At 39.5% G+C, this 576,716-nt stretch overlaps 1 protein-coding gene, 3 long non-coding RNA genes and 1 pseudogene across 4 annotated transcripts, besides 45 other annotated features; 3 read left to right on the top strand and 2 right to left on the bottom strand.

The window, feature by feature from the left end:
• Positions 21,210-21,814: an enhancer, noted in NCBI's record as "NANOG hESC enhancer chr5:151891040-151891644 (GRCh37/hg19 assembly coordinates)". NCBI's record gives its function as "activates a minimal SCP1, AML or CMV promoter by ChIP-STARR-seq in primed H9 embryonic stem cells {active_cell/tissue: H9 hESC(primed)}" and the evidence as "EXISTENCE:reporter gene assay evidence [ECO:0000049][PMID:30033119]".
• On the top strand, positions 37,276-37,575 carry RPL36AP20 (ribosomal protein L36a pseudogene 20; annotated as a pseudogene).
• Positions 52,454-52,503: an enhancer, noted in NCBI's record as "active region_23469". NCBI's record gives its function as "activates an Ori minimal core promoter by ATAC-STARR-seq in GM12878 lymphoblastoid cells {active_cell/tissue: GM12878}" and the evidence as "EXISTENCE:reporter gene assay evidence [ECO:0000049][PMID:35858748]".
• Positions 54,693-54,862: an enhancer, noted in NCBI's record as "experimental_82818 CRE fragment used in MPRA reporter constructs". NCBI's record gives its function as "activates a minimal promoter by MPRAs in K562 erythroleukemia cells, with activity observed for both the introgressed and non-introgressed 5:151858077 variant alleles {active_cell/tissue: K562}" and the evidence as "EXISTENCE:reporter gene assay evidence [ECO:0000049][PMID:34662402]".
• Positions 56,697-56,866: an enhancer, noted in NCBI's record as "experimental_82809 CRE fragment used in MPRA reporter constructs". NCBI's record gives its function as "activates a minimal promoter by MPRAs in K562 erythroleukemia cells, with activity observed for both the introgressed and non-introgressed 5:151856073 variant alleles {active_cell/tissue: K562}" and the evidence as "EXISTENCE:reporter gene assay evidence [ECO:0000049][PMID:34662402]".
• Positions 59,930-60,099: an enhancer, noted in NCBI's record as "experimental_82779 CRE fragment used in MPRA reporter constructs". NCBI's record gives its function as "activates a minimal promoter by MPRAs in K562 erythroleukemia cells, with activity observed for both the introgressed and non-introgressed 5:151852840 variant alleles {active_cell/tissue: K562}" and the evidence as "EXISTENCE:reporter gene assay evidence [ECO:0000049][PMID:34662402]".
• Positions 65,074-65,243: an enhancer, noted in NCBI's record as "experimental_82750 CRE fragment used in MPRA reporter constructs". NCBI's record gives its function as "activates a minimal promoter by MPRAs in K562 erythroleukemia cells, with activity observed for the non-introgressed 5:151847696 variant allele {active_cell/tissue: K562}" and the evidence as "EXISTENCE:reporter gene assay evidence [ECO:0000049][PMID:34662402]".
• Positions 66,294-66,463: an enhancer, noted in NCBI's record as "experimental_82746 CRE fragment used in MPRA reporter constructs". NCBI's record gives its function as "activates a minimal promoter by MPRAs in K562 erythroleukemia cells, with activity observed for the introgressed 5:151846476 variant allele {active_cell/tissue: K562}" and the evidence as "EXISTENCE:reporter gene assay evidence [ECO:0000049][PMID:34662402]".
• Positions 66,721-66,890: an enhancer, noted in NCBI's record as "experimental_82741 CRE fragment used in MPRA reporter constructs". NCBI's record gives its function as "activates a minimal promoter by MPRAs in K562 erythroleukemia cells, with activity observed for both the introgressed and non-introgressed 5:151846049 variant alleles {active_cell/tissue: K562}" and the evidence as "EXISTENCE:reporter gene assay evidence [ECO:0000049][PMID:34662402]".
• Positions 67,428-67,597: an enhancer, noted in NCBI's record as "experimental_82735 CRE fragment used in MPRA reporter constructs". NCBI's record gives its function as "activates a minimal promoter by MPRAs in K562 erythroleukemia cells, with activity observed for both the introgressed and non-introgressed 5:151845342 variant alleles {active_cell/tissue: K562}" and the evidence as "EXISTENCE:reporter gene assay evidence [ECO:0000049][PMID:34662402]".
• Positions 69,666-69,835: an enhancer, noted in NCBI's record as "experimental_82727 CRE fragment used in MPRA reporter constructs". NCBI's record gives its function as "activates a minimal promoter by MPRAs in K562 erythroleukemia cells, with activity observed for the introgressed 5:151843104 variant allele {active_cell/tissue: K562}" and the evidence as "EXISTENCE:reporter gene assay evidence [ECO:0000049][PMID:34662402]".
• Positions 70,872-71,041: an enhancer, noted in NCBI's record as "experimental_82721/82722 CRE fragment used in MPRA reporter constructs". NCBI's record gives its function as "activates a minimal promoter by MPRAs in K562 erythroleukemia cells, with activity observed for the introgressed 5:151841898 or rs4958306 variant allele {active_cell/tissue: K562}" and the evidence as "EXISTENCE:reporter gene assay evidence [ECO:0000049][PMID:34662402]".
• Positions 70,872-71,056: a biological region, named in NCBI's record as "Neanderthal introgressed variant-containing enhancers experimental_82718 and experimental_82721/82722".
• Positions 70,887-71,056: an enhancer, noted in NCBI's record as "experimental_82718 CRE fragment used in MPRA reporter constructs". NCBI's record gives its function as "activates a minimal promoter by MPRAs in K562 erythroleukemia cells, with activity observed for both the introgressed and non-introgressed 5:151841883 variant alleles {active_cell/tissue: K562}" and the evidence as "EXISTENCE:reporter gene assay evidence [ECO:0000049][PMID:34662402]".
• Position 70,956: a transcriptional cis regulatory region, noted in NCBI's record as "Neanderthal adaptively introgressed variant 5:151841898 (GRCh37/hg19 assembly coordinates) or rs4958306 in the experimental_82721/82722 CRE". NCBI's record gives its function as "modulates activity of the experimental_82721/82722 enhancer by MPRAs in K562 erythroleukemia cells {active_cell/tissue: K562}" and the evidence as "EXISTENCE:reporter gene assay evidence [ECO:0000049][PMID:34662402]".
• Positions 76,306-76,475: an enhancer, noted in NCBI's record as "experimental_82697 CRE fragment used in MPRA reporter constructs". NCBI's record gives its function as "activates a minimal promoter by MPRAs in K562 erythroleukemia cells, with activity observed for the introgressed 5:151836464 variant allele {active_cell/tissue: K562}" and the evidence as "EXISTENCE:reporter gene assay evidence [ECO:0000049][PMID:34662402]".
• Positions 76,306-76,608: a biological region, named in NCBI's record as "Neanderthal introgressed variant-containing enhancers experimental_82696 and experimental_82697".
• Positions 76,439-76,608: an enhancer, noted in NCBI's record as "experimental_82696 CRE fragment used in MPRA reporter constructs". NCBI's record gives its function as "activates a minimal promoter by MPRAs in K562 erythroleukemia cells, with activity observed for both the introgressed and non-introgressed 5:151836331 variant alleles {active_cell/tissue: K562}" and the evidence as "EXISTENCE:reporter gene assay evidence [ECO:0000049][PMID:34662402]".
• Positions 77,948-78,117: an enhancer, noted in NCBI's record as "experimental_82684 CRE fragment used in MPRA reporter constructs". NCBI's record gives its function as "activates a minimal promoter by MPRAs in K562 erythroleukemia cells, with activity observed for the non-introgressed 5:151834822 variant allele {active_cell/tissue: K562}" and the evidence as "EXISTENCE:reporter gene assay evidence [ECO:0000049][PMID:34662402]".
• Positions 83,170-83,339: an enhancer, noted in NCBI's record as "experimental_82672 CRE fragment used in MPRA reporter constructs". NCBI's record gives its function as "activates a minimal promoter by MPRAs in K562 erythroleukemia cells, with activity observed for both the introgressed and non-introgressed 5:151829600 variant alleles {active_cell/tissue: K562}" and the evidence as "EXISTENCE:reporter gene assay evidence [ECO:0000049][PMID:34662402]".
• Positions 84,339-84,508: an enhancer, noted in NCBI's record as "experimental_82670/82671 CRE fragment used in MPRA reporter constructs". NCBI's record gives its function as "activates a minimal promoter by MPRAs in K562 erythroleukemia cells, with activity observed for both the introgressed and non-introgressed 5:151828431 or rs72793415 variant alleles {active_cell/tissue: K562}" and the evidence as "EXISTENCE:reporter gene assay evidence [ECO:0000049][PMID:34662402]".
• Position 84,423: a transcriptional cis regulatory region, noted in NCBI's record as "Neanderthal adaptively introgressed variant 5:151828431 (GRCh37/hg19 assembly coordinates) or rs72793415 in the experimental_82670/82671 CRE". NCBI's record gives its function as "modulates activity of the experimental_82670/82671 enhancer by MPRAs in K562 erythroleukemia cells {active_cell/tissue: K562}" and the evidence as "EXISTENCE:reporter gene assay evidence [ECO:0000049][PMID:34662402]".
• Positions 85,058-85,227: an enhancer, noted in NCBI's record as "experimental_82666 CRE fragment used in MPRA reporter constructs". NCBI's record gives its function as "activates a minimal promoter by MPRAs in K562 erythroleukemia cells, with activity observed for the introgressed 5:151827712 variant allele {active_cell/tissue: K562}" and the evidence as "EXISTENCE:reporter gene assay evidence [ECO:0000049][PMID:34662402]".
• Positions 86,869-87,038: an enhancer, noted in NCBI's record as "experimental_82661 CRE fragment used in MPRA reporter constructs". NCBI's record gives its function as "activates a minimal promoter by MPRAs in K562 erythroleukemia cells, with activity observed for both the introgressed and non-introgressed 5:151825901 variant alleles {active_cell/tissue: K562}" and the evidence as "EXISTENCE:reporter gene assay evidence [ECO:0000049][PMID:34662402]".
• Positions 105,657-105,826: an enhancer, noted in NCBI's record as "experimental_82653 CRE fragment used in MPRA reporter constructs". NCBI's record gives its function as "activates a minimal promoter by MPRAs in K562 erythroleukemia cells, with activity observed for the non-introgressed 5:151807113 variant allele {active_cell/tissue: K562}" and the evidence as "EXISTENCE:reporter gene assay evidence [ECO:0000049][PMID:34662402]".
• Positions 106,606-106,775: an enhancer, noted in NCBI's record as "experimental_82651 CRE fragment used in MPRA reporter constructs". NCBI's record gives its function as "activates a minimal promoter by MPRAs in K562 erythroleukemia cells, with activity observed for both the introgressed and non-introgressed 5:151806164 variant alleles {active_cell/tissue: K562}" and the evidence as "EXISTENCE:reporter gene assay evidence [ECO:0000049][PMID:34662402]".
• Positions 121,144-121,313: an enhancer, noted in NCBI's record as "experimental_82645 CRE fragment used in MPRA reporter constructs". NCBI's record gives its function as "activates a minimal promoter by MPRAs in K562 erythroleukemia cells, with activity observed for the introgressed 5:151791626 variant allele {active_cell/tissue: K562}" and the evidence as "EXISTENCE:reporter gene assay evidence [ECO:0000049][PMID:34662402]".
• Positions 121,970-122,139: an enhancer, noted in NCBI's record as "experimental_82644 CRE fragment used in MPRA reporter constructs". NCBI's record gives its function as "activates a minimal promoter by MPRAs in K562 erythroleukemia cells, with activity observed for the introgressed 5:151790800 variant allele {active_cell/tissue: K562}" and the evidence as "EXISTENCE:reporter gene assay evidence [ECO:0000049][PMID:34662402]".
• NMUR2 (neuromedin U receptor 2) lies at positions 128,014-141,747 on the top strand. The gene is made up of 4 exons (NM_020167.5): positions 128,014-128,905; positions 135,149-135,233; positions 137,709-137,834; positions 140,792-141,747. The coding sequence occupies exons 1-4, from the start codon at positions 128,180-128,182 to the stop codon at positions 141,100-141,102; spliced, it is 1,248 nt and encodes a 415-aa protein (NP_064552.3). The 5' UTR covers positions 128,014-128,179; the 3' UTR covers positions 141,103-141,747.
• Positions 146,370-146,539: an enhancer, noted in NCBI's record as "experimental_82611 CRE fragment used in MPRA reporter constructs". NCBI's record gives its function as "activates a minimal promoter by MPRAs in K562 erythroleukemia cells, with activity observed for both the introgressed and non-introgressed 5:151766400 or rs4392608 variant alleles {active_cell/tissue: K562}" and the evidence as "EXISTENCE:reporter gene assay evidence [ECO:0000049][PMID:34662402]".
• Position 146,454: a transcriptional cis regulatory region, noted in NCBI's record as "Neanderthal adaptively introgressed variant 5:151766400 (GRCh37/hg19 assembly coordinates) or rs4392608 in the experimental_82611 CRE". NCBI's record gives its function as "modulates activity of the experimental_82611 enhancer by MPRAs in K562 erythroleukemia cells {active_cell/tissue: K562}" and the evidence as "EXISTENCE:reporter gene assay evidence [ECO:0000049][PMID:34662402]".
• Positions 153,075-153,244: an enhancer, noted in NCBI's record as "experimental_82596 CRE fragment used in MPRA reporter constructs". NCBI's record gives its function as "activates a minimal promoter by MPRAs in K562 erythroleukemia cells, with activity observed for the non-introgressed 5:151759695 variant allele {active_cell/tissue: K562}" and the evidence as "EXISTENCE:reporter gene assay evidence [ECO:0000049][PMID:34662402]".
• Positions 154,852-195,626, bottom strand: LOC105378237 (uncharacterized). The gene is made up of 3 exons (XR_944433.2): positions 195,430-195,626; positions 158,080-158,190; positions 154,852-155,144 (listed from the first exon to the last, which is right to left on the bottom strand). It is a non-coding gene; the product is annotated as an uncharacterized LOC105378237 (long non-coding RNA).
• Positions 156,134-156,303: an enhancer, noted in NCBI's record as "experimental_82589 CRE fragment used in MPRA reporter constructs". NCBI's record gives its function as "activates a minimal promoter by MPRAs in K562 erythroleukemia cells, with activity observed for the introgressed 5:151756636 or rs55689355 variant allele {active_cell/tissue: K562}" and the evidence as "EXISTENCE:reporter gene assay evidence [ECO:0000049][PMID:34662402]".
• Position 156,218: a transcriptional cis regulatory region, noted in NCBI's record as "Neanderthal adaptively introgressed variant 5:151756636 (GRCh37/hg19 assembly coordinates) or rs55689355 in the experimental_82589 CRE". NCBI's record gives its function as "modulates activity of the experimental_82589 enhancer by MPRAs in K562 erythroleukemia cells {active_cell/tissue: K562}" and the evidence as "EXISTENCE:reporter gene assay evidence [ECO:0000049][PMID:34662402]".
• Positions 162,954-163,123: an enhancer, noted in NCBI's record as "experimental_82586 CRE fragment used in MPRA reporter constructs". NCBI's record gives its function as "activates a minimal promoter by MPRAs in K562 erythroleukemia cells, with activity observed for both the introgressed and non-introgressed 5:151749816 variant alleles {active_cell/tissue: K562}" and the evidence as "EXISTENCE:reporter gene assay evidence [ECO:0000049][PMID:34662402]".
• Positions 168,855-169,024: an enhancer, noted in NCBI's record as "experimental_82580 CRE fragment used in MPRA reporter constructs". NCBI's record gives its function as "activates a minimal promoter by MPRAs in K562 erythroleukemia cells, with activity observed for both the introgressed and non-introgressed 5:151743915 variant alleles {active_cell/tissue: K562}" and the evidence as "EXISTENCE:reporter gene assay evidence [ECO:0000049][PMID:34662402]".
• Positions 175,211-175,380: an enhancer, noted in NCBI's record as "experimental_82576 CRE fragment used in MPRA reporter constructs". NCBI's record gives its function as "activates a minimal promoter by MPRAs in K562 erythroleukemia cells, with activity observed for both the introgressed and non-introgressed 5:151737559 variant alleles {active_cell/tissue: K562}" and the evidence as "EXISTENCE:reporter gene assay evidence [ECO:0000049][PMID:34662402]".
• Positions 182,515-182,684: an enhancer, noted in NCBI's record as "experimental_82574 CRE fragment used in MPRA reporter constructs". NCBI's record gives its function as "activates a minimal promoter by MPRAs in K562 erythroleukemia cells, with activity observed for both the introgressed and non-introgressed 5:151730255 or rs114133296 variant alleles {active_cell/tissue: K562}" and the evidence as "EXISTENCE:reporter gene assay evidence [ECO:0000049][PMID:34662402]".
• Position 182,599: a transcriptional cis regulatory region, noted in NCBI's record as "Neanderthal adaptively introgressed variant 5:151730255 (GRCh37/hg19 assembly coordinates) or rs114133296 in the experimental_82574 CRE". NCBI's record gives its function as "modulates activity of the experimental_82574 enhancer by MPRAs in K562 erythroleukemia cells {active_cell/tissue: K562}" and the evidence as "EXISTENCE:reporter gene assay evidence [ECO:0000049][PMID:34662402]".
• Positions 183,357-183,456: a silencer, noted in NCBI's record as "silent region_16530". NCBI's record gives its function as "represses an Ori minimal core promoter by ATAC-STARR-seq in GM12878 lymphoblastoid cells {active_cell/tissue: GM12878}" and the evidence as "EXISTENCE:reporter gene assay evidence [ECO:0000049][PMID:35858748]".
• Positions 187,461-188,063: an enhancer, noted in NCBI's record as "NANOG-H3K27ac-H3K4me1 hESC enhancer chr5:151724791-151725393 (GRCh37/hg19 assembly coordinates)". NCBI's record gives its function as "activates a minimal SCP1, AML or CMV promoter by ChIP-STARR-seq in primed H9 embryonic stem cells {active_cell/tissue: H9 hESC(primed)}" and the evidence as "EXISTENCE:reporter gene assay evidence [ECO:0000049][PMID:30033119]".
• An 8,009-nt stretch (positions 195,627-203,635) lies between the features above and the next one.
• LOC105378236 (uncharacterized) lies at positions 203,636-238,571 on the top strand. The gene is made up of 4 exons (XR_944432.3): positions 203,636-203,719; positions 226,386-226,456; positions 233,392-233,576; positions 238,508-238,571. It is a non-coding gene; the product is annotated as an uncharacterized LOC105378236 (long non-coding RNA).
• Positions 238,572-262,843: 24,272 nt separating this feature from the next.
• LINC01933 (long intergenic non-protein coding RNA 1933) lies at positions 262,844-574,395 on the bottom strand. The gene is made up of 3 exons (NR_109876.1): positions 574,339-574,395; positions 265,938-266,028; positions 262,844-263,098 (listed from the first exon to the last, which is right to left on the bottom strand). It is a non-coding gene; the product is annotated as a long intergenic non-protein coding RNA 1933 (long non-coding RNA).
• Positions 286,578-286,778: a silencer, noted in NCBI's record as "peak5547 fragment used in MPRA reporter construct". NCBI's record gives its function as "represses an SCP1 promoter by STARR-seq MPRAs in K562 erythroleukemia cells {active_cell/tissue: K562}" and the evidence as "EXISTENCE:reporter gene assay evidence [ECO:0000049][PMID:32103011]".
• Positions 408,395-408,954: an enhancer, noted in NCBI's record as "H3K4me1 hESC enhancer chr5:151503900-151504459 (GRCh37/hg19 assembly coordinates)". NCBI's record gives its function as "activates a minimal SCP1, AML or CMV promoter by ChIP-STARR-seq in naive H9 embryonic stem cells {active_cell/tissue: H9 hESC(naive)}" and the evidence as "EXISTENCE:reporter gene assay evidence [ECO:0000049][PMID:30033119]".
• Positions 455,512-456,100: an enhancer, noted in NCBI's record as "NANOG-H3K27ac-H3K4me1 hESC enhancer chr5:151456754-151457342 (GRCh37/hg19 assembly coordinates)". NCBI's record gives its function as "activates a minimal SCP1, AML or CMV promoter by ChIP-STARR-seq in naive H9 embryonic stem cells {active_cell/tissue: H9 hESC(naive)}" and the evidence as "EXISTENCE:reporter gene assay evidence [ECO:0000049][PMID:30033119]".
• Positions 462,322-462,562: a silencer, noted in NCBI's record as "fragment chr5:151450292-151450532 (GRCh37/hg19 assembly coordinates)". NCBI's record gives its function as "represses an EF-1alpha promoter that drives an FKBP-Casp9 reporter gene in an ReSE screen in HepG2 liver carcinoma cells {active_cell/tissue: HepG2}" and the evidence as "EXISTENCE:reporter gene assay evidence [ECO:0000049][PMID:32094911]".
• Positions 480,269-480,915: an enhancer, noted in NCBI's record as "NANOG-H3K27ac hESC enhancer chr5:151431939-151432585 (GRCh37/hg19 assembly coordinates)". NCBI's record gives its function as "activates a minimal SCP1, AML or CMV promoter by ChIP-STARR-seq in naive H9 embryonic stem cells {active_cell/tissue: H9 hESC(naive)}" and the evidence as "EXISTENCE:reporter gene assay evidence [ECO:0000049][PMID:30033119]".
• Positions 480,916-481,563: an enhancer, noted in NCBI's record as "NANOG-H3K27ac hESC enhancer chr5:151431291-151431938 (GRCh37/hg19 assembly coordinates)". NCBI's record gives its function as "activates a minimal SCP1, AML or CMV promoter by ChIP-STARR-seq in naive H9 embryonic stem cells {active_cell/tissue: H9 hESC(naive)}" and the evidence as "EXISTENCE:reporter gene assay evidence [ECO:0000049][PMID:30033119]".
• Positions 574,396-576,716: the final 2,321 nt, after the last annotated feature.

Raw genomic sequence — 576,716 nt, 5'->3', positions numbered from 1 at the left:
CACTCATTTACGTTGCTGTACATTTAACTCTGCCTTCCTTCCCACCCCTTTCTAACCATCAAGTGGCGTCTTCCAGGTTCAACGCTCTACAGACCCAAATCTAAGACATCCATCAAGACTTCTTGCAATTTTCTCCCTTTCGATGTTGTCAGCTGTTTCTTCCGCTCACTCTGATGTCTTCTGTCTTGGTCTATTTCACTTGCAAGCAAAAGGGATGGGTAACATGTAATTTTTTGCACATGACTCCTCCTGCACATCCCACTAAACTGTAATTACCAAGAGACCAGGGTCTGTAGGATTCTTTCGCATTTTGTTCTCATGGTTGGTGGTCTGTCTCAAAACAGCCCTAGAAATTCCCTTATAAGCTAAAACATTAGGATGTATAGCATTTATTCGATCCCATTTTCTCCTCAAAGCAAATCTGACAACAGATACAATAGTCTTATTTGGCATAAGCTAGCCTACAGTGACATCTGGTGGCTATATTCTTAAAAGGTTTACAAACATTCACTAAAAGGGTAAGGTTTGTTCCTTAAGGAAAAGTTGCATTATCTATCAAAGCATGTGTCAGAACTGAGCTACCCACCAAGAGGGCAGGAAGAATCTGGTGAGATCTACACTCAGTCCTGAAGTACGGAGCACCTCCCCTCAGAAGGAGAAAGCACAGAAACTGAGGACAACTACACAGAAGTTGAAGTTCTGTGTTCCAGTCCTGACTGTTAGTGCCTGGAGAGTAGACAGGCCTCTGTTTCTCTCTGGGCCTTGGTTATCTATTTTGTTTTAATGATGGAAATAAACTCAGCCTCTAAGTTCTTTCCTCCCTAATAAAACAGAATATAATCTACAAATAAATACATACAATTTCTCTCAAATATCTAGTGCCAAGTAAAGTTAGTTATGATTTCTCATTTAAACATCACCTGTCTTATACAAGTACATCATAGAATTAGCCAAAATTAAGAGGCTAAAATCTCTCTCATACCAGTAGTAACAATAGTACCATTCACAAGAGTAATAATAACCGCTAACAATGCTATGTAATATGTATTCTTGTATGTATAACCTCATACTGTTAGACACAACTGAGGAGCCTTAAGCAGCAGACAGTCCCAGATGGCATCTTATGACTCAGGATGCCTCTGCGGAAGAGGTTGGGTCTACACAAAAGCCTCATAGGGCCGGCCTTCATAGCTGGAGAGCATCAACATGGGATTACAACCCCGTCTGTCCTATAAGACTTTAATGCCTCTTCTCTTATCTCACAGCCCTACCTGTAGTCATACAGGAGGCAGAGCAGTCCTGTTAAGCACAAGTGAGCAAATGTCCAAGCTGTCCAACCATCCCTCGCCTTCTCCATTGGTAACCAAGCCTGGATTAGGCTCAACAGAAAAGGGGTAAAGGCAAAAACTGGAAGAACTCTTGAAGCTGATATTAGACTGGATGCCTGGAAAAGGATGCCTGGATGCCTGGAGAAGTTTATTACTACTACAAGTGACATCAGAAGCTATGGAATATACTCAAGGTACTGTCAGGGCTATAGAAAGGCGGTTTGACACAGTACAGAGTAACAGCAATAGTAAAAGAATAAAGTTGCTTTCTGTTGGAGGTTTACTTAATCTGCCTCATTCAATAACCATATTTACTATTATGGACTGAATAGAATTGCCCATTTTGAATGACGGGTAAGCAGAAGAAATAACCTAATACAGAACCTCTGAAAGAATGAAAGAGATATGGAATACGAGAGATAGCAAAGAAAATAATACATTCCAACTGCTTTTCCCTGTTAAGGAAATATGAATGCTCTAAAACATGAAATAAATCCACAACACACAATAAAAAGAAAAGTAACAGTACAGGAATACTGGTATTGCATATACTGTCTAAAAGGATGAGGAGTTAAAGCAGAAATGGCATTTATGAAAAATAGTAAGTCAGTGATGTTGCAGGCAGGCTTGAAAAAATCACATATAATGTTGAAGTCAAAAAAGACCAAAATAAAAATGATTAGTGAAAAATATAACTATGTAGACGGGAGCAGATACTAGAGGACCATTACAGGAACAATTGCTTCCCCTGAAAAAGAAGAAAAACTAATTGCAATAGAAAAAAATATTCAAATAGGTATTGGAAGAAAATAATTTAGAAGTGAAGGCAAGAGTTTATCTGAAGGTCCAACAGGTTTCTCATTTTCCAGGGAAATTTAAGAATGTCTGAAATCACAATTCTGCTTAAGTTGTTAGACTTTAACAATAAAAGTGTGTTACATTTGAGTCCCACTAGAATTGCAAAAAAAAAAAAAAAAAAAAAAAAGAAGAAGAAGAAAGAAAGAAAGAAAAGAAAAGAAAGAGAAAAAAAAGTATCTTAAAAGCATAAGGTACAGAAGTGGTTACTGAAACAGGAAGAAAAGAGATATCAGGCCCTGACTTCTGGGACAGTTTAGATGCAAATAGCTGAGTTATGCCTACTTAGTTTTAACAGGGAACTGCATATTTGTAAAACATTGCACTCAATAAATGGAGAAAACACATTTACCCTGCACTTCTCCCCTAAACTCCAAATTCATTCCAGAGGCTACTCTTTATCACCCAATTATCTAATAGACAACCCAAAAACAAAATTTCCAAAACCAAACTCCCAGTCTTCCCCTGACAATTAGGTCCCAGTTTCTCCACATTTAAGTTAACAAAAATGCATTTTCTCTTCACTCAAACAAAAAAACCCAGCAGAGTCATTTTTAACATTTCGTTCTACCACTCCGCACATCTGAACTATGTAGAAATCCCATTGGCTCCACTTTGAAAATAAAGCCTAATTTGAACATTTCTTACCACCTCCCCTGCCATCACCCTTTTCCACATCACTACTATTTGTAACCAGGATTATTAAACCAGCTTCCTAGTTGTGTCTGCTTTCATCCTTACCCCTAGTTGTTTATTCTTAGGGAGATCCTGTGTTTCATCCTCTAACTTGGGACATTTTTGAAAGTGAAAGGGGCTAGGACAATAGGCATAAACTAGGATCGTCCTGCACAAGGCAGGGCGTATGATCCTTCTACTTAATCTTAATACAGAAGCCAGGAGTGTTTTGTTTTCTGTTTTGTTTTTGAAATGGAGTCTCACTCTGTCATCCAGGCTGTAGTGCAGTGGTGTAATCTTGGCTCACTGCAGCCTCCACCTCCCGAGTTCAAGTGATTCTCCTGCCTCAGCCTCCTCAGTAGCTGAGATTACAGGCATGCACCATCACATCTGGCTGATTTTTGTATTTTTAATAGATAATGGGTTTCACCATGTTGGCCAGGGTGGTCTCAAACTCCTTACCTCAAGTGATCCTCCCCCCTCACATCTCAAAGTGCTGGGATTACAGGCATGAGCCACAGTGCCCATTCAGCCAGGAGATCTTTTTAAAACAAGAGTCCTGCCACTCCTGCTCAAAGGCTTCTCATCTCCTTGGCTTAAAAGCCAATGTCCTTCCAATGACCTACAAAGTTCTCCATGTTCTGGCTGCCTGACATCTCTGACCACACCTCTCTCTTTCCCCTCTCCCTTTACTCCAGCCACAAGTCCTACTTTTTCTGAAAACTGCCAGGCACCTCCTGCCTCCAAGCCTTTGCCTTGAGGCTCCTCCTGGAAATGCTTTCCCCTCCCCCATTGCCTCTGTGTGACTTACTCTTTCATTCCTAGCAGGCTTTGCTCAAATGTCACCTCATTAGCAAGTCTTCCCTGACAACCCTGTTTAAAATTGCAATCTCCTCCCCCAGCTCCCATGTCTTTTATTTATAGCACTTATAACTTGCCCATACTTCTATATTGCTTACTTATTACATTTTGCTGTTTGTCTCCTCTCATCACTGCCCCACTTGAATGTGAGTTCCACGAAGGCACATTTTTTTCCTGCTTCTTTTCTCTGACCTAGTCCTTATGATACAACAGTAAATGGAAATAAATGAAGACCAACCCAATGACAACAAGCAAGTCCTATTTGTTCAGAGCTTGCTGTAGTAAGGGAGCCAGCCACCACCCCTAGTGTTTTAACAGAGACTCAAAGGCAGGCAGGGCAGTGGAGAAGCTTTAGAGTGGATACACTGGAACACTTCAGGTGTGCCCTGACTGTAAGCTAGTGGTCTGGGGAGGCTGTAGGTCATTTACTAAATGTGGGGCATCCTATGTGATCAGTTAGGGGTATTTATTTGGCTTTGTCTGATCCAAAGTTGGTATTGATATGGGAGGGGGGCAGAGAAGTGCTCGACAGAGAAGGGCAGTGTCCCTGGTAAGGGCTCCACCCTCAGTCCTGTGCCCACAGACCTAAGTGAGAACAGGCACTCCTGTTTTCACACTCAAATGATGTATTTTCCAAGACCACTCTGGCCTGCCTTGGCCCCCATTTTGTGCCCATAAAAACTCCCAGACCATAGCCAGCACAGACACAAGCTGCTGGACGTCAGGAGGAGCAGAAGAGCACACTGACAGACACCAGTAGATACCGGCAGTCCATTGACGGCGGGACAACATGGAATTCGATCTGAGGCAGTTGGAAGAGAGTCCCGCAGCTGGGTGACCCGACTCCAGGGAAAGACCACCTTCCCACTCCATCCCCCTTCTGGCTCCTTATCCACCAATCTGAGAGCTACCTCCATCACTCAATAAAACTTTGCACCCATCCTCCAAGCTCACATGTGATCCCATTGTTTCGGTACACCAGGGCAGGAACCCAGGACACAGAAAGCCCTCTGTCCTTGTGATAAGGCAGAGGGTCTAATTGAGCTGATTAACACAAGCCGCCTGCAGACAGCAAAGCTGAAAGAGCACACTGTAACACAGGCCCACTGGGGCTTCAGGAGCTGTAAACACTCAACCTTAGATGCTGCCATGGGGTCGGAGCCCAAAAATTCTCCCCACGACCTGCCTGTATGTTCCCCACAGGGGTTTGAGCAGCGGGGAACTGAAGAAGCAAGCCACACCCCTGTCACATGCCCTGCGAGAGGGATAAGGGAACTTCTTCCATTTCCATATGTTATTTATATCATAAAAGTGTTGATTAAAGAAAATCTCCTTATAATGTTTAAGGTTATAATCTATAAAGACACGGTTATCATTCAATCTTTTAGTACTGAAAGATATAATATTGATATCTATAAAGTACCATCTACAGACAGTGGAGGTAAAATCTACAAAAAAAAAAAAGTAGGAAACTGTTCATCTCTTATAAAACTTGACCTTTCAGGTGAGTAAAAAATTATTAAGGAGACTTCAAAAATATAGTAAATATATTGTAAAGAGATAATATAAACTTTTCAAGTACTTTTTTAAGCCGCCTAATATAGCACTAAGAAAAATTTTTAAACAAAATTATAAAGGAAGAAACTGACTTTATTTTTTAGTCATAATGAAACTCGAATAAAAAGCAAAAGTGAAACAGGAAATATGGGATCAGCAATACTAGCAACTCCTGAAATGTAACTGAACAAAACAGAGAGATGCAAACCTCTCTCATAATAGCTCTTATATTACAAAGGATAGCAAAATTTCAAGTATAGACTTTGCTTCTAGCAATATAGTGAACTAGATTCCTTAATGAGACCTAGATAAGTTATGACAAATGTGTTATTTTTTTTAGTTCATTGCTAAGCACTCAAGAAAATAAGGCCATATAAACAGTAACAGTGAAAGCAACCCAGTGAGAACAAGCAAAGCACTAACACCACAGCATCAATCAAATGTATAAATCAGGACTGCTTTCAAGGCAATGCTGAAACAGGAAGGGAAATCGGAAATGAGCAACTCCAGGCCTTTGAGAAGTACTGGAGCTGAACTTAGACTCCTACATTAAGCCAGGGGTTCACAGGGGGACTATACCCTGCAAGAGTCTGCTTACCAGCAAAGGGAGGCCACTGGGAATTCTGGCTGCAATTGTTTCCATATGCAGTTTCCCTTGAGAACTGTAGCTCTTGGCCTGCTCTCACCTGGGTCTGGAGTTAGAATGAATACCATCTTTCTGGTCAGAAAGAAATCCCAAGCCAAGGAAATAAAGTAGCCCCTATGTGGTAGCATCTCCTGAGGTCCAGCAGAAGCAAACACAAGTACACCACAGAACAATGCATCCCAAATTTTGGTCGTTTAGTGTTCTTCAATAAGTTCAGCTTTAAATGACTTCATGAAAGGTAAAACAATAACAGAAATAAATACATGAGGAAGCAAGAAACCATAAATGAGATTAAGCAAATTTAGACTCCAGAGGACTTCAAATCTTGAAATTATCAAATAGAGAGTAAAGATATAATAATATTTCAAAACCAAGAAATTAAACAAAAAAAGCAAGAAAACACATTTAGGAGGGGATTCTCTGAGTAGCTTGAAAAGGGGATGCCAAGGGGAATGTGCTCAGGCATCTTGCCACAATGGTATTGTTGTGTGTCTTAGGTTGGGGGATAGGATTGCAAGTGTGTGGTTATTCTGTGCCATAACACACATTCAATATTACAAATAACAATTCTCCCAAATACTACATGAAATATAACTTAAGTGTTAAAAAACATTTAAGAATCTTTGTGTACATGTTTATTCTTGTTTTCTCCTAAAGCCTCACCAAAATGATACTTAAGATATTTTTAGAGTTATTTAAAGGTATTTTTAATCAACCCAGAAGGACAAAGAGATAAACAGTTGAGGTGACAAGAGACACATAGCTGAGGATGTGGGGAGGATGCTTCCAGGAGTTCTCCAGCATCTTGTCCTCACTGTTGGGTCTCTCCAATTGCAGCTCCCTGATGTAGGGGTACTTCTCCTCCAGCTGGCTGCTCCCCAAAGTATACTCCACAGCACTCCACAGCCTCTTAATGTAAGGCTTCCTTTTTCCTGCCAGGCTGTCCTCTGAACAGCACCCCTTTTGACTCATCATCAGAGAGGACTTCAGTTATGTCCTGGACCACTTTCCCTTTCTCAGGTATGACTCAGGACCCAATGCACATTTCCTCCAATAGTTATATCTCTTTTATTATCCCATAAATTCTAGCAAGTGTTCATTGCTTCCTTTCATGATGGCAGAGGATTAGACAGAAGTTCCCTAGAAAGCAGTCGCAGCTAAAAGCAGCAGTACTACAATGCAAACAAAGATTAAACACCATGTGCATCAGGTAGGATAAGTCACCAAAAAAAGGCACACCAAGGCACATTGTAGTATTACTGCAAAACATTAAAATCAAAGAAGAGGACTTAAAATCTACCAGAGGGAAGAGATCAGTTTCTGGCAAAGAGCAACAATTATACTCGCAATAAGCTTCTCAATAGCAAAAATGAAAGACAGAGAATAAATGTCAATCTAGAAATATGCATCCAATAAAACCAGTTAAATATTTTCGGAAAAATAATTCTTAAGAGCTTGCCAACTGTAGAACCTTAATAAAGAAATTTTCAAAGGATATATTTCATGATTATAAAAACTTGAACAATGACCTAGAAAGTAGTTCTGAAATTTTAACAAGGGAACAAACAAATTGGTAAATGTGAAAATAGGTATGAACCTTGTATAAAATAATAATGTCAGTTTGTGGGCTCCAAAAACATATAAATGCTATGTAAAAATTACATGTAAATTAAAAGTAGAGTCATCAGAGAGAACACATTCTCAGTTCCCTGTGATTTTAGTAGAGAAGGTTAATATGTTGATTAACTGTAATTTTTAATAATGTTTAACTTCTACAATGAAGTAGAAACTAGGTAGTCATCATATAAGTTACTTTACTTCTGTCTCCAATTTCTTCTATCAGCAATTTCCTACTCAATGTATGTTGTTCTTTTTCTATCCCTGAATGAAAATTCTTGTAGTCTGAGACTTTTCTTACCACTTTTAGATAATCAGGAGTCACACACTTTTTAAGACACAAAACTCAGTCTCAAACCTGTAAAAAGCAGTTTCTAATCCAGTGCATTTATAAAACATTCATCTTTATTGCAAAGCGAGTTTTCTTTCTTTTCATCCAAATAAGATCCACTTGTAGATACATTGCCTTTTGGCTGTGAATGACAGTAACAGGTTCATTTTCTGAAAGAGAAACACATTACTGGTGTTTTTTCTTCCAGGTTGTCAATGGTGACTGTTGAATATTGGGTCCTAGTGACCTCTGTTCCTTCTTGGTTCTCAAACTGAAAAAATCTTCTTTGGGGAACCTGATAGGTGTGCAAGGAAAGACCTAAAAGCACTGACATTTGGGGGATCCCCCAAGAACACAGTCCTTCCAGATCAACCTCAGTAAAGTCCGTTGTTGACTAGCTCCAACCTGAGGCTCACCACTTCTGCCCGATCTCACAGGCCTGTCTTTAATAAGAAAAAAACCACCAATGATCCTAAAACATTTGAGAAAATCCTCTTACAAAGATCCAAACCCCAAATATAAAATGCAACTGACAGAAGAAAGCCAAAACTATGCACTGTGATGAAGCTTAAACAAAATCTCACTGATAATCTCAAATATATTCAGAACAAAAACAGATTTTTCATCCATAAATCAAGTGGAGAATATAAAAAAGGGTTAAGTTGCTGAAAGCCAAACAGAGCTCTTGCATATTAGAAATAGCAGCAGAAATTTAAGTCACAAAAGGGCTAGAAAACAAAGTTTAGAAAAACTAGAAAGTAGAACAAAAATACAGAAATAGAAAAGATAGGTTTAAAAAATAACAGGCCAGGCATGGTGATCTGTAATCCAAGCACACTGGGAAGCTGAGGTGGGTGGATCACTTGAGATCAGGAATTCGAGACCAGCCTGGCTAACATGGTGAAACCAAAAAATACAAAAATGAGCTGGGCATGGTGGCATGCAGCTGTAATCCCAGCTACTCGGGAAGCTGAGGTGGGAGAATTGCTTGAACCTGGGAGGCAGAGGTTGCAGTGACTGAGATCACACCACTGCACTCCAGCCTAGGGGACAGAGTGAAACCTAGGGGACAGAGTGAAACAAAACAAAACAAAAAGTGCCCAAAATCAGTTCAAGTATACCAACATCCAAATAGAAATTCCAGAACTAAATAAATTTAGGAAAAAGTAAACCAGTAAAATTATTTTTTTACATGTCCTAGACTGAAAGGGCATGTAGTTACCCATCAAAGGGCCCACAAAATTCCCGGAACAGTAGATGAATCAGACACATTCCAAGACACCCACATATGATGACATTTTAGGACACTGCTGACAGAAACTAGTAGAGTCTACAAGGTTTCAGAGATGGGGTTGTGGAAATCACTGTTAGGTTTTTAAGCATAATATATCAAAACTGAGTTTTTTTATTCACTCCCCCTTCAATCCACAAATCAGTTTCTTTCCATCTTGCATATCTTTGTAAATGGCCCTATCATCCATATAGTTGTTCAGACACTGATCCTTGATCCCTCACTTTTACATTCTACTTCTCAGGAAGTCCTATTGACTCAACCTTTAAATTCTTACCTTCATCTCTTTCTCTCCATCTCCAGTATCTGCCTGCTTCTCTATTCCTAGCCCCATCTCTTCTTACCCAGGTTATTAACTGGTCTCCTGGTTCTCCCTCCTGCTCCTCTCCAACCGGGGAAATTTTTTTTGGATGTATATAAGATCAATGTCACTCCTCGGATAACAACTCTTCAATAACTTCCCATTTACTCTTAAGATAAAGCCTAACCTTGCCGTGGTGAGTTCAAAAGATTGTGTAGTTTATCAAGGGAAAAGATGACCGTGAGGTAGCAGTAGGACACAATGAGGTCTGACAGGTTTCTTTGGGCTGGGTGATACTTCTTCACAGTCTGAGACCTTCCAGAGGCTACCCCCACTCAGTCCAGAAGAAGAGGGCAAGGAAACTCCCAGGGCAAGGGTGATCAGAAGAGAGATCAGGATCTAGGTGACGTTATTCAGCAGCATCACAAGGAGGTCAGAGAGCACCAAGAGCAGCAGAGGCTTAGGCTTGGGGTCTCTTATAGCTCTGAGGTTTATCTTATCTATGGCTAGCAGAGGTCTGGTACGGAAGCAGCCATGTTCTAAATGGGAGTTAGGCTATGTGATCTCTAGGCCCTTTTAAACTCTTCTATAAATCTTCTAGATATTTAAGTATTTTTTTTCAGTCAATTGATTGGTTCATTCACGTGTTTGTTCACACATCCATTAAGCATTTGTTTAGTAACAAGCACTGTACTGGAACTGGGAAACCAAGTGAGAACAATGCAGGCACGATCTTTGCCATCATGGTTCTTATGGCCCAGTGGGCAACAAAAGTAACTGCATCACAGTGTGGCAGGTGCTATGATTACTGCAGTACAGAATGCCATGGTGAGAGGCAGAAGGGCCACCTTGATTACCACAAGGAGTAAAGTAAGCAATGCTTTTCAGTGATAGTGACGTCTAGACTAAAACCTAGCACCAGATGGACTGGGTAGGGGTGGGATTAAAGTAGGGAGTTTGTGGAGTGCTGTCTTTCAGAGCAAACTCTGCAGAAGCCTGTATAGATAGAATATATGATATGAAATGGCTGAAAGGTAAGATTCACTTTAGGAAGTGGTAAAGTCTGGGGCTGGAAGGTGAGCCATGACTTGAATGGGATATACTGCTTAGGCATGTTAAAGACAAGAGAATTCTGGGAACCCATCCCAAGTGCACTGAGAAGCCACTGGAGGGGTATTACTGAAGATTTCTATGCTATGACTTCCCATTGAGAAGGATTAGTCAGCTCACAGCTTAAAAAAATGGTTGGAGGGAGGCCATATTTGAGGCAGGAAGACCTGTTAGAAAGCTATTGCAGTAGTTCAAGAACAATGATGATGTCCTGACTTAGGATAAAGGTGGTGAGAATGAGCGCTCTGAATGGATTCAGGAGAACCTGGGTATCGATCAATACAGCATCAGATGGATTCAAGAGTACTTTATGAATTATATCAATAGGACTTGATTGATACAAGAGGTGAGAGGGGAGTGAGCCAAGGATGAAGCATTCCCATGGCTGCCTGTTTGCTGAGCTGACTTTCCTGTGGCATTTCAATCCAGAGCTGGTTTTCACCACCGCACCCTGATATGGTACTACTGTTGTCCATACAGGACAATCTGAACACTTACTTTACAAGCTGGGAAACTTACATCAGGAAAGAGGTGTGATCTGTCAGGAGTGCATTAAATTACTCCTATAGTTTAACATCAATTCTAAAGTAATGGGATTCTATACCTTCAGATATTTTAGTGTTATTCAACTATCAGAACAAAATACTTCAAATCCTAGTTAAATATAATCAATGTATTTTGGAACTAAGAGATACCTGAGAGGTGATGTGGTTTAAAATTCTCACCGAGTACACAAGGACACTGATGCCTAGAAACAGGGTGGGATTTTCCCAAGTTACGTAAATAACAAAATGAGGTCCATAATTCAGGTTCCTAAATCTGTTCGTCCCAATTCTTTTACTCTATCTAGCAGAATTCAAGACATAGTAGACTCTGAAATCTGAATTTTGGATGTGAATCGACACTCCTCCATTTACTAGCTTTGTGATCTCATGAAAGTTTTGAAATATTTGACGACTCAGTTTCCTCAAATTAAAATTTAAAAAATTAGGGCCAGGCATGGTAGCTCACACTTGTAATCCCAGCACTCAGGGAGGCCAAGATGGGTGGATCACTTGAGGTCAGGAGTTTGAGGCCAGCCTGGCCAACATGGTGAAACCCCACCTCTTCTAAAAATACAAAAATTAGCCAGGTGTGGTGGTACATGCCTGTAATCCCAGCTACTCAGTGGGGCTGAGGCAGGAGAATCACTCAAACCTGGAGGCAGAAGTTGCAGTGAGCTGAGATCATTCCAAGGCACTCCAGCCTGGGCGACAGAGCGAGACTCTGTCTCAAAAAAACAAATAAATAAAACAAAAGAAAATTAGAAAAATTGTAATATCTACCTCATAGGATAATTATGGGGTTTAAATGAGATATGTAGAAGTGCTTGGGATAGTGACTACACATCAAACATAGCAGTAATCATTAGCTGTTATCAATGTTTTTAATATTATCTTTTAATATTTTTAAAATTACTGTTCATAGTCTACTTTCACTTACCCCCACCTTCTTAAGTCCTAGTGAATTAGAATATAGATATTATAGGTGAACTCTATATTCAGACATTTTTTTATTGTCCTGAATTTATTATTTTCATGATACCCTTGTTTCCTATCCCTATCCTTATGTTTCAAGACTAACGCCAGTTTAGTTTTTGTAATACCTTCTCTGAGCACTCTGCTTTCTGAGTTCTTTCTCTCCTGCTGTCTGCAATTTACAGTTTAACACTGAATCATATTGTGTACATTGCCACAGCTGGTCTTGCCCCACAACTAGATTAGAAGAGCAAAAGACAATGACCAAGTTTATCTTTTAAATTCTCCCCTTCCCCTTCCATCTACACAACCCCTCCCCAACACACACGCGGGCACGGGCACACACACACACACACATACACACACCCCTGGAAAAACTCTGCATTTGTACGAGGATACCAAATTGCTTTGGTGAATAAATTCAGATTCAAGATATTCACTTGTAGCCTAGTCTTTGTTAATTACTTTTTTCTACCATTCTTCTCCAAGTTTTGGCCTCCACTGTAGCATGTAAATTGAGCAGAAAGAGTAGAATATCCCTCTTCCTCAGCACAGAATAACGTTTCAAATTTATTTACTTTTTTTAATGAATTATTTTTTGTTGTTGCTGGTGTTTCTTAAGAACACATTTTCTTCCACTAGACGGCATTAATATCACTACACTGATCTTAGAAAAAATTTGTGAAAAAATGTGTTAAGGCAACAAAACGAAGACCTTGATATAGACATGACAGTAACATACAACCTATCTGCTGTGATGTAGTATATATGAAATAGAGGAGTTGATTTTGAGGCCTTGTCTATAGAATTTAATACAATCAAAAATGGTCTACGTGTCTTACAAAACTAAATATACTCTTACCACATATATATTCCAGCAATCTTGCTCCTTAGTATTTGTCTAAATGATCTGAAAAAAAAAAAATCGATGTCCACACAAAAACCTGCACACAAATGTTTATAGCAGCTTTATTCATAATTGCCAAAATTTGGAAGCAACCAAGACGCCCGTCAGTAGGTGAATGGATAAATTAACTGTGGCACATCCATGCAATGGAATATTATTTAGCACTAAAACGGAATGCACTATCAATCCATGAAAAGACATGGAGGAAACTTAAGTGCATATTACTAAGTGAAAGAAGCCAATATGAGAAGCCTACATGCTGTATGATTCCAACACATGACATTCTGGAATAGATACGACTAAGCAGGTATTTGAAACCTCAGTGGTTTCCAGGAGTTACAGGAAAGAAGGGATAAATAGGTAGAGACAGAGGATTCTTAGGGCAGTGGAACTACTCTGTATAATACTGTAATGGTAGATATATGTTATCATATAATTGTTCAACCCCATAGAACATATAACACTAGGCGCTAGCCCTAATGTAAATTGTGGATTTTGAGTGATAATGATTGTCATTGTAGATTTATCAATTTTAACAAACATGCCACTGTGGCTGAGAATGCTGGTGGTGGAGGCAGCTGTGGGAAGGAGGGGGTGTATGGGAACTCTGTTTTCTACTCAATTTTGCTGTGAATATGAAACTACTCCAAAAATAAAGTCTATCTAAAAAAATGTTCAATTACACTGATTCTTTGTATCCACCCGCCCTTCAAATCATCCACACAAAACTCAAACCCAATAGACATACCCTTTCTTGGCCTGTCACTTATTTCACCCAATAGGAAATCCCATAGACTCTGCCTTCAATATATACTTGGGATCTGAGCACTTCTCACCAAATCCACTGCTATCACCTTGCCTCTCCATCCTCATCTATCAACTGGATTGTCACTACAGTCCCCCAACTGGTCTCCTTGCTTCCACTCTTCCTTCTCAGTGCATTCACAAAACAGAAGTCAGAGTGAATCCTACTAGAGCAGAAATTGGATCTTCTCACCCTCCATAGTGGCCTCCCTTTACTAGCTTCAAATTGTAATTAAAATCAAATCTTTATTATATGGTCTATAAACCCCAAATAACCTGGTCACCACCTACCTCTTAAACCCATCTTATAGTCTCCCCCCCAGGGTACTGGCCTAAGCTGCCCTCTCCAGTGACTCTTCATCTTATCACTCTGTTCATTATCTTTACATGTTTATAGTCATCTGATATTGTATTTTGCATGTGTATCCTCTGAGACCCCACATGAGAATGGCAAATCCATGAGTGTGTTGGACAGACTTTATGGGTGCTGCCATAATCCCCACCTTCTGGTCTTCTCACCCTGTGTTATCCCTTCCCCTTGAATGTGGGTTAGACTGACTGATTGATTTGAGATGGAATCTCACTGTGTCACCCAGGCTGGAGTGCAATGGCGTAATTTCGGCTCACTGCAACCTCTGCCTCCCGGGTTCAAGCAATTCTCTCACTTCTTCCTCCCTAGTAGCTGGGACCGCAGGCATGCGCCACCATGCCTGTCTAATTTTTGTATTTTCAGTAGAGACAGGGTTTTGCCATGTTGGCCAGGCTGGTCTCGAACTCCTGACCTCAAGTGATCCACTCGCTTTGGCCTCCCAAATTGCTGGGATAATAGGCATGAGCCATCACACCCGGCCTGTGGGTTGGATTTATGACTTGCTGGTGATGACATCTCATCACCAGTACAATACAGTAAAGGTGATAAGATGTCACTTTCTTGATTACGTAAGGTTGTAATGTACTTCTTGTTAAAGCTCTCCTCCCTTCTGGCCTTCAAGAAGCAAGCTACCATGTTATAAGATACCCTATGGAGAATGCCACATGGTAAGGAACTTCAAGGTGGCCTCTGGCCAACAACCAGCAAGAAACTGAAGTTCGTGGTCCAGCAGCCTGCAAAGAATTGAATGCAGCTAACAACCATGTGAGCGTGGAAGCAGATTCTTCCCAAGATGAGCTTTCAGGTGAGACTGACTCTGAATAGTTAGAAGTATAATGAGTATAGAGAAGTAGTTTAGGGCTCCAAGGGCATGTGTGTAATGGGGAAATGATTATAATCCTTAGGGACCTAGGACTTTTCTGATATTTTTTGAGGAAATAGTTAAACTAAATTGAAGGATGATGATTTAACCAGAAAGAAGGATCATTTGGCATTAAGTACACAAATTTGGCTGGATAATTCTCTACATCTTATTTTACATCAACACCAGGGTCTTAAAAATATTTGCATAGAGTTTCATCTAGTATTCAGATCTCAGTTTCTAAATATCATGCTCCATTCCTTTTACTGCTAATTCCAGGTTAGGTTAGAAATGATACAGGAAGGGTCTGGGGCACCTTGTGCCAGAAAGCAAGAAGTACCTCAAATACCCGGAAGAGCAGAGCAACCAGCCCATCGGGGCTCACATTGACCACATTTCAGACAACACGGGATTGGGTAAAAAGATAAGGATGGCAATAAAACACTTCGAATAAAAATTTCAAAATCTTGGGTCCATAGTAATACCAAAAAAGTAAAACAACAACAAACAAAGCTCTTTTAAAAGACAGCCAGATAATCAATGCAGGAAAAAAGAGGAAAATTACCATTCTTCAACCTCCCTGGTAATAACTGATTCAGTAAAAGTTTGTTCATCAATAGGTGTGTAAAACTTTGGGGCCAAAATATATTTGCATACAGAATGTTTACAGTTTCAAAATATCACCCCACAAATTACTAAGTGTAACTGAGTATATATACCTTTATGATTAAGGAGTCTCCAGCTTAACCAAGCGATCAAGTTTATATCACCAATAGTTGAAATATACCTCCTCATTAGACACAGTAAGAAGTATACATATTGCCTCTGCAGTATTATAACTAAAAATATTTAACTTGAATCTAGTTATAAGCAAAAATCATAAATCCAGAATGTGGGCCATTCTACAAGACAATTTGCCCACTCTTCAGAAAGTCAACATCATAAAAAATAAAACATTTGGTTTTAGGAGTACTATTCTAGATTACAAAACTCAGAGATTGAACAACCAAATGCAATACATTAACCGTGGTTGAATCTTGGATTTAAAAATATTTAATGTGAAAATATTCAGGAGAATTAAAGAAATTTGAATGTAAATGTTATTAGACAACATTATGAAATTATTAATTTTCTTAGTTGTGTTTATGGGATTATGGATGTATGAAAAACTGTCATTTTTAGGAGATACATGCAGAAGAATTTAGGAATGGAGATTACGAGGTATACAACTTTCAAATGAGGTATATAACATTTATCAATGTTAAGATTTACCGATGTTAACAACTGGTAAATCTAGAAGTGTATTTGGGTACACAGTGAATGATTTTTCAACTTTTCTGCAGATTTGAAATTAAACAGTAAAAAGGACAGCTGAATTAAAAAAAATATTTCTTCCAACAGAGAGAAGGGAGGAAAAAGGAAAGAAAGGAAGCAAGAGAGAAGAGAGAGACTATGCCTATAGAGTGCTTTATTACGCTTCATCTCTACTTTTTATTTATATAAATTTATGGGGTACACATACAATTTTGTACCCAATAAAGTTTGCATAGTCAGGACTTTTAGACTATCCATGACCCAAATGACATTCATTGTACACATTAAGTAATTTCTCATCATCCACCTCTAACACATCCTGTCCCACTTCTGAGTTTCCACTGTCCACCATTTCACTCTCTACATCCATGTGTACACACTTTTTAGCTCCCACTCATGAGTGAGAACATGCAATATTTGACTTTCTGTATGCTTCATCTGTCTTAAATCTTCCAAGAACCTTGAGCTGAATAGCACATTTTTACTGTCTCTATTCCAGAAATGTAAAGACAAGCAGACCCCAAATAATGCAGCCTGGAAGGAGAAGAGCCGTAACTCAAAATAAATGGTACACTACTCCAGTATCCTTAAATATCTAACCTGGCAGTTACAGGTAGTAAAACTTTTTTCATCTCCCCTCCAATTTCCTCTCCCCTCTAATTTATTTTATTTATGGGAAATAGGAACAAAGGTCAAAACTTAATAGCTGAATAGAAATGAGATAAAAACCCATGAAATCATAAAACTTCCATAACCTAATCATCATGCATATGTATTTAACACATCTCTAAACAGCAGGTAGAGAGATTTTTTTGAACCTACAGTAAGATACTGATAAGTCAAATACCCTGAGGTAAGTAGTGCTTCCATGGTGTGTGATAATAGCTTCCTGGACGTTTCCCTGAATACCTGGAAAAATTTACCACTGACATTCATCTCCTTTTGTAACTATGAATCTAGAGAGGCTAGTTCGAGAAAATTTATACAATTTGGAATGGATTCCTTTTCATTTTTTTTTTTTTGTGAGTGTTATGAAAGACAACACTTAGGCCAGGTGCAGTGGCTCATGCCTGTAATCCCAGTACTTTGGGAGGCCAAGGCAGTTGGATCACCTGAGGTCAGGAGTTCAAGACCAGCCTGGCCAACGTGGTGAAACCTCATCTCTACTAAAAATACAAAAATCAGCCAAGTGTGGTGGCAGGCACCTGTAATCCCAGCTACTTGGGAGGCTGAGGCAGGAGAATCGCTTGAACCTGGGAGGCGGAGGTTGCAGTGAGCTGAGATCAGCTGTTGCACTCCAGCCTGGGTGACAGAGCCAGTCTCAACAAACAAAAAACTGGAAAGAAAGAAAGAAAGAAAGAAAGAAAGAAAGAAAGAAAGAAAGAAAGAAAGAAAGAAAGAAAGAAAGAAAGAAAGAAAGAAAGAAAGAAAGAAAGAAAGAAAGAAAGAAAGAAAGAAAGAAAGAAAGAAAGAAAGAAAGAAAGAAAGAAAGAAAGAAAGAAAGAAAGAGAGAAAGAGAGAGAAAGAGAGAGAGAGAGAGAGAAAGAAAGAGAGAGAGAGAGAGAATGCTCTGCTACAAGGATAGAAAGGTCTGAGCATTGAACATGGACTTGGGAGGCCTGGGTATAAGTCATCATACCTGTGTGACCCTAACGCATTGCTGCCCTTTTCTGGGCTGTAAGAGAGGAGGTTGAAGATGTTAATCTCTGGTTCTCTTTAGTGCCAACATCCTGTGCATCTGAAACCCCAAGATATCCCTTGGTCTTCTCTTTGATACTTGCCGACTCAGAATTCATCTGGAATATTGGTCTGACCTCTGTTGTATATTTAAATAAATCACCCATTAATATCACTTATTTTAGATAGTTTTCACAAAACCAAACCTGACTTTTTTTTTTTTTTTTTAGCTGAAGGTGATTCAGAGTCCACTAGATGGCAATCTTGCCCATTTTTTTTCTAGGACCTATAAGGTTTGAAACCCTCTCTCCAACATTTCCAGAATATGTACTACATGCTCAATAGAAGGTCTCAGCCCCTCCTTTTATGGACTTCACAATGCAATAACCTTTCTGAGAACTCAGTGTCATCCAATTTTTAAAATCAATAATCAGTACTTATACACATTTTTTTATAGTCAAGATACAGCACTATCACAATTACAATTAAACATTCAAATAAAAATTGCCATTGAGGAAGAAGAAAAGCAGTAGGGAAACACAAGTGCTTCTAACACTTCTTACTCCTGTCTACTACTTTGATTTCCATTCTCAATGACTTGCTGGTGAACTCTGAAGAGAACTACAAGCTTTTCCCCCTTAAAGTCCTCGTATAGCTAGAAGACAGAGACTAACAGCATCTAAGGGGTAGGTGAAACGGCCTCACTTAACTTGGGAAGAGAAGTTAGGTTAAAAGCCTCTAGCGCCTAAAAGAAAGGGAGCATATTTTAGTCTGCCACTGACAGTGAGACCTTGAACAAGTTTAAGCTCTTTGAACCACAGCATTCTTCTCAGTAAAATGGGGATAAGATAACTTACAGGGGTTGTGTGAGGAGTAAATAAGTAAAGCTCTGAGAACAGTGTTTGAAAGTAAGTGTTCAATCAACAGTTACTACTGCTGCTGGTACAGCTACTATTACTAACGTTTCTTAACATAATATTTCAGGCTTGCTGTTGATTATATTGTTGCCATTAATGATGATTGGCCTAATAACTATTTAAGTAGTGCTACAATAATTCTTTTATATCAACTATTTAATTCAAGCCTAACAACTCTACAAGATAAATATTATATACACCTAAGAATAAATGAGGCTTGAATAAGTTTAGTAACTTGACCTAGTCACGTAGCTTTAGATAGCAGGGTGGGAATTCTAATATACGCTCACTGACCATAGAGACAGGACTTTAAAGAATACAACCAAACTACAGGCTGTAACCCTATGATGGGAAGAGGACAAAGTGTGACCTCTATTTTACAGTCTCAGAGTTTCAGCTGCTTGACAAGGTAACAGTATTAAGAGCATGCTTAGTACCAGAAATCTAGTCCCTTCACTTTTAGCCCCACAGCTATTATCTTATACCAGCACTATGCACAGTGCACATCAAACTGTTTGACTAAGAAACACTTTTGCCAAAAAGTATCCTGAAGGCTCAGTGTCCTATGAAACACACTTGCTAAACAATTCTGTATGCTGACACTTTTCTTAAAACAGTATTTGGTCATTGGCTGGATGTGGTGGCTCATGCCTGCAATCCCAGCACTTTGGGAGGCCGAGGCAGGCAGATCACTTGAGGTCAGGAATTCAAGACCAGCCTGGCCAACATGGTGAAACCCTGTCTGTACTAAAAATACAAAAATTAGCTGGGCGTGATGGTGGGCACCTGTAATCCCAGCTACTATGGAGGCTGAGGCAGGAGAATCGCTTGAACCTGGGGGCGGAAGTTGCAGTGAGCCCAGATCAGGCTACTGTACTCCAGCCTAGGCAACAGAGCAAGACTCCATCTCAAAAAAAAAAAAAAAAAAAAAAAAAAAAAAATCTAAAAACAAACAAAAACCCACAATGCCTGGTCAAGTAACTGGTACTTCGACCAAACACAGAGTTCTGGCATGGTTATAGCTGTCACTGAATGGCCCTGGATGACATTTAACATGAATAGAAATAGGATGGTGATTTCATTATACCCAGCCTCTTTGAACGCAGCTTAGGAAGTAAGACAGAAAGCAATATCAAGAACATTGATGAAAAATAAATCTCAGGAGGCCAAAGCCAGTGAAAATGGTATACTGGGATGAGAGTGGACAATCGGTATTTACTATACTAAAATTTGTTTCAAAGGTACAGGATCACTGAATCACAAATACTAAGATCAGGAAATGTGTTCAATTTATTCTTTTCTCAGAGAGATGTGTTCTTCTCAAAGTAGGCCAGAGTCAACATTTCCTTAACAAGGCAAAAAACAAGATTTGCCAAATTAGGTGAATATCAAACAGCTTTCATAGTACAACTTTTACAACCAGAAAGTGCAGTTAGATCTAACACAAATTCTCTTGTTTAGAATTTTAAGTATTTTATGAAGATAGAAAACATGTTACAGTTCCTTTGCTGTGCACTTACCTTTATCTATGTACTCTTCCCATTCACTCCTCTTATCTTTTCCACTCCTTTCTACCCTTTGTGTGATCTTAATATAAATTGTGGTGGCACACCCTCTAGGCTTCGTTCTATGTCATATTCAGGAATGAGCGATCAGAAGCAATTACAAGTGACTGCAATCCTTACTGGGGTTCCTCAAAAAAGTTATACAAGGAGCTTCAATTCAGTCCACAAAAATATTCCTTAAAATCTTCTTTCTGTCTTTACACTTACCATATGTTTTTTTTTTAATCTCACACATTCTCCAAAGCCTCTTTTCTGCCCCATTACTTGCAACCTCCCTAAAACTCCTGCTAAAATTGAACTCCCTCATGTCTCTTTATTTTCTGTCTCCTGTCCTTGCATTCCCAATATATTCATTTCTTCTATGCCTGGTGGATTTTCTCCTCTCCAGTGTAACCCTTTTCCTCTCCATGCTTCTCATGCCATACCCACTTTCTTTCCCAAACTGATAACTGGGATCCGAAGAGAAGCCCAGACACTGAGCTACCAAATTTGACATTGAACTTAGAAAATTCTTTTGTAAGAATATAGATTGTTTAGTATCTTTTCTTCTTTTTCTTTTTTTTTTTTTTTAAACAGAGTCTCGCTGTATCACCCAGGCTGGAGTACAGTGGCACAGTCACAGCTCCCTGCAATCTTTGCCTCCCGGGTTCAAGGGATTTTCATGCCTCAGCCTCCAGAGTAACTAGGATTATCGGCGTGCACCACCACGCCTGGCTAATTTTTATATTTGTAGTAGTGATGGGGTTTTGCCACGTTGGCCAGGCAGGTCTCGAACTCCTGGCCTCAAGCAATCAGCCTGCCTCAGGCTCCCAAAGTGCTGGGATTACAGGAGTGAGCTGTCATGCCCAGCAGTATCTTTTCTTCTATTGTTACCATATTAGGTAACAAAAAAAGGGATCGGACCCCAGTGGGCTTGGTTTAGTACCCCTTATGTCTCTTCAAACTGAAATCATTAACATCAATCTGAAAAATGCTTACTCTTTCCATCTCCAAATTGAGTTTGCTTCTTCATTTATTGTTCCTCTTACGTTTCTCATTCTTATCCTCTGTCCTACTGTCATTCATCCATGGCCTTTTAACCCCTCTACAAGCCTCCTGCTGTTCTTCCTTTGTTCTGCCTATTCCTCAGGCTTGCTGGTGGTTTCCAAAGGTATAGCTTGGAAATGTTCAAGGCCCTGAGAAATAAACTGATGGCCTCTTTTAAAGATGAAAAATGAAGGGAGAAAGAAAGGATGGATTTTATGGTAAGTAAAGCTAATATGACATTCACATAGAGAAACATGGCTCGCATGTTTATTGTTTTCGAGTACGGCAAAATCTTTGAACAACAAAGGAATGTTTTTCAATACTCAATGTTTTTGGCTAAGAAATGTATCCCTTGAGATTTGAAGCAAATGGGATTACAAGGCACAGTCTGAGTATCAATATATCTTCCATCCCACCCTGTGCAGTTGCCTAGTAACATCTAAGTGTATCAGCTCTATTCTAAATCAAATCGATCTCTGACCCAACTTCACAGTTTTATAATTCTTCTCTAGGGAGAGTCAGACCTTAGGTCAGCAGCCATTCTGATCTAGTTATTAATTGTCTTCAAAAGATGATAGAAAATGCTCACAGAGTATAAGAGAGCAAGTCATGATTGACTCGGGAGATAAAGGGTGGACTGAAGCAGTACTGCCAAACGATCATTTAAACAGAGTTGGCAACTTTATCCAAAGCAAGTACCCTTTCAGGATTTACACAAAAACAGCTTTACATTAACCAACTTGATTAAAGAAAGTAAATGAACAATTATTCTGACCTCATATTTTATTAATGGGAAAACTGAGTGTCTTAGTTTGTTTTCTGTTGCTGTAACAAAGTATTACAGACTGGGTAATTTATAAAGCAAAGAAATGTACTTATCTCATGGAGGCTGGAGAATCCAAGTCCAGATGGTGCTGGCATCTTTTGGGGGCCTTCTTGCTTGTCATAACATGGCAGAAGACCTTACATGGTGTGAGGGCAAGAGCATGAGAGCCAAAGAGAACTTGCTTTTATAACAAAGCCACTCACAAAATAATAAACCCACTCCTGTGATAGCAATATTAACCCATTCGTGAGAGCAGAGGGATTAAGTTTCCAACACATGAACTTTTGGGAGACACATTTAAACCATAGCACAGAGGTTCTGACAGGAAAAATTATGTGTCCAATATCACAGAAAATAAAGGTAGTGATGGCAGAGCATGATGGTGTCTTATTGTGGTTCTCTATCATATCAGTTTGTTCAAAGCCATGTCCCTCAGGCTACTACCAGTGAGTGTTTTGTTCAAAGTATTTTTTACTGCTGGACTGCTCAGAATTTTCAATATGCTAATGTGTACTGTGTATCTCTGAAGGGACATCTATTGGGTCTGTTTTCCACACTTATTTGGCCAGAGAACAACATTTTGGACCAGCAATTCATGAAATCTGCTTTTGAACTAGATACATAACATTTCCCATTTTGATGGACTTGACCAAATCTAGCAGCCATTTTGACCTTTTGTCATACCAGCAAGAGTTTGTATGGTTTCAACTGCTCTATGTTATCTGGTTGCTGAACCAGTGGTAAGTATGATACCTATATGACGTGGTTTCTACATCTCTACTGTAACTTCCTTCCTCCAAGTCACCATCTTCTCTTTCACTTTTTTCCTATATTCTAACTGGTTTTCTTAATTCTGCTTTTATCCTCTAAGACATGTTCTCTGCTCATTAATCATCATGGGGAGGCTGAAGCAGGAAGATTGCTTGAGGCCAGCAGTTTAAAACAAGCCTGGCCAATATAAGAAGACCTTGTCTCTACAAAAAATTGAAAAGTTAGCCAGGCATGGTGGCACACATCTATAGTCCTAGCTACTTGGGAGGCTAAGGCAGGGAGGATCATTTGAGCCCAGGAGTTTTAGGTTGCCTTGAGGGTTGATCATGCCACTGCATTCCAGCCTGGTGACAGAGGGGAACTTGCAGTTGGCATTGGTCAACAGAAAGAGCCCAGTTCTTCTCCACAACAATGCCTGATCCCACATCACACAACCAATGCTTCAAAAGTGAATGAGTTGGGCTACAAAGTTTTGTCTCATCTCCTATATTTACCTGACTTCTCACCAACAAACTATCACTTCTTCAAGCATCTCAGCAACTTTTTGCAGGGAAAATGCTTCCACAACCAGCAGCATACAGAAAATTCTGAGAGTTCCTTGAATCCCAAAGCATGGATTTTTATGCTACAGGAATAAATAAATGTTTCTCATTGGCAAAAATATATCGATTGTAATGGTTCCTATTTTTGTTAATAAAGACGTGTTTGAACCTGGTTATAATGATTTTAAATTCACGGTCTGCAACAGCAATTACTTTTGCACGAACCTAAGGTGTATAAAACAGTTATGTAAGAAAGGCTAAGTGGGGTTTTGGTAAAGTTCAAAATACTTTTCTTCTGAAGAATAACAGTTGTTGGTTATTTTAGTAATATCTCATTTCAAAAGTGACCAAAAATATTAGCTTATAAACAAAAGACTAAGAAAGGCTTAGTTGACAGAGCACCTCACTGCAATTGAGGAGATCAAGTTCTACATCAGCAAATGCCACTCACTTTAGGTGATCTTTAGCAAGTGACTTCTTTGCTCTGAGCCTCATTTTTTTTTTTAAATATAAGACTGGACTAAAATGATATTAGAGTTTATTACAGCATTTGCACCCTGATTGCTGAAGTCAGAGGTTTATGACATGAACAGGCTTGATTACAAAATCCAATCTTCCCAAGCTTTCAGTGATCCATTCTACTTTTTTGAGTTCTTGGAAAGAAACTCCTATTTTATCACACTCACAACACAAACTAAGAAATTCTAAGGTTAAATGGTGAGGTGATAATCATATAACAGATAATTTTCAATTCCAGTAATTCCTGAGCACCTGGAACTGGGCACTGTTCTGTCCTGATAGAGCTTTCATTAGTCTAGTTGATGAGATAGACAGTAAATAAGATACATAAGTAAAATATATACTAGAATAAATAATGTTAGGTACTGAAGGTGTAAAATAGAGCACAAAAACGGGAGGCTAAGGCAGGAGAATGGCGTGAACCCAGGAGGCGGAGCTTGCAGTGAGCCAAGATCATGCCACTGCACTCCAGCCTGGGCGACAGAGCGACACTGTCTCAAAAAGAATAAAAAATAGAACACAAAAAGGGAATAAAAAGTATTCTTAGGTTAAATCTTAGAATTAAAATTTTAGATAAGATGGACAAGGAAGACTTCAGTGAGATGGTGATGGCAGAATAAAAGAACTGAAGAAGTGACCCATGCAGATATCTGGTAAAGAACATTCCAGACAGAGGAAACCACAGTACAAACGCCTTGAGATAGGAACTCACCTAGTATGTTCAATAAACAGACAGCTTGCCATTGTTCTGACTACAGCAGAATGAGCATGAGAAACAGTAACAGGATATGAGCTTGTTGAAGTAATTGGGGGCCTGTGATCATGATAATGACATTGACTTTTATTCTGAGTGAGGTGCAGAGCTATTGGAAGATTTCAAATAGAGACTGTATTTTCATAAAATCAGTTTGTCTGCCCTAATAACAATTATGTGTGTGTATGTCTGTGTGTGGGTCTCTGTGTGTTTGTGTGTGTATGTATGTATGTGTGTATGTATGTGTGTATGTCTTTAGGGGGATGCCAGGGATGAAGGGAGTCCAGTTAGAAGGTTATTGTGATCATTCCAGAAAAAGGTAATGGAGACACTGATCAAAGTGTTTGCAGGAGAAAAGGTGAAAATATGGCCCAGTTCTGGGTATATTTCCAAGAAAGAGATGTGAGGATCTGCTGAGAAATCTGATGTGGGGTTAGAAAGAGTTAAAGAGTTAAAGGCTTTTCTTTAGTGAGCATTCACACATTTCCAGTTGGCCAGTGTGAGGATGTTCATGCTTGACCAGTGTTATGATCAAATATTCCCCTCCATTCTAAGCAACTGCATTGCTTAATCAGAGTTGTGAGATCCTGAAGCTGGACAGAACCATAAAAAAATGACCTGGGCTCATTAGTGGATTATCAATGGAGGTGACAACTTTCCAGGAAATTTCAGATCCTATTCTATGCTTCTAATATGCGTGAACTTCAGCTTCCTTACCTTTGGGTCAGAGCATCTTCGCAAGTCATTCTTGCCTGCCTTATATTTATAGTCATTAATTCAACAAACTGAAGCATTACAGATCTAGCTCCTTGAGGGCAAAGCTAATACTTTTCTATTTCAGAAAATAGATATACATCTCCTCTCTGCACAAGAGTATGAAGTAACCAATAACTGAGTTTTGTTTTCTGTCCAGAAACCATGAATAAAAAATTATTATATCCAACCGTTTCTGACTCAATACTATTAACACAACTATGCTTCCTAGAAAAAAATATATGGATATTACAAAAAAGCAAACATACACAACCCAGAATAACAACTCCCAAATCTGATGGGTCATGTGAATCACCATGGGATTCTGCTGAGGATATAAATCTCTGTACCCCTTAACCTAGTAAATCAAAATCTCTGGCAGCAGAACTTAAGCACACATATTTCTGATACATTTCTCTGCTGAGTCTGATGCTCCTTCAGGTTTAGGAGCCAGTAGCTGAGCATCTCTGTGTTTGTGGACCACCGCTAATAGCACTGGTCTAGTGAAAGCAATGGCCTGTATTATTCTCACAATCACCCACTTGCTGGTGTTTTGCTCAAGAAGGTACCCTAATACTGGTCAGTCATAGAGCCCCTGGCTGTTCCATTTACTCCATCTGGTCTGGAATCATATTCAAGTGGAAGTACATTAGCTCTCTGAATGTGCTCAGCGGTAAGCTATAGCTGGCTCAACAGAGTTTGAGAAGATCCTCCTAACTTCTTGCTAAAAGTTAATGGACATGTATGATCCTATTGAAGTGATGGAAATGCTCGAAAAAAGGTTTATGATGATATAAATTTAGCACCTGGTAAATTCACTAAAAAAGAAATTATTGAATTGTGTGAATGGTGTATATGGTGTGTGAATTAAAATAGGCAAATTATATGATATGTAAAATATGGCTCAGTAACATTTAAAAAATGACCCTCATCTCCTGCAGCTAGAGGGTAGACAGCTAAAAATTAGGCACAGGGATTAATTTTAGAAGAGGCAGAACTTCAGAGAAGACCGAATTCTTATTTTAGACACGTCTTTTATGCCAAAGTGAGGCCCCTGATAAGAAAAGATGTCTCCTACTTGGGATGAGGTTATTTGCATATGTGTTCTTAGATACGTTGAACAACAAGAATGCCAAGATAATCCTGAATCCTTTGGGATTACACAAGTGGCCCATTTTCCCTTACTTGATGGCTGTGAAGAAACCCTAAGTGCAGTAGGTCCCTTAAAATGCAATGCTGGCTTTTCTCAGGATCTATCCTAACCTCCTTTCTAGGCACCAGATCAATAACTCATGTAACATCTCATCATGACCCAACTGGAAAAGTTACGGATATGCTAAAAGAGAAGATGGAGTCTCAGCCAGTGGAACCATAAATGTGGTTTACACGTTCTGGAACCTAGAGAATCTTTGTGTTAGATAAAGGTGGAGAGGAATGGATTATAAAGTTAGGTAAGAGGATTTGTTGGTATGGGACAGTATTCTCAGGCAAGATTTAACACACTGAAAAGACTCTGGGAGAAGGTTCTAATATTTTGCCAAGGTGATATTTGAAAACTTGGAAAAAGACATAGCCAACCTTAAAAATAGAGATAGCAGAATTGCCTTGGCAAACTGTGGAGAATAGAATCAACAGGCACAGAGAAGTGGGTATACTAGAATGTTTCTACTACATATTAGAAAACCTACTGGCTGATTAAGTTCCTCAGAAGGGCTCAGAGGACGTTTCATTTTACTAAAGAATTAAGAAATGCAGTACTCACAGCACTGCTCCAATGAAAGCAACGGCCAGTATTATTCTCACAATCACTCACTTGCTTGTGTTTGGAGGGGAGGGGACCAGCATCATTCATAGTTCATCAGTGGTGGCATCTGAGGCTTACACTGACAATAGGAAACGCTATTGCAAAACTGGGTTTTCTAATAGCAATGGGAGATAGATTACATACTGACGCCAGGTGGCAGCACTTCAACATCAAAAACAGTAGACGTAATTACCATAATCAGCGGCAAGGTTAGAATGGCAGCTACAGGGGTGAGCCATACTCTGGCCTGCAGGATTCTATGGCGTTGGCTTGTAAAACGTGATGTTCCTAGGGGCAATGTAATTGGTCACCTCAATGGATAATTATGATCCCTGTCCAGTTTCCAGGCCTGAGCATTCTCACACCCAGAACCCATTGACTGAAGAAGTAGGCAAGTCTCCTATGAGGAAAAGACACTGCAACATCACGAGAAGTATATATAGCAGTGATTTCAACCAGCTCTTCCCCAGAAATACCTATCACCATTTTCTTGGGTGACAAAACACTGGGGTAAAGGGACTATTCAATTCATTTGAGGGCTGCTGGATACAGGGTCTGGGTTAATTAATACTGATATTAATTACTGATATCCAAAGAAGTGAAGCAGTATTATGTCCTACCTATGAGACTCAGGGATTAAGTAAATAATAAATGGATTTCTAGCTCAGGTTTCTTAAGTCTCTCCCATGACCACCAGTTGGTCTGTAGATCCAAGACCCTGGATCTACAGACCAACTGGTGGTCATGTCCCTAGATCCCAAGTGTTTTATTAGAAAGGACACAATTAGCAGTTGGCAGAACCTTCACATTTCTTTCTTAACCTGTAGGATAAGAACTATCATAATAGGAAAGATTAGGCTATAGCCACAAAAACTACTCCCATGTCTAGCTAAGATGATAAATCAAAAACAGCATTGCACACAGGTGGCATGACAGATTAACATCATTCTCAAAGACATAAAGGTATAATCTTGGCACTATTGGGGGCCAAGATGGGAGGATTGCTTGATCCCAGGAGTTTGAGACCAGCCTGGGCAACATAGAGACCTCATCGCTACAAAAATTTAAAAATTTAACCAGGCTTGGTGGCGCATGCCTGTAGTCCCAGTTACTCAGGAGGCTGAGGTAGGAGAATTGCTAGAACCTGGGAGATCGAGGCTGCAGTGAGCTGTGATTATGCCACTGCACTCCAGCCTCGGTGACAGAGTAAGACCCTGTCTCCCCCTAACCCAAAAAAGACATAAAGGATGTAGGAATGATAGTCTCCCTCATAATCTTACATAATTAATCAGTCTCATCCCTGCCAAAAAAAAAAAAAAAATGGACCCTGGCAAAACAATAGTGGGTTAAACAATAAATTTCCCAAGCAGAAGTCTCCACTGGGTCTTCTGTGCTGAATGTGATACCTTTACTGAAACAGGTGAGCACAGCCTTGGGTCTGTGGTGTGTGGTTAATAAATTATTTCCCCTGCTCATTAGAAGAGCTTCTCCTAATACTGGAGCATCTCTTGATACTCCTGTGCCTAACTCTTACTCTAAATGGGAAAGTTGATCAAGCACAGCCTGATAAAGGCATGATAACCAGCTCTTCAGACATATTAGAGATGAGGATCAGCCTAAGGCAAGCCACCTATACCTGAGAAGTGCTAGCGGAGAGGGAAAGGAGTCTAGGATCGGGGGCAGAGAAAGGAGTTGAGTATGTTTCAGCTCAGGACTAACTACTGCAGCAGGTGCTGTAGTTCATCCCACTAATCCTTCTCTTAAAAATTTCCCAGGACTCGGCTGGGTGTGGTGACTCACGCCTGTAATCCCAGCACTTTGGGAGGCCGAGGCGGGAAGATCACTTGAGGCCAGGAGTTTGAGACCAGCCTGGCCAACATGGTGAAACCTCGTCTCTACTAAAAATATAAAAATTAGCCAGGCATGGTGGTGGGCGCCTGTAATCCCAGCTACCTGGGAGGCTGAGGCAGAAGAATCACTTGAACCCGGGAGGCAGAGGTTGCAGTCAGCCGAGATCATACCACTGCACTCCAGCCTGGGTGACAGAGTGAGACTCCATCTCAAAAAAATAAAAAATAAAAAATAAAAAAATCCCCAGGACTCTTGAACCCAGAATCCTGGAGAGGCCATAACTGGATAAAATGAATGTCATATGAGAAGCAAGTGGTTCTGAGCAATGTGTAGGGAGGACTACAGAAGGCACCACAACACCCTATCCAGCCCGGCCTGGGTGTGCCCTGGGCTGGCATACCCAGACCCCAGCCTCTGTGAGGCGCTGGCTGATTGCTCACTCTGTGCCTCTCCTCTGGAGAACTGTCCCAGCTGACAAGAGTGGCCTCCCCCAGAAAGTTTTGCATGCAACACCTTCTGGAGGTAGCCCACAGCCAATGGCTGACTCATATGTAGTACGAAGGGCTCACCCCTTTGCCTCAAAGTGTGAGGACTCTGCAGGACAACTCCCTGGGCAGTTTATGCTCTGGAATTCCCCACATCCTCACAGATCAGGTCAAGATTAGGCTTCATGTGGGGCCACATTCTTCTCCCCTACTTCCCCTTGGTGCTTCACTCTCTTTTGTAAGTTTACACCTGAATCCTGGTCTGAGGCTCTGTTTCTATGAGACTTGCCCTAAGACACATGGTTTAAATAAGACATAGGTCTTTGGGGCCCCCAAAGAAGAATTCAGGGACTAGGCAGTTTCAGTGTGATATTAGAGCAGCCCCCAAGTCAGAGACCCAGGCTCCTCTTTCTTCCCTTCAACCTTACTTCATGGCTGCTGCCATCACACCCACATTCCACCTAACAGAAAGTCAGGGTGAGATAGCAGCCGAAGTGTGCACCTCATCATGCTTAGTCTTGCTTAGAAGCTTTCATGGACACCCTATTTGATGGCTTTGTTCACATCTAGTGGCCGCAGCCCCCATCAGTAAGAGAAACTGGGAAAGGTAAGCTTTCAGCTAGCCACATAGATGCTACCCATTAACAGCCTATTAGAAAGGAAGATGGGAGAGCAGAGATGCTGGCAGTCTCTGCTACGGGCCCTACAGTCTCTGCTACTATGGCAATGGGGCCTGACACAAGGATTGAAACCTCCTAAGACAGTAGTCTTTTATAGATCACCTCACCAGAGTCACAACTGATCAGGAAGTATGGTGAGAAGAGTATATTTACCTAGTAGAAGTAAAGAAACAATAATATGTGGAACCAGACATGGCTCCCGGGCAGTCTGGGACCTATTCATGGGTTCGTGTATCTAATTCTAGACCATAGAGGTAGGGATAGGTAAGTGCCTTTTGATCCCAAATTCTTCCTATGAAAGCCACTTTTTCTCACCCTCAAGGCATATGCTTTGTTCTCTAAGTAGAACTTGCTGCATAAAGCCTTAACAAAAATGCCCAGGGCTCAGCAGAGCTTACATTTTATTTATTGTACAACTTTTAAATGCTACAGATTCATCCTCAGTACAACTAATTATCATATCAATGAAATCACGGTAGAATTACCAGAACCACTTTCTCTGTCCAAAGAAGACTCAATAAGGAAAATAATTATATCAAATTTCTGCTTAACATAAAAAAGTTAACCCCAAACTGTTTTTTCCCCCAAAGATTCATTAAACCTTGAGGACCAAAAAATAGCTGAAGAGCTTTAATGTATAGTAACATTTTTCTGAATAATCTTATCACCATTTCTTGAATTTGAGAATCTTCTATCCTATAATTCTACCTCTCCAAGTCCTAATAATGTGCCCATTCCAAACAGATCACTTCAGGAATAATCACACCAGCCATAACTACATAATACAGCCATTCAGTACAGGGAGTAAAATCACTGTTATAAATGAATCACAGGCCGGGCGTGGTGGCTCACGCCTGTAATCCCAGCACTTTGGGAGGCCAAGGTGGGTGGATCACGAGGTCAGGAGATTAAGACCATCCTGGCTAACACAGTGAAACTCCGTCTCTACTAAAAATACATAAAATTAGCCGGGCGTGGTGGTGGGCGCCTGTAGTCCCAGCTATTTGGGAGGCTGAGGCAGGAGAATGGCGGGAACCCAGGAGGTGGAGGTTGCAGTGAGCCGAGATCGCGCCACAGCACTCCAGCCTGGGTGACAGAGCGAGACTCCATCTCAAAAAAATAAAATAAAATAAATAAAATAAAAAAATAAAAAGGAATCACAATATCTTTGTGAAATAGAAAAAAAAGTGTATGCAATTAATATTGTTTTTAGAATTGAAGGCAAAATTGTAAGTCATGTGCTAGAGGTCAGATAAAACAAAGAACTGAAACTTCCTGGTTTCTGTTTCCAGGCCCTGGTCAATATTTTCTTGACTTTTGCTTTTTATTTACACCTTACTCTATGTGGCAGAATCCGCAACTATCCTCTAGTATCCATGTTTCCTTTTGTCTTTTCAGTATAGAATCTCCTGAGGTTTTTTTTTTTTTATTCATTTTTGGTTTTTAAATAGAGACAGGGTCTTGCTCTGTCACCCACACTGGAATGCAGTGGTACAATCATAGCTCACTACAGCCTGAAACTCCTGGGAGCAAGTGGTCCTCCCAAAGTGCTGGAATCATAGGAATGAGCCATCATGGCTGGCCCACTCTCTTGAGTTTTCTCCAGGAACATGGATGGCTGCCCAGGTAAAGGTGGCATTTTCCATCCCAGGCACCTGAACAAATTTGGAAGGAAGTGATATGCAAAACTTCCAGTTACATTCTCTTTTTTTTTTTTTTTTTTTTTTGAGACGGAGTCTTGCTATTCTTAAAGATGTAAAGATGGAGCTGCTTTCCACTGATGCTCTGACGGCTGGCTGACAAATGAAGATCATAGCAACCCTGGAAGTCTCGTGCTAAGGATTAAAGATCACAGAGCAATGCTACTAGCCTCAGACCACTCACCTCTGAACTTGTGTGTGCAACAGAAGATATTTTATATTATCTAAGCTACCATACTGAATAATTTCTTTTTCCTCTTAATACATTTCACCCAATCTCAGACATCAGTCAAAAAAGAAGCCTTACTCTAAGGCTCATTTAAAGTGAAAGGAGTTCAGAGGGACCCAAAGGCAAGATAACTAGAAATTATGTTCCAGGGTGGGGCTGGGTGGGGAAGGGAACCATCTGAAAGAAATGAGAATATGTATATAACTTGAGGAAGGAAAAAAAAAAAAAAGGACACCAGAGGAATTCTCTTAATATTCTTTAAGGATCATTGTGTGTGAAAAGAATTACACTTATGCTCATATAGAACAAGGAAATAAAGTGAGATTAATTTTCAGAAGCCCAATAGAAACAAATTTCAGTCCCTTTAAAGGAAGAGCTTTCTCATAATCGCAACAACCCACAGATATTCAGGAATGTCCCGGGTAGTAATGAGTTTCCTGTCCCTGGAAGGTAATAATGAGTTCCCTAACACTGGAAGTATGCAAGCAAAATTTTATGTGAGAGAGGGTGGAGCAAAGGTCATGACTCAGACAGAACAAGTCCTAATTCTTTCTGTGTCCAGTTATCAATTGTTGTTTAATAACATGTATCAGCCAAGTCTTCATTTGTAAAATGGGGTTAATTTTAATATTTATGTGATAGAGTTATAAATAACAAAAGATAAGATGCATATGAAAAACTTCCAAAGGAGATGCTAGATGATGCTATTTGGTGGGGATATTTAAGTGGGGTTTAATCATTAGCTAGGGAAAGAGGAAAGAATGGCACGATAAACGGTCCTAAGAGTCTGTGATTCTGAAATATAAATTTCCCTTTCAGTGATTTATAACCATGATGCATAATGAAAACATCTAGCTAACAAAGTAAGCAAATTGTTCCTCCCATTGTGGGAGAGATTTATTTTTTCAAGAATAATTAAATTGAGTGGCCCTTTAGTCACTCTCCACCTACCATTCCACACCCATAGGAATACTCAGAACATTTCAGCCTCCTTGTTGGATGAGAGAATTATAACTTCTGGATACTCCCAGAAGTTCTTCCATGCCTGTTTTCCTATTTATACTTGTATTGAGACAGCCAAGTATAAAGGGGTGCCCGGAGAAACTCCGATCAGCCTGCACACTGGGAGAACGCAGTGGAGCCATGGAAATTCGCGCCCTTTGCAGGCGATAGGAGCCTGGCCTCTCCTGTTCCAGGGTGGTAACCTGGAATTCAAACTGTGAGGCAGGAAGCCTACTAGCAGGACTTGCTTTGCTGAGAGTCCCTGTTTTCTTTTATACCTTTTCATCCAATAAACGCTGCCCTTCTCACCCTTCCAAGTGTCTGCAAGCCTAATCTTTCATGGCTGTGTGACAAGAACCCAGCCTTTAGCTGAACTAAGGAGAAAGTCCTACAACAATATTTGGTCCAAACTTTGGAGTATGCAAGGGGTTCTGAAAGACAAAAGGTGTCTGATACAGAGGAAATACTAAGACCTGGGAGTTGAGAGGCAAGTTTGAGTCTAATGGCTGACACTGACTCCCGGATCTTGAACAAGTTTCTACCTCTTTAGAATTGTTATCCAAGCCTGAAATACAATAGGGTTGGGAAAGATCATGTAGGGACGCTTCCAGGTTCAGATCCTATTGTTTAAATTCAAAGGAGTAGGATAACCCACTCTTGAAAGCCTGGATCACACCTTCGAGTTCAAAAGCTACTGAAGCCCCAGGGTATAAGATCTAGGACAATATCCTTGTGAACCTAGAATGTACAACATTGCCATCTGACAGAAATAAGTTTTGTGAACAGATAGAAATAATCTCTCTTCTCATTAGAGCAACAGAGCCAAAAATACGGATATCCAGGCTTTTAAATTTCCTAAGAATTATATCCTGGTGTGTAGGCAGGGGTTGTTCATATAGAACCAAGAAATGCCAGTTCAGAGATGACCTCTCTTAGGTACTATGAATGATGGCTAAGACTATGGTGTGGCATCTGGAGTGAGTCAAACCTGTGTTTAAATCCAAGTCCTGCTACACGCATTTTAGGTAACCCTAAAGAAGTAATATTTCAGGCCTCAACTTTCTTCCCTGAAGAATGGCCATCTTATTTTTGTTTGTCTTTAAGTGAATTAAATAAGGTCATGAATGTAAAACTCTTAGTACTTTGCCTGGCAATTTGCCCACTGGATTCTTATCTATTTGAGGGTAGGAACTACGATAGTATTCCAAGAATGTCGCCCTTACATGATACATAGTAAGTGCTCAAGAAACTTTGAAATATCTGACACCACATGCCCCAAAGGTCTACTGAGTTGCCCTGAACAATGAAAATTTCTCTCTTCTTTAATTACCTGATACCTGTTTGGTCCAGTAGATCAAGAAGAGAGACAGTATTACTGTTCTTAGATCCATTTTTCCTCTACATCTGCCTTTATGTCATTTACCATATGTACTATATATGCATGGCACTTGGGCCCCACTATATGGTGCAAATTGATATCACTATGCTTTGTCATATTCAAAGCTTCCTGCCTTATGATCCTGTAATTTTTAGATTTTGATTTTTGAGTGTTATGTATATTCTTCATTTGTTTAGACACTGATGGAATTTAGCACAAGTAGTGTCAATCAGATACGGTAGTAAAACTTATAAGTAACTTGAAGTCTCATTAGAATTATAACATAGGCTCTCACTGCACTACCATCCCAAATTGAGTGCTAAGGAAGCTCTAAGTTTATAGATACATTTTCTACCCAGTCAATCATCATTTATGAGAATTGTGCTATTTCACAGAGCTGGAATTTTACATAAGCCAATTGAGACACACTTCTATCAAGACAATTATGACTATAATACCAAAAGACCACTTTTTCAATAATCAACATCATCATTATAATTAGTCAACAAAAAGGGACACTTGCAAACTAGTGAGCTTTTATAGCCAGGATGTTATTAAATATGAATCCCAAAAGGACAAGTGCATAGAAGAATGAACAATGTGTTCCATTAAAAACAGTAATTTGTTGACAAATTCTGCACATAATGATGTATAATTATGAAAACCAATTTGGCTTTGCTATTAGAAAAATCTTTTTTGCAAGTTTAGGATTCTTTTTCACATCTTTGCAAATATTGAAAAACAGTTTTCTTTTTCCAAATGGAAGTGTTTATATATAAATTACTTTTAATTTGTATAAAATTATACTTGCACTTTATATTAAGATCATGTCACTGGGTGAAAATATAGAAATCCTTTCTTATTATCTAGACCTGTCCTGCTCAGTATGGTAGCCATTAGTCACATATGGCTACTGGTTACTTCACAAGTGGCTACCAAAACTGAGGAATTAAGTTTTTATATTTTAACTGAGTCAATTTTAAGTTTTAAAACTGAAGCAATATAAAATATTTTTCAATTAAACATAACTACATTATTGTACATTTCTCTTTAACTATTAAAAATTTAGTGTCTGAATTGAGCTTTGCCAAAAGTGAAATGTATACACAAAATTTCAAAGATTAAATATTAAGAACAATGGAAAATATCTTCATGTTACGATGATTACTTGTTGAAACAGTAACATTTGGGTATGTTCAATTAAATAGAACGTATTTTTTTCTATGTATTTTCACTGTTTTTTAATGTGGCTACTAGTAAATTTCAAGTTACGTATGTGGTTCATATTGTATCTGGACTTAACAGCATTGATCTTTCCACTTAGAAAAATCTACTTTTCCATGATCTACTTCCTGTAATGGCAGTGAAGCTTTTATCAAATTTATTCATTCACAGACAAGATTTATAAACACTAGACAAAACAGAAAATACAACAAAAACAACTGTTTTTTTGAAGGCCTGAAGAAACATTGAAAGCAAGATGAAATTGAAAGTTGGCCTTTGAAGGAAGGGCACTGCCCTGGATAAGATTCAGGTGTAGTAAGCTTTGCACCTGTGGACATTACCCAATCTGCAGGAAAATGAATGGAAAGAATTCAGGAAGAAAGTCAAAGGCATAGGAATGGAAGTAAGGCCATAGAGTTTAGAGCTGCCAAAATAGCTAGAAAGTGAAGGGGAAAATTTAGAAAAGGAGGAAGCCCCTAAATCTACATCTGAATACCTGTCAAATCCTTGGCTAAACTGTAAATACAAATTCAGGGGACTCCAAGTTTCAGACTGTAAAACATTATCTGTGAGGCTGGAGGAACTGAGCAGAGATCTCAGATTTCATCCACTTCAAGAGAGACAATTGGTGTTTAGGTGGACTGCCTATCAGAAAAAAAACAAACATCCTTTAGAAGAAAACTGAATCACAGTCTCTACCATGTTTCCTTTAGAACATGTAGTATAGAATAAACTAGTAAACTCACAAAAGAACATGTAATCCACAGTCAAGAGAAAAAGCAGTCAATAGGTACTGAACTTGAAATGTTCAAGATGTTGGAATTTGCAAACAAGGACTCAAAAGGTATATTAAATCGATGTTTCAAAAAGTAAAGACAAATATGTCATAATGAATAAAGAAGGCAGGGAAACTAGGCAGAAAAATGAAAGCTAAACAAAAGAAAAAAATGAAAATTCCACAGCCAAAGAGTAAAATATCATGAAAATTTATTTGAAAAGGCGTTACAAGAGTACTGGAGACAAGGGGAAAAAAAGATCAGTGAATGTAGAGAGAGATTATCTTCTGTAGATTAGTATCTGAAGGTAGATTGGATCTTAGTAGAAATTATCCAATCTGGAGAACAGAGAGAATAAAGACTGAAAATAAATCAGAAGCTCAGAGGCTTATGGGATAATAATAAGTGTTCTAAAATGTATGCAACAGCTCCCAGGCTGTAGTACTTGAGAAAACATGAGAACATTCCTAAAAGAAATGTGACAAGCATCAACACCGTGAAGACACACAATACAAGGAGATCAAGGAATTTGGTATGCCTAGCTTCATTCTGACAGGAAGCAGAGCAGGCTATGGTGGGCAGACCAAGCAGATTTTCTGGAAAAGTCTCTGTAAAACTACAAAGAAGATTGTGATGAGGCTTAAATGTGTTGAGCCCAAATGCAGATCTAAGAGAATGCTGACTATTAAGAAATGCAAGAATTTTAAATTAGGGAGAGATGAGAGAAAAAGCCAAATGATCCAGTTCTAAACTTCATCTTTTGTTTTATTATGAAGACAATACAATATTGAGTTCACTTCAGAGAGTGTATGTGCATGTGTGTGGAATGGAAGTCTCAGAGTAAGGAAGAGATAAAAAAAGGTGGGAAAAAATTGAAAAAGAAAAAAAGCAGCCAAATAGTCCCCAAACTTGGGGGAAGAAAAACAAACAAGCAGACCCAATGAGCTGAGAAAATCCCAGTCAGAATAATCACAAAGAAAATCATACCTAGGGATATCATAGTCTAACTTCTGAAAACCAAAGATAAACTGACTATTGTTAAAGCAGCCAGTGAAAAAAGATAAAGGACATACTACCAGCAATATGAATGATGGCTAATTTCTTATCAAAAACAAAGGAGGCTAGAAGACAAAAGAAACCTGTGTCCAATGAAAATAAGCTTCAAGATAAGGGTAAAATGAAGATATTTTCAGAGAAGTAGAAACTGCATGAATTTATTGCCAGCAGATTTCAAGAACTACTATAGAACATTATTCAAATTCAAGAACTACTATAGAACATTATTCAAATTAAGGAAAATGATAACAGATTGAAACTCAGGACTCCAGAAACTAGTATAGAATACCAAAAGTGATATGCATGGGTAAATAATAAGAGTCTCTGTTTTTCCTTATTTAAAAGACACAACTACTTTAAAAATTGTAATAGTTTAACACTATAAGTAGAGCTGTAAATAATAGGTATAATATAAATATCAATAGCTTCAAGGACGGATAGTTAAATGGAACTATGATGTTGCACATTTCTAGTATTTTACATTAATTGGTAAAGTACTAACCCTAAGTAGACCTAATAGGTTAAAATGCATATTATAATCTCTAGGGTAACCACCAAAAATATAAAGATGTATAGTTAAAAAGCCAATAAAATTGTCCACTAAAAAATATTTGATCAACTTAAAGAAAGAAAGAAAAAAGACACAGGGAGACCTTAAACAAATTCATGAATGCTCAAGTATCTCATAAAATGGTATAGTATTTGCATATAATCTACAGACATCCTCCCGTACATAATCACACATGGCTTAACAACAGGGATATGTTCTGAGAAATGCATACTTAGGTGATTTCATCATTGTGTGAACATCATAGTGTGTACTTACACAAACCTAGATAGTTTCACCTCCTGCACACTTAGTCTACATGGTATAGCCTATTTCTCCTAGGCTATAAACTGTACAGCATGTTACTGTATGAAATACTGTGGGCAAATGTACCACAATAAGTATTTGTGTATCTTAACATATCTAAACAAAGATATAGTACAAATATGGTATTATAATCTTAAGAGAACACCATTGTATATATATGGTCAGCTGTTGACTGAAATGTCATTTTGCAGTAAATGGCTATACTTTAAATTACCTCTAGATTACTAATAAGTCTGTAGCAAATACAATGTAAATGCTAGGTAAATAGTTTATTTGCATTTTTATTTGTATTTTGTTGTATTGTTATTTTTTGTGTTTTTCCTTAATCTTTTTAATCTTGAGTGGTTGAATCCACAGTTGTAAAACCCATGGATAAGGGGGGCTGACTATATATGCTGTCTAAAAATGACACCATTTGAATTAAAGACAAAGATAACGAATATGGTTTGGATCTGTGTCCCTGCCCAAATCTCATGTTGAAATGTAATCCCCAGTGCTGGAGGTGGGGCCTCATGGGAGGTGACTGGACCATGGGGGCAGTTTTTCATGAATAGTTTAGCACCATTCCCCTAGTCCTATTCTTGTGATATTGAGTGAGTGATTGTGAGATCTGGCTGTTTAAAAGTATATAACACCTCACCCCTCTCTCTTCCTCCTGCCCCAGCCATGTGAAGTGCTGGCTCCCTCTTCACCTTCTGTCATGATTGTAAGTTTCCTGAGGCCTCCCAGAAGCTGAATAGATGCTGCAATGCTTCCTGTACAGCCTGCAGAACCATGAGCAAATTAAATCTTTTTTATATATAAATTACCCAGTCTCAGGTATTTCTTTATAGCAATGCAAGGACAAACTAATAACCTAAAAATAAAAGGATAAAAAATGAAAACCCTAATACATCATGAAAACACTAAACATCAAAAAGCTGGAATGAAGATATTAATATCAGATAAAATAGAATTTAAGGCAAAGAGTACTACAGGAGAAAATAAAGGATATTTCATAATGATAAAACTTTTAGTTTTTCAAGAATACAACAATTAAAAATTTATGTGCCTATTAGGAGAGATTCCAAAAACAGCAAGCAAAATTGAAAGACCTAAAGGGAGAAACAGACGGATCCACAATATTCATTATCAATTTTAACATTCCTTTTTGTGTTATTTTCTAGCAACCAGACCAAAAAAAAAAAAAAACAACCACAAAGCAAGACTCAGAACACAGAAAATTTGAGCATTATAAACCTTCTTGACCTAGATAATATTTATAGAGCACTACACCTGGCAACTGTAGAATACATGTTCAAATCCAAGTACAATATTTAAAAAAAAGATCATATATGGGGCCATAAATTTTAATTATGAAATAGTTTCCAAAGATTGCTATGTTAGAGAATGTATTCTCTGACCACAATGAAATTAAATTAAAAATTAATAAAAGATATGTGTAAAAGCTCTATATACTTGAAAATCAAAAAGTATACATAGGAAAATGTATACGTAGATCAAAGTTGTTACAGGGAAATTAAGAAGTATGTCAAATAGAATGATAGTGAAATTTGTTAAATGTGTTTCCATCTAAGAAGCTAGAAATGTACGAGCAAATGAAACCTAATGGAAGTAGAAGAAGGGAAATGCTAAAGTGCAGAAATACAAGAAATAGAGAACGAGTACAATAATAATAAAGCCCAAAGCAAGTTCTTTGAAAAGATTAATAAAAGTGATCAATCCCTCACAACAATGATCATTAAAAAAAAGAAAGCACAATTACCAACTTTAGGAATGAAAGAGAGCATAACTAATTCAGATAAATAATCATACTAAACAGGGATAAGGAATCATTTCATGTAAGTTTTGAATACATTGCTTTCACTCTATACCCTCAAGTATTAAAACAGTCAACAAATGTTAAACTCTAGGTAATAGGTGTGTTTTTCACAGTTTTATGGGTTAGCAATACTAAAATTATTTCGTATATATTCTAGGAATGAGGAAATAATACATTTTAGATAATGAGATTTCTCAATGTCAGAAAAGACATTTACAAATATAGAAAGAGAAAGGTTAGAATTAACTCTGTGGAATTGGACTGGAAGTGGAAGCATCCACATCAACTTATGGCTCTAGATATGGATACGTGTATGCAGGTGTGTGTATATTGATACACATACCTACGTTTCTTATCTCAGTCTACTTAGGGGGCTTACAAGAAATGACACTCAGTAGCAAAGAGAACACTTCACGTCCACATCATGATTTTTAAATACCAACCTCAACTAAAGTACTCAAGTTTTCCCAGAGGAAAGGCTAACTCCAGGGTTGGGTCAAAGCACAACGTCCACCTGGAACATGCCAGACGTAAGGAAGTGCTCAAAAATGATTAGGACACGTCAATGTATACAGAACCTAGTTGAAAGAGACCAAATTCAGAACACTTGGACAAAAACAATTAGTAACTATACAAATAGATTTCATCCGATAAAATAATCCATAAGACCATGCTCACATAAATAAATAAATGAGGAAACTAATGGGGAGATATAAAAACTCATAATACAATGCAATTAAAATGTAGGGAGAGTGATGAGATTAAAAGTCATTGTTAAACACCATAGTAATAACTGTTTCAGGCTAGAATCATTGATCAGTGTTAAAACTAATAGATAAAAGTTTGATGAGAAACAGGATATTTTAATAGTTTTAAAAAATACTTGTTAATCACACAAAAGACTATTAACTTTATGGTGAAGAAAACTTATAGACACTGATAAAACCAAGTGATCAAAGTTAGCGCCACCATGAATGGGTCCAATGGGCATCATATGCCTATTGATTTATTGAAAAGAACGCATCATTTCTGTAATATTCTTCACAAAATTGTGTAACTCAAATCTGGTGAGAAATAATATATAAAGAGAAAAATATTTTTTAAAAGATATAAATCGAGGGGCATCCTACAAAATGAACATTTTTCAAAATGTCAAGGTCACGAAAGACAATAAAGACTAGGGAACTACCTTTATACGTGACTTCATGACAGGACTATGTTCTGAAGAATGGATGATTTCGTCATTGGGCAGACATCACAGAGTCTACTTACACCAACCTAGACAATAGGGCCTACTACACACCTACTAGGCTGGATGGTATAACCTATTTCCCCAGGGCTACAAACCTGTACAGCGTGTTACTGTACTGAATACTGTAGGCAATTGTAACACAGTGGTAAGCATTTATGTTTCTAAATGTAGAAAAGTACATTGAAACTGTGGTATTATAATCTTATGGGACCAACGTTGTATGTGCCATCTATTATTGACCAAAACTTCTTTATATGGCACATGACTGTATTCTAGATTAAAGGAAATTAGAGAGATTTGATAACTAAATGCGTGAGCTTGAATTGGAACTTGAATCAGGGATTTTTTAATTTATTTTACTATGAAGGATATTTAGTGAAACAATTGGTAAAATTTGAGTAAGGTCTGTATTTTGGATGATAGTATTGTAACAATGTTAATTTCCCAATTTTGAAAATTACACTGTGGTTATGAAAGAGAACATCCTTGTTTTTAGGAAATACATACAATTGTATTTAGAGATAGAGAGCTATTATATCTGTAATTTAGGACAGAGTATCAGGTTCAGAAATCTATTATTATATCCTATTATATTTTATAAATATCTGTGTATAAAAAAGCAGAGAAAGAAAGAACAAAGTAATTGGCTTAAAATGTTAACATTTGGGGAATCTGAGTGAATGTATACAGGTATTTTTACAAATTTCACATGTCTGAAATTATTTAAAGACAAAAACTTAGAATAAGATAATACGGGAAGAAAAATGCCAATAAATTCAACAAAAATGCAAAGGATAAAGTCTTTGAAAATTATAACTGATTAAACACAAACAGAAGAAACAGAATCTGAAGAGCCCTTTGTCTAGTAGAGAAATCCAATTCATTATGAAAAGGCTTCTTCAGAAGAAAATTCTAGGCCCAGATAGTATAACTGGTGAATACTATGAAACGTTTAAAGAAGAAAGAATACCAATCTTACACAAATTTGTAAAACAGAGAAGAGAATTCTTTCCAATGCATTTTATGAAGCCAGTATACCTTGATACAAAAAGCTAACAAAAGAGTTAAGAGGATTCCAAACAACCATTCCTTATAAACATAGATGAAAATCTTTCACAAAACATTAGCAAATAGAAACCTTGTTTTTAGGAAATAGACACAAGTATTTAATGATAAGTAAGCATAATGTCTGCAAATTACTCTCAAATGTTTCAAAAGTGTATATACACATCTGTATCTCTATATAAAGAAAGTGAATGATGAAGTAAATGGGCCAAAATGAAAACTGATGAATCTGAACAAAGGATATAATGAAGTTCCTTGTTCTTTTCTTGCAACTTTTACGTAACTTGATGTTTTATTGATGTAAAAAGTTCTCAAAATATCTACTTACTGTCACAGCTTAACAATGTAAGCATACATATAGCTTACCCATACGTAAAGATTGCTCTGAGAATGTAGACTGCTACATAAACACAACTTACTTAAACTCTTAGCTTTTCTTCAATTGCTCTAAAATTCTAACATCGTTTCACAAGGTATACTTATATCCTTTGCAGGCTGTGTTTCATATGCCTTTTGTCTCCTTAGGATCAAATCTTGATTGAGAAAGAGCAGCTAAATGCAGTTATATATTGGCCAGCATATCCAATCGCTCACTTTTTACTGTTCCATTCTCCCTTCTAAATATTTCTAGTATTTGCCCCTCCTGCCAGTCTTTATGGTCACTGCCAAGGCTGCAGTCTTGAGGCAATCCTACTGACTTATTTAATCAACTCCTAATTGTAGCTCATCCAGCACAACTGTCAAACCGTTCTTCACACAGCCAGAGAAATTATCTTTTATTCTACTAAACTGCAGTCTTTCTTGGATTAAAACCTAACAATAAATCAACATTACCTGCAGGAGAGAATCCCTGACCCTTAGATTACTGAACAAGAGTTCTGAGAGTTCAATCCCTGTTGCTGCTTAAATCTACCTACCTTCATAGGCAGAGTTCTAAGGTTACCCACGTAACTCATCCCCTTCTTCAACCTTCTCCCCTTGAATGGGGGCAGAGTCTGTAACTTTCTAGCCACTCAAGATGGCAAAAGTGATATCACTCCTGTTATTATGTAGTATTACATGGCAAAGGTGAAGGTATTTTGCAGATATAATTAAGGTCTCAAAACAGTTGATCGTGAGTTAAATAAAAGGTATGCTACCCTGAGTGGGCTTAAATTAATCAGGCAGGAGCCTTTTAGAAATGGTCAATAACTTCATGTATAGGGATTTTTTTGTTCCCCTGAAGCAGTGATGCAAACTGCCTATAGAAAGGTCCATGTAATGAGGAACTGTGGGGGCCTCTAGGACCTGAGAGCAGACATTGGCTGACAGCAAGAAAATGGGGAACCTCAGTTTTTCTAACATAAGGAACTGAATTCTGCCAGCAGCCATGTAAGCATGAAAGATGACCCCAAGTTTCACGGAGGATGCAGCCTGACTGACGCTTGAATTCAGCCTCATGAGAACCCAGATAAGCCATGCCCAGACTTCTGACCTACAAAAACTCAGATCATAAATGAATGTTGTTTTAAGCCACTAAGTTTCTGATAATTTGTTGCACATTAGAAAACTCAAACACTCACCAAACATCACCTGTCTTTTTCTTTAATATGGTGTAACTCTTACATGTCTCAAATTCTTTGCATATGCTTAAAATGATTTTTATTCTGCAGCTCCTAATTGAGGGGTAGTTATTTGTCTTTGCTACTCATTTTTTTAAAACTCTACACATAATAATTATTGGTTTAAACGTTTGTGTTTCCAACTAATTTCCTTGATGGTAGGGACAAGGGTCTCATCTTGAGATTTCCATATTAATTGGCTTACAGGAGATTTTCAATACGTCTTAGCTGAAATTGGTCTAATTGGGGAGAAGAAAAAAAACCTTAGTTTTTGTTTTGTTTTGTTTTTGAGATCGAGTCTTGCTCTGTCACCAGGCTGGAGTACAGTGGCAGAATCTCAGCTCACTGCAACCTCCACCTCCCAGGTTCAAGTGATTCTCCTGCTTCAACCTCCCAAGTAGCTGGGACTACAGGTACATGCCACCATGCCCAGCTATTTTTTTTTTTTTTTTTTTTTTTGCATTTTTAGTAGAGATGGGGCTTCACCATGTTGGCCAGCATGGTCTCAATCTCTTGACCTTATGATCCGCCCACCTGGGCCTCCCAAAGTGCTGGGATTACAGGAGTGAGCCACCACGCCTGGCCTACTCTATATCTTTAAGTATGTTTCTTTTTGTCATTTTTTCCTACAAAAGAAATAAACAGATTATAGACTTTAAAAATTTTTATACCATAGAAAAGCAGCACACTAAAGAACATGTGCAAATTCACACAGGAATTTCTAAATCCAATAGAATAAATAATAACCCCAATTCCTGGCCTATAATTATAAATGCTGCTACAATCTCTGTAACAGTCAATTTTTCTCAAAACAGAACAATGAAGGCTGCCAGCAAATTCACTAATTGCAGGATGAGAAAAAAAGAGTCTATGCTGACATTTCACAAAAGCCTTATTAGTATGCCATGATACTAGCAAAGCAACAAAATAAATGAGCTACACTTCTAAGGAGGATCAAGAATTCCAGCACACTTAAAGAGAAGAGATCCTCAAAAAAATGGGCATAGATTTGAGAAGTAGTATCTAAACAACATAATATATATGCCAGCGAATTAATCCTCAGCTATTTTGCTTTCTGTTATATGGGGTAATACTGCCCCTCATATTCTAACCCCTAAGGTAGACCTATTTCCAGGAAGAAATACTGGCAGTTAGGACTTAATTAGATGCCACTGTTATGATCCTCCTATGTAAACAACAATTGTTTGGAAAAAATGTAATTTGGGGTAAATAAAAGAAAGACATTTGTAGTGAAAATTAAACTTTTTTTTTAAAGAGCATCCCTTTCACTGTTGATGGGATAATAAACTATAATGCTATTTGTGGGGATGCAATTTGGCAATATTAAATTGCATTAAAAATCCTTTTTACTCAGCAGTTTCACTTCTAGAAACGTATTCTACAGAGCTACTAACAAATCACAAAATGATTTTCATCCATAAATAGCAACAGTGTGCCGGCCTTTGCACTGTCCAAGTATAATCGGCTATGCATGAAGGGCTTGATCCAGCAGCTCTACTCCAAACATGCTCCCCAAAACTCTGGCCGCACAAAATAGCACAGATAGATCTGTACAATTTCCAATGGTATCATCATCATTTTGAATCATCGCAGAAACAAGTAGGCCTGCACTTTTAATGAATATCTTAGTTATCTTAACTCTTTTCTTCTCTCATTTTCTGTGGGAGTGTAACTGGCTAATATTATGGTACAAAGGGTTAGTGTCAGGGCCTTTTCTGTAGTTCACTCTACTGAGGAATATTACAGGCCACAGTTGTTTAGAATATATAGCAAGTATCATGAGAACTTACAAAACTTTGGGGAGATCATAGAAAGAACATACACATATTCTCCTGTGAAAGCGGTTTAGTGACAAATCAACACAACAGTATGTTGCCTAACTCACCTGTATGTTATGTTAAAGGCAACATGCACTTTCATATAGTGAACCCACATTTTTCTCTTTAAATTATTTCTACTGGATCACCCTGTTTTCTCCCAGTTGAAGATGCTTGCTTCTTCTTTATGCAAAAGGAAAACATATTTACTGCATCCCTAGAACAGGATTATAGCTAAAATGCAGATTCTAGAGAGAAAATAAATAGCTGTATGATTTTAGGCACATTACTTAACCTGAGTTTCAGTTTCATTATTGATAAAATGGGGATGATTGTGTTGTTTACCTCATAAGCTAATTCGAGGATTAAATGAAGTCATGCACCCGTAATAAGTTCCCAATAAGAACCAGCTCTATCTTTTTAGTATTAATACATTAATAGCTTCACTTGGAGAAGTATTCTTTCTTAACTATCTTTTATTTTTATTCTATAACTTCAACTTTTATTTTAGGTTCAGAGGGTACACGTGCAGGCTTTTTACTTACATGGGCATATTGCATGATGCTGAGATTCGGAATACAATTGATCCTGTCACCCAGGTAGTGAGCATAATACCCAATAAGTAGTTTTTCAGCCTTTGCCCCACTCCTTCCCTTCTGGATTCCCTATTATCTATCATTCCTATCTTTGTGCTTTTGTGTACCCAATGCTTAGTTCCCACTCAGAACTGAGAACATGCAATACTTGGTTTTCTATTCCTGTGTTAATTTGCTTAGGATAATGGCCTCCAGCTGCATCCATGTTGCTGCAAAGGATATGATTTCATTCTTTTTTATGGCTGCATAGTATTCCATGGTGTATATGTACTATATTTTCTCAGTCCACATTGATGGCCATCTAGGTTGATTCCATGATGACTAGTTTTATTACACTGAAATGAATGCACCAGTGGCATAGCCTTTACTTCCTTCTATGCATACTGCACACATGCCACTGCCATGTTCATTTCAGAGGCCTAAAGATAGGTTTCATGCATGCAGATGCAGGGTAACCTGCTCTTGTCTTCAGCTGCCTGCCAGTCACTAACCAGGCACAAACCAGACAGCTACATAGACTCTTCTACAATTATCCCAATGCCTAATAGCCTACACCTCTCGCTACCTGGGGAGTCTTTTTTTCTTTGCACAAACTGCTAACAAAAACTTAAAGCAGACTTATATTCAAAGTTTTATCAGCTTTACAATACTTTTAAGTATAATCCAAATATTCAAAAATATTTTACGTGGGAAATAATATTTCATGCATGATTTTGAGTTTGATGGTTCAATGTAGATATATTATTTTCATATTCATAGACTAGGTTATATTTTGTTAAGTACTTAATATCCCATCCAAATCAATGTTTTTCAAGTTTTTACTACCATTGAAGTAATCCTCTCCTCATTTTTTAAAATTTGAATTAAATCTCCATTTATTCAGAAATTTTGGCTTGCAGTCATGAACCAATAGCCATTTTAGAAATCAGCACAGTGGACTCACATGTGGCTTGCCTTTATAATTGGGAGAATGAACCTAAAGGATGGGCTGGGGTGGTAGTGAGGAGTTGGGATTTTGGAGTTAAAGATGCAAACTCTGCTTCAATTTCTTGACAAGGTTCTCAACTGCTATGAGCCTCAAACAATGTGGAAAATACTTGTGTAAACTTCATCAGGGTGTTTAAGACTAAATGAGTCTTAAACAGGTATTTTGTTGAGCATCAGTGCCTGGTTTACAGTACAAATTCAATTTGCTGTCATCTTTAACAACCACATCAGGTCATAGAAATAGCCAGAAATAAGATTCAGAAGATACTTGTTCTCACTTAGGTATGTCATGTACTACCTGTTTTTTAGGTTGAGTCATTTTCCTTCCCTGGACTTTAATTTCCTCATCTGTATATATGAATGGATAGACTAATTTTCCCAAGCTATTCAGTTCTGAAAGTTCATTACTTCAATTAATTATTAATTCCAGGTCACAGATGTGATAAACACCAGTGACAATACTTTCATTCTTTTAAGATATTTATTGTAATAGACACTGTTCAAGACTAAGAAAGCCACATAAAAATAATGTCATGAACTTGCTTGGAAATTAGTAGTAGTAACTGCATATAATGAGGAAATGATGACACAGTGTGATCAATGCTATCACAAGGGAACTAACTTCAAGGTGGTAGTGGTGGAAGAGAGGTAGGAATTCAGAGATGGTCTCCTTACAGAAGTAATATCTCAACTGAGAACTGAGGCATATATAGGAGTTACTCTCAAAACTCAAAAAAATCACTATGAAAACAACCTTTTCCCCTTACTCTTAACAAAGACTTGAGTCATTTGAATTATTGATTTTTCATTCATCAACCATCTCTTGTGAATTTGAGTGTGTCAAACTCTAGTCACAACTTGTTGTGTATTTGTTGTATTTAATTTGCTGTGGGCAATAAAATCAACCGGTGTTCTGAAAATCGAGTTTTTTTTTTTAAAGTGCTAAGGATAATGCATTTTTTGATTATTCAACATCCTTTGTTTTACTTTTTTTAAATTGTAAGTTCTGGGGTACATGTGCAGAATGTAGTTTTGTTACCTAGGTATACACGTGCCGTGGTGGTTTGCTGCCCCCATCAGCCATCATCTACATTAGGTATTTCTCCTAATGCTATCCCTCCCCTAGCCCCCCCACCCAACAACAGGCCCTGGTGTGTGATGTTCCCCTCCCTATATCCATGTGTTCTCATTGTTCAACTCCCACTTATGAGTGAGAACATGTGGTGTTTGGTTTTCTGTTCCTGTGTTAGTTTGCTGAGGATGATGGTTTCCAGCTTCATCCATGTCCCTGCAAAGGACATGAACTCATGCTTTTTATGGCTGCATAGTATTCCATGGTGTATATGAGCCACATTTTCTTTATCCAGTCTATTATTGATGGGCATTTGGGTTAGTTCCAAGTCTTTGCTATTGTGAATAGTGCCACAATAAACATACATGCGTATGTGTCCTTATAGCAGAATGATTTATAATCCTTTGGGTATATTTCCAGTAATGGGATTGCTGGGTCAAATGGTATTTCTGGTTACAGATCCTCAAAGAATCGCCACAGTGTCTTCCACAATGGTTGAACTAATTTGCACTCCCACCAACAGTGTAAAAACATTTCTATTTCTCTACATCCTCTCCAGCATCTGTTGTTTCCTGACTTTTTAATGTTCACCATTCTAACTGGTGTGAGATGGTATCTCATTGTGGTTTTGATTTGCATTTCTCTAATAACCAGTGATGATGAGCTTTTTTTTAATGTTTATTGGCTGCATAAATGTCTTCTTTTGAGACGTGTCTGTTCATATCCTTCGCCTACTTTTTGATGGGATTTTTTTTCTGGTAAATTTAAGTTCTTTGTAGATTCTAGATATTAGCCCTTTGTCAGATGGATAAATTGCAAAAATTTTCTCCCATTCTGTAGGTTGCCTGCTCACTCTGATGATAGTTTCTTTTGCTGTGCAGAAGCTCTTTAGTTTAATTAGATCCCATTTGTCAATTTTGGCTTTTATTGCCATTGCTTTTGGTGTTTCAGTCATGAAGTCTTTGCCCATGCCTATGTCCTGAATGATACTGCCTAAGTTTTCTTCTAGGATTTTTATGGTTTTAGATCTTACATTTAAATCTTTAATCCATCTTGAGTTAGTTTTTGTATACGGTGTAAGGAAGGGGCCCCGTTTCAGTTTTCTGCATTTGGCTAGCCAGTTTTCCCCACATCATTTATTAAATAGGGACTCCTTTCCCCATTGCTTATGTGTGTCAGGTTTGTCAAAGATCAGATGGTTGTAGATGTGTGGCATTATTTCTGAGGCCTCTGTTCTGTTCCATTGGTAAGTTGACTTTGTTACTGAACGTCAGATACTGGGATATATTTTTTAAATGACCTCTTGATAAGTGAGGGTTTGTATTTTTGTTTTTTAGAATAGGTGGAGAGACAAAAAAAAGTCAAACATTGTTATTGAAAGGGAGTTTTTAAGTAATTTAAATTTTAATTTAAAATGTCCATTAATGGAAATTTCAGAGCCATAATTTTCTTGGAAAAAATATTTCTTGCATGCAATCCCTAGCATAATACGCTATAATAATGCCTGATGGAAGTATAAGTTTAACGTCTAAGTACATACAAAAAAAGGGAAAAGAAGTAAGAATTCTATTGCTGAAGGTAGAATTTTGCTCTTAAAGAGGGGAAATGGCTGTGTGGTAAGTTTTAGTAATAATTTTCACCAAAAACATGGCAAAAATAATACATATAGAGCAAAAGGAAATGGGTAGGAACAAAAAGCCTTACCTGACTGCAAAGTTCACATCATACATTTGGGTTGGGGAAACTCATCATTTTGAGACATTTGATTATTGGTTTTTAATTTAATTAATGATCTATTTTCACGTACCTTTCACTAGATGAATTACGGGTTACAGTTTCTATATTAATTGTCCAGTATCTCTTTACTCCCTGAAAATAAGAATGTGATTTACTTAAATATTATACTCTGATTTTTTTAAAAAGACGGTAAAGTTTATAAAGAAATGAGCAGTTTAATTGCATATTTTACGTCTACAATATTTAGAAAATACTCAGCATAAAAACTCACAATAAAAAATAAGACCAGAGAAGTAATTTGAAATTATATATAGTTCCAGCTTCATAAGTTTTAAAAGGAATGGATTTTAAGATTATTTTTTAATTAGGATCAAGAGTCTTCCAGGGCTGCTTATGAGGATGGACTTGGGACAGTTCTAGGTAAACAGTATATGCTCAAATAAACATTTTTTTCTTTTCTGTGGCATTACAGCAGCCTTGGCATCGAAGCCTTGTAATTTACCAGAAGTATATTAATTTGTCTAACCCTGCTCTTTAAAGCGTGTGTGTGGGGCAGGGGAAGGGGAGTGAGCGTGCACGCATGTAACATTATTTGGGACAAATTTGCCTCAGATTAATACCAACAAGTTTGTAGAGGATAATTTATTGATGTATGGATTTATGATACTCTCACTGCTATAGCAAATGAAGGGAAAAAGTAAATCTGCTTCTCCCTCCTTTTCCACTCTCCTTCTCTAGAAGGGCTTTAAATCCCAGAGACTCTGGCTTTTTTCAAGTCAGAGTAAGGAGAATTTTTGTGTTCTTAATACTAGACATCTAACAGTGTATATATATAATGCAAAGCTGAGGTGCCCTAGTGGGTGGAAGAACATGAGAGCTTAGAGATTGAATAGTTAGGATATTTCAGTTGCAAAAACAAACAAATAAACAAAAACAAACCACCACCACCAAAAAAAAAACCCTAAAAATAAAATAAGTAAATAAACTGGAACATTAAAGAGACTGCAAGTTGCAGCATATGAAATGCTAGATAACTCAGAATATTTTCACTACAAGCATATAGAAATGCTACATAAAATATAACCTCGTATCACATGCATACCTAAGACAATAGACAAAAGCATATCATAGGGCCTAACATGAAGAGCAAACAAAATCCTGTGTGATGAGGCTGTGGCTGTCCTAATGGCAGGGGCCCTGTCAATCCTAGTAATTAAGAGGCTTGAGTTTTACTGCCCAAAGACAGAAGAGTGGTCCCTGGACCTAAGTGAAGCAAAAAGTTGGAACTGAGATGAGTGTATAAAGCTAAGATGCTTACGGTGCTTTCTCATCAGGAGGTGAAATAGAAAAAGAAAACAAAATATCACAAGAAAGCAATTAAAAATTCGTTTCTTAACCTTGGGTATGGATTTGGGCAAAGACACATTCTCCATGAAAAATTCTAACCATAAACTTATGCATCATATGGATTTGAGATTGAAACTTATACAAATAGTTTCTAATCCATCAACTCAAGTTATCAGATGTCAACATGGTCGGAAGCTGCTGAGGTTCCTGGAGTACTCGTCAGAAGCCAATGAAAAAAACACCCTAGACTCTGACTCTGACTCTGACTCTGACTCTGACTCTGACTCTGACTCTCACTCTGACTCTCACTGACTCTAACTCTGACTCTGACTCTGACTCTGACTCTGACTCTCCCTCTCCCTCTCCCCACAGTCTTCCTCTCCCTCTCCCTCTCCCCACGGTCTCCCTCTCCCTCTCTTTCCACGGTCTCCCTCTGATGCCGAGCGGAAGTTGGACTGTACTGCCGCCATCTTTGCTCACTGCAACCTCCCTGCCTGATTCTCCCGCCTCAGCCTGCCGAGTGCCTGCGATTGCAGGCGCACGCCGCCACGCCTGATTGGTTTTAGTATTTTTTTGGTGGAGACGGGGTTTCGCTGTGTTGGCCGGGCTGGTCTCCAGCTCCTAACCACAAGTGATCTGCCAGCCTTGGCCTCCCGAGGTGCCGGGATTGCAGATGGAGTCTCATTCACTCAGTGCTCAATGTTGCCCAGGCTGGAGTGCAGTGGCGTGATCTCCGCTCGCTACAACCTCCACCTCCCAGCCGCCTGCCTTGGCCTCCCAAAGTGCCGAGATTGCAGCCTCTGCCTGGCCGCCACCCCGTCTGGGAAGTGAGGAGCGTCTCCGCCTGGCCGCCCATCATCTGGGATGTGAGGAGCCCCTCTGCCCGGCTGCCCAGTCTGGGAAGTGAGGAGCACCTCTTCCCAGCCGCCATCCCGTCTAGGAAGTGAGGAGCGTCTCTGCCCGGCCGCCCATCGTCTGAGATGTGGGGAGCGCCTCTGCCCCGCCACCCAGTCTGGGATGTGAGGAGCGCCTCTGCCCGGCCGTGACCCCGTCTGGGAGGTGAGGAGCGTCTATGCCCGGCCGCCCCGTCTGAGAAGTGAGGAGCCCCTCCACCCGGCAGCCGCCCCGTCTGAGAAGTGAGGAGCCCCTCCGCCCGGCAGCCGTCCCATCTGAGAAGTGAGGATCCCCTCCGCCCGGCAGCCGCCCTGTCTGGGAAGTGAGGAGCATCTCCGCCCGGCAGCCGCCCCGTCCGGGAGGTGGGGGGCAGCCCCCGGCCGGCCAGCCGCCCCGGCAGGGAGGGAGGTGGGGGGCAGCCCCCGCCCGGCCAGCCACCCCGTCCGGGAGGTGGGGGGCAGCCCCCGCCCGGCCAGCCGCCCCGTCTGGGAGGTGGGGGGCGCCTCTGCCCGGCCGCCCCTTCTGGGAAGTGAGGAGCCCCTCTGCCCGGCCGCCACCCCGTCTGGGAGGTGTACCCAACAGCTCATTGAGAACGGGCCATGATGACGATGGCGGTTTTGTCGAATAGAAAAGGGGGAAATGTGGGGAAAAGATAGAGAAATCAGAGTGTTGCTGTGTCTGTGTAGAAAGAAGTAGACATAGGAGACTCCATTTTGTTCTGTACTAAGAATTCTTCTGCCTTGGGATGCTGTTGATCTATGACCTTACCCCCAACCCAGTGCTCTCTGAAACATGTGCTGTGTCCACTCAGGGTTAAATGGATTAAGGGCGGTGCAAGATGTGCTTTGTTAAACAGATGCTTGAAGGCAGCATGCTCGTTAAGAGTCATCACCACTCCCTAATCTCAAGTACCCAGGGACACAAACACTGCGGAAGGCCCCAGGGTCCTCTGCCTAGGAAAACCAGAGACCTTTGTTCACTTGTTTATCTGCTGACCTTCCCTCCACTATTGTCCTATGACCCTGCCAAATCCCCCTCTGCGAGAAACACCCAAGAATGATCAATAAAAAAAAAAAAAAAAAGAAAAGAAAAAACACCCTAGAGAAAGAACATAGCACTAGTCCCAGCATGGTGACTTATGCCTGTAATCCCACACTTTGGGAGGCTGAGGCAGGAGGGTAACTTGAGCCCAGAAGTTCAAGACCAGCCTGGGCAACATAGCAAAACCCCATCTCTATAATTTTTTTTTTAAAAAATTAGCTGGGCATAATGATGAATGTCTCTAATCCCACCTAACTGGGAGGCTGAGCCCAGGAGTTGAAGGCTGCAGTGAGCCATGATCACACCCCTGTACTCTAGCCTGGGTAACAGAGTGAAATCTCGTCTCAACAAAATGAAACACAAACCACATAGCACCTTTGGCTACAGAGGATTCTATCAGATACAATACCACCGAAATAAGCAGGCAATAAAAAATTATAAAACACAAAAGGATATCCTCTAGGATGAGAATTAATAGACACAATAGGATGGCTAAAACCAAGAATTTCAGATAAAACAAAATCTAAAAAAACAATATAAAAGTAAGCCTAGGACAATTTAAAAATAAAGAGAACTGTTTAAAACTAGAGAGAAAGACTTTGAAAAAAATATTTAAAGTTACTAAAGGTATGCCTAGAAACAAATCACTGAAATTTACAATTCAATCATTTTGTAACCACCAGGTCATCAGAAGTTAGAAAAAATGGCAATAACAAGTGTTGTTAAGGATATGGAGCAATGAGAACTCACTTCACACACTCCTGGCTAGGGGTGCGATTTGGAAAAACACGCATCACCTAGTAAGCTGAAGGTGCCCATAACCTCGTATCCCTGCACAATTCTGCTTTTGTGCATTTAGATAAATACCCTAGAGACTCTTGCCCTTGTGTAGTAAGAGCTGCACAAGAATTTTTATAAAAGTGTAATCATTCAGAACTGGCTTCAGCACTAAAGAAGAAAGGTATAATCAACAAGAAATGTTAAAGATTGTAGTATATTCACACAATGCAATACTGTATAGCAAGGGGAAAAAATAAAGATACCAATTTGGATGCATCTCAGGAATAGATACTTGTTTTATGTCTGACAAATGTTTTTTCCCTCTGATAACCTTTCCTCTGAAGTATGGTTCTATTTTTATAAAAATCAAAAAATTATAAGACTAGCCAGTATACTGCTTATATATCCATAACTACATAGCAATATTTTAAAAGAAAAGAATGTTAAACTCATGAAGAGATAAAACTTGACATGGTTCCAAAATGAAAAAAAAATTGTATTTCAATAGAAAAACAAGTTTATTAGATAACTATATGGAATGTACTCCACTAAGTCTCATTTTCAATTTTTCCTCTCTCTGTTCCAATTGCTTCCTGCAGCTGATTTTTTTGGGTAGTTTCTACTTTCTCCCTCTGATATTTTGTGTTATACACAAAAGGCAGCATGCTATATCACTACAGCATTTATTTTTCTGCTGTATCAGTCAGGGTTCTCCGGAGAAACAGAGCCAATATGAAAGAAGATAAAGAGATTGACTTTGAGCTTTTGGGATTTTAATGAATTGGCTCAACTTGATTGTGGAGCTGGCAAGCTCAAAGTTTTTAGGGCAGGCAAGCAAGTTGGAAATTCAGGCAGCATTTCTATGCTTCAGTCTTGAGGGAGAATGCCTTCTTCTCCAGGAAACCTCAGATTTTGCTCGAGACCATCAACTGATTGGATGAGGCCCACTCACACTATACAGGGTAATCTGCTGTACTTAAGGCCAACTGATTGTACTACATTTGATCTTAGCCAAAATGCTGAGAAGCAATCCAGCTGACTGTAAATGTTACACTTACAAAGTATCTTCACAGCAATATCTACATTAGTGTTTCACCAAACAGCTGGGCACATAACCTAGCCACGTTGACACATCAAATTAACCATAATATTTACCTCGCTACCTACCATTCTATATGATGTTTTTCCATTTCCCAATATAGCATAAAGATGATGTCATGTTTACACACAGATATCTTCCTCCTTCACTTTTGCTGACTTTATTGTATAAATATGTTTTTTATTCAATCAAGTCTTTGTTAATGGATGTTTCAACTCTTGTTTTAAAAATAGTGCAAAAAGATCTTGCACATATGTTTCATAACTGTTTCAGCATATTTTAGAAGTAGATTCATAGGTTTGGTATTATTGATAAAATTAATATGTACTTTTCTTTGACACTGAGTTCCCCCTCCATGGCAGTTGGACATTTTAGCTCTGTGTTCAGCAATATAAGAGGTCTATTTTTTGGCATAACTTCTCACCAAAAAGCAATTATATTGTTAAACCTTTAAACTTTTTTCCCAATCTGATAAAAATAAGGAAACCTAGAGGAACAATAAAAGCTATCTGCATAGGAAACTTTTTCACCTCTCAGTAGGCCCAGCCCAAAGCCACCTTCTACTAAAGGAGGTCCAGGAGACTCAATCAGATCTAGGCTCCTCCATTGCAGGAGGGGCAGGAAACACGCTCTCACACAAGACTAACACAAGGCAGAGTTTTGCAGCCCTGGCAGGGGGAACAGGAACACCGAGAAAGCCCCACTGTGAGGTTTAATGCACAGGATCTGCCTAAGACAGAGGCTGGATTAGGAGAATTAAGAATACCTTCTGCCCACCAGGAGGCTTGAATCAAGTAACAAGCAACATCAGTTCCCCCCATTCAATGGGTGGGATTTTTCAAGGGATTGGTCAGGTTCCCTGGAACAACGTGAACCTCCAGATAGAAATCAGGAGCTGACGGCAATGGTATAAATGTTTAATGGGGGACAACCACAAATGCGCAGTGTAGGCTGGATTCTTGAGGGAGCTTCCTCCAATGGAAAAAGAAAGCAGGTTTGAGATTTTCTTGTGAGGGTTACATTTCCATAAGAGAAGAAGGCTGCATCTGCATGGTGACTTGTATTTTCTGATATGACAGTTCCTCCACTAGATGCTAGTGAAGGTTAGGGTGGAGCAGGGAGGCAGAATAGGTGGAGGCAGCCAGCTAGCAATTAGGCAGGTAAGGCCCACCCGGTTGATCTGGTGGAGGAGCAAAGACTTCTGAAAAGTGACACTCTTTGACTACTTCTCACAGCCTTGCTCTTAGAGTACTTCAACTGTCCCAGTGCTCTAACATCTGACTGCCACTGCATGTTCAAGTTGTACGTCAATAGTTATGTGTCTTAAACTGAGAAGTAATACCACTAGATGAACTCTAGGAAAGAATCTACTCTTCTGTTAGCATTTTAGTGTCTCTTCCATCATGGCATAGAGCTGTTATAAAGGGTCACCAGGCCTACAGTCAGTACACAGTGACAAACTCACCCTTCCCCAAATAGACTATCAATCTTGGACAGTGAGCCCCATAATAAATTGGACTTTGTGGATGCTTTTTACATGCCCCAGAGACACAGAGTTACCCTGATTTTTGAGACAGTAGGAAGGAGGAAGGTGTCCCAAAACTTGGCAGCTGGAAAGTGGGTTCTCAGAGTTTAATTCAATTTATTATAAAGAAATGAATGTGTTTTTCTTATACTTAGATATATGGAACAAAATTCATACTCATTTTATATAAATGAGTTTCAACTGTGTATTGCAGAATGTATCTAATAAACTATAAATCCTCAAATTTCCTCAAATCATCTCTTCCAGAGAACATTTGAACAATTAAATACATATTGGATTTTGACAGAAAGGTTGTAAGCAGAAATAAGGAAAACGTGTCTTTCATATATCATGACAATTACATTTCTGACCTGCCCAAGAAATTGTTCCACTTAGAGACCTAGAGGGACTAAATGATCTTTAAAGGTCCCTGGAATAGAAATACTGACACCTTTGAAAATGTATTTCAGTGCTATTGAATATGGCAAATTTTTTGTACAGAATGCTGAGGGTAGACTGAATTGATATAATCCTTTTTAGTAGACATTATTCCACCAATGCTTTCTATTTAAGAGTTCCACTGGAGACAGTGATAGTTACACCAGTTTAAAATGGGTTAGCAAGAGAGAAATTCAATTACACAACTGCCATGAGAAATAAATCTAAATGTTAATATTTCCCTATCCCAGACTCCTCTGGGTCTGGATTTGAAAGAGCTGTAGCAAACCAGAATGTTATCAAAGAGAATTGCTAGACCAATAGCACCCTGAGGAGACATAGTAAGATCACTTTCATGATAAGATGGAATCCAATTAGAACCTGGCCACACAGGAAATGCCTTTAAAGTAAATCAACACATGACCTTTCCTAATGCCTATATTCAAATCCAATACAAGGTGAGAAAGGTTTCAGTCTCGAGGCTGATAGAAACAAGCATTCCTCAACTATGTATCTCTTAATGGGCAAATGTGTCCAACCACAGGCATTGATGGAAAACCAACAGTTTGCTTAACCCTGGAACAGTCATTAGAAGGTTCTCATAATCAACTACACCGGGTATTTATAGAACACTTTACCATTTACAAACCAGTTTCACACACACACACAAACCCACATAAAGCACTATATTTCCCTACTTCTGGAGACAGAGATTAGATTGTGGGTTGGGAGAGTAAGAGCAGATAATGAATATCCTTGAAACAAGTAAATGTACCACTATAGTTGTACATTTTCTGCAATGAGCGAAATGCATACTGTATTTCAGGAAATGTGTTGATTGCTTTACATGTTAAGTTTTATTTATTCAAAAATATATGTAAAGCAGATGCTTGGTACAGTGCTGGGGGGCACTGAAGATACAATAATTAGCTTTAAAAAAAGAAAAACAACAAGACTGATCCCTGGTCTCATGAAACCCATACTTTGGTTGAGGAAGACGGATTAATCAAATTAATCCTACTAACAAATGCACAAAATCGTGAATGAGTGCTCTTAAAAGAGTCTGGCTGTACTTAAGCATGTAAGAAAGGAAATTGACCTAGTAACAGATGTCAGGAAAGCTACCCTGAACAAGTGACAGTTGAGTTGGGCTGCAAGAATATGCACATCCATATTCTGACAACAACAAGATAAGAGAGGTATTAAGTTACTCCCCATTTCAATGTTAGGAAAACTGAGGCTTAGAGGTTAAGGAATCTTTCTAAGTTCTCAGAGCTGGTAAGAAGCTACACTCAAATACAAGAGCCTCCAACTCCAAAGCTTTCACCTGCAACCACTTTATGATGCAAAAATGTCCATGCACTGTGTCAGTGTTTCTCAAAGGGTGGTCCCAGGATGGGCAACATCAGCTTCACCTGGGAACTTGTTAGAAATTTGCATTTCTAACAGTTAAGCTGAAATCAAAACTCTGGGGTTGGCGCCTGGCAATCTATGTTTAACAATTCTTTCAGAGGGTTCTGGTGCACAGAATCCTGTTTGAGAATCATTATATTATGGTATTTCAAGGGAAAAAGGGTTTTCAGGGCTATAATCATCAAGCAGTTCTCATAAAAGATTTGCTTCATGTTCCACCTGACTTCGATTGATGATCAGTTAATAAGAAACAAGACTTGCAAAAGCAATGGTTTACTTAAGATTGCTATATATGTTTGCTATAAGAAATTATGTATTTGTTTACTTGAGACATAAAATGGTACAGAAAATTGAAGTCACTCATTTTGGCTGCAGATTAACGCAACAGCCCTGTGATACTGAACCTACTACTCTTTAAACTCACCAGACTCATGTGGATGAAACCATCCTGAGTGGATTCTCTTAGGCAGAAGGCATGCAACTGATTCACCCCTACAGCTGTGGAAATGTCTTTAAGTTGCCTACGGTAGACTCATAACACAATGCTAAGGCCCATTTCTCACAAACTCACTTTCTTCCCTTCTCCTCAAACTTTGCAGGTAGCAGCAAGATTTAATTCTCTCAAATTTTGCTCATCATGGGCATTGTGGTTGTCTCCTCACTGCACATTCTCCTTCCTTCAGCACATTTGAAGCTCTCCCCTGCCATCTATGAGCTCTGGAAGAAGCCTACCTCTTTGTATAACTTAGACATGAGCTAATCAGCAACTCAGGGGTAAACTAATGAGCATGTTCTCATCCCTGATCAACCAAAACCAGACCAATCAGAAGTAAGGCATGATTTGCTGGAACTTTGAAGAAAACAACTTCCTTGTTCTTACAGTCAGAGCTTAAGGAGCTGCCTTCTCTCCCTGTGTATGCATTAGGAAGCATGCGTCTCCAGGAATTGTTGGCAGTCCTGTTTCAACTATAAAAAAAAAGCTGGTACTGCATAGGGCTAAGGGGGAAAATGAAGGGATGTAGATGGATCCTTGATGGTATTATTGAAATGCTGAATCAAACTAGTTCTGAAATTCACTTAATCTCTAGACTTGCCAGTTACATGAGCCAATCAATCTCCTTTATTAATTCGAACTAAGTTTTTTTCTTATTTGTAGCCCTAACACATCTGAAATGACATTGATCACTCCATTAAGGAGGGCAATTTGACAATGTTGAGAAGCCCTGAAAGTGTATGTACCTTCTGAGCCAGCAGTTTCTCTAAGAATTTATCCTAAGGAAATAGTTGAACAGCTATAAAGATATTTATATGCACAAGCTGATTCATGATATTCTTTAGCACAATACTCTCAATGATCTAAATTTCTAGTGTGGCTAATTAAGTAAATTGGAATATAAAGATACTACTGAATACTATCCAGCCTTGGAAACTGATAAACAAGGCAGCTGCACATTTGTCAGTGAAAGCTGAATCAAATTAGTTGATTTGACTCTACCTCTAAAGGAGGAGTGTGGTAGGCTTTTTCCAGAGCTCATAGATGGCAGGGGAGTGGGGAAAAAAAAACAGGTAATAATGGGCTTTATTAATCCATTTTTATTAAAAAAAAGTACAATAATGATGCTAATGCCTTTTTGAGCTTTAAGTATCAAGAGCTTTGCAAACATTATTGCAGAACTTCTCAGTCCTCCTGGCTGCATCATAGTGACCTAGATAAATCACTAAAAACAACAACAGAAATAAACCTGCCAAGCCAAGGCAGCACAATTACATCAGGCTCTCTGGGGAGGTGGGATGCAAATATTGGAATTTTTCAAAGATCTTGGATGATTCTAATGTGCAGTGAGGATTGAAAATCATGGTATTTTCTCTTTTATCCTCAGAACAATACTGTGTTATTTGTATCATCACCTTCCTTGTATGGATGAACAAGTCTCAACAAGGTTAAATAACTTGCCTCCTATAACATAACAGAGCCTTGACTCTACCCAGGGCTGTCTGACCTTAAAAACCATGATCTTGACAATGACATCAAATTGTCTTTTAGTAAACTAGAGTGATTATGCAAGGAAACTGGGTGCAAAGCAAAAGGAAAAGACCAGAAGATTTCCAAAAACATAGTCGAGTCTCCAAGTGGTAGAATTACAAATACTTTGTAATTTATTTGTTTACAAATATACATGCTGTTTTAGCTGATCAATATGCCTTTGTGTTGTAAATATTTGCACACGTGTGTATGTTGTATATACACATTATGTCATGATTACTGCTCTGTTGCATCTCACTTCTTCAAAACCTCAGCTATGCCTTTGCAGCACATCCACTGTGCTGCCATCCAGAACACCACCCCAACTTCTCTGGAGATAATCATGCTATTGCATAATGGGCTTATTCAAGAAGTTCAGGTAGCTCACCCGCTCCCACCCCACTTGGCTCCAGACTCCTCCCTACTTTAACAGAGCAATTCCATCTTCCATGCTATTTCTGAATATCAAACTGCCCATATTCCCAGTTTATCTTAAAACTCTAGCTCTGAGTTCAAAGGTAACATTTCAACATATTAGAAATAAGCATCAAAAATCACAGCCACCCAAGGATACTGAAGCTTACAAATGAACTGAAATTAACAAAAAATCATATGTGAATCACAAGCTAGCTTAAAAACTTAAAATACACCTATTTGAAATGTTAATATAGTCAAACAATTTATTCTGACATCATTTAAAAACAAAAGTTTTACTGAACTTTCGAAAAGTTGATTTAGCAAAATTGTGTTTTAGGTGAATATAGTTTCAGACAATCCCTCCACTGCAATTTCATCCTGGTCTGCTGAGTAAATATAGAATGTGCTTTCTTAAGGAGATGAACACTCAGTTGAAACAGAGATGCACTATTTTCTGATAATGTAGTTCTCAGAGTGCTTGTTTTGACTGTCAACACTACCACAACCACATATATTGTCCTTAAAATTTTTCTCATCTGTATTACTCAAGAAGCCCATTTTTTATAAATACAGACCTGTGAATTTGGCTCACAGGGTAGAAAAATTCACAGAGCAAAGCTTACTACTAGAAAAAGAACTCCAGGACTCAGGTCCCAGACCCTCAATCCAGGACAGTAGATGAATTAATTTTCTACAGCTGCTGCAACAAATTGCCATCGACTTAGTGGCTTTCACACACACACACACACACACACACACACGTATTATAGTTCTGAAGGTCAGAAGTCTGATAGGGGTCTCACTAAGCTGTGTCTCTTTCTGGAAGCTCTAGGAAAGAATCTTATTTCTTGCTTTTTGCAGCTTCTAGGAACTTCTGGCATTGCTTGGCTTCTGGCCCCTTCCTCCATCTTTAACCAAAGCCAGAGACATGGAGCTAAGTCCCTCCCATGCTGCAGTCTCTCTGGTTCTCTCTTCCATAGTCACATCTCCCTCTGACCCCAGGTAGGAAAGGTTTTCTGTAACACTTGGAAGAACTCATGTGATTAGATTGAGCTCACTCAGAAAATCCAGGGTCATCTTCCCATCTCAGGTCCTTAATTTAATTGTAGCTGCAAAATTTCTTTTGTCATGTAAGGCAACATATTCACAACTTCTGAGAATCAGGATGTGGGCATCTTTGTGGGGAGGCACTAGTCTGCCTGTCACAGTAAGTGTCAGTATGATTTTCTGTCCTAGCACAGCTGAGAGATAGGACATTCTCGTTAACAGCAACTTGCCAAGAAAATGACTCCCAGGCATAGAAATGCTCACCCAACGAAGTCCATAAGAATGGGGGTAGAAGTGAGAAAGAAAAACCATTTTACAAAGCGATTTCTTTAATCACTGATGCAGTCTATTTTAGAAATAGTATAAACCCTTAACACTGTAACTATACCAGCATTTTTTCTTGCATATTCTCATATAATACTTCTATAAATTATACGCAAGGGACACGTTTTACTGGTACAGATACACAAGAAAGCAAGATTAGGAGTATTTCTATAGAAAAAATATATGAATTTTCATGTAGGAGCTCAGCAAATGAGAATTTACAGGTTGTACTTTCATATACTATTTATTTCCGATCTTGTAGGAAATCTGAACTTTACTGGCAAGAAAATGCATGTCCTTAAATGGGTAAAAAATAACTGGTAACTCAAATTCCTGAGCGCAAAAAAGTCGAGCCTCTAAGTCAAATAGTCCTTTCCATTAGTAAGTTGCTCAAGGCAATGCCACAGCCCTAAATCAAGAGATCTGGCAATGCCTAACCACAGGTGAAAACCTTTTATCTCTGACATCTTCTCTTTGCATAGCCCTTCGACACAAAGACCCTTGGCCGGCACTGACCACCCTGACAGAGAAGTGGCATTTACCTTCAATGCCCTGAGCTGTCCTTCCTTTTCCCTCCCTGCAAATATCCAATCCTTCCACCCTCTCTCCACACTTCTTTAAAAGATAAAGAACTGCACTCTTTGTCTTTACTGAATAAACATTGTATTGTAAGCCAGGCCCTCAACTAGCTGGTTTGTTCCTCATAGACCCTGTAGCCGAAATGTGGATGGCTCTCATTAGAAGTCGAGGAATGTGTAGCCTCTGTACACACTACCTCTTCGTGTACACACTACCTCTTCATGCACAGATAAACGAGAAACAGCTAAAAAGTTACCTAGTTAGACCTTTTCATAAGTTTTGATTAAAATATACAAATATTATTTTAAGGCATTTAGATCAAATTTTCATGTGCATGTTTTAGCCAAGTTTTAAGGAATAAAAAAGAAAGGTTGATATCAGTCTCTTCATTTAGTCTATTTAATCTTTATATTTATTCCTATGGCTACATAGAACCACTCTAGTTTTAACTCCAGGGTGCTTTCAATACAGTGTACTCTCCCTAGCATTAGTTTTATTCCTGGGCACAATTTCTAAGGGGCAAATTGATTGCTGTTTCTGGTACATCATAGAAAAAAGGTCACAGCAAGCTACCATCTTCATTGGCAAGCATTAAGTTAAATTGTTAATTTGCCCCATCCAGAACACTTGTACAGAGTTTAGTTGGAAATGAAAGCTTCTGATTTTGGATCTTGATCTTTGTCAATAATCTTTCAGTCTTTTTTGCTATTTCCTCTGTTCCTAAGCCAAACAAACAAACAAACAAACAAAAAACCCCAAACCAAAGACAAATAAAAAAACTACAAAGCCATTGGGCTAGGGAGTGCCTGACTTACAAGTTAAATGTTTCTTGGATTAATTTAGTAGTTATTAAAGTGGAGTAGCTCTTCATTTCCCTTTGACTGTATCACTTAATGAGAATTTGTTCAGTAAAATAAATCTTTCCAGGGTTCAGGGAGCAGACATGTCCACAGTTATCCTCCCCAAAAACCTGCATCTAGGTTCTTCAGGGACTTTATCTTTTTGCTCTTATTAGCACAACACGCAAAAATAATGTTTTTATCTAATAATATAGGTGTGTAGCTTAAAAGGCAAACTGTATGACAACAGCACCAACACCAGTTGCCTTCTGCTTGACTATGCCACATAATGAATTCCCACTCAAGATAGCAATGGCCTAGGTGACTTAATTCTCCAAACAAATGAATTCCTTGATCACTCATCAAAAGGTAGAGGGAAAAGGTATTTTAATGTGCTCCATCAAGTCAGGGTGAGGGAACTCAGGAAACTTCTGAGCAAAGTTTTCTTGCTAATAAAGATATAATTCCCACAGAAGAAATCTTTTTGGTGACACAGTCTGGACCATATTTATTAACCCTGTTTCTAACATTACCCCTGCTGTCTGCCTGTCCCCCTCACCCACTTTTTATTTTTTGAGATGAGGTCTCACTCTATCACCCAGGCTGGAGTGCAGTGGTGCAATCATGACACTCTGCAGCCTTGACCTCCCATGCTCAGGTGATTCACCCACCTCAGCTCCCTGAGTAGCTGGGACTATAGACACATGCCACCTTGCCTGGCTTATTTTATTTTGTTGGTAAAGACCGGGTTTTGCCACATTGCCCAGGCTGGTCTTGAACTCCTGGACTCAAGTGATTCGACCATCTCAGCCTCCCAAAGTGCTGGGATTGTAGGCACCATGGCTTATCATGGGCCATCACCCACTTTTTAAAACTGTTTCTGTGGAACATCTGACTATGCATACATCTCTTCGGATGGTGGTTTGCAGGTAATAAAGTTTCAAGTTTATGGAAGCAAATGTATCTTTGTACTTATTCATTTACAATCAACCTCTCACACCAACTCAAAAAAGGAAGGCCCTTTCTTATCTCTCCTGCAAGAAGGAGTTAAAGAAGTATCTTCTGCTTTCCCCCTTTACTTCACGAGAATAGAGACAGAAGAGTCAGCCCTGGCTATCACTTATTTCCATAAGTCACTTCTGCCCATTTGCTAGTCATAACGCAGTTCTTCTTGGAATACAGATACAGTGTTGTCTCTCCAACTTCTATATTGTCTCATGCAGATTTGCAAGAATATTTTCAATTGAGGATTCATAATGCATTCAGGTCACAGTCATCACAATCTTTCCCCCTGCAACAGCTTGCTTTATAGTTTTCCAATCTTCTCTGCAAGTGTATGAGTTGTTACCTCTTGAGTATTCATCTTTAAGATATTTCCTTCTCTTGTCATGTCCTTCCTTCACGGACACTCTAAGTCTTGCCTATTTCTTTTTAATCCCCCTCGGCCTCCTTGTCATTGAGAAAATACTGGCTAGAATGCCAGGCCCCTCTTTCTCTTCCTCTCCCCCAGGTCTGTCTCAAATGTTTCATAAAATTTTGGTCCACAACCACCTCAGATTATGCTACAGAGATGGCCAGGCCTTCTGCCAACCCATAGCCCATTTGCTTCAACAATTTTTTGGTTCAAAAGTGAAAATTTTCTATAGAGTCAGCAAGAACTTAGTTTCCTTCATACAGCCAAGATGGATGAGTTGAACCTGAACTCAGGGTGCATTTTCACTCAAATCTCTGTTGGCATCAAGCTCCTTGGCAATTTTTTCCATTATCACAGTCAAAATAAATGAGCATCTTTTAAATTCTAGGTCTTGCAATTTGTAGGGGAATTAGGTAAGAATCGTCTCCATTCAGGAGATATCAGAACAGTCACAGTTGGACCCAACATAAGACGACTTCTTGTTTTCTTATCACTTAGTTTCTACTCATAACTGAAAGGCAGCCATTTGAACTTACAGCATCCATGATACCCCCAGCTAATACCTTCCTCTTTCCCAGTCCTCTATGAATTGTAGGTTTAGTCTGATTTCAAGCTTCAGTGAAATGCCCAATCTTCCTGCCAGTGGAATCTGGGAGCAACGTACCATGGTCTGCCTGAAAGACCTACAGCTACAGCTTGATCTTCAAAACTCGGCTAACAAACTTTCAGGCAGCTACCTCAAGGAAAGGAGGGCTCCATCAAAGACAACATTAAGCCCTTGGATCATCCTTGCTTGCCACTGTCTTCCCAGCTTCCCAAAACTGACACCAGATGTCACTAGTCAAAACTTTAACATGTGTCAGCACAAGGCAAGATAATTTCAACTCCTCCAAGATTCCTGGCTATTTAGCAGGAATGGAAGACTTGGCTGACACTGCTAAGACCAACAGCTTCCAGAAACCAATAGAAATAAGTCCAATAATGCTATACTGTAGATACCTTTGCTTCCTTGGGTCCAGGTTCACCGGTGCTGCCTGTGCCCCTAGAGTGGAGTTGACATGTTTCCATTTTAGGGAGGTCAGACTCAGACAATCCCTGAGTACTTCACTCTCTCAGCAAAGTCCAAGAGAGGCCACTGGTTGCAGTAATCTCTGTGCTTATTAATAGCAGATGACCTTGTACTCTAGACCTGTTTGTGTGTCTGAAAGACACAGGCAATTAGAAAAATTTCTATAATTCTGTTCACTTAACACTTCCCACTGCAGATTGAGTCTGCACCTAGAGACCTTCAACACAATTCCTCATGCCTGCCAAAGGTGGTTGGGCTGTCTTGGTCAGACCTCAGCGTCAGAGAGCCCAGAACAAGATGGACCATTTCTTACCCACACACTAGGAGAGGACGCACCAGTCTCAGGCCAGGAGTTCTTGGTAGAGACCTCAGAATGCATCTTCCCCATCTCGACTGTAAGGGGAGAAGGTGGGCTGTGAGTTTCCAGGTCACTTACAGCAGGTGTGGCGAGGGCTGGGGATTGCTTCAGGGAAACACCATGCACCCTAATGGAATGATGGGATATGGCAGCGTGGGTTTTCAAAGACCAGGTGTATATAAGAATTACCTGAGAGTAGTTGAAATGCAAATTTCCAAGCTTCCCTTACGCGGATTCTGTTCCGTGATAAATGCTCTGGGTGTTCCTAGTGCATGTGAGCTGAATTGCCAAATATTAAAGAAAAAGACCTAGCATGACAACTAACCCTGGAGGGCAACCCCTTCTGATTCATGGGAGGCTTCTGTTCCTAGGACAAGAGTAGCCTTGTCTCCTGGCTGTGTCAACGCTTTAACAATAATAAAGTTGACTTTTAGAGAGTACTTTTTCTTTGCCATGTGCTGTTTAGGGTGCTTAATATGCATCATTTAATTCACCTTCACCAGTGGATGCTAATATCATCCCTGCTTTATAAAAGAGGTCTAGAGTGACTGCTACTTGCCTGAGGTCACACAGTTATAAGTAATTAAAACCAGATGGCCTCTGACTCAAATCCCTGATTTCTGATCAGAATAATGACTCCCATATCCTAGTAATGTTCCCTCCCTGCAGCTAAAAATATTGAAGTGTGTCCTGACAACCACCTGGCTTGCAAGCACTGTTCCTAAACTCATACAGATCTGTGGTCTGGGTGATACCCAGACCCCTCCAGTGAAGCTGCATAAGGTCACAGCCCAAGAGTGATCCCAGAGACAGCCATAGAAAATGATGGTGGGGAACATTTACTCAGGCCTCATTTCTTGTTGGATGAGATTCTAAGAGCTCTACATGAGTTAACTCATTTCATCTTTACTATAACCCTATTATAATAACCACTTCATAGATGGAGAAACATGAAGGCCTAAAGAAATGTAAAAACAGACAAAGGCAGTACTATATATAATATGGAACTTTGGCCCACAAGCTGCAGCAACCTGCCCAGAAAACCAACTTTGCTTATCTACATTGACCAGCCCAGAGAACCAGCCTGCTGTAAGTCAGGCTTGTAGGAAGTCTGACTGCTATCTTTAGTAAAAATCTAGGAAAGCTAAACAATATCTTCTGTAACAATCAGCCCCCAAATAGCCAGGACTTGACGAATGACCTAGAGTTGAATTGAGTCCATGAATTTTGGTCCCTATTTCCAACTTAGGACCAGCCAGAGAAAGTGAAATAAGCTTCCTCACCAATCTCAGAGGCTGCCTGATTTCTAGGTAGCCACCCTCCAGCTTCTCCAGTAGTCTCCAAACAAGCCTTTTCTTTTTTCTACTATAAAGCTTTATCACTCCTCTGCCTTTGAGTCTGCCAAACACAAATGGTGGTTGACTCCCTTGCTATAGCAAGCTTTGAATAAAAAGCCTTTGCTTGTTCTCGTTGGGTTGATCTTTGTTGATTTCCACAGGTGCCTAAGATTACATAGCATTCAAGTGGCAGATCTGGGATTCAAAGTTAGGCACCTGGGCCTCAGAGTCCACCATCTTACCGCTAGTTTGAGAATGTAAAGCCTGCTTGTGAGCTTTCAGATTAACTCTTAGATGAGTAGCTGTTACCTCTAAGCCTTTGAAGATGGCTGATTCCCCAGATAAATCTACCGCCTTCATTACAATCGTCTAGCCCAGGGTTTCTCAGTATCAGCACTGCTGACATTTTTGGCCTGATACCCCTTTGTTGTGGGGGTTGTCCTGTGGATTGCAGGATGTTTAGCAGCATCCCTGGCTTCCAACTACTTAGGTGCCAGGACCGCCTTTCCAGTTACAACAAAAAATATCTCCAGATACTGTCCTGAATGGTGGGGGTTGGGGGAAAAATCTTTCCCACTGGACCACTGATCTAGAACAGTGTTTCTAAAACCTTTAATGTGAAACTAATTACTTGGGGAACTTGTTAAAAATTCAGATTAATTCAGTGGGCCTGGGGTGGGGCCTGAGATGCTGCATTTTTAACAGTTCCCAGGCGATGTCCGATGTTGCTGGTCTGAGCACTACACGATAGAAGCAAAAATCTAGAATATTTTCCTTAAAAATGTAGATTGTTCAGACCCACCCTAGAAGATACTAATTCAGAATACCTGGGTTGGGGCTCAGGTATCTGTAGTTTAACAAGCCTCTCAGGTGTTTCTGGTGCACAATAAAGTGTAATAACCCTCATCTTGTTTTAGTAACCTCAGGTCCAGTACAAAAGGTTTCAGATATTCTGAGATCAAGCTTAGATTTTCCTGGGGACACCACCCTAAACGGGGTCCACAGCTGTGAGAAAAGACATTGTACCAGCAGTGAGAAGTGTGCTGGGCTTCCTGCCCCAAGGGAAGGCTCTTTCTCTTGAGATGCCTGAAGAAAAATCCTGAGGCTGATACCGGCTGTCCTTGGATAAAGGAGGACTTCACAAACATTCAAGAAGCAGACAGGGGAGGGTAGTTCAGGAGATCCATGGAGCAAGGGGCAGTCAGGAAGTCTCCTAGTATAAATAAATTCCCGATATTTCTTCTTTTATTGAGTCAATCAGCTTAAGACTTAAAAAGAGACAGAGAAGCAAAAAGAGACAAACACCACCACCCCTCATCCGAGAAAAGTATTTGCCTAGCTTGGTATTGGTTATTACTTATTCTGAATCTTTCTTTCAATGGGTATAGATTTTCTGTCAGAAGAATTAATAAAATTATTTATTGCATTAAGATTGTTGAGTTAAAGTTTCATTTATTCACATGCAATGTAAAAATCTTAAAGAGATTTGGGGAACAGACAGAGATGAATCAGAGAGAGAAAGCCTAACTTGCTCTACAGTTACCTTGAGTCTCTAATAGGGACATACCTTAAATCCTCGCTACATACAGAGGAAGTCAGAGGGGAATTATTATACCATTTATAAGCTAAGCCCTTTGTTAGGTACTTTATGTACATTATTTAATTTGGCCTCGAAACAATCCTGTGAAGTAGATGTTATTGCTTTCATTTTTCAAACCAGGAACCAAAGTTCAAAGAGCTTAAACAATTCTTTGAAGTTGCATGGTAAGAAGATGGAAATCTGAGTGTCCTCTTTGGTTTCTTTCTCTACTTTACTACCTTCATTAAGTTAGCAATCTGCCATTTCTATCTCTACTGAAGGCTCAAATTATCATAAATGGGAGGTATTTTGAGTCTCTTAACTCTCTAGTTTTCCAGTGTTACTGTCAACCAATTTACTCTCCACAGGGCCACAGAGTGGGGTTTTGAAAGTGCAAACAGAATCATGATACTCAACTCCCACTGTCTTCCCACAACCCCCATTTCACCCTCAAAATGTCTCTCATTGCCCTTGATATGAAATCTAAACTGCTTATGCATCTCACAAGGCTAAGGTTTTACACCTGATTACCTTTCCAGTTTCACTTCTCACAACTCCTCTCTCTCTTTTGCCCACTCCCACTGCCCTTGCATGCTTTGTTCAAATCAGACTGCATTTCTTTTATTTCTTTTAGCGATTCCATACATGCTGTCTCTCATATCATTCTCTCTCCCTGAAATGCTTTCCCTTCTTTGCCCCCACTAGAGAGAGATGCGACTTCTTTGGGGAAGCCTGTGGTGCTTCTGCTTTGTGTTCTCATAGCACGTTGTACTTCCCTATCATGACACTCAATGCATTTTGTTATGGTGGCCAGGAAAATTCACCTCTCCGGTCTCTGAAGGAGGGGGCACAATTCAATGGCCTGAGCACTGAAGCCATATCTTCACCAGCTGCTCCCAGCCTATGACTGAGCCCAGGGGAATGCTAAGGCCAGTCCATTCCTGGTAGATGTGAGATTCTTCAGATTGCTGGCTAGGCTGGAAGACTCTCTTTATCTTTGTCAAAACTTTATGAGACTTGCACAGGAGATTTTTCCTACATATGTTCCTTACTTCTTTCCCTCCTCCACAGGGGCCAGACATGCATTGTGGTCTAATGGCTCTCCCAGCCCCCTCCGGCTCCCTCTCCATTTCCCTTTGCAAGCATGTTCTCTGAAAAATCTCTTGATGCCTGTTTCTCAGAGGAACAGAGCTAAGCTACTCATTTAATTTTCTGTTTCTGCTCAGTAGAGTATGAACTGTGTGAAAGAAGGAGCCAAGTCTGTCTTGTTCACATTTATAACTTCTGTACCTAGCACATAGTAGCTACTCATAAGTATTTGTCAGGTCAGTGTTGTTAAAGTTTGGATCTAATACTACCTTTGCTCTGACTCCAAAGCCCATTTTCTATTCACTTCCTCATGCTTCTTTCTCGCTGCTCCTGTCCTATATACATACACACACACACACGCACACGCACACACACACACACACAGCAATACTAAGCATGACAGGATATTCAGATATAGAGAATGATGACCCTTACTCCCCCCAAAAAGCTAATTGTACTGGAAGACTGGATGTGATCTGCAAAGAGCCTTTGTAGGGTGGGGATGAGGGAGGATGGAGAAAAGAAAAATATGTAGATATTTGATAATCATGTGCCCTGCCACCAAGACTTTGTTCTTTTACTGCTATATCCCCACTCCCTATATTAGTATCTGCCACATAGTAGGCACTTCATAACTTTTTGCAAAATGGATGAAGGAGTGAATTGAACCATCCAGTTCTATGGATTTTTCCATTCTCTCCATGTATTTGGATGCCGTTTAGACAAAAGTTCTAACACAAAACAGCTATCATAAATGAGCCTAAACTTGACATTTATTTTCCGTTTTGAAGATGACATTCCTCCACATTTTGTTCTGGGAAAAACAGCACTTGACAAAATGTTTTTTCAAGTCCCTGTAGGGTTTGCACTGACTGGGAGACTTTGCTCCTGAGATTCTAGGAGATATGCTTAAGAAGTTTCTAAGTTAAGAAAGTTAACTATTACCAATTTGTCCTTAAGAAACTAAAAACTTTTGCCAGACAAAAGCTTCCCTAATGAAAGTAATCCAACTAAAGCAGCATCAGAACACACTATGCCCAAGGCCTGTGCTGTGAACAGTGAACGATGGAAAGAGGAATGAGTTGTGGCTCCTGTCATTGTAACTCTGATGTAGCTGGAGGTGAGGACTTGTGACAGATACCTGGTGCTCACTTAGTGATTCTCACAGATGCTCAAAGTTCCAGCCATCTTTGAAGATGCAATTGAGTTGCCATCAACTCTATAAAGTTTTCCCAGATCCCCAACCTTAAAATTCATCTTTTTTTTCCTTCTGTTTCTCTCTGCATTTTGTTCCACTTTTCACAGTCTATCTTGATTTAGAGTTAACTGGTCACACATATGTCTGTTTATTCCCCCTGTTCATTTAAATTGACTTGATAGTATATTCCATGTGCCAGGTATGGGAGTAACACTAGAATTCAACAGCATTTTATGGCTGAAAAGATTATTTAAATCCCCAATTTCATTTTCTTTTCAGTCCTGAACAAAACTCTCTGAGGCAGGAAGGACTGATACATCAAAAGCCACTTTACAGAGGAGGACGTTGAAAGTCAAAAAGGTTGGAGGTGAACAGCCCCAGGTTTGAATTCCAGCTCTGCCATTTACTAGTCATGTGATTGTGAATATTCATTTATTGCTCTGTGCCTCAATTTGCCACAATATGGGGGATGACCTTAGGTCTTACTTTATAGTTATGAATGTAATTAGGAAAAGGTCTTAGCACAGGGTGCCTGATATTTAATAAATAATGTATCATAATAAACAATTTAATAAATAACTTATTAATAAACAGCAGCAGTAAATGCACAAATAAAGGTATGTTGCATGTCTAATTATAAGGCATATGTTGAAACCAGATCTTAACTCTAAGTCCAGGACTCTCTTGAGTATATACTGCATTGTCTATATCATATCATAAGCTTCTTCATGGCAAAAAGTACTTTTAAGTTATTTTTATATCTGCAGAAAGTTTGGGGCAGTATTTTTCAATTAATAATGGCTCAAAATTGTTAATTAAATAGAAATAATTATTTCACTAAATTTCCAGTCATCATCATTCACTTCTGTAACATGCCAGAGTACCTTGCATATAATGCTATTGTAGTATGCATCAGCTATGATTGTGTTGGATTTTGAGTGATAAAAAACGTGACAATAGTACCTTAAATCATAGAAGATTATTTATCTCATGCAAACAAAGCTGGGATACGTTACTCAGGGCTTTCACAACAACAGAACAATGACATGAAAGAACTAGGCTCCTTCTATCTTTCTATTCCTCCTTTTGTCTTCATTGTCTCAAAATAATTGTTGAGCATTGAGCCAGGATCTCCATCAGCCAGTTTATATTTCAGGTAGGAAGAAACGTAAAGGAAGATGTGTAAACAAGTAAAGGGGAAGAACTACATTACTGGCCATACTTAGCTGCAAAAGAGGAATGGATTTTATATACATAAAGACATCCAGTCTCTTTGTTAAAAAGATGACAAAAAAGAGAGATTGAGATAGGAAGGGATCAGATAAGTTTAGAGTGAGGCAGCATACAGTGTCTGCCTCAGGAAGATCTGATAAATTTTATATTAATTTGCATAAAATATTAATTTACTGCCTTATTATATAATCAAGATAATTTTAAATATAATTTAAAACCCTCACTTGCCAGGGTGGCAAAAAATTAAAAATTAGTCACATTTTAGAGTTCCTCCCTAAAATCATGTATTTATTAAAGTGCTGGGTGAGAATGGGGGTATTCTTACATGGTACCAGAAACAAAGAAAAAAAAAATCCTAAGTCTTCCATCTACTAGTAAATTGCTCATTGAATCTTTCAACAACGGGGATAAATCTTAAAGGCATTTTGCTAAGTAAAAGAAGTCAAACCCCAAAGCATATTTTATGTTTTCATCCATATGACAGTCTGGAAAACGCAAGACTACAGGAATGAAAAACAGATCAGTGGTTTCTAGGGAATGGTGGATAAAGGAGTGGTTTAGTACAAAGAGGTGATGGACTAGGGAGGGACTGGAAAGGTAGAGAGTGAGCCAATGCATAGCACCTGCCTTGGGAAGATCTGATAAATTTATTTTATATTAAGTTGTATGAAATGTTAAATAACTATATCTTTCAGGGGAACTTTGAGGATGATAGAAATGATCTACATGGTACTGGAGTGGTGGACAATATGATTCCATGCATTTGTCAAAATCCATAGAACTTTACATTACAAAGAAAGAACATTAATGCATATAAACTATAAAATAAAAATAATCAACCAGAATGTTGGGAGATCCCAAGATAAAGTGCAAGCTGAGAACAAAGAATGTCACTGTATTACAAATGTATGATGTAACTGTACTACAGGGGATAGGGGAAAGGTAGCTGGCCTAAGAAACTTTGGAAAATGGTGTTTAGACTGGAAACTGTAAGATTAAAAAATAGGAACTGTAGATAAACACTATACCCTAGTTGGTAAAGTTGTTTAACATGAAGGTGAAGATGAACAATTCTGAAACTGTTTTACATATATACTGGAGTTGAACAAATAAGTAAATAGAAGGTGGTGGTAGGTGCCAGGTTTCTCATCACCAGAGAGGAAAGTTGTAGATAAGTAAGAATAGAAGGCTACAATAACACGGTGGTACTTGATTAGAGACATCAATATGAACCCATATTTAGCTTAACATGCATATAGAGATGGATAGATATAGAAACAATTATAGTTAAATATGAAATCATAGGTTAGTATACATACATCTTACCTCTCTCTGTCTGCTGAGAGGGCTTTAAGATAATGACACCCCATTAGCAACGATCACTCCCAGTGCCCAAGCCTTGGTTTCAAAATACCAACCTCCATATTTGATAGCACAACAGGGTGACTATAGTCAATAATAACTTAATCGTACATCTAAAAATAACTAAAAGAGTGTAATTGGATCATTTGTAACACAAAGGATAAATGCTTGAGGGAATGGATATCCAATGGAGAATGGATATCATTCTCCATGATATGCCTATTTCACCTTGCATGCCTATATCAAAACGTCTGATGTATCCTATAAATATATATACTGACTATGTACCCATGAAAATTAAAAATTAAAAAATTAAAAAGAAATACTGCCATCCAAGAGGGAAATCCAAGCTTCTTGGAGAAGTGGCTAATTTTAGGGCTTATAGCAGGCAAAATCTATAAGTTAATTCTGGAGCATTTGGCATTACCAGGATGTTGGGAAATTTTGAAAAAATAAATCAATGGAGGCACGACAATGGGACACAAGAGCTAAACTAATGAAGCTCCCAATGACCAAAGTTGGAAAAAAGTTATGCAACAAAATAAATAACAGTGTACTAGATCATAACACAAAATATACACTTCATATAAATGAGATCAAAATGATATAAATAAGTGGTTGAATAAATAAATAGAAGAGACAAATCTTCCTTACAAAAGAATTCCAACTATACATAGAAACTACCCTCTCCAGAAGGCAAAGCTTAATTTCTCCCCAACCTTTTAAGTGTGGTTGGACTTAGTGAATTGCTTCCAAAGTATAGAGTATGAGAAGGGAAAAATAGCACCTTTATAGTAGAGAAACCTGGCCAACATTATCTAAACAAATTACTCAAGGTTATTAACAGTGATATTATGTACACTGGATATGATGTAATCGAAAGGGCACTTGACCCCTATGGTATTCTTTTCAAAAACCTATAACCTCAGTCTAGTCATGAGAGAAAGCTGAGACAAACCCAATCTGAGGAACATTCTATAAAATACCTGACCATTACTTCTCAAAACTGTCAAGGTCGTGAAAGATAAGGGAAGACTAAGAAACTTGTCACAGATCACAGAGGAGACTAAGAAGACATGATGACTAAATGTGGTATTCTGGATTGGTTCCCAGAACAGCAAAAGGACATCCATGGAAAAATTAGTGATATCTAAATAAAGGCTAGAGTTAATGGTAATGTGTCAGTATTGGTTTCTTAGTTTTGACAAACGTATGCAATAATAGAAAGTGATGACATTAGTGGAAACTGAAACAGGTGATACAAACTTAAGTGAGGGGATATGGGGAATCCCTGTACCAGTTTTATAACTTTTCAGCAAATCTAAAATTATTCCAAAACAAAGAGCTTGTTATTTTTAAAGTTATATTCTTATTTTTTTCAACTCAATATTTACATTTAAATTTAATATAACGTTTAAATTTCACTTCAAACTCTCAAATGCCAGGATGGAAACTGTCACATTTTGCACCGCCTCCCTGAAATCACCTATTTATTGAGGGGATGGCAGGGAATGGGGGACTTACATAATACCAGAAAAATAGAGGGGATATCAGGAGGCTTCCATCTATTACAACTGCCATGACGCCGCAGATTGTCCAAGTTCATCTGATCTATTTGAAGATGGGCACTCACTCCATTGTCCCAGTATCAAATGTGAGTGCAGCTTGAGGTGATCATTAGAAGTCCCACACCCTTGCCCAGACCCTCAGCTGAGATCGCATCACCTGTCTAGGTACTGTGAGGGAAGACACAGTGGCACAGTTTAGACACACATGGCTTCATTGCCTGTCATCTCATTCTTGGGGAAGCTAAATCTCTTTGCTTTGGAATAGGCCAGCTTCACTCTTTGGCAACTTTGCATTCAGAAAAGGACCTGACTGTCTCCCAGCTGCTCACTGATACTCTCTTTCATTTGTAGTCTTCTGTAGCTGGGAGATCATCATGAAGGAATGTTTCTGTACATTGACTTGACACTCGTTTTTTAAGCCATGATACTGCTTTACACATCTTTATATGCATGTCTGTCTCCCCATACTGTGATTTTCCTGAGGTTAAGAATTGTGTCATGGCCGGACACAGTGGCTCATGTCTGTAATCCCAGCACTCTGGGAGGCCAAGGCAGGAGGATCGCTTGAGTCCAGGAGTTTGGGACCAGCCTGGACAACCTAGGAAGACCCTATCTGTACAAAAAAATTAAAAATTAGCCCGGTATGTGGCACACACCTGTGGTCCCAGCTACTCTGGAAGCTGAGGTGGGAAGATTGCTTGGGCCTGGAAGGTGGAAGCTGCAGTGAGCCATAGTTGTGCCACTGCACTCCAACCTGGGAAACAGAGTGAGACCTTGTCTCAAGAAAAAAAAAAAAAGTGTCATATTTCTCCTCATGAACCCAGAACCTAGCACAGTGCCAAGTACATGGTAAGGTGTTAGTGAACATTTGTCAAACATATAAATGTGACTTGAACAGCCCCAGACCTCATTTTCTCTGATTTGCCTTTATCAACAGAGCTACATAATAGAAACACCTGGCAAGTTCTGGGGCTCGCTCATCACCATTGAATTGAAAGCCAGATGAGTTTCTATAGGTGGTAGCAAAATACTAGGATCCCCTTCTGTCTTCCTGACCAATGCTGCTTCCATAATGCCAGTGATGCTGACTAGATTAGGGTCCCCAAGGCATATGGATTTTTCTCTAGAAAAAATATCATCCTCATTCTCAACACTGTGCCCAGTGCTATGCAAATATTCTTCCCAAGATGTATTTGTTGGTTACTGCGTATGATTTAGTCCACTATCTCATGCCAAGAGTTCTCTCTGGAAACCAGGCAGAGCCAATATAGAGTTGCCTGCCGAAAGCTATATTGCATCTGACAAAAACAACCAGCTATGGCTGAGGTTTTTCGCTGGGGGTGAGAGTGGAGTATAAGCAAAAAAAAAAAAAAAAAATTGCTAGAACCTGTTAATCTCTGTGCAGCCAGCATCTAAGATTTTCAAATTGATAACTAAGTTTAATGTAATTTGGTATATTTGCTCAGTGTGCCATTTTACCCTTGGGTTAACTTGGGAAAATGAGGAAAGAGCTAATTGCTGTATTATCACTTCAACATAAGGGGTCAGTGCCCCAGAGCAGCTGCTGTTCTTATTAGATGGTGTCACCAGGGGGAATACTATTGCCTGTTTCCTTAGGTTCAATTTCTTTTGTTCAGTAGCTGTGTTTACAAGACACACTTGTCTGGTTTGCCCCGACACAAGGTGGCATAGCTGTAACTACACTTTCCTTCTCCCAAATCCTCAATATCAAGTTTGCACTAAAAAGACCACTCCGCTTTAGAAGGTAATGCATCTCTGGAAATACCTAATAAGATGGAGAAAAATAATACCCGAACAGATCCTGAGATCCATTCCTACCTCTTATTATTGGTTCCTGGGCAAGTTACATAATTTCTCCTAAACCCTAGTTTCCTCAACTGTAAAATGAGGATAACAATAGAAGCTACCCCTGAGGGTTGTTGTGAGGAATAAATGAAGTTATATAAATGAAATGCCCAGCCCTGTGTCTAGTACATGGTAAACACTCAATTGCTACCTATTATGATGATTATTAATTTTAATTTTAAGTATATTTAATACATCATACAAAATGGTTGAAAGTAAAGACAAAAGGTAATTACAAAATATAAAGAAGAGGTGCCTTAGCATTTTCTAAGTAAAGCAAAAAAATGAGAAGTAGCAAGGAGGAGAGGTGGCCTCTTTTTTTCTCCTTTCATTTATATTACAGTAGGTTACACTTTCCCTGTCTTTTCTTTGTATGTGAGGATGAGTGTAGTGACAAAGACAAGGAAAATTGAGAAGATCTGGTTTAATAAAATTACAATTATTTGGATAGTATATAAGGGTTTTCAATTATTTTCTCAAATAATTTATTGAGATCCAGAATAATGTATGAGAGGAATGTGACATTTAGGGTAAGAAGATAAACCTTCAAGTCTCAGCTCTTCCCTTTACCAGCTGTGAAAACTGAGGCAAGAGCCTCTTCTTAAAGTATCTTTCCAACGTATAACAGGGGCATGATTCACTTCATTTACTCTACCCTCAAGTGTCCTGAAAATCAAATTGAAAAAAATGATTTCAGAAATGCCTTAAAAACTAAAGTGCCACACAAAAAAACCTGCACATAAATATTTATAGCAGCTTCATTCATGCTATTCAAAAACTGGAAGCAATCAAAATGTCCATTGCTAAGTGAATGGATAAAATACTGGTATATTCCATACAAGGAAATGTGATTCAGTGATTTTAAAATCGCCTATCAAGCCACACAAAGACATAGGTAAATCCTAAATGCATATCACTGAGTGAAAGAAGCCATACTGAAAGGCTACATACTGTATGATTCCCTTTAAATGACATTCTGATGAAGGTAGAACTATGGAGACAATTTTAAAAGTCTAGATGCAAGGGGCACAGGGTTGGAGAAGCTGAATAGAGGAAGTACAAGTAAATTTTTAGAAAAGTGCGACTCTTCTGTGTGATATTGTAATTGCAAGTGCATGACACTATGCAACTGCCAAAACCTGTTGAGCTTTACAACACAAAAAGAGTATTTTAATGAGTGCACACTGAAAAGTCATTCAGGAAATTGGGGGAATCCCAGGATGGAATACAGAATGTGACAAAACAATCTAACTGTATTACAAATATATGAAACATCTTCACTGAAGAGGATGGTGGGGAAATAATCTAAGTAACTTTGGAAACAATTGTAATCTGTAAAACTAAAAACAAAGAAACTGTACATAAGCCTTGTACTCTAGCGATAAAGTTGTCCCCATAGTGTATGGGCTAACAATATTGACACTGCTATACATGCATACTAGAATTAGACAATTAGGTAAGTAAATGGTAGATGGTGAGATCAAGATTTCTCACTGTTGGAGTGGGAAGCTGCAGATAAGCAAAAGCAGGGATCACGAGAAAGGACGAGATGCTAGAATCATCCACATGATAATGGATTCAAATTGAAGACATCAGTATGAAGAATTTTAGCCTAAAATAGATACAGATGGATAGATACAGAAATATTTATAGGTATGATTATATGTATTAGTCCATTTTCACATTGCTATAAAGAACTTATCTAGGATTGGATAATTTATAAAGGAAAAAGGTTTACTTGACTTACAGTTCTGCATGGCTGGGGAGGCCTTAGGAAACTTACAATCATTGTAGAAGGTGAAGGAGAAGCAAGAAACATCTTACACAGTGGCAGGAACGAGAGAAGGGGAGAGGGGAATGGGGGGCAGAAGGCGGAGCTGCCAAACACTTTTAAACCATCAGATCTTGTGAGAACTCGCTATCACAAGAACAGCATGGGAAACCGGCCTTATGATCCAATCACCTCTCACCAGGTCCCTCCTTTGACACATGGGGATTACAATTTGAGATGAGATTTGGGTGTGGACACAGAGCCAAACCCTATCAATATATATCCATATTAATATATACTCACATACATTTCCTTGGTCTGTCAGATAAAAGGGCTGAGAAGCAGGGAGACTCCAGTATCAAGAAACATACCTTGTACTCAGATCTTGGTTTCCAATGCCCTTCTCCAATTAAAAAAAAATACAGATCTTAGTTTCCAACACCATTCTCTAATAAAAAGAACCACGGCCCACAGAAGAAACAATGGATTCTAGGATTGAGGTAGGAGATATGTAAGATGAGCATGGAGCATCTTGTAGTACCAGAAATAAGGGAGGGGAAGGAAGAGAGGGAAGGAAGAAAGGAAGGTCACAGTGATTGAAGTATGCCAAAGGACACAACAGCCAATCAATAATCAAAGCTGAAACTACTTGAGCAACAAAATAAAGTAGTATTGGAATATAGCCCAAAGTACAAAATAAATATCCACAAGTCTATAGTGATATAAAAAGATGATTGAATAAATAAATAAGTGGGGGAGAAGGGACAAACCTCCCATACAGAAAAATTCCAAATAATTGATGTAGATACTCTGCCCTCAAAGACACAGAGCACAACTCCCCACTTCTACAGTGTAGGCTTCACATCATGACTTTCTTCCCGAGACTACAGTGTAGAACTATAGGGGGTGAGGGGTTTTATAGTGGAGAAACTGGAAAACCTCTACCTCTGCCAGGTGATCAAGGGCAACATCGATAGTCATAAATCATGTTGATAGTGCGTAGCCCAAATGTGATGTGATAAAAATGGCACTTTACATCTGTGATCTTCCTCCAAAAGTCCCATAACCCTAGTCTAATCATGAAAAAACATCAATCAGACAAATTCCAATAGAGGAGCATACTATAATATGCTTGATCAGTACTCCTCAAAACTCTCAAGATTATTAAAAACCCAGAAAGTCTGAGCATTGTTCACAGCCAAGAGATGCCTATGGAGACATGACAACTATATACAACGTGGCACCCTGGGTGGGATTCTGGGGCAGAAAAGGAACATTAGGGAAAGACTGAGAACATATGATTAAAGTAGGAACTGTAGTTAATAATAGTGTGTCGATATATGTTCATTAATTATAACAAATCTACCATACTAATGTAAGATGTTAACAACAGGGGAAACTATGCAGGAGTATATGGGAACTCTGTACTACCTTCTCAATTTCCCTGTCAATCAAAAACTGCCCTTAAAATGTAAGTTTGTCTTCCACAATGGTTGAATTACCCAGCAATCCCATTACTGGGTATATACCTTAAGGACTATAAATAATTCTACTACAGAGACACATGCACACATATGTTTATTGCAGCACTTCTTATAATACCAAAGACTTGGAACCAACCCAAATGCACATCAATGATAGACTGGATAAAGAAAATATGGCACATATACACCATGGAATACTATGCAGCCATAAAAAAGAATGAGTTTATGTCCTTTGCAGGGACATGGATGAAGCTGGAAACCATCATCCTCAGCAAACTAACACAGGAACAGAAAACCAAACACTGCATATTCACACTCATAAGTGGGAGTTGAACGATGAGAACACACAGACACAGGGAGGGGAACATCACACAGTGGGCCTGTTGGGGGTGGGGGAATGGAGAGGGAATGTAGGACAAATACCTAATGCATGCAGGGCTTAAACCCTAGATTACGGGTCGATAGGTGCAGCAAATCACCGTGGCACATCTATACCTATGTAACGAACCTACACGTTCAGCACATGTATCCCAGAACTTAAAGTAAAATTAAAAAAAAAAAAGCTTGTCTAAAAACAAACAAATCTAAAACAAAGAATCAAACAAGAAACAAGAAGCAAAACAAGAGCATCTGAAACAAAAAAAGAAAATCTGAATATTACACGGTTATAATTTCTTATTACTTTATGAGATTCTTGTAATCACCCTGAGTGGAAGGCAGAGGAGTTATTAGTATCCCTGTTTAACTGAGGAGGAACCTCAGGATGAAAGAGAGTGATTTTTCCCAAGGTACTATAGCTATGAAGTACTGGATCCAGACTGCAAGCTTAGGCCATCTTATTTCTTCCCTTATTCCACAACCTTTCCTTTCAACCAAACATGAACATTCATGAGTAGGAGCTCTGTACATGCAGGTCACCACCACTGTATCCCCATCACCTAGTTCAGAGGTTGGCCCATGATAGCGGTTTAATAAATAATTTACTATGGACTGAGTTGTCACTCCCATTAAACAAGAAAAAAAATAGCTCAAGAGAGCTTACCCTCCAGATATGCCCCACACATCATACTATTGGTGTTCCGCATGGGCATCTGCCTTATTGCAATAACGAGAAGTCTACACATGTGAGCATGTTCTCAACAATATGGGAGCAATGTCAGTCAGCATTAAGTGACTGATATTCAACTGCATTTGTTGAACATAATGCAAGAATTTCTTGTGTAAAGAAAACAGCTATAGACAATCCAGAAGTCCTGTGCTGGACAAATGTGATGAGGATCGAAAAGTACTGCACGCAGCCAGAATATATAAGAGAAGAACAAAGATCTAAAATTTCATCATAGACAAACATGAAGAGAGATGGGGTATTGTTGAATAAAACCCAGACCCAATAAGAAATTATATAGATGGAGTTAAAGACTTTCTAATAATAGACACACTGACCAATTTGAAATTATTTCCCCAAACTTGATGTCAAGAAGAATATCAACAATAAAAATCCTTTGGGTAAAGTCACTGTGGTTGGCTTTTCTCAACTCTCCTAGTCATCTGGATCAAAACTTACCTTTTTCTTTCCCTGTCCCAGAGAGACAAAGGAAGGAGAGGTTGTGGTGGCTAAGACACAGGCAGATGCAGGATCTGCCTGAGAAAGACTCACTTCCAGAAATCATTGTTTTCTTCATCAAAAAATACTGTATGTTTGCAGAGTGCATAGCTGTAGAAAGTATCTTCTCTCTCAGAGCATGTTATTTGACTGCTTAAAATGCTCCACTGGCTTCCTGTCATACTTAATCCAACTTCGTCACCATAGCCTGTATGATCTTACATGATTGGCCCCGACTTCTCTCTCTGAATTTCCTTCCCAAAAATCACCTGCTCACTCAACACATTCCAGCTCATTGGCCTTCTCCTGTATCTTGAACATGCCAAGCATATTCTTGCCTTTGCTAGGTCTTTGCACTTGATGCTCTGTCTTCCTGAAATGTTATTTCTACAGATCTCAGATCAATTATCTCCTCCTCCAAGAAACATTGTCTGACACAAATTGAAATGACCAATTCTGAGTTAGTTAAAGTCCTCAAGAAGCAGATGCCAAGAGATTTATTGGAAGAAATGCCTGTGAGTGTGCTGGAGAAAATATCACACTGTGATGTAAGTCTGATCCCTATGAAAGAGAGAGGAAAGGAAAGAAAGTTGGGTAGGAAGCATCCTGGGCCATAGAAGTAGTTCTGATACGTTTTAGAAAGGCCTTGAGCCAGAGTCATGAGTGGAGGAGTCCTGCATCTCACAGCAAGGAGCTTGCCTTAGTATCCCTGTCATGTTCAGCCACTGGCTGGGAGCATTCTGCGGAAGGGTGATCTCAGCATGAGCATGGTGGTGGCTTCAGACTGCAGAAGCTGGGACTATCAATCAATGATGTTCTTCATGGTAGAAGATCTAAGAGTCACATTTTCATGGCAACCTCACCTTCCACTACAGCCCTGTGTACATCCATCACATCCCTTTGCTTGTTTTGTTACAGTACCTTTCAATATTTGATAGCATTTTATTAATTTATTGATTGTCTTTTCTATCCATTCTTTATTACCACTGAAAAGAGTGCAAATCTTATCTGTCTTGTTCACCACTGTTTCCCAGCACCCAAAATACTTCCTGATATATAGTAGGAGCTCAGAAAAGTGTTAAATGAATCTCCAGGTCTTTGGCAAGGGGAAAGGGAAGTGAGGGCTATCCCATGTTTCTTTTTTATGGTACATTCTAATAGATGGGCCTCTTCTAAAAAAAAAAAACAATCAACCTCATGTAGATTAAAAAGGAAGTATGCTGAACTATAGGTTTTCTCTTCCCCTGATTCACGTCTAACTAGGTTACTCAATAAACCATACTTTTTCTTGTTCTTTTCTGAATTTTTCCAGTATAAGATATTCTACTTAATCCCCAATCAAATGAGAAAACTATAGTAGCAGAATATGGTTTTACAGTGTTTTATATTCATAGTTTATAAACCACACCCACATACATTATCTCACTGAATTATCTGGAAAAATCCTACATGGTGCTTGTTATCATCTTCATATTCTAGATGAGGAAATTGAATGTAAGCACAAAGAAACCCAGAAAGAAGGAAAATGGACATATTAGGATATCTATGCTAATTCTCTCAGTAGAAGGGAAGAGACAATACATTTGGTCCATGTGAAATTTTTGATTATTCTCCCAGAGGGCTGACCTAAGTCAATGCAGTGATTCTTTGTAAGATCAGAAAATGAGTTTGAGACAAAATCTGTTATCCGACTCATTTCTGCTTGAAGTATTATCTTGCTTTCCTGACTCTGTTTTCTCACACAAAGCTGATTATATAACCCTAATTTTCTGGCCATCCACACTTCTGTGCCGAGAGTATCCTTTTTCAGTCTCTAAATGATATGCTAGCTAACAGCAGATTCTAGATATCAGCATTTCCTGATGAGGTTCAGAAAAGTTTCATTCATTTCTGTTTGTGAAGTTATTTTTTTTTCTTTTTCAGACTGTAGGCTTTAGTAGTCAGTGGGGAAAAGGGCATTTAGACAGCAATATAATCCTTCTCTTTGTTCACTTTCCTCTAAATTTTCTTTATAGACACATTTCACTTAAAATCGATATTTTTTATTTTTATTTTATTTTATTTATTTATTTATTTATTTATTTATTTATTTATTTGAGACGGAGTCTCATGCTGTCACCCAGGCTGGAGTGCAGTGGCGCAATCTCGGCTCACTACAACCACCGCCTCCCAGTTCAAGCGACTCTCCAGCCTCAGCTTCCCAAGTAGCTGGGATTACAGGCAACTGCCACCATGCCCAGCTAATTTTTTTGTATTTTTAGTAGAGATGGGGTTTCACCCTGTTGGCCAGGCTGGTTTCGAACTCCTGAACTCGTGATTTACCCGACTCGGCCTCCCAAAGAAAATAAAGTCAACATTAACCATCTATTTTAAGACTGCTTATGATGCTCATTTCAAGTCTCTATATATTTACCTTAATGTTATATATAGCACATATACCACTTATTTCTGATAGTATAGCTAGTGATTTATAGACTGATCAATCCAATTCTTGTTTATTATGACCTACTGTGTTGCATATTCCTGTGCAAGTTACCACAGTACCTATAAAGGAAAGGTAAGCTGGGATCTTCTTTAAGAGCTTCGTGAAAAGGCTGGGACGTGAACTGGACCATGAAAGAGAGAGATCAGGAAAAGAGTTTCCATATAAGAAAGAGGGGCAAACAGTTCTAGAATAAAAACAGAATTTTCTTGACTTTTTAATATTTGACATTCTGACTGGCATGAGATGGTATCTCATTGTGGTTTTGATTTGCATTTCTCTAATGATCAGTGATTTTGAACTTTTTTTCATATGTTTGTTGGCCACATAAATGTCTTCTTTTGAGAAGTGTCTGTTCATGTCTTTTCCCCACTTTTTAATGGGGTTGTTGTTTTTATAAATTTGTTTTAAGTTCCTTGTAGATTATGCATATAGACCTTTGTCAGATGGATAGATTGCAAAAATTTTCTCCCATTCAGTAGGTTGTCTGTTCACTCTGGTGATTGTTTCTTTTGCTGTGCAGAAAGAAGCTCTTTAGTTTAATTAGATTCCATTTGTCCATTTTTGCTTACAGTGTGGCAATTCCTCAAAGACCTAGAAACAGAAATATCATTTGACCCAGCAATCCCATTAGTGGGTATATACCCAAAGGAATAAAAATCATTCTATTTTAAAGATACATGCACACCTATGTTCATTGCAGCCCTATTCACAATAGCAAAGATGTGGAATCAATCCAAATGCCCATCAACGATAGACTGGAAATGTGGTATATATACACCATGGAATACTGTGCAGCCATAAAAAGGAATGAGATCGTGTCCTTTGCAGGGACATGGATGGATTTGAAAGCCATTATCCTCAGCAAACTAGTGCAGGAACAGAAAACCAAATTCCACATATTCTTACTTGTAAGTGGGAGCTGAACAATGAGAATACATGGACATACACTGGGGCCTGTCAGGGGGTGAGGTGTAAGGAGGGAAAGAATTAGGAAAAATAGCTAATGCATGTTGGGCTTAATACCTAGGTGATGGGTTGATAGCACGGCAAACCACCAGGGCACACATTTACCTATGTAAGAAACCTGCACATCCTGCACATGTATCCTGGAACTTAAAAAGAAATTATTTAATTTAATTTAATTTAAAAAGTTTCAAACCACATGTAATTCTATCAGGGTGTACATCTTTCTCACAGACAGCAATTTTACAATGGGCTCATCTTTTTCACTATTTTGCCCTGAGGACCCTCTAAATGCTCCAAAGACACAAATACCTGATAGAATATGGCAACCTCTGGTTCTAACTCCACCTGTGTGCATGCATCCTCCCAAAAAGGTGGACTTGTCAGGTTCAGGTCAGCCTACACATGGGGCACACACTGCTCCTCCCTGTTCCCAACTGCATGACAGGCATGGCTAATGGATCCCAGACTTCTCTTCCAATTAGCCCAGATACCCAAATAACAAGCTTTTGAATACGTGCTCTTCTTGATTTGGGTTATTACAGATTTCCTAAATATTTAATGCTGAAATCAGGTTATGGAATATCCAACACATTAAAAAGATCTTAATTGTTGATTCATGCATGCAATTAGTTTTAGGTATCTCATATGTGCTCTACAAAACACCTGTTCAGAAACACCGATTTAGTTCAACCTCCTCCCTTTTTTACTGATGAGAAAGCTGAGGGACAAAAGGTCATGATTTGATTAGAATAAAATATGTAGAAAAGCAGAACCAGCATGAAAATGCAGGTCCCCTTATAACTACTCTTCTTTTACAGTATACCTGCGGATCTCCTGAAAGTGTCTTACAAAGCAGCATGGGGGTCTGTTAAGACCCTGGTGTGGAACACACTGAAGAAAGAGTTAATAATGTAGCCTGTAGGTAGAGCAGTTGGAAAATTGGAATCTCAATCTAGATAATGCTTTACAACAAATATGTTTGAATTTGTTTATAAGCATAGTATAGTCTATCTTTCCAGACTACTCCTCAGAAACTGCAGTATCATTCTGCATCCTATTTTTTCAGGTATGCAGTCTAAATTGAAAACAAATTCCAAAGGAACTCTAAGGGGAAGACTGCAGTAATTTCAGCCTAGATGAGTTGAAAAAAATCACCTCTGAGATAGACCATAAATCCCAGCTATTTTATAGCTTTCCCTGTTCTAGTGCTTGTTCAAAGAAAAATCTAATTTCTTTAGTGAAAAAAAAATTTTTTTAAGTATAGAATGAAAAAATAGACCTCAAAGTCAGAGCTCCTATCAGAACAACCCTACTCATGGGCAGTTAAACCCCACATAGATTTCCCTCGGGCTTTTAAATAGTCTGTCTGCCTGAGAGTACACCAGATTTTCATGTAGCACAAAACTCAAGCAAATTATGAAGCCATTTCTTCTTTAAGGATGAGATAGTGCTGGACAAGGGGGTGATGCCCCAGCCCATGTGCTTTGCTCATGTCATCATGTGAGGTGTTTCCCAGCTCAGCCAAGCCAGCAGAGTCTTTCTGGGGGCAAGGAAATGATTTGACCCAGCTTTTCCTCCCCAACTTTGAGGTACAAATAAATACAAGGAAGGTCATCCAACTAGACAGTAATTGAGAGACTATAGAAATCTAATCAAAAGATAATAAAGGTATACATTTCGTATTCACTCTCTGTGTGTAAACAAACTGAACATTTTAAACATTAGAGTGCAGGTCTTGCATTTATATGAAACACCGAGCTTAACTTCATTTTGCTTTTCTTCTAGCTGCAGAGATTTTTTGTTCAGTGACGTGTCTGAATCTCCCTGCCTGATTCCCCATCCAGATATTACACGCACTCCACAACATTATAGCATTTTCTTAAAAGGCTGGTGAGTCAAGCCTTAGCAGACTACAGAGTTTTCATTCAGGTGGCTGTTTGCCTTTGTCCGTGTGTCCTTAGGCTGTTTAGATGCCCCCCAGGACCCCTGCAGAGGTGGTTCTCTAGAGAGATTTTTTTAGCAAGGAAAGGCAAAGACCAGGGCAGTTTGAGTGGAAAAAATACATTTTCTGAAAATTGCATTTATATAATATCTTATAATATATGAAGCATGTTTCCAAATTATTTAGTGGTTCTTAAACTTAAATGCACATCAGAATCACTTGGTAAAATACCAACTCTGAGATCCCACTGCCAGAGATTCTGAGTCTAAAGGTCCAGAGGAGGACCCAGGAATCTGCAGTTCTGTTGCATACCTGCAGGAGAGTCTGATGAAGATGGTCTACAAACCAAGCTTTGAAAAACACTGATTTACAACAAATCAGCCTGAAAATGGCTATGTCAGCTAATCATCACTTTTCAGATAATTTTAGAGATTTCAGAAATGAAGAAACTAATACTCAGAGGGATTTAAATATTTGCCCAATATTTTACATGTCATAGGAGAGCTAGGTCACAAAACCAAACGTTCGATGCCAAATTCAAAGCACATTACAAAGTCTGAGTTAAGTGTGCATGAATTAAAACATGACCATGAAAAAACATTGCTCTGTTACAGAAACTCTGTATATGCACAGGCCTGACAGAAGGAAAAAGACAAACCATTTATGGAAAAGAAGGATAAAAAGGAGATTTTTCCTTATCACCAAGATGCCAGGTGTTCCCTCCCCAGACTTTCCCTAAGGGGTCACACAATCTCTGCTCCCTGACCCCTTGATTATGACCTGGCTAGTCCAGAAATACTAGATATCTTCACTGCTATCAGAATATAAACCATTTCTAGATAAAAGGCAATGATATGTATTTCATTTTTAACCTCATACCTTCCCTTTCTATAGTTTTCTTCTGAAACCACTCACTCCTCTCCTGTTTCACTGTAAGATTCCAATTGTAAACAAGAGGGAAAAAGTATTAAGTAGTCCCTCAAGTCATCTGTAAATTGGTGTCCGGCTCAAAATGTTGCTATTAAATCTAATCTCTATCACTAATTTAATACATGATTTTTGGCAAGTTGTTTGACCACCCTAAGCTCTGCAAAATAAAGTGGTCAGAATGGATTCCCTCTAAGGACCCTATCAATGCTGAAATTCTAATATTCAGATGTTGAAGTGGGCAATAAATATGTAGAAGGTTCTATTTTGGGCATGGCAGATAATCATGAGACAGGGACCCTAAGCAAGGCGCTTACCAGTTAACCAGGTAAGATCCAAAAGGTACTAACTTAACCAGACTACAGGAAGACGTTTTAAGGTGGCAAAGGAATTACTGAGAAAAAAGAAAATATGAAACTGCAACTGTCCAACAGGTTAATTTTGCCCACTGCCCAGTTAGAGCCAATTTATCAAGCCAGAGGAACTGCAATAGAGAAAGAGTTTCATACACACAGAGCTGGCTAAATGGAAAACTTGAGTTTTATTATTACTCAAATCAGCCTCACTAAAAATTCAAAGGCTAGTGTTTTTAAAAGATAGCCTGGCAAACAAGGGGCTAGGAAATGGGGAAGGCTGATTGATTGGGTCAGGATGAAATCACAGGGAGTCAAAGCTGTCCTCTTGTGCTGAGTCAGTTCCTGAGTGGAGGCCACAAGACCAGATGAGTCCATTTACTGGTCTTGATGGTACCAGTGAATCCATCAGAATGCAGGGTCTGAAAAATACCTCAAACACCAATCTTAGGTTTTACAATCATAATGTTATCTATAAGAGCAATTGGGGAGGTTGGGAATCTTGTGACCTCTTGACTGCATGACTCCTGAGCCATAATTTTAGATCTTGTGGCTAGTTTGTTAGTTTTTCAAAGGCAGTCTGGTCCCCAAGCAAGGACGGTGTTTGTTTCAAAGAGGAATTGTTATCATCTTTGTTTCAAAGTTAAGCTATAAACTAAATTACTCCCGAATTTAGCTTGGTCTATGCCCAGGAATGAACAAGGGTAGTTTGGAGGTTAAAGGCAAGATAGAGTCAGTTACGTCAGATCTCATTCATTGTCATAATTTTTCACTGTTAAAATTTTTGAAGATGATGCTAATATCTGAAATTCATCAGCTGAATTTCTATTTCTTCTATAAATGTTTTTCCCTGCACAACAAAAACAGTGGAAGAAGTGCTTATCTGTAATTTCGTATGCATCTTGGTGGACTTGTCATTGGTATTCTAGGGATGCCTGCTATTAAGTTTCATCTATTGTGTGCTATACATGTAAAAACTGTCTCTTCGAACTATTGAAAATTTAAGGTTCAGTATAATATCAATTTTAAATTTTTAATGATGTTCATGAAATTTTAGATAGCAGCAAGTCCTTCATTTCATCAATAAACAGTGTTACAGAAAACTTCAAGTTTATAAAAATACAGTGAAATTTATACAAAGCTCTAAATCTGCATTTGCATTTCCTCTGCCCTTTTAACTAAACTAAAACTTGTGAATTTTAAATTATTAAGGGGGTTGCTGTGTGAAGTCGGTAGATATTAGATCAGGTTGGTGAAAAGAGTTCAGTTCTGTAATATCTGAATTTGTCTTTTAAAATGAGTACATATACAGGCAATAAACATATATGCTCAGATAAATATACTTGTTTAGAAAAACTTCAAGACATTCAAAAACTAGGAAGAAGTACGTTCAATAGTAGTTGTATAAATTTGGTGGTTATGTTTTTTTATTTTTTCTTTTGTGTAGAGATAATAACTATAGCTTTATTATGGCATAATTCATTTTGAGCTCCACTATGACATTTCAAAGACTGCCCAGTTTGGAAGTCTGTCATGATTTTTACTATTTCACTCCAATTCAATAATTGTTGATAGTATTACTTGCCTAGTCTATCCACATTCATATTATCCAAATATATAGGTGGGACTTTTGAAACAATTGCTTTGGTTCCCTTGGTTTAACTGAGGTTCATGAATATTCAAACCTTTGCTGGGGGAAAGAAATGAAAGTTAATGAGCATGCTTGCTATTAGAGAGGGATTTTTAATTTAACTTGTAGTTATAGTTTACTTACTGTTTTTAGAATTACTTTTACATTTTCCCGACTAGATGGCCTAGAGTCCAACATTACCTTTTGAGATGACATTATTGTCTCCATCATAATTCAGTGATAGCTTTAAAAAAAGATTAGTTTTGCTTAAGAAGTTACGTTAGAACTCATCAACCCTATATGAATTAACTCATCAGCCCTATATGAAACATAAGTTGTGTTATAACTGATCAGCCCTATATGAAACATAAATAGTTTCTACCTGCTTTTAAAAGAGAGAAGCTGGCCGGGCGCAGTGGCTCACGCCTGTAATCCCAGCACTTTGGGAGGCCGAGGCGGGGGGATCACGAGGTCAGGAGATCGAGACCGTCCTGGCTAACACGGTGAAACCCCGTCTCTACTAAAAATACAAAAAAAAAAAAAATTAGCCGGGCGTGGTGGTGGGCGCCTGTCATCCCAGCCAGTCGGGAGGCTGAGGCCAGGGAATGGCGTAAACCTGGGAGGCGGAGCTTGCAGTGAGCCGAGATCGCGCCATGTACTCCAGCCTGGGTGACAAAGCGAGACTCCATCTCAAAAAAAAAAAAAAGAGAGAGGCTTTAATTTGGTTCTAATAAATAAGGTATGGTAGTGATTATAGGAATCCAGGATGTTGAAGAAATGGCATAGTGTCTATATTTTGGAAACAGAAAGGAAAATTCGCTTAAGATAGTATGAAGTAATTAAATTCCTATGTCAGTTGGCAAATCTTTTAAAACTTTGTATTCACCAAGCCCACAAATAGATTGTGGCTGCCAGGATTCCAATTTTAATTGGAGAGCTAAGTAAGTAAAGTTTTATAAGTATTAGGTTTCTTAATGATCATATTTTGCAGTTTTAGTAAAAGGGAAATGTTGTTATACATTTATTAAATATACTTCCCCCATGAGGTGAAAAGGTTAATTTTGCTGAATGTTGTAAGTTGAAGCTACTTCATGGATGTCATACCCATTAAGTGCGTTTGGATGAGATAGAAGAAATTGTTTTTTAAAAAGTTTAAGTACCAAAGGTAGTCTAGTCTAGAACAATAATAAATTAATGTGTGTTGGCTTTTCTAATTTGTACTGTAACATCCTTATACTTTCTATTTTATCTGTTTCTGAAGTAAAAAACTTAGATATTTTCCACACCTTTTTTTTTTTCTGAAGCAGAGTTCAGGTTAGTTAATATTTTACTGCATCTGATAATGTATTATATGTTTCAAGCCTAGTGACTTTTCATTTTGATATTCTTGTGATTTCATATGCTGTATTCTTCAAGCAATAACATTATGATGTGTTTTATAAAAACAAAATTTTGCAAAATCAGTTTCAAACTGAGAGACAGGGCATTTCTATCATCTCTTGCTTGCTATTATAACAAAAGCTTTTGGTGTGATGGACACCAAGAGGACACTGAACTGTGATGTAACTGACATTGATGAACAATTCTGCTTTCAGAGCCAAGAGACGTGTGTGGAAGACTCAGGAACAAAACTCTATTATCTTGCAGATATTTTTCACGTCAGAATCTCATTTCCCTTTATTAGATTCCATGCCTGATTCCTTCTTTTACGTATTTATTCCTTTTAGTTTGTTAATCTGACCACTTAGAGCAGGTACAAGCCTGGGTTTAGGGCTCATTTGAGCAAGAGAATGAATAAGTAGTGCATCATGCTCACAACGCTTCTCTTATCTGGTAAGATCCCCTAAGAAAAGTGGGGCAAACTAATTTGAGCTGTCACAAACCTGTATTAACTACATAAAGACACCTTTTACTGAACACCTTCTTGAGTGCACTACTTGCATTATCCAGAGGCATCTACAGCCACGTTGCTGGGAGCGTGGAATGCAGACCCAGACACTGTGGTCTCTCTCCTGGATCTGTACTTACCAGCTGGGAGACTTTGAGCTTGTTTATTAACTTTTATGTGCTTCCTTTCCCTCATTTGTGAAATAGGGATAATACTAGTATCTATCTCATAGATATGATTGAATGGGTTAATATATAGGAAGTCCTTAGAACGGTTCTTGGCTCATAATAAGTGTCACATAATGTTAGATGATGATGGTGGTGGTAGTGGTGGTGATGGTATTAGTACTACTACTTCTCATTTCAACCTCTTTAAAAAACAACTATGAAGCAGGAATTGATATTTCTCAGAAAACTAAAAATTGGAGAGTTTAGTTTGGTCCAAGCTTGCGCAGCTAGTAAATAGGTTGGATATTATAGAACTCAAGCCACTCTGACCCCAAATCTTTGGCCTACACTGTGGCCAAAGATTTTATTATCCCAAATGCTAAGACTTGTGGAACCAGAACTGCAAAGGGAATGAGAAAAGATGAATGAATGCTGAAAAGATAAATCAATGAATGGCTCCCAATTCACTGTGATGCTATAATTGATGTAGTCCATCTGTGCAACTGTCAGTCCAACCACCCAGCCCCAGTTTTTTAACTCTTAGAAATGAAGATGGGTGCAGTTCATAAACTAAATCATGGCAATAAACACATGTCTAAACTACCATTCTGAATCAATTTACACTTAGAAAAATACCATAGATTGAAATCATACGTCAATGTTTTCTTATTGTCAATTGCTATAAGAAAAAAAAAAAACTTGGGGAAAAAAAAGAATGAAAAACTCCACTAGACTATAAGTTCCACGAGCTGAGGGACTAAATCTATCTTGTTCACAAGTACCATGGCTGATACCCAGGAGATGCTCCATAGAAGTTTGTAAATAAAATGCATAAGCACAGTGACTAGTATACATGTGTGAACTAGACAGCAAGTCCCTGCCCCTCATAGAATGTATACCTTGTGAGAAACAATAATTATCTCTGTATAATTGCTGGTGAACAAAGGGCTGCAAAAGAGAATTCAGGGTGCTGTGGATGCATAAAACAAGGGTGTTGTCTGGGTCATGGGCAGGTTTCTGAAGGAAAGTGATGCTGAGTTAAAATCTGATAAATAAGTCAGATTTTAAGTAAAGATGGCAGCCAGACAGAAAGGCAGAGTATGTGATTTGTCATCTCTGCCTCCAAAAATATATAAAACTATAGTATAGAAAAACAACCACGCTTGTTTTTTGCCAATCAACAGGAAAGAACAAAAGGAAAAGTCAAGCTTAAGATTAAAAAAAGGAGCTTTAAGACGCAGAGCTGACCACTGTCAAAGAGATCACCTAAAAGATGTAGTGATTTCACGTTCAGGGAGGCGTGACAGCAGAGACAAAATGAGAAAAAAAGTTCATGTTGTTAAAAAGAGGATGCCGTCACCAGACAAGCATTAAAGGCTACACTCTCCAAATTCTTTTCCAGCCCTGAGCCTCTATAATGCTAATTGGAACAGGTCTGCCATGTTTCTCAGCAGCAACCCCAGCATGAGGTACAAAGTCAAACAAGGAAAAGAGAATTTATCTCCAGAACTAGTCCTCCTCAGCAAAAGGAAGTTGGTTTTCAGGTGCTTTACTCTCTCTTTTTAATTGGCTCCACAAACCACATGCTTTGTACTGTTCTGGTTCCTCCTCTTATGGGGGAAATAATAACAGAAACATATATATATATATATATGTATATGTATATACGTTCATGACTCTATGATATTTCCAGGCATATTTATTAGTAACAAAATGTCAGAATCATTTAGAGAATAATTCTAGAATCAGAAACCTGGATCAAATCACAGTCCCACCAGTTACAATTTGTGTAATCTTGGCCATCTCTCTGAGACTCACTTTTCCATGTGTAAATTGGGAATAATTATTATTATACATATGGTATGTGTACATACTTTATATGTTATTTGTGAGGAATAAGTGAGATGATGGCATAAAGTTATTCATATCTTTCCTAGCATAGTATATTCCTCAGTCCTAGCCATTATTTTATAGTTAATAATAGAACCTTACTGAAAGGATAATGCTTTGCTTGAAGAAATGTCCTTATAATGGTGATATTTCAGGCACTATGGCACTGAAATAGGAAAAGTGGGAATATTCTGGGAGTCAGAAAATCAATGGCTATTGAGTTGTAAAGCAAAACTCAGTATTGCAATGATTTCTAGTCCAAAATTTGTTATTAACCCATTGATAGTCTGATATTAAGGCACAGAGAGGTTAAATAATTTGCCCAAAGATGCTTAGTTAGAAAGTGATGGGCCAGGTGCGGTGGCTCACGCCTATAATCCCAGCACTTTCAGAGGCCAAGGTGGGCGGATCATAAGTTCAGGAGATCGAGACCATCCTGGCTAACATGGTGAAACCCCGTCTCTACTAAAAATACAAAAAAATTAGCCGGCTGTGGTGGTGGGTGCCTGTGGTCCCAGCTACTCGGGAGGCAGAGGCAAGAGAATGGCATGAACCCAGGGGGGTGGAGCTTGCAGTGAGCCGAGATCACACCACTGCACTCCAGCCTGGGCAACAGAGCGAGACTCCATCTCAAAAAAAAAAAAAAAAGAAAAAGAAAGTGTGATAGGACTCTAATTTGAACATAGGCAATTCTGACACCAGAGCCCATGCACCTGTGCTATTTCTATTAGTTCCAGCCATGCCAGCTATAAAACAAACCCACTGGCTTCAAAAAGAGCCATATAGTATATCGGCCATGCATAGAGTCAGATTGCCTGGAGTCAAATTCTAATTCTTCCATTTACTAGTTGTCTGAGCACCCTTCTGCAGTTTATTCAGCCTCAAGTATTGATACCCTCATATGTAAAATAAGAGAGAAAATTGTACTTATCTGTTTCACTTTCATGAGAATAAAATGACATTCTGAGGTGAATGCCTTGCTTATGATAGGTGATAACATCTAAAACCTAGTAAACTTTCAGAGCTGTAAGACCATAAAACCATCTCCAGTTCCTAGGTTTTTGTTGAGATAAAGCTAGGGGCTCAAGAAGTAAAGAGCCTTGCTAAGTCATCTAGATCCTTAGAAGCTGCTGTTCTAACTCCCTGTCCAGTGCTTCTCAGTGGTAGGAAATGACTCTAAGTCATTTTGGGATCTCTCCAGTGCCTGATTCTCCAGGGGCTCCTGGAAACACAGGAGAGAGAATGAAGGAGGGGATGAATGTAGGGAGTAAATGAGGGAGAATTGAAAACAGGGAGAAAGGCTGGTATACCGCTTAGAGAATTCAATGGTCTACTTTGTACAACTCCAATGGTATTGAAGTTCCAGATCTTATTCTAACCTCAGGATTAATAATTATCTCTGATAGCACTCACCTCTGGGCTGTAGTCAGCGTCCTTTCTATTCTTATCTATTGTCTGCTACTAACCAACCTCCCAGCAGAAGCTTGGAAATAGGGAGATTCTGATGCAGGAGGCACTTGCTGGGATCTGGCAAACAGTGAAGTCTGTCATTGCAATTGATCTGCTGCAAAAAGCCCTCCACTCTTTTCCTGTCACTGACCATGCATGCCCTTTCAACACTGAACGGGCTCTGCACATAGATGCTGATGTGCCACTGGGCATTCTGAGATAACACTGCCAATCAGTCCACAGGCCAAAAAAAAACCTGCATGATGACAAAGGGTCCTTTCTGGCTCCGTGTTCATTAAGAGAAAAACCAATTTTCCATTATTCTTAAATGTCTTAAGTATTGAATGTTCTATATGATGGTTTTAAAAGTGACACCATGGCACTATGCGTAATATCTCTGAATATGGGCCCCTTTCATATTCTATTTTCTTTAAAGAGCCAACCAAGTTAATATGCTTTCAGAGAATGGGTAATATTGTTTTAGTTATTTTTTTCTCTATTCAAATTTCTACTGCATCTTGAGTTTTAAGATGAGAATGAGCTAATTTTAAAAAAGAATAAAGAAGATGAATTTCAAAAGTTGTACTTTCTGTGTGTTTTCCTCTGTCTGTTACCACAAGTCTCATGCTCTTCTTAGCCATGGAAGTCATTTACCCACTACCCGCTTAGGTCTCACAATATTAACTTCTACCCAGTACAGAACTATAAAATGGATCCCCTCAGTGGGGGACAACACTGATTTCAGAATTAAATTACCATTTTAGCATTCAGTTTGACGTTGCTTGAGTCTAGCTTTCCTATCTGCATAATCATGACCCAAATAAGCATGGCTCATTACCTTGAAAAGCAAGCTCTTTATAGGCTTGCTTTACCTACCCTGTGTTGATTGAATTTTGACTACCTCGATTTCTGTTCTGCCTTTTGTTCTGGGGTTCAAAAGTACATGTATTTTGGTCTCACCTGACTGGTTCTCTGAATTTCTGTCTCTTTTTGTCTATGATAATGTAATCCACACCTATCTAGTCACCCTCCAAGGTTCTAGGTCAGTGTTGCTTTCCAATTAGCATTATTGACCACATTTGGCTGGAGTGTTTTTTATATAGGTATCAAGCTACCTTGGGAAGCCAAAATAATGAAAACAGTTCATATATTTTGAGCATCTCCATATGCCAAGAAATGTTCAAAGCACTTCTTGAATTATCCCAATGACCCTCACAATCACTATATGAGACAGGTACAATTATTATGCTGAGGAAGCGATACTAAGAGAAGTTAAGTAGATGAACAAGTGATAGAGGTGAATTTAAGTCCAGGCAGTCTGACTTCAGAACGCATGCATTTAATCTTTCTGTTACTTTGTCTTTCAAAAAGTGGCAATGGACTAAGAATAAGCCCATTAAATCATTCAAGAATAATGGGAGAAGGTCTCAAATGATGGGAGACTATTTCAAATAATTACACTGAAAGTTATATTAAATTTTAAGTGCAAGAGGCCCAGCAACCCCCACTGGAAGATTATCTCATAACATCAAGGTGTTCAAAGGCTAAGTAGTCAAAAATGATAAATTGGTACAGCCTTTATGGAAAACAGTATGAGATTTCTCAAATAACTAAAAGTAGACCTACTATTCAATTCAGTAATTCCACTACTGGGTATACATCCAAAGGGAAAGGAATCAAAATATGGTTTTTAAAAAACCTATACTGATATGTTTATCACAGCACTACACACAAAGGTGAAGTCGTGGAATCAATGTCAGGCAATGGAAGACTGGATTAAAAGAAAAAAATACACACACACACACACCATGGAATACTACTCAGCACTAAAAAATAAAATAAAATAATGTTTTTTTGCTGCAACATGGATAGAACTGGAGGCCATTATCCTCAGTGAAATAATTCACAAACAGAAAGTCAAATATGTTCTCACTTATAAGTGGGAGCTAAATAATGAGTACATGGAAGTACAAAGTGGAATAATGGTCATTGGAGACCTCAAAAGGTGGGAGGGTTGGGGGTGAGGGTTGAAAAACTACCTATTGGATACAATGTTCACTGTTCAGGTGATGGGTACACTAAAAGCCCAGACTTCAGCACTACGCAATGTATGCATATAAGACACCTCACTTGTATCCCCTAAATATATAAAAATAATAATAAACACAATAATAATAAATGTACATAACTGTACAACCGTGGACTTGTTTATGTCTCTGACCAGATTGTGAAGCTTAAGAGAGAAGAAACTGGGACTGTCTTGATCACTGATGGATGCCTAACTCCTATTCTAAGGTCTGTTTCATAACAGGGACCCAGTGAATATATGTTTAATGGACAAGGGAAAGAAATGTTTTGGGGTAGTCCCTACAAGTGATATGGTTATAGACTCAGTGGAATAAAAGATTCAGTAATAAACAAGGCTAATAAGATGGGGTCAAAATATGGAGAGTCTCTTTTTTCTTAATAACTTCATTCAGGTATAATTGACATACAACAAGCTCTACATGTTTAAAATGTACGATTTGATAAGTTTTGACATGTGTATACACCTGTAAAACCATCACTATGATCAACACATAATGGCCATATCTATTCCCCTAAAAGCTTCCCCTTATTTTTTTGGTAATCTCCCTTTCCTGCCTTTTTCTACGCCTTTCCCATCCCATCTCCAGGCAACAACTGATCTACTTTCTGTCACTATAGTTTGCATTTTCTAAAATTACGTATAAAATGAGTCATACAATAAGTACTGTTTTTGTCTGGCTTCTTTCCTTCAGGACAATTATTTTGAGATGCGTCCACATTGGTGCATATATCAATAATTAATTTCCTTTTATTGCTGAGTAGTATTTACTATATGGATGTACCACATTTTGTTTATCCTTTCAACTGTTGCTGGACATTTGGGTTGTTTCCAGTTTTGAGCTATATAAACAAAGACACAAAGATTTGTATGTAAAGCATCGTATGGACAGCCACCTTATTTCTCTTGGGTAAGTGGCCAGGGGAAGCATGGTTGGGTCATGTGGTAGTGGTATGTTTAGCTTATGAAGAAACTAACAATCGCTTTTCAAAAGTGGTTTTACAATTTTGTATTCCTATAAACAATGTATGAGACCTCTGTTTGCTCTCCATCCTCCTAACACTTTGTGTATTCCTTGGTATTGCTATTGATAATCACTGTCAGAACTTTAGCCATTCTGGTAAGTGTGAAGTGGTGCCTCACTGTGGTTTTGATTTGCATTTCCTAATGAATATTGATGTTGAAAACCTCCTTATATGCTCATTCTCCATCTGTATACCTTACTTCATGAAGTGTCTGTTCTAACCTTTTGCCTATTTTTAAGTGTTTTTTGTTTGTTTGTTTGTTTGTTTTTTACTCTTGAATTTGGAGACTTTATAAATTCAGGACACAAATTTTTTATCTAGGTTCTTGCACAGTCATTAATAGTGACTAGCGCTTACTTCAGGCACATTGTCTCAATTCTTACAACAATCATGTGAGGAAGATCCTATAATTATGACAGTCTTACCAATGAGAAACCTGAGGTTTACAGAGATTAAGTAACTTGGTTAAGATTTTACAGCTAATAAGGGGTACAGCCAGAATTTGAACCCCAAAATCCATACTTTCTTTCTGAATTCCAAAGAGCTGGGAAAATCAATTCTCACTAAAGCAAGCTCTCCAAGAAAAAAAGGAAAAATAAAAGAAATATTTTTTACTGTTAGAGAACAAGCTGTCTTTGAAGAAGTTTTAACATGAGTCCCCATAACACATTTTGGAACAGAGAGTTCTACGGCAGAACAAAATAGACGGGTTAGGTTAATCATAGCTTGTCTGTACCTAGCATCCTTCTTTTGTCTGAGTGTACCTGCATGAACCAACTATGAAATGTGAAGGGTATAATCTAAAGAGGAAACAAATGCCAGAAATTATAGTGAGGTCATTTTCAAATTTGTTGTGAGGGAACAAGAACTGACACCTTAATGCTTCCTGGTAAAAGTGACATTAGGAAGAACTCATTCTACAGACTTTTGGAATTACTTTCACTTTTCACTCAGTGTGCCTTGGTATAGGTGTTCATATATTTTATTCACCTTGTTATACCAAATCTTTAATTTGACAACTATTTCATGCCCATTTTTCTGCTGACACTTTATAAAGACACAGAATAAATAACAGTAAATTTATGAAACACAATTTTCAGGAGTTATATTTTAAAATATTTAACTACCAATGTGGCATGGCCACTGATCAATAATGTCAAGCACCAGCCAATATGCCATGCTTGTATATATCAGAAAAATACCAGTCTGACAATAATTATTATCTTGTTATTATATTGTTTTTCCATTTACAACACATTTTTATATTAAGCATCTCATTTGAATCTCATAGCACTGACAGCTAGGCATGATTATCCCCACTTCACACATAAAAATGACCAGAAAGGTAAATTATTTTTGCCACTGCTTTCCATAGCTAGTTAATAATACAAATGGGAACTGAAATTAAGTCTTATGACTCATGATCCAATAATGTTCCACTATTCCCCACAGTCTCTGGCTCTAAGGAACAAACAGTCCTATTGAAATAATGTGTGCACACCTGTGAAACAAAGACAATACACTTGTTGAAACAAATATATGGTCAACCCATGAGCTTTAGATTCAGACAAGGTTTAAAAATTTAAAGATAAGAAAGTTTAAAAATTGATCTTCCAAAAATGTTGACAATTACTAAATATTCCCAGACTGAAGGAGGCTCCAGAGCTCCACTTGTTCTTAATCAAACGCATCACTGGCATCCTCTACCCAAGTTCCAACCTTAATGCTGCTTACACTAGTCCAAGCCTACAAAGCCTTTCTCCTTAAAGTACGATCCTCAAATAAGTATTATCAGCCTTACCTTGAAGCTTGTTAGAAATGTAGACTCTTAGCTCCCCACCCCACAACAAGATTGTGAATCTGAATTTGCACAAGATCCCAAGGGGATTTTCAAATACATTAACATTTGAGTAGTATTCTGGATCACCTATCGTGCCCATATAAGTTTGCATCTCCAATGTGATCTCACAGCCATTATTAAACATGCCCCTCCCAGCTCTTCTACTGGATGCTCTGGAACTTATACTCTGTACTGGGACAGCTCCTCCACCAGTTGTGTGTTCATTGTAAAGCTTGGTTTCTTCCTGTAAAAACTGCTTCCCTTGCTGGCCTTTCAAGTGACAGCTGTTATTCCTTTTACAACCCAGATTGCACACAGAGCCTGGAGGTAAGGCTAGGTGCTCTTCATGCTCATTACAATCATTAATAGTCAATTATTGCCTCCTTCCTCCTTCAAATATCCTACCTTTTTGGAAACATATGCCATCAAGCTCTACCACTATTCTCCTGCCTTGTGGCAGTCATCTGCCACCCTCATTGCTTTCCTCAGCCACTGAAGACCTAAGTCTCAAATTCACCATCTTATTCTTCACCCCTTCTTCACCACTACTCACCTCTTCACCCTCATCACCTCCGCCACTCTATATTCTATCAGCAACTTGACCACTTCCACACCAATGCTGTGGTCTCCATCCAAATCCTTGACTATCTCCCCTTCAGGCTTCTACTTCATTCCACCTCATTCACACACTACCATGGCCACCACTTGACCTTGCCATTACTAGTAACTGCATTGCCCCTTAAATCTTTTTTCAAACATCTGCTCTTATTTTTGCAGCTCTGTTAACTTTAGAATCTGCCTTGCTCTCCCCTGCAAATTCATCAGGACCTCCATCCCACTGGCCTCACCACTTTTTACTATCCATTCATAACCTGTTTTGTGTCCTCAGTTCCTTCCTTACTCTTCTTAGATTTCATGGGTAACCTGTATAATCACTCCTTTTATATACTCCCAAATTGCTTGCTCCTCTTTTCTCCTCTAGCCTAGTTTGGCAAAACCCCAACTTTAGTTCAACTTAACTGTCCATCTATTTTGCAACTACACTCAAGCAGCTGAATGAGGCTGGAGAAAAACTCACACAGGTCTAACCTGTCTCTCTTCAAATTTTTGACTGTCAAACTTGAGTGGGCCTTTAGCACTATCCAGCAATTTTACTACATTTCTGTAACAAATTCACTCTTCCATCCTGCAGTCACCAACACTCTCTCCCTCTCCTCATTCTCAGCTCTTGACTCACTTCTTATTTCATCAAGAAAATCAAAGTAACCAAAAGATAACCATTACATCTTTTCAATACCAAATCTCTCAAGCTGTCTGCTTCTTTACTCATAATCTTGGATTTTTCACCTAGGGAAAGCCAAACCTTCCATTTATTACAGGGTCTCACTGCCTCTCACCAACGCAAGACTTTACTCCTATAATCAACATTTCTTTCTCCTCACCATCAATTTCCACCTAAATATGAAATCATTACCAACAGCATGCAAATATGTTATAATTTTACATGTATATGCATATATGTAAAATATTTAAAATATTTCCATTGACCTCATGTCTCTCTCCAGCTATTTTATTTCTCTACTCACTTTCAGAGAAAAAAAAGTACATGTAATATTAGTATCTTTTCACTTCTTCATATTCTATTCACTTTTTAACCCACTTTGGGCAGGTTTTTCTCCCCACCACTACATGAAAGCCACTGTTATCTGGATCACCAACAAATCCCGTCTTGCTAAGCCCACTGTTAGTTCTCCATTCCAATCTGTACTCCCCGTATCTTCTCCTTCTGGTTTCTCTTCTGCCCCAGGAATTTTGCTGGATTCTTTTCTGACCTCACTAACAACTAACCTAAATTCTCAACTAACCTGAATAAAACATGAATTGCTACCAGGTTAGCATGCTCCTTATTGTAAAAAAAAAAAATGCAAATTGAATGATAGGCTCTTATTAAAAACAATTTTAAAAATAATTTAAAAAACAGTGAGACTACAAGGAATATATCATGTAATAATATTTCAGGTATTATTGCAGGAAATTTTGTTATTTATTAGCTGTGGGGACATAAAGTAAGTCATGTCATTTCTCAGAGTCTCCATTACTCCATCAATAAATGAGAAGGTTCATGTTAAGAAACATTCTAAGACCATTTAGTTTAGAGTCTGAGACAGAAACTCTAAGAATTCTTTGCGAATGAGATGTATTATTAGTCAGTAGCTGAAGCCAGAACCAGAATTGTGTGAACATTAAAGAACTGGCCATATCATTGGTTTGAGGGAGATACCACAATTCAATGATCTGTCAAATATGAGAGAAAATAGCAGCCACCAATCTGGCATTATATCAGGGCCCTGGAAAGCATGGTCCAATCACAGAACTTGGTTGAAATATGCTTCCTCCCTGCTTCTCAGAGCATGAAATTTATTTAATAGGAAACAAGGGCTTTCATTTTATACTTAGACATAAGGCATATAACTCAGAGTCAGATAAGTAGGGGGAGGGAAATAGAGGGCACAGGAAAAAAGCTAGGATGTACGAGAGAGACATCTCAGGGGAGGTGAAGACTGCAAGGGCCAGGATTTCCTAAAAATGTCACCCACTTCATAGTTTTGCTACACAATCACTTTCTGGTTTCTGTGATGTAACTGAGAAAATAATAACTACTTTTATATAATACTTTGTAATCAGCACTCAACAGTTTTTAGATAATTCAGAAAAATTAAAATGTCTATTATTTATCCTCTTATAATGCCAAATATTCATTAGTCTATTTGCTTTATCATTTCAGAGCAGAAAGGGACCTTAAAGATGACAGACCAAACATCAACTTCACAGATGATGACACAGAAGGTGAATCTACTGAAAAGAGGTAATACAAACTAGAGCATCTTGATCTGGATTGGAATCCTCCAGTTTTTACTCAACCACTGAGAGAAATACAAACAGTAAATAATGCATGTTGATTGGTTACTATGTGCCAGGAATATGCTAAGTATTTACATGATTATTTCATTTCACCCTATCAACTTGAAAGCTTTTTACTCTTATTACACATCTCTCACAGATGAAGAAACACATATTTAAATTGTTAAGTCATTATCCCAAGTCATGTCAGATTCAAATCCAGGCTTCTAATTCCACAGCCTCGTCTCTTACCACAAGACCATACTTCCTCTGTCTTGCCACTGGGTGCAGGGTAATGAATATTAAACACTGAGTATATGTGAAACATTTTTGCTATCTTCAAAACTGGCTATAAATGCAGACCTTCCTGCCAAGGCTGAAATGTGTGTAATCTGACATGAAGTAGGAAATTTGGAGGAGCCATGCTGGGAAAATTCTGGCAGAGCTACAAAACATAGCATATGGAGAACAACATGAGGACATAACACAGCTCACTTCTGTTTTCATCAGCACTTGTGGCTCCCCAGCTACTCCAGAAAGCACCCAGCACAGCAAGGCCATTGAATATATTGTTCATTGGCAACACATTTCGAAGCTTCGTTTCTCTGTAGGGATTGTAAATTTTATAGCATGAATATAAACTAGTGGGAGTTCTTTTTTAATGAATGTACCCACACTTTAATCCAGATGACCCGTACTATTTTAGAAGTGGCTATTTTATGATGCTGCCTAGGTTAATTGACAGAAGATAAACAAGCAATATACGTTAGATAATATTCTAGGTGGAAAACATATTTATAGCTTATCAGTTCCAATCTCTTCACTACAAAAATGGGAGAAATTGAGGTCCAAAAATAGGCATCTAACTTTATCCAGGATCACATTTTAAGCTAAAGGCATATCTAAGTCTGGAACTCAGATTTCCGGACTTCAACCTACTGCTCTTATCACTATAAATGTTAGTTTAGTAAGTTGTACATGCCAAGTTGAACATATACCTGAAGCAGACAGAGGGAACATGTAAAAGGAAAGACAACGGAGAAGAAGCATGTCTGATGGAGACCAGAAAGTGACAACCACAGAAGGGAAGAGCCCTCTCTGTTTGAAGGGAAAAGAGTAAGTAAAATAGTTACAGTTATTGAACATTTTTACCTATGATGAGCTAAAGTGCTAAGAATGAGTGACTTATTTACTCATTTAGCAAATTTTACTGAGTGCTTACTAGGTGCCAGTAATTGTGCTGAGTGCTGAAGATACAACCATAAATAAAATAGATCTAGTCCCTATTTTCATAACATTTTACATCCCAAAATGATAGACAGACCAAATAAAATAAGTCAGGTAAATATAAGAGAAAAAAAATTCATCAAAAAAGTCACAAGTTCAGAGTGCTGTTAAGGTGCCAAACCAAAGACTGAAACAGAAAATACTACAGTATATTGCTTTAGGTAGAATTCAGGGGAAAGTCTTTAAGCAAGAGACACTTAAGCTAAGAACTGAAATATGAAAAATAGGCAGTTTCGCAAAGCCACAGGGCAAAGAACATTATAGGCTGAAGGAGCTGCATGTGTAATGACCATGAGGCAGGAAAAAAAAAAAAGCAAGTCAGAGCAATGGAATAACTCCTCTGTTGCTGACATGCTTTGGTTGAGGGGGATGATGGCAAAAAATTAGGTCGAAGAAATGGGCAGGTGGTCCCACACCACTCTCAAATGAAGGATTTTAAGTTGGGGATCAACATCATTCTTTTGTATTTTTTGAAGATCACTTTTTCAAGTTCAGATGGGCTAGACCAAAACCTAGCTAGGACCAAAATGTAGGTATCCCAATTACGTGCATGGTGATCCTGAAAAAGTCTGTTTTCTCTTACATGTTTACCTGATAGTGGGAATGTCAAGTGAGTTGACAAATATAAAATCCTTTTGAAGAAACACTCAAAGCTGAACTGAGGGTAGGGAGGACGCATCCTATATTTTCCCCAGACTGTCCCAACACAAATGGATGCTCATTGAAGACTGGAAAAGATGTCAGCTTCTTACCCAGTTCTCTGGCACTATTCCATATCTTCTGTACAACAATCCTGACAAGACATGCAATTCTGACCTATACAATGGAAAGCAGAGGTTGAGAGAGCTTAAAATGATTTCTCTATCAACAGGGAGTCAGCATTTGTTTCTAAGACTCTTGATCTATCCCAAACCTTAACTATAATTCTTATTAAGTCTCTTCCCAAGCAGGAAGCTCTTAAGATCTTCAGGCTTGACAGTTGCTTAAAATAAGTAGCATAAAGACCCAAACTAATCTTTCTGTTAATAAAAAGATAAACATTTCTGCCAAGATTTACCACTGTTCCTAGGGGACCCATATGGCTTAGTTTAATTCTAACTAATGCAGTACCCCAAAATGCTCTGATATCCTTAGGATGTGAAGTTACAAAAGACTCACTGTAAATAGCACTTGAACTCTAGAAGGAAAAGACAGAAATATATCAAATGATGCCCTATGCTAATGGATTTGAAAGACTAAGAAACAAAGGTAAGAGAGTAACAGGTCCTGCTGTCAGCTTGACTGGGATACCTGCTGATAAGCCAGCTCTGAGCACTGATACTGTTCATCTTCTCAAGGCTTCAGGTCCATAAACAATACCTTCTAGAGTGAGCCATGCTTCATTAGGAGGCTTGGGTCAGTGGCTTTAAGTAACTAAGTCAAGGCTAACATTTGAGGTGGGGAAAGGGGGTCTCCAGATATATTCCCACATCCATTAATTTCCTTCCCATTGGGGAAGAAAAGATGGGTTCTCTGAAAGCCTTTGACTAAAGAAGCAGAAACTAGTAGAAGGGCTTGTCAGACAAAGAGATAGAAGGAAAAACAGATTTTCATTTCAACTAAACCAACCTGCCTCTTGTTTGCTGGGTCCCTTAAAGGCACTCTTCTATCTCTAGGCCTTGTTTCCTCATCTCTAAGAGAAAAATTCAGCTTAGATTATGTCAAAGGGTCTTCTGTTCTAATATAGACAGTCTCCAATTAGTGATGACTCAACATAAAATATTTTGACTTTACGAGTGCAAAAATAATATAAATTTGGTAGAAACCATAACCTCATTGTAAGTTGAGAAACATCTGTAGTTTGTGATTTTATATACAAACACTCAAATTAACTACTCTATATAGGTCATGAATCTGAGCTTTTCTAAAGGTAATAAAGGGTTTACAAGAAGCCATCTACACATTTCTCGGTTCTATCTGTTACTAGTGGTGCCCATTTGTGATACTTGGAGTACAGCCTACAACTGTGCAATAGAAAATAACAAACAAGATTGTCAGCCCTTCAAGGAACTGAGCTATGTATTTGCTAACCTGGAAATCTTCATCAATATGTTCATGAAAAACAGGCTAATTATAGTAAAATGAAACAACCATGTGAGAACCTGAATCCATTCCATTTGCTGCTAAGGGTTCATCTCCATTAACTCCAACAACCCTTCATTGAAGCATATACGTTAGGAATATAGGAAAAAGGTTTATGACTCCTGTTGCTAACTCCTTACTGCTCTAGTGCCCCTAACTAAGGATAAGTACACATTGGTCTCTGCTCGGGCCTATATTCCAGCATCACCATAGCAACATTTTCCCATCCATAAAGCATGAGATGGTAATGAAGACAACTGCTGTATAATGAACTGGGCATAAACAAAGGCAGAGCTTCCAAAGGGTAAAGGGGAAGGAATAAATGCTTGCATCTTGGCCTTATCAGAAGGATTTCCCTAGGAGAGAGAAACATATTATATGTACTTATCAATGCAATATTAATATATTGACATATATTCTTAGGTCAAGACTTCAAGTTGAATGTTAAAGACATGTTCATTGCTAATTTGTGACATTCTCATCAGGTTTGGCACCTGTGGTCTACTATAAATTGCATCTTGATCATCCACATATGCATTTTCCATGATTTTAAGTGTGCCAGTATATGGGAACTCATTTGGTGTTGTGTGGATCTCTGACTGGGGAGTTTTATTTTTCTTTAGGATCTAAGTTTATCACTTCTCCACTTGCAGAAGATAAATAGGAAGGAATGAAAGAGCTAAAACTCTTTTGCAGGTAGAGAGATCATATCAACTGGGGAGACCCAATGATATTACTTCATCTCTTTATTCCCACCATGCAGCACAGGCCTTGTACTTCATAGGCACTGGTCAATGTGTATTGGATGGATGAATGGATGGATGAATGGATGGATAGATGGATGGATGGATGGATGGATGGATGGATGGATGGACAAATGAGTAGACAATAAGCATAAGGTTCCTCTTGCTGCCACTCCTATTGTGCCCTTACGTCCCAGTTCCAGTAAGTACGTAGTATCTGGTTACTCTGTGCCTGACTCCTCTGGCTGGGCAATTTGTCTGGTGCTGCTGGATTCTAGGACTGGGATGTAGCCATTGTATTAACATAACTAGAGTCTTGCCACTGTAGCTCTCTGCTGATGGATTTCCTTATTGCTGCCTTCCTGCCTGAACAACACAAGTCACTGCTCCAGGATTTCTATAACTCTATACAACTTACTACTCTTTCCCTGAACCCTAACAGCAAATACTTGATGGCACTTCAGCTTGCTGCTATCATCTTCCCACAGTATATTCTACCTGCTGGACTAGAATTTTTCAAAGCACGTTCACCATTTCTGTTTCTATCCAGTAGTCATAATCCCATCCAGTCACTTCAGAAGCTGCACATCTAAAACTACTACCCAGACTTGTGGCAGAAGGGAAGAGCTTCCATGTCTCCTGATGTTCTCTATCTGGGATCCATTCTCTATGAAGAAGCTTGGAATGTTTATTTTGGATAGTCTCTCCCTGAATAGCCAGTGCTATATAAGACAATTCAGAAAGTACTACTTGCTAAATTGAAATTTATTCAACACCCTGACTTTTCTATTTCATGGCCATCTTCTCTCTAATGACAATCTCTACTTCATCTGGGTCACCCTGTGTTATACCATACCCTAGACCTTTCCTTTAGTCATAACTACTTTACTTCCAAAATCACCTATTTATACATCTCATTGAGATCATAATCTTCTATTCTTCTAGTTTGCTTCTTCAATTATTCTCATTGTAACTACCTGTTTGTTAATCCTTCATTTCTCCCCTTTCTTCTATTTCCTTCTCTTAATCTCCATGATTATTTAAAACACCCTTAATGGCAACTCCATTGTTTCTCTATTTCTATTCTTTGATTTTTTTTCATTATGCCTTTCAAGCAAATCTGTATCTCTATTTGTAAAACTTTATCTACTGTCTCTATGACTATAATCAAGCAGCCATATATGACTGACTGAAATCACATTATTAGGAAAAGTACTTGAATAATAAATTCATGCTTTTAAGGAACACCAGTTATCTTGTGGCGCCAAAGCACCTACATCACTCACCACTCTCCTCACTAACATGTAGCTCCTCAAGAGTAGAGAGACCATGTTATTTACCATATATTCCCAAGGGCCAGAACAGTGGCCGCTCACCAAATGTGTGTTGCCTGAGTGTTTGACCAGCCTAAAGTTTGTCCCCATTAAACTTGAAATTTTTCCCTATTAACTCAGTTTCCCCTTTGCTGATATGAGTAATTGAGTATTTCCCATTTGCTGATATGACTAAGTCCTCAAAGTTCTTCCGGGCCACCTACCTTTCTTTTATTCTAGTCCCATTAAGGGGGACACCAGCCCAAAGAGGGCCTTTATTGTCACCAATAAACTTAAAACTTTTCCCCATTAACTCAGTTTCCCATTTGCTGATATGACTAAGTGACAGTTTCCCATTTGCTGATATTATCAATTCCTCAAAAATTTCCCTGGCCCCTTACCTTTCTTTCATCCTAAGCCCCTCTCCCTCTCACCTCCTTGATAACTCTCAGCAGAAGCTCTTGCCTTGTACTTCACAACGAAACCTAGGTCACCTTCTTGTCTGTTCTCTTTCCCCAGGCAACTCACCCACACTGACAGTTTTATCTCCTACAAAGAAAGTCTCAAGCATTACAATCTCTGGTTTAGGCCTCCTTTATGAATTCCAGGCCTTTTTATCTAACCTCCCCTGGATTATCACACTGGCTATCACAAAAGTATATCCAAGCCAGCCAGTTCAAAATTACACATGGTTTTTTGCTCTAAGCTCGGACTCTTTTAGTGTTCTTTATCAATGAGAATGAGCCCACCATCCATTCAATTATACCAGTCAAAACCTAAAAATCATAATTGACACTCTCTTCTATACCCTCCATAATCCACCACATTTTTCTGTTGTACTTTCCTAAATTTCTCCTACATCTGCCCACTTCTTTTTCCTCTAATCCATAACCCTAGTTTAAGCCCCCCTTATTTCTCATACATTCCTACAATTGGCTCCAGATATATCTCATATCTACTCCTAACCCCTCCAATGTGTTCATACTACAGCTGGACGTATTGTTTCAAAATGTAAAACTGGTCATATCACTCCCATGTTATGACCTAATAGCTTTACATTGCTTTTAGGCTAAACACCAGAAAACTTAAAATGACCCATAACATCCTGCATGGTTACAGCCCACTCTCCAGGCACTTTCCATACATAACTCCCATTTTCTCTCTATACTCCAGCCAAATTACCCTCCATTTGGTTTCTCAAATGAATCATGCTTCTGCTAGAACTGCAACCTCTTCATATGGATACCTTTGTCTAAAATTTTCTCCCTGGGCTCTCTTCACCTGATTAGCTCCTATATATCCTCTAATATCACCACATTCATGACTTACTCAATCTTCTCTGTCCTGCCAGAGAAGGCCAAATCTCCACAATACATATTCCCTGAGACTTCGTGCATTTCTCTTTCATCATAGTTATTCCAATTATAATCATGCAAGCATAAATTATAATTACATTCTAATTTTAATTGTCCATCAATTTAAGAGTTTATTTGAATAAATGAGTATCCTGTCAGTAGATTCTCAACTCCATGGGGGCAGAACTGTACCAAGCACAGTTTCTGACAAATACCTTAAATATTAATAAATGAAAAAGTACTCAACAAATGGTGATGGTGACAGTACTAATAGTGATTTTAATACTAGACTAATAACATGCTTTCTTTATAGACAGGCCAATCTAGGGAAAGAGAATACTCTCAACCCAAACCCAGCTATCTTCTCATATGTAGTGAATCACAACTATGTTCCCATTTTTCTGCATCCTAAACACCCTCAGAACTTAGCATGGCAGGTCAAAGAGAAACACAGCAATAAGGATATAAAGATGTAAACGTCACAGCTCAGGTAGTGGATCTCTGTAGTTATTGCCTGTCTGGCTTCTTCCTCCCTTTTTCCAGTAGAAACCTGGTCCTTGTCTGCCAATCACAATATTAGGCAAGAAATCTAAGCTAAGACAACTCTGTTCTTTCCCCGGGGAATTTAACCCTTAAGCAGAAATCCAAAGGGAGATAATATAGAGTTGAGCCCCAGACAACAGTGTAGTGTCCCAAAGATGCTAATGCTCCCAAGTATCTGCTGCTCGGCTCCCAGAGCTACCCTCGTTTCTTTCCCACCCAAGACTAGGCTATTTATCTCATCCTTTAATTCTGTGAATCACCCAGTATTCTCCAATTAAATAAGTTGTAGAGCTTTTTTTTTATTTGCTTCTGCAGCATTATTAAAGCTTTCCATTAAAGAAAATTAACTGATATATAATCCATAAACTAAAATTCATATAGAACAGATCTTATCTCATGCCAAAAATATACCTTCTTTCCAAGTTTTCATACAACATTTACAAAAATTGATCATATCAGAGCAAAGAGAAATATCTCAATAATTTTAAAAAGCAGAAATTATACAATCAACATTTTCAAATAAATGATTTCAAAAACTCCTAAAACTTAATCATATAAAAAAAGACAGACACATAAATTGCCTTCAACGAAAATGTCATTAAAGAAAAAAGTCAACGTATGTATGCCTTCTATTTTTAAATATTTTAAACCACTTGTGGGATGACTACCATGTACCAGTGTATCAGCCATTGATCAAATCTTTTCATTAGTAGATTAGCCTCCTTGAACTCTTAGTGCAAGAAAACAGCATTTATTTAACGCTTACTATATACTAAGCCCTGTACTAAACTATTTATATTCATTTTGCCATTTAATCCACACAACAATCCTAATGAGTTATAAATTATTAACACCATTTTACTGATGAGAAAATTGATGCACAGATACAGAATGTAACTTGTCCAAGGTCACATAGTTTCAAGCAGCAAACTTAAATCTTGGTCTGCCTGACTATAGAGTTCAAGTTTTCCTCACTACATTGTTAATTAATTTAGTGTTATCACTAAAAAACAAAAACTATGACAAAAACAGCAAACCGCAAGAATAGAAAAAAAAACTATGGGAAACCTAATGATCACAAATTAGATCTTAATGTCACACAGGAAGCTAGCCTGCTCTCCTCCTTTCTGTTTTTCCTCCTCTTCCCTTCATGTGTAAACCTATCCACTCATTGAAGCTTGACTCGGTATTCTTCGCACTTTTTATGTTGCAGCACTGTGCTAGTCATGGGAGTAGAGCAGTGAACAAGTTAGATAGTGCCCTGTCTTTACAAACCATATCATGCTGATTGGAAATACTGACAATTTGAACAAGAAACTATAAAAATCTCCGGAAGCCTCAAGCATTTTTTTTCAAAGTATTATTGAAATTCACAACAACCCTGTGAGTAGGTGAAATAAAAATAATTGATGATTTTTAAATCCATATGACATTGAAGCAAACCCTCATTATATCACATATAGACCCCTTTGGTGGTGGAACTGGGATTTATATACAGGCTGTCTGACTGCTGAGATTAGAACTTTCATCCACTGTTCTTCCTCATTTTCTCCTATAGCCTCAATCATAACCCTAGATTCTTTATTGAAATAACCAATGACAAACCTCAGCTCAAAAGTCTGAGGGAGAACTAATGAAGAGCATATACCTGTTGGCATTCTTAGTTTATGTTCCTTCTGACTTCTTAGTTTATATTCCCTCTGACTTCAGCTCCTGTTCACGTTACTCTTGCAGCCTGCTTTGCTACCACTGAAAAGACTCCTTCTGCAATATTATATTCTCCCCTCTCCTTGCTTTTGTTGTTTGGCCCTAAGGACAGGCACCAGATCAATTTAAAAAGCAGGTTGTTTAATTTCGGCTGTGTGTGTGTGTGTGTGTGTGTGTGTTTGTGTGTGTGACAGATTGAGAAAGAGAGAGGGAGGGAGGAGAGAGAGAAAGGAGAGAAAGACAAGAGACAAACACAGAGATAGAGACAGAAATAGTGAGCTAGAGAGAGAATGAACCAGCCTAGGCAGAAATTAAGGTAGGAAAAAGTCATCAATTTTTATTTTAACCTGGGACAGGTCACTGTCCTTCTCTAACCTTCAGTTCCTCTTGTATAAAATAAAATTGCAAATTAGATGATCCCTGAGTTTCTTCCAGCTCTGAGAGTCAACAGCTCAAAATTGATCCTGTATTAAACAACATCTATTTCTTCCAGTATCACCTCATGTACCTCTGAGAACTTGATGCAAGCATGACTGGAGTAGTTTGAAAAACCCTAACAGCCTCGCCAGCTAAACGGGATCTGCTCCCCTGACATCGTGCCCCAAGTTCTCTGCTTTGGACATCATTCCTAGACTCACAGGAGCATACCAGTTCAGAAAGAACTATTGAGGTCATCTAATCCAGCAGTCCTCACACTTTCATGTGCAAACAAATCTCCTGAGAGTCTTGTAGAAATGTGCACTCTGATTCAGGAGGTTGAGCTGGGCATGAGATTCTGCAAGTCTAACAGGCTCCCATATGATGCTGATGCTGTTGGTCTGCAGAGGACACTTGAGTAGTGAGACATGCATTCATCTTTGTCTGGTTTGTAATCCTTTCCAGCATCCCTGAACGGTCTCTAGTCTCTCTTAAATATTTTCCCTTCAAGAGTTCAAACACTTCTCCTGTCTCAGCCTCCCAAGTAGCTGGTACTACAGGCATGCACCACCATGCCTGACTAATTTGTGTATTTTTAGTAGAGATGGGGTGTCACTATGTTGGCCAGGCTGTTCTCAAACTCCTGACCTCAAATGATCTGCTCACCTAGGCCTCCCAAGGTCCTGGGCTTACAGGCGTGAGCCACCATGCCCAGCCTGGAATGGTATCTTTTATTCTCTGTTCTTTATGGTGTTGCCAAAAGTCTAGTTTTCTATTTATTTATTATTTACTCAGGACAATTTGTGTGAAAAGACATTTCAAATAAAAAAATAAAAATTGACCATGAAACATTAAATAATGATCAACTTTAAACCAAATTAAGATGACAACGTTATGCCTCAAAAAGGAAAAATTGATAGGGCCCAACATTATCAAGGATTTAAGGGCTTGTGCACTCTCGGTCCTTTTGGTAAAACTGTAAATTCAAATAGTCCTTTTAGGAGAACTAAAATGTGAAAGATGAATGTAACTTTTCTAATATCTCTAAGACATGCTTTAAAAGAAGTGTTAAAAAGAAGTACAGTTGTTCCTCTATATCCAGAGATTCCACATCATTTAATTCAATCAACTATAGATTTAAAATATTCTGAAAAAAAGACAATGAAAAATAACACAAATTAAAAAACAAAACATTATGACAACCATTTACATACCATTTACATTTTATTAGGTATTATAAGTAATCTAGAGATTATTTAAAGTATATGAGATAATATGCATATATTATATGCAAATATTATGCCATTTTATATAAAAGACTTGAGCATACACAAATTTTGGTATCCACTAGGGTCCTGGAACCAATCCCCTGCAGATAACGAGGACAACTGTGTATTAGGATTAGTTTTCTTAATCCCATCTTTTTGACTCAAGAATTCTACTTCTATGAATAGGGTTATTGAAAACATTTTCATCCCAATCAATTTTTTCTCCTTTATTTCAAAACTGGTAATGCAACTATTACTACTGTAATGCAAGCACTTACCATGTGCCAGGTACATATATTAATTTGTAATGACCTTGAAGTAGATATTGTTATTGCCCCATTTTTTAAACTTTTAATTTAGGTTTGGGAGTACATGTGCAGGTTTGTTATTTAGGTAAAATAGTGTCATAGGGGTTTGTTGTACAGACTATTTTGTCACCCAGGCACTAAGCCTATTTATTTTTTCTATCCTCTCCCTCCTCCCACCCTCCACCTTGAGAAGGCACCAGTGTCTGTTGTTCCCTTCTTCATGTCCATGAGTTCCCATCATTTAGCACTATTTGTTTTTTTGTGTGTGTGAACTTTTGAAAACACTTTATTTTATTTTATTTTTTATTATTATACTTTAAGTTCTAGGGTACGTGTGCACAACATCAGGTTTGTTACATATGTATACATGTGCCATGTTGGTGTGCTGCACCCATTAACTCGTCATTTACATTAGGTATATCTCCTAATGCTATCCCGACCCCTCCCCCAACCCCACGACAGGCCCCAGTGTGTGATGTTCCCCTTCCTGTGTCCAAGTGTTCTCATTGTTCAATTCCCACCTATGAGTGAGAACATGCGGTGTTTGTTTTTTTTGCCCCATTTGTAAGTGAAAGCATGTGGTATTTGGTTTTCTGTTCCTGTGTTATTTCGCTAAGGATAATAGCCTCTAGCTCCATCCATGTCCCTGCAAAGGACATGATTTCATACTTTTTTATGTCTGCATAATATTCCATGGTATATTTGTACCACATTTTCTTTATCCAATCTGTCATTGATGGGCATTTAGGTTGATTCCATGTCTTTGCTATTGTGAATAGTGCTGCAATGAACATTTACATGCATGTGTCTTTATAATTAAACGATTTATATTTCTCTGGGCATATACCCACTAATGAGATTGCTGGGTCAAATGGTAGTTTCTGTCTTTAGCTCTTTCAGGAATTGCCACACTGTTTTACACAATGGTTGAAATAATTTACTCCCACCAACAGTGTATATGTGTTCCCTCTTCTCTGCAACCTCGCCAGCATCTGTTATTTTTTGACTTGTTAATAGCCATTCTAACTGGTATGAGATAGCATCTCACTGTGGCTTTGATTTGCATTTCTCTAATGATTAGTGATTTGAGCTTTTTGTCATATGATTGTTGGCTACGTCTCTGTCTTCTTTTGAAAAATGTCTTTTCATTTCCTTTGCCCACTTTTTAATGAAGTTGTTTTTTTCTTGAAAATTTAAGTTCCTCATATATGCTGGATATTAGACTTTTGTCAGATTCATAGTATACAAATATTTTCTCCCATTCTGCAGGTTGTCTGTTCACGCTTTTGACAGTTTGTTTTGCTGCACACAAGCTCTTTAGTTTAATTAGATTCCATTTGCTGATTGTTGCTTTTATTGCAATTGCTTTCAGTGTCTTTGTCATGAAATCTTTCCCCGTTCCTATGTTCAGAATAGTATTGCCTAGATTGTCGTCCAGGGTTTTTATAGTTTTGAGTTTTACATTTAAGGCTTTAATCCATCTTGGGTTGATTTTTTTACATGATGTAAAAAAGTTTCAATCTTCTGCATATGGCTAAGCCAGTTATCCCAGCATCATTTATTAAATAGGGAGTCTTTTCCCAATGTGTTTTTGTCAGCTTTGTCAAAGATCAGATGGTTGTAGATGTGCAGCCTTATTTCTGGGCTGTCTGTTCTGTTTCATTGATTTATATGACTGTTTTTGTACTCATACTATGCTGTTTTGGTTACTGTAGCTTTGTAGTATAGTTTAAAATCAGGTAACATGATGGCTCCATTTTGCTCCTTTTGCTTAGGATTGCCTTGGCTATTTGGGCTCTTTTTTTATTCCATATGAATTTTAAAATAGTTTTTTATAGTTCTGTGAAGAATATCATTGGTAGTTTTACAGGAATAGTACTGAATCTGTAAATTGCTTTGAGCAATATGGCCATTTTAATGATATTGATTCTTCCTATCCATGAGCATAGAATTTTTGTCCATTTGTTTGTGTCATCTCTAATTTCTTTGAGCAGTGCTCTGTAATTCTCATTGTAGAGATCTTTCGGCTCCCTAGGTAGCTGAATTCCTAGGTATTTTATTCTTTCTGTGGCAATTGTGAATGCGATTGCATTCCTGATTTGGCTCTTGGCTTGGCTGTTGTTGGTGTTTAGAAATGCTAGTAATTTTTTTACATTGATTTTTTATCCTGAAACTTATCTCAATTTGTTTGTCAGCTGAAGGTTGCTCCAATTTTTAAAGGGGTAGAAATAGTGACTCAGAGAGGTTAAGCATCTGCTTAAGGTCACACAGCCAGTAAGTGTGAGGCCTAGATATTTGGCAGTCCTGCTGCCTTTATTTTCTTTCTATCTCTTCCCACCATCTCTACTGTCACTATCTAAGCCCAAGTGACTGTTATCCCTTATTTAGACTAGTGAAATAGCCTATATCTCCTCATCTTTCCCACCTCCATTCATTTTCTCCCTGCAGCCAAGAGGGATCTTTTTGAAAATCATGTCTTTCCAGTTTAAAATGTTTCATTGGCTTCTTTAATAGCAAAGAGAAACAAAAGTAAAGGCCTTAGTATGGCCTACAAGTCTCTGCATGGTCCTGATCTCACAGTATGCTCCCCAGGCTCAGTTGTTACCTGTGGAGGGTGTCCAGGTTCTTGGCATCCTGAACAAAGAATTGGACAAAATGCACAAACAAAGCAAGGAAAGAATGAAGCAACAAAAGCAGAGATTTATTGAAAACAAAAGTACACTCCACAAGGTGGGAGCCCGACTGAGCATAGTTGTTTAAGAACCCAGTTACAGAATTTTCTGGGGCTTAAATACCCTCTAGAGGTTTCCCACTAGTTACTTGGTGTACACCCTATGTAAATTAAGTAGTGGCCTACAATCATTCTGACTGGTTGTGGAAAGTGACCACTCAGAGGCTGAAGTGAAGTCACAAAGTTATACTCCTCTAAATAAAGACTTGGCCCAAGACCAGCCTGATTGGCTGTGGGAGAAGACCAATCAGAGGTAGTTTCAGTTTTTCATCTGCCATGCAGAAAAAGGGGAGTTGCAATGGGCATAACCTGTGGTCCTTTTGATACTTAGGCGTGGAAAGTTGGGGTTTTCCTTTTGATTTAGTTCTAGGAAGTCAGCATGAATCAGCCTTAGGTTCCCTGCCTCCAGACCCTATTCTCCTGCCTCACAGTGGCCTCCACACCTCCTCCTCATGGGTACCAACCTCTCTTCCCTCCCTGGACGTTTGCACATACTCTTTGCTTTGCCTAGAATGCTCCTCTTCCAACTCTTACCTCCAATGCTTCATGTTGTGAGTTTCTACTCTCTGATCTCTGCTCTAGATCACATCTCATAGCATTCCTAATAAAGTACCTCTCTTGCGTGACCCTGCTATAATTTTACATTATTATATGATTAGTTGATTAGTCTAAGTCATAACCATACCCTGACTATTTTTGTTCAAAATACCTTTCACCATGCCTGGCACACTGGTGTTATCTACAGGTAACCTTATTATATAAATAATACTAATATGAAAAATTGCCACTTACTTTATCCTGCAAGCTAATTTACACCAGAACAATCTGTGTACATTTACAATCTGTTCTGGTGTAAACACTTCAGTGCAAAATACTTCGACAAGTTCTATTAACTTGAGTGCATAAAATTTTATTTTGTAATTTAAATGGAAAAGTCCCTTACATTGTGAATCCCAGAACTGAGTACATGTCAGCTATGGACTGACCCTTGGGTGAATATATTGTATCTATAGGAATACTCTGTTTAAATGTAGGTACCCCTTAAATGCATGGCTCAGTAATTTATGTGAAAATAGCATAGCTTTTGTGACATGGTGATTCTGAGCCGTAACTCACTGCAAAGGCTCTGCATTCAGACAGCAAGTGGTCAGGTCCTGTACAAGTACCTGTGGCACTGATGAAAATTAACTGTGTGAGTTCGTGAAGCATGTAACCTTTCTAAATCTTGGCTTTTCTCATCTGTAAAATGTGGGTAATAAAAATACTTCCTCTTTGGGTTGTTGCAAGGATTAAATTAGAGAATACAAACAAAGCACTTAGCTCAGTGCCAGTCGATCATGGAAGCTGGCATTGTTGATGATGATTTTTCCTCACAGAGAAGAGATGCTTAAAGAAATAATAAGATTTCAAGCACGACTGGGGCAGGAAATTTTAGACAATGGAGGATTTTTCTCCTTTTAAATAATACCACTAGCGAGGTGCTGTCTTTACTGAGTCACGTTCTGATCTACAGAGCAATCTGTGTATTCTAGATGCGACTCAGGTATCCACTTTCATAAAGAAATAATTACCAAAGCTTCCATCTGCTAGTGTTTTAAGAACCCTTAGTCATTCTCTGTTTTAAATCAGTAAAAGCCATTGAGATTAGAGCTGAAACTGACTCTATTTCCATCAAAGAGTTCAGAAAGAAATCAACAGCCACCCATGATTCTCATTGTGGATATGTGACATCTCTTGCCACAAAGTTCACCCTGACTTTCTGGGAAACTGTGAAGGCACAGATGTATCTATAAAAATTAATCTAAATCAAGGACCTATCTCCTTTGTCTCCTATAAATCTGCTAGAGTACAGACCCACTAGGCCTCATTTAAAAAACACTAGATTGATCATCAGGGTGGAAGAATTACTGTGATTAGCCAAATGCCACTGATATTTTTGGAACATAGACGGGACCTTAGCTTTCATAAAAAATACTCTCAATTTAGTGATGAGGAAAAACATTTTAAAAAATGAACGAAGGACACAAATAGACATTTCTCCAAAGAAGATGTACAAATGGCCAATAGATATATGAAAAGATCCTCAATGCCACTAGTGTCTGTCTGCTCAAACTAGTGCAAATAGTCTTGTTCTGGTGCTTAACAGAACTGAAGATAACTCCCCTTGTTCTAGGCACTCTATTTTCATTGTTGTTATCCAAGGTCACATGAGCATTTCCTAACTCCCTGGGATGCCAATGCTGAAGAGAGCTGGAATGTTATGCCTCTGAATCAAAGTTCTGTTCCTACTAACAGAACTTTCTAGAAAATTTCTTCACATTGTTAGTGTCTATAAAATAAAAACTTTCTTATAAGATGATGATGATTTGCCTAATTATTCCTTTGACAAATGTGGTTGCCTTATATCCAATCTAGTTGCTACAAGGCCTTTTCGTTTATATTCCCTTTACTGAGTAAATCCTCATTACCCAGAACAGTGCTAGATGCTAAAGCACAAGGAGAAGTCCCTTGGAAAGATAGGATTGAGAAGCCAACACCCCCATGGTCACATCTTCCCAGGAGTTTTTTTTACTCCCCTTCAGGTGGTGGAATTTTCCATATTATCCCAGATGAAGACAGTGTAACACAAAAGTTTCCCTTCCCAGCCACAATCGACACAGGTGAAAAAAAGCCTTTGTTGTTTAAAGTCACTGAGAGTTTGGGGTTGTTACCTCAGCAAAATCTAGTCCAAGTTACTGACTCAAAACTGGATCTGAAAGTGGAGCATTGCTATAGAACTCTAAAGTATATGGCATTTGTCTAGGGGCCAGATAATGGGCAAATAAAAAAGTATTATTAGAAGCTGGAAGTGTCCATGTGGGAAACTAATAACTTGCCCTTTTAGTTTATAGGTCTCTGGAATGAGAGGATCCTCATATGGATGTGACAGAGAGAATACTGTTCTATTTTCTGCTATAAAGAACATCTTGGATGTTCTCCAGAGATCCTGGATTTTTAACTTGCAGCTGTGACTGGGCTAGGAATGTTGGGGTATCTGCAATAGAGAAGGGAGAAGAGTCTTTTGCCTGCAAGAAAGAATGTTTGTGTCCAGAGGAGCACAACATATAGTCATTAATTCTATTTACCAAGTAGTTTTGGCTTTCTCCTCCTAAGCACATAGTGAGATGGTTCTTTGTGCCCTCCTTAGAATTAGGATTTCCCATGTAACTTGATTTAGCCCTCAGATGTGAATGGAAGTGATCTCTGTCATTCCTAGGCAGAACATTTAAGTAGGGTCCCCTTGGGAATCCTCCTTTGGGAATTGTAAAAACACCAGTTGGAGCCTGAATTCCAATGTGAGATCAGTGTAGGACCGAGACTACTGGACAACCCTTGATGACATGTAGAATGAGCAAGAAATAAACCTTTATTTTAGTCTACAAAAATTTGGAAATTTTTGTTACTGAAACATAACCTAACCCAAATGACTGATATACTACGTGAGTTTCAACTATTCCCGTAATCTGCATGTGCTTCTAATGGCAGGGATAAACAAACAGCCTACCTTGTAGGCAGTATTGTAAAGATTGTATGTGCTGATACATGTAAAAGCTTACAACAGAGCCTGGAAAGAATAAATGTTCAACAGATGTTATCTAGTGTTATTGTTTTTTATTTTATAGATTTTAGAAAATGCTACTGGTACTCCCAAATCATAATCCCTTGGCCCACGTGGTTTTAGCTACAGCTGGGAAGGATGGCCCTTTGCAAGCTCAGACTTACCCAGGCTGATAGGGTTGCATCATAAGTCTATGCCACATTTCTATTTTTCTACTCCATAGCCTTCCCTGACACATGGAAGCCTATGCAACCCATGAGCAAGAATAGCCCAGAGATATAGGGGAGTTATTGCCCCAGGAGCAAACCTCAAACAATAGGGGACAGAAATTGGTGGGTAAATACTGATTTCTTATTTTTCAGGGGAACGATTGAGAGGTTCTCTCTTCACTTATCAGGAAATCTCAGTGGAATTGACTCTAAATTATTGTTCTTTTAGGTTTTCTAAATATTAGTTCCCCCTCTGTCCATGGGTGTCACCCAAATATTTTTTCAAATATTTGAAAGTGATCCTCATGCCCCACTTTTTTCCTCTGAGTCTTCTTCAGGCAAACATCTCCACTTGCATCAAATCTTACCTACAAGATATTGAGCCCCTTGCTATTCTCACCATCTTCACATAGTTGGTAAGTACAGGTGCAAACCTTGGTGACCTGGGGAACAGATGTCTATATACTTTCCTAGAAGCTATTCTGACTTGCTATACTGCACTAAAAGTTAATTAAAAGCTGGAAGTACTCCTCATTTTAGCAGCTCCAAGCACATCTCCCAGTTTTTAAATCTTGTAATAGTCTTTCTGACCCCAATAAAAAGAAAGACATCCCCATCATGAAATTATCATTATTATTCAATTGCATATCCCATTATTAAATACTTATTTAAATATTATGTTATTTAAAATAATTTACACTGAATATTTTACCAGGAACGATTTAATTCTCCTAGAAATCCTGTAAAGCAATACTGCTATTTTACTCATTTTGCTGATGGAGTAACTGAGGCTTACAGAGTTTAATTATGTTCCTTATGGTCACATAGCTAGTAGGAGGCAGAACCAAGATTTGAATCCCAAAGCTACGCTGCAGTCCGTGCCTTTATTACTTCTATAGCATCTCCCTGCATTGAGCCTGCTACTACATTCTGTACTAGACATCATCCTTTTTGATTAGACCTACCCTGTCACAATGTGGAAATGCCTTTGAATTTTAGATTTGTTGCCTCATATATTAAGAAATATTGGCTGGGCACGGTGGCTCACACCTGTAATCTCAGCACTTTGGGAGGCCAAGGTGGGTGGATCATTTGAGGACATGAGTTCAAGACCAGCTTGGCCAACATGGCGAAACTCCATCTCTACTAAAAATATACAAATTAGCCAGGCATGCCTGTAGTGTGCATGCCTGTAGTCCCAGCCTGTAGTCCCAGCTACTTGGGAGCTACTGTGGTACATGCCTGTAGTCCCAGCTACTTGGGAGTTACTGTGGTGCATGCCTGTAGTCCCAGCTACTTGGGAGGCTGAAGCAGGAGAATCACTCGAACCCAGGAGGCAGAGATTGCAGTGAGTCGAGATTGCACCACTGCACTGTAGCCTGGGCAACAAAGTGAGAATCTGTCTCAAAAAAAACTACAGAACTACAAAACACTGCTGAAAGAAATCATCAATGACACAAACAAATGAAAACACATCCCATGCTCATGGAGAACAGAATCAATACTGTGAAAATGACCATACTGCCTAAAGCAATCTATAAATTCAATGCAATCCTCATCAAAATACCACCATCATTCTTCACAGAATTAGAAAAAACAATTCTAAAGTTCATAAGGAACGAAAAAAGAGCCACATAGCCAAAGAGAGGCTAAGCAAAAAGAATAAATCTGGAGGCATCACACTACTTGAGTTCAAACTACACTATAAGGCCATAGTCACCAAAACAGCATGGCACTGGTATAAAAATAGGCACAAAGACCAAAAGAACAGAATCGAAAATCCAGACATAAACCTAAATACTTATGGCCAACTGATCTTCAACAAAGCAAACAAAAACATAAAGTGGGGGAAAGGACTCCCTTTTCAACAAATGGTGCTGGGACAATTGGCTAGCCACATGTAGGAGAATAAAACTGGATCCTCATCTCTCACCTTATACAAAAATCAACTAAGATGGATTAAGGGCTTAAACCTAAGACCTGAAACTATAAAAATTCTAGACGATAACATTGGAAAAACCCTTCTAGACATTGGCTTAGGCAAGAAATTCATGACCAAAAACCCAAAAGCAATTGCAATAAAAACAAAGATAAATAGCTGGGAGCTAATTAAACTAAAGAGCTTTTTCATGGCAAAAGGAACAGTCAGCAGAGTAAACAGACAACCCACAGAGTGGGAGAAAATCTTCACAATCTATACATCTGACAAAGAACTAATACCCAGAATCTACAACAAACTCAAACAAATCAGTAAGAAAAAAAAATCCCATCAAAAAGTGGGCTAAGAACAGGAATAGACAATTCTCAAAAGAAGATATACAAATGACCAACAAACATATGGAAAAATGCTCAACATCACTAATAATCAGGGAAAGGCAAATCAAAATCACAGTGCGATACCACCTTACTCCTGCAAGAATGGCCATAATCAAAGCATCAAAAATCAGTAGATGTTGGTGTGGATGCGGTGATCAGGCAACACTTCTACACTGCTGGTGGGAATGTAAACTAGTACTGCCACTATGGAAAATAGTGTGGAGATTCCTTAAAGAACTAAAAGTAGATCTACCATTTGATCCAGCAATCCCACTACTGGGTGTCTGAGGAAAAGAAGTCATTATTCGAAAAAAATACTTGCACATGCCTGTTTATAGCAGCACAATTCGCAACAGTAAAATTGTGGAACCAACCTAAATGCCCATCAATCAGTGAGTGGATAAAGAAACTCTGATATATATTGATATATATGGATATATCATATATGGATATCCTATATATCCATATATATGGATATATCATATATAAATACTATATAATATATATTATATATAATATTATATATAATATATCTTATATATATTATATATAATATATATAATATACAATATAATATAATATATAATATAATATAATATAAATATAATATATAAATATATATCCATATATGGATATATAATATATAAATATATTTCCATACATATATATGAATACTACACAGCCATAAAAAGGAATGAATTAACAGCATTTGCAATGACCTGGGTGAGATTAAAGACTATTATTCTAAGTGGAGTAACTCAGGAATGGACAACCAAACATCATATGTTCTCACTGATATGTGGGAGCTAAGGTGTGAAGATGCAAACGCATAAGAATGATACAATGGACTTTGGGGACTTTAGGGGAAGAGAGGGAGGCAGGTGAGGGATAAAAGACAACAAATATGGTGCAGTGTATACTGCTTGGGTGATGGGTGCACCAGGTTCTCACAAATCTCTACTAAAGAACTTACTTGTGTAACCAAATACCACCTGTACCCCAGTAACTTATGGAAAAATATTTTTGTTAAAGAAAGAAATATTTTCCATCTTCCTCAGCGCTAAGTTTATAGTCTGCCACTGTGCACCCTTATAACGATCCTTACATCTAAATGAGATATTCTCATTAAACTTTTCCTATTTCATTAGAAAAATACGTTAAAGTTTGTAAATAGTGATTTTAACATCAAAACTTGCCTTTAACTAGAGGGCCCTAATTCTGGCTCTGCAATACCTATTACATGTCTGTAATTATTATTAATGTTATTGATCAATTTTTCCTACTTTTCCATCTTCTGTGCACATGCTAAGACAGCACTTCCTGACCCTGCTGTAGTCGAATGGGTACATATGATTAACCTTGGTCAATGAGCTGTGAGAAAAACTGGCAATGAGTTACTTACTTTTGGGCTAGAGCCTATAATTACCTACTTAAGACCATCCAGAGCTCTCTTTTCCTCTATCACAATGATAATCAAAATTCCAGAGAGTGACCACTGCATCAGCCTAGGTTTATGAGTGAGCATAGCATGAGACAGACCCTCAATACATTTGAAGTACAAGAGAAATAAATCTGTATTGTTTAAAACCACCAAGATATGTCAATCATTTGTTACAGCAGCGTAAACTATCTTAACTTGAGAGATGACTTATTCTTGGACAAGTCACTTTCCCTCTCTAATTTTTAACGTCATAATCTGATTTAACAAATAAAGGGAAAAAATTAACATTTAGTGAGCATCTCTTAAGTATAAGTTGCTTCGTTATATATAATTTAATTTAGTCTTCTCAATGACCATAAAAGGTATTATCTCCTGCAAAAATATTCCTAAATCCAAAGAAATCTCTCAACTCCACTGCTCATAGAATCCAAGCCACTACTATGTCTTACTAGCCTCTTACCTACCTTCTGTTAAAATTTCTCCCTCGTTAATTCTCCAGTGCAAAATCTTTTAAAGACTTCTCCCTGCCATTTGAATCAGAGCTAAACTCTCTTCCATGGCCTATAAGAGTTTACATGAACCTGTACCTGCCAGCCACTTCAATCTAAGCATTCATACTTTGCTGACCACTTATTAAATTCCAGTTATTCTGGTCTTCCTGATATTTTTAAAACCTATCCAGCTTGTTTCTGCCTCAGGACCTTTGCACTTGCTATTACTTTTGCTGAGTAATACACTTCCCTTAGCTCTTTCATGACTGACTTCATCATTCAGACCTCAGCTAAAGTGACATCTCCTGAGATAAGTTTTCTTTCACCATCCTTGATAAATAATTATTTATCAATTACTATCTGAAATTATATTATTAATTTATTCATTTGCTTGTGTGTTTTCAGAATTCCCTACTGCAAGAAAAGCTCCACTAGGGCAGAGACCTTGTCTTGCTTGTACACTAGTGTTTCTACAAAGCTTAGAACATTCCCTGGCAAATAGTGAATCCTCAAGAAGTTATTGTGGAACGCAATCGAATTAATGATGCAGATAAGGAAATAAGCCTCTAAGAGTTTGGGTAACTGTGCCAACTTTCCTAAATTTCTATGAGTGTTCCTAATTCTGAAGTCCATTTGCCTTTTGCTTACAGCAAAGCTCTGCTGAGACTGAAGAGTCAGTTAGCAGTCAGGGCTAGGCACTGTGCATGCGCCCTTTCAGGCTTCGGATTCTATCGTTGATGCAGTTAAAACCAAAAAGTCACATTAATCATGTTATCACATTAATCCCCAGAGAACCCTGAATTTCCAGTGGAACAAGATAACTTGAGAAATCTATTGATCTCCTATTTTCATCATGCTGTACGGCTGACAAGGGTTAGTGGAGATTGGTATTCTTTTGCCCATGGCCCTGCAACTTTAATTTCTATGTCTACCCAGATTCCCACAACTTTGCAACCTGCATTGCTCAAAGTGCCCATCCATGAAGTTCGAGTGGCTTCTTTTGTGTCAGCTCTGCCTTCCCAGCTCCTTCCCATTCAGGGAGAGGTCTCTGCCTCCTCCCCTGCTTCCTGACTCGAAGCCAGCACCCCTCTCCTCCAGTGCAGCCTAACACACTCTCATTGGCCCTCAGCCTGTCAAGGGGAGGGGCTTGTGTCTCCGGGGCTCTTCAAAAGGGATCGGCGGTCCAGGCAGCCTAACCTGGAGGGTGAAACACTCACTCTCTCCCAGCCTTCCTTACGAAGCCTGTGACTTTCGTGACTGCTTTCTCTTTTTTGTTTTCCTTTTTTCTTTTTTTTTTTTTTTTCCTGGCTCAGCTTGAAACAGAGCCTCGTACCAGGGGAGGCTCAGGCCTTGGATTTTAATGTCAGGGATGGAAAAACTTCAGAATGCTTCCTGGATCTACCAGCAGAAACTAGAAGATCCATTCCAGAAACACCTGAACAGCACCGAGGAGTATCTGGCCTTCCTCTGCGGACCTCGGCGCAGCCACTTCTTCCTCCCCGTGTCTGTGGTGTATGTGCCAATTTTTGTGGTGGGGGTCATTGGCAATGTCCTGGTGTGCCTGGTGATTCTGCAGCACCAGGCTATGAAGACGCCCACCAACTACTACCTCTTCAGCCTGGCGGTCTCTGACCTCCTGGTCCTGCTCCTTGGAATGCCCCTGGAGGTCTATGAGATGTGGCGCAACTACCCTTTCTTGTTCGGGCCCGTGGGCTGCTACTTCAAGACGGCCCTCTTTGAGACCGTGTGCTTCGCCTCCATCCTCAGCATCACCACCGTCAGCGTGGAGCGCTACGTGGCCATCCTACACCCGTTCCGCGCCAAACTGCAGAGCACCCGGCGCCGGGCCCTCAGGATCCTCGGCATCGTCTGGGGCTTCTCCGTGCTCTTCTCCCTGCCCAACACCAGCATCCATGGCATCAAGTTCCACTACTTCCCCAATGGGTCCCTGGTCCCAGGTTCGGCCACCTGTACGGTCATCAAGCCCATGTGGATCTACAATTTCATCATCCAGGTCACCTCCTTCCTATTCTACCTCCTCCCCATGACTGTCATCAGTGTCCTCTACTACCTCATGGCACTCAGAGTGAGTATCTAGGCTGGGGTGGCCTGAGGCAGCATCCCTTCTTTTTTCACAGGCTCAAAGTTCAGAGAAAAACTTAGAATTGGGGAAATTCAGAAATGGAAGGGAACAGAGGGAAAATAGAATGAGCTCAGATGGGAAATTGAGACTTAAAAGGACTTGCCTCAAATGAGATGAATGGTAACCACAACTATTTATCATTTCCTTTAGCTCGTCTTCTATTTTTCTTCCCTCTATTCTTGGGGTTCTCGTATCTAAATGTTCCTAAGAATCATGCAGAAAACTTACTTTGGGAGCAATATGCATACCTCACCCCCAGGAAAATGGGATTCAGAAGGTCTGAGGTGGAGCCTCATTTTAAATAAGCACATCAGGTGATCTGGGGTGAGGTGGCCACACTTTGAGAGACTTCTCCACATCCTGTTGTCACTTTCCAGCCCCTGGCCACTGCCTGCATTGAGATTTTCCTGTACACCAACTTGGTCTGAGTATAACACAAACTATCCCTGCCTATTTTGTAGTCCAAGATAGGTATTCAGTTTTAAAATCAGACATTTACTGTGGTTGCTCCGACCCTTTCATTAAAATGAGGTTGAAACAAAACAAAATAAAACTATATATATTATATGTATAGTTACATATATAATATATAGTCATATATATAATATATAGTTATATATAATATATAATCATATATATTAATGACATGACTGAGATAACTTGAGCTTCTTTTGAGCAGGTGCAGATTGAGAGATAAGGAAGTAAACAGCACATGAGATAGAGTGAAAAAATGTGAATAAGAGCTTATCTGAAATTAAGAAAAAGATATCACTTATTTTGCAACATATATAATTAGAGGTTCTTTTCCTATGTTTATGGTGGTAAACTGATTTCTTTTTCAGAAGGGGGGTGTCTAAATTAGCTGAGAGAAACTATTTTTAATAAGGGTAGGAATTAGTCTATATAATTCCTCTCTGGTATATTCTGCACCCAAATTCATGAAGAGAAAAGTTCTTCACAATGACAATTTTACACCCACTTAAGGGAGGTATTATAGCTTGTGTAGTAAACAGTTACGAGACCATTTAGACTCCCAGATCTACAGCTGACATATAATATGCCTTTAGGCAAGCCACATCATTCTCCTGGAATTAGTTTTCCCGTGTATAAAATGAAAAGGTCACATCAGATCCTATCTATGTCCCCTGTAGCTCTAACAGTCTATTATTCCTTTAAAAAAAGAAAAAAAAACACCTGTGAGCTGAAGTAATGTGAGTTTTAAATGACAGGACAAACAGATATCACATTCACATCATTTGCTTTGAGATGGCTCTGACATCACACTTTATGTGACAACTAATATACTCCTATTTCAGTCCATCTCTGAGAAGCCGATTGTCAGAAGCGAGTGCCCAATGGTAGTCCTTTTGAATACCTATTGTCCCTAAGGTGAATAGCGAGGTCTAAGTAGGAAGAACAAATTCTAAGTGTCACGGACATCTGGGCACAAGAGTAAATCTAATTAGGCAGAGAGCTGTGCCAGTCCCCTCCTGGAGGGCTAGCACCTGTATTCCCAGAGACATGTCCCACCCCGCACTAGCTCACAGCCATGTCTTAAGAACGTCCTGCACATCTCACTGCGGGGAAAAGACTTCTATACAACTCCAAAGAAAGTCTTATGAGAAATACCCACCCACTTAATATTACCTCATCCAATGCCAAACAGTCACCTATTTTGGGTCAATTTGGGAAAAATATTTAACTTTGAGTAGGAAATGCACAGTTCCTCTTCCAATCTGTTACAATCAGTTTCATTGTGTTTTATTATCAAAAGTCCATGGCTACCTTGTATCAGGAGGTAAGTGACAGCTCAGACAAAAGTTTAAAAACCACCCTGGTTTGCTTTGTGTATGTAATGCAACTTTTGACAGCCTGTTTTCAGGAAGGATGAGCTGTTATCCAGGGTACCAGAGGACACCAGGAAAGAAACTAACGCTTACAAAGTCACTTCTAGAAGAATTTAAAAATCTCTATACTGAAACTCAGGAAAAGTAGGCCCTATTCTGTGTCACTGATCGCAGGGCCTTTATGTACACTATACCTGTAGCCTGAAATGTTCCTACTGTCTGCCACCACTCCCCCTTTTGCCTTTCTAACCCTCATTTATTCTCTGTGTCATACTTCAACACGCTTCCTCAGGGAAGCTCTCCCAGATTCCCTGAGCATCCCTGTTTCCTGTTGTAGGTACTCATGGCTCTCCGTGATTTTCCTTCATTACAATTTATATTTCCATACTTATGGATTCCTTAATTAATTGTTTTCTCCCCAACTAGACTGTAAGCTCAGTGAATGAATGAGGCCAAATTACTTCCTTCATTGCTGGGCTTTAGCTTCTCTACCTTTAAAACAAAGACTTGGAAATATCATCTCAAGGAGACCCAAGCAATCCTAATGATTAAGTGAGTGACTCTGTTGGATAGTTTGAAGGTATGATTGACTCTGGGACCCACTGCTTTCAGAAGGCAGCAAGCCCAAGACTGATGAAATCACAGGACCAGAGAAGAAGGAGGAAACCCATATCTGTGCTCACAGCTCGGCATTCAGTCACGCTGCATCATTCCAGGACACAGCCACCACTGAGCTGTTCTCCAGGCTTTGAACATTATAGAGATAGAAAATAGACAATTCTAGGGCAAGTCCCTCCACATGTGGGAGGAAGTTCTGGTGACAGTCTGATTTAGTTCTTACATCTCCTGCATGCTGCATTCATGATTGAGGTGATGAGGATGGATGTATGAATTGCAGCAGAATTCAACCATGCCAACACAGGGTTGCACTAATTTTTTTAAGTAAATAGATTGTGTTAAGATTATAGAGATATTTACACAAAACCTATATTATAATCTGGTATTCTGAAACTAAGTCCCACAAACTATATAAATGAACATCTGGTAGAGTGATTTCAGGCAGTATAAACAACTGATCAGCATAATGTATCAACCTGAATAATAACCTCGCGAACCTCCCTTTCACTTTGCTCTTCTGTAGCTAAAGAAGGTAATCACAATTTTTAGTAATCACACTATATAGTAATGGTAATCACAACTTTTAGTAATCACAATATTTAGTAATAGTAATCACAAATTTGCACTCCTCCTTTTGTAACCTGAGTTGTAAAATAAAAGTTTTGGGGTGGGGAAGAATAATGAATGGTTGAATATCTACTTTACTAAACATCTGTAGGGAAGTGAAATTATTCAACGATAAAGCAGCATTGAATATTGGCTAGACTAACTGTTTTGATTCTATTCTATTCTGTCAACCACTCCAAATTCTGTTGGAACAATGTACACCATATGTAAGTAATCAATTTTTCACTCTTCCTCTAGTTAGCTAGTTAGGTCATTATAAACTAAGGAAGCTGCAAAATAAGCAACAATTCATCAGCACATGATTTTCTTTTTAGTGTAAACTATGCTGCTACAGGAAGCCTGTTCATAAAAGAATTGCGTGAACTATTTGTTTGATGTTTGATTTTTTTAAAAATTGTTCCTTGGGGTGGAGAAATTACCATTGAGAACTGTTAAACACAAGGCAGGAAGTGACTAATATATCTCAATATTTTTTATTGTTCTTAATTATGAACTGAAATAAAATAATAGAATAACTGCATAATGTAAAAACCACAATCTTTAAGTGGCATGAAGTAATTAGAACCTTTAATAGATTTAATCTAAGATGAGTTAGTAAAGTTTGAAGTTTGATACATTGCTCTAACCTTGAATGTGTTTTTCTTCTCAGCATATCTGCCTCCTTTGTATCAGTACAGGCACTCTTTGTGAGCGAGTGGTAACATGAGAAAAGAATTTCTAGAAGGGACTCAGTACTTCACAAAAGTAACCTCACATATATAAACAAACAACTCTAGTTTTTAAAAATCATTTTTTCTGATGTCTCTTTAGTATACTCTGGATAATAATCAGAATCACTGTAATAACAGTAATATACAACTTGCTGAGTATCATGTGCCAGGCACTGAGATAAGCACTCTACCTGCATGATTTTGTTTTACTATTGCATTAATAATACTTTTCACCTTCAGATTTTTCCTTTCTAGTCCTAATCTCACAGAGTCTTTAATCCTTTACTTTATGAAGACACAGATACATGTAGAACACTCCGATATATTCAAGAGACAAATGGCCAGGTTTATACATTATCCAAGAGGATTCTTGAGGTCCTATGTGGTCCTGAGTGCTACCTAACTGCAAGCAGCATATATGTTTGTTAGGAAGACTGGATATGGATTTGCTGAAGTTTCGAGGCAGCTTTTAAAGACCCACTCTTCCAAGTCTATTTAATTTTAAATACCTTTTCTGGAATATTCCTTCAAAATGCTATCCAGCCCAGGACGATTATTGCTTCTTATAGCAGTTTGTTTCATTATTGCACATAATCACAACAATTTCTTCCTTATCTTGAATTAGAATCTATCTACCTGTAACTAAATAGATTGATTCTAATCTACTGCCATGACTGTATAAAATAAGTTAAATTTTCGTTCCACCTGATGGCTTCAATCAATTAGCCTGGACTTTTTACACTGCCAATGAGAGACTCCAACCCTGGGTAAATACCAAAGGGAGCATAGACATGAAAAGTTCAGAAGCCGAGCTAGCTCTTGGTGAAGATTAATTAAATAAAACACACGATCTTATTATAAACCTAACTTTATTTCTGTTTCTTTGCTCTTTTTTTCTATGGTGTTGGTTTCAACCTCAAACTGCACACAGTCATCCTTTGGTGGCTCCAAGCATTTTTTCTTTGTGGTGGAAAAAAAATAACGTTTGTAATTCCAGACCTCATATGCAGAGAAGGACTCTCTCTGGCAGTCCCAATAAAAAATAAATGAAAACTTGCATCTTCAGAAGCACAAGCAAATATCTGAAATCTCATTGGTCTGCATTATTCAATCATTGTGACTGGAGGATAGGACAAGTTGATTGGCTAAATTGTTTAGGGACTATACCTGGAGCTGAAGTTTAGTGACACCTCTATACAAATTAAAGACTAAGAATGGGGAAGGAGTACATTCCCTAAGGGAAAATTAGGGTGCTATTATTAAGAGAAGAGAGAAGTAAATGCTAGAGAACTAATGGGCAAATATATATTCACTATGTACTATACTAATTTCTGGATATTTGATGGTATTTTATCATGAGTCCTTAAAGCTTCCTTTATTTGGCCAAACATCCCCACAAATTAAAAAATGTGTAAAATAAAGAGAAAAACTTCCACAACTGGATGAATGATGTAGATCTTCAGTGCTGTGGGAGTTCAAAGGAAGGAGAAGACAGTGGGCTAAAGTGGTCATCAAAGTCTTTCAGGAACAGGCAGGACTTAAACTGAGCAAGGAAGATTGTGCATACAAGTAGTGTTGATAGCTGAAAGTTTCAAATGTTACATCAAGGATCTCCATATCGTCCAACAAGGATGAATATACTTTAAACATCTTAACTCAGAAACACATAAGACTTTTCAGTAATTAATATTACTGTAATATTAAAACAACATTTCCCAATTTGTGTTTGTCAAGATGGTACAAGGTAATCCACTGAAAAGGGTTGGGGGAAAATATTGTTTACTCAAATAAACACTATCTCCCTTTTGGCTAAGATATGAGTAGGTGATGTGAGTGTGGAAGGTAGAGGGGAGCTAAGTGGAAAGTTGATACACTATCCCCCTTGAAAATTCATAATGCCCATCAGCATATTTAAGTCTCTGAGAAGATCCACAATAAATACTGATGAGGCAAGAAGAATTCCTGTTTTGGTTTTCTACTAATTATCCACCACAGAGCAGAAGGATTTCACTTTAACAGATTTCTAATAATTATGAATGAGTGAATGAATGAATTGAGAAGCCTTTCTAACTTTTCTTGAACTTCAGAATTTTACATTTTTCATGGAACACCTATTAACATGCTACACAGCCAAGTTTCCACATAACTGTATACGAAAAGTGGTTGCACTATTACTTGGCCACAATCACTTATCCAGTTGAGTAGATGACCTGAATCCAATTCCACCTTCAACATACTGTTAAACATTTGACGTAGTCTTACATTTCTCTAGGTCTCAGTTCTTCTGTCTTCAAAATGAGCGTTTGAGTTATGTTTCTCAGATTTTAACAGGAGGAAAAATGTTTCTCTTTCTTACTATCTCTCCCAACTTACTTCCCTTTCAGCTAAAGAAAGACAAATCTCTTGAGGCAGATGAAGGGAATGCAAATATTCAAAGACCCTGCAGAAAATCAGTCAACAAGATGCTGTGTAAGTGCCCCATTTTGTTTTTTGTTTTGTTTTGTTCATAAGAGCAAAGGAGGTACATTTGGTACCAACTAAATGCTGCTGGGGTAGGTTCCAATTTATCCTGAAACAGAGTATTTATGAGAGTAGATTAAGATCAAGGAGCAAAGGGGAGAGATATATAATGAAGACACCTCCTTAATGGTCTATGTCAACGCTAGGTGACCTGTCTTCCTTTGCTTCTTCAAGCTTCTAGGACCTGTGTGTTTTGTTTCATTTTTGGTTTTGAACCCTCAAAACAACACTCTCAGTTTCATCCACTGACATACACTCTGTGTGGTGCTTGGTAAATTACATTCACTTTCTCAGCCTTTGAGCTTCACTTTCCCCCTCTGTGAAATAAGCAGGTTTTTAACCTATTTGTATTATGGATTTCTTTTAAAATATGATGAAAGCTGTAGACTCTCCATTCCAAAAAAAAAAAAAAATGAACAAATATGCATACACAAAAGATTTTACAATCCATCTCAGGAGGTCACGAACCAACCCCTGATACTCATAGACTCCATGGGATCTTTTAGTTCCAGGTTAAGAACATCTGGCAAGCATCTCCAAGTAGCCATTTCACATATGACATTGTATAACTTTGTTTCAAACAGTATACTTTTGAATAAATAAGATCTTTTTAAAAATTCACTTACTGAGCCACAGTCTCCCAAAAGAATGTTATAAAAATATATGATACAGCACTACTATATGAGAGGAGTTACTGATGAGGGAAAGGAGATTTATAATACATTTTGCAAATCAAAATCTAAAGTTTAGAAGAAATGAATCCTCCAGGCTAATATGCATATGAAACATTCACTGTAACTATACAGCATTTCTGAACAAAAAATAAACTGTGAAGTCCCTGAAGTGGGTCTTCTCGATTCTAAGAGTTATCTTCTTGGAAATATTTTAGCTCCTCTTGGCACTTGACTTTCTCTATCAAGAAACATAGTTTCTTCATTATCCCTCCCCTTTTCTCCTTGGTCATAATCTACTCTCACAAAAAAAAAAAAAAAAAAACATGAAGCTCACTCATATTAAAGTCACAATAGCAGAATACACTGTAAAGTATTTGCGTTGGGATGGGGTTCAACTTTAACAGGAATTAAAGTTGTTTGTTGTTGCTGTTGTTGTTGTTGTTTTTGAGATGGAGTCTTGCCCTGTTGCCCTGGCTGGAGTGCAGTGGCATCTCGGCTCACTGTAACCTCTGCCTCCCAGGTTCAAGCAATTCTCCTGCCTCAGCCTCCTGAGTAGCTGGGATTACAGGCGTGTGCAACCACACCTGGCTGATTTTTGTATTTTTAGTAAAGACGGGCTTTTGTCCAGGCTGTTCTTGAACTCCTGACCTCAGGAGATCCACCCCTTGGCCACCCAAAGTGCTGGGATTATAGGCCTGAGCCACCACGCCCGTCAGGAATTAAAGTTTTAATTAAAGGGAATTGTAGGCAGTAGTGAACAGATTAGGGACTTTTCTTGGGTTGGCAAATTCAGTAGAAACCTATAGTTATCTTTGAAACCATACCACACAGGCAAACAACTTACTCTGAATGTGTTTAATGCCAACAGGAAATGCATGTATAATACTGCTTACTATGAAAACTTCATATCTGTACACAAGTACAGAAAACTGTAAAATGAATACCCATGTACCCATCACCCAGCTTCAAAAAGTATTACCTCATAGCTAATCTTGTTTCATGTATACCCTTATCTCTCCCCTAGCCCCAAAAGATTATCTTTAGGCGAATCCCAAGAGTCATGTCATAGCAAAGTAAAGTATTTACAACTTCAAAAGGAAAAAAAAAAAGTGTGTGTGTGTGTGTGTGTGTGTGTGTTTAATTTGTGGAGCTTAAATGCCCCAAAGAAAAACTACAGAAATACCAGTCTCTGTTTTGGGAGGTGAAAATAAGAGATGGGAAGGAATTCTGTGCTGTAGCAATTTATAATATGACAGACACACCCCTTCCAATCAAAAGATTCTTGTAAAGTACTATTAGGCTTGTGGTTGTTTGATCTCTTCTTTCTCCTTGCCTACCCATTGCAGAATTTTAAATTATTGAATTCAGAGAAACTTCTAATTATTCCTATAACAACAAGATGAATTTATATACACATTTAACAGTTTATTATTTATCTTTCACAATAAGATGTTTTCAGGACTTTGAAATAAATTAAATACTATTTTAAATGTTCTAAAAAGTTTTACATTATATAAGAAATCTTGTATAATCTTATGGAAAACTGATCCTAGATCTTATACAATTCATTCTTGTGTTTTAAGTGTTTTGTACTGAGACTCTTTGGGATCTAGTTTGCCTCTATAACTGTTATAGCTTAACAAAGTTGAAGGGAAAAACTGCCAGAAGAAATGATTGACTCAGAGTGAGCATTGTATACCTATCCTTGCACAGACTGTCTTCTGGTCTCCCATTTATCATCCATTTTCAGTTGTCTTGGTCTTAGTGTTTGCTATCTGTTGGGCCCCGTTCCACATTGACCGACTCTTCTTCAGCTTTGTGGAGGAGTGGAGTGAATCCCTGGCTGCTGTGTTCAACCTCGTCCATGTGGTGTCAGGTAAAACCTTAGCTGGATTTGGTGCATGACTAGTATTCAGGTAACAGCACCTTCTTCTTCATCTTGCTTAGATGCCTAAGTACTCCAATTTATCACGGGGATCTGCCATGCTATAATGAAGACATTTGATTTTTCTTTTATTCAGAGATTGATTATGTTTGATACTGTTCCAAATACATATATACCAGATCACTATTTTCAAGGCTACTTTATGGAAAACCTCAAGTCTAACTGTGATGATTACAGAAGGAAAATGGTCAAGGAGTGATTCCTTTGGTTATCCTCCAAATGGCCATGCAATTAAATTGGTTCTTATTTAGTAAACACCCATGTCCCTGAAATCTCATATTGCCTTTGGGAAGTATTATATCCTCATGAAGGAAAACTAAATGGTATTCATAGGTAATCAAGTTCTCCTTTTAGGCTACTGTAACTCTGCTTGTTGAGGATACCATAGTATATTGTGGAAACCATGGTGGAAAGGTCAGTAAGTCAGATGACCTGGATTTGCAACCCAATTTCACCATTGCTATTCTGAGTGATCTGGAGAACGTGGCTGCCTTCACACCAAAGTTTCCTCAACTGTAAAATGGCAAAAAAAAAAAAAAAAAAAAGCCTCCTGTACACAAACCATGGACTGATGGTAAGGAGCAAATGCAATAATAGACATTAAAGAGCTCTTTAAGCTGTAATTGCTGTATATCTTTCTATAATCATCACAAGGTCATTAGGTGGATATTATGATTAACATTGTATAGTCAAAAATAAAACCCTTCCACAAGAAGAAATGATTTGCCCTAAGGCACTTAGCTAACAAATAACCCACCCAAGTCATCTAACTTCAAGTTCAGTGTTCTTTCTACTAAAATGAAGCAAAGAATGACCACCTAGTTTCTTCTTTCTCAGTCAGTGACAGCTAACTCAGTGTTAGCCTTAGGCTCAGACCTCTTCTGTCCCCCCACCTCTCCTGGTCACCGGCTGATTCTATGGGCTCATTAGATTATAGAAGACATCACCGGAAAGGAAAGATAAGATCACCTTTTACAAGTTAAGCTCCAGATGTGTACAAAGCAGAAACAATGACATCTATACTGAATATTGTGTATACTATGTATTTTCTGTCACCCTCTTTTTTGTACTCAGCAGGCCTAATGTATAGCTTATTCCTGGACATTAGCACTTTCCTGTTCAACCATTTGCAACCAAAGCTCAAAAATATGTATACCTCTTAGTTTATCCTTTTGGTTAATCTGCGGAAAACAGAAATGTTTAAATAAATGAGAAAGCACTACAAGGTCAAATGAGACTTGACTAATTGACTACAATTCTCTGGATGCGTCAAGGCAATTATCTTAAGATTTTCAAGTTATAGCCTCAATAATGACATGATCCTGTTCAGATACCATCTCCCCCCTTTTATATTAGCCACTAGATTAAATCTAAATCTCTTAAACCCTACAGAAAATACCCCCAACTTGCCTTTTAATCCTCCAACTTTTATTATTTTTATTCATAGACCATATACTTATCAAATTGGTAATTAGAGAGTTCTGCACATTATTCCTGCACAATATGGCCATTCCTGCCCCTGAATACTTATGCGTGCTATATACCCTGTACCTGCAACACCCTCTCCTGTCTTCCTCAACTATCTCTTACCCATTTTGAGGCCTGGCTAGAGTTCAATCACCCCCCACTAAATCTTTTATGATTATCACAGTCCTTGTGTTTCTGTTATTATGTGAATTGCTATAGCATGATTTGTTATCTCATATTTGTTCTTAACAGATACTGCTTGGTATTGTTGTATTGTTAATTATTTAACTTAGCCATAAATCTTGTCTCTGCAGTACCATTCCAAGATCTTGGAGAACAAAGTCTAATTCACTACCTCCCAATGTGCTTTGAAGTTCATGGCACATAATAAGAGTTAAATCAATATTTATTTTTTGAATGAACTAATAGTATTAATGCATAGAAATATTCTCCTTTAACATTCTTCCATGTTTATTCTGTAAACAAGGCATATAGCATTCTGAATGTTCTGAACCACATAAATAAGGACAACAAGGAACCTTTTGGCAATATTACCCATCACTTGTTTTACATTCTTAGCCATTCTCAACCTCTCTGTGGATGGTATCTTAACTTTACCCTCACAATAATCCAGGGAGGTGGGTTAGGCTGGAAATCACATTCCCATTTTACAGAGAAAGAAACTGAAGTGCCAGGGTTTGTCTAAGGCCACAGGATATTAGAGGGCCAAGATCAGAAACTAGGTCCTCTGATTCCCAAACTTGGGCTGATTTTGGGCTTTAGAGAAATAAAATTTAAAAAGGCAATAAAGGAAGAGTGTATTCCAAACAGGAAAATGACAATGTGAAGGTTAATTGGTAGAGGAAATAAATGGTAAAATACAATTCTTCAAAAGGTGGAGGAACCATCAAGGGAAAAGGGTAGGTAGGAACAGCACGCTAGGGAATATTTCTTTGAAGCCGTATCTTAGCATTATAAGGAGTCTCAGCAGGAACTAAGCCTTGGCTGATTTACCTTCTTCCACTACTTGCAATCCCAAATTATAGATTTAAGTAAAATTCCAATGAGATAGAAACGTTTCTCTTCCCTCTGATATTTAAGCATCTTTCAGTCATGTTATAGAAACATGTTCTTTAATTAAACAAGTAGTGATCAAAGAAAGTTGCTGAACATCTCAGAGAGATCCCATGTCAGCCTAACTTACTCCAAGACTCTTTAATCTTTGTGTTTGATGGCTAAGTGCACAGGTGGAAGATCTATTCAGAGCATTTTGTATTCTCAATTAGATGCTTGTATGTATTATCACTTATAAAAGAGGCAATCACAGGGATTCTAGGCCTTTGTAAATATTTATGCTTCTTCCTTCATGCCGGTCACTTAAGTTCTTCTCAGCACATCTTTTTAAATCCCCTGCATTCCAGGTGTCTTCTTCTACCTGAGCTCAGCTGTCAACCCCATTATCTATAACCTACTGTCTCGCCGCTTCCAGGCAGCATTCCAGAATGTGATCTCTTCTTTCCACAAACAGTGGCACTCCCAGCATGACCCACAGTTGCCACCTGCCCAGCGGAACATCTTCCTGACAGAATGCCACTTTGTGGAGCTGACCGAAGATATAGGTCCCCAATTCCCATGTCAGTCATCCATGCACAACTCTCACCTCCCAGCAGCCCTCTCTAGTGAACAGATGTCAAGAACAAACTATCAAAGCTTCCACTTTAACAAAACCTGAATTCTTTCAGAGCTGACTCTCCTCTATGCCTCAAAACTTCAGAGAGGAACATCCCATAATGTATGCCTTCTCATATGATATTAGAGAGGTAGAATGGCTCTTACAACTCATGTACCCATTGCTAGTTTTTTTTTTTTTAATAAACGTGAAAACTGAGAGTTAGATCTGGTTTCAAAACCCAAGACTGCCTGATTTTTAGTTATCTTTCCACTATCCTAACTGCCTCATGCCCCTTCACTAGTTCATGCCAAGAACGTGACTGGAAAGGCATGGCACCTATACCTTGATTAATTTCCATTAATGGAAATGGTTCGTCCTGAGTCATCTACGTTCCGAGTCAGGCTGTCACTCCTACTACCAATGGCCACTGTGAGCCACAGAAGGAAGACATGTACGTGCTGTTCTACTTTATATGATGTGAGAAGCCAACATCAGTGTCCCTTGGCAGCAGTCTACAGGCATAACTTGTTTTATTGTGCTGAATTTTATTGTGCTTCTCAAATATTGCACTTTTAAAAAAATTGAAAGTTTGTGGCAATGCTGTTGAGCAAATCTGCTGGCATCTTTCTTCCCAAAGGCATGTGCTCACTTCATGTCTCTGTATCAATTGTCATAATTTTCGCAATAAACTTGATTATTATTATATGTGCTTATGGTGATCTGTGGTCAGTGATCTTTGATATTACTATTGTAATTATTTTGGGAAACCTATGAACTGCTTCCATAGAAGATGGAGAGCTTAATAAATATTGTGTTGTTCTGACTGTTCCACCCACCAGCCATTCCCCATCTTGGTCCCTCTCCATGGGCCTACCTATTCCCTGAGACAAAACAATATTAAAATTAGGCCAATTAAGAACCCTGCAATGGCCTCTAAGTGTAAGTGAAAGGAAGAGCGGCAAGTCTCTCACTTTAAATCAAAAGCTAGAAAGGATTAAGCTTAGTGAGGATGTAAAAAAACTGAGATAGGCTTAGAGCTATCTATGCCTCTTGTAGCTTTTAGCCAAGTTTGGAATACAAAAGAAAAGCTCTTAAAGAAAGTTAAAAATGCTACTCTAGTGAACACATAAATTATTGTAAGAAAACAAAACACCCTCATTGCTGATACAAAGAAAGTTTGAGTGGTCTGGATAGAAGATCAAACCAGCCACAACATTCCCTTAAGCCAAAGCCTAATTCAGAGAAAGGCCCTAACTCTCTTCAATTCTATGGAGACAGAGAGAGCTGAGAAAGATGCAGAAGAAAAGTTGGAAGCTAGCAGAGGTTGGTTCATGAGGTTTAAAGAAAAAAGCCATTCTCTATAATATAAAAGTGCAAACTGAAACATTAAGTGCTGATGTAGAAGCTGCAGCAAGTTATCCAGAAGTTACAGCTAAGATAATTGATGAAGTTGGCTACAGAAAAACAAAAAAGATTTTTAATGCAGATGAAACAGTTTTATCTTGGAAGAAGATGCCATCTAACTAAGGCTTTTATACCTAAAGAAGAGAAGTCAATGTCTGACTTCAAAGCTTCAAAGAACAGGCTGACTCTCTTGTTTGGGGATAATGCAGCTGGTGACCTGAAGTTGAAGCCAATGCTCATTCACCATTCTGAAAATCCTAGGGCCCTTAAGAATTATGCTAAATCTACTCTGTGCTTTATAAATGGGGAAACAAAACCTGGGTAACAGCACATCTGTTTACAGCATGGTTTACTGAATATTTTAAGCCCACTGTTGAGACCTACTGCTCAACAAAAAGATTCCTTTCTAAATATTACTGCTTATGAATAATGCACCTATTCACCCAAGAGCTGTGATAGAATTGTACAAGGATATTAATGTTTTCATGCCTGTGAACACAACAGTCATTCTGAAGCCCATAGATCAAGGAATAATTTCAACTCTGAGAAATACATTTCCATGAGATGGTAGCTGCCATTGATAGTGATTCCTCTGATGGATCTGGACAATGTAAAATGCACCTTCTGAAAGGAATTCCCCATTCTAGATGCAATTAAGAACATTAGTGATTCATGGGAGGAAGTCAAAATACCAACATTAACAGGAGTTTGAAGGAAGTTGCTTCCAACATTCATGAGTAATTTTGAGGGGTTCAAGACTTCAGTAGAGGAAGTAACCACAAATATGGTAGAATAAGCTAGATAACTGGATTGGAAGTTCAGCCCAAAGATGTTACTGAATTGCTGCAACTTCATCATAAAACTTGAACAAATTAGAGATTGCTTCTTATGGATGAGCAAAGAAAATGATTTCTTGAGATGGAATCTACCACTAGTGAAGATGCTGTGAACGTTGTTGAAATGACAACAAAGGATTTAGAATATTCTATAAACAGCTGACAAAAGAGCTGCAGGGTTTGAGAGGATTGATTTCAATTTTGAAAGAAGTTCTCTTGTGGGTGAAATGCTATCAAACAGCATTGCATGCTACAGAGAAATCTTTCATGAAAGTAGAAGTCATTGGATGCAGCAAACTTTATTGTTGTCTTATTTTAAGAAATTTCCACAGCCACCCCACCCTTCAGCAACCACCACCCTCATCAGTCAGCAGCTGTCAACATTGAGACAAGATCCTTCATTAGCAAAAAGATTGACTCACTGACAGTTTACATTATCATTTTTGTTTTTTAGCCACAAAATATTTTTAAGTTATATACATTTTTAAAACTTCATGCTATTATGGACTACAATATAGTGTAAACATAACCTTTATATGCACTAAGAAACTAAACAAAAAGTGTGACTCGCTTTATTGCAATGGTCTGGAACTGAACCCACAGTATCTCTGAGGCACGCCTGTATTTACCTACTGCCTCATATACTGCCATTATAATGTGATTCCTTACAGTCCTACAGCATTTTACTTTAAGAGTTCCCCCTTATAATATGAGAATGCTCCTTAGAATGATTATCTCTACCACCCCAATCGCCAAGTCATTATCAGCCATTTCTCATTAGGAATTGGATCCAAACTAAGAAGTTCAACTTAGAGAAGAATGAGAAGAGGGAGGGGCTGCGGTGGAAGGTCAAAAGAAGCATAAACTATACCAAACAGGAGCTTAGTTATTTTCATAAATTAGTCTAGACTTGGATTTCTAATGTCTAATTTCATATAGTATAGATGGAAGTATGGTCTACTATCTTGGAATAAAGACAAGTCAAATGGCAACAATTGGTCTCAAACCCATAACTTTTACTTACTCAGTCTTTTATTACTTACATAATACTCTTCACACATGTAATATGGACAAAACTACTTCCTAGAATAATTTTCCATTATACCATCACAAGTAATGTATACTCTATTCAAATGGAATTACTTGCTGTTCTTATGCAAATGCATCCCACAGTTTTTCCCAGCTGCAGATCTTCATGCGTAGAAGGCCCACTTCATCTCCAATCTCCATCTGTTTCTATCCTACTCATCCTTCAATGTTCATCTCAGTGTGGTGCTTCCTCCATGAAGCCTTGCTTGATTTATTCAAATAGATATTGTATCTGACTTCTCTGTCAGTTTATGTCTCTTAAGCTTTTTCTTCACTCTGCTTTTTATTTCAGTGATTTATGTTCTTGCTTTGCCAGAATGTAAATTTGTCAAAGACATGATGTATCTGGTATTCATTTTTTCTGTTGTTGGAACAATGGCAATATATCTATCACAATGGTAGATGTTCAATAAATATGTGATAAAGTGAGTTGGCTTCATATTTCAATGTATTGAGTTAAGCAACAATTTCAAATGGAACCATATTAAGAGACAAAAGACTAAGATTAGGTTTCTGACAGGGATACCTGACCTTCAGTTGGCCAACCAATCACTTGTGATTATAATGATATGCCTGCTGTCCCTATGGTACAAGAAGGCCCTTCCCAATCTCAGGAGTTACTGATGCTGAAACACAAAAGTTCCAGCATTTAGCCTCTGAATTGTTCATAAGTTGAATGAATGATTCCAATGATAAATGGGGGTATTGGTCTCTGACATCATCATTTGTTAATTTAATAGTCATATTCAGATACTCAACATTAAAACAAACAAAGAAACTCTGCTAATTGCAACCCAGTTTTAATAAATCAGAATTCTCTCATGATGGTTTACATTAGTGGGCAGAATTCTGTGGTCATTCGAGGATTGAGTTGAAAAGGCTCTGCAAAACAAAACCTCAAAAATGGAGGAGAAATTAATTTTCTACTTGCCTTTTAAAGTAGAGATATTCTTGAATGATAATCTATTAACCCTTAAACATCAAATTAACATCACCTCCCGATTACCAGGACTAAAAATGCTGCTGTTGTCAGTGAATAGATAGAAAGAGAAACACACTAAAACTAAAGCTAGCAATTTGACTGCTTGACTAAAACTTTGGTCCTTTTTTGTTTTCTCCTCATTTATCTTTTTCTTTTAAAAACTTGTATCAGCTAATTATTTACACATAAATTCTTCCTTTAAACACATCTTCACTTGGTGACATTAGGAGATGTGCATCATGCCAGGTTATAAACTTCCTGCCCTTGAAAGTTGATGTCTAGAAGAAGAGATTATTATTTCTGAAAACCATGACAACAATAATTGCTTAAATCTGATTGTGAAGTGTGCCACAAAATATAAATACAAGTACTTTGGCACCATATGAAAAAGGGATTTGACCTAGTCAGGAGGAAATAAGATTCAAAAAGAAAAAAAAAGAATAAAATAATGTTGGCTGAGTTTTTGTTTATACATACATCTACACATGTACATATATACATATAGGAAGTATGTATTTCAAAATGAAAATTAAAATATCACAAGTTCTAGAGTTAGCTTATGTAATGGTTCATATAAAATTCATAGAACAAAGGGAGAAAACAAAATTAAATTGTTTAATGCTTCTAATGAGGTTAATTAAATTGACCTCATGATCTTTTTATGAATTCCTTGTGATCTCTGAGTTTTAGAATAATGATAGAAGAGTCCACACAGTAAACATGATTAATAAAATATAGTCATGTGCTGCATAACAATGTTTCAGTCATTAGTAGACCACAGACTAATATGTGAAGGTGGTCCCATAAGATTATAATATCACATTTTTACTGTAACTTTTCTATGTTGAGATATGTTGAGATACAAAAATACTTACTATCGTGTTACAGTTATTTACAGTATTCAGTACAAGAACATGCTGTAAAGATTTGTAGCCTAGGAGCAATAGGCTATACCATATAGCCTAGGTGTGTAGTAGGCTATACCAGCTAGTTTTGTGTATGATGTTTGCACAATAACAAAATTGCCTAATGATGCGTTTCTCAGAAAATATCCTCATCACTAAGTGACACATGACTGTATTGGTAACTTAACTCTTTTGCAATGAGATAGTGACTTTTTAGCACTCCAGTAATCTATAAGCTTAGTGAACTGAAGCAATGACATTCAGAATGTTGCCTGTCACATTAGTTTCTCTAGCTCAAAGAAATAGCAGGCGTTTTAAAGCTGACACCCATGAACAAATGTAAGGAGATCCAAGAATCTCCTGAAATTATATTCAAAATTCTTAGTACTTTTCCCCCCTTGGAGAGAAAATGTATATAGCCTTGCTTAGCTCCTCAAAGTAGTCTGTGACTCAAATTATTATAACCTCTATTGTAAAGTGCACTTAAGTCTTACATAAAGATACTCTCCTAATGGATGAATTTTAATTGAATGAACATATTTGTGGGACAGCTAAAGAAGTAACATTATTCCAACATAAGAATTCAGTATGTAAAAGTATCAGTGGTTCAGTAGTGTGCTGGTACTGGCTTGGACTGGCTTATAAAAGCTTATTGTTAAATATTTAGGACTTTTGCAGGCCTGTTGTCAAATGATTGATAGCTTGAAATCAGTCACGGTGAAAATATTTGTATTGCAGAAATTGGCAAACACCACAAATCAGGGCTTTTTTCCTCTCCCAGCTAGCTGGCTTATCAGCACACCACTAGCTATTAATATGCTGGTATTCTGCCATCTTGTTGTAATATATGTGATTTGTTTTTAGAATAAATGCCAATAACACTGTTATAATTATAGGCCACTTAAAGTTGTGGTTAACTCATTGAAAAAAATAGTCAATGGACCAGATATTTGACCCAGAGGTACCAGATAAAATAGGCTGAAGCATGCTAATTATGACATGAAAGCCTCATCAGCATTTTGTAATTAACCTACAGTGGAAGTATTACTGTGGAATGCTGTCCATTAATATTAGTGCAGAAAATAGCAACAGATCTACTTATCTTTTGTATACATCTGTTTTTAAATATCCCACAGGATTCACTGTAAAAAGATGCAAATATTCCACATTCTCCTCTACTTAGCTGAAGACTCTTTTTCTTTAGTATGTGGAAATGCACAATAAATACATTATACGGTTTTCAGATTACTGACTGAAAGGAAATTTACAGTCATTCTTTCACTATCTCTTCTTAGCTGTGGCCCTGATTCAATACAGACATGCAGCCTATTTTAAACCCCTATGTACATTATGAATTTTATAGACATTTAGAAAATGAAGGAGCCTTCAGGATTATCTAGTTCAACAGTTTTTTATGTATCAGTAATGTTAATTGAGACTTTTCTAGCTACTCTACTAAGAGCTTTACATTTATGATCTATTTTAACCTTACCAAGAGATGGACACTATTATAATTCCCATCCCATAGAACAAAAATACATTGAAACAGAGGACTTAAGTGATTTGCCCACAGTTACACAGCTAATAAATGTTGGAGATGAGATTTAATTCTGCCAGTTAGTTCTAAGTCTAGACCGCCAGCTCTTAGCTACAAATCTATACCAACTTTCTAAAGCACAAAAAGGAAATATGGCTTGTCTGAGATGAAACAATGAGTCAGTAGGTTCATATCAGGACTGATTTATCCTGACTTGGGCCCATGGTTCCTTCCATACCTCACTACCTTTAATGAACGAGGAGTACCTATAGCCTGTATAATTTAGAAAATAAATTATAATATAAAAAAGCATACTTCTTCAATGTGTAATAATGATCTTTGGGTCTCATTTAAGAGAATTTCATTAATAGGTTTATCTATCTAATTTGATTAGCTTTTTAAAAAAAGCTTGTATTCCTTATACACAAACCAAATTCTTGACAGCAGAAGGACATAGCTTTAAAATATGCTAGGTAACTGTTGGGTGGCTCACACTGGGATTCTTAAAAGTCTAAAATCATGCTTTGACTGAAATTGAAAGAAGGTCTTAGAATTCAGTCTCAAACTTCACCCTATAATTTTTACCTATTGGAGTGTCATTTCCTAATGGTGTAAAAGAAAAAAAAATTGCACTGGAAACTTGTTAGTAATGGCAAGCAAGCTTTATTCAACACAATTACAATGGGGGAGAGACTAGTGCCACAGGTGAGAGAAATTGAACTCAACTCCAAATATGACTGAAACAAGTGGGGATTTATAGCCTATAGTCAGAGTGAGGGAGACAATAAAAATTGCCAAGAGGAACTTTATTAGGTATTAGGAGGCTGAGAGAGTTGATTAGATAAAAAACACATGAAAAGAAGCCTGGCTGAATATCAAGGTCTATAAAATAGCTTAGTAGGATTCTAGCTAAAACTGGCCTCAGCAGGCCAAAGATGGGAGCCACAGAGAGGCCTAGTAAAAACAAGGCTCAAAGGAGCCTGACTACAGTTTGATCAAGGAGCGATTCCTTATCAATTGTGAGCCTATGAGCTGAGGATGGCAACAGGAGAAACCCAGGGTAGATGGAAAAACTCTTCAAGTGTTATAAAGTGCCAGGTTCTGCAATATGATTCTTAGAAAAGTTGTGACTCACCTAAAATTCTTCTCTCCACCTTCTTCTCAACTTGTCTCTTCGAGAAGTTTTCCATGACCATATTTTCTCTTATCATAACTCTCCTTAGGGTTCTCCAGGGAATGAGAACCAGTAGGATGGATGAATGAATGGATAGATAGATGGATGATGGTGATAGATAAATAGATAAAAAAGAAAGGAATAAAAGAAAGGAAAGAGAAGAAGGAAGGAAGGAAGGAGAGAGAGAGAGAGAGAGAGGAAGAAAGAAAGAAAGAAAGAAAGAAAGAAAGAAAGAAAGAAAGAAAGAAAGAAAGAAAGAAAGAAAGAGAGAAAGAGAGAGAAAGAGAAAGGAAGGAGGGAAGGAAGGAAGGAAGGAAGGGAGGGAGGGAGGGAGGGAGGGAGGGGAAGGGAAGAAGGAAGGGAAGAAGGAAGAGAAGAAGGAAGGGAAGAAGGAAGGGAAGATTGGCTCAGATGATTATAGAAACTGAGAAGTCCCAACATCTGTAGTTGGATATCTGGAGACCCAGGAGAGATGAGGGTGTAATTCCCGTTTGAGTCTAAGGACTAAAGACCCAGGGAAGGCAATGGTATAAGCTTCAGTTCAAGGACAGAAGAACAAAGTTCCATCCCAAGCAGTCAAGCAGGAGAACTTCTCTCTTACTTAACATTTTTGTTCTATTCAGATCTTCAATTGGTTAGATGAGGCCCACTCACATTAGGAAGGGCAATCTCTTTTACTCAATCTAACATTCAGATGAATTTAAATGTTAATCTCATCCAGAAACACCCTCACAGGCACACCCACACTAACGTTTGACCAAAATGTCTGGGTGTCTTGTGGCCCAGTCAAGTTGACACATAAAATTAACCATCACAGAACAAAAACATATCTCAAAATAATAAAAGCTATTTATGTCAAACCCACAGCCAATATCATACTGAATGGGCAAAAGCTGGAAGCATTCCCTTTGAAAACCGGCCCAAGAAAAGGATACCCTCTCTCACCACTCCTATTCAACATGGTATTGGAAGTCCTGGCCAGGGCAATCAGGCAAGAAAAAAAAAAGGGGGGGGATATTGAAACAGGAAGAGAGGAAGTCAAATTGTCTCTGTTTGCAGATGACATAATCCTATATCTAGGAAACCCCATCATCTCAGCTCAAAAGGTCCTTAAGCTGATAAGCAATTTAAGCAAAGTCTCAGGACACAAAATCGATATGCAAAAATAACAAACATTCCTATACATCAACAATAGACAAGCAGAGAGCCACATCATGAATAAACTCCCATTCACAATTGCTACAAAGAGAATAAAATACCTAGGAATACAGTTAACAAGGGATGTGAAGGACTTATTCAAGGAGAACTACAAAGCACTGCTCAAGGAAATAAGAGAGGACACAAACAAATAGAAAAACATTCCATCCTTGTGGATAGGAAGAATCAATATCATGAAAATGGCTATAATGCCCAAAGTAATTTATAGCTTCAATGCCATTCCCATTAAACCACTATTGACATTCTTCACAGAGTGAACAGGCAACCTACAGAATGGGGAAATTTTTTTTCAATCTACCCATCTGACAAAGGTCTAATATCCAGAATTTACAAGAAACTTAAACAAATTTACAAGAAAAAAAAATCCATCTAAAAGTGGGTAAAGGACATGAACAGACACTTCTCAAAAAAAGACATTTATGCAGCCAACAGACATGCAAATAAAAGCGCAACATCACTGATCATTGCAAATCAAAACCACAATGAGATACTATCTCATGCCAGTTAGAATGGTAATTATTAGAAAGTCAAAAAACAAGTGCTGGCAAGGCTGTGGAGAAACGGGAACACTTTTACAATGTCGGTGGGAATGTAAATTAGTTCAACCATTGTGGAAGACAATGTGGCCATTCCTCAAGGATCTAGAACCAGAAATACCACTTGGCCCAGCAATCCCATTACTGGGTATATACCTAAAGGAATATAAATCATTCTATTATAAAGATACATGCACACATATGTTTATTGCAGCACTATTCACAGTATCAAAGACATGAAATCAACCCAAATGCCCATCAACAATAGACTGGATAAAGAAAATGTGGTACATATATACCATGGAATACTATGCAGCCATTAAAAAAAGGAGAACATGCTCCTTGAAGAGACGCAGATGAAGCTGGAAGCCATCATCCTCAGCAAACTCACACAGAAACAGAAAACCAAACACTGCATATTCTCTCATAAGTGGGAGCTGAACAGTGAGAACACATGGACACAGGGAGGGGAACAACACACACTGGGGCCTGTCAGGGGGATGGGGCAGGGAGAGTTATCAGGACAAATAGCTAATGCATGTGAGGCTTAATACCTAGGTAATGGGTTGATAGGTGCAGCAGATCCCCATGGCACACATTTGCCTATGTAACAAACCTGCATGTCCTGCACATATATCCCGGAACTTCAAGTAAAATAAAATTTTTAAACAAGTATCCATCACAGTAACTCACACATACTTTCACACAATTGCTTCTGTGGCTCCTAGAGATTTTTCTCTAGTCATTTCATTTTCTGTGAGTCTGCATGATTCATGCTTAGTATGAATAGTGTGTCTTCCCCACCCCCAATTCCTGACACAGTCACTAGAAACACCCTCTCACCTCCAGGCCATGATTTTCTACCTCAAAAGATCACTTATCTTTTAAATTAAAAAATACATTTAAGGCCGGGCGCGGTGGCTCACGCCTGTAATCCCAGCACTTTGGGAGGCCGAGGCGGGCGGATCACGAGGTCAGGAGATCGAGACCATCCCGGCTAAAACGGTGAAACCCCGTCTCTACTAAAAATACAAAAAATTAGCCGGGCGTAGTGGCGGGCGCCTGTAGTCCCAGCTACTTGGGAGGCTGAGGCAGGAGAATGGCGTGAACCCGGGAGGCGGAGCTTGCAGTGAGCCGAGATCCCGCCACTGCACTCCAGCCTGGGCGACAGAGCGAGACTCCGTCTCAAAAAAAAAAAAAAAAAAAAAAATACATTTAAGTTATTAACACCTGTGTATTGATTTATAGATTTTTTTCTTGATGGAAAAAAATCAAGATATTATAGAAAAGGAAATTATATTTGCATGTTAGATTCAGTCTCCAGTGTCTGAAGACATTTTTGATTGTCTTTTGATGTCTGGTAGGTAGAGGCCAGGGTTTCAGTGCAACATCCTGCAACGTCCAGGATGGCCCCCAAAATCATCTGACCCAAAATTTCAATAGTGCTGAGGTTGAGAAACTCTGGTCTAGAGGAAAGACAGTTAGATGTTCTTAGAAGGGAATTTGATTTTTTGTTGAAAAAGAATTTCCAAACTAGAAAGGATCTTAAAGAGTGTACTCAAACTGCCTTTCTTCAATGACAGAGGAATCAAGATTCATTACTTGCATAATGTGCCTGAGGTGTTGCAGCTGCTCAACTCGGAGAAAGAACTGACACCTATGTCTGCTGACTACCAGTGCAAGACACATTCTTGTTTCCCTGCCCGTAAAATAGAAATCCGATTAACCAAGAATATTACCTTAATAACTTTTCAAATGAGAAATAATTTAAAACTCTTTAGTTGTAAAATTTATATCTATGTTAGGCAGCTTACAACATGGACCCCTGCAATGATCCCCACTTTTTGGTATTCACATTCTTGTGTAATTTCTCTCCTTGAGTGTGGGCTGGACTTACTGACTTTTTACTAACGAATAGAATATAGCAGAAAGGACAGGACGTTCTTTTTATTTTGTTTTATTTTTAGACCGGGTCTCACTGTGTTGCCAGGCTGCAGTGCAGTGGCGCCATCTCAGCTCACTGCAACTTCCACCTCTCGGGTTCACATGATTCTCCTGCCTCAGCCTCCTGAGTAGCTGGGATTATAGGTGCCACCACCACACCCGGCTAATTTTTGTATTTTTAGTAGAGACGAGGTTTCATCATGTTGGCCAGACTGGTCTCGAACTCTTGACCTCGTGATCTGCCCACCTCGGCCTCCCAAAGTGCTGGGGTTACAGGCGTGAGCCACTGCTGCTGCCCAGCCAGGATGTCACTTTCAAGAATAGGTTACAAAAAGACTGACCTCTCTCCTGGGCATACCTCCCTCTCTCTCTCTCCCTCTCTTGGACAGTTCTCTCTGAAGAAACCAGCTGCCAGTGAGCTTGGAAGCAGACCCTTCCCTGGTTAAGCCATAAGGTGTCTGCAGCCCCAGTGGACACCTTCACCATAGTCTCGTGAAAGACCCAGAGCCAGGGACACCCAGCTAAGCTACACTTGGATTTCTTACCCACAGAAAGTGTGAAATAATAATTTTTTAAAAAGTGTTGTCTTAAGCCACTGGGTATTGGTGTAATTTAAGTTACTGTTGTTACAGTAAAAATTTAATAATCTTGAAATTATTTAGGAGGAGGAGAAGAACTCAAGTATTGGCATATCTTTACAACACAGAAACTTTCAAGCCACCTTGGGACTGTTTTATTTTGAATTAAATTAAATTAAATGTAATGGGACCATTGTAGAATTAACTTTAATGTCATTCAGCCTGGACCTACTCTGGGCATATTTGCTGCTGATAAAACCACTTTAATTTGTATGTCTTTAATTCTCTGGGCATTGCAGAAAAAGAAAAAATAGAAAAATAAAATAAAACCTGATTGCCCATAATTTCTACTGTGTTTACGTATGCACCGGAAGAAACTGTAATTTACAAACTGAAAGAAATAGTACAACATCTCGTTGGTACTATTTTTACTTGCATCTAATGGATGTGCAAAGGAAATGCTGAAGACTCCCTAGAGATATTGAAAAAATACTTTACTACCCCCAAGTGGACATGTAAGTTATATTTACTGAAATAAAATGTAAAATTGGCATTGTCATCCAAAAAACAGGTATGAAATGATTATATAACAGACTCAGAATCTCAGAGCTGGTAAGAATTTTAAAATTTAGAACTTTAAAATATAGAACCTTAGAACTGGTGAGATATTTGAATTCCCTCTACAATCTATCTTATGCTTGTACATTTTTTCATTATGTAAGTTTGCTGGCTACCAAGGCAGCTCATTCCCTTTTCAGACAGCTTAATTTGAGTTGTTCTCATAAGTCTTTATTTCTCTTGAAAACTGCCTGCAAACCATGCAAGATCTTTCATGTCATCTATACCATTCTTAATGTTATCAGTGACTTACAAAAAGGGAGATACTATAAATTTCCAGACAGCATATTTAAATAACACAGAAAACTGAATTTTAATCTTTCTTGAGTGTAACCCTAAAAAGTCCTCCAACTATTGTTTCCTTATGTAAATGATTCAATCAATTCTGACACACAAAGGGCCCCTACAATCTTTCAGACTCTCCAGGTTTTCTAGATCTGGTTTATGAGTCATGTCTCAGAGAGTTCAGTTTGCCAAAATTTCAAACTAAAAGTCTAGGCCAACTCCTTATCTGTGTCAGAGGTTTCCAAAGATGATAGGTAGCATGATTTAACTCAAGCGTAGTTATCAGCCTGGAGTTTTACTCCAGCCTTTTCTACTGAGTAGGGCAGAACTACGCAACAGCTTAAGGACTCCTTTTGCTTCTCCAGCTAACGTTGAGACCATTGTTTCTCAAATTATGACCAGTGGACTACCTGTTTGTGAACCAAGTGGGAGTTTAAAAAAAAAAATGCAGGCTCCTGAGTCTGCTGAAATGCAATCTTTCAGCTGGAGTACTGTGATGGGAATTAGTATTAATCAAAAATCTCCAGTAAATTCTTATGCCCACTAAAAATCGAGTGGGTTGTTTCCAGAAGATTGGTCTCACTATGAGTTCTGTGAAAAACAAAGGATATTGAATTCAGATAAGTTAGGGAACGTCAGCAAACTGTAGGGAAAGAATGTACTACAGCATCCTGTTACTGTGCCTGTTACTTTTGCTCATGCCTTTTAATTGTCTGTCAGCAGTAAAGAAGGAAGAATTACATATCATATTATTCAGAGTTTTGGGATAGTGACTGGACTGTAATGATGATTCGATGCAATCACTGTGTCTTAAAAGCATAAACAAGGCTGCAGTGCTCTCCCACACATCCATTTACACAGCTGTTTCTGTGCAGATGTGGCTGATTGTTGTCTCTTCTTTCTCTCTCCTCCAGATACATAAGTTAGACCAAGGCCGGTGAAGACCTCTGCCATATTGCTCTCCATCCATTTACTCAGCTTCCTTTATCCATGAGCCTGGCATGAGATAGTAATATTTAAAGACTTAAACCAGGGGAAGATAGGAAGCCCCTTGTATGCCTTAAATTACATATTATGTGTTTTAACATTATCATTTACAGGGGAGCCCTATATTGGGGCATTGGCTACTTGAAGAACTATTAATAAAATGGTTTTTCCTTATAGATTTTACTTATCCAGAATTCTATGAAAAGAAGAGGTGTCTTCCAGGCCAGGATCTAGGCATTTTTAGAATTCAGAACTAAATTCCCCTCCTAATTGCCCTAAGATCTTATCTTTAAGCCTACAAAGAACACTTTACCTTCCTTTTAGAGACTCATAATTCATAGTGGCACATGTAAGCCTCCATGAGTCCTACACATTGAATAAATTTGCTTACCCTCACTTAATTTGAAATTTTCCAATCCTGTGTGCTCATGGTACCCCACTGAGGTAATGTCACTGAGGGCACATTTTGGGAAATGTTAGTGTAAATGAGGAAGTTAGCAAACATTTTCTATAGAGAGCTAGATAGCAAATATCTTAGGCTTTTACAGCCATATACTTTCTGTCACAACTACTCAGTGCTGACATTGTAGCACAAAAGCAGGCATTGACAATATGAAAATAAATAAGCATGGCTGTGTTCCAATAAAGCTTTATTTACAAAAACAGATGGCAGATTTACAAAACTTTATTTACAAAAACAGATTGGCCTGTGGGTTGTAGTTTGCTGACCCCTGGTATACACTAAAAACAGTCAAGTGATTTTTTGTTTGCTTTTTGTTTTTCTGTCGTTTTTTCTTCTAGGTCCACAACCTGATTCCATTTTTAAAGCCTTATTTCTTTGATGAGGAAAAATATTGGAGGTAAAAAACAGAATTGATTCATCTTTTTAATATAAAACAATTAGACTTTGTTATAGCTTTCATTTTCATTATTTTGATTACCCCCACCTTTTCCATCTGCAACAAGGCATTCTTGCCAGGACAACTGGCTTTCGGGAAATTAAAATTCAGAAGCACTAGGCAGAAACCCAAAATGGGAGAAAACAATGTCAGGGCCAAGAAAGGATAGGCAAGACAGAGAGAGAGAGATCCTAAAACGGACGAGAGAGCCTTTGCCCCAGTGTGTTTCTACTGTTTTTCCCCCGTGCCTCCCTCTAGAGCCTTTACTTTAAGCAAAGTGGCCTGGCTGGTCTCCCCAGAGTCCATTTTGTCCCCATCCATACAGAAGGTCTTTCTTTTCCCTGAGCATAGGGAGAAGTTAATGGAATGGAGAGAGGAGAATAATAAGTCAATTTCTTCCTATCTTTTGTGTGTTGTTTTAAAAATAATATGTTAATACTTTAAGTAATTATTCATTTCACGTTATAATCCTTATAATCCCCTCTCATGTATATGCTTCTTTTTTACTAGCAAAATTGCATCAATCTATATTCTCTGTCTCCACATCCTCATATTCCACCTTTTCTTGGAATCACTTCACTCAGGCTTTTCTTTCCATTGCTCCAGGAAAGCCACTCTCATCAAGCTCACCAATGACCTCCAGGTATCAATTATTTATCCTCTTCTTGTTCAACTTCTCAGCAGCATTGATTTTTTAAAATTCTCCTCTCTATTGAAACACTTTCTTTCTTGACTCCCTGAATACCACTCTCACCTTCTGACCACTTCTCAAACATTTCTGCACTACACTCTAATCCAAGCTACCTTCTTCTCCCACCTGGTCTATCAAATAGCTTCTTAACCGGTTTTTATTTTTTTATTCCACTCTTGCTGCCCCCACTTCTGACTGTTCTCCACGGAGGAGACCCTCCTGGTTGATTTGATGCTTTAAACCACCTTAATCTGTTCAAAATCTACTAATGGCATGCCAACATATTTAAAACAAAACCCAGACCCACTGCATGGCCTACAATGTAAAATGTGGTCCCAACAACCCTCTGCCTTCTCCCCCATCCCACTGCATATGAGTTACACTAGGCTACTTCTGGCTTATTTATCACGGCCTTTGCACTTGCTGTTGAGCTTACCTGTAACATATTTCTCCCAGGTGCATGGATGGCTTGCATCTTCATTTCATGCAGAGCTCTATTCAAGTATCACATCTCAGAAAAACTTTCTCTGACCAACATTTTTAAATTAACCACTCCTTCTTCACTGTCTGTCCCATTTATCCTACTTTAATTTTATTCAAAGTGCTTATCACTTCTAGTTATATATTTATCTGTTTGTTGTTCTGTGTGCCTCTGTAGAAAATAAGTGCCCCCAGGGCTCTTCACTACTGTATCCCCAGCATTTAGAATATTTCCTAGAACACAGTTGGTTGGTAGATATTTGTTGAATAGGCTTGGTACTGGGACATAAAACATTCGTAAGGTATAATACTTTGTATTAAGGCTATATAAATCTAATCCAAGATGTGGAATAGGAAATGGTGGAGAGTCATGCATACAACTACAAAGATGCAAGACAGAGTATCTGGTATCCAAAAAGGAATAAGTAAAATTTTATGAGAGCATGGTTCACTTCAAAATTACCCCTATGACTAGGGGAAGGGTTTATGGAGAGGATGACATTAAGCTTAGAACATTAGATAATGCATAGTATTTTGTCTGAGAAAGGAAGAAGGAACAGCATGAAAAATGCTAGAAAGGTAAGAAAGCATCTTCATTCATTTATTTAATGAATATTTATTGATTTTCTATTATGAGCTTGCTAGGCATTGTTTTAAATGTTGGAGATTCAGGAATTGAATACGAGAAGAATACAAATTACAACCTCAAAAAGTTTACATTCTAAGGAGAATAGTCAATAAAAAATAAGCAAAGAAATATACAAATAATTTTAGATTATGACATAAGCAGGATTATAATAACATATTGGAGGATGGGATAAAGAGCTCAAAAGAAATGGGGAGAAAATTAAGGCACTGCTTGGAAATGACTTACCACAGAAGTTCTCTAAGGGAAATTCTAGAACCAAAGGATGAAAAGGAGCCAGCTCTGTGCAGAGGTGAAGGAACATCATACCAAGATGAGAGAACAGCAAGGTCGCAGGCCCTGGAGTGGGGAAGTGAACAGTCATTCACATGTTCACTGACTATTTCTGGTTTCCTACCTCACAGGCACAATGTAGGATTGCTCTTCCTTGTTCTTGAATTAGATGGGGACACATGACTAGTTCTAGCCTCTAAATTATAAGTAGAAGTAATGAGTATCAACTGCTGATACAAGATCTGCCAGAGGATGTTTTCCCTGTAGCATAACAACTAACAATTGTTGAGATCAATGGCAGCTTCATCATCCTAGATCCCTGAGTGACTGCAATAAACAGAGCCCCTCTGTGATCCATAGTAAACAGACAATAACATTTGGGTACTCTGTGTGTGTGTGTGAACACATGTTTTCTTTCTCTTGGGTAGTTATCTAGGAATGAAATTGCTGGGTCATATGGTAACTCTATGTTTAAGAAACTGCTGAGACGTTTTCCAAGTAGCTATATCATTTAACTCCCACCAGCAATGTATAAAGTTTCCAATTTCTCCACATCCTCACCAATACTTGTTATGTCTTTATTTTTATTTGTTATTATAGCCATTCTAGTGGGTGTGAAGTGGTACATCATTGTGGTTTTGACTTGCATTTCCATAATTAACACACAATTTTGTTTATATCGGGCAAAAATAGGTGCAAGGAGACCACTGAAGAGGCCCTTTCAAAAGATCAGATGACAGATGACAGACAAGGTGGTAACAGTGAAGAGGGTATGAACTTCCACACAGCACAAAGGATTTGCCTAAACATTGTGCTAAGAGACGTGACCAAACTTTAGCCTGGCTGCCACCTGCACTATACCATGTCCCTTAAGGTGACACACAATGCCACCAAACCATGAAATATACATTGTTCCAACCCACAATCCCAAACCATTTTCAGTAATTCTTCACGTACTGCCCTCTGTAATTTTCTATTGCTCCACAGCTCCCTTAATCTTTTTTTTTATTTCCTCCTTTTTACTTCCCCAGAGCTCCTTTGTGTTTTCTCTGTTTTCCCTTTAAAACCCTCTGTCACATTTGTCTTAGCTGGAGTTGAGCTCAGTGTATACTGTGTCTCTCTCCCCTGTTGAAGTAGTCTGAATAAAATCTGTCTTGCCAACTTTAATAAATGTCTGGTATTGGTCCCTTTTGACAAGGGAAAGAAGATATATTTCAGAAACAGAATGAAATGTCATGCTGAAGAATTATATGCAGGGAATGAAAGTAAGTAACAAATCAAGGTTGACTTCTGGGTTCTTGGGTTGAGTAGCTGAGTGGGTTGAGGGTGTCAATTACTAAGATGAGAAAGTGTTGAAGAGGAACCTGAAAGAAGAAAAAAGAGAAATTTTAAAACATTGTTTTGAAAACGTGAATTTGACATACCTATAATATATCCAATTAGAGATAGTAAAGAGTCAGCTGGATATATAAATCTGGAACACAGGAAAGAATATAGTATTGTAGTTATAAATTTCAGGGCCATCTTTGTCCATTTGGCATTTAAAGTCATGGAGTGAATGAGGTCACTGTATGTGAATGTGTAGACAGAGAAGATCATCCAGAACCAACAGGTAGAGAAGTCTAAGAACTAAAGGTAGGATTGAGAAGAAAGAAACAGTAAACAAAAAGACAAAAAAGGATGATTAAAGAGGCAAGAGGAATATTAAGAGAGAGTGGTATTCTAGAAAACAAAAGAACAGCTTCAAGAAGAGGTCAATAGTAAATGGTGAAAAAAAGAGTTCAAAGAAATGTCCACCTGTTTTGGCAACAGGATTATCATGCACAGAAAAGGTTTTGGAGAAGTAATGATGGTAAAAGCAAGATTGGAGTAGATTAAAGAAACAGTGGAAGACAGGGAACCTGATGCAATGAATACAGAACACTCCTTTAAGATTATTTACTATGAAGAAGAAGAGAGAAATATGATGATGAAGAAGTAGAATGTGGATCATGGGAGGGCAATGTAAAATGTGAGAACCCACAGTGTATTCATATGCAATTGGAATAATTTGGTTAAAAGGAAGAAACTGTGCTGTCAGAGGTAGGGGAAACCACAGAAGTGAATCATTGAGGAAGTTACAGTCTCTGGCACCGAGAGCACAGGAGACTGACCCTTGGTAGAAGCAATGAAAAGATGGAAAACATAAATATAGATCCAAACAAAGGTATGTTCTGGATTTGATAATGTGTATATGAGAAAGTCCCCCCTGCTTCTATTTGTTCAGGCAAGGTTATCAGATATGGGGACAGGGATGGTAAGACACCTGAGGGAGTAAAGTATGAAAGAATTGTCCTGACAAGGAGAAACCATGCTTACCAGGATGAAAATTCTAGGCAGTGTGAGGTCCATTTGAAGTCTGACATCTTGAAATTAAGCTGCAATGGGTCACCCTACCATATGTGTGTTTTTCATTTGGGTACAAATGCTCATCTGTTTAAATTCAGGTTCAGACACGGTAAATAATTAAATTCAATCTGAATTGGGTTTAGCCATACCAACATATCAGAGGGCTAGAAAGGCAATGTCATTGAGGATGTTTACAAGGGAATGATTACCATGATGAACAAGAGCGTCTAAACTGGGTAAAAAGGCAAATGTAGGTAAAAGAATAGTCGGGTAAAATGATGAGGTCAATGCATTGGAGACCCAGTTGGGGTGAAAATATTGTTGTAGAGAGAGGACTAGATGAATCAAGACAAAGAGCACAGAAGCTGGCAATCAGGGAGTAAGATATTTGAAATAAAGATTTCAGAGGTGACACAGTTACTGATGATACAGGTTGAGCACTCCTTTATCGAAATGTTTGGGGCCAGAAGTGTTTTAGATTTCAAATTTTTTTCAGATTTTGGAATATGTGCACTGTACTGATTGAGTATCCCAAATCTGAAAATCTGAAATCCGAAATGCTACAATAAGCATTTCCTTTGAACATCATGTTAGCACTCAAAAAGTTTTAAATTTTGGAGCGTTTCAGATTTATTTTGTGAATTTCGGATGCTCAACCTGTAATAAGGTCTAGGCAATAGTGGGGAGGAAGGCAAGAACACTGGCAGAGATCAATGTGATCCCAGTGGCTCATCTTCTAAGAAGTTAAAGTTATCAGACATTCTGATGGGCACACAGCTTCTGCAAAATTTTTACATTGTATTTAAATTAAGAAGTACATGTTCTTAGCCTACAAAGCCTCAACATTAAAGGCCAAACCCTTGGGTTGCAGATATTTTTAAAAATCTGAAATAAGTTGTCACAACAATATTGAAGTCTGTGAGAATGGTGCTGTGTGAAATTGTCACTGCATAGCTTGTGTAGCTGCATACAGCAGCCCTGTAACCAATGGTTAACCTCATCAACAGTCTAGTCCAGTTATTCTCATCTGGGGATGATCTTCTCTCTCAGGGAAGACCCCAGGGGGATATTTGGCAATGTCTGAAAACATTTTTATTCGTCATAACTTGTGGAGACTGTTATCTAGTGGGAGAACTGATATCTAGTGGACAGAGCAAAGACACTGCTAAACATCCTACAATGGACGTGACAGCCCCGCTGTCTCCTGCAATAATATCTGGCCCAAAATGTCAAAGTTAAACTCTAGTCCTAGAATCTGAGCATTCCCTTTCCTTTCCTCTTACCAGGAAGACATATACATTCTTCAGAAGCAAAATACCACAGTGATTTCTGTATCACTATGGAGCATAGAGTTTGTGCAGACTCCTATCTCTGACCCATTCCCTAATCTCTCCTTTTCCTCCATCCACCTATGTTTCTGATGGCAACTTGTTTTCATCCCTAGCTGAACATAGAGAAAGCAGCTGTAATCACTAAGTCATTCAATTAATTACAGGATGCATAAAATTAAGGTAATTAAGAAGGAAGAATTAGGTCAATCCTTCTCAATTGGCTATACTCAACTTATCTTGTAAGCTGTTAGTCTAATTGTGAAGCCTCCTTGGGCTCTGAAAAATGCCCCAGTGGTATTTCTTGCCTTCTCTGACATTAGCAATTTGCCAAAGGGCTTGCAATGAGAGTTCTATGTTAAGTATCTAATACCTGCAAGGCCAGTTCTGAACACAGTCCTGGCCCTCCTAATCCACAGGTTTTGTACCAACCATGCGTTGAAAATATTCAAATTTTTTTAAAAACTTAAAAATAATAATAAAGCAATAAAAATAATACAAATAAAACATTACAGTGTAACAACTATTTACATAACATTTACATTGTATTAGAAGTATTGTAGAGATTATTTAAAGTATACGGGAGGATGTGCATAGGTTATATCCAAATTACCACAAATGTGATGGCTTAAAACAACAAAAATGTATTATCTTATAGTCCTAGAATAAGAGGACTTGAGAAGTTCAAGATCAAGGTATTGGCTGGGCCCTGCTCCCTCCAAGGCGTCTAGGGGAGAATCCTTTCTTACTTACATCTTCCAGCTCCTGTTGCTCTAGGCATTTGACTTTCTCCAACAGAACTCTACCCTCTGCCTCCATCTTCACATGCCCTTCTCTTCTTCCTGTATCTGCTCCTCTTTTTCTTTTATGAGGACACTTGCCATTGGATTTAGGGACTACCCAGATGATCCAATATGATCTCATCTTGATATCATTAACTTAATAGCATCTGCCAAGACCCCAAGTAAGGTCATATTCAATATTGCTGAGTGTTAACATTTGGATATTCCTTTTATCTTTTTTTTTTTTTTCTTTTTTGAGAGAGAGTCTTACTCTGCTTCCCAGGCTGGAATTCAATGGCACAATCTCAGCTCACTGCAAACTCCACCTCCGGGGTCCAAACGATTCTCATGCCTCAGCCTCCTGAGTAGCAGGGACTGCAGGCATGCACCACCATGCACAGCTAATTTTTATATTTTTAGTAGAGACAGGGTTTCACTACGTTGGCCAGGCTAGTCTCGAATTCCTGGCCTCAAGTGATCCACTCATCTCAGCCTCCCAAAGTGCTAGGATTATAGGTATGAGCCACCGCGCTCAGACAAATTTCGATATTTCTTTTTAGGAGGCACTATTCAACCCACCACAGAACGCATGATCACAAAATGATTAGAAACTGATAATCTGGATATTTTACCAGTCCACCAATAGAACCATCCATTGGTGATGTTTTCAACTTGCCTACCACTTCAATAAAAAGACATAAACCAAGCAGAGGGTGAGGTACTAGAAAGGCACACACCTTGCCATTTCTGTAACCACTTAGCCTGGGGACCTCAAGGATGACTTCAATGGCCTTTCAGAAGTGCTTGAATAAGTTGGTGGAGGTTCAGAAGAAAAGAAGCATTTAATTGAGAGGCCAATTATATTAACCATCTTAAAGCCTTTTAGAATCACTCATTAGTACAGCTCTATTTAGGTGAACAGAGTAACAAAACAGTGCCATTACCCTTAGGAAAGTGAGAAGAGTCAGGGGAATGCATTTTAAAGGCAATGAAAGCTCAGTGAGATTGATGGGCTTCACAACTACTTCAATTTGTTCACTTCACTACTTTATAGTTTTCAATGAGTGTCCCCCAACTCCATTATGTTTATTGGATGAGTGCCAATGGACACTGGAGGTAAGGGATAATAAGAATTATGTTACTATTATCCTTAATATTAAATTGTATAATGCTGCATCATCAAAATATGAAGAAAATTATATTTAATATATAATCACTTTTAATCACTATTTTTCAAAGCCTAAGTTAGATGAAAAGCTATTCATCTACCATGAATCACTGGAATCTTTCAAGCCAGATAATATCTACATTATGCTTCTCTGAGCTTGTAACTAACTATAAGATTATCTGAGATATATGTGAAGATATGTGCCAAAGACAGATGTGACTGAAATATATTCATAGCCACAAAATAAAGTAATAAGTGTTTAGTTCAGTCCTTGATCCTCATCAAATTATTAACCTAGCAAGATACCATTTTCTCAGTGAGCTTCATTGTTTCATTTTGTCAAATTAAGGGCATCATCTCTGGAGTCATGCAATATATGCCCAGAAAAAAATAGAATTTCAAATTCATATAAGTTTGGAAAGTGCTACAAACTATTTATCTTTCTTAGATATTCATAATTCACATTTGAACACTAATGGTTCTGAGAAGCCCTGAAATAAAAGCATATTTATGTAAGCCATTTTGCAGATATCAGTAAACTCTAAAGTTTACATGAAAAGCTAACCGACCTTAAATAACTGAAATAAAATGGAAGAACAAAGTTTGAAGACTTCCATTACCCAATTTTAAGACTTACTATAAAGCTTTAGTAATCAAGATAGTGTGGTATTGGTGAAAGAAAAGAAACATAAATCAATACAACAAAATGAAGATCCCAGAAATAGACCCACACAAATATTGTGAACTAATTTTTTTTTTTTTTAAATAGAGTCTCACTCTGTCACTCAGACTGGAGTGCAGTGGCACGATCTTGGTTCACTGCAACCTCTGCCTTCTGGGTTCCAGCAATTCTCCTGCATCAGCCTCCCAAATAGCTGGATTACAGGCGTGCACCACCACACCCAGCTAATTTTTGTATTTGTAGTAGAGACGGGGTTGCACCATGTTGACCAGGCTGATCTCAAACTCCTGACCTCAAATTATCTGCCTGCCTCGGCCTCCCAAAGTGCTGGGATTACAGGCATGAGCCACCACATCCGGCCCTTGTGAACTAATTTTTGACAAAGGCACAAAGTTAATTCAATGGAGAAATGATAGTATTTTCAATAAATGGTGCTAGAACAATTGGACATCCATATGCAAAAAAATAACCTATCCACAGATCTCATATCTTACACAAGAATTAACTCAAAATGTATCATATAAATGTAAAAGCAAAACTATAAAACTTCCAGAATAAATAATAGGAGAAAATATATGAAAATTTGAATTTGGTAATGAGTTTTTAAATACAACACAAAAAGCACAATCCATGAAAGATAAACATTGGCAAGTTGGTCTTTACTTAAACTAAAAACTTCTGCTCCATGAAATCACTGTTAAGAGCAAAAAGACAAGGAATAGACTAGGAGAATATATTTGCAAAAGTATATCTGATAAGATACTTGTATCTAAAACATACAAAGAACTTTTAAAACTCACGAATAAGAAAAAGAAACTAATTTAAAAATGCACAAATGATGTGAATAGATACTTCACCAAATGATATGTTAACATTATATGTCGTTAAGGAAAAAAATTAAAACAATGAGATACTACCACATACCTATTAGAATAGCTGAAATCTTTTGAAAAGGAAAAAATAAAAAATCTTGATAATAAATTGCTAGCAAGGATGACATGCAACAGATACTCTCATTTATTGCTGGTGGGAATGCACTTTGGAAGACAGTTTGGCAGTTTCTCACGAGGCTAAATATAGTCGTACCACAGTGTCAAGCAATCACACTTCTAGATATCCAACTGATTTGACAGTTTATTTCCACACAAAAGCCTGCACACAAATGTTTAGAGCAGCTTTATTAATAAGCTTCAAAAACTGGAAGCAATCAAGACATTTATTAGCTGCATTGATAAACCAACTGGTATACCCAAACAATGGAATACTATTCAATGATAAAAATGAATAAACTATCAAACCACTTAAAGATATAGATGAGTCTTAAATGCATATTGCTAAATGAAAGCTACCAGTCTGAAAAAGACCGTTTGCTGTATGATTTCATTTATATAATGTGCATAAGAGTTAACATAGTAGGCCTGAGACTATTAACCATAGGAAAACCTGCTTGCAAGGTTGCTCTTCTGCTAGCATCTGGGAACCTGGATGTAAGAAGAGTTTCCACCATTCCAAGGACTGATAAGAGTGGCTCACTTTGCCTTAACTACTCATGCAAACAATATGGTGTATGTTGAACACCTGCTTCCCTTCTAGATGTCTGGAATTGGGGTATACATTAGGCATGCAAATTTTTTAAAAAATTAGGAAATAGGGGAATCCCAGGATGGAATGCAGAATATGGCAAAAGACTTTAGTACAAATGCATAAAGCAACCTTATTCAAAGGGGTAGGATAAAACTAACGTTAGAAATTAGTGGAATCTATAAGATCAAAGACAAAAGAAACTATACATAAACAGTATACTCTGGTTGATAAAGTTTTTTTCCCAGGGAGTAGAAGTCAAGTCTGAAACCTCTAAGCATATATACTGGAATTCAACAATTAACTAATTGGATGACAGATGATGGAAACCAGGTTTTCATTGCTGAAGCTGGAAACTGCAGAAAAGCAAGGGGAAGGCTAGAATGTTGTAAATGAAGGATTAGAGTTGGAGACATCAATGTGAAATTATGTTTTGCTTAATATAAATACAGATGTTACATACAGAAATATTTATAGATAGGTATACATACATCAATTAATATAAACATATACTTTTTTTTAAATCTGTCAGCTGAGAGTTCCTAGAGGCAGTGGCACACAAGTTTCAAAAAGCATATATAGCCCCCAGGTCTCGGTTTCTAATACTATTCATATATTAAAAAACAGACTCCTTGGAAAATATCTGATTTTAGTACTAGAGCAGAAAATACACAAAATTAGCCTGAAACATCTTATGTCATAAAGTAAGCACATGCTAAAATGAACAAAACAAAAACAAGAACAAAACAAAAACAAAAACAAAACAAAGAAAAAACCACAATGATGAAAGTATGTCAAAAGAACATAGGAAGAAATTTAAGCTCCTAGTAGCCAAAAATGGAATAATTTGAACAACAAAATAAAATTATATTGAATTATAACCCAATATATAAAGTAAATATCTATGAGTCTATATTGATATAAATAAATGATGAAATTAATAAATGGAAGAGAATAGGCAAATCTCTCATGCTGAAAAATTCCAAATGCTTTATGTAGATACTCTGCCCCAAGGAGATAGAGAATAACTTTCTACACATTATATATCAACTGCACATAGTGACTTTCTTCCAAAAATTACAGTACTGCAAAAAAAACAAGAGTAACTCTAAAGTGGGGAAAATTAACAAACACTACCAAAGCCAGTTAACCAAGATTAACACCAACAATGGTTAAGTCATCCTGATAGTATATAGCCTTAATATGATGTAATGAGAATAGCACTTTATCTACACAGTCTTACTCCCAAAAAAGTCATAATCCCAGTCTAATTGTGAGAAAAATATTAGACAAATTTCACTAGAGAGTCATTCTACAAAATACATGACCAGTACTGTTAAAAACTTTCAAGATTACCTGAAACAAGGAAAGCCTGATAAACTACAGTAGCCAAGAAGAGCCTCAAGAAACACGCCATCTTAACGTAATGTGCTATAGTGAATGGGGTCCTGGAACAAAAAAAAGATATCAGAGCCCCCGCAAAAAAAAAAACCTAAGAAAATATGCATAAAGTATAAACTGTAATGAATAATGATGTATCAATATCAGTTCATTAATTGTTAAAAATGTACCACACTAATGTCAGATGTTAATAACAGAGAAAACTGGTTGTTATGCATGGAAACTCTGTACTATTTCTCCAATGTTTCTGTAAATGTAAAACTATTCTAAAATAAAGTGTTTCTTTAAAAACATATTTATATCTGTTTATCCAGAGTTTTTCAAAGCTATTTGACCAAAAATCCTCCTTTTTTTTAATTCTGTATATTACCTACTAACACCCAGTAGAATTCTCATTTTGTAGACAACTCTTTGGAAAACGTCGAGTAAGATGGCTGCTAAGAGTTCTTCCAACTTTAAATCTTTGTCTCAGAAGCTTGGACTAAAAAATACCTGGATGTATGGTACATCGTTTCCAAATGGCTACATGCAAGTTACTACTTCCCAGGAGTAAGAGAATAAAGGTCACCCCCACCCACCTCATTGGTGTTGGTTGATTCTGGTTCAGTGTCCTTGAAGTTTTCCCTAAAATGCTCAGTCTGCTATCCAAATTTCAGCTCCCAATCTTCTAGGATATACAGTGCAAGCACTGTATATCTTCTGTTGTTAGCAGGTCTCTTGTTTGAGAGAGCTATTTTTGTCCAGGTGTGTACCCAAGCAGCACATGCCTGACCTTTCCATTTGGATCTAGCTTCATGTTGCTTTATTATACTCAAGTATCATGTGGGTTCAAGCCATGGCTTCCCTTACAAAGTAGAGAGTTTGGAAGCATCATTTTACCCAAGAGCCTCTGAAAAGGAAATCATGCTACTTACCCAAGACCTTTTCATGAGAATATTGCCACAGTCAAATGAGAGGAAAGATGGCAATAATTACTGTGAACTGCAAGCACTTACCTACCTTTGAAAGGATGATTCCCCTACACACACTGCTGTCTTTCAAGTATTTGCTAACACTTTCAACCTCCTCATAAGAGACACAGCCAAATCTCCTTTATGAAAACTCATCCTTATTTCAAATACCACTTATTCCAGTGACCCTTCCCTGATTCCCATGTCAAACCCCCCATAGTGCTCAGTACTATTTTATATTGCAAATTATCCCTTCCCTTGCTTTTAATTTTTTCATATCTCTCCTGCTATGCTTGTCTCATTTAATATAGATCTGAATGGTATTTTTTATTATTTCTAACTTTTAAGTTCAGGGGTACATGTACAGAATGTACAGATTTGTTACATAGCTAAACATGTGCCATGGTGATTAGCTACACAGATTAACCCATCACCAAAGTGTTAAGCCCAGCATCCATTAGCTATTCTTCCTGATACTCTCCCTCCTCCCAACCCCTACCCTCTGACAGGTCCCAGTGTGTGTTGTTCCCCTCCCTGGGTTCATGTGTTCTCATCATTCAGCTCCCACTTATAAGTGATAACATGCAGTATTTGATTTTCTGTCCCTGCATTAGTTTGCTGAAGATAATGGCTGCCAGCTCCATCCATGTCCCCGTAAAGGACACGATCTTGTTCCTTTCGAGATGGAGTTTTGCTCTCGTTGGCCAGGCTGGAGTGCAATGGTGCGATCTTGGCTCACTGCAACCTCCACCTCCTGGGTTCAAGTGATTCTCCTGCCTCAGCCTCCCAAGTAGCTGGGATTACAGGCATACGCCACCAGAACCGGCTAATTTTTTGTATTTTTAGTAGAGACAGGGGTTCACCATGTTGGCCAGGCTGGTCTTGAACTCCTGACCTCAAGTGATCCACCTGCCTCAGTCTACCAAAGTGCTGGGATTACAGAAGTGAGCCACCTGCCTGGCTGATCTCATTCCTTTTTATGGCTGCATAGTATTCCATGGTGTATATACCATATTTTCTTTATTCAGTCTATTTTATGGATGCCAGTGATGTAGGCAGTAGTAAGGGTGATGGGGAAAGGATGATGAAGTACCAAGGAGGTCAACATGAACTGTTGACTTCTCTTTCCTCATTTGCTGCAAATATCCCAGCAACAGTTAATCTTGTTCATTTAACCTCCTTGGTACTTCATAGTCCTCTCCCCATCACCCTTACTACTGCCTACAACATTGTCATCTATCACTTAGATAACTGCAACAACAATCTTAACAGAACCCCCAAGCCCAGTCTGAGTAAGTCATTCCACCTGACTCCTTGTTGTACTATCAGAACAATCTTTCTAAAAATTCAAATATAATCATGTCACTGTTAATATCTCTTGTTAGCTTCCAATTGTCCTCAGGATAATATTCAAATTCCTTAGCATAGCATGGCCCTGCCATTTTTGACTCTCCAGCATCATTTCTCAGCACTCTGATCTACTCAGAACACTAAGTTTCTTCATGGCTTTTCCTAAGTCATTCTACTCATGTATCTTCCCCACGCCCTTTCATCTGAATAACCTCTAACCATTCTGTAAGATTCCCAGGTGCCATCCCCTCCAGAAAACTATTTTGGCCTCCCTCAAAGCCAAGCTACATGCTTGTCCTGTAAGTTTTATAGCACTCTGGAGATACCTGCAAACCTATAAAAACTAAATATATATTCCACACACTCACTATTATTTATATCTGTATCTTCTTTGGACTGTGAGCTCCTTGTTTGATAAATACACAAATGAATGAAGTATGTACCATACTCCAGGACATTCCATCACTTGTTTGGTTTTTGCTGGGGAAGACTACTCTAAAACAAGTGTTTTCCTTCTGAACTACCTCATCCTATAGCCTAGTTCCTGAGGAACTGGTCTACTTTATAATCTAGACTTCCCTGCTAGTTGGTGACCTATCACAGATTAATTTGGGTCACTAATCTGTTATTCAAGGACTTTGTCTATGCTTAAATCCAATTGAGGAGAGGCTGGGGGGATAATTAAGCTCAGTAAAACAATGTATCAATTTGGATGTAGTCACTAATTGTGTGTTTTTAAATCACACGATTGTCTCAACCAAATAGAAAACCATCCAATTCCACGAAGTCAAATACTTAGACAGCTGGCCCAGTGCCTCTGTGTTTTTCTCAAGAAACTAAATGTCAGTCTTCTGTGCATGGTTGAGCTGGAGAAAACTGTCTAGTGACAGAGCAGGGGTGGAGAGACCTATGAGGAAGGTCCCTCCAGTTCCCGATTCAGGAAATCACTTTTGCCTTAGGGAATTTTGATTCCAGATTGGCTTGTCATTTCTTTTGCTACAGCAAATTAAATTATTGTAACAGACCTAGAGTAGGGGTCAGCAAACTTTTTTTCTTAAATGGCTAGATAATAAATAGTTTCAGCTTTGTGGGCCAGGAGACAAAATTTAGGCTATTATGTACTTAGTAATATAACCATTTAAAATGTAGTTATTTTAAAACATAAAAAATCTCTGTGGTAGCTCTCCATTAGTTTGAAGACTATGTAGCTGGATTTGGTTTCCGGGCTGTAGTTTGCCAACCCATGCTCTAGAATTGCCTGCCCTCTCCATAACAACCCTTCAGGTATTTGAAGTTAGCACACATGATAGCATACCTCCAAACTTTGTCCCACATACAGCCCCTAGGCATGGTCTTGGTCTCTTTATTTCTATCCCCTTTCAAGGTCTCCTATTGAATAGCACTTACAATGTGTTATCTATTTAAAATCACAGCACTCATTGCTTGAGCCCAGAAGTTCAAAGTTGCAGTGAGTTATGATCATGCTATTGCCTTCTAGCCTGGGTGACAGAGAAAGACCCCATCTCTTAAAAAAAAAAAAAAAATCACAGCATTCAGAGTAAATACAATATTCTCATTCTTGTTTGTGTGGCATGAATTTTGGCAAGTGATATTTCTTCAGAATCTGCATTTCTACAGAATGTTCCTTTGTTCTCCACTCCTATCTCTGCTTCATATAAGGAAGACCCAACTCATTATTTAGATTTCAAGTTAAACCTCTTCAAAGCATTATCATATCCCAAACCCTGCCCTCCCTCCCCATCCTTCAATCTCTATTTCAGTGCCATTTTTTGTTTGTTGTTTTTTTCATAGGACATAGCCCAATTTATAATTATCTTATTGATTTGTCCGTTTACTTGAAGGATATTTTACTTGTTGTCACACCAAGCAGAATAAACTTTGAGAAAGCTAGGATAATTTCTAGTTCCAGTTATGATGAAATAGGAAGTATCAGACTTAACCTCTGCTGTAAATGGAAAAAATATATATAAAATAATGTTCTCAGGCACTGGATTAATGTCAGGCTATGATCTTTGACAGAAGGGAAGCACATGAGGTAAAACCCTCTGTGTTAGAGTTCTTAAGAGAAACAGAATCAACTTGATGGATGGATGGATGGATGGATGGATGGATGGATGGATGGATGAGTAGGTAGGTGGACGGATGGATGGATGGATGGATGAGTAGGTAGGTGGATGGATGGATGGATGGATGGATGGATAAATAGGCAGATAGAGAGATGATGCTTATTATGGGAATTGGCTTATATGGTTATGGAGGCCAAGAAGTCCAATGATCTGCCATCTGCAAGCTGGAAAACAAGGAAATCTGGTGCTGTAATTCACTCTGAGTTCAAAGGCCTGAGAAACAAGGGAGCCAATGATGTGAATACTGGTCTCAAGGCCCAAGAACCAAGAACACCAATGTCTGATGGATGTCCCAGCTCAAACAGAGTGAATTTGACCTTTTCCCATCTTTTTGTTCTATTTGGTCATTTAATAACTGGATTATGCCTGTCCACAATAGTGAGGGCAATCTTCCTTACTCAGTCCGCTGATTTAAATGCTAATCTCCTCCAGAAATACCCTCACAGACATATCCAGAAATAGTATCCTATGGGTATCCCTAAGCACAGCCAATTTGACACACGAAATTCTTTCTTCTTGAGGGCATTTTCTAAATTCCGATGCAGAGAAATAGAGTCAAGCAGACAACAGCAGTTTTACTGGATTGAGGAAATGGAGATCAGAGTTCACAGCTGCTAAGATGATTGAAATTTCAGGTGCAGAGAAAGGAGGAAGCAGCAGAGAAAGAGTCCTAACCAGCTGTGTAAAATTACTCCTTGGGTCCTTGGAGTGGCTATTCAGCATCATGATGAGGAAAGTCCTTCATAGAATAAAATTCCTTTAAGTTTAAAAAGTGTTTACATACATCTCCCCTCATAACAATCTCTGTAGAGGATGTGGAATAAGAATTTGCATCATTCATCATCTTCATTCACAATGAAGATTAAAAAATTATCTGAACTAGGAAAGGAAAATGCTGCAGTCAGTAGAAGAGCTAGAACAGGAACTCAAGAAAATTATGGTATTTACTAACCACCTACTCTATGTAGATATCGTGCTAAGCCCTTTCCATAAACTTCCCTACTTCATTTAATCAGCAAATCTGTTCTAACAAATTAGCCTAGTATTTGCCTCATTTTATAGTCTGTCTCTTTACAAAATCCATGTGCTGAAACACCATGCCCCACTCCCTTCCCCAGAGCCTTTGCCTCTGTCCAATGCTTTTTCATGGTAACGCTACTTCTGTATCTCAGCTTCCTCAGAACTGAGACTATCTGTAACTGGGCTCATTAACACCATTTCTTTAGTTTATTTGTTTGGATGTGAGAAGTGAATCTGTTTCCTAGCAACCTTGTCCCCTGCTCCCTCAATTTTCCCTACTCATTATCTTCCCCACGATCAACTACAAATTAGCCAAATTATGGGCAGATTTTAGATTTCCCAGAAATGGAAAGGGCACTTGTAAACATTTGTTCTCTTGGCAGGAAGTGGGTCTGAGGACCCATGCTTATTGAGGACAAAGCAGGAGACGGAATTGGCCATTAATCTCAATGTGTCTACAGATTTGGAAGCCAAGTCTCCCAGGATAGCCATTTAAGTGTCTTTTGGCCATTTCATGGAAGAACCAATGGTAACCCCAAGAAGAGCCATAATTTTAGTTAAAACAGGATCCCCTTAACATCTGTCTGCAAAGTTAATCGTTAATTTGGTAGTTTTACTCTCAGATCTGTTGTGAAATCCACTAATGAGTCCTGCACCTCACCCTTTAATATTCTAAGAGTCAGACAATTTTTCAAACTGACCTTTAAACACTCTCTGTAGAAACATGAAAAAATGCCCCCTACACCAATATAAAACACAACTTGGAACTCATGCAGCCCCTATCTAATGTGTCTCCTCAAGCCAAGGGCTTTCCACTCATTCATAATCTGTATTAAAGGCAATTTTCACAAACATGGTCCTTTCTGGGGTTATTTCCTAAAATGTTCTAGGAAATGAACTGTGTCCAGGAACCAAAGCGAACCCTGAGTGGAATATAAACTATCATTTTTCTCTTGTATATTTGTTGTTTATTCAATACATATTTTAAATACCTACCATGTGCCAGACAACATTCTAGACACTGGAGACGCTGCAGAAAACAAGTCAAAGGCCTTTGTGCTAGGCCTTAGGAATGGGTTTCTTCTTCCAGGCCCATCTTAGGATTTTATGTCCCTGCCAAGGTGATATCAGGGCTTCATTTGGCCAACAAAATATAGACGGTACTGATGTGTGTCACTGTGAGGTACTAACTTTACCCACGGCATTTTTTTTGCCATGTTCTCCTTTCCCTCTGCCTCAGCAACTAGCCTGGGTCCCGGAGTTAGGGAAATGCATAGTAAGGTTCCCAGAAGACCCAGCATGGACATATATCATCAACTACTGCAGGATTTGGCCAGCAGCCCGCAATGCAGTGGGGCTCTCTCTTTGTTTCCAGGCAGATCGGCAGGTCGAGAAATAATAGACACAAACAAGATAGTGAAAGCTGGGTCCAGGGGGGTCACTGCCTTCTGGTCCTGCGGTGCCAACAATGCACTGTATATACCAGCATTTATTATTAAGTTTAGTGAGGGCAGGAGTAGGTTAGTGAGGGATTTAGGGTCATTTGATTATGAGGTGAGATGGTCACATGGGGATGAAGTAATTTTTTAACATAACATCTGTATGCAGAAGTACAGTATACAGGGATAAGAATTTACAATATTGTGTGTGCATCAGTAATTTCTAACAGAGCCTTAAAACAGAAACACAGTCTTTCCATAACCTATGATTAGCAAGGTATTTATCAGCAGTAACAGTTGCAGCAAAAGCTGGTTACAAACAATCCATAGAAACAGGACGTGAAGCTAGACAACTGGTTAGACCAGAAATTCTCAGAAGGGAGTATGCCTTAACCCTAAAGAGGCCCAGAAGAGCCATGGCAAGATGAGGGCATTTATAGCCCTATCTTATCCATATGGACAGGCGCCCCCCATGCGTCCATTTATAGGCTTTCCACAAGCGTCGCATTCCATTCCCAGAGCTATGAACATCTGCTTTTCTGGGATAGGAATCTTGGTGATGTGAAACTTCCCTGACTGCACGTCCATTCATAGGCTCTCTGCAGGAGGAAGCACATCATGCGCTGTTGGCTCATTCTGGCGGTCCAACCTGGCATTGTCTTTACACAATCCTGCATGCAATTTTGTATTTAAAATAATCAGGAGCATTTCATCTTTTATTCCGTAGCAATAGTTTCAGGGGGTCTCCCTACAATCAACAAAGCTTCAAAGTTGCTTTACAGCATTTTAAAAAAAAAATTAAGCCTAACCTTTTCTGTCTCAGCTGTTATGGACACACAGATTCAAAATTCAATCTCTCAAGATTTCCACCACAGTCCAGCCTATCCAGACCATCTGCCATAAATGCCAATAGTCACACCAAGAAAACCTTACTTCTCTGACATAAGAGAGTTCTGCGGTGACCTTAACTATAATGGCAATGGCAGGATATAAAGAGCCTCAGACTGGAAGAGAGAAGGTGAAGGCCCTTGTTTCTGTAGGTTGGCTCAGAATCTGGTGTGTGCAGATGGCAGATGGCCGAATAAGTCACAAGTTTCCAAACCTGACCCTGTGTCATATTCACTACGTGATCTTGTTAAAAGAATTCCCTCAGCAGATTACTAGATCTCAGCGGGTGCCCTGAAATTAAGTACCTCAGGGTGATTTTTATGCATCCCGTGGATTTTGGAGTCATGGTTCTAAGTTATAAGCCTTCTCAGAACCCATATCATGTTGGTCCTCCATGTGACAGAATCTCCACCTTGGTTCCTGATTTGCACCCCTATTCCCTTTCTGATATTGGGATTCTGTACTGAACCCGAGCTTACTGGGCTGGAGCTTTGACCATACATACATCAATCCCTTTGTTCTGAGAAATGAATCCTGTCTCCTGAGCTCTCAGACACGTGACACCTTGTGATTCAGAGGAATACCACTCTTTGAGGAGGCCCTGCTGGAACTCATTGTGGTACATAATTTTGCGATACAGGTAACCCTGCAATCTCTTCTCAGAGAAGAAGCCTCCACTCACCAGCCCCTGTTGAAGGGGTGAGTCAAGGTAGGTGTGTTTTATTATAGCATGGGATCCACTGGAAGTTATAGCCCACTTAACACACACAAAAAATCCAATACAAGGAAAGCCAACCTACTAACTGCCTAACAAGCTAATGTTCTACCTTGAAAGTTTGAACAAAGAAAAGAAAAATCCCTGATCAGAGACTAGCGAATATTTATACTGAAAGTTACATGGAATCGGGGATAAAACAGTCATTCTCAGCCATGTTCTTACTGAGAAGTTATCTCAGAAAGTTAAATGCCAGAGAAAGCCTATTAACATTTTTTAATACAGCCAGAGAGAGAGACAAAAACAGACAGAAGAGGAAATTCTATCCTTAGAACATTTTAAGCAAAATATACAATTTTTGACGCAGGGTGTATACTGTTTCATTTTTGTGAAGTGCCCCTGTAAACTTTCAAAACGCTCCTTTCCTTGAACTAGCATGAATGGGGTTGGTTTCTCACAAATAAAAAATTTGCCTGCGTTGAATTCCCTCAAATGATGAACATGGGTCTTATTCTAGCCTGGAGTTACCACTTGGACAAATTGAACTTTTACCCAGGATCAGGCCAGCCTTTCCCTCCAGCCTGGGCCACTAAAGCCCCAAATTCCTCTCAGCTGAGTCAATCCTAATTAAGTTAATATTTCAACAAGATTGCTTATTTTTACTTTCCCCTACTTCCAAATTGAAATAGCTTTATTGTTCTCTTGGTACTTTTCAAAGTATTGAAACAATCAACCAAACCTAGTCGACTAAGTATTAACTAGTTGGATAGATAGCATATTAAAATATATCACATCACCTTAATAGAGAATTCCCTCCCATGCTTTCTTAGAAATCCAGATGTGCCCTGATTTAAGGAAATTTATAATTTTTAAAAACTCAACTTATAATAAACTGTGAGGGTAAATTTGCTTTTCCAAAGCAGCTCTTCAAATTCAGAGCACTCTATGCCTACCTGTAGGCATTTATTTCAAAGATAAAAACTGAGTGGAGATGGGAGAGAATACAGTAATGTCCACTGAAGGATATCTTAGAGAAGCATAAAAATTAATAGGAAAACAGGATTTGATTTGCATAGCATATTTCCAAGACATATCACTTACTACTAATGATCAACCCAGAGAGCCATTACTCTTGAGATTCTGGAATGAGCTTAGCTGACTCTAACCTCATCCAAATCCACTCAAGACAATCCCTAGGAAATGATTTCACTTATTTCCAATAATCAAATTTCTATGAACTGTTTACACAATCTCTTCACAACACAAATATCTCAATGCTGAGAGTCTTTACTGCCTCCACACCTTAATGTACCAATTTATTTATTCCTAAAATGCAACCGGTATGACCTAGGACACTCATTAAGAAAGGGAAACTGGGTTCTCAACAGACTCACCAAATTTTGCTCAGTAACACTCTTCCAGAGTAAAGAGAAATGTGCAAAGCATGAATTTATTGGAGGGAAGATGTAAGGTGTTAACAGTATATTTATCTACTCATTATATAGGTATTAATGAATGTCTTATATAATCTATCGTTAGTGATTATATTTTTCTTAAATTTATATCTGAGAAGTTGGTAAGTAATCAATTTTAAAGCATTTATTATAGCATAATGGTTAAGGATGTGGCCCCCAGAATCAGTATCTTAGGTTTGAATCCTAACTATAAACCTTCTAAGGTTTAGTTTCATCGTCTGTAAAACAGGAATGAAAACAAGGATAACCTTGCAAGATGATTGTGTAAGTTAAATTATATAATCCATGTGCAATGGTTTATTTTGTCAAGTTGACAAGGCCACAAAGTACCCAAACATTTGCTCAAACATTATTCTGAGTGTATCTGTGAGGATGTTTTTGGATGAGATTAACATTTGAATCAGGAGATCCAGTAAAGCAGATTGCTCTCCCTAATGTGAGTGGACCTCATTCAATCAGTTGAAGGCCTGAACAGAACAAAATGGCTGACTTTCCTTTGTGTAAGAGGACACTTCTCCTGTTTGACTGCAGGAGCTAGAACATTAGTCTTTTCCAATCTTCAGTCCATAGCACTGAAACTTTGGCTCCTCTTGGGTCTCAGGCCTGCCAGCTTTTTTATTAGAACTTACACAACTGGCTCTCCTAGTTCCCAGACCTTCAGACTCAGGCTGGAACTACACATTGACTCTCCTGGGTCTCCAACTTGCCAATTGCCGTCCTTGGGATTTCTTAGCCTCCATAATCATTTAAGCCAATCCTTATAGTAAATCTCTATTTCTCTGTCTCTCCACCTATTCACACACACACACACACACACACACACACACTCACTCACTCTCTCTCTCTCTATCGGTTCTGTTTCCCTGGAGAACTCTAATATGTCATGTAAAACATTTAGCACAATGCTAGACCCATAACAATCACTCAGTGAAAGTTTAGCCATTTTTATAATCAAGGGACTGCCTTGGTCATTGGTGGAAGCAACCACCAAAATGACTCAAATGAAACATTTACTTTCAGAGAACTCGTGGAGCTTATTCCCTTTAGCACCTATCCTTCCCCTTTAAAGCACACACAACACATCACCACTGTCGGTTTGTAAGTTCTATGGAGGTCCCAAAATAAATGTAAATCATGTTCCCCTCTAGGATGCTATCAAACTGAGGAATTCTGGAGGAACTGCAGGAGTCATGTACTGGTATAAAAATCCCAAGAGCCTCTGGGGAGAACCTAACCTCACCAGACAGACACACTTGGCCCAGGAACAAAGCCTCAGTCCTGGACAAGAGGTTACTTATAATCGGTTGACTGAAAATATAAAAAGCCAGTCCTAAAGAGATATCATCTTGTTTCCCATTAAATAGAAGTACTTAATTCCGTTTGCACTTTCTCAGCCCAGACTTTCTTCTTTTAATCTTCCAGAACACAGGACAGAATTAATTTGCATGGTCAATTCATCCTATACAAGGTTTAAATTTATCTTTTTGAAACCAATCTGCCACTGATTATCTCAGGAGTTAGGAGGCCAGAACATGGATCCAGTCTCCATGTAGATCAAAGCTACTACAGGCTGAAAAGTATTTAATGCTAACACTTGATCTGAGAGGAAAGAGGACACGACACGAAAGATGGTGGACAACGTTCTCTCTCCTGCAAGAACAGCACATCCCATCCTTGGAATGTTGCAGAGGCCCTGCCTAATGGTGTTTCTAGCCCTTCCCTGAAGCTTTCTAATCCCCACAGCTATAGCCACTCAGTACCCCATGCAGGTTCAGACACACTCTAGAAGTCAAAGACCTAAGTTATTACCACAGGTTCAAAATAAAGACACTGGAAATTTCAGAAATAACTCAAAAAAGCTTGAAAAGAAAATAACCTGTAATCAGAGCAGCAGCAAAGATAAATCTTTCCAGTATTATACTCACAAGCACACACACACAGAGTAGCATTATGTAAAAATGTTGTGTAACTTGCATTTTTTTTCACTAACTGCATAATTTGATCATTTTTTCATGTTATTAAACAATCTTCATTATTTTTATGGCTTTGAAACACTATTGAATATAAGTATTATAATATAGCTAACTAATCCCTTTTTGTTGGACAGGGGATTATTTCCACTGTTTTCACTATTCTAAATAATGTCACAATTAATGTTATTGAGTCATAATCTTTATGATCCTCTAGGGATTTCCTTAGGTTAAATACTTAGAACTGCTGGATCAAAAATGTGCACACTTTAGAGAATTTTTTATCAGATTTACAAATATTCTAAGAGCAGAGTATATTCCTCCAACAGTGTGAGGAACTGATTCAGAAAATATGAATCAGTCCTGAGGCATTAGACAGGTAACACAGCGTCCATCCTTCCATCCATGAAAAGATATTTATTGAGTTCATACTCTATATTATGTGCTAGGAACACAGCAGGGAAATAGACAGATATAAACCCTACCCTCCCTGTACTCACAACCTAGTAGGGAAATCAGACAAGCAATTTGGATACTGATTAGTTTAGCCTTGTGACTGCTTTTATTCTGACAATATGTTCCATTTTAAGACAAGACTCCTGCCTTATTGCTGGGACTAAGCGTCTTATGTTGGAAACTGGGTACCCTGTTTCTCCCTCACCAGGGGCCATGTCTTATTCTCATAAATTCTCTTGGAAATACTATAGAATCCTGGAACAGTGGCTGGCCCTGCTGAGAGCATTTCCCTTTGTCTACACGAGTTACCCACCAGTCGTGCCAGACTCCAGCTGCACACTACCCCTTTTTTGGAAAAGCAATGAAAATCATGGCCACTTTTGGCTTCACTCTACTCTCTCTGTGCCAGGATCTATACCAACCACTTACTATAAATTACTTTATTTAATTTAAACAACAATGTTATGAGAGCAATACTGTTGTTATACCCTCACTTCACTGGGTTTACCTGGGTCTCTATCTCTGTCCTGATACTTGTCCTGCTAGGCTGAACACACCCTGGTCATCCACTGTTAGGCCCATCTCTGAAGGTCTGTCACACCCAAGGGACAGCTGGGGCCTGGCACTCTCCAGAATCTGCTCTGACAAGGTATCAGGTTGCCTGGGGGCACACCCAGCTCCACTGCAATGATTCCCAAAGCTGAACCAAAGACCACCAGCTGCAGAACCAAGTGAGGTCCTTCCTTAAATGACAAAATGTGTGTATAAAATGAAATACTATTCAGCGATAAAAAGAAATGGGGTACTGAGATATAGGCAAACCTCAAAATATGCTAAGAGAAATAAGCCAGAGGAACTGGACAAATATTGTATGATTCCACTTAGATGAAATATCTGGAATAGGTAGATTCACAAAGACAGAAAGCAGATAAGTGATTGCCAAAGGCAAGGAGGAGAGAGGAATAGGAGTGATTGCTTAATTGATATAGGGTCTCACTTGGGGGTAATAAAACTGTTTTGGGAAACAGACAGCGGTGATGGCTGCACGTGACTGTGAATGTACTAAATGTCACTGAATTGTTTATTTTAAGATAGTTCATTTTAATTTTATGTCATGTTTATCTCAATTTTTAAAAGGGGAGGAGGCAAGAATCTACTGAGTCAAAGTAGTTAGGCCCAGGAATGTCCTTTTGTACAAGCTCCCAGGTGATCTGGTACACACTAAAATTTGAAAAACATGCCTTAAATAAAACCTCCCAGTACAGCTACATAGAAATTGTCATCCAAAGGAATGCAAAAATTAAAAGCTTTTTTTTTTCAAAGCTTGAAGACAAGTCCTAAAGCAAAAGCATGGTTATAACTAGCACAAAGAGCCTAATGGTGAGGTGGCACCACTCAGCTGCCTGGTGCCATTATTTCCAGTTAGCAAGGCCTTCCAAGGGTTTGCCAAGACCACCTGCATGTGCATGTAACACAGTCACTGCAATGGGGGAAATGACGACAGAAAACAGGAGCAAGAGATACATGGTGATATGTGAAGAAGGACAAACCCTAGGCAAGAGGAGGAGGGATATTGACTAATCAATATGACCAAGCAAAGTAATGGTGCAGCTCCTACATAGCTCTGAATTAAAGTAAATGGGAATCAATGGGCTAAAAACCAAGGATTCAATAAAGCCATTAAGTCATGGCAATTCCTTTTGAGGCAAATTCATTCCTTCATGGCTCTGTCCCCTGTTCCTACCAAAAGTCAATACTCTCCTGGCAAGGGATTTGGGGGATGTGGCTCCCAATAAAGACTTTGTCACTATTTCACTCCACCTGTTTATCCCTAGGAGAGGGATTTCTTTGCTTCTGGCTTTTTTCCATCAGTATGTTGGTTTTGCTTCAACCCGTAAGTTAACTGATTTGTGTTTCAAGGGAAACAAAACCTAATCTCATCTGCTGACACCTGACAAGGGGCCAGGTCTCTCAGTGGTTAGTGCTGCTGTTGAAACCTTCCCAGGGAGCTATATCGAGTCACAGTGTGTCCCTCACACATGAACACATTAGCAAGGCACTCTGTGACAGGTGCTATGTTAAGAATATCCTATGTATTGTCCTATTTAACTCTTACCACAACCCCACAAGATTCATTTTATGGATTGGGAAACTGAGTCTTGAATGGTTTAGTAACTCCTAATGTCTCCTGACTCCAAAGCCTGCCTAATGACCACTAGACTCAGCAGTGTCCACATGCCTCCCTAACTAAAACCCTCCAAGTCTCCAGGAAATGAGTGAGTTGCCAATGACCCTTCCAAAGCAGCCACCCACACCCCACAGCAGTTAGAGAGGATTTCTGAGCACATTGGGCACACACAAAATAGTCTCCCAGGTATAAAGTCTTATGTTGAGAGGGGCACTGGCCAACAGACGTCCACAGTTGCTGAGCTCCTTTTTTTTTTTTTTCTGAGATGGAGTCTCGCTCTGTCACCCAGGCTGGAGTGCAGTGGCATGATCTTGGCTCACTGCAACCTCCACCTCCCGGGTTCAAGCAATTCTCCTACCTCAGCCTCCCAAGTAGCTGGGATTACAGGTGCATGTAACAACCACATCTGACTAATTTTTGTGTTTTTAGTAGAGACAGGGTTTCGACATGTTCGCCAGGCTGGTCTCAAACTCCTGCCCACCTCAGCCTCCCAGATGATCTGCCCACCTCAACCTCCCAAAGTGCTGGGATTACAGGCGTGAGCCACCGCACCCAGCCAACAGTCCCTGAGCTCTTATCAGCCAGAACGCTCACCAGCATACAGCCGGGTTAGGAGACAGGAAGAGAATGATTCTGGTGAGTGTGTGCTAAAGACTAACAACTTCGATTTGCTTGAAGGAGAACACACATGCTATGTATTAAGGTAAATGAAAGCTATTGCTTTGGATTCAAAGAACCTGGGCCCTAATTTCCAGCTCTTCCACTTCAGCTATGTGACCTCGGGCAGTTTTGACCTTGCTGAGACTGAATTCTCATTTGCAAATTGGAGGTGTTTATCTTGCACAGTGGTGGCTATGAAGAGTGAATGAGATATTTCACATAAGAGCATTTATCATGTGCCTGGCACAGAGTGAATCTTAAATCGTAGCTGCCATTATTTCCCAAAACCAGATGACTGCTTTGCCAATAAACAACCTACATGCTGCTTTAGACATGCCTGACAAATGTTAGAGCCTGTGTTTACATAGACCGGTGCGCACACAAACCCGGGTGTTCTTTCCTGCTAACCAGTGTGTAGCCTAGTTTACATAGCAGCCTCTCTGAACCTCATAGAGATAACAATATTGGCTACTGCATAAGTGTGTGGTCTGGAATGTTAAAAAGGGAGAGGCCTTCGTGAAAGCCTGCCAATTTTATAGCTTTGATCACCCATTATAATGCTTTCTTTGCCCAGAGTTTTAGACTTCATCATTTTTTCTGTCCCAATACTGCAAAATATGTTGATCAGGAATTAATGCAGTGCAATAGAACTCTGCAGGGCATGCAGCTAGCACCAAAGAAGCCAAGACTTACAGCTCGTGGCACTTGGAGCCACTGGCCACTAGGGGCCGTTGGTAAGCCACAGAAAGCTGGAAGGATGCCTACCTGTCAGGTTTTTAAAAATCACATTTCTTATACAAAAAGCTTTCTGGACTCTCAAAAATCCAGCTCAGGGTCCTTTTGCAGGGAGGGATGGCTTTATTTTCTATAAAGGCTTTAGTCCCATTTCTTTCTGGGACTGAAGAAAAGGGAAGATGAGTCTTAACGAGCTCTGACCTAGTCAGTGAGGCACATGGTTGGTTGGCTGGGGTGGGGTTGGTGGGACTTGTGTGGCAGTATTTGCACAATCCTGAGAGATCCTCCACCTGCAAGAATTCCCCCAATACCCAGTGACTGAAATCTCTTTATGTCTTATTAACACTATGAACTTCTAAAGCCCGGTGATAAATACAGATATTCAGGATGGGACCATGTGTCAGACCACGATTAGATGCGCGATACAGGAAAAGGAGTCAGTGCACACCAAAGAAAAGCATGCAAAGATAGAGCTCCTAAAAGTGGGTTTGAATTCTAGCTTAGCCACTTATTAGCTGTGAAAACTTGGGCAAGTTACTTAATCCCTCTAAGCTTCCATTTCCTTTGAAACCCCTATATCATAGGTTTGTTGCATGGGTTTAAATGAGAATGTATACAAAATTGTACACACATAGAAAGTCTAAGCAATTTTTATTAGTTGTTATTCTTCTTTTGTTGAGTGAAAGTAAGACTGGAATTCAAGGCTAGAGAGCAGACATGCTGTCAGGCAGTTGGGGTTGAGGAAGCAAAATGAGGGTACAAGGAAAGTTTAAAACGGGGATCCCCAAACCCCAGGCCACGGACGGACTGGTACCAGTCCATGACCTGTTAGGAAGTGGGCTGCACAGCAGGAGGTGAGCGGCAGGTGAGCGAGCATTACCGCCTGAGCTCCACCTCTTGTCAGATTAGTGGCAGCATTAGATTCTCATAGAAGTGCAAACCCTATTGTGAACTGAACATGCAAGGGATCTAGGTTGTGAGCTCTTTATGAGAATCTAATGCCTGATGATCTGAGGTGGAACAGTTTCATCCCCAAACCATCCTGACCCTGCCCCTCTATGCCCACCATCCATGGGAAAATTACACAAAACTGGTTCCTGGTGCCAAAAAGGTTGGGGGCCACTGGTTTAAAAGACAGAAGAAAGCCAAAGTAGATGTCTACAGCTCATTGAAGCCCAGATGAAGAAAGTAAAGAAGCCCCTAGATAGGTGTTCACATATTCAGAATTCTTTTATGGTTTGATTGTAAGATGTATACTGGTGCGTGCGTGTGTGTGTGTGTGTGTGTGTGTGTGTGTGAAGTTAGGGGTGTTAAAACTGTAGCTCAACTTTATATCCTAGATGCCAGAGAACTTGTAAAGTCCTCTAGAGCTAGGACACCAGAGGAAAAAAGGAACTAGAAAAATACCAGTTGGTAGACAGAGATCAGGGGAAATGAAGAAGGCTAAAAGACTACACAACTCTGGGTCTCATACCATGAGAAGCAAAGGAAATTAGGGCACACCTGCAGGAGGGCAAGTGGCTTGGGAGGGTACACAAACAGCCCCTGAAGAGAAGGTGAAGAAACATGGATGTTCTACTGGAAAAAGATAAACACAAAGGAAATTTGATCCCTATCTTTGGAGCACTGAAAGACAGTATGGGGAAATAGGAGAGACTGGCTGCCTTATACGTGGCCCCCAAAAGGTAGAGTTAGAATCAATGGGTGTCCAAGAGTTCAGAAATCCCCTAAGGTTATATCTCACCGCGCGCGCGCACGTGTGTGTGTGTGTGTGTGTGTGTGTGTGTGTGTTTAGGTACACACTAAACAAATGTACATCTTTTTGGAAAAAAGGATATTTAAAGCTTTCTTTATCAGATTTTCGTGACCTCAAAAACTTAAGAACTCTTGATATAAATAATAACAGCTAATATTTATCAAGCAATTACTAAGCACCAAGGACTGGGCCAAGTCTTTACATAAGTTATTAAATCCTCACAAGAATCCTCAAGAGGCGGAATAGCTGACTATGAACGCAGGCCTTGGAGCCAGTCTGCTTTAGTTTATATATCAATTCTGTCATTAACTAGCTACATAACCTCTGGCAACTCACTTTCTCACTTCCCTCATTACAAAATGGGGATAATAATAACCACCTCAAAAGGTGTGAGAATTAATTAGTATTAGGGTGGTGCAAAAGTAATTGAGGTTTTTGGTACGGTAATAGCAAAAAATTTTGGTATTGGAATGTCAAAAACTGCAATTACTTTTGTACCAACCTACTATATGTAAAGATTTTGGACAACATCTGACAAATAGTATGCTTCCTAACTACTATCACTTTCTAACTATTAACACTCATTGGTGTGCTGGTCAATGTTTTAAAACAAGCTCTCGAAGAGAAGAAAGAAAAGAGAAACTCTAAGTTGTAATATTCGACAATTTCTGTAGTATAAATATTCCCACCTAGATCCATTTCAAGCTAGCAAAGTGAAATCAACCAGCTCACAAAATTCTTAAACAATTAACAACTGGCTTTCATGAGATAGTACAGGATAGCTCCAGCACACCACTACATTAAAGTTTTTTCTTACTCTCTCTCTTTCTTACTAAGTGCTGGCTGGAAATGGTTCCCTGGTTCCTTGAAGGAGCAGAGTTTATGTAGAACTGAGAGAAGCAATGCTCATTTTCTGTTAGAAGATGCAGGTTAGAGAAAGGAAGTATAAGAGAGTCTGGCAAGAGAACAAAAACCTGTTTGGGTCAAGCAATATTTCTGAAAATGATGGGCATGATCTTTCTTGGGGTAAGAGGGAATTAAACAGCTACCATATACTAAGGGCTTATTACTTGCAAACCTTCATTATTTCATTTAATTCTGACAACAGCCCTTTAAGGTAGATGGTTGTACTTGCCCCAGATTCACAGAGGAGAAAAGGGGGCTCAAAGACATTAGGAAACTCTTCCAGGTGGGACAAGAGCTGAGAGTCAAGCTTAGCTAAGGGCCCAAGCCTGCGTGACCCTAGAGCCTGAAATCATTCCACTTTTCTATATTGCTGCTTAAGCAACAGGGAAATATCCCGGGAAGGCAACTTGGGTTCACCCCCAGTGGAAAGGGGCATCCCCAAAACCCTGGGTAAATTCTATAGGTGGTGCATCAATTTTTACAATCTCTCCAGCAGTCCTGTTCCAGAAAGCCCTTTCATAGATGGGTCCTCCAAGCTTCTCCATGATCAGAAGGCTCCTTAGCCACCCAAATCTCCAAGACCTTTCTACTGCTGCCACCATGGGATTACTCTCCCGGTGCTTCTCTGGGACTACCAGTATCTCATGCCCTTATCCTTCCAGAATCCCTCTCGACAATCAGTTTAGGTACCCAACTTGAGGTCATTTGGGATAGCTGCAATCGTGGAGCCATATAGTCAGGTAGTATAGGAAGACATGCAAAAATGCTGAGCCTTCAACCATCCCTGAAGGCACTCTCTTTCCTCTAGAGAGGCCATACAGGGTGTAATTTGTATGACAGATCCTGCAGTTACATTGCTCAGCTCCAATCATGGCTCTGTATTTGCTAATAATGTGACTTTGGGCAATTTACATAACTTCTATGTGCCCCAGTCTGTTCAAATATGAAATGGATAACAATAGGGTCCTCTTCAAAGCACTATTGTGAGGAATCAATAAAATAACATGTAAAGGGGTATTAAAAGGGGCTTAAATTGATGGTATAAACAAGTTTTACACTCAATAAATGTTAAGCATTATAGCTTGCCCATAGATCCATCTGCCAAATCCATTTTTTAAAAAGGTATTGTCGGGGGGAGGAGCCAAGATGGCCGAATAGGAACAGCTCCAGTCTACAGCTCCCAGCGTGAGCGACGCAGAAGACGGGTGATTTCTGCATTTCCATCTGAGGTACCGGGTTCATCTCACTAGGGAGTGCCAGACAGTGGGCGCAGGCCAGTGTGTGCGCGCACCGTGCGCGAGCCGAAGCAGGGCGAGGCATTGCCTCACCTGGGAAGCGCAAGGGGTCAGGGAGTTCCCTTTCCGAGTCAAAGAAAGGGGTGACGGACGCACCTGGAAAATCGGGTCACTCCCACCCGAATATTGCGCTTTTCAGACCGGCTTAAAAAACGGCGCACCACGAGACTATATCCCACACCTGGCTGAGAGGGTCCTACGCCCACGGAATCTCACTGATTGCTAGCACAGCAGTCTGAGATCAAACTGCCAGGCGGCAACGAGGCTGGGGGAGGGGCGCCCGCCATTGCCCAGGCTTGCTTAGGTAAACAAAGCAGCCAGGAAGCTCGAACTGGGTGGAGCCCACCACAGCTCAAGGAGGCCTGCCTGCCTCTGTAGGCTCCACCTCTGGGGGCAGGGCACAGACAAACAAAAAGACAGCAGTAACCTCTGCAGACTTAAGTGTCCCTGTCTGACAGCTTTGAAGAGAGCAGTGGTTCTCCCAGCACGCAGCTGGAGATCTGAGAACGGGCAGACTGCCTCCTCAAGTGGGTCCCTGACCCCTGACCCCCGAGCAGCCTAACTGGGAGGCACCCCCCAGCAGGGGCACACTGACACCTCACACGGCAGGGTATTCCAACAGACCTGCAGCTGAGGGTCCTGTCTGTTAGAAGGAAAACTAACAACCAGAAAGGACATCTACACCGAAAACCCATCTGTACATCACCATCATCAAAGACCAAAAGTAGATAAAACCACAAAGATGGGGAAAAAACAGAACAGAAAAACTGGAAACTCTAAAACGCAGAGCACCTCTCCTCCTCCAAAGGAACGCAGTTCCTCACCAGCAACGGAACAAAGCTGGATGGAGAATGATTTTGACGAGCTGAGAGAAGAAGGCTTCAGACGATCAAATTACTCTGAGCTACGGGAGGACATTCAAACCAAAGGCAAAGAAGTTGAAAACTTTGAAAAAAATTTAGAAGAATGTATAACTAGAATAACCAATACAGAGAAGTGCTTAAAGGAGCTGATGGAGCTGAAAACCAAGGCTCGAGAACTACGTGAAGAATGCAGAAGCCTCAGGAGCCGATGCGATCAACTGGAAGAAAGGGTATCAGCAATGGAAGATGAAATGAATGAAATGAAGCGAGAAGGGAAGTTTAGAGAAAAAAGAATAAAAAGAAATGAGCAAAGCCTCCAAGAAATATGGGACTATGTGAAAAGACCAAATCTACATCTGATTGGTGTACCTGAAAGTGATGTGGAGAATGGAACCAAGTTGGAAAACACTCTGCAGGATATTATCCAGGAGAACTTCCCCAATCTAGCAAGGCAGGCCAACGTTCAGATTCAGGAAATACAGAGAACGCCACAAAGTTTCTCCTCGAGAAGAGCAACTCCAAGACACATAATTGTCAGATTCACCAAAGTTGAAATGAAGGAAAAAATATTAAGGGCAGCCAGAGAGAAAGGTCGGGTTACCCTCAAAGGAAAGCCCATCAGACTAACAGCGGATCTCTCGGCAGAAACCCTACAAGCCAGAAGAGAGTGGGGGCCAATATTCAACATTCTTAAAGAAAAGAATTTTCAACCCAGAATTTCATATCCAGCCAAACTAAGCTTCATAAGTGAAGGAGAAATAAAATACTTTATAGACAAGCAAATGCTGAGAGATTTTGTCACCACCAGGCCTGCCCTAAAAGAGCTCCTGAAGGAAGTGCTAAACATGGAAAGGAAAAACCGGTACCAGCCACTGCAAAATCATGCCAAAATGTAAAGACCATCGAGACTAGGAAGAAACTGCATCAACTAACGAGCAAAATCACCAGCTAACATCATAATGACAGGATCAAATTCACACATAACAGTATTAACTTTAAATATAAATGGACTAAATTCTGCAATTAAAAGACACAGACTGGCAAGTTGGATAAAGAGTCAAGACCCATCAGTGTGCTGTATTCAGGAAACCCATCTCACGTGCAGAGACACACATAGGCTCAAAATAAAAGGATGGAGGAAGATCTACCAAGCCAATGGAAAACAAAAAAAGGCAGGGGTTGCAATCCTAGTCTCTGATAAAACAGACTTTAAACCAACAAAGATCAAAAGAGACAAAGAAGGCCATTACATAATGGTAAAGGGATCAATTCAACAAGAGGAGCTAACTATCCTAAATATTTATGCACCCAATACAGGAGCACCCAGATTCATAAAGCAAGTCCTGAGTGACCTACAAAGAGACTTAGACTCCCACACATTAATAATGGGAGACTTTAACACCCCACTGTCAACATTAGACAGATCAACGAGACAGAAAGTCAACAAGGATACCCAGGAATTGAACTCAGCTCTGCACCAAGCGGACCTAATAGACATCTACAGAACTCTCCACCCCAAATCAACAGAATATACATTTTTTTCAGCACCACACCACACCTATTCCAAAATTGACCACATAGTTGGAAGTAAAGCTCTCCTCAGCAAATGTAAAAGAACACAAATTATAACAAACTATCTCTCAGACCACAGTGCAATCAAACTAGAACTCAGGATTAAGAATCTCACTCAAAGCCGCTCAACTACATGGAAACTGAACAACCTGCTCCTGAATGACTACTGGGTACATAACGAAATGAAGGCAGAAATAAAGATGTTCTTTGAAACCAACGAGAACAAAGACACCACATACCAGAATCTCTGTGACGCATTCAAAGCAGTGTGTAGAGGGAAATTTATAGCACTAAATGCCTACAAGAGAAAGCAGGAAAGATCCAAAATTGACACCCTAACATCACAATTAAAAGAACTAGAAAAGCAAGAGCAAACATATTCAAAAGCTAGCAAAGGCAAGAAATAACTAAAATCAGAGGAGAACTGAAGGAAATAGAGACACAAAAAACCCTTCAAAAAATCAATGAATCCAGGAGCTGGTTTTTTTGAAAGGATCAACAAAATTGATAGACCGCTAGCAAGACTAATAAAGAAAAAAAGAGAGAAGAATCAAATAGACACAATAAAAAATGATAAAGGGGATATCACCACTGATCCCACAGAAATACAAACTACCATCAGAGAATACTACAAACACCTCTACGCAAATAAACTAGAAAATCTAGAAGAAATGGATACATTCCTCGACACATACACTCTCCCAAGACTAAACCAGGAAGAAGTTGAATCTCTGAATAGACCAATAACAGGCTCTGAAATTGTGGCAATAATCAATAGTTTACCAACCAAAAAGAGTCCAGGACCAGATGGGTTCACAGCTGAATTCTACCAGAGGTACAAGGAGGAACTGGTACCATTCCTTCTGAAACTATTCCAATCAATAGAAAAAGAGGGAATCCTCCCTAACTCATTTTATGAGGCCAGCATCATTCTGATACCAAAGCCGGGCAGAGACACAACCAAAAAAGAGAATTTTAGACCAATATCCTTGATGAACATTGACGCAAAAATCCTCAATAAAATACTGGCAAACCAAATCCAGCAGCACATCAAAAAGCTTATCCACCATGATCAAGTGGGCTTCATCCCTGGGATGCAAGGCTGGTTCAATATACGCAAATCAATAAATGTAATCCAGCATATAAACAGAGCCAAAGACAAAAACCACATGATTATCTCAATAGATGCAGAAAAAGCCTTTGACAAAATTCAACAACGCTTCATGCTAAAAACTCTCATTAAATTAGGTATTGATGGGACGTATTTCAAAATAATAAGAGCTATCTATGACAAACCCACAGCCAATATCATACTGAATGGGCAAAAACTGGAAGCATTCCCTTTGAAAACTGGCACAAGACAGGGATGCCCTCTCTCACCGCTCCTATTCAACATAGTGTTGGAAGTTCTGGCCAGGGCAATCAGGCAGGAGAAGGAAATAAAGGGTATTCAATTAGGAAAAGAGGAAGTCAAATTGTCCCTGTTTGCAGACAACATGATTGTTTATCTAGAAAACCCCATCGTCTCAGCCCAAAATCTCCTTAAGCTGATAAGCAACTTCAGCAAAGTCTCAGGATACAAAATCAATGTACAAAAATCACAAGCATTCTTATACACCAACAACAGACAAACAGAGAGCCAAATCATGAGTGAACTCCCATTCACAATTGCTTCAAAGAGAATAAAATACCTAGGAATCCAACTTACAAGGGATGTGAAGGACCTCTTCAAGGAGAACTACAAACCACTGCTCAAGGAAATAAAAGAGGACACAAACAAATGGAAGAACATTCCATGCTCATGGGTAGGAAGAATCAATATCGTGAAAATGGCCATACTGCCCAAGGTAATTTACAGATTCAATGCCATCCCCATCAAGCTACCAATGACTTTCTTCACAGAATTGGAAAAAACTACTTTAAAGTTCATATGGAACCAAAAAAGAGCCCGCATCGCCAAGTCAATCCTAAGCCAAAAGAACAAAGCTGGAGGCATCACACTACCTGACTTCAAACTATACTACAAGGCTACAGTAACCAAAACAGCATGGTACTGGTACCAAAACAGAGATATAGATCAATGGAACAGAACAGAGCCCTCAGAAATAATGCCGCATATCTACAACTATCTGATCTTTGACAAACCTGAGAAAAACAAGCAATGGGGAAAGGATTCCCTATTTAATAAATGGTGCTGGGAAAACTGGCTAGCCATATGTAGAAAGCTGAAACTGGATCCCTTCCTTACACCTTATACAAAAATCAATTCAAGATGGATTAAAGATTTAAACGTTAGACCTAAAACCATAAAAACCCTAGAAGAAAACCTAGGCATTACCATTCAGGACATAGGCGTGGGCAAGGACTTCATGTCCAAAACACCAAAAGCAATGGCAACAAAAGCCAAAATTGACAAATGGGATCTAATTAAACTAAAGAGCTTCTGCACAGCAAAAGAAACTACCATCAGAGTGAACAGGCAACCTACAACATGGGAGAAAATTTTCGCAACCTACTCATCTGACAAAGGGCTAATATCCAGAATCTACAATGAACTCAAACAAATTTACAAGAAAAAAACAAACAACCCCATCAAAAAGTGGGTGAAGGACATGAACAGACACTTCTCAAAAGAAGACATTTATGCAGCCAAAAAACACATGAAAAAATGCTCATCATCACTGGCCATCAGAGAAATGCAAATCAAAACCACTATTAGATATCATCTCACACCAGTTAGAATGGCAATCATTAAAAAGTCAGGAAACAACAGGTGCTGGAGAGGATGTGGAGAAATAGGAACACTTTTACACTGTTGGTGGGACTGTAAACTAGTTCAACCATTGTGGAAGTCAGTGTGGCGATTCCTCAGGGATCTAGAACTAGAAATACCATTTGACCCAGCCATCCCATTACTGGGTATATACCCAAATGACTATAAATCATGCTGCTATAAAGACACATGCACACGTATGTTTATTGCGGCATTATTCACAATAGCAAAGACTTGGAACCAACCCAAATGTCCAACAATGATAGACTGGATTAAGAAAATGTGGCACATATACACCATGGAATACTATGCAGCCATAAAAAATGATGAGTTCATGTCCTTTGTAGGGACATGGATGAAATTGGAAACCATCCTTCTCAGTAAACCATCGCAAGAACAAAAAACCAAACACCGCCTATTCTCACTCATAGGTGGGAATTGAACAATGAGATCACATGGACACAGGAAGGGGAATATCACACTCTGGGGACTGTGGTGGGGTCGGGGGAGGGGGGAGGGATAGCATTGGGAGATATACCTAATGCTAGATGACACGTTAGTGGGTGCAGCGCACCAGCATGGCACATGTATACATATGTAACTAACCTGCACAATGTGCACATGTACCCTAAAACTTAAAGTATAATAATAATAAAAAAAAAGAAAAAAAAAAGATTAAAAATAAAAAATAAAAAAATTAAAAAAAAAAAAAAAGGTATTGTCATCCCCATTCTGGAACTCTGGTCCTAGGACATTTTGACTTACTTTTATTTACCCACAACCAGTTGTTAGTCTTTTGGAAAGTTAATGATCACTTTGAAAAACGAAATGTATGTGCCTTCTGTTTAGCACAATATACATATGAAATATATGTATATATACATATAAAATATTCAGTGAAATATACCTATAAAAACTTTTCAGGGGAGTGTCTTGGCCTTCTAAAGCCCATACTTGGCCATGCTCACAAAACTAAAATCCCCTGCCTTCCATTTAATAATGTCCATCCTTGATTTAACTCTCAGCGTGTTACTTCTTCCTGCTCCTTTCCTATTTTTACCTGTTTTCTTCAATTCTTGCTACATGCAAGGGTTTTCAGCCGTTCCCTTCTTGCCTGCCTCCATCCCCCCATTAAGCAACATAGCTCCATAACTACTAAAAATAAAAATATTTGGGTCAATAATTTCAAGTATACATTGCCAGAGCTAAAAAAAAATAGTTGCAATATTATACAGGGAAGATCCTAAATTATCTTCCCCTCTAATAATTACAATTCCTCAGACTCCAATTTACATGCTATCTTGTCACGTCTACTTCTACCATATCTGAAGCCAACTCTTAGTTCATAATAATGCCTCCAAGTACAGGGCAAACTTGTTACTGTAGCTTATAGCATCTTTTCTTCCATGAGAATATATCCACAATATCTCTTCCAAAGGTAGCACTTCATTGGGGTCTATGCTGAAATTCAGCAGGTACCCAGAGATAAAACATTGTTTCTATAAGTGATCAACATGTTTAATCAATGGAAAGACCCTGGACTTTTTCCTGTCATGTAGAACTATATATACTACATGTGAGACCTTAGGCAAGTCCCTCTGAGCCTTGCCTTAGTTATCTGTAAAATGGGAATATGAATAGGAGTAAGGGTGATGGTAAGCACTGGATAAGAAAGCCTGTATTTACCACCCAGGAGTCATTTATCAGTTGAACACCTATTAATTAAGAACTTGCTATGAGTTGGCTGTCACACTGACACTAAGAATGCAACTATGAGATAGATGTATTGCATGCCCTAAAGTTGCTTGCCGTGTTTTCAGGAAAGCAGATCTTGGCAACTGTATGTTGGAAGAATACACAGGATGTTCTAGGAACCCAGAGAAGGAACACTCAGAAAAATACTTAGCACACAATAAGCACAATAGCAAATGTCAGTTCTCTTCCTCCCTTAGCTGACAGGTAGACAGACCTTCCAGTAACAAAACGAATAATCTTTTTACAGATAGTGGGTGCCCTAGAGGGTAAGTTGTTGGTAATGCCTGTCTTCTCAGACACTAACAGGTGTCATCTCCCATCATCCATCCAAAAAAAAGCAAGCGGGGGAAATCCCCAAAGCTTCCTTAGGCAGAGGAAAAAGAGCCATTTAGAACAAATGAGTTGAGCCCAACTGTTCACTCCATTCATTAGAAGACGTCATTGTCCTTATCTTGTGGCCAGGAGAGCAATAAGAAAGAAAACAGCCAGGAAAATTAATTAGGGCCCAGATAATTTTAGTAAAATGTTATTAGAGGTCAGTGTAAATTGTGGGGAGGGGAAGATGTACTGCCTCTGGGACACCTAGTCCTGTTTTAACTGGATGGCTCAGGTCTAACCAGTCCAAAAAAACACCCACTGACTCCCAAGCATTGCTTGTAGGGCTTATTTGCTTATAGTTGAATCATATTTCTTAGCCTTCTTCCTCCAACTTGCACCTTGCCCAACATCTGCTCCCATCCCACTTTTCTTAATGACCCCCTGTCTTCCATTCCAGGAGCCCCTACCTGAAGCACATTTGTGGCACTTTCTCTGTTAGACAAGTGCCCAGACAAGAACCAGGCTTTTGGTCCCAGATTCTGCCACTAATCTACCATAACACTTTGGGCAAATCTATCCTCCTCACTTGGTCTCAGTTTTCTTATGTGTAAAATGGGAAAGCTGGAATCGACTTTTCATTATCTCTATTATCTTTCTACTATATTTGATTCTAAAAAAAAGGTACATGCATGTCCTATGATTTCAATAGAACAGTTTTAATAGCTGATGAGTAAGCACCCTTACCTGACATTAGATAACAGGATGGTATTGCTTTATGTTTGCTCCCATTGAAAATTCAAATCCAAGTGTTTTCATCCATTTTGTGCTGCTATAACAGAATATCTAAGATTGGGATATTTATAAAGAACAGAGATATATTTCTGGCAGTTCTTGAGGATGAAAAGTCCAAGGTCAAGAGGCCACACATCTGGTGAGGGCCTTCTTGCTGCATCATTTCATGGTTGAAGGCAGAAGGGCAAGAGAGGAAGAGATCAAACTCACAGCCTCAGTCTCTTTTATAATCAGTGTTAATCCATTAAAGAGGGTGGAGTTCCATGACCTAACCACCTCCCATTAGACCCTACCTCTCAACACTGTTGTATTGGGGATTAAGTTTCCAACACAGGAACTTTAGAAAATATATTCAAACCATAACACAAAGTAAAGGAGTTGACTTCTCTGCCAGATATCTGATGTGAGCTAGCTTTCTCTTTCGAGCTTCCCGCTCATCCTTCCACAGCCCTGTCAACATCCCAGCTTTCCTTCACCTGTATTGCTGGATTAGTTCCTTACATTGGTGTAGTATCTTATTCTTATAAAGGAAAGCAAGGCTGAGAAAACTTAATGGAATTGTTAAAGTCATGTATCAATTAAGTGATAGTCTAAACTCAGACTCAAATCTAACCATCGCTTTTTTCACTGTATTACAATGCTCCTCTTAGACAGCATTAGAAATTTCAAAACTGATAGTTCGACATTTCAAAACTAACATTCTAACAGTCTAGGATGGCAAGAGGGTGATACTAATTTAAAAATCACTAATGATTCCAGTCTAAAAAATAATTCAGTAATGAATAAAAGTATAGGAAAGACAAAGACCAGGTATGTAAGGAAGGAAAACAAGCAATTTTTCTTTGGCTTCACCAAAGAAGGTGAAACCAACTCTAATGGAGCTAAATCAGCTCCTTGGCAATAGGAAAAAATATTGCAAATGCAGTTTTGAGATTAAATTTTTTAAAAAGAGCAATGTAAGGATTTTTTCCTTCTCTTTTAGTTTTTTTATTTGCTCTTTTATTAATATTCTATATTTCATAGTTACAGAAAAAACCTCCTATTGCATAGTGAAAATAAATTGGTAACATCAGCATTTTCTCTTCACAGCTGGGTCCCAGGTTGGTAATGTTTTTCTCCCATAAAACCATAATCCTATAAAATTTAAGGTTATTAAGTTGCAGGTGAATAATTCATGAAGCAATTATAAAACATTTATGATGGAATATTGTGAGCTTCCAAATAAAAGAAAACATTTGGGGTCGCCAAATTGACAAACTTTGGGAGCTGCGTTTAGATCTCCCCTGAGGGACTGAGATGGGCCTTCTCTGCGCTTTGCAGCCTTGGACATTCAGAGACAGACTAAAGTCTCTCCAAGAGATTTCTGAAAGACACCTCAACAACTCAGTCAGCCGTTGTCACAATCAACTGAAGAGATGTAAGTACTGCCTGCTGATAATAATAATGGTGAGAAGAACAAAGCTTTGGAGAGTATATTCTGTGTTAGGCACTGTGAAAATCACTTTACATGCATTAGGGCACTAATCCTCACAATGACTCTCTAAAATCAACATTACTCTTATCAGCCCCATTATTTTGCCCATGAAACAGGATCAACAAGCTTAATAACTTGCCAAAGATCACATATGCAGCCAGTGGCTGAGCTGAGATTCAAACTCAAGCAGTCTAACCCTTGAGCTGCTACTCTTAATCACAATGATGTACAGCCAGGCAAGACAGGGGCTGGAGAATGAGGAATTATGACATCACTAATGTGTCATTTACACACAGTTTGTCCTATTCGTCGAGGCATTTTTACATGTATTATTCGATCTTCACAGGCTTCTACAGCATTATTGTTGGGTATTGTCGGACAGATGTTATTGTCTCCATTTTGCAGATGAGTAAACTGAAGTCCAGAAAAGTTAAGTGACCCAGTTAAGGTCACATAGCAAGTCAGTAGAGGAACCATAACTATAGCTTGAGGGCTTAATTCTATTGATGTATCCTGCATAAAATAACAGAGCTAGAGAAGAGTTTCCTTGCCAAACCTCCCATTCAATACAGCATCTCTGAAGACAGATCTCCCAATTTCTATTTGAGCACCCCCAGTTATAACAACCTCCTTGATTAGTGCAAAAATGCCTTCCACTGTTGTGAAATTCTGAAAGGCTTTTTATCCTGTCAGTATTTGTCTCCTTACAACAGACTATTGTTTCATCTAGAAGGACATAAATCTTCTCGCTTCTCCTTTCTGCAGTCACATACCACTTCCTCATAGCAGGGTTTTCTCCCATCACTTTCAGCTTAACATCTTTACCCTGCAAACTTCAATTATTCTTTATATTCCATGTGTTTTTAACCTATCTCCCTTCTTGTCTCTCTGGATGTGCCCCAACATGTTAATGCTTCCTTCCAAACAAAATTGAAACTTATCTCCAGTGACATGTTTGGAGCTGAGTACTCTCTCCCTCCTACGTGGAACTGTGACCATCCTTCCCTCTATTGATAGAAGTGAATCTAGCTGCAATCCCATTAACTATTGTCCCAATGCACTAATGTGAAGCAGGTGCCCTATGTCAAAGATTTTTCATTTGAATTGCTATCAAACTAAGTTACCTTTATCACATCTCTCCTCTGTACACACTCACTTCATCTCCTGCAGCATATGGTAACTTCAAAACATCTTTCAGCACAGGCAGAAATAGAATTCCCAACACTATCCATTTATCTGCATTTTCTCTGCAACACTGAGCAGTAAGCATGGCCTGAGCCTCTGATGATGTTCAAAGTAGTCCAAGGAGACAGAAGACAAAATGCCCACTGAGGAACAGGATGAATAATTCTCTCTGATGGAAGATAACTTTGTTCTATTAGATTCTCAACATGATGTGGCTTTGTTTCAGGGGCCAGTATCTGATCATTGCCTCCATGCTATATTGATGGTCCATCTACTCTTCCGGACTGAGAGGGATCTTAAGGACATCTTATCCAATCCCCTCAGTCTAATAGCAAGCTGAGGCCCAGAGAAAAGAAGGAACTTGCCCAATCAGTGCTAAAGGTGGGACTCAATCTCAGATCTCAGGGCTCCAAAGCTCTCTCCACTACATTTGAGTGTTAGAGATCATCTAGTCCAACGCTGCATTTATAGTTGGGCAAACTGGGGCACAAAGAGAAAAGGTTTTTCAGCTCAGGAGTGCTCACAGCAAGGACAACTCAGGTTTTGTTACCAATGTTTTTCATTGAAGAAAAAATAAAATATTATTTCCTGCATTTCTGTGCTGGATGAGGGCATCCAGTCCATATTACTGACAATAATGCCCGCATGGTTTAACTTCTTCCTTCAGTACTACAGGCATCTTGCAAGAAGAGCCAGATCTCATCTTGACCATTATATCACCTCTACATGTTTCCCAATAAAAATAGACACGCTTGATTCTCTAGGTCATGCTGGCCTCATTATATGAGACTACCAGGGAGTAGAAGTTCAAGTCAAAGTAGAAATGACAGGGAACTCCAAATGCATTCTCAGTCAGCAACTTCTGTCTGACCATCGATGACACTGGCCTAAGAATTCACTCCAGTCAGTCTCACACAGAAAGCCCAAAGATGAGTACTCTTTAAACAATTTCATCAATGAAAGCCCCCACAAGCACACTCAATTGTCAATATTCTGCAAATACTCAATTGCCAATATTCTTCAAGCAAAATTTTATTATCCATTCTCTGCAGGCAACACACTGTTACCAGCCCCCTATCATGAATGCCCATTTTTCTACCTGTTTTGTGCCTCTTGTGAGGATAATCTGTATCTCCAGGCAGAATTGCATCACTGTGCTTAGGAGTTAGCCATAGGATGCTGTTGAATGAAGCAAAGAAGGATGAGCAGGTGTCAGTAGGGAAAACTATATACAGGAGTGGCTTAGGGTGATAATCTTCCCAGGAACTCGTCTCAAACTACATTCTTCTTATCTGGATTGTGCATGGCTAGTATTTTTTAAACAGCAAATATTTTCTAAAAGATGCCTTCTTTCACATTTTTAAAGTTGAGGAAATATCTTCAATTATTCACATGGAAATAGTATTAATTTAATTTGACATGAGTTGAATAGGAATGGTGGGATTCCAAGAGATGGAAGCTCACCTCAACCTCCCTCACTGCCACCATCAGGTGCAGACCCCTAAAGCAATAAAAACAACTAACTAAATAAATAAATAAATAACCTAAGCCAGGTGGCCAGCCAGCCCAAGAATTTCCTGTGAAGGTTTGCAGTTCAGAACTCTTAGGCCAGCCTCCTGTACCACATGGAGGCATCGCAATGCCCCACACACAGCCAATAGGAGGTGATGCACAGATTCTAAGCAGGTGAGCATGTCTCAGAGAGCTTTGTCAGTTAAGCTCGGGTTAAACAAACCTGCCTACAGCCTGCAGCATGAAGGTTTTATTACCCAGGCAGCACCTCTAAAGAAGGATTAAGAGAACTCTATCATGGGGATGGCAGAATCTTAATTGAAATCCACGTTGCTGTATTTGCATCCCTAGAGAGAATCTGGGGCTTCGAGTTTCCCAAATAGTGAGTTGCTATCACTCTGAGAATTCAGCTCATCTAAACAGTTCTGCATGCAGGGATACTGCAAGCATATCTTTTTCCCCACCTGCTCCTCCTCCCATACCTAACTAGGGGTCAGGAGAGTGTGATCTCACATTAGCATAGAAGTTACAGCACATCCTCTCATTTGCTTCTGATTTTCAATTACACTGGTATAATGTACTTAAAATCTGTCTTTTATTTGGAAAGATAAACACAGCAGTTTTGTAATTTTATTGCTATGTCAATTTGCAAAGAAAATTCTGTTTAAACTCAGTGACTGGCCTACTGCCACCATCAGCCAATGGCAAGCTGCTGTCTACAGGGACAAAGAAGGTGCCAGCTGAGTCTCTTGGGTGGATGACGCAGCTGGCAGGAAATCTCTCTTTGTCTCTTCACCTGTCCCATGAGATACTCTGGGGGTTTTCTCAGTATCTAAAGCCCAGACTTAGAAAGATTGATTTTTTTTTTCTTATTTTTTCCAGCTGGTTTGCAGAGAGCCAATATTAATTAGATATCCGTGATGCATCTGGCACTAAGTATTTTTTACACACTAACTCATTTGATCCTCATAACCATCCCTTGAAAAGGCCATTATTATCCCCAATTTGATGATTGAAAAAATGGAAACAGAAAAATTAGGTGACATGAACAAACTCTTACATTGTGTGGTCTAGACACAACCCCACAGCTGTCTGTTCATAGCTGACATGTCTAATCATATTGCACACCGACTTTTACTCCATTCTCCTGGCCCACTCTAACCTACTTGGCACATAGTAGAAATTCAATAAATGTTTGTTAAAAATATAGATGATTTATTGGCCTCAAACTTGCTCCCAATGTTGGGCATATCCTGACACTTACCAGAGCACTGATTAAGCCCTAATTCAGATCACATACTTTAGACTAACCTTCCAAGTCAGGTTATGATATACTGGCCAGACGATTCCAGTCAGAGATGGACTCTTCCCCATCCTTATGCACAGCTTATTGGGTGACCCTGCCTAGCTAAAAACTTTCTTTCAGCTCCTAAAACTCACCACGTTCATTCCTCTCAAGGGCCTTGCAAATGCTTTGCCATCTGACTAAGCCATGTCCCTGCCCCCTCCACACAAGCAGCTTCTGTTTCTCTTTCCCATATCACCTCAGTCATCATTTCCTTGGGGATGCCATCTTGACCGTCTGGCCTGAGTCAGGTTTCTCTAGTAAATACTCTTACAGAGGCACACTCTTTCACAATGCTCATCTCTATCTATGATTGTTCAGAAACTTGTATGCTGCTTTGATTCAAGCCTGCCTCCCCTGCCAGCCCACAGTCCCAGGAGGGCAGGAAGTGGGTCTCTTTCAAGACAACAATGGATTCCCAGCATTCAGCACAGTGCTTGGCTTATATCAGCAAACATCTGTCAATGACTATCTAGACCATGTCCTCTTCACAGCCACTGGCTTTTCACCCTAACCATAAACTGGAAACTCATGGTCCAAAAGTTCTGAAATAAGCACAGTGGTACAATGAACGATAGGTAAGAAATTATGAAAGCCTCAGTCAACGCTGAGGATTTACTGATATCAAATGATCTTTCCAAATGAAAGAAAACCCATCAAGTTCAAAAATTCCAGAACTTTAGTTCATGCACAGATAAAACAAAAGGGATGCATTCATTGGTTGGCCGTATCTCTCCCATCTTTTACATTTCTTTCCAGTGTCAAAAGGACTTGGGTGGGTAAAGATATAATTATTCCTTGTGTAAAGGAAAATCCATTATATCAAGTTCTAAGGAATAGTTCAAGTTATTTTGTTCACAAAATTTTGTTGTGAAAGATATATGTTAGGTATCATTAAGCCATTCACTAGGGCTGGAAATAGATACGCTATACAGAAATTTTCACTGCAAGCAAATCTCTTGAAATAAGATTTAATGTGTGAATCATCTTGGGAGAAGATAAGCCAGTGGGAATGATTATGTAATGTTTACACTTGCATTGCTCAATTAATTATTTATTTCATTAAATATTTACTGGATGCCTGCTCTGTGCCTAGCACTAGGCTATGGCATTGAAAGGCAGTCCCTTTCTCAGCAAAGCACTCCAAATTCATTATATGCACTCTGTATAAGGAAAGGAAAAGAGAGTCGAAAGAAGTTTTATTGTTTACTTAAAAGTCACATGCACCAAACTAATGCCAGAGCTAGAAGCCTGGTTGCTCAGCAAGCCTTATCCAATTAACAGAGGCCTCAGGGAACTTGGGGTGGCATGAGGGTGAGTCTATGGCTGGGGATGGGCTTTAGGCTAAAGCCTGAGTCAGGGATCTCTGGCTGGAGTCAGAGGTCCACCTGGAGAGAACAGGACCTGGCTTATAAGGAAATCAAATTATCAGGTATTACAGGATAAAATAGAACACCAGAGAGAGAATAGGAGTTGCCACTGGTTCAGCAAAGAGAAACAATCTCTATGGTAGAAGGAGTACCAATTAGCAGCAAGAAATCTGAATTTTCATCCCATCTGGGTCACTGACCCTCTCAGAGATGGTACCCCTGTGGGCCACACTGTCCCCCATAGTAAAAGCAAGGGTTGGACTACAGAAGCGATTTTCAGCTTTGGCTGTATGTTGGAATCAACTGGAGAGCTTTAAAACACTGATGGCTTGGTCCCAACCCTAAAGATTCTGATGACATTTGTGGAGGGTAGGACCTCCAGCACTGCGAATTAAAAATCTCTCCAAGTAATTCTAATGTGCAGCCAAGGCTGAAAACCACTGGACAAGAAATTCTCTAGGGCTCCTTTCAGCCCCAATAATTCATCATTTCACAATGTAAGACAGTATTTCCCAAACTTTAATATGCATAAGAATCACTTGGGATCCCTGTTTTTAAAAATTCGTTTCCGAGATCCATCTCTAGAGATTTCATTGCAGTATATTTAAAATGGAGCCCAGGAGTCTGCATTTTAAAAACACCCCAGATCCTAGGAGGTCACTGTGAGACTCACTAATCTAAGGATTATTAGACATACAGGACTCCATTTCTCATCATCATCGTAATCACCAAACAGGCTTTCAGACCCAAAGCTCACAGCTAGGAGGGCTGTTATAAGGCAGACACATCCAATCACCAGAGTCAGGCTTAGCACTTGGCCTATCACAAGGCTGACAGATGGCAGAGGGAGGGTTCCTTGGTTTTCAGGAGAAAAAAAAACATGATGCTGCAGTATGCCACTGCAGAGGCAGAGACAGGCCGAAGATTGATAGTCCACAATGCTACTGAAATTCACCATCAACCAAGCATCTTGTGACATCAGCAGCGATGCCACTAGCCATTATCAAATCACCCAGGGTGCTCAAGATTGATTTCCAGCTGTAGCAATGACGCTCACCCTCTCTAGGTGCATAGGCAGGAAACAAGCTCCAAACCTGACTGTAATTTAGCATTCATTTGCATTTTTAAATTAGTTAGGCTGTGGACCGTTGCAAAGAAATGACAGAGAATTTTTATAATAATTAGCCTTGTGGGATGGGTTGGGGAGAGGGGGCAGGAATGGCTCTGCCTCACCATTTCACTGGAAGGAAAAACAAAATTCAGCATCTCAAGTCACCAGATCTGATTATGATTTCCCGGTCCTCACTGACCTTGTGGACCATGGCCGTGTCTCCAAAATCTCAGCTGAACACTCAGGTCTGTATACGTCCTTCTTTCCTGAGGCTAATTCCACTCTCCCCCTTTTCTCCCCTATACAGCCCGTTTAACATTTCCTTATGTTGGCTAGACGTCACTACATTCCCTTTTGTTCACTTTGTTTATGACTGAATTCAGCTCCACTCTGTACAAATACTCACTCAGTATGTGTCAACACCGTGATGCATCTGCTAAAAATAACACTGATAGAGCTCTTCACAGTTTGCAAATGACATTTTCATCTCCATTATCTCAAATGAGTCTGTCATCATTTGCTGGGGTTAACTAGGGTAGGAGTTATCCCATATTTTATAGATAAGAAAACTATAAAGAGGCTTGGGGAAATCTAGTGACTTGCCTAAGGTCATACAACTTGCAAATGGCTTTGCTAAGATCAGAATAAAATCTCTGACCTCTAAAATCTATACCAAGTTGCTTCAATCTCAGGATGCAATATAAAGGGTATAAGGATCACAATAGAGAAGGGCAATGTTCTACTTCATAGTTTAAATCATTTCAACAAACCATACAACATCACCAGCCCCACTTCCACTCTGAGCACCATGCTTGGAGAGGTATTTTGAGAAGGAAATTGGTAACTGGAAAGGCAAAAGAGATTTTTAAGCCTTGTCATTCAAGGAATAACAGAAACTAGGAATATTTAATCTGGAGGACATTTAGAAGATTGATAAAAGCTAACTTCACAAAAATAAAGGGCTTTCTTGGAAAAGGAACTGCATGCTTTTTCTGTGCAGCCACAAAGGAATTATAAAAAGGCAAATTTCAACTTGATGTGGATCAGTACTGTACAATGAGTAGGGGCTCTAGAGTCAAACGCCTAGGTTCAAAACTATCACTTCCAACTGAGTGATTTGGGGCAAGTTTATAATTTCTAATTCCAAAGATACTTGTCTATACAAAAGAAATAATTATGGCTACCTTATAGGATTATTGGTATCATCAAATGAACTAATGCAAACAAAGTCAATAAATGTTTAATAGATAATACATGTTCACTATATACTAATTAAGGTCATATCTATGGCATATACACCAAGGAAAGAGGTTTATACTCACTTACCCCAGAAAACCTAATAAGTAGATTTTGATCCTCCGTATATAGTTGAAGGATAGTTTCAAAACAGAGTAAAGAAAGAAGGAGCAACAAACTATTCTTCCCAGCCATAAGAGACCCTTGTAAACAGTTACCAGCCCATCAATGGTTTCTTTCACTCAAATGGTTTCTGGAAACCATATCAATAAGTCATGATGGGTTGAGGGACACATACCTCAAGCAGGAGAGAAACTGGATATACACTATCACTACTTTTATATAACATTGTATTTGTCCTAGCTAGTGTAATAAAGCAAGGAAATAAATAAAAAACATAAGGATAGAAAGATAAAGAAGCAAAACTGTCATTTAAATGGACAACATGACTGTATACTTATAAAATACAAAAGAATTGACAGATAAACTATTTGAATTAATAAGTAAACTAAACATGGTCATTAGAAATAAAGCCAATCTATAAAAATTAGTTGTATTTCCATATATTAGTAACACTATAAATTAGAAAAATTAAGTTTCAAGGAGTGTAGCATTAATAACAGCATTAAAAAACACTAAATTCCTAGGAATAAATGTGACAATAGATACAGAAAACTACAAACATCACTCACAAAAATGGAAGATAAGCTAAATAAATGAAGGTATATGTTCACATATTAGACATATTGGCATATAATAAATATGTCAATTCTTCCCAGGCCAATCTGCAAATTCTGTGTAATCCTTTTTGAAAGCACATCAGATTTTTTAAGACAAACTGACAACCTAATCCTAAAATGTATATGGGAATTTAAAGTGCCAAGGCCAGTGAAAGTAAAGAACAACAACATAGGCTACTATATTTAGAATCTATAATAAAGCTATGACAAATTTTATATATATATATAAAATATAGACATATGTATTTCTATACACACACTATATATTATGTATATATGTGCATACACATATGCACATACACATATGTACTACATATATACATATATATATACTATAATTTTTTTATCTTTTGTTTTTCCCAATGATATTTTATAGTTTTTCATGAAGTGGGTTACATGTCTTTTTTTACGTTTATTCCTCTGAATGTGGAAGTTTTGATGCTATTGTAAATGACATACTCTTTTAATACAGAGAGCAATTTCCTTGCCCAGTATTTATGCAAGAAAATAGCAAACTGATAAATAACAATGGTGACACATCAGTCCAGTATCATCCTGATACCAAAATCTGGTAAGGACACAGTAAAAAAAAAGAGACTACAAGCTGATATCCCTGATGAACATAGACACAAAAATCCTCAACATAATACAAGCAAACTAAATCTAGCACCACATCAAAAAGATAACAATTCATCATGATCAAGTAGGCTTAATTCCTGGGATGCAAGGATGGTTCAACATAAGCAAATCAATAAATGCAATTTATCCCATAAACAAAATTAAAACAAAAACCATACGATTGTTTCCATGGACACAGAAAAAGCATTTAATAAAATTCAACATCCCTTTATGATAAAAACTCTCAACAAACTAGGCACGGAAGGAACATACCTCAAAATAATAAGAGCCATATATGACAAACCAACAGCCAACATGACACTGAATGGAAAAAAAGTTAGAAACATTTCCCATAAAGACTAAAAGAAGACAAAGATGTCCACTCTTGCTACTTCTATTCAACATAGGAAATACTAGCCAGAGAAATCAAGCAAGAAAAAGAAATAAAAGGGATCTAAATAGGAAAAGAGAAAGTCAAATGATCTTTGTTCACTGATGACATGATTCTATACCTAGAAAACCCTAAAGATTCCTCCTAGGACTGATAAGTGACTTCAGTAAAGTTTCAAGATACAAAATCCATGTATAAAAATCAGTCGCATTTCTATACACCAATAACATTCAAGCTGAGATCCAAATCAAGAACACAATCTCATTTATCATGGCCACAAAAAAATAAAATACCTAAGAATACATTTAACCAAGGAGGTGAATGATAACTACAATGAGAACTACAACACACTAATGAAAGAAATAATAGATGACACCAACAAATGAAGAAGAATTCCATCCTCATGGATTTTAAGAACTGATATCTAAAATGACCACACTTCCCAAAGTATCTACAGATTGAATGTAATTCCTAGCAAATTACTAACATCAGTTTTTACAGAACTAGAAAAAAAATTCTAAAATTTACATGGAATCAAAGAGCCCAAATAGCCACAGCAATACTAAGCAAAAAAAAAAAAAAAATACACAGGCATCAGATTACCCAACTTCAAACTATGCTACAAGACTACAGTAACTGAAAAACCATGGTACTCATACAGAAATAGACGCATAGATCAAGGGAACAGAATAGAGAACCCAGAAATAAAACCACACATCTACTGATCTCTGACAAAGTAGACAAAAATAATCAATGGAGAAAGGACATGCTATTCAATAAACTTTGCTGGGAAAACTGGCTAGCCATATGAAGAAGAATGAGTGAAACTGGACCCTTATCTATCACCATATATAAATATTTACTCAAGATAGATTAAAGACTTAAATGTAATATCTCAAACTATTAAAATTCTATAAGAAAACCTAGGAAAATCTCTTCTGGACATTGATTCTGGCCAAGAATTTATGACTAAGACCTCAAAACAAATGTGACAAAACAAAAATCAACAAACGGGATTTAATTAAACTATAGAGCTTCTGCACAGCAAAAGAAACAATCAACAGAATGAACAGAAAACCTACAGAATGGGGAGAAAATATTTACAAACTATGCATCTGATGGAGGACTAATATCCAGAAACTATACGGCACATAAATCAACAAGAAAAAAAACAAACAGCCCCATTAAAATGTGGGAAAAAGACATGAAACAGACACTTCCCAAAAGAAGACATACAAGTGGCCAAGAAACATATTAAAAATGCTTATGATCACTAATCATCAGAGAAATGCAAATTAAAACCACAGTGAGATATCATCTCATACCAGCCAAAGTGGCTATTATGAAACAGTAAAAAAATAACATATTGGCAAGGATGCAGAGAAAAGGGAATGCTTATATACTCTTGGTGAGAATGTAAATTAGTTTAACCCCTATGGAAAATGGTACAGAGATTTCTGAAAGAGCTACAAATAAATCTATTATTTAACCCAGGAATCCCACTACTGGGTATCTACCTAAAGAAAAATAAATTGTTTTATCAAAAATATACCTGCCCTTGCATGTTTATCACAGCACTATTGACAATAGCAAAATTATGGAATCAATCTAGGGCTCATCAGTGGTGGACTGGATAAAGAAAATATGGTAGATACACACCATGGAATATGACATAGCCATAAAAAAGAAGGAAACCATGTCTCTTGCAGCAACATGAATGCAGCTGGAGGCCATTACCCTAAATGAATTGACATAGAAAGAGAAAATCAAATACCACATACTCTCACTAATAAGTGGGAGCTAAGCAATGAGTACACATGGACATAAATATGGAAATAATAGACACTGGGGACTCCAGAAGTGGGGGATGGAGGAAGAACAAGGGCTCAAAAACTACCTATTGGGTAATTGGGTACTATTGTTACAGTAGGTAGCTAGGCAGACAGGAGCAGGGCAGGAGATGGCCTCCACCGAGGAATGTCAGGTGACCATCAGGTGATGGTCAGGCAGTTATTCAACTGTCTCTCTAAAATGATCATCAGTTGTAGCCAGCCCCAGGGAAAGACAGTCTTCCAATAGATAGAAAATACCTGAAGCTAGTGATCAGCAGCTTCCCAATAAGGTTTCAAGAGTTGGGTGAGTGGGCTCAAGCATGCACACTAAGAGGCAAAATGGTAGAGTTTAACTGGTATATGACCTACCTCTGGGAATGCCTGACTGGTAAGGGAAAATCACCTCAAGTGAGCATGTGCACAACTTCAGTAAATACACTGTACATGCGGCCCCTCCCAAGTTCTGGCAGGCCACTGCTGATATGGACAGCCCACCCCAAGGGAAGTCTCAAGAGAGAAGAAACACAAACTCCAGAACCATGCCAATGTATAAAACCCCAAGTCAAGGTCTGGATGGGGCACTTGAATCTCTCAAGCCACCCACTTGGCCCTCTTCCAGGTGCACTTTGCTTCCTTTTGTTCCTGCTCTAAAACTGTTTAATAAACTCTCATTCCTGTTCTCGAACTTGCCTTGGCCTCTCCCTCTGCCTTAAACCTACTTCTACCCCTCAGCTGAATTCTTTCTCTGAGGAGGCAAGGATCAAGATCTATGCAGACCCATGCAGATTCACCCCTGGTAACATTATGTTCATTATTTAGGTGAAGGGTTCAATAGACACCCAAACTCCAATATTATATAAGATAACCACATAACATATCTGCACATATACCTCTTAAATCTAAAAAAAAATTAAAATTTAAGAAGGTATACGAATTAAATATCCATATGGGAAAAAACTTGACCTCCTACTTATAGTATATGTATATATTTATATACAAAATAATTTCCAGATTTAAAATCTAAAGGTAGGAAAAAAAGTTCATAGGAAAATTTGAGAATATCTTCATAATTTTGAAAATGACAAAAATTTCTTAAACAGGATCAAAAGTGCTAATCATAAAGAAAAAAATAAATTGGCCGGGCGCGGTGGCTCACGCCTGTAATCCCAGCACTTTGGGAGGCCGAGGCGGGCGGATCACGAGGTCAGGAGATCGAGACCATCCTGGCTAACACGGTGAAACCCCGTCTCTACTAAAAATACAAAAAATTAGCCGGGCGTAGTGGCGGGCGCCTGTAGTCCCAGCTACTCGGGAGGCTGAGGCAGGAGAATGGCGTGAACCCGGGAGGCGGAGCTTGCAGTGAGCAGAGATCCCGCCACTGCACTCCAGCCTGGGCGACAGAGCGAGACTCCGTCTCAAAAAAAAAAAAAAAAAAAAAAAAAAAGAAAAAAATAAATTGGATTGTTTAGAAACTTTTGTTTACCAAACTCTTCAGTGAAAAGGCAACCCATAGAATAAGAGACAATATGTATAATATGCCTATCTGAGAAAAGACTCAGAGCCAAAATATATTAAAGTTTTATACAAATAAATAAGAAACGACAATCGGAAAGGGAAGAAGGCAAAGACTTAAAAAAGCACATTACAAGAAGATATCCAAATGGCCAATATTTATGAAAAGGTGCTCTACCTCTTAGAGTTTAAGGAAATGCAGACTTAAACCACAACACGATTCTGTAATATATCTACCAGAATTGCTAAAAGAGAAAAAAGCACCACCAACCAGAACCCAAATGTTGGCCAGGATTTTGAATAGCAACTGGAATTCTCAAGCATTCCTGATAGGAGTATATATTAGTATAAATATATTGAAAAGCATTTTGGTAGTATTTACCCTATGACTCAACAATGACATACTTAGGTAATAACCCAATAGAAATGCATACATATGCTAATCAAGACACGTAAAAAGGTGTTTATGGCAGCATTGTTTATAATAGCCCCAAATTAGAAACTATCCAAATGCCTATCAACTATAGAATTAATAAACTGTGATATAATGAAACACAAAATGGAATACAGCACTGGGAATGAATACACAACAACTACATGTGATGATGTGGATGAATTTCACAAACCTATTGTTGAACAAAAGAAGCCAAACAAAAGAAATACTTACTTTGGTATTTATATTAAACTCAAAAAGAGCTACAGCTAATCTACAGTGTTAGAAATCAGGATAGAAATGAGCATGAGGAGGGCTTCTAGGGTACGGGTAATAAATATTGTTTCTTAATTTGGGTGTTATTAGGATACATACATTGTGAAAATTCATCAAGCTATACACTTAAAATATGTGTATTTTTCTATATGTGTGTTAGAATTCAATAAAAAAAGTACAAAAACTACCAAAAAGGTATGAAGTTGGGATTCTCTTTTGGTTGGGACATGAGGCACTTGAAGGGGAGCAGGAGCAGACAAGACAAGAAGGATTTATTGGGCCCAGACTGACAAGTACCTCAAATGCCAGGAACAGATGTTTGGACATATTTCTCTAAACCAGGATTTGGCAAATTTTTTAATATTAAGGACTAGATAGTAAATATTTTAGGCTTTGCAGGTCATGTATTCCCTGTTGCAACTACTCCACTCTGACTTTGTAGCATGAGAGCACCATTGCTAATATGTACATGAATGAGTGTGGCTGTATTCCTATAAAGTTTTATTTACAAAAACAGGAGGGCCAGACTGCCTGCCACTGCTCCAGTGAGAGCCATGGAGTATTTTTGAGCATTTAGTGAGGTAATCAAAGTTGTGCTTCAGGAAAACCATTCTGACAGCAAATTCAGAATAGAGTAAAAGGAGAGACCACCACATTCCACCAGAAAGACAAAACTGGGGCAGAAGATGATGAAGAAGCATTGATTGGGGAGGAGACAACGGGGAGTGTCAGTAACTTCTGGGTGCCTCTGCAGCTCCTGTCTCCCCATCGAGGATGGAAGGCATTAAATCTGCCCCACCCACTTACCCTGCCACACACAAACACACAGAGAAAGTCATGATTATTTGGTGGGTCAGAGTCCAGAAAACTGATTGAGCTGCTCTTTCTGGAGGTGGTGCTCTCAAAGAGACACACAGACTTGATACCACTTCCTGGAGGATCTCTCTCCAGCCATGTCCACATCTCTGGATGTCTTCTTTTTTTCTGGCAGAGTAGTCAGGCCTGAGCTTTATCCAGCCTGGAAGAGCTTGAAGAGACAGTGGGAGCAGGATGCTGTCTTTCCATTGATGTCTGCTTCTTTCTTTATCAGCAGGTGGAAGTTTTCATAGTGTTGAATGGGCAGGCACCTAAGTTTGGAGGGAAAGTAGGTCATTTGGACTTCTTTCACTTTCCTCCGGGCTGCCTCTGGCCTCAACAAGAGGACACAAACACCTGGCCCAGTTCATTCTTACTTTGGAGTTTAAGTTCAAAACCAGCTAATAGTGTAATTTTTACTTTTTTTTTATATTTTAAGTTCTAGAGTACATGTGCACAAAATGCAGATTTGTTACACATGTATACATGTGCCATGTTGGTGTGCTGCACCCGTTAACTCATTATTTACATTAGGCATATCTCCTAATGCTATCCCTCTCCCCTTCCTCCACCCCACAACAGGCCCTGGTGTGTGATGTTCCCCACCCTGTGTCCAAGTGTTCTCACTGTTCAATTCCCACCTATGAGTGAGAACATGTGGTGTTTGGTTTTCTGTCCTTGAGATAGTTTGCTCAGAATGATGGTTTCCAGTTTCATCCATGTCCCTACAAAGGACATGAACTCATCCTTTTTTATGGCTGAATAGTATTCCATGGTGTATATGTGCCACATTTTCTTAATCCAGTCTATCATTGATGGATATTTGGGTTGGTTCCAAGTCTTTGCTATTGTGAATAGTGCCACAATAAACATACATGTGCATGTGTCTTTATAGCAGCATGATTTATAATCCTTTGGGTATATACCCAATAATGGGATGGCTGGGTCAAATGGTATTTATTTTTACTTTTTTTTTAGGAAGCTTATCAAAAGAGAAATAACTGGGTGAAAGCAGGGTTTGTATACTCCTGGGTCCTCTGGCCTTACATCATCACATAAACCCTAACCCCTTTTCACTGCTGTCCAGTATCCCCTAGCTGCTATTACTCCACTTGCCAGGCAAGTCAGCCCTACAGGTGAGTAATAGGAAGAATAACCTGACCTAAACTACTGGACATTGGAGAAAATGGTTTAAGTATATACATTCCTCGATTTCATCTTGCCTCTCTTCTGGTATTCTTCCTGTCCTCCTACCTTTCCAGGCACAAATACACACATGCCATTGAATGAGTTACCATGAGAGCAGGAGAAAGGAGAGAGAACAAACCACTCCCAGCATGTGAAATTTTCATACCTTCTGAAAATGAAGAAGGAAAGACATGTGGCCTCCCACCCTGAGCCATTTTCCTACAGGCAGTTTCTTTCTAGCCCTCCACCCTCCAGGCAGATATATTCACCTTGTTAATAATTCCACCTGCATCAAAAAACATTACCTTCATGACCGGAAAGTAGCAGCATCATTACTGAAACCACAGCCTGCAGTCAGATGGATTTTCCCAAAGGCCCCCAAACCTTTCCATTTTATTACCATGTCACTCCTCATTTTAACAAATATTAATCATAAAGATACATTTTTCTTGGGCTATGTATTTAAGTGGCCTTTTCCAAGCACTTGGTAAAGGTTGGTTCAGGTGAGAAAGAAAAAGGAATGATTAAATTTGCAAAGTCGGATCTCTATCCTAATTTATTTATGCAAAAAGAAGGAATTTTCTGGCTTGTTGCAGATTTCAAAAACATGTTATGGACACATTCCTTTTGTGGTTAGGATGTGGTAAAGCATACTGGATAAGGGACTGGAGTTTAAATCACCCTAGTTTCAAGCGTGGCTCCACTACTTACTAGCTGTATGACCTTGGACAAATGAACTCAGTTTTCTGACCCTCAGTTTCCCCATCTCTAAAGTGGGAATACTTCCTCCCAAAATGGCTGTGGAGCACAAATAACGCTGAAGCCAGTGCCTGCCTCACAGTAAGTGCTCAATAGCTTTTAGCCAGTGTTTTTGTTCTTTTGCCTTGGTTAAACATGTCACACTAAAAGCCCCATCTCACTTTATTAAAACAAGGCCCACTCAAGCTATTCTCCTTCCTCTTTCCTGCTGCTTACAAAAAAAGGCCCAGTGATTGCTCTTATGCTTTTTTTTGTCTATTGTTTTTGTTTTGTTTCAAGATTCTCTGAAATCTGTAAAGGGAAAAGCAAATTGTTTTCTCTATTTCTTTTAGTGTTGAGTGAATTTCTCTCCCACTTTTTGCTATTTCAAAAGTAGAAGCCTTCTACTTTTGAAAGTAGAAAGGCTTTCTGGATAGAGAAGATAAAGTATTGATTAGGCTCAGAATATCCCTGGTAAAGAAGAAATTCAAAGTACGTGACTCTCTTGTGCAAAGGCCATGCTTCAGTGGAGCTTCGGAACTGTTGCTTGTATACTGGTCTGTGCTGTATAAATTCAATGTCACTCTCTCACACTAGCCCCCATCCCCTCTTCCGACCAGCAGCCTGAAACAGACCAGAAACCTGGTCTAGGGCACAGGTGTGGATTATATGCAGGAGAAAGAAATCTTGTTAGCTTTCAGGAGGATACAAGCTATTACTGTGGTCTTGTGGGTGCTGAGCTCAAAGCATTAAGTCCGCAAACATAAGGATGACAAGAGGTAAAACAGTACAAGGCTCAGTGTCAGGGGACCTAAATTTGAAACCCAGGTCTGCCACCAAATGACTGTGGGACAAAGACCAAGTCACACTCAATCTCTGCCCTCAGGTGTTTTAGTTATTAATGAAGACTTTAGATTGGATATCCTCTGGGGCCCCTCTTGGCTCCAAGATACCATGTCTACACTAGTAGATTCAATACTTGTATAAAAGCAAAAGTATATAGCCTTTGCTTTTCAGGAATTAATTAGTAAATGTAGTCATATTATGTTAAAAGGGAAGACCCTCATCCATGTTGGGAAACTTCCATCATATACTAGTCAGGTTCTTTGCCGGCAACAGACACTACTCCTAATTCTCTCATGAAAAAGAAGAGCTCAATGGGATGACACAGGGTAGTGTTTGGAACTGGAGGATGAGTGAGTTTTATGAATGTCATGGTCTTGTGAAGTCAGGAAAGGAGAGTCTGGAGTTCTCCATGGAAGGAATTCATGAACTGTCGTTTCTCAAACAGCCTTATGATAACCCTGTTCTAGCTTCTTGCTTTTCAACCTGACTACAGCAAGAGTGTTCCCATCATGCATCAAGCTTTAGAGGAGAGCATGGAAGGAGAACATGGCTGGTCTGGCTTGGGCCACCTGTCCTCTCCTGTGGTAAAGGAGTGAAGGGTCCTATGACTGGCAACCCCTCCAGAGACACATAGAGAGAAGGGCGGATCTCTAGAGGTTGACAAAAGGGAGTCCCTATGTAGCCTGATGACAGCTGAGGAAATTTACCTTCCACCAAGAAGGCATGGCCACTGAGAGTTTTGTCCTCTAGTTACCAGGAAAGGAAAAGTATCTGTCATGTTAAGCTTGAAACAGGTCATTACTGTTATGCTATGAGCAGGTTTTCTTGGATAGTTTTTCTAAGGAGAGCATCTACCCCAGGCCATGCCCTCTGTTTGGCCCTTGACTTTCAAACTTCTGAGAAACAGGCTTTACTAGCTTCTTTATTAGCAGAAACCAAGGCTCAGTGAGGCTGAGCTGTCCAACTCTACACAACAAGCATGAAGTAAGTGGGATGGGAACCCACATTTGGCTCCAAAGTCTGACCCTATTCACTGTATTCTGTGCTGATAGGGTAGGGGAGCCGAAATATTTTCCAGCCTCTGATAAAGAAAGACCTGGAATCCTGAGGGCTGGGATGCAAATTTTTGCCTGGGTCTTTCTCAGGCAGCAATACGCCTTCCAAAGAGGAGAACCTGTAGGCAGAGAAGGAATTTCAGAGAGGAGTGAGGAGATTTAAGCCCTCATCCTTTATGAAACACTGTTCATCCCTCTTTGGTTGCTTTCACCAATGCTCTGGAAGTTCATAGCCTTTGATAAATAAAAAGAAGATAACTATGATTTTTAAACTTTAAATTGTAGAGAGAGAGAAAATGCAATAATCTTTCACTCTTCTCCAGTGCTACTCTTTAAGGTTAATTTATGTTCCATAAAGGAACTAGATTGAATAAGAAAAAATAAATGTAAAACCGATCTCAAAAAGCTGTAAGTTATATATTCCTTCTCCTGAAAGGTAATTTCTATTTCTGCTTGATTCCTATGAGGTGAAGATGAATAACCCCAAGGTTTCCTTTTCTCAAAAAATGGTATTGAGCCTTCCACATGCAGCTTTTGATTGAATCTGTGATTTGTCTCTTGTTAACTTGAGCCCCAGAAAACACCACTGCAGTGACAGGCCTCTTGTGCTTTTCCAACTAGTAGACTAAAGAATCCAAATTTCCTCTTTCAGATAAAAAAAAAAAAAAACTTAAGACCACAGAGCACAAGTGATTTTTTTCAAAGTCACCATCAGGAATATAGGGCCTTATAATATTAAAACAAACACACACACACACAAACACACACACCCATGTATCTGCGTGTGTACATGTGTATTCCTCGGTTTAGAGTCTGACCCACTGGTACAGTGGCTGTGAGAACTTGTGAAGCCACATCCAGGCCCAGGAGGAACAACTTCTATGATTGATTGCTAATTTCTGCTATGGTCACAGACATGGGAGTGATAGAATATGTTTCTAAGGCTGGGTACACCTGTAACCCCAGCACTTTGAGGGGCTGAGGCAGGCAGATTAAGTTGAGGCCAGGAGCTCGAGACCAGCCTGGCCAACATGGCGAAACCCCATCTCTACTAAAAATACAAAAAAAATTAGCTGGGTGTGGTGGTGCACACCTGTAGTCTCAGCTACTTGGGAGGCTGAGGAATGAGAATCACTTGAGCCTGGGAGGTGGAGGTTGCAGTGAGCCAAGATTGCACCACTGCACTCCCACCTGGGCAACACAGCAAGCCTCTGCCTCAAAAAAAAAAAAGAGTATGTTTGTAGTATTTGTTAACTAATATAGCAAGATTCTGATTCAAAATATATAATATGAAAGTCTAAAATCTATTAAAGGGAGATGGGAGAGGAAATGGCAGAAAAGTAGATCTGTGGCACACTGTCACCAGACAAGACCTGTAACTGTCCCTTTTCCTACAGTAATAGCTTTCTTGCCTTATGATATGGTTTAACTGTGACCCCACCCAAAAATCTCATCTTGAATTTTAATCCCCATGTGTTGGAGAAGGGACCTCCTGGGAGGTGATTAGATCATGGGCGTGGTTCCCCCATGCTGTTCCCATGATGGTGAGTGAGTTCTCATGAGATCTGATGGTTTTATAAGGGGGTTTTCCCCACTTTGCTCTACATTTCTCTCTCCTGCCACCATGTGAAGAAGGATGTATTTGCTTCCCCTTCTGCCATGATTTTAAGTTTCCTGAGGCCTCCCCAGCCATGTGGAACTGTGAGTTAATTAAACCTCTTTCCTTTATAAATTACCTAGTCTCGGTTATTCATAGCAGCTGGAGAATGGACTAATACACCCTACCACTCCAATATTCCTGTCCTTTAAGTCCTTAGGGCTTTAAGGAACTTCTAAAATCCTGAGAGGAGAGTGATTGCTTAAGTTCTTTCTGTTAGCTGGACATTTATCCGTGCACACCTTAATTATCAGCTAGCACCTTAATTAGCCGCTAACACAGTGGTTCTCAAACTCTGCTGCATGCTACAATCACCTGGGGAACTTTTAGCTCTCTCAATACTCAGGCTACATCCTAATTAAATCAGAATGGCTGGGGAATGGAGTCAGGCATGGCCACTTTTTAAAGATCCTCAGGCGATTTCAACGTACAGCTAAGTTTGGGAACCATTGATTTAAGATCTAAACAAGCAGTAGAGATGCTGCCCAGAAATCCAGAAGTAACAAATGGGTGGCAGCACTAGAACCAAAGTTCTGGTTTGTACTCTGGTACCCAATTCTGGAGGAGTCAATGAAACGCCCTCATCTGAATACCTCTAAAGATTCCTAAGCACATATGTAAGAAAGCTGCACTTGTGTAGTAAAAAGTCAGTGGCTTAAAAGACATGGGAGAGACTTCAATTATAAACAGATGTACACAGATTTAGATAGACTCATGAATGACAAGTGAGCTTGTTATTAGAATCATGAAATGTCAAAGCTAGGACAAGTGCAAGATAGCATCAAATCCAACCCATTCATTGTATAAATGAGGAAACTAGAACCCAGAGAGAGAAAAGCACTTATGACCACTCACTAAATTAATGGTGGCTCCAGAACTTTATACAAGGTCTTCACATCCATGTCCCACTATTGATTTCACTGTTCCACATTGTCACTCTGCTTTTTCTTTAGGACCTAACATGTCCAAAACGGAACCAGTTATTCCCATACCCCAAACCCAGCCTTCTTCAACTACCAAGGGCCTTGCCCAAACTTGTGGTGGTCATCATTGATTTATCCATGCCCGTTCCTCCCTACAGTCAACCCATCAGCAAGTCCTTTAGTGTCTACCTCAAAATATACCATCCACCTGTCCACATCTTACCATATATATTGTCATCATTCCTATTCAAAGCCACTCAACTCTTGCTTGAATCATTGTTATAGCCTCTTAACTGGGCTCCTGGCTTTCCTCTCTGTTCCCATGCTCCACACAGGAGCTCCATTCGTATCCTTAAAACACAAATCAGATTATGGAGCTCCCTTTGCTTAGAAAATATTTCAAAGGATTCCTGTTGCACTTAAAAGTCAAACTACTTCCTGGGCCTATAGGTGCTGAATGGTTTGGGCTATGTCTCTCTCACACCTCAGCTAAGAACACTCCCCACCTACTAAGCTTCAGTAACAACTATTTTCCTTCCATTCTTAAAACCTTCTGAATTCTCTCCAGCACCAGCTCTTCTGCCCATGATGTTTCCTGCCTGAAATGCTGCCCTTTCCCTACCCCGACTCCTTTTGCTTTGGCTGGCTCTTTCCCAGTCTTCAGAACTCAGGTTAAACAGCTCTTCTCTTTCACTGAGGGCCCTAAGTTAGGTCTCTATTAAGCCTCATTTTGGCTCCACCTTAGCTCCTTTCTAACATTTAATAACACCTGTAATTATTTCATGTATGTATTTGTTTTTAATTATTCTCTTCTACTAGAATATGAGCTCCACAAAGGCAGGGGAAAAAATCGTTTATTTGTTGTTATATTTATTCCTTGCATCTAAGAGAATATCTGTTCATTGGAGAAAGGAAGGAGGAAAAAGAAGGGAAGGGGAGGGGGAGAGGGAGGAGGAGGAGAGGGGGAGAGGGAGGGAAGGGGAGGAGAAGGGGAGGGGGAAGGGGAGGGGAAGGGGAGGAGAAAGGGAGGGGAGGGAAGAGGAAAGGGAGAGAAGGAAAGGGGGAGGGAAGCAGAGGGGAGGAGAGGGAAATGACATTATCATGACTTAAGTTGTCTTCTTGGAATCTTCCAGACAGTGCTGGATAAATGGCCAAACTAGAACTAGAACCCAGGTCTCCTGATAGCAGCACTAATGTTCTTTACTCATATTATGCCACTGCTTAAATGAATTAAGGACAGTTTGGACACTCAGAATCTCTTGGTGCCCCCAAGGAGGTAGACACCTGGCATGACAAAATTCTAACTTTATTTATTTATTTAGAGATACAATTTCACTCTGTCACCCAGGGTGGAGTGCAGTGGCATGATCTTGGCTCACTGCAACCTCTGCCTCCTGGGTTCAAGCGATTCTCATGCCTCAGCCTCCTGAGTAGCTGGGATTACAGGTGTGTGCCACCACACCCAGCTAATTTTTTCTTTTTTTTGTATTAGTAGAGACAGGGTTTTGCCATGTTAGACGGGCTGGCCTCGAACTCCTGACCTCAACTGATCTGCCCACCTCAGCCTCCCAAAGTTCCAGGATTACAGGCGTGAGCCACTGCACCCAGCCACAACTCTTAACTTTTTAAATGAAAGTGGCTATGAAGCGTTTTAGCAGCTCTGACTAGAGCTTTGGCTACAGCATGCAATAAACGCAGAAGTACTTGCTCTTTCAGTTCTGGCTCTGCCATTTCTTGTGTGATCTCCCTGAGCCTCAAGTTCCCCATCTGTCAAATGGGGATAATAAGCCCATACTGGCTATCATTAGAATAACAGTGAAGGATAAATGAGATCTTGAGTAAAAAGATTTGGAGACCTCACAGTATTGTCTGCATCCATCAGAACAATTGCTAGTGTTGCTAATACTATCAGCTTTACGATTTACCAAACATTCTGTTCTCTTCTCCTAGCCCCAGCATTTCTTCTTTGTGTATTAATAATGATTATGATGGGAATAAAGAGGAGGAGGAAGAAGGAGGAGGAAAAGGGGAGGGGCCTTTGGTCAGGGAGGAGAAGGGGGAAGGATGGTCACCACTTACTGGTTACCTTCTACATACCAGACTCTTTATAGGTAATAATTCTAATCTTCACCAACTCCCTATGAGGTATTACAATTCCCATTTTATAGGTGAGAAAAACCAAAGCTCAGAGGTAGGTTAAGTAAACTTCCTCACACACACAGTAAGTAAATAGCAAGCTGGGATTCAGATGCAAGTCCACATAACTCCAAAGCCCCTGTTTTTTTGACTATGCCATGCTATCTTCCTGGATTAATGGGAAAAGTATCTGGGCAGGAGTAAAAGGTAAAATCAAGCCACGTCAATACTCAGGCTGCAGCTACACTTATGACTGGCTACTGATTGTTGAATTTACCACCGAAGTGGCTATAAAAAATCATTTTAGACAAAGAACAGTGGGAGAAGTGATCATGTTTGCAAATGGTCCACCGATCTGGCCATGTTTATACAAACTTTTTTTTTCACTGTGGTAAAATACACACAACAGAAAATTTACCACTTTAACCATTTTAAAGTGTACAATTACATGACATTAGTACATTTACAATGTTGTGCAATCATCACCACTACCTAGTTCTAAAATTTTCAACACCTCAAAAAGAGACCCCATAGTATCCACTAATCAGTTATTTCTCAGCATCCCCACCCCACCCCCAGGCAACCACTAATCTTCTGTCTCTATGAATTTATGCAAGCTCTCTTAGTTCCTTCTTGTTTAATGTACTAGGATAAGACCCCTGAAGGATTGCTGTTTCAGAAAGCAGCAGCTCCCTTGCTGCTCAAGGTTCTGCTATAACATGTTCACCTGGCTCCCCAGGGGACCACCTGCTAAATATCTAACTTAAGGGCATGAGAGCTGGTGAAGAGTCAGTTCCTTCCCTCAAGCTAGCCATTATGACAGCAATTGAAGATACCTAAGAACATCAACGCCCATTAGAAGCTGTCCAGATCTCTGTGGACAAGCCAGAATTTCAGGAACAAAGGTGGGCAGGACCGCGGGGGAACAGTGGGACAAGCAAAGACTTTGCAGTTAGAGCTGAAGTTATGTCTTGAAACGTCCATAAGTTAGTTATGTGACTTTAACCAAGTCACTCTAGCTTCCTGAGCCTCTGTTTGCAAAACTATATAAACTGATACGGTAAAACTTAACTGGTGAGGGCTTGGGGGGAAGTTAAAGGGAGATTAAACGAGGCACTTAACATGTGTTTACTTTTACTTTAATTCTTGGATATCTGTCAATTCAGCAAGCAGTTATATCTACTGCACGTGATCTGAAAATCAAAACAAATGATAAAGACCTGTCTTTATCATGTGGAAAAACAGGCATTACATTGCTTCTACTGAAATGAAAAACAAATTTAGTAAGTTTTAGGTCAAATCTTCGTTTCATTCCTCTCTGTGGTCACAGGTCCAGGGTCTGAAACCAGGTTCCCCTGACCAGCACTTAACTCCTTAAAGGCTTCCATTTACCTTTCTTTATATTGGAGAAAATTATATTAAACATTAGCATTGCTATTATTACCACTTTCAATCTACACTATTTTATGTGGTGGAGAAAATAAATTATTAAAAAGAAACCATGATGTAGTCACTGTTCTGGGTTTAGTTCAAGTTATTTTTTACGTGCTAGGCACCGTTCTGGGTACCGAGGTGAAAAGATCAATAAAACAAGAATAATGTAAGCAGACAGTCTTGATTCCAAATCCCCTCTACACTAACCAAGTGACTTTGAACAAGAGTTATTTCATCAAGCTCGATTTGCTCCTCTATATAATAGAGATAATAATAGTACTAACTTCACAGGTTATTTTGAGGATGACGTGAGATCATCTATATAAAGTATTTGGCACAGTGCACCAAGTAAGTACTCAATTAATGTGGGCTATTAAAATTATAGCATAATTGTTAATAAGAAGCAAAGACAATAATATACAAAGATGAGCTCTGTTGGACAAAAATCTCTGGGAACCTGAGTTCAGGATCATATTCTGGAGGAGGTGATATCTTCTAGGATGAATATAAATTAGAGAGATGGAGAGGGAAGGTCATTCCAAGAGCAGTGAACAGCATAAGCAGATCAAGGAGGGCACAGAGCAGTGACCTGAGTGACAGGAGCGATAAGCAGTGTGGAGTGTGGGAGTGAGAGGTAGGGAAAGTGGAACCAGATGAGGGTGGGCTCTGGACTCCAGGGCCCACACTAAGATTTGGCTGATATCCTGAGGGCAATGAGGGACCACTAAAAGGTTTTAAGGAGGGGAGCAACATGCTCTGCTCTGCATTTTAGAAAGATCCCTCTGGCAGTTGCACGCAGGGTGAATTTAAGAACAAGAATTCAGGAAGCAGGGAGAACAATTAGGAAGCTGTGGGAATAGTTCAGATGAGAGGTGATGGCAAACTGAACTAAGGCAATGGTAGCAGAGACAAAGAGGGAAAATACTATAATGAAAATATTTAAAGGTGATTCTAAAAGATGTGGAGACTGATTGGATTAGACGTTGAGGAAGAGGTTGCCTGGAGGTTTCTGACCAGGTGTCTAAATGTACCGTGGGGCCCTTCACTTTAAAAGGAAACATTAGAGGTGGAGAAGGTTTCAGGAGAGAACAAAGATTTCCCTTTGTCATATAAGAGGTTTCACATGTTGGGGGTGACTGACGCTGAGCTATGTCATTCAGATTCCCCATCAGGAATGACGTCCTCCACTATTCGTTCATTTAGAGCAGGGGTCCCCAACCCCCAGGCCACAGACCAGTACCAGTCCATGGCCTGTTAGGAACTGGTGCACAGGGGAGGTGAGTGACGGGCAAGCAAGTGTTACTGCCTGAGCTCATGCAAGGGATCTAGTGCTCCTTATGAGAATCTAACTAACGCCTTATGATCTGAGGTGGAACAGTTTTATCCTGAAACCATCTCCCCCCACTTCTCCCCTCCTCCCCGCAGAACAGTGGAAAAAACTGTCTTCCACAAAACCCATCCTGGGTGCCAAAAACGTTGGGGGCTGCTGGAGAGAATTGTCTCAGCTGAAGAAGTGTGTCTCACTGCCATCCAGTGACTCGGAGGATAAAGGATCCCTCATTCAGGCCAACTCAGAGCAGCTCTGAGGGGTCAGTTCAGCTGCACAGTTCCTGGGGCGTCTGCATCTCCCTTTGCCCCACCTACTTTTGTTTCTTTCCTTTCCCAGATGTGGATCCTGAGAGCTTTCATGCCTAAATAAGCCTGACTGCTAATCTCCCCCACAGAGTCTGCTGCCTGAGCAACACAACCTGTGACACAGCCAGCAGCTGTGGGAAGAGTGTAAGATAAGGAGAACTGTTTCTAACAGGTAGGAGACTGAGGATCAGTTGGGAAATTGGGCTCAAGGGCAGCTAGGTAAAGATGGCTTGGAATGAGCATCCTCATACACTCTATGTGGCAACCTCCTTCCTCTTTGCTGTACCTTTAAGCAGGAGTCTCAAGCATGGCTGCACTTGAAAACCAGCCAAGGAGATTTTAAGTACTGTAAACTAAAAATAAAATCCTAAGCCCCCTACCTGACTGAACAGACACCCTCTTGGCCGAGGGGACCCCAGAAAAGAAAACTTAAAATTGGAGTTTCTAGCCATGATGGGACAGGAGGTCAAATACATCTCATTATATCCCTTCCGTTTTGTAGATTAACATTAATGTTAAAATAGAGATCGTAAGACTGACTGAATGAACTCTTTATGGTAATAAAGTATGGAATTATAAACAAGGCCTAAAGCCATACCAGACAAGGATTTCATCATTCACCTCTACAGTTAAAAATAATTAACTATGTCAAATGGTATTTCTAGTTCTAGATCCCTGAGGAATCGCCACACTTACTTCCACAATGGTTGAACTAGTTTACAGTCCCACCAACAGTGTAAAAGTGTTCCTATTTCTCCACATCCTCTCCAGCACCTGTTGTTTCCTGACTTTTTAATGATTGCCATTCTAACTGGTGTGAGATGGTATCTCATTGTGGTTTTGATTTGCGTTTCTCTGATGGCCAGTGATGATGAGCATTTTTTCATGTGTCTTTTGGCTGCATAAATGTCTTCTTTTGAGAAGTGTCTGTTCATGTCCTTTGCCCACTTTTTGATGCGGTTGTTTGTTTTTTTCTTGTAAATTTGTTTGAGTTCATTGTAGATTCTGGATATTAGCCCTTTGTCAGATGAGTAGTTTGCAAAAATTTTCTCCCATTTTGTAGGTTGCCTGTTCACTCTGATGGTAGTTTCTTTTGCTGTGCAGAAGCTCTTTAGTCTAATTAGATCCCATTAGTCAATTTTGGCTTTTGTTGCCATTGCTTTTTGTGTTTTAGACATGAAGTCCTTGCCCATGCCTATGTGCTGAATGGTAATGCCTAGGTTTTCTTCTAGGGTTTTTATGGTTTTAGATCTAACGTTTAAGTCTTTAATCCATCTTGAATTAATTTTTGTATAAGGTGTAAGGAAGGGATCCAGTTTCAGCTTTCTACATATGGCTAGCCAGTTTTCCCAGCACCATTTATTAAACAGGGAATCCTTTCCCCATTGCTTGTTTTTGTCAGGTTTGTCAAAGATCAGATAGTTGTAGATATGTGGTTTTATTTCTGAGGGCTCTGTTCTGTTCCATTGATCTATATCTCTGTTTTGGTACCAGTACCATGCTGTTTTGGTTACTGTAGCCTTGTAGTATAGTTTGAAGTCAGGTAGCGTGATGCCTCCAGCTTTGTTCTTTTGGCTTAGGATTGACTTGGTGATGTGGGCTCTTTTTTGGTTCCATATGAACTTTAAAGTAGTTTTTTCCAATTTGACCCAGCCATCCCATTACTGGGTATATACCCAAAGGACTATAAATCATGCTGCTATAAAGACACATGCACACGTATGTTTATTGTGGCACTATTCACAATAGCAAAGACTTGGAACCAACCCAAATGTCCAACAATGATAGATTGGATTAAGAAAATGTGGCACATATACACCATGGAATACTATGCAGCCATAAAAAATGATGAGTTCATGTCCTTTGTAGGGACATGGATGAAATTGGAAATCATCATTCTCAGTAAACTATCGCAAGGACAAAAAACCAAAAACCACATGTTCTCACTCATAGATGGGAATTGAACAATGAGAACACATGGACACAGGAAGGGGAACATCACACTCTGGGGACTGTTGTGGGGTGGGGGGAGGGGGGAGGGATAGCATTAGGAGATATATCTAATGCTAAATGACGAGTTAATGGGTGCAGCACACCAGTATGGCACATGTATACATATATAACTAACCTGCACATTGTGCACATGTACCCTAAAACTTAAAGTAAAATAATAATTAAAAAAAAGAATAAACTATGTTCTAACTGCCACAAGGCTTTTTTTCTTACTCTAGCAACCAAACAAGCAATGGCCTCCCAATAAGCAATATTAAAACAATTGTCGCTCACTGCCAGATGCTGACTACCTGCCCCTCCTGTTCCACAAGCCATAGCCATATCTTTGATTGTAAATGAGACTGATTTCAGTAACTTCCTCCTGATAAGAAGGCCACTCACTGACATGGACTGGTTCTGGCCATTTTATAGAGGCTGTGTCCCTAAGTGCCCTCAGGTCCCTCCTTCACCTTTTGACATATAGGGCCTCATTGTAATACATTTAAATGTTATGTCTCTACTGCAAGGTGACAACATGGGTCATATGTAACATGTATATTTGGTTATTACACATGCATGGCCCTGCTCATGAATATTCATAGCTCTTCCTATAACCTGTTGAATATGTATACATGGTCAACTCACTCAGCATGAATCCCTGTTGTTCTACCCACCCCTCCCTCAAAGTGCCTGCCTTTTGGGCTTCTGCAGGAGGCTATACTTCCCAACCTGTCAGAATGGCCACCTTGCAAGCTGTAACCCTATATAAGAAAGTCTACTCTCCTTTCTAAATTTATAAATTTTGTGATTTTTGAGTTAACAATACTAATATCTGAAACCCAGCACCAGAGATTCTGATTCAGTGGCTCTGGGATGGGGCCCTGGTAATGTATTAGAATCCCCTTGGTTGCAAGGGACAATTCAAATCAATCTTAGTAACTAGAAAAGTGTGTTGGGAGAATAATTTATAAGGACAAGGACAATAGGGTGGCTCATTGGGGGTAAGAATAAAATGCAGTTAAGGCTAAGAAATGTTGGAACCAAATACTTAAGTGCCATCAGAAGTCACATTCTCTTCCTTTTTTCTTCTGTTCCCTGTGTGCCTGCTCTAGTTCTCTCTTGCTCCTTCCTTAAAGCATCATAGCATTTATGGTTAAAGACGAAAATGACCACTGCTATAATTTGAATGTGTCTCCCAAAAAGCAGGTGTTGGAGACTTAATCCCCAGAGCAACAGTGTTGGAAGGTAGGGCCTAATGAGAGGTGATTAGATCACAAGGGTGCTTCCCTCATGAATAGATTAATGCCATTAATGTGGGAGTCGTTTTGTTATTACAGCAATGGGTTCCTTATAAAAGAAGGAGTTCACCTGCTCTCACTCTCTCTCCCCTCCTCTCTTTGCCCTTCTGCCACAGGATGGCACGGCGAGAAGGCTCTCTCACCAGATGCCAGCCCCTCAGCCTTGGACTTCCTAACCACCAGAACTGTGAGTCAATAAACTTTTAAATTACCCATTCTCAGATATTCTGTTATAGCAGCACACAATGAATGAAGACAACCACCAACAGCTTTAAAGCTTTATGTATCTTATCAATATAGACACCCCAAGATAATCTAGCTTCTATTTTCTAAGACTACAATGACAATCCCCAGGAGATACCCTGATTAGCTCTGCTTTGGTCAGGTGCCTGTCTGCCCCTGAATCAATCAATCGTCTTAGGGATGAGGTCACAGTAGAATATAGTTAACTAATCCTTCTGCAGTGGTTTTGACTGGAGCAAGGAGTAATGCCTTGCAAAGGGATGCTGAGCAGAAAATTACAAAGCTGTCCACTGCATCACCTCACACCATCCCTTCATGCCTACTTCCATATTGCTAATTCTTATGGAATTAATTTGACATTGTCCTTACTGGTGGCTTCACATTTGTTTTTGACGTTGAAAAGGCTAACGATGAGATAAAGCCAACTGGGATCAAGAATGTAAAATCAGAGAAGTCTATGATATTACAGAGAGAGAGGAAAAGGCTCCTAGATAGCCCCTCACTCAACCTCTGTCATTCTTCCTTTCATTTTGAAAAGCCTTTTGAGGAGCAAAGAGGCTCAGGATTTTTCAAGGGTCACATAATGAGTTTGTATCTGAGTTCAAACTAGTACCCATTTTTTCAGACTCTCAGTGTAGTTATTTTCTTTATAAAGAAATAAAAAGCTTGAAGCAATTACCAAGTATAAATAATTCAAAAATTAAGGTAAAAACACCTCTGAGATAAAGTAAATCAATGGAAAAATGGAATTCAATTTGTACAAGTTTGATTTTTATGCCATTTTTCTCGATGTGTACTTATTCCATAAATCAAGGCCAACCCACAACACTCACACCATGTCTAATGCTCATATAAATCCAAGGTGTCTACCATGACAAGTCATCATAAGACAAATATATTGTTTTTATCCTTAAATGAAAGCAATAGGAGGTTTAGTATTTGTCAAACAGATCCCTAATTAACAGGCCAATTGCTTGGGGCTTTAAGAAGGATTATCAGAGGAGGATTATGGAGGCAGCATAGGCAGGGAGAAAGCTCATTGACTAGTGCTATGGTTTGAATGTGTTCTCCAATTGTGTTTATGCTTAATCCCCAACTCCACAGTGCTGGGAGGTGGGGCCCAGTGGGAGGCTCCACCTTTATAAATGATGTAATGTGATTATAAAAGGGCTTGAGGCTGCGAGTTTAGTCTCTCTCGAACATGCACGCTCTCTTGCCCTTACACCTTTTTCCATGAGATGACACAGAAAGAAGACCCTCATCCAATATAACTCCTTGATCTTAAACTTCCAAGCTCTGGAACTGCCAGCCAAATAAATTTCTGTCTATTATAAATTACCCAGTTCAGGTATTCTTTCATTGCAGCACAAAATAAACTAAGATAACTAGAAAGTGGGAGACGTGAATTCTAGTCCAACTGTATCCCTGATTCTGATCCACTAAGCAAGTCATTTTCTTCCTCTGGACCCCAATTACCTTATCTATAAAATGGGGAGTTTGAACTAGAAATGCACTTCTCTAACTTTAGCTATGCAATCTCATCACTGCTCCAATAACTGCATGCCAGCTGTGTCATCATTTTTTAATACTCTTTCCTTACATCAACTCACTTTTTAAACTTAAATTTTACCAAGAAACATTTATATCACTATTATAATGGAAAAGCAGCATCACTTAGATTAATTGAAGATCACTATATAAGCACATATGCAATTATGTGAGATTATGAATATGTTAATTTACTTGACTATAGTAATCACCTCGTTATGTATATCAAGATGTGTTGTAGACCTTATATACAATAAAAATAAATAAATGGTCACCTGGGTTCAACAACAACAAAATCTTCATTACCACCAGTAGTGTGTATGTTCCATGTTGGGGAACCCTGAGCTAAACAATGTCTAGCGGTTTCCAGCCCCAACTGATGATGGCTCTTAGGAACAGGCAGAGGTCCAGTGAGGCAGAAGTCAAGGGATGTCACACTGTAAGAGAATCATCTGAAGCCTTCAATTCCACGTTGCTGGGCCTAGTTCTCTGCTGTGTTCACTCTTCCACTACTGCAACCCACAGTCCTGGCCTAGGTTTGCCTCCTTGTCTTTTCATGGGCACCTCAATTCAAACCCAGCTGTCAGATCGACTCTGAGAAGAACTAACCTGATAGCAGCTTCTTGTTTTGTCCAGTTCAGGAAATTCTGGGTTTTAATAGAGGACAGTGCCTTCACATATCCACATATACACTAAGTTTTTAATGTCAGCATTGAAACTTCAGACAGCTCTAACAAAGGGCATGGAAAAAACCCTTTGCAAGGGACTTCTCAAGTTTTAGCTATGTCTCTCTCATTTTATCATCTACCACATCCATCTGTTACTATTCTTTCACTCTGTCCTTCTTCCCTATTAACTTATTATTTATTTCTCTGTTCCTTTTTCTTTCTCTCTTCTATTTCATTTTCTCTCTCCCAACAACATTCGACATTGACATGGCAAGTATTTACTCGGTGCCTTCTCCATGCAGGCACTGTGCTGGTCTACCACACTGCCAGTCCCTCACCTTTCTTCATCACCCATTCATCTATCTATGAAGTCTCACCCAGCCTACCTAACATTCATCCACCCAGTATTGACTCAGCACTCACTTTTCCACCTCTGCTTACTTCTTTTCCATCCTTTTCTTCTGGCTCTTGTCAATTGCTGATGGATCAGGCACAAAATCCCTCAGAGCAGCTGAGGCAGGGAAGAAGAATGGGGGGCCAGCAATACTCATGGCAAATGTTCCAGATTGGGCTGGAGTTTGGATGAGTATCTGGACTACAAAGAGATCATCATCAGTACAGTTCCAGTGGAGGAGTTGCCAGCCTGGGAATGGGGGTGGGAGGTGGTACCTCTCAGATGGGCAATAGAACCATCAGCTCCTTGCCCCAGGCAGTGGCAGGTAGACATGCAGATTCCAGCCCAATTTCTGGTGCAGACCACAGGCCTGATCACACATCTCAGCTCTAGATGTCTCCAGACTTTGCAGAAGCTAAAGAATGTGTTCCATGTAGACTCTAGTGGTGGAATCATGGGCGAGGAAAGTTGAAAGAGCTTGGAGAACTGAGCCACTCTGCACCATCCCTTTATAGATGAAATAAACTAGGGTAGGATGAAGAAAGTGTATTGTTTACCCCAGTCACAGAGAAGTTAGTGGCTGAAAGGGATCAGAACCCAGGTTACTGAACAACTAGCCTCTATGCTTCTATTCCTCAAGCTTTTCTACCTATCCTTCCTCTTCCCTAAAAGCTCCTTTGAATGAATTAAATGGTAGATGTTTGTACTTTCTGCAAAGACAGAGTCTGATTAAATATATAAGGTGGTAGATATCACAAGTACACTTATTTGATCTCTACAAATTATATGAATGTATCAAATGGTCACATGTACCCAGAAACTATGCTCATCTATTATACATCAATTAAAAAACCTGTTTTAAAAAACAAAAATGAATATGATCATGCTGCTCCATTTTCCCCATTGTCTGAACTAGATGCCCGGTCAAGTCAGTGCAATAGTAACGAAAACAAACAAACAAACAATGATTTATTGTTTACCATAAGTACTCTGGTAGGTACTTTACATGTATTATCTCATTTAAACCTCACAGCAATCCTCTGGTGTGGGTATTATTATCCTCAATTTACAGATGAAAAAATGAGGCTTGCAGAGATTACATAAGGCCATACATTTAGCAATTGCTAGGACCAAACTGAGCAGCAGCTCATATTCTTTACAACATGTCATGGGGAATGGTGGTGGGGAGCTGCTAACTCAAATGCAGACAGTTAGGCTGATGTGTTATGATTGTACATCTCTAAGCAGCTTCTAGATAGATGCCTGGCAGACCACAGTTTCTTAGTGCAAATGCTTTTCTAATGGGCCTGCAATAGGGGTCCTGCAGTATATGGCAGCAACCCCTTTGTTTGTAGGTACTAAAGATGAGAAAGAAGAATGAAAGAGTTGCTACTTCTGGAAGCTTCCAGCTTCATGATAGCTGGGATCCACTTCATCCTGTATATTTCTCCCCACTCCTTAACACATTACATGACACATAGTAGGTACTTAGTAAGTATGCATTGAATGAACAAATGATCCCTTAGAAAAGAATCAGTTCCTAAAGGTACCCTTCTATCAGGCTAATCAACCCAGAAATTCTAGTTACCAGAAGCTTCAGCATATTATTACTACATTCACAAAAGGTGCCCAATAATCATTTATATTTGCACAGCATTTAACAAGATGCTTCACATTCATTATCCTTCTTCTCCTCACTGTATTGATGGGTTCTTAAGATCAGGTGCCACGTCCATTTTTTCTCTGTGTCCCTGCTTCCCCCATGGCACTAGACTGGTGACTGACATTCATTCAGAACCCCTACATGCCAGGTACTGTGCCCGGTGCTGGGGTTATAGTGGTGAGCTAATGTGCACAATAGACACACATAAAATAACCAACCAAATAAATTGTGCCTAGCACTAGGAAGGAAAAGAATAATTCTGAGACAGACACACACAATGAGAGAAAGAAAATAACTACAGATCGAATTTAGATTGAGATGGGGTCAGAAAAGGTCTTTTGAGTCTCTGAAATCTTATTTATCTAGGTTTTATATTTGGTACCATCTTCTTACTTTCCTGTATTGTCTACAGCCCTGGGAACTGAGAAGGTATACCTGAAAGGTGTTGAGAGATTGAATGGACCTTCCTGATTGGCTACCTGGCTGGCTGGCTTAGTCCCTCTTCTTCTCTTCCTTCCTTTCTTCATTTCTTTTATTCACTTTTTATTCAATCACCAAACATCTATTCAGCATCTACTTTTCACACAGTACAGTGGCACTAGGAATATGCCAATGAGCAAAATTGACATAGTCTCTGCCTTTGTGAAGCTTATGGTCTTGTAGAAAGAGGCACAATGAAATAACTTTAAAGTGTCTTGTGATGACAGAGAAATGTGCTACGGAGGCTTATTTCATAGTTCTATGGGTGTTTAACATGGAGGCTTGATCTGGTGTAGGGCTGGAAAGGCCTCCCCAGGAGGTGACAGGCACAGCTCTGGGGGGATACTGAACATACACTAGACCAAGGTCAGGTGGTGGAGATCACTGCAGTCACTTGTAATCAAGTCCTGAAATCATGGCTGGGAAATCAGTGACCTTCACGTACGAGGGCAGTGCTGATTTTGTTATAGTAATATATTTTTTATAGATGAGAAAAAAGAACTGTGGCTTCAGGAAGTTTAGTGAGTCACTCAAGCCCCTGGAGACTGGACAGAACTGACATTTGAGCCTAGGTGTGCAGACTGAAAGTGTCTCCAGCATTTTCCACACCCTCTCAGGCCATGGTCATCTGACTATAGTTAAAGCACCTGATGCCTGGCTGGTTAACACCACCAAACAAACTTCAAGCACATAAAACACATACTAAAATCATCATTTCTCATGGTTAGAAATGAAACAGCATGGCCGGGTGCGGTGGCTCACACCTGTAATCCCAGCACTTTGGGAGGCCAAGGCAGGTGGATCACTTGAGGTCAGGAGCTTGAGACCAGTCTGGCCAACATGGTGAAACCCCGCCTCCACTAAAAATACAAAAATTAGCCGGGTGTGGTGACAGACACCTGTAATCCCAGCTACTCGGGAGGCTAAGGCAGGAGAATCGCTTGAACCTGGGGCGGAGGTTGCAGTAAGCCGAGATCCTGCCACTGTGCTCCAGCCTGGGTGACAGAGCAAGACTCTGTCTCAAAGAACAAAAAAAAAAAAAAAAGAAAAAAGAAATGAAACAGCACCATCATGCCCTGGTACCTTTTCTCCTTATGAAGACAACTAAATAGTAGTAGCCTTCTAAACCCCTACTGGTCTAGTTCCTGCCTATTTGGTTTCCAAGTCTGTGCATCTAATCACTATACTAAGTGTCATGTCCAAGGTCAAACGCTGTGGCACCTTTGAGAGTCTCAGATCCTTAAAAGAATACTTCTTTTACTCATTTTTTGTGCCTATCATGTATTTGGGCAAAAATAGGGCCTCATGTTTAGTGTTCCTGGCTCTGTTTCCATAGAGTGAAAATAACTATTCTGAGCAAGAGGAAACCCAGATTAAACAAAAGTATCTTATCAAGTTCCTTCTCTCCCTTGCAGATTTTTTAAAAGCATCATTATCTTCCCCTGAATGTAAAAATATGTCATTTGGGATAAATTATATTTTCATAATAATGCCTCCAAAATTCCCCCAAACATCCGTTTAATTCCCATGAGGACATGTGCTCAGACCAGGGACTGTAGTGAGAGTGAAGGCTTTGGAGTCAGGCACACCCCTCTCCGGCTCTGTGACCCCAGCCAGGCCCTCAGGCATTCTGAGCTTCAGGCTTCTCTGTGAAGCTTAAATGATGAGAGAGAATGGGATGGAATTAAAGGAGAGAATCTGTACAAAGCACATAGCTGAGGCCAGTTGGGAGCACAGTCCTCACTAAACTTTGGTTATAATAATTATCTTCTTTCACAAATGAAGATGTGTGTGACTCAGGGAGCAAAGAGGACTTGCCTGGCATTGCACAGCTAAAGTGTCATCTGGACAAGCCCACTTCCCCCTATATGAAGTGCAGGGTACTTCCAATCAACCATGTATTCTTTAGGTAAGAACACAAATCTAACATGTCAATGGGAAATAGCATTCATCCCACTGCCTATCTTTGACCTGAATTTCTGGGATCTCAAATCATTACTCCTTCTTCTCCACCCCCCACCCTGCCCCTTCCTGCTACACCAGGGGTTTTATGGCCCACTGCAGCATGCAGAGGTATTAGTAGGGAGAATATGCTTGTCACGTTTTGACTCTCTCTTCCCTTCTAGGGCAACCCGTTTCCATGAAAACAGGACAGTGAGTAGTAGGAAGAAGAGTATCAGTGGTGATCTTTACCATCATTTATCGGGAGCAAACTTGAATTAGTTTCTTTGGGAGGAAAACTTCCTCTGAAGACTACAAGGAAGCGGAAGATAGTACAGTCACTCAGGCAGTCCAAGGCAGGCATGAGATGGTAAGAATCCTTTACATTTAACTTCTCAGAAGTTTATACTTATATTACCTAATTTGATCCTCTCAGCAGTCCTGTAAGGCAGCAGGATGGGGAGTCTTATTCTTAGCTATGTAAACTGAGTCAGAGGGGAGCTATGTAGGTTATATTGCATCAAAGCCATTTATGCATTTATCCATTCATTCATACAGCAGATATTTATTGAGTAACTAGTATGTGCTGAGCCTGCTTTAGGCATGGGAAATATACTAAACACTGCCCCTGGCCTCAAAGAACATATATTAGTGGGGAAGACTAGTAGAGGCACATAAATAGGCAATTATAATTAGTATGGTTAGTACAATAAAATAAATATGCCAGGAAATTAAAGGAAGGGGAAGAGGAACAGAAAAAAAAATGCTTAGCCTGAGGGGAACTCATAATGAGAAAAGGCCTTCTGGAGGAGGTGACACCTGAGATTTGAAGGCTAACGAGGAGTAATTGAGATGGAAGAATTGGAAAGACAGGATAAGAAAAGGCATGGCCTAGAGAAATAGGTTAAGAATAAAAAAAAAAACAACAAGAATGAAAAGTCAAGAAGATTATAGAATTTGTTCTTGAAGTATCCTGAATGCCTTGAGAAGGACCTTGATTTGAACCCATGGTTAGTGATAGGGTTGTGGGGGTACTGAAGGGTTTTAGGTAAGGAGATAATAGCCTAGTTTCACTAGATTCAAACTTAGGGCTTTGATGTTCTGGTACAACACCGATAGCCCAGCCTCATCTCTTCACAGCTGGGGCCATTCAATCAGCCCTCACCACTAGGCCAAGCCTTACTCAGGTTCCTGAAACCTGCCTGCCCCTAGGCAGGGCCACCTGAGAACCCAGGATTAGCCAATGCAGGTAATAAAGGCTCTAAGGCTACTTATTCTTCCTTTGATCTCATGTCTTTGTTCTGCTTCTTGGGTTGTTGCTGTCTCAAGACCCAAACCTCAGGCCCAGCTCTCACCCTTTAGCAGAGCCCTCCTACATGTCCAGTCTTCTCCATCCACGGGAGTAGAAGTGCCCACTCCTACCACCCGCCAGGGAATGTCCCCTAGTGCTGTGAATTTCTGCTTTGACACCACCCTTTCCTTTAGCTCAGGTGCCTAGGGCCCGGATCAAGAATGCTTGCATCTCACCAGCCTGGACTCTGTACTTTTCATACATTCCCACATACTTGACTTTCTAGTTTATACGCAAGTCCCCTGCCCCTGAAACATATCTCAAATGTCCTCACCTCATACCCCTTTCATTTATCCTACACTGCCCGACACCCCAGGTTCCCTGAGATTTGAAAGCACTTTCCTTTTCTATTTCTACCACAACTGTAAAACTAGAAGGCTTCAAGGAGACCAAGAGAGAGAACAAAAGAGCCAGAGTTACTGTCTGCCCCCAAATCATTTGAGGAGAAATTCAGACAGTAGCTTGGAAAGATGAAAAGGATCCACTGGCTTTTGGTGAGACAGAACAAAAGAAATCAATTTCCAAGGATAGTTACAGTCTCTTCTGAGAGCCCCCACATTCTTGATATCTGCTCACCCTTGATATCTGACTGAGTTCCTCATCCTCTTCCATCCCCCAGAGAATGCCTCATCACCCTGGCCTGCCTTCATCAAGAATCTTGTTAGGTTGGTTTAGCCAGAATCCCATTTACCTCTGATGTGTCATCTTAGTAATTTTCCATCCACCAACCTCTACATTACTCTTTGTCTATACAATCCCACTTGCCCATGTTGTATTCAGAGTTGAGCCCAATCCCACTCCCCAGCTGCAGTACCCCTATCATGGTGGTCCTAAATAAAGTATTCCTTACCATACTTGCTTAATAAGCATAACTGCATAATTTTTTCTTGAACAGTCATAAAGATGCCATGATTCCTCAGGGAGATGAACAGATTGAGCTTCTATCTAACATTCAACTTGCCTAGGGCTTCTCCTGAGAGCAATGCGAGAAGAGGGAAAGTGCTGGGGACAGGGGTATCACAATGGCAGATAATAGCAGCTGTCTCTTGGCAGTAGAGTTAAGCACAAGTTGAGGCTGCAAAATACTTTGAACTTCAAAGAAAAGAGAACAAGTGTGAGGCAGAGTAGAAAAAAAAACATGCTTGAAAATAAATCAGAGAAATCATGTTCTAGCGCCTACACTGCCACTACGTTACATGAGCTGGGTGTGCAACTATCCTCTCAAGAGTCTCAGTTTCCCAATCTGGGGAGTGAGGAGCATGGGCACCACAGGATGCCAATCGGGCTTTGATATTTTCCACAGATCTGCACTTCACTTTCTAGATCTGTTGTCCTTGCTCCCCGAGAGAGAACGCAGCAGGCCAGCCAGTAATGTGCTGTGAGGCCTGGTGCACGGTGATTTACTGTGAGGATGTGTGGATACCCAATGGTACCTTTGAAACAAGCTCGCAATCCACAATCTTGAGTGTCATCATTATTGGTCTCATGGGAGAAGTCTGTTTCTTCCCTGCCCTTCGAATCTCAGCACAAGGTGAAAGGCTCCAGGTACTCTCCCTGGGCTCTGCAAGATCTACATCTCAGAATACAGGGACACATCTATTTCAAGGCGGCCTTCAGGCAAAGGAGAAATGGCCAGCCCTAGATACAGGGTCAGTGGGATACTGTTCACAAATCTGTTTTGAAATCCTACTATGTGAACCTACTGTGTGCTCTTCGCCTCTCTGAATCTATTCTCCATCTAGTCTCCCTTTGCCTGGAATGCCTTCTACCCTTTCTTTAGCCCCTAAAATGTCTTTTGTCATTCAGGTTCCCCTACAGATAGCATCTTCCCTGTGAAGTCTTCCTTGATATAACCAACAAACTAACTACCCCTCCCTGTTCTCTGCTCCAGGACATGCCAATACCTACACTTCATAGCCATTTTCACCTGCCCTCTTTTATAATTAATGACCTGTGCATCTCTCCCTCATCTAATGATTGCAAGCTCATTGAGCTGAAGGAAGATAGTGTCTCTGTCATTGATTTCAACTAACATCTTGCATCCTCACTGCCCTCCATGTATGTTTTATCAAGCAGAGGAAGACGAAGTAAGAAAATCTGAATGGCATGTTTGCTAATCCAGTGGCTGCTGCCAGCTAGTTTTTTTTTTTTTAGAAGATTTTTGCTACAGTACACTACAAACTCTCTTTCTCACATCCTATGGCTTCAAATACCAATTCTAGGCTAATTCTCTCAAATTTGAATTTTTACCCCTGACTGGTACACTGAGCTACAGAATCCTCTATCCCCTTAGGTGTCTAATACCTAATTCAAATGCAATATATCCAGAAAGTAAGAGGAGTGACAGGCTCAGAGAGAAGTATCCTGGCAAAGCAGTGGGGGCTTCTCAGCCCAGATCATAGCTGGTGACAAAGGCCAGGTTGGAAATAAAAACTGCTGGGGCCTCTTGCCTCCTTCCCTGGTCAGCCAGATCCCAAGTTTGGGCATAGGAACTTCCTTCTTAGACAAGGAAAACATAAGAACTTAATTGATCCATAATCTTTATGTGAAACAGGAAAAACAAATTCCTTACATAATTGGTATATAAATCATTTCAGATATGAGTAATGATGCTGGGGCAGGCCATTTATTTTGAGTATTAGAGACTTTTAAACCCCAGTTTAATTGTATTTAGAATCGTCTCTGAAATTACATGCACTACTCTGGAAAGAAATCAGTTCCTGGGCACCAGAGGTATTCAATCTAAGACAGGCTGGCCACACGGCAGGGATGTTAAACATAGGATTAAGTCATGAGACCAAGGTTAGACTGGATGTGCTCAAAGGACCATTCAGTGGTTTGATTTCAGCTTACCAATAACAATAATAAATGATGATAAAGATGCTAATGATGCTGATGACGAAGATTCTGCAGTTGTTCCTCTGCTGTAGCTGAAGATAACTGCAACGATGGCTAACATTTATTGAGCTCTATCCATGCTCAATTATAGGCATTTTTAAATACTTTACATCCATTATCTCAATCCTCAAAACAAGCCTAAAAAAATGAGTATTATTACCTTTATTTAGCAAATGAGGAAATGGAGGTATAGAGAACTTCAAAAACTTATCCAATTTCACATAGCTAGTTAGGAAGCAGCAGGACATATATTTCAGTACAGCTCCATATGACATACTCTTAACCATAACCCCATGTGATCAGTTTTATGGAGACAACTGCAGAATATATGTTCTTCTTTGGGTCCTGGGATGGAGTTAAGAAAAATATAATGCTAGCACACATCATGAACACAGGATATGATGACTACTCATGCATAAATGCATATAGGAATGACATTTATTTGGGGGTGAATTAGAACATCCAACCATAATTCAGAAGATGTGAATTTTGGTGTGAGATCAGTCACTGCCTTGTTGTGTGACCCAACTGTATTGTTATCCCTTCTCTGTACAACTTCAATATAAAATGAAATGGGAAACCAGATGATCTCTAAAGTCAGTTCTGTAAGTGTTTAGGTATTTGTGGAATCTCAATCTCATCTATTCATCTATCTGTCTACCTGTCCATCTATATCTAGAAGTAAATGGCAGGTAAAGTATCACCCTATGTGGATTTAAGCAAAATGTAAATTCAAAAGCCCCCAAGTGCTCCTTCAAACCAATAGGGATTTCAAGTTGTGGGTCAAATAAGGAAATGCAAGGCATCTCCAAATATTATAAATAGGCCAGAAACTGAAGAAAGCATCTATTTTTCCTCTGAGAGTCCCCAGGAGTAAAAGAGAAAGTTTGGCTCCTAAAATTTCTTGTCCATTATTGAATGCAACATCTACCCTGTTTCCTAGTCAGAACTAGAGGTCTTGTACCTATACACTAAGAGTAAAAGGTGTTCAGGGTATTGCTACAATCTTCTGCAGATAAATATTAATAATCACATTTCATTCTCTTCCTCAGGCCTTGTAAGAGAACACTGCCTCCTTGAAGACTGCCATAAGCCATGAGGAATGTCTTCTAAATCAGAATCATGTCCACACAACAAAGTTTTATTAATAGAAAAAAAAATCTTTCAAAAAACAAATCAATAGCTGGTTTGCCGATTAACTGCCTAGAATCCCTGATTTCCCACATGAGTTCATATTATGAATCCACCAGAGAATCCTTTCAATACAACTTTGGTCATTGGGAGGCACGGAAACAGCATTGCCCAGGTCCTGCCACCTTCTGGCCATGTGACCCTGGGTGAGTCCCTCCACCTGTCCTAACTTACTGTGCCTCTTCAGGGGAATTTCACTGGTCATGGAAATGGACCAGTTTACAGCGAATCCACTTAAGACAAATCCTAAAATTGCACACTAAACAGAAGATGTTCAACTGGGACTCCAACTTAAAAATAAAACCAAAATCTTTTAAAATAAGTTATTTCTGTATTATTTTAGGGTATTTTAAGTCTATGCTAATTCTACAAAGCAACAAGCAATAATTGAAGTATGGTCAGTATTTTTGGCATACATTTTCCTAAAAAAAAAAAAAGCAAGATTTTTCTTTTTTTTCATATTTGACTTTCACAGATGGTCAATAACAGGGTCATCTTTTAAAAAATATTTAAGAGTAATAAAAATTTCTCTAAAGTCCTCTCATAATCCTTCGGGTAAACATTTACCTTGAAAGAGCTTATTGTGTTTAATCCTCAGTGCTTCTCTCTTCTTCAATTGTTAACTGAATATTCAGACAGATCCTTATTTGCTTATAATTCAAGTATGTTTTTAACACAGCTTTCAACAACTTCATGAAATCATCATCTTTACTATAATTGGTAATTTTACTTCAAAACTACAGAATTTGATTTATTTGATTTATTTTTGTTTGTATCATTTGATTTATTTGTAAAATTTATTTTTGTTTGTATCATTTGATGTTTATAATATCTATTAATTATCATAGACCAACAAAAATATTGATATGATAGATGGGAAAACAAGAGGGTAAGAATTCTTGAGTGGGGATAATTTTAAAGTGGCCAATTCACTAATGAATATTTTCTTGTAAAGACAATTTTTGCTCCTCTCTGCAACCTCAAAATTACACGGCCTTGGATAACCTCCCATCCTCACCCGATCTCTCCCCCTTTAGGTCTTTCCACAAATTTCACCTCAACAAAGCCTTTTGTGAAATTCTTATATAAAACTGCAATTCAATTCTAACCCCATGTACACTCACTCCATTTATCCTTTTTCTGCTGATTTCTTTCCAGCACTTACCAATACCAAACATACAGGCATACCCCACATATATTGTGGGCTTGGTTCCAAACCACCATAATGAAGCAAATAGCAAAATAAAGTCAGTCACGTGATTTGTTTCCAGGGGATACAGAAGTTATGTTTACATTAAACCATAGTCTATTAAGTGTGCAATAGAATTATGCTTAAAAATCAATGTACATATCTTAATTTAAAGATACCTTATGGCTAAACATACTAACAATTATCTAAGCCTTCAGTGAGTTCTAATCTTTTTGCTGGTGAGGGCCTTGCTTCAACGTTGACAGCTGCTGACTGATCAGGGTGGTGGTTATTGAAAGGTAGGGTGACACAGCAATTTTTAAAAATAAGACAACAATAAAGTTTCCCTCATTGACAGACTCTTCCTTTCATGAAAGATTTCTCTACAGCACCTGACACTGTTTGATAGCATTTTATCCACAGTAGAACTTCTTTTAAAATTGGAGTCACTCTTCTCAAACTCTGCCACTGTTTTATCAACTAAGTTAATGTAATATCCTAAATCATTTGTTGTCATTTAAACAATGTTCATAGCATGTTCACCAGGCATAGATTTCATCTCAACAAACCACTGTCTTTGCTCATCCATAAAAAGCAACTCCTCATCCATTGAAGTTTTATCATGAGATAGCAGCAATTCAGTCACATCTTCAGGCTCCACTTACAATTTTAGTTCTCTTGCTATTTCCACCTCATCTTCAGTGACTTCCTCCACAGAAGCCTTGAACCCCTCAAGGTCATCCATGAGGGCTGGAATCAACTTCTTCCAAACTGCTGTTAATGTGGATATTTTGACCTTTTTTCATGAATCATGAATCTTCTTAATGGAGTCTAGAATAGTGAATCCTTTCCAGAAGGGTTTCAATTTACTTTTCCCAGATCCCTCAGAGGAATCACTACCCATGGCAGCTATATCCTTATGAATCCAATTCTTATATAATAAAACATGAAAGTCAAAACTACACTTTGACCTACGGGTTGCAGAATGTATGTTGTCTTAGCAGCCATGAAAATAACATTAATCTCCTTGTACATCTCCAGTGGAGCTCTTGAATAACCAGGTGTATTGTCAATGAGCAGTAATATTTTGAAAGGCATCTTTTTTTTCTGAGCGGTAGATCTCAACAGTGGACTTAAACTACTCAGTAAACCATGCTATAAACATATGCTGTCATCCGTGCTTTGCTATTACATTTCTAGAGCACAGGCAGAGCAGATTCAGCATAATTCTTAAAGGTCCTAGGATTTTCAGAATGGTGAATGAGCATTGGCTTCAACTTCAAGTCACCAGCTGCATTAGCCCCTAACAAGAGAGTCAGTCTGTCCTTTGAAACTTTGAAGCCAGGCATTGACTTCTCCTCTCTAACTATGAAAATCCTAGATGGCATCTTCTTCCAATAGAAGGCTGTTTTGTCTCTATTGAAAATCTATTATTTTATGTAGCCACCTTCATGATGTTACCTCGATCTTCTGGACAAGTTGCTGCAGCTTCTGCATCAGCACTTGCTGCTTCCCTTTGCACTTTTATGTTATGAAGATTGCTTCTTCACACCTCATAAACCAACCTCTGCCAGCTTCCAACTTTTCTTCTATAGCTTCCTCATCTCTTTCACACTTCAAGAATTGAAAAGAGTTAGGGCCTTGCTCTGAATTTGACTTTGGCTTAAGGGAATGCTGTGACTGGCTTGATCTTCTACCCAGACCACTCACACTTTCTTCATGTTTTCAATAAGGTTGTTTCACTCTCTTATCATTTGCATGCTCACTAGAATAACATTTTTAACTGCCTTCAAGAGCTTTTCCTTTGCATTCACAACTTGGCTGTTTGGCAAAAGTGGCCTAGCTTTCAGCCTGTCTTGGCTTTGGACATGTCTTCCTCACTAAACTTAATCATATCTAGCTTTTGATAAAAAGTGAGAGATGTGCAAATTTTCCTTTTACTTGAACACTTAGAGGCCACTGTAGGGCTATAAATCAGCCTAATTTCAATATTGTTGTGTCTCAGAGAATAGGGGGGCCTGAGGAGAGGGACAGAGATGAGGGAACGGCATGCTGATGGAGCAGTCTGAGCACGCATGACATTTAGTGATTAAGTTCATTGTCATTCATGGGCACAGTTCATGGTGCTCCCAATTATAATAGTAACATCAAAGATCCAATGTCACAGATTACTATAACAGATGTAATGATAATGAAAAACTTAGAAATATTGCAAGAATTACCAAAATATAACAGAGATTCAAGTGAGCACATGCTGTTAGAAAAATGGTGCCACTAGACTTGTTCCATGCAGGGTTGCCCAAACCTTCAACTTCTTAAAACACACACACACACACACACACACACACACACATATACACACTATGCAGCCATAAAAGAGAATGAGTTCATGCCTTTGCAGGGACATGGATGAAGCTAGAAACCATCATCCTCAGCAAACTAACATAGGAACAGGAAACCAAACACTGCATGTTCTCACTCATAAGTGGGAGTTGAACAATGAGAACACAGGGACACAGGGAGGGGAACATCACACACTGGGGCCTGTTGGGGTGGTGGGGGTGGGGGGCAAGAGGAGGGAGAGCATTAGGACAAATTCCTAATGCATACAGGGCTTAAAACATAGATGATGGGTTGATAGGTCCAGCAAACCACCATGGCAAATGTATACCTATGTAACAAACCTTCATATTCTGCACATGTATCCCAGAACTTAAAGTAAAATTAAAAAAAAACATACAAATGCAATATCTACAAAGAGCAATAACATAAAGCACAATAAGGTAAAGTATGTCTGTACTTTGTATGTCATTTTATTCTCCTTCTTCCTCTGCCCCACTAGGATGAAAATTCCATGAGAGTTTTGTTTGTTTCATCCTCTACTTATCACCATTACCTACAACTATGGTTGGCTAGGACTGTGTGTGTGTGTGTAGGGACTTAAAAATATGTGTTGAATGAGTGAATATTCAAATGAGAACACCCTCCAAATATCCCAAGGGTTAGAGAATGTTGCTGATAAGACTAGGGTTATCGGTTTTATGCTTCAGACTAGGAGAGACAAATAGATTTCATCATGGCTTTTTTAGTGGCTGCCTGGAGCCCTGCGTGAAAGGAGTGATATGATCATAAAAATGAGTGACATGATCGATTAGCAATGTCTGCCCTTGGGCATCAGAAACGCCCACTGGGATAATGGCATTATGCCAACTATTCGTCACTCCTGCCCCTAAATTGTTACATAATTACCCCCTAACTTTTCACTGGTGTCTACCTTTATACACACACACACACACACACACACACACACCACTAAACAAAAGTCTAGCATGGTTCACTCTGTTTTAACAGATAGTGGACATTTTTGAGATATCAGCTAAAATATTTCTACTTTACTCCATTTTAGCTGCCAGCTAATTGCTAAATGCCAACATGTTGCAAGTAGTTGTCAAATAATCCAGCATCCTTGGGAATCAGAATTCTAGGTTGAAAGAATCTTTAGAAATAATCTGCTCCAAACTAATCATCTTACAAATGGAGAAACCAAGACTTAAAAGATTAAGCATTTGTTCTCAAATCACACAGCTAAAATCATACAAATAAGGACTTCATATCCTTAGCATTTCCAAACAAAAGACAAACCAGAGACTTAAGGTAATTAAAGTTTAGAAAAAAGGAAAAAGGGAAGAAATGAAATATCTGAGCAGACACTACACAGGACATGCACACATTCTGTGTTACCTATCTGGGTAAAGTCAACAACCCTGACTTCCCATTCCAAAAGGCCTCAGTGTCTCAGGTCATCCTCTGAGTCCAGTCCTCCCTGTGTTTGTTACCTTTTGTCAGAATAAGAACATGTTGCTAATGTTAATTGATCACAAGTCCTCAGATAGATAATTTACGAGATGGCTTCACTTAAAACTGAATTATATTTCCCTGGCCTGGGGGTGGCCTTTCTCTCAGACAACCAGTTTTATTCCCTCTGGCTCTCTCAGAAAGATGTTTCTTGCCACCAACACAGTCAGATGGCATCTGAGAGAGCATTTTCAACTGACAAGTCCCTATTCTCCCAAAAATGTTTCCTGGAAAATTCCAACAAAGCTTTCCTATACAAATGCTACTACTTAATCAAAATTGTAAAAGCCAGCCAGCAGTTTCCTTGAGCCTTCCTTATGCTGGCTAGGCTATGCTGTATTGCACCAACACTGTCTTCTGTACACCCATGGAACTTGGTAATTTGGAGGGCAGCAGAGGGCAAGGGAAACTCAGCAATGAGATCATTCCTACATTTGCCTCACTCCCCGCTTCCCTTCAAGCCTTACCTATGGAGGGTCTCCAGCTCAGCCAGGCTAGGAGAGAGATATCTCTATTAGAAAACTCATCCTGGAGGCTGCCAAGCTCTGTGTAAACAGGAAAGATTGCTCGGCAATTGAAGAGGTCACCCAAGAGTCTGAGATAAATAAACAAATCCTGAGGTTTCAGTGACCCACAAAGTCCTAAAAAAAATACAGTTTACATAGGAGAGGGAAAAAAAGATATTTTCCATTCAAAACAGCTGATGGGTGTTTTTTTTTCCTCCTTTCAAATGGACAAAATAATACCTTAAGGAGGAGCAGAAAATGGGGCTATTTTTTCATTCCCTAAGGAGAAATTCTTGGGAGAACTAAGAGCCAAGGAGAAGGATTAGCTGGAATCGAAGCTCTACTGCAGTGAGATCCGTGCCAAGCAAGGAGGAAGCACGGCCAAGTCTATTTTCAGCTGCACTTATGCTCCTCAGTGATGATGCCCGGCTGACATGCCCGGCTGTGTGCTTCGTGAGGGCAAGAACTGTGCCTTGGTCAGCACTGTAGCCCCAGCCACTCCAGATGGCCTGGCCCATCATGAGTGCTCAGTAACTGCTTGGTGAACAAGGTCATCAATCTTATCCCTATTTCCTACCCTTGCCTCAACCCTACTAGGTTTCTGCCCCTGGGCTGTGATGCTCATGCTGGACCCTACCACAAGTAACACTGCTCTGTGGTCTTCAGTTTCCCCATATATTCATCGAACTTTTATTAAGGGTTCTATGCCAAAACAGTGATAGGAGCTGCTTCTAATAGTTCATCATTTAATCTTCACAATATAATTGTGAGCTAGGTACTAGTATTTTTATCGCCTATTTTACAGATGACGAAACAGATTCAGAGATGTTAAGGAACTTGCCCAAGATCACAACACACCTTAAACTCAAAGCCAGGCCTAACTCTAAAGCCTATGCATTTAATCCCTAACCCTTTAGCCTCATTGGTGATTCGTACAGTAAAAATTGTCACTAAGATAGTGCCTCTCAAACCATTGTTCACACAAATAGTCTTGTTAAAATGCAGATTCTGATTCAGAAGGTCTGCGAACTGCACTTTGGGTATCCACCTTGTTTAAGGAAACTTTTATTTCTGATGTCATCCATTTCTACTATACAATAATTATATTTTGGCCTAAAAATGTGTTATTTCATTGTGCATTGATGGCTAGTGATATATTTAACTAGGGCTTCCTGGTATAACGTGAAGTCTCAGGGTCTCTGCATGGGAACCTGGAGGGAACATTGAAGGTTGGGTGGAAGCAATGTGAGATGGCCTTATTTGCATTTTAGAAGTTCTCTCTGGCTGAAGTCTGGTGGGTGGTTTGGGGAAGGATGAGACTGAAAGTGGAAGACCAACAACAAGGCTATTGCAGTTGTCCAGGCAAGAGACAACGGTAGCTTGGAGAAGCTCACCCTGCCTGGCCTTGGTCCACTTTTGTGCTGCTCTAACAGAATACCACACTCTCAGTAATTTAAAATGAGCAGAAATTGATTGGCACAGAGTTCGGGAAGCTGAAAAAGTCCAAGATCAAGGAACCACATCTGGCAACGGCCTTCTTGCTGTGTCATGCTCTGACAGAAGGGCAAAGAGAGGGTGAGAGAGAGCAAGAAGAGGCTGAACTTCCAGCCTCAAGCCCTTTTATAATGGGAATTAATCAATTCTTAAGGGCAGAGCCCTTGTGACCTAAACACCTCCCATTAGGCCCCACCTCCCAACACTGTTACTTTGAAGATTAAGTTTTCTATACATGCATTTTAGGGGACACATTCAAACCATAGCTGTCTCCTTGGTTCTAATTTTAATTCTGCCACTAATGTGCAATAATTAGAATCAAAGGATCTTGAGGGAATTAAGGCAAACACTTAATCTAATCATGTAATTTTATAGAGAGAAGCTGTAAGACAGAAATTCCCAAATTCATGTAATTTATCTATTGTAGCACTTTTCAAAGTATTTTCTACAGGATGCTAACAGGTATTAGGTACAAAAATTAAAATTAGGAAGAATTTCAGTAGTCAAATATGTTGAAGAGATACTTGATTAAACAGAGTTAAGCAGGTTTATTTACTACAGGACTTATCAGAGCATTTAATAAGCTCAGAGCCTTTAATGTTCTTTGTAAGTTTCCCAGAGTGAGATAAAGTAAACCTATTTTACAAATGCCCAGGGATTTTTTTTAGGATTTATGTTTCATGAAAAATGCTTTGGGAAGCTGGTGTCTGGTGTTCTTTCTTTGGAACACACTGTGTCTTGTTACTTGAGTGGATTAAATACATCTCCCTGATGCAGGCATACTCTACCTTCCACTTGTCCCAGAACTCTCTGTACATCCCTCACATATGCCTACATAACTCTTTTTCCTTTAATTTTTCTTCTATAACTTCTTGTAGTTCAGGAAGTATGAATTAACTTGATTGGTAGGTACTGTGTGATCCCCTAGTGGAGAAAATTATGTTCAAATCAAGCAAGGCAGTGTCATAAGATTGAGTGCAAACCCTGGCTTTGCTAATATATTTTTTATATAACCACAAAAAATATAACCCAACTGGGGCTTTATTTTTTTTCTTATTTTTCAAATGATGCAACACAACCAAACTATCTCTCCCTCTAGCTCTATTCCTATAGAGTCAATGCTGTGGTTAAGGCTTTCTGACCTCTCTCAGCAAGATCAGAAACTACTTGACAGACCAGACCAGTAACTTAATTGAACTCAAACATTCCTGTTGTATGTCCATGCCCTCCCCTTGGGGCCTCCATTTACTGTCCCTGAAAGGGATGCCACTGCCGTATCTAGTCACCTTTCCTCCATCAAATTATACCATTCAGTGTCTCCTTATATCCAGAGACACCAAGTTAGAAGGGGCCTTCCTGAGGGTTCATCACTGTCTTTTTACAGATGAGGTGACTGACTGGTCCACAACCCTACAAAATGTGAGTGGCCCAGCAATGGTCTCCTGATTCCTTGTCCTGTGCTCTCTCCTGGGCACCGTGACCTTTTGAATATGCTAAACAACTCTCTCCCAGCTGCCTTGATCATCACAAAGCTGCCACCCTTCAGAGACCAACATAAATTCCTATCAGGTCCACACTCTGTCATGATTTGTCTCAGAGCTGACTGCCCAGGCTGCCACAGCCAATCCACACCACTTTGGTCATGAGGAACAGCCTCAGGGAAAATCGTTGCCTCATTCAGCCTTGTCCCAGCTGCAAGCAAAACCTGCCAGACCTTATTCTACTCCTCTCTTCCTGCCCCCTTCCTTCTCCTGGCCCATTGTCTTTCAGGCAGGTTTCCCAGGGGGGCACGATGTCTCTTGTGGTTGGACTCTGTGTGCATATGAAATATTATCTGCATAATTTATCACTCACAATGCATTCTTCTTCCCTCGACTAAAGGAATATGGTTCTATATCTGTATTGGGGGAGACAGAGATTTTTACTTATTAAATGTGCTTATGCATAAGTATATGCTATTTGCCAGTCACTTGACAAGCCATATGCTTTAACATTTCCATGTCATTCCTCAAGCTAGTCCCTTGGCTTAGAAGGACCTTCTCTCCCTTTACTTCCCATTGACATCCCATCTACCTGTGGAGGACTTCTATCTGCCTGCTCCCTCTTTGGGTAATGAAATTAGTAACTCTAAGTTTTCTTTGACAATCTACCCTTCTCATGCAACTCAGTCCATGTGGTTTGTGTGGAAATAGTTACAGAATAGGTAAATAATCCACACTTGGCCAGTCAGAGCCTATATTCACCTACCCATAGTGATTTGTTCAAAGATATGCAGGTGACCCCAGCAGGCCTACTACCATCAGCCCAGGACTGTTGCTAGCAATTCTGGGAAAGGGATCTATTTCCACTGAGATGCTAGTTTGGCAGAAGGTAAGCCTACATTTGTGCCAACCTGAGAATATGAGTAAAGCCAATAGGAAGGCACATAGAGTCCCAAGACATAGGAATATTACTGATGACATTGTTTGAGCTTCAGAATTCAGCCATCCTTTAAAAGTAGCCCAATCTACTGTGTTTTCAGATCTGTGAGCCATCACCATAAATAATGATGGTGATGGTGATGGTGATGATGATAATGATGCTGATGCCAACTGTGATGATTGCAAAGTCAGCTTAAGCTAGTAGAATGTGTGCTGTAGTGTGCCACGCTGACCCTTCTTTAGGACTGAAGCACTAACACCTTTAGTGGCCAGGAATGCTATCTGCTGATGGTCTAGCAATGTGGTTAACCAAATGAAACTGTCTCACCCAGGGTTATGTTCCCTCTCAAGAAGCAGCTCACATCTGATTAACTAATCAATTCAGGAAGATAAAAGCCAACCCCTTGTCTCAATTCCATACAATTCTGAAGGAACATCTCAACTCTAGAATTCACCACGGAATAGCCTGAGGCCTCTGTTGCAACTAAACTGCAGGCTAACACCCACTTCTGTCTAATCCTGCTTCCTTACTGCCTCACAGGTGGTGTTCCCAAAAATAGTCCCCCATATACTCTTTACATGCAAATCTTCATCTCAGAGTCTGTTTCTTGAGGAACTTAAGTGAAGAATTCCTTAAAGGAATTCTAATATGCCATCCTACAAGACCCAACCCAAATACCACCTCTTTCATAAAACCTTCAGTAACATTAAATGCTCCCTCCTAAGCTCCCATAGCTTGTTTACTTGTGCCTTAATTTAGATTTACCCCTTCCTCCTGATATTATGGTTAATGGGCTGTGTGTCTTTCTCTCATCATGAAATTGTAAGCTCTCAGACTTTTTTAGGTCTGCTTAAGCCTGACCATTTTGCACATAAGTTGCACTCATCATAAACTGAGGGTCACTTTGAAGAGTGTCCTCATCAAATCCCTCACTGTGATCACTGTGGGGCAGTGTTGAGAATTGTAATAGTTATCTATTTCTACATATCAAGTTATCCCCAAACTTAGCAGCTTAAAACAATGGTAACATGTGTTATCTCCCCAGTTTCTGAGGGTGGGGAATCCAGAAGTAGCTCTGCTGGGTGGCTCTGGCTCAGAGTCTCTCATAGTCAAGATACCAAAGAAAGTTGCAGTCATTTGCAGACCTAACTGGGGCTGAGGGATCTATTTGAAGATGATTCTCTCACATGGTTGTTGACTAGAGCCCTCAATCTCTCAACACAAGGTCCTCTCCATAGAGCTGCTTGAGCATCCTTACAACATGGCAAATGGCTTCCTTCAGAGTGAGTGATACCAGAGAGATAATAATAAGAATGCCACAATCCCTTTTATGTCCTAACATCAGATGTCCAACAATTAAGCAGAGGAGAATTAGCACACCTACATTTCCATTTTTAAAGAGAGGTGTCTCAAAAAAAAAAAGTGGATATATTTGAAAACCACCACAAGAATTTTGCTCTTTGCATTGCATAGCTTCCTCTCTGAGCCATAGGAAAATCCTCTCTAATCCCACTACAAAGAATCTTAACACTTTCCATAAGCAGCTTGATTGTTTTTACCTCCTGTGCACTGTAAATTGGGTAATAAATCCTGTGTTACTCTTTGCTTCTCAGAAATTTAAAGCTAGATTTGTAGCCTACCTCCATTAGGGGCAAAATATTTCATGGCATGTATTTTATATACTATCTTTATTTCTAAGTTTTGCTTTTCTCTTCTTTGATTTTCCTATTGTGCCATTTTTTATTTTAAAATTTATTTTACTTTGGTATATGCTGTGCATGTTAATAAGCTGCCTTAAATTCTTTTTAGGACAAGGCAAGGAATAAATAAATAAGTACAAGCATACAAATGTATACATACATACCTAAAATAGGTCTCTGGATTTACTAGTGTACATCCCTAGAGTCAGAGCACCAAATCATTTAAACAAATCCAGGTCATTTTATCTGACAGATCCTGTGGTAAGAATAACAACAGCACCCACAATAACTACTAACGTTCATTTTGCATTAACTATGTGCCAGGCACTGTGCTAAAAAATTTTTTTCTTTCCTTCATTTGACTTTCATGATGTCCCTTAAATGTAGATACGATCATGATCCCCATTACAGCTAAGGCTTAGAGGAGTGAAGAAACCATCTCAAGGTCACATTTCTAGAAAGTAGCAGAGCCAAGATTCAAACCTAAGATAATGAGGACCTAGAGCCAAAGGTACATACTGTTTCTGTTTCTTTAGGGCAAACAGAAAATACATTTTAACATGTTATCTATGAGAAGAATTAAAACCCATGGGGGTGAACTAAAAATCTTCAAGTAGTTATTCAACATTCCTAGGTGCTCAACATTGTGGCAAGAAATTTGGAGTATATAAAAGAGAGAAAAACACACCACTGAAGATTTTATTCTCCAGCAAGAATATGTAACTGACAAATGTATGTGAGAATAGAATGTACACAAGTCAAGCTAAATAGGGTACACAATAAATACTAAAACTGTCTAAAACTTTGTAGCCTAAGAAGGACGCAGAAGGCTTCTAAGAGGTGGTAAGATTTAGGCTGACCCTTGAAGAATGAATAAAGAAAACACTGGAGTAACATCATGGGAGGAAACAAAGTTGAAATTCTCTAGGCATGAAGTAAATAATTCCATATGTTTGGCCCCTCAAGTACTACCTCTTAGATCAACTAGTAAATATGCCTAGTAACTTCTGGAGAGGAAATGCATATACATATATATTTTTTAATGTGGAAAAAAGTAAAAAAGCAGCAAGAAATGTACAGGCATTACAATAGCAAGCATACAGTTGTTGGAACAGAAAATCAGAGGTGTGCAACAGTGACCCTCTCAAAAAAGAGAAAAGTCAAGGATATATAGGACACAAAGAATTTGTCAGCCAGCATTCTGTCATTTCTGTATTTATAAGATGAATCAACAAGCATGTCTAAGCATTTTTAAACAATAAAAAGTGCTGTTTGTGGAGCCATAAGCCATATATCATGGTTCCATTGTGAACAGCGATGACTGGACTCTTGAAGTCTGTTTGCCCAACTGTAAAATGGAATAGTACAAAACTTGTCTTTGTGAAAATCAAATCGGATAATTTACATAAAAATGCTTTCTAAACCATAAAACAAAATAATGATCCTCATAACAAATCATTATCAAATACAAAGTTAACATAGTTATTGGTGATAATCTGGGAAAAACATCTTTTTAATGTTTGAATGCCCACAACAAACTCAGCAACTTCTGCTTAAATTTTTCCAGTGTCAGGGAGCCCCCATCCATACAAGACCATGTGTCTCATTTAGGAATGACTTAAATCAAACTAACGGCTCCCTCTTGGCATTTTTGCTAATTCCAGTTTCATCTTCTTGGATGCCCAGAAAACAAAAAATATTCATGTTTACATATAGTAGCACTTCAAATGTTTACAACCAACAATTACCACCTGTATAAGTTTGTTCTCATACTGCCATGAAGAAATACCCAAGACTGGGTAATGTATAAAGAAAAAGAGATTTAATGGACTCACAGTTCCACACAGCTTGGGAAGCCTCACAATCATGGCAGAAAGTGAGGAGGAGCAAAGGCATGTCTTACATGGCAGCAGGCAAGAGAGTGTGTGCAGGGGAACTCCCCTTTATAAAACCATCCAATCTCATGAGACTTATTCACTATCACAAGAATAGCATGGGAAAAACCCACCCCCATGATTCAATGACCTCCCACCAGGTCCCTCCCATGACGTGGGATTTATGGGAGCTACAATTCAAGATGAGATTTGGGTGGAGACAAAACCAAACCATATCAGCACCATTGCCTGTCAACCAAAGTTTCAAACTATTCTCCAAAACAGTTCTACTTCCTTCACCTGGTCCATCTTTGTTAACTGCCTCTATGAATCTAATTTAAAAGATACTTGCTGGATACTTCAACATTCAGTAAATATACTTGAATAAATGCGTACACACCTCCATCAAGTATACCCTGTAGATACTAATCCAAATAGGTATTGAATAAGGGAAGGTAACAAATGTTAATTGACTGTATACTGTGTCCCCCTACAGTATGCTAGATGAGAAAAGCATTATTTGTTACTTGTATCTTATCTGTCTCCCCAACCTGAGTACAAGCTCCATGAAACAAGAATATTTGTCTTGTTTATTTTTGTATTTCCAACTCCAAACATAGTGCTTGATAAACAGGAGGTGTTTGTTAAATTGAATTAATTCAAATTAATTTAATTAATTAATGAGATACTGCCCTACAAATAGATTGGAAAAAAACATAGGTAGCAATTAGAAGGCGGGGGGCAGGGATAATGTGTGTTAACTGAAGGCCTTCAGGGAAAAGGAGATTTCTCTAAGCCCCCTTCCTCACTCACTGCCCCCTTCTCCCTACACCTCAAGCTAATGGAATTTTAATCAGATTGGTCCCAAGATTCTGGGATCCTAGTTGGGCTGTGTTTTCAGGTAAGAAGGGTCTATCACACTAAAATGTCACCTGTTAGGTGTGGCTTGCTCTTTTATAGTGGGCCAGGGTAACTGGAGTCTAGAGTAATATTGGCCATATGTCATTTTCCACCATTAAAACCTCAAAAATGCCAATAAGTGTTGTGGGTTGAACCGTAATCATTAGAATTGTTTAGGGGAAGAAGACAAATTGGATTGAAATTGGCCAGTTTCAGAGAAGCTGAAAGACTTGACCCAAGCTTTGGAGGACCCATGGATGTGAGTTGAATGAGAAGGCATAAACAAAGGGGTGGGGATCCCTTTTGACTAGAGCTGGGCTCAAGATGTGAAAAAATGTAGAATGATTTGCTGATATGTTTAGACTTTATTTTATTGGAAATGGTAAGCTATTGAGGGATGCTCAGCAGGAGAGTGGCATGACAGCATACTTTTTGGAAAGAATAATCTAACTGGCCTTCATGATACTTTTCAAACAGAGGAAATTCTTTCAGGGATTTGGGTCAGGAGCAAAATACTCTAACTTAAGGTCTGCCATTAATGTGCATGTTTACATTGGATAAAGTACTTCTCTTTGATGGGTCTGACATTCCCTGCATATAAAAAGAGAGGTTCTCAGGGTAGTTAGTGTGTTTCATTACAAGTGCCAGCTCCACATACTCAGCCATGAACCTCTGCAGCACTATGTTTGGAAGAATTCTGAGGCCCTATCTGGGCTCAAAAGAATAGTGCTGCCATCTCCTAGTAATGTCTGCTAGGGGTGCATGAAGCTGGGGCAGAGGCAGACATATTTCCCATAGGCAGCTGATCAGAGAGGCAGATTTTAATAGCTTTGCAACCACTTTTTCCCTGTTAACATCATTTGCCATCACTCTCCTTTCACTAGCCTCAGCGTTTTTCTATACCTTATAATTTCTGGGGTCTAGGATTGAAATTTTCATAGTTTTCCATGACGTAGTAGAGTAGAAATGACCCATAAAGTGTCTCCCAGCCTGACATTCTGTGTTTCTACCAGAAACCAATTAAAAGCAAGTCTCAGTGAACTCCTGCTCACTTCTGCAACTTGCCTGCTATTGGACAAATGGTCAGTCATGGAAAAATCTGTCTCAAGAACAAGGTGAGGAAACCATTTAAGTCCATGCAAATGTCCTCTTAATAGGTAATGAGGCAAATCATAGTAGCTGGATCTGCTGTGTAAGGCTAAAATGTCCCTAAATAGAATATGGCTCCAAGTTCTCCATGGGGCACATGCATCAGCAATTATGTAAGTAAGTCATCAAGAGGAAGCAACTTCCACTCAGCATCCTTTACCCCTAGCAAATCACAGCTGTGCAAAGAGGAAAAGTAGGGTAATGAGATGGGGTCATGGCCTGGGAAGCAAAAGAGGCAGAATAAAAGGAAGTAAGCAGGACACAGGCCTTATCTCTTACCACTTACTCTCAAATATTTATCTAGCCTTACTGAACTACATGTGTGTTGCCATGATGTTTCTCTTGTCCAGGCCTTTGCACATGTTGTTCCCTTCCCCGGAAATGTTCCATGTTTCTTTAACATGGCTAACTCATGCTCACCCATAAGGTATTAGCTAGGATATCACTTCCTCCAAGAAACCTTCTGAAACCTGGATAAGGACCTATTATTAACCTAAGATGTTCCCTATTATATCATTGATAACATTACATTCTAATTATCTTATTTATCTGTCCCTCACTAATAAAACAATAGTCAATGTCTACTGAGTGTGTAGTGTGCGTCAGGCACTGTACTAAATATCTAACATGGATAATTTTACTTAATAGTACAATGATTCTACTAGGCAATATTCTCATTTTACATATGGAGAAATAAGCTCTGAGAGATTAAGTATCTTGACCAAAGGCACACAGGTTATGCATCTAGTGAGCAACAGAGCCATTTTTAGAACCCATATCCATTCACATGCTCTTAACTATCATGCTACACTATATCCCCTTCTGTGTGACAGGCTCCATGGAGCAAGGACTGGAACCTAGTCACATGGTACACCAGCACTGGTGTGCGCAGCAAGTAAGTGATAATCGACATGTATAAGTTGATTGAATGAAGGTATGAATAAATGGAGGCATGAAGGAATTTAGTTACTGCACATTAGAAACAAAGTCTCTACAAGGTCAATTCGTTTTTGAAGAAACAGGGCTAAATGGAGGAAATTACTCTCATGAAGTTGTGTGTTTCTCACGGTAGCCAGAAAAAAAAAAAAAAAAAAAAAAAACCAATTCACCCTAATATGCAAAGGAAGGCAGAAGTCAGAACCAGAGCAGTACTGTCTAGGGTCAGACCCAAGGAAGAGGCCATGAATGGAAGAGGAGGAAAGGGTTCAGGAGCTGGAGAGCTAGGAATAGATAAGGGTGCCAGGTGCTAGAAAGGTCAAAAAGAGATGAGTCAAGAGAGATAATAAGCTAAGGGTTTGGCTGGAAGTCTGTTGTCACTAGTGCTGGCCACACCACATATGGAATGGGTTGGTTGCCTTAGAGTCAGGAATGGATACATAGAGATCTATGTTTATCAAGATCCATATGGCTTGGATCAGAAACCGATCTCCAAACCTACACCCTCCCGACTACCAACTGCTACTTTTCTAAGCAATGTCTGATGCTCACATTTCTCTTCCTTTATTTACATAAACACAGATTCTGCAGACTAGCCATTTTTTTTCACAGTTGTTCTCATGGTAGGAGTTTCAAATGCTCCAGTCCAAGACAGAAATAAGCTAAGAATGGAGGCAGGAATAACCTTTTGTAAGATCTAGGATGGGTGTTGGGGAGCTCATTTATAGGTTGTCTTATTTAGTACACTGGGACTATTAAGTAAGCTCATTCCTACAAAATTCATGTATGACCCATAGCTGCTAAAACTTGTTTCAATTCTACAAATGACTATTTGGTGCCTTTGGGTATGAGGCACTAACCTGGAAAATACAGAGATGAGTAACAGAAGGCTAAGTTCTACAAGTCCAGCAAAAGATTCAAAGGAAAGCCAGAATGGAGTTTAAAATCAGATGACCTGAGTTCAAGGCAAGGCCCTGATCCAGGTCTTCTAGGCTACGATAGTGACCAAATCCTCACTAACCCTGTGATATTGGACAGGTTAAATAACCTTACTGTGTCCTAGATTTCTCATGTGTGAAATGTGAAATAATTACCCTTACCTAATAGGGTTGTCATAGGGGTGAAATGAAATCACACATGAGAAAACATTCCACAAAACTGTAATCACCAGGCATATTTAACTGTCGTTACTGGAAATTCCTCTGCCTCTGTATGGTACCACCTCATTTAATAAGCAAGTTGAGCCAGATGCCTGGGATAGAGATTTAAATCCCATGAACATGAACTGTGGCAAGTAAAAGAAACCTCAATAAAGTCCAACGAATCTAAACCAATGTGTATTGAGGACTTAGGGCACACCAAACACCGAAGTGTAATTAAGCCTCATAACAGTTGTTTCAGATAGGTACAGTTCCTTATTTTAAAGATCAGAGAGATAAAGTATTTCAAATAAATAGAGCTGGTATTTATGCACAGGTCAACCAGTCTCCTCTATACCAAGTTGCCTTTTTTTGAGGGGTGGGGAGGCACAAATATTTTATTTTGTCTGTAAATGCAGCCTGCCTCACACCCTGAATCAGCAACCCCCAGACAGTTCTTCGCAATGGAACTCTATATTCCCTAATCCAATGATATAACTTTTCTCCTCACTTTACAATTCTGTTATTCTGCAAGAAACCCACAAGGGACAAGCATATCAGCAATGAAAGGAAAGGCATATATAAGCCAGTTTCTTTATCAGCCTCTCCCATGCCCGTGGTTTCAGGCTGTGAAGGCAGAATGGGAGCTGTAAGTAATGCTAATAGCATCATCCAAGGAGCACCAGATAACAGCCCCCACAGTCCCAAGAAGGAATTGCTTTTGTGCCATATGGGTTTTTGTTACCACCCTGGCTGGGAGATGAGATTCAGCGAATCAGATGAGATGGGCTTAGAAACCCCACTAATTCATGTCTGGCCCACAGCTCCCAAATGGGGGTCCAGGAGCAAAAAAAAAAAAAAAAAAATGAATTCACCCGTATATTTCTTGAGCAGAGGCTTTGAATATCCTTGCACAGAAAGAAAGATAAACCACACCCTGAAGAATCTGGCATTATTCACCTTGTAGGAGAGAAAGGTCAGGAGAATAACCCTGTCATCGCTGATGGGCTTCCTTGGGGCACAGAGGGCTGGATCCTTTTGAGGTCTGAACAGGTGCAATAGAACTCTGGGGGAGAAGCTATAAGGAGGCAGAGTATATCCCAACATGAGGGGAAAACTAACATACCATAACGGAGTGGATCCACCCAGGAGAAAGTGGGTACTCTGCCACCAGAGTATTCAAGAAGTTAAGAAACCTCAAAAGGAATGTCACAGAGCATATCTATGCATCTGGTGGTGGTGAGATGATCAAATGATACTCAATTCTTTTCCAAAACTGGGATTCTGATTGGAAGTAGTATAGTACAGTGGTTAAGGTTGTAGACCCTGGAATTAGAATTTCTGCTTCTCAACTTATCTGTATAACCCTACATAAGTTACCTCGCCTCTCTGGGCTTCAGTTTCTTCTATGAAATGGGGATCATAATAGTAGTCCTCTTACAGAGTTGTGAGAATCGGATGAGTTAGTGCCTGTGCTGTATTTAGAGGAATATTTGCCATACAGTAAGTACTCAGTAGACATGTACTAAGCACCTACCAAGTGCCAGACCCCCTTCTGGTCGACAAGGATGGACAATCATATACAATAAAAATAGGTGTCTACTCTCATGAATAAATAAATACCTATAATTTCAGATGTCATTACAGCTATGAAGAAAATAATGGAATGTAATATAACAATGTCTTTGAGGAAGGGGCAAGGAAACTAAATAGGGAAGGCAAGAAGAGTTTCTCTGGGCTGAGTTAGCCAAATTAAGAGAAGCAGCCAACATTGCTGAGTTGGGGGCATCCAGGCAGAGGAGATAGCAAACACAGAGGCCCCAAGGCAGATAAAAGCTTAGGATGTTAAGAACAGGAAAAAAAAAAAAAAAAAAAAGAAAAAGGCCTGCCTGTGTGGCTTGGAGCTGAATGAAGGAAGATGGAAAAAAAGATGGGAAATAATATCAAAGAGGTAGGCAAGGCCCTTATCCCATGTATGATTTACAAACATTTTCTCCCAATCTGTGGGCTGTCTCTTCATGCTGTTGATTGTTTCCTTTGCTGTGCAGAAGCTTTTTAGTTTGAGGCAATCCCATTTGTCTATTTTTGTTCTTGTTGCCTGTGCTTTTGGGGTCATATATAAGAAATCTCTGCTCAAACCAGTGTCGTGGAGCTTTTCCCTTATGTTTTCTTTCAGTAGTTTTACAGTTTCAGATCTTAAGTTTAAGTCTTTCACCCGTTTTAAGCTGATTCTTATATACATGGTGAGATGAGGATCAATTTTCATTCTGCATGTGGATATTTAGTTTTACCAACTAAAGGGAATGAAGAGAATGTTATTTCCCTGTTGTGTGTTCTTGGCACCTTTGTTGAAAATTAATTGGCCACAGTTGTGTAGGTTAATTTTGGATAAGGAGTTAATATCCAAAATATACAATTAACTCAAACTACTCAATAACATGAAAACAAATAACTCTATTTTAAGGGCAAAGAAGCTGAATAAACATTTCTCAAAAGGAGACATAAGAATGGCCAACAGATATATTAAAAAATGTTCGACATCTCTAATCATCAGAGAAATGCATATTAAAACTAAAATGAGATATTACCTCGTGCCTGTTAAATTAGCCATGATCAAAAAGATGAAAGATAAGTGTTGATGAGGATGTGGAGAAAAGGGAACCCTTGTACACTGTTGGTAGTATTGCAAATTAGTACAGCCATTTTGGAAAACAGTATGAAGGCTCTTCAAAAATTTAAAAATAGAATTACCATATGATCCAGCAATCCCACTTTTGGGAATATATCCAAAGAAAATGCCATCAGTATGTTGAAGAGTTATCTGCACTCCTATGTTCACTGCAGCATTATTCACAATAGCCAAGATAGGGAATCAACCTAAGTGCCTATCAATAGATGAATGGATTTTTTAAATGCAGTATATGCACACAATGCCATACTATTACTCCTTAAAAAGCAGGAAATCCTTTCATTTAAGATAATATGAATGAACTTAGAGGACATCATGCCAAGTGAAATGAGCTAAGCACAGAGAGACAAATACCACATGATCTCATCTCGTTTGTATGTTGGATCTAAAAAAAGTTGAACTCAGAATTAGAGAGTAGACAGCAGACTAACACAGGAACAAAAAACCAAACACTGCATGTTATTACTCATAAGTGGGAGACGAACAATGAGAACACATGGACAAAAAAAAAAAAAAGTAGAGAGTAGAATGGTGGTTACCAGAGGCTGGAGGTGGGGCAGGGGGTTGTGGACAGGGAAAGGAGAGATGTTGGTTGAAGTTTCAGTTAGGAGGAAAAGGTTCTGGTGGTCTATTACATAGCATGGTAATTACAGTTAATAATTCAAAAGACTGGATTTTAAATCTCACCACAAAGAAACTGTAAGTATTTGAGATGATGGATCCACCTAATTTGATCATTTCACAATGTGTTCATGTATTGAAACATCACATCACATTGTACCCCATAAATATGTATAATTAACATTTGTTAGTTAAAAATAAAATTTTAAAAAGGCAAGTGAGAACAATCATGTAGCACCCTGTAGGCCACAGTGAAGAATTTGAGTTTTATTCTAAGGTGGCTGGAAGCCACTGAAAGTTTTACGCAGGGTAGGACACTATACAACTTATATCTTACAGAGATCATGCACTTGACTTATAAAAACACTCCATGCAGGATCCTTCCTATTCTTTCCTGGTTTGTAGAAATCTCTGAGGCCCTAAAAGAGCTCAGAGTATCAAGACAAAGGTACCCTGTTGGGGCTCCTAGATAATCATATGAGTGGCCCCATGCTAACCAGGAACACTAATGTTGAGTTGTTATGGAGTAAAAATTCACTTTATTTTATTAAGCCAATGAGAAAAGAAAGGAGGAAAAGAGAGAGAGACGGAATAAGAGGAGGAGAGAGGGAGAGGGAAGGATTATTCTGGCTGTTACATAAAGAATTCAAATGTGGGGTCAGGGAATGAACAAAACAGGAAGTATAAAGACCTTCTCTTTATTTCCCTTGTAATACTTTACATAGAACAGGTTCGTTCTCTGTCTCTCTGTCTCTTCTTTCTTCCTTTCTTCCCTTCCTTTTCTATCCCTTTCCTTCCCTCCCTCCCTCCTTCCTTCCTTTTCTTTCATGGATTCAGTCAAAAACCAGCTAAACTATGGCACGAACAAGTAGACAACCACCTTCCTTATAGACGCTGGCTGTTAGGGAAAGCAACAGAAAATAAAAGTGGCAGCCCAAGTTGACCTAAGACAACATCCACCAGGTACCCTACTTCCCCTTTCAGAGCTAGGTTTGATCTTTTTTTCATCAGATGATGATGATGATATCAAACCTCAGACTGCCTTTTCGAGTCCTTGGCAGATACGCAACATTGGCTTTCACACCATTGACTACAAAAATAACAAGGCACAGGTAATTGAGTTGCAGTCTGTAACCAGGTAATTGCTAACCCAGGACCTCCTTTGCCAGATCCTCCTACTGCCCAAGCACTATATGTACATTACATGTGTATCTATATTCATATTTACTCACCAAGAAGCATTCATTAAGCACCTACTTTGTACTAGGCACAGTTCTGAGTGCTAGTTATACAATAGTGAGGCAAATAGACAAAATCTCTGCTCTTTTCTCACTACATTAGTCAAAAACCACGGACAAGACAGATGAGACCCCTAGTCTCATAGACAAATACACATCATTTCAGATGCAGATAAAAGGTATGAAGAAAATAATAGACTGTAATAAAATAGAGTGTCTGAAGAAAGAGCAGCAGAATGCAAAGTGGGGCAGGCATGGAAGCTGGCATTCTTTTACGGAGGAAAGAGGTGATAAACAAACAAGCAAAATGTGTCCAATGGATAAAGCAGGGAGGATTGGAGCAATGATGAAAAGAATATTAAGAAGTGGGTTAATATAAAGTCATGTTTTCAAGCCTTGTGATTTTTTAGTTATGGGGGTCAGGGAAAAGAAAGGAGTCAAGGATGTCTCCTCTACTTCTGGTTTGTGCACTGGATGGTGGTGTCATTTAGGGACACTGAAGGAAAACCAAATTTGTGGGGAGAAGATCCTGAGTTTTGTTCTGAACGTTCCTCTGTGATGTTCAAATGGCGACATCAAGTAGATAGACAATCAGCATCAATGACATTCAGATGATAATTGACATTTTGAGCATGGATGAGAGTTCATAAAAATCTGATCTACACTGCAGGTTGGTATGACAGCCCCATGAATTTGTTCATGAACAGACTCTTCTACTTTCCTCTCTACCATCCTAAGATTGTGGCCCTTGTCACATGGTTCAAGATGGCTACTAGAGCTCCAGCTGTTAAGTCTGGTCAGGCAGGAAGCACACTAGTGTTTCCTCTCTGCCATTAGCTTGCTTTTAGGCCTTAGCAAACTCATTTCCCCCCTTGGACCAGTTTGTCCATTCAATTTGTCAAGTTCCTTGTTGTTTTATCACATCCTGACTCTGTGTCAGAATGGGAGTTGACTGGCTTCCAACCAAAGCCAGTCAACTATTTAACTATTTCATTTCTTATTGGTGCTTTGGATGGGAGTTTTCCAGGGAACTCAGGGTAATTGCTTTTGTCTCTGTTTCCCAAGGGGCTGACTTTGATTCAACACTCTTCTCATCTGCAGGTTAAATTTGGGTCTTTTATCTGCATTAAACTTACCGGGAACTATCCTTTATGTGGTGTCAAACACATCACATGGCTGGCTATTACTGGCTGAATTTAGACTCGCCCTTTCAGCTAAAGATCCTGGGTTGTGCTCTGATGGTCGGGGCTGAGCAAGTTGACTTTCATCTCCCTTGGGATCCTCTCTCTGAGAGCTGTGGGTAATCTGAACCAGCCACTGGGTGTCAGCATTGCTTTGTCCATTTAAAGGAAAAGTAGATATTTGTGTGGTTTGGGAGTTGTTCATGCAGTAAGTTTGGGCTCTAAAGTGAGCACAACCACTTTACAATTCACATTTTACACAATTCACATTTTTTTGGCACTTAGCATCAACCAAAGGAGTTCGCTTCTCTATCATTACATCCGGACTCTTCCTGCTCGTTTTGGCTCTTCCATGTCCCTCACCTGGATTACTGCAACAATCCCCATTTCCAGTTTTGTGTTGCTGAAGTCTATCTTTTTCATCCAGTTACAATCAGGACTGTAACAGGCTCATTTGCTAATAATAAGCCACCTGTCACTGGAGGTTTGCAAACAGAAGGAGGAAAACTACCTGGCAGGAATTTTTGTAGAGAAAAATTTATGTAAATAAATGTATTATAAATATAAATATAAACACACATATATGTTATATATATGTATATAGTCACAGGTTATAAATATTTGGTCCACAATGGCCAGCATATATAACAATGGTCCCATAAGATTATAATAACCTATGTTACTATATCTTTTCTATTTTTAGATATGTTTAGATACACAAATACCATTGTGTTACAATTCCCCACAGCATTCAATATAGTAACAAGTTGTACAGGATTGTAGCCTAGGAGTCATAGGCTATACCATATAGCCTAGGTGTGTAGCAGGCTATACCACCTAGGTTTGTGTAAATATGCTCTATGACAGCAGTCCCCAACCTTTTTGGCACCAGGGACCAGTTTTGTGGAAGACAATTTTCCCCAAGCAGGGAAGGGGGATGGTTTCCAGATGAAACTGTTCCACCTTGGATCATCAGGATTAGATTCTCATAAAGAGCACACAACCTAGATTCTTTGCATATGCAGTTTGCAATAGGGTTCATGCTCTTATGAGTATCTAATGCCTCTGCCGATCTGACAGGAGGCAGAGCTCAGGTGATAATGCTGGCTCACCCACCACTCCTGCTGTGTGGCTCAATTCCCAATAGGCCACAGACCTGTACCAGTCTGTGGCCTGGGGTTTGGGGACCCCTGTTCTAATCTATCTTTTTAGCAAAGAGAAAACATGTCTCAGGCTCAGAGCCTTGGCAGGTATATTAGCTATCTATTGCCACATTAATATCTGTAGGAAACAAAAACAACTCAGTGCCTTTCAACAATAAACTTTTATTTAGCTCAGGAATCTGCAGGTCTGTCTTTAAGACCAGTGGTTCTTTGTTCTTGGTCTGGACTTGCCTCAAAGTCATGCGGTTACATTCACAGCTGGTTCTTGGCTGGGATGACTGGACTCTGCTTCATGTATTTCTCACATCTTTTCAGTACATTATCCCAGGCATGTTCTCATTGCAGAGGAGCTATCCCAGTCACACAAGAGTTTTTCACGCTTCTGTATGTGTCAAATCTGCTAAAACAACATTGGGGAGAGCAAGTATTATGGCTGAATTCAGAATCAAGAGATGGAGACAGGAACTTGCCTAGTAGTGAGGGAGACCCAAAGTCATGTGGCAAAGAATATGACACAAGGTGGGATGAAAGATTCATTAATGGTCTCAGTGCATCTACTAGAGCAGGCAAGGTTGTCTAGCCAGAATTTAGTAGAATGTCTTTTGTTGTATTTTTTAAACTTTCTTTTGTGCCAAGTGATGAAGGTTTTCAATGACGGTAGTAATACAAAGTTTCTTTTAAAAAAAAATTTGAGACAAATGTAGGTGAATGTAAAAAAATCTTTTTCAAAAAGTAGGCCATGTTATACAGAGGTATGGCAAAAGTTATCAGAGGAAGGGAGTGACAAGTTAAGAAAACTGAAACAGGATGACTGTAATTGAGACTGCAAGCAGGGGATGCATGCAAGAAATGTTGCAGACTAAGCAAAATCAGGTTACTCCATGTGAACACACTCCATGTGTTCTGCTGAGTTAGGCTAAACAAACATTTGTTGAGTGTCAACTACCTGCTTGACACAGTAGCAGAAGCCCGAGTAATAAAGATGAAAAGCTCAAAATCCCTCCTAAGGCAGTAACTATAACTTTGACATACTAGGGTAAACTGTACATATAGTTGATGTGTTTCTGGGTATCTACAGAAATAGCACTAAGCTTAGGCTGGGAAGTGGGCTTTGGGAAAGGACTTCCCAGAGAAGGCTCTGGAAGGATGAATAGAGGGTGCCCTGGTGAAAAGGGTAAGAGAGGCAAGAAGGGGGGTCTCCAGGCTTGAGCCTTTAAAGGCATGCAGAATATAAAATTCTCCTTGGAAATTTCATTCTTACTGAAGCCCCATGTTTGAGACAGGACATGAGACTAACTGTTGGGAGCAGCCAGGCGTAGACATCTCTAAGCTAGAATTCTGAGTTAGGCAGCTTAGAATTTATCCGGTTATGAACAACAGGGAGTCATGGAAGGTTCTTAAGCAGAGAAAAGACACAGTTAGTTTCGTGTTTTAGAAACTTGCCCACCTATCCCTGCATCCAAAGAGATATCACATCTAATCTAGCCACATTTAGCTATATATAAAAATACACAAGCAGCCATGTGTCACTTAATGATGGGTATACATTCTGAGAAATGTATCATTAGGCAATTTTATTGTTGTATAGACATCATAGAGCAGGGGTCCTCAAGCCCCAGGCTATGGACTGGTACCAGTCTATGGCCTGTTAGGAACTGGGCAACACAGCAGGAAGTCAGTAGCAGGTGAAAAAGCATTATCAGCTGAGCTCTGCCTCCTGTTAGATCAGTGGCAGCATTAGATTCTCATAGAACCATGAACCCTATTGTGAACTGTATATGTGAGGGATCTACGTTGCATGCTTCTTATGAGAATCTAATGCCTGATGATCTGAGGTGGAATAGTTCCATCCCAAAATCATCCCCCAACCATCTGTGGAAAAATCGTCTTCCACAAAACTGGTTCCTGGTGCCAAAAAGGTTGGGGATGGCTGGATTAGAAAGTATTAGAGAAGTGTTACAATGTACACACAGGTCAAGACATCACAGAATAACCCACCCTCCATGCCCAATGTACCCCATAAATATACACAATTATTATTTGTCAATTAAAAATAAACAAAATTTAAAAAGAGAAAGTGTTAGAGAAGTGTTAAAATACTAGCACCCAATTCAGAATGTCTCCCTGAAATAATTAGACAGAATGAAATGAAACTGCAAAGGGAATAATTGTCTCACTTCATAACTCAAATGTGATTTATAATAGTTTACATATAAAATTACCTCTCCCACACTTTGTGATAGACTGCCCTAGTTCTCACCATTTCTAACTTTTTTGTGAACAAAGGATGCTTCCAAAATTGTCTTAGGCTCATTGCCTAAAAACTAAAGCCCAAATTTGATTCAAATTCTAGGTGTTCCATGATTGGTCCCAGCTTTGCTCCCCGCCCCACGCTTACACCCACTGTGTCCCTTTCTTTGCATAACCAGTGCAACAACCCAACTTCTTCAATGTTTATTGAGCACCAATGGCAGCTGCTTAGGCAGAGCCAGACCCTAGCTAGGAGGTGGGGGAAAAGGTGATGATTAAGATGCAGCCTTCACTTTTATCAAGCTCTCAGCTTCTAAGTAAAACATGGAAGCAGCCACATAACTCTACTGTAGTGTGTAAAAAGTAATTCCAGAAAACTATAGAAATCCATAGGATTGGTATCTAACACAAACAGTCAGAAGTAGGTGAAGCTTGATTTAGAGATGGATCTGAAGGGGAATTCATGCCATTATATAAAACGAAACCTCTCCAGAGTCTTCTGCCACAATCTGGAATAAGTATATACTTTTCTGGACCCCTATCGTACTTCATAGCACATCTTTTATTATTTATACTTCATTCATCCATTCTCTTAGACTATTGACTCTTTGAGAACATTGATCATTTATCTTTGCACCCACCACAGCAGTAGCAGGTCATGAAGCAAATACCAGATACTGGCACATGTTTGGTTGATGGATGGGTGAATAGATGGATAAATGGATGGGTGAAAGAGAAGCTTTTGGCACATTTAAGTGTCTTCATTTAGGTAGCTACCTAATCCTGCGATTCCCAAATCTGGCAGCCCATGAAGTGTATTTAGGGAGCTTTAAAATATATATTCCCTGGGACCTGCTTCCTTAGAATATTCTGATTTGACAGACATAGGGTGGGTCTCAGTAGCCTATATTTTAGCACACTTACCAGAAGATCCTGATGCATCTGGTCCAAGGACTGCATGCTTAGGGATCATAAGGCTAACTCACCTGAGTGTCACATTGGCTCCATACTCTCACGTGTCCTATTTTTGAGATGCTTGGCCTCCTTTTCACCGATGGTTCAGCCTACTCAGATAATCTGCAAGAGGAAAGTACACTTATGACTTGGAAAATTCCATAAGGAGTTGTAACAGCAGTAATAACAATAATGTACTGCCTGCCATGTATTATATATCTAGCAAGTGTCTGGCATTCTGCTGAGTGCTTTTATAGATAGCCGCTTATTTAACCCTATCAGCAACCTTAATAAGGCAGGTGGTCTTTGGTATCCCCAGTGTACAAATGAAGAAACAGAGGCACAGGGAGGCTAAGTAACCTCTCTGTGGTAAGGTTGGAACTCAAATGCAATTCTATCTGACCTCAGAGTCCCATGGCCACAGTGTGTGAAACTGATATGCATAAGAACCACATAGGTATCCAGACTAAGAAGAGAACTGGTGGTCATGGGTCAAACTAAAGTTGGAAAAACCTCAGCTGGTTACAAAAAAGATCTTGGTGGAAGAGAATTTAAGGAAATGAAAAGAGCACTACACAAGGAAGTTAAGCAATCTGGACTCAAATCCTAGTGCTGTCAACAACAAGAATAGTAAACACTCATATATTGTTTACTATGTGCCAGCCCCTATTCCAAGTGCCTTACACATGGAAACTTACTTAATCTTCACCACAATCCTGTGAGGAAAGCACTGTTATTACCACCATTTTACAGTGAGGTAACTGAGGCACAAGGAGATTAAGCTAGCAAGTAGAGAACTGGGACTCAGACCCAGACCACCCAGCTCCAGAGCCCACCAAACGCTTAGCCACCAAGCTGCATAGTAATTAACCATGTAAACTGCGGATGTTTCCATCCCTTCCCCTCATCTAGGCCTCACATAAAAAATGGAGGAATTGGCTTAAATAATCCTCACTGTTTCTTCCAATTTTGCTATTTTGGAGTCTAATTTTATTTAAAGATCATTTAAAAAGAGTACAGATTCCCCTTTTCTGTAAGAATATTTTTAAAAGCAGATGATTTCTTGAGGAAGAATTAGATAAAGTCTTGCTTGAAGCCAGAGAGTGCAGTAGGCAACTTCTCAAGGTCAAGAAGTGATGATAGCACAACCATAGGAACTTTCTAGGAACCAAACGGAGTGAGCTCCTTGCTTCCAAGGACACGTTACAGCCAAAGACCTTAAAAAGCTCATTGTCCATCACCAAACATTTAACAGGTCCAATTTTCCTGATTTCTTTGAGAGACACAACCTATAACAAATCAACTCAAGCAAACAAGAATTTCAAAGGAGTCAATGCAGTTGGTTTAAATCTGGGCTCTGTTGTATAAGCTATGTGACACTGGGTAAGTTACTTAACCTACCTGAGCCTTGATTTCCTCAATATTAATGTCAGACAATAACAGTACCTTTCTCACAAGGTTGTCAAAAGATTTAAACAAGATAATACGAGTAATTGTGGATACAAACAATATTAATAATAACAATAACAGCAATAATAAAATACTTGCATACTTAGTACGTAGTGTTAGGTATTGTTCTAAGCAGTTTACAATCTCCTATCCAATCAAAACAAATCTATAGCAACCTTGAAAAATGATCTCACACCCTCTTCTTGGACCCACAATAATGGGTAACTCACTAACTTCCATGTTCTGTATCAGGAATATGATCTTTACGAGGGTGGAAATCATCCTTTCTCATTACTTATGTATCTTCAGTACCCAAATATCTTTTCCCAAATAATTTCTCAAAAATCGTATGAGTGAGCTATACGAAGGATTAACCATACTGTAGGTTTGTTATTGTTATTAATAGAAATAGTCAACATCAATTGAGCATATATAACATTAGTAACAATTGTAATTAATGACATGAGCACATGTAATGTACTACTCTATAGAGATAATCTCACATAACCCAGTGAGATATGACTATTTTATTATCACTAGTTTTCAAAATTCCTATATAGTAGAACAGGGATGTCAACTAAGCAGTCTGACCCTGACATTTGTGTCCTCACAATGCCATATTGTCTCTATGGGATGTGACATGTCAAGGACCCTAGCAGTTAGCATCCTTCACTTTGTAGTAATCTGCTTTTCATCAAAATCTTTTCACTGCATTCAGAGTGAAGTGCACACAGCCAGAATATTACAGACCTTAATGTCTTGGTGCCCATCATATATTTTCACTGAGCTTCCCAGACTCCAACTTAAATAACGAATTATGCCCTGCAGTTCAGGTTCTGCACGAAGTTGCAGATGATGGGTTGCTGGTTAGCATGTCAGCTGAAGGACAATATATTTTAATGCAAATGCAATGAGCTGGAATGACAGTATTTTCTCCAAGAGCCTTAACTAGGTTAGCATGACCTCCGAAGGGGCCAGAATTATAACAGCAAAATTAGAATAGAAAGGCTTATAGAGATTTCTATGCTAATAAGCCATGTTTTACTGGAATGATTATGTTCAGCACAATGGCCATTTGCCAACTTCAGGCTGGGCATCGTTTGGTCAGGTGACCAACAGAAAATTATGAGTCAGAAAGTGCTGGAGAGGCCACATTCAGGAGATGACATACTAAAAGTGGTGACAGAGGTAGGATAAAAGTGATAGGACCCCAAAGAAAGAGGGTTTCCTACAGGAATCGTTAACACATAGTTTTTCTGCTTTGCAGTTTGTGTCATGCTACAGTAAAACTCCTGTTTGAGAGTTGATAAGAGCCATATCCCCCTGGGACCTGAAAACAGGGATGAAAGAGGAGAGAAAAACAAGAAAATAGTTCTTTCCAGATTGAGGAATTTCCTCACACATCTAATCATTGCTCTGGGCTTGGAGACTCTGTGTTCTGCTGAAATGAGGGGGAGAAGCCATTTTCTTTGACTCGGCCCAACACAAAGCTCATCATCCCTTACTTACACTTGTTTTGCTTTGGAATTTAGAGAATTGACAGAAGCCAAGCTGATTAGACACAGAACTTTGTACAGACAAAAACTAAAAAACAATTAAGTCTGACTTTCTCTAGTCTACCCACACATGTGTCTGTAAGAGTCAACAACAATCAAAGAAGGAAAGAAATTACTAAAGATGTACCACAGTGCCCCTTGGTATTTAAAATGCCATCTGAACAGATTGTTAATGGTTTTCAAAAGATGCCTTGGCACCTCCCCAGAAATACTGAATCATAATCACAAGGGGAAACAGAGGAGAAATGATCTATATTTTCAAACTAGCTGTCCAGATAATTCTGATGCAGGACTAGATTTAAGAATCTCTGCTTGGGACCATAATTCCTCACACAATCACACATAGGGAAAGCAATGATGCTATTCTGGGTTCATCTTACCCAATATTCAGGCTCTCAGTGCAGAACAAAGAGCCATGATCCAAGGAGCATAGCTGTTATCTTTCCTGACATTGACCTCAAACAACATTGAAACAATTAATAATCACCTAGCACCTAATATGTGCCAGGGACTTTTACATATATTATTTTGTTTCAGTCAAAGGTTAATGCCACTTAAATATTTAAAAATTCAATATATAGAGATATTACTCTTAGAATTGTTTAAGAACAACAACATTACAGGTAATTGGATCACACCATTTTGTTCACACTTCAACTTGGATGAGGATGTAAAATGAATTTATTTTTCCTGTAACTGAACTTTCATTTGTCTATAACCTTCATCTGACAGTTGGTAGAAAAATAAACTAAAGGACCAATCTAGTTTAAATCCAGTCTGTTCTTATTATCTGCATGGTCATTTTAGGCGATGTCAGTCTCGTTTGAATAAAAATGGCTTAATCTCTCATATAACCTCTCTCCGCTTCTCCATGAAGATAAATTCTGGGTACAAAGGTGATGAGAGGGATATATGGCTTACAAGCATTTGTGGTGGTATATAGGGTAGTGGGATGGCCTCCTGCCCACTCTGGTCCAGGGAGCACCTCCCTTGGCCACCTGGTTGCTGCTTGCCCCTCTGGCCTTCATGGTAAAATGGAAGCTGGCCTGACATACATTGTCATTTGTTCTCCTGCCTCAACTAGTATACAGAACTGGGGTTACCTGAGCTTCATCTTGCCTACTGCTAGCACCACAGACTTCTCTAAGGTTTGGCTGGAATTCCACTCACCCTACCTGGTGGGTCTGACCTGCAGTCTTTACTGCAGTGCCAGTTTGTCCCAGCCACTGAAACCCACTCTGGCAAGATCCCCAAGCACACTCTCAGGTTGCTTCCAAGTCCAGCCTCCACCACACTGGACTAGGAGTTTCATCCTGTGCCTTAGGCTGGGGAAGAAGCAATCAGCGTTGTCTCAATTTGTCTAATGAGCCTCCTGTGCCAAAGCCGAGATGAGAAAAATAGGACCATGTGTCTTTGTTCTGTTCTCCTGCTCTCTTCTCTTTTCTTCTGATTCCCACTATCTTTGAAGCCGGAAAAGGATAGGCTCTTCCACTTGGCCTTCCTGTGGAGACCTCTGGCTCAGATAAAGCATGCCGTTGATATGCTAAACAGGCAGCTAAAAGAATTGAGGCAACCCTCTCTCCAGACTACAGCCTGGTTATTTGTGGATGTTCCCTTTGGTCTGTATCCATTCTCTGGCATTCCTAATCTCCCTCTTCCTTCCTTTAAGCAATAGACTCCTCTAATCATCTAGGGCAAAGCCCAGGTAATTAGGAAGACAAAAGATAAAAATATAAATGATTTTTTAAAACTGTTATCCCATTAAATATGTGTGGGTGACCTTTATTATTTTCAAAAGCAGTTTTACTTTGTCAGGAAGGCAAAATGGATCTTCTTATCTGCATTTTACAGAAGACACTGAGGCACAAATTGTCATACGATTAGTAAATGGTCTATAATATTGCCCCTTTGTTTATCCCTTGAGCCATCTTCTTTTTATGATACATATTTCTTTTCTAGATTTAGTGATTTGTTTAGCCAATGCTGCTTCCTCAAGTAATGAGTCCCTTTAGATAGGACCAAGTACTACATGGATAGTCCCATTATTTTTCCTACTGACTCACACCCTACTGCCATAAAAGGCCCAAGTCAGACATCACTTCTCCCACATCACTCTCATTACCTTGCTGTACTTCGAGATTATTTTTAACCCGTCGTTCAAACAGCATCATTTGACCCACGATCCAATGTAGCAATGTCTTGTGTTCCTTTCTTGCTTATCTATCGTCTGTGCGTATCTGCTCTCGACTGGTCTGTCAGCTGTTCTGCAAGCTCTTTGAAGGCAGGGACTGTGCTTTATAAAGTCCACTCCAGCGGTTAAGACAAGAGAGATTCTGAGGCTAGACTGCAGATTCAAATCTCGTTCCTGTGCATGTTACTTAACATCTCTGAGCCCTTATCCCCCTACCTCCCATCTATAAAATAGACATAATAAAATGCCTGCTCACAGGGTTTTATTGTGAGGATTAAATAAATATACTTACAGCATTTAGAACAGTATAGGCACATAAGTGCTATATGCCTGTTAGATATTTTTATTCTATTCTCCTTAGCACATAAGACTTAGTTCAAAGCTGATACTTGTTAGTGCTCCTAAGTTGAACCATTTTCTAATAAGATTATTTTTTAGTATTTTTTTAAATAAAATTGCTGAGATACAAACCTAAATTTGTCACCAATAAAATCCTTCAGCTAAATGAGTTTATGAGAGTCTAAGAAATAATTTTGTCACAAAAATAGATACTGCCCCAAGTGCCACATCTCACACACACAAAAAGACAATGATAAGGATGACAATTTTCATCATATTCTGACATCTCTAGATTACACAAAGAAAGTGTTTTCTTGACTTTATCCCCTTTAAGCATCACCATACCTCTGAGAGGTTAGTAAATCAAGGACTAGGGCTTTCATTATACAGGTGGCGAAACTGAGGTATAGGAAGTCAAGTGGTTGAACCACATCACTGAGAAAGTTATCAAGAGAGGCGCGGCGGAACTCAGAACTCTCCTACCCCTAGATGCACATCAGTGCCCCGGGCCAGCCAGTAACAAAACACTTTAATGACCATCGGCTCACCTGATCCTCATAGAAACTCCCTGAGCTTCTCAAGAAAGGCATTATCATCCCTATTTTGCAGGCAAGGGCACTGTAGTTGTGGAGGCTAAAAAATGGCAGAGCCTGGGCTATAGCCCAAGCCTTCTGATCCAGAACGTCATGTTCCTTTATCTCCTCATAGCACCCAGCAACGCTGTGCAGTAAGGCAGGGGAGGCTCTGCAGCCTGTTGCTTCCAAGATCTGTTGTGGCCTCGGACCGACTTTGGTCTGGATCCCATCTTGACGCGTACTAGCTGTGTCACCTTAGTAAAGTTGTGGGTCTTTCTGGGCCTCTGTTTCCTTATCAGTAAGATGAAGATAATACTAGCACTTTCCTTATGAGGTGGAAAAGAGAATTAAACTGGATAGTCTACATGGATGCTGTCTGCACAGTATCTGGCAACTAGTAAGAACTCAGTCAATAAGACTGTGGAAAATACCTACTCCTCACTCATCCCATTTTGACGTGCAGGAACTTCAGCTACACCAACATTCCTGGCTTCTCTTCCCATTCTCACTCACATTCCCCATGGGAGAGGAGAGATTTATCAGAGTGACCGAGATCTGCTCTCGGTCATGCATTAGGTGCAACAAAGAAGGGCTGAAAACCTCTTAGGCACAGTATTAACATATGCCTTGTTGCCTCATCCCTAAGCCAAATCCTCCAACCTCATATTCATCAATAATGGACCTGATATTTTGATATCGATTGTTCTGATTCTTATATCTGTCTCTTCATTGGCTTTGGACTTAGAGAAAGATGTAGGTACCATCTACTGATTCCCTAAAAGCCAAACTAATATTAGCTGCTGCTATGATCATTAATATATAAAAATTGTTTCCAAGCAGAATTGTCAAAGGTCTCCAGCTTTTTGCTTTACATCAGATGGCTAGCGTGGCTCTAAAAGGTTTGGCTGCTACATTTCAGCAGCAATCAATGGTCTGCAGCACCGGAAGTCAGATACGAACCAAACCTTCGTCTCTAACACATCCCAATCTTAAACCTTAGGAATGTGTTGAAGACAAAGCTGACTAGAGACATTGTCTTAGGGCCTTTTTCTGTGAATGAGCCACTGTGGTTAGGAACCAAAGTCCAGCTAAATCTCGGTCATGTTCTCAATGTTCTGCTGGGTGGGTTTCACCTTGGGTGTCCCCAGAACTTTGTCAGAGCAGATGGGGAATTCTAGGAGGGTGACTAGACGTTCAGTCTATTTTGGTTCTCCAATTCTCCAGCAGCCTGGTGTCTGAGCTGAGAGAAATGGGTTGTTTCAGAGTACAAGAGAGTGCCAGTGGCAAGGGCTTCCACATGTCTATTTCTGGCTGTCCCCTGATGCTGTGTCATTGGAGGAGCTGTGACATCACAGCCTCTGCCTTTTTCCAAGGCCTGACACTATAGGTGACTCACAAAAAATGTCTGCTGTGGATGCCAGCCTGGCTCAATACACACAGCCAGAGAGAGTCACACAGAGTGACTTGTGCTGGGGTTGGGTAGGGGCAGGAAGGTAATCATAATATCAGGACTAGCAGTGACCTTAATTGCCCTCTAGTAAAAACTTCAAAAAAAGCCTGAGCCCTTGGCCACAACATTCCTATAAGTGGACCTCTATGCTCTGTTTGTACATCTCCAAGGATGTTGAACTCATTACCTCCCAAGCTACTTGTAACAGGATGATTTAAGCCCCAAGTAACAGTATATTTAGGCAAACTTTTCAAACTTCTCAGTTAACAACAAGCCTACAGGGAAGTGACACCTGAGTTGGTTAGGGGCTCAAAAGAGTCACCAAGGACCAAGGTCCTTTCTACCTTGTTGGAAATCGGTGATGGTTTTCCTCATTGGATCAAGTATCTTTGTCCCATATATACTATCAAAAGCAAGATGAAAATTGATGCACACAGGGGGCTTTTCCTCATATCTTCCCCTTTTAGTAAAAGTAGAAAACCATCCCCAAACTCCAGGAAACTTCCCCCAGTACCTCACTGGTCAGAACAAGATTGTATGCTCATCCCTCCACCAATCATTCACAGACGAGCAGAGGATTGCTGCAAGTCGCCTTGGCCAATTGAAAATCATGCCTTGGAGACGGATCCACTGCTCTCTGAACAAAGAATAGTTTTATAAGCAAAGAGGAATGGAAAACAGCTATTTTATATATAGGCGACCAACCATGCTTGCACAGTAGCTCAATTCCCTGCTGAACTATTTTAAAATTCTTTATAATACTGAGCTGAAAACTGCTTATTAATGATATATCTCCCTAGCCATTGATTCTAGATCTACTCTGATGGCTCACACAAAATAAACACAATATGTTTCCATATGGTAACTTAAAACATATCTGAAAACTGACCATTCTATCAACATGTCCAGTTTTTTCAATCCTTCAGCATAGTACAGAACTCTAGAGGCAGACTGGCTGGGTTCAACTCCCAGTTCTGCTAGGTGGCCCTGGGAAAGTTACTTTAATCTCTTTGTACCAGATTCCTCATCTGGTACAAAGGACCAGCTAGACGGTCCTGGGAAAGTTACTTTAACCTCTTTGTACCAGATTCCTCACCTGAACAATAAATACAATAGCAGTGCTTACCTCATAGAGCAGTTATAAGGATTAAATAAGTTAATATATATGAAACACTTAGAACAGTACCTGGCACAAAGTTGGTACATTTAAGTGCCCACTATTACATAATAATTCAACATTTTTGGTTGCTTTCTGCTTTCTTCTGTCAGCATTCCATTTATCTGCATCTCTGTCAAGAAGTTGAAGCAGGGCTTTAAATCTAGATTTCTCCATACCCTATATTTTATTCTCAGTAATTCAATATGCCTTCATATTTTCAACCTGCATTTGTGCAGTTGATTTTTTTGAACTTCAATGAGAGCCTTACATTTAACTCTATTTCATTTCATTGAAACACAACAGAGCTGAAATATGCCTATCACTCCAGGAAGGAGAGGTAGAGTGTCAAAACCTTAAATTCACCAGGCTAGACTGTTTTCCTCTCTAATGTTGCTTTCCTCATCCTCTCCACTTCTACCACATGGATTTCTCCCATTACTAAGCCTGGTCTAAGAGCCTCATATCAACTCTGTGAGCTTAGGACAGGGCTATGGGATGAATTCTGTTCCCCTGGCTCCCTATCCCTGCCAAATTCATATGTTGAAGTTCTAAACCCAGTATCCCAGAATGTAACTATATTTGGAGATAAGTTTTTTAAAGGGGTGATTAAATTAAAATGAGGTCATTAGTGAGGACCCTAATCCAATCTGACTGGTGTCCTTATAAGAGGGGGAAGTTTGAACACGCAAAGACACACCGGGGCACACACTGCACAGAGGAAAGATCAGGTGAGGACACAGCAAGGAGGCAGCCACCTCTGCAAGCCAAGGAACACTGCTGCAGAATGAAATCAATTCTGCCAACACCTTGATCTTGCACTTCCAGCCTCCAGAACTATGAAAATAAGCTTCTGTTGTATAGGCCACCCCAGTCTATGGTTTTTTACCCCTAGGAAACTAATACAGGCAGCCTGAGCTGGTTTCTTTTGCTTGCAATTAAGAACACTGCTTAAAATGTACCACTCATTCATCCTTTTCCACCTCCACCACCACTATGATCACCTTCTTCACTCTCCCTGTGTCTACCTCTTCTTTAATTATCCAGAGCAATCTTAATAGTCATTTATCTGCCTGGCCATACTTGCTTTACCAATCAGGGTGCCCTCATGGTCCATACTAATGCAAGTGTGGCTCTCAGAAAATCTACAATAGAGTCATTAGGAGGAAGGATTTAAAGTACACAGTCCTGGGCCCTATCAGGCCAATGGAAAGGCACTAGATTAGAAAGCTTCCCAGGGATTTTGTATCCACCTTTTGAAATACCTTTCTGTTACTAACAATTTGTTACTTTCATGGCTGGCTTCAAAAATCACTAATTGAAATAATGAGAGAAAAACTTGCCATGAGGACTTGAAAAAGTCATTTTTTCTTTCTGGACCTCAGTGTTACCTTTAGTATAATGAGGGAGGTAAAGCCTAAGATCCCTTAGGTTTAGCACATTTAGGTCAGAAATAGGCATCATAGCAGGTTGATACTGATGAATTTTCAAATCTCAAAACAAATTAAGATAGCACTCTTTCAGGTAAGGAGTAGTGCAGACAAATAGTCTAGAGAAATAAGAATCTAGACCAGACAGAGGAAAACATTGGCCAATGGTCAGGCAAGAGGGTGAAAAGACAAAGTGTGGTTGATGGTCAGGCAGTCCCTTATAGAGCGAGTAACACCTCTAAGGCCTGCTACTCCAGGAAGCCCACCTAGACTAAATAATGCAGCAGGGTGATCCTCCTGTTTCCGATGCGGTGACCTAGGAGTGACCAAACAGAAGAAGAGGACCACAAGGCTATGGGGCTGCCTTTGATCACAAACATCTGGGAATAAAGGCAGACGGAGGAGAGAGACTGTTTGTGCTAAAGAGGACTCAGCTGACCTGACCAGCTGGACAAACATTAGCTCTGATACCCAAGTGTCCCCCAGTGACTAAGAGTGCAGCCAAGCTCTGGAAATTAGTTCTTCCTTCCCTTTGCATGAAAAATTGGCCAAGGGTCTGTCTAATGGGGTGAGGGAGGAGTGGAATGGAGTGGACAGAAAGGGATGGAAGGGAGAAGATAGGATGGAGGTGGGGATGGGGAATTGAGAGGGAAAAAAACAGCCCTGGGAAAAATCACCCTCCCTAGGTCAGTCAGCTGTGCTATCAGAGGCTGTAGCCAGCTTTGCACTAATTCATGGTCTTGTTCCAGTTTTGAATATACCATATAATTTTAAATCACGTTGTATTTGTCATTCTAAAAGCAAGGGACCTTTTGCCTTTGCTCACAAAATGAATGAAAAATCCAGTCATGCCATTAAATATAAAATGTCACAAAATCTAAAATATGGAGGGACAGATTGCTCCAAGGGAGTACTACCACTCTGGAATCCTAAAATTCAGGTCCTATTCCAGGCTTGTTTATTAATTTGCCATTAATATATTCATTTATTTGTTCATTCAGTCAACAAATATTTATTGAGAACTCTCAGTATGCTAGGCATCATGCTAAACACTGAACAAGACAGATTCAGTTCCTTTCCTTCCAAGGAGTTCCCAGTCCAGTGGAGAAGACAATAAACAAAATACAAATAAATACTTATGCAGTTTCCTTTTGCATAAGTGCAATGGATGAGAAAGATAAGTGGTTATGAAAATGTTTGGTGGTCATGTCTTTTCTATGCAGAGTGAGGCAAGGTTTTCCTGAGTTCTGAGCTGGCCCTACCACTGCATCACATGCATGACAATTTTACTGGGCTAGTTCCTTCCAACTTGTTAGGCCTCAGTTTGCCTATTTGTAAAATGGCAAGGCTGTACTCATGAACTCCAATGTGTCTTCGTTACACTATGAGTCTTACATCTGTGAGTATATATAAATATTGTATGTTCATATAGAGCCCATTATGAAATGAATTTAGGGAAACTGGCAGAGAAAACGGGGTGACTTTTCCCAACACAGAGACCACTGGAACACAGCCCTCACCAGAGAACAATTTCTCCTCCCAGAACCTGGTCAAATGTACCATTCTGTCAGGGCCATCTCTGGGTTGGCAGCTTGCAAATTTTCTTCTCCCAGCCAAAAGCATATTTCACCAGCATGCAGGCAGAAATGACAGAATGGGGTTAGGATGTGGATAAGAGCGACATGGTTATTTTCATCCACGGCACTGCAGAGGAGGAGGTGGCCAGGAATCAATGATGGTAACTTTCTGGGATGAGGCAAGCAGAGATGCCTATGAGGATGAGGATACTGTGGTTCACTGGGGCACATAGGTTCAGAGTCTAGAGAGATGGACTCAATCAGAAAGCTCAGACTTGAGATCAAGTCTTGCAATGAAAATTCTATTTAATCTTAATCAAGTCATGGACTTCGTCTGGACCTTGGGTATACCTAAGAAAAAAAAGGATAAAACCACTTCCTTTAACTAATTTGATATTAATATGAGAATACAAATTTTGTGCTATATGTGTTAAAGAGATATTAAGACAGCCATCTCTGCTTCTCATTAGCAAGGATATAACTACAACTTTGGCTAAATGGGCTACCTTCAAGAAAGAGCCTCATAATAGGCCAGGCACGGTGGCTCATGCCTGTAATCCCAGCACTTTGGGAGGCCAAGGTGGGCAGATCACTTGAGGTCAGGAGTTCAAGATCAGCCTGGCCAACATGGTGAAACCCCATCTCTACTAAAAATACAAAAATTAGCTAGGCGTGATGGTGCACATCTGTAGTCCCAGCTACTCAGGAAGCTGAAGCAGGAGAATCGCTTGAACCCAGGAAGCGGAGGTTGCAGTGAACTGAGATCGCGCCTGTGCACCCCAGCCTGGGTGACAGAGCGAGATTCTGACAAAAGAAAAAAAAAAAAGAAAGAAAAGAAAAGAAAAGGAAGGAAAAAGAAAGAGCCATATAATAGAGGTAAACCATTCTCTCAGGACTGCTATGATAAGAATGTATGCCAAAGTGCTTTGTAAACAGTAACACACCATGCAAATACAAGGTATTATTGTAATTATAATAATTATTTTAAATTCTAATTCTAATTATTATTATGATTATTATAATTACCATACATGAATTATTCTTAACTGGGTGGGTGGATACATAGTTAGAGAAATGGATGGTCAGGCATTTTCAAAGTCACATAAAAGCATATGCCCTACCATCTAATTAATAGAGATTGCAAAAAGATCTTCTCTATGACTTTTGGCATGGAGAAATCTAAGAGAAACAAGCTCTCTATACACCCACATTATACATGAGTTGAACTGTGGTAATGGTCTGTAAAATGTCAATAATTTAAGTGAATGGTACAGAGCATTTTAATAAATATTAAGTTATTTGGTATTTACAACGTAATGAATTAGTTAAGAATGGTTCCATTATTCAATTTGGCAGATATGAAGACTAAGCTAATGAAGGTTAAGAAATTCACTACTAACCACAAGGTTTCAGAGAAATAAGGAATAAAATAATCTAAGTTTTTTTTTGTTTCAAAAAGCAAAGTTCTTTCAAAGGCAACCTATCCTATAGTAGGAGAGAAACTATTTGCAAACCATCTATCTGATAAGGAATTAATCTCCAAAACATATAGGAAACTCCCTATAACTCAATAGCAAAAAAAGAAAAAAACAAAAAAACAAAACAAAAAAAGAGCCCAAACGACTCAATTTTTTTTAATGGGCAAAGGATTTAAATAGATATTTCTCCAAAGAACACAAAAATGACCAACACATATGTGAAAATGTGTTCAACATCACTAATTATCAGGAAAATGAAACTCAAAACCACAAAGAGATATCACCTCATACTTATTAGGATGGTCATTATTTTTAAAATTAATCAATTAAAAACAACAACAAAAAAAAAAGTGGTAGCAAGAATGTATAGAAATTGAAACCCCTGTGCCCTGTTGGTAGAAATGTAAAATAGTACAGTCTACTGAAAATAGTATAGATGTTTCTTTAAAAATTAAAAATGGAGCTATCATATGATCCAGCAATTCTATTTCTACATACTTATCCAAAACAAATTGAAAACAGGATTTTGAAAGATAATTGTACTCCCACATTCAATGTAGTGTTATTTACAATAATGAATAGGTGAAGACAACTTAAATGTCAATCGATAAATGAATGGATAAAGAAAATGTGAGCTATATCTATATATTACATATTATATATGTGTATAATATATAATATATGTTATATATTGTATATATAATACATATATACAATGAAATATTATTCAGCCATAAAAAAGGAACTCCTATCCTATGATACAATACAAATGCACTTTGAGGACGCAATGCTAAGTGAAATAAGCCAATCACAGAAGAACAAACACTGCGTCATTCCACTTATATGAGGACTTTCAAGTAGCCAAACTCATTGAAGCAGAAAGCATAATGGTGATTGCCAGGGGCTGAGAGGGAAGGGGAAATGAAGAGTTGCTGCTCAGTGAGAATAAAATTTGTCACATAAGATAAAAAAATTATCTAGAGATGCTCTATACAACATTGTGCTTAGTTAAAAATACATTTGTGGTTAGTAATAACAACACTGTACTGTTCATGTAAAAATGTGTTCAGAGTGCAGATCTCACGTTATGTGGGGTTTTTTTTTACCATAATAATAATAAAATTTAAAAACCAGGGCTCTCTCCACTGCTGCTGTACTTATTAAGATTAATTACCCATAGTTTGTTATGTCTTGTGTTATAGCACAATGCCTATCTTGGCAAAAAAATTTTAAAAACAAGAAACTATTCTTATTAGCAGTCTAGAGCCATATATTATAATTGTGATGTTTTCAGAAATAAAATCATTAAACAGCAACACAGAAGAAAACATATCGAGAGAGGCTAAGTGAGCTCCCATTTTGCAAATGAGAAGCCTGGTTTAGTGAGGCATTATAACACATTAATAAGTAATAATTGAGCTTCCATTCCTAGATCAACATTTAGCTTAAAGAAGTTGTTTGAAACCAGGTTTTATATCAAAACCACCTGGGAATGTTTTTTAAAAATCTCACTTAGATCTGGATTCTTAAAACAAGAGGTCAAATGCACAGAAATAGAGAATAAAACAATAGTTATCAGAGGTGGAGTGGGGAGGAAATGGGGAGATGTAAGTCAAAGGATACAAACTAGCAGATATGTAGGATGAACCAGTCTAGAGACCTAAGGTACAACATGAGGACTATATTAATAATATTGTATTGAATTAGGGATTTTTGTTTTAAAAAGTTGATTCTAGCTGCTCTTGTCAAAAAAAAAGTATGTGAGATGATAAATACGTTAATTTGCTTCACTATATTGATCATTTTAATATCTATATGTATCCCATATATCATGTTGTAAACCTCAAATATGCCCATTAAAATGTATTTTTTTAAAAAATGAATGCCCAAGTCCTAGCACAGCTTCTGAATCTGGAATCTCTGGGGGTAGGGCCAAGGATTTACGTTTTAAAAAGCTTCTTTGGTGATTCTAATGCACATAACCTTCTAACTTGTTTCACCCATTGAGTTAACCTAAAACCTTGGTTTATATCTAGTATATTTTATCTAATGAAAAACAAAAGGTGCTTTAGTACAGCCGATGGTCAGTGTAAATCGATTTTGATACAGCCTACCTAAAAGGATAAGGAAGGATTATCTCACACGAATATCATTTCTTTCTTTCTTTCGAGACAGAGTTTCGCTCTTGTCACCCAGGCCGGAGTGCAATGGCGTGATCTTGGCTCACTGTAACCTCTGCCTCCCAGGTTCAAGCAATTCTCCTGCCTCAGCCTCCTGAGTAGCTGGGATTACAGGTGCCTGCCACCATTCCCTGCTAATTGTTGTATTTTTAGTAGAGATGAGGTTTTGCCATGTTGGCCAGTCTGGTCTCAAACTCCTGACCTCAGGTGATCCACCCACCTAGGCCTCCCAAAGTGCTGGGATTACAGGCATGAGCCACTGTGCCCGGCCATGAATATCATTTCTTTTTTGAATATAACTGGTTAATGATGAAGCTCATCAATGGCTGAATATTAATTCTCTGTGAAATATCTATGAATGCCTTATCTGTAAGGATTTTCTCTACCTATACAGCCCAAAAATAGTTTTTCTCAAGTTAAGATCTAAATACCTCATGCTTCTTGGAATGGAAGATTAATCTTTTTCACTGCAATGTTTGCCTCATCACATTGGATTCACAAGTAGCCGCCTGGGAAAAAAAAAAAAAAAAAACTGGCCGTGCCCGGTGGCTTACGCCTGTAATCCCAGCACTTTGGGAGGCTGAGGTGGGCAGATCACGAGGTCAGGAGATCGAGACCATCCTGGCTAACACGGTGAAACCCCATCTCTATTAAAAATACAAAAAATTACCCAGGCGTGGTGGCGGGCGCCTGTAGTCCCAGCTACTCGGGAGGCTGAGGCAGGAGAATGGCGTGAACCTGGGAGGCAGAGTTTGCAGTGAGCTGAGATCGCGCCTCTGCACTCCAGCCTGGGCAACAGAGTGAGACTCCATCTCAAAAAAAAAAAAAAAAAAAAAAAAAAAAAACAAGACTTTTCAGCAAGGCTGGCCCTTCCCACTGTACTGAAAAGGTAAGTCACAGAGATCATGGCACAGCGGTTGTTTCTGCTCTCACCATGAGAATACAAGGAAAGGAAATACCAAAGCCTGTTAGGTTAAATGCAAATCATCAAAACTTTATTATGAAGAAAAAAATGTCATTCTTTTCATCTTTGCTCTGTACTACATATCCATGATCTCCTGAAGTCCCTTTGGTGTTGTCTTCTCTGTTTTGATGCTAAAGGAGATGGCTCACAGCCACGGAGCCAGTAAGCAGTGGACTGCAACTCAAACACAGACCCTGTGACCCCAAAGCTTGGGTTCTCTTGACCACTGTGCTGTAGTGGGGCCAGGAGCAAAATGCCTCAAGCATTGCCTCTGCCCCCAAAGAGCTAAGGGTTCAACTGAGAGACCGGGCATGGACACAGGAAAAGTGTCCTATTTTAAAAGTCATGAAAATATTAAAAATATATATTTTACCATCTATTTGTTATTGATCACTGCTCCTAAGTTTTGTTACATTATAAACAGAAGTATTAGAAATGCTAGTATACAGAAAACCAAACACCGCATGTTCTCACTTATAAGTGGGAGCTGGACAATGAGAACACACAGACACACGGCGGGGAACACCACACACTGGGGCCTGTCACAGGGTAAGCGGGTGGTGGGAGGGAGAGCATCAGGAAAAATAGCTAATGAATGCTAGGCCTAATACCTAGGTGATGGGTTGATAGGTGCAGCAAACCACTATGGCACATGTTTACCTATTAACAAATCCTGCACTTTACCCCAGAACTTAAAATGAAATTTTTTTAAAAAATTTTAAAAAAAGAAAAGTTAGTATAGTTTTCTTGAATCTGGGCTCTAGCATCTAATAGCCTGATTTGAACTGTGACTCTTTTACCACTAACTACAGATCTAAATGCTTTCTGCCAAAGCCTTTAGGGCTAGATGTGTTTCCAAATACAGGATTTGGAGATGGGGTGTGCAAGGGCAGGGTGAGGAAATTAATATCCAAATATTACACAGCATACTGCTAACCCTAGTAAGGTCTGGAGCAGTGCTCCATAATTAAACACATAAATATTTCTACAGTAAAACATATGAATATTAACATTAAATGAGATAAATAATTATAAATAGTCTGATGTCAAGCTAGGACAAGCTTTGCCACAAAATCAGTTTAGGTCAGATCAGGTTTTGCTGCCAAACACACTCAAAAAAAAATTCCACTTCAAAGCCTTGTGGATTTGAGTAACTATGAAGCTGTAGCTTTTGGCCATGAGAGAATTAACTAATTTCTGTGTATTTCCATTTCCTCATTTGTAGAATGGTGAAACATATGTGCATACCATACATAATCCATACTTCATTTGCATTGAATGAATTAGTGCAAGTAAATCACTTAGAGTAATATATAGCTCATAGTAAATACTTAATACTACCAAGTATTGTCATTTTTATCACCTCTTTTGTGCCTTCCGTTTCTGGCATTTCATGATTTTTAAATAATTAAAAAATATTTAAATAAAATTTAAGGTTCCAGTACGAGAGATTTCTTGATGTATGATCTTACACAGTAATTGCCATAAGAATTCTACAGAACTAAATTGCTGGAAATGGCTCATAATAGAAAGATGAGCACTCCAGGATGGGGTGACCAAGAGCATTTCACAGAAGAACTGGGAATTAAGGTAACATTTTGTTCTTTGTTTTTTTTCTTCTTGTTTTAATTATACTTTAAGTTCTGAGATACATGTGCAGAATGTGCAGGTTTGTTACACAGGTATACATATGCCATGGTGCCTTGCTGCACCCAACCAGCCATCATCTAGGTTTTAAGCCCCGCATGCATTAGTTATTTGTCAAGCAAGTGAGGTTTTGACAGCTGAAAAGGAAGGGAATGCCATCAGTTAAGAAGTGAAAAAAGAAAAGGTTATAGAATCAGTCTTGGCTTTGAGTATAGCTCCAGAACTTACAAGCTATGTGAGCTTAGACGAGCCATTTAACCTCCTTGAGTCATATTTTCTTCTGTTTATAGATATGGGAGTAATAATATCTATCTTTCAAAATTATTGGGAGGCTTGGAAGCTATACACATTAAGCACACAGAACAATGGCTAGTATGTCCTCCATAATACTAGCCATTAGAGGCATATAAGCACACTTCAAGTTGACAGTAGGAATGCTTTCTTACAGCCATTACTTCTCACACCAGGATGGCCTATATTGCAAGGTATTGAGTTTCCATAACCATTGTTTTTTGAGAACCAGCTATCTTACTTGTTTGAGGAAAGGATTACCGCTTTGGGAGGTGACAAGAAAGGTGCCACCCACACCCATCTCTTCCAATGCTGAGACTTTATTCTCAGAGATTAATGAATTATTTTGGAGTTTATTTTAGTTCAAGTTTTCCTTATAATGTCAGAAATTCTAGAACCTGATAGTTTGTGGTCTAGCTCAGGCAAGGTTGGGAACAAAGAGGGAAAGTTACATAGGTGGTGTGAATCCAGCTATGGATATCTGTGAAAGCCAGAAGAGAATTTGGTCCCTAAGGGAAATAAAAGTGACATACAGTTTTAGTTACCTTTGACTCTTCAGGTCCTCTATAGCATTATTTGAAGATAGTTCTTGTCTTTCTACAGCAATAAAATTATGTTTTTCTTGTTTGTCTTTTGCTGCCCCTCTTCTCAGTTTTCCTTCCTTTCTCTTCCTCTGCTCTTCTTCATTTCCCTGCCACTGTCATTTTATCATATATATATATATATAAACATTCAACATTATCATCATCCAAAAGTGGTTTTTAAGGGGCCTAATGCTATGAGTTAGGAGAAGCAATATGGCAACTTCTCCTTCCCTGTGTATCCAAATGTCCTCTCAACTCCTTGAAGGAAATGCACCAAAAGAAACCAAGCTATTATTATCACCAACTGCCATAGAATACAGAGCACATTACTGGTGCCAAATAAATAATTCTGCTTGGCAAGTCAATAGAGCAAAAGTGTGACCAGCCTGCAGCCTTGTTGGGACACAGATTACATTGAAATAGAGCTTTGGAAGGAGCCATATATCAAAATAATGGATTATGACGTCAATACGGGATTCATGTCCTTTCAGGTGGGTGGTTTTAAATAATTCACAATTCATGGGGACATTGTTGGAAATAAGTATCCAGTCTCTCCCTTAAATTGTCCAGATTTGGATTGGCTAAGTTTAACTGGGCACATCATTACCAATACTTACAGTGATGGGATCTTTTGCTCACTTAGCTATTGTCATCTTCTGCTAATATAAAATTTGTCATAGTTTGAAAGTGGGAGCCAATATTTGCAATGTCCAATATTGATATTTATAAATTAATTTATTACTGGTATTTACTGAACACTATTTTGCACCTATGTGAGAGGACCTGCACTGAGGACTAAATGTGCATTGCTTGATTTAAATATACAATGATCCTACCAAGTTGATATTATTGTGTTCATTCTATTACTGAGAAAACTGAGGCTCCACAATATTAATAAAATTTCCTAAGGCCATACAACTGGTAATTGGTGGAACATGATCATTCTGACTTCAGTGTAACTTCAGTCACACCACTATTCTAAAATGCCTCCTGTATAAAGTTTATAAACAAATTAGTACTTTAAGATATTCAGGGGAAATGCTTAAGAAACCTCAGAGAAAATTATTTTTCAAACATTATCATGTAAGTTAGAAAAAGACACTTATATTTTTAATTATACGTTAATTTCATATCAGTCCCATCAGTTACTTAAATGAAATTAACCACGGATATCCACCAGGCAACACTGAGACTTGTTTAAGTGGGTAATACAAAACAACAAATCTCTCTATTTTTTAATTTGGGCTAGTCTTCTCGTTTAGTATGAAGGTCCTCTAAGAAGATTTAGAGAAGGGAGAGTCCTACAATTACATATATGACATGCACTGGCTTAGCAAACTCCACATTTCCAATGGAATGTATCCCAATTTTTATTTAGCCAGCTCCAGAGTTATAAGTCTCAACTATTTCTTACTCATGTTTCTGGACATACCAGATGTAAATAAAGATGATTCATATCCAGTTCTCCAACTTTCTATGAAGCGAATGACTGAGGACTAGAAAATGGTTTATTTTTCACGAGTGTAGCGCTCATACCTGCTTATTCTATAATTAGGAAGATGGTTACATCATGACAAAATTGTCGTTTTAACAAAAGGCATTTTTTGCTTAATGTAAGAGTTGCTTAGTGACAGAATTAAGATCAAGTTTCTCTCTCTTCTCAGATCTGCCACCAAATGGCTAACTTTAGGCAGGTTTCTTTTCTTCCTCTAGGTCTCTAAGTATCTTTCTAATTCCCTTTCGTTCCCTTCTAATTTGAACAGTTGAGATGATTCATATATGTTTGTAAATAAATATTGAAATAACAATCACATAAAGAATAAACATAACTAACTTCCAACTTGCTATCAGCTGCAACATCTCAGGGAGACCAGGCTTCTTCTTTGTCTGACACAGTTCAGTACCACGGACAGCAGCAGAACCACGTCTGGGACTGAAAGGACTTGGGATGAATTTATTAGCCTATGCCCGGCTTTAACTTGGAGAATGGTCTAGAGTTCCATGGTCTCTTTTTCAGAGATTAAGAATGGCAATATCTAACATATAAGTACTGGCATGGACTTGAAGATCGTCTATCAAACTCCATAACAATAGCATCCCTTCAAGGAAATGTTTGAAGCTTTAAATTAAGAAAGAAATGGGTATTCTAGGCTTCCTGGCAGGGCCACTGACAGTCAGTAGAGTTTGTATAGTCCCAATGAGTTGATACAACCTACAATCCACTATATTTATATATGGAAGGTCAGGCTCTCATTCCTCTCCTAGAGCAAATATCTGAGAAAGTTGCTTCAGCTTCACTTTTGATCTGGCCTAGTTTAGTAAATGAATCAGCAGCTTTTCAAAGGCTACAGAAAAGCAGCTTCAATTTAAATTGTCCTCCATCCATCCATACCAGTCCCTGTTCAATGAGCCTAGCTCCCTAGGCTGAGGAGGCTTTGCAGAAAGTCTGACCTGATGAAACTTACAGCTCAAATTTCCAATCTTCATTGCTTAGCCCTCATTTCTCAATGAGCAATCAATTTCAGTCAGTTACAACTGGCTCATCCCCAGAAGCTAGGATGGCTAAAGCTGAAACAGGCTTTATCAGGGTAAAATGAAAATGGAAGATTGAGTTCACAGAACCTACCTTGGTGAAGTTAGGTTGCCACCGTTTGACGCTTTTAAGTCACTACTGATCAGACATGGAATAATTGGCTTTAATAGTAGTTTGCAGCCCTGGCATTGTTGAAACTTACTTATGAAGAGGGAAAATTTAAAAAAATTATATCAAATACAAATATGGAACTTTTAAATTCTTACATGGAGAAAGGGTAACTTTCTTCAAAATAACCCAACTCCTACTTGCATTCTTGTATACATGCATGCATGCATTTATTCACTCATTCAACATATATCCACCATGCCAAACATTGTGCCAAGGAGAAGGAATAGTTAAAGAATCAGATTCTGGCCTCAAAAAGCTTACAGTCTACAAGTAAAGATGGATGAATAAACGTATTAAAGTATAATGACAGCAATTTTCCTTTAACCCTTCACATCCAGTTTGCCTGATGGGCAAATCTAACAGATATCACTTTAAAATATGACTTGAATTATTACTCTTCTTTCCATTTCCACTACGAATACAACGGTCCAAACTTCCATAATCTCTTGTCTGGACTACTGTAAAATCTCCTAGTATGTGTCCCTGACTTTGCTATCATCCCAATCCACAAATAGCAAGAATGAGTTACTGGCCTTTTAAAAATATGTATTAAACAATGTCACTTTGATGCTTAAAATGAGTGGATTCCTGATGAACTTAGAATCAAACAGCCTACAATGTCCTAGACAACTGCACTCATATCAATCTCATCTTCCTGACCCTTCCACTGGCCCACCTGGCTCCAGCTACACTGACTTTCCTTTGATTTCTCATTGTCTTCAATCTTTGCATGACTCTCTCCTCCTTGTCATATAGTCTTCAACTTAAATGTCCCAGTCTCTGAGGTGTGTTTCTTGTCCATATTATCTGTAGTCACTCTCTCGGTGCTCCCTACCACATCATTGTGCTTAATTCTCTTCAGGGAATTTACCTAATATCTTTTTTTAATATTATTTGTATATTGTCACTCTTCATAATCAGAGGAACCTTGTCTCCATTTCTTTTGCAGTGCTAGTACCTAGCAAATAGAATGGCAACACAAAACTTCATGCAGACAGAGAGTATGTCTATTTTGTTTCAGCTGATCCCCTGTGGCAATACTGTGGCATTTGTGGATTGCAGGTGCACCAAACTATTAGCTGAATGAAGTTTCTAAGAAAAATCCCTCATCTAAGACAATGAGTGAGACTCATGAAAGGCTTTTTATGTGGCATGGGCTCCTCATCTAAGATGATGGATCAATGAGATGGGCAAAATATCTTGTTCAGGATAGGTTCAAGGAGAATAATGATGGAGTAGAATCAGACATGTCTGTATTTTCTTTTAATAATAAAAATAAATAGATGGGTCTTTGTGGGGCATCAGACAAAATAACAAGAACAACACTAGGTAACTCATTGAGAATCATGGTATTTTGTAAGAAAAGAGCAAAGATTCTATCTTCAAATTACTCCCTCTGTCATGTATAAATTTGCATTATGTTTCATATATATAAACATATGTGAATACACGGGTGTTTGTGTTCAATCAAAAAAGTGGATGTCTACACGTGTAGGCAAAAATAACTTACCAATACAAATTTCTGAAAATTTCCCATCACTCAAGCCAAATATGTATTTCTTCAACTTGTCTTGGTATCTACAATGCCCATACTATTCATGACTCCTAGTTATCACATTGAAATCCCTCTTCTGACATTAAAAAGTTGTATAGAAGGTTCATACAAATTATTCTTACCTTTGCACAAAACTTTTAATTTTACAAAGCACTGACAAATGTATCACCGCCTTTTTTTCTCACAGAGACTATCATTCCCACTTTACAGATGAAGAAATTGAGATCTAGCAGAGATTAAACACTTGTGCAAAGTATAACAGCTGACTCATAACAATTTTAAGATCAAAACCTGGTTCTTTTGGCTCAAAGGAGAGATCAGAGCATAGGACTCCATAGCGGTAACTTTTGATAATGAAATAGTAGCAGGACCCTGGAAGCTGAAGCACTATGAGAAGGTTTGGCAGCAAAAAAGAAGGTTCTATATGTTCAGGCAGTGATCTCGGTGGGGAGTAAGTTTGCCTAAATCCAGGTAAAGGGCTTCCAGTGGTCATTTCCTGTACAGGGCAGCTGACCTCCCAGTTATTCCTTCACCACTGGGATTAATCCATCACCAAACTCAGAGCCATTTTCCAAGTTATTAATGATTTGTGAGCAGTGCTGCCTCAGCAAGAACCCAGCAAGGTGACTGCTAAAAACTAGGAGAGGACAAAAGAAAATGAGATAGGCAATGAGACAGCCAGCCAGGGGAACTCAAGACAGACAGAGCAGCAGAGAAACATCACAATAGAGATGACAGGGACTGACATTTCAACTGGAACAGAGAGCAAGTGAGCACATAGGACCAATGAGCAACTCACAATCATAATTCACCAATTCGTCTGTTGCTCAACAGTCACTGCAGGAGAGAATCCCTAATCTAGGACTTGAAATTTGGCCATTTATTTCCAAACTGTGATGGTAGCTTTCAATGGATTATGAAGTCAGAAATCCACTTACCTAAAATTCAGTTGAAAACTACCTTTGAAGTCCATGCTGTAGGTAGAGTCAGTCTACTACTCTAGACTGATCTCTAGGTTGAAATCAGGCAGTGTGCTCTAGATTTGCCCTGTGCTTTAACTCTAGCCATCTACTCAGCCCTGAGCATGACCACAAACTATACTGCACTCCCATTCGAAGAATAAAGTCTGACCCCAGCTACAAATAACCAGACTTACTCCTGAAACAAGACAAGACTAGCATCTAACCCTGGGCACAGACTTAGCCTTAACTCCAGCCAATGGTGGGCCTTAATCCTGACCATAGAGTAAGGCCATTCATTAATTCATTATTCAACAAGTATTGAAGTGTCTACTACTTGACAGGCTCTCTGCTAGGATACAGTAACTAGCAAAACATCCATGTGAGACAAACAAATAAAGGGTGAATTAATTATAATTTTTATGTATATTTACTGTGATGATTTAATTCCAAACATAAACTGACTCCAAACCTCAGCCACAAATTTACTTATGACCTCTAGGCACAGACTAAGCCAGACCTGAGAGTATCTACGTCATCTAAAAATTTGGTTGACTTACAGGAAGAGCTTCTTAAAACCATGTCAGACAATACTGAGATTAGGTGCCCAGTAAAGGTCTGACAAGCTGCAAAAGCAATCATTCAGTGTGTGGTGATGAGGAGAAAAGCCAATAACATTTCCCACAGTACTGAAACAGGCACAGACAAACACATAGAAACACACTCTAGTTTAGAAGCATCGCCCAGGGGTAGATGATAAAGTTTGCTGTGTACACATTAGTTACTGGAGCAATACAGAAAAAAAAAAGATGGAGACAGAAGATGGAGAGAACTATAGGACCTAGAGTAATGCTTGAAAAACTGTCCAGGAGTGAAGTGAGATTTGAAGGGTCAAGACATTTGAAGGAGTAGACACATAGAGAGTTCAGCACATCAAACTTGAAACATGGAATGGTCACACTGTGTTTCAGAGATGAGATGGGCAACTTTGGCTAGAAAATTCTTTGGGAACAGGTAGGGAATCAAAGAGTGAGTAGGACCATTTTATGGCCAGACCTTAAACAACAGGCAGAGACTCCCAAGAGCAAGAAAATATGCTTATACATTCAGTTCAGTTTGAAAACATTTACTAAGGTTCAGCTATGAGCACATTATGCATTTTTGTGTATCCAAAACTGAGTTTTTATATTGTAACATTGCTCAATTAATGTGGAAAGAACAAGAAAAAGAAGGAAGAAAAAGAAAAGAAAAAGGCAAGAGAAAAAGAAGAAAAGATTTTGTTAACCATTCTCCTCCATCAATGAAGCCCATGATAGTACCAGCAAGAACTTGGAAAACTCTCTAAAAATGGATCTCCTTGATTAAACCACCTTGAACTAGTCTAATTAAGCCTATGGAATTGGGGGATGGAAACCCTGGTGGTGAGGAATTAAATTGTGGGATAAGGTTTCTTTACCATTGAATTAAATCCCCCAGGGTTTAAAAACCAGAGAAAAGTCACTTAATAGATTTTCCCAGATTCCTTTAACTCCAAGAAAGTAAACCTGACTATTGTTCCCCTGTCACCTGGCTTTGCCAAAGAGTCAAGATATAGGAGAAGGAAAGAAAAGGATAAAAAAAGAGGAACTAATTCATGGCAATTGTGGTTAATCCCACTCAAAGCCTCAATCCATGTTAGCAGCTAATCCAGTTAGTACAGCTTTCATGGGAAGCTTTAATAAATCCATCAGCCTCTTGCTGGAATGACAGGCCCCTTAACAACTCAGCATTCATGAAGTGATCCATCATTAATGCAGCAGATCTGGCACTTGTCAGACCTTAAACATCAGCAGGTTTGCCCTAACCAAGGCCCTATTCAAGGTCAGAGTCTTCCCAGACATCTCCAACCCTTACTGAATCTCACCTACTATAGTACTTCATAGTTTTAAATCACCTAACCTACCTCTTAAGTTTGTAAGTTTGCATTTCTCAAGTCTTTTTTGAATGGATGATTAAACTGTTACTCCTAACCAAATTGCAAAATTCTTGAGATTAAAACTTGTTTTCTTATTTTATTTTAAAAATTTTCCCCATTGGTTATTGGGGTACAGGTGGTGTTTGCTTACTTGGCATCTCAAGATTCTTTAATTTGCCATTCATTTTATAGGGGTTCCTGAAGTGGTAAGAAAATCTTTTTTTTAAAATTATTATTATACTTTAATTTCTGGGATACATGTGCAAAATGTGCAGGTTTGTTACATAGGTACACACGTGCCATGGTGGTTTGCCACACTCATCAAACTGTCATCTATATTAGGTATTTCTCCTAACGCTATCCCTCCCCTAGCCCCCTGCCCCATGACAGGCCCTGGTGTGTGATGTTCCCCTCCCTGTGTCCATGTATTCTTATTGTTCAACTCCCACTTATGAGTGAGAACATGCAGTGTTTGGTTTTCTGTTCCTGTGTTAGTTTGCTGAGAATGATGGTTTCCAGCTTCGTCTATGTCCCCGCAAAAAACATGAACTCATACTTTTTTATGGCTGCATAGTATTCTTTGGTGTATATGTGCCACATTTTCTTTATCCAGCCTATCATTGATGGGCATTTTGGTTGGTTCCAAGTATTTGCTATGTGGATGTGTCTTTATAATAGAATGATTTATAATCCTTTGGGTATATTCCCAGTAATGGGATTGCTGGGTCAAATGGTATTTCTGGTTCTAGATCCTTGAGGAATTGCCGCACTGTCTTCCACGATGGCTGAACTAATTTACACTCCCACCAACAGGGTAAAAGTGTTCCTATGTCTCCACATCCTCTCCAGCATCTGTTGTTTCCTGACTTTTTAATGATCTCCATTCTAACTGGCGTGAGATGGCATCTCATTGTGGTTTCGATTTGCATTTCTCTAATGACCAGCGATGATGAGCTTTTTTCATATGTTTGTTGGCCGCATAAATGTCTTGCTTTACATTTCTATGGACCATCCCCAGAAGTGGCCTAGAACAGGGCTCAGTGCAGTACAGAAGCTCAGAAACTATCTGCTTTATTGGCTTACTAATAACATCAACCTCTTATCTACCAAGGCTCAACACATATACCAAAGAAATGGAATTTAGGTCCTGGTTTCTCTACTCTCTCCTAGGTTACCCTGATGTGCTTTGTTGCTATCTTGGGACTCTGGTTATTTTATCTTGTAAATGGAAATCCAAATTATTCACTAATTCTATATTACTCCTAGGCAAAATTGTGCGGATCAAATTCAACTCTAATATTTCCAATCTATTTTTAACATTTTTATTGTGGTAAAATACATACAACATAAAATTTGCCATTTAACCATCTTTCAGTACACAATTCTGTGGCATAATTCCATTCACAATGTTATGCCACCACCACCATTAGCCATTTCCAGAACTTTTTTATCATTCCAAACAGAAACTCTGTACTCATTAAACAATAACTCTTCATTTTCTCATGCCCAACCCCCATCCCCAAGTCCCTGGTAGCCCCTATCTACTTTCTGTCTCTATGATTTGCCTATTTCAGGTATCTCATATAAGTGGAATATTAAATTATTTATCCTTGCTGTCTAGCTGATTTCACTTAGCATAATGTCCTCAAGGGTTATCTACGTTGTAGATGTATCATAATTTCATTCATTTTATGGCTGAATAACATTTCATTGTATGATGCATATACACCAAATTTTGCTCATTCATTCACCTGTTGATGGGCATTTGGATTGTTTCTACCTCCTGGCTATTGTGAATAATGCTTCTATGAACACTGGTGCACAAGTGTCTGTTTGACTCCTTGCTTTTAATTCTTTGTGGTACATGCCTAGGATTGAGATTGCTAGATTATATGTTTATATAGCTTTATATTTAGCCTTTTGAGGAACCACTAAACTGTTCTTTACAATGGCTGCACCATTTTACATTCTCACCAGCAATGCATAAGATTTCCAGTTTCTCTGCATCCTTATCAACAATTATTAGTTTGTTTTTGTTTTGATAATGGCCATCCTAATGGGCATGAAATGATATCCCACTGTGGTTTTGATTTATATTTCCCTAATAGTTGGTGATAGTGAGCATATTTTCATGTGCTTGTTGACCATCTGTACAACTTCTTTGGAGAAATGTCTGTTCACGTCCTTTGCCCATTTTATTTTAATTTGGTGGTTGTTTTGTAATTGCCTTGTAGGAATTCTTTATATATTCTAGCTATTAACCAGATATTATCTGATATTATCAGACATTTGGTTTGCAAATATTTTCTCCCATTCTGTGGGTTGTCTTTGTAGTCTTTTTAAAAAATTATCTATTTTAATCGGCAAATAAAAATTGTATATATTTATGCCCCTTATCTTTGTCTCTTTTCTATGTGGCCCTTTTTCCCTCTCACAGATCTCATATATCCATTGTAGTCACACTATTTTCAGAGTATCCAGGAAGCCCCAAATAGTCTTCCTAATAGCATAAGTGCCCACAGTTATTCTCTTTAATCATCATCATTATCATCATCATCATCATCATCAATAGCTGCTATCTTTTGAGCTTACAGTGTGTCAAATACTCTGCTAGAAACTTTAGCTATGTCCTCTCAGATTTTATTTATAGCAAGTAAAAAGTTGATGCTATCCTTATCCCCATTTGACAGATGAGGAAACTGAAATTCAAATTAATAATATGATAGAGCTCTCATATACTGAAAGATTTCCTCATTAGTGTTTACCCATTGAAGCTGTCATATGAGAAAGGATTGTATCAATTAATTCAAATTTTAAATGAGGCACCTCTAACAAACCTATCTATTTTGTTAAAGACCATGCATTTAACCAATAGCATCCCTTTTATGTTGGAAGCTTCAGGCAAGAATCAGGGATATTTTAGGGTAGTTTGTACACACCAAATACTTCTGGGTAGTTAGTTGCTTGTTTTGCTCATAAGCAAGGGCAATTCTTATACAGATCTTCAGAATACCTAACAGGTAAACAAAAGAAGAGTCCTCTTTGACAAATTCAGCCAGAGGGCTACCCTCCAGTGAAAAAACACTGAGCAGGGGAGGATGCTTGGAAAGTTATCCTGGACTTACCTCTACCTGTCTGACTTCAGTCACTTCAGCTATTCCCTGGATACCAGCATTTAGCTATTATGAACTAAATTGTGCTTTCCAAAAATTTACATGTTGGAACCCTAGGCCTCAATGTGATAGTATTTAGAGATGGGGCCTTTGGAAGTAACTAAGTTTAATGAAGTCATGAGTGTGGGGTCCTGATGCAATGGGATCAATGTTCTTGTAAAAGAGGAAGCAGGGAAACACCATGTGAGACTATAGTGAGACAGTGGCCATTTGCAAGCCAGAAGGAGAGCTCTCACAAGAAACCGAATCAGCCAGAACATCGATCTTGGATTTCTAGGCTTTAGAACTGTGAGAAAATGAATTTCTGCTAAGCCATGTAGTCTGCAGTATTTTGCAATGGCAGCCCAAGCTAACTAACGTATAGTTATGCAATCTTGAAGGTCTTTTCCTTCCTTCTATGACTTATTTTTCTATTAGATGACTGTGTAATGCCATTCTGCTTGTGGATTACATAATGCTGCCTCATCTTCTTGGGAAGCAGTCCTACCTCTGATGAAATGACTGAACACAGCCTGGTAAGTGAAGTCAGGAAGGCACCAAGTCTTCAAGCTATGCATATGTTGTATGAACAATGACATAAATAAAATACCTGGGTCATTGCAGTAATTTCTCTTTTTGGCTATTACCCAGACAAACAAAATAAACAGCATGTGCCTGACATCAACACATCGAGTTTTCTCCCAAGATCACATGACTTTTCTATTCTCTACCCTGAATTACTATAATGCCAATACTAGAGATTTGTGGCTAAAATTATAGCACTTAGAGTCTAACTCAGTGCCACTTATAAGCTGGATAGCTTTGAGAAAATGAATTAATCTTTTTGAGCCAGTTTTACTTACCAGGAAAACAGTGGTAACAATAACTGCTAATTGTTATTTTATTATGAGGAAAAATTCAATAATTCATAGAATAGAAAGAAATTCTAATTCCAGTAATAACAGAGTAACTTGTATTGGACTAAACCAGCCACAGATAATAATTATAAACCATGGATGAAACATTTTAAGAAACACAACTATTTTAAGGCACTGAGAGTGATCCAAAGCAGGCATTTTATAAAATGGAGTGTATTATATCTATGAAAGAAGGAAACTACATGAGGTAAGATCCATGTGTATTGAGCTATTTTCCTGAAGGCACTCTCTGGTCCATATGTTGCAGATTAAATAGAAGTCAAGCAGAAAGTCACAGTTTTATATGCTAAAGATGTCAAAAAAAATTAAGTGCCATCAGTATGGCTGAAAATCGACAGAGAAAATTCAGGAAAGAGGGATGCTGTGGGCGGTAAGCACAAAAACTAGAGTGTAAACACCTCTCAAATCTTTGGCCCACTCCTGAATAGGTCTTGTGAGGGAGAGACTCAAAGAACCCAGCAGAAATCCACAGTGGAATCTAAAGGCCTAAACTGAGATTTCAGTTGCTGCCCTCTTCAGAGAAGACAGCATTTGGGGGTTTAATCATGCAATGCTAGAAAAGCTTGAAAAATGCCTTGAGCTTTCCATTAATACTCCAGAAGGGCTATGGCACGAAGTAAACACAACTTCTCAGGATTAAGGGATTCTTCCTAGGACTAAAAACAATACAGAAATATATATACCTGAGAAGAGTGTAAAATCTAGCCTTCACAAGTTCTTTAGTTTTTCACCCAGTCACTTAACTATCTGTAAGAATAAATCTGATAGAGGAGAAGTTTTTATAAATATACGTGTCTTTAATGTATCATCTATAATATCTAATATCACTAGATAAGAGAAGAAAGAGAAAAATGTAACCTATCTTCAAGGAAAAAAGGCAGGTACAAGCATAACTCATTTTTTTGTGCTTCACTTTATTGCACTTCAAGATAATTGTGCTTTTTACAAATTAAAGGTTTCTAGCAACCCTACATGGAGCAAGTCTAGTGGTGCCATTTTTCTAGCAGCATGTGCTCATTTGGTGTTAGCGTGTCACATTTTGGTAATTCTCACATTTCAAACTTTTCCATTATTGTTATCTTTGTTATGGTGATCTGTGAACAGTGATTTTTGATGGTAACTATTGCAATTGTTTTGAGGTGTCATGAGCCACACCCAAATAAGACAGTAAACTTAATTGATGATTGTTGTGTGTGCTCTAACTACTTCACCAACTGGCTGTTCCTCCATCTCCCTCCCTCTTCTGGGGCCTTCCTATTCCATAAGACACATCAATATTGGCCAATTAATAACTCTACAATGTCCTCTATTTCTTCAAGTGAAAGGAAGAGTTACATGTCTCTCACTTTAAACCAAAAGTTATAAATAATTAAGCTTAGTCAGAAGGCAGGTTGAAAGCCAAGACAGGCCAAAAACTAGGTCTCCTGCACCAAGCAGCCTAGTTGTGAATGCAAAGGAAAAATTTTGAAGGAAATTAAAAATGTTAATCCAGGAAACACATGAATAATAAGGAATCTAAACACCCTTGTTGCTGATATAAAGAAAGTTTTAGTGATCTGGACAGATCAAACCAGCCACAATATCCCCTTAAGCCAAAATCTAATCCAAAGTAAGGCCCTAACTCTCTTCAGTTCTATGAAGGCTGATAGATGTGAGGAAGCTGCAGAAGAAAAGTTGGAGGCTAGCACAGGTTGGTTCATGAAGTTTAAGGGAAGAAGCGATCTCCATAATATAAAAGTGCAAAGTGATGCAGCAGTTGCTCATGGGGAAGCTGCAGCAAGTTATCCAGAAAATCTAACTAAGTTCATTCGATCATTGCCAAAGGTGGCTACACAGAACAACAGATTTTTAATGGAGACAAAATAGCCTTCTATTGGAAGAAGACGCCAACTAAGACTTTCACAGCTGGAGAGGAGAAGTCAATGCCTGGCTTCAAAGTTTCAAAGGACAGGCTGACTCTCTTTTTAGGAGATAATGCAGCTGGTGACTTGAAGTTGAAACCAATGTTCATTTACCATTCTAAAAATCCTAGAGCCCTTAAGAATTATGCTAAGGCTACTCTGCCTGTGCTCTAGAAATGGAACAACAAAAGACAATGGCACATCTGTTTACAGCATGGTTTACTGAATATTTTAAGCTCACTGTTGAGACCTACTTTTCATAAAAAAGGATTTCTTTAAAATACAACTGCTTATTGATAATGTGTCTACTCACCCAAGAGCTCTGATAGAGATGTACAGAACGAATAATGTTGCTTTTATGTTTTATGTTTCCACAACATTCATTTGGGAACTCATGTATCAAGGAATAGTTTTGACCTCCAAGTCTTATTATTTTAGAAATATATTTCACAAGGTCATTGCTGCCACAGGTAAGGATTCCTCTGTTAGATCTGGGCAATGTAAATTGAAATCCTTCTTGAAAGGATTCACCATTCTAAATGCCATTAAGAGCATTTGTGATTCATAGGAGAAGGTCAAAATATCAAAATTAACAGGTAATTGGAAGAAGTTAATTCCTACCATCATGGGTAACTTTGAAGGGTTCAAGACTCTAGTGGAGGAAATAACTGCAGGTGGGGTGGAATAGCAAGATAACTAGAATTAGAAGTAGAGCCTAAAGATGTGACTAAATTGCTGCAATTTCATGAGAAAACTTGAACAGAGAAGTTGATTCTTAGGGATGAGCAAAGAAAGTTTCTTGAGATGGAGTCTACTCCTGGTGAAGATGCTGTGGACATTGTTGAAATGACAATTAAGTATTTGGAATGTCATATATTTTTATATTTTAAAGGAAATTTAAAATTCTAATTCAGTGAGTGGAAATAACAAGAAAAAAATTTGAGCCAGTTAAATTAGACTCTAAAAATTAGAAAATTTTAGATAAAGAAACAGCAGGGTTTGAGAAAACTGGCTCTAATATTTTTCCCTTTTTAAAAAATTCCCTCTAATAATTTATCTTAGGCTGACTCTAATTTTGAAAGTTCTACTGTGGGTAAAATGCTATCAAATAGCATCACGTGCTACAGAAAACAGAATGCCAGAAACGGTAACTACATGAGTAAAAACTATACCTAGATGTTTATCTTCTAGTTTCCTTAAAAGATAATTGATCAGTTATAGACTTAAATTTTAAACTCTACTATAGGAGAATGTTTTTGTGGTATAAGCCAGGCAAAGATTTTATAAATACAATATGAAAAGCATGATTCACAAAAGAAAATATTGATGTTAGACCTCATCAAAATTCAACACTTCCCCTGCAAAAGACAATGTTATGAGGCTAAAAAGGCCAACCACAGACTGGGAGAAATATTTGCAAAAAACTATATCTGGTCAGGCGCAGTGGGTCACACCTGTAATCCCAGCACTTTGCGAGGCCAAGGCAGGAGGAGCACGAGGTCAAGAGTTCCAGACCAGCCTGGCCAACATGGTGAAACCCCATCTCTACTAAAAATACAAAAAAAAAAATTAGGTAGGCACGGTGGCACATGCCTGTAGTCCCAGCTACTCAGGAGACTGAGGCAGGAGAATCACTTGAACCCAGGAGGCAGAGGTTGCCGTGAGCCAAGATTGTGCCACTGCACTCCAGCCTGGCAGCAAAGCAAGACTCTGTCTCAAAAACAAAACAAAACAAAACAAAAAAACACACACAACTATATCTGACTGAGGACTTTTATTCAGCATATGTAAAGAAATGTCAAAACCTACATAAAAGTAAACAACCCAATTTTTTAAAAAATGGGCAAAGACTTGAACAGACATTTCACTAAGGAATACGAATGGCAAATATATGAAAATATGCTCAACATCATTAGCCATTAGAAAAATGAAAATTAAAACTACAGTAAGATTCTATACACATCTATTAGAATGAAACCCTCTCCCAAAAAGGGAAAAGAAAAAGAAACAGGTGCTGGAGAAGATGTAGAGTGTATTCATTTCCTAGGGCTACCATAACAAATTATCACAAACTTGGTGGTTTAAAACACAGAAATTTGTTTTCTCACAGTCTGGAGGTGAGAAGTTCAAAATCAAGGTATCAGCAGAAACACACCTCCTCTGAAGTTTCTTAGGAAAAATTCTTTCTTGCCTCCTCCTAATTCCTGATCATTGCTGGCAATTGTTGGTATTCCTTGGCTTGTAGCAGCTTCACTCTGATTCCTACCTCTATCTTCACACAGCTGTTTTCCTTCTATTTTTGTATCTCCAAATTTCTCTCCTTATAAGGACACCTATTGTTGGATTAAAAAGCCACTCTATACCAGTAAGACCTCGTCTTAACTTGAGTATACTTGTAGACTCTACTCCAAAACATGGTCACGTTCACAAGTGCCAGGGGTTAGGACTTCAGTATATCCTTTGGAGGGGACACATTTAACCCACAACACAGAACAACTATAACTCTCATAGAGTACTAGTGAGAATGAAAAATGATACAACCAGTTTGCAAAACAATTTGGCAGCATTTTATAATGTTAAACATACACTGTATCATACACACACACACACACTGCTATATGCAATGAACTGAATGCGTATCTGCTCAAAATTCATATGTTGAAAGCCTAACCCCCAATATGATTGTATTAGTAGGTGGGGCCTCCTACTGATGAGGGTGGAGCCCTCCAGAATGGAATTAGTGCCCTTATAAAAAGAACCCCAGAGAGCTCTCTTGCCCTCTTTCCACCATGTGAAGACACAAGTAGAAGTCAGCTGTTTGCAACCCCGAAGAGGGACCTCACCAGAACCTGACCATTTATATGATATTCCAGAAATAGCAAAACTATAAGGAGAGAAAAATATATCAGTAATTTCCAGGGTTGTATCGAGAGGAGGGCTTGACTATAAAAGGGTGGCATGAGAACATTTTTTCAGGTGATAGAATAATTCAATATCCTGATTGTGGTAGTGGCAGGTGGTTATACAAATCTAGACATAGTTAAAACTCGTAGAACTATACATCAATAAAAAGTCAACTTTACTATACATAAATTTAAGACATAATTTTTAAAAAGAAAAAAATATTGAGATACCACTACATACCTATTAGAATGGCTAAAAAAATACCAACAACGCCAAATATTAGCAAGGCAGTGGACCAACTTGAACTTACATGTATTGCTGGAGGAAGTATGAAATGGCCCAATCACTACTGAAACTATTTGGTAGCTTTTTTTTTTTATAAAGTTAAATATAAACCTACCTCATGACTCAGCAGGAAAAAAAAAACCCATATCAACAAAAAGACTTGTACAAAAAATGTGCAAAGCAACTTTATTTGTAAGACTCAAAAACTAGAAACAGCTATCTACCAATAGGTGAATGGGCAAAGAAATTGTGGTACATACACAGAATATTGCTCAGTAATAAGAAAAAAGCCACTAAAACCTACAATAATACATATGATGTTAAAAGCATGCTAAATAAATGAAACCAGACTCAAATATGAATGCATTGTTTAATTTCACATATTTGTCTTTGCACAGGCAAAACTAATGTGTGGTACTAGAAAACAAAGCAGAGATTGCCTCTAGGGAATGGGACACATAGAAACTTTCTGGAGTGATGAAAATGTCCTATATCTTGATTGGGATGGTGGTTACATGGGCAGGATTTAACTTATCAAAACGTGGGTCAAATATCAAAACTTAACAAATTTTAATGTAAGATTTGGGCATTTCACTATACAGTAGTCCCCTCTTATCCACAACAGATACATTCCAAGACCCCCAGTGGAAGCCTGAATCTTTGGATATTACCAAACCCTATAAATACTATATTTTATCCTATACATACATACCTACAATAAAATTTAATTTATAAACTATGCATACTAAGAGATTAACAATATCTAATAATAAAATAGAACAATTATCACAATATAATGTAGTAAAAGTTATGCAAATATGGGGTCTCCTTTTTCTCTCTCTCAAAATATCTTATTGTACTGTACTCACCTAATTTCAGACCAAGGTTGACCTCAGGTAACTGAAACTGCAAAGAGTAAAACCACACATAAGGGGACATTACTGTATGTACATTATACTTCTATAACAAATATATAATTTGTGTAGCGCACCTAGCAACAGTGGCTTGCATATAATAAGCATTCAGTTTATGCTAGCTCCTTTGTTGGAGTTATTTAAGTCTACTCCTGCCACACTCATAAGTGAGGGATATCCATATGGTCTCTTTACATGTGTATTCACATTCAGTTCTAGCATAGTGCTGACACTTGAAATGATGTTTGTTGAATGAATAATAGACTGGCCCAATAGAAGAATGGATTCAACTCATACAATGTCAGAATTGCAAAGGAAGGTCCTGCATCCCTCTTCCACTCAATGCGCAACAACCCCTCCCCGTTCCTGGCCTCGTTGAACGAAGTCACTACTCCAGTTTGTACTCTCACAAAGGCAGGGCAATCATCACTTCATAGGGCAAACTATTTCATGTTGTCCAGATCATATTGAGCAAAAAAATCTCTTTCTCTAATATTTACTTTTAAGCCCACCAGGGAACCTCATGGTATAATTACAATCTCTCTTCCCCATGTGGCAGGGGTATAGTTGGTTACTGTGGAACACGGCTAGGACTAGGATGAGGCATGTGAGGCACTTGCCTCAGCTGCAGAATTTAAGGGTGAGATAAAAATCTCAGGAAGCAAGATAAATAATATTTAATGCAATATTTTTAAAAATCAAATCAACAAACTATAGCAGCCCACCAGGGCAAACCTCAAAAAGCTTGATGAAGATTTTCTCTTAAGGCTGAACCATAGGATTGCATTTCAAGCTTCACGAAACCATAGCCTATTTTTAAGGGATATTTTTGTTTGTTCTTTAACAACCCAGAAGCCAAGGCCTCCTACGCAGGAATAACTAATGAATCAACCTCCCAGCATGCCCTCAAGTCTGCTTTTCCATCAAGCAAACACGCAGCCAGTCTTCTAGTCAGAAATTAGCCTCAAGGATTATAGTTTGCTTTTTCCAAAAGTGACAAACAGACCTCCTGGAGCAAAGATGTACTTAACCAGCTGTGTTCTTACCTGACCAGTTCCGGAGAAAGAAAAAAATGAGGTGGGAGATTAAAATCAAGGCTGCATTGGGTGCCTTATTGCCACCCATTCTTTCATTTTCTCTTCTTTCATTCATATTGATCTAAAGCTCAGCTCTCTTGAGAGCTACCATTTCCTTAGCACCTACTATGTGCCAGGTGCTGAGCTTGGTACTTGTCATTTAGATTCCTAATCTTCACAACAACCTTGCAAATAAGTCATATTATTAACTTTTGATGCTCAAATCCAGAAATATAAAGTATCTAGTTCAAGGTCACATAGCTAATTTTGGTGGTAGAACTGGGAGTCAAATCTATGTTTCTCTGAGGTCAAAGTGCACTCTTCAACGTGGCCCTGACAATGGCCTTGCATTCAGTTCCTGTGGCAGTAATTCCCCAACTTCATACATTCCTCATTATTTCGGTTTTTGTCATATCCGTGTACAATTACCATAACCTAACTATTATATGCATAAAACTTTTTATAAATCAATACTTTTATTTAAATTTTGGATAAAAATTAAGTAATGTTTTAAAGAAATTTTAGATCATTTCATGAATTAGAAAAGAATATCATTTTCCATATGTGGCTAATAGATGAAATAGAAACAAAAAAATGCCATTAAATTCTAGCCAACCACTCTGGCTTACCAAACACTTTGAACCTAAGGCCTGTATGCTCTGCTAAAAAAGGAAATTAGAAAGTGCTAGAAAGGCATAAAGTCCAATTAGAATCCAACATAGACTTTTCCTTTGATGCCATCAAAAGTCAGAAGAATTAAAGGAAAATTAATGAGAATTAACTTCTTAGAGGTTGAATCAATGTTGCCTAACTCTAGGTCTGGAGAGACCAGAATTCCCCTTGAGTACCCCAATGGCTGGCATTTCTTACACTCTCAGAAGCACGCTACAGAACATTGTGGCAGATCATCTAGTGTCTTATGCCACAGCACACTGCCTCTCAATCATCATCGTAAAAGTCCTTAGGGCAATAGGAAGTTGGGAGACTTGTATTATTCTCTAGCCTCTATCATGGATCATCTATAGGATCTGAGGCAAATTATATCAACTTTCTGAACCTCAGTTTCCTCACCTATTAAGAAGATAATTAGTCTTCTTTTTATTCCATAATTCTTTTCAGATCTAAAATTTTCTGAATTTTACTTCGTCTTATCTGTTGATTTTATTTTCCCCAAATTCCATTATTTAAATTTTGTTCCTGTGAATAAAAGAAACAAATTCTACTGTAGTCTATTGCCTCTGTATTTGTCATTGGTACAAAACAAAATCTGTAACTTGCAATGGTAAGATTTGAAAACTTTGATAATGATCAGTCTATCCAGTTGCTTTAGATTATTACGTATGTAGAAGGTCCTTGAATATAATGTTTAATATAAAGATGATACAGAAAAAGAGCCCAGAGCCAGACAGATGAATTCTAAACTGGCTTTTCTCCCTACATGCCATGGAACCTTGGGCAAGTATCTTACCCTCTTTGACCCCGTGTTCTTACCTATAAACATGGGTGAATAATTTTTATCCTCTCCTAATTTAGGGTTGTTATGGGGATAAAATGATCTCATTGATGAGAAAATGTTTGGAAAAAACACTACCCAAGTTCAATGTGTCATAGGATTCTTCTTACTGTCAAATGAGATAAGAGATGTGAGGGTACTTTGATAGTCTCATATAAATTGTCAGTTGACCTTGTATGAGTCAGTCAGTCTCTCTAAGACTGTTTTCTCATTTGAATGATAAGCCCACTTAGGCTAGTTTATCACTAAAATTCTATGGCTTTGGGATTGATTTATTGTCAAGTATGATGACTGTTATACTTCAACATATCAGTCAGAATCACAGAAAAATAGATAATAAAGATGAACCCGTGTCTAAAATGCAAGATGTGGGCCAGACACGGTGGCTCATGTCTGTAATCCCAGCACATTGGGAGGCTGAAGTGGGTGGATTGTTTGAGCCCAGGAGTTCAAAACCAGCCTGGGCAACATGGTGAGACTCCATCTTTAAAAAAAAATTTTAAAACTTAGCCAGGCATGGTGGTGCACACCTGTAGTCCCAGCTACATGGGAGGCTGAGGCAGGAGGATGGCTTGAGCCCAGAAGGTCGAGGCTGCAGTGAGCCATGATTGTGTCACTGCACTCCAGCCTGGGTGACAGAGCAAGACCCTGACTCAAAACAATAAATAAATAATAAAATGGAAGATGCACTAGGATTAGAGGCCAAAGTTCTGGGTTTGTGCTTCAAACTGACCCCATTCACTGGAGTTTTATAATCCCTAGGACTTACAATTGGGGGCCTAGCCAATGAGCTGGTCCCACTTTCCTGGATAGACTAATTTACTCAGGGATGGGAATTTACCCAAAATGATACAAAAAAATCAAATCCCAGATTCTGTCGGAACTATTATGAAGAAGGTGTTTTGTTTGTTTGTTTGTTTGTTTGTTTGTTTCTAACAGGACTGCTGGCTGTGGAGATAATATAAGTCTGGAGTCTTGTTGGTGGCCATCCGCTTCCACCAAAGGAGACCAGCTTTCTGAGAATGAAGCCAACTCAGAGCAAAGAAAGGAACAAGGGGGATCCCTGATAACATCACTGGGATTCCTGGACCCAGCTTTGTCTGAGGATAGACACCCAAAGTTACATAAACCTGTAAATTATCTTTTTAGCTAAAGCTAGCTTGAGGTGGGCTTCTGTCACATGCAACCAAAGGAGTTCCTACTGATACACAAATGTTTTCCAATGTGCCCTGTGGAGTCCTGAAGGTCCCCCCAGAGGTGCTTTGGGAGCCACCAAAGTAAGACTGGGACACACCAAACTAACTGGCAGTGGTTGGGGCCCATGTGCCCCGATAAAATTCCTTCTTCTTTATCTGTTTCATATACTGGGGCACCATGTGAGATCTGCTTTGAAAGCAGGTTTTTAGGATACTAGACCTCATGGTTCCCTAGAGATCTCTCTGAAACCAAAAAAAAAAAAAAATCTGTCTTTAAGAGGGAGGGGTCTCTTGATCTTAACCCCTTCTAGTATAAGGGACAAAATTAAAAGGCCTATAAGTGGGTGTGAAAAGGAAGACTGATGACAGCTGGGGAGACTTTTCCACATGTATAAAAAGACAGCACAATTGGAGCCCAGCGATGGCCACTATGCAAGCTCAAGGATCCCGGATATTTTAATTTTTTAAGAGAAGCCAGACACCCGAATTTTTTTGTAGAAATATTCTCACTTTAGTTCTTGGCAACTAATTCAATAGAATTTTAGTGTACCTTTAAGCCCGGCAAGATACATTTACAAACTAAATTCAAAATGTGAACCACAATTGTGTCTTTTCCTTACTGAGCCACAGATACTCCTCAGTAGGTCTGAGTTCCACATCATAGGACACACTCAATGTGCATGTGCATATGTGGACTTTAGGTCCTAGAGAAAAGTCTAGAGTTGTTTATTCTATTTTCCTTGCAGTCTCTATAATACAGAAAAGGTTAAAAATAAATTATCTACTAAAAGACTATTACTCCAGAAGTGTTTCTCTCTCTCTCTCTTCCCCCCACCCCCCACCCCGTGTGTGTGTGTGTGTGTGTGTGTGTGTGTGTGTGTGTGTGTGTGTGTGTTTATTTTGACCGGGACACTATCTCTCCAATATTCTTCTCCTCTTTCAGAGCTAAAAGGTCAATTCTCTCCTCTCTTATGTCCCTCATTCTCCTCCCAATGAGAAAGAACATTACATTACCATCGATATTTACTGTGCTCAGCCAGCAGAGAAATAAAATGTTCATGGGCCGTTAATCCAGCTTTAACCCTCTGCAGAATTTACCTCCGCCTACCCTGAGACAAGACAGGTCTAACACTGCATCACGAGTCTAACATTGCACCCGTTGCCCTTTAAAGCTGCCAGATCTGCAGCATGGAAGACAGGGTAGAGAAGGAGGAACATTCTGTTTTGGTCTCTATTCTACTTTCACCGTGCAGTGTAATGTCCAGCATACAGTCCTCCCTTACTCAAAAAAAAAAAAAAAATCACTGAAAGTCTGTTGAAATCATGAATTAATGCTAAGATTCTTTGAGCTGTGGAGAGATGTTTCAAATACTTTCAGTTCATTGTCTGCCCATTCCCAGGCCTAGTCTGAATAAAATATATATGTACATTTATATATTTTCCTTACTAGCATCTAAACTGGCCTTTGAACTAAATAACCTTCTACTTCTGTCCCCATAAAATCAACCTTCGGAGAATGGGTTCCATTCATCTAAATCAGTGTCCCTCCATCTCCCCCTCCAAAGCACACACTACTTTCTGTTTTATTTTTATCACAGCAACTCCGCCTGTCATTTTCCTGTTTGTGTACTTGTTTATTTGTTCAATTCCCCTCCAGGATGTACTGCATCCCATTTCAGGTTTCACATTTCAAGAGTGACACAGACAATGTGTCCACAGAGTATTCAGGAGATGAAAAGAAGGAAAACAGTAGATTATTTTAAATAGCTGGGAAAATTTACATACCATTCAGCCTAAAAATGAAACTCAGGTAAGACTGACTCTAAATATATGAAGAGCTGTCCTATAGAAGGGAATTTCAACTTCACACTGAATGGATGCAGCAGACAATCATAACCAAAGTCATGACTCAGGGACAACAGATTTCATCTCGGGAGCAGGAAGAACTTCCTAACCACTTGAAATGTCCATCCTTGGAAAGGGCCTCTTTGGAAAATTTGAACCCCCATCAGAAGAGGTCCTCAATTTAAGACAAGACTTGTCAGGAATAAAGTAGGAGCAATTTTACATCAAGAGGGCAGCTGTCTGTCTCAGGTGACTGCCACATCTGTGACTATGTAGCTAAATAAGTTCAGGAATTGGCAGCCCCTTCCCCTTCTACACTAACATTTTGCTTGTCCCTTCCTTTCTCTTTTCTTCCTTTAGCTTGAGGAAAAGCAGTGAGCACAGTAGAAGTCTGTAATATCAGCAATCTTCTGCAACATTTGGGTTGGTTGGGGCAGGGAGATATGCAAGTCAACTTTGAGGCTCATAGAGTAGGTAGGGGAAACTTACTTTTCTCTGAGCCATGAAGATATTAGATCAGTCCTCACCAGAAAGTAATTAAAAGTCACCCCAAAGCTCACTTCTTACTCTTCATTGCTTGGTAACCTCAGAGAGGTTGACTCTCTGAGCCTCAGTTTCCTTATCTGTAATGGGAAATGATGCCCAGGGTACCTATACCTCACAGGATTGCGATGAAGATTCAGTGATATGACTTATACATAGAAAGGGCTAAATTATTACATTGGTGCAAAAGTAATTGCACCATTAAAAGTATTACTTTTAATGACTAAAAAACTTCAATTACTTTTGAACCAACCTAATACTAAGTTAATGCATTATTATTATCATCATTATCACATACAACCACAAGGGCCTGAAAATATTGTGGTCATGAGAAAAAGCAGCAAATCAGTAGACATGAGTTTTTGTACCAGCTCTGCAATTTGTTTACCACATGATCTTGGGAAAATCTCTTGGAGTCTTTGTTTTGATGGATGGGTGAATAGCTGCATGGATGGATGGATGGATGAATGGATGGACTGATGGATTGGTGGATGAATGAAGAGATAACAGATAGACATATATAGAGATACATAATGTGTTTTATCCTATTGCCATACTACTTCACAAGGGGAATTGTCAAATTCAAATGAAATCACAGTGACATCTTTTTTATGCAAATAGCAATGATAGTATTATGCATGTGAAGATAAGTACCTAATATGGAACATAACTAACAAAAAAGCATCTTACAGTTAATGAAGTACCTTCTTCTTTACTAGCACAAGTAGCCCAGTGGCAAGGAAAAGAGCTATAGCTTACAGATGAATAAAACCAAACTCCATTTCAAGCCCTTTTTTCTAAAAGGCTAAGACTGGAATATGCTCTTGCCCAGCCCCATGGAGGCTGCTCATTGTGTTTCTTAAGGGGATTTGGAAATGTTATTGTCATTTTCGATGAGACCCTTTTTGTTGTGCAGGGCAGGATTGTTCTGTATGTCACAAGACATATGGCACCCTGACCTCCCTACTTAGTGTCAGCAATGCTCCCTCTCCTCTATTGTGACCAACAAAATGCTCCGGCTAATGTCAAATGTCCCCTAAGGGGAGAGGCAATATTGCCCTGGTGAAGAACCACTGTTAGAAAAGGAGTCATAGGAATGGCTTACAGTCATTTCAAGATCTTCATTGTAGGGCCCCTGCCCACGGGAACTGCCTTATCCCATCATAGCCCATCTTCCACTTTGCCCTCATGCACTCTAAAAACACTCATTGAACAGTTTCCACTTGCTAGGCACTATTGTAAATGTTAAAGACACAGCAGTGAGCAAGAAAGACAAGGTTCCTGCCCTTTTGCACATTACAGTGAAGTCAGGAAAGGTAGGCAAAAATAAAGTAAACCAATACTGGGGAAGAGAATCCCAGGAGAGGAAAGAGCAACCACAAATGACCCGAAGCAAGATCAGCTTGGCATGTCCAAGGACCAGCCAGAAGGACAGAGTGGGCAGCACAAGGAAAGCAAGGCAGAAGTGGAGGTGATGAGGTCAGAAATGTTGGCAAGAGCCAGAACATGCAGGTCCTCATGCTTTCCTAGGTTATTCTGCACCTCCACTCCTTTACTCTAACTGTCCAATTGCCTGGAAGGCCCTTCTCTTTGTTACCACCTAGAAAACTTCTATGCTTTCTCTGATGCAAAACTCCTAAGCAAAGTTGGTTTGTAATTTCCTCTGTAAAGCTTACCCTGATTTCCATTGGTTGTAAGTAACTCCCCCTGTCTCTTTTGTTTCTACTATGCTTTACACATATCTTGTTAATGGTTAAGAGAACTGGCTCTGGAGCTAAACTGTCCCCAGTTCACACTAACTCTGTATCCTTAGGCAAGTTGCTTAACTTCTCTGGACTTTGTTTTATCCTCCGCAAAACTGGGAAAAATAATAGTACCCTTTGACACTATTGAATTAGCATGAAGATTAAGTGAGTTAATATAAGTGCTTAGAACAGTACCTTGCACATGGTAAGTGCCCAATTGTTACGAAACACTGTATCATATTAATGTATTTCCATATCTATCTCCCCAAATAAATTCTAACATTGCTTGAAGGCATGACTTGGGTCAAGTGTCTTACACATATGTCCTCTATAGCTAAAATTATTTGCGAAACATAGCAGATGCCCAGTAAAGATGGTAAAAGGGAAAGAGAAGAAGAAGAAACAAAGGCAAAAGACTGTAAAGCAAGGGAAGAAAAGCTTCACATTTTTTAAAGGATGTTGACATCACTTTGCTTATTTCATTGTCATAGAAACTCAGTAAACCTACAGAGTAAGATTTACTTGTCTTACTTCACAGATAGGAAAGCTGAGTCCCAGAGAGGTGCATGATTTGTTCTTTACAATGAATGAGTGAAGAGAACTCTCCTCATACGTTGGCTACATTGAAAGTACAGGATATCTTTATCCTTAACAAGTCAGCAACAAAAATAATCATGGGAATCCTGTTTGTAGAGAGCTTTGTGTTTATGAAATAAAACCAACACTTTTGGAAGCTTTAAAACTTTGAGGTGGTCCGAGTTGATTCTTTCCACCTTCCAGAGAAAGAGACTGGAGCCTATAAAGCAAGTGCCTCCCCTGTAGTTGGCATTAGCACTGGAATGAAAACCCAGTGTTCTTGGATCCAAGTCCAGTGCTCACTTCGCTCCAGTACACTTCCCCAGGCTGAGGCCCAGGAGTATGTTCCTGGGACTGGGCCTTAAGTTATCTGTTCCTCCCTAAGAGTCTGGGCCTCTTTCCTCTGTACCCACAGTCCCTTTCCATTCAAAAAGAGAAAAACTATTCATTGTGTAACAAATATCTAGGTGATATTTAAAAACAGTCATAATCGTGTTCCTGAGCCAATTTCTATTCTAGGCACAGCCAGTGACTCACTGGCAACCTTGGACAAAAAAAAGGTAACCTTTATTTTGCTGGCAAGTTTCTATTTATCAAAATGCAGAGTCACAAGCAACACAGTTTCTGACAAGATTTCCCCAGCCCCCAAAGTCTATAAGAACCTCCAGAGATCATGAATCCAGCCCCTCCAACATTTGACAGATTTTGACAAACCTATTTCAGGTTGAAGCCACCAAACTGAAACTATGACCTGGGACTGATCCGTCTGTTGACTTTAAAATGGAATGGCTTTCCTATCACTCAGATAATGAGGAGTGGAAATGTGACCAGAGCCCACCTCATGATTCCTAGTGAAGTGCTGATGGCAGACTCACCAACAGCTTCTCTGCTAGGTATGCTTTCAGAAGAAAGCATACAGACTCTTCTAAGATTTACAAATGCCAAGGGATTGCATGCCGTAGAGCCCAGAACTGGGCCAATGAGAGCCACTGTACAGAGAAAAAAAGGATAACATTGGCTTGGCTTGTCCCTTTCTCTGCATGTAAAATATCTACCCCAAAATAAAATACTGTCGACATGTAGAACATTCCTTCATTTGTTCATCCAATATTTACTGAGTGCCTAATGCATCAAGTATGGTGTTAGGTGCCAGGAAATAGCTTTGAACAAGTCGGTGTCTGCCTTCTTGGAGCTTACAGTATGGTAGAAAAGGCATATATCAAAACAATCACACAGATAATTATTGAAATATAATTGGGCTAGATGTTGTAAAGTGCAGAAGCTAGGAAAAATTATAATAGGATATCTCACTAAGACTGGAGGATCAAGCAAGACTTCACTGAGGAAGTACTATTTAATCTGAACCCAGAAAGATTAGCTGGAAGGAATAAAGAGCTTTCTAGGCAAAGGGAAGAGCATGTACAAAGAGCTTGAGGCATGAAAAACCATGGAGTGCCTGAGAAGCTGAAAGCAGACCTTTATGAATGTCATACAAGGTGGAGATGTGAAGAGAAGTGAGATGAGAGTTGGGCATGGCATAGAGTTTGTAAGAGTGAGTGGGTCATGGTAAGGAATTTGGACTTTAATCTTGACTATGCTTTCCCAGGGAATATCCGGCTGCCTTCTCCATATGGAAATACTTAGAGGAGCCAGGCACTGGGCCTGCCCCATGCACACTCTCCAGGGATTGATCAGTAGTTAGCCTGCCCAAGGACAGAATACAGAGGAAATGTAGTAATTTCTCAGTATCCCTTCACAATCTTTCCTAAGACTAGAGAAAAACGAAGTACCCAGTGCAATGGCTTGGGCTAGCAAAAGCCCTTCTACACAACCACTCAGTGATGTAAAATCCAAATGCTCTACAATGCACAGAATCGATTAGCCAAGCAGATCCTTCTTTATACTTTCTGTTCTCAAGGACAGAGAGACATTTTACCTCAATTTGACTTTTTTTTTTTTGAGACGGAGTCTTGCTCTGTCGCCCAGGCTGGAGTGCAGTGGTGCAATCTCAGCTCACTGCAAGCTCCGCCTCCCGGGTTCACGCCATTCCCCTGCCTCAGCCTTCTGAGTAGCTGCGACTACAGGTGCGCGCCACCAGGCCGGCTAATTTTTTGTATTTTTAGTAGAGACGGGGTTTCACCGTATTAGCCAGGATGGTCTCAATCTCCTGACCTCGTGATCAGCCCATGTCTCGGCCTCCCAAAGTGCTGGGATTACAGGCATGAGCCACCACGCCCAGCCACTCAACTTGACTTTTAATGGCAATTACAGAAGATTAGAGTAGCAATGAATCTTAGACAATTGATAATGATGATTTCATAAATCAGCAAAAAATATACACATATATTTTAGAAATGATATTAAGAGGAATTTAACCATTTAAAACATTTAAAAATATATACACATATGTAATATACTTATATATGTAAATATTCTTAATAAGGACCTGGCCTAGTGTCCCCATCTTTTTGTCAAATAAAGACATTTTTAAAACAAAACCAAAAACGTTTTGTCTGTACGTCACCATGATTTAATTTCAGCATGGGAGAGGACATTTTGACCAAAAATTTCAAAAGAGAAAGGATATAATCTTGAATTAAGAATAGTCATTTCTCAGGTAGTAGAAATAATACATTTGCACCAACATATGCACCCTAGACAGAGCAGCTCTGGGAACCTCTGGCCTGGAGCTGTGCTGTCCAGTGCTCCCTGGACGTATATGGTTACTGAGCACTTGAAATGTGGTAAGTTGAAGTTAAGATACGCTGTTAAATGAGAACACATGGACACAGGGAGGGGAACATCACACACTGAGGCCTGTCATGGGGAGGAGGGCAAGGGGAGGGAGAGCATTAGAACAAATACCTGATGCATGCAGGGCTTAAAACCTAGATGACGGGTTGATAGGTGCAGCAAACCACCATGGCACACGTATACTTACGTAACAAACCTTCATGTTCAGCACATGTATCCCAGAACTTAAAGTAAAATAAAATAAAATAATTTTTTAAAAAGATATGCTGTTAAATATATACGAGATTTCAAAATTCAATAAGAAAAAATGTGAAGTATCTCATTGACAATCATATATTGACTACATATTAAAATAACATTTTGGATATACTGGGATAAATACATTGTTAAAACTAACCTTATCTGTTTTCAATGTTTTTCTTTTTATGGATTTAGGGGGTACAAGTTCAGTTCTGGTGCATGGATCTACTGTACAGTGGTGAAGTCTGGGCTTTTAGTGTAGCCATCATCTGAAGAGTGTACTTTGTACCCACATTTTTAATTCTTTAATGTAGACACTAGAAAATTTAAAATTACCTATGAAGCTCACTTTGTATTTCTGTTAGTCAGAGCTGGCCTAGAGCACCTGTCCCATTGCACAGGTGGAGAAATTCAAAGAATCTTTGTAGAAAGTACCAAAAACAAAACAAAACCAACAACAATGCTGGCAGTGGGACATCACTATGATTAAGAGAGCAGCTAGTGGAAATTAGAAAACAGGATTCTGAGCTTGGCTATGCCTCACATTTACTAAGTGAGCTGAAGCAGACGGCTCCCCCTTGCTGGGCCTCAGTTTCCTCATCTCTGAAATGAGGGACTTGGATGAGATAGAATTTGAGGCCCCTGACAGCTTTGACACTCTGATCCTCTCCCCTCCCACCTCTGGGCAGGCCATCGCTCAGATCACCCAGGATTGGAGGATAATTTTCCAACTTCAGAAGGATCCCCAGAGAAGGAGCCCTGGGAAACCCAGTGGCTGACACATGTTGGAGTGTCACAATATTGATGATGTTCTCTGAGAACACAGAGGCCACCTTCCTCCAGAGCTGAATGTATAATTGAGTAATGTGAGCCTTGCTGAGCCAAAGCTGTCAGTCTTGTTCCTCAGGACTGAGCTCTGCTTTGATAGACGAGGCTCTTTGGTAAGAAAAATATTTACTGAGTGTTCACTCTGTACCCAAGCCTGGGCAAAGTACTTTGCTATGGGTTGAACTGTGTCCCCACAGAAAGGTATTAATATATTGAAGTCCTAACCCCGGTACCTCAGAATGTGACCTTATTTGAAAATAGTGCCTTTACAGAAATAGTCAAGTTAAAATGATGTAATTAGACTGGGCTCTAATCCAACATGACTGGTGTCCTTATAAACGGGGGAATCTGGATACAGAGACAGACACACACAGAAGGAATCTGATGTGACAACACATGGGGAAAAGACAGCCATATGACTGGAGCCATGCATCTGTGAGCCAAGAATGCCAAGATCATCAGCTTCAGAAGCTTCAAGAGGCAAGGAAAATGTCTCCCCTGGAGCCACCTGAAAGAACAAGCCTCTGCCAACACCTCGATTTTGAACTTTTGGCCTCCAGAAGTGTGAAACATTTCATCTATCTTGTTTTAAGCCATGCAGTTTGTGGTACTTTGTTATAGAAGCTCCAAAAAGCTAACACTTACTTCTTAAACCCATTACTTCCTGTAATCCTCACAATAACCCCATGTGGTAGGTGCCATGATTATGGCCCACTTTGCTGGTTGGGTAAAAGGACAAGTAAGTTATCCAGATGGTACAGTTAGTATGTGCAGGGGCCACAGCTGAACCCAGTTGTACCTACTCTTGGCACTTCTGTTCTTCTGCCCTGGTAGAGGAGAAAGCACCTGAGATCAGAGGACTGAGACAGCACTAGATCGTCCCTGTGTGGTCCTGGGAAAGTTACTTTACCTCTTAGGCCAAAAGAAATGATGGATAATGACAATGAGACCGGAAATAAATTAATGACATGAAATGTATAGATGTTTTGATGAATTAAATGTGATAAGCAAGAGAGAGGATTAAAATCAGGTCGTTTCTCAGGTTTCTATCCTAACTAACTCGTAGATGTCTATTACCTACCACAAGAACCACTACTGTCACCCACTGTGACCACAACCACAGCCACCACCCTAGCTACTAGTGCCTCGACCTTCTCATTCCTACTCCCCCACCCCACCTCACATTTACATTTACAGATGGTTTATTATGTACCGGGTAGAGCTTTATCTTCATTTTACAGAGGGACGAACTGAGGCTTGAGAAGGTTAAAAAAAAAAAAAAAAGTCACAGCACACTGACATAAAAGGAAAATTTCTGAAAGAAGGAATTCAAAATCTCTTGCTATTTTTTACATAAGCCTCTTCATTACTTCTCCCTAGGACTGAGATCACGAAAAGATATTCCATTCCCAAGAAGAATGCCAATCTGGACTATTAAATTCCAGGGCATCGTATAGTACCCCAGCACCAGTGAGAAGTTTTCAAAAAGGACACAGTAGGTTGTAATAAAAATAGACAGGCTCTTTCCTTTTCTATCTCATTCTACAAAGCTAGAGCCTGGCTCACCCTCTTTCTCCCAAAAGCCTAGAGAAAGGAACATGTTTTCTCCTTCTCTGTCTATAGAGCATCTAGAACCCAGCCTATAAAAGTCTAGAGCAAGTGGCTACAAATTCTCTCTCTCTCCTACATTTGTATATGGCTTGTCATGTCAGAGTGGAGTTTCTAGTTTGGGTATTGGGTTAGAAACAGAGCAGGCCTTTCAACCTACCTTGTTCCAGTGCCACTCAAATTCATCCACGAATGGAGAGAGGAATCCTTCATAAGTCCAGCTTGATTTACTTTCAGTTCTATACCAGTCATGGGGTCTAAAACCATAATTAATAACCAGATTATTCCTTTGCTTTGCATCAATCTCCTTTGAGGATCTTGTACAGACTGGTGGAAAGCTGAGGATCGAATTCTGCTTTTCCCACATAACCAACCACCATAATATTATCTTAATCTCACCATAACTTCCAATAGTGGTATTATTCATGGAGACAGAAAATATTGCAAAATGAGCAATTCTAGTGATTGATGATAATGAGAATGGAGGTGAAGTTTAATTTTGAGATGCCACTGGGCACCCATTGGGCATCTAAATAAACAGGAGCTCAAGGAGAATTCTAGTCTGAAAACATTGATTTGGCCATGGTATATGGATGGTGACAGACATCATATAAGACACAGTTGTATAGAGAGAATGTGTGTAATGAGAAGGTAAACACTATAAGGACATAATCCTGAGAAATAGCTACGTAACCTTTCTGAGCCTCATTTTCTCTTCTGTAAAATGAGGATTGAAAATAGTTCCCCTTGAACTCTTATACACTAATAGTGAAAATGTAAATTAGCACAGCCACTATGGTAAACAGAATAGAGGTTCCTCAAAAAAATAAAAATAGAACTACCATATGATCCAGCAATCCCACTGCTGGGTATATACCCAAAGGACATGAAATGAATAGTCAAAGAGATATCTGCCCTCCCATTTTTGTTGCAACACTATTCACAGTTAACAAGACATGGAATCAATCTTAAGTATCCATCAATGGATAAATGACTAAAGAAAATGTGATACATATACACAATGGAATACTATGCTGCCTTTAAAAAGGAAAAAATCCCATCATTTGTGACAGCATGAATAAACCTGGAGAACATAATGTTAAGTAAAATAAGCCAGGCACAGGAAGACATGTACTGCATGATCTTGCTTATACGTGGAATCTTAAAAAGTCAAGCTCAAAAAAACAGAGTAAAATAGTGGTTACCAGGATCCAGGAGGAAGAGAGGGGGCCACTGAATGGGGGAGATACTGATCAAAGAATACAAAGTTTCCATTAGGGGGAATAAATTCAAGAGATTTATTATACAATAACAACATACCGGTCACTTAAAATTGCTGAGAGTAGATTTTAAGTGTTTCACCACACACACAAAAAAGTATGTGGGGTAATGTACATGTTGCTTGATTTAGCCATTCTACTATGTGTACATATTTTTAAACATCATGTTGTACACCATAAGTATATATGATTTTGTCAATTAAAAATAAATAATAATAAGTAGCTCCTCTCTCATGAGTCGGTTTTAAGGCTTGGATGAGCTAATGCAGGTAGACATTCCATAGTAGCTAGCTTATAAAATGTCCTAAGTAAATATCAATAATCTCATGATTTAACCTAGATAACAGAGAATGAGCCAAGGGTAGAAGCTAATAGGAAGTGCAGGTAGCTGGAGGGGTCACCTTTATTTTCCATGTGAAGCAGATGGCAAAGCCACCTTCCCACAGCGAAGACAAGGTGGTGATATTGGAGGCTTGGAGATGATGATGAAGACTGGTAGAAACAAATTCTGAACACCAAGGGACTAAGGACAGACAGGAGGATCATTGGGCAGTGGTACGTAGGTAGCTGAGATGGATGCCCATGAATTTGTAGAACTAGAAAATCACAACATTGTGTAATTTTTCTCCAGCAGCATCAGGAGCCCTGAGGGATGAACGAGGGCTAAGGGCTAGCCCAGCTGACTGGTTAAATAACAGACAGGATTTGAAGTGGAGGGCAGAGGTGGGTAAACAGATGTGGCAAGTTGTTCTGCAGTCACACTTCTGTGATAGGATATAAGGTGCAAGTATACTATACCAATGTTTTGATTCAAGCACACTATAGCAGTGTCTTGACTTGGAATTCAAGGGGTAATTTCTTCCATTTTCTACCTATATTTAGCACTTCCTTCGTCTCTACCCAACCTGATTAAACCCCTGTTCCATCCACATAAAAGGTCCCTAGAGGCAGGTGGCACTCATATCATACTCATACCATACCTTGTTACTGTATGGTACTTCTTATAATGCACACTGGATAATAAATGAACTCTGGTGTCAGGCTGCTTACACTCAGCCTATGAGACCTTGGACAAGTCATTTAAGATCATTGAGCCTCAGTTTCCTCATAAATAGAGTGGGGATCTTACTTTGCAGAGAAGGTGTAAAGTTTAGATTAAATAATCCATGTAATATGCTTATCACAGCTCCTGGCTATACCAAAGATTTCAGTAAACATTAGTTGTTAAATAATCAATACAATAATTTTAAACCAGCATGTAGAATGTTTGTTTGGTGTGCTGGACCACAGTGGTTCTGACACAAAAGGGAATGTAGTAATAACACAAAGTTAGTGGTAGAGTTCAGAGGAAAGACAGGAAAGAACATGAGGGCCACCACACGCTAGAGGCAGGTCTCCCCATCGGGCACTGCTGAAGGAAAGGCTGTTTGCCAGGGCCTTTGAGCACAGAAATCTTCTCCAACATAATTGAGAAATAAGTTCTTCATGCATTCCTAATTGGAGTATAGCAGATGGCAGAGACATTTGTTTAATGAAATATGTCCATTTGATTAAGTTAGGTCACTGGGGATTTACTGTTTCAATACAATTTTTGTTGCTACCCCTCCTCATGGGAGACCACGGCAGTTTAAAGGATTTTAACAAACTTGGATTAAAGGTTGGAGAGGGAAAAGTGCTGGTGGAGGATTCTAGCAACCCAATGCTAAGCTTCTGAGTTTCTGGCTTCATCTATATTTTTATCTGTGGTAAAGAACCATTGCACTGAATGTCTCTTGTGTGAGTTCTGCGCATGAGTGGAGCACAGAATTGATCAAGCAAACAGTTTGTGAGCCAACCAAAGTGAATGGATTGGGATCCTTCACATCCAGGCTGCCAGTTTCTTCCTCTGGGCCTCGCTTATGCTAATCCCTCTGGCTAAGATGCTTTTCCTATTTCCATATGTTTGAGGTCCCGCTTTTGAGTGATCAATGTGTGTATTTTTCTGTCAGGAAGACATTACAAAAACCCTCAAGATTCTTTATCTGAAGCTCTTTAATGACATACTACTTTCCACTTTGAATGATTTTTGCTCATGTCTATACAGGACTTCCTTAAAATAGGTTGATCTTCTTCCTCAAAGGTGAGGTCCACAGAAGTACAGAACAGAGAATGAAAGAAAGAGCGCTATTAGAGGTAGCAAGGCCCAAATCTCCTTTCCCTGACTTTCTGCTCAGCCTGGATCCCTGTGACCCTCTGCCCAACAAGGGAATGGGAATAGTTCATTCTGATTGGCTTTCTTCCCTTGGCCTCTGGAATACCACATGCTCCTCATCTTCTTCCAGACTCATTTGCTGCTTTCCTGAATCTTCAGTCTCCTTTGCTGAATCTTCTTTGTCTTCCAAGTTTCTAAATGTTGCAGTGCTCCAGGAGTCAACCCTCAGTCGTCCTATTTCTCCCTATTCTTTGTCCTGATGTGATCTCAATCAGCACCATGGTTTTAAATGATATCTGAGGTTCCAAATCACCCAAACCTATAACTCTAGTTCTGACAATTGTTGTGCAATCCAAACAAATATCTAACCACCTGCACTACATGTACATGAAGAAGTAGTAGGTACCTCAAATCTAACATTGTTAAAATAGAACTCTTGATTTTTACCCTACCCCCTCCATATCACTATCTACCCATTTCTCAGGTCTAAAACAGGAATGATCCTTTCGTCTTCTCTTATTCTTTTTTTTTTTTTTTTAATTATACTTTAAGTTTTAGGGTACATGTGCACATTGTACAGGTTAGTTACATATGTATACATGTGCCATGCTGGTGCGCTGCACCCACTAACTCGTCATCTAGCATTAGGTATATCTCCCAATGCTATCCCTCCCCCCTCCCGCCTCCCCACCACAGTCCCCAGAGTGTGATATTCCCCTTCCTGTGTCCATGTGATCTCATTGTTCAATTCCCACCTATGAGTGAGAATATGCGGTGTTTGGTTTTTTGTTCTTGTGATAGTTTACTGAGAATGATGGTTTCCAATTTCATCCATGTCCCTACAAAGGATATGAACTCATCATTTTTTATGGCTGCATAGTATTCCATGGTGTATATGTGCCACATTTTCTTAATCCAGTCTATCATTCTTGGACATTTGGGTTGGTTCCAAGTCTTTGCTATTGTGAATAATGCCACAATAAACATACGTGTGCATGTGTCTTTATAGCAGCATGATTTATAGTCATTTGGGTATATACCCAGTAATGGGATGGCTGGGTCAAATGGTATTTCTAGTTCTAGATCCCTGAGAAATCGCCACACTGACTTCCACAATGGTTGAACTAGTTTACAGTCCCACCAACAGTGTAAAAGTGTTCCTATTTCTCCACATCCTCTCCAGCACCTGTTGTTTCCTGACTTTTTAATGATTGCCATTCTAACTGGTGTGAGATGATATCTCATAGTGGTTTTGATTTGCATTTCTCTGATGGCCAGTGATGATGAGCATTTTTTCATGTGTTTTTTGGCTGCATAAATGTCTTCTTTTGAGAAGTGTCTGTTCATATCCCTCGCCCACTTTTTGATGGGGTTGTTTGTTTTTTTCTTGTAAATTTGTTTGAGTTCATTGTAGATTCTGGATATTAGCCCTTTGTCAGATGAGTAGGTTGAGAAAATTTTCTCCCATGTTGTAGGTTGCCTGTTCACTCTGATGGTAGTTTCTTTTGCTGTGCAGAAGCTCTTTAGTTTAATTCGATCCCATTTGTCAATTTTGACTTTGGTTGCCATTGCTTTTGGTGTTTTGGACATGAAGTCCTTGCCCACGCCTATGTCCTGAATGGTAATGCCTAGGTTTTCTTCTAGGGTTTTTATGGTTTTAGGTCTAATGTTTAAATCTTTAATCCATCTTGAATTGATTTTTGTATAAGGTGTAAGAAAGGGATCCAGTTTCAGCTTTCTACATATGGCTAGCCAGTTTTCCCAGCACCATTTATTAAATAGGGAATCCTTTCCCCATTGCTTGTTTTTCTCAGGTTTGTCAAAGATCAGATAGTTGCAGGTATGCAGCGTTATTTCTGAGGGCTCTGTTCTGTTCCATTGATCTATATCTCTGTTTTGCTACCAGTACCTTGCTGTTTTGGTTACTGTAGCCTTGTAGTATAGTTTGAAGTCAGGTAGTGTGATGCCTCCAGCTTTGTTCTTTTGGCTTAGGATTGACTTGGCAATGCGGGCTCTTTTTTGGTTCCATATGAACTTTAAAGTAGTTTTTTCCAATTCTGTGAAGAAAGTCATTGGTAGCTTGATGGGGATGGCATTGAATCTGTAAATTACCTTGGGCAGTATGGCCATTTTCACGATATTGATTCTTCCTACCCATGAGCATGGAATGTTCTTCCATTTGTTTGTATCCTCTTTTATTTCCTTGAGCAGTGGTTTGTAGTTCTCCTTGAAGAGGTTCTTCACATCCCTTGTAAGTTGGATTCCTAGGTATTTTATTCTCTTTGAAGCAATTGTGAATGGGAGTTCACTCATGATTTGGCTCTCTGTTTGTCTGTTGTTGGTGTATAGGAATGCTTGTGATTTTTGTACATTGATTTTGTATCCTGAGACTTTGCTGAAGTTGCTTATCAGCTTAAGGAGATTTTGGGCTGAGACGATGGGGTTTTCTAGATAAACAATCATGTCGTCTGCAAACAGGGACAATTTGACTTCCTCTTTTCCTAATTGAATACCCTTTATTTCCTTCTCCTGCCTGATTGCCCTGGCCAGAACTTCCAACACTATGTTGAATAGGAGTGGTGAGAGAGGGCATCCCTGTCTTGTGCCAGTTTTCAAAGGGAATGCTTCCAGTCTTTGCCCATTCAGTATGATATTGGCTGTGGGTTTGTCATAGATAGCTCTTATTATTTTGAAATACGTCCCATCAATACCTAATTTATTGAGAGTTTTTAGCATGAAGGGTTGTTGAATTTTGTCAAAGGCTTTTTCTGCATCTATTGAGATAATCATGTGGTTTTTGTCTTTGGCTCTGTTTATATGCTGGATTACATTTATTGATTTGCGTATATTGAACCAGCCTTGCATCCCAGGGATGAAGCCCACTTGATCATGGTGGATAAGCTTTTTGATGTGCTGCTGGATTCGGTTTGCCAGTATTTTATTGAGGATTTTTGCATCAATATTCATCAAGGATATTGGTCTAAAATTCTCTTTTTTGGTTGTGTCTCTGCCCGGCTTTGGTATCAGAATGATGCTGGCATCATAAAATGAGTTAGGGAGGATTCCCTCTTTTTCTATTGATTGGAATAGTTTCAGAAGGAATGGTACCAGCTCCTCCTTGTACCTCTGGTAGAATTTGGCTGTGAATCCATCTGGTCCTGGACTCTTTTTGGTTGGTAAGCTATTGATTATTGCCACAATTTCAGATCCTGTTATTGGTCTATTCAGAGATTCAACTTCTTCCTGGTTTAGTCTTGGGAGAGTGTATGTGTCGAGGAATGTATCCATTTCTTCTAGATTTTCTAGTTTATATGCGTAGAGGTGTTTGTAGTATTCTCTGATGGTAGTTTGTATTTCTGTGGGATCGGTGGTGATATCCCCTTTATCATTTTTTATTGTGTCTATTTGATTCTTCTCTCTTTTTTTCTTTATTAGTCTTGCTAGCGGTCTATCAATTTTGTTGATCCTTTCAAAAAACCAGCTCCTGGATTCATTGAGTTTTTGAAGGGTTTTTTGTGTCTCTATTTCCTTCAGTTCTGCTCTGATTTTAGTTATTTCTTGCCTTCTGCTAGCTTTTGAATGTGTTTGCTCTTGCTTCTCTAGTTCTTTTAATTGTGATGTTAGGGTGTCAATTTTGGATCTTTCCTGCTTTCTCTTGTGGGCATTTAGTGCTATAAATTTCCCTCTACACACTGCTTTGAATGTGTCCCAGAGATTCTGGTATGTTGTGTCTTTGTTCTCATTGGTTTCAAAGAACATCTTTATTTCTGCCTTCATTTCGTTATGTACCCAGTAGACATTCAGGAGCAGGTTGTTCAGTTTCCATGTAGTTGAGCGGCTTTGAGTGAGATTCTTAATCCTGAGTTCTAGTTTGATTGCACTGTGGTCTGAGAGATAGTTTGTTATAATTTGTGTTCTTTTACATTTGCTGAGGAGAGCTTTACTTCCAACTATGTGGTCAATTTTGGAATAGGTGTGGTGTGGTGCTGAAAAAAATGTATATTCTGTTGATTTGGGGTGGAGAGTTCTGTAGATGTCTATTAGGTCTGCTTGGTGCAGAGCTGAGTTCAATTCCTGGGTATCCTTGTTGACTTTCTGTCTTGTTGATCTGTCTAATGTTGACAGTGGGGTGTTAAAGTCTCCCATTATTAATGTGTGGGAGTCTAAGTCTCTTTGTAGGTCACTCAGGACTTGCTTTATGAATCTGGGTGCTCCTGTATTGGGTGCATATATATTTAGGATAGTTAGCTCCTCTTGTTGAATTGATCCCTTTACCATTATGTAATGGCCTTCTTTGTCTCTTTTGATCTTTGTTGGTTTAAAGTCTGTTTTATCAGAGACTAGGATTGCAACCCCTGCCTTTTTTTGTTTTCCATTGGCTTGGTAGATCTTCCTCCATCCTTTTATTTTGAGCCTATGTGTGTCTCTGCACGTGAGATGGGTTTCCTGAATACAGCACACTGATGGGTCTTGAGTCTTTATCCAATTTGCCAGTCTGTGTCTTTTAATTGGAGAATTTAGTCCATTTACATTTAAAGTTAATATTGTTATGTGTGAATTTGATCCTGTCATTATGATGTTAGGTGGTTATTTTGCTTGTTAGTTGATGCAGTTTCTTCCTAGTCTCGATGGTCTTTACATTTTGGCATGATTTTGCAGCGGCTGGTAGTGGTTGTTCCTTTCCATGTTTAGTGCTTCCTTCAGGAGCTCTTTTAGGGCAGGCCTGGTGGTGACAAAATCTCTCATCATTTGCTTGTCTGTAAAGTATTTTATTTCTCCTTCACTTATGAAGCTTAGTTTGGCTGGATATGAAATTCTGGGTTGAAAATTCTTTTCTTTAAGAATGTTGAATATTGGCCCCCACTCTCTTCTGGCTTATAGGGTTTCTGCCAAGAAATCCGCTGTTAGTCTGATGGGCTTCCCTTTGAGGGTAACCTGACCTTTCTCTCTGGCTGCCCTTAACATTTTTTGCTTCATTTCAACTTTGGTGAATCTGACAATTATGTGTCTTGGAGTTGCTCTTCTCGAGGAGTATCTTTGTGGCGTTCTCTGTATTTCCTGAATCTGAACGTTGGCCTGCCTTGCTAGATTGGGGAAGTCCTCCTGGATAATATCCTGCAGAGTGTTTTCCAACTTGGTTCCATTCTCCGCATCACTTTCAGGTACACCAATCAGACGTAGATTTGGTCTTTTCACATAGTCCCATATTTCTTGGAGGCTTTGCTCATTTCTTTTTATTCTTTTTTCTCTAAACTTCCCTTCTCGCTTCATTTCATTCATTTCATCTTCCATTGCTGATACCCTTTCTTCCAGTTGATTGCGTCGGCTCCTGAGGCTTCTGCATTCTTCACGTAGTTCTCGAGCCTTGGTTTTCAGCTCCATCAGCTCCTTTAAGCACTTCTCTGTATTGGTTATTCTAGTTATACATTCTTCTAAATTTTTTTTCAAAGTTTTCAACTTCTTTGCCTTTGGTTTGAATTTCCTCCCGTAGCTCAGAATAATTTGATCATCTGAAGCCTTCCTCTCTCAGCTCATCAAAATCACTCTCTATCCAGCTTTGTTCCGTTGCTGGTGAGGAACTGCATTCCTTTGGAGGAGGAGAGGCGCTCTGCATTTTAGAGTTTCCAGTTTTTCTGTTCTGTTTTTTCCCCATCTTTGTGGTTTTATCTACTTTTGGTCTTTGATGATGGTGATGTACAGATGGGTTTTCAGTGTGGATGTCCTTTCTGTTTGTTAGTTTTCCTTCTAACAGACAGGACCCTCAGCTGGAGGTCTGTTGGAATACCCTGCCGTGTGAGGTGTCAGTGTGCCCCTGCTGGGGGGTGCCTCCCAGTTAGGCTGCTCGGGGGTCAGGGGTCAGGGACCCACTTGAGGAGGCAGTCTGCCCGTTCTCAGATCTCCAGCTGCGTGCTGGGAGAACCACTGCTCTCTTCAAAGCTGTCAGACAGGGACATTTAAGTCTGCAGAGGTTACTGCTGTCTTTTTGTTTGTCTGTGCCCTGCCCCCAGAGGTGGAGCCTACAGAGGCAGGCAGGCCTCCTTGAGCTGTGGTGGGCTCCACCCAGTTTGAGCTTCCCGGCTGCTTTGTTTACCTAAGCAAGCCTGGGCAATGGCGGGTGCCCCTCCCCCAGCCTCGCTGCCGCCTTGCAGTTTGATCTCAGACTGCTGTGCTAGCAATCAGCGAGATTCCGTGGGCGTAGGACCCTCTGAGCCAGGTGTGGGATATAGTCTCGTGGTGCACCGTTTTTTAAGCCGGTCTGAAAAGCGCAATATTCGGGTGGGAGTGACCCGATTTTCCAGGTGCGTCCGTCACCCCTTTCTTTGACTCGGAAAGGGAACTCCCTGACCCCTTGCACTTCCCAGGTGAGGCAATGCCTCGCCCTGCTTCAGCTCGTGCACGGTGCGCGCACCCACTGGCCTGCGCCCACTGTCTGGCACTCCCTAGTGAGATGAACCCGGTACCTCAGATGGAAATGCAGAAATCACCCGTCTTCTGCATCACTCACACTGGGAGCTGTAGACTGGAGCTGTTCCTATTCGGCCATCTTGGCTCCTCCTCCCCCCCCGCCCCGCGTCTTCTCTTATTCTTATTACTCTAATCCCACCCATTCTTATTCCTCTAATCCCACCCACCCATTAGCAGTTTTATCAGTTATACCTCCAAAATATATCCTGAATCTCACCGTGTTTCAGCATCTCCTCTGCTAACAGCCCAGCCCCAGTCACCATTGCCTCTTGCCTCAGAAATTGCAACCACTTCCTTAGTGGTCTTCCTCTCTCCACTCCCAACTCCCTGTAGTTAACTCTTCACACTGCAGCATAGATCAGTAGACACATCCTCATTAGAACCTGCCTGTGGCTCCCCATCACACTCAGAACAAAACCTAAGATCCTTGAATGACCAGTGAAGGTCCTAAATCATCCAACCCACCTATCTCTGACATCAAATCCAACACTCTCCCTCTCATTCCCTACATTTCAACTGTGCTGGTCTTTCTGCCACTTGAACACACTAATCTTGCCCCTGTGATAGATCTTTTGCACTTGCTTCTGCTTGGTGTATTCTCCCCAACAGTTCTTTGCATGACTACCACCTCCCATTGCTCAGGCTGAACAGCATCCTCCCTTCAGAAAGGCCTTCCCTGACCACCTTAGCTAAAGTAGCCTCTCCCCTTTTTACTGACATTATCTTCTTTAAAGTGCTTATTGGTACCTGGATTATCTCATTTATTCATTTGTTTACATGTTTAATCTCTGCCCACTAGAATGTAAGCTTCTTGATGACAAGGCCTCTGTCTGTCTTGCTCACTATTGTCCACATTACCTGGCACTAAATAGGCAATCGAGAAATATTTGTTGATAGACTGCCTTGCTTCAGACAACACGGCTAGAAAGGGTAAGAGCTTGGGCTTAATTTCAACACCCTGGCCTCTCCATGTGTCTACCTCCTGAACTTCAGTGACTTCTATCTCTACTTCTTGAGCCATGTACTTCTACCTCTCATAACTGTTTTGCCCAGTATATCTTATTCCTCTTCTTTATTGAAAGATCTGGCCCTGGAATCCCCTCTGGCAGTCTCTTCCTATATTTTCTTACATATACATCCAAGTGAGGCTGATTCTTCATTTAATCCTTGATTTTCAGTCAAGGTTCTGAATTACCTTTGCCCATCCAAAGCCTCAATCCTGAGTTAACTCAACATTCAGACTTCTTTTCTCTACATCAGGGCAGCTTTGTGTACTGGAAAAAAAAAATCCAATCTAGCATCACTACAAATCTATCACCTCTAGTGCTGCCTGGCAATTCTCCAGTGGCTCCCTGTTTAATGCTCTTTCACATTTAACACAGTAGATGTTCCAACCCTCTTTTGACCTCACTAATCACCCACTCCATCACTCCCTTGATGTTCACTCAGAGCACATAACCTGCCATAAAGATGATGGAAGCCTAGGACTACTTTGTCTCCTGCACCTTTTAACTCCTCTTTCTCATATTAGCAACCCTTGCTTCTCTCCTGGATCCATTCCTGCAGTATTTAGGCATACGAAAATCTATCTGATCTTTTTTAAAAAAAAAAAACAAAGAAAAGATCCTATTTTCACATATCAGTTGACATCTTACTTTTCCCTTCTTCTTCAGAGCCAAGTTTCTAAAACATGTGACTACACTAGCTATCTTCTTTCTCTCAGCTCCCATTCTCTTGTGCATTCTTCATCCCATTGTCATACAGTGTTCTATTATTCCATTAAAACTACTCTTACCAAGGACACCAATAGCCTCTTTGTCATTAAATCCAAGGGCCAAGTTTTATTCCATTTCTATGATCTGTTCTTAATATCTCCACAACACTGAACACTTAATCATCCTTGAAATGGTGCTTTTTTGTTTTAGTTCCATATAATTATAATCCCTTATAGTCCTCACACTCGTCCAGCAATTTCTTCTAAATCTCCTTCTAAGTCTCCTCTTCCTCCACTCTTCCATTGAATTTTGATGTCCACTAGGGTTTTAACCTAACAGACATCACCTTCCCTGACCACCTTAGTTAAAGTAGCTTCTCTCCTTTTTACTGACTTTATCTTCTTTTTTTTTTTTTTTTGAGATGGAGTCTCGCTCTGTCACCCAGGCTGGAATGCAGTGGCACGATCTCGGCTCACTGCAACCTCCGCCTCCCGGGTTCAAGCGATTCTCCTGCCTCAGACTCCTGAGTAGCTGGGATTACAGGTATGTGCCACCACACCCAGCTAATTTTTGTATTTTTAGTAGAGATGGGGTTTCCCCATGTTGGTCAGGCTGGTCTCAAACTCCTGACCTCGTGATCCACCCACCTCAGCCTCCCAAAGTGCTGGGATTACAGGCATGAGCCACCACGCCTGGCCAACTTTATCTTCTTTAAAGTGCTTACTGGTACCCAGATTATGTCATTTTCTTATTTATTTACATGTTTAATCTCTGCCCACTAGAATGTAAGTTCCTTGAGGAAAAGGCCTCTGTCTATCTCGTTCACTGCTGCCCACTTTTCTTCTTGCTTCAAATCCTCTTCTTTTTCAGAGAAACCTTATTCAGTCACATAACTCTGATCATCACACATGTGCTGCTCACCACCAAAGTCTGTATCTCCAGCCTTGATCTCTCTCTTTTGAACATCAGGCTTATTTATCTAATTGCTTAGTATACTTTAAATGCCCTGAAAGCACCTAAATTTTAAAATGCCCAAAGCTGAATTTGTGATTTCTTTTTTCCAAGTTTAACCTATACCCAGCATTCATTCTCTCAGCAAATTGCACATTCAACTACATAGTTGCCCAAATACAAAACCTAAGAACTATCATATATGTATATGAACTATCATATATCTATGAACTATCACATATCTATATATGAAGTATCACATATCTATATATGAACTATCACATATCTATATATGAACTATCATATATCTATATATGAACTATCATATATAAATATATATATGAATATATATAAATATATGTATGAGTATATATATATATTTTTTTTTTGCAGGGGGGGATGGAGTATCACTCTGTTGCCCAGGCTGGAGTTCAGTGGCATGATCGCGTCTTACTGCAACCTCTGTCTCCCAGATTCAAGCTATTCTCCTGCCTCAACCTCCAGAGTACCTGGGATTACATGTGTGCACCACCACGCCCAACTAATTTTTGTATTTTTATAGAGATGGGGTTTTGCCATGTTGGCCAGGCTGGTCTTGAACTTCTGACTTCAGGTGATCCACCTGCCTCAACCTCCCAAAGTGCTGGGATTACAGGCGTGAGCCACTGTGCCTGGCCTATCCTCAATATCTTTAACTTCCCTACCTCCCACATTTAATTTGGCAGGCTAATTTTACCGTCTTCTTCAATTCATCTCCATAGTTCACATCCACTCCGTGAGTTTATAGAATCAGCTGCACTGCTGGTCTCCTTCTGGGCTTTCTCTTCCTAAACAAATGACCTCACTACAGCCAGACTGATCTTTCAAAGTTCAAATTTATTCATGACATTCTCATATCTTGAAATTTTTGATAGCTCCAAATGGCCTTTAAAATAAATTTCAAATTCCTCTTCATGATATGTAAGGTCCTAATGCTAAACTACTGTACCTCTCTCCAGACTAAATTCTTGTCACTCTTCCTCCTATGCTCAGCTCTGTAACTATTTACCTTTTACAGTATATACACCAGGCATGTTCTCACTCACTTCCAGATGTTTGCTCATGTTCTTCTTGTTGCCAAGTTCAATCTTTCTCTACTCTGTTCCCCGGTATCCCTTATGCATTCTTTAGGTTTCTGATTATATATCACTTCTTCTGGAGGCCTTCTAGAGGCTCTGTCTCTCTGAATCTGGGTGTAGTGTTCAAATTCCCATAGCACTGAATTTACCCGTATTGTGGCTCTCATCACTGTGCTTTTTAATTGGCTTTTTAAACAATTTTGTTGTAATTTACATACCATAAAATTCACCAATTTTAAGCATACAATTTAATGAATCTTCATGTGTTTACAGTTGTAGAACAATCTCAACAATCTAATTTGAGGACATTTTTATCAGCCCTCCTTCCTAGTTTGTAAGCAACTTGAGTGCCATGCTTTCTTGATCTTTAAACCCTAAGAGCAGAGCGTAGTATCTGTCACCAAAAAAATTTCCGTTGAACAAATAAAAAATAAATGAAAGGAAAAAATTAATGTCAAAACCATGACATGCTGCATTTCTCTTTATCAGATATGGCAAACTAATTTTGAAGCTCTCACTTTCATTCACATTTTCTTTTTTTTTTTTAGGTTATCTGATTTAATGATTTAATATATTTATAAATAAATTTCATTACAAAATATAAAATAGCTTAGATGCTCTGAATTACAAGCCACAAAGAATAGAACATCTAATATCCAAAAGTAGCAATTAATAACAGAAAATTGCAATATTTGAATATTATAACCTATGAAGAAACACTTTTTTTTTTTTTTTTGTAATTTTCTATCCTCTTTCTGACATTTCACCAACTTCCATATATGGCAGTCACTAATGAATTTGCTCTGACACAGAAAATAAGACTTTAAAATATTGAAGGAACCAAAAGATCACTGTGCATTTATGAGTGATTCAAGCACATCTAGAAACTCAGATCTGGCCCAAATGAAGCTATGTTTTCTCCCCGCAAACACCTGAGATTTCCATTGCTAGTTCACCTACATGGCTTAAGGTGAAATGTCAGCTTCTTGAGTTCTATTCTTTTTTCCTGTCCTCCTAAAATCTTCAGGCTAAGAGTCAAGAGTCCTGCATTCAGGCCATAAATATGTCAACAATTTGCCAAGCAGCTTGAGGGAAATCACATCTCCAGGTCTGAGTTTCCTCATAATATGCATCTTATCTCTCCCCACCCTGGTTTAGACAGGATGAAGTAGGCTAAAAGGCAAAATAAAGCACTGTAAAAAGTGAAAAGCATCATGCAAATGTAACAGGTTTTTAACTGGCTACCAGACTCTCTGGTTTATAGTAATCACCTCATTTGTTTAAAGATGCTTTTCTGATGACCTAAACTACTAATACTACCTAAAATTAGACATTCAAACATACAAAATCCTTCATGCATAAAGCTGATACACTTTGCAAAAGGGAAAGAATTTCTGTTTTCTCCCAGAGCCTGTTCTTATTTCGCAAACAATTCTAATGAACATGGTTTTATTATTTCCCAAACCATAGCAGATTAGAAATAAAAAATCAGAAGGAGTAGAGGAGCTATTACAGGCAAATACGCTGAGAACAGGAAGGTTGAAAGATGACAGCAAGGGAAAAAACAGAAACACATACAAAAGTGAATATAAGAATTCAGGAAATTGCAGCCAAGGGACATTCAGAGTGGAGATACATAGTTCTTCCCAGCAAATGAATCCTACAAACCAAAAGATCACTACTCATGATGGTGATTCTGAGTCATTAGGAGATTCTAGTGCTTGAGAATCAATTCTAAAGACAGCATATCTTTAAAAAACTCCTGCTCTTTAAGTCTTAACACAGAAATGAAAACAGAAATTACCTTTGCTCTCTAAGTTACTAAATTAGTGTTTTTGGTAGCAAAATGACATTGACTTTTCATGGTATACCCAAGACGGGTGACTGAAGCTACTTTATTATATTTCCCAAATCTTTTGAGACAAGATGATAATATTCTTCATTCTTAGTTGAGAAATAACCCTTCCCTTCCCACTTGTAAAATGTTACAGTCACTTTGGAAAACAGTTTGACAGTTCCTTATAAAATAAACATACACTTATTTTATAACCAACCACAGAATTATTTAGAGAAGAGACAACTCATAAAACATATTGGGTATATGTCAGATGATCTAGAGACTCAGTCAGCATATAACTTCCTACAACTTAATATAGTTTGTAATTGTACATTTATGTTTGTGATTATCAGCTTTAGTCTCACTCCCCTACTAACCAATAAGCTCCATATTGACAAGGTTTATGTCTGTTTTGAACTCACCATTGTATCTCTGAAGACTAGTGGAGTGCCTGGCATATAGAGACTACTCACTGCATAAGTGCTGTTGGTGCAGGAATTAATGCAATGGGAAGTATCTCACCTACCATATTTGGAAAGCAACATGATATTCTGGCAAAAGAGTCATTGTCTTAATTTCTTTAATATCCAATTAAGATAACTCTGGAAGTTAGTAAAACCTGAAAGGATGGCACTATATGTATTAGAGATAAGGGACCTGTGGTAAAGAGAAATAAAAACATATACCATATAGTTTCCCTGCTGGAAGAGATGGACCACAGATTCATTCCCATATGCTTTCTACCACTCCATACATGGGAAAGAAATTGATGTGATATGGGCCTGAAGATGTCAAGTACATTTTTAAAATTATCTTCGGGGAAGTTTTATTTATAGATATTCAAATAGACAAGACAATGCATTACTAAGAAGAGAGAAAAAGCAAGAAGGTAAACAATTTCTTCTTGGAATTCTATCTGTCTCTGGGTATGTGATCCACTAGCAAGACTGTTTACAAGACACTTTCAAAGTCCCTGGAGATGGTTTGGGCTTAATTAAAACCTGCTTATTTTGTCCCTGAGATCTGAAGTGAGCTATGAAATTAAAACAATTGACTTTGTCAGGTTTCATGTTTCCTCCCATCTCATACCCAAAAAATTAACTTCTCATCAGACTGACAAATAGACATTGCACCTGGATTATCATCATTATAAATTTGTGCCCCTCTGTAATTACCCTTCTTAATTAGCCTGGGATGTTTCAGGACATAGTCAATAATATTGATAATTCTTCACCTAGTACAGTGACTGTTACACAGTAGACATCATTTGTTGAGAGAAAAGATGATGGACAAACAGATGGATAATCATAATTATAATCACAACTATGGTAGTAGAAACCATCAATCCCCCTAAGATACTGATGAGTGATATATCAGCCACAGCAGCAGCATCCATTGTAATAGCATTGCGTTGTTTACATTGTGACTAGCACTACAAAAATAATATCTGAATATCTATATGCCAAAAAACCCTCAACTCATCCTTCCCATCCCCTATAAAAATTGAGTTAAAATGTATTATCCACCTAAATGTTAAAATTAAAACTATAAAACTTCTAAGATAAAACATAGGATAAAGTCTCCACAATCTTAGATTAGGCAAAGATTTCTTAGACACAGCACCTTAACCATGATCTATCAAAGAAAAGGTGAAAATTGGATTTCATTCAAATCTAATCCAAAATTCAAAAGTTCTACTTCACAAAAACACTGTTCAGAGAGTGAAAAGATAAACCACAACCTGGGATAAAATATCAGCAAAATACATATCTAACAAAGGACTTGTATCCAGAGCACACAAAGAATTCTCAAAATTTGATACTAAGAAGAATAGCCCAATAAAAAATGGGCAAAAGGTTTGGACACATACATCATCAAATATATATCAATGGCAAATAAGCAAGCAAAAAGATGTTCCACAACATTAATCATCAGGAAAATTCAAATTAACACTCCAGTGAGATAACATTACACACCTCTATGAATGGCCAGAATTTAAAAGATTGACCATACCAAGTGCTAGCAAGAAAGTGGACAAATTATAATCCCTATACATCTTGGAAAGAATTGTAAAATGTTACAGTCACTTTGGAAAATAGTTTGGCAGTTCCTTATAAAATAAACATACATTTATCACACAACACAGCAATCATACTCCTAGATATTCACCAAGTGACATGATGACTTATAGTCACCTAAAACCTTGTACATGTTTATGGAAGCTTTATTCACAATCACACCATACTGCAAACAACACAAATATCCTTCAGCTGCTGAATGGATAAACAAACTGTGATATATCTATACCATAGAATACTATTCAGCAATAAAACGAAAAGAAATACTGATACACACACACACATATACATAAACACATATATATGTAAAACAATGTGGATAAATTTCACATGGTATACTCAGTGAAAGAAGACAGACTCAAAAGGCTACATATTATATGGTTCCATTTAAATGACATTCTCAAAAGGGCGAAATTACAAGAATAGAAAATAGATCAGTGGTTTCCAAGTCTGAGAGTGGATGTGGGGTTGACTAGAAGGGCAAAAAAGTAGTACTTTCTTGTGGTGATGGAACTGTTCTGAATTTTGATTGTGGTGGTGATTATGTGACTGCATGTATTTGCCAAAAGCTCATTAGAACTATATGCAAAAAAATAGTAAATTTTACTGTATGTAAAATGCTTTAAAAGAACATATGTTGCATTCTAAGAAAAAAACACAAAAACATCTAGCCAGAAATCTAAAAATATTTTTTAAATAATAATAATAATAGCTAACATTTGTTGAGACCTTACTATATGATAGGCATGTAGTAAGGTGCCTTATCTGTGCTAAGACTTTTTGCACTGCATCTCATTTAATTTTCACAACAACCTTTTGAGATAGGAACTATTGTTATTCCCTTTTACAGGTAAGGAAAAGGAAAGTCACAGAAGTTAAGTATCTTTTCTCTGATCTCAGTTCACAGCCCAGGTCACAGGACTTCGGATGATATACTCTAATCCATTACACTACATGGCATCCCACCGATACAATGGCAGGAAACTGAACTGGAAGCCAGAGTCCAGTCTCAACCCTGGTCTGCAACTAACACAGTATGAGCATAAACAAGTACCTAACCTGTCTATGCTTCCCTTTCCTTATATTAAAATTCAAAGCACTGGAAAAAGATGACTTCTCAGTTTCCACTTAATCCTAGTTTATAAATCGATGAATAGCTTTTAGTTACTTGCTGCTTAAAAAGATCAATGTTTCTGTCTCATTCCAGGCTCTTTCCCTGCCCTCCTGCTGCCCTGCTGAGTCCTAGTGTGTAAAATTCCACCATTAGTTTTTTTTTATTCCTAAGGCACGGTGGCTTCAGAATCGTACAGTGCATATGACATAACCTTGGGTTCTAGTTGTTCAGTCTAGAAGATGAGAAAGAGAGATAAGCAACCAACAGTAATGAAGAATGTTGTGTTGCATGTTAAGGGTTTTGCTGTGAAGCAGTGATATTTAGAGTGGTGGACCAGAACATGGGCTCTGGAGACAGGGAGAGCTGGGTTTAAGACCTCTTTCATTCTTAGTTTCTTCATCTATAAAACAAGATTGTATCAAGATGTATGAGACTGCTATAAGCCTAAATGAGGTACTACACATAAAGCACATGGAACTCTGGGTGATAAGATGATTAGTCTTGTTCATAACTATTTTTATGTTATTAATGAGATAGATAATCTTCTGGGATCAAAAAGGAAAGGAAAAAACAAATGCTCAGAGAAAATCAGTAATTTGCTCAAGGTCAAGTAGCTAATAGAATTAAGAACACTAGACAGGCAGGGCACGGTGACTCATGCCTGTAATCCCAGCACTTTGGGAGGCTGAGGCAGGCAGATCATGAAGCCAGGAGCTCGAGACCAGCCTGACCAATATGGTGAAACCCTGTCTCTTCCAAAAATACAACAATTTGCCGGGCGTGGTGGTATGCACCTGTAATCCAAGCTACTCAGGAGGCTGAGGCAGGAGAATCGCTTGAACCTGGGAGGCAGAAGTTGCAGTGAGCCAAGATTACACATTGCAATCCAGCCTGGGTGACAGAGCGAGACTCCATCTCAAAAAATAAAAATAAAAAATAAAGAAAAAAAAGAATACTAGACAGATCAGTGTAGCACTTGAATGAGAGAGTTGACTGACTGCTTCCTATCATCCGTGAAATTCTATATATCTCTGACCTTGTTGAATAAGCTGTATCCTTCATATTTCTTTGAGATCTCCCTCCCATTAGCATCTGTAACTAGGAGTTGGCAAGAACTATAAAACCCTACTCTCCTGGGTCATGGGGGAAGGGTCCCTCAAGAAGATTGATCTCTCCATCTTTCTTTAGGATACAGATTGTTCCCATAGGAAATATGACTGCCCAGAAATGATGCTGTATTTGGCACTATCTCCACTCACTATTATCTTCTGTTTCTCACAGGAGTCATCATCTCTGGCACCTTCTGGAATTACACTTTTGTGATTTTTTTCTTTTTATTTGTTCCCTCTCAAAGTAGTTATATAATTAACAATGCTTGAAGTCTCTATATATCACTCTACAGCTGCAGTTCTCAACCACAGTTGATTGTATACTCCAGGGCACACTTGGCAATATCTAGAGACAATTTTAGTTGTCACAGTCAGGGGGAATAGGGTAAGTTTGCTGGCATTCAATAAGTAGAGGCTATGGATGCTGCTAAACATCCTACAATACAAAGAAAAACCTCCAACAAAGAATTATCTGGCTCCAAATAACAATATTGCCAAGATTAAGAAACCCTGCTCTAGGCTGACAAAAGTGCTTTCACCTCTGCTTGCCCATTTGATGCTTATCACATCCTTAGGATGAAAGCCAGGTCAATACCCACACCCATGCCCAAAGTCCTCCTTATATTAAGGAGACAGATAGACACCCTCGCTATTAAGCTGAGGAACTGAGACCCAAGGAAGTAGAGTGAGTGATCCAAGGCCACAAAATGAGGTCGAAGCAAAGTCAAGACTTTGAATTTCCTGACTCTCCGTGCTACCTCACTGTCAGCATGTTTTTAAGAAATGTATTACAAAGTTTTTTCTCCTCTGGCCAATGAGAGTGTTAGAAAGCCAGAAAACCTTAAAGTCATAAATAAATACACCCTCTTAAAGTCATCATAGAATATTAGCTTGGGAAAGATCCTTAGAGATTATTTAATTCAATTCTATCATTTTACAGACGGGAAGAAAATAGACAACCATGCCATAAAAGAGATGCAGTTGTAGAGCAGAGTATACCAAAATCCCTTTCCCTTCTGTTCACCCATCAAGCAGCCTATTGGCCACTGCAATGGAGAAATCTTTTTAAACCTTAGGATGGTCTATATAAATGCATTTATATAAGAAAGATAAAGAGGGAATTATAGGGAAACAAACTCAGGCATCAGACAAGGGAAGGTAGGTTGGTTGCTATTGGAAAGCACAAAGAAGGGACAGGAGCAAAAGCAGGTTAAGTGAAGACTAAAAGAAATAGGAAAAGCGAAAAAGAAAAGAGAAATAAATTACATATTCCTTTTGTGTTCTGGAATTCCCATGTGCCTCATAAGAACTAAGAAAAGACAATCTGTCACACAAACTAAACAGTACTTAAAAAAATTTTACCATTACTTTCTAACCATAAAGGTAATATATGACTCTAATTTTTAAAATGAATATTATAGAAAAATATGAGCATAAAATTTTTCTCAGTTTCCCACCCTTCTGAGATAACATCTATTAGCAACTTAATCTATGTTTTAACTCTATATTCTGTCATTTTTATATTACAAGCTATTAAGTGTTTAACTTTCCTTACAAAAATGGTATCTACACAAAATATATGGTGCCTGATTTTTTACTTGAATAAATAATGAACATATTTTCACATTGGTACACAAAAAGACATTATTTTTAAGTTGACACCATATTCTATTATTTGGATATATCATAATTCACTATTGATAAATACACATTTTTATTCTTGTGTGAGTACTTTCACATAATAATTCCTAGAAGTCTAGTTGCTATGGAATCATGCAGTAGAATATGTACATTTAAATTTTAATGGTCAAATTGCCTAAATAACAACTATCAATTTTAACTCTTCCCAAACTGATAGTTTATATCAGTGGCCGCCTCCTCCTTGAAGCAGCCCCTGATTCTGCCAGCTGAAAATTAGCCCTCGTCCTCAGAACCTATCTACCTTTTATCTATATGCTTCTTTCAGTCTTCTCTCTCCTCAGTGGCAGCCCCATATCTGCGTTAACTTCTATTATTTTCCTGATGTCAGCACCTGGAACAGGAAAATCAGATGAGAAGAAAATGAGTGTAAAGTGAAGATCCCAGGGTTTCATTAACCACTTTCAGCTCCTTCCTGTTTCTGCTGATCTCACCTGAATAGGTTCTACCAAACATGCATCTTAGCCAGATGTGCCAACCAGTGAAAAATGAATTAAGAAGGACAGCTAATTAGAAGATCAAACAACCCATAGAACTGAGTAACTCAGACCTTGTGGAGATGTTTCACTGCTCCAAATGGCCTAAATAAATCAGGGGCCTTCTAGGGATGGTCCTATATGCTTTATCCCGAAAATTAAAGGAGAGTGTCAATTTTCTCTCTTAAGATGAAAACTCTGAAATGAAACCATAGAAAAGAGTCAGGACTGGAATAAGAGATCAACTATCTTCAAGTGCTTACCCTGGACAGAAATGCCCAGTCTTCCTGAAAGCCTATTCCCTGGAATACCAGGCCCATGATACACTTTAGAAAATAAAAGACTGGTTCAAATATGTTGGTAAACACCACACACTTTATTTCCTCTTAGCTATTCACAAAGCACATTTGCAACCTAGAATCTGTGAAGAGGCTTTAAGAAATCTTCTGCTGCTAAGAAACCTGTTTAACGTATTGATATTCCAAGTTACTCACTTTGGAAAACATGACCGGGGCCAAATCTCACTTCCATTCTTCCTGTCCTGCCCTCTTGGGTCTCTGCTCAAGAGATGGGTGCTGTTTGGGAATCACGGAAAGCCACTTTAAGAATTGTAAAGCAATATACTAATATTCAGGACTGTTCTTATCAATAACAGTCAGATATTAAATTAATACTCAAGTACTATATACCTACCACCTACTAGAGGTCGAGTAGTAGGAATATAATAGTCAGTAAGCAGCAATCTCCTATTCTCTGGTCTAGTCCTGGGAGTGGTCCAATCTTCACTCATGCTCTCTCTACTCCCAGCCCTGAAACCCCCCAAAAACCCTCAATGGTTCGCGGACCTTGGAGGAGGCACTTTGCTGGGTAAAAAGAACTGTTACTGTTTTAAAAAAAAAAAAAAAAAAAAAAAAAAAAAGGCACCAGGAAGTGGGTTCTCCTGTGCTCTCTGAGTTGGGATTTGAGAGAAAATCTAATAGAAAGATAAGGTTACCTCTGTTCACATTTCCATGTAAACAAAACACAGAAGCTATGAGCGCTCTGCCAGATTCTTCTTATCTGTGAAATTATATGAACACGCAAACCCTGAGAGCTCAGTTATTTAAGTTCTCTTATTGTTAAAACAACCAGAAGCATATGGAATGTTTCTGAGATTTGTCCTGGGGGTCTGGTAAATGTGTGGAGGTTGAATCCATCATGTCTCTGAATGTTATAGTACAAAACTAAAAGTCTCAAGATGAGCTATTAACAGCATATGTACAAAAAAAAGGGGTGCTCATATGTTATCAGTGGGAGGGTAATACTTGCATAGTATTAGTACAACCTTTGTGTAGAGTAATTTGCAATATCTATCACACATTAAATGCACATACCACTTGACTCAGAAGTTTACTTACTAACTCATCCAACAAATATTTATTGAGCACTATTGGAGGTGCTGAAAATAGTCCCCTAAAAAAACCAACAAAGCCTCACCCATAGTGCTTACATTCTATTGGGGAAAAGGCCTGCAATAAACAGATAAAGAAGAGAATACATAATATTTCAGGTGATGCTAAGTCACATGCAGAAAAACAAATCAGGTTAAAGGGAAGGGAGAATTCCAAAGTGGGATGAGGGTATTCAGGGAAGGCCCCTCTGATCAAGTAAAAACTGAGCAAATGCCTGAAGGAAATGAGGACATGAGCTATGTGTACACCTGGGGAAAAGAATATGCCAGTCATGGGGATGGTATGTATTTTGAGATCATAGAGTACTTGCATTTTAAGGAAGATAAATGAGGTCAACATAACCAGAGCAAAGTAAGCAAAGCAGGAGCTCAAAGAGCTGCAGGATCCAGAGCAGACAGGAATCACAGGTCAGATTATATAGAACCCTCCAGGCCAGAGTATGAACTTTGATTTTTACTCTGTGGAAAATGGGATGCCATTGGGAAGGTCTAAGCCTAGAAATTAGTTCTTAGAGAACCAGTGTGAGCTCTTGTATGGAACAGATTGTAAGGAAGCAATACAGGAGGAGACAAGGAGACAACTGCAATAATCCAAGGAAGATACAAGGGTGGTTGGACCAGAGTGGTAGCCATGGAGTGGGGATAAGTGATCATAGGGCAAGATTTGCTGAAAGTTTGGGTATGTGTAGGAGAAACAGAGGCAGCAGGGATGACTACAAGGTTTTTGGTCTGAGCCACTGGAAGGGAAGAATGCTATTTACTAAAATAGGGACAGGTTCAAAGAAACAGGTTTTGAGGGGTGGATGCAGGCAAGTTAGGAGTTCAGTTTTAGATATGTTGAGCTTGAAAGCATGTTAGATGTCCAAATGGAGATATTAAGTGAGAAAATGAATACACAGATGAGGATTCAGGGCAGAAATCACAGTGAGAACACATATTTTGGAGTTGTCATTGTATGGTATTTAAAACCACGAAACAGAGAAAGATCACCTAGGAAGTGGGTCTAGACAGAACAGAAAAGAGGGCCATATTCTAGGGATTTATCTTATCCATATATTCATAAACATATGAAAAGTGACAGGTGTATGAGCACATTCATAAAAGTGTTATTGTGTCAAAGATTGAAAGCAACAAAAACCCATTGATAAAGAACTGGAAAAGTCAATTATAGTACAACCTTACAATGGAATTGTAAGGTTATTCAGTAGTCTTTAAAAAATGGAGACCACTTTCTGCTAACATCATACTTAAAGGTAACAAATGGAATTCTTCCCCCACAAAGCTCAGGAATAAGGCATGGAAATCCACTCTCACTCAGTATAGTGCTAGAACTTCTAGCTATTGCAATAAGGCAAGAAAAAGAAACAAAAGGCATATTAAATAGAAAAGAAATAAAATTTTCTCTATTTATAAATGACATGATTATCTATATAAAAACTCCCAGGGTATCTATTAAAAATAATTCCTAGAACTGTTCAGCATTAAGTGGGTTCAGGAAGTTTGCAGGAAACAAGACCAAAAAACAAAAGTTAATCTCATTTCTATATACTACAATGAACTTGTGGAAAATGAAATTCAAAATAGTACCATTTACAACTGCTCCAAAAAAAAAAAACAGATATGAACTCAACAAAACTTGTACAGAGCATTTGTATGCTAAAAATTGCACAATGCTTATTAATCAAATACAGAGCATATGCTGCTCATAATAAATATTCAACATGGTAAAGATGTTGCTTCCCCCAAATTGATCTATAGACTTAATGCAATTACTACTTAAACTTCAGAAAGGATTTTATAGACATAGACAAGCTTATTCTGAAATTCATGTGGAAAGGCACAGTCCCTAGAATAGCTAAAGCAATCTTGACAAAGAAGAATAAAGTGAAAGGAGTAAGTCTACCTGATTTTAAGACTTATTATATATTATAGTAGTCAAGACAGTGTGGTACTAGTGGATGGATAGACACATAGCTCAGTGAAACAGAAGAGAAAACCCAGAAATAGAACCATACAAATATACACAATTGACTTTTTATAAAGGTGCAAAAGTAATTCAATGGAGGAAGCATATCTTCTTCAACAAGTGGTGCTAGAATAATTGAAGATCAATAGGCATAAATAAATAAATAAACCTAAATCACACATTATATACAAAAATTAACTTGAAATAGGTCATGGACCTCAACATAAAATATAAAACTATGAAACTTTTGGGAAAATACATGGAGGAAAATATTCTGGATCCAGAACTAGGAAAAAAACTATTAGACTTGACTTCAAAAGCATGATTCATTAAAGGAAAAATTGATAAATTGGATCTCATCAAAATTAAAAACTCTCACTCTATGAAAGCCCATGGGAAAAAGATGAAAAGACAACCTACAGTCTGGGAGAAAATATTTGCAAGCCACAAATCCAATAAAGGACTAGTATCTAAAATATATCAGAACCTCTCAAAATTCAGTAGTAAAAAAAAATCCAATTAGAAAATGGATAAAATACATGAACAGACATTTCAAATAAGAGGATATACAGATGAAAAAGGCACATAAAAAGTTGTTCATTAGCCATCAGAGAAATGCAAATTAGAAACATAATGGAATATCATTATACACCAATCAGAATGGCTTAAATAAAAAATAGTAATGCCACTAACTGCCAGCACAAATGCAGAGAGACTAGATCACTCACACATTGCTGGTGGGAATATAACATGGTATAGCCATTGTGAAAAAAGAGCTTGGCAGTGTTTTGTTAAAACTAAATGCAATTATCATACAAACCAGCAGTCACACACTTGGGCATTTATCACAGAAAATTAAATACTTATGCTCACAAATATTCTGTGTACAAATACTCATAGCAGCTTTATTCATAATAATAAAAAACTGGAAACAGTCCAGATGTCCTTCAACAGATAAATGGTGAGACAAACTGTGGTACAGTCATATATATACAGTTATGCATCGCTTAACGATGGGTATCCATTCTGAGATATGCATTGTTGGGTGATGTTGTTTTTGTCCAAACATCAGAGTGTATCTACACAAACCTAGATGGGATAGCCTACTACAAATTAGTCTCTATGGTTTAGCCTATTATTCCTAGGCTACTAATCTGTACAGCATGTTACTGTACTGAATACTGTAGGCAATTGCAAAACAGTGGTAAATATTTGTGTAATTACACATAACTAAAGAAAAAGCACAGTAAAAATGCACAAATATAATCTTATGGGACCACCATTGCATATGTGGTCCATTGTTCAACAAAATGTTATGTGGTGGATGACTGTACATATTCAGTAATAAAAATGAAACAATCTGTTGATGCAGAGAACTTGAATGAGTCTCCAGGGATTTATGTTCAGTGAGAAAAAAAACAGTTCCAAAAGGTAACATATTATAAGATTCCATTCATATAACATTTTTTAATGATAACTATTTAGAAATGGATAACAGATGAGTGGTTGACAGGGGTTGGGACAGAGAAGAGGTGAAAGGAAGTGGGTGTGACTATAAAAGGGCAACACGAGATCCTCATTCAGGGTCTTGAATGTGGTAGCAAAGACACAAATCTGCACATAATGAAACTGCATATAACTGAACATGCATACACACAACAAAAAACCCTATATGGCTGCTATTCCAATCACCAACGGAGTGTGAGCCAAGCAGCAAGGGCTATGAACAGAGTCGGGGGAGATCTTAAAGAGTTGAGGTGGGAGGTTTCCCTTAGCAGGTGGAATGACTTTGACCTTGAAGTTCAGAGAGAATTTGAAAAAGAGGGGACCAGTTTAAAGATAGCTGGGTGAACTAATAACAGAACCGATAACTGATATTTTTACAACGTTCTAGAGAGTGCCAAGTATGTTCAAATTATTAGAGGGCTAATAAAAGCCCCCTGAAATGACCATCAACATTTTGCCGATGTGCAAACTAAAGAAGAGAGGAACTAAATTATGTTCTTAATGTCTCAGATCTCTTAAGGGAAAGAATAGAAGGTAGGGGTCATGGCTGCTAAAGATTCACTCATTCTACCCCATCTCAAAAAACAAAACTACAGATGGTCAATATAGTTAAGATGCATGAGGCTTTATGTCCAGTCCAGTCAAAAGCAGCTCTACCACCAGAGAAGAAAATTTTCACCTGGAAAACTGAAAATAGCCAAATCTTTTGTTTGGTTCTAGATGCATCAATAAGGAAGGAGGATAAAAAACAGCTTCTACTGAGTCTTTACCATGTGCCAGCCATTGTGCTGAATGCTTTTCATAAATTGCTTATTTTACCGTCACAATAATCTTTTGATGTCAATATATTTAACCCTGATTTTGCAGAAAAGAACCCTGGAGAATAAACAGCATGACCCAGGTCACAAAGCCATAACACGACCAAGTTAAGATGTAACCCAAACTGGTCTGCTTCAACACCCAATGCTATTTCCACAACATGTGGAATAGGTATCATGTTTTGCTAAGACTCCCAACACATTGCTCTGAATTTTCTTAATGCAATGGTATATTTTCAAAACAAATAAATAAATGTCCAGCCTGGAATTTTAAGAATATGTATTTAAAATAGTAGTTTTGTCACGTATTTACTATTTTCTATTTCGTCTTTCAATCTTTATAACCATTTAGTAGATGAAGAAAACAAGGCTAATGTGTTCTTCTGCTCATTAATTAGAATCTGCTTTGTCCACTTACAATTGCAGATATGTAAACATCAGAGCTGGGAGGAGGATCCTAACATATAGACTATCTCATCTAACCTGGTCATTTTATGAATGAGAAAACAGATACCTAGAGAAGTAGAAGGACTTCTTCGGTTTTCCACAGCTGATTAGTAAAAGACATGGGACCAGCACTCATGTCCCCCAAAAAGCAATTTTCTATTGCTTCTTATTAGCAGTAATTCTCAGCCCTGCGAGGAGAATTACTGCTAGCAAGACGCAATAGAAAATCAAATCAAACCCTGAAACGTAAGGTCTCCACCAGGCTGGTCTGTTAAGGGAGCAAAAAACAGGAGAGGATGGCGGAAGAAGTATTTAAGCAGGAACCTCAACAACAATTGGGCTTTACAGATCACCACAGACAAAAATCAATCTCCATTCACCACCTCAAACTAAATCAGATATCTCAAAGGGACACACATAAACATACACACCACCATCTATGAAAACAAACTCCAAAAAAATCAATTCCATGTTATGCATTTGGACCTTGGGAAATATATTACTCTACTGCAATGGTGATTTTGATTTGGTTAAAAATAAGACTTTTAGAAGTGGACATTTGCCAGACTGAGATACAAAATTACACAATCTTACAGCTGGCAGGGAGTACAGACCTCATTTAACCCAGTTGTTCATTTTGCAAATAAAGAAACTAGGACTCAGAACAGAACAAGCATTCCCATGTTGATCATTTTCTATTGAGATTAGGAGTAAAAGTCAGGCCAGCTAATTTTTGGTTGGTAAGAGCACAGATGTTAGAAGCAAACAAGCCTGTGTCCCAATCCTGGCTCTATCACTACTACCTGCATGACTGTAGCAGACATATTTGTTGGCTAACTTAAACCTATTGTTAATCCCTACATCCCTTTCCTGCCTCCTCTATGAAGCCAGAGAAAGCCAAATACAATTGAGCCTTAATACAGGTTTACCCTGCGCAGAGCCACTTAGACATAGATTTTTTTCAATAAAAGTTACACCAGTGTGCCCAACCTCCTCCACCTCTTCCACCTTTGCCACCCCAAGAGAGATCAACTCCTCTCTTTCTCCTCCTCCTCAGCCTACTCAACATGAAGATGATGAGGATAAAGACTTTTATGATTACTTACTTTCACCTAATGAATAGAAAATATATTTTCTCTGATTTTCTTAAGAACATTTTATTTTCTACCTTTATTGTAAAAATACAGTATATAATATATGTAACACACAAAGTATGTGTTAGTCATCCATAAGGCTTTCAGCCAACAGTAGGCTATTAGTAGCTAAGTTTTGGGGGAGTAAAAAACTATATGTGGAAGTTTTACTGTGCAAAGGGTTGGCTCCTAACCCCCATGCTGTTCAAGGATCTGTTGTACTCATTTTTCCCAGCCTCCCTTGCAGCTAGGGGTAATCATGTCACACAAGTCTGGCCAATGAGATCTAAGTGGAAATCAGCCTGAGGTTTCTGGAAAGACTTTCACTTTTTGTAATAAAAGAGATACATGTAATTAGTGCTATCTCCGTCCTCTTGCTTCTTCCCTGAACACAGACTTGCTGCCTGAAGCAAACACTTCAGGTCATAACCATCTTGTAAGCATGAGTATACAAGCACAAACTCAAAAGCCAACAGACTGAGGATGGCAGAAGGAATCACAGCAGAATGATAAAACTTGGGTCCTTAATGGCATCATTGAAGTGGAATCCTCATCAACAGTACCACCAGAATACTTGTTGCAGAAAAAAAAAAAAAACACGTATTTGTTTAAACCAACATTAGTTTGTTTTCTATTAATTGCAGCCAAAAAAAAAACCGATGGAGTTACCTTGGACAAATTAGTGTCTCTAACCCTCAGTTGTCATACCTATAAAATGAAGAACAACCATACGTACGTCATCAGCCTACTGTCCCTTCATGAATTCAGTTTATATTAACTGAGCATCTACTATGTGGCAGATACTGTTCTGGCAGTTGGGGATATTGTATTAAGAAAAAAAAAAAGGTTCCCATGACTGTGAAGCAGACTTTCTAATCTTGGAAGGCGAAAAATAAACAAATAGACATAAGAAGTGTCATGTATTGTGAAGACTAAAGAAAAAAATGCACGTGAAGGGCTGGGCACAGTGCTTGTCACAGAGTAAGGGTCAAAATAGCAACTGCTGCTATTATCACTCTTGTTAGCATTTAGTAAATGCCGTTTAAATTCTTATGTTTTCCCCAAACCCATATACATATGATTTATTAGAAATATGGGGATCTCAAGTCATCTTAAGATGTCAGGAGGAATCCTTGCACTCTGACCTGCTTATTAACTTTTTCTTCTCAAGTTGAGAACATTCTCTTTTAGACTGTGGGGCTCCAAGGTTCACATACCTTTAGATTTTTCCAGTTCACCAGGACTTGTTCTGACTGATCAAACCAGAAAGACTAATGTGGCTGCAGAGGAAGAAGGAAGTTGGATAGGAATGGGAATTTGCTACAGGTAGCTGCCCTGTCTGCAGCTAAGGACCTGACAGGACTTTCTCTGGAGCAGTTAACCCATGTTAGTGGCAACTTCTCTCCGAAAATTGCCAGGAGGCACCCGAGATTAGACAATAGAGTCCAAAATGCCTTTGTTTTTTCAGATGTCATTTCACTAAGAAACTGATTTCATGTGTGGAAATTACAAAGCGATAGAATAGAGGGTTGGGCTTTGAAAAGTCTTGGAAATAGCATTGGATTAGTCCAGGCTCTGATCTTGAGTTCTGAATCCAACTATTATTTTCTGTGTGACCCCCAAACAATCTCCTCCCTACTCTGGACCCTAGTTTCTTCATCAATACAAGGATGGAGCTGGACTAGGCCATGCCTAGGGGTCCTTTTATCTCTCACATCCTGTCATTCTTTTTTTTTCAAATCATCTTTTATGGTGAGACTCCCTCCTCCCAGCAGCAATGGAACAGGGGTGCCTCTCTCAGCATATTTGCTAACGCCCAGCCGCCAGGGGAAAAAATTGCTGACTGATGCTCTGGCTGCCTCCGTGTTGTTAAACACCTACTTACAGCTCTAATCGGCTGGTTTTCACGCCCAGGAGATGGGGATTGATTGCTGACATTGACCTGGCAAGGAGACGATCCTGCAATCACCAGCCAAAGCCACTTAGGTATGCAGGCTGGGAATTTGGCAAATGATACTGCAGAGGGGAAAGGATGGGGAGAAGAGAGAGAGCATGAGCACAAGAATGGGAGGTGGTTATGTGCAGTGGTTAAGAACATTGCTTGTGAAGTCAGGTGGATCTGGGTTTCATTCCTTTCCTTATCATTTTCCAGCTGTGTAAACTTGGGCATGTTACTTTTCTGCAGCAGTTGACCCTATCACCCTGTCTCAGGGAATGAATCCTGGTCGGTCCATATGCAATGTTAGTCTTTTCTGTTTACCAGTGATTGCTTAAGAATGAACATGTGACCCAATCCTGGCCATTGAGACCTGAGAAGAGTATTTCTGGGTAACTGCCTGGAAAGTTTTCCGTGATTGGTAAATAAGACACCCACAAGCCTCTTGGTCATTAGGATCATCATGCTAATTTAAAGCATCCTGTGACCGTAAAGGAAGACCCTGCTGACAGTATGGCAGAACAAAAGGACAGAAGGAACTAACATCTGTGATGATGTCATTAAGCTGCCAAATTCTTCCACCCTGAAGCTGCCCAGATCACTTGCTGTTGCTTGATGAAAAAAATCAATCCCTGGTACTTAAACTACTTTTAGTGGGTTTTCTGTTAATTGTAGCCAAAAGCCTTCTGGGAGTAGCAGTCATAGTAATTGTTGTTATAATTGCTAAAATTCCACCGTCCAGAGTAGTGTAAAAAGCAAAAATTGTTAGTTAAAGAACTGAGCTCAAATCCTAGTAACTCCCTTTAGCACACTATACTTCAGTTTCCTGACAATTAAAATACAGATCTACCTCTGAAAATGCCTTGAAAAGTCATAAGAACCTACAAAATCTTAGAGAAATATTATTACTACCCACTCTGCAATTGGTAGTCTCTAGGGAAAGCATTGGTAGTTGAGAGTCAGCAGATCGGTTTCTCATTCTAGTTCTGACATTAATTTCCTTTGTGACATTGGACAAGTCCCTTGCTTTCTCTGGGCCTTAGTTTACCTATCCGTAAAATTAAGGTCCTGGACCGGCTTAAATCTAAGATCACTCTTCAAAGTGGCAGCCTATGAATCAAAATGATATCATCTTTTCTTTCACAAACAGCCCCCCAAATAACTATTCTTGGCAGAGGTCACAACAAACTTAGGAAAAAGCCACTGTAAATGTCCTCTGAGTGCTGTGTGTTGTATTTCCTGCTAGTGCACTGTCATTAGCTCTCATGCACAGACAGTCCTACTTTGTGCAAGATCCCACTTGACTCTCCTGTCAGCATTAGGCTGTTGAACAGTACCCTATCCTCATGTCCCGCTGTCCTGGGCAATTTCCCCAGCATCTCAACCAACAAAGGAAACACTGCCTACAAGATCCAAATTTTCCTCATGAATAACATTTATTTAGGATACAAAGATACCAAAAGCAAGAATTCTCAAAATGAAAATATTTTCGCTTGATGCAGTGGTTGTTTAAGAAAACAGACAAAAATTCCCATCCAAACCAACTCAGAAGTGTTTCCAAAATACTCACTGGAGTCCAAAATATGACTCCAGTCATAACACCAGATGGGATGGAAGTAGATGCTATTTTACCCACTTTCCAAGTAGACAAAGTAAATTTGCCTTGCGCCATTGCATGTAGACTGATAGAGAAGCTGCTCATGTGTATACTGTGTGGTCCTTTTAAAAGCCCTATTATATGATCCTCCCAACAGCACTCAGAGGAAACACCACAAAGGGGGTGGCATATGGCACATGGGATAAGATCTAGCTTTGGAAAGAATGACACCTGGAGCCAAAATCTTGCTCTGCCCTCTTCATTCTTTTTCTTTCTTTCCCAATGTGTGTACTACACACCTTTTATGTGCCAGGGACCATTCCAGGCTTTAACGTCACTCTCCAGCACACATACATAATCCCTTCCCAATCAAGTCCCAGAACCCAAAATGTGTGTGCAGTTGGTGGAGCAAACCTATCCCTAGGCCAAAGGGATGAATTGTGCTAGTCTAAGACAGTCATTGTATCCCTCCCAGTCTTCCTTGATTATTATGGGTCTACTAGAAAGCACGTGTTCCAGGTGGAGTCTTAAAGACTATGCAAACCTTTGATTATTCACTAGAAGCATCCAGGGCTCAAGTTTATTATAGCCAAAGGGTACACAGTAGAATCCACAAGGGGAAAAGACACAAGGTGTAATCTAGAGAAATCCATGCACAGGCTTCATTATGCTGTCACCACCTAGTGAGGGGACACATCATGTTCCTTATTCCAGCAGCAAAAAAAAAAAATAAAACTAAAAATGCAGTACCACACGTGCAATGTTTCTGCCTAGGGAAGCCCATTTGAGACTCAGAATCCAAGGTTCTTATTGGGAAGTAGTCATATTAGCACACTGTACCTAGCACATATCAAAATTCTAGATTCTCAGAAGGAAAGCAGTGTTTGGCATAAGTCATCTTATTTGTATAGTTTAGGAGCCAGAAACCACCCTCATTTGTTGGGAATGGGTCAAACACCAAGTTTTCGGATGCCAGCCAAGGGCCAATCTTACACGCAGGTTCTTCTAAAGGGAATAGCCTTTCACCAGCTATGTTAACTCTTTTCTGTAATGTGACTCAGTCCTGATCAATGAGATATAAATAAAAATCTGTTGGAGACTTTCTTTCTGGAAAAATAACATATCCATGAGGGAAAAAAGGTTTTTTTCTCTGTCCTTTTATTTCCTGCTTGTTGGGATGATGAATAAAAATATAATACCTGGAGCCAAAGCATCAATCTTGCAACAATGAGGGGACAAGCATGAGGATGAAAATACAAAACACTGAGTATGGCCAAAAAGGAAGGGAGAGTGTCTGGGCCCTTAAACTAATACCAACAGCCAGCCATCTTCACATTTTATGTCTCATGAGGGAAACAAGCTGCATAGGTTTAAGACACTGCTAGTAAAATCTATTACTTGCAGCTACATTCACTCCTAAATGATAGAACAATCCAGAAAAACAGCAATGGTTTTTTTCTCATGAAGCTTCCAGTCTAGTAGGGAGACAGATGATCATATAATTACACTGAGTGTATCATTGCCAACTGAGACAAGTGCTCTGAAGAAAAGGAATTAAGCCCTATAGGAGCATGGAAAAAGGAGCCTGATCTAGACTGGTTAATGGATAATTTCATTAAAGTTATCTATTTCCACACAATCAATTGCCCCAAAACTTAATAGCTTAAAACAACCATCTTATTGGAGAGAGGGGAACAATGCATCTACAGAGAAAAGCTGCTTCCAGGAAAGACCCAGTAATGGAAGAAGCACAGCATATTGGAGAATAAAGAGAAGGCCAGTTTGGTGGGGGTGCAGGAAGTGAAGTGTGAGGGATTGGTTGGGAGGGCATTGGTTGGAAGGGCATCCATGCTGGGCCTTATAGGCTGTGGTAAATATTTGACTCTGTATCCTAAGAGTCAGTATTTAATACCTGAGTGACCATGAATAGGTCACTTGACCTGAATGTTACTCTTTTTATCTCTTAGATAGGGGTAGATAGTGCTCATACCTAACTTATAAATCTGTCATAAGGTTTAATGAGGTAACATTCACGTAGTAAGGCTCAATAAATGGCAGTTGCAGTTGTTGTTGTGGATGAAAATATGTTTTATCATATTTTTATTATATTACTACATAGGACATCCATTTTGCAGATAGGAAATTGAGGTCCGGAGAGTTTCAGTGGCTCAGAATAGTGAAAAAGCAAGCAGGTGGCATGGATCGAAGTCTTATTAGTCCTTGTAAAGTGTTCTTTCTTCCTCTCTCCTTCCATCAAAGACTATCAGGGGCAGGCACAGAGGCTGGGGTAGGGACTTAGGAGAGAGGACTCAAAAGCTGGGCTGTGCATTCATTCACTGACACCTTCCATATTTTCTGAGGACATTTCCTAGAAGCAGCTAAGGATTTTACAAATTCTATTAGCAGACTGAGTCCTGAGTCTGTGCAAGCTGAGGGGTCAGGAAACTTGTCTACTTGCAAGCAACCCAGAAGTAATGTGATAAAGGGCAAGTGCATTGGCTTTGCCACTAGAGAGACTCTAGCTCAAAACATACTGGCTCTGTAGCCTTGAGCAACTCACTGAACCCCATTGTGCCTCAGCTATCCCATCTCTAAAATAGGAAAAACACCTATCTATAGTGAGAATAAGACAGAAAATGTATGTAAAACATTGAGAGCTTTAACAGTACCCAGTAAATGTCTCCCCTCCCATTCAGGGGTCTAACCCTCAAAACATTAATGTAACACCGATTCATTCAAACCGATTTCATCATCACTGAGGACAATAAAAAGGTGAATCACACATTGGCTGGTGTCTATGCTGGTCTAGAAACCCACCTAACAGGTTCCAGACAAATCTTTCCATGTCTGTTTTCTCTGTACACAACCTCTTCCTTCAGATCCTTGCATAGATGGCTCTTTTCATTCAGGTCTCTACTCAAATAAGGTGGAGTACGGAGAAGAAAGGCTTGATGAGATAGGCTCTCATAATATGTGGGATTTGGTAATATGGAGGTCAGGCAGGGGGCACTTCAAGTGAAAAAACAGTGGGAATTGAAGCTCAAAGGTAGGAAAAATGGTGATACAGTTAGGCTCTGTGTCCCCACCCCAATCTCATCTTGAATGTGATTCCCCAGGTGTTGAGGGAAAGACCTGGTGGGAGGAGACTGGATCATGTGGATGGTTTCCCCCATGCTGTTCTCATGATAGTGAGGGAGTTCTCATGAGATACGTTGGTTTTATAAATGGTAGTTTCCCCTGGGCTTTTCTCTTCTCTCTTCTGCCACCTTGTGAAGAAGGTGCCTGCTTCTTCTTCTGCCATGAATGTGTTTCCTGAGGCCTCCCCAGCCATGTAGAACTGTGAGTCAATTAAATCTCTTTCCTTTATAAATTTCCCAGTCTCAGATGTCTTTACAGCAGTGTGAAAACAGACTAATACTGTAAACTGGTACCAAGGTAGTGGGGCACTGCTATAAAGAGAACTTGAAAATGTAGAAGTAACTTTGGAACTGGGTAACAGGCAGAGGTTGAAACACTTTGGAGAGCTCAGAAGAAGACAGAAAGATGTGGAAAAGTTTAGAGGTTCTTAGAGACTTGTTGAATGGCTTTGACCAAAGTGTTGATAGTGATATGAACAATGAAGTCCAGGCTGAGGTGGTCTCAGATGGAGATGAGGAACTTATTGGGAACTGAAATAAAGGTCACTCATGCTATGCTTTAGCAAAGATACTGGCAGCATTTTGCCCCTGCCCTAGAAATCTGTGAAACTTTGAACTTGAGAGAGATGATTTAGGGAATCTGGAGTAAGACATTTCTAAGCAGCAAAGCATTCAAGATGTGACCTGGATTATTCTGAAAGCATTCAGTTTTATGCATTCACAAAGAGATGGTTTGAAAGTGGAGCTTATGTTTAAAAGAGAACCAGATATTAAAAGTTTGGAAAATTTGCAGCCTGACAATGCAATAGAAAATGAAAACCCTTTTTCTGGGGAGGAATTCAAGCTGGCTATAGAAATTTGCATAAGTAACAAGGAGGGAGCCAAATTTTAATTGCCAAGACAATGAGAAAAATGTCTCCAGAGCATGACAGAGATCTTTGTGGTAGCCTCTCCCATCACAGGCTTGGAGGCCTACGAGGAAATATAGTTTCGTGGGCCCCACCCAGGGGCCCTCTGTGAGCCTTGAGACATGGTGCCCTGTGTCCCAGCCACTTCAGCTCTAGTTGTGGCTAAAAGCAGCCAAGGTACAGCTCGGGCCGTTCCTTCAGAGGGTGCAAACCCCAAGCCTTGGCAGCTTCCATGTGGTATTGGGCCTGCTAGTGCACAGAAGTCAAGAATTGAGGTTTGAGAACCTCTTCCTCTATATTCAGAGGATGTATGGAAATGCCTGGATGTCCAGGCAGAAGTCTGCTGCAGGGGCAGAGCCCTCATGAAGAACCTCTGCTAGGGCAGTGCAAAGGGGAAATGTGGGGTTGGAGCCCCCACACAGAGACCCCACTGGGGGCACTGCCTGGTGGAGCTGTGAGAAGAGAGCCACCACCATACTCCAGACACCAGAATGGTAGACCCACCAACAGTTTGCACTGTGCACCTGGAAAAGCCATAGGCACTCAACACCAGTCCATGAAGGAGCTGCCTAAGGCCATGGGGGCCCACCCCTTGCATCGGCATGCCCTGGATATAAGACATGGAGTCACAGGAGATTATTTTGGAGCTTTAAGATTTAATGACTGCCCCACTAGATTTAGGACTCGCATGTGGCCTCTAGCCCCTTTGTTTTTGGCCAATTTTTCCCACTTGGAATGGAGGCATTTATCAAGGGCCCATACCCCCATTGTATCTTGGAAGTAATTAACTTGTTTTTGATTTTACAGGATCATAGTTGGAAGGGACTTGCCTCATTTCAAATGAGACATTGCACTTGGACTTTTGGGTTAATGTTAGAATAAATTAAGATTTTGGGGGACTGTTGGGAAGGCATGATTGGTTTTGAAATGTGAAAAAGACATGAGATTTGGGAGGGGTCAGGCAGACAGATATGGTTAGGCTTTGTATCCCTACCCAAATCTCATCTTGAAATGTAATCCCCAGGTGTTCAGGGAGAGTCCTGGTGGGAGGTGATTGAATCATAAGGGCAGTTTACCCCATGCTGTTCTTGTAATAGTGAGTTAGTTCTCACAAGATCTGATGGTTTTATAAACGGCAGTTTCCCCTGAGCTTTTCATTTTCTTTCCTACTGTCTCGTGAAGAAGGTGCTTGCTTACCCTTCTGCCATGCTTATAAGTTTCCTGAGGCCTCCCTAGACATGCTTCCTGTTAAGGGGGCAGAACATGGAGTAAATTAAACTTCTTTCCTTTATAATTACCCAGTCTCAGGTAGTATTCTTTATAACAGTATGAAAACTGACTAATACAAGTGGGGACCCTATTCTGAAACACCTTTTGAGGCCTGGAATGTCATTTTAAACATTAATGAGTATTAATACAGTAGAGTCCAAGGCCCTGGCCATCAATCAAATGATCAACTGATTGACTAATATATCTATTTATACATTTCTTTTTTATTGATACATATTTGTATATATTTATGGGGTACATGTGACATTTTACACAGGTATAGAATGTGTAATGACCAAGTCAGGGGATTTAGGATATCCATTGCCTTGAGCATTTATCATTTCTTTGTGTTAGAAACATTTCAAATTTTTTCTTCTAGCTATTATTTATTCAGTTATATCCCATACCTCCTTCCATCTTTCTCTCCTCACCCTGCATCCCCTGTGTGCCTGGACTCTTTCACATATATACCCACAAAGGACCACCTGCCCAACCGTTCTGTTATAAGCCTGGGGACTCACTTGGCAGCAGAGAGAGGAGACACAGCCTTAGAAAGCCCATCAGTACTAAAAATCAGAGCTGGCAGATAATTTATAGGAACATAACTTAGATGCCACAGAGTTGAGTGTATGAGATGCCCATTGGTTGATTCAGAGACAAAGGAATGACAGGAAAAGGAGCTGGAAGAATCTCCAAAATTCCTAGTTTCCCTGGGGTGACAGAATGACTGCCAAAATTATTCTTCATGAGCCACCTTTATGGGTAGGCAGAGCGGAGAAAGCCATATGAGCTAAAACTCAGGGGTTCATCCCTTGAAGCCCACAAATATCCCTGAGCCCCTACTGGTTCTGTCACAGCACTTAAAATCTCTGGTTAGAAATGCAGGCATCTTTAGGATTCCAGTGTTAAAATGCAAATTGCTCTAGGGAGAATCCAACATTAAGCCATTATCTACTATTAGCACTTCTACAGGGATTAGAATCACAAAACCAGAGACTGTCATGACAGGAAGGGATTTTTTTAGATTAGTTTATGAGATAATTTACTAATACCTGGGGCATTAGAACATATATCCTCAGGGGAGAAAAGCCAGCCCATACTCTGGGTCTGCCTCATCCATCTACCGCTCTTCCTTCCCACTAAAATATTCATGCCTTCATTCAACAACCATGTATTGAGCGTTATTCTAGGCACTAGTGACATAGTGACCAAAGTAGGCAACATCTTGACTTCCTAGTGGAAAATTTCGACAGTTATAAAGGAAACCTCCAGTGTTTGATTCCTCGTTCTTAGTCTTCGTGCACACATTCCTGCAGTACATGCCCAACCCTCACCCACATGGCTGTTTCCCTTTTCAGAGAACCCACTGCATTATGCAAAGATTCTCACAGTTTAGTTTAACTGCACACTAATTATTTGTGTATTTTTTCTGCTTTCCCATCCAGACTATAAATTCCTGGAGGACAGAGATATCGTCATACCTTTTTGTAACCCTTACAAAGCCAAGCCCAAGATAAAACACACAACAGGAATTTAAGGCCCACAGTCCTTAGGCCCACAGCTTTTTTTTTCTTACCACTAAACTAGCATTGAGTTGTCACTCTATAGACATTTTTTGAATATACAAATATTAGTTGATTGATATGCAAAGAAAGTATTCCAGGTGGGAGGTCCTGAGGAAATGGTCAGGACACACAAATGGATGGCATTCGGACACTAGACATTTGAGACTAGTACCAGGATGAGAAACAGCAGATACTAAAAAAGGACAGGAAGGTAAAGATCAAGTCTTACCTTATAATTTTTTCAACGCTTAAAGCTTAGGTATGAAGTGAGCTAAAATGCCTTCTAACTTGGCATTCAGTGATTAAATAATTGATCATTTGATTAATCTGACTTGTTGCCTGGTTTATTGCAACATATACTGAGAACCCTCAATTCCAGGCACTCTGTTAGGCTCTGGAGAGGATAGGATTCAGACAAGAATTCAACTCAAACTCTCTATTTGGGCAGATTCTGTGAGACCACTGCATTATGATTCTGAAGGTCTCTTCTCTGGGTGCCCAGAGGGGAGGCAACAGATGAGCATCTGCAGTTCTGAATAGTAATGACTTTCAAACCTTTTGTCACAGACTGGAAATATTCAATGCCGCAGGACTGAAGACGGAAGTGCTCTTGGTGAAGTGGTAAGATGAGGCCTCTTAACCTCCTTAGTGCCCTCGGCCTGCCTGGTTAGTTCAATCATGCCTTCATGTGCTCATTTATTTTATAACTGGATCTGAAACCCCTACCCATTACCTGCCTGAATCTGGCAGTGGAAAACTTGGGTTTCATTCCAAGCTCTTCTCCTTACTGATGCTGTGAACTCAGGCAACTAATTGAATAACAGCGCCTCCGTTTTCTCAGATATAAATTGAGGATAATGATATTGCCTACATCCTAGAATTATTCTGAGGATTACATAAGTTGTTAATGAAAAAACAATTATTTCTGGCACATGGTATATAATTAATAATATTTTTCTATATGTATAATTTGTTCTGGGAATGTATACCTGTCCTCCCAGAACTTACTGTCTCTTGAAGGAGACAAGTAATTACAAGACAATGAGATCAGAGATGTAGTGGGATAAAGAAAGGGATAAAATGAGAGGGTACAGGACAAACCGTGAAGTCATAATGGGGAGGTCAAGGAAAGTTTCTAGGAGAATGTGAAGACTGAAATGAGATATAAAAGATCAGCCCATCAAAGAGTAGATCGGCCCAGGATTAAAAATCTCCAGTGTCAGAAAAGGTACAATCTGTGGAGAAACTGAAACTTCGATATGGTAACAAAACCAAAAGAGAAGATAATAACAATAATAGCCTGGAAGCTGTAAAGCAAAAAGAAAAGTGATAAATTCATTAGTAGACTCAAGAAAGCAGAATCCTAAGGTGGTGGTGGAGAAATGAATAAATGAACAAGTAAGCCACTCAGTTTACACTGAAAAAACACTCAGAGATTGGTGGTACCAGGACCTCTGGAAGGAAGCAAAGTTACAGCTGAACACAACAGGATAGGTTGCAAGTAAATTTAGGTAGTAGCAGAAACTGGCAAAATATTGACAAGTATTTAATTGGGGTTTATACTCTTCTCTCTACTTTGATATATGTTTAAAACCTTTCTTAATAAAATGTTTTGAAAGAGAAAAGTTAGGCCTCCAGATGTCTTCCTCTAATCTATATGGTTGCAAAATTGCCCCTAATCAACTTTGACAGAAAACTGAAAGTTTATTCTAAAAGAATGAATAAAACAAAGATCTCTGAATAGGAAGATATTGGGAAGAGTTTAAGAGGAGGGTATTACACACGCAACAAGGACACTAAGAGAGTAGTAATATCCTGACTACTGAGGCTCCTGTTTTCTCTGATTGGACTACCAAAACAATGACAGCAAAATCCTTCAGACAAGATTTTACCTGAAGAATCTAACCAGCTCAAAACACTCAAAGAAGCCAACATTAGGACTTCTCTCATAAATCTGAGCGATTAAAAAGTCAGGAAACAACAGATGCTGGAGAGGATGTGGAGAAATAGGAGCACTTTTCCTCTGTTGGTGGGAGTGTAAATTAGTTCAACCATTGTGGAAGACAGTGTGGTGATTCCTCAAGGATCTAGAACCAGAAATAATTTGACTCACCAATCCCATTACTGAGTATATACCCAAAGGATTATAAATCATTCTACTATAAAGACACATGCATACATATGTTTACTACAGCGCTATTCACAATAGCAAAAACTTGGAACCAACCCAAATGCCCATCAATGATAGACTGGATAAAGAAAATATGGCACATATACACCATGAAATCCTATGCAGCCATAAAAAAGGATGAGTTCGTGTCCTTTGCAGGGACATGGATGAAGCTGGAAACCATCATTCTCAGCAAACTAACACAGGAACAGAAAACCAAACACTGCATGTTCTCACTCATAAGTGGGAGTTGAACAATGAGAACACATGGACACAGGGAGGGGAACATGACACACCTGGGCCTGTTGCAGGGTGGGGGGCTAGGGAAGGGATAGCATTAGGAGAAATACCTAATGTAGATGACAGGTTGATAGGTGCAGTAAACCACCATGGCATGTGTATACCTATGTAACAAACTTATACATTCTACACATGTATCCCAGAACTTAAAGTATAATTTTAAAAAAGAAAAGAAAAATAAAGGATTGAGCTGATCCTGGAATGAGCCCAGTATTCGGTCAAATGGGAATTCTAGGCAGAAAAATCTTCAAAAGCAAAGGCCCAAGATATGAAAGAGCATGAAAGATTCAAGGACTTGTGCATGAGTCAACATTGATTCAACATGAGATACAAATGCAGAATTAGTGAGAAATGACCCTGGAGGAGAAATCAAGGCCAGACAAGGCTAAGGAATTAGATGCATTTATTGGTTTTTTGTTTTTGTTTTTGTTTTTGTGTGTGTGTGTGTAGGATGTAGACAAGTAAAGACTATTACAGACTTTTCATCAAATGCATTTTTTAGAACGATCACTGGCTGCACTTTGGAGGATGGACAGGAGGGCTAAGCAGCAGGCAGGAAACCAGGACAGGCAGCTTGGTCCATGTGGCAGGGAGGAGGGAGAGACAGTACATGCAGAGAAGGAAAGTCAATCAAGAGGCATGTAAGAGACAGAGCCTACACATGTAGAAAGCTGTTGGATGTGGAAGATGATGGCTGAAGAGTCTACAACAGTATCCAAGTATCCAGCTTGCGTTATATGTACTTGTAACCGAAGGTCTCTCTCTAGATCTTCTATACCATAGTTTTCTAACTTCAGGTCATAACCCATTAGTAGGTTGTGAAGTCAACTTACTGGATTGGAGCCAACATTTAAAAAAAGAAAATAGGAAAATAAATAAATAAAATAAAATAGTCCAATCTGATAACCTTAAAATGGAAACACACATGTACGTAAAACTTCCAATTAGTTTTTGTTCTCATCTTTAACTATGAGCAGAGCACCAAAGATGACTAGATATCTGAGGAGAGACCCTAAAATGAATGGCACACAAGATAGCAAACAAACAAATAGAAAAAAAAGCAAGTTGGTGAAACAAACACCGTGCAGGAAGATGAAAACCTCAGAATACAAAAACTGTCATGAATATTCTCAGAGACAGGAGAAGAGATATTGTATCTATAAAGTAAAAATATAAAGCCATTAAAGGAGTAATTGAAAACATGAAGGAATGCTTCAAAGTTAAAGATTTGATAGGATTAAAATAAAGCTAAGCAAAGGGTTGAAGGAGGAAGTTGAAGACATCTCCCAAACATAAGAGCAAAAAGACAAAAAACAAAAAGCGGGCAATAGATAAGAAAATATGAAAAAGATAGAGAATCCACCCAGAAAACCCAATATCTGTATAATGGGGGTTCTAATGAGAGAGAGAAGAGAAAATGGTGAAAAAAAAATTATCAAAGAAATAATTCAAAAGAATTTTCCATAACCAAAGAACCTGATTTCCAGATGGAAAACCCACTAAAAAGCCCAAAATAAGAGATTAAAAACAGGGCTAAGCTAACGCACATCAATTAAAATTTTGGAATGCTGGAATAAAGAAAAGTTTTGAAGATTCCACAAAAGAAAATAAATAGATTACATACTAATGATCAATAAGCAGATAAGCTTCAGGCTTATTAATGGCAATACTAGAAGCTTGAAGAAAATGCAATTATGCCTTCAAAATTCTAAGGAAAAATAACTTCTAACCCAGAATTCTATACCCAATCAAAAAAAAAAACAGTTAAATGTAGAGACAAACTGAAGATATCTTCAGCTATGCAAATTACTTTAAAATTTTTATCCTGTGCATTCCTTCTAAGAAAACTACTGAAAGAAGTGCTTTACTACAATAAAGAAGTAAAACAAGGATGAGGAAAACAAGATTCAATTCAGGAAAAATGAGAAGAAATTCCTCAGGATGAAGAAAAAGGGAGACCCCAGAATGAAAGTGGTACAGCAAACTCAGCAACAAATGCAACAAATGCAGATATAGCAACAAATGCAGATTAAAGTGGGTTCCTGAGAGTGATATCTCCAAGAATATGTACTTGACAGAATACCTAACATGTCTGAATGTAATGAGAGGAGATTGACACACACGAGGGGGATTACGGCCATTGGGGACAAATTTTGGAAAATTACATTTTAAAAATCTAAACAAATAAAACAAAAAGATAATTATTAACTTCACAGAAAACAAAAAGGGAGGAAAGGAAAAATAATCATGGCACTCTAGATGGCTCAGCAAAGAATAGCATTTACATAACATAAACATATCCTATTCATGCAACAGAATATGCAGTAACTGCATAGGAAGATAGAAGAATGGAAAGTGTATTTGTGTGAATTAAGGGAGGAGCTTTTTGATGAAAGACTACTGACTTCTTATCTTTTATAGCGAGATATCAAAAGCTAAACTGAAAAAAATCACAGAGGCCCTATATGCATATTACTTATAGATAACTTTTTAATCTAAAAATGTAAAATTATTAGGTATAATAGGATGTTTTGATATAAATATTGACAATTATTTGACTCTCTAACTTTTGACAAAATATAAGAACTATACTAAAAGTAAAAAGAAAAATCTTGTGGTCCATTAGTGGGTCACACTTCAATAATGAGAACTTACCTCGTCCAATCCCTAATTACATTTTACAGATAAAGTATCTGAGACCCAAAGGGGTGAACAGACTTGCCCAGGATCACCCAGGGAGTTAGCGGCATTGACAGGTGTAAGTATTAGCTCTTTTAACATTTCACAAACTTACAAAGTTTTTGTTTGTCCTACCCTGCCAATATGCCAAGTCTGCCCAAGCAGGCCGTGCAGCAACTGGGCTTCCATCTACCATTTTTGACTGAGTTTTATAAGAACAAGCATCATGGAAGGAGACCTGCAAACTGCTGCCAGAAGTTTATAATCAGAAGACTAGGACCAGTATATGCCAAGCCCTTGCAGAATACTTCAGCACCCTAGGAACTTACTCTTAACAATTTTCCCTGACTCCCTGACACTGCCCTCTCCCTTCCTCCCTTGCAGCTCTTAGTTATCACAGCTTTGGCTAACTGAGAATTTCACAGATGTGGACCTACCTTTCTTCTTACAGTTAGATTTTTTTAAATAAGATATATCTTCATTATTTTACATTCAAACAATTATGTTTTCCTAACCTCACATCTAATAGACGAAAGAAAACAAACCAAACATCAGAAATAGAACATATATAACAGCTCAGAAGATAGTAAAAATAAATCAAATTGAAAGTAAGATTTAAACATAATAGGGCTCTATTTAATTTAAAATAAGGTTTTATAAGATTGGCCAAAAAAAAGAATCACCAAAAAAAAAAAAGGTGAGTTGTGAGAAAACAAGCACTCTCCTACACTATTCATTGGAATGCTAATCAAGGCAAACTTTGGAAGACAATATAGCAATAGCTATCAAAAATTAAAATTCACTTTCCTTTTGACTCAGCAGTTTCTTTGCTCGGAATTTACCCAAAAGTATGCCAAGATAAATGTACAAGGAAATTCACTGCAGCATTTTTTTATAAAGCAACAATAAGAGAAAATAATAAAACAACCTAAGTGTCTATCAATGACAAACTGGTAAAATCATTAATTATTGTACATTTCTACAATGTAATTATGGGTAACCTTTAAAAAGAATGATTTAGATATATCTTGCTGACATGGAAATATTTTTAAGATAGACTGTTTAGCTTAAAAAAAAGGCAAGATTCAGCACAGTATATTCCCATTTGTTTTACACACACACACACATTTTTTTTTTAGAAAGGTAGAATTGTCATCTTTCGAGAAAGAAACTAGGGCTCAAGAGGAAAGGTCAGACAGAGCTTTGCTTGATTTTATACCTTTTAGAAGGTTTAAATTCTAATCATATGCAAGTATAACTTTCATTTTTAAAAAAATAATGAACTCTAAGGACAGATAACTTATGAAAAGCAGTGAATAAACTCTGTCTCAGAGAAAGAAAATGATTTTCCCAGCTTTCCTCTAATAGTAATAGCAATCCCAGAACTAAAATGTAAAGCTCTTGCCTACTGCGCTGGTGTGCTTTCCATGGCTTCCTCCCTCCGTTCCCTCATCGGTAAAATGGGACCATTTCTTTTCTCTCATCTTTTAAAAGCTATTAGGAAGTGATGCCTCTTGCCTGGTAGTGGTGTATGAGTTACTTTTTCAATAAATGGATGAAGGAATGGGAAGAAGTTAAGTAAGATAATGCCGTGAAATCATGAGGAAAATGTGAAAGGGCTCTGTTGAGATGAAGGATTGCTGTTTTGAAAGAGTTAATGCACTCTGCCTACATGGGACTTGACTGTCTCACCCCTGAATCCCCACTGGGAAAGAAGGTGACTATCCCAGTGGCTTTTCCATCTAGTATGATGGATGAGAGGCCCATGAAGGAAGCAGCCACCAAAGGTTCTGCAGTGGCTCCTGTTGGCTTTCTGATCACATCGCAGCTGGCTGTCAAGTCCGTGGCCCAGCGATTTATGGCGTCCCTGGGCAGGAGGAGCCTGTGCAAGGCTACTGCTGCAGCAGCCCAGGGACAGGTGCCAAGTTCTTGCTCTCCTTGAAGCTGGAACTCCTCCTCCTGTGAGCTGGGAAGTCTCCCTGCATCAAAGTAGAAAGAATGCACTCTGGTGTACCCCCCTGGCCCAGCTTTCTTACCATGACTCCACAGCTGCTGGTGCTATGACTCTGTGGACAACCCAGGTTGGTACAAGGCAGATATCTTTGCCAGATTCAGCTTTCCAAACCACTGACAGTAAGAAAAAAGCCATTTACTATCTCTATCTTCACACTTCAGACATGTGTCTGGCTACTGCAGAATCTCAGGAAGAGCTGAACAAAGAACTCCCCATAATTCATTTAACCTACTGTAATACAGAAAGCTGCAGGCAGCAAGGGTGGTCAGGATAGTGTGCCAATCAAGAGTGGGAACTATGAACTAGAAAAGACCTTTTTCTAAACCCTGGCTCTGCCGCTTGTCAACAGTGTGACCCTTGGCAAGTTACTTAACCTCTCTGTGCCTCAGTTTCCTCAACTATAAAATGATAGCCTTAGTAATAGTACCTAGCTCAGAGGTTTATTATCATAATTAAATTAAATAATCCACTTGAACAGGACTTTGCAAATTACATTTAGTAGGGTATTCAGCAAAATGTGGATCCTGTTTACAGTAAAAGAAAAAGAGATCGCCTCTAGTTACAAGAATCATAAAAGGGTTCTTGAAAGAGTGAGCCCTTTGGATGAGGGTAGTCAAAGGTGCTCAGTAGGAAGTGGATGATCAGAGATGAAGAAGGAACATTCCAGAAACAGGGAACACTGAAAAGGAATGCACAAGAAAACAAGGAAGATGTGTGTTTCAGTGTGGCTAGAATATGAGACAGTTCAGGAAAATTATTGAAGATAAAACAGAAAAGGGAAATTGGCTGTGGGGCTCTAAGGCTAAGGAAGGAGAACCAATTTGACAGCAGGAGCATCTAAGGTGTTTATTGTAAGCGGAGCTGCACTGGAGAAGGAGCCATTTGACAATACCTATCTTAGGACAGAGGAGAGAAGGGGCCACACGAGTTACACAATGACCGCAACAGTGTCGTTGGAACACTACTCTCCCACCAAATCACTCTTCTGGGCAAGACAGCAAACTGCCTACAGAAGCGTCTATGGAAAGACAAGTGTATTCAGTGGAAGAGCTTCTAAAATGCCCCAGATAATCTCTCAGTCTCCTTTACCATAAATGGGGAGCCTAAGGCTATAGCTCTCTTTCCTTCCCAAAGTAATATGTACCATGACTGGATTTGTACGTAATGAGCACTATACTGAGGGTCCTTGCAGAAAACTCCAAGGGCCACTCAAGTCCCTTCTCCCTGGGCTCTGTTTCCCCACCTAATCAAAAACAAGTTTTAATTAGATGAATGTTAATCAACTGTCAGTCATTCTTGACCACCTTCATGATTATTTGCCACATACGCATACCCCATTTTTCGCCCTTTTCTTCAAGTGAAACCACTTGTTTTTGCCTACGCTTAAATAAATATATTTGAAAAAAAGAAATCTTTCTACCACAGCCATAAATAAAAAACTTTTATTACATTCTCTAAAAGAAGATAAGTACTGTAAAAGGCAAAGAAAAAGTGCAACAAAAACAAAGCATCATGAAAATCCAGCTAAATGTCTTACTCTCCCTTTTCTAGGAGGAGAGATTGGCAAGTGTTAATGAGTTGACATAGAGAACCAAATTGAGACATTCTTCTCAAGTTAACTGCAATGATTAAAAGAGAATTGAAGAGGAAATACCTTTATCAAAGGGGACTCACTGTCATTTAACAGGGTACCACTTAAAATCTTTGTAAGCCAGACTTACATGTTTTCACAACTTGGCAAACACTAAACTACGTCATCTCTAAGAATCTTTCCAGTTCATTTTTCTTGTGACGAGTATTCTTTAAGCATTTTCATATAATCAGTGCTTTACAAAGCTTGGAAGATGAAAAAGATAGGATGAATAAGAAATATCCCCTGCTGCTGTCAAAGAGTTTGCAATCCTGTGTCATCTCAGGTCAGCTGAGAACTTTTTCAGCATCACTGGACAATCTCTTCACCTACCCACACTCAGGCTTCATTTTCTCTATTTCTGAAATGTTGAGTTGAACCACGTGTTCACTCTGGGCTCTTCCACATTAGATCAGGCATTAGATTTAACTTTTGATGACCCAGTAAAGCCAAGGTGGGAGAATTTGAAGTTAGGGAAGAGGTTAATACAGGAATTAGGATTGAGATGAATTCAGACAATTACACAGGCAGACGGATCTGGGAAAGGTCTGAGGTAGGTGATGATGAGGGAAAAAAACAAGTCCTGCCAACATATTTGAAGTTTATTCCTAGCCAAAATGAGTGACTGTGGCCCAGAGAAACACAATCTCAAGAGGTCCTAAGAAAATGTGCCCAAGGCAATTGTGTTACAGTTTGGTTTTATACATTTCAGAGAGACAGGAATCACAGGTAAAATATTAAATACATACATGGAAAGCATACATTGGCTCAGACAAAAAGGCAGGACATCTTGGAGCAGAGGCTTACAAGCCATAGGTGGGTCAGGAGATTCTCTAGTTGGCAATTAGTTGAAAGAATTAGGCTTTGTCTAAAGACTTAGAGTCAGTAGAAAGGAATGCTTCAGTTAGAAAAGGGGGTCTGCCATCTCTTACACCATGCCATACCAGAGTCAGGTTGGAGAGTAAGCTATAATATGCCAGGTCAGAAGAAAAACCCATTTAACAAGATTTTATGGTTTCTTAGATATGATTTCCCAGGCACCTTAGAAAAGAATTGTAGCAAGAAAAACAAAAGGATCAGAGTTCAGTCCTCAGTGATAAGTTTGGCTGACTTTAAAATCAGGGGAGTTTGGGATAGACACTTTAGAAAACAGTTTGGCTGTGTTTACTAAATCTAAACATATGTTTATACAATGATCCAACAATTCCATTCCTTAGGGGAAATCATCCACACTATTCTCTCCCCTCTCCCATCTCTGATCTATAACTCTCCTTCTCCACCTGTATAAGAATGTCCACAGTAGCTTTTTTCATAATTGCCAAAAGCTGGAAATGATCCCAAATGATCTGCAGCAGGAAAATGGATAAATAAAACATGATAGACTGATAGAATGGAATACTATGCAGCAATGGAAAAGAATGAGCTATTGCCATACTTAACGTGGATGACTCCCATAGACATTACACTGAGCACAGAGGCTAGACAAAAAAGAGTGCATGCTGTATTATTCTCTTTATAGGATATTTAAGAACTGACAAAATAAATCTATCATAATAAAGGTCAGAATGGTGATGCTTGTGAGGAAAAAGTTTATATTTAAGTGCAAAGAGCATAAGGGAACCTTCTGGGCTGCTGCAAATGTGCTATACTAGGTGGTAGTCATACAGATGTATGCTTATATAAAAATTCATCAAGCTCTACAATTAGAGTTTATATATCTTATTGTGTGTAAGCTGTACCTCAACAGAAAAGTAAATTGAAAAATAATCAAGGACACCAAAGGCTGATGAAGATATTAGGTTGATCCAAGGACAGAAGAGGTTAAATATTTCTTGAGGAGAAATGTTTGCTCTGACCTGCCCCACTGTCCAAAGCCACCTCTTTGCTTCTACAGACCCTCACAGTCTTACAGTGACCACGTCCTCAGGTAAATAAAATGGTATGATGGGGTCTTAACAGATATCAGGTATTGGAAAGTCAAACTATATAAATGGGCTCCAATGTAGGATAGGACCTATATGAAGGTGAGTGGGGAGAGGCAAAGACCAATGATACCAATGCACTGTATTTTTGGAGCTATGTCCTTAAACCTCCACCAACCACTCAAGTGCTAACCCTGAAACCAGGACAGACAGGAAGTGTGGTAGAATATATAGGATTATGTCTTTGGAGACATTGATCCAAATTCTGGCCTATCACTAATTTACAGTGTCACCCTGGATGATGAACCCCATTTCAGGCTTAGTTTCTTCATCTGAAAAGAATGGTCAGTAGATTGGACTATTGACCATTAACTTTGAGGGATCATGAAGATTTTTGAGACCCTAATAAAAACCATACATTCCTTGCCCAGAAAAAATGCCCATCCACACAGAGTTTTGTATTGTATTTCAAGGGGCTTGAAGACTATCCATGGGATGCATATTAGGAGTCCATCGATTGTGCGATTTTTAAGATTCATTCCAAGGATGCTTTTTCTACATTTCTTTGTTTAGTGCTGCTACTGCTACTGCTAATACTCTTTCTTTCCTTTGTTCCCACCCCATTTTCAACCTCCTTAGCTGCCAAGACCACTAATTCTGATCTGCCACTTCCAGATTAGGTTGGGGACCAAAGGGGATTATGATGGACACACACAGCTGGTCCCAGCCCAGCATTCACCCTGCCCATGAGACTCATCCAAATCTTAGGAGATATGTATTTGCTGGGGAGGCAGAAAATCAATTAATTGCTGGCTAGCTAGAAATCATTTCTTTCAATCATAACTTTTTAGTAATAATTAAAACATATAAAGGGCAGGGATGAAACAGTCTTTTTTCTCTTCACTTTCCCTTTCCTGTGATATGGCTGGGAGACAGGCCTAGATACTTAGGAATCAGGCCTTTTCTTGCGTACAGATGTGTGTGTATATACGTAATTGTTTGGGAGCTGCATTTTGTTAAAAAACAATTAGATATTGCTGAACTCTAAGCAATATCTAACTCTGTATCATTAGGCTTTCCTTGTCAAAGTCAGGCTACTGCTAGATATCTCCCTTTGGTGGAGGTGGAGAAGGAGAGTTATAAATCAGAGATGGGAGAGGGGAGAGAATAGTGTGGATGATTTCTTAGTTCTGGGAATTAGCCAAACCAGCGAAACAGGTTTGGAAGAGAGTTGGATAGAATGTCTGTTCTCATTTTTGCAGGGGTTTCCCTAAAGGCCCAATCAGGTCCTTCTCACATCTACACATCCACTTTAAGTCACTTCCCATTAGAATCCTATTCTCCTAACAAATTGCTGAGTTCTTGGTTTTATACTCAAGAAACAGTAACTCAAAAAAAAAAAACAAAAAACCTTCCAAAATTTAAACCAGTAATTAATGGTGAGAACATCAGGCAATTCAGATGGCAGGGGTGGCACTTAGTTATCTTTATACTTGCTCTCACATCCCCCCCATAATAGAAATCTACTTTGCACTGCAAGTAACTTAGATTTGAAGCCAGACCTTACCCTCCATTACCTGTAAGATATGAGATGTCAGCTGTCTTTTGTGAACTTCAATTCCTTGTCTCTGAAACCTATCATACCAACTACTCCAAAGGACCTTAGCAGGAGTAAAGGGGAGCCCACAGGTGGAGACTCTCCCAGTACATGAAAGTTTCCCCTCTGCCCTTACCGCAAGAGGCCTGTTTCCTGATGGGCTGGATTGTGACAGTCCTGCTCTTCTGAGCCACCAGGGGAGAGCAGAGCACAGCCACAGAAAACACAGCCAGGCCAGTGGTGGCAGGAGGGTATCACCCCTGACAAGAACCCCTGGAACAGGAGATGACAGGCTGGGCTGTGAGCTCCTAGGATAAAGAGACTCTTTCATGACACCGAGTGATATGCATTCATGTCTCACATACCAATTAGATCATGCATTTCTTATTTAAAAAAAAAAACACTCTGCTGTGGGATGACTGACATATTAAAAGCTGTACATCATTAATGTATACAACCCAATGAGTTTAGAGGTAAGTATACATCCATGAAACCATTACCACAATCAAGACCATGAATCTATCCATCACCTCCAAGTCTCCTCCTTCTAGATCAGCAGTCCCAAACTTTTGGCACCAGGGATCAGTTTCATGGAAGACATTTTTTTCATGGATGATGGTATAGGGCGGGGATATGGTTTCAGGATGAAACTGTTCCACCTCAGATCATCAGACATTAGTTAGATTCTCATAGAGAATGCACAGCCAAGATCTCTGGCACATGCAGTTCACAATAGGGTTTTTGCTCCCATGAGAATCTAATGCCACCGCTGATCTGACAGGAGGCAAAGCTCAGACAGTGATGCTTCACCTGCCACTCAACTCCTGCTGTGCAGCCCGGTTCCTAACAGACCACAACCTGGTACAGGTTTGTGGTCTGGGAGTTGGCAGCCCCTGCTTTAGATCATGCATTTCTTAAGCACAGAATTCGTTGCTGTTTCATCCCTGAGGCTGACTGAAACATTCATTCATTTAACATCTAGCTATATTGCACCCAGTACATATTGTGGAGATTCTGGTGCCAAACTGACTGTGTGTGAATCCCCATTCTGTCTCTTTCCAGCTGAGTTTCCCAGGGCAAAAAATATAACTTCTCTAAGCCTCATTCTCTAGTTGTAAAATGGAATAAAAAGTTTCTTCTTCAAAGGGTTACTTGAGTTCTAACTGAGGTTATAGATATGAGATGCTTAGCAAAAAGCTGAGCACAGAATACATGATCAGTAAAAACTAGTTATAATTGGTTGTTGCTGGGGCTGGGAATGTAAAAGTGAGTAAGACCTGGTCTCCACCCTCAAGAACTTCTCAGTGTAATAGGAGACAGATAAGTAAAGAATTGATTCCAAAAAGTGGGAGTAGTGTGAAGTGAGAAGTGCATATAGGCTGCAATGGAAAGGGACCCCAAATCCATACTTGGGGGTAAGAAAAGCCTTCCAGAAGGTGACATCTAATCTTAGAAGACCAGAAGGGTGAGTAAGAAACAGTACAGAAACCTGGAGGCAAGAAGCAAGAGACTGGCACCTTGGGTAAATGACATTCTGAATGGAACAGAGAGCGTGAGAAGAGAAGTTGAAGAACATAGGGTTGGAGCGGATATCAGGGACCAGATCACAGCTCCTAGTACCATGCCTTGAATTCGATCATGGCTCAATAAGTGTTTGTTCATGTAGCAAATGAATCTGCCCATTTTATGGTAGAAACAAATGAAGCCAGGAAAGGTCACAGTTTGTAGGTAGCAGAGCCGGAACAGAGCCCAGGACGCCGATTCCCAGTATAGCCATTCCATTGCAACACCAGCTTTTTGAAAGTGAACATTTTGGAAAGTCTAAAGTTTAGGTCCCTTGAATTGTGCTAATAATCACCCTTGTCAAGCTGAGCAACAAGAAGCTAGGTGATCCAATTGCCTCTCTCCCATCTTTATTGTTTCACATTCTCTGAGTTTAAAGAGTGGGACTAAAATACTCAAGGAAATCATTCCTCCACTTGGAATGTCAATATTGGAAATTAAAATTTTACTTCTGGAGGCCAAGATGGGAGGATCACTTGAGGCCAGGAGTTTGAGACCAGCCTAGGCAACATAGTGAGACCCTTTGTCTGCAAATAAAATATGAAAGTTAGCTGGACATAGTAGTACATGCCTGTAGTTCCAGCTACTTGGGAGGCTAAGGCAGGAGGATCACTTCAGCCCAGGAGTTTGAGGTTGCAGTGAGCCCTGCACCATTGCACTCCAGCCTAGGTGACAGAGTGTGACTCCTACTCTGAAAAAAAAAAATGACAGATGAGAAAAAAGGAAAGCCATACCATGGAGCTATCACTGTAGTCCTTGTTCATTTTCCTTTGCAGGAGTCTCTGGCTCCTGAGGGAAGACAATATATAAAATACACACACATTTTTGAGGAGTGGTTTCATAGGGAGTGCTGATCCTTTGGAAGCATTAAAGGAGAAAGAAATGAAAGTGGCAATTGATATAGTTCAATTTGGCTGAGCCAAGGGAAAAGAAATGACTATAAAGAAAAGAAATAAGAATTGTGATGGTTTCCAACATTTTGCAAGCAATGGCTAGAATTTGGAACACTATGCTAAAGCAAAGGCAAACCAGAAAAGAAAGAAGTTGAGGGTGATTTTACTTTGAAATGGGGGTGGGGAGAAAGAAATCATAGTGTTTAACTCTGTGGTAAAATGTGCAAATGGAATCAACACCGTTCGTTCATTGACAGGAATGCGCATTCACCTCAAGGGCTGACAATGGATAAAGCCTCCTCAATGACAGTTCAGACTTCAAAACCTGAAGGTTCTTCTGCAAAAATATAAGGAGAGACTCCTTTCAAAGCTATTATGTGGATAATACAGACACTCAAGAACACCAAGGCTATTGTGGGAATGAGAGGTATGGCTGGATCAGGGACTGGGATATTTTTACAAAACAGTGTGTTATGTTGTAGATAAAAGAAGGGCATACTTCAGAGACAGCTCAAAGATGGGGCACCCAAAAAAGGAACACATTTCAAGAAGAAAATTTAACCTCCCTCTCTTTTGACATCAAAAGGCAATCAGTTTCTGCTCTATGCTTTGCCATTTCATTACACTGCCTTGGGTTCTCTAACAATTTTACATAATCCCCACTAATACATATTGGTTGAGGATTCCCATTATGTGAAAAGTAACTCTACTTGATGCTAGGTGGGCCTCAACAAAGAATAGGACAGAACTCCACCCAAGAGAAGTTTACAATCTAGTTTAGAGGCAACAATACATGTAGGAAAAGGAAATGACTATACAAAAGGAATATATATAAAGCGTTCCCCCTCACCACACAAAAAAAGAACTAGTAAGGGCAACAACTACTATAGAAGTTCAAAGTTTAGAAATTTCTGCTGTTCTGTTGCCCTAACAAGGCTGGATACTTCATATAGGTAAAAGTCCTGTTTTCAGATTTTTTTTGTACATACTCAAACTGCCAGGCTGAGAGAAGTTTACTGTAGGACTCTTGCCTTTAAGCAGGTCCAACCCTAGAATTATGACTCTGCAGACTGGTTGTTGGGAGTGAAATAATAGCAATTATAGCTAATGTGGATATGCTACTTACTCCGCACACAGAATAGTGCTGTGGTTAAGAATGGAGAAGCTGCCACCGAACTGCCTAAATTTGAAACCTAGTTTATTTGTTTGTTTGTTTAACTTACTAATGTGCAACCTTGGATTACTTACATAAGCTCTCTGGGTCTCAATCCTCTCATTGTGAAGGAGGAGATAACAGCAGTATCCCCTAATACCTGTCTTCTGGTATTCACACCCATGTTTAGTCCCCTCTCACATTGTACTAGAGTTGGTCTGTGTGACCAGTAACATACAACAGAAGAGATGGGATGCCACTGCAGCCTGGGTTATAAAATACATGGCTTCCATCCTACTTGCATCAGATCTCTTGCTCAGAAAGAAGCTGGCTGCCATGCTGTGAGCAGTCATAGGGAAGGACCCACGTGGAGAGAAACTGAAGGCTCCTATCAACAGCCAGTGAGGACTCAGGCCTTCCAAAAACCACAAGTGAGCTTGGAAGTAGATTCTCCAGCCCCATTTGAGCCTTGAGATGACTACAGTCCTGGCCAACAGCTTGACCACAACCTTGTGAGAGACTCTGAGCCAGACCCACCCAGCTAAACCCTCCTGGTTTCCTGAACCTCAGAAATTGTGAGAGATAATAAAAGCTTGTTGGTTTAGGCCTCTAAGTTTTGGGCTAATTTGTTACACAACAATAAATAACTAACATATCCATCTCATTAGTTTATTGTGAAAAGTAAAGGGGATAATATGCCTGAAGCATTTGGTGCCTGGCACTTCGTAAATAGTGAATAAATAGTTGCTAATATTATGGGGAAGACACCATGCAAAGTGTGGTGCACATGTGTGATCCATTTACTTCTCACAGCCCTGTGAGTTCCACATAGGACAGCCACAGTTTATACAAATTTGAAATACTTTGATACAAAGGTAAAATCTCAAAGATGGCCAAATAGGAACAGCTCCAGCCTGCAGCTCCCAGCAAGACCAATGCAGAAGGTGGGCGATTTCTGCATTTCCAACTGAGGTACCCGGTTCATCCCACTGGGGCTGGTTAGACAGTGGGTGCAGCTCATGGAGGGCAGGCAGAAGCCGGGTGGGGTGTCAGCTCAACCAGGAAGCGCAAGGGGCCAGGGAACTCCTTCCCATAGCTAGGGGAGGCCATGAGGGACTGTGCTGTGAGGACCTGTGCTATCGGCCCAGATACTAGCCTTTTCCCACAGTTTTTGCAACCCGCAGACCAGTAGATTCCCTCAGGTGCCTACACCACTAGGGACCTGGGTTTCAAGCACAAAACTGGGCAGCTGTTTGGGCAGACACCGAGCTAACTGCAGAAGTTTTTTTCATACCACATGGGCACCTGGAACCCCAGTAAGACAGAACCATTCACTCCCCTGGAAAGGGGGCTGAAACCAGGGAGCCAAGTGGTCTTGCTCAGCAGGTCCCACCCCCATGGTGCCCAGCAAGCTAAGGTCCACTGGCTTGAAATTCTCACTGCCAGTCCAGCAGCCTGAAGTCGACCTGGGATGCTCCAGCTTGGTGCAGGGAGAGGCATCTGCCATTACTAAGGCTTGAGTAGGCGGTTTTCCCCTCACAGTGTAAACAAAGCCACCAGGAAGTTCAAACTGGGTGGAGCTCACCACAGCTCCACAGAGCCTCTATAGCCAGATTCCCTCTCTAGATTCCTCCTCTCTGGGCAGCGCATCTCTGAAAGAAAGGCAGCAGCCCCAGTCAGGGGCTTACAGATAAAATTCCCATCTCCCTGGGACAGAGCACCTGGGGGAAGGGGTGGCTGTGTGCGCAGCTTCAGCAGACTTAAATGTTACTGCCTGCTGGCTCTGAAGTGAGTAGCAGATCACCCAGCACAGAGCTTGAGCTCTGCTAAGGGACAGACTGCCTCCTCAGGTGGGTCCCTGACCCCTGGCCTCCTGGAGGACACCTCCCAGCAGGGGTCAACAGACACCTCATACAGGAGAGCTCCAGCTGGCATCTGGCAGGTGCCCCTCTGGGACAAGGCTTCCAGAGGAAGGAACAGGCAGCAATCTTTGCTGTTCTGCAGCCTCCGCTAGTGATACCCAGGCAAATTGGGTCTGGAGTGGACCTCCGGCCAACAGGGTCTGGAGTTGACCTCCAGCAAACTCCAGCAGACCTGCAGCAGAGGTGTCTATTAGAAGGAAAACTTAACAAACAGAAAGGAATAGCATCAACATCAACAAAAACGATGTCCACACAGAAACCGCACCCAAAGGTCACCAACATCAAAGACCAAAGGTAGATAAATCAACAAAGATGAGCAAAAGCCAGCACAAAAAGGCTGAAAATTCCAAAAAAACAGAATGCCTCTCCTCCTCCAATGGATCACAACTCCTCTGCAGCAAGGGAACAAAACTAGATGGAAAGTGAGTTTGACGAATTGACAGAAGTAGGCTTCAGAAGGTAGGTAATAACAAACTCCTCTGAGCTAAAGAAGTATGTTCTAACCCAATGCAAGGAAGCTAAGAAATTTGATAAAAGGTTGCAGGAACTGCTAACTAAAATAACCAGTATCGAGAAAAACATAGTGACCTGATGGAACTGAAAAACACAGCACGAGAACTTCGTGAAGCATATACAAGTATCAATAGCCGAATCGATCAAGCAGAAGTAAGGATATCAGAGATTGAGATCAACTTAATGAAATAAAGCGTGAAGACAAGATTAGGGAAAAAAGAATGAAAAGGAAGGAACAAAGCCTCCTAGAAATATGGGACTATGTGAAAAGAGCAAACCTACGATTGGTTGGTGTACCTGAAAGTGATGGGGAGAATGGAACCAAGTTGGAAAACACACTTCAAGATATTATCCTGGAGAACTTCTCCAACCTAGCAAGACAGGCCAACATTCAAATTCAGGAAATAAAGAGAGCAGCACTAAGATACTTCTCAAGAAGAGCAACCCCAAGACACATAATTGTCAGATTCACCAAGGTTGAAATGAAGAAAAAAATCTTAAGGGCAGCTAGAGAGAAAGGTCAGATTACCTACAAAGGGAAGCCCATCAGACTAACAGCAGATCTCTCTGGATTAACCCTACAAGCCAGAAGAGAGTGGGAGGCCAGTATTCAACATTCTTAAAGAAAATAATTTTCAACCCAGAATTTCATATCCATCCAAACTAAGCTTCATAAGCGAAGGAGAAATAAATTCCTTTCCAGACAAGCAAATGCTGAGGGATTTTGTCACCACCAGGCCTCTGGAGCTCCTAAAGAAGACACTAAATATGGAAAGGAAAAACTGGTACCAGCCACTGCAAAAACATACCAAAATATAAAGACCAACGACACTATGAAGAAACTGCATCAACTAATGTTCAAAATAACCAGCTAGCATCATGATGACAGGATCAAATTCACACATGACAATATCAACCTTAAATGTAAATGGGCTAAATGCCCCAATTAAAAGACACAGACTGGCAAACCGGATAAAGGGTCAAGACCCACTAGTGTGCTATATTCAGGAGACCCACCTCACATGCAAAGACACACAGAGGCTGAAAATAAAGGGATGGAGGAATATTTACTAAACAAATGGAAAGGCAAAGAAAAGCAGGGGTTGCAATCCTAGTCTGTGGTAAAACAGACTTTAAACCAACAAAGATCAAAAAAGACAAAGAAGGGCATTACATAATGGTTAAGGGATCAATGCAACAAGAAGAGCTAACTATCCTAAATATATATGCATCCAATACGGGAGCACCCAGATTCATAAAGCAAGTTCTTAAAGACCTACAAAGAGACTTAGACTCCCACACAATAATAGTGGGAGACTTAAACAACCCACTGTCAATATTAGACAGACCAACGAGACAGAAAATTAACAAAGATATTCAGGACTTGAACTCAGCTCTGGACCAAGTGGACCTAATAGACATCTACAGAACTCCCCACCCCAAATCAAAAGAATATACATTCTTCTCAGCACTGCATTGCACTTATTTTAAAATCGACCATATAATTGGAAGCAAAACACTCCTTAGCAAGTGCAAAAGAACAGAAATAATAACAAACAGTCTCTCAGACCACAGTGCAATCAAATTAGAACTCAAGATTAAGAAACTCTTTCAAAACCGCACAACTACATGGAAACTGAACAACCTGCTCCTGAACGACTACTGGGAAAATAACAAAATGAAGGCAGAAATAAATAAGTTCTTTGAAACTGATGGGAACAAAGGCACAATGTACCAGAATCTCTGGGACACAACTAAAGCAGTGTTTAGAGGGAAATTTATAGCACTAAATGCCCACAAGAGAAAGCAGGAAAGATCTAAAATCGACACCCTAACATTACAATTAAAAGAACTAGAGAAGCAAGAGAAAACAAATCAAAAGCTAGCAGAAGACAAGAAATAACTAAGATCAGAGCAGAACTGAAGGAGATAGAGACACGAAAAACCCTTCAAAAAAGCAATGAATCCAGGAGCTGGTTTTTTGAAAGGATCAACAAAATATAGACTGCTAGCCAGACAAAGAAGAAAGGAGAGAAGAATCAAATAGAAGCAATAAAAAATGATAAAGGGGCTATCACCACTGATCCCACAGAAATACAAACTACCATCAGAGAATACTATAAACACCTCTATGCAAATAATCTAGAAAACCTAGAATAAATGGATAAATTCCTGGACACATACACCCTCCCAAGGCTAAATCAGGAAGAAGTCAAATCTCTGAATAGACTATTAACAAGTTCTGAAATTCAGTCAGTAATTAATAGCCTACCAACTAAAAAAGCCCAGGACCAGAGACATTCATAGCCGAATTCTACCAGAGGTACAAGGGGGAGCTGGTACCATTTCTTCTGAAACTATTCCAAACAGTAGAAAAAGGAATCCTCCCTAACTCATTTTATCAGGCCAGCATCACTCTGATACCAAAACCTGGCAGAGACACAACAAAAAAGGAAAATTTCAGGAAAATATCCCTGATAAACATCAATGCAAAAATCCTCAATAAAATACTGGCAAACCAAATCCATTAGCACATCAAAAAGCTTATCCACCACGATCAAGTCAGCTTCATCCCTGGGATGCAAGGCTGGTTCAACATATGCAAATCAATAAACATAATCCATCACATAAACAGAACCAATGATAAAAAGCACAAGATTATCTCAATAGATATAGAAAAGGCCTTCAACAATATTCAACACCCCTTCATGCTAAAAACTCCCAATAAACTAGGTATCGATGGAATGTATCTCAAAATAATAAGAGCCATTTATGACAAACTCACAGCCAATATCATACTGAATGGGCAAAAACTGGAAGCATTTCCTTTGAAAACCGGCACAAAACAAGGATGCCCTCTCTCACCACTCCTATTCCACATAGTATTGGAAGTTCTGGCCAGGGCAACCAGGCAAGAGAAAGAAACAAAGGAGTATTCAAAAAGGAAGTCAAATTGTCTCTGTTTGCAGATGACATGATTGTATATTTAGAAAAACCCCATCGTCTCAGCCCAAAAACTCCTTCAGCTGATAACTTCGGCAAAGTCTCAGGGTACAAAATCAATGTGCAAAAATCACAAACATTCCTATACACCAATAATAGACAAACAGAGAGCCAAATCATGAGTGAACTCCCATTCACAATTGCTACAAAGAAAATAAAATACCTAGGAATACAACTTACGAGGGGTGTAAAGGACCTTTTCAAGGAGAACTACAAACCTCTGCTCAAGGAAATAAGAGAGGACACAAACAAATGGGAAAAAATTCCATGCTCATGGATAGGAAGAATCAATATCATGAAAATGGCCATACTACCCAAAGTAATTTATAGATTAAATGCTATCCCCATCAAGCTACCATTGACTTTCTTCACAGAATTAGAAACAACTATTTTAAATTTCACATGAAACCAAAAAAGAACCTGTATAGCCAAGACAATCCTAAGCAAAAAGAACAAAGCTAGAGGCATCACACTACCCAACTTCAAGCTATACTACAAGGCTACAGTAACCAAAACAGCATGGTACTGGTACCAAAACAGATATATAGACAACAGAACAGAACAGACGCCTCAAAAATAACACCACACATCTACAACCATCTAGTCTTTGACAAACCTGACAAAAGCAAGCAATGGGAAAAGGATTCCCTATTTAATAAATGGTGCTGGGAAAACTGGTTAGCCATATGCAGAAACTTCCTTACATGGACCCCTTCCTTACACTTTATTCAAAAATTAACTCAAGATGGATTAAAGACTTAAATGTAAAATCTAAAACCATAAAAGCCCTACAAGAAAACCTAGGCAATACCATTTAGGACATAGGCATGGGCAAAGATTTCATGACTAAAACAACAAAAGCAATTGCAACTAAAGCCAAAATTGACAAATGAGGTCTAATTAAATTAAAGAGTTCCTGCACAGTGAAAGAAACTATCATCAGAGTGAACAGGCAACCTACAAAATGGGAGAAAAATTTTGCAATCTATCCGTCTAACAAAGATCTAATATCCAGAATTTACAAAGAATTTGAACAAATGTACAAGAGAAAAACAATCCCACCAAAAACTGGGCAAAGGATATTAACAGACACTTCTCAAAAGAAGACATTTATGTGGCCAACAAACCTATGAAAAAAAGTTCATCATTACTGGTCATTAGATAAATGCATATCAGAACCACAATGAGATACCATCTCATGCCAGTTAGAATGGTGATGATCAAAAAGTCAGGAAACAGCAGATGCTGGAGAGGATGTGGAGAAACAGGAAAGCTTTTACACTGTTGGTGGGAGCGTAAATCACTTCAACCATTATGGAAGACAGTGTGACGGTTCCTCAAGGTTCTGGAACCAGAAATACCATTTGACCCAGCAATTCCATTACTGGGTATATACACAAAGGATTATAAATCATTCTACTATAAAGACACATGCACACGTATGTTTACTGCAGCACTATTCACAATAGCAAAGACCTGGAACCAACCCAAATTTCCATCAATGATAGACTGAATAAGGCAAATGTGGCACATATACACCATGGAATACTATGCAGCCATGAAAAAGAATGAGTTCATGTTCTTTGCAGGGACATGGATGAAGATGGAAATCATAATTCTCAGCAAACTAACACAGGAACAGAAAACCAAACACTGCATGTTCTTACTCATAAGTGGAAGTTGAACAATGAGAACACATGGACACAGGGAGGGAACATCACACATTGGGGCCTGTCGGGGAATGGGGAACAAGGGGAGGGATAGCATTAGGAGAAATACCTAATGCCTACGGGGCTTAAAACCTAGATGACAGGTTGATGGGTACAGCAAACCACCATGGCACATGTATACCTATGTAATAAGCCTGCACGTTCTGCACATGTATCCCAGAACTTAAAGTATAATTTAAAAAAGTAAAATCTCACTTTATGCACAAACTGTAATATAATATTGATTCTCCACTCTCCCCTCCCCACACATTGGTCAAATATCATATAAAGTTTATGAACTGAGGGATTTATAATTTATGCTTATGCTAATTCTTAATTCTTAAAATGTCAGTGGTATCATTTTAGCTCAAAGACAGAAATACCCTCCCTCCTTCCTTTGTTGATCCTATGGTAAAATTGACTTTGAATTACATAAGTTCTGAAGTATGCATGGTCTTCAGGAATGTGTTCCTCAGGTAAAATTATTATCTTCTACATTTTGTAGTTGAGTAAACTGAGGTAGTAATGTGGGTTAAGTTATCCAGAGTCACAGAAGCAAGTGGCAGAGCTGGCATGTGAGCCCAGATTGACTTCAGATCTGTGCAACTGAAAAAGAAAGGCCAGCTGCCTTGGGGTGAGCCCAGGATTATTTGTCAACTATTTATCACAGAAAGCATGTCACTTCCTCTGTAACTGGTGTGTTTTAATTAGTGTCAAGATTAATCAGCAACCCCAACATTATCCTATTTTAGACTGTAGTCACATTACAAATACTTATATGTATACAATATATGCCAGTGGTGTCTAATTCAAGTTTATACACCAGCAATCTTTTCTTTACTGCTTAATTTCACCATACTTCTATCTGCAGTTATCGAGTTAAATATAACCTATATTCAGAAACACATGGCCAGAGAAATGAGCAGTGGTATTCACATAACTATGAGGCATTGGCTGCAGTTTTCAAATGAACCCAATCTTCCCAATCTGTTTGAAGCAAATTTTCCTGTTATGTCAATACAGTTTTTCCTTCCAGGAGTGGGTTACCATTGGAGCATGTATCATATGACTTGTGGAAAGGAGAAAGAATGGAAACATTTTGTGTGACAGACTATTCACTGAATGTTCTACATGGGTTATTTCATTTAATCCTCATAGCAAACCTTCACAGTAAGTCCATTTGTCATTTATGTATTTATGCCAGTGTGTGTACACACACACACACATATAAAAAGCAGAGTACAGTTCAAAACCTGGTTTTCTGATTCCAAATCCCAACAGTGAAAAACACCGCTCTAAATTTCCTTCCCAGGATGGTTTGACTCCTGGAAACATTGCTAGACTTGGTAGAGCGGCAGCACCAGTCTATCTGGTAACCTTAAACACGAGCAATGGGTATCTTCCCTGTTAGAGATGGGATATGTTCTCCAACCCAGCTGAGAGCAATAATTCAGAACAATAAATGTGAGAGAGCAGAGCTTTTCCAACTTTCATGCATGCAAAAATCACCTGGGACCTTGTTAACAAACAGGCCTTGATTCAGCAGGTCTAGAGCAGAGTCTGGGATTCCAAATTTCTAACAAATTCTTAGGCAATGCTCATGCTGCTGATCTGTGGCACACATTCAACCAGCAAGGTTTTAGGGGACAGTATCAAGATTACAACACCAATGGCATTCAGAATTATAATCCTTGTAAAGAAAGCTTTTTTTAAAAAAAAAGGAGGCAAAAAGTTATGCATTTAGATTAAAATATGCAATTGTGTATGTAAAAAATGATGATCTTGATGATGAAAGTAACATTTATTGGAGACTTACCATGCATCAGACACTGTTACAAGGCCTTAATGTACAATAATTCACTTAATCTGCACAACGCCTCTTTTGAAATGAATACTAGTGTCATCCTATTTTATAGAGGAGAAAACTGAAACACAGAGAGAGGAAGGTAACATGCTCATACTTATTATTTAATATTGAGCCAGTATTTAAACCCAGGTGATCTTGCTCCAAAGATGGGTTTGACACTTGAGTCCATAAGAAGGGCCTAACACTTTCAGTTAACCACAAACTCAGGGAGGGCCAACAATGTGTGCCAGTGGCTACCAGCAAATGAAATGATCTTGGCAATGTTGCTAGACTTGATAATTTGATAAACAAAAAACACAGAACATAGGTGAGCAAACTTAGCCATGGGCACCAAGAATAATACATTCAGTTCAGAGTCACAGCAGGAAACAGAATTCACCACAATGGTGCAAATAAAGACATTTTAATAAAGGAGCCACTGCTAGAAGCCCAGATAGGCTTAAAGGGCAAACAAGATGCTGAGTCACTTGGAGACCAGCAGAAGGGGAAAGCCATTAACACCGTAAGGCTGAAAGGGCATCAACGGTAGGGATGGTGTCATCCTTTTCCAGTGAGAGCCAGATTTATGCCAACAGGAACTAGAGAAATAGAGGGGTGCCAGTGACTCCCAGAGAGGCATGCTGAATCAAGAAAGGAGTGGGGAGAAGTACCCTGTCCTCTGTCTCCTCCTGCCTTCCAGTTGCCTTCCTCCGTTTCCCATCAGCATAACCCAATATAGAACCAACCAGCAAAGGAGCCTGGTGAAGTAACCCAAACGAGTCAATCTGCCACAGTAGGGAACAGGACAGAAAAGAATAGAAATGGATGTGAAGAGGAGGGGTAAATGGAGAATAACCAGCACATGTGGGAAGGAATCTGGAAACTCTTCTGTGCAGCACAGTTTAGGCAAATGTGGGTATTTATGGCCAAGGAGTGACAATCTGGTGGAACATATTTACCACATTACAACTTGATGGGTTGACACATACAGAAGAGAGGAGGCATTCCACACTGCTCCAGTGGACAACACAATGAGGAGAGGATTAAACATGCATGTAGATTAGAACCTGATATAAAGAAATGTCAAACACACATGGAAATGATTGTCTTATAGAGCACTGAGCTTGCCATCACAAGAAATCTTCAAGCATAGAGCAGAAATTGCCTGTTGCAGGCTTTATAGAAAATATTCCCATATAACAGTGGGTCTAGATGACCCCTACAGTGTTTTCCAACCTAAGATCCTATAAATGTGTGATGTTACGGCAGGCCCAGCCAGTCTGATCTCACGGGAGATCGCTGAGTCAAACTGTGCCAGAAGCACAGCCTCAGGACTCTGAGTGATGCATAGCCAGTCTGTTCCTTCACCTCTCCCTGACATTGGGAGTAATGTTAATACATCCCTATATGCGTCCTGACAGCTGGAGCCTCCTTTCTCATAACAATGATAACCCCTGACCCCTCTGGAGGGCTCTTGCTCCTTCTCAGTGAGTGTATTGCTAAGAGCATCACATTTCATCATTTGTGTATTATTCAGAGGGGTCTCATGCTTACAGCACGTGAAATGAGCATCTATTTGAGGTATAAAATTAATCTCTCTAAAATGTATATATCGATATTATTCAACAAGACAAGTCATTGGCCCTGTCTCCACAATTGTGTGACTCTTAAGGTTAAGGACAAGGGATATGGTCTCAGATAGACCTGAGTCCAAATTTTGGCTTCAGTACTTAATAAGTGTGTAGTTACAAATTCCTTGGCTTTTTTAAACCTCTAATTCCGCTTTTACAAAATGGGATGTTAATAGCAATAGCTCAAAATAATTAAGTGACAGAAAACACCTAAGACATACTAAATACTAAATGATAGCAATTATCATCATAATCATCATCCAAACAGTCAATAAAACACTCTAGGTCCTGGAGAAAGGGTGAAACACCAGTCAGAGAGGAAAATAACAGACAAGGAGTTGAGGCCTGTTTTCAAGTCCTGCATCTGTTTTCCATCTCTTTGTGTGTCCAAATATCCATTTCTCCAACTTTCACTATTTCCTCTTCATTGGAGAGGATGTAGTAACCCTTGCCCTACTTAGTAATCTCATGAAAGAACAAAAAGATGCTAAGGAAATTACCTGCTCCAGGTGTCACAAACTCAAATGCTTACAGGGTCCAGGCAGCAAATTGAAATGAGCCAAGCGCATAGGTGGAAATAAAGTCTACTGGGAGCAGAGGGCCCTGAAAACCACATACCTCATCTTTTAAATGGTGGCAAGTTGCTACTTAATTCCAGCTACCTGTTACCAGTTGCTAGGATTTTCCAGAAAGAATTCAATATCTAGAGTTTTCCATGAAGTCTCTGAAGGTTTAAATGTTGATGCCTAATTCAAAAGTTAAAAACTCTCTATTCGCCAAACAAAATCCATCTGTGAATACCAATTTAGGATTGCTAATATAATACAATTTTATCTCCTTTTGTAATGCAGGAGAAAATAGAGGCACACCAAGGTCTAGCAATGTGCCCAAAGTCACACAGCCAGTTCATATTGCTGAGGATGAAATGACATCATAGGTTTTTCTCCCTGCTCAGAAGCTCTTTGCCACCCTCCATTTGGCATTTCCAAGGTGCCTTTTATTATCATCTATGGTCATATGTGCATATATTTGTTCCCCCGGTAAGCTCTTTGGAGCCATTTCCCATGTCTTGCTCTGCCTAGTATTGTGTGTCTCTGCCTGCACTGATCATAGTTCAATGTGAGAAATGCAAGCTCAGTTATAATTTGTCCAGTGAATGATAGGCACAGCATGACAGCCCATCTGTGTCCTGAAGGCAGGGCTTACAAAGGTTCAGTTGTGAGGGATAACCTTCTACTGAGGGTCATTTTCTAAACAGCAAAATACATAGATGTCATCACAATGTTTTATAGTCTAAAAGATAGTTTTATTTGGAAAAACCCCACACTTTTAGGTAGACAAAATGGTAAATTTTGTTGAGCACTTCTAGATGTGAGGCCTGAATCAAAGAGTTTATATGAATCATTTTATCTTTACAACAATCCTATGAGGTAGATATTATTATTATAATTCCCATTTTGTAGGTCAGGAAACTGAGGCACAGGAAGGTAAACTAAATCATTCAGTGTCACAATGCTAGAGAGGCAGAGACAGGATATGAAGGAGGCAGCCTGACCCCAGAGCCAATGCTCTTACACACTCAATGCACCATTGTCCTTGGATGATCTAATGTAATCTTCACAATAACCTTATGAGATAGATCTTGTCTCCATTTTGTAGATGAGTACACTAAGCACAAAGGAAGCCAAATGTTTGCTAGGGGTTGCATAGCTAATAAACAGCAATTAGGATTGCTGCCATTTTTCAAGAAACCTTTGTGGGAAAGGAATATTGGGACCACAATTCTCTCAGTTGTTTTCTTAGTCCTTAATATTTTCTCACCGCCTTTTCTCAGAGACTGGCTCCAGAAGGATGCCCAGGTCCCCAGATAGGGCACTCAGTGCTGTGGTGGGAAGAAGGGGAAGAGGAATGGCCTTCTGCTCACTGATATCACTAGAACGTAAGCCCCACTTGTTAGCAACCATGTGTTTTCTTGCTTTAGCATGCCTAAAGTCTGCACTCTGTAAAATTGTTTGAACTATCCTGTTATGTCCCAAGTACATTTTAAAGATTCAGAAGAGAGGAAAACTTTTAAATTTAAAAATATATATATTAGCAAAATGACAAAAGGTGAAAAGCACAGTTTGGTTGAATGTATTTTTTTTTTTCCTTTGAGACGGAGATTTGCTCTCATTGCCAAGGCTGGAGTGCAATGACAGATCTCGGCTCACTGCAACCTGTGCCTCCCAGGTTCAAGCGATTCTCCTGCCTCAGCCTCCCAAGTAGCTAGGATTACAGGTGCCCGCCACCATGCCTGGCTCATTTTTGAATTTTTAGTAGAGACAAGGTTTCTCCATGTTGGCCAGCCTGGTCTCAAACTCCTAACCTCAAGCGATCCACCTGCCTCGGCCTCCCAAAGTGCTGGGATTAAAGGTGTGAGCCACAATGCCCAGCCGAATGTGTCTTTTCAATGCTAACAAAGAATTATTTAAAAGGAAGGATGAGAGTAATCTGTTGAGAACTGATAGTCAGTTGGGTCTCAAAATAGTGTACAGAGAGGTCAGAAGGAGAAAAGGCAGAGAAATAGGGCAGGGCCCCTGGAGAAGGAAGCAGGGACAAGCCTCAGTCTGAGGCTCCACCTGTGCACTGCTGTCTGCTCTCCCTGTCCCCTCCAGCGCCCCTCCTCCAAGGTTACTCCTCCCCACAACACTGGGTTGTAAGCACACGGGGCCTAGAGAGAAAGACCCCTTCCTCCCACTGTCCAGAGACACCGTAGGACCAGATAGCATCCCTCAGGTTATAATGTCTGGAGGGTCCCTTGCTTTATTTTCACCATTTCCTTATCAGTCCTCATAAGGTACCTGTGAGATTGGCTGCCTATCCTGGGCATAATTATCCCCATTGGATAGACTCTGGCACTGAAACAGGAAATCCAGCCTAGTGAATAGCAGAGGCAGGATTCTCAGCTAAGACATCTGACTTCAATGCTAGTGCTTCTCCTCTACTTAGGCTGCCTCCGAAGACCTGGGATCTTCTGAAGGGTGAAGTGCACACCAGTGGAAGGTATCTTTCTTTTGGGGAAGCAGATTCTCCTCACCTTTTCTCTGTTCTCAAAGCTTGCCATATGCTTACACCACAGCCATTGGTCAAGCTTGGCAACTACAATGGCCTATTGACCATAGGGATTGGTCTAAGAAATGGGTATGTAACCTAAAATAATCCAATTCAAATTAATCTCTGTAAGTTTCCAGACCTGAGTTCAGAAATAAGCACTGCGTAATAGTCAGGGCAGTAGATGCCCCAACATCCATTCATCCCCAGATCATTTTTCTAAGTCAATGATGGTATTCTCATCCCTCTTATCAGGAATTGAGTCAACAGCTGTCATGTGTCCCAGTTTTGGCCAATCAAGGGAAATATGCTACAGGTATGCTGGGAAAGTTTTCTCTTTCCTGAGAAGAAGACACAGACTATCACTGGTTCTACATGTGACACTTGGAACTAGTTCAACCCTTTCATCACCAGCTTAAAGATGAAGCCAGCACTGAGAACAGAAACAGGAAGCAGAAAGACCCAGAGTCCATGAGGACAGTATCCAGCCACTGCCTGAATGTTGCCTAGAGACTGCCCTGCCTCTGAACTTGGAGTTATGTGATGTAATAAACTGTATTTATATTTGTTTGTGCCAGAGTTTTCTGTTAATTGCAAGCAAAAGCTTCTTTTGTGTGTTTTCTGTTAATTGCAGTCAAAAGCTTTCTTTTCCTTTCAGGCCACACACATGACATAAAACTGACCCTGGAGCTTCTGCCCCACATCATCGAAAGCAACTGCAAGAAGCAGAAATGAGACAGGAGGGGAAAGAGATCTGACAGTGTTGAGGTCCCTCGGTTCTGTGACCCTGCTCTGCGCCTCCCTCTGGACTTGAGAAAGCTTGGGTCTTTCCAACTCCATGTCCCACAACAAATTCCCTGTGAGCCCTCAGCAGGGATGTATCAGTCTATTCTCATGCTGCTAATAAAGACATACCAGAGACTGGGAAATTTATAAAGGAAAGAGGTTTAATTGACTCAGAGTTCAACATGGCTGGAGAGGCCTCAGGAAACTTACAATCATGGCAGAAAGGGAAGCAAACATGTCCTTCTTCACACGGCGGCATCAAAAAAAGTATCAAGTAAAAGGGAAAAGCCCCTTATAAAACCCTCATATCTCGTGAGAACTTACTGTCTCAAGAACAGCATGAGGGTAACCTCCCCCGTGATTAAATTACCTCCCGTGGGGTCCCTCCTATGGCACGTGGGGATTATGGGAACCACAATCCAAGATAAGATTTGGGTGGAGACACAGCCAAACCATATCAGATAGGGTCTGCACAACAGCGGAAGGAGCCCTAGTTAAGTGCTGGGAAAGGAAGTTTTAGTCCTGCTCTTACCACCGACTTGCTGAGCAACTCTGGATCAGTCTCTTCACTGGACCTCTTATACCACCTATAAATGAGGAGTTTGATGGAATATCTTTCACGATTAAGAAACGTGTCCCAGTAATTCCACTCCTGTGAATATATCCTACAAGTAAACTCAAATGAACACTGAAAGATGCAGCACAGAGATGCCCGTTGCAGCATTATGTGTAGTAGCAACCTGTCTACCCAAAAGTTGTGTAAATGAGCTACCACATGCGCCAAATCGGGCTCACAGCCTGTTGAGGTATGACTTGTGAGCTAAAAATGGTCTTTACATCTTCAAAGCATTGTTAAAAAGAGAAATAGGACAAGAAAGAGGAGGAAGAAGAGAAAGGGGAGGAGAAATAGGTGGTACAGAGATCCTATGACCAACAAAGCCTACAATATTAGGTATCTGGTCTTTTGCAGAATACATTCGTTGGTCTGTAAGCTATAGTATAAACTTCCTGTGAAATAAACGGGCCATTGAAAACAGAAAAAAAACCCTCATGCGCTGACATGAAAGGAGATCTACTACATATTGTTAAATAAAAAATGCAAGTATCAGAACAGCATGAGTAGTCTGATTACATTTGTGTCAAAATACAGGATGCAAGTTATTTATAATGTATATGCAAATAAAATATCTGAAAGGACACGCAAGAAACTTAACAGTTATTGCCTCTGGGGAAATTAGACTGAAATGAAGGTAGTGATAGGGAGAAAAATCCTTTTATATTTTACTGTATTTTCTTCTCCACTCAGATTTTTACTATAAGCACGTTATGGCTTTCACCACAAAAATGAGCCAGTTGGACAGTACGATCTCCTGGGACACCTTCAGTTCTGAGTCTCTCTAGAATAATAACTTCTAACACTGAGTTACTATTTTTTCCAATTTGCTACTACTATGATAAACACATTCAACTTTTTGCTTCTTTTAATCTTCATAACCACCTCCTGAGGTTATGAACACTTTCTGCCAGATGAGGAGCCTCAGACCCAGAACTGTGATTTTTACCCGAGGATTCGAGGCTCTGTCTCCACTGCCTCAGTTTCAACAGCAACACCATCTGGCCTACCTGAGTGTCTGAGTGAGTCAGAGCGGGTCAGAGTGAGGTTAGCTAAATAAGCAGAAAAGAGCAAAAGATATAACATATGATTTAAAGAAGGCCAGAAAGGTAATATAGCCAAATAATTCTCTTTCTTGAGTCCATTTTAGACTGCTAATGAACAGAAGGCCAGGGTGAGAGGTAAATTTTTCACTTGGAAGTAAAGGAAAAAGGGTAAGTGCTTTTGATCACCCCTCAAATCATATGTAAATGGAGCCTACTCTGTCCATGGGGGAGGCTGTATGACCATGGGTAAACCGAAGGCCCTCTCTGAACCTCACAGCTCTTATTTCTAAAATGGGGAGGTTAGCCTGGATCAGGCAGGGATCATATACTGTTGGGTTACAAAGTGTTTACAAGGCCAAGCTGATCAAGATAATGGATCAGGGTGGAAACTGTAGGGAACTAGAGAATTCTTGACCTATTTAAAGCAGGGCAGAGTCTTTTTTTTACTTATAGATTGCTGCCAAGGGGGAATGCAGACCAGTGTCATCAAATGATCTGGTTTTCAAGAGAAGCCAGAAATTCAAATTTCTAAATGAAAAAAAAAAAATCAAATTTTAAAATTGTGTCATCTCATCCTAACATTGAAAAAAAAAAAAAAAAGAGCACTCTAGTGCCAAAACAAATGCATCCACGCATAGCCTACAGGCCTGCCAATCTGCCTCTAACAGAAAAGGTCATCAGGGACACTTGGAGCTCCAAGTCATTGAGTCCCTGATGCGGGTTGTAAGGGCTGCATTCCCCAAAGGGCAAATTCCATTAAGCTTCCATTTGAAACATCTATCACAACCCTACCTGTTTCCTTTCTCCCAGTTACATCTCCTGCTCACCCCAGCAAATAACAATTGGCAAAATCCAGAAAGTGAAAGTGCCAAGCAAGAGGAGGAATAAAGCATTGACTTCAGCCATCTGTAGCCAGCAACAGGAGATGAAGTACACCCTGAGGAAGTCAAGGCATCCTTTGCTCACATGACTGACTGTCTCTTTCCTGGGGACAATCCCTACAGAAATGGCAGAAAAGTCTCTCTCTCTTTCCCCTCCTGCATTCAAGCAGCCACTTGCCTCCTTTCTTTCCCCTCTGCCAGTATCCTCAGCTTTTTTTCGCCCACACCAGCGATTTCCATGCACGGGAACAACACTCCATCTAGAAGTGACAAGCCCCCACCACCAGCAGACTGTGACGGCCCAGCTTGTTCTTCATTCTGACGTGGCTGCAAGCAACACTAGGCTCCTTGGCGACAACCTCAAGGTGATTGGAATACTGAAAGCCCCAAGATGGGTGTGTTCATGTGCACGTGCACACGTGATAAGAACAGCAATCATTCGAGCTCTTGACAGCCCTCACACTGTAGGAGCAGGAGAAGCAATCCATACAAGGGAAATGGGAAAATAAAAACTGCCATATTCAAGCATCAGCCATGACCCCCTATTGCATGCAGAATAAAGCCAAATTCCTGCATTCAAGGCCACCTACCTCCCAGTAGCTTTTCCAGTCTCATCTTGAACCACACTGTCTCTAGAAAGCTATACATCAGTTACTTAAATATTTTCCCTAAACTCTCCCACCTCCCAGTTTGCTCACTCTAGCTAGAAGGTGCTTCCATTTGGAAAGAGGTAGATTTTTATGTTTAATGAAAAAAAAAAACTTAGGAAATTTTGTTCTAGCAGTTCCATTACAGAACCACCAAAAATAATTTCCAACTAATACCACTAGGCAATCATGGAACTAATGGTAAATATTATTTATTGAGCACCTACTATGTGCCAGATACTATACTGAATGCTTTATCTGCCTTACGTTATTTCACTCTCACAACCACTCTATTAGATGAGAACACAGAGGCACATAAAAGCTTAAAGGATACCCTATCCAATATCACACAGCCAACGCATGGCAAAGCCAGGAGTCAAGCCCAGGACCTCTGTCTCCAGAGCTTTCAGCCTCACCACTGGGATATATTGTCTTTCTATGGGAAGATGCGTATCGAGGAAAGGGAAATGAAACAGGATGGGGTAGTCTGAGTTTTAGTCCCTGCTGGGTCTTTGTCACTTTGGACAGGTCATTTCACCACTCTAAGCCTCTGTTTGGCCCTTCTCTAAAATCAGAGTCTAAATATAAGACCCAAAGGATGCGGTTTGTGATGCCATATACAAGTAATTTCATCCAGATTTATTACAAAAGAGATAAGGGGAAAAAGAATAGCACAACTGAGCTTAAGGGAATAGAATGTTTGGGGAACATAACCAAAATGGGGTGGCAAACAGAGATGTGGATAAGTTAAGCCACGGAATGATCTAAAAGTACACTTCTCTGAGACAGCCTTTGGAGAGGCCTGTTGTGACTGAAGGGACCCTGGGTACTCTACTCAGAAGGTTTAACTCCAGGCTGAAGCTCTCAGCCCCTGGGTGAGGGTCCAGATAAGCATCACTGCAGATTCTCCAGTGTCCAGCAGAGGGCACCCACGTCCACCTACTCAGCTGCTCAGAGAGACTTGGCAATCTGGCTTCAGACATCCCCTTACAAGTTACTTGTCTATCCTGCCTTGTTTCCCCTGATCCATTTACCAATGGGACTGGAATAAACCAAGGTATGGGAATAGGCCATTTAGAAGCTAAATTTGCTCCTATATGCCTCTGAATTTCCAAGAAACATGTTTAAAAGATGACGAGGCTGTGCAGCGGTCCCGTTCCTCCCCTGCCATTCTTCTTTGTTCCTCGGCCTCTCCAAGCAGAGTCCAGGAGATAAGAGAATCTGCCTGGCTGGCACTCTTGCTGCAGCTTCTCTGGTTACTCTCGGGGGATTCCTGATTTTGTTGAGAAGGGTTTCTCTTTATCAAATCACAGGCCTCCTCCGAAATGGCCCAAGAGACCATCACCGCCTGCCGGGTGCTGAAATATGTTATCATTAGGCTCAACATGCTATTTAGTTAATTAAATGTCATGCTTTTGATGGCATTAATTAGACCCGCTGCCGATTCCTCAGAAAACAAAACCAAACAAACATAAAAAAATCACTCCTAACCCAGGGAGACTCAATGGAGCCAAAGTGAGATCTTCCTAAATCCCTCTCTCCTCCCAGGACAAAATTAGTCCACATGGATCTTTGAACAGCTCAATGAGCTTCATGATGTCATTTTTCCTTTGAGGGATGATGTTATTAATGTTCCTGGTATTTTAGAGCAGTTAATGTTTTTATTAATAATGACATAATTGTCCTTTATAGGAATGTAATATTTTAGAGGTTGCTATGGACTGAATTGTGTCCCCCTCCAAAAAATTTATATTCATAAGAGTCATGTATAAACAGGTAGCCACATATCCAGAGATCTAAGAATTACAATGATGACAAAGGGTCAAGGTGGACAAATAGTCAGATGTGTCCAGGCACTACCAGGAAAACAGCAACATAAGGCAGGCCCAAGATTGACGGCATAAGTCATCAAGTTCCAAGATACAGACATAGGCAGCAGGATCTAGTAGAAAGGCTATTGAATGAGTGACCAAAGGCCTGTCTCTTATTACTGGTGATCTTCAGCAAATCATTTAGTATCTCTGGACTTGGTTTCCTCAGCTTCAATTGAAAAGAATGGACAAGACAATCCCTAAAAGTTCAACCTCCAAATCCTGATACCAGGGGTCAAAAGTAAGGCAGAGGCAAACTTCTAAGAGTCTGGGCTACTAAGAATTTTGCAAAGCAGAACCAGTGTCCAGATGTGGAGAGCCACAGTAGACAGGCTTATGATAGTTTAATGGGGGACACTTTTGAGAGTTAAGCAGGAGCAAGTCATACTTCATCAGTGATAATATGTATAAATGGACACCACCTCAGCAAACCAGTTCATGCGGCCTCTAGCTTATGGGAGATGGACATCTCAGAACCTCAGACTGTGCCTCATGCCCCACAGTTCTCCATCTGCCCAGCATGTCCTGATAGCACTGTCCTGCTTAGCGGATTCATCCTATCTTGGCTTGGCTTGTGTCCCAACACAGAGGTCCACTTGGGGCCAGGCTGGGGGTTTTCAGAACAGTCTAAATCCTCAGCAGATTCCTTAGGTTAAATGAGAGGGATAGGCAGATTCAGCAGGCAGAGGCTGAGCCATTCTGAGATATGGCCAAGTTACAAGAAAAAGTATATTCAGGCTGGGCACAGTGGCTCACACCTGTAACCCCAGCACTTTGGGAGGTCAAGGTGGGTGGATCATTTAAGGTCAGGAGTTCAAGACCAGCCTGGTTGACATGGTGAAACCCTGTTTCTATCCAAAAATACAAAAATTAGCCAGGCATCATGGCGAAGGTCTGTAGTCCCAGCTACTCAAGAGGCTGAGGCACAAGAATTGCTTGAACCTGGGAGGTGAAGGTCACAGTGAGCTGAGATCCCACCACTGCACCCCTTGGGCAACAGAGTGAGACCCTGTCTCAAAAAATTAAAAGTATATTCAACTAGGACCCAGGAAATCTGAGTTGTAACACTAGATAGGTCATTGAATTTACGTGTATCTTTGTGAAAGTCACTTAATTTTTCTGAGCCTCAATTTTATCCCCTATACAATCGAGGGAGAAGCCTGGTTGTTGTCTGGAATTTTCTGCCCTAATATCATAGCGTATTACACTTTTTATAAACGTGGCACTTTACCTTGGCAATCTGAAGTAGAAACAGAAGTGAGGTTTTAGATTTTCAGCTTCTCCTTCAGACAGTGAACTCTCTAAAAGCTCTAACCATGTCCATTGCACTAGTTCTAGATATAGTGAATGTTAGGAATGATGATGGCTACTGTGAGGAGGAGGTCACCACAGTAGAGTTGACAACACCTTAAATAGCTCACATGTATACCACAGCATTTTAAATTCTGTTTGGATGATCAAAGGTAAAATGATATTTGCGTTACTCACCAGTCCTGATAATATCATTGAGCACCTAGATCCAGCCATGCCTGTAGTTAACATACTCCCTATTTTCCAGTTACATGAATTAGTCACTTTCCCCTTTTATCTTTCATGGGTTGAAAAGTTCTCTGTCCTGACTAATCCTGTTGCATTCCATTTCTATCATTTGTAACTGAAAGAGGCCTCAGAATATACAAGACATCAAGAAAGTAAGATTGCCACATATAATACATAATACAAAGCTAGATTTAGATGTCTCTGCAGGTTTTCTTTTGTATAGGTCAAGAGTCAGAAGGGGGAAATTTTAGAACCAAGATCATGCTGATGTCAAGAATCTGCCAGATTAAGTTGCAGAACTGTTTGTTGAAATGCCCTTTTACCCAGTCATGCTGAGCATTTTAAACAGTCTGCAGTTTGGTCCTCAGAAACTTAGCTACCTAAAGAGAAGTATCTATCTCTTATGATGGCACAGTGTTAGTAAAGTAGACAAACACTCCAAAAAGATGTGCCGATGAGCTGTATGTAATATATACTTGAGGACAGTGACAGCCACTTATTGAAGACCTATTGTGTGCTAGGAATGTCCTGGTGGCCATTCCCACAATAATCCTGGGTATTTGATATAATTATCCCCATATCATTAACACTGATGTTCAAGATCACAGAGATTAAGTGACTTTTCCAAAAAGAGTCAGTGGTTCAAAGCTTGGTCTCCCAAGTTCAAGCCCAGTGTTCCTTCCACCATGCCACAGTAGCTTTCTATCCACAGAATGAAGGGGGGTCAGTAAGATACTAATAGCACCAAAAGAGGGGTAAATAAAAACAGCCCAGCCTTGAAGGTGGAGGTGCTTCAAAAGGAAGCACCTGTTTCCAAAGGGTCAGAGCCTGTGGTAAGGAAAGGCATGAGACAAGCTGTGTTCACTTCCTGACAATCCTGCAAATCCTTTCCTAAACTCATCATTATCTTTCTTTGCTCTTCCATCTCCATGTAACCCCCAAAATCAGTCTCAAAGTCATAAAGCTGGTAAGTATCAGAGGCAATATTGGAACTCACTCCTGTCTTGCTCCAGAGCCCAGGCTCTTAACAATCACCTCAGGATTTCCCAAACATCATCACTCCTACATCATTTCTGGACTTTTCCATGCCCTCGACCACCTGCATTGTTATTTACTTAGTACTTTAATTTAAAATGATACATTTCCATTTAAAATTACTTAAAGAGGAAACCTCACATTACTATACAAATGGAAAAATTATATCACTTGCCATAAATAGAAGGAAACCTCAAAATAAATACAAGAACAAGCCAAAGTTATTAAATTTAAGAGACACTGTTACTTGATGATGTCTCTGAACCAAAAACTTGCATTTTTTGCTTAAAAAAAAAGGTTGAGAGGAATATTGAGGCTTTAAAAAATATATTAGCGCACACATGAGTCTTTCTCCCTGACATAATCAGATGAATTAAAAGAGAATTGAAAAGAAAATAACTTTTCTCACAACACAATTCTACATCATTTAATACCAAGTCTATATGCTACCCAGAATCCCGGTGGAAGTGCCAGCAGGCAGACACGCGCTTTACTTTCGGTCACCCTGCCTTAGTGTTCATCCTGGCTCACATGCAGCTGCCCCTTCCCCATCTCTGTGCCTTTGCCTCTGCTGTCAGCCTCACCATCCTTCCCTTTCTTCTAGCAAATCCCATCTCCCCTTCGTGCAGCCTTCCTGAAATGTTTAATCCTAACATGCTGCTTTGCTTCTGTACCACACATTTAGGAAATGTGCTATTTATTGTCCTTAGTGCTAACGTAACCATCTCATGTGCAGATTTCATCTTGCTTTGATAAGCTTGATACTCAAACAAGCAAAGTGACTGTCCCAATTAATCAGCTTCCGTATCTGAAAAGTAAACTGCAAAACATCTAACATCCATTCTAGCTCTCATGGTGGCTTCATGTATTTTAGAACTGGAACTATCTTACAATCATCTGATCCATTCCCTTATTCTACAGATGAGAAGGCTCAAGCTTTAAAGTGGTGTACTCAAGGTTTAACCCCTAGAAGCTGATGACACAACTGGAGTCTGAACCCAAAAACTCTCGGTGGGCAGACATGTTTTTCTTCTATATTTTTCTCTATGATAAGGACCTAAGAGGTCTATGGCCATACCACCCTGAACGTGCCCTGTCTTGTCTGATAAGGACCTAAGAGCACTTAATAAATACAACTCAGAATTGAAACATTCAACAACAAATCCCCATGTTCCTAGTTCAGTTGTTGAAAAATTCCACTGAAGAAAGACTCTTCCAGGAAACATATGCAGGGAAGAGCTTCATTTTTGCAAACCAGGCTTTACTGAGTTTGTTGGGATTTGTAAATGAGGTCTGATGGAGTGGAAGGGGCAGGGCAAAGGAAATAGGAATGATTCTGCTGCTGGTGATATTGTAGGAATAATAAACATCTCCTTAGGGAAAGTTTTTTTTTTTAACTGTTATTATTAAACCTCTCAAACATAACCAAGTGAAGAGTGCCTGCCAAATTGTACCTACCTCTGCTGCTGAGATGATTCAGATAAGCTTTAGATAAATACCCCCAGCTCTATGGCCCTGATCCAACAGGAGCTAGAACTTCCAACACTTTGAGGTTTGCCCAGCACTAAGTAATTATCCCTGGAAATATTTACTGTTTATCTACCTTCAAATTTTAATGACAGAGATTCCACTGCATCCATTGTGATTCAAGGCACGGACAAAAGCTCCCCCTGGCTCACCCTAATAAACCTAATACTGCACACAGTACTGCTTACATTTTTGTACGGTTGCCTTGTCACCCCTTTCCAGCTTTTTTGTGTGTGGAAAACAAGAAGTGTTTCTTAATTTGTTCTTTAAAAAATAGTATCTTATCCAAATTAGAGGTTCTGTGAGTTACTTTTGTTTGAATGTCTGTTTCTTCATCTTCTGGGAAGGCAGTCCACTTCTCCTAGCAAGGGATGTGTTCCTCTGTGACACATTTTCCTTGGATTCCAGGAGTATTTCTGTAGTGTTTCACTATCCATGATTGCCCTAATCAACACTATTCTCTCTATTCAAGGTCACCTAAAGACCAAGGCCTTGGAGTGAGAGAAGAGAAAATATAAGAGTTAAGAGGTCCCTCTGGGCCTCAGTTTCCCTATTGGATTAGGTTAGGGAAGCCGAAAGCTTTCTGCTGCTCTAAGAATCTGTGATCAGCCTGTGATGAATAGTTCAATAAATGTTACCATCAGAGAACCAGCTCACTGTTTAATCATCTACAAAAGATGCTAATGGTCAGGAATGTGAACTTGGGGAGAATTATGTGTTCACCTCTCCGTCAGGGACACCCAGCAGTGAAGGACCCTCTACGAGCCAGGCAGTCTTCATCTTCCAGGAAAGACAGCCTGAGAGTCATACTTCTCTTTCTTGTAGAACAACATGATAAAATCGCCTTCCTTTCCCTCCTCCAAAACAGCCCAGGGAGTCAGCAGATTTGCTGTAGAGCAGGAATTTTAGCTGCTCCATCCTGATCTCCAATAGGCAGTAAAGACTTGACTTTCCCAAGAGTCTGGCTACCAGCCATGGGCAGGGCTGCAGCAGCCACCTCTGGAGCAGGGTCTTGAGGACCTGTGGGAAGCCACTCCCCCTACACTTCTCTAAATGGGGTGATACTTAATGTCACCCCATTTATGGGTGAATTTATAAATTAGAATCAGAATAAATAATATTTGAATGAAAGCCCAGTAGCTTCACCTAGGAAGCAAACTGCTTGATTAGATTTTAGAGCCTGATCTTTGTCACTAACATCTTCCCCTCTAACATACAGCTGCCAACTCCTTAAGGCACATAATGCCAAGATCAGGCTTCCCAGGGAGTGAAACATTCCCTCCTTTGCTTAAAACCAGAAGACTAACATTCAGGTCCACATATTTTCTCACCAATTTGCTGTGTAGCCTCAACAAACATCTTTGCCTCTCTGAACTCCAATAGAGTCATCTGTCAAATCAAAATGTAATTCAGAACACTTAACTGAGTGCCCATTTAAAAGGCGCTAATGAGCGAGATGACGTGATACAAAGAAGAACACAAGGTGATCTTTGCCCTCAACTGACGGTAAGATGCATATCGGTGACTGCAGCACAAAACTGAATGAGAAAAGTGCCATGAGAAATTATAGTTTTGGTTGGGGTAGAAAATGAGAAAGCATGTTGAAGAAATTAGTATTTAAGCATGAGTGAAAAAAATGATAGAATTTCGGGGGCAGACATAAAGAGTAGCATGAGCATTCCTGGCAAAAGAAACAACATGAGAACAGATATGAAGCAGGAAATGGCAGACTGTGTTTGGGGAATGTGGGTGGTTTGGCTTGGTTAGAGACTGGAGTGCAAAGGAAGAATAGTAAAAGCAGAGAACTGAAGATACACAGTAAGGCCTGACCATCGGAGGTATTTATTTCATCTAGAGGTTATAATTCATTCTGGCAATAGGGACCCATTAGATATTATGGAGTGAAGGAGTGATGTGATCAAGGCTGTGCTTTAGGGACTTAAGTCTGGCAACTGTGTAGGACATGAATGAAGGGTGAGGAGAGACTGGAGGCAATAAAGCAGTCAGGAAGCTGCTGCATTACCTCCCCCAGGGTGCTATAACGAGGCACTGATTTAAGGCAGTGCATAGCTCCTATGGTTGGCAGAAAAAAGAAAAGAAAATAGATGCAAAAGCATTAAATTATTTGGGTAGAAAATAGGTAGCAAATTCAGTGTCAAGAACTAGGAAGGGTCTGAGATCTTGTAAACTGATAATTTAGTCTGCCATAGTTCCATACATGTTAGCAGAAGGCATGAGATTCCTGGGTCAGAGACAAAAGACTTTATTGTCACAGCACAGCAGGCAGCATAAACTACATGTTTGCCTCTATTTCCCTTGCCCCAGAATTTTATGGGGCAACATAGAGATGGGCCCAGGTAGATACAGCAAGCACAATGTGTTTGTGACCTAGCTGAGGAACCCTAAGCTTAGGAAACCTCCAATGTTTCATGGAGACACTAGCAAACCTGACAAACCTTTGCCCCAGAGTTACATATTATCTATGTTATCCTGGTCAGGAAAGAAATCTGCCCTATACTCCAGAGGGGGACAATATCTTTATCTTCCAAAGCTATTTGCTGTATAAATATCCTTAACATATAGTCCCACACAAGGCTGTTCATGTCTCTTGCTCAGAACATAGGCAGTAATGCAAGATCTCATGGAAGACTGTCTCCTAGCAGTCTTCCCTATTGGGAATGAATATTTCCTAACTCCACACATGACTGGAAAGCTTCCACCTGAAAGTAATTAAGTAAATAGACTTTAGCTCGGCCACAAAGGGGTCAAATAGACAAGACCATGTCTCCCTTGCTTAACTGTGTACCACCAAGAAACAAACAAAATTAGCACTATAATCGGATCCGTGATGTTGTCAATTTGCAAGAACAAATACGTTTCCACTTCTTAAGAATGTTCCTTTATAGGATCATGTCTTCTGTTGATGAAGATTAAAATAGGGTTTACAAGTTGCCTACCCCAGGGAACCATCCAGTGGACAAGCCCTCCCTCTCAGTGCTTCAAACGCAGCTTGATTTTTATTACTACACATATTTTTATCCTCCCATAAGGTTAGAGTGCTGAAGAAGATGGTTTTGCATGGCTGTGTAAACATCATTTCTGCTTCCCAGGATGACAGAGAAGGAAGGAAACTCATAACAGCATTAGCATTTTTACTTACTGAGCACCTTTACCTGAAAAACCCAATTAATGCTTTGCTTAGGATGTAGTCATTTATACTCCATGACACCCCTGAGAGGTAAGGTAAGTTTATTAAATTTACTTCACAATATTACAATAGGGGTTATGAAATTGAAGGTCAGGTCAAGTAGGAAGCATTCAGAATGACACTAGCGGAAGTTGGAGAGCCAATATTGAGATCCCCTCTTAGGTGTTAACAAATCTCTCCCTCCTTAATGAAGAAAATTCTGACAACTGAGAACTATGAGATCACATCCTCTATTGCACCATTTTATTGCGCTAAATGATTCTACTTACCATTCCTATTTATTCTTCACATGCCTCTCTACCTTTACTTGGGCAAATCTGACCTACTCCTGAATTTCTACAAGTAGAGTTGATGCCATTTGCAGGCTCTCTTTCCCCATTGCCCACCCTACATATCCACCTCCTGTCCATCTCTTAAGGCCAATATCATCTCCTCCCTGAAGTCCTCCCAGAATCCCTCTGTTAGCCTTTTATCTGTGACTCATTATAAATATTTACAAAGCAAAGTAGAAAGTGGCATGTATTAGCTTCTTCCTAAACTGAAACCTTCTTGAAGACATGATTCCTGTCCATTTCTTCTCCATATTCCTCATAGTACTGAGTTCAGTGTCTGATTCCATACAGTTTCTCAAGAAAAATTAATGGAAAAAGTGAACCAATTTATAATATATAAATGGATATCAACTCTTCCTCTGTCATGATTGCTGGAGAATAACAGCATAATCTCATATGCTATGACCTCACAAGATACTTAGCTTGATTATTCTTTAATTCCAGAGCACAAAAGCCACAGATGTGGTTTTAAACAGTACATCAAGATGTAGAAAACTTGAACACAGAGGTTTTATCTTTCCTCTCAGCTCTTTTTTTCTATACAAAATAGTAAAAATGTCTTCCATCTCTGCAGCCCTTTCATATTCTTGATTCTCATGAGATTTCACGTGATCTTTCATAATCTGCCCTTTGGGACCCATAAGGTACTTTATACTTTCCCCACTTTATTGATGAGGAAAGTGAGACTGCTGTGGGCTGAATGTGTCCCCCAAAATATGCATGGAAAAGTTAATCCAATGCTTTCATGTCTGTGAAGTGGGGCCTTTTGGGAGGTGTTTGGGTCATGAGAGGTTAATACCATTATAAAAGGTCATGGCAGAGGGACACTGGCTCCTTTTTGTCCTTTTTCCTTCTGTCATGTGTGAACTCAGCATTCAAAGCACCATCTTGGAAGCAGAGACTGAACCCTCCTCAGATTCTTGAACCTGCCAAGACCTTGATCTTGGAACTTCTAGGCTCTAAAACCATCAGAAAATAAATTTCTGTTCTTAATAAATTACCCAGTCTCAGGTGTTCTGTTGTAGTAACACAAATGAAATAAGACAGAAGTTGGTACCAGAGCAGTGGGGGTGTTGTTATAATAAAGATCTAAAAATGTGGAAGTGGATTTGGAACTTGTTAATGGGCAGTGGCTGGAATGCTTTTGAAGTGGATTCTGGAAAGATCTTGTATTGCCATGAACAGAGCATTAAGTGTGAGTCTAGTGAGGGCTCAGAATAAGAGAAGACTACGGAAAGTCTGCACCTTGTTAGATCTTATTTAGGAGGTCGTGACAGTAAGGACTATTCTGATGCAAGTCTCAGAGGGAAAATGAGGAACAAGGTATTGAAAACTGGAGGAAAGCCCATCCTTGTTACAAAGTGGCGAAGAACTTGGCTGAATTATGTCCCTGTCCTAGGGCCTTGTGGAAGGCAGAACTCAAGAAAGTTAACTAGAATATTTGGCAGAAGAAATCTTTAAGCAGCAAAGCATTCGGGGTTCTGTGTAGCTTCTCTTAAATGCTTATAGTAAATTGTGAGAAGAGAGAAATGATTTAAAAATTGAATTTATTATCAAAAGGGAAGCAGAATGTAAACATTTGAAATTTTTTCCATCTGACCATGTAAAGAATAATAAAGCATATTACATATTAAGGGGAAAAAAAACAAGGATGTGGCCAAGTGGCAGTTTAATAATAAGATTAGCATGAAAGCCAGGTGTTATTCACCAAGACAATGGGAAAATAATCCTAAAGGCATTTCAGAGATCTTGAAGGCTGTTCTGTGCATCACAGGCCCAGAATGCCAGGGACTTGGGGCCAGAATTGTTTTGGGGAAGAGGTCCGGGGTACCTGTGGGATTTTGGAACTCACTTCCCAGGACTGACTGAGGTCTGTGCTCCTCACATTCCAGAGCAGCCCACCTCAGCCACCCCAGCTGTGGCTCAAGTGGGCCCAGGTGCAGCTCAGAATGCTGCTCTGGAGAGCATAAGTACTGAGCCTCAGTGGCATCACATATACTAATTCTACAGTCAAGCAGAGTGCAGGGGCTGTGGAGGCATGGCTCCCTCCACCTAGATTTCAAAGGATGCCTCAGAGAGCCTTAGGTCCCAGGCAGAGATCTGCTGCAGGGAAGAAGTCACAGCAGAGAGCCCTCACTAGGGCAATGCCCAGCAGAACTATGGAATTGGAGCCACCACAGAGAGCCCCCACTAGGTCAATGCTTAGTGGAGCCATGGAGGCAGGGTCACCCTTGAGACCTCTGTAGAGCCACCACTGTGTAGCACCAGCTGGGACAACTGCAGGGATGCAATTTCAGTGTGTACATGCTGAAGTTTGGGCTGCGCCCAGGAAATCCCACTGGGCAGAGCTGCCAAAGGTTTAGGAGGCCTAACCCAACTCCAGTCTGTCCAGGAGGTAGAATGTAGAATCAAAGAAGATGATTCTTAAGATTCTAGCCGGCCAGGCATGGTGGCTCATGCCTGTAATCCCAGCACTTTGGGAGGCCGAGACAGGCAGATCACAAGGTCAAGAAATCGAGACCATCCTGGCCAACATGGTGAAAGCTTGTCTCTACTAAAAATATAAAAATTAGCTGGGCATGCATGGTGCATGCCTGTAGTCCCAGCTACTAAGGAGGCTGAGGCAGGAGAATCGCTTGAACCTGGGAAGCAGAGGTTGCAATGAGCCGAGATCACGCCACTGCACTCCAGCCTGGCAACAGAGCAAGACTCCATCTCAAAAAAAAAAAAAAAAAAAAAAAAAAAATCAGCCTTAAGATTTAATGTCTGCCCTGCTGAGTTTGGACTTACTTGAAACCTGTTACCCCCTTCTTCTTTCCTCTGTCCCACCATTGTATTTTGGAAGGACATAACTTGTTTGATTTCACAGGCTCACAGCTAGAGGGAAATTTGCCTCAGTATGAAATTTGCCTTTAGTCTCATCCATATCTGATTTAGATGAGACTCCGGACTTAAGACTTTAAAGTTGATGCTAGAACAAGTTAAGACTTTGAGGAGCTATTGGGATGAAATAAATGTATTTTGCATGTGAGAAGGGCATGAATTTTGGGGGCCGAGGATGGAATGCTATCGTCTGCATGTGTCCTCCAAAATTCATGTACTGAAAACTTAATCCCCAATGCAATAGTATTGAAAGGCAGAGCCCTCATTAATAGACTAATGTCATTATAAAAGGGCTTGATGGAGTGGAGACTTGTGGTCTTGACAAAGAGATGCCTTAAGGTGGAGGATTAATTATATCATTTTATTGTCAACATTAAAACTAGTATTTTGTATATGTTTCATTTTAAAAATGCATTTGATTTGGGGCTTGAAAAATGATTTAAAAATAAAATGAAAAAGCTTGACAGAGTTTGGCCCCTTTTTGCCCCTCCACTTTTTTGCCATGTGAGGACACAGTGTTCCTCCCCACTGGAAGATGCACCATTCAAGGTGCCATCTTGGCAGCAGAAACCAGACCCTCATCAGACAACAGAACCTGCCAGCCCCTTGATCTTAGACTTCACAGCCTTTACAAGTGTGTGAAAATAAATTTCTGTTCTTTACACATTACCAAGTCTCAGGTATTCTGTTATAGCAGCACAAACAGACTAAGACAGAGGCTAAAATAAGTTAAGTGATCTACCCAGTGACAGATCACTGGTTAACAGTAGGTTGGGATGGGATCTCAAATATCTGATTCTAAATCCAGGACTCCTCTCTTTGCCATTAGTTAAAACAATTAATCTATTCTTCTACCTTTGAAAATTATATTTCAGATTTATTGCTCATTAAATAAGCATCTATTTAGTGCCTTCTTTGTATCTGAACACTAGTTATAGAGGAAGAAATCAACTAAGCATTGCCTCTGCCCCTAATAAGTTCACAGTCTAATTGAAGAGACCAGTAAGTAAATCAGCAACTACTGTGTGGCGTGTGCCTTGATTAGTGTGTAACTGAGTAGGGAGCAAATTTAGAGGAAAAGGATTTCAACTGGATATGGGGAGCAGGCGCTTAAGGTAGCAAAGAGGGGACAGGCATCGCAGGGCAAGAGTAAACAATGGGTAAGCATATGAAAATCATTAGAATACATGGTGTGTAAGAAAGCTATGAGGCCAGAGGTGACCAAAGACCAATCATGGAGGACCCTATCCACCAAATAGCAGTTCAAAATGCATTGTAGTAGATAAAAGCTATTGTAGACATGGAGGGAGAACTTGAAAACGTTGAAGTGGGGAGAGGCATAATCCCATTTGAATATTAGATTAATTGTTCTGTGGTTATTGTGGTGGGAGGGAAGTAGTGTACTTTGAAATAAGGAGACCCTTGGGAAGCTTCTACCTGGTTGAAATCTAGAGATTGAGGGCCTGAATTAAATTAATGATAAAAAATTAGTAATCAGACACCAAGAAAGTAAATATGGAAGCAATTTAGTAAATAATTATATTAGGGAAGGATATATGAGAAAATAGAATCTTAAACACCTCCCAGATCTGGCTTGGGTGTCTGGGTGAATGATGATACCATTTAGGAGAACGAGAAAGTCTATGGGGAAGATGGTGAGTTTATTTTGGACATATTGCATTTGAGTTAGTTGTGAGCTATACAAGGAGAGCTGTCAGGGAGGCAAACAGGTACAAGGGTATGGCATTTAGCACAGAGGTCTGGCTTAAGAGTGTTTTCAGAATCACAAGATTATAATTGGTAGTTCCTGCCACAGGCTTAGAAGTGTCCACCCAGAGAGAATGTTTAGGATTAGAAGAATGAGAAATTAGAGTAAGGAAGGAAAGAAAAAGAAAGAAATCCTGGAAGAAAGCAGAGATGGTGTCACGCTTTTCTCAAGCACTGAGAGAGAGAAACTCAAATGCCCTGAGGCATCCGCTGTATGTAATGGTTTAACTTCTCTCCCAGAAGGGTACTAGTTATGTACCTTCCATAGGAGAATTGAGACAATAACATCACTCAAACTATTTTCTGTGTTATGTGTCCCAGGTGAGGATCCCTGGTTGAGAAACACTGTCAGGCAGAGGGGAGGAAAACCAGCAGACAGTCGTGCCACAGCAATCAAAAGAGATGGTCGATGCCAAATGTCACAAAGAGTTTGAGAAGGAATAGCACAGGAAATATCCACAGGACTTGAAAACACAGAGTTTATTACCAGGTAGAAGGAGCAATTGCAATGTGTCGGGGAGGAGAGGACATCGTATTGGTGGGTGACTAAATGGGTTCCGACAAACAGGCTGTAGTAAAAATGCTGAAAACTAGTGTATGCCTTTGAAGAAAACTGACTATTAAGAGGAGGAAAGAAATCAAACTATAGCTTGTGGGGAATCTGGTACTGGTTATATTTATACACTGAGAAGAAAGAACAAGTGTGATAGAGGTGGCAATTGAGGAAAAGGCCACAAAGTAAATGACTGGCAAAACAAGATTCACAAGGGAGTGATAGAAGATGGGATACAAAGATGGGCAAAGAGATGACCCTTGGCCAGCAGAATGAATCTCTCTCTCTCCCTCTCTCTCTCCCCACCTCTCTCTCTGATATAGGGAGAAAGGAGGAAAAGAGATAGGAGATATGCTTGCAGATATCACAAGAGGCAGTTGGTGTGGCAAGAATGATAATGATGATCCATCTTTTCAGTGAAGTAGTAAAGTTCATCCGTGTTAGAAAAAAAAAATGACAAAACTGGGCATTTTCAGAAAGGGGTAAAATTGGGTAAGAGCCAGGGAGGAAAAATGGAGAAGGGATGTGACTTGGAACCCGTGGAAGGATGGCCAAGCTGCATGGAGGATCCAAGGAAGATCACAAACCCCTAGAAATACTCACCGCATTATATTCCAGATTATCTCCACTCGCATAGATGGAGTACATGCAATCACTGCTACTCTCTGAGCCCATCTCTTTGAAATCAAAGGCACACATTTGCAAAAGAACTATCCCAGTTTATGGCAATCATGCTTAGCTATGAAAGAAGTTGTTCCTAAGAGATTCGTAATGAAGACTGAACGCTCTAACTTAGCCTCATCTACACAGTCCTCTACCCTCCTTAGATAACAACTTCACAGTAACTAGTTTCTCTCCCATTAATATTCTCCAGTGAACATCACTTGAAAATATTAGCTCTTCGCCAGCCAGCCACACCCACCCAAATGCACTGATATATAAAATAGGACCCTTGACTTAAGCAGATTCAGCCGCTATTCAGGAATAGGCCTACACTTCTCTTTAACTGGGTCCTTAAGCAGTCTTAAGATGCTGTTGACACTCTAGATCAAGGACTAAGATGCAGTCAGAAGTATTTTTTCTATCTCTGGACTGGCCCATAGACTTCTGTCTTTGAATTTATGGTATTCAGTACACTGTGACTTAAATGGAAAGGTTTGGTATTAAATCAACCAGTACGAACTCATTATCTATCTACTACATGACAGACACTATGCTAGGTGCTCAGGATGCACCCATATACATCACAGACATAGTCTCTCTTATTGTGATCCTTACAGTGTAGTGTGAAGAAAGTCAATCTTACTGATAAGGTCATCAGTGAAGAGGTCGTTAAGAGAGAAAGAGGATCTCCAGATTGGACAGTTGACATGAAAAAGTACACTTGGACTGGGATTGTAAGCTGGACCCAATGTTCTAAAATCCTTTAGCCCCATTTTTGACAGTATGAGTGATGATATTAGATGGCCTCCTAGCCATGAACAGTTTATTCATCCTACTCATCTCTGTGTCAAGCTTACAAAGGAAGTCTAATCCTTGGGTTGGGTGATGTCTCCTTATGAACTTATAGTAAAACTAGTGTTAAAAAAATTTCCAAACAAATATGGACTCCTACACTTAGAGAGGATTTTAGAGCCAATTTATTGCCCTTCTGGTGTTTGAATCTCTCATATAACCTTCTAAACAAGTAGTCATGCAGTCTCTGATTGAATACTTCCAGTAAGGAGTAACACTACCCCCAAAGATCACCTACCTTAACTCAAAATTTACTTTATGTTTAGGCCGGACGCAGTGGCTCACGCCTATAATCCCAGCACTTTGGGAGGCTGAGGCAGGTGGATCATAAGGTCAGGAGATCAAGACCATCCTGGCTAACATGGTGAAACCCCATCTCTGTTAAAAATACAAAAAAAGTTAGCCAGGCATGGTGGCGGGCCCCTGTAGCCTCAGCTACTCGGGAGGCTGAGGCAGGAGAATGGCATGAACCTGGGAAGCAGAGCTTGCAGTGAGCCGAGATCGAGCCACTGCACTCCAGCCTGGGCGACACAGTGAGACTCCATCTCAAAAAAAAAAAAAATTTACTTCATTCTTTGAATGGAATTTTGTCTTCCTGTGTCTTCTACCCATTTTATCCCTAAGCTTAAAAGGCACAGAAGCATCAGTTATACAAGACAAGCTTACAGGATTTGTGGGTAGGTGACGCCATTTACTAAAATCATTAGCACAGCTCTTAATCTTAGGCTTACTTATACACATTTCCAGGAGAAGCAAAGAATATACATTCTCACTATTACCATCAGCGAATGAAGAAACACGCTATGTGTGTATATGCTAAAACAAAATCAATTATAATGGAACGTTTGGAATAATGACTGTCTGGGAGAAAAGAACCAGAGGTTCTCACTTATCTGCCAATGTGACAGATGTGGCCTGTCTTTTGAGCCTAGCTCTCTCTGTCTTGCCCACTCTTCTTTCCTTTATTTAGTTCCTCACTCGATGAACCAACATGTACCAAATTATCTATCTCCTACATGCCAGGTACTAGGCTAGATGCTCAAAGTGAGGTGTATCGCTTCACTCTCCTGACCCACGCAGGCAGTCAGATCTCAAGATGCAGGTTCGGAACAGGAGGGAGAAAAATTCCCTTTAGATCTCAGGCTCATGCTGTGTACTCTCAGTTTGCTAGTGTTCTGCACTGGAGTAAAATGATGCCTGTTTTCTATTTAGCACAGTCTCTCGTAACTGTAAGTCCCTTAGGAGACACAAGGCATAAAGAATATGGATCAGAATGCAATGTAAACATTCCTGTATCCCCTAAGAAAATTCTATACAGCAAACTTTCCAATTCTATATTATCCCTTAACCAAATCCTTTATTATTGGAAGGCAGAGTAATTCTGAATCCAGGGCATTTCTTACACTCCAGTTTTTCCTCATCCCAGCTTCTGGTGGGTTTATGTCTTGAAAGTAAACCAACACGGAAAGAATTCTCACTGAGAATTCTATAAGCCACTGGAAGGCAAAGCTGTGCACATTCCAGTGGGGAACTAAAGAAAAACGGGTGCATTCTCCCCTACTTTACCCCTAGAGCCCTCACACAGTGGCAAAAGAATCAGTAATTGACAGAAGTGGAAACTGATTTCCTGGAGTAGCCTTGGAGTCCGAAGGCACCAGGGGCGGGGGTGGGAGTGGAGCAGAGGGGCGCTGTGACGTCACTGAGCTCCCTCCCTTGGAGGCCATGGAGGTCTGAGGAAGTAGCAGGGCCTGGCAGGAGGTGGCTTGCCTCTGGGCACTGAAGGATCTGGTGAAGCAACATCTGCCAGCCAATGAACACAGCAGAGCATTGCTCTGAGCATCATAGAGGGCAACCAGAAGGGAGAAATGGCAGATGCCAGGTAATAGCTGACCAGATTTATTTGTTAGTACATATGGGACTCTCCCTCGGGACCCCCTGAAATAGCTTAAAGGGCCTTGCCGGGGGCTGGGGACACTGCATTAGCAGGTGCACATGAAAGGCATTGCAATATGGGCTTTTTACCAATAATGCTTCATTCTAAAGAAAGAGTGGAGGGCTGTGGGGAAACCAAGATGACAGATTCAACAGAATCACAGAATGTTGGGGCTAAATGGGAACACAGAGATCACCTGGTATGAAATCTTTATTGCTTAAACAGGCAAACAAAAAGCCAGAAAGGGGAAGGGACAGAGAAGGTCACACAGCTGAGGAAGTGGCAGGAGAAAGACCAAGACTCCTGTGTAGCATATCCCCTTTCCAGGCCCTGGGTGGGTTCCACTTCTCCAGTTATGCTGGAAACCTGTGTGGCTCTTGGTGACAAGCAGGCTGAGCCTTGTATTTGTAGACACAGACTAAATATGTGTGGATTGATAGTTTGGGCAGTAATGCTGACTGTTAATTTCTGTATTTGCATCTTTAACAGATCTTTGAAAGAACAGAAGAGGGAAGAAACCAAAGGTCAGGGAGAAGCTAAGTGGTGTGGGGCCTTCCCCATGCCCCACAAGGACCGGCTCCCCTGTTCCCTTATGTGTGGGGATTCTTGGCATACAGAGGGACGTGGGCCACCAGGTTATATGTGTGCACAGATTTGTAGTGTGTGTGTGATGTGATTTTGGTAGTTTCTGTGCTTCTACACAATGCATGTTTCTGATAGAACAGGAAAGAAGGGAGAGAGACTTTGGACAAAGGGACAAGCTCTGTAGAAAGAACATCTTCGATGCAAGTAATAAAAAGGCACGCAATAATGCTTCTCACAAACAGCCACTAGCAAGCCTGTGCCACTGCCACAGCCATAAAACACCCACGCCTGCCATAACCCGTAACCAGTTCTGCACGATGCACCCGCCCAGCCTGCCTCCCGCATCGGCTCTTTACCAGGCTGCCGCAGAGCTCGTCACAGGCTCCCTGGAGAGGGCTGCCCATCCAGAGCGGAACCTGATTACCTTTCTCTCCTCCTCACCACCGAGGGTGGTCCCACCTGCTGAGATGGGAGAAGGAGGGTGAAACTGCAATGATCTGTCACCTTTACAAGGTTTCCAGGACAACACCATGGAGATGGGGACATTTGAATTCCCTACATTCCATCTCCCAATGCTGTGTCCTTTGTTAGACTGCCATGGCCTCCTCAGTTCATGCTCTCTCCCAGGCTGGGGCTGCTGCTTCTGTGGAGCTGCTCCTCAGCAGGCCTGCATGCAGACCCTCCCACATCACTCAGCCACAGCAGCTAAGAACTATTCAGAATAGCTGGTTTTATTCAACACTTAGGATAGGCCTTGCATTTTGCTAAGGGCTTTGTCTACACTACCTTATTTAATTCTTACAACAAATTTATGATGCAGATACCATTGCTCAGATGATTGTTTTGCAAATCAGACAACTGGGGCCTAAATATCACATAGCTAGAAAAAGAATGTGACTCAAAGGTGAAGCCATTGGCCAGAGACTATGATTTCAGGCACTTTATTATAGGTTGGCAGTTTAACCAAGACCACCCTCGTAGTCAGAAAAAAAGTTTAATATTTGGATTTGAAGTAGGTTCAAGTGAGCTGGCAAGGACATGTTGCCCTGTGAGGTTTTCCCAACCCCTTGAAATCATTGGCTTGACTTATCTCGGCACCTTGAACTATCTACTCCACTTAGTGTTGAGTTTATGCTCATCACCCTGCAAAAATGCTTGGCCAGGACCCATTTTCTCCCACAAAAACAATTTTCTCCTCTTGATGGAAAGAATGCTAGTGTTTATGTAACACTTGGCACTTTTCTTATATATTCTCCCACTCAGTCCTCCAATTGGCCCTGTGATGTGGACATGGGAGGGGGTGGCTCTAATCTTACAGATATGGAAAGGATAATTGCCTCACCTAGGAAAAAGCAAACACTTCCCACAACCTGATCACCACACAAATCGATCAACTGGAAACCACTTGGTAACGCTGATGAAACCCTTTCTTCTCCTTCCTGTGTCCTAAAGAATCAACTAGCTAATAGTGTAGAAAACTCTTCCTGGTCTGTTTGCCCTCCTTTCCACCCAGGGAGGTAGACCCTCGGAAGAAACAAGGGTTCTCTTCTTACAACAGGAGAGCAAGTTACAAGATGTCCTCAGAGGGAGGGAAGAGCCACAGTGCCTTCATTAAAAAGGAGATGTAAACATCTGCCTAGTCTTTTGAAAACACTCCCCACTGGGAGCAGAGATGACAAAGAGAAAACATAGCAAAAGGAGAGAACACTGAAATGAACAGGAGGCAGCTGCTCTAGGACAGGGCACTAAAACGTTAGTTAAGAGTGCCAGGTCCCTCAGTGGCTTCCTTGTGTCTACAAAATAAAGTTCCAATGCCTGTCCAGTTTTCTTTCCCACTACTCTGCTGCATGTTCTCTAGGCTCCAATCAAAATGGAAAACCATTCCATGCATATGTTGAAGGCAAGGGCTTGTACACTCGATGCCCGAAAGGCCCAGCCAGCAACGTGATGGCCTGCAGCCAGCTAGGTGTAAGTAAAACAGTATACCAGGCATACTTCTAATGACTATTGACCCTCAGAAAACAACAGGGATCAATGAGGCTGGAAGGCAAACTGGAATGTTTCTGCCCGCTCTAAAGAGGGTGGAAGCTGCCCAGCTCCAGTTAATCATGGCTCAGCTTGAAGGCAGCTTAAGGCTACCAGAGCTTCTGAATGAAAAGAACCCAGCAATGCAGAAATCTACATGAAATATCCTATCATCAAATGTAGATAACTGGTTCATAATTTTTTAAACATATTATAGGCTAAACAACATATTTCTGTGAGCCAAAGCTAGCCAGACAGTAGACAGTTTGAAGCCTTTGTCCTAATTTCTGCCTACACAACTTTATTCCTACTGTTTGAAATACTGTCTCCTCTTCCCCATTGCCTGTTCAAAGCCTATTCAACCATGAGCTGAGAAAGTAATAGAGTACCAAGAAAAATGTCCCATGGTTGCAGGCTTTTTTCTTTTAATAAATAATATGTTACGGAAAAGTGGTATAAAACTTGGCAAAACAGGTTCTAGCGAATATCTTAGGTCTAATAATCTCCAACATGCTAATTTCGTGAAGTGATAAAGTGGTCCTGAGCGTGCTGGAGAGGCAGGAGACAGGCAGCATGGTATCATGCGAGACAGCAACAGCACTCCATGCTGGCAGACGGGCTCCAGTCCCAGCTCTGTCATTCACTAGCTGTGTTACCCTAAGCAGCCAACTTCACTCTCTGAGACTTGTTTGCCTCATCTGAAAAATGGGGAATCATGTCTACCTGCCTACTTACAGAATTGTTGTGACGATCAGATTAATGAGTGAAAGTGTGTGAACATGCTTCCAAAATTCTAAGGCAATAAATATGTAAGTCTCCAACAGGTAGGGATTATTACTAACGTTTTGAGGTTATTAATAAAAATTAGAGCAAGAAAAAACCTGCCCATCCCAGTACAAACAAAATGCCTTTTAAAAGCACACACCTGCTATTCATTTCCAGAACTTAGAAAAAACAAAATATAAAAAGTACATACCCTTTGGCCTAGGAATTTCACTACTAAGAAATTAGCCTAAGAAAATAGTCACGTGTGACTGCATTATTTAGCTACAACTATGTTTATGGCAATATTGTTTGTAACGGGCAAAACATAAACAAAAAACAACTTCAAAACCTCTTATATGTCCAACTATAAAGAGGTTTGGTTAAACACAGCTTGGTATCTCCAGGAGTTAAATATTATGAGTTCATGTCCTTTGCAGGGACATGGATGAAGCTGGAAACCATCATTCTCAGCAAACTGTCGCAAGGACAAAAAACCAAAAACCGCATGTTCTCACTCATAGGTGGGAATTGAACAATGAGAACACATGGACACAGGAAGGGGAACATCACACACCGGGGCCTGTTGTAGGGTGGGGGGAGGGGGGAGGGATAGCATTAGGAGATACACCTAATGTAAATGACGAGTTGATGGGTGCAGCACACCAACATGGCACATGTATACATATGTAACTAACCTGTACGTTGTGCACATGTACCCTAAAACTTAAAATATATTTTAAAAAATCATAAAATAAATAAATAAATAAATATCATGTACTCATTAAAAAGTCTAATACAATTTTGTGGAGAAAAAAATTTAATTATGTTTTGAATAAAAAAGTTAGAGAGTAGTAGAACCCCATTTGTATAATTATGGTTGTATATATTTGCATAGTAAAATATTTTAAAAATTATACAACCCAAAGATAATGAGTTATCACTCTGGTAAGATCACAGAGGATTTTGATTTTCTTCTATTTGCTTACTGATTTTTTTTTCTAAATTTTCTAAAGAGATCGGGTATAGCTTTTATAGTGCCGAGGAAACAACCAAAGTGGTAACTGTATCATTTTCAAATTACAAAATTCTACCCATCCTCCAAGCCCCATTTAAGGAACCACCTTGTCCATAAGACTTGCAGAATGCTACCAGTGGAATGGCACACCACTGCTATTAAAACCACATTTCACTTAGCATCTCTCCCGGGAAACATTACTTCTACACAGTATTAGAGTTATCTGGAGACTTGTTTTATCTCCCGTTATAAACACCTTGTGGATGTGAATCATGCCTAGGACAGATCTTTATATACAATAGACACTTCATACATTATTGAACTGCTTCGTTAAAAGTACACTTAAGTAACTGTTTTCTGAAAAGATGTGTGTTTTGAAGTTTCCTGTCTCCCCAAGGATACACTCTGTCTTTGACTAAGTAGCATAACACTATCAACATCATCATTCCCATCCTGATAAACAGTTATTGTGCACTTACTATATGCCAGATGCATATTTGCTTTTAATAAGACAACATGATAAAAAGTACTCTCTTACACATACACCCACTTTTAGTTGAAGAAACAGACTCAGGGGAGTAAAGTAACTTGCTAAAGGTGGCAGAGTTTAATAAGCAGTGATCTGGTATTTGAACCCGGGTCTGTCTTATTCCGCAGCCCTGAATTTTCTGATCACATTATCCCGCCTTGAACACAGTGGTGAACATGCCTGCAGTGGTCATGTATGTAAGGTTATGAATTCATGGAAAAGCTAGTTGTTGAACTTCCTTTTATCACTCTGCATGAAATACTTATTATAGGACCACAAAATGTCTTTAATTTCCACTGAAGGATGAGACATCAATTATTATCAATTATCCATGTGAAGAGAAACTTAAGCGTAGTGTGATGCAATGGCAAGTATATTGACCTAGACATTATTAAACCAGGGTTCAAGTCCTGGCTCTTCCACCAACTCACTGGGGGAATTTGGGGCACCAGTCAAGTCCATCTGTAGGGAAAGGTTGCCTCAATGGTGACTAGGCTCTCTCAGAATATCCTCCTAATTGTCTCAGCTTTCACTCAGGCCCTCCCAACCCATTCTCCATCCAGCAGTCAAAAAATCAGATTGTGTCATTCTCCTTCTTAAAATGCCTCTGTGAAGTCTTCCACACGTTGAATAAAGATATAGACGCTTAAGATACCATCAGTATAATCAGGCCTCTGCCCACATCTGCAACCTCTTGTCCCCTTGCTTGCTCCATGGAAGCCACATGACCTCCTTTCTGCCCCTCAAACACAGGTCAGCTCCTGCAACTGTTGTTCATTCCTCTTAGAGACCCCTTGCCCCCATTATCAAACCCAAATTGCACACACCAGGGAAACATATTTATCCATCATGCCTACAAATAAAAGTTCCTACCTCAGAGAGGACTTCTCTCCAACCTAAAAACGGCTCTGTTTTTGTCTCCTTTAGCACCTTATATTTCTTTCTCCATAGTGTATCATAGTTTGTAATTACACAGTTCTTCCTGTGATTGTTTGCACAAAGGCCGTCTGCCCATTAACGTTCTCCATGGAGGCTGGGGTTGTGTCTGTTTTGCTTACCATGCATCCCAGCAATGTGTCTCTGCCTGGCTTAAAGTAGGTGTTCACTGTTCAGTAATTAATTAAAGGCTAGAATATTGGTGTGATAATTGTGAGTTACCAGAGCAGATAGGTAGGAATATTTTGGGGAGGGAAAATGGAACATACAATTGGGCTGGGGAACGAAGATGAAGTGCTAACAAGTAGAGTGGCTGGGCTCAAGTGCTGAGACTAACAAGAGCAAGAGATGAGCCCGAATAGGTCCATTAGGGCATACTCGAAGAGCTGGGTCCGTGTCCCTTACCCAGCACCTTGATGGGACATTGTGTGTGTATCGGGAGGGGAGGATGGACACACTGTTCTGGCAAGCTGAGCCCCTCCACCTGCTCCTGACACAGCACCTGCCTCAGATTGGCGTCTGCACCTCTGGAATGCAGTGGGCATTGGCAGGCAGCATCTCAACATTGCATTTCAGTCCTGCCGTGCTGCACTGCAGCTACTGCAGTCTGTCTCATCCCACTCCAACTGTCTCTCTGCTGTGCCAGGAATTTTCACTCTGAGATGGGACCCACAAAACAACAGCTGCTCATTCTTGCTGTCACTCCTCTCAGTAGCAACACTATTTCAATACAGCAAATAGTGCCTGTGCCGCACTGATACGTCCTCAGACAGCCTATCCCATAACTCGGGGGGCAGGGCAGCTGCCAGGGAGAGACAAAAGCTTCAGTCCTTTATATTGACAACAAGAGGTTAATACCTAAAGGAGACAAAGGGGGAATATTTGCTCTGAATATTATTTTTACTTGAAAAATTATCTCATTTATTTTTTCATGCAATTTGTTACCATTGCTTATCAAAGTTCTCTGTAAATGTGCAATCTATGAATAATATATACATACTACTTGCCAATTGTTTGTTTATACAAAACCTCTAGCATGCATTGACCATTTACAAAGCACTGTTGCATTCTTTCTTTGAGCTTCACAGCAACCCTGGGAGGCCAGTGGGACATTATATGAATTTCCTGAAGCTGCTGTCATATATTACCATAAACTCAGTACCTTAAAGCAACAGAAATGTATTCTCTCTCAGTTCTGGAGGCTGGAAGTCTGAAATTCAGCAGTGCAATTCTCCCTCTGGGGACTCCCAGGACTAATCTGTTCCTTGTATCACCTAGGGTCTGGCAGCCACCAGCGTTCCTGGACTCATGGCTGTGGTGCTGCAATACCTGCCTAGGGCTTCACATTGCCTTCTCCTCTGTGTCAAATGCCCTCTGCCCTTTTCTCATAAGGATACTTGTGATGGCATGTAGGGCCCACCCACACAATCCGTGATACTCTCCTCATCTCAAGATCCTTCACTTAGTTACATCTGCAAAGATCCTTTTTCATAGTTTCGAAAGATTTAAAGTAGATTTCCTTTGGGAGTTATTTTTCAGCCTCTCACAGGCATGAGTGATGGTTGCCCCTCTGCAGATAAGCAAACCAAGGTTGAAGGACTTGCCAATGGTCACACAGTTAGTGACAGATGCAACACAGAAATTAAATTTGGGGTTGATTCCATGTTTTTGCTATTGACATTGAAGCAGCTACATTGTCTGGGGTAAATACCAGGGGTTCGTCATCTCGCGCCAAGAAAATTTAGGACACGGGCACACGTGAGTTTAGGAGTGGAGGTTTAATGGGCAAAAGAAAGAGAAATGAAACAGCTCTCTCTCTAGTGAGAGAGAGGGGACTTCCAAGAGGAAAAGGCCTGCCGGCAGTGGACGTACCACATTTTATAGTCGGGCTTGAGGCGATGTTGTCTGATTTACGTAGGGCTCATAGATTGGCTCCATCAGGTGTGACGTTTACATAGCATGGGGAAGGCTGGCCACCCCACCCTAATATTATGCAAATGAACTCCCCCATTGGCTGGCACCATCTTGTCTGCTCCTTACCATACTCGAGGCTGGCAGAGAAGGGAAGATGGAGCTGCCGTTTTGAACGCGTGTAGTCCAAGGTAGTTCTTTCCTGCTGGCATTCATCCGTGCAAGCTCCCAGTTTGCTTGTCTATGTCTGCAGCTCGACTTTACAGGCTGCTCTTTGTTAGAAAATGATTTGGGGCCGCTCTTCATTAGAAGGAACACCTTACCAAGGACTTCCACACTCTATCTAGCTAAGTAATTTCTTCTTAACTCCTGTATCAACATGGATGAAATTGGAAGCCATTTTCCTCAGCAAACTAACACAGGAACAGAAAACCAAACACCACACATTCTCACTTTTAAGTGGGAGCTGAATAATGAGAACACGTGGACACAGGGAGAGGAACAACACACCCTGGGGCCTATTTGAGGGGCAGGGAGAGGTAGAGCATCAGGATAAATAGGTAACGCATTCAGGGCTTAATGCCTAGGTGATGGGTTGACAGGTGCAGCAAACAACCATGACACATATTTACCTATGCAACAAACCTGCACATCCTGCACATGTATCCCAGAATTTAAAATTAAATTAAGTTAAAAAAAATTTTATCACTAAACCCAGGACACTTCAACTTTATCATGTGGCCTCCCAAATGTCCCTCTGAAAGAGGGAGAGGACAAAACTTTCCTTAGCTCTCAAGAACCATTCAGTCTATGTAGGGAGTTCTAGGAAATTCCAGATGGACTCAAAGTCAAGTGACTTGCCTGGGGCTACTTAACCAGTTGGCGGTTGAGCCACCATGAGAGCTACGCCCTGGAAAAGCTTCCTGATATGAGATCTCCCAATCCAGTCACTTCTCCAACCTGCTTTTCTACGCCCAATTAAAGAGATTAGGATCAATGAAGACTTTCTGGAAGCAGCAAACCATAAGTCAAACCCAAAGGAAATAGATGTCTGAAATAGCAGAGAGAAGAGGACAGCACATATTTGACAGAGGCAGAAACCCAAGACCTGTGCAGGAAATAGGGTCAGACTAACTGGACTATAAGACTTACTGCAGGGAAAAAGCTGGCTTCAGTGGAGCACTGTGCATTCTCTACAGCTCACCCTTTCACCTTAGCTGATTCTGACTTTGGGAACTATTTCACAAATATGTAAGCTGTTTGCTAACTGATAGCAATGCAAAATAATTATTGTCTATAGACATGCAAATAAATTCTGTACAGTGGAGGAACAACCTTTTCCCTTCTCCCATGGAAAAAAATTACTTTATCTCTATTTGCAAATTCATTTCAATATTCATGATCTATAGATGTACCTGTTCTGTGGATTCTCTTTTAACTGGTTGTATTATCACACAACCCATTTTCTCATTAAAGGAGTTAAATAAAATCCTGAACACATGTTCGTTTCTATATCTGTATGAGAATCATGATTTTTTTCTTCTATTTTTTAAATTCAAAATTGATTTTTATTCACCATCAGTTGCATAGGCCTTCCCATCAACATTACTGATGTTCTCCAATGCTAGATAAGGAATTGCAAAGGAAATAATGGTCAAGTATGCAAGATTAGAATAACAGAATCTGAATTCACCATTTTCTCCTAGGATTTTTTCTTCCTTGACTCTTTTTTTTTTGAGATGGAGTTTTGCTCTTGTTGCCCAGGCTGCAGTGCAATGGCGCAATCTCGGCTCACTGCAACCTCCACCTCCCGGGTTCAAGCAATTCTCCTACCTCAGCCTCCTGAGTAGCTGGGATAACAGGCATGTTCCACCATGATTTGAACCAGACAGAGAAAGACTCCAGGTGGTTTGTTCATTATCTAATTCTGATTAATGTTCCTTCAGTAAGGAAAGAACTAACCCCTTCAGGTAAGGAACATTAAAGGTTAATAGCATCAAAAGCCAATGTGAAAAATCAGGATTTTATCTTTTATTTTTAGTTATCTTTTACCAGTTCTTAGGGGAATTCTGTGTTCAGAGTTCTGAGCATTCTTGAAGCCAGAAACTACCTTTAAGCTCATCTAGTTTCATGTGTTTTATTGATGAGGAAATGTGGCCCACAGAGGGGGCAGGGCTTGTGTCTGAAAACCCTGCAGGCAGAGCCAGGACTAGTGCCTGGCACCAAGTTAAGAATCCCATAGATCTGGATTCCTATACCAGCTAACCTATAATAAGTATGTAGTGAGGCAAGTTACTTACCTCAAAAAACCTTAGTTTTCAGTACCTGCCTCATAGCACCTATCCCATATGGGTTGCCTTGAGGGTCATATGAGATCATGCATGTATAAAGCAATATCAAAGAATCTGACCAATGAGAAGTATTCAACAAAAGTCAGATGCTAGGACTTTTGTTACACAGTCCTGAGATGGCAGTGGGGAAGAAGGGCTGTGAGGTGACTGAATTTTACATTTGTCTTATATGATACTATCATATTATTATTTCATGTGTATATCCATTTCCCCAATAAATGGGCAAATTTATTGAAGACAGGGATTATCCTCCCCTCTTAGATGAACGCTTTCTGTATGCTTGGGCACTGAGCTAAGTGCTTCACTTCTATCATCTCATTTAATCCTCACAAAACCTAAGGAGATAAGTCATATTATTTGGCTCCTATGATAAAGACTGATAGCTACGTATCCAATATCCAGTATGCCTTTCTTCATTACTAAGTAAACTCCAGTTTTTTAGAGGCAGTAAAGTACCAGACATAACAGTATATCTCTCAACGTCTTTTGCAATTAGGGATGGTTCCCTGGCCAAGTTTGTGAGTAGAGTTTCCGGGAAACATTCTTTGAAAGAAGACTGGCCCGGTTAACAGATGACTTTTTCCCTTCCATGTTTTCCCTATAGACCTGCAAGAAACTCAGATGTGATGGTTGGAGCTGCAGCAGCCATATTGTGCACAAAGCCACACACTAAGAATAAAGAAAGAAGCTATGCACTAAGGATAACAAACAGAAAAGTAGACAGAGCCTGAGTCACTGTGAAATTGGATAAATGCTATATAAGCCTTCGTCTGCCTATTCTCTGACTTCTTTAAATGAGAAAAAAAATAAAATCCTAATTTGTTCAAGTCACTGTTTTGGGGAATTTTTTCTTTCTGCTAGCTGAATGTAATTTCTAACTGCCTTATCCCCATTTTTCAGATGAGAAAATATCAGAGAACTAAAAAGACTGTGCCTATTTAGGTATGCAACGAAAGGTCACACAAATGTAAGACCTGAGAGTCTAGTTGGGTTTTCTTAACCACAAGGCTATTCTGTTTCCACCATGATACACATGATACGTGATAATTTGTGCCCAGAAAAATTCTACTCATTGAATGATTTGCCTGTTGCCTGTTGATTAAACATTCTACTCATTTCTTGCATTCTTCCATCTAAATCAAAATTATTTGGGGACCTTAAATATTAAAGAGAACATTATCAAGATCTGCACTGGGAAATAGGACCTGAATTTCTTCATAGGAGTGAGGAACTTCTTGGACTAAGTAATCTCTAGAGCCTGAATGTCATATCAGCTCTGATATTCTACAATTCTAATGTCATACAGAAATACAATTTTGGAAGTCACCAGGTGGGAAGTTGCTCAGAAGTCCTCAGCATGAATCTCCTCTATAGCATTCCATGACTGATTGTCCATTTTTTGCATACATATTTCCTAGGACAGAAAACTCATTTAATAAATTTTGTAATCTCAGCACTTAGTATGGTACCTGGTGAAGCATTCAGTATGTTTAGTAAGTGAATAAATGAATGAAAAAATGAATGAAGAAAATGAATCCCAGACATCCAAACTCATTCAGGGGAGAAATCTAAGCATATGGAAGTTCTATGTCATACAACGTTTAAATTCATATTTAAAATAATTACATCAACAACAGCAACTACCACTTATCAAGTGATTAGCAGATGCCAAGCACTAGGCTAGCTAGTGTCTTAATTGTGCATTATCTAATAGAGTACAATTTTCCTGCCTATAACTTCAACCCACTAGTCCTCGTTCACCCCTAATAGCTGCCATATGAGGCCTAACTATGGGTGTGGTACCATGCTACATACTTTATATAGCTTCTTTCATTTAATATCTTGAACAAATCTGTGAGGTAGATATATAATCATTTATATGTAGTAATTTTTTTTGAAAAAAGTAAAGATCAGGGAGATTAAATAACACAGAAAGACAATAAGTGAAAGTGTCTGGCTAAAAACCAGGATTGCTGATGCAAAAACCCATGTGGTTAATCACAGTGTGATATCTCGACCTGATGACTAATAGTTTTGATCTCACACATCAAAGTGTCCCCAGACCATACGCAGAACTTCTGCCCTAAACCAATCACAGCCTCTGCCCCACTGTGCCTGCCACTCCCCAGGCTTCTCTCTGGGTGCTGCAGGCAAACCCATCTTTGCTGTTACCTCCTTCATGAAGCAGTCTTTGAATCTGCACCCTTCTACCCACAGTCTGGGAAAACTCTGCCTTCTTCCAAACTTAAAAGCCTTTTGTTTTAACCTCTTGTGTGTTATACATCAATTTCTAGTTTGTATGAGTTATCTGGGGCTACTTTTTAATCTGACATGTTGGTAAGTTCCTAAGTGCTTTTATCAAAAGAACTACTTTTTAATCGTTCTACTCTAGTGTCAATGTTTTAAAACAGGAACCACATCTCACTCAGAGTCGCACCTCCTGCTTAGATGCTCCACAGAGTAGGTATCCACAGGAGACATTTGTTCAGTTAATTGTATGCCAAGTACAGCCTATAAAATTGAGAGTATAGGCCAGGCATGGTGGCTCACGCCTGTAATCCTAGCTCTTTGGGAGGCTGAGGCAGGTGGATCACCTGAGCTTAGGAGTTCAAGACCAGCCTGGCCAACATGGCGAAACCCTGTCTCTACTAAAAATAAAAAATTAGCCAGGCGTGGTGGCAAGTGGCTAATCCTAGCTCTTTGGGAGGCCGAGGTGGGTGGATCACCCGAGCTTAGGAGTTCAAGACCAGCCTGGCCAACATGGCAAAATCCCGTCTCTACTAAAAATAAAAAATTAGCCAGTCATGGTGGCAGGCGCCTGTAATCCCAGCTACTCGGGAGGCTGAGGCAGGAGAATTGCTTGAACCCAGGAGGCAGGCATTGAAGTGAGCTGAGATCGTGCCACTGCACTGCAGCCTGGGCAACAGAGCAAGACTCCATCTCAAAAAAAAAAAAAATTGAGAGTATAGTCATGTAAACATGAAGTTACCATCAGATATCCCTGGCCTCAGTTTGCTCTGCCACACCTCACCTGTGTGACTCAGAACAAGGTTTTTAACCTTACTGAACCTCATTTCTACAACCAGAAAATGAGGATCAATAATAGATCTGTTCCATAGTTTTGATAAAAGAACTTAGGAACTTACCAATATGTCAGATTAACAGTAAATGCTCAATGACTGCTGTTATTTTTATATATCCAATCCATCACTAACTCCACAGTGAAATAGTTGAAGTTACAGAGTAAGAGGTGGTACAACACTCATTTTCAGGGAATTCTACCCTGGATATTCTATGGCTCAGACTCAAGGGTCTATCCCAAGTACAGACACTTCCCTGTATAGGCATACCTTGTTTTATTGTACTACACTTTAATTGAGCTTCACAGATATTCCATTTGTTTACAAACTGAAGGTTTGAGGCAACCCTGCATTGAGCAAATCTATTGACACCATTTTTCCAAAGGCATGTGCTCACTCTGTGTCTCTGTCACATTTTGGTAATTCTCAAAATGTTTCAAACTTTTTTTATTATTCTTATATCTTATATTTCAGATCAGTGATCTTTGATATTACTATCATAATTGTTTTGGGGCTCCAAGAACCACACTCATATAAGACAGCAAACTTAATTGATAAATATTGCATATGTTCTGATTGTCCCACCAACTGGTCATTCTTGTCTCTTCCTCCTGCTCCTCAGGCCTCCCTATTGCCTAAGACACAACACTATTGAAATTAGGTCACTTAAGAATGCTACAATGGCCTCTAAGTGTTCAAGTGGAAGGAAGAGTTGCACATCTCTCACTTTAAATAAAAAGCTAGAAATGATTAAGCCTAGTGAGGAAAGCATGTCAAAAGCCAACACAGGCCAAAAGTTAGGCTTTTTGTGCCAAACAGGCAAGTTGTGAATGCAAAACAAAAGTTCTTGAAAGAAACTGAGTGCTACTCCAGTGAACACATGAATAATAAGGAAGCAAAACAGCCTTATTACTGATATAAAGTTTTAGTGGTCTGGAGAGAAGACCAAACAAGCCATAACATTCCCTTAAGTCAAAGCCTAATCCACAGGAAGGCCCTAACTCTCTTCAGTTCTATGAAGGCTGAGAAAGGTGAAGAGGCTGCAGGAGTAAAGTTAAAGTTGGAAGCTAGCAGAGGTTGATTCATGAGGTTTAAGGAAAGGAGCCATTTACATAACATAAAAGTACAAAGTGAAGCAGCAAGTACTAATGTAGAAGCTGCAGCAACTTATCCAGAAGATCTGGCTAAGAGCATTCATGAAAATGGCTACACTAAACAATGGATTTTCAATATAGATAAAACAGCCTTATTATTTAAAAAAAAAAAAAAAAGACACCATTTGGACTTTCATAGCTAGAGAGAAGAAGTCAATGCCTGGCTTCAAAGCTTCAAAAGATAAACTGTCTTGTTAGGGGCTAATGTAACTTGTAACTTCAAGTTGAAGCCAATGCCCATTGACCATTCCAAAAATCCTAGGGCCCTTCAGAATTATGCTAAATCTACTGTGCCTGTTCCCTATGAATGGAACAACAAAGCTGGGGTGACAGCACATCTGTTTACGGCATAGTTTATTGAATATTTTAAGCCTACTGTTGAGCCCTACTGCTCAGAAAGATTCCTTTTGAAATATTACTGCTTCTTTGCAATGGCCTGGTCACCTATGGGCTCTGATAAAGATACACAAGAAGATGAATGTTGTTTTTATGCCTGCTAACACAACATCCATTCTGCAACTCATAAACCAAGAAGTCATTTCAACTTTCAAGTCTTCTTATTTAAGAAATACATTGTATAAGGCTATAGCTACCATAGATCATGACTCCTCTGATGGATCTGGATAAATTAAAAACCTTCTGGAAAGGATTCACCATTCTAAATGCCATTAAGAAGGACTCATAGAGGAAGGTCCAAATAGCAACATTAACAAGAGCTTGGAAGAAACTGATTCCAACCCTTATGGATGACTTTGAGGGGTTTAAGACTTCAGTGGAGGAAGTGACTGTGGATGTGGTAGAAATAGCAAAAGAACAAGAATTAGAAGTGGAGCCTGAAAATGTGGCTGAATTGCTGCAATTTATGATAAAACTTGAACAAATAAAGAGCTGCTCTTTATGGATGAGCAAAGAAAATATTTTCTTCAGCCGGAACCTAATCCTAGTGAAGATGATGTAAAACATTGTTGAAATGACAACAAAGGGTTTAGAAGAGTATATATATATATATATATATATATATATATATATATATATATATATACATATGTAGTTGACAAGTAAGTGGCTGGGTTCAAGAGGATTGACTCCAGTTTTGAAAGAAGTTCTACTGTTGGTAAAAATTCTATCAAACAACATTTCATGGTACAAGGAAATTTTTCAGGGAAGAGTCGGCAGATGCAGCAAACTTCATTGTCTTATTTTAAAAAATTGCCACAGCTGGCTGGGCACACTGGCTCATGCCTGTAATCCCAGCACTTTGGGAGGCCGAGGCGGGTGGATCACTAGGTCAGGAGATCAAGACCACCCTGGCGAACACAGTGAAATCCCATCTCTACTGAAAATACAAAAAAACTAGCCAGGCATGCTGGCGGGCACCTGTAGTCCCAGCTACTAGGGAGGCTGAGGCAGGAGAATGGCATGAACCCGGAGGGTGGAGCTTGCAGTGAGCGGACATCGCACCACTGCACTCCAGCCTGGGCGACAAAGCGAGACTCTGACTCAAAGAAAAAAAAAAAATGCCACAGCTACACCAACCTTCAGCAACCACCACCCTGATCAATCAACAGTGTCATCAACATGGAGGCAAGATCATCCTATAGTAAAAAGATGATAACTTGTTGAAGGCTCAGATGATCATTAGCATTTTTACCAATAAAGTATTTTTAATTAAGTTAAGTACATTTTTTAGACAATGCTATTACACACTTAATAGACTACAGTATAGTGTAAACATAACTTTTATGTATACTGGGAAACCAAAAACCTAGTGTGACTTGCTTTATTGCAATATTCACTTTATGTTGGTGGTGTGGAACTGAACCCTGGAGGGGTTCCTGGAGGTACGCCTGTATCCTCTTTCAGTTCTTTCCAGATAGCCCCTCTCGATGAGTTGCTATTAGTAGCTGTCACCACCTGCTTAAATCCTTACAGTCCACATGCCATCCTAAATACAATCTGTCTTATATCCATCCACATCCCTCCATCTTCACTGTTCTCCCCATTCCAAATCCTCATACTCTCTCTCAGTGCTATTATGACAGCCTCTTGATTTATCTCCCCACTTCTTTTAGACCCTTTCAATCCAGTCTTCAGTCAGCACTGGAATGACCTTTATCAATAGTCCTTGTCAACCTACTGCTTAAAATCTTTTAATGATTTCCCACTGGTCATAAAATAAACTCCTAACTCCTCATCATGGCCTATGAAGGCCTCATGATCTGGGATCTCCCCAATTCCCCATCCCATTTCATACCTTTCTCTCTACCTTGCCTTTGCTCACCATGCTTCAAACATCCTAGCCTTCTTTCCACTGCTGGAAACTGCCAAGCTCTCTCCCAACTCCAGGCCCTTGCATTGGTTATTCCCCTGTCTGTCAGGAATGGTCTCCCCATAGCACCTTGTGTGGCTCATTCTCATTCTCAACTCTCAGCTCAAATGTATGTCTTCAAGAAAGACCCCACTGACCACCCCCCTCCAATATGGCTCACTGGTAAGCCTCTCATTCATCACTGTATTTCTTTCCTGTCACCTATACTGATAAATATAGTTTTTTTTTTTAGTTAGTATGAGTCTCCTTCATTAGAAAAGAACCCTGAGGCAGAAATCTTGCATGACTTTTCACCATTGTGTGTGTACCAAGTACTACTTATGGCACTCAGCACTTATTGGTGCTCAGGAAATACAAAATATGTGTTGAATAAATTAATTACTGGTCTAATATTTGGTAAAAGGTATGACATGTTTCCAATCCCTAACCTGCTGAGGTATAAGGAGAAAAAGAGACACTGACCCAAGTGACACCCAACTCAGTTGAAGCCGAAGGGGATTCCACCCAGAATTTCTACTGCTCAAACTCAAAGATCTTTCTCAAGTGCAAACCAGTTCCCTCCACCATTTTCCAGATAATTTTCTGTCAGTCACTGCCATCCACCCTCCCTCTGCTTCCCTACCAGAAGCCATCACTGCCTCCTCAACCCAGTCTCTCCTTAATTCTTTGCTGCCTCTCTACCTTCTGCCAGGAAAAAAAAAAAAAAAAAAAAAGGAAAATAAAACACAGGCCTTCTTCACAATTGACTGCTAGTTGCTATGTGGACACATCCAAGAGTTAACAAAATTTATAAGAATTCCAGAATTTCACAAGAATTCATGATTATGGTCCTTGGTCCATAATTTCTGACTCCCTCCTGAGATGGTAACATAGGGCTTCTGTCTGCTATGAGGATTGGATTCACCAGCCTTCCTTCCTACAATCTAAAACAATCACACATGTCAGTCTGACAAGGCCATCTTTGTCTCAGATTGCCACCTTCGTTTCCAAAGGTTGTACGATAGATCCTCCCAGCTCTCCAGGGCTCTGCCATCCTCTCTCCCCGTGCCTGACACTCAGAGATGGGGATGGCTCCTACAACTTGTGGGCAGATGACTGCTGATATATCAGCAACCAGCCTAACACACCAAAATAATCATCTTTGTGCCCCTTTAGGCTTGGATATCAGTGTATATCCTCTCCCAGGCACTACATAAATCCTTGTCAGTGAATTGGTTGAATCATGGAGAGCTATGCTCAGTTGGTCTTTATGGTTATAACACTTTCAAAGCTTGTAAACAGGCTTGAGATTACAGTACAGTGGAAGATGTTATAGGCATGCAGACTGAAAGAAACAGCTTCTAGCCATTTAAATGCTTAGTGCATCCTAAATAAATCCCATTCTGCCTCTCTTACTGCAAATGCCAGAGAGATGGAAGGTAGGGGAGAATTACCTACCCATGTCCACTGTCAATATCCCATCTTGAACCTCTTTACTGTCATTGTTTGGCTGCAAGCTACTTGGCAAGCTGTTTTGAAAGCCCCCAGGTTGTTAAATTCAAGGAATTCATATAAGAAGCCAGGAGAAAAACAGCAGCAGCAACAATAAAACACAAGCGTGGTACATTACAGAAGTGCTCCTCCCCCTTCTCTATTGCTCTCCCAAGACATTACCCCCTGCCATGAGCAAGTGGGAGACCTAGACGTTGCTGGTGGAGTCTGGTGTGCTGTGCTTGCAGGAACCCTATTAGCAATGCACAGAGATTGCCTGAGCCAGGCAGGAGGAATAGTGCCAAAGGCTTAAGATGCAGGGGGACAGTGATCCACCCACGCATGGGAGCAGACACCACACAAAGTGTGAGGGTTTTTGGAGTCCTTCTATGTGCATTGTATTAGATGGTTCCTATAGAAACCCTGCAAAGATTTCTCTTCTTAAAAGAGCAGGAAGCAAACTCAGAAAGGTTCAGTGATTTGCTCAAGGTTACACAGCAAACAAGATAGAAAGTGCTGGTTCTCAAGGCTAAGAATGCTGGTTTTTGCTGCGGCTTTTTACATTAATAAAAATAATCCCTGTTTATAACATATAAAACAGTCAAACATTAATGTCTCTGTGTTGGACACTTAGACACCTGCCCGATATCCATCCCTAACTTTTGTGTTACAAATGGAATCTCAGGTCTGCTCAGGGCAACAATGACCCCAGTCTGGAACAACAAATCATTGGTCTGAGACAGTTTTTCTCAAAATCTAGTGTATCTGAATCACCCAGAGAGCTTGTTAAAATACAAACTGCTGGGCCCACTTCCAGGGTTTCTGATTCAGTAGGTCTGGGGGATGGCGGGGAGTGAGAATTTGCATGTGTAACAAGTTCCTAGGTGATGGTGATGATGCTGGCCTGGAGGCCTCACTGGGAGAGCCACTGGCACACACTGATCATGACAGTCCTGGCTCCAGCTTGCTTGCAACCAGGTGTGGCTATGTCTCTCAGCACTTTCAGCACATAAAGAGAAGGCTACTGGGGACTTCAGGAACATTTTCCTTTCTCGATTAAAAAAAAAAAAAAAGGTAGGTATAGTTGATGCCACTATAACCTCTTTGTCCTGCTTTGTCCAGAGATGTGATGCCTGGGACTGCAGCAGACATTGTGTCCCTGAGACAACAAGACAACATTTTAGGGAGGGGTGGTGGCATAAAAGAAACATCTGAGTCATTCAGGACATAGTTGAGGCCCTGCGTTAGCCCTGGACAACCTATCTCCAAACTTCTTCCTATTTTAGGAACTTGAACAACCTTTATTGCTTAAGCATCATTAGGCAGGTACTCTGTTACCTGTAGATAAAAGCAATTATAACCTTTACAAAAAGTTTCTGCAAAACAATTTTTTTAAATAATCAAACAATGGCAATGAGTGCCTCCCAGTATGCAAGTCATCTTTATAATCATTGGTACATTTTGTCCTTAAAGGAACCATAACATTCGCTTATTTTTTTTTCTACTGGTAGGGATACCTGACCGAAAAAGTTTGAAATCCATTGCCAAAAAGCATGCTTTGAAAAATACTGTTCTTGGTATTAAATACCTTTTTAAAAAATTAATACTGAATAAAATATGTGGACCAGGAGAAAAATTTCCTGAAGATGTAGGGTTAATTTCAATTCCATCTTTACAGACCCATCATGCCTAATATGCAATAATTACCCCCACAGACTAGTTAGGCAAAATGAAACTCGACCTTCTGGACACATTTGTTACCAGATTAGAGAAATTACTAATTACTGTGTACTCCAAATGTGTTCCAAGAAACTGAAGTTCCATAAAATACTCCACCACAAAAAAAAAAAAAAAAACTTTGAGAAATGATGCAGAAGGTACAAAAATACATGTTAATATTAACAGCTCTAGGCCAGGCGCGGTGGCTCACACCTGTAATCCCAGCACTTTGGGAGGCTGAGGCAGGTGGATCACAAGGTCAGGAGATCCAGACCATCCTGGCTAACACGGTGAAACCCTGTCTCTACTAAAAATACAAAAAATTAGCCGGGCATGGTGGCAGTCGCCTGTAGTCCCAGCTACTCAGGAGGCTGAGGCAGGAGAATGGCATGAACCCGGGAGGCAGAGCTTGCAGTGAGCTGAGATCGTGCCACTGCACTCCAGCCTAGGCAACAGAACGAGACTCCATCTCAAAAACAAAAATAAAATAAAAAATAAAAAAAAAAATTAACAGCTCGGAGAAGTCCTGTGGTAGAAAAATTATATTCTGTCTGATGAAGCCTTTCCTAAACTTACTTGTTCACAGAACACTTTCCTCCTTGATACCCACTACTCCCTTTCAAAACACTTGAAAAAAATGCTGACTTAATAAAATGGTAGTCAAGACTATCTTTTGGCATAAACAGAGCATGGTAGAAAGCTGTAAGTACTGCTGTTGATCTACTTGGGTTCAAATCCCAGCTCTGTCATGTACAGTCACTGATTCTAAGGTGCATATTTTTTCACATTTATCATTTCTTAAAATCAGTTACATGTTTTAGTTTTATTAGCAGCATTTTTTAGTGTAAACAAAGTAATGGTACATCTTATAATTAATGCACCATTAGTTATTTAGCAAGATATTTAGACTTGGTAAAATACAGTACATGACTTTGAGCTAGTCACTTAACCACTGTGCCTCAGTTTCCTCATTGGCAAAAGGGAAAGATTACTGCATAGAGTAGATGTGTAAGTTAAATTGTTCCTGGCACAATGTAAGTGCTCAGCAAATGTTAGCTATCCTGATTAATTATTTCAGGAACACTAAAAGGACACTCCAAATCACTCATTCACTTATTTTTTCATTCTTTCTTGTAAGTCATAAAATGCAAATACTTCAGGGAGAGAGGACCACAGACTGGTGGTCACACTCAGGTATAAAGACTAATAGAGGAAGAGGGGATGGATCACAATGCACAAACAGTATACAATGATGGAAAAAGTAGTTGGGCCAAATCTAGGAGGGAAAAGGATAGGACTGAGGTCAGAGGTATGTTCTCCTTCCTCAATTTTTCTCAGTGTTGAATCCAGGTTTGTTTCCCCTAAGGACCTGATATTACTCTTTGCTTAGAAATTGAACATCCTCAGCAGGCTTCAGCCCTAAACGGCATCAGGCATTCACAGACAGCCTCATGAATGGAAGAAATTGGACACTGGGAAGGCACCAGAAGGAAGGAGCCAAAACAGATGACGGAAAGAAGCCAAAGGCCAGCTTTTGTCTCCTCATCCTTCTGAGCATTCAAGCATGGAAGAACAGAAGCAGGGGACTGAAAATCCTAAAAGCTTAACAACCACTCTTAAAAACCCGATACCACACTGTGGAAATCTCTTCTTTTTTCCCCTTTGACAACTGTTTAATTATGTGTCAGTACCACCTTCATTGTTAGCATCATTATCTTTAAATTAGTGTGGCCATTTTTCTAATGGAGCCTCATTTTATTCTCCTAGGTAAACTTCAAAAAAATTTAGCCAGGGAGAAGCAGAGGAGAAATACTTAATGGAAAAAGTATAAGCCTCAAAGGCACAAGAGCTTTAAGAATAGGCTCAGCCATGTGCTAACTGAGTGACCTTGAACACGTCATTTAATCTCAGTGAGGTGCATCTGCAAAATGGAGATAATGCCCCTTACCTTACCTAGTGAAAGAAGTTGCCATGAATACCAACTTAAATACATACGTGACAGTGTTCAACAAAAGTAAGTAATTAAAAAGACAAAACAGCCATTAAAAATTAACATTTACATTTCCTTTTTCCAAACAATCTCATGTGTTGGGACTCTATCTGACCAAAAAATAAGCACCTGTATAGAAGGAAACAGTTCAGCGGGTCCAAGAAGGAAACAGTTCAGCGGGTCCAAGAAGGAAGGGAAAGAGGGAGAAAACAAACTTGAAAATTATTTGACTGTCCCTTAGTAGGGGACTGGTCAAAAAAATTTATGGTACAGCCATACTGTACAATATTATGAAGCTATTATTACATGAGTTTGATTTATGTATCCTGACCTAGAACAGTTTCTCTGATATATTTTTAAGTCAGAAAAGCAAATAATATAGAGAGTTTTGTCCTGTTCTTTTAAGAAAGAAGTGGAATAAATTTTTATCTTTATAGGAACATTTCCTAAATGTGTGGAAAAATACAGATCAAACTGTAACCATTGATTATCTGGGCAAGGTGAAATTAAAGGAAGACAGAGGAAGATTATTAACATCTTCATGCACCTCTGAATTGTTTAACATAGTAAAATAAATATCCATTAATTTGGTAACTTGAAGAATCCCTGTATTAGTCCATTCTCACACTGCTAATAAAGACATACCCGAGATTGGGTTATTTATAAAGGAAAGAGGTTTAATTGACTCACAGTTCAGCATGGCTGGGGAGGCCTCAGGAAACTTACAATCATGGCAGAAGGGGAAGCAAACATGAGCTTCTTCACATGGTGGCAGGAAGGAGAATGAAAACTGAGCAAAGGGGAAGCCCCTTATGAAACCATCAGATCTCATGAGAACTCACTCACTACCATGAGAACAGGATGGGGGAAAGTCCCCCACCATGATTCAATTATCTCCACCTGGTCCTTCCCCACAACTTGTGGGGATTATGGGAACTACAATTCAAGATGAGATTTGGGTGAGGACACAGCCAAACCATATCAAATCCATAAAGCTGGAAGGAAGGGAAAGAAAGAAGAAGCAAAAAGAAAGAAGGAGGAAGCAGGGAGAAAGAGAGATCTGTTATCTTTGATCAAAGTATAGGGAAGTACCTTATATACCCACAAGATTTCAAGAATCACACTCTGTCCTTTATGGATATTGGGAATTTTAGGACATCACATTGACCTAACAGAGTATGCCTTTTTGAATCACATATTTCCTCCTTCTATCAGAGTCTGCAATGTTCCATGGGATCCAGAGAGAATTTCTTTGCTGTTACAGTTCAGTATAAGTTTTTATTTTCTGAGCTGAATGTTTATGTCATTTTCCTTGAATCTTAAATGTAAAATTCCTTTGCCTACCACTTTTATCTTTTTCTACCTAATGTATGAGTTTCTCATCCCCTTAGAGTTTTTTCAGACTCACCCCTAGAGGAACAGACACATGGAGACTCCTGTATTTCTGAGACCTTAGTGTGACATCAGAGATGTGTGCATTGGTATTTGCTTCCTGGCACCATGCTCTTTTCCTCTACTCAGCTTCAGGACACGTTAGTAGCTACCACATGCAGCTATTATGTTTTACCAGTTGGAAACTTATGACAGATTAGTAACAAAGCTTCAGAGATCCTTGGGATGTAGTATGATGCAACAGAAAGCACTCAGGACTCGAACACTTTTTAAAATAATAAAACACTATGCTAGTGAGCATGTAGAGAGAAGAACACTCTTTAACCATGATGGTGTGAGAAGAAATAGCTACCACATCTCTGAATAGCAGTTTGGTGAAAGGTATGAGAACCTTAAAAATGTTCATATATTTAAAAAAAAATTTCCTAAGGAAATAATCAAGATATACCGAAAATAAACATGTATATATCTCACATATTTATTGTGGGAATTAGTAAGTTAATTCATATAAGATGTTTAGAACAATCATTTAGATGTTTATATGACATGTTTAGAACATCATTTAGTTCCAGGTAGTAGCCAGAAAGCCCCGTATAAATGTTAGCTGATAATAACAATAATAACAACTGTTATTATTTCCCTCTTCAAATTCCTCCTCCCTTTAAAAACTTCTAAAGTATCTTTGTATTATATTTATAATCAGAAAAGAAAACTTAAATAGAGATGTCAATCCCAAAGAAATAATCTAAACTTTTTTAAGCTTATGCCCCAAGATGTTCATACTATCATTATAATAATGACAAATTGGTATAACTTCAATGTATAACAGTAAGGAGTGGATTAGGTAAGTGATAAGGCCCTCATATGATTGAGCATCTTACGGAAATTAAAAATTATGATTCTGAGTAATTTTAATAACTTGCAGAAATGCTAATGCTCCTAAGTTAGGGAGGTAATAAAAAGGACACAATATCATATATAAATACTCTCAACTATGGCCAAAAAAAAAAAAAATGGTGGGGATGGAGCAAATGAGCCTAGAAGAAATTCTAACAAAATGCTAGCTAATACCTTCTTCCTTCTTCCTACTTCTAAATTTCACTCCCTCAAAGAGGTTCCATGGAATGTAAATTTTCAGGGAATAGAGGACAGCCTCCTAAAACATGGGGACAAGAACAGCCCTCTGCTAACAGAACTTACAGAACATTTAAACAGGAAGAATAATTAAGGGAGATATGATGCATGGGGGAAGAACAAGAGTTCTGGAGTTACATGGACCAAAGTTCAAATCCCAGCATCACTCTTTACTTCCTGGGTGGCTTCGGGTGAGTGATTCAACCTCTTTAAAACTCTACTTCTTCCTTAGTTAATTGGCAGTAAGCATAGTACCTATTCTACCATGCATGAAGATCAAATAAGCAATGCACATGAAGTGCTTGGCTTAGTGCCGTACCTAACGAGTTTTCAGCAACTATGATGGTGGGGGTGTCGGGGGTCATTGTGATGGTGGCATTTTCAATCTCCTCATCTCACCATGAGTAAATTGTGGCCCCAAGAAGTGAAGGAACTTGTCCAAGTCATTTACCCAAACAAACCCCAATCCTCCAAATTTCCTGTCTCTGCCCCTTCAGGTTGTTTCTTTTTATTGCTTTGAAACTTCCAATCCTGTTTTCCCTTTGGGGAACAGCTGAAATCATCACTTTGATATTTAAAAACCCAGTTACTATCATGTGCCCAAAGTAATAAATGTTTTAGAATTTCAATTAAACAAAATGAGAAGAGCTGGATCTCTTTTCTCTATCTAATGAGTCACACAGACCCATTACCCCACTATCCATTAATTATAACAAGGTCAGCACATTACCCAAAGTCTCCTCATGACTGTATAATGAACCTATGCAGTGCTGTGCTGTGAGCAGACCCACAGAGAGACTCCAAGCCAGGGCTTCTAGAGTTTCTGTGTCATTTCTCTTGGCAATCAAAACAGAGGCCTTGAAGCCAAGGAAGGTTCAGACACATTAAGGCAAGAGGTCCCAGGAAAAACATGTCTGAGATTTACACATCTAACCTGGAAGTCAGGAAGCACCAACTGTCATTTCTATTGATGTTCGAGTGCAGCATTCTTCCACAGTGTGTTTTCCATCTGTTGTTTCTGTCTCCTACCCTAGAATTTCTACTTCTTACAAGAAGACATCTTAATACTTATTGACCACCTACAATGTACCAGGCACGTACTGGACATCATTATCACCACCATTTTACAGAGGAAAAAGGGTCTCAGCCTCAGAGGAGTTAAGTAGCTTGCCTAAGGATCCATGGCTAGTAAGTCACAGGGATGAGATTTGAATCCTGACCTCAAACCCCATAGTCTTAACTACTAAGATTCTTGTCTGTCTTCTAATGACCATTTCCAATGAATTGGAAACAGATCTCTACATAAGGATTAGCCCACTTTTCCCTGCTGATCTGAAGATCAAATGAGATAACGGAGGAAAAGCAAATGACATATTGGTAAAATATATAAGTTCATATGATTTTAGTGCTGGGCACTTAGTCGGCACCCAGTAAATATTTAGAATGATAGAATTTCATATCTGGAGAAGATTTCAAAAAAGCATCTGTCTCAACCCTCTCATTTTATGGAGAAGAAGAATAATCTGGTTAAAGAGACAAAGCCAATTGAAAACAGAAATGGGGTTGACTTTAAGTCTGGCTCTCCCATCCCTTTCCCAGTGGTTTTCAAACCCTGCTCCCTACTGTACTGGGGTTTTGCAGTGTTTTGGGGAGGGTTGTTGGGGACTAAGGAAGGGATACAGTCCCCACAACCCTCCCTCCCTTCAACAAGAATAGATCTGCTTTTATCTATTTTTGAACTGGAATCTTGGACAAGACTTTATGTGACAAAATTATTCTGCTGCTTAAAAAAAAAAGAAAATTTGAAAACTGGACTTGATATTTAATTGTTGGAGTGCACAGAACTATATCAAGAAATAAGAAATTTTTATACACCCTTCTCAGAAACTGATAGATCAAGTAAACAAAAAATAAAGATATAGAAGATTTTCCTAATGCAATTAATGAGCTAGACCTAGTAAACATGTACGAAAGTTCGTACCTATCAAATGAAGTACATTGATGCTTTCAAGCATTCATGGGGAATTTACAAAAATAAAAGACACAAAGGAAGGCTCAAGATATCCCAAAGAATCAACATCTTACAGAGTCTGATCACAGTAGAATAAAATTAATAATTTTAATTATAACTTAAAAGTTATATATATCTACAAACTAAAACAAAAAATGCTACTGAACAGTCCTTGAGTTAAAGAGAAATTTATGAGTGAAATTATAAAACACTTTTTTATCAAAAACAATGAAATCAATACACATTGATAATTGTAGAAAATGGCCAAAGCTGTACTAGAAGAAAAAATTCTAACTTTAAATGTAATTAACAGAAAGCAATAATAATTAAAAGTAAGCAAGCTAAGTGTTCAACTCAAGAAAATAAAAAAGAATATCAGATATACCAAAAAAGTAGGATGGATATATTTTTATATATAGAAAGTAATAAAGAAAAAAGTAATTACAAAAATTTAAAAAATCTAAAATATGGATGTTTGAAAATAATAATGTGAGAACACCTCTGAAATGGCAGATTAAGACATTTTAAAGATAGTATATAAATTTTTTAAGCCACAAATTGAGAACAGGTCAAACAGAATTTTTAATTCCAAAATTATAAACCATACATAAAATCAGAAATCTAAATGAAATATAAAATTTAAAAAATATAAATATATATCAAAATTGATACAAGAAAGAAATATAAAAAATTAAATAATCTAATTAGACATTTAAAGAATTGAGATAACAATAAAAGTCCTTTGCTCTCTCGAAAAAAAAAAAAAGCCTTAGGTTCAGATAATTCTACAAAAGAGTTCTAATAAACTTTCAAGGAAGAGATAATAATCCCTCACTGTACAAATTGTAAAAGAAAAAAAGAGGAAAATATTTTCAATGAATTTTTAGGTGACTTATATAAACTTTACATAAAAACTGAGAAAGAACATTACAAGTAAAAGAGAATTATATATCTATCCATTCAAACACATATAAAAGCCCCCCAAAAAAATGTTAGCTTTAAATAATTTTTCAGACAATCCATTATGATTAGGTAGGATTTATTCAAGAAAGGCAATTGTTAAATGGTTTAACATTAGAAAAAACTATCCATGTAATTCTCCACAATCATGGATGCAAGGAGGAAAATCACATTGTTATCTCAATAGTTTTTTTAAAACATTTTATAAAATTCAATATCTATTTAATTATAAAAACCTTTTGAAAAACAGAGATGAAAGAGCTTCCACTGATAAAGGCTATATTCCATTAACCTATATCCAATATAATATCCTACTTAATGAAAATCCTATATATTGTCTTCAAATCTTCAAATCAAGAATAAGCCAATATTTCGTATATCACCAGTACCGTTCAAAATAATACTGAAAGCTATGCCCAATTTAGTAACACAAGAAAAATAAAAGCATACTATTAGGAGAAGAGAGACAAAACTTTCGTATTAGCAGATTATATGATTATCTATCTATAAAACCCAACAGAATCAGGAAACAAACAAATAGAATAGAATTCAGTAGGGTGACCAGATTTCAGTAAACATATAAAATGCAGTAATATGTGTCTACACCAGCAATAACCAATAGAAAACAGAAATTCATTCATAATAGCAAAAATAATAAAATAGCTAGGTACTATGAAGGAATAGTGTATAACACCATATTTTTAAATTCACTTAATGGCATAAAGAAGACCAAGAAAGAGAGAGTTATAGTCATGGATCAGATATTTCACATTTGAAATAATGTTAATTTTCCCCTTATTTTTCAGTGCAACTTTAACTAAAATTTCAGCAGAATTTTCTGAACTATTTGACAAATCATATCTTTCAAATGAGTTCTCTTTGTAAAAATAAGCAAGTTGATTTCTGCTTTCTGTATATAATAAAGAGTGGGGTGGGAACCTACCATGTATAACATTACTAACATTCAAGAAAGGAGACCTAGAAACCAAGACAATGACTATGAGACTCTTGTAAGTCTTTTAACAATTTTCATAGCATTCTTGTCTGTCATTGTGGTGAATTCCCATTCTCTATGAACTCAGTTTCAGTTTCTCAACCCGCAAAGTGATCTCTGGCAATGTTTTTCAAAGCACTGTCTGTTATTTACCAACATAAAGGAGTCATGGTGCTAGTGTTAGGAGGTCAGAATTCTGCCCTGCCCAGGCCTTTTGTGGGGAATGTCTGCTACTTTTAGTCTTTCCTGTTTGAACATTTCTTCTTTATGGAAACTATCCTTTCCCCAAGCCAAGTGAATCTGGTGATTCTATCACTCAAGTGACCCTGCTTTCTCTGCTTAGGCAGCAAACTAAAGAGAGTGTCCAAAGAGATGATGTACATCTCTTTGGACACTTCCACTGTGGGAATTTGACCCGAGCAGGGCCAATCCAAATCCATTAGAGGGGTTAACGTGGAAATGAAAAAGAGAACATAGCACCCTTTCCTCTGGGATCACTACCTATGAGGATAATACAAGCCTGGAGTTCTGATGCCTATTTTTACTACCATGTGGAGAAAGCATTCCTAAGGATGAAGCCAATAAATAAATTAGAAGAACAACTTTTTAGAAAAGAGAGAGGGAGCTTTAATGATATTATTTTTTTTTTTTTTATTATACTCTAAGTTTTAGGGTACATGTGCACATTGTGCAGGTTAGTTACATATGTATACATGTGCCATGCTGGTGCGCTGCACCCACTAATGTGTCATCTAGCATTAGGGATATTATTTTAACTGCTAGATGGAGTCATGCCTGAAGCTAACACCACCTCTTTGATTCCAAAATAGAGAAGCCATTACTTCTGTTTTGGCTTTGCTTAAGTTGATTTTAGTTGAATTTCTATGACTTCCAACAGAAAGAACCTGTGCTTATTATGGCTACTGTGTCAGAAGCTCTGAGCAAGTATTGCACTTTTATAAGCTCCCTGGGAGAGACCGATGTATATGAAAGTTTGAGAATTAATCTGTGGCTTCTTCATGCTCTAATTGACAAAAGGAGCAACAGAACAGGATGTTGGACTTAAACAAAATGAATATCCAACTCATGATCTAGTCCTTGCTTGCTCCTCCAGCTTGGATTGATGTCATTTTCTCCCTCTCCCAAACTAAGCCTCTTTTAGTTCCTCAATAGGACTTCGCTCACCTTAGTACATTTGCATGTGTTTATCCTCTTATTCTTCAACAGAACTGGCTGATTCTCCATTTTTAGGTCCCAGATTAACTTTCAGAGTCTCAGATGACTTTCCCAGGGTCCTTCCCGTACCATTCCATGGAAAGAAGGTTATCTCTCTCATTATCCACTATTCTGATCACCTTGGTTTTTGTGGGGTTTTTTGTTTGTTTGTTTTGAGACAGAGTCTCACTCTGTCACCCAGGCTGGAGTGCAGTGGCATGATCTCAGCTCACTGCAACCTCCTCCTCCCAGGTTCAAGTGATCCTCTGAGTAGCTGGGACTACAGGTGCGTGCCACCACACCCAGCTGATTTTTGAATTTTTAGTAGAGATGGGGCTTCACCATGTTGGCCAGGCTGGTCTCAAACTCCTGGCCTCAAGTGATCCACCTGCCTCAGCCTCCCAAAGTGTTGGGATTACAGGTGTGAGCCACCGCGCCTGGCCCCTTATTTTATCTTTATAGTTTTGATTGCAATCTGTGTTAACTAACTTGCTTTTGTCAGCTTTCCTATGGAAAATAGGCTCAAGAAAGTAAGGGCCTATCTGTCTTGATCACTATTACCTTCCACATGCCTGGCACAGAGCCTAACACCTAGCAGGGTTTGCAATAATCATATTTGTATAAACAAATAAATCATCATAATGCGGGCACTTACCTGTCAGCCTTCCTTGGGAAAATCAGAAAAAAAAGTCAGCATTCACTGGAGTGAGCCCGGGAGGCGGAGCTTGCAGCAAGCCCAGATCGCGCCACTGCACTCCAGCCTGGGCGACAGAGCGAGACTCCGTCGCAAAAAAAAAAAAAAAAAAAGTCAGAATTCACTCAGTATCTCCCTTGGTTAAGTCAACCACAAAGCGGGAGGAGAAGGGGCTAGGAAAAGACATAGAGACTTTGCTTCTATGAGAATTTTCAGATGCTTGTAGTATGCAACCTTGTGCATGCTTCTGTGAGCAACAGAATCATCAGGTAACCCTCAGCAAGATGTAGCTCCTGTCTTCAAAGAGCTGCTCATCTGGCTGGAGAAAGTTAACATAAGGAGCAGTGGGGGCAGAGAGAAACCCAAGGAATGGCCACTCCAGAATTACACTGCCTCTTCGCAGATGCTATTAGCATCTATGGCAAAATAATTTGTGAACCTAATAGAGAACAAAAAGAGAAAAAGAACAGATGCATCTATACCATACCAAGGGAGAAAAGAAGCAATTAAACTGACATCCCTTATTCAACAGCCTGCAGGCTCTTCAGAGAGGCTTGGGGTTGGTGCTGCATCTCTTTCTTCCTCGGTAACTTAGTCTCATTTTCCCCTTCTGGCATCTTATTGCAGTAATAGGTTTGTTATTATGGCTCTGAAGTCAGAGCGACACAAGAACAGGAGAAATGAGAGGAAGGAAAAAGAAAGCTGAACATGAGGAGATGGTTTCTTGCCCAAGAGTTCTTGCCACATTAAGATACAGAGGGAAAAACATTTCTCTCACTTGTATTTGCCTTTCTCCTTCTTCAGCATGCTCTGAAATGAGCTACAGGGTAACAGAAGAGGCTTTCTTTGAGAACATGTCTGTTCAGTTCCCTGAAAGAATTAAATTACATTCAAGAGGCACATACTTACTTTGCTATTAGGTGAGGGAAGGAGGAGGGAGCTTATATATATTAAGTGCCCATTTTCTGCCAGGTCCTGTCTAGGTGCTTGGAAAATGCTGGAAGAGAACACAGACATGCCCCTGTTCTCTTGGTGCTTATATGCTAGTGGGAGAAAAGACAGCTATCAAATAAAATAAAATAGATCACACAGATAAATACAAATATAAGACTCAGGAAAGTTTGAAGTTCCATCCTGCTTGGGAGATCTTTCACCTGGGAAATCGACCTTGCAGGAAACACTCCTCTGTGTCTGCAGATCAGTAAACAGGAGACTGGTGTGTATAAAGACCCTGAGAATGGATGAGTTGCAGCTGCTCGGGAGACTTATGGGACCTCTGCCTCAGTCAGCTGACACTACTAGCCACAGGGACTTGAAGGGCTGGGACTTCCAGTGAAAAAAAATGCTGCTCTGCCCTCTGCTTTGTGTAGCTGTCTTCATGAACTTAAACTCTTACTTCTTTTAATTGCATTAAAGAGACATGCATTCTTTGCCTGGGTCTGTTAGTATCTCTTCAATCACAGCCACCCCTGAGACAATCCTATAGAGATAATTTCAAAGAGTGGCAAAGGCCCAAGAAGGGAACAAAACCAAGTGCAGTGACATTGAGTGCCTGGGAAGACGGGAGCAACATAAATAAGGATGCTCAGGGGAGGCCTCCCTAAAAACATGATGACAAGTGGCAGCCAGGCCAAGATCAGACAGAGGGTACACACCCGCTAAGTGCCTCAATGCAAATGCCTTGAGGTAGAAACAAGACTGACATTCGAACAACAAAGGGAAGGTCATGTGGCGAAGGAAGTGTCGCTCCAAGTATAGTCCCAGGCCATGCCATGGGAATTTAGTAGAGACGCACATTCTCACCTTCTCGCCCAAGAACCAGAAACTCCAGGAGTGGAGCTCAGCTATGTGTGTTTAACAAGTGCTCCAAGTTATTCTGAGGCACATTCAAATATGAGAACCACTAAGCTAGAATATACTGACAAACAGGGACTTGCATAAAGGGTGGAGCCAACGCACCCTTTATAAGCCAGTTGCCAGATTGTAACAATAAGCAACTTATGTCATCTCAGTTTTTCATCATTGAATCTTTGGCACTTACCATGCTGCCTACTACAGAGTAGATGCCCAATACTCATTTGTTAAACAAATAAATTAATATAAATATAGAGAGCCTCTACTTGAATGATCTGATACCAGTTACAACAATGATATGCAAGATCAATGGTACTTTATAATATGAAAATGAAGACAAGAGAAATCAGAGAAAAAATAGAAACCATTTCAGGCAGATGTACTGAGATTAGCAAGAAATGAGAGGCAAAGATGTCCTGTAGCAAAGAGGGTCAGAAAAACTAAAAAGCAGACAGAAGATCTCAACAGGCACAAAGGTTTCAGCATTTAGTCTTGGGGTAAACTGTGTGATTCATTAATCCCCTAGGGAACTACTATATTAATGACATAGAACAATAACTATCATTTGTTTGTTGTCTCCAAGCAAACAAGAAATGTTATGTTATATTGATTCAATCCATCTAAAATACAAAAATAATAGCCTCTACTTAAATGGTTTTAAATCCTCAGTTTTATGGAAAATTCCACTATTCAAAATGCTTCATTTCCTGAGGCCTCTTAGATAGCCAAGGTTTTTACTGTATTGCTATTATTTTTATGACCAAAGAGTTTTCACAACCCATAGTAGGTGATATTGGTGCTAACCAGATCAATCTTAAAGCCAGTTTGAGGCCTCCCCTGAATGCCTTCTGAGCACAAGGCAGCTGGGAAACCCAAGCCAGCCAAGCACCTCTAGCTGTTGAGAAGTCAGACAGGGCATGAGTCATTCTGAATACTGGCCTCTCTATTGAACTTCTCCTTAACAGAGTGGATTTTGATAGACTCTCCTCTCCTTCTCCTTCCTCTCCTTCTTGCAATTAGTAAGTTCCTGGTATGAAAGCACCTCCTGGCACATACAGGGAAGACATGTGAACAATCCGGAGAAGCCTGGACATTCCCTGATCACTTCCCAGGCAGGAAGCTCTTGAACATCTAATCCAAATCCTGCCTACAGCATAAAGTCCATTTCTTCTCATTACATTTGTAAGTCCCCTCAGCTAAGGGTGAGCTGGCAGGGAAGGGGAAGCTCATTATAGATGTGGTGGTTGTTCTCAATTGATTTTACTTATTTCTCTACATTTCCAAATCTTGAGTACATATCTTACTATTTTTTCTACCACTGTTCCCTTCTCAACAGTCAATGTTTTATTAAGGACTCACTTCTTGCATTAGTGAGAGTATCTGGAAGTAATTTTTTGGGTGTGTTTTACACATACATGCACATACACACAAACAAAAAAGGAAGAGATCAGTAAGTAGATTTGCACTTTAATCTTCAAAGCTATCTATACGTGGACTTGGCTGTCTATAGAGGTAGAGCATTCCCTATAACCAGGAGGTAAGATTCCTTCTGATCAGTAGTTGAAAGAACAGATAAAGTATTAGATGAGAGAAACCTCCTTGCTTAACTGCTGTGATGTTCTGTGATGCAATGAGATGCCCACCTTGAATAGAAATTGAGGCAGGAGCTGGAAGGAAAGATGCAAGCAGCATAGTTTTGCTGGGTTTATGGGTATCAAAGGCACACTAGTATTCAGAGAGCCCATCATTGGCAGTGCAGGGCAGCATCATTCTCATCATTGCAAACATTTATCCGGCAACAAGTGTGCCAGGCACTGTGTGAGTCCTCCTCACATCATACCTAACAGACGACTATTATTACGTTCATGTTAACTGAGGAGGAAATTGAAGCACAGAGAATTTAGGTTACCTATCATCACAAAGCTGGTAAGTAATGCAGACAAGACTCAAACCCAGGCTGCCTGACTCCAGAGCCAGTGCTCTTCACTGCCTCCATCATGCTGCTTCCCAAAAGGGCTATAATAACTAATTGCAGTTTTAGTATTTTATCTTTTAAAAAGAGAGCACAATCTCTTTCATCCTTACAGAAGACTCCTGAGGCCAGGAAGTTATCACTAAATGACAAATTGGGGACAGAGGGTCAGGAAGGAGGAGGACTTGTTTATCTCTAGCCAGTAGTCTGAAGCAGAGCCTCCTGGTGCTCTGCCCACATGTCCTCCTCTTGCTCCCACACTGCCTGGTTTCTCTACAACTCCTAAGCCAAGTATTTAGGCAGGAAGACAGCACCTTGTTAATCTTGTGCCTGCAAACTGGCCACTCATTCGTACACACCGAGGTCCCAGATATACCCTATTTATAGCCAGCAACTTCCCAGGTTTAAAAAAAAAAAAGGGGGGGGCGCGCCAGAAGGAAAAAGGGATTAAGAAAGATGATGCTCAGGCTGCAAACCTAGTAAAAATTTCTGATGCATCCTTTCCTTTCATCGCCTAAGTCTACCAACTCTCAAACCCTAGAAACAATAATAGATCCCCCATTTTACTGATGACAAAACTGAGGATTGAAAGTCCACATCATTGGTCTCCTTCCTGACCTGCCTCCCCTAACATATCTATCTTTTTCTCCCCTGACTGTGGTGGTAACTTCTTCAGTGGCATCTTTTGCCCCTCCCTTGCTGCATTGATCTCATTGGCACAGGATGCAGGACCATGCTTCCTGGATGGCTGTCTTATCATTCATGGCCCTCTCCTCCTCAAAGACTTTCAATAGCTCCCCGCTACTTACAGAATCAAATCCCCAACTCCCTAGTCTGCTCTTCAGTTTCTCCATGATTTGGCCACACCTATATTTTGACCTATTTTTATTACATTTACCTAAGCTCCAGTCACAGTAGTACCCAAGGAAAGAGCCTGAGTAAGTCCTAAGCCCACCCTCTTCATGATGATGATTCCTTCATGTGGAACCCCTTGCCACATGCCACTGTGCTTGAAACTGTGCTCAAATGCCACCCATCATGAAAAGTTCTCATTCACTCTCAGTCTAAATCTCTCCTCCTATGCCACCCTCATCCTCCGAGAGTCCACTTTGTATTCTAATCACGGTTTGAAAATGGCATGTTCCATTCTCTTAAGGAGTTTGTCACACTTGGGGCTGACTTTTGCTTTCTTATACCCTCTTCCCTCCCACCACCACAGTAGGTGCTAATAAATGCTTGTTGAATTGAATTAAATTGAGAGGTCATCTGGGGAATAAAAGTTAGAAATTTATCATAACTTGGACTCTGAGACGATGGAGAAGTTGAAGGACCAGTGACCTCTCTCTCTTCAGAACTCAATTATCTGCATAAGAACAAACGTCTCAGATATCTAGCTATTAATTTGCTCACAATCATCTCAGTCTCCAAAGTTCACAAATGTCCCTTTCAATTTCTCAGCCACATCATTCACAGGAAATGAGATTCTCTTTTCATTCACTGAATCAGGGTGGCCCTTGTACCAATCTCCCTTCCACCACGGTACCCCCCAAAGCTCCTATGTGTTCTTATTCTTTTCCAGTTTGCCACAATTAACCACCCGAGCATCAAAATGCCCAATACCACTACTTTCTTGGGGCCTGTTCAGGGACCAACACTTCCTGCTTAGCATCATAAATCAATAGCTGGAGACCACAGGTTTTATTGGCATCCCAAGTCAAAGAAATCTATTCTAATTAATCCTCCACACAAAAATGATAGCCTTCAGCCATCTTACAGGCAGGAGCCAACAAACCTAGAGTGAAAGAAAAGATGCAGGCCCAGCTTCTCATGAAATCAATACGACCTCACTCTGAGCTCTGTTCTGGGTCACATAGAAGAGGCAGCATGTGTGGCTGAGATCACTGCAGAAGTCCCTGCCATTAATCTGACAGCTAGGATGAGCAGAGCCCAGGAGCCCTGTTGCACCACAGACCGAGAGGACTAAGAGCCAGCCCCTTTAGAGGCCTTTAACCCTTTGATACACATTTATTCACTATTAACAGAGATTTATTAAGGCTGGTGTAAAAGTAATTGCAGTTTTTGCTATTAAAAGTAATGGGAAAAAAACACAATTACTTTTGCATCAACCTAATACATAAATCATGTGTTTCCGTGTGCTTAGCATGCACACATCAAGCAGGAAATGGAGAAATCTGGGACTGAATGAGACAATAGGAGAGAAGACACATTATTATCAATGCTGTTCTGCTACAGGGTAGTTGGACCGTCCAATGTTCAGTGATCAGCACATTGTGCAGCTTCAGGGATGGCTCAGCCCATCCCTGATGAGGGAGTGGAGTGGGACTCCTAGCAGGGCCTTCATCATTATGGCTGATGAAGAATTAGGAGGCTGGCAATGCCCACAGTCAGTGGGGAAGTGATGCTGTTGTCTCAGGTGGCTCATTACATAGAAAGAGGTTGTGAAGCATGTGTTTGGAGCCTCACATACCTGGTTTTAAGTCACTCCTTTCTACCTAGATGACTGTAAGCAAGTTACTCAACTTCTGAGTTTGTTTCCTCTTCTGGATGATTGGGGAAACAGTGGCAGTACTTAGTTAGCCAGCTTGTGAAACTGTATTCCAGGTGGAACAGTGAGTAAAATACTGTGATGTGTTTTTCCCCTTCAATCCCCTAAGTCCAAGGTCTAGGTCAAAACATTTGAAGCCTCCTGAAAATGAGAAGTATAACAACAAACTCAGAAAAAAATGACACTAAAATTTCCTCACTTTTAGCTTTGTTTCAAGAACAATACAGGAAAGACTAGGAAGAATGCAAATCAACACACACACCCCTCCACCCTACCACGAAGTTACAATGTTCTCCCAGCTCGGTGGGGAGAAAACTGTTGAAAGAAAAGGAAAGACTTCAGACACTTATAACGGGCCCTATGCCCCTTTCCTTACCACCCTTCTCGTCTCCCAATTTCTCTGGAGTTCTGGGAGGACAGAAAACCCCTCATATCAACCTCTATGCCATTCTGAGGGCAGCAGAAATGAGAAAGCCACATGCAGTGAAAGACAGGACCAAGTGACAGCCCAGCATGGTCCCACCAGCCAAGCACCACGGGTACTGACGACAAAGCCCAGGTCGTGGCAAATATGCCTGTCTGAGGATGCCGCCATCTTGCCACATCAACTCCAGGGGAAAGGAAGGAAAGAGGGAAATCCTGAATTTGTCTGAGTTTAAGCCTGTAAGTCCCAAATAACTGAAATGACTGAGTTCCTCTGGCAGTAATGAGAATCCATGTTATGCCTTCTGATGGAATAGACTTCAAGAAGGAAAGTAGATTCAGTTTTAGGAAAATAAAGTTATGTTCTTGTAACCTGAGTTCATGGCATATATGCCTATACATTTATATATACACATATATTTAAAATAATGGTAAAATAAAATAATAAATGTAATGAATTTATTGACATGCATTGAACGTTTCCTGTGTGCCAGGCACTGTTCCCACTGCTTTATATAGGTAACATCATTTGTTTCTCACAGTTGAAGACCTGTGAGTTTGTATGATTATCCTCCTCTGGAGAATAAATGAGCTGAAGCACAGAGAGGTTCGATCACCTGCCCAGGGCTGTATCATAGAAGTGGAGAGTTCAGAATATAAACTCAGCCCATCTGGTTGCAGAGCCCATGCCTTTCATCACTCTGGCTATCTCGCTTCTACATGTAGCCTTCAACCTATTATAGCATGTTGACTTGTAATTTATTGAGTGCTGAGTGTGAGCTGGACACTATACTAAAAGCATTACTCTTATGACATTTTTACTCTTTATAATAACCCCAGGAGAAAAGTTTTATTATCTTTTTTAAAATTTATCTAGTCATCCAGAAACATATTACCTTAAAAAAAAAAAAAAAAAAAAAAAGATAAGGAAGCTCACACTCTGAAACCAAATGTATCTGGCTCCAAAAAGTGAAATGTGCTCTCAACCCCTTCCTACACACTTCAATATAAACACATGTAGATGTAGAGGGCTGAGCTCACCATCAGGTTTACAGTAAGGGTGCCACATATGGAGCTGCCTATATGAGAGTCATGATGATACAAATATGACATGAGTTCTTGGAAATTCCACATCCAATGGCAAGGCCAGAGGGAAGGAATAGATAAGAATTAGGGTCAAGTCCCACAGAGAAGAGGCCTGGTAAGAATTAGCTGGGTATCCAGTCATGCATAGAGAGTTCCAAGACAGGCTCAGGCCCTGGCAGGCAGTCAGAGTGCTTTGCAGATGCAGTAAATCCTGGGTGAGGAGGAAACATCAACATTCAGAGCTCACCTGAAGGTCTATAGCCAACAGGACTTGACTCAAGGAACCGTGGCATGGTGGACTTGAGGTTTCTGGCTACAGCCCAATCCAGACAACTCAGGGCAGTGGCACTACTGATGCTGAAAGCACGGGACATCAGTGGGACTCATTTCACAGATAAGAAAATTGAGGTTCAGAGAATGTAAATAATTAACATGGTCATGCAACTGGTAAATGGCAGACATACAGACACAAACTTGGCTCTCTCTGACTCCAAACTCTATGCTTTTTCTTACCCCTGCATTTTTCCAAAGCAGAGTAAATGCTGTTTATGGCATGACTCAAAGAAAGGGGAGTAAAGGTACACTCTGCCATTCTCTTGTCACTCAAAAGGCCCATCTCTGTGATCAGCAAATATTTTAAGTAGTCTGGGCTCGCCTACCTCCAGATCATGCTGAAGTCAGATCTCAGATCTCCCTCCCCCTCCCCAACAAGGGATTAGCTAAAGAAATAAAGTCCCATTTCACAAGCTGCTAAACCCTGTTTGATCAGTCCTGCCAGGGATTTCCTGGGTTTAATCACCTGCTAGCTCTGCATGGTGGGAAAGTTGTTGGGCTATGACTTTGTTTTGCCTGTCCTTCTCCCTGATGTGATTCCACTCCTGCGTATACTCCCCAAGGTTTGCACAAGAATGCTCACTGCTGCAGGGCTCACGGTAGAAAAAAAGAAAAAGAAAAACCCATCAATCAGAGATAGATGAATAAAACACTATATGGCGGATAAAATGAATATATACTAGATCTACACATACCAGTGTGAATAAATCTCAAAAATAATGTTCAATGCAAAAGGGAGACTGCAAAAGGATATGTATAGTAGGGCAGTATTTCTATAAAGTTTACAAATATGCAAAGCAATACTATGCATTGAATAGAGACTTGAACATGCAAAAAATTCATAAAGTCGTACATGAAAATGATAACCTACATTTAGGATGGTGATGAACTCCAAGGAAGAAAAGGAGGGAATGAAATTGAGAAGAGGTCCCCAGAGTGATTTGAATCTATTTGTAATCCATTACTGTTTATTTAAAAAGCATTAAACAAATATAGCAAAATGTTAAATCTGTTAAAGGTCAATTGGGGGTACATATGTACTCATGTTATTATTCTTTATGTTTGAAATATATTATTATAAAAAAAATTTTTAAAAAAAGAATGGGGTTGGCCGGGCGCAGTGGCTCATGCCTGTAATCCCAACACTTTGGGAGGCTGAGGTGGGCAGATCACGAGGTCAGGAGATCGAGACCATCCTGGCTAACATGGTGAAACCCCGTCTCCACTAAAAATACAAAAAAATTAGCCAGGCATGGTGGTGGGTGCCTGTAGTCCCAGCTACTCGGGAGGCTGAGGCAGGAGAATGGTGTGAACCTGGGAGGCAGAGCTTGCAGTGAGCCGAGATCACGCCACTGGACTCCAACCTGGGCGACAGAGAGAGACTCCATCTCAAAAAAGAAAAAAAAAAAAAGAATGGGATTAAATCTTCAGTGTTTATAATAAGGATCGTGGACTCTAGTTTGAAAGTAATGAAGGTTTTTTGTGCAAGGAGAGATGTGATCAAACAGCCCTGCATAGACAGGGAGATGCTAACATGGAATTATGAAGGCCTGGTCAGTGCCATAGCATAGTGTAAACAAAAAAAAAAAGGGCAGACTGCAAATCCCCCTGTAGTGCCTGATGGTGAAAGTATGACCGAGATCAGCCCTTCCCATCTCCCATCCCCACCTCTGAGAAATCTATCCTCCTCTTTGCACCATTCCAATGGCATCCTTCCACCCAGGGCTGTAAACTTCCCATGGCAGCAAGCTGGGCCAATCCTGACATTTCACCACCAAGCTCTATACTGATTGGTCCAAGAATGGGCAATAGCCCAAAGCTCAGCCAACCAGAGACAATCCTTTTCCTGGGCTGCCTTCTTTGAATGAGAACCAAAAGAAGATGATCCTTTCCTCTGGTGGTGGAACTTAAAAATGGGTGCAACGCTCTATGTGGCCCTGTTTCCCACCCAAAAGAAAAGCTAGTCAGGGGTGGTAGAGAATAAAGCCTCCCCACAGAGGGTAGCTGTGCTAAGAGATTCCTGGACCATGATGAGTTCCAGTTCTGGGTGCCCCCTACAACACTCTTGTCTTGTGTGAGTATAAGCTGCAGAGCCTGTGCCCAGCAGTGCTACCATGGCATCCATTCTGGACCAGTTCTGCTGTGTGACTTTGGCCACTGATCCACAGCCTCCTGGTTCTCTGGTGCTCCAGGACACTCTGAGCTACCCAACTCCATCTAATTAAATCCTTTGCCACTTTACTGCTTAAATTAACAAGCACTGGTTTCTGTTGTTTACAACTAAGAATGCTGATGCTAAGAGGTAATACCACCACTGTTCTCCCAGGAGACCCCAGAAAGAAGATATCTCAAAACAATGCTAAGCCAATCAGGGCTGAGAATAATCAGGATCTCACTGTTTCCAAGGAGGACTCTTGTTCCCTGAGACCAAGCCACCTTTTCCAAGAAATACCTTCACAAGGTCATCCCTCTACAGAACATGGAACATCTCACCACCATTTCTGCAGGCAGCTCTTTCATATTTACAAAGCCTGTTTATGTCTGCTGTGTCATTTTATCCTCAGAGCAACTCTGGGCAATGAGCAGGGCAGGCCTGAGACTGTAAGTCTCATTTAATTGAAGAGGAAGCCAAATTTTGGAGAAATGACGTCTCTGAGTCGCGCGGAAACTTGACAGCTGTGCCTGGAACAGAATCCAGGCCTCCTGATGCCATCCCAATATGCTTAAAAGGAAATAAGAATTAATAGCTAAGAAAATCAACATTACTAATACTTTCAGGGCACTTATTATATGCCAGACATTGCTCTAAGTGTTTTACATGCATTAACTCATTTAGTTCTTCTCACAGCCCTATGAGGTGGGTGCTACTGTGGCTTTCATTTTACAGATAAGGGAACTAAGGTACAGAGAGTTTAAGGTACTTACCTGAGGTCACACAGCAGGTAAGTGGCAGAGCTATGGCTCAAACCAGAATTCATACTCTCAATCACTACACTAAATAGGGCAGGAGAAGCAGTCTTTCTGGGGTCCAGGTTCCTTGGCCCTCACCCTCCTTGGAATGAGAGGAAGTTCTAGAAGTTTGGGCTGTGAGTACACCCTGATCCCACACAGCTTAGGCTGATCTAAATGCAGGTGCTTCACGCTAAAAGCCTGGAAGGGAAGTGTGCTAACAGAGCAGGTGCTGAATTGCAGAAAAGTTAAATATGGAATGGGAACATCGAAGGCTGCAATAAGAGCAAGGAGGGTAAAAACCAATTTCAAAACAGAGCCCTAGGCAATGATTTGGAGAGAAAAACTAATATATGTGATATCACATAATAACTGTACAATGCCTTCCATTTACCTCACCCTTTCCTTTGGAGGAAGCCTAAGAAGTTCACAATTGCTATTACAATTCTTCCTTCTTGAAGTTCGTGACCTGCTGAGGATGGCTGTGGCCTTTGTCCTTATATGCAGGGAAAAAAGAAAGCACCAAAAGGTCAATGCAGAAATCACGGAGTGGCAAAGTATCTATCAAAGCCAACTGTCTGGGCTCGAAAGCTGATAGACAGAAGCTAGTACAGTGAAAATCAATTCAGCAAAGGATTGTTCATATAAAACTGTCAGACAAATACCCAAATTCACTCTAGGAGAACTGCCCACTGCCATTTTACCTCCAGGATAGAGGCAGGAGAAGGAGATAGAGGGGAACAAGCAGGATGAAGACAAGGGGCAGAAGATAAACAGCAAGAATGGGCCATATGTGACAAAATTAAGAGACAACAAAGTTCTGGTCAGACAAAGCTCATTCATTCACAGATAAAGCCATGAGCAAGCCAAGATAACATATCCTCAGGGAATTAATGACTCGCTCATCTGGCAAATCCATCATTCGGCATACTGGCTGTCATCCAACTTGGCTGGAGGCCCCACCGGGGTCCCCTCTACAGTATAGAGAAAAGCAGAGGAACTGTCACTAACCCTCCCTCCTTTCTTTCTCCACCAGCTTTGCCTTGGACAACAAATAGTCCGTGCCTTCTTCCCACCAAACCAGCTCTCTGGAAATGATCTGTTCATTGTTATTACCCAGCCCTAGTATTATTTATTTTTCTCTTTTTACTCATTTTATACCCAGCCAAATAGGACTATCCACTCCTCTTCATATGATCTCTATGTCCCCATCCTGACACCTTTATTCATGTCGTTCCTTATATCTGCAATGACTTCTCTCATCCTCTTGGATAATTGATCCGTTACAGCGTACAAACTAAGTTACCAAAGGAATTCAATTTACGTGACAGTTGCACAATTCTGTAATATAATAATAATCATTGAATTTCATACTTAAAGTGGATGAATTTTATAAGTAAATTATATCTCAGTAAAGCTTTTCTTTTAAGTCACCTAAGGGTTGTAAGTGTCCACCATGTAATTTTGTTTTTTTTTTTTTTTTTTTTTTTTTTTTTTATTATACTCTAAGTTTTAGGGTACATGTGCACATTGTGCAGGTTAGTTACATATGTATACATGTGCCATGCTGGTGCGCTGCACCCACTAATGTGTCATCTAGCATTAGGTATATCTCCCAATGCTATCCCTCCCCCCTCCCCCGACCCCACCACAGTCCCCAGAGTGTGATATTCCCCTTCCTGTGTCCATGTGATCTCATTGTTCAATTCCCACCTATGAGTGAGAATATGCGGTGTTTGGTTTTTTGTTCTTGCGATAGTTTACTGAGAATGATGGTTTCCAATTTCATCCATGTCCCTACAAAGGATATGAACTCATCATTTTTTATGGCTGCATAGTATTCCATGGTGTATATGTGCCACATTTTCTTAATCCAGTCTATCATTGTTGGACATTTGGGTTGGTTCCAAGTCTTTGCTATTGTGAATAGTGCCGCAATAAACATACGTGTGCATGTGTCTTTATAGCAGCATGATTTATACTCATTTGGGTATATACCCAGTAATGGGATGGCTGGGTCAAATGGTATTTCTAGTTCTAGATCCCTGAGGAATCACCACACTGACTTCCACAATGGTTGAACTAGTTTACAGTCCCACCAACAGTGTAAAAGTGTTCCTATTTCTCCACATCCTCTCCAGCACCTGTTGTTTCCTGACTTTTTAATGATTGCCATTCTAACTGGTGTGAGATGATATCTCATAGTGGTTTTGATTTGCATTTCTCTGATGGCCAGTGATGATGAGCATTTTTTCATGTGTTTTTTGGCTGCATAAATGTCTTCTTTTGAGAAGTGTCTGTTCATGTCCTTCGCCCACTTTTTGATGGGGTTGTTTGTTTTTTTCTTGTAAATTTGTTTGAGTTCATTGTAGATTCTGGATATTAGCCCTTTGTCAGATGAGTAGGTTGCGAAAATTTTCTCCCATGTTGTAGGTTGCCTGTTCACTCTGATGGTAGTTTCTTTTGCTGTGCAGAAGCTCTTTAGTTTAATTAGATCCCATTTGTCAATTTTGGCTTTTGTTGCCATTGCTTTTGGTGTTTTGGACATGAAGTCCTTGCCCACGCCTATGTCCTGAATGGTAATGCCTAGGTTTTCTTCTAGGGTTTTTATGGTTTTAGGTTTAACGTTTAAATCTTTAATCCATCTTGAATTGATTTTTGTATAAGGTGTAAGGAAGGGATCCAGTTTCAGCTTTCTACATATGGCTAGCCAGTTTTCCCAGCACCATTTATTAAATAGGGAATCCTTTCCCCATTGCTTGTTTTTCTCAGGTTTGTCAAAGATCAGATAGTTGTAGATATGCGGCATTATTTCTGAGGGCTCTGTTCTGTTCCATTGATCTATATCTCTGTTTTGGTACCAGTACCATGCTGTTTTGGTTACTGTAGCCTTGTAGTATAGTTTGAAGTCAGGTAGTGTGATGCCTCCAGCTTTGTTCTTTTGGCTTAGGATTGACTTGGCAATGCGGGCTCTTTTTTGGTTCCATATGAACTTTAAAGTAGTTTTTTCCAATTCTGTGAAGAAAGTCATTGGTAGCTTGATGGGGATGGCATTGAATCTGTAAATTACCTTGGGCAGTATGGCCATTTTCACGATATTGATTCTTCCTACCCATGAGCATGGAATGTTCTTCCATTTGTTTGTGTCCTCTTTTATTTCCTTGAGCAGTGGTTTGTAGTTCTCCTTGAAGAGGTCCTTCACATCCCTTGTAAGTTGGATTCCTAGGTATTTTATTCTCTTTGAAGCAATTGTGAATGGGAGTTCACCCATGATTTGGCTCTCTGTTTGTCTGTTGTTGGTGTATAAGAATGCTTGTGATTTTTGTACATTGATTTTGTATCCTGAGACTTTGCTGAAGTTGCTTATCAGCTTAAGGAGATTTTGGGCTGAGACGATGGGGTTTTCTAGATAAACAATCATGTCGTCTGCAAACAGGGACAATTTGACTTCCTCTTTTCCTAATTGAATACCCTTTATTTCCTTCTCCTGCCTGATTGCCCTGGCCAGAACTTCCAACACTATGTTGAATAGGAGCGGTGAGAGAGGGCATCCCTGTCTTGTGCCAGTTTTCAAAGGGAATGCTTCCAGTTTTTGCCCATTCAGTATGATATTGGCTGTGGGTTTGTCATAGATAGCTCTTATTATTTTGAAATACGTCCCATCAATACCTAATTTATTGAGAGTTTTTAGCATGAAGGGTTGTTGAATTTTGTCAAAGGCTTTTTCTGCATCTATTGAGATAATCATGTGGTTTTTGTCTTTGGCTCTGTTTATATGCTGGATTACATTTATTGATTTGCGTATATTGAACCAGCCTTGCATCCCAGGGATGAAGCCCACTTGATCATGGTGGATAAGCTTTTTGATGTGCTGCTGGATTCGGTTTGCCAGTATTTTATTGAGGATTTTTGCATCAATGTTCATCAAGGATATTGGTCTAAAATTCTCTTTTTTGGTTGTGTCTCTGCCCGGCTTTGGTATCAGAATGATGCTGGCCTCATAAAATGAGTTAGGGAGGATTCCCTCTTTTTCTATTGATTGGAATAGTTTCAGAAGGAATGGTACCAGTTCCTCCTTGTACCTCTGGTAGAATTCGGCTGTGAATCCATCTGGTCCTGGACTCTTTTTTGTTGGTAAACTATTGATTATTGCCACAATTTCAGAGCCTGTTATTGGTCTATTCAGAGATTCAACTTCTTCCTGGTTTAGTCTTGGGAGAGTGTATGTGTCGAGGAATGTATCCATTTCTTCTAGATTTTCTAGTTTATTTGCGTAGAGGTGTTTGTAGTATTCTCTGATGGTAGTTTGTATTGCTGTGGGATCGGTGGTGATATCCCCTTTATCATTTTTTATTGTGTCTATTTGATTCTTCTCTCTTTTTTTCTTTATTAGTCTTGCTAGCGGTCTATCAATTTTGTTGATCCTTTCGAAAAACCAGCTCCTGGATTCATTGATTTTTTGAAGGGTTTTTTGTGTCTCTATTTCCTTCAGTTCTGCTCTGATTTTAGTTATTTCTTGCCTTCTGCTAGCTTTTGAATGTGTTTGCTCTTGCTTTTCTAGTTCTTTTAATTGTGATGTTAGGGTGTCAATTTTGGATCTTTCCTGCTTTCTCTTGTAGGCATTTAGTGCTATAAATTTCCCTCTACACACTGCTTTGAATGCGTCACAGAGATTCTGGTATGTGGTGTCTTTGTTCTCGTTGGTTTCAAAGAACATCTTTATTTCTGCCTTCATTTCGTTATGTACCCAGTAGTCATTCAGGAGCAGGTTGTTCAGTTTCCATGTAGTTGAGCGGCTTTGAGTGAGATTCTTAATCCTGAGTTCTAGTTTGATTGCACTGTGGTCTGAGAGATAGTTTGTTATAATTTCTGTTCTTTTACATTTGCTGAGGAGAGCTTTACTTCCAACTATGTGGTCAATTTTGGAATAGGTGTGGTGTGGTGCTGAAAAAAATGTATATTCTGTTGATTTGGGGTGGAGAGTTCTGTAGATGTCTATTAGGTCTGCTTGGTGCAGAGCTGAGTTCAATTCCTGGGTATCCTTGTTGACTTTCTGTCTCGTTGATCTGTCTAATGTTGACAGTGGGGTGTTAAAGTCTCCCATTATTAATGTGTGGGAGTCTAAGTCTCTTTGTAGGTCACTCAGGACTTGCTTTATGAATCTGGGTGCTCCTGTATTGGGTGCATAAATATTTAGGATAGTTAGCTCCTCTTGTTGAATTGATCCCTTTACCATTATGTAATGGCCTTCTTTGTCTCTTTTGATCTTTGTTGGTTTAAAGTCTGTTTTATCAGAGACTAGGATTGCAACCCCTGCCTTTTTTTGTTTTCCATTGGCTTGGTAGATCTTCCTCCATCCTTTTATTTTGAGCCTATGTGTGTCTCTGCACGTGAGATGGGTTTCCTGAATACAGCACACTGATGGGTCTTGACTCTTTATCCAACTTGCCAGTCTGTGTCTTTTAATTGCAGAATTTAGTCCATTTATATTTAAAGTTAATATTGTTATGTGTGAATTTGATCCTGTCATTATGATGTTAGCTGGTGATTTTGCTCATTAGTTGATGCAGTTTCTTCCTAGTCTCGATGGTCTTTACATTTTGGCATGATTTTGCAGTGGCTGGTACCGGTTGTTCCTTTCCATGTTTAGCGCTTCCTTCAGGAGCTCTTTTAGGGCAGGCCTGGTGGTGACAAAATCTCTCATCATTTGCTTGTCTGTAAAGTATTTTATTTCTCCTTCACTTATGAAGCTTAGTTTGGCTGGATATGAAATTCTGGGTTGAAAATTCTTTTCTTTAAGAATGTTGAATATTGGCCCCCACTCTCTTCTGGCTTGTAGGGTTTCTGCCGAGAGATCCGCTGTTAGTCTGATGGGCTTTCCTTTGAGGGTAACCCGACCTTTCTCTCTGGCTGCCCTTAACATTTTTTCCTTCATTTCAACTTTGGTGAATCTGACAATTATGTGTCTTGGAGTTGCTCTTCTCGAGGAGTATCTTTGTGGCGTTCTCTGTATTTCCTGAATCTGAACGTTGGCCTGCCTTGCTAGATTGGGGAAGTTCTCCTGGATAATATCCTGCAGAGTGTTTTCCAACTTGGTTCCATTCTCCCCATCACTTTCAGGTACACCAATCAGACGTAGATTTGGTCTTTTCACATAGTCCCATATTTCTTGGAGGCTTTGCTCATTTCTTTTTATTCTTTTTTCTCTAAACTTCCCTTCTCGCTTCATTTCATTCATTTCATCTTCCATTGCTGATACCCTTTCTTCCAGTTGATCGCATCGGCTCCTGAGGCTTCTGCATTCTTCACGTAGTTCTCGAGCCTTGGTTTTCAGCTCCATCAGCTCCTTTAAGCACTTCTCTGTATTGGTTATTCTAGTTATACATTCTTCTAAATTTTTTTCAAAGTTTTCAACTTCTTTGCCTTTGGTTTGAATGTCCTCCCGTAGCTCAGAGTAATTTGATCGTCTGAAGCCTTCTTCTCTCAGCTCGTCAAAATCATTCTCCATCCAGCTTTGTTCTGTTGCTGGTGAGGAACTGCATTCCTTTGGAGGAGGAGAGGCACTCTGCGTTTTAGAGTTTCCAGTTTTTCTGTTCTGTTTTTTCCCCATCTTTGTGGTTTTATCTACTTTTGGTCTTTGATGATGGTGATGTACAGATGGGTTTTCGGTGTAGATGTCCTTTCTGGTTGTTAGTTTTCCTTCTAACAGACAGGACCCTCAGCTGGAGGTCTGTTGGAATACCCTGCCGTGTGAGGTGTCAGTGTGCCCCTGCTGGGGGGTGCCTCCCAATTAGGCTGCTCGGGGGTCAGGGGTCAGGGACCCACTTGAGGAGGCAGTCTGCCCGTTCTCAGATCTCCAGCTGCGTGCTGGGAGAACCACTGCTCTCTTCAAAGCTGTCAGACAGGGACATTTAAGTCTGCAGAGGTTACTGCTGTCTTTTTGTTTGTCTGTGCCCTGCCCCCAGAGGTGGAGCCTACAGAGGCAGGCAGGCCTCCTTGAGCTGTGGTGGGCTCCACCCAGTTCGAGCTTCCCGGCTGCTTTGTTTACCTAAGCAAGCCTGGGCTATGGCGGGCGCCCCTCCCCCAGCCTCGTTGCCGCCTGGCAGTTTGATCTCAGACTGCTGTGCTAGCAATCAGCGAGATTCCGTGGGCGTAGGACCCTCTGAGCCAGGTGTGGGATATAGTCTCGTGGTGCGCCGTTTCTTAAGCCGGTCTGAAAAGCGCAATATTCGGGTGGGAGTGACCCGATTTTCCAGGTGCGTCCGTCACCCCTTTCTTTGACTCGGAAAGGGAACTCCCTGACCCCTTGCGCTTCCCAGGTGAGGCAATGCCTCGCCCTGCTTCGGCTCGCGCACGGTGCGCGCACACACTGGCCTGCGCCCACTGTCTGGCACTCCCTAGTGAGATGAACCTGGTACCTCAGATGGAAATGCAGAAATCACCCGTCTTCTGCGTCGCTCACGCTGGGAGCTGTAGACCGGAGCTCCACCATGTAATTTTGAAGACCACACTATCTAATTTTGAAGACCACACTATCTAAAGGCTATATGATGGAAATGTCACGAGAATTTCTAAGAGACACAAAAAATATTTTTTAAATGTTCAGATGACATGTGATGCTTCTGCAAAAGAAATAGCTTTATCCAAAGCAAATTATTTGCAAAGATAGAGCTTCTCATGCCTTGCTCCTGAAACAGAAGTGATACCCACAACTCAGTTAGGTATACATTTTAAAAAGAAAATGGTTTTGGAAAAGAATTGCTTTCAGTCCAGACCCCAAGATTTACTAGCTGTGTGACTTTGGACAAATGAATTACTTTTTCCTAACCTATAAAGTAGGCATAATAGCATCTATCTAAGTTAAGAGAATTACATCAAGGATGTTTATAAAGCACCCAGCCCAATGCTTGGCATAATGCAAGCCGAGAAACACTGCAAAGGTATTCTATGTTTGCTCTCTTCCCTCCTTCCCTGGTAACTAGAGTCAGAATAAGCATGAAGTGAATGAAATAGGTAAAGGCAGTCCCCAGTTTTGCCACTTCCCATTTCTTTCTGGTCTATATCTTTTACATTCTGTCTAGAGATACTTCCAGTTCTCTCTACCTTTCCCAAATCAGCTTTATTATTCCGAAGTTTCTTCTGTGTCAAAACAGGCAAAAGCAAATGATATATGAAATTTTTATTTACCAAACATGTGTTGCACATCAAATTCACCAAATACCTGTCAAGCATCTATCTGTGTACGTCCAGAGTGGTGCTTGGAACCAGGCTAGGAACACTCAGCACATGGCAGGTCAGGACTTCACTTTACCACAATCTCCTTTCAGACTCAGTCTCATGGAAAGCATCATAACTTGAAAGCAAGAATCGTCACTTTTCTTGCTCAGTTGGGTTACTCTTGAGGGTAGAAATTCACAGAAACAAACCAAACTTACATAATCAAACTAGATTATTTAAGCCTTTCCTGGGAAAGAGGAGCAGTCTTTTTTCTAATGCTTCATTCAGATATACACCAGAAAAACAATAGACTGGCAGTCTGGAATTCTAAGTCCTATCTTGCACCTATTGTTAATAATCATGTAATTTTCAGCAAGTCCCTTTTTCTCTCTAAACCTCAGATTTCTCATCTGCAAAATGGGAATTTAGAATGGGATCTGGATAGCTCTGGGTCTTATACTGGGTTGAATAGTGTACCCCCCAAAATGTCTGTTCACCTGGGATAAATGTGCAAATGTAATCAAGTTAAGATGAGGGTAAACTAGGGTGGATTTCTGCAACACAAGGCTTGGGAGGAAAAGCAGGGATGCAGACCTTGCTGATGCTAGAGGCCCAGTGCTACTGAGAGTGGTCTGTGTTGGGGGGCTGTACTCAAGCTGTGAATTATTGATCTGTGGGGAGCTAGGCACAGTAATGGATTACAAATAGATTCAAATCACTCTGGGGACCTCTTCTCAATTTCAATCCCTCTTTTTCTTCCCTGGAGTTCATCACCATCCTAAATGTAGATTATCATTTTCATGTATGATTTTACGAATTTTTGGCATGTTCAAGTCTCTATTCAATTGAACTAGGGTGGATTCTAATCCTGTAACTGGTATCCTAATAAAAGGAAGCAAATTTGGGCACAGACAAATAGGGAAAGAGGCCACATGAAGACAGAGGCAGAGCCTGGAGTAATGCACCTACAAGCCAAGGAACACCAAGTGTTGATGTCAACCAACAGAAACTCAGAGGCAAAAAAGAATTCTTTCCTAGACCTTTTGGAGAGGGCATGGCCCTGCTAACACCTCAATTTTGGACTTCTAGTTGCCAGCACTGTGAAAGGAAAAGGGTTTGCTGCTTTAAGCCATTCAGTTTGTGGTACTTTATTAAAGCAGTCCAAGGAAACTAATGTAAGTCTCCTTAGATTACATGCTAACTCCAGCTGATCAGTAGTATCTGCTTGGAGTGGTGTGTTGAGAAGGATTCTGAGGCTACATAGAATATGGGGATCAATTCTTGATATCTGCCTGAAAGAGAAAAGGAAGTAATGGCAAGGATGCCTTGTTTTTGCCATTCCTAAGCTATAGATAATCATTAAGATGTCTTTATGCACTGATAATACATAATTCTATCATATTAAATCCGCATGCCCTGACAGGAGTAAAGGCATTGTGAATAGGAGAAGTGTGGACAGAGGGTCATGCCTTCCACCTAACCACTGCCTCTGACTTCTACCAGATAGGACCAGTACCCTTCTATTGTGGCAATGACCTGTGATTCTGTCACCCTCTTGGCTTTGCCTTCAGCAAAACAGATCTGAGATTAAATTGACAAAGACCTGAATCCATTTTCCAACTGCCACTAGGTAAAGAGTATGACCAGAGCAAATTTGATTTATTGCAGCAATGTGGCTGATAAATGAAATATCTCAAATGCAGCAAAATTCACAGAAGGACCAGTACTTAACTGAGAAATATTTAAAAGAAGCCAGTCTTCTAGAGCCTTTTAGGGGCCCAGATAACACCAATAACAGCTCACTCAGGTGCACCCCACCATGTCTGCCTCTCCTCTGCCAAACTATCCTTGAAGCTTGGTTAGACTACTGCTAGACAGCACCTGGGATCCAAAACAAAGGTCAAAATGGTGATGCTTTGTTGGCAAGGACTGGAGTAGAGTTCCCTCTTCACACAAAGTAACCTATTTTTTGGGACATGGTCTTCCCCTACCATGGCAACTCAATCTACTGAGCTCTTCACTTGCCCACATGCCCCAGGAAGCACTAATCACATTATATATGAACCTGCAGGTTGTAGAGAGCTAGTGAGCACTGTCAAGGGTCAAACCTCTCCAATGCCCTTCTCTGGCCCAGCACCCAGCACTTGTGGACGAGTCATGGGTGGCAGCTCCCTGTTTCTTCCTTCACCCAGACAAGTGCTCCCAGCTCTCTTGCCCATTGAGGGAAAGAGAACCTTTCTTTCTGGGAAATGTTGGCCCCTCTGTACTGCCAGCAATAAAACTTTCTACTACCAACCCACCAGGCTCTCTCTAAATAAAGTCTTCTTTCCCGTTCTCTTTTGTCTGCCTTGACAAAAATTCCTGCCAAAGAAGTCAGTTCTGCCCAATCCTAAATCCATTCATGTTTCTCCATCCTTTCAGCCAGCTCCCTGGCCTAAGCTGCACCCTCCTCTCTCCAGACCCCCTAGGTTGGCCCCCTTGCTGCCTCCCGGCCTTCTGCTGTGCCCGCAACAGCCTTGCAAAACTGAGCATATGATTCTGTCATGCCCCCTATTCAAAATCATTCCACGGCTTCTGAATAAAGACCAAATTCTAGAGTAAACGACCAGGTTTCCTCGACCCCAATCCGTTGAAAACAATTGAAAAGTTGTAAAATAACAATGAATTGCTTGAAAATGAATTAAAAAGACATACAAAATACTAGCTTCAGCAGACATAAAGTTGCTCTGTCAAGTTGCACTAAAAGCTTATTCTCCATTCTGTGCCTAGCTCCCTACAGGTCTATAATTCACAGTTGGAGTGCGGCCCCCACACAGAGACCACTCTGAGTAGCACTGGGCCTCTAGGATCAGCAAGGTCGGCATCCCTGCTTGCCCTCCCAAGCCTTTTATTGCAGAAATTAACCCCCTCGCTCCCTTACTTTCCTCTGTTTCCTGCTACCTGCTTCCTTCTGACTCATGGCTTTTTAACATGCTGTTCCCTCTACTTGGAACTCTTGCTTTTCCTCAGGCCTTCATCCATCTAGTTAGCTTCAGCTCATCCTTTAGGTTTTAGCTCACGTTCTCAGGAAAGGTTGCTCACTCCTCACACACACACACACACCCCTACCCCTCCACTTTCCCCATTGCACACAGTCTTGGGGAGTTTCCATATTACTTGTTCTCACAGGATCACATCCTATTCCTTTGGCACAATTATCAAAGTTTATATAATTTTTTACCACGATTATTTGCTTAATATCTGTCTCTCCCTCCACTTTACAATCACGATGAGAGGAGGGACTGCCATCTCTCTCTGCTCTGCCCAGACTCCAGGCATTGGCACAGGGCTTGGGCACCTGGGAACATTCAATAACAATTTGGGGAGTGCAAAAACAAACTGACCCAGCTGCCTCTGGTTCATCTGTGCCATCCTTTTCCTCCATGCAGTGCAGTGCCTGCAACTTGCAGCAACTCATGTTGCTTGCCAATGCTTCATTTCTACAAACATTTCCCTTTGGTTCTTTGTGTCTGTGTGACATCCCCTCTGCATCCAACTGAGTTCACATACCCTACGCCTCCTCTCTACCCATCAGTTAGCTATCCCTTATGTTTATAGCTCTCTTTACAGTGCTAGCATTCTTTAAACAAACATTCATGTTCATCTGAATTTCACATTCCAAGCAGCAGATCACTTAGATACACGTTTTACCAAATGGGGTTTTGGCTACCTCTCCCAATCACACACGCCTTCTCAAACAGGCAGCTGTAGAGGACAAAACTGAATGCAATGTGATGCTTCCCTAATGGCAGGGTGCCAGGCATTGACAGCAGGCCAGGAGAGAGGAATTTCCAAGGGTGGCTACTTTGCTTGCCTGAGTCCTAATACAGAGGCACAGACTTATACTTTAAGAGACAATCCTAAGAGCTTATCTCACTTCAGATAAAACAGCTATAGCTATGAAGAAAACAACCATGAACTAAGAGAACAATAACACAGTGAGCCAGTGACTCAGTGTGTGGCTTGGCCAGGTTGCCTCCCCTCTCTGGGTCTTTTTTCCTCATGCATAAGATAAGGTTGATTCGGTGGCCTCTAAATCCCCAAATGAGACATTTCCCAAATCTGCAGAATACTATAATTTTCCAAACCACATATTAGATCTCAGTGTCCTCTCTAATCACTTTATTGATTCATTCAATAAATATTTATCAAGCATCTACTCAGTTATAGTCAGGGCTGGGGTTAGACAGATGAAGACAGATACAACCCCCATCCTTCTAGCTTTAGAGAGAAAGCAGATGCTAAATATATAATTAACTAACAACTACAATTAAGGCGATAAAGGGTAAGTTTAGGATTTCATGAGGGTTAGTTCTCATTAGATTGTGTAAGAAAAGGGGCTACTATCTTTGGAAAGTGACTTTTGAGAAGCAGTTTTTACATGTGTCTGAAGCCAAAGAGTTCTCAAATTATCTCACTTAGCCACACAATCAATACCTGTAAGGTTAAAAGGGATAGTATCATTGCCCCCTGTTTATACTGTTAGGATAGACTATTCCTTAGCACTCAAGGTCTGCCCCCACACCCACCCTTGCCACACCACACCTCTCTCAGGACAGCAAAACTCTCCTTCACTCATTTTGTCATAGGCTTCGTTTTCATGACTGTGTCTCCCTCACCTGAGTAAGTCCCATGACCCCAATGTCTGTTTTGTGCATTTCAGTATTCCTAGCATAGTCTTGGTACATATCTGGTGTTAAGAATATAGTTGAATGAATGAATGAATCCCCACAGATGAGGAACCCAAAGTCAAGACTTGGGCAATGTTTTCCCCAAGTCCTAAGTTAGCACATATCAAAGATGGGTCTCAAATGCAGACCTAAAGTTGAGGAGGGCAGGTGGACAAGGACATAAACCACAGTCTGTGTTCTACCCTCCTAGCCAAGCCTCACCCCCTCCAAGAAGCATCCCTTTATCTGTTGTATACAGAGTTCATTAAAAAAGAAAGGGTTATTCTGTTAAGTAAGAGTTAAAGATTTCTGCCCTACCCCTAGAAGGTTCTCATACAGAATACTTCACCCCCAACTCTATGGATATCCAAGTCAGGCTATACAGGAGTTGTTCCCACAAAGGAAGATTCAATCCCATATTCTCAAAGCTAGTTCTCATCAGTGGACAATCAAGAGGCCCACGGACCTCTTGATTAGTGGGCCTGAGCTGGAGACAGCAGGTTTTGTTTTGCCCAGCCAAGTAGTCAGCACTCCTAGCATCCACTCAGTGCTGCCCAACCTGGGGAGTGAAAGCTACAAAGTCAACTTGAGCTGCTTGGTAAAAATCCCATGTACCAGAAGATAAGACTGACAAAGAAGCAAAGTTAATCTTGGAGCTCTCAGCATGATCAGTGAACCAGCCTTTGCCTAGGAGTTACCGCAAGCAGAGCTGTGTGTTGAGTGTGATACAAGATAGAGGAACCAGTAAGCAAAAGGCTACCACCAGCCCTGTGGGAAATTCAGGTAGAGGCAGGTAATCCAGGCAGGGGTTCAGGCACAGGGCACCAGGCAGAGAAAAGTTTCAGAACCAAGTCTCCAAAGTAGGTGTGGGAATAGGTGCCATACCATGTCACTTTAGGGCCTGGGTTCATGTCATTTGAGCCTAAGAGTAGGTTTGGCCCTCACCATGAAGATGAAGCTGAGATCCAAAAGGATTTTCCAGGGTTGAGGGCAGGGCCACCTTATTTATTGATGTGTCTCCAACATCTGGCAGAGTATCTGGCTAGTGTGTACAGACTGAGTTTTTTTGAAAAAACAGAAGGAAGCAGGTCCTGGACGTCAACCCAGGAGTTGATCATTATGGTAATTTTGGCCATTATTAATTGAGCATTTACTAAGTGTCAGCACGGTGCTAAGTACTTCACACCCAGAATGATTCTGAGAGGAATGTATTACAATCCTCACCTGGCATTTGAGCAAATTATGGCTTAGCAATGTAAATAACTTGCATAAAGACACCAGGCCAAGAGATGGTGGAGCTGGGTTTCGACTTCAATTCTCTGATTTAAGCATCTGAGCTTTTAACTGTCATATTTTTCCGTCAACTCACTGAAATAAGTTACAACTAAGGAATGAGTAGCTTTTGTGTAGAAAGAGGAAAGAAAGGCTGCTTTTCCTAGGGATTCAAAAAGCACAGGACTAGATAGAAAATGGGAATGAATATAAGGAATTATCTCTGATTCAACTTCACCATTTCCTCCCAAAGAAGACTTCCCTGATTCTCCTTACAAAGTAAGGTTCCCCTGTAACACACTTTGAGCACCCCTCCATTCTTTGTAGCCCTTACTACCATTTTAACGAAACAAGCAACGGTGAATGGAGTTGTTTAAATGTTTGTCTCTCCTTATGGATCATAGGTCCATGAGGGAAGGTGCTGTGACTATCTTGCTCCTGCTGTACCCTAGTGTGCAATACAGTGCCTAGCATATAGTAGGGCTCAGTAAGTATTTGAACATGTGAGTTATATAACTGGTTGATAGATAATGGGATAAAAAGCATTCTAATGGCATATACTAAGGAGTAATAGGAGATGAAGACAAATGGAAAAAGATTAAGACGTTACTTGAAGACCCTGGAGAAAAGCCTCATGTTGATGTTGCAGGTAACAGGGAACTACTGTAGTCCCTTGAGCTTCTCTGAATAAGGAAGACTAATAATATTGAGATGAGAAATAAATCAGCTCAGGGAGAACTGATGCTCTACCCCGAATATTATGAATACTCCAAACAGGACCAGTGCTTGAGGTGGCAAGGGTCTCATGATGGTAGCAGTGAGAATGCAGAGGAAGACATAAATCAAGGGGACATATGGATGCAGGTTCTTCCCGGAACGTTTCTCATCAAAAGTTAATAAGCAGGTAGGGACATACATCTGGGTTGGTGGAAGACACAGGTGGCGATCAGACTTGGCCGGCTCTATAAACTCTCTTCCACCCATAGAAGATTACATTTTACTGAAACTCAGGTGATGTCAAAGAGGGACAGAAAATATATTCTGTTATCATTCGTTTCTAAGTCTTATGCATGACCAGCCAGGAGTAAAAAAGAATATGTTTCTTAAGGTTCTCAGAAGGCTCAGAGCCATTTCCCAATGAATCATTTACTTATCCACATCTCTAAACCTACAGTTCTAGATCATTGACTTTGGAGCAGGAGTACTCCTAGGGCAAGCCTCTAATCACCATACCCCTTTCACTCTTGAATCAAGAGGGAGCCATTTAAGCAGCAAGCCTTCCAGTTAAACTCTTAAGTTGCTTGCTTGTCATGCAGAAGACCTGGGTTCAAGTCCCAGCTTTGACATTTATTAGCAGTTAATCACCATGCACATTAGCTAGTGATATACAAAACACCACTTAGAGATCAATGAACTAGAGCAATGGTACAGAAACATGAATCGGGCCGGGTGCAGTGGCTCACACCTGTAGTCCCAGCATTTTAGGAGCCTAAGGCAGGAGAATCACTTGAAGCCAGGAGGTTGAGACCAGAAACATGAATTCTCTTTGAGGATTCTCATTCATTGGACAAATATTCATTGACCATCTATTAAGTGCCAGGTACTGTGCTGGGTGCTGGAAAACAGTGACGAGCAAAACAGAGAAAGACTAATCAGGAAAGACTGACATAAAATAAAAATATTGTATGTATATATAAAATTGCAACTCTACCATGTGCCATGAAGGAGAGGTTCAGGATAATGTGAAAGCCTATAAAAGAAGGATTTGAACTAGTTGTAGAGGTCAGGGAAGGCTTAATCTAAGATCTGCAGGAGGAGTAGGTGCGGTTTAGGTAGAAGATGGGATGGAAAAACCACTCCAGGCAGAGATACGACCATGAACAAAGCACCTATGATTGAAACATGGTGAGCAGGAAGTTCAATAAGATGATCAGTAAGTCTGAGCAGAGAAAACACAAGAGACAGCATAATGGAAAATGAGCCTCAGGGAGAGCCAGGGCCCAGATCCTGATAGGTCTTATAGGCCATGTCCTTGAACATGTTTTAATCCTAAAATGAAGGAGAAACCACTAAAGAGATATTCAGCTGTAAGACTGGGTAGTAGGGGCTGGACACAGGATCATTACCTACCCCAAAAAAATCCCTCTGACTGGCCTGAAAGAGGCTAGAGTAACTGTAGGGTAACTAGCCTGGAGACTGTTGTAGCAGTCTAGCCAAGAGATAGTGCCAGATTTGACCAGGGAGGTGCTGGGCATGGCAAGAAATGGATACATTCAGTGTATATCAAAGAGGCCAAACCTACAGAACTTTCTAATGGGCCACATCGGAAAAGGTGTTTAAGAATAGCCTCAGGCTTCTGGCCTGCACAACTGGCCAAACAGAGGGGCCATTCACTCCGAGATAGAAACCTGAACATGATTAGGTTTGGGAGTTGATTATAACTCCTGCTTTTCAACACAGCAATTTGCAGTGCCTTTGAAGCACCTAAGAAAAATGTTAATTAGGCAGTTATATACGCATATCTGGGGCTCAAAATACACATTTGGAAATTATTAGTGTATAATGAATTGAATTGAATCTAAAGGCAATAACAAGATTATACAAGAAGTGAGAAGTGAGGGCCTATGATTGGGTTTGCAGAATGCAAACCAATTCCTCTATTCAACTCTCATGCTTCAAGGGCTCTCCTTTTTAAAATAATAAAAGCAGTGATGATGATCAGCTTTATTTATTTGTCCTTACTATTAACTTACTCTTCCCTGTAATATGAAGATATGCCCAAGCACTCTTGTCTCCACTTTACAAATGTGGATATTAAGGCTTAGAAAATATTATATTTGCCCAAGCTCACACAGCTAGTAAACGGCTGATTTCAAGCCTAGATATATCTTATTTCAAAAATATTCCTCTTAGCTTGGCTTCTCTATATCCATCACAGTACTGACACAGAGAAATAACAAGCACTACTAAACCTAACAAATACAAGGCAGTGAGTTGAGCCAGTGGAAGGACCATCGAGGGTAATGGTAAAAGACACCAACTAAACTCCTACAACTAATGTCGCTGCAGCCCACATGCTCAGCCTCTGGTGAATGTCAGTGTCTCTGCCTTGTTTTCTCCCTACATTAGTCCCCTGGGCAATATGAAGAATGGCTGTAATGACTTCACCCCCATGCTGACCTATTATAAGAGACAACTTACACCAAACCCCATGAGAGCCCTTGTGATACAGCAGAGCGAATTTCCATCCAAATAGGGAACACTTACTCCTCTTTGGCACTGGGCAAGTTACTTAACCCATCTCTGAAAAACAGGAACAGTAACATGCTTGCACCCTGGACTATTTTCAGGATTAAATCATAGAATGCTTGAGAGGATGCCCTGAAAACTTACATCAATGATGAAATCAAACTTATATGTGGGAAATCTTGTCTCTCTAATGGATGACGTTGAGCCACTCAGATCTATTTCAAGCACCAAACCAGATTAGTGAAGAGAAAATGATTGGAAGCAGCAGGTAACAAACAGGATCTATGAGAAACGTTGTTTTGTTTTTTAAAGATTGACGTTAATTCACCTTAAAAAGAGGGATGAGAAGAAGTTGACCTAATAAATTATTTCTCCTGCCAGGAAAAAAAATAGGATGATAAATGTGAATAAAGCTTAGCCTTTTGTAAAAACTAGGAAGTGTGCCTTGGTGGCCCCAGATATCCCTCATCATCATCATTCTCACTCTCATTGCTATCACTGTGCCAGGTACTTGATAATAATTCCAGGAGTGGTCGTAAGAGTAATATCAGTAGCTAACATTTTATTGATTAGTTACCATGTGCCAGCCACTGTGGACTAAATGCTATATGTGCATTATCTCACTGAGTCTTTGTTGAGTGACAGGTATTGATCAGAGGAGGAATCTATTCCATTGAAGGAGAGGAAGATATCAGGGTTGGTCAATGAATTCAAGGGAGCATGTACAAGTCACTGAGATTGTATGATAAAATAAAGGGGTACTGTGGCAGAAACTGCACTAAATGTCTACATTTTAGAGACTCCAGAGAGAGATGGACAGAGTGGGATTTGGGCCAAGTAAAGTTATTCTTTCAACAAACCCACACTGTACACACTCCACTCTGAATCCCCATCTATCTTGAATGAATTACACAGTATTTCAAGCTCTCTTCCAGTGTTACCTAAAACAACCACCACTACCACCCAGCTAACACATAAATTCAGCCCTTAAAATCTCCCAGGCAGTGTGCTCAGTATTTTTAAGCATTCGTTTAATTACCTCAACTATGTAATAAGGTAGACTTATATGAATCTGTTCATTTTAAATATAATGAATCTGAGGTTCAACAAAGTTTAATAATTTGGTCAAGATCACACAACTGATAAATGTCAGAGCCTAAATTCACAGGCAAGGGTATTTGAGTCTATCATTCAGGATCTTAATCAGGACATTTATTCCAGTTTCTCATCCAATGTGGCTGGTCTGCCCTCATTCAGGAGGAGATGCTCCATCATAAGACATATGTGTGAGATGCTTCTTTTATTTTTTTTATTTTTTACTTTAATTTTTATTATACTTTAAATTCTGGGATATGTGTGCAGAATGTGCAGGTTTGTTACTGGATAAAACGGTGCTTCTGAAGAAGACATTTTCTTCCTGAGGTTTGGATGAAAGTGAATCTGGGGGTATATGGAGTCCAGCAGAGACTATCCATGGTCTTAAGTTCTTTGTGGGCAAAGTGACTCATGGGTGATTGTCACCCACACATCATCTTCAAAAGCACCTTCAGTTCTCAGAGAGATTTTTAAACTCAAGAATTAGCAAAGTGAAATATGGGCCAAGATAATCTCCCACAGGAAACTAAACAGATTCTTTTTGTAGGAAAAAAGTGAAAAGACAGCTCATATGTGAAGCAAATTCACCCAGGGAAGCAATTAAGAAACTCAACATACTATTCATAGGAACAAAGCCACAGGCCTGGATTCAAGACCTTTCTCCAGACTCACTGCTCCAGGCCTCAGTTTTCTCATCTGAATAGAGAACCAGTTCGGACTGAAAAATTTCTGAGTTGCCTTCCAGCTCTGACAATCTATGATAATGTCATAAAATGCTTTCTAAGGAAACTGACAAGCGTTTGGAAGATTTAAGAAATGTCTGCTTTGGAGAAGAGCTGAGTAAAACCACCTCAGTGCCATTTACCTCCATCTTCCCCCAACATGCACGAAAAGCCAAACTACCCAACTCTTGGTTTCAGAAGTTTCTGTACCTGGCTTAATGTCCATATTACCCAGGTTTGAAGCCGTAGTAATATGGAAAGCATTGTTTCTGCCTTCTGTGCATTGTCAGACTGTACATGTCCCCGTTCTGACCACCTCTGGGGAATCAATGAGTGAAGGGAGATGCAGCGTTTATCTGTTTGGCAGATGAGATTCTGAATTGGAATTCATGGGGCCCCTGTTGGGTCTGTCATTCTTGCCTCCCCAGCATGTATTATAGCTTCCAGCAACAGCAGCTCCATTTTCCTTGGGAATCGTCTATTTTCCATTCGTATGGTTTAAACAGGGGCGATCCCTCTTACCAGCCAGACCTTGAGCCATCCACATAGTTCACCCACTGACCTTTGAGAGTGGCTTAGGGATGAGCATGCAATCCAGGCCAGGTCAAAAAGAACCTACCCCTGGACTTAATGTTGTAACTATTGGGAAACAGGTGCTTACTTTCTGTTGGAGCTGCTCACATACCAACCTGAAGTAAATATTTCCAACTTAGCTACCCCTGCAGGAAAATTTGTCTGAGAAAAGCCAACACAAAGGAAGGAAGATCCTGTACTCACAGGAATCAGATGATGGATAACAGTACTGGAGCACCTAGATTTCACCAAGCCTGAAGTTTAGCCCTTTATCTTTTCATGGTAATGGCAAATAATTTTTCTTCTTTTTTGACCAGTTCAAGCTGCATTTCTTTTCCTTGTAACCCCAAAAGTCTTGAATAATACATATTTTAGTAAGAAAAAGTCTTTATTCAATTTCTACTAACTAGGTATTGTGGGTATAAGCTGAAGCAATATATGTCACTGTCGTTTTCCTTGAGTAACTGACGCTATTGGTAGTTTAGGTTTCTTCAGGTTGTGACATTTTATAATTCTTGGTGGAGAAGCAATTTAAGCCACTGCACAGATGCCCAACAGCATTCACCATCTTCCCTTCCCTGCCCTGGGTTTATCCCACCTAGGTCTTCAGTCTCCTCCCAGGGTCTCACGTCATGCCCCAGCCAATCCTCTGATTCAGAAAGGATAAGAATCTTTCCCAAGACAATGTAACTAATAAATTTCTCAAGCCAGACTTCAGAGATAGCCTTAAATCTCTTTCCCTTGCCCTGGTCCCTAAATTTGTCTTGAAACTTTCCATCTCTCCATTTCCATTCCACCGTCATAGGCCAAGCCACCATCATCTCTTGCCTGGACCACTGTGACAGCCTCCAAATGCATTCTTTCTTTCTTTCAGATTTGCTCCCCTTAAACTATCCCATTGAATGGTATAATTATGGCTCCCTTGTTAAATTCCTCATTGGCTTCCCAGCTATACTTAGAATATTCCAAACTCCCTAGTTTTGCCCTAAAGGCTGCAGATGATCTGACCTTGCTTCCTCTGCAGCCACCCATCCCATTACTCTCCCTACCACCACCACTGCTCTTTAGACAACAAATCTTGGTTTTCTCTGGTATTTCAAACACACTAAGCCAGCTCCTGCCTCAGAGCCTTTGCGTGTGCTATAATGCTCCACTCCCCACCTGGCTGGTTTCTTCTTTTCCTTTGGGATTCAACTTGAATGTCATTTCCTCAATAAAGATGTGGCCATCACCACTGAGTTAGTCTTATTTCCATAACCCTAGTGATTTTATTGCACTGCCCTCATCACAATTTGATGTTATCTTGTGTATTTATTTACTTGTGTATAGTAGTCAGCCCTACTAGAATAGAAGCTCCATGAAATCTGAGACTTGGCCTGTTCTGTGCCCCAGGGTATTCTCAGCATCTATCAGGGTGCCAGGATTGTGGAAGATACATGCAGATAAGAAATATTTGTTGAATGGATGGATGAAAGCAGAGATGATAGGATTCTAATTTAGATCTGCTTAGATGTTAAGAGACTAAATATCACTTGTGGCAAGATTCCCAAACTTATAGTCAGTAATTCTATTCTTCATTGTGTTACATGAGAAACATCTCACCCATTTTGCTCTATAAAATGGGATTACTATGGTGCACTGTGAAGCTCAATTAGAAGACTGGTGGTCACAACTGAAACATCCAGAGAGGAAAAAAAAACCCATAACATATATCAGGTATTACAACTTATTGCACGCATATCCAGGAAGCCCCCAGACTGTTGCAATCTTCAACAAACTTTGGCTGAAATAGAAACAAAATAGACTTTCTAATCTCTAGTTTTTAATAAAAAAATTGAGGAAAGATGATGAATGTTAAGGCAATTGCAGTAGAAGATGTATTACCTTCCATTGTTCTCTGCTCAGATCTGTAGCTATTCCAGAAAGAGAGACTTGGTTACAAGGTAAATTTCATTTGTTTGGGATAAAGAACAATGTGACATTTTTGACAATGTACTGTAAAATATGCCACATTTTTTAAACAAAGTGAGATATAATAAAAATGAAATATAAGATTTCAGAGAAAAGCTAAGATTAGAAAAGAGCTCATAGCTCTTTTTAGACTGCACATATTTAGGGGGAAAAATCTCCATACCCTCATATGCAAATACAAATTAAATAACAACAAGGGTAATTAACTAATTATTTTGTGGCTTATTTAACATTTATCTTGCACTAGACTATAAGCTTCATAAAAGCAGGGACTATGTCTGTCTATGACTCCAGTGCGTAGCAGAGAGAGCTTGTACTCTAATGAATGGAATAGTAATGTGTAATACAAGCCTCTTGGGTTCTTTACAGGAGGAAATAACGCTTCGTAGAATCATTAAATTTCAAAATCATTGTGAAACTCAGTACAAGAACAATAGAGTTCACCCATGGACAAAAGATCCCTGCGGTGGGATGAGAAGGGGTTGAATGTCATCTCTCTGTTTAACCCAGCACTTAACAGTGGAGGTAGCTAAGTGCCAGACCCAGATAATTCCTAGAAAAATGTGGCCTGGGAACCCCAAGAGCAAAGGTGGAGATTATGGGAAGAAGCTAGGCCAGACTTTGCCTGTCAAGGCAGGACCAGTTGATGAAATCCTGGTTCCGAACCTGCCCCTAAATCTGGGTCACCTTAAATAAGTCACTTGCCCTCCTTGAAACTTCAGTCTCTATAGCCTCAAAGAAGAGGAAGGTAGATCAGAGATTCAAAGCCCCCCTCAGAACATTAACAATTAGTGGTTTTACAATGTGCCAGAAACAGGAAAGCTCTGAAACCAAGCCAAACTCTGCTTTAACAGAGCCTCCTAGGCCCTTTCTGTAATGCCAGGACCCAGTAACCCCCTTCCCTGGATATGGCCAGCCCACAGCAGAGACACTGTCCAGGGGAAACAACTACTCACATCCCAGCCTTCTACCACAATGGTTAAAATACAGAGTCTAGAGTCAGACAACCTGGATTCAAACCCCACAACTGCCATTTGTCAACTATGTGACCTTGAGCACAGCTCCAATTTCTTTATCTGCAAACTGGTGATAAATAGTGGTTATCTTCATCATGATGACATTATGAAGATTTCATGCCTAGCATATAATAAGTGCTCAATAAATGTTTGCTAGCACCATCATCACCATCAACACCGCCACTGGGTCATAGTTTCCTCCTCTTCCTGTCAAGTGCAGCCAACCCTGAAACTTCCTCTTATTTTATTCTCAGCTCCTTCAGAACTGCGTAAGCCCAAGCACATCATGCCACTGGTATAAATCAAAAGCACATGATCTCCCTTCACTGACTGGTCCCCATAAATCAGCATCACTCCCCAAACAGAGACAGATTCAGATTTCAAATTCATTTTCCAGTCTACCCTCTCTCTGGTGAAAGATGACTTCTCAAAGCAGAGTTTAGAGCGGAAAAGAAATTTTTAGAGATGACCCAGGTCAGCCCCCTCAGTTTACAGTTAGGAGCACTGAGGCCCAGAGAGGAAATGAGAGTTGCCCAATTAGAAACTGAGAATTGCAAAGATAAGTCTAGGACCCAGAAATCCTGATTCCCAGCCCTGCATAGTATTTACTCAGTGGCATAACGGGAGACAAAAAAGGGACGCAATCTGTCCCAGATATATGGGCAATAAGGACGTGCATTGTCTGTAGAGGATTTTGAATTTATTTATCATTTATTTATTTATTTATTTATTTATTTATTTATTTATTTATTTTTGAGACAGAATCTTGCTCAGTCTTGCCCAGGCTGGAGTACAATGGCACAATCTCAGCTCACTGCAACCTCTGCCTCCCAGGTTCAGGCAATTCTCCTGCCTCAGCCTCCCAAGTAGCTGGGATTGCAGATGTGAGCCACCACGCCTGGCTAATTTTTGTATTTTTAGTAGAGATGGGTTTTCACCATGTTGGCCAGTCTGGTCTCAAACTCCTGACTCAGGTGATCCACCCACCTTGGCCTCCCAAAGTGCTGGGATTATAGGCATGAGCCACCACGCCCAGCCAGTAATTTTTAAAATGATCAAAAAGCATCTGCTTTTTATTATTACCAGGTACCTGAAATCCTAAACAATGCCAGTGATAAAATATGCCTCCTTCCTCCCCCAAAAATCTTGGTTGGTCTAAGATCAAAATAATTGCTGAGGTTACTGTGGAACTTTGATAATATATAAATAAGTTTGGAATGTTTAGGCTCAGCCCCACAGATTAATTTCAAAAGAAAGTTTGTGACAGTTTGAAATTTGGGCCTGGTTCCTGCCTCCAGCCCCTGTTGCACTACATATTCCAGCATTTAAACAGTAGATTTGGAATAAACAAGGATAGCACAGTGATTGTAAAGCAGGGAAAACAGAAGTTGAGATCATTCAGTTCTGTCATTCTATGGAATCACTTAATGCTCCTATTTTGGTTTAAAATGTAAAACACTGAGACAGGTACAAAATGTAAAGTATAGCATCTTTGTTTGGTAAGTGAAAAATTTAGTGCAGATGTCAACTATTACCGAGTTTGAATAACACCTTTAAAAATAAAATGAATTCTAACCAGGCATGGTGGTAGGCAACCTGTAATCCCAGCTTCTCAGGAGGCTGAGGCTGGAGGATCGCTTGATCTCAGGAGCTCAAGGCTGCAGTGAGCTGAGGTTACAGCACTGAACTCTAGCCTAGATGACAGAGCGAGATCTCCTGTCTCTAAAAAATAAGTAAATAAGTAAAATGAATGATTCTGATGTGTTGATTGTTTTAAAACCAAAGGTTGTTTCTGATCGTTATATAGTTATTTCTGAAAATAATTCTGTTGTCTAATTGAGGGAGGCAATATTAAATGATCTTCTCCAAATGTCAAATACGCTAAGTACGCCACTGTTTTTGTTACACAGTAATATATGAAGGTTGGAAGAAGCTCTTACTGCTCACTCCTGATATTTCCTTTTACTCGGAGCAGTCTTCCTTGTTATAAAACCTAAACCTTTCCCCAGCCTCTTTTGCCCCATCTCAACCCTCCCCACTCCCCTGATCTCTGCACTCTTTGCAGAGAGGAGCTTATAAATAAGGATTTGAGGACAGGTATACAAAGCTCTACAATTGTTTCTCTTCCTTATTGGGCCAGGTGACCTACAGAGAACTCACACCCATCGTCTTGGCAGTGAATTGTACAAAAGTAGGTTTTCCCAAGAAAGGAGCTTGTGCCGGCCAGGATGGAGTAGCAGGGCTTTGTTATTCTGTCCATTCAGGCTACATCCTCCAGTGTTAGCTTTCCGGTAGTAAAAGTGGCATTTTGATCTCACTTCTGATTTATTTCTTTGTCTTATTTCTTAATGCAGATTTCTGACACAGAACTCAAGCCAAAGAGTTACGATTTATTAGACCCCTCATACCCTAACAATCAGGATGATAATAATGATGCTAACAATAATAACTTTGTTCAAAGCCATCAATGTTTTGAATATTTACTGTGTCAGGCACTGTGATGAATTTAAATGCGTGATCTTACTGAATCTCCCTGACACATCTTTGAGGCAGGTTCCATTGTTGTCTCTATGTTACAGATGAGAAAATTGAGGTTTAAAGACTAATAAACTTGCCCACCACCACGCAGCTAGCAAATGGCGGCAGAGGACTTGAACTGCCTTGATCAATTCAGAGCCCAAACACTTCCCCACTATACCGTTTTGCTTAATGGTGGGAGAAAACTTCTTTATGGACCCTACTGGTTAAACTTAGAACTAATGTTCTCGGGATTCCTTGGGCCTCCAGCTATTGAGATTAGGAAAAGGGCTCATGTTCCCTTGCTTCTGTGTTCTGTTGATTTGCTCTCCCTCACCTTACCCCAAGTGACAAGTCCAGGAGATTTAATTTGGAGATGGGCTCCGTGCTATAAACACGGAGCACAGCAGTCTGGTCGAGCCCAGCTCTGTGGCCCCACCTTTGCTGGTCATCTTGTCTAAAAGTCTTGCTTTCCAACTTGACTTGGCACTTCCCCACACTAGGACTGCCAGCTACAGTATCTTCAGCCTGAAAGGGGCCAGGGCAGCACATACTGCTACAAGGTGACAAACTCAGCTCACGCCACGCCTTCTTGGCAGAACCTGCCACCACTTTCTGGCGCAATTTCAGGAGCACTGGAATATGCCAATCTGCTTCTACCCAAAAAGTACCTTTCCTTCCCCCCATTCAACTGGCTTATCTTGGGGCCTGAATTTCCACCATTATAACTGTAACCCTTTGATGTAAGACATTATCCCACATTAAAAAGCAAGATGTTCAATGAAAAGTCACAGTCTAAGCCTCAGTTTCTTCCCGTACAGTGGGATTATACACAATACCCACTTCAGAGGGTTGATGTGAGAACTAAAAGAGATCATACATGTTACAAACTTTATGTTTTGTTCCTGGCGCAATATACATACACGATAGATATTAGCAGTTACCACATCACCATCACTAAATTTGGATGTGTTCATTTATATGATTTCCTTTTTCAAGTGTTTAGGTATGGAATGTAGAACTAATCCCAAGACACAGTCAATCCACCTGGGAGTTGGGAAATTTGAATTCTGACTCTGATTTGGCCATTAATTCTCTATGTTCTAGGAATGCCACACATATTCTTTGAGCCTGTTTAATTGTCTTCATTCTCCTCATCACTGTTACATAAAAAACTTTTTATTTCTACAACCTATTTTGGTCCACAGATCTGTTTGATATTCCCTATCTTATTTAGGCTTCCCAGTAAACCTAGATCGGGGGCAGACATGGTATTTGAGGCTCCAAGGATGTAAGAGACTTTCCCAAAGATCACAGAGCTAGCTAAGGGCAGAACCAGCACAACTTCCAGAAGGCATCACCCAGCCTCCAGCCCAAGAGTAGTTTGCCAGCATGAAAGTTAGAGAATTTCAGAGCTGGGAGAGCTTTCTAGGTAGTCTCATTCAGTGATGGTGACTACCTAGCCCATAAGAGCCTCTTCTCCATTCCAAATCTATGGCAGGTATCACTAATTGAACATGAAAATAATTCTATCAATATTTCTCAGCACAGTGATCCAAGAATTTACCACTGAATCAAAGCTGCACATGGGACAAACTCATCATTCTTTTCCCATCCAGACCAGAGGTTGGCAATCTACAGTCCAGACATATATTGCCAGCCTATGAGTTTCTAACATCTCTTAGTTTGTGGTTCTCAAGCTTGAACATGCCTACAAATCACATCTGCATCTTGTTAAAATGCAGATTCACATTCGGTAGGTCCAGGTTGTAGCCCAAGTGCTGCATTTCTACCAAGCTCCCAGGTGCCGCAGCTGCCGTAGGTTCAAAGACCACATATTGGGTGGCAGATTCCTAGGGGATGTGGTGGAGATGCTCCACCTCTCTGTGTACACAAGCCTCAAACTGATACTCTTTAGGAATGTCGATCCTGTCCCAAAGCTGTCCCTTGAGCACACATGTGTTGGAAAGAAGAACAGGAGAGGGCATGCAGTATGATAGTCTTCTCCCTTTCCTGTACCCCTCCGCACATAGCTGCATGCACGCACGCACTCACTCATGCACACATTCAGAGACTCTTTTCAGGCTTTTAGGGGTATTTGTATGGTTTGGCAGATAGCACACTAACCTGGGAATTAAGAAACCTGACTTCTAGCCTTGCCTCTTCAACTTTCTGTGTGATCTTGGCCAAGACACTCCAGTTTGTCTACTTCCTCCTAAAAGGATCCTACCCTGAAGCGAGCATAGTCTAAAAGCTTCTCACAAAAGCCATCTTGCCACCTTGCCCCAAGATCCACTTTCTTCCTTGGAAGGTTAGGGGAATACAAATCTAGAAGGCATAGAGGTATGGCTTGGGTACTTAGCCAATTTCCCACCAGGTTTGTGATGGGAAGTGACGGATGAGCAGTAAGACTCAAAGTGTCTGTGCTTAAAGGACCACAGCACCCAGCCAGTCCAACCTCTTCATTGATTATCATGCTCCTCCTTGTTTATTCATCTTGTTTAAAACAAAGGACCCCAAACACCTTTGCCCTAGAGCCTCAAGCAAGGTTTAGCAACTAAAATATACTTAGAAACTCCAACAAATCTTACAAACCATAGCAGCGTTTTAATGACCCTGAAGTAAATCCTGATTTGGAAAAAAAAATAAAATAATAAGGCTTATTTTCCCTGCCAACTTAAAAGTATCTTCACCCCAGCGGCCCTGTCCTTACTGTGAGGGGAGATGCAATGATGCTGATTCCACGGGCTGGAACGGCCAGAGCCAGCTGGAAATCAGGAGATCCGGGCTCTAGTCCAGCTCTGGCAGCATCAGACAAGTCTGATTCTCAGTTTCTTCATCCATCAAATGGAGATAATAATAGCAAACATGTATTGAGTACATAATATATGGCAGGCACTATTGTTTTTATTGCTATTTAATCTTCACAAATGCCCTAATCTATTTGTACCATGTTACCTAATTTACAGATGAGAAAACCACAACTTGGGGAGGTTTAACACCATGGAAAAGCCCCATAACAAATTGGCCATCTTTTTTTTTTTTTTTTTGAGATGGGGGTCTCACTATGCTGTCCAGGCTGGTCTCAAACTCCTAGGTTCAAGCAATCCTCCCACCTCAGCCTCCTGAGTAGCTGGCATTGCAGGCATGTGCCACCATGCCTGGCTGTCAAGTTGGTCTTCTCAACTCCAAACTTTTGCTCAAAACCCTTGCATTAAACCACCTTTTCTTACTCTGTAGCATTCACAGAATTTCTGTTATGATTCAAATAATAAGGTAGATGTGAAAATCACTTCATATTCCTAAGTGCTGTATACATATTGTTGTGATTGTTATGGTAAAGCAATGAATGCCAAGCAGAGAAATCTCACGCACAAGAGTAGGGGGGTTAAACAAGGAGGAATTGGGGTTCTTCTCAGGGAGCCTTAGACATAAACATCTCTCGATTCCACTTCTCTGTAATCTCATGGCCCTAACTAATCCCTCACTCCCACCTCCCTGCCCCAACACTCCACCACCACGTACACACATATACACAGCCTCCATTACCTGCTGCTTACCTTCTGCCCTGGATATACCCAGCTAAAGTCCATAGCAATCTCTGGCTCACCCAGAACCATGTAGGTCACACTGAAGTTTTCTCCTAGTTGGACTGATGTTGCTGAAGCTTGGATGGTGGGCTTAGGGGAGGAAGATAGGTCTGTCATGGATTAGAGGGTAGAGAAGTTAGAGACAAACATGTTGACTTGATTGTTAGAATTGTTGAATTGATGGTAGGTGGAGGGATGGAGAGATGGATGAATAGTAATACCCATCTCTTTTTATAGAGACCCTACCAAACAGGATATACTTCCACATGTCTAATTAACCCCATCACTTTAGAAATTCCCTGGGGTCTCTCAGAGCTGACCTCACTTCACAGTTTTACCTTTGGTTTTCATCCTTCTTCTCATAGGTGGGTAATAAGAGGTGAAAGGGAGGAAAAGTTGAAGATTCCTTCTTTGTAAAGCGAGCTGCCTTTTAATCCAATTCTCCTGTCTCCCACTCTCTCGTTATAGTTATGGATTTGGGCAGCTTCTTGCCATGGTTACACAATCTTCTGATTAAATTCTGCCAGCCAGCCAGCTCCAGTTTCAGAAAGTGAATGAATAAACAAACTGCTGCACTAAACCAAAGGAGAAGACACACCCTTGGGTACAAGGAGAGTTCCCTGAAGGCCAAGTCAATTGAAACCATATTAAAAGGAGTATAGAGGCCTAAATATAGGAGGGGAAAAGGATGGCCTTATTCTAGTTGAACTGCATTCAAGAAACAAAAACTGATAGAAGTAAAATGTGGCTAGAACTTGGAAGCAGAGCAGATGATTAGGTGTAAGACACTGGATAAGCCCCTTTGCTTCTGTAAGACTCAGTTTCTTTAGCTGCCACATGGCAGAATCATATTCACTAGCAATTGTAAGGCACTGACTGTGTGCCAGGTACTATGCCAAGCACTGTAACAGTTAATATGTAACACGTAGATTATTTGAAAGAACTGAAGTTGTTTAGCCCAAGGAAAAGCAGACTGGGAAGGAAAAGATGAATTTAAGTATGTACTATAATGTGAAAGAAATACTAAGTTTATTTTGTGTTCCTTTAGGCTTTAGAGTTGAAAGAGCATGAAATTACATCAGACCTCAGGGTGAGTACTGGATCTGCCAGTGCCTCACTTTTTGACATTAGAACATTTATTAACCCTCCTTGGCCTCAGTTTTCTGGCCTGCAAAATAGGGATAATGCCACCTACCTCATACATTACAGGGAGGGCTCAATTAATGTAGGTAAATGGTATTAAGTACATAACACACACTAAGAGCTCAATAAATGTTTATTTCTTCTTTATCCACAGAGAATTAGAAATAATGGACAATTGCTCCATACCATGACCTCGACCAAAGGGAGACCTGGATAGCTTAAGGATTTTGTACCATTTACTTGAATGCAACCCTCACCCTGGCTATAATTATTGTATATTCACATGCATCTATACCAAGTTAAATTTGGGACCCACTCCAAACTTAATAATTAGGATTCTCAAACACAGGAGGGTGGGGAAAAATCCACTCATTCTATCAAAATAAACAATAGAGCTTTCTTTCCCTTATAATCCTATTAGCTTTTGTAATAGAAGTAGACTGCTTTATAACTGGTAAGTTCCCTCAGGGGAAGGATTGCATTCATCTTTTTTACCGCAGGAATACCAGCACCAAGCACGGTGCATACATTGTGAGTGCTCTATAGATAGGTCCCTGATTAATAATGTCACTTCTCTGTCACTTTACTTTTTACTTGGGTATCCTTTGCCCCCATTCCTCCACCTTTACTCCTAAGAACATAAACTCCAGAGCAGAGGATGACATACTCATCTAATTTCCTTTATTTCAGACATGTTAATATTACCAAATTTATATTTGCAGCCCAGACCTCACCCATGAGCTCTAGATTTACATATCCAACTTTTTGCCTAGTCTAGGTGTTTAATCCAAAATAAATAAATACTTCAAAGGACCCTGAATATGCCCCCAAAGAAATCTTAAATCTACCTTCAAACAAATGAATAAATAAAAGCCAGCCCACCCCCCATTTTCCTCATCTTAAATAATGATACCATCATCTGTCTAATTGTTTAGATTAAAAAAATCTAAAATTCATTCTTGATTCCTCATTATCAATCTACATTTAATCCATCAGCCAGTCTTGTCAGTTCTGTCAAAATGGAGCCTTCCCTCAGTAACCACAGGGGATTGGTTCTAGGACCTCCCTCAGATATAAAATCCAATCCACAGATGCTCAAGGCCTTGATATAAAATGGCAGAGAGGTCGGGTGAGGTGGCTCAAGCCTGTAACCCTAGCACTTTGGGAGGCTGAGGCGGGCAGGTGACTTGAGCTCAGGAGTTTGGGACCAGCCTGGGCAACATGGCAAAACCAAGCCAAGCATTATTGCGCACTCCTCTAGTCCCAGCTACTCGAGAGGCTGAAGTAGGAGGATCACTTGACCCTGGAAGGCCAAGGCTGTAGTGAGCTGTGATTATGCCACTGCACTCCAGCCTGGGTGACACAGCAAGACACTGTTTCAAAAAAATAAAAATAAAAATGGCAGACAAAAGGCAGGACTAACTTGAAGCTCCCACTCAGACAGACAGAACAGTGTGTGTAGACTCACATTGTAAACTTTTGCTCCAAGAACTACTGTGGGAACATACCAGGAAAGCTGAGAGAATCCACAGACCCTCTGAAGGAAGGGGTGTGCCACTGCAAGCTCGGTGAGACAGCCAAAACACTGTGAGTGCCCAGAGTGTGAGAGGAGGAATGTCTGCCCTCGAACACACATCCTCAATGGGGAACCTGAAGGTCCAGATGACAGGAGAAGCATTTGACCTTATGTGGAGGTGAGATGAATTTAGAGAACTGAGCAAAATATAGGGGTAGAGGAAGCAGCAGTAAAAGCCCTGTGGGCGCTCTCAGTCCCCAGAAAAGCCATTCCTGACTGTCTCTCACAGTTGCTTGGGGAGGGCTGCCAGTGGAACTGGGGAAAGACCACAGGGAGAAGAAAACTTCCAGCTGAACTTTGTAACAATTTTGACCAAATGCAAAGATTCCCCGGACAGAATCCAGGGCAGGAGGCAAACCAGGAGTGCAGATACCAGCACAGAAGCTACCACAGGCAGGGAGGCGTAAAATCTGAAAGCCCTGCTTGCTTTCTCAGCAGGGAGGCTTGTAGCTTGAGGGCAAGTTCTCAGCCCTGCTCACTGATTGCCTGGAAATAAACTCAGTGCTGTTGTTGGGGGTGGAACTCAGTGCTGTTGGGGCAGGGGTGGGGACGGGCGTGTGGGGGGCGGGGGGGTTGTGGCACAGTGCGAATGAGACTAGCCTTTTAGGCTGCATGGGAGCTGGGTGAGGCCTGTCACTGTCGGCTTTCCCCTACTTCCCTGGTGACCTGTGTGATGCAGCCATAATCCCCCTGGGAATGTAACTCCATCAGCCTGAGAACTACCTCCCGATCCACAACAGCAGCCACAGCAAGTGCCGCCCAAGGAAAGTCTGAGCTCAGACATGCCTAACCCTGCTTCTACCTGATGGTCTTTCTCTACCAGCCCCAAGTAGCCAAAGACAAAGGACACAATCTCTTGTGAGCCTCTATGGTCCCACCTACCACCTAAGAAACCGAAGTACTTATTCAAGCAAAAGCATCAGGTAACCTACAAAGGAAAATCTATCAAATTAACATCAGATTTCTCAGCAGAAACTCTACAAGCTAGAAGGGATTGGTGTCTTATATTTTGCCTCTTTAAACAAAATGATTATCAGCCAAGAATTTTGTATCCAGCAAAATTAAGCTTCATAAATAAAGGAAAGATACAGTCCTTTTCAGACAAACAAATGCTGAGAGAATTCACCAACTACCACACCAGTACTACAGGCACTGCTAAAAGGAACTCTAAATCTTGAAACAAATGCTTGAAATACACCAAAATAAAACCTCCTTAAAGCACAAATCTTACAGGACCTGTAAAACAATAACAAAATGAAAAAAAAAAAAAGACCCAAGTTATTCAGGCAACAACTAACATGATAAACAGAATAGTACCTCATATCTCAATACTAACGATGAGGGTAAATGGCCTAAACGCTCCACTTAAAAGATACAGAATGGAAGAATGGATAAGAATTCACCTACCAAGTATCTGCTGTCTTCAAGAAACTCACCTGACACATAAAGACTCACATAAACTTAAGGTAAAGGGGTAGAAAAAGATATTCCATGTAAATGAACACCAAAAGCAAGCAGGAGTAGCTATCATTAGACAAAACAGACTTTAAAGCAACAACAGTTAAAAAAGACAAAGAGGGACATTATATAATGATACAAGGACTAGTCCAACAGGAAAATATAACAATCCTGAATATATATGCACCTAACACTGGTGCTCACAAGTTTATAAAACAATTACTACTAGACCTAAGAAATGAGATAGATGGCAACACAATAGTGGGGGACTTCAATACTCCACTGACAGCACTAGACAGGAAATCAAGACAGAAACTCAACAAAGAAACAATGGACTTAAACTATACCCTAGAACAAACAGACTTACCAGATATTTACAGAACATTCTACCCAACAACTGCAGAACATAGAATCTATTCATTAGCACTTAGAACATTCTCCAAGATAGACCATATGATAGGCCACAAAACAAGTCTCAATAAATTTAAGAAAATCAAAATTATATCAAGTACTCTCTGAGACCACAGTGGAATAAAATTGGAAATCAACTCCAAAAAGAACCCTCAAAACCATGCAAATACATAGAAATTAAATATCTTCCTCCTGAATGATCATTGGGTCAATAAAATCAAGGTGGAAATTTAATAATTATTTGAACTGAACAATAATAGTGATAAAACCTATCAAAACCTCTGAGATACAGCAAAAGCAGTGCTAAGAGGAAAGTTCATAGCATTGAATGCCTACATAAAAATTTTTGAAAAAGCACAAATGAACAATCTAAGGTCACACCTCAAGAAACTAGAGAAATAAGAACAAAGCAAACCCAAACCCAGAAGAAGAAAAGAAATAACAAAGAACAGAGCAGGACTAAATGAAATTGAAACAAAATATGAAAGATAAATGAAACAAAAAGCTGGTTCTTTGAAAAGATAAAATTGATAGACTATTAGTGAAATTAACCAAGAAAAGAAGAGAGAAGATCCAAATAAGCTCAAATTAGAAATGAAACAAGAGATATTACAACTGATAGCAAAGAAATACAAAAGATCATTCAAGACTACTATGAATACCTTTATGCACACAAACTAGAAAACCTAGAGGAGATGAATAAATTTCTGGAGATATACAACCCTCCTAGATTAAACCAGGAAGAAAAAGAAACTCTGAACAGACCAATAACAAGCAGCAACATTGAATGGTAATAAAAATAATTACCAAGAAAAAAAAGTCCAAGACCAGATGTCTTCATAGGTGAATTCTATCAGACATTCATAGAAGAATCTGTACCAATCCTATTGACACTATTTCCAAAGGTAGAGAAAGAGAATCCTCCCTAAATCATTCTGTGAAGGCAGTATCACCCTAATAGCAAAACCAGAAATGGGCATAACAAGAAAGAAAACTACAGATCAATATCCCTGATGAACATAGATGTAAAAATCCTCAACAAAAATACTAGCTTACTGAACCCAACAGTATATCAAAAAGATAATCCACCATGATCAAGTGGGTTTCATACCAAGAATGCAGGGATAGTTTAATGTAAGCAAATTAATAAATGTCATACACTACATAAACAGAATTAAAAATAAAAATCACATGATCATCTCAATAGATGCAGGAAAAGCATTTGACAAAATCCAGCATCCCTTTATGATTAAAACTCAGCAAAATTGGCATACAAGGGACATACCATAAATAATAAAAGCCATTTATGACAATCCCACAGGCAACATTATACTGAATGGGGAACAGTTGAAAGCATTCTCCCTGAGAATGGGAACAAGATAAAGATGCCCACTTTTACCACTTCTATTCAACATAGTACTGGAAGTCCTAACCAGAGCAATCAGACACGAGAAAGAAATAAAGGTCATTCAAATTGGTAAAGAGGAAGTCAACCTGTCACTGTTTGCCAATGCTATGATCATATACCTAGAAAATCCTAAAGACTCATCCAAGAAGCTTCTATTAATAGATCTGATAAATGAATGCAGTAAAGTTTCTGGATACAAAATTAATGTACACAAATCAGTAGCACTGCTATCCACCAACAGAGACCAAGCTGAGAATCTAATCAAGAACTCAACCCCTTTCACAACAGCTGCAAAAAAAAAATAAAATAAAACACTTAGGAATATACCTAACCAAGGAGGTAAAAGTCCTCTACAAAGAAAACTACAAAACACTGTTGAAAAAAATCATCGATGACACAAACAAATGGAAAGACATCCTATGCTCATGGATGGGTAGAATCAATATTGTGAAAATGACCATATTGCCAAAAACAATGTACAAATCCAATGCAATTATCATCAAAATACCACCATCATTCTTCACAGAACTAGAAAAAACAATCCTACAATTCATATGAAACAAAAGCAGAGCCCACATAGCCAAAGCAAGACTAAGCAAAAAGAACAAATCTGGAGCCATCACACTACCTGACTTCAAACTATACTATAAGGCTATAGTCACCAAAACAGCATGACACTGGTATAAAAAATAGGCACACAGACCCATGGAACAGAATAGAGAACCCAGAAATAAACTCAAATACTTACAGCTAACTGATCTTTGACAAAGCAAACAAAAACATAAGTTGGGGAAAGGAAAACCTATTTACCAAATGGTGCTGGGATAATTGGCTAGCCACATGTAGAAGAATGAAACTGGATCCTCATCTCTCACCTTATATAAAAAAAAGTCAACTCAAGATGGATCAAAGACTAAAATCTAAGACCTGAAACCATAAAAATCCTAGAAGATAACATTGGAAAAACCCTTCTAGATATCAGCTTACGCAAAGACTTCTTGACCCAGAACCCAAAAGCAAATGCAACAAAAAAAAAAGATAAATAGGTGGGATTTAATTAAACTAAAGAGCTTTTGCACAGCAAAAGAACAGTCAGCAGAGTAAACAGACACCCCACAGAGTGGGAGTAAACCTTCGCAAACTATGCATCTGAGAAAGGACTATTATCCAGAACCTACAAAGAACTCAAACAAAACAGCAAGAAAAAACAAATAATCCCATCAAAAAGTGGGCTAAGGACCTGAATAAACAGTTCGCAAAAGAAGATATACAAATGGCCAACATACATATGAAAAAATGCTCAGCATTGCTAATGATCAGGGAACTGCAAATCAAACCACAATGTGATACCACCTTACTCCTGCAAGAATGGCCATAATGAAAAAATCAAAAAATAATAGATGTGGGCGTGGATGTGGTGAAAAGGGAACACTTTTACACTGTTGATGGGAATGTAAAGTGGTACAACCACTATAGAAAACAGTGTGGAGATTTCTTGAAGAACTAAAAGTAGATATACCATTTGTTCCAGCAATCTCACTACTGAGTATCTAACCAAAGGCAAAGAAGTCATTGCACGAAAAAGATACTTGGATACACATGTTTATAGTTGCATAATTTGTAATTCCAAAACTATGGAACCAGCTCATATGTCTATCAATCAACAAGTGGATAAGGAAAATGTGATACACACACACACACACACACACATACATATACATACACACACACACCATGATATACTACTCAGCCATAAAAAGGAACAAAATAATGGCATTTGCAGCAACGTAGATGGAGTTGGAAACCATTATTCTAAGTGAAGTAACTCAAGAATGGAAAACCAAACATCATATGTTCTCACTCATAAGTGGGAGCTAAGCTATGAGGATGCAAAGGCATAAGAATGATACAATGAATGGATTTTGGGGATGTGGAGGAAAGGGTGGGTGGAGAGTGAGGGATAAAAGACTACACATTGGGTACAGTACACACTGCTTAGGTGATAGATGCATCAAAATCTTGGAAATTACCACTGAAGAACTTAGCCACGTAACCAAACACCACCTGTTCCCCAAAAACCTATTAAAATAATAAAAATAAAATAGTATTTGCATATAACCTAAGCACATCCTCCCAGATACTTTAAATTACCTCTAGACTACTTCTAATACTTAGTACAATGTAGATGCCATGTAAATAGTTGTTATACTATGTTTAGAGAATAATGACCAAAAAATAATAACAAGTTTGTCAGTAGAGACACAATTTTTTTCTGAATATTTTCAATGTGTGATTGGTTGAATCCACGGATGCAGAACCCATGGATACAGGGGGCCAACTGTATATTCCAAACCTAGCTATTTCTCAGCAGCTTCCCCATAACATCTTAGAATATGCTACTATCATCTCACTCCTTAACTACCACAACAGCCGTTAAGGGATGTCTGTGCTCCCTCCCATTCTCCCCTGCAGTCCACACATCATATATAGCCAAACAATCTTCATAAAATATGTCATATCATTCCCCTGTTTGAAACCTTCTCATTTGTCAACATTCAGCATTTATGGAGCTGCCTTATGTGCTAGGCACTGTTCTAGCTGTTAGAAATATAGCAGCGAAGAAACCAAACAAAAATGCCTGACCTTGGGGAGTATACGTCCTACTTAGGGATGCTGACGATAAACAAAGTGGCTAGTGCCGGGGGTGCAATTTTTATATGGGCAGTCAGGAACAGTCTCAAGCAGAAGGTTGTGTTTGAGCAACGAATTGAGCAAGTAAGGGAATGAGCCATGTGAATATCTGGGGAAAGCTCTTTAGACTGAGGAAACAGCCAGGGCAAGGGCCTGGAAGCAGAAGCATGCCTGGCATGTTCAAGAAACAGCAAGGAAACGCCAGGTAAGACATTGTGAGGGCTTGGCCTTTGCTCTGAGTGAGATGAGAAGACCTTGGACTGTACTGATTAAAACATAGATTAAAAGCCAGCATGATCTGACTTACATTTGTAAAGGAACACTCTGGTTGCTATGCTGATAATAGAGTGAAGGAAGTTAAAGCAGGAAGAAAAGGTGAGAGGTTAGTGCAATAATCCAAACAAGAGATGATGGGGTTTGAACTAAGGAATAACTTCGTGGCAAGTGATGGGTAATCAGACCCCAGACATAATTTGAAGACAGAACCCACAGAGTTTGCAGACAGAGTGGATGTCTGGGAACTGAGGCATCAAGAATGACTCCAGGTATTTTGGCTCAAAAAAACTAAATAGATGGACTCATCCTTCCCAAAGACAGGGGAGACTGCTGGGGAGGTAGATTTGTAGGGACAGAAGGAGGTTCACTTTTGCATGTAAAGTTTGAGTTTCCTTTTAGACATGAAGTAAAAGCATTGAGTAGGCAGTTGTATACACAGGTCTAGAATGCAGAAGTTGCTCTATGGGTATAAATCTGGGAATTATCAGCATATAGATGGTATTTAAAGTCAGGGGACTGGATGAGATCACCTGGGGTGTGATCTTTGGTAGAAATAAGACGAGAGGGATCCACAGACCCTGGGATACTCCAAAGTTAAGAGATATAGGTTAAAAGGAGTAATCAATTAGCAAGAAAAGATGGATTAACTTCCCATTGCACTAGAAAACAATTCAGATACCTTGTCTGCAGGCTTTACATGATCTGGCCCAGTCAACTTTATCTCCTGCTTTCTCTTCTATTCACTAAGCACCAGCCAGCCATACTGGACGCCATTTTGGTCCTCAAATCAATGAAACTCATTCTTCTTTCAAAGCTTTGAACTTGCCTGGAGAGATCTTCTTTCAATCCTTGTAACTAACTATGTGTCACTCAAGTCTCTGAATTTTTATGTTGATTCCAAAAAGAGAAATGCCCCATCCTGCTCAGTTCACATTTTCCTTTACCTTTGTGTGCCTGTCTAGCTCTTTTTATTCTATTGCACTTATCACTATCGTAATTTTCTTACCTTAGTTTCCATTTTTACTGTCTATTACACCCACCCCCAACTCTGGCCAGGTAAACTTAATGAGGGTAAAGACTCCAGGTTGTTTTGTTGACTCCACACAAATGTATCTCCGTTACCTAGATTGGCAACCATTACCTAGTAAGTGCTCAACTTATAGCTGAGGAATGAACATAAACCAAAATCTAGAGGGGTAGAGCAACCTTCTCAAGGTCATCCAAGAGTAACAGAGCCAAGGCTAGAGCCCCAATTCTAACTCTAAAGTCAGGGTTGGTTGGTTTGTACTCCCAGTTATTGCAGAAGGAAAAGGTAGTCTAAATAAAACCATTCATACTCATTTTTAAATTAATAATTGACCAGTTTAACCCTCTTTTCCCTCACCACTCTCTGTAACCATTCATAACTCCACACAGATGTATCCTGGCCACTTGTAACTTTAAGCATGAAAAATAATTGACTAGGATTAGAAGGGAGCTTTAAGAAAACAAATTATAGTGTATTGAAGCTTAGATGGGCAATGGAGGGAGTGCATAGTTACTTTTAATCCAACTTTCCTTTTCCCTTATAATATCATGATCTTGAAAGGTGTTCGGTCAGTGGCCAAAAAAAAAAGAACAAAACTAATTTACATCTCTGCTAGTTGCCTGGTGCTTTTCAGATGTCCCTAAGAGAAAGGATTTTTTCATTCATTCATTTGACAAGTATATATCAAATCAACTATTCTAGAAGCTGATGATCCAACAGTGAACAAAAAATGTAAGGTTCTTATTCTCAGATGCTTAAGTCTGGTCAGTGAGACAGAGAGTAAATAAGTAAGTGAGTAAATGAACAAAATAATGTCCAGTGAGGTTAGGTGATGTGATGACAGTAAAATGGAACAATGTGATACAGAGCATGCAGCTGTCTGAAATAACCGCAGACATTGGATGAATTTTGGATAGGGCTTCCACTCTGGTTTCTGACTTAGCATTAAACCCAGACAGATCTTATGGTTCTCCCCTTGGAATAGTGCTCAGTGCCTCCTCATGGAAAATCCTGGGGGCTCCTTGCCCACTCGACTCCCATTTCACAGACCAGAAATCAAGCCTGACGTGTAGCTTCTGTTTGTGACCCAGCATGTCTCCAACTCCATTTAACACCAAATCCCACTGCTCAGGGCACGATATCTATGAGGACTGGGCCCACATATTTGAACTAATTATGTTGCCCCATTGAGCTACTGACTTACTCTTTACACACCTAACTGAACATTGGGTTAGTCTGCCAAATGCCTCTGGCAGCACATGTGGCTGTAGCTCAGATTAGCCAGGAGAACAGGAGGAGGCATTGATGTCTTTGCTGTGTGGAACAGAATCACACATGCATGTCCGTCCACCTGCTTTGCCCACAGAAGAGTTGAAGTATATTGGGTCAGAGCAGGGTGAGTTCCAAGGAGAATAAACACTATATATATATCATTTAGACTTGTGGTAAGGATTAAATGAGGTAATGTTTGGTGGGAATACCCATACTGATTGGTTAAACTAAATTACCCAAAGTCATATAGCTATTAAGTGGCATGGCTGGGATTCAAACCCATTGTGCCTGAATCCAGACCTGAATTTCTTAATTGCTACTCTACATTTCTGGAAGAGCCTAAGGGAATGTAGTTAGATCAACCTCCTTCTTTTCTAGAAAAGACAACTGAGCCCAAGGAAAAGGCAGACTATTCATCTATTCATTCACTCATCAAATACTTACTGAGCACCTAATGTGCACTAGGAGCTATGTAGATGTCAGAGAAATATCAGTAAGGAAAATGTAGTCCTTGCTCTCAAGAAGCCCGTAGACTGTTTGAGTTCACCTTACTGGTTAATGGGAAAACCAGAACAACTCCAATTCCCCAGTACTCTTTCACTTCATGAGGCAAGAATATCAGTGAGGAATCTCCAGAGAAACTGAACCAATAGGGGGCATAAGTATGTACGTACACATATATATGTATGTATGTTAACGTATGTGTGAATGTTTGTATAAGTGATACATACATAAAGAGATTTATTTTCAGGAATTGGCTCATGCAATTGTTGGGGCTGGTGGGTCTTAAATTAAATGTAGGGCAGGTCAGCAGACTGAAAACTCAGGCAGGAGTTGATGTAGTTGTGAAGCAAAGGTTCCTCCTTTCCAGAAAAATTCAGGATTTGTTCCTACAGTCCTTTAACTGATTGAATAATGCCCATACACATTGTTGAGGGTAATCTCTTGCACTTAAAGTCAACTGATTGTAGCTATTAACCCCACCTGCAAAATACATTCACAGTAACACCTAAATTAGTATTAGATTAACAAGTGAGTACTATAGCCTAATCAAGCTGACGTATAAAACTGTCCATTCCATTCAGTCAGTCCGTCATCCTTCCCATAATTAAATATAGCTGTATCCAGTACTATGGTCTGAATGTTTGTGTCTCTGCCAAATTCATGTGTTGAAATCCTAACCCCCAAGATGATAGTATTAGGAGATGGGGCCTTTGGGAGGTTATTAGTGCTCTTACAAAAGAGACCTCAGAGAGGCCCTCATCTCTTCCACCATGTGAGGTTATAATCAAAAGCCATCTGGAAAGCAGGCCTTCACCAGACAATCTGCTGATGCCTTGATTTTGGATTTCCCAGCCTCCAGAACTGTGAGAACATATTCTGTTTATAAGTGGCCCAATTCATGGTATTTTGTTATAGCAGCCTAAATGGGACTAAGACACCCAGGCTACACCAAAATATCTTCTTTTATTGCCTGCTTTGGTTACAAAATGAGAAAATTATTTCTTGGGTTTTTTCCCAGTGAATGTAAACCTGACTCCTCCTCTCCCATTCTGATGAAACCAAGAAAAATAGATAAACTATGAAAACACTGCAACACAAAATTTGACAAACTTTGGCCTTGTCTTTTTTAGGAGATGACTATTATGTTTTAATGAATATAATGAAGAAAAGGTAAAAACATAATCTTTTTTTTCTTTGTATTTTAGTAGAGATGGGGTTTCTCCATGTTGGTCAGGCTGGTCTCGAATTTCTGACCTCGGGTGATCCACCCACCTTGGCCTCCCAAAGTGCTGGGATTACAGGCGTGAGCCACCGCGCCTGGCCGGTAAAAACATAATATCTAAGGAACATTTGTACTCCTAAATTTTACCACCAGCTTTACAATATGGTCGGGGGTGAAGGGGCATAAATATGGGCCCTATCATATTTGATAGTGTTGCTATTGAAACTTTCAAATAAGTAATTTATCTGTGTGTGTGTGTGTGCGTGTGTGTGTGTGTGTGTAGAGAGAGAGAGAGAAGGAATTGATAAACTCCAATTATACCTTTAGAGATATGCTGGAATTTGATGTCTCAGAAAGTACACTTATAAATAAATGTATTATCTATTACAGATAAATACATAGAATTCACAGGGCCTAATTGTACAATGGTACCTCAGTAATTTAGAATTTGATTAATATAAAAAACAAAGATATCAGACAAGGAGTAATACATTGTATGTTCTTGTCCTGGTTTGATTGCATCCTATTGCCACATAAATTCTCTTATCCTTAGTTTTCTCCCCTTTAAAAATCAATGAGTATAATTAGAGGATTAGGACACTGCCAACTCCAAATGTCAGTCATTCTACACCATTTGAGATAGACAAAGTAAGCACAAGCTCTGCTGATGGGAAAGCAACAAAGATAAACCTACCTAACCTCATAATTAGCCTAAGGTCAGTTTACCTGCCACAACGTAGATAGCAGAGTACCTAGGTTGAACAATACTTACCAGGGTTGAGTTTGTTTGCTGGACCTTAAATGTACAGAATTCAATTAATAATAATTTTGGTCTCCTCATTGGCCCTAGCATGACCTGCTTTATGTATTTGGTTAACTTTAATAATGTGTTTAGTATTGCCAACCCACCACTCAAAACAGAAGATACTTTATAATAACTAACCATATGAAACCCATCTCATTCTGCTATCTTTCTCCAGCTAAGATAAGCATCATCCTAAATCTTGTGTTCATAAGTCTCTTGTTTTCCTTTTTACATAGTTTAACTATATTTATAAGAATCTTCTAAAAGTATTATAGTTATTTTACAAAATGGTTATCAAGCTGAATTAAAATGTGAGCACTTATTTTTTCCCTTAATATTAACTTGCTAAGATTCATCTATACTGTCATATTTCTCTATACTTCATGGCTTTGACCACTGTGTAAACAATGAATTATATTCATTCAGTTCTATGAACATACCACCATTTATTCATATACATTCCGTCAGATGGGCATTTGGGCCATTTCCGGGTTTTTGCCATTGTTAACAGTGCAAAACATTGTTTTGCATATCTTTCTGCTCTTCTACAGAAATGTCCTGGCAATTCTTGGCCCTTTACTCTCTCATGTTGGTGTTAGAATTATCTTAATCAAGTTCTGTGTGGGAAAAAATGGCTAGAATTTTTATTGGAAATTCTTTGAATCTACAAAACAGGTTTAGAAGAATCAACAATGATATTAAGAATTCCTATCCATGAATGTGGTATATCTCAGCATTTATTTAAGTCTTCTTAATAGCTGTTTCCTACAGTTTATATTTTCTCTTTAGAGGTCTTACATATATTTTGCTAGATTTCTTTCTAGGCCTTTGACATTCGCTGATAAAATTATAAATGATGTTCTCTCATTACCTATTAGGTATTGGATCTAGTTACTTTTTTTTAATCTAAATTCATGCCAATCATAATAACATTTTCAATACAAAGCCTGCTTGATCTACAGTCAGTGGAGTGAGATTTTTAATTTTCAGTACTAAGTGGAAGGATTGGATATTGAGACTTTCTTAGAAAGTGGATTTTATTTTTTATAATTTTGGCTTAAATCTTGGCTCTGCCATTTTTGGCCCTGGGGTCTAGGGATAAGTCCTTACCTTCTCTGGACTTAATACTACCTGAGGTAGCTTTTCTCAAAATGACTGCCATCAATACCTATCCTCCCTGTACATTTCCCCATTGAGAGGTAGAACCTATTTTTCCATCTCTTGAATTTGGACTGTTTATGAGTTCTTTGACAAGCAGAAATGGTGAAATTAGTATTGAGTGATATACAGGGATAGGTCACTAGAAGCCTGGAAGCCTCCATCTAAGTCTCTTGGAATGCTCACTATGGAGACAGGCAGCTACCCTTTAAGATGAGAACGCCATACTATGAGTAAGCTCAAGCTAGCCACATGGAGAGGCCAGGTCAAGGCCCACAATGACCCATCAAATCCCCAGTTCCTCCAGCCATCCTAGTTCAGTCAGAAACTATAAGAGTGAGGAAGTCTCTAGATGACTCTAACCTCAGATGCAACCTTGAGAGACCTCAAGAAAAAACTATTCAGCTGAATCCAGTCAATACACAAGAATATGAGATAATAATAAATTACTATTTTAAGCCACTAAAAATCGGATGGCTATGTAACAATGAGAAACAATAAGCAACAGATAACTGAAACCTACATTTTTCAGATTGTGTTTGATAGAACCATAGAATTCCCAGGAAAATTCCCCTATTGGAGAATAGAGATCAATTAATAAGGCCCTACATTTCTTACTCACCCCTATCAGTCCAGGGGCCATTCTTAACTCTTAAACTTGGAGTCCTGAAAAGAACTCCTTTAAAAAGAAAAAAAAAATGGATTGCTGGCAAGATGGCTGAATAGGAACAGCTCTGGTCTGCAGCTCCCAGTAAGATCGATGCAGAAAGTGGGTGATTTCTGCATTTCCAACTGAGGTACCTGGTTCATCTCACTGGGACTGGTTGGACAGTGGGTGCAGCCCACAGAGGGTAAGCCGAAGCAGGGCAGAGCATCACTTCACCCAGGAAGAACAAGGGGTCGAGGAATTTTCTCCCCTACCCAAAGGAAGCTGTGAAGGACTGAGCCTGAGGAACTGTGCACAGTCTGGCTCAGATACTGTGCTGGTCCCATGGTCCTTGCAACCCAAGACCAGGAAATTCCCTATGGTGCCTACCCCACCAGGGCCCTGGGTTTTAAGCACAAAACTGGGTGGCCATTTGGGCAGACACCAAACTAGCTGCAGGAGTTTTTTTTTTTTTTTTCCATAACCCAGTGGCACCTGGAATGCCAGAGAGACAGAACCGTTCACTCCCCTGGAAAGGGGTGCTGAAGCCAGGGAGCCAAGTGGTCTGACTTGGCAGGTCCTACCACCACAGAGCCCAGCAAACTAAAATCCACTGGCTTGAAATTCTCACTGCCAGCACAGCAGCAGTCTGAGATCCACCTGGGACGCTTGAGCTTGGTGTGGGGAGGGGCATCCACCATTGCTGAGGCTTGAGTAGGTGGTTTTACACTCACAGTGTAAACAAAGCAGCCAGGAAGTTTGAACTGGGCAGAGCCCACTGCACCTCAGCAAGGCTGCTGTGGGCAGACTGCCAGTTTTCTACACTCTGGGCAAAGCATCTCTGAAAAAAAGGCAGCAGCCCCAGTAAGGGACTTATAGATAAAACCCCCATATACTGGGACAGAGCACCTGGGGGAAGGGGCGGCTGTGGGTGCAGCTTCAGCAGACTTAAATGTCCCTGCCTGATGACCCTGAAGACAGAAGCAGACCTCCCAGCACAGCGTTCAAGCTCAGCTAAGGGTTGCTGACCCTCATGTGTCCTGACTGGGAGATACCTCCCAGTAGGGGCTGACAGACACCTCATACAAGAGAGCTCTGGCTGGCATCTGGCAGGTGCCCCTCTGGGACAAAGCTTCCAGAGGAAAGAACAGGCAGCAGTCTTTGCTGTTCTGCAGCCTCCGCTGGTGATACCCAGGCAAACAGGGTCAGGAGTGGACCTCCAGCAAACTCCAGCATACCTGAGGCAGAGGGGCCTGCCTATTAGAAGGAAAACTAACAAATAGAAGGCATAGCATGTCCACAAAGAAACCCCATCCAAAGGTCACCAACATCAACGACCAAAGGTAGATAAATCCACAAAGATGGAGAGAAACCAGTACAAAAAGGCTGAAAATTCCAAAAACTAGAATGCCTCTTCTCCTCCATAGGATCACAACTCCTCACCAACAAGGGAACAAGCTGGATGGAGAATGAGTTTGACGAATTGACAGAAGTAGGCTTCAGAAGGTGGGTCATAACAAACTCCTCAGAGCTAAAGGAGCATGTTCTAACCCAATGAAAGGAAGCTAAGAAACTTGAAAAAAGGTTAGATGAACTGCTAACTAGAATAACCAGTTTAGAGAAGAATATAAATGACCTGATGGAGCTGAAAAACATAGCTCAAGAACTTCACGAAGAATACATAAGTATCAATAGCTGAATCAATCAAGCAGAAGACAGGATATCAGTGATTGAAGATAATGAAATAAAGCAAGAAGACAAGATTAGATAAAAAAGAATGAAAAGGAACAAACAAAGCCTCCAAGACATATGGGAATATGTGAAAAGACCAAACCTACGTTTGATTGGTGTACCTGAAAGTGATGGGGAGAATGGAACCAAGTTGGAAAAAACTCCTCAGGATATTATCCAAGAGAACTTCCCCAACCTAACAAGACAGGCCAACATTCAAATTCAGGAAATACACAGAACGCCACAAAGATACTCCTGGAGAAGAGCATCTCCAAGACACAAAATTGTCAAGATTCACCAAGGTTTAAATGAAGGAAAAAATGTTAAGTTCAGCCAGAGAGAAAGGTCGGGTTATACACAAACAGAAGCCCATTAGACTAACAGCAGATATCTCTGCAGAAACCCTACAAGCCAGAAGAGAGTGGGGGCCAATATTCAACAGTCTTTAAGAAAAGAATTTTCAACCCAGAATTTCATATCCAGCCAAACTAAGCTACATAAGCAAAGGAGAAATAAAAGCCTTTACAGACAAGCAAATACTGAGAGATTTTGTCACACCAGGCCTGTCTTACAAGAGCTCCTGAAGGAAGCACTAAACATGGACAGGAACAACCAGTACCAGCCAACTGCAAAAACATACCATATTGTAAGGAGCATCAACACTATGAAGAAACTGCATCAACTAACAGGCAAAACAACCAGCTAGCATCATAATGACAGAATCAAATTCACACATAACAATATTAACCTTAAATGTAAATGGGATAAAGCCCCAATTAAAAGACACAGACTGGCAAACTGGATAAAGAGTCAAGACCCATCATTGTGCTGTATTCAGGAGACCCATCTCACGTGCAGAGACACACACAGACTCAAAATAAAGGGATGGAGGAATAATTACGAAGGAAAAGAAAAGCAAAAAAAAAAAAAGCAGGGGTTACCATCCTAATCACTGATAAAACAGACTGTAAACCAACAAAGATCAAAAAAGACAAAGAAGGGCATTACATAATGGTAAAGGGATCAATGCAACAAGAATAGCTACCTATCTTAAATATATATGCACCCAATACATGAGCACCCAGATTCATAAAGCAAGTTCTTAGAGACCTACAAAGAGACTTAGACTCCAACAAAATAGTAGTGAGAGACTTTAACACCCCACTGTCAATATTAGACAGATCAACAAAACAGAAAATTAACAAGTATATTTAGGACTTGAACTCAGCTCTAGCCTAAGCAGACCTACTAGATTTCTACAGAACTCTCCACCCCAAATCAACAACAGAATATACATTCTTCTCAGCACCTCACTGTACTTATTTGAAAATTGACCACATAATTGCAAGTAAAACACTCCTCAGCAAATGCAAAAGAACAGAAATCATAACAAACGGTCTCTCAGACCACAGCGTAATCAAATTAGAACTCAAGATTAAGAAATTCACTCAAAACTGCACAACTACATGGAAACTGAAAAACCTGCTCCTGAATGACTACTGGGTAAATAACGAAATTAAGGCAGAAATAAAGATGTTCTTTGAAACCAGTGAGAATGAAGACACAATGTACCAGAACCTCTGGGACACATTTAAACCACTGTGTAGAGGGAAATTTATAGCACTAAATGCCCACAAGAGAAAGCAGAGAAGATCTAAAATCGACATCCAAACAGCACAATTAAAAGAACTAGAGAAGGAACAGCAAACAAATTCAAAGGCTAGCAGAAGACAAGAAATTACTAAGATCAGAGCAGAACTGAAGGTGACAGAGACACGAAAAACCCTTCAAAAAAATCAATGAATCCAGGAGCTGGTTTTTTGAAAAGATCAACAAAATAGATAGACTACTAGCCAGACTAATAAAGAAGAGAGAAGAATCAAATAGAAGCAATAAAAAATGATAAAGAGGATATCACCACTGATCCCAAAGAAATAAAAAATACCATCAGAGGATACTATAAACACTTCTATGCAAATAAACTAGAAAATCTAGAAGAAATGGATAAATTCCTGGATATATACACCCTCCCAAGTCTAAACCAGGAAGAAGTCGAATCCCGGAATAGACCAATTACAAGTGCTGAAATTGAGGCGGTAATTAATAGCCTACCAACCAAAAAAGCCCAGGACCAGAGGGATTCACAGCCGAATTCTACCAGAGGTACAAAGAGGAGCTGGTACCATTCCTTCTGAAACTATTCCAAACAATGGAAAAAGAGGGAATCCTCCCTAACAAATTTTATGAGGCCAGCATCATCCTGATACCAAAATGTGGCAGAAACACAACAAAAAAGGAAAATTTCAGGCCAATATCCCTGATGAACGTCAATGCAAAATCCTCAGTAAAATACTGGCAAACTGAATCCAGCAGCACTGGCAAACTGAATCCAGCTTTTTGATGGATAAGCATCAAAAAGCTTATCCACCACAATCAAGTCGGCTTCATCCCTGTGATGCAAGGCTGGTTCAACATATGCAAATCAATAAACATAATGCGTCACATAAACAGAACCAATGACAAAAACCACATGATTATCTCAATAGGTGCAGAAAAGGCCTTTGACAAAATTCAACACCCCTCCATGCTAAAAACTCTCAATAGACTAGGTATCGATGGAATGTATCTCAAAATAATAAGAGCTGTTTATGACAAACGCACAGCCAATATCATACTGAATGGGCAAAAACTGGAAGCATTCCCTTTTAAAACTGGCCCAAGACAAGAATGCCATCTCTCACCATTCCTATTCAACATAGTATTGGAAGTTCTGGCCAGGGCAATCAGGCAAGAGAAAGAAATAAAGGGTATTCAAATAGGAAGAGAGGAAGTCAAATTGTCTGTTTGCACATGACATGATTGTATATTTAGAAAACCCCATTGTCTCAGCCCAAAATCTCCTTAACCTGATAAGCAACTTCAGCAAAGTCTCAGGATACAAAATCAATGAGCAAAAATCACAAGCATTCCTATACACCAATAATAGACAAACAGAGAGCCAAATCATGAGTGAATTCCCATTCACGATTGCTACTAAGAGAATAAAATACCTAGGAATACAACTTACAAGGGATGTGAAGGACCTCTTCAAGGAGAACTACAAACCACTGCTCAAGGAAATAATAGAGGACACAAACAAATGGAAAAGCATTCCATGCTCATGGATTAGAAGAATCAATATTGTCAAAATGGCCATTCTGCCCAAAGTAATTTATAGATTCAATGCTATCTCCATCAAGCTACCATTGACTTTCTTCACAGAACTAGAAAACACTACTTTAAATTTCATATGGTACCAGAAAAGAGCCTGTATAGCCAAGACAATACTAACCAAAAAGAACAAAGCTGGAGGCATCACGCTACCTGACTTCAAACTATACTACAAGGCTACAGTAACAAAAACAACATGGTACTAGTACCAAAACAGATATATAGACCAATGGAACAGAACAGAGGCCTCAGAAATAATGCCACACATCTACAACCATCTGATCTTTGAGAAACCTGACAAAAACAAACAATGGGGAAAGGATTCCCTATTTAATAAATGGTGTTGGGAAAACTGGCTAGCCATATGCAGAAAACTGAAACCGGACCCCTTCCTTATACCTTATACAAAAATCAACTAAAGATAGATTAAAGACTTAAATGTAAGACCTAAAACCATAAAAATCCTAGAAGAAAACTTGGACAGTACCATTCAGGACATAGGCATGGGCAAAGACTTCATGACTAAACCACCAAAAGCCATGGCAACAAAAGCCAAAATTGACAAATGGAATCTAATTAAACTAAAGAGCTTCTGCACAGCAAAAGAAACTATCATCAGAGTGAACAGGCAGCCTACAGAATGGGAGAAAATTATTCTAATCTATCCATCTGACAAAGGGCTAATATCCAGAATCTACAAGACACTTAAATTTAGAAGAAAAAAAAACAACCCCATCAAAAAGTGGGTAAAGGATATGAACAGACGCTTTTTAAAAGAAGACATTTATGCAGCCAAAAAACATGAAAAAAAGCTCATCATCACTGGTCATTACAGAAATGCAAATCAAAACCACAATGAGATACCATCTCACGCCAGTTAGAATGGTGATCATTAAAAAGTTAGGAAGCAACGGATGCTGGAGAGGATGTGGAGAAATAGGAAAGCTTTTACACTGTCAGTGGGAGTGTAAATTAGTTCAACCATTGTGGAAGACAGTGTGGCAATTCCTCAAGGATCTAGAAGTAGAAATACCATTTGACCCACCAATCCCATTACTGGATATATACCCAAAGGATTATAAATCATTCTACTATTAAGACACATGCACACGTATGTATATTTCAGCACTTCACAATAGCAAAGACTTGGAACCAACCCAAATGTCCATCAATGATAGACTGGATAAAGAAAATGTGGCACATATACACCATGGAATACTATGCAGCCATAAAAAAGGGATGAGTTCACGTCCTTTGCAGAGACATGGATGACGCTGGAAACCATCATTCTCAGTAAACTATCACAAGAACAGAAAACCAAACACCGCATGTTCTCACTCATAAGTGGGAGTCAAACAAGGAAAACACATGAACACAGGGAGTGGAACACCACACACCGGGGCCTTTCAGGGGTTTGGGGGCTAGGGTAGGGATAGCATTAGGAGAAATACCTAATGTAGGTGACAGGTTGATGAGTGCAGGCAAACCACCATAGCACGTGTATACCTATGTAACAAAACCGCACACTCTACACATGTACCCCAGAACAAAGTATAATAAAAAAAAAAAGAAAAAAAAAGAAAATAAGAAGGAGGAGGAAGATGATAAGAAAGAGTTCTGGTGCTGTCAGTCTGATAAACACCAGGCCAGATGATCTCTATGTTTCCTTCTATCATTATTTTTCTCTAATGGTATCACTAGACGTAACCCAAAGACAAACAATTAATGGCCGGGCGCAGTGGCTCATGCCTGTAATCACAGCACTCTGGGAGGCCGAGGCAGGTGGATCACCTGAGGTCAGGAGTTCAAGACCAGCCTGGCCAACAAGTGAAACCCTGTCTCTACTAAAAATACAAAAATTAGCCGGGCATGGTGGCAGGTGCCTGTACTCCCCACTACTTGGGAGGCTGAGATAGGAGAATTGCTTGAACCCGGGAGGCAGAGGTTGCAGTGAGCCAAGAAGGCATGCCACTGCACTCCAGCCTGGGCGACAGAGAAAGACTCTGCCTCAAAAAAGAAAAGAGAGAAAAAAGAAAAAAATTAAGACAACATCAAATGAGGAATCATAGTAAGAATTAGGAATGTGTGACCTAAGAGGAAAAAATATAACTCTGATACTCTAACAAGGACTGGACTTGTATAATAATGAGATAATCTACAATGAGGAGATGAGCCCTCACCCACTCATGCCACGTCACTTGCTGCTTACTATTCTTCTACACTGAACCCGAGTTTGGTCTAGATCAGATTTTTTACGTGCAATTCAAGACCCACTTGTAAAATTTTCCTAGTACCATTATTCCAATGTATTCCAGTATATTCCTCTACATTAATTACTTTTTCATATAAATGAATTTGGAGTTTATTATTTCCCTTCCTAATACACTCCAAAATATATACATAATTATTAAAATGATATTCAACCATAGACTAACTAAAATCACATTCATCAACTGACTGGGCTAGACAACTCTTCCAAATCTAAGTATCAATGGTCAAATAGTCTTCAAAATATATGAACTTGCTCAAAATTACATTCATACCAAAAGCCTCACTTTCCCCACTTATTTCATGGTTTGCTCATGAAGCCTAAATAATAATTTTTTAATGCAAAATATAAGAAAACACTTCTTTTAGCTTAGCTTCTTGGGTTCTTTAGTTCCCATGCCTGTTTCTTTTGCTCTTGGTCACGTAATTGCAAAGAATGATATTTCATTACTTGATGTTGTAAATAAGATGCCTGTGAAGATTCCTGTTTTGGAAAAATGTCAACTCTATATTGCCAACAGCTAGGAACATGGCAGCCTTGTAATAAGAAAAGGAAAAATTTCCCAGCTTAGCATTTCCAGAATGAAATTAATTATGAGAATTCAACTTTTTCTAAGTCTCTGGGTATTCAAGCCTTTCTCTCTGAAAGTTAGTTATAAATGATTTTGTACTTTCTATGCTGGGTAATGTTGGAAAATTTCATAACCTGAAGAGGAGTTGAAGCATTGAAATATGATTTAACCACTTTACTCCAGCTTCCAGGGACCCTTTCAGTGCTACCTGGGCTGGCTCCTTCTGCTCCAAGAATCATTGATATTCTCTGTGCCCATCATTTCCTAGCCTTGACCACCGCTTGAGCTCAGCTTTGTTATTTTTATAACAAAGTGCCTGTACCACTGAGACACTGTTAAAATTGCCTATGCAGGCATCCTGTCAGCTAAATAGGCCTGAAATCTTACCTGGTTGTGATTACTTCCCTCTTGCTTCTCACTTGTAAGCATTGTCTTTCCACAGTCCAGCTAATAAGACATTCATTTTGGATACATTAATTCAACAGACATTTATTAGCTTCCATTTTGTGCCATATATTATATGAGATTTTGTGGAAGATATATCAGTGAATAAAACACTCTAACTTCAATAAGCAAAAATGTATAGAACCAATAGTTAAGACAGATGATAGGTCAATTCCTCCCTACCTCCAATCACTGTAATGGTAGTATCATGAAGACAAAAATCATATTTTATAAATTATATTCTCAGCACCTAGAAATGTGCCTGGTCCTTAATAGCAGTTAATAAAATATATTTTCTATGACTAGAAAGACTATGCAAAAACTCAGTGAAAAGAAAAGTTTTTTTTGGCTAGGGATATCAGAGAAGTTTCTTGGAAGAAGTGGCAACTGAAGTAGACCTTAAAGAAGAGATCAAAACTGAAATTTGTAAAATGTTGCTTTGCTTATAAAAGTAATATAAACATATTCTGAAAATATTGGACACATAAATGTGTTTTTAATGTTTAAATTATTCATACATATAACAACCAAGAAGTCTAAATGGATGTGGCAGAAAAGGAGCTTACAGACTCTCTCCCTTAATACCTAATAAGTACCTCCAAATTACAAAAAAACTTAATATAATTTTTTTAGTTAACAAAAATGGAAAAAGTAGGAGTAGCATCCTGGCATGTACAGTGGTAAGAAGGGGAAAAAAATGCTAATCCCTTTTGCTTGGTGCCTAATCCACCTCAGCTCCAGGAGATATAATGGTAAATTATAATAATAATATTCCTATAATTCTCATGAATATCCACAAATTTGAAAAGCAGTAAACTGTGGAAGGGTTTTTAAAATTTTCTCCTTCTGATGTAAACAATGTTGAGAGGACTGATGTAAACGATTGATGGAAAGTGAAAGTGAAAACTGAGTGGACTTCCTTTTCCAGAAGGAAAGACTCAAATTTCTATGAGGAAATGGGGAAACAATTCCAGCTTCAAGAGTATCTTCTAACATCTCCATTCCACCATGAGATTAAGAAACACTACCACAAATAGGATTAACAAAATTGTAGAAAAGAGCTCAAGATCCAGTTTTATTTTCTGGAAATCAGTAGTAGTCATATTATCATATTTTGTATATCAGGTATTTGTATTATCCAGTCTTATGGCATTATTATTTTGTACTTTCATCTTCAAATGCCCTATTTTTATTGATTGGCAACATAAATTCTAAGTATGAGCAACTTCCTTAGTCTCAGCTTTCACTCTTCTGTCACACCTAAGCCAATTCAATTTAAAAATATTAGACCCATCATTACTCAGATAAAACAGATTATTAAGAGTAACAGAAAATTCACTCATATTACATCAACCAACCAAAAGACTAAGACATTTTACACTAAGTGTAAGCAATTTTTTAAAGAGAGAGAAAAAGTCAGGCAAGTGTGCAAAAATGCTATAGTAAAACATTGAAAGAATGAAAGGTGGCATGCAAAAGGCATTCTGAAGAACCTCAATTGGAAGAAAACATATGCAATGAAACAAAGGACAATTCTCCACAATAGCTTCACGTTACTCAAAATCCAATACAATTTAATAAAACAAGAAATCAGATACCAAATGGTGAAAGAACAGAATGAAATTAAATGGCTGATTGCATAGCTAATGAAACAAATTAAGAGCCAAGATATCATAATTATAAAACTGATAAATTACAAACAAAAGAAATTGGACAGACACAGCTGTAAAGTGGATGACTGACATAAAGCAAAGATTTAATAGAATCACAATGAAAGACTAAAGAACAAAATCAAAACAATTATAGATAATCAATATGGAGGACAAAGATGATCTAAATTATACATATCTGGTATCCCTGAAAAGATATTCAACCATAAAAACAGGTAAAAAATAGAAATTATCCCAGAAATGGAGCAAGAACCAAATCTGCATACTGAAAAAGCACACCATAGTAAAATAAAACTTGAGGTACAGGTATCAAAACCCGAGTGTTACTGTATATGTGTATATACATATATAGAGAATGTAATATGTATTATACAATACATATATTTTCTATCTTTTTCTATGTAAGGCAAAAATAAATCTGGCCTAATAATTCTCCTCAGCAATATCCATTATCAAAAGAGAATAAAGGGATATATGTGCAAAGTTCTAAGAGAAACAAAATATGACTAAATAACATTATATCCTACCAAACTGTCTTTCAAGTACAAAGGTAAAATTTTTTAACATGAAAGAGCTCAGGAAGTACAAATCTTGCAAGTCCTTCCTGGGGAAAAGTCAAAAAACTAATATAAAATTAAATCCAGTCAATGAACACATGAATGTAAAGTCTGAGCCTATTAGGACCAATATACCATCCAAAGACAAAAGATATTACAGCAAGGTTCACAACGTTATGAGGCAATTGAATTTAATATACACTTGTTGACTGACTGAATAACTTCATTCAGGTTAAAAGCAAATAAACAATAATAGCAGAAAACTTGCCAAGTCTTGGGCGAGAGATGGACATCGAGATCCAGGAAGCTCAAAGAACTCCAAACAGATTCAACCCAAAATGATTCTCTCTGAGGCACATTAGAGTCAAATTGTCAAAAGTCAAAAATGAAGAACTGTAAAAACAGCAATAGAAAAGCATCAAGTCACATACAAGAAAATCTCCATTGGACTAACAGCAGAGTTCTCAGCAGAAACTTAAAAGGCCAGTAGAGAACAGGTGATATATTCGAACTACTGAAAGGAAAAAAAAATGGCTGGGCACAGGGGCTCATGCCTGTAATCCCAGCACTTTGGGAGGCCAAGGCGGGCAGATCACCTGTCAGAAGTTCGAGACCAGCCTGAACAACATGGTGAAACCCCATCTCTACTAAAAATACAAAAATTAGCTGGGCATGGTGGCAGGTGCTTGTATTCCCAGCTACTTGGGAGGCTGAGGTGGGAGAAATGCTTGAACTCAGGAGGTGGAGGTTGCGGTGAGCTGAGATCTCGCCACTGCACTCCCCCCTGGGTGACACAGTGAGACTTTGCCTCAAAAAAAAAAAATAGCTGGTAAGGATGCAGAGAAAAAAGAACTCTTCTACTCTGATGGTAGAAGAGTTCTGCCACAGTGCAGTGTAGTACAGAGGATCCTCAAAAAACTACAAATAGAACTGTAAGACCCAGCAATCCCACTACTGAGAATCTATCCAAAGGAAAGGAAATGATATCAAAGAGACATCCATAACCCCATGTTTATTGCTGCACTATTCACATTAGCCAAGATATGGAATCATCCTAAGTGTCCAACAACAGATGAATGGGTAAAGAAACATGATATGTATAGTGGAATACTATTCCACCATGAAAAAAATGAAATCCTGTCATTCACAGAAACATGGATATAACTGGAAGACATTAAGTAAAATAAGCAAGGAACAAAAAGTTAAACACCCCATGTTCAAACTCATAGGTAGAAGCTGAAAAATGTTGATATTATAGAAGTTAAAATTATAACAGAGGACACTAGAGGCTAGAAGGGGTAAGGAGAAGGGAGAGATAAGGGAAGATTTGGTGAAGTATGCACAATTACAGCTAGACAACAGGAGTAAGATCTAGTGTTCTATACCACTGTAAGTGGACCACAGTTAACAATAACATATAATTTCACATAGCTAGAAGGAGGATATTGAATGTTCTCATCACAAATAAATGATAAATGTTTGCAATAATAAATATGCTAATTACATCATTATGTACTCCATGAATTTGTACAATTAGTATGTCAATTTTTAAAAAATTTAAAAGGTTATGTACTATTCGACTTGCTCCTAGGGGCTGCCAAGATATCATTGACCTGTCCCTTAGGAATACATGACTCTATTCTGCTATCAAAATTTTATTTCCCAAAAAATATAATTAGGCATATAGAATTGATCCCCAAGTAAGTCCTATTCTTTTTAACTTCCACTGTATTGCTCACCTGATTTTGCTTCTGCACAAAGAGCTGTTATCTCTATTTCCAGGCCCTCCCTACATATTACCATTATGGACAATCTAGTAATATATTTCAAAAACTTTAAGTATCTTCATGCCTTTGACACAATAAATTCTCTTCCAGAAATTTGTATTAAAAAATAGAGGCATGGTGGCTAGCAAAATCGCCCAATAGGAACAGCTCTGGTCTGCAGCACCCAGCGAGATCAACCCAAAAGGTGGGCGATTTCTGCATTTCTAACTGAGGTACCTGGCTCATCTCATTGGGACTGGTTAGACAGTGGGTGCAGCCCACAGAGGGTGAGCCAAAGCAGGGTGGGGTGTCACCTCACCTGGGAAGTGCAAGGGGTCAGGGAACTCCCTCCCCTAGCCAATAAAAGCCATGAGGGACTGTGCTGTGAGGAATGGTGCACTCTGGCCCAGATACTATGCTTTTCCCATGGTCTTTGCAACCCACAGACCAGGGGATTCTCTCAGGTGCCTACACTACCAGGGCCCAGGGTTTCAAGCACAAAACTGGGTGGCCATTTGGGCAGACACCAAGCTAGCTGCAGGAGGTTTTTTTCATACCTCAGGGGTGCCTAGAATGCCAGCAAGACAAAACTGTTCACTCCCCTGAAAAAAGGGCTGACGCCAGGGAGCCAAGTGGTCCAGCTTAGCAGATCACAACCACACGGAGCCTAGCAAGCTAAGATCCACTAGTGTGAAAATCTCACTGTGAGAATAGAAGTCTGAAGTCGACCTGAGACACTTGAGCTTGGTAGGGGGAAGGACATCCGCCATTACTGAGGCTTGAGTAGGTAGTTTCCCCTCACAGTGTAAACAAAGCCACCAGGAAGTTCAAACTGGGTGGAGCCCACCGCAGCTCAGCAAAGCTGCTGTAGCCAGACTGCCTCTCTAAGTTCCTCCTCTCTGGGCAGGGTATCTCTGAAAGAAAGGCAGCAGCCCCAGTCAGGGGCTTACAGATAAAACTCCCATCTTCTAGGGACAGAGCACCTAGGGGAAGAGGTGGCTGTGGGTGCAGCTTCAGCAGACTTAAACGTTCCTGCCTGCTGGCTCCGAAAAAAGCAGCAGATCTCCGAGCACAGTGCTCAAGCTCTGCTAAGGGACAGACTGCCTCCTCAAGTGGGTCCCCGACCTCTGTGCCTCCTGACTGGGAGACAAATCCCAGCAGGGGTGGACAGACACCTCATACAGGAGAGCTCTGGCTGGCATCTGGTGGGTGCCCCTCTGGGATGAAGCTTCCAGAGGAAGGAACAAGCAGCAATCTTTGCTGTTCTGCAGCCTCTGCTGGTGATACCCAGGCAAACAGGGTCTGGAGTGGACCTCCAGCAAACTCCAGCAGACCTACAGAGGAGGGGCCTGACTGTTAGAAAAAAAAAAAACAAACAGAAAGGAAGAGCATCAACATCAACAAAAAGGACATCCACACAGAAACCCCACCAGAAGGTCACCAACATCAAAAACCAAAGGTAGATTAATCCATGAAGATGAGGAAAAACCAGCGTAAACGGCTGAAATTTCCAAAAACCACAACACCTCTTCTCCTCCAAAGGATTACAACTCCTCGCCAGCAAGGAAACAAAACTAGATAGAGAATGAGTTTGACGAATTGACAGAAGGAGGCTTTGGAAAGTGGGTAATAACAAACTCCTCCAAGCTAAATAAGCATGTTCTAACCCAATGCAAGGAAGCTAAGAACTGTGAAAAAAGGTTAGAAGAGGCCGAGCACAGTGGCTCATGCCTATAATCCCAGCACTTTGGGAGGCCAGGCGGGCAGATCACGAGGTCAGGAGTTCAAGATCAGCCTGACCAACATAGGAAGACCCTGTCTCTAGTAAAAATACAAAAATTAGCCAGGTGTGGTGGCACGCACGAGTAATCCCAGCTACTTGGGAGGCTGAGGCAGGAGAATCACTTGAACCTGGGAGGCAAAGGTTGAAGTGAGCCGAGATCACACCATTGCACTCCAGCCTGAGTGACAGAGTGAGACTCCATCTCAAAAAAAAAAAGGGGGGGGAGGTTAAAGAAATTGCTAACTTGAATAACCAGTTTAGAGAAGAATATAAATGACCTGATGGAGCTCAAAAACACAGCACAAGAACATCGTGAAACATACACAAATATCAACAGCCGAATCAGTCAAGAAGAAAAAAGGATATCAGAGATTGAAGATCAACTTAATGAAATAAAGCATGAAAACAAGATAAGAGAAAAAAGAATGAAAAGGAACAAACAAAGCCCTCAAGAAATATGGGACTATGTGAAAAGACCAAACCTACAATTGATGGGTGTACCTGAAAGTGACAGAGAGAATAGAACCAAGTTGGAAAACACACTTCAGGATATTATCCAGGAGAACTTCTCCAACCTAGCAATACAGGCAAACATTCAAATTCAGGAAATACAGAAAACACCACAAAGATACTCCTTGAGAACAGCAACCCCAAGACACATAATTGTCAAATTCACCAAGGCTGAAATGAAGGAAAAAAATGTTAAGGGCAGCCAGAGAGAAAGGTCAGGTTGCCCACAAAGGGAAGCCCATCAGATTAACAGCAGATCTCTCAGCAGAAATTCTACAAGCCAGAAGATAGTGGGGGCCAATATTCAACATTTTTAAAGAAAAAAATTTTCATCCCAGAATTTCGTATGCAGCCAAATTAAGCTTCATAAGTGAAAGAGAAATAAAATCCTTTACAGACAAGCAAATGCTGAGAGATTTTTGTCACCACTAGGCCTACCTTACAAGAGCTCCTGAAGGAAGCACTAAACATGGAAAGGAACAGCCACTACCAGCCACCGCAAAAACATACCAAATTGTAAAGACCATCAATAATATGAAGAAACTGCATCAACTAATGGGCCAAATAACCACTTAGCATCATAATGACAGGATCAAATTCACACATAACAGTATTAACCTTAAATGTAAATGGGATAAATGCCCCCAGTTAAAGAACACAGACTGGCAAACTGGATAAAGAGTCAAGACCTATCAGTGTGCTGTATTCAGGAGACCCATCTCATGTGCAAAGACACACATAGACTCAAAATAAAGGGATAGAGGATTATTTACCAAGCAAATGAAAAGCGAAAAAAGCAGGGGTTGCAATCCTAGTCTCTGATAAAACAGACTTTAAACCAACAAAGATCAAAAAAGACAAAGAAGGGCATTCCATAATGGTAAAGGGATCAATGCAACAAGAAGAGCTAACTATCCTAAATATATATGCACCCAATACAGGAGCACCCAGATTCATAAAGCAAGTTCTTAGAGACCTACAAACAGACTTAGACTCCCACACAATAGTGGGAGACTTTAACACCCCACTGTCAATATTAGAAAGATCAACGTGACAGAAAATTAACACGGATCTTCAGGACTTGAACTCAGCTCTGGACCAAGCAGATCTAATAGACATCTACAGAAATCTCCACCCCAAATCAACACAATATATGTTCTTCTCAGCACCACATCACACTTATTCAAAAATTGACCACATAATTGCAAGTAAAACACTCCTCAGCAAATGCAAAAGAACAGAAATTCATAACAAACAGTCTCTCAGACCACAGAGCAATCAAATTAGAACTCAGAATTAAGAGGACTCACTCAAAACTGCACAACTACATGGAAACTGAACAACCTGCTCCTGAATGACTACTGGGTAAATAACGAAATTAAGGCAGAAATAAAGATGTTCTTTGAAACCAATGAGAATGAAGATACAATGTACCAGAATCTCTGGTACACGTTTGAAGCAGTGGGTAGAGGGAAATTTGTAGAACTAAATGCCAACAGAAGAAAGCAGAAAATATCTAAAATTGACATCCAAACAGCACAATTAAAAGAACTAGAGAAGCAAGAGCAAAAAAAATTCAAAAGCTAGTAGAAGACAAGAAATAACTAAGATCAGAGCAGAGCTGAAGACGGGAGAGACATGAAAAACCCTTCAAAAAAATCAATGAGTCCAGGAGCTGTTTTTTTTTTTAAGATTACAAAATAGATAGACCACTAGCCAGAACAATAAAGAAGAAAGGAGAGAAGAATCAAAAAGAAGCAATAAAAAATGATACAGGGGATATCACCACTGATTACATACAAATACAAACTAACATCAGAGAATACTATAAACACCTCTATGCAAATAAAGTAGAAAATCTAGAAGAAATTGATAAATTCCTGGACACACACACCCTCCCAAGTCTAAACCAGGAAGAAGTCGAATCCCTGAATAGACAAATAACAAGTTCTGAAATTGAGACAGTACCTACCTTGCCTCCCAGTACCAGGCTATTGCCTACCAACCAAAATAAGCCCAAGACCAGATGGATTCACAGCTGAATTCTATCAGAGGTACAAAGAGGAGCTTGTACCATTCCTTCTGAAACTATTCCAAACAAAAGAAAGAGAGGGAATCCTCCCTAACTCATTTTATGAGGCCAGCATCATCCTGATACCAAAATCTGGCAGAAACACAACAAAAAAAGGAAAATTTCAGGCCAATATCCCTGATGAATATTGATGCAAAATTCTTCAATAAAATACTGGCAAACAAAATCTAGCAACACATCAAAAAGCTTATCCACCACAATCAAGTCAACTTCAGCCCTGGGGTGCAATTCTGGTTCAACATATACAAATCAATAAACGTAATCCATCACATAAACAGAACCAATGATAAAAACCACACGATTATCTCAATAGATGCAGAAAAGGCCTTTCATAAATTTCAACACCCCTTCATGCTAAAAAGTCTGAATAAACGAGAGATTGATGGAACATATCTCAAAATAATAAGACCTATTTATGACAAACCCACAGCCAATGTCATACTGAACTGGCAATAGCTGAAAGCATTCCCTTTGAAAACTGGCCCAAGACAAGAATGCCCTCTCTCACCACTCCTATTCAACATAGCATTGGAAGTTCTGGCCACAGCAATTAGGCAAGATAAAGAAATAAAGGGTATTCAAATAGGAAGAGAGGAAGTCAAATTGTCTGCTTGTATATGACATGATTGTATATTTAGAAAACCCCATTGTCTCAGCCCAAAATCTCCTTAAGCTGGTAACTTCAGCAAAGTCTCAGGATACAAAATCAATGAGCAAAAATCACAAGCATTCCTATACACCAATAATAGACAAACAGAGAGCCAAATCATGAGTGAATTCCCATTCACAATAGCTACTAAGAAAATAAAATGCCTAGGAATACAACTTACACAGGATGTGAAGGACCTCTTCAAGGAGAACTACAAACCACTGCTCAAAGAAATAAGAGAGGACACAAACAAATGGAAAAAACATTCCATGCTCTTGGATAGGAAGAATCAATATCATGAAAATGGCCATACTACCCAAAGTAATTTATAGATTCAATGCTATCTCCATCAAGCTACCATTGACTTTCTTCACAGAACTAGAAAAAAATACTTTAAATTTCATATGGAACCCAAAGAGCCCACATAGCCAAAATACTCCTAAGCAAAAAGAACAAAGCTGGAGGCATCACACTGCCTGACTTCAAACTATACTACAAGGCTACAGTAACCAAAACAACATGGTACTGGTACCGAAACTGATATATAGACCAATGGAACAGAACAGAGGCCTCAGAAATGATGCCACACATCTACAACCATCTGATCTTTGAGAAACCTGACAAAAACAAACAATGGGGAAAGGATTCCCTATTTAATAAATGGTGTGGGAAAACTGGCTAGCCATATGCAGAAAACTGAAACTGGACCCCTTCCTTACACCTTATACAAAAATCAACTAAAGATAGATTAAAGACTTAAGACCTAAAACCATTAAAACCCTAGAAGAAAATCTAGGCAATACCATTCAGGACATAGGCATGGGCAAAGACTTCATGACTAAAACACCAAAAACAATGGCAACAAAAGCCAAAATTGACAAATGGGCTCTAATTAAACTAAAGAGCTTCTGCACAGCAAAAGAAACTATCATCAGAGTGAACAGGCAACCTATGGAATGGGAGAAAATTTTTCCAATCTATCCATATGACAAAGGGCTAATATCCAGAATCTACAAGAAATTTAAACAAATTTACAAGAAAAAAACAAACATTTTTCCATCAAAATGTGGGCAAAAGACATGAACAGACAATCCTCAAAAGAAGACATTTATGTGGCCAAAAAACATGCAAAAAAGCTCATCATCACTGGTCATTAGAGAATTGCAAATCAAAACTACAATGAGATACCATCTCACACCAGTTAGAATGGCGATCATTAAAAAGTCAGGAAACAACAGATGCTGGAGAGGATGTGGAGAAATAGGAAAGCTTTTACACTGTCAGTGGGAGTGTAAATTAATTCAACCATTGCAGAAGACAGTGTGGCAACTCCTCAAGGATCTAGAACCAGAAATACCATTTGACCCAGCAATCCCATTACTGGGGATATACCCCAAAGGATTATAAATCATTCTACTATAAAGACACATGCACACATATGTTTATTTCAGCACTGTTCACAATAGCAAAGACTTGGAACCAACCCAAATGTCCATCAATGATAGACTGGATAAAGAAAATGTGGCATATATACACCATGGAATACTATGCAGCCATAAAGTAGGATGAGTTCATGTCCTTTGCAGGGACATGGAAGAAGCTGGAAACCATCATTCTCAGCAAACTAACACAGGAACAGAAAACCAAACACCACATGTTCTCACTTATAAGTGGGAGCTGAACAATGAGAACACATGGACACAGGGAGGGGAACATCACACACTGGGGCCTGTCAGGGGGTGGGAGACTAGGGGAGGGATCGTATTCACAGAAATACCTGATGCAGATGACGGGTTGATGGGTACCGCAAACCACCATGGCACATGTATGCCTACGTAACAAACCTGCACGTTCTGCACATGTATCCCAGAACTTAGAGCATAATTTTAAAAAAATTTGAGGTATAAGTAAATATGTTTGTTACATATTTATTTATATGTATTAATAACAACATAGTTTCATAAGCAATATAAATGCTCCCAAATAAATAATTAAATTATGGTATATAAAAAGAATATTAACTTGAAAATTATTGTGATATCAACATAAATACAATTGAAGAATGCATGGAATAATGAGGGTGCAATAAATAAGAGTTTACATATATTTGATAAGATTCAAAATGTGTAAAAAAAAGATAAAAATAATAACGGAAAAAATACATACTCTGATTCTCTTTGTGATTTAAAGAAATAATTTTATTATTTTTACCAAAAAATAATGAAAATTTTAAGGTATACAGTAAGTACAAATTTGAGAAGAAAAATAGTCACCCAAAATCCATATTCCAATATATTATCATTAATCTCAGATGAGCATAATTCCAGATATTTCTGTGTTTATGACTTCACATGTGTGCATATGTATGTGTATAACATAATTAAAATTATTATAATATAGATATACCTTCAAATTAAATGTAATAAATGTAATTGTATGTGAATTTAATAGAAAAATATTAGGCAAATAAAAAGACCCATTAGACTATAGGAAACAGGTTTTTTACTTATGAAATGTTATCTCTTAAAATATCTCTATTAAAATGGAAAGGATGGAAGATCATTAAGAAGCTAGGGTCATGGCCGGGCACGGTGGCTCACGCCTGTAATCCCAGCACTTTGGGAGGCCGAGGCAGGTGGATCACGAGGTCAGGAGATCGAGACCATCCTGGCTAACACGATGAAACCTCGTGTCTACTAAAAATACAAAAAAAATTAGCCAGGCGCGGTGGCGGGCACCTATAATCCCAGCTACTCGGGAGGCTGAGGCAGGAGAATGGCGTGAACCCAAGAGGCGGAGCTTGCAGTGAGCCGAGACAGCGCCACTGCAGTCCGGCCTGGGCAAAACAGCGAGACTCCGTCTCAAAAAACAAAAGAAGCTAGGGTCATTTTTTCTTTACTATCATGTTTTCATTTTGGATAATGTCATTTGAGTCTCTATGATTAAAATGTCAGAATTCACACTCTTATACTTTATTCTCTCCTCCACATTCATGTTCTTTTTAGCTTTGTGATTTTCACATTACCAAGTATATAACATTTCTGTTCTAATTTGTAATCACCATGTTCACAGTTAATCTTCATTCTATATTTATGCTCACCACCTGCCCAGAAACCAGAACTCTTCCATAGCCATTTTATTTATTTGGATTCATCACTTCATAGTCTAGACATTTTTTTCCAGCGAGTGCTAACAAATCTTGATTTTTCTCATTCCCGCATACTTGAGATAATGAGATTGTTTGTATGTATACCCAAAGGATAGCTTTACTGGGTATAAATTTGCTTTGAGTTGTACTACTGTGACCTGAAGTCTTATTCTCTTCCACTGCAAAATGTTCATCCACATTTAAACTACCACAGCACTGAGCACATTGTCCAGCACTTCAAACAAAGTACAGTAACTTAAAGTCACTGAGACACTGCCTGCGTAGAGGTATAAACCAGCAAGGAGCACTGGTATTAGTCCTTGGTGAAAAAACATAGTTTCTATTCCTGTATTCATTACCAACTCTTATACCACTCTGAGTTCCCTTCAACAGGGAGAGGTGCTACTATTGCTAATAAACGTTTATACTCCAAATACGAAACTATAATATTCTACAAATATTAAATATATTTAAATTTTTAAGAGTCCATATCTGATTCCTAATCTCAACTCTTTGTAGACCTTTAACTACAGTTTCTCCCTTTGTAGAATATAAAAATAGGACTATAGATAATCTCTACAGTACATGGCTTAAATTCAAATACCCAGGTAGTACACCTGGATAAAATGGTCTGAGTTTTATTGCAATGGCATCTTAAACTATATTTTTAACACAAGTATTCAGTATTCATTTCCACAAACACATGTTCTCTCACTTTTAATGAAAAATAAAGCCCTTTCAGTTCATCTTTTATTTTCCCACTTTGATAAAGAAACATACTTATGATTTTAATTTTAATTCTACTACAAAATTAATAACAGCAGCATATGCAATTGATATGCCACTTACCCTCAGTGTTGGCCAAAACAAACTGAAGACTGAGGCAAACTAAAGAATCCCTGCCTACCCTATTCTTTCTTTCTTTTTTTTTTTTTTTTTTTTGTTTTTTTTGAGACAGAGTCTCGCTCTGTCACCCAGGCTGGAGTGCAGTGGAGCAACCTCAGCTCACTGCAAGCTCTGCCTCCCGGGTTCATGCCATTCTCCTGCCTCAGCCTCCCGAGTAGCTGGGACTGCAGGTGCCTACCACCACTTCCGGCTAATTTTTTTTTTTGTATTTTTAGTAGAGATGTGGTTTCACTGTGTTAGCCAGGATGGTCTCGATCTCCTGACCTCGTGATCCACCCACCTCAGCCTCCCAAAGTGCTGGGATTACAGGCATGAGCCACCGCGCCCAGCCCTGCCTACCCTATTCAAAAGGGGCAGCTGCTTCTTTCTTCCAGCAGTGTTTTCAGTTCTGTTTGTTTTGTTCTCACAAGAGAAGCTGGAAATCTGTATTTTTGTATGGAATCTCCCAATTTAGAAATGTTAGCAACTGCTACAAATATTTTAAAATACTGCATTAACCAAAAATGTTTTAAAATGATGATGAATATGTAGCCTGAAGACTGCTAAGTTTGTAATTTCCTTTCTAAAATTTCTCCAACTCTAACATGTAACAAATGTCTTTACTCAGAGTGGAGGTAGAGGGTGAGTACGATACACGGTTATTCTGCTGTGAGTGGTTCTGAAATCTCTATTCTTATATAGCACTGGACTATGCAAATAAGTTTCTCTGATCCTTCACTAAAGAAATAATACTGTGTGCAAAGCACCTGCTGAATACAGTGGAGGGACTCAAAGATGATTTGTGTGGGTTACACGCAATGCAGCAGATCAGGCCTTTGAGCTTTATCATACAAAGAGATGGTACTTAGGTTTCTGATTTTTAATAACCATATACCCTAGTGGTTTGCAGCAAACAAATCACTTGCACATCCTTTGTCTCACAGGATGCTCATATCAACTGAGAAATAGAGCTGAGGTTGGTGTTTCCATTGCACAGATAAGCAAACAATTCAGCAATTGCTGAAGACTTATCTAATGTCATAGAGTTAATAAGTAGGAGAGTTGGGACTCAAAATCTTGTCTTCTGATTCACAATTCTTTGATTTCTTCTTTTTCTGATACACCACACCGGCTCACCCTAATCTGCGCAATTGCACGCCCTTATAAGACAGCCAGGTAGAGTCAGGGGTATAGTCAGTCCACTTTCACAGAGAGGGAAAAGCAAATATGCCATATAAGACTTTAATTCATAATCTTATTCACTTAGATCTCATGCTGAAACCACCAAACACATTGGCTATTCTTATTACAGTTATAAAATCCAAGATCTGTGGTGCCCTTTTCAATATTAATGTGCCATCAGTAGATCTTTAATCTTTTAATCCAGAATTACCGTAATCTTTTTTTAAAGAAATAGTTTCTCTTATGAGTTTGGTGCAGTGACAAGGCCCAAGACCATGGCAATCATGTAAGGTATGATTATTACTTTTTGAAAACTGTTATATCAATTTCTTCTTTCACCCAAGATGGATTAATAGGGACTAGATTTACTCTCCCACCGAAACTAAAACCCTAGACAAAATACATGTAAGGAATGGTTTCCAAGACATTAGGCAACTGAGGAAAATGATCCTGAGAGATGGGAAACAAACAAGCTGCCCATGATTGCTCTTTCTGCCTTGAAAATCTTTTAAACCATACCAGAGGCAATCCACGCAGAGCCCAGTGGGTTCCCTGACTGGAGACTAAGAGATTGGGCAAACCAAGGTGCCTAGAGTTCATAGGGCAGAGAATTGTAAAGGGGAGAGCTAAAGAGGGAATTCCAGAGATCTGGAGATGATCCGCCTCAAGTATTCAGCACAGTACTGGTTAGCATGTGTGTGGATAAAAAAACTGAAGGCCAGGAAACCACATGAAAGGATTAAAGGGAGCAATACAGAATGCTCACAGAGGGCTGGGAATAAAGCCTATTGCTACCACCCACACCCACCAAGAAACCTCATAAATTATAGGATGTTGAATAAATAACTCAGAAAGGACCTGCTTCAGTAGTGGAGAATAATATGCCCTAGAATAAAAATTGCTCTGGTCTCAGCTAGCAACTTAAACTTAAAAGCAAGATCTGAAAGAATAAAACTGTTTCCAAGTTAACTAACTCTCTTCCAGAAAAAAAGCTCAAGAATATTTATAGGGAAACAAAATATTCAGCACCTAACAAAGTAAAACTCACAGTATGTCATCCAGTAAAAAATTACCAGGCATGAAAGTAAGCAGGAAAACATATAACCATCTCCTCCTATAATCAGGAGAAAAATCAACCAATTAAAATTGACCCAGAACTCACATGAATTAGCAGACTAAAACAGCAAAACATTATAACATATACTCTATATATACACAAAAGTAGAGGAAAGATTTAAAATGTTAATCTTAGTGACATGGAAGGAAATTTTTAAGACCAAAATCAAACTTCTAGATGTGAAAACAACAATACTTGAGATAAAAAATATACTGAATGTGATTAGTTGCAGATTAGACATTACAGAGGAAAATATTATCAACTTGTATATCAATAGAAACTACCCAAAATGAAACAGAGAAAATAGATTCAAAAACAAAACAAAGCTTGAGGTGATCTAACATCTCTGTACTGAGGGATCCCTGAAAGTGTGGGTGAGGGAGGCAGGAAAAAATTTGTTTTAATGGTCCAAATATATCTATATTTTACAAAAACTATAAGCCCGCTATATCAGTTTGCAGGGACTGCCATAACAAAGTACCACAAATTGGGTGGCTTAAAAAATAGAAATGGATTATCTCACAATTATGGAGGCTAGAAGTCTGAAATCAAGATGTTGGTAGGGTGGTTCCTTTTGAAGGCTCTGAGGAAGAATCTCTTACATGCTTCTACCTTAGATTCTGATGTTTGTTAGCCACGATTGGTGTTTTTCAGCATATAGAAGCACCACTCCAATCTCTGCCTTCATCTTCACATGCATTTTCCCTGTGTAAATATCTGTACCCAAAGTTCCCCCTTTATCAGCACATCAGTCAGATTGAAATAGGGCTCAGCCTATTAACTCATCTTAACTAACTACACTTACAACAACCTTATTTCCAAATAAGGTCACCTTCTGAATACCAACAGTTAAGACTTCAACATGTCAATTTGGGGAGTACATAATTTAATCCATAACACCACACCCATAGACACAAGAAATTCAACAAATTCCAGGCATAGGAAACATTAAGAAAACTACACTAAGGTATATCATAATTAAATTGCTCAAAAACAGCCAAAGAAAAAAATATATATATACACACAAATGTATATATACATATATTCATGTGTATGTGTATAAATATATATATAGTTATGTATATATACTGTGTGTATATATACATGTGTATATATGTGTATATATACTATATATGCTATACATTGTGTATATATACATGTGCGTATATATATGTATATATACTCTATATATGTATATACATATATATACACACACACAAATATCTGTAACATACATGGAAATAAAACTATGGATGACAGGAAATTTTTCATCAAAATACAACAAGCAAGGCAACAATAGAACAACAAGTTTAAAGTGATGAAAACAAAGTTAATCTAGAATTTTATGCCTAGCAAAAATATCTTTTAAAACTAAAGATGAGGCCAGGCACAGTGGCTCATGCCTGTAATCCCAGCACTTTGGGAGCTCAAGGCAAGTGGATCACTTGAGGCCAGGAGTTGGAGACCAGCCTGGCCAATATGGCAAAAACCTTGTCTCTACCGAAAATACAAAAATTAGCCACATGTGGTGGTGCACACCTGTAAGCCCAACTACTTGGGTGGCTGAGGCACGAGAACTGCTTGAACCCAGGAGGCAGAGGTTACAGTGAGCTTAGATCGCAACACTGTACTCCAGCCTGGGTGACAGAGCAAGACTCTGTCTAAAAATAAATAAGATGAAATAAAGTGTTTTCCAGATATACAAAGCCTCAAAGAAATTATTATCAACAGACCTTTCCTGCAAGACATGTTAAAGTCCTTGAGGCAGAACAATAGCAAAAGAAAATATGGATCTATACAAAAGAATAAAGAGCACTGGAAATGGTGATTGTGTGGGTAAATATATGAGATATTGTTCTTAATAGTTAAATCTCTTTAAAAGATAATTGGGTTATCAAACTAAAATAATTGTGGGCTTTTTAACATATGGGAAAGTAAAATACATGACATTAGCACACAGGCTGGGAAGGGAGAAATGGAAGAATACTATTGTTTCTTTTGCCATAGGTGAAGTAACATAATTTTACTTTAAGGTAGACTGTGATAAGTTAAAGACATATACTATAATGCTTAAAGCAAGTAAAAGAGAGAGAGAGTTATGGCTGATAAACCAATGAAAATATAAGAAATAATTAACCCAAAAGAAGACAAGACCAAAAGGGAAAGGAGAACAAATAACAGGAGAAATAAAAATCAAATACTCTGTTTGAATAAAGGAAGTAAAGAAAAAAGGAACAAAAACCAAATAGTAAGAAAGTAGATTTAAATCTAAACATATTAATCATATTAAGTGGGAATAGACATAATACCCAATTAAACAGCAGAGATTGTCAGACTGGATAAAAAAGCAAGACCTGGCCAGGCGCAGGCTCACGCCTGTAATCCCAACACTTTGGGAGGCCAAGGTGGGCAGATCTCACAAGGTCAAGAGATCGAGACCATCCTGGCCAACATGGTGAAACCCCGTCTCTACTAAAAATACAAAAATTAGCTGGGCGTGGTGGCACGTGCCTGTAGTCCCAGCTACTTGGGAGGCTGAGGCAGGGGAATCATTTGAACCCAGGAGGCAGAGGTTGCAGTGAGCCAACATTGTGCCACTGCACTCCAGCCTGGCAATAGAGCGAGACTCTGTCACACACACACACACACACACACACACACACAAAAAAAAAAAAAAAAAAAAAGCAAGACCTGACTATATGCTGCTAAGAAACTCTTTAAAAATAGCTAATGGTTACTGTGCTTATCACCCAGGTGATGAAATTATCTGTACCCCAAAACCCTGTGACACGCAGTTTATCTATATAACAAACCTGTACATGTGTCCCATAAAAGTGAAAAAAAATGAAATAAAGATAGTAGAAATCTGTGGGCCTAGTAGACACTCAAGGCTGCCTCTGTTCTAGTCCTAAGATGAAGTGGTTTTCTAGATCAGTCTAGAACAAGGAAATCTATCAGCCACCATTTCCCAAATGCTCGCCATTTGCATTTGACCACAAGGGTATCTCCTCTACTTGTGGTAGTCCACCACCAATCACCGTAGCAATTTTGACCTTTTCTATACATATCACCTTTATTATTTTTACTTAATATTGTTTCAGCTTACTAAATTTTGGTTTTAATAAATTTATTTTAAAAAGAAAACTTTACATTCCCACAGGAAAAACAATAAGCATTTTGTAAAGTTACATGAAACATCCGGAACAGGCAAATCTATAGAGATAGAAAGTAGATCAGCAATTACCTAGGGATGTGGGGAAGGGGGATTTGAAGGATGATGGTTAAGGGTTATAGGGTTTCCTCTTGAGGTAAGAAGAATACTCGAGAATTGCTATGAGGGATGCACAACTCTGATACACAACTCTGTGAATATACTAAAAACCACTGACTATACACTTTAAATAAATCAATTGTGTAGGACGTAAATTGTACTGCAAAAAAAAAACTGTTTTTAAAAAGTTAATATAATGCCCTCACTTTAAAATGAAGGAGAAGTAACAGGAATGTGATTTGTTCTTTAAAGAAAATAAAAGTCAAAATTCTACTTAGACCCTGTAGTCTCCCTGCTGACAGCTCTGAGGGCCTACCTTCTCTGTTAAAAAGGACATGCAAAAAGGAACTCACTTTTACACACACTAGAAGGACAACACTAAGAAAAGGCAGACAATAACAAATGTTGACAAATTATAATCCTTGTAACATCGCTGGTGGGAATATACAATGGTGCAGCAACTTTGGAAAACAGTTTGGTTCTTCCTCTATGTTAAACATAGAGTTATCATATGACCCAGGAACTCTACTCCTAGGTATATACCCAAGAGAATTAAAAATATGTCCACACAAAAACATGTATAAAAATGTTCATAAGACCATTACTTATAATAGCCAAAAAATAAAACATAAATGCCTGTCAAATGAATGAATAAACAAAATATCTATACAATGGCATATTATTCAACCATGAAAATGCATGGAGTACTGATACATCCTACAACATGGAAGAATCTTCAAAATATTATGCTAAAGCAAAAAGAAATCAGACACACAAAAAACCTACATATTATATGATTCTATTTATAAGAAATGACCAGAACAGGCAAACTATAACAGACAGAAAGTAGATTAGTGGTTGTCTGGGACAGGGCTAGACATTAGGGTGAAATGAAAGTGACTGCTACTATATATGATGAGGTTTTTTGGGGGGGTGATTAAATTGTCCTAAAATTGATTGTGGTGTCAGTTGCACAACCGTGTGAATATAGTAAAAAACATTGAATTATAAAATTTCAATTGGCAAATTGTATGATATGTGAATTATATCTCAATAAAGTGGTTAAATAAAATTTTAAAACACATGATTGCCAAAAAATGGGAACTTTTTTAAACATAAAGACATAAATGAGTCAAACGTAAAAGGATGGATTAGGATATACCATGCTAACATTAATCAAAAGAAACCTAGGATCATTATATTAATATCAGACAAAATATATTCTAAAGCAAAGAATATTATTAGGGATAAATAAGGTCACTTCAAAATAATAAAGGGATAGATTCACTAAGAGAAAATAACAATCCGAAACATTTGCATGTCTTAGTAATACATCTTCAAAATACATAAAGCAGAAATGTATAGAACTGCAAAGAGGAAGAGTAATCCACAATTATAGTTACAGTTTCATACCCTTACTAAAATTAAACAACAATTTATAGAACAAGCAAAAAAGCAGACTTAAATTTAGTAATAATATAGATGAATGAAACTCTTAAACAATTTTATCTAATTGACATTAATATCCAAAACCAGCAGAATAACGTGTTCTCTTCAGTACACAGAGAATACATTTCAGGATAGAGCATATTGTGGGCCATAAAGCAAGTCGAAAGAGATTTTAAAAGATTCAAGTCATATAAGGTATGTTTTCTGACAACAATGGAATTAAATTAGAAATAAATAACAGAAAGATAACTAGAAAATAACTAAATATCTAAAAAGTAATTAATATGGCATCTTAAAAGATTCATGGGTCAAAGAAAAAATTAAAAAGGAAATTAGCTATCACACAGGAAGTTATCATGAATATTTTAACTGAATGAGATTGAAACCGCAACATATCAAAATCTATAGGATACCACTAACGCAATATTTAGAGGAAAATATATAGCACAAAATATCTATAGTAGAAAAGGAGAAAATCAATTATCTCAGTTTCTACCATAAGAAACTAGAAAAAAAAAGACCAGAGCAGAAATCAAAGAAATAGAAAACAATAGAGAAAATCAATAAAATTACAAGCTAGCTCTTTTAAAAGATCAATAAAATTGATTACCATTTAGCCAGACTGATCAAAGGAAAAGGACAGAAGACACAAATTACCAAAATCATGAGTAAAAGAAGTGACATCATTGCTGAGTCATTCTGCAAGTATTAAAAGGAAAATAGGGGAATATTATAAAAGCTTTATACCAAAAACAAAGGTCATTTAGATGAAATGGATAAATTCCTTGAGAGACACAAGCTACCAATGTTTGTTCAGGAAGAAATAGATAAGCTCAATTGCCATGTAGCTATTAAACAAATGGGACTTATAATTCAAAATGTTCCCACAATGAAAACTCCAGGCCCAAAATGGCTTCAATGATAAATTCTACCAAACACTTAAGAAACAATACCAATTATACATAAACCCTTTAGGAAAACTAAATAGAAGAGAATACTTCCCATCTCATTTTGTGAGGCAAGCATTACCGTAATACCCAAACCAGATGAAGAAATAACATGAAGAAAAACTACCAATATCCCTTGTGAACATGAATATAAAAATTCTTAACAAACTTTTAGCATATTTAGTCCAGTAATATATAAAAAGAGTAATACATCATGACCAAGTGAGATGAGTCCCAAGAACAAAAGCATATGTCCATACAAAGACTGTAGTACACAAATATTCAGGCCAGTTTTATAATAGCTAAAAAGTAGAAACAACCTAAATGTTTAAGAAGTGAATGAATAAACAAATTCCATGCAATGAGATACTACTCAGTAACGAGAATCAATGAATTATTGACACATATACCAACATAAATGAAGCTCCAAATAATCATGTTAAAAGAAATCAGTCCAAATAAAAGTACAACCATTTGCAGGAATGTAAATTAGTAGAGCCCCTGTAGAAGAATATGGAGGTTCCTCAAAAAGCTAAAAATAAAAATAAAACTACCACCACTGGATATATACCCCAGAAAATCAGTATATAGAAGATATATCTACACTCCCATGTTCTTTGCAGCCAAGATATGGAATTAACCTAAGTACCCATTAATGGATGCATGGATTAAAAAAATGTGGTACATAGACACAATGGAATATTATTCAGTCATAAAATAGAATGAAATCCTGTCATTTACAATATGGATGGAAGAGAACATTCTCATCCATATTTCATTGTTAAATGAAATAAGCCAGGCACAGAAAGACAAATATCGCATGTTCTCACTTATATGCGAGAGCTACAAAAAAAAAAAAAAAAAAAAAAAAATGAACTCATGGAGACAGACAGTAGAATGATGGTTACCAGAAGCTGGGAAGGGTAGTGGGGACAGGAGGATAAAAAGGAGCTGGCTAATGGGTACAAAAAGACAGATAGAAGGAATAAGATCTATTGTTTCACAGCACAATAGGGTGACTATGGTTAATAATTTATTGTATGTTTCAAAACAACTAAAAGATTAGAATTGAAATGTTCTTAATATAAAGAAATGATCAAAGCATAAGGGAATGGATACTGCAACTACCATGATTTGATCATTACACATTGTATGCTTGTAGCAATGTACATGTACCCCATAAATATGTACAACTATGTCTCCATAATAATAAAAAATAAAAAATTTTTAAAGTACATACTGTACTTTATAATTTCATTTATACAGAATTCTAGAAAATACAAACTAATCCATAGTGACAGAAAGCAGGTCAGTGAGTGCCTGGGGATGAGGAAAGGGTGAAGCGGCCCTGAGAGCAGAAGGAAGAGATTAAAAAGGGACATGAAGAGACTTTTGGGGTAATAGATATGTTCATTAGCTTTGCTGTAGTAACAGTTTTATAGATGTATACATATGCCACAACGTATCACACTGTACACTCTATATATATGTGTGGTGAGTTTTTTATGTGAATTATAACTCAGTGAAGAGATTTTAAACAAAAGCGTTACCACAATACTCAATTTATAACCACACTTCAGTAAGGGCCCATTCTAAATGGGGATAAACTCTATATATGCCAGGATTATTTAAAAAATAAGATATGGAAACTTTGCAAAAGTCACACATCAAGTCTGCACCAATGCTGGGCAGAAAAACATCTAACCCCACTCCACTTGGAAGACTGGGTTGTCTTGGACATCAAGCATTGCCAATACCCCTTATAAATACCAAAGCTTCCCGAAGTAAGTTTTGAATAACACTAAATCTACAGGGGGGTAGTAAATGTGATGCAACAAAAAAGCATTTTGAGATAAAAAAAAGCATGGGAAACTTTAAACCAAATGGTATTCTTTAATAACAGGACTTTCCAAACTCTTTCACATGCAGTGTGCATTTTAACTCTGTAAAGCCCTGATGTGTATATAGAAATTCCCTAAAGTATTTGGTGATAGAGTTCTTGCGCTCAGACTTTTTCCCAGGAGGTGTATCCCATCTAGCTGTCTTTGGGACATTCTTTGTGAGCATTTCCGGGCTTCTCTCTGTCCTCTAGCTGCAGGCTAGGGAGATAAATGAGGGGAAATAAAGGGCAGGCAAAGTAAAGGGTGATCATGCACGTGCATATAGACTGTTCCCAATAGTTCAGGCAAAGCATGAAAATTCTGAAGCCAAAAATAAACTGATTTTGCATTTTCCATTGTTTCATTTATCCAAGACACTAACATAAAAAATTTCTTCTCAGCATGGTAACACTCCCCTTCATGAGCACAGATAATCAATCAGTAGTTGGTTATCCTTGAAACAGAGTGACAGACTCAGCAGAGGAACAAAGAATGCCTATTAGGGGAGAGACAGACAGAGGAGGGGGCTTGGGAACCATCACTGTTAGGAGAGTTGATCACACCACCAACAGCTACATCTCCAGGGACCCTAATTATTACCATAACCTTCATTTCACGGGAGTTCACAGTCTGGGCACCTCCATCCATCTTGTAGTTGACAAGTGGCATCATAAATCTTCCTTTCACCTCTCAAAAGGGCCACAGCTGAGCTAGAGTACCCCTCCTCAGTCTCTCCCCGCCTCCTGTCTCCAACCTAGGCACTATTCTTCTCAAAGAGTCAAACAAAACCAAGCTGTCCCACGCAGCAGTAATAAAGCCTGATCTAAAGGAGCTGGGGGCTCAGACTCAGAAGAAAGGACAGCTGGGGACAGAACAATGCACTGGGCAAGAGAAAGCACATGAATATTCAAGTATGTTCAAGGGCTCTGAGAGTCTCTTAACCACAAAGGGAAGCCTGATCACTCCTTCCCACTCCTTGAAGAGCTAAAATGACCAGCCAGATAACACTGAGCCCTTCAGACTTCCAGTGTTAACCAAACAGAATTCCTGTGCTCAGAGGCCGCTCAGATTCAAAAATGGAAAGTGAGAAGCCCCACCAGCAAAGCTATTCATCTGCCCCTAGTCTCAATTCCTTCTCCCAGGGCTTCTCTGAAGATTAGGGTTTGAAATGAAATGAATCATCCTGGGTCATCCCCCTTGATTCTATTAATGAAAGAATTTATGCTTACAGAAGAGACTTCCCCAAATATATAGACTATTAGTAGAAACCAGAGCTAGGACCTAACCCTCCTTACTTCACATCTGTTATACATTTCACCAGACTGTATCAAGATCTTCTACCCTTAGGGGTCAGAGGACCCTCTGAGTTTCTAGGTAAAGCTTCAAAGACATGTGCACATTTCCCAAAACAGGTTCTACAGTTTTCATTACACACATAAGGGAGCAGATAATAAAATTAAGAATCACTGCAACAGGGAGTAATTCAGTTCTCAAAGCAGAAAGAAGTTGATCTCAAACAACAGGTGCTCATTCAGGGACAAAAGGAAAAACAAATATAAGTAGGACTGTACTGAAGGAAATTATGAGATGTAGATCTTGGTCTTGTATCTTCTCATCTCCTCTTTTAGCTTGCTGTCATTAATCTGGTCTTCCATATTCCTCCTCCCTTTCCTCATTTATCTCCCATAATCAATATATGCTTGTACTATATCCCATCTTTTTAAGCTTCAAGCTCTTTCTCTTTTGAAAAGCAGTCCATGCTAACATGTTATTGACTTACTAAGGTTTGTCTTCACATGAGTCTTAATTGCCTTAAACAAGTACATGATAGTGGAATCTCAGATACTACAGCATTCTGGCTAGGAGATATTTGTGTGGCAGAGGAAGCCTTTCAGGGATGCTCAGAGATGGAATTAATTCCCAAAGTCAGAGCAAAAGGTGAAAAGAATGCCTGATTCAAGTTACTAAAAATAATTTGAAAACCCCATTAATCCCTCATTAGTAGAAAATAGCAAACATAATCCTTTATGCCAACACTGGATGGCAATAGGTACAGATATCAAACACGCTATATATAAAAATTTTATTTTTTCTTTAAGAGGTGGGGATCTTGCTATGTTGCCCAGGCTGGGGTGCAGTGGCTATTCAAAGATGCAATTATAGCACACTACAGCCTCAAATTCCTGGGCTCTATCTATCATCCTGCCTCAGCCTCTGAAGTAGCTGGAACTATAGACGCACACCACTTGCCTGGCTAAAATTCAAATCTTTAAACACTGGCATATTGCTCAGTGAGGAGAAATGTTCACACTAAGAGAAACCATGGAAATTAAGACCAACTGCATTCATGTCTTCCATATCTTTCCATCTCAGTTTACCATGGAGCATTCCATCATAGAATGGAATGGTAGACATAACAGCCTTTACTACTTAAATTGTTGTTTTCTCATGCATGCATCTGCTGCTATTGTTTTGTTTTCGCTAGGCATGTTTCTGGGTCTATACAATGCATCTCTGATGCAATTCCACATTGATAGAGTTGGTTGTAGGCTTCTGGCCACATAATAACTAGTATTATTAGCCAAAAAACTCATCTGTTTTTAAAAGCCAACTTCTAGTGTTATCTCATATGGGTCCTTAGAGGAAAGAATTTGTCAGTCGTTTTTCTCCCTCTAGTTTCTTAAAGAGGTGAGTGAATAATGAACTCACTGAATCTGGACTTACGTGGACTTAGGAAGCCTAAGTAACAGAAAGGGGATTGGCAGATAATTAGTAGACTTGAATTGCATTCCAGTTCTGCCAGAGACTCACTGGGGAATCCTAGGGCAGCCTTAACCTCTGTGTACCTCAGCATCTTCATCTATACAAGGAGAAGATTAATTCTGAGGAACCTACATTTCTTTTTTCCAACTCTAAACTATTGTGCTTCTAGGCCCAGCTCTGCCACTTGCTGAATAATCTTAGCCAATATCTCTCCCTATCTCAGCTCAAATTCTGGCTCTTTTACTTCTAGCTGTATGACCCTGGGTCTTACCTAACCTCTTTATGACTCAGTGCCATCATCTGTAAATAATAATATAAAAGCCCTGACCTCGCAGAATTACACAAGATGATCCACATAAAAAACTCAAACAATACAACACAGACACATAGTAAGTGATGAATAAACAGAAGCCAATATTACAATAAACAGAGGGAGTTGGGCCAGCAGTTCCCTAGTTGTCCGCTCTTCCCTTGGTCTACCGCCGATTTTGTAGTCAATCATGTTTGCCAACTATGGATGAAAATCAAGTGTCATTGGGAATCATTCACTTGCTTAGACTCCAAATGTAAATGATATTCAGGCATCCAGGGGTAAAGGCTGATTTTGCCGGGAATGGCAAGGAAATTTTTGCCTGAGTATAGAAAAGCCCACTGTTGTTCAACAGTTCAGTCAATATTGTCCCGAGGGTACAAACCTATCACCAAGAACCCTAGGTGCAGATTCTGGTCACTGTCAATCACAATGTGAGACCTTGGACAGCTCGCACTGGTCCTGCATTTTATTACCTGTAGAAGACTTCCCACGCCACACCTCATGAGAGACACAGATGAATTCCAAGTTGGAGAGAGATTTCTCTGATCTCAGCCCTCACTATTAGTCATTCTACAGATCTCCACAAAGAGCAAGGTATGGGTTTTGCCATGTTCGTGATGTTAAGGCAAATCTCTATTTGTGATGCAATTTGTGTGATCCCTGCCTCAACCCTACAAAGGAGGCTGAGCAGCTAGCACCCCCTGGTCACAGATGGCCCAGGGACGTGACACCATTCACACAGGTCACAGAGTAACTTATGCAGCAGCAAGAAGGCAAACCCCGTTTTCTTAATTCCAAATTTAGTTCTTAGACATTTATTTTATTTTCAGCCACCTAACATAAAGGATCCATATCCCTCTCTCCCAACCCTTCAGTCCAAAATACCTCAAGGTCTCTATGGTGATTGAAAAATGCTCTAATAACTCAGTCATGGAGCTCACCCATTCCTGACATCCCCAGCTCTTGCCTGATCCCTGACCTCTGCCTCATTCTGAATCATCCTAGATCTATGGGATTAACAGTTCTGTCCACCCACCATCTGTCTCCTACCCTATAAAAAAAATTGGGTTGAAAGAGCACCATTGCTGACCGGTGGTCCAGCTCCTGAAAGGCCACCCACCCACTCCGTTCTGCCTTCTTCCAGCCTCAGCCTGAGAGCCCAAAGGATTGCCTTAGCCGCCTCTGCATTGCGTCTATCCTCCTTCGCTTCCCCCCTCCCAATCCATGAGCTCGCTCCCATTGCTAGGAGCATCATTGCACAGCACTCTTCTGCCTGGACCAAGGGCTACAGGACTGCCAGGCAATGCTGGAGAAGACGGTGGGAGTGGCAGATGGGATGGAGGGGGCTCAGCTCTCCGCTCAGGCCCCAACTGGAGGCCAGCAACCTCCATCTGCTGCGTTTCCGCAGCCACCCCACCCATGCGTCTCCTCCCGAGGACTTGCGCGTCTGTCTCAGCATTGGAATGGGGCTGCTCTATAGCCCTCAGTGAGATGTGATTACAACCAACCCCTCCCCCACTTTTCTGGATGGGAACTGGACGCTTGGCAATGAGGCTGGGATGGAAATGTATCTGCGCTGCAGGAAGCCCAAATTTACAGAGAGAAAATTGATTCAATGCAGAAAAGGTGTGCATTAAACCGAGCCAGTTTCTAGTTAAAATTGTGCAGCTGGAGATTTGACGTCAACAACGTCAGCCTCTTGCCTCTGCACAGACTCCGCAATCCATCATGCCTTCTCCTCCCACCCAGAGACCTGATGTCTTCATATTGTCCTCCTCTCCCTTTACTAAAGTCTGCTTTCAGAAAAGGATCTTATATTTGTCCCTTACACCTGAGTGAGAATGTCAGTCTGTTTTCTCTGCTATAAAGACTTCCATGCTTAGCTTCATCTCTCAATATGGAGGCCAAGGTGGTCATTCTTTGGGGCCATAGGATGAACTATAAATGTGTGACTAGGGACTAGAGAAGGAAGTACCCAGACTTGTGGGATCTTAAGCAAGATAGTTCACTTCTCAGAGCTTCATCTGACCAGCAGGCATGATAAGATCCAACAGGTCTATCTCATGGGGCTGTTTTGTCATCAGATAATTTGCTGACAAGATACAGTAATTAGAAATCTGAGCTTAAATCATACATATCTGAGTTTAAATTGTGGCTCTAGCTGTGTGACCTAAAGCAAGTTACCTGCCCACTCTAAGGCTCAGCTTGCTTATCTGTAATTACAAGGATAATTAAATTTTAAATACTTCACAGGGTTGGAAGAACTGACAATAGACCTTATATTATGTAATGGTTAAAAGCATGAACTCTGTAGTCATACTATGTAGGTTTAAGCTAATACTTGTGAGTATTCAGTGATTTAAAATATACATGAAGTATTTCTAATAGTAGCTGGCACTGGCACATAATAAGAATTAGTAAAAATTAACTATTATTTGTGTTTTTTTTAAATAAAGTCCTTTGTACCATTCCTGATACATAGTAAGTGCTCAATAAATGACTGTTATCACTATAATGCCCAAACATATAATAATGTCATCCTTCTAGCATAATCTTTATAATGGTGCCTCCCTCTCACACCACTCCATGTGAAAATGACTCCAGTGCTTAAAAATCAAAACCATCAGGTTGGGACTAAGGCACACTCAGGATTTTCAGTGACTTGCAGGGCAGTGCTTATGAGGCAGTGAAAAGAATAAATCACGTGCCCAGTGTACTGGGGGTAGAGGGAGGGAAGGGGGTTGAAAAGACAGAGACAGAAAGCAAAAGATGTGTGTTCTCACACATGAATTCTGCAGCTGATGTGACCCTGCCTGCAATGTGTTTACCACAACGACAAAGTTCCCAACAGCCCTGCTGAAGCTTTTGGCCAATAACCCAAGAATTTTGTGGATTCTCTATCCAATCTCCTTACTTACGCATGAGGCAAATAAGACCCAGAGAGGGAAAGGTGCTTACCCAAAGTCACACAACTGATGAGTGACAGCCAGGACTAGAATGAAGACTTCTAGCCCCAAGTCCAAGGTAATATCTACTAGGCCATGTACCTAGAAATGGAAATTATGGCTCAAAGAAGTGGCTCAGCAGGTCGTAAAACAGGTCCTCTTAGAGGAAAATGTACAAGAAGGTCTTGCTTGGAGTAACAAAGTATATACTCATGTCCTCTTTCTGTTACGTAGTAAGTGCTCAGTAAGTGACTGTTGTTACTATAATGCTCAAACATAATAATGTCATCCTTCTGGCATTATCTTTATACTGGTTCCTGCCCTTCACACCTCACCATGTGAGAATTACTCCAGTGCTTAAAAATCAAAGCCACAGGGGGTTGGCTTGAATCAGAGATGTCTATCTGCTCCTCCATCCCACCACTATCTTTTCTCCACTCGCGTGACCAGGTACTTCACAGGCATGCCCAAAAGATTGTCTAGCTATTACATTACATAATGTCAATATAACGGCATCCCTGAGGTGCTCCAGATGTCCATATCATTGGTGTAACTGCTACAGGACTTACCCAAAAAAAGAGGGAGTCCCAGAAACAGCTAAGAGATAAAGAGAACAGTTACTCTGTGGCTATCAAAAATGCTCTATTCCTGGTGTCTGCTTTGGCTTGTTCTTATTGGCCAAATGGTCCTGGAGTTAATGTATTTCTATCCAGTAAAATCCAAAAAGGAAGCAGCTATAACTGCCGCTGCTGTTGGCCCTCATACAGGCTTTTCTGTAAATGATACTAGAGCAAACAGCTTAAAGTGTTCTGCAAAGACACTTTCAAAATGTCCATATTAGATCTCAGGCAACATTGCCTAGTTTCTTTACAAACCCCACCTCTAAAGCCAGTTCACTAACCCTTACTCCAGCCATGCTGTAAATTCCAAAGATACATGTGTTAAATTGTCTCTCATATTTAGGTTATGAATGCAGATAAAATCTAATCATTTAACAAGTCATTGCTAAACATCATCATGTACGGGATTTCAAGAGAAGTTCAAAGACAAATACAATGCAGGGCCTTCTCTCAAGGAGCTAAAAGTTTGGAAGCGGAGATATACTATGTACTTATTAAAAATCTAGCAGAACTCTAAGGTGTATCTGCTTATTAGCCCTAAAGCAGCCTTTGTCAACTTTCCACTAAAATAACCAGAAGACAGAGATAAACACACAAAAACACATAATGAAAAAGGAAAAAAAAAAAGACAACCTAGTAGAAATGTTTGTTAATTGTGAAGCAGCTGGTGTTCCTATAGCAAAACTTAAAGGCTTAGCTCAAGATATCCAGGTTTCATCTCATGGAACCCACTGTCTGCACTAACTCAAACCCAAGAAACCAAAAAACTGCTCTATTTTTAGAGCATGGATGTTGCTTACTGAGGGGATCAGAACACAGGGCTTGGCACATGGTATACAGAAACCAATTCCTGCTAACTGGATAAATGAACAAGTTATTCCATTATCCATCCATTCTCATATAGCTAACCCTAATGTCTTAATTCTAAGTCCTTTGTAATACAGTAACTCTGAGCATGAAGAAGGAGTGCCTTGCTATGGTTTGGATATAGTTTGGCCCCACCAAAATGCATGTGAAAATTTGATCCCCAATGTAGCAGTGTTGGGAGGCAGAAACTAGTGGGAGGTGTTTGGTTCATGAGGAAGGATCCCTGATGAATAGGTATTTCCCTCCTGCGGGAGTGAGTTCCTGCTCTCACAGGAATGAATTACTTCCTGAGATAGTGGGTTGTTAGAGTCTGTCTTCCTCAGTTTCTCTCTCTTGCTTCCTCTCTCATCATGTGATCTCTTTGCACACATTGGCTTCCCTTCTGTTTTCTGCCATGAACTAAAGCAGCCCAAGGCCCTCATCAGATTCAGCTGCCCAATCTTGAACTTTACAGCCACCAGAATCATGAGCTAAATAAACCTCTTTTCTTTACAAACTACCCAGTCTCAGGTATTCTGTTATAGCAACACTAAATGAACTAAGACAGGCTGGAAATGGCAAATTGCATCCTGGAACATGTCTTTATATATAATCAGTTTATATATAAAGCAATTCAACCTGGGAAAGAAAAAAAATAATTTCTGGTAGTACTATATGCTAAAAATTGGATTTTACATGTTTTTTCATTGATTCAGAGTATTATAAAGAATGTAGATGAACTAGGATAAAATGCTATGTTAGCAAACTGGAATGTTATAGATCAGTTTCTCAATTTCAGCACTTTGGGCCACAGAATTTTCTTTTGTTGAGTGTGTGTCCCATGCATTGTAGTGTTTAACAGTCTCCCAGGCCTTGATTCACTAGATACCAGTAGCAAACATACCCCTCCCCAAGTCATAACAATCAAAAATGTCTCCAGATGTTATCTAATGTCCCTTGGGGGAAAAATGCTCCCAGTTGAGAACCATTGCCATAGATAAGTGTTTAAGAAACTGGAAATTATATGGTGAGTTATTCATATTACATTGCCATCTAACTGTAAAGCTGACCAATCATCATGTAAATACCCTTGAGTGAAAACCAAGGGAAGTCAGACCTTCAAATATCAACAAACTCAAGGTTTTTATATAATTGAAAATTTTGAAAGATAACTAGCATGAACTTCAGATGAAAACATGCAGAACAAAGAAAAATAAAGATTATCCAAAAGATCCCAGAAATAATCTACTGCAAGATACAGAAGAAAATTTCAGAAAACTGTTTGGTATTCTCAACAGAGAGCAAAAGAAAAAAAAATTAGTATCCATGAAATGAGCAGGAAGCCATTAGGACAAATAGCTAAAATGAAAATATAACAAATATTATGACTCAATGAGATAAAAGGATAAAATAAAAGGTAGTATTTTTAATATTAAAAAACACTATAGCTGTAATTGTAAAATCAAAATACACAAAAGAAGCAGTAAATAAGCAAAACTGATAAAGCATAAAATCACAACTGTAATGTGGGACATTCTCCCAGACTGCAAAGGAAAAGGAAAAAGAGAAAACCATGAAAAAAATTGGAAAAAAAAACAAAAGCTAATATGAAGATACTTAGCATTTCTAAAAATGTCATCAAAACCAAAAGAAAAAACATTAACCAAAGATATAGTATAAATTAAATGTACTCAGATAGAAAAGACTTATTCATATACAAATTGAAAGGGTCCACTGATTTCCAGATCAATTCAATTAAAAGCCACCCTCATATAAAAAAATAGCACTACCTTTTCAAAAATTATGTGATTTGTAACAAGAGGAATGCTACATACATGCAGAGATTTTTTAAAGAAAAAAAGGGGATTTCTGTGAAGAAACAACAATCAGGCAAGTCTCATATTTTTGCTCTAAAATGAGTTATAACCCAAGAATCATATACTCAGCCAGTTTGTATTAGATAAGCAAGGGCTAAGAGAAACATACTATTCGTATTCACTTTTTTTGAGATAGGGTCTTTCTCTATTACCCCGGCTGAAGTGCAGTGGTTCCAGCATGGCTGACTGCAGCCCCAACCTCCTGGGCTCGATCGATCCTTCCACCTCAGCCTCCTGAGTAACTGGGACTACAGACACATGCCAAAATGCCCAGCTAATTTTTTTTTATTTCTTGGAGAGATGAAGTTTTGCCATGTTGTCCAGGTTTGTCTTGACCTCCTGGCTTCAAGCAATCCTCCCACCTCAGCCTCCCAAAGTGCTGGGATTACAGGATGAGCCACTGTACCTGGCCTATATTCACTTTTTTAAAGTTATTTAAAAGTATACCCCCATATGAAGCAGGCAAAAAGAAAAAGAAGTAAAAGTATATCCCCAAAAGAAAAAGAAGTCAAAGTATAACCCCAAAGAGCAAGGAAATAAAAAAGAAGATCTCAGAAATAGAGGATTGATGTGAAAAGACTGATAGTAAACACTATCAATCTAAACTGAGTATATCAGAGTATATGTATTCTGTAGGAAATCAGAAGTTTACTAAAAGCGTACTAAATATTTTAAAGTTAATACAATTTTTCTATCAACTGAAAATTAAATAGCTACATAAAAACATAGCTCTCAAAAACATTTAAAATAATCATGAATAGAATATAAGTATTCAAAACACCAGGAAAAAAAATTATATATATTCCATCAGACACAGAAAATAATAAAACAAGAAAGCAGAAAATAAGCTAGACATCATCAAGATAGCTGACTACAAGTGCCCAATGCTCATTTCTTCTGCAGAGAGGGGTCAAAACAATAAACAAATAATTACACTTCAAGTGGAGTGTATAATAGAGAATAACGGAGTGCATCAAGGAAGTCATATAAACCCCCTAAGGCATGGAAACTCAGAATGGCTGCAAAGGTAAGTGGGAGGTCCCCAGCAATCCCCATTACTACCACAGACACCTGCAGTCTTAGTTGCAGAAGAGCCAAACAGTCCTCATGGGTCCTAAGCCCAGTAAAGGGAGATGCCCAGAATCCATGCAGCAGAATTGTGCCAGAGAAAGAACTCACACTGGGTCTATCCCACTCCCCAGGACCCAAACTGTTACGGCATAGTGCTATTTTGAGAGTAGAGCCACTGCTAAAGCGCATCCTTCCTGGGGGCCAATATAGCCTCACACTTCTGAGACCGCATCATTATTCCACTACACCCATACAAAGGGCTGCAATGCCACAACCCCAACATAAACCTGTACCAAGGGGTACAACTGTGACCCCAGCACTTGAGCTCACGTAGTGTCCTGCACCCCAAGAAAGAGGTGGTCTAGCAGAGTGGTGAGGCCATCCCTAAAACTGAAAAAATCAACATACCCGCCACTAAGGGCCCAAGGACTGGCATGCCCAGAACCCACTGCCACCAGGAACACTACATCCTCAAGCGTCAAAGCCATCACATACATTCCCCATCCCCAGGCCTCAAGGACCAGCCCACCTGGGTACCAACACCACCAGCAATCCCACCTACTTCATTGTTGGAGATGCCATACATCACACACAACTCCCATAGCCCAAGTACTGGCCCACCTGGTGCCCATCACTGCCAGTAATGCTGCTATGCCCAGTGTGTGTCCCCTCTCAAGGCCTGAGAACTAGTCCACTTGGAGGCCCCTGCCTGCAGCAAAGCCATACCACTGCCTTCACAAACACCCAAGTCTAGGCCAATAAGTCATTCATAGACATCACTGACATTGGTTACAGCCAAAGAAATCACAAAAAGACACTACTATGCACACCCAAAACCAAAGCCAAAGGACTCTATTCAATCAGCACTATAGGACACATCTACAGAAATTAATATTTCCCTACAAAAGTTACTCCATAAAACAGGAAGAGAGACAACTGTTCCCCAAGACATGCAAATATCAATGCAGTGACGAGAGAATCAAGAAAAAGCAAGAAAACATGATACCTCTAAATGAACACAATGAGTTTCCAATAACAGATCTCAAAAAAAAAAGGGAAATCTATGAAATGCCTAGAAAGGAATTCAAAATAATAATGTTAAAGAAACTCAGCGAGATACAAGAGATACAAGAGAATGCAGATGGACGTTTTGACAAAGTCAAAAAACAATTTATGATCTAAATGAGGAATTTAACAGAGATAAACATAAAAAAACTAAATGGAAACTAAAAATGCAATCAAAAGCTTCACCAACAGACTAAATCAAGCAGAAGGAAAAAATTCTGAACTTCAAGACAGGCATTTTGAAATAACCCAATCAGATCAAATATAAAAGAAAGAAGACAGCCAATGGGATTTATGGGACACCAGTAAGGGAAGAAATTTTCACATTATGAAAATACCAGAAGGAGAAGAGACAAAAAAGGGGCATAGAAAACCGATTTAATGAAATAATAGCTGGACGTTTTTAAAGTTGTGGTAGAGATATACACATTCAGATCCAGGAAGCGCAAAAGGCCCCAAACAGATCCAACCTAAACAGTTCTTCCTCAAGGCACAATATGGTCCAAATGTCAAAAATCAAAGACAGAAAATTCTAAAAACAGCAAGAGAAAAAGTGTCAAATCAAATATTAGGAAACCCCCCTTAGACTAACAACAAATTTATCAGCAGAAATCTTACAGGCCAATAGAGAATGGAATAATATTTTCAAAGTGCTGAAAGAAAAACAATTGCCACCCAAGAATACTAAACTCAGCAAAGCTATCTTTCAGAAATAAAATAAAAATAAAGCCTTTCCTAAACAGGCAAAAACAGAAAATCTATCACCACTAGAATGGCCTTACGAGAAATGCTAAAGTTAGTCCTGTATCTGGAAATAAAAAGACAATATCTGCCATCACGAAACACACAAAAGTATAAAACTCACAAGTAGAGCAGGTCCACAAATTAGAAACAGAAAGAAATCAAATCTTATCCCTATAAAAAATCATTAAACCACAAAGATAAATAATAAGAGAGAAAGAAAGGAACAAAGGATATATAAAACAACTAAAAGACAATTAACAAACTGACAGTAGTAAGTCCTAACATATCAATAATAACCTTGAGTATAAGCAGCTTAAGTCTCCAATTAAAAGATATAGATTGCTTGAATGAATTATAAAAACAAAACCTGATTACGTGCTGCCTACAAGAAACTCTGCATTTATAAAGACAGAGTAGACTAAAAGTGAAGGAATGGGAAAAGATATTTCATGCAAATGGAAAGCATAAACAAACAAGAGTAGCTATACTTACATCAGATAAAATAGACATTAATTCAAAAATTATAAAAAGAGACAACGAAGGTATTACATAATGATAAAAGGATCACTTTGACAAGAGAATATAATGACTATAAACATATGTGCACCCAGCTCCAGAGCATCCAGCTATAGAAAGCAAATATTATTAAATCTAAAGGGAGAGATAGACTTCAATTTAATAATAGTTAGGGACGTCAACACTCCACCCTCAGCACTAGAAGTTTGTTTCTATCCAGAAAATCTACAAAGAAACATCAGATTTAAACTGCATTATAGATCGAAAGGACCTAACAAACATTTACAGGACATTTCATCAAACAACTGCAGAATACCATTCTTCTCGTCAGCACACAGAACATTCTCCAGGATAGGCCATATGTTAGGGCATAAAACAGGTCTCAACAAATTTTAAAAATCAAAATTAGGCTGCTCTGCCTAAGGAGTAGCCACCCTTTTTAATTCCTTTACTTTTAAAAAATTCAAAATTACATAAAATATCTTTTCAACCACAATGAAATTAAACTAGACATCAATAAAAAAGAGAATCTTTGGAAATTGTACAAATACATGTAAATTAAACAATATGCTCCTGAATGACCAATGGGTCAGTGAAGAAATCAAGAAGAAAATTTTAAAATTTCTTGAGACAAATGAAACTGGAAACACAACCATAGCAACACCTATGGGATAGAGCAAAATCAGTTCTAAAAGGATATTTTATAGCAATAAACACCTATCCCAAAACAGTAGAAAGACTTTAAATAAACCTAATGATGCAACTGAAGGAAGTAGAAAGGCAAGACAAACCCAAATTAGCAGAAGGAAAGAAATAACAAAGATCAGAGCAGAAATTAACAAAGTACAGTCTAAAACATACAAAAGATCAAGAAAACATTGATTTCTTTTTTAATTTTATTATGATTATACTTTAAGTTTTAGGGTATATGTGCACAACATGCAGGTTTGTTACATATGCATACATGTGCCATGTTGGTGTGCTGCACCCATTAACTCGTCATTTAGCATTAGGTATATCACCTAATGCTATCCCTCCCCCCTCCCCCCACCCCACAACAGTCCCCGGTGTGTGATGTTCCCCTTCCTGTGTCCATGTGTTCTCATTGTTCAATTCCCACCTATGAGTGACAATATGCGGCGTTTGGGTTTTCGTCCTTGCGATAGTTTGCTGAGAATGATGGTTTCCAGCATCATCCACGTCCCTACAAAGGACATGAACTCATCCTTTTTTATGGCTGCATAGTATTCCATGGTGTATATGTGCCACATTTTCTTAATCCAGTCTATCATTGTTGGACATTTGGGGTGGTTCTAAGTCTTTGCTATTGTGAATAATGCCGCAATAAACATACGTGTGCATGTGTCTTTATAGCAGCATGATTTATAATCCTTTGGGTATATACCCAGTAATGGGATGGCTGGGTCAAATGGTATTCCTAGTTCTAGATCCCTGAGGAATCACCACACTGACTTCCACAATGGTTGAACTAGTTTACAGTCCCACCAACAGTGTAAAAGTGTTCCTATTTCTCCACTTCCTCTCCAGCACCTGTTGTTTCCTGACTTTTTAATGATCGTCATTCTAACTGGTGTGAGATGGTATCTCACTGTGGTTTTGATTTGCATTTCTCTGATGGCCAGTGATGATAAGCATTTTTTCATGTGCTTTTTGGCTGCATAAATGTCTTCTTTTGAGAAGTGTCTGTTCATATCCTTCACCCACTTTTTGATGGGGTTGTTTTTTTCTTGTAAATTTGTTTGAGTTCATTGTAGATTCTGGATATTAGCCCTTTGTCAGATGAGTAGGTTGCAAAAATTTTCTCCCATTCTATAGGTTGCCTGTTCACTCCGATGGTGGTTTCTTTTGCTGTGCAGAAGCTCTTTAGTTTAATTAGATCCCATCTGTCAATTTTGACTTTTGTTGCCATTGCTTTTGGTGTTTTAGACATGAAGTCCTTGCCCATGCTTATGTCCTGAATGGTATTGCCTAGGTTTTCTTCTAGGGTTTTTATGGTTTTAGGTCTAACATGTAAGTCTTTAATCCATCTTCAATCAATTTTTGTATAAGGTGTAAGGAAGGGATCCAGTTTCAGCTTTCTACATATGGCTAGCCAGTTTTCCCAGCACCATTTATTAAATAGGGAATCCTTTCCCCATTGCTTGTTTTTCTCAGGTTTGTCAAAGACCAGATAGTTGTAGATATGTGGCATTATTTCTGAGGGATCTGTTCTGTTCCATTGGTCTATATCTAGGTTTGGTACCAGTACCATGCTATTTTGGTTACTGTAGCCTTGTAGTATAGTTTGAAGTCAGGTAGCGTGATGCCTCCAGCTTTGTTCTTTTGCCTTAGGATTGACTTGGCAATGCAGGCTCCTTTTTGGTTCCATATGAACTTTAAAGTAGTTTTTTCCAATTCTGTGAAGAAAGTCATTGGTAGCTTGATGGGGATGGCATTGAATCTATAAGTTACCTTGGGCAGTATGGCCATTTTCACGATATTGATTCTTCCTACCCATGAGCATGGAATGTTCTTCCATTTGTTTGTATCCTCTTTTATTTTGTTGAGCAGTGGATTGTAGTTCTTCTTGAAGCGGTCCTTCACATCCCTTGTAAGTTGGATTCCCAGGTATTTTATTCTCTTTGAAGAAATTGTGAATGGGAGTTCGCTCATGATTTGGCTGTTTGTCTATTATTGGTGTATAAGAATGTTTGTGATTTTTTCACATTGATTTTGTATCCTGAGACTTTGCTGAAGTTGCTTATCAGCTTAAGGAGATTTTGGGCTGAGACGATGGGGTTTTCTAAATATGCAATCATGTCATCTGCAAACAGGGACAATTTGACTTCCTCTTTTCCTAATTGAATGCCCTTTATATCCTTCTCCTGCCTGACTGCCCTGGCCAGAACTTCCAACACTATGTTGAATAGGAGTGGTGAGAGAGCGCATCCCTGTCTTGTGCCAGTTTTCAAAGGGAATGCTTCCAGTTTTTGTCCATTCAGTATGATATTGGCTGTGGGTTTGTCATAGACAGCTCTTATTATTTTGAGATACATCCCATCAATACTGAATTTATTGAGAGTTTTTAGCATGAAGCGTTGTTGAATTTTGTCAAAGGCCTTTTCTACATCTATTGAGATAATCATGTGGTTTTTGTCTTTGGTTCTGTTTATATGCTGGATTACGTTTATTGATTTTCATATGTTGAACCAGACTTGCATCCCAGGGATGAAGCCCACTTGATCATGGTGGATAAGCTTTTTGATGTGCTGCTGGATTCGGTTTGCCAGTATTTTATTGAGGATTTTTGCATCAATGTTCATCAAGGATATTGGTCTAAAATTCTTTTTTTGTTGTTGTGTCTCTGCCAGGCTTTGGTATCAGGATGATCCTGGCCTCATAAAATGAGTTAGGGAGGATTCCCTCTTTTTCTATTGATTGGAATAGTTTCAGAAGGAATGGTACCAGCTCCTCCTTGTACCTCTGGTAGAATTCGGCTGTGAATCCATCTGGTCCTGGACTTTTTTTGGTTGGTAAGCTATTAATTATTGCCTTAATTTCAGCACTTGTAATTGTTCTATTCAGGGATTCAACTTCTTGCTGGTTTAGTCTTGGGAGGGTGTATGTGTCGAGGAATTTATCCATTTCTTCTAGATTTTCTAGTTTATTTGCATAGAGGTGTTTATAGTATTCTCTGATGGTAGTTTGCATTTCTGTGGGATCGGTGGTGATATGCCCTTTATCATTTTTTATTGTGTCTATTTGATTCTTCTCTCTTTTCTACTTTAATAGTCTTGCTAGCAGTCTATCAATTCTGTTGATCTTTTCAAAACACCAGCTCCTGGATTCATTAATTTTTTGAAGGGAATTTTGTGTCTCTATTTCCTTCAGTTCTGCTCTGATTTTAGTTATTCTTGCCTTCTGCTAGCTTTTGAATGTGTTTGCTCTTGCTTCTCTAGATCTTTTAATTGTGATGTTAGGGTGGCAATTTTAGATCTTTCCTCCTTTCTCTTGTGGGCATTTAGTGCTGTAAATTTCCCTCTACACACTGCTTTGAATGTGTCCCAGAGATTCTGGTATGTTGTGTCTTTGTTCTCGCTGGTTTCAAAGAACCTCTTTATTTCTGCCTTCATTTCGTTATGTAGCCAGTAGTCATTCAGGGGCAGGTTGTTCAGTTTCCATGTAGTTGAGCAGTTTTGAGTGAGTTTCTTAATCCTGAGTTCTAGTTTGATTGTACTGTGGTCTGAGAGACAGTTTGTTATAATTTCTGTTCTTTTACATTTGCTGAGGAGTGCTTTACTTCCAACTATGTGGTCAATTTTTGGATAAGTGTGGTGTGGTGCTGAAAAAAATGTATATTCTGTTGATTTGGGATGGAGAGTTCTGTAGATGTCTATTAGGTCCGCTTGGTGCAGAGCTGAGTTCAATTCCTGAATATCCTTGTTAACTTTCTGTCTCACTGATCTGTCTAATGTTGACAGTGGGGTGTTAAAGTCTCCCATTATTATTGTGTGGGAGTCTAAGTCTCTTTGTAGGTCACTAAGGACTTGCTTATGAATCTGGGTGCTCATGTATTGGGTGTATATATATTTAGGATAGTTAGCTCTTCTTGTTGAATTGATCCCTTTACCATTATGTAATGGCCTTCTTTGTCTCTTTTGATCTTTGTTGGTTTAAAGTCTGTTTTATCAGAGACTAGGATTGCAACCCCTGCCTTTTTTTGTTTTCCATTGGCTTGGTAGATCTTCCTCCATCCCTTTATTTTGAGCTTATGTGTGTCTCTGCATGTGAGATGGGTTTCCTGAATACAGCATACTGATGGGTCTTCACTCTTTATCCAATTTGCCAGTCTGTGTCTTTTAATTGGAGCACTTAGCCCATTTACATTTAAGTTTAATATTGTTATGTTTGAATTTGATCCTGTCATTATGATGTTAGCTGGTTATTTTGCTCATTAGTTGATGCAGTTTCTTCCTAGCCTCGATGGTCTTTACAATTTGGCATGTTTTTGCAGTGGCTGGTACCAGTTGTTCCTTTCCATGTTTAGTGCTTCCTTCAGGAGCTCTTTTAGGGCAGGCCTGGTGGTGACAAAATCTCTCAGCATTTGCTTGTCTGTAAAGTATTTTATTTCTCCTTCACTTATGAAGCTTAATTTGGCTACATACGAAATTCTGGGTTGAAAATTCTTTTCTTTAAGAATGTTGAATATTAGCCCACACTCTCCTGGCTTGTAGAGTTTCTGCTGAGAGATCAGCTGTTAGTCCGATGGGCTTCCCTTTGTGGGTAACCTGACCTTTCTCTCTGGCTGCCCTTAACATTTTTTCCTTCATTTCCACTTTGGTGAATCTGACAATTATGTGTCTTGGAGTTGCTCTTCTCGAGGAATATCTTTGTGGCATTCTCCGTATTTCCTGAATTTGAATGTTGGCCTGCCTTGCTAGATTGGGGAAGTTCTCCCAGATAATATCCTGCAGAGTGTTTTCCAACTTGGTTCCATTCTCCCCGTCACTTTCAGGTACACCAGTCAGACGTAGATTTGGTCTTTTCACATAATCCCATATTTCTTAGAGGCTTTGTTCATTTCTTTTTATTCTTTTTTCTCTAAACTTCTCTTCTCGCTTCATTTCATTCATTTTGTCTTCCATCGCTGATACCCTTTCTTCCAGTTGATTGCATCAGCTACTGAGGCTTGTGCATTCATCACGTAGTTCTCATGCTGTGGTTTTCGGCTCCATCAGGTCCTTTAAGGACTCTGCTTGGTTATTCTAGTTATCCATTCATCTAATTTTTTTTCAAGATTTTTAACGTCTTGCCATTGGTTCGAACTTCCTCCTTTAGCTCATAGTAGTTTGATCTTCTGAAGACTTCTTCTCTCATCTTGTCAAAGTCATTCTCCATCCAGCTTTGTTCCATTGCTGGTGAGGAGCTGGGTTCCTTTGGAGGAGGAGAGGCGCTCTGATTTTTAGAGTTTCCAGTTTTTCTGCTCTCTTTTTTCCCCATCTTTGTGGTTTTATCTACCTTTGGTCTTTGATGATGGTGACGTACAGATGGGTTTTTGGTGTAGATGTCCTTTCTGTTTGTTAGTTTTCCTTCTAACAGTCAGTACCCTCAGTTGCAGGTCTGTTGGAGTTTGCTGGAGGTCCACTCCAGACCCTGTTTGCCTGGATATCAGCAGCGGTGGCTGCAGAACAGCAGATATTGGTGAATCACAAATGCTGCTGCCTGATCATTCCTCTGGAAGTTTTGTCTCAGAGGAGTACCCAGCCATGTGAGGTGTCAGTCCGCCCCTACTGGGGGGTGCCTCCCAGTTAGGCTACTCAGGGGTTAGGGACCCACTTGAGGATGTAGTCTGCCCGTTCTCAGATCTCAAGCTGCGTGCTGGGAGAACCACTATTCCCTTCAAAGCTTTCAGACAGAAACATTTAAGTCTGCAGAGGTTACTGCTGTCTTTTGTTTGTCTGTGCCCTGCCCCCAGAGGTGGAGCCTACAGAGGCAGGCAGGCCTTCTTGAGCTGTGGTGGGCTCCACCCAGTTCAAGCTTCCCGACCACTTTGTTTACCGACTCAAGCCTGGGCAATGGTGGGCGTCCCCTCCCCCAGCCTCGCTGCCGCCTTGCAGTTTGATCTCAGACTGCTGCGCTAGCAAGGAGCAAGGCTCTGTGGGCATAGGACCCTCCGAGCCAGGTGTGGGATATAATCTCCTGGTGTGCCATTTGTTGAGTCCATTGGAAAAGCACAGTATTAGGGTGGGAGTGACCCAATTTTCCAGGTGCCATCTATAACCCTTTTCTTTGACTAGGAAAGGGAATTCTCTGACCCCTTGTGCTTCCCGGGTGAGGCGATGCCTCGCCCTGCTTCAGCTCACACAGGGTGTGCTGCACCCACTGTCCTGCACCCACTGTCTGGCACTCCCCAGTGAAATGAACCCGGTACCTCAGTTGGAAATGCAGAAATCACCCGTCTTCTGCGTCACTCATGCTGGGGGCTGTAGACTGGAGCTGTTCCTATTTGGCCATCTTGGCTCCACCCAAAACATTGATTTTTAAAAAGATAAACAAAATCAACAAACCATTAGCTAAAGTAACTAAAAAGATATAAGAGAGAATACCCAAATAAATGAAATAAGATACAAAAAAAAGGAGACATTAAAACTGATACAGAAATAAATGCCAAAAAATTGAAAAACCTAGAGAAAAATGGAAAAAATTCTGGACCTATACAACTTACCAAGATTGAACCAGGAAAAAAGAGAAAACCTAAACAGCTAATCATGAGTAATGTGATTGAATCAGTAATAAAACGTCTCCCAAGAAAAACAAAGCCCAGGATTGATGACTTCACTGCTGAATTCTACCAAACTTTTAATTAAGAACTAACACCAAGATTTCTCAAACTATTCCCATAAAATTAGGGGGAATACATTTTTCTTTTTTTTCAAGATCGTGTCTCACTCTGTTGCCCAGGCTTGAGTGCAGTGGCATGATCTCGGCTCACTGCAACCTCCACCTCCCGGGTTCAAGTGATTCTCCTGCCTCAGCCTCCCAAGTAGCTGGGATTACAGGTGCCCAACACCACACCCTGCCGATTTTTGTATTTTTAGTAGAGACAGGGTTTCACCATATTGGCCAGGCTGTTCTCAAACTTGTGACCTTGTGATCTGCCCATCTCAGCCTCCCAAAGTGCTGAGATTACAGGCGGGGGGAAGAAATTTTTCAAAAGTCATTCTACAAGGCCAGGAACACTCAGATACCAAAACCAGACAAGGAGGCAACAAAAAATAAAATTACAGGTCAATATTTATGATAAACATAGACACAAAAATATCAACAAAATATTAGCAAACCAAATCCAACAAAACATTAAAAAGATTACACACCATGATCAAGTGGGATATATCCAGGGAAGCAAGGATAACTAAACATATGTAAATCAAAAAACATGATAAATCACATCAATAGAATGAAGGACAAAAACCTTATGATAATCTATATGAATGTAAAAAAAAGACAGTTTTAATAAAACTCAACATCCCTTCATGATTAAAAACTTGCAACAAACTAGCTATAGAAGAAATGTACCTCAGTACAGCAAATCCAAAGCTAACACTATACTGAATGGGTAAAAGTTGAAAACACTCCAAGAACTGGAACAATACAAAAATATTTTTTCCACTTTTCCATTTTCACCACTGTTATTCAATATGATACTGAAAATCCTATCCAGAGCAATTAGGCAAGAGAAAGAAATAAAGAATATTCGAATTGGAAAAGAGGAAGTCTTTTTCTTGGTCTTATATGTAGAAAAACCTAAAGATTCTGCCAAAAACAACTCTTAGAACTGATAAACCTGTAAAGTTGCAGGATATAAAATCAAGGTACAAAATTTACTAGCATTTCTGTGCACCAATAACAAACTAGTTGAAAAAGAAATCAAAAGTCCATCCCATTTAAAATAGCTACCATAAAAAATACCTAGGAATAAATTTAACAAGGAGATGAAGGATTTCTACAAAGAAAACTACAGAATACTGATAAAAAGAAATTGAAGGGAACAAAAAAAATTGAAAGACATCTCATGTTCATAGATTAGAAGAATTAATATTATTAAAATGGCCATACTACCCAAAGCAATCTACAGATTCAATGCAATCCCTATCAAAATACTAATGACAGGCTGGGTACAGTGACTTACGTCTATACTCCCAGCACTTTAGGAGGCTGAGGCAGGAGGATCACTTGAGCCCAGGAGTTTGAGACCAACTTAGACAACATAGCAAGACCTGGGCAACACAGCAAAAATTAGCTGGGCAGTGTGGTGCATGCCTGTAATCCCAGCTACTCAGGAGGATTAAGTGGGAGCATCATTTGAGCCTAGGAGGTCAAGGCTGTAGTGAAATATGATTGTGCCACTGTACTCCAACCTGGGCAACAGAGCAAGACCAACTCTCTCGAAAAAAAAAAAATTACCTTCTTCATAGAAATAGAAAAAAAAATCCTAAAATTTGCATGGGAACACAAAAGACCTCAAAGAGCCAAAGCAATCCTGAGCAAAAAGATCAACGCTGGAGGCATCACACTATCTAACTTCAAAATGTACTACAAAGCTATAGTAAACAAAATAACAGACACATAGACCTATGAAACAGAGAAAATATAAATTAATCTGCATATTTATAGCTAATTGATTTTTGACAAGATGCCAAGGACATAAAGGGGAAAGAAAAGTCTCTTAAATAAATGGTGCTAGGAAAACTGGATATCCATATACAAAAATGAAACTAGATCCCTCTCTCACCATATACAAAAATCAACTCAAAATGGACTGAAGACTTAAATATAAGACCTGAAACTATAAAATTCCAGGAAGAAAACATAGGGGAAATGCTTCAGGACATTTGTCTGGGTAGAGGTTTTATGGAGAAGAGCTCAAAAGTACAAGCAACAAAAGCAAAAATAAACAAGTGGGATTGTATCAAACTAAAAAGCCTCTGCACAGCAAAGGAAACAATCAACAGAATAAAGAGACAATTTATAGAATGGGAGAAAATATTTGCTAGCTATCCAACAAAGAATTAATATCCAGAATATACAAGAAATTCAAACAAGACAACAGCAGGAAAAAAAATCTGATTTTAAAATGGATAAATCTTCTGAATAGATATTTCTCAAAAGAAGACATGTAAAAATATGTATATGAAGTATACTTTTTAAATGCTTTGGCTTTTGTGGACCATCATGGGGATGGGAGGAAGGATTACATTACAGCTCCAACTCAGATGGACAGAGCAGCATGCAGAGGTTCACATTGTGAATTTTAGCTCTAGAATGACTACAGGAACAAACCAGGAATCCCGAGAGGACCCTGAAGGAAATACATTGCTCCTGCAGGACCTGGGGAGTGTGAGTGCCCAAACTGCAGAAGTGGGAAATGGAGATTGTCTGCCCCTGAACACACACACACCCCCACAGGGGAATATGAAGGTCTAGTTTGCTGGAGAAGTTTCTGACCTTACCTAGAGCTGAGTCAATTTAGAGAGTCGAGCAAAATATGGTGGTAGAGGAAGCAGTAGAAAGTGCCCTAGGAGCTCTCTGGGTCCCTAAGCAGGACATTCCTGCCTGACACCACAGGAATCCTTTGGGAGGGTGACCAGAGGCGCAGGGAAAACACCACAAGGAGAAGGAAGTCTCCAGTTCAACTTTGTAATAATTTGAACCTGGGGAGAAGCCTCCTGGCCAGAACTCGGGGGAGGGCATGAATCCAGCGTGCAGACTCCACAGGTGTGGGGCAGGGGGTGAGGGGGTGTGGGAAGTGGGGGGAAGAACTAAAGCCCTTTTCTTTCACAGCTGGGAGGTGGGTAGCCTGGGGCAAGCTCTCAGCCCAGCTTGCCCACTGCCTAGAAACAGACTTGGTGCTGTTAGGGGGACCATGGTGGGAGTGAGACTGACCCTTCAGATTGTGTGGCACCTGGATGAGGCCTGTGACTGCTAGCTTTCCCCCATTTCCCTGAAAGGCTGCATGACTCAGCAGAGGCAGCCATAATACTCCTAGGAACATAATTCCGTTGACCTAGGAACCTCACCCCCACCCCCCACAGCAACCACAGCAAGACCCACCCAAGGAAAGTGAGCCCAGACATGCCTATCCCTGTGCCACCTGATGGTCCATCCCTACCCACCCTGGTAGTTGAAGACAAAGGGCATACACTCTTGTGCGGGGCACAGTGGCTTACACTTGTAATCCCAGCACTTTGAGAAGGTGAGGTGGGTGGATCACCTGAGGTCAGGAGTTGGAGACCAGCCTGGCCAACATGGCAAAACCCCATCTCTACTAAAAATACAAAAATTAGCCAGGTGTGGTGGCAGACACCTGTAATCCCAGCTACTCGGGAGGCTGAGGCAGGAGAATCGCTTGAACCGAGGAGACAGAGGTTGCAGTGAGCTAAGATGGCACTACACTCTAGCCTAGGTGACAGAGTGAGACTCTGTCTCAAAAAAAAAAAAAAAAAAAAAAAAAAAAAAAAAAAAAAAGACAAAGGGCATATTATCTTGAGAGTTCTAGGCCCCTGCCCACCACCAGTTTTTCTCCAAACTACCACAGCTGATGCTCTCTGGAAAGTGCCACCTCCCAGCAGGAGGCCAATTGGCAAAAAATAGAACATTAAACCACCAAAGCTAAGAAACCTCACAGAGTCCATTGCACCCCATCACCTCCACCAGAACAGGTGCTGGTATCCATGGCTGAGAGACCCATGGAAGTTCACATCACAGGACTCTGTGCAGACAACCCCTCTGCTGTACCAGCCCAGAGCCTGGTAGACCTGCTGGGTGACTAGACCTGAAAGAGAGATAACAATCACTGTAGCTTGGCTCTCAGGAAGCCACATCCATAGGAAAAAGGAGGAGCACTACATCAAGGGAATACCCTGTGGGAAAAAAGAATCTGAACAACAGCCTGAACCCTAAACCTTCCCTCTGACAAAGCCTACCCAAATGAGAAGGAACCAGAAAACCACCTCTGGTAATATGACAAAACAAGGCTCTTTAACAGCTCCCCATAATCACACTAGCTCACCAGCAATGGATCCAAACCAAGAAGAAACCCCTTGATTTACCTGAAAAAGAATTCAGGAGGTTAGTTATTAAGCTAATCAGGGAGGCACCAGAGAAAGGTAAAGCTCAATGTAAGGAAATTCAAAATATGATATGAGAAGTGAAAGGAGAAATATTCAAGGAAATAGCATAAAGAAAAAACAATCAAAACTTCAGGAAACACTGGACACACTTATAGAAAAGGAAAATGCTCGATGGATTAAAGACTTACATGTTAGACCTAAACCATAAAAACCCTAGAAGAAAACCTAGGCAATACCATTCAGGACATAGGCATGGGCAAGGACTTCATGTCTAAAACACCAAAAGCAATGGCAACAAAAGTCAAAATTGACAAATGGGATCTAATTAAACTAAAGAGCTTCTGCACAGCAAAAGAAACCACTGTCAGAGTGAACAGGCAACCTATGGAATGGGAGAAAATTTTTGCAACCTACTTATCTGACAAAGGGCTAATATCCAGAATCTACAATGAACTCAAACAAATTTACAAGAAAAAAACAAACAGCCCCATCAAAAAGTGGGTGAAGGACATGAACAGACACTTCTCAAAAGAAGACATTTATGCAGCCAAAAAACACATGAAAAAATGCTCATCATCACTGGCCATCAGAGAAATGCAAATCAAAACCACAATGAGATAACCATCTCACGCCAGTTAGAACGATGATCATTAAAAAGTCAGGAAACAACAGGTGCTGGAGAGGAAGTGGAGAAATAGGAACACTTTTACACTGTTGGTGGGACTGTAAACTAGTTCAACCATTGTGGAAGTCGGTGTGGCGATTCCTCAGGGATCTAGAACTAGGAATACCATTTGACCCAGCCATCCCATTGCTGGGTATATACCCAAAGGATTATAAATCATGCTGCTATAAAGACACATGCACATGTATGTTTATTGCGGCATTATTCACAATAGCAAAGACTTAGAACCACCCCAAATGTCCAACAATGATAGACTGGATTAAGAAAATGTGGCACATATACACCACGGAATACTATGCAGCCATAAAAAAGGATGAGTTCATGTCCTTTGTAGGGACATGGATGAAGCTGGAAACCATCATTCTCAGCAAACTATCGCAAGGACGAAAAACCAAACACCGCATGTTGTCACTCATAGGTGGGAACTGAACAGTGAGAACACGTGGACACAGGAAGGGGAACATCACACACTGGGGACTGTTGTGGGTGGGGGGAGGGGGGAGGGATAGCATTAGGTGATATACCTAATGCTAAATGACGAGTTAATGGGTGCAGCACACCAACATGGCACATGTATACATATGTAACAAACCTGCACATTGTGCACATGTACCCTAAAACTTAAAGTATAATAATAAAAATAAAAATAAATAAATAAATAAAATTTAAAAAAAAGAAAATGCTCTGGAAAGTCTCAGCAATAGAATTGAACAAGTAGAAGAAAGAAATTCAGAGCTCCAAGACAAGGTCTTTGAATTAACCCAATCCAACAAAGGAAAAGAATAAGAAAATATAAACAAAGCTTCCCAGAAGTCTGGGATTATGTAAAACAACCAAACCTAAGAATAATAGGTGCTCCTGAGGAAGAAGATAAATCTAAAAGTTTGGAAAAACATATTTGAGGGAATAATTCAGGAAAACTTCCCCAGCCTTGATAGAGAACTAGACATCCAAATACAAGAAGCACTGTCATCAGGTTATCTAAAGGTAAGACAAAGGAAAGAATCTTAAGAGCTGTGAGACAGAAGCACCAGTTAATTATAAAGGAAAACTTATCAGATTAACAACAGATTTCTTAGCAGAAGCCCTACAAACTAGAAGGGATTGGGGCCCTATCTTCAGCCTCCTCAAACAAAACAATTATCAGTCAAGAATGTTGTACCCAGTGAAACTAGTATCATATGTGAAGGAAAGATAGTCTTTTTCAGACAAACAAATGCTGAGAGAATTCGCCACTACCAAGCCACAACTACAAGAACTGACAAAAGGAGCTCTAAATGTTGAAACAAATCCTGGAAATGCATCAAAGCAGAAACTCTAAACTTCTTTAAAGTATAAATCTCACAGGACTTATAATACGAAAATACAATTTAAAAAGCAAAAACAAAAAACCAAGGCACACACGCAACAAATAGCACGATGAATGGAATGGTACCTTACATTTCAATGCTAACATTGAATGTAAATTGCCTAAATCCTCCACTTAAAAGACACAGAACCACTGAATGGGTAAGAACTCACCAAACAACTATCTGCTGCCTTCAGCAGGCTCACCTAACACATAAGGACTCACATAAAGTAAAGGGGTAGAAAAAGGCATTTCATGAAAATGGACACCAAAAGTGAGCAGGGGTAAGCTATTCTTATATCAGACAAAACAAACTTTAAAGCAACAGCAGTTAAAAAAGACAAAGAGGGACATTATATAATGGTAAAAGGCCTTGTCCAATAGGAAAATAACACAATCCTAAACATATATGCACCTAACAATGGAGCTCCCAAATTTATAAAACGATTACGAATAGACCTAAGAAATGAGATGGATAGCAAACAATAATAGTGGGGGACTTCAGTACTCCACTGACAGCACTAGACAGGTCATCAAGGCAGAAAGTCAACAAAGAAATAATGGATTTAAACTATACCTTGGAACAAATAGACTTAACGGATATATACAGGACATTTCATCCAACAACCACAGAATGCACATTCTGTTCAACAGTGCATGGAACTGTCTCCAAGACAGACCATATGATGGGCCACATAATGAATCTCAATAAATTTAAGAAAATCGAAATTATATCAAGCACTCTCTCAGACCATAGTGGAATCAAACTGGAAATCGACTCCAAAAGGAATCTTCAAAACCATGCAAATACATGGAAATTGAATAACCTGTTCCTGAGTTAGCATTGGGTCAAAAGCGAAATCAAGATGGAAATTTAAAAATTCTTTGAACTGAATGACAATAGTGACACAATCTATCAAAATCTCTAGGATACAGCAAAGGCAGTGCTAAGAGGAAAGTTCATAGCCCTAAATGCCTACTTCAAAAAGACTGAAAAAGCACAAACTGACATTCTAAGGTCACACCTCAAGGAACTAGAGAAACAAGAACAAACCAAACCCAAACCCAAACCCAGCAGAAGAAAGAAAATAACCAAGATCAGAGCAACACTAAATGAAACTGAAACAAAAAAATACAAAATATAAATAAAACCAAAAGTTAATTTTTTGAAAAGATAAATAAAATTGATAGACCATTAGCAAGATTATCCAAGAAGAGAGAAAATCCAAATAACTGCAGTAAGAAACAAAACAGGAGATATTACAACTGATATCACAGAAATACAAAAGATCATTCAAAGCTACTATGAACAGCTTTATGCACATAAACTAGAAAACCTAGATGAGATGGATGAATTTCTGGAAAAATACAACCCTCCTAGCTTAAATCAGGAAGAATTAGATACCCTGAACAGACCAATAACAAGCAGCAAGATTGAAAGGGTAATTTAAAAATTACCAACAAACAAAAGGCCAGGACCAGACGGATTCACCGCAGAATTCTACCAGACATTCAAAGAAGAGTTTTTACCAATCCTTTTGACACTATTCCACAAGACAGAGAAAGAGGGAACCCACCCAAATTCATTCTATGAAGCCAGCATCACCCTAATAACAAAACCAGGAAAGGACATAACCAAAAAAGAAAACTACAGACCAATATCCCTGATTAACATAGATGCTAAAATCCTTAACAAAATACCTGCTAAACAAATCCAACAACATATCAAAAAGATAATTCACCATGATCAAGTGGGTTTTATACCAGGGATGCAGGGATGGTTTAACATATGTGAGTCAATAAAAGTGATACACCACATAAACAGGATTAAAAACAAAAATTACACGATCATACCAATAGATGCAGAAAAAGCATTCAACAAAATCCAGTATCGCTTTACTATTAAAACTCTCAGCAAAATCAGCATACAAGGGACATACCTCAATATAATAAAAGCCATCTGTGATAAACCCACAGCCATTATAATACTGAATGGCGAAAAGTTAAAAGTATCCCTTCTGAGAACTGAAACAAGAAAATGATGCCCATTTTTCACCATTCCTCTTCAACATAGTACTGGAATTCCTAACCAGAGCAATCAGAAAAGAGAAAGAAATATAGGGCATCCAAATTGGTAAAGAGGAGGTCAAACTGTCACTGTTTGCTGACAATATAATTGTTTACCTTGAAAACCCTAAAGACTCCTCCAGAAAGCTCCTAGAACAGATAAAAGAATTCAGCAAAGTTTCCAGATACAAGATTAATATACATAAATCTGTAGCTATTCTATATACCAACATCAACCAAGCAGAGAATCAATTCAAGAACTCAATTCCTTTTACAATAACTGCAAAAAATAAAAATAAAATACTTCTGAATATACCTAACCAAGGAGGCAAAAGACCTCTACAAGGAAAACTACAAAACACTGCTGAAAGAAATCATAGATGACACAAACAAATGGAAACACAGTCCCATGATCATGGATAGGTAGAATCAACATTGTGAAAATAACCATACTCCCAAAAGCAATCTACAAAGTCAATGCAATCCTCATCAAAATACCACCATCATTCTTCACAGACTTAGGAAAAAAAAAAACAATTCTAAAACTCATGTGAAACCAAAAAAGAGCTCACATAGCCAAAGCAAGACTAAGCAAAAAGCACAAATCCGGAGGCATCACACTACCTGATTTCAAACTATACTATAAGGCCGTAGTCACCAAAACAGCATGGTACTGGTATAAAAATAGGTACGTAGAGCAATGGAACAGAATGAGAAACCAGAAATAAACCCAAATACTTACAGCCAACTGATCTTTGACAAAGCAAAAAAAAAAAAAAAATGTGGGAAAAGGACACCCTTTTCAACAAATGGTGCTGGGATAATTGGCTAGCCACATGTGGGAGATGAAACTGGATCCTCATCTCTCACCTTATACAAAAATCAACTCAAGATAGATTAAGAACTTAAATCTAAGACTTGAAACTGTAAAAATTCTAGAAGATAACACTGGAAAAACCCTTCTAAACATTGGCTTAGGCAAGGATTTCATGACCAAGAACCCAAAAGTAAATGCAATAAAAACCATGATAAATAGCTGGAACTTAATTGAACTAAAGAGCTTTTGCATGGCAAAAGGAACAGTCAGCAGAGTAAACAGACAACCCACAAAGTGAGAGAAAAATCTTCACAATCTATACATCTGACAAAAGACTAATATCCCGAATCTACAACAAACTCAAACGCCATCAGCAAGAAAAAACAATCCCATCAAAAAGTGAGCTAAGGACATGAATGAACAATTCTCAGAAGAAGATATGCAAATGACCAACAAACATATGAAAAAATGCTCAACATCACTAAAGATCAGGGAAATCAAAACCACAATGCAATAGCACTTACTCCTGCAAGAATGGCCATAATCAAAAAATCAAAAAACAGTAGATGTTGGCGTGGATGCAGCGATTAGGGAACACTTCTACACTGCTGGTGGGAATGTAAACTAGTACAGCCACTACAGAAAACAGTGTGGAGACCCCTTAAAGAACTAAAAATAGAACTACCATTTGATCTAGCAATCCCACTACTGGGTATCTACCCAGAGGAAAAGAAGTCATTATACGAAAAAAATACTTGCACACTCACGTTTATAGAAGCACAATTCGCAATTGCAAAATTGTGGAACCAACCCAAATGCCCACCAATCAACGAGTGGAATATCTACAATGGAATACTACTCAGCCATAAAAAGGAATGAATTAACGGCATTCCCAGCAACCTGGATGAGATTGGAGACTATTATTCTAAGTGAAGTAACTCAAGAATGGAAAACGAAACATCATATGTTCTCACTGATATGTGGGAGCTAAGCTATGAGAATGCAAAGGCATAAGAATGACACAATGGACTTTCAGGACATGGGGGGAAGGGTAGGAGAGGGGCGAGGGTAAAAGACTACAAATACGGTACAGTGTATACTGCTTGAGTGATGGGTGCACCAAAATCTCACAAATCACCACTAAAGAACTTACTAATGTAACCAAACACCACCTGTACCCCAATAAGCTATGGAAAAAAAAACAAAAATAAAAAATAAAATGCTTAACATCATTAATCATGAGGGGAAATGAAAATCAAAACCACAGTGAGATATCATCTCACCCCAGTTAGAATGACCATTATCAAAGAGACAAAAAATAACAAATGCTGGTGATGATGCAGAGAAAGAGAAACTCTTACTATTGGTAAAAATGAAAATTCTTATGTTATATAAATTCTTATGGAATTTCCCCCATTAAGGAAAACAGAACAGAGGCTGCTTTAAAAACTAAAAATAGAACTACCACATGATCCAGTTATCCCACCACTAGGTATACATACAGAGAAAAGGAAATCAGTATGTTGAGGAGATATCTGACCTCCTATGTTTATTTCAGAACTATTCACGATAACCAAGATATGAAATCAACGTGCATCCATCAGCAGATGAATGGACAAAGAAAATGTGGTATATATACATAATGGAATACTATTCAGTTATTTTAAAAGAATGAAATACTCTCATTCATCATGGCAACATGGATGAGTCTGGAAGACATGTTAAGTGCAGTAAGCCAGTCACAGAAAGATAAATAACCACATGTTCTCACTCATATGTGGAAGCTAACAAAGTTGATTTCACATAAGTAGAAAGTAGAATAGTGGTTACTAAAGACTGGGAAGAGTAGGGGTGCAGGGAAACAGGGATACGTTGGTTAATGGACAAAAATTGCAGTGAGCTAAGAGGAATAAGTTCCAGTGTTCTCTAACATTGTGGGATGACTACAGTCAACAATAATTTATTGTATATTCTCAAATAGATAGAAGATTTTGAATGTTCCCAGCACAAAGAAATGATAAATATTTGAAGTGATAGATATGCTAACTCCCCTGATTTGATCATTATATAGTATATACATGTTCAAAATATCACACTGCTTTCCATAAATATGTTCAATTATTATGTGTCAATTAAAAGTAATACTAATACATTTTCTTTACCTATGGAAAAAATAACCAAAACATGTGACAGAGAAAAATACATTTAAAAGATCAGAAAAAAATTCAACCATTTTAGTAAATATCAAGAAACCATGAAAATTAACATTCTATTTTTATTAATCCTTAGATTTACAAATTGATTTATTAATCCCAAAAACTCAGTTTATTTCATTTGCCCAAAAATTTCCTTTATGTCTCACTCTCAGAAAAGAAAATTTACTTTCTAATAGACAATTCACATTAGAAAAATAAATAAGACCGTTATAGACATTCAGAAATAAATATAAATCAGTTTAACAACTCTCTTACATGGCAAAAAAAAAAAAAACTCTCAAAATGAGTGACTTCCCACAACACACACACATGACTAAATTTCATACTATTGAAAGGAGATATCTCTAAAACCAAGTAACCCATACCAAAGGAAAAAAAAAGTGCAAAAGTTAGAGAAATGGAGAAAGACATGACAGACCACCTAAACATTAGGAAATCAGGTTCACAATAGTATTATGTGAAAAGTAGAAAAAGTTTTAAAAAGAAGCCTTAGCCGGGCACAGTGGCTTACAGGTATAATCCCAGCACTTGAGGAGGCCAAGCAAGGCAGGTGGATCACTTGAGTTCAGGAGTTCGAGACCAGCCTGGGCATCCTGGTGGAACCCTGGCACTACAAAAATACAAAAATAAGCCAGGCATGGTGGCACCCACCTGTGGCCCCAGCTACTCAGGAGGCTGAGGTAGGAGAATCACCTGAGTCTGGGGAGGTCAAGGCTGCATTGAGCTGTAATTGCACCACTACACCCCAGACCGGGTGACAGAGTGAGATCACACCTCAAAAAAAAATTTTTTTTAATTAAACAAATAATAATATAAAGGATAAAATGCATAATGAAAAATATTAGTTTTTTATTAACCAAGAAATTTCTTTGAAATATATAAATTACGTTACATAGATATTGAGGAGAAAAGATTAGCAGTGAGATAATTAAATACATCTAAATCTTTGACTGGAAAGGTGAACAAAAATTAAGACAAAAGGATGCAAATAACATAAACTAATTATGTTGATTTAACAAACTAGATACTCTACAATAAGGGAATATATCTTCCTTCCAGCACTCATAAAAGTCATAAAAATCTGTCATTTATTAAGCCACAATGAATACCTCAATATGCTGCAAAAATAAATGTACAGATCACGTTTCAGAGCATAATGCAATAAAATTTGAAATTAAAGTTTCAAGTTTTAATATATCGACTTCTTAGAAATTATTAATGTTCTCCTGAATAACTTTTGAAAGTGGAAATCAAAATCCTTATTACAAATTATTTCAAGAATAATAAAATTTGAGGCTACTACATTCCAAAATATATGTGAGGTGGTCAAAGCTATATGTATATTAAAATTTAAAACTTTATGTGTCATTACTCAACAAGAAAAAGTGGAAATAAATGTAAGAATTGAAGACAATATTAGAAAAATAATAAACTAAGATAAGCAAAAATTAACAAATCAAAAAGCAAAAAATTAATGAATTGTTAAGTTACCCAAATAACCATTAAATGTAAATGTTTAAAAATACCTATAGAATGCCTAACAGAGGAAGAGACTGAAGCAAATTAAAAATATTGGAAATAAGAATAATTTTTTTACTATAAAGAATACTGTGCATAACTCCAGGCTAATAAATTTGAAAAATCTCATTGAAATAGTTTCTTTTCTAGGAAAAAGTAAGTTAAAATTTACTCAGACACATTGAAAACTTGACTATTTAAATAGCAGAAAAAAAAACAAATAAAATTTCAACCCACATCTTGTATTATATGCCAAAATTAATTTACAATAGGTTAAAAAATTAAAGTTAAAATGTAATTCTTAAAAGAAGAAGAAAATGTATGAATTTTTTAACTTAGATTGTATCAACAATCCTACATATAAGTAAATGCAGAATCCATAAAGGAAAAAACATCTACAGATTTGACTATACTGAATTAGAACTTCAGTATAAAAAAGGCTTTGGAAAGCAAATTTTTAAATTGGAAAAAAGCAGTTTCGATACACATGACAGAAAAAGGTATACTCTTAATATAACAAGAATAAGAAATGGACAATCATTAACAGAAATAAAAATGGCAAAAAATAAAAATAAAATGTTAAACTTCTCTAGCATGCAGCAGGTAAATTCAAATGAAAGTAAGATATTTGCTGCTACTAAATTGATCTTTCAGATGAGAATTCCAGGTTTTAGCAGGAGTATGGAAAAATTGATGCTCTCTACAAAAAATAAACATGTAATTTAAAAAAAATTGTATCCTTTCTGGAAGACAATTTGCCCATTTATATTGGAAGCCTGAAAATGTACATATTCTTTAATCCAACAACTCTACTTGTAGAAATTTATCCTAATTAAATGGGTATGTAAAACTATTTAGAGGGATGTTCATTTCAGTTTTTTAAAACATTGTTTATATTGTGATATATTCAAATGAATTTTTCAAGAATTATATAGAATACTAAATGTCATTTAAAAATTTCATTACGGATTAAGTTTTTAAAGCCCATTTTTAAGAAAAGAGCATCTCAATTATAATTGTATATATTATAATCTTCTCAAAACATGTTATACATTCAGATTCCCAGGCCTACTTCCAGACATACTGAATTAGCCCAAGAGTGGGATTCAGGGATCTGCATTTGTAACACGTTCTATATATAAAGATCTGTATATGATAGAGAAATAAAGACTGAAAGTATATACAGCATGTTTATTTCTGAGTAGAAAGGCAATAATTTTTCTGTGTTCATAATTTGCATGTTTTATATTTTCCATAATGAAATAAAAGTGTTACATTTCTCAATTTAAAAATTACATTATTTAATGTAAATTAACAACACACAGTGGTTTATGGCAAATCAGATAAATAAACCTTAACAACCAGGGATCTGAGTAGTTTGTAGAGAAAAATAATTAAGACAGAGAATACAAACTGGTAGCCCACAAGGTATAAAACATCTTTAATCCAGATGATGTTTAACTGTTTTAAAAGTAATCACCCACATTTAAAAACAGGGAGCTTTCCCTTAATAAATACTAACTGCCATCTTCTTTTGAAAAAAATGAGATCTGACCACACTGGGCCCAGATGGCAATAACTGATTGGGGTAGAGGGGCTCCTCTTTAGATGTCCAAGGGCTCTCCAGTTTACTGTTCCCCACCACTCCCTAGTATCCTCCCAAAGCTGAGGTCAAAGTCAATTGCCACACTTTAAGTCAATCATCACACTTTATCTCTATTTTTTTAATTACTACTGTTTTTACATTTTTGCCTTATCCATAGGTATTTGAGTCTGAGTTCCCTTGATTAAGCAAACACCTAGCCAACCTGTGACAAATACAGGAGGCGAATACGATACTAAAACTTTGCAACTCAGAGTCTCAACCCTGGCTGCACATTGGAACCACCTACAGAGTTTTCTAAAGTCCCATGGCTCAGGCCACACCCCAGACCAATCATATCTGTGCCTCAGGGTGGGACCCCAGCATGCAAGTTCTTAAAGCTTCCCTATTACCCATTGGAGGTAACAGGTAATTCCAATGGGTAGCGCATGCTGAGAGCCACTGGGTAGCCCAGGCTGACAGTCACTGTTCTGGGGGAAAGGGTGCTAATAGAAGGAACCCAGACTGATTTGAGGAGGCCGAGCCATTACTAGCAGGGAGTGTGGAGACAGCCTGGATTCAAAATCCAGCTCTTCCACATACAAACTGTGTATTTAGCAAGCAAGTGTACTTCTCTGAACCTTCATATTCTCATCTACAAGAGAGGAATCATAGTCCCTTTCTTAGAGAATTGCTATGAAGATTAAATGGAATAAGGCCTGCGAAGGGTTCAGCATAGTTCTTAGCTCATAGTAAGTGCTCAATAAATGGAAGCAATAATTAATGTTATCACTAAATATTGTACCAAGTGTAATGGCATAAAGAAGGAAGAGGAGGACATGAGTTACTCACGATAGTTAGGTACTTCTAACTACTTTATATCATTATCTCATTTTGTCGCCTCAACAAATCCAGCAGGAAAGCACTAGAAAGGGGTTAAGAGCTAAATGGAGATAGAAGCGTTTTGTGAGCCATAAAGAGTTTCCCTGACACAGAAGATTTTTAATGTCATTATTATTTGTCTCATTTAACTAAAACCCTCTTGAAGAGAGTCTGCTAATAGTATCTCAGTGATGTTCTCTGCCTCCCCACTCCTGGCCTCCCTGATCTATCTTCATTCCTCACTCATCTGAAAAACAAGTAAAATGAAAGCCTACAGCAAGTGCTTCCTGGCTTTCCTACCTCACTGGCAGAGCAGAAAGTGAACCTGATGAATGAGTATACAGGAAAGTTTCTGGGTTGAAACAAGGAGAAACCATCACCTCAAGCAGGTTGCAACTAAAAGGACCGCCAGAAAGTTCAGGCACATGGACTCCCCACCTGAGGGATGCCTGCACCTTCCTTTCTCTCATTCTTTCCCCTGCTGTCTGCTCTCACCCACCTTGAGTCTCAGGTAACTCTGGGCTTAGGCCTGAGCCTCGCAGCCTGCAGTTGGAAGATTCCAGGTCCTAGTTTAGCTCTGCCATTTATTGCAAGCAAGTCACTTCCTTTTCAGAGACTTTCTCTGTTTTATCATCTGTTAAATGAGAATAATCATCCCAGACCTCTCCATCTACCTTTTATGGGTTTTATGAAGACTGCAGATCAATGGGAGAAAATAAATGAAAATTTATATTATTGGCAAAAAATACAAAGCAAGATATCCGTACCAATGCCATGCATGAACAGTGTTTTTATGTAATGTGGAAGATCCTCATTACCCCTTCGCTTAATAGTAGAGTTTCATTTGGACCTGCATTCCTTTTTTCTTTTGAGACGGAGTCTCGCTCTATCCCCAGGCTGGAGTGCAGTGGCGCTATTTCAGCTCACTGCAAGCTCCACCTCCTGGATTCATGCCATTCTCCTGCCTCAGTCTCCCAAGTAGCTGGGACTACAGGCGCCTGCCACCAAGCCCGGCTAATTTTTTGTATTTTTAGTAGAGACGGGGTTTCACCGTGTTAGCTAGGATGGTCTTGATCTCCTGACCTCGCGATCCGCCCACCTCGGCCTCCCAAAGCGCTGGGATTACAGGCGTGAGCCACCGCTCCCGGCCTGGACCTGCATTTCAACTAATGATAGAATTTTAGATATCTGCAGGGTGACAGAGAAACTAGTTTGGGGTCAAGGGCCATTCTGAAGTCTCTGACATCCTCACCCACATAACCCACCCCCAATTTGCCCATGTTGAGATCTCCTCCAGGTTGACCCAGGGTTATATTACATCATTAATTCACTTCTCAGTGAATTATGAATATAGCTCATAATCATTCTTATGAGTATAGCTTATACTTTTTAAGACCTTTTCTTAAACAGGATCTTATTTTGGTTGTCACCGGGCCCCCCAGAGAAAGACAACAGGTAGATCCTTGTCTCTTTTTGGCAGGTGGAGGCAAAACATACTTGGCAAGATTATACAAGCATTAAATGAAATTATTAATTAGCACAGGCCTGGCACAAGGGCTGCCTGAGTGATGGTCAGGGTCAAGGTGGGCTTTAGCACTCGTAAACCCAATCCCCAGGAGCACCCATACTACTTAGCTCACTAGGATTATCAGAATACCATTATCTTTTACCTCAGCAGCTACAACAGCCCCCTTTCAGTTTCCCCACCTTCAGACTTATCCCAGGAATATGCTCTCCACACTAGGGACCTCACAAATACTCAAGTCTGATTGTCTCACTTCTGAGCTTAAAACCCTTTATTAGCTCCCCATTTCCCCAAGATCAAGTTCAAACTATTAAAAGTGGCTTAAAGAATCCTGTACCATGAGGGTCCTGCCTCTTTCCTACCCCAGTCTCTTCTCTGCAAGCTCCCTATGTCCCAGCCCCTGCTGCTCTTCTCTCAATTCCCTCAATGTGCTGTGCCCCCTCTTATTTCTGGGCCTTTGCACATGCTGTGCCCTACCCAGAATGTCCCCACCACCCTGACTGTCCCTCTCTCCCTCCACCCTACTGGCCTGAAGCCTGACACTTCTAAAGCTTACTCATCCCTCAATATCACTTCCTCTAGGAAGCCTTTTGCAATTCTAGACTAAAGCATATCTCTGCTATGTGCTCCCAGGGCAACTGGCCCTTCCCATCTGAGTATATTTCACACTTTGCTGTGATGGCTTAATCCTCTGTTTGCTTCATTAGATGGTAAGCCATGTGAGGAGAAAGACTATACTGAATCCCCAACACCTAACAAAGGAGGGAAGAAAGGAGGGAGGGAATGCAGGAAGGACAGAGGGAGACAAAGAGGGAAGCAGAGAAGAAACTGCCTTGCCTATCCAAGGTTTTCCTTATTTAAGCCCTTGCTTTTTCCTTATATTTGGGTTTATTCTTCATTTGACCTTTGGAAAAAAAAAATGAAAAATAAGGAATCACCTCCAACAAACTGAAATAGAGGATCATTGTTAAAAAGAGAAGTTAAAGTCTGAAGATTTATTCTTTAAAAATCAGTATCTGTAGGCCGGGTGCTGGGGCTCAAGCCTGTAATCCCAGCACTTTGGGAGGCCAAGGCAGGCAGATCACGATGTCAAGAGATCAAGACCATCTCAGCCAACATGGTGAAGCCCCGTCTCTACTAAAAATACAAAAATTAGCTGGGTGTGGTGGCACGTGCCTGTAGTCCCAGCTACTCGGGAGGTTGAAGCAGGAGAATCGCTTGAACCTGGGAGGCAGAGGTTGCAGTGAGCCAAGATCACGCCACTGCACTCCAGCCTGGCAACAGAGAGAGACTGTGTCTCAAAAAAAAAAAAAAAAACAAACAAACAGTATCTGTGCCTGTTCCTAAGAAACTTACTCATAAAAAATAAGAAAAAATCAAAATCAAGATTCATAATGCCCTCTGAGCCAAGGGTTCCTTTTGAGAAAGCTCCTTGAAACAGCTAATTCCTCACACAGAGAGAAACAGAAGATCCCAGAGCCCTGGCTGAGATATTAACAAATTATCTCAGAAATGAGGTACAATCACCCCTTCTTTTGTGTCTCATGGGAACTGATATTGGCTCCCACCTGCCTGTGCCTCAGTGTTTATGTCCATCTCCACCTGCTATACTAAGAGCAACTGCAGTAAGGACCCAGGCCTGAGCTATGTGTGCCCCCAAGACTCAATACCCTGCCTGACACAGAGTAGGTGTTCAAGAAATGCTTTCTGCATGAGTGAATGAACAACCTTTACTTGTAGTCCTCCTTGAGCAACCTTCCTATGTCCTTCATTCTTTCAATGCCTATTTATTGCATGTCTATTAAGCACCAAATAACAATACCTTATGGAGTTCATAATTTCTTGGAGAAGGTAGATATTAAGCATAAAACTCCAAGTATGCTCAGTGTTTACAAAGAGACATTCACTGTGCATTTGCAGCCTACAAGAGGAATCAATTAAAAGCTGAGACCTCTAAAAGTTGTATGGGATTTAGTCTGGCAACGTCGGGGGATGTGGGAGACAACATTCTAGGAAATGGGGTGAGTATATGAGAAGTGTCCAAATGGAAAAATGTGGCCACACAAGAAGTTCTGAGAGGAAACATCCTCCAAGCCTGAAAGCCAGCACAGTGTGGTGCAGCAGCTTTCATACATCGTCCTAGCAGGGGAGCCCTTTCTTCCAGTAAAATCCTCTGTAGAAACCATTAATATCAAGCATAAAAATAGAGCTGCTCTGGTTGGAGCCACTGCTATGTTTGCCAAGGGAGGCAAATATTTTAGCCCATGGCTCCTCAGACTATAACATGCATACAAATCACCTGGGATCTTGTTAAAAGGCAGATTCTGACTCAGGAGTTCTAGGGTGGGACCCAAGATTTTGCATATCCAGCAGCCTCGGTGATGTTGTGGCTGGTCCACCAGCATCTCTTTCAGCAGCAAGATCCCAGAGACTGAAAAACAGTTAACCAGGAATGAAGAGAAAGCTCAGGATGGCCACGTGGCCTCTTCAGATCTGAAGGTCTGTAACAGGGTGTGTTAAAATGGTGTAAGACCACCTGTTAGAATAGCTATCATTAAAAAAAGAGACAAGCTGGTGAGGATGTAGAGAAAAGGGAACTCTTTATACAGTTGGTGGGAACATAAATTGAACAGCCGTTATGGGAACCTGTATGGAGCTTTCTCAAAAAAAAAAAAGTAGAACTATCAATATGATCTAGCAATCCAATCTCTGGGTATGTATCCAAAGGAAATAAAATCAGGATCTTAAAAAGATATTTGCACTCCCATGTTCAACACCACATTATTCACAATAGCCAAGATATGAAAACCTAAATGTCTATCCACAGATAAATGGATAAAGAAATTGTGGTATATGTACATAGGCAATGGAATATTACTCAGCCTTAAAAAAAAGGAAATCCTGCCACTTACAACAACACGGATAAACCTGGAGGACGTTATGCAAAGTGAAATAAGCCAGACACACAGAAAGACTAATACTGCATGATCTCACTTATATGTGAAATCTAAAATACTGAAACTCATAGAAGCACAGAGTAGAACCGTAGTTGCCAGGGGCTGAAGGGAGGGAGAAATGGGGAGATGTTGGTCAAAGGATACAAAGCTTCAGTTATATAAATTAAGTTATTATATATGAGTTCTGGAGACCTAACATCCAGCAATGTCACTGTAGTTAACAGTACTGTACTATATACTTGAAAAGTGCTAAGGGGATAGATCTTAAATGTTCTCACCATGCAAAAAGTAATCATGACCATGCAAGGTCATAAATATATAAATTAGCTCAATTTTGGTGACCTTTTCACAATGTATACATATATCAAAACACTGCATAGTATGCTTAAATATATACAACTTCTATTTGTCAATTATACCTCAGTTTTTAAAAGTAAATGTGTGGATCTGTACATAAACTTGAGACATTGTGAGTTGAGGGTCTGAGCATATTGCTATTGAAGTTGTGTGTATGTGTTCAAATCTTCTTCCGTGTGTGTGCACATGCGTGTGTGTGTGTATATATATACACCTCAACCAATGCTCACAACAGAATAAGACTGACGGGCACTATAAATAGTTCCTGGGAGCTACAGCAGCATAATCCGGATTTAGAAGAAAATCAATTATTTGATCTATCACTGATGTCAGCAGGTTATCCACAATCCACCCTACTCTTGCCCTGTTATTTCAGTGTCACGAATGAAAAAGAGAAAGAGATACTCAGAGTAAGGCTTCAGCTTCTTGGGAAGGAGTTACGATATGTGCCTCAAAAAGGATTGTCTCTCTACCCAAGTATTGATTAAAAGGTCTCACTGTACCCCATAGGTGTCCCAAAATGGCATATAATCATAGGGTGTCTGTGCCGGGGGGGTAGAGGGCTAGGACAGCCTTGGGATTTCATGGCTATTTGTAGGTCCCCCTGCCCAAAGCTGCCACTCCACCACCTGTTACAATGCCTAAAACCACGCTATTGAAGTTTGTGCTCTTATAATCTAAAGATTTCCAGCCTTAGGATTTTCATTCATCTGTGTGGGATAATACTTTAAGCTTCTATTGTGTAATTCTTTAGGGAGTTTGAAGACCAGTAAGTCAAGGCAAGGCCTTATGGAATGAGACCCTGGATATGAGCCACTGGTTCTATAAAACCACCTAAAGAGCAAATGTGATCCTTGGTTGTGTCAATAAGAGTAAAGGGTACAAATTAAAGGAGATGATGATCCCAAAGAATTTCATGTATTCAGAACCTATGGAATAGCCAGAGTGATCACAAAAGGCAAACCTTTGCCTTGCTTCTCCACAACTTAAAGCCTTTGTAAACCAAAAATAAAATTTGAAGCCCCCCAATCAACTGAATGAACCCCTCCCCTCGGCAAGGGCATTCCAAAGTTAACCTGAAAAACTAGTTCAGGCCCTGATAGTAAGGGGAGGCCTGATTGCATCATTATACCCTCCTCCCTTTTGGAATTACTGATAGAGGCCGGGCACGGTGGCTCGCACCTGTAATCCCAGCACTTTAGGAGGCCAAGGAGAGTGCATCACTTGAGGTCAGGAGTTGGAGACCAGCCTGGGCAATGTGGTAAAACCATGTCTCTACTAAAAATACAAAAATTAGCCAAGTGTGGTGGCAGGCACCTATAATCCCAGCTACTCGGGAGACTGAGGCAGGAGAATTGCTTGAACCTGGGAGGCAGAGGTTGCAGTGAGCCAGGATAGCACTACTGTACTCCAGCCTTGGTGACAGAGCAAGACTCTGTCTCAAAAAAAAAAAAAGAATTACTAATAAATTACTAATAGAACAGACTCTTTATGTCTGATAAGAAATATTTACAATCTATTCTCTCTGAAGCCTGCTACCTGAAGGCTTTATCTGCATGATAAAACTTTGGTCTCTACCACCCCTTATTGTAACCCATTCTTTTCTATTGATAATAACTCTTTCAACAAATTGCCAGTCAGAAAATCTTTAAATCTACCTATGACCTGGAAGCTGCCCCACCCCACCCCCACCACTTCAAGTTGTCCCACCTTTCCAGACCAAACCAATGTATGTCTTACAGGTATTGACTGATATCTCAGGTCTCCCTAAAATGTATAAAACCAAGGTGTACCCTGACCACCTTGGGCACATGTTGTTAGGACCTCTTGAGGCTATGTCAGGAACACATCCTTAACCTTGGCAAAATAAACTTTCTAAATTGATTGAGACCTATCTCAGATACTTTTGATTTACACCTCTTAGCATCTGGCCATTGCTCTTACAGAACCCAAAGTCTTCAAATGACCTGTGAGATCCTGTAGCATGCAGCCCCATTCACCACTCTGGTGTATGTCTCCTGCTGCTCATTGCCTCACTAAGCTCTACCCGTACTGGCTTTCTTTTGTTCCTACCACATGCCAAGTACCTTCCCTTCCTCAGGACCTTTGCACATGCTGTTTCCTCTGCTTGGACTGCTCACCACTCTCCTCTCTCTCTTCACTGAGCCAACTCCTGTTCACCCTACATGTCTCAGCTTAAATGCTACTTCCTTAGAGGAGAATTCCATGCTTCCACAACTCCACAGTCCATGCACCTGAGCATCTTTTTCTCTGCCATTGTAGTAGTAGTTGTAGTACTGTAGTAGTAACAGCAGCTAACATTTTCTCAGGGTTTATGACATGCCAACTTTGGTTCTAGGTACTTTTCATTTTTAACTCCTAATAACAACCCTAATGAAGTAGCTATTATTACTCCCCCCTCCCCCACTCAGCAGATAGGGGAACTCTGGGCCACAAAAGTCAAACAACTTACCGAACAGCTCCAAAAGGTAAATGGTGGGGCTGGAGTTCAAACTCACCAAGTGGGGCTTCAGAATTATTTACTCAATGAATGTTTTCTCCATAGTACTCAGAGGCCAGGAATCAGGTCTTGCTTAACACCCCATCACCAGTATGCAGCACAAAGCCTGGCACATGGTAGGTACTATATAAATATTTGTTGAATAAGTAAATGAATGAATAAGTTAGGATGAAGCCCAAGGATAATAATCTAGATGGTGAGAGGTCTGGAAATTATAAGAGAAATGGCTGGCCGGGCGCGATGGCTCATGCCTGTAATCCCAGCACTTTGGGAGGCCGAGGCGGGCGGATCACAAGGTCCGGAGATCGAGACCATCCTGGCTAACACGTTGAAACCCCGTCTCTACTAAAAATACAAAAAAAATTAGCCGGGCGTGGTGGCGGGCGCCAGTAGTCCCAGCTACTCAGGAGGCTGAGGCAGGAGAATGGCGTGAACCCAGGAGGCGGAGCTTGCAGTGAGCCGAGATCGCGCCACTGCACTCCAGCCTGGGTAACAGAGCAAGACTCCATCTCAAAAAAAAAAAAAAAAAAGAGAGATAAATGGCTGAGGGTGAAGAGAATGCTTAACTAAGAGAAAAGATGCAGGGCTGACTTAACAAGTGAGAAGGAAACAAAATTCTTCTGAGCGGCTGCAGAGGGCAGGGCCAGAAACAATGAGTAAAAAGCAGAGGAAAGAGATTTCAACTCAGTAAAAAGACCATCACTCAACAGAGGCCAAAGTATAAGTGCTTCCTTTAGGTAGTGGAGGGCCCCATCACAGTAAGTATGCAAACACAGGCTACAACAACATTGGATAGGAAAGCACCTGGAAGGAGTCAAGCTTCAAACTGCATCGGTTCTGTGTGTGTCCCCACCCCTAACAGGCTAAGAACCTGTGAGTCCATACACCCCTCTTTGCACCCCTTATCCCTAGACATTCCAAAGGAAAAATTTTAGCAGGGAAATACACCCACAGGGGTTGTCATAATTTGCTCCTAGCTGAAAATAGAAAGATGGACTGGAGTCATAAAAAATACAATAGCAAAAGGCTCTCCCTTATTGTGAGAGCCACTAGGCCCAGGATCAAAGTTGGACTCAGATGAAACAATGAGGCCATTTCCTACCCCAGCAAAACTGCAGTCAGGTTATTCCACGGCTCAGCTGCCCTGCCTCTCTCAGATCACAGCACCGCTCTCACGGATGAAAGGGACAGTCTGGTGTTCCTTGAAGCTTATGGCTGGGTACCTTTCATTTGCATTTAATTGAATAGAGCAGGCGACAAAAAGGTGCTCCTACTAGATGACCTTTCAGGGCCTTCCCTGCTTATATTTTGATTTTGTGAATTGAATTAGGTTGAATTGGAGCATGTCAGAAGTAGGAGGGAACTTAAATATCATCTAATCTACTCTCTTTGCATTAGAGAGAAGGAAATTCAGGCACAGAGAGGGGAGATAGCTTGTCCAAGGTTACACAAAAAATCCTAGAAAAATTGGAACTCAACCACTTATCTCCCGACCTCTAGTTTGCATTCTATCTTTCTCCATTTCTCCAAGAGAGTTTTCGGAGAGTTGGTGCTTTCTGAGATAACGCAGGCCCCATATATCCAGCTTCTTTGGCATCACCTATGTGGAGAGCCATTGGCATGGATTTACTTGGTGGAGGCTCCACTTGGAGCCAGGAATTAACTCCCAATGCCTAAATAATTTTTTCACAAAGACTAGGTAATTTGGTTTTCTCTTATCCAAGCCAGGTGATCTGGAAGCAGGAGCAGAATGGAGACCAGAAAGGCATGTGCCCAAATGACCTACATGACACCTGTCAGCATTCTGATTTGTTTGGAGACTGGGTCACAAAACTGTTACATTGAAACAAAAACAAACAAAAATATCTAGAATGAGTACGCTGAAAATAATCTTAAAGATTTCCCAATCCTGTGATTCCCCAAGTACTACTTCCTGGATGTGCCAAGTTGACATAAAAAAAATAAAGGAAATGTTTAATAATATTTCTATGTACGCATACAAATGTATGCACACTTTTCCTGAGATAGGCCATCCTTTATTCTGAGATTAAGTTTTTCCTTCTTTTATAGTTATAACATATCCTTTATTTTATAAAATTATAGTGATGATTAGCTTTCTATCTTGAATTTAATATTCTTACCTGGCAAAATGAAAATTGACAACAAAGTTGACAACATGTGTCGGGTTCTCTCAATTTTTTAGAAATTTTAGAAATCCACAAAGTCTTGAAACTACAGTCTTCCTTTTTACAACTGTGAGACTAGAGGACCCTGGAATAAAACCGTGTTTCCAAGTTCTTACAGTCTGTTACAAACCAATTCCAAAGCTTCAGGAGCCGTCAAGCTACTCTAATCCTAACTCAGCATTAAAATTGCTGTGGGATCCTGGGCAAATTGCTTAATTTTGAGTCTCTACTTTCACATCTAGAAAGTGGACACAATAATCCCTGCCCTGACTTCTTCACAGGTAGCAGAAGGTCAGCATGTGTGAAAGCGCTTTGAATGTAACGAGATAGCATAATCAGCTCTGTGCAAGCAGTTGCAAACCCTTGGTGCTTGCAGGGCAGACAGGAAATAGGAACAAGTGAAGCAGGCCAAGTGTGAGTGAACAGACGGCAGCTACCGCTCAGCCTCAGTACTGAGAATGCAATGAGGCAGGGTGGGGAGTGGGGCAAACTAGCAAGTTCAGCATCTGAAGGGAGGAGAGTGGCTACCCCAGCCAATTTTTGCCATGTTTTAATGTGGGTCCAATGTAACCAGATATTCTCATTTTCAGAAATACTGGAACCTTACATTTTTATGTGCTATGTTTTGATTTATAAACATTGGCCACAAATTCAAACTTCAAAAAATTGTGAGAGACAAACAAAACTTACCATATGGGGATTGCCTGTATGTAAGCCCCTGGTCTGACTCCACACCTATCTTTTTCTGAAAGTCCCATGGGCAGGTCATATTAGAAAGTGCCAAAGCAATCTTTATTGCCTAACAAGAACACAGCTCAAGAAAAAACTGAACAATACAAATTTGCAATGAAGACCAGCCCCCAAGGGTCGATATACACATTTCAGGGTTAGGCAAGGGATAAAGCTGGTTGAAGAAATACTTCATGAACTAGGACAACACTCTCTATAAAAGCTCACCCACTAGTTTAACATTCTCGATCAGTTCTCTGTCCTCTTACCCAATTTTAAACAAAATTTCCTCATCCTAAAAATGGGGCAAATTACACATGTTAAATTATACATATCTAATATATCTACTTATATGAGACTTTGTGTATAATTTGACAAAACAAGGATGGTAAATACGCAGCAAGATTGTTTTGTTCCTGATAATGAGGATGAAGATAACTAACTGCACGGCAGGCATAGTTCAAAAAGCTCTTTAAATTATTAATTAATTTGATCCTCATGGCAACTCAATAAGGTAGATACTCCTATCATCAGCATTTTACAGACATGAAAACTGAGGCACAGAAAGGTTAAGTAACTGCTCAAGGTTACACAGCTGAAAAGTGCCAGCACTGGAGTCCATTGATTGCAGCCTTCTTTCCTGCTGTGCGTCAGAATCCTTGTCAATAGAGTGATCCAAGAGGCTCCTACCCACTGATCAAGTTATCAGGCAGTTAAAATCTGTCTTCCCAACTCCAGCCCAATGTAATGCCTGGCACAGAAGAGATCCTATTACCCTTATTAAATACCGGCTCCCTTCCTCATACTTCATACTTTTTCATAAAGACCAAATCATAGGATGTGTGTAAGGCAGGGTATCTCAACCTCAGCACTGTTGACATTTTGGGCCACAGTTCTTTGTTGTTGGGGGCTGGTCTGTGCATTTTAGGGAGTGTGGCAGTATCCCTGGTCTCTACCCACCAGACAGCAATATCACACTCACCTATCACCCATCCCCCATGACAACCAAAAATGTCTTCAGACATTGTCAAATGTCTCCTGGGGGACAAAACTGTCTCCAGTGGAGAACCACTGGTATAAGGTATGATTAGTCAAACTCCTCCTCCTGTACCCACAGTGATTCACCCGCTTCCCCTGGCTTCTCACAGCTGCCGAGTCCCACCCCATACTGTGAGTTATCTTCACCCCTCACTGTGGAATAACAGGCATCTCCCCAGGAACTGCCTACTCCACTGTTCTAAAACAGTTCCCTGAGAACTTTCCATTTTAAGGGTTTCATTGTTAATTCCTGTAGGAAATGGTTGAGGTTTGGGGGGCAACAAACAAGACAGGAATGGGGAAATAAAAGTTCCAGAGTTCTCATAACAGTAGAAACTTGTTAGACTTTCTATTAAGTTGGTGCAAAAGTAATTGTGCCCTTTGCCATTGAAAGTAATGGAAGAAACAGCAGTTACTTTTGCACCATTCTAATACCTCATAGGGTGGATATCCTAGCCAGAGCCCTTTCAAACCATTATCCAAAGGGTGGTTTGGAAGAGCTCAGCAAAGGCCCAGCATATGAGAAGCACTCAGGTAAATTATAACTATAAACAGTAATGACCTTAAATTATTGTCTCTTCATTCGACAGTCTCGCTATGCCTACCAGGTGCCAGCAATTTTGTAATTGCTTTACTTACATTAACCTACCCCTAATACTGACAAGGGAGGAACTATCACTACATGGGCAGTTTACAGATCAAAAAATTGAGCTTCACTGCAGCTGAAAAACTTGCCAAGCTCAAACTAGACAGTGGGAGAACATGACCCAAGCCTGCCACCCCCCAGCAGACAGAAGGTAGCTTGGACGGCAAGAAGAGGTTCACAACCCAGCTCTGCCATTCACTCTTCAGTGGCCTGGAGCCCATAAGTCAACCTTTCTGGGACCCATGTCCTCATGTATAAAACAAGAGGCCAGATGAGAGTTCGTCTGGCTCTAAAATTTCATAACCCTCATCCATTATTCTCTCTCTTCTTAAACCTTCTTCCAACACAAATGATGATAATTCGTCATTAAATTAGGATTTCAAAAAAAGTTGTTTAAGAAGAAAAAAAGATTGTCTCAAACTGAATGTTTCTTAGTATAAAACTCCATTTTCTCACTAAATACCGGATTAATGCTGTTTAAATTGCATTGCTGGAATGAGTCGGGGAGGGGAGAATTAATGAACTTCTACTAAGCAAAAATGTTCATCAGCTGGAGAAGATCTAAATTAATGAGGAAGAAACACTAAAAAACAGTCATGGCAGGCCAGCTTTCTCTAGAATTATATTATTAACAAAATGCAATGAAACGGCAATTGGTTTGAAGTGGAGAACAAAGAACAATCAAGGAGAAATGCAGTGGCCTGTTTCATTCATAGCATCCCCGAAATGTAGAGTGGGAAGGAAACCCTGGTGAGTTTATCCTTGATAAGTAACCAAAATAATACTAAGAGCAACTGTTAAGGATTTTACGTATATTATCTCATTTAACCCTCACAATCCAGTAGTGTAAGCTCTGTCTCCATTTCACCGCTAAGGCAAGTACATCCAGAGATGTTTACTTCTTGCCCACACAGCACAGCCAGTATTTAAACCCAGATTTAACATCAAATCCTGTTCCCACAACCTCCACACCACATACTGCTTTACTTTGGCTAGCCTCTGGTTGAATATCTCAGCTGCCAGGAGATTTACTACCTCACAAGGTGGCCCAATTCAGCATCTTCCCGAATTGAATATTCCTCCTTGTAACTTTGTCCAAAAGACCTCCAGGGGTGTCCAAGGGAGAAAATACAATTATGGGTTCTTAGTTTCTGATTCTGGTTAGGCCACCAAAACCCCTCCCTCATCCCTCTTTTTCACTTATCACTAGAGACAGAAACTAAAAACCATGGCTTTCAGGCTGCTAAAAGTCTAAAACAAAACAAAACAGAACAACAATAAAAATAAGGCAGGTTGGGCAAGCTTGATAGACTCTGACCCCACCTCCACTCACCCACAGTGTGTTCCATCATCTCCTCCTTCCCTATGGCAGCCCTTCAGAAGTTTAAAGTCATTGATCACCGTGAACATTCTTACCTCCAGGGGAAAAGCCTCTCTCATCCTTTTCCTTGTTCTCCATATGGCAAGGTCTTCAGCTCCTTCCTCTCTTACTCACATTCTTCAGAACACACTCAGGTTTGACAATGAGATTCTTAGAGAACTGAACCCATATTTCCAAGTGTATCCCAGCCAGAAGAGAATGCAGAAGGACCATCTCCTCCCTTATTCTAGGCTTGCTACTTCTGTTAATGCACTCCAAGAGCGGCTCATCTGTATCAGCAGCCGGGTCACATATTGGCTTATGATGGACTTGCTCCCAAATAGCTAGGACCTCTCTAGATATTTTTCACACATGGCCTTCTTAGCTAGTGTGTGATCAGCTGAATTGTTCAACAATTAGTTGGTTCTAAGCAGAATGCAATTAAATAGATCCCACCAGACAAAACCACCAAAGAAAACTCCAGTGTTCTATCCCACTCGAAATCCTTTTTTCTTCATGAAGTGACTGTTATCAGTTGGTCCAACAGGAATAGAACATCCTGTTCACCAATAAAATAATCACTGCTCCTTATAAGCCCTGAGGCCTTTGTTTTATCAATCATTTCCATGTCAGTAACAAAAACTACCATTTTAAGCACTGACTATGAGATACGCTCCAGGCAAGTTGATTACCCTAACACTTAATGATAATCCTACACGTTCAGCATTATAATTTCCTTTTTCCGGATGAAGAAACTGAGCCACAGAGGAGTTTAGTGACCTGCTCAAGGGTTCACAACTGTCTTAACCTTTTTTTTTCCTGTCAGTGCCAGGTGTATTAGTCCGTTTTCACGCTGCTAAGAAAGACATACCCAAGACTGGGTAATTTATGCAGGAAAGAGGTTTAATGGACTCACAGTTCCACATGGCTGGGGAGGCCTCACAATCACGGTGGAAGGTGAGGAGCAAGTTACATCTTACGCTGCTGGCAGAAGGCAAAGAGAGATCTTGTGCAGGAAAACTCCCCCTTATAAAACCATCAGATCTCATGAGACTTATTCACTATCACGAGAACAGCACAGAAAAGACACGCCCCATGATTCAATTACCTCCCACCGGGTCCCTCCCACAACATGTGGGAATTGTGGGAGCTACAATTCCAGATGAGCTTTGGGTGGGGACAGGGCTGAGATTCAAACCCATCTTTGGTACTGGATCCAAAGCTCACACTTTTTCCCCCACAACACAATGTCTTCCAAGTCCAAAACTTCCTGCATTGGCCCATACTGGGCTGACAAGTTTCTATCTACTTACGTAACTTCTTATTTGATTGTCACAAACACCCTAGGATTTGGGGACAGGATAAACTAAAGGACTTGTGCAAGTCCCAAGGGCTGGTCTTCTTTCCGAGTTCTCACTGGTTATTCTCTTCTTGTCCTGCATCCAGGCACAGAGGCCCCTCATTCTGCCTTGTTAATCTATGTTCTTGTTTCTTGCCGAGGATCTCAGAGCTCAGAGGGCCTCTGCAGGTCAGAGGGTTGGAAAGGGCCAAGTTACTCCCCTGCAGAGAAAACCAATCAATCTTATGTCGACCCACCTGCTCTCAAAAAGAGCAGCTGATCAGCCACAGCTGATAAAAAGGAGGTGATTTAAAGGTCAAATGAAGGCTGGATGTCTATCTGCCCTCCTTTTGTGACAAATGTATCTGAGATGTGAGCACAGTGAGATGGTGTTATTTTAAGATGGGTGGCTTATCAGGAAGACTGAATTCACCCAGCCTGTGTCAGCTCCATTTTATAAAATGCAGTGTCCAGGAGTTACAAAAGGTAAAGCAATGGGGTGAAATGAGCACTGGAATAGGAGTGTTTTTCCAGAATACATATCAAGGCTTGGCACCAGCTACTGGTCTTTGGGCCTACTGCTTGAGCCCTTTGAGTCTGATGTGGTTCATCTTTAAAATGAGATTATACAAGCCACCATCATAACAATGCTATGATAAGAAAGCAGAATTGCCTCTTGGATTCCTAGTCTCGTGTTGTACTATACAAGAGATGCAAGAACCCTCAGAAAGCAGCTAGCAAAGCTGGTTATAATTAGTGTAATCCTATAATCTCCTCCAATCCCCTAGCAATCACCAGCACCTCTCTGAAACCTCAGTTCACCAGGATATAGTCTAAAGACCAGCTACCTAACAGTCCATTTTTGAAATGGGAAAACTGAGGCCCAGAGAAGTGAAGTGACTCAAAGCCTTGAAGTGAGTTTATTACAGAATCAAGACTAGAATGCAGGACTCATAGTTCCAGTTTAGTGCACTTTTATTTATTTTTTTCGACAGGGTCTCACTCTGTCACCCAGGCCAAAGCATAGTGGTTGATCACAGCTCACTGCAGCCTCAACCTTCCAGGCTCCAGCGATCCTCCCACCTCAGCTTCCTGAGTAGCTGGGACTACAAGCATGTGCCACCACATCCAGCTAATTTTTTTTTATTTTTTTCTTTGTACAGTCAGGCTCTCATTATGTTGCCCAAGCTACAATTTCTAATATGACATGCTAGTATGGCTTGTTCCTCTTTCCATGTGTAACTATATGTGTATAATATACAATGTTCTACAAAGTAACTTTCAAACTCCTTAGATCCCTAAGACTCCAAAAATGTGACAGTGACAAGAAAAGGCAGGATTCTTACCTCTGCTCCAATCAAGGCAAGTCTGTGTTTTTCCCTAAAATCTGTTAATAGTGTCAGCTAACATTTATTGAGCACTTAATACCAGGTTATATGTGAGTATTTTTAATGTGCATCATCGTACTTAATACTCCCAAGAGACTGTGAGGTAGCTGTTAGTCTTTTTCCCATTATAGAGATGAGGAAACTGAGGGTGAGAAAGGTTAAGTCGCTTGTTCAAAGCCATCCAGCAGGAAGTGGAGCAGGAGTCACACCCAGGTAGACTTACCCACAGGGCCTTTACCAGCAACCCTGTGTTCTTCTACCCAAGTACAATTTCCTTTAAAGAAAGGGACCCACCTCCTACCTATTATTTTTTCTTCTCTTCTTTACATTTTTTTAGTTTGGAAGGCACTACTCTGAGGTTGAGAAGAAGCACCCCAGTTTCTCTAAGTGCCTCACTGTGTGTGTTGGGTAGAGCGTCTTAGTGAATAGGTCAGTCTTCCCCAGAAGTGAAGCAGGGGGACTCACCAAAACTGTGCCCTCCACTAGGCCAACAAAGTGCCCGAGAGACCTTCCACTGGAGCTGCAGCGCTGTCAGTGAGGCCACTGCAAAGGCAATCATCTCAGCCT

Source organism: Homo sapiens, chromosome 5 (assembly GCF_000001405.40).
Source record: "Homo sapiens chromosome 5, GRCh38.p14 Primary Assembly".
NCBI classification, from domain to species: Eukaryota; Metazoa; Chordata; class Mammalia; order Primates; family Hominidae; genus Homo; species Homo sapiens.
Note: the sequence above shows the minus strand (reverse complement) of the source record. Positions and strands in the feature narration are given on the sequence as shown.

Coding starts and splice junctions, on each gene's coding strand:
- NMUR2 (NM_020167.5), top strand. CDS start 128,180: ATGTCAGGGATGGAAAAACTTCAGAATGCTTCCTGGATCTACCAGCAG. Junction 135,234..137,708: donor ATCAGTCAACAAGATGCTGT/GTAAGTGCCCCA, acceptor ATCCATTTTCAG/TTGTCTTGGTCTTAGTGTTT. Junction 137,835..140,791: donor CCTCGTCCATGTGGTGTCAG/GTAAAACCTTAG, acceptor CCTGCATTCCAG/GTGTCTTCTTCTACCTGAGC.